Source organism: Elgaria multicarinata, chromosome 19 (genome assembly GCF_023053635.1).
Source record: "Elgaria multicarinata webbii isolate HBS135686 ecotype San Diego chromosome 19, rElgMul1.1.pri, whole genome shotgun sequence".
Taxonomy (NCBI): Eukaryota; Metazoa; Chordata; class Lepidosauria; order Squamata; family Anguidae; genus Elgaria; species Elgaria multicarinata.
In genome coordinates this window covers 12,236,151-12,695,460 of record NC_086189.1, presented here as the reverse complement: position 1 = coordinate 12,695,460, position 459,310 = coordinate 12,236,151, and the positions used below count along the sequence as shown (strand labels likewise).

At 46.4% G+C, this 459,310-nt stretch overlaps 2 protein-coding genes and 5 long non-coding RNA genes across 7 annotated transcripts; all 7 read left to right on the top strand.

Moving 5' to 3' along the window:
* The first annotated feature begins 25,120 nt into the window (after positions 1 to 25,120).
* On the top strand, positions 25,121 to 317,785 carry CACNA1B (calcium voltage-gated channel subunit alpha1 B). Its single transcript, XM_063144790.1, has 48 exons — positions 25,121 to 25,449; positions 29,346 to 29,451; positions 41,092 to 41,231; positions 101,860 to 101,951; positions 107,021 to 107,173; positions 111,362 to 111,546; positions 135,461 to 135,564; positions 151,858 to 151,973; positions 159,165 to 159,221; positions 160,162 to 160,236; positions 163,542 to 163,631; positions 170,672 to 170,881; positions 182,152 to 182,264; positions 185,464 to 185,576; positions 187,695 to 187,826; positions 188,053 to 188,125; positions 192,210 to 192,327; positions 198,445 to 198,512; positions 203,637 to 203,743; positions 209,876 to 209,938; positions 219,788 to 220,615; positions 224,295 to 224,512; positions 227,098 to 227,227; positions 228,105 to 228,234; positions 230,461 to 230,520; positions 233,311 to 233,417; positions 244,829 to 244,925; positions 246,964 to 247,124; positions 248,589 to 248,726; positions 252,963 to 253,164; positions 255,275 to 255,439; positions 255,661 to 255,771; positions 257,366 to 257,449; positions 268,862 to 268,978; positions 270,907 to 270,972; positions 273,374 to 273,465; positions 277,838 to 277,988; positions 280,260 to 280,387; positions 288,442 to 288,538; positions 297,728 to 297,836; positions 301,010 to 301,114; positions 302,285 to 302,397; positions 303,677 to 303,801; positions 306,143 to 306,284; positions 307,720 to 307,830; positions 312,962 to 313,160; positions 314,578 to 314,777; positions 317,134 to 317,785. The coding sequence occupies exons 1-48, from the start codon at positions 25,121 to 25,123 to the stop codon at positions 317,671 to 317,673; spliced, it is 7,170 nt and encodes a 2,389-aa protein (XP_063000860.1). The 3' UTR covers positions 317,674 to 317,785.
* Positions 317,786 to 404,329: 86,544 nt separating this feature from the next.
* LOC134411286 (uncharacterized) lies at positions 404,330 to 408,493 on the top strand. The gene is made up of 3 exons (XR_010026322.1): positions 404,330 to 404,401; positions 405,192 to 405,245; positions 408,439 to 408,493. It is a non-coding gene; the product is annotated as an uncharacterized LOC134411286 (long non-coding RNA).
* Positions 408,494 to 420,691: 12,198 nt separating this feature from the next.
* Positions 420,692 to 425,993, top strand: LOC134411168 (uncharacterized). The gene is made up of 4 exons (XR_010026320.1): positions 420,692 to 420,731; positions 421,438 to 421,491; positions 422,652 to 422,759; positions 425,941 to 425,993. It is a non-coding gene; the product is annotated as an uncharacterized LOC134411168 (long non-coding RNA).
* A 4,877-nt stretch (positions 425,994 to 430,870) lies between these two features.
* Positions 430,871 to 432,299, top strand: LOC134411169 (uncharacterized). The gene is made up of 3 exons (XR_010026321.1): positions 430,871 to 430,900; positions 431,374 to 431,427; positions 432,256 to 432,299. It is a non-coding gene; the product is annotated as an uncharacterized LOC134411169 (long non-coding RNA).
* A 2,542-nt stretch (positions 432,300 to 434,841) lies between these two features.
* Positions 434,842 to 437,822, top strand: LOC134411062 (uncharacterized). The gene is made up of 4 exons (XR_010026310.1): positions 434,842 to 434,896; positions 435,510 to 435,554; positions 437,058 to 437,102; positions 437,794 to 437,822. It is a non-coding gene; the product is annotated as an uncharacterized LOC134411062 (long non-coding RNA).
* Positions 437,823 to 439,784: 1,962 nt separating this feature from the next.
* LOC134411111 (uncharacterized) lies at positions 439,785 to 441,680 on the top strand. The gene is made up of 3 exons (XR_010026316.1): positions 439,785 to 439,800; positions 440,273 to 440,326; positions 441,603 to 441,680. It is a non-coding gene; the product is annotated as an uncharacterized LOC134411111 (long non-coding RNA).
* A 210-nt stretch (positions 441,681 to 441,890) lies between these two features.
* Positions 441,891 to 458,846, top strand: LOC134411254 (collagen alpha-2(IX) chain-like). The gene is made up of 14 exons (XM_063144974.1): positions 441,891 to 441,956; positions 443,521 to 443,628; positions 444,294 to 444,347; positions 444,555 to 444,608; positions 445,778 to 445,831; positions 447,614 to 447,667; positions 450,416 to 450,469; positions 452,700 to 452,758; positions 454,497 to 454,550; positions 456,564 to 456,617; positions 457,491 to 457,544; positions 458,307 to 458,360; positions 458,580 to 458,633; positions 458,783 to 458,846. The coding sequence occupies exons 1-14, from the start codon at positions 441,891 to 441,893 to the stop codon at positions 458,844 to 458,846; spliced, it is 837 nt and encodes a 278-aa protein (XP_063001044.1).
* Positions 458,847 to 459,310: the final 464 nt, after the last annotated feature.

Sequence of the window (459,310 nt, the reverse complement as noted above, 5' to 3'; positions counted from 1 at the left end):
TGTCCTGATTGCAGAGTTCAAGGTCCCGCAGCATGTGTATAAATATGTGTGTGTTGTGTTCATGCTTGTTCCCTCTGGCATTTACACGTGCTGACACCAGACACATCAGTGAGACTGCTTTTATTGAGGAAATCGCACATGGTAGGCAGGCTTAATGGTTACACAGCCTCCAAAACACACTTAAAGCTGAACGATGGTTAGAAGGCTTTAAGCTCCTTTTCTGATACGTTCCTTCAGACAAACGCTCAAAGGGGAGGGTTTTTTTTAGGGTCCGCCACCATCCGATTTGAGCTTCTCCAGACGCTGTATATGCTGGCACCTCACGGGACATGGCCAATCGCCTAAAACAAAATCCCAGGAAAGGGTTGCTCTGAGCCACCAGAGCCAGGCAGAGAAGATCGGTCACGCACTTGTCAATCTCAGCCTGTCACAACTGAGCTGACCTTGGTTACCATGGCCTTCCTCTCGTGCAAGCACTGAGTCATTACTGACTCTTGGAGGGATGCCAGCTTTCGCTGACATTTTCTTGGCAGGCCTTATAGCGGGGTGGTTTGCCGTTGCCTTCCCCGGCCGTGATTACCTTTCCCCCAGCTAACTGGGTACTCATTTTACCGACCTCGGGAGGATGGAAGGCTGAGTCGACCCGAGCCGGCTGCCTGAGAACCAGCTTCCGCTGGGATCGAACTCAGGCCATGGGGAGAGTTTCAGCTGCAGGAACCTCAAGCACAGGAGTCCCATCCTTCTGCTAAGGACCAGCAACTCCTTGCCATCTGAGTCTGGCCCACACACACACAATCCACAGCAAATGCAAGTCCCAAGTCCAAATGAAAAGCCTCACATTACTTTTCCTGGCACAGTTCTTAGATATCCAAAGTCCAAATAGCAAAGTGCCCATGCGCAGAGTGCTTTCAAAGTCTCAATCGGAGATAGGATCTAAAGCAAGAAAGAAGTCGGGCGTTGCGTCGAGAGATGAAACCAGCCTTTAAGGCCTATTCAAAGCCACTTGACAGACAGGTCCTCTGACCTGTAACTCATGCCCCTGGGCTAACAAGGCAAAACAGTACAACCTGCTTCGATGATGCTACAAGCTTCCAAGAGCAGCCCCCTCCTTATCCAAAACACTCCTTATCCAAGTGTGAACTAGCAGCTTCAAGGCCGCAACAGAAAGCAAGCAAGCTAGATCCTGTAGGAACTTCTTACATAGGGTGACCCTATGAAAAGAAGGACAGGGCTCCTGTATCTTTAACAGTTGCGTAGAAAAGGGAATTTCAACAGGTGTCATTTGTATATATGGAGAACCTGGTAAAATTCCATCACATCCGTTAAAGCTGCAGGAGCTATACTAGAGTGGCCAGATTTAAAAGAGGGCAGCTTTAACGGCTGTGATGAAGAGGGAATTTCGCCAGGTTCTCCATATATACAAATGACACCTGCTGAAATTCCCTTTTCAATACAACTGTTAAAGATACAGGAGCCCTCTCCTCCTTTTCATATAGTCACCCTATCTTACAGAAATAAGCTTGCAGAGAGATTTGACATTCTCAAACTATTTCCTAATAAATCTACTTCCTAGGTACAAGGCCAGCCTTATACCTATACCTGACCGTATGAGAGGGGGGAGGAACACCACTTTTGGTGTGTTTGTGCATTTGAGATGGGGGCTGGAACATGCCAGATTTATTTATTTATTTATTTATTTATTTATTTATTTATTTAATGTCTATACCGCCCCATAGCCGAAGCTCTCCAGGCGGTTTACAACAATTCTTTCTAAAAAAATTGAAAACTCAGCACTTCCTAATCCGCGATTGCTGCCACAAATGTCATGCCAGGTGATCCTTGCAAGTTTTGAATAATTTCACCGATGTCTACATGCACTTTCTGCCACGCTGGATTTTACACATCAAGTAGCTCGTCTTTGCTCACGGGCTTCTTCCATCCCTTCCCTTTGCAACGAGCTGTGACTTCTTCATGCCGTGGCGCTTGAGCCACGCAGCGGGCAGTCAGACGGCCGCTTTGGGGTTCAATGTTTGTTACCCTCCCAGCAACCCCGCATCTTGGCATCATTTCCTTGGCAACCTGAATCGGCAACCCGGTTTGCACACCGGTGGTTTCTGCCTGCTGCTTGCTTCTCCGTTCTTCAGGGTGAATTTGGGGGCTGGAGGGAGAGCAGATTGCTGTTTTTCAAATGTCTTTTTCATATGGTCACCAAATGGCATCGCGCTGGGACAATAGCGGAGGTGGAATCCCTGTCAGCTTGTGTGCTCCCCCAGGAGTTGCACAGCCTCTTCCCGTTGGCAAAAGCAGCCCCGGGCTGTTCACAGCTGGCTGAAGGCATGCTGTCCCCCGTTCTTGGCATGCTTGCTTAGGCCCAAAGCCCCCTGGATGAGCATGAGTGGCGTTTTTAGGCGGCACGTCCATGCCTGCTCTCCAAACAGGGTGCGGAACAAAATCGGTTAAATGCCGTGCGCACCGTTGCCACGCTCTGCCGAAGGAATGAGGAAGAGGATGGGCCTTTGGAGACAGGTGTCCCCAAGGAAGAGGTCGCCTCAGAGAACCCCAGCACTGCTCAAGACGGTCCTGGCCTTCCAATTTGCCTCCTCAAGAGGCAGAGAGCTCAGCTTCTGAGGCAGAGGAAGGGGATGCTGAACCACCTCTAGGCCCCCAAGAATGCCGGCCCTTTGAGATTCAGGCTCGGTCAGTGGCCAGGTGAAGGAGTGCCCGTTTGCTGACACGGACTCCTCACAAGGAGGGCTTCAAACAGAAGCCTCAGCTGCAGCGGAGTCCTGGATGGGGCTCTGAAACCTTCAGCAAACCCTTCAGTTTACATCTATTGCTGGAACAACACCTTTCCATCACATCCACTGCCTTGAATCTGCGCTTCCTTGGCCTTGCTTTGTGATTGATCCCATGTGCTGCTGGCCTTTGTGATTGATCCCATGTGCTGCTGTCCTTTGTGATTGATCCCATGTGCTGCTGGCCTTTGGACTCTTCCTAGATGCTGCTCTGTGAGCTGCATTTGTGCTGGATTGCTTACCTGTGTTTTGACCTTGACGACTAAACCTCAGATCCTGCTGTTGTATATCCTCTTGACTGGCATCGCAGTGCACTTATGTCTCTTTCCTGACTTCTGCTTTAAGCTGCCCTCTTCCTAGATGGATAGAACTGTGCCTGACCCTTTTGCCTGCTTGCTGAATTGCTGTTTGGCCCATACCTGGTCCTAGAGGTGAGCCTGACTCTCCACAGCGGGACATTAAACCGGTTAGAATCCAGATCTCATGAAATGCCTACGCCAGGAGACTGCAGAAATGACCTCCCGAAACCTGGTAGAATAACAGCCCGACCTGTCGCAGGTATATTAGGGAGCTCTCTCCCCCAGCCACGAGAAGACAGGTCCCTTTTTTATGGGAAGATGTCAATGAGGGAGACAAGTACCACCAAAAAGAGTTGCTCAATAAGAACTTTGGGGACAGCTTTTATAGGAGGAGGCGCTCTCATGAGATAAGCAAGCCACAGGCCATTTGGGGCAGGGGTCGAGAACCTGTGACACCCCCCCCCCCCAGACTCTCATTATCCTGAAGGAGGATAACAATGACAGAGTGCCAGTTGTGAGCTGCCTAATTAGAATAATTACCCTCTGCCAGGCAAGGGTTGTCATGACATCCGAACCCAGCCAGGGTGGGCTGCTGGAGTGGTTTATATTTATTTATTTATTTATTTATTTATTACATTTTTATACCACCCAATAGCCAAAGCTCTCTGGGCGGTTCACAAAAATTAAAACCATCATAAAACAACCAACAAGTTAAAAATACAAATACAAAATACAATATAAAAAGCACAACCAGGATAAAACCACGCAGCAAAATTGATATAAGGTTAAAATACAGAGTTAAAACAGTATAATTTAAATTTAAGTTAAAATTAAGTATTAAAATACTGAGTGAATAAAAAGGTCTTCAGCTGGCGACGAAAGGAGTACAGTGTAGGCGCCAGGCGGACCTCTCTGGGGAGCTCATTCCACAACCGGGGTGCCACAGCGGAGAAAGCCCTCCTCCTAGTAGCCACCTGCCTCACTTCCTTTGGCAGGGGCTCACGGAGAAGGGCCCCTGTAGATGATCTTAAGGTCCGGGTAGGTACATATGGGAGGAGGCGTTCCTTCAAATAACCTGGCCCCAAACCGTTTAGGGCTTTAAATGTCAATACCAGCACTTTGAATCGGGCCCGGACCTGGACTGGCAGCCAATGAAGTTGTAAAAGGACTGGCGTAATGTGATCTTGCCAGCCAGTCCCTGTTAGTAAATGGGCTGCCCTGTTTTGTACCAGCTGAAGCTTCCGGACCGTTTTCAAAGGCAGCCCCATGTATAACGCATTGCAGTAATCCAAACGAGAGGTTATCAGAGCATGGATAACTGTAGCTAGGCTATCACTGTCCAGATAAGGGCGCAGTTGGTATATCAGCCTAAGCTGATAAAAGGTGCTCTTTGCCACTGAGTTCACCTGTGCCTCAAGTGACAGTTCTGGATCGATTATAAATTATCCTGAAAGCCATGGCTTGTTCTAAGGATGGTGGGTGGGTTTTTTTTGCAGGGTGTTGCTGTTGCTGTGTACCATCCCCAGCCAGGAACCTCACTGGGTTTGGGTCTCATGACAATTTAGGCAGCTTGCTACACGCGTAGTAAGAAAAGTAAAGCCACCATGGCTTATTTTCCCTCCGTAGTCGTGCACGCAGCTGCTCTCAGCCTTGAGCAAAGCTGCTTATTTCCCCCGTCTTGTGTCTGGATGTCAAAGACCTTCTGAGGTTCAAAGATCTTCTGAGCCTCGAGGCTCACTTGATCGCTTTGAGCAAGCCTAAGTTTACCTGAAGAGAATGATTGTGAGGATAAAACGAGAACGGCAATACGGTTATAATGTAGTTCTTGTATGGAACGTAACAGGGAGAAAAAGACAGAATTGTTCGTAGCTGCTGGCGGAGGAGAAGGGTTCTGCCTCTAGGTATGACTTACCGTTCAGAATGCAAAGTACTTTTAAACAATTTCTTTCTCATCTGTATGAAGACTGCAAGGGATGACGAAGAAGAAGGCTGCCAAAACAAATTACTCTCACACAGGAAGAAGGGAGGAAGTCATGAAAGCAGGGAGGAAGGAAAGAAGAAGGAAGGAAGGAAAGAAGGAAGGAAAGAAAGGCTGATTTGAGGATTACTTCTTATGATCTGACATGGTGACCCCTCATTAGGACTTTGCATTAGTCCAGGCCTTGGGATAGAAGCGATGGAGGCTGAATAAGACACATGGGCGTCTATTCTCTATGCAGAAGACTACAAAAACCTCAGCCAGCATCAACGACCAGGGATTTCAACAAGTCTACTCTACGTCGGACTTTATTTAGATTTTACTCAGACGCTTTTCAATGTAAAAGTGAACTGCAAGATTCAAGGGGTAGGTTTTTATTCATGAAGGGAAGGTATAGCAATAGTACTCTTAGAATTGGATTGGTTTATGGTTTATGCCCCAAATTCGGACTAACAAATACGCCAGGAAGACACCTTTAAATGCCTCAAAGCTTTTAAAGAAGGTGACATGATAGTGAGCGGAGACCGTACGTGCATAAGAGGAGAGATTAGACAGGTGTGGAAAGAAGTTAATAAAGGGAAACTTAAAGGAAAACCAAGGCAGTATTTTAAAGGAGCACAACTTAATTGAATCCTGAAGAGTGCGTAATCCAAGACAGCGGGATTATATGGACTTCTATCCACATCATCGCATACATATATGCATTTATTACATTTTAATATCTAGTGGAGCCATGACGGATTCAGTGAGTTTCAGATCACAGCCTTGAATTAATGATGTTCAGTATCTTGGTGCATCAGCCTAGTACATGAGCTTGGAGACTTAACCCACTTATCTTCGTGAGGCAAGACCTGGCAGACAGGGTATGGGAAGACCTATAGAGCTAATGCCAAATAGTTATAGAATCATAGAATAGTAGAGTTGGAAGGGGCCTATAAGGCCATTGAGTACAACCCCCCCCCACCGTTGAATGCAGGAATCCACCCTAAAGCATCCCTGACAGATGGTTGTCCAGCTGCCTCTTGAATGCCTCTAGTGTGGGAGAGCCCACAACCTCCCTAGGTAACTGGTTCCATTGTCATATCGCTCTAACAGTCAGGAAGTTTTTCCTGATGTCCGGCCGGACAATTACATTGAACTCTGTTTGCCATGTTGCATCCTGGTGAGGATGTTTGTGGAACTTGGCCAAAAAATTACGAAAAATACTATACATCAGTGAATCCACGGGGTGGGGTGGGGTAGTTGACAAATACTTGGATAAGGTGGGCCTCAAGCTATTAGTGAAGGAACACCAAAGTAGGCTAAATGAAACTATAACTGAGGAGACAATACAATCAGTGATTGCAAGGATTAAAAACAATCACCGGGCCTAGATTTCCTGGGAATTTTTATTTTAAAAAGTTAAGTAGTTGCTGACACCTCATTTGGCCATGGAGTTTAGTGGCATTCTAGCTGGGGATTCAATCCCCAAAACATGGAGAGTGTCCTGAATCGCGGTGGTACTGAAACCACGCAAAGGCCCTGTGTTCACCCAACAGAGACTAAGGCCACTAGACCTAAGGTTTATCCCGGGATCATCCAGGGTTCGCTCCTGCCTGAGCACTGGATCCCCTGTGTGTCACCTAGATGAACAGGTTTGACCCCTGGACGATCCAGGGATAAACCTTAGGTCTAGCTATGGCCCTAGTTTGCTTTCTCTGTGGAGTCTCTAGCACTGACATGGAGGGCCAATACCTCTATAAAACAGTTAGAGGTGGGAGATTCACACCACCTCCTCAACGGGTCTGCAGGCAATGTGGTCCTTCCACTTACAGCTCCTCTTATATCGGTTCCAGTGATTCAGAACAAGTTGGAGGAGTATAGTAAAGTGGCAGGGTTTAAAATTAACTATTCCATCAGAATTGCTCTGCATAACTTTGCCCCCAGACTCACAGCGACAAATTTGGATGTTAGCTGGTTTCTCTTTGAGTCACAGTCTTATAAAATATCCATGAGTAACGATCCACAAGAATCCAACTTGAAACAGCTTAACTTTGAACCCAGCATTATCACATGTCAAGCATGAGTCAAGAGGTGGGAAAAATTTAGCCTGTCCTAGTTGGAGCAAATTGCTATGGTAAAGGTGACTGCTCCTGAAAACTCTCTTGTTCCACATCTTGCTGAAGGAATTGCTTTGCTGGCAAAAATCACTCGATTCCTTGATACATAACGTACAAGGCTCAGCTAAGTTATACTATATAAGAAAGTCAAATGAGGCGGACTCTTGATCCCTATTATCTGCAAATATTATGAGGCCTTTCAGTTAAAGCAAATTATTTTGTTTCTCCAAGTGAATCAGGATTGCCATGAGGTCCATAGGGAGTTTAGAACAACCAGTGCTATTTCATGCTGGAGTCTCCTTTTCCTCCCAAATGTATTAAATAAGGCAGTAGAGCTGATATTTTATCCATTCTTGGTGCTCCCTACTTATGTGGGAACAGCGGTGTACAAAACTGGTGCCTCTAATGCCTCTTGGATCATCCTTTTTATAGACAAGGTAAGGAGGCACAATTTGACGGCTGTTCAGAGAAAGGCCTATATCAGGTGGCGAACTTTTATGTGAAGCAGCCACCACTAACCACTGTATAAGTGGTTAGTGGGTACCGCAGGGCTCAGTCCTGGGCCCAGTGCTCTTCAACATTTTTATTAATGCTTTGGACGAGGAGGTGCAGGGAATGCTTATCAAATTTGCAGATGACTCAAAATTGGGTGGGATAGCGAATACCCTGGAAGACAGAAACAAACTTCAAAGTGATCTTGAAAGGCTGGAGTGCTGGGCTGAAAACAACAGAATGAAATTTAATAGGGATAAATGCCAAGTTCTACATCTAGGAAATGGAAACCAAATGCACAGTTACAAATTCCTGCATTGAGCAGGAATTGATTCCTGCGTTGAGCAGGGGGTTGGACTAGATGGCCTTGTAGGACCCTTCCAACTCTGCTATTCTATGATTCTATGAAAACAGGGGATACTTGGCTCAGCAATACTACAAATGAGAAGCATCTTGGGATTGTTGTAGATCACAAGCTGAATATGAGCCAACAGTGCGATAATAGAAGTATAGCTTCCAAATTGCGTGAAGTACTGGTTCCTCTCTATTCAGCCCTGGTTAGGCCTCATCTAGAGTATTGCATCCAGGTCTGGGCTCCACAATTCAAGACAGACGCAGACAAGCTGGAACGTGTTCAGAGGAGGGCAACCAGGATGATCAGGGGTCTGGAAACAAAGCCCTACGAAGAGAGACTGAAAGAACTGGGCATGTTTAGCCTGGAGAAGAGAAGATTGAGGGGAGACATGATAGCACTCTTCAAATACTTAAAAGGTTGTCACACAGAGGAGGGCCAGGATCTATTCTTGATCATCCCAGAGTGCAGGACACGGAATAACGGGCTCAAGTTAAAGGAAGCCAGATTCCAGCTGGACATTAGGAAAACCTTCCTGACTGTTAGAGCAGTACGACGATGGAATCAGTTACCTAGGGAGGTTGTGGGCTCCCCCACACTAGAGGCCTTCAAGAGGCAGCTGGACAACCATCCGTCAGGGATACTTTAGGATGGATTCCTGCATTGAGCAGAGGGTTGGACTCGATGGCCTTGTAGGCCCCTATCAACTCTACTATTCTATGATTCTATGATAAGGGGAAAACTGCAGATTTCAGCTGACTGGTTGCAGTTACACTAAGTGGCGTATTCCTTAGCTAACAAAAGTATAAAAGAAGATGCAGCCAGAATGCTCACCCTTTTTGAAGAAACAAAGTTCTAAAAATACCGAGGTCCAACGTATATAGAATTCTGACTAATCTAGAAGGGCTAAATATGACCGGGAAAAGGACACTGGGGAGCAAACTTAAAAAAATACGGGCAACAAATTAAACTTTCATACATACTGGACAGAGGAGGAGGAACACAGGGCAACACAGCACAAATAACTTATCTTATTTTTACTGGTGGCTGCTCTTTGGAAGGCATTGGAAGCATCATACAGAATTTTCAGAGGAAACTTGGTATCAGTACCAGAGACAGTTTGCCTATGTACACCAGTTGCTGGGGAACATGGGCGGGAGGGTGCTGTTACAATCATGTCCTGCTAGTTGTTCCCTGGTCGACAGCTGTTTGGCTACTGTGTGAACAGAGTGCTGGACTAGATGGACCCTTGGTCTGATCCAGCATCAGGGCTTTTCTTATACTCCTACAGCTAAGGTCTATAAAGTTACATCTTTACTATTTATTTATTTTTAAAAAGCAGATCATTGTCGGAACAAAAAAGCTATCCTCTTTGGGCATAACCATCTTTCCCCCCGTACCATAAACAGCACCAAATATGCACTCCCGAAATAGAGACATTGCGAACTTTGAAAACCATGTCGTTTCCTTGGCTTTGGACAAATGCAGTTTCCTTGCTTTTCTTCCACTTAGGATTCCGACATCCTGACTGCTTTCCGTGAAATGAACCACAACCGATCATGCTATGCCATAGGTGCAGCCAATGTGTCTGCTCCCATTCTAAGAGTGCTTTTGCTCAGCTTTCCTTCTGTGCCGGCCTCGCTTTTTCCTGAAAAAGACAGCCCTTGGTCTGATCCAGCATGGCACTTTTTATGTTCTTGGACATTCAAAACAGCCATTTAATGGTTATTTATCCATTTAGTGTGCGTTGGCCTTGAAAATGAAGGCCGCATTCTGAGTTGTGCTGATTTCCAACACAAATGTGGAAATGTTGCTGGGCGATCCTTATCGCTGGGACAGTGACAATAGGAAGGCTGCATGTGCGAATTGCAGGTGAGGACTGCTCATTCTGCTTATATAGGTGAGAGCCATTTCCTCACTCCAGAGGCTTCTGCTGGGCTCTGCGAAAAAAATATTAGTTCATTTCCCCGATAGTGTCTCATATTCCCACCCTCACCCACAAAAGAGAGACTGGCTTTCATCTTTTTAATTTCCTTTCGGCAACACTATGTGCGTACAGACTGCATTGTGCGAATAAAAAACCCCAGGGATTGTTATCTTCTTTCGAAGAAGCTCTGATGCCAGCCACCCTTTGCTGGAGGGGGTGGGCAGGGGGAGATGTGCCCCATTTTCAGATCAGTTTTTCCTCTGCAGAATATCCCTCAAGTTATCCTTGTATCGAGCAGTTCCATGTTTTGCAATGCAAATAATCTAATCTGCACTACTGCTTTATAACAGTTTATAATGGTTTTGACAACTGTTTGGGCCCAGGACACATTATATATACCCTTTTCAAAGAGTAATATCCTGCTTGGTGTAGGTTTGGCCTACACCAAACTGGTAGTTATGTTCCTACATAAAAGAACATGTGCTAACTGCTTTGGTTGTTGTGTCCAAAAGCAAGCAATGAGTGAGTTCAGTGGAACTTAAAATTGGAGTCATTGATTTAGGCTCACCTCCTAAACAAAGGCTTCAATTCCATGCAGACTACTACCTGTGAGGAAGAACTATTGAACATAGGAGAACGATTCTAAGTGGATAAAGGGTAGAAGGATTGTATAGATGTGTTTTAAACCCAATCCCATCAGCTCCAGCCACTATAGCCAATGGCCAGGAATACTGGGTGTTGTAGTCCAAAATATTTTCACTGTTTGCCGTGCTTCTCTGAAAACTCTTGCTTTCAATGGGAGGCAAATGATGAGGCCTGCTAAGTAATCTACAAAGCTTTTATTAAGCAATAAACATCTCTTCTACCTGAAGAGAGTCTAGCCTCTTAGAAATGTCCCCTTAGGCAAAACTATGCAAACTAAGCAAGACAATTGTCTGTTAAAGAAGAATAGGAAGCCACTTCAGAGAGCCTGGTGCAGGGGCAGGTTCTGGCATAATTGAACTGACTTTCTCACACCTTCCTTCCGCCCGGTGCGTTTGAGCTTCCGGCGGACCCTAGCATCAGCCAGCCTGTCGGGGCGCTCTCCTCCGGAAGAAACCCCACTTCCCACTGAGGTTGGTGGTTAAATGTTTCAATAAAACATTTAAGTTTTATTGAAACAAAGGCCATAGCTAGACGGGGCGATGTCCTGGGGATCGCTCCGGGATCACCCCTGTGCGTTCACATGACACACACGGGATCCTGGAAGCAGGGATCTCTAATAATAATAATAATAATAATAATAATAATAATAATAATAATATATTTCTTACCTGCCTCTCCGATTGGATCGAGGCGGGGAACAACAGCAATCATAAAATATATAAAATACGGATTAAAAACATAGTATACACTGTTAAAAACATCCTAAAAGCATCCTAAAATTCTACTGGATAGGCCTACCAGAAGAGATCAGTCTTTATAGCTTTCTTGAATACCCTACACTTCTAGCCTGCTTTTTCCACAGTCTTGGGCTGATCCTGAGACCGTGGAACGTGTGGGCGGGCGTCGCGGTTTGTCCCAGCTCCTCGTGAGTAACCGCAAGGAGCTGGGAACCGCGCACGGGGCACAGAGCTCCTCAGGAGCTCTGTGCTCATGGGTGTGTGTGGGGGGGAAGCAGAGAAAGTAATTTAAAAAAACCTCACCATTTTTGTCTGCTTTAACAAAAAAACCAAAAAGGCGGGCACGATGTCGCACGCCGCGAGTAGACCAGGGTGACGATCTCGTGATCATAAAATCGCGTGAACGTCGCCGTAAAAACCCCTGGTCTAGCTGGGACCAAAGATAGCTCAACCTGTGTCTTCTCTCCTACAGCCAGACGTTTTGCTCTTAACTGATTCCTCCCAGGAAGCACAACCCATCTAGTTGCACTTTCATGTTGTTACATAAACGCAGTGCAGCGGTGATATGAAAGTGACCAGTGATGCCATTAGGTCATTAGTCTAATAGGGGGCTCTTTAGGTGGCAATGTGTATTATTTCAGCTACTTTGGAATGTGGTAAGCTGGCATTGCTTATTCTGCGGAGCGGGCCCTTAGAATTCTGCTCCAAAGTCCTACCCTGGGCAAGCAAATCAACCTTCCAACCTACAGGGTTTCTTTTGGCTTTCTATGGTGCCATGGGATGCAGTCACAGGAGAATGAGGCCATAACTAGACCTAAGGTTTTCCCCTGGATCGTCCAGGGGTCAAACCTGTTCATCTAGGTGACACACAGGGGATCCAGTGCTCAGGCAGGGGCGAACCCTGGATGATCCCAGGATAAACCTTAGGTCTAGCTGTGGCCTAGGTGACACACAGGGGATCCAGTGCTCAGGCAGGGGCGAACCCTGGATGATCCCAGGATAAACCTTGGGTCTAGCTGTGGCCTGAGTGTCACTCTATGGAGTCCTAGGCCATGGCTAGACCAGGCCTATATCCCAGGATCATCCCGGGATCATCCCTGTACATCCAAATGACACACAGGGGATACAGGGAGCAGGCAGGGATGACCCCTCCATTTGCCTGGGATAACCCTTGGGTCTAGCTAAGGCCCTACTGAGGCTTTGTTAAACCTGAAACAGCTTCGGGCTATCTAAGGGACTTCCAGTCCTGAACCTGCGCAGTTATTACAACCTTCAGGACAGACTTTTGAGGATACCACCACTTGCAGAGGCATACATGAGACGCCTTTCTCCACTTCCGAATACACTCCATTTGGAACTATGATTAGTTCCTACTCTTTCAGCTTTTCAAAAAAGGTGTCGATACATATCTTTTTAACTTGGGCCATAGCTAGACCTAAGGTTTATCCCAGGATCGTCCTGGGTTCGTCCCTGCCTGAGCGCTGGATGCCCTGTGTGGCACTTAAATGAACAGGTTTGACCCCAGGACAATCCTGGGATAAACCTTAGGTCTAGCTACGGCCTGTGTCTTTTAAATTGGAGTATTGCTATTTTTAATTCTGTTTGATAGTTTTCATTGTTTATGATGCCGTCTTTGATTAATTAGTGGTTTTTAGGGACTGGCGATATATATATATATATATAAAGGCTGAAGCTGTAATAGCCTGTCGGAACGTGTCAAGCACTATTGGCACAGGGTTAAGAAGGCTCTCCGCTCATTGATGGCTTGTCCCTCCACACTGACAAATTCAGACGGAGGAGCAGAAGCAAAGACCAACCTGTTGTTTAATTAAACAGCCTCCCTTTCCTGGCTGGGCATGTGAATAAACAGTCGGTGAGATTGATTTGATCCCCAGGGGAAGTTTTTGTTTCCTTCAGCTATCCTCCCTCATGAATTGTAGCTTTTTGCTGTCTGTGTGATTTGATTTTCTGTCGCTGGGCCATGAATTCAGCCCTGGGAAACCAAATTGTCTTATCATGCAGACAGACGGTTTAGCTGGCAGCAACGTTCCCGGAAGAAGAATGGCCTAGGGAGGTCGTGGGCTTTCCCACACTAGAGGCCTTCAAGAGGCAGCTGGACAACCATCTGTCAGGGATTGCTTAAGGTGGATTCCGGCATTGAGCAGGGGGTTGGACTCGATGGCTTTATGGGCCCCTTCCAACTCCATAATGATTTAGACCAGAGAGATCTGAGTTTCCTGACTGTTAAAGCAGTCCGACAATGGAACCAATGATCTAGGGAGGTCGTGGGCTCTCCCACACTAGAGGCCTTCAAGAGGCAGCTGGACAACCATCTGTCAGGGATGCTTTAGGGTGGATTCCTGCATTGAGCAGGGGGTTGGACTCGATGGCCTTATAGGTCCTTTCCAACTCTGCTATTCTATGATTCTATGAATAGAGGGGCACCAGTACCTCACGCGATTTGGAAAGTATACTTCTATTAACGCAGTCCAAAGTAGCATTTGCTTTCTTTGCAGCCACCTCACACTGTTGGCTCATATTCAGCTTGAGAAAGGAGGTGCCTCCATGTGGCTCCTGTGGAAATAGAGCTGTTTTCAGGAGGTGGTAGAAGCTACACAGTAAGAAAATGCATCTTTGGCCGCTTCATCCACTGTATGTAGAACTGAATTGTCCTTGCTGCTCCATAACTGGTGAGAGCCAGTGTGGTGTAGTGGCTAAGGTGTTGGACTGGGAGTCGGGAGATCTGGGTTCTAGTCCCCCACTCGGCCGTGGAAACCCACTGGGTGACTTTGGGTGATGGACCGTTTCTTCGCCGCTTGGAAGCTAAGGAGTTTTCAGCCGGGGCAGAAGAAAGAATTTCCCTATCTGGTAGCTGGAAGCAACTTAGGGAGTACTATCTCTTATCAACACCCCCACGGCTCTTGACGGCACACGGTGACTTGAAAGAATATACGTTCGAGGAAGTCGGAAATGAACTGATGAAACGGGAAAAGATATATAACTGGAATCCTGTCACAATGAATAATAAGTACATTAGTCTGTCGTTATATCCTATTGCCAAGGTTTTACAAGAAGCAATTATTGTCTTATCTTGCCTTGTTTTGCCTTGTGTTGTCATCTTCATAATTTTGCATATTTGTAAGGACTATATAAAATATAAGCCATTATTCTGACTCTGTATATAATCACTGTTCATTATATTGTTACAGTTGTTATGCAGTTGTGTGCCTGGTGGCACTCTTGTTATTTGATTGGAGGTTTGTGTATGCCACCTTTGGCTCCTTTATTTATTTATTTACTTATTTAATTTATTTATTACACTTATATACCATTCCCATAGCCAGGGCTCTCTGGGCGGTTTACAGAAATTCTAAAATTAAGATAAAAACGAGTATACAAAATTTAAAATTCTAAAACACAGAACACACACACATAAAGCATTAAAAACTGTTTTTTTAAAAAAGCACTAAATGTGGGTGATTAAGATGTGCTGCCATATGCCTGGGCAAAGAGGAAAGTCTTAACCTGGCACCGGAAAGATACCAGCATTGGTGCCAGGTGAGCCTCGTCAGGGAGATCATTCCATAATCTGGGGGCCACCACCGAAAAGGCCCTGTCCCTCATTGCCACACTCTGAGCCTCTCTCGGAGTAGGCACCTGGAGGAGGACCTTAGATGTTGAACGTAGTGACCGCGTATATTCATGTCGGGAGAGGCGTTCCGTCAGGTATTGTGGTCCCAAGCCGTGGAAGGCTTTATAGGTCAAAACCAGCACCTTGAATTGGGCTGAGAAACCTACAGGCAGCCCGTGCAAGCGGACCAGAGCAGGTGTTATATGGTCGAACCTTCTGGTTCCCGAAATCAATCTGGCCGCTGCATTGTGCATGAGCTGCAGCTTCCGAACCATCTTCAAAGGCAGCCCTACATAGAGTGCATTGCAGTAATCTAACTTGGAGGTTACCAGAGCATGGACAAAAGGACCACCGTTTGAGGAAAAAAGGTGGGATACAAATGAAATAAATATATAATAAATAACAGCTCTAACCTGACTGCTCTAAGACCTGACCATAAACTTCTCCGGGATTTTCTTTTACCTGCATTTCAACAACCCTTGGCGAAAGCATTCTTCAAAAACGGCACCTGGTAACCAAAATACTGGAAGAACCTTTTCTCCCATAAACTTGCCCGGGATTTCTAAAGATCCGTGATCAACAGCACTTTCATGTATAACTTCCATGGTAAGAGGAGAGAGGCCTATTAGTGCTGCTTTTATTTCCACAGCCAGCTTGGAACAGTGTCTCTAGCATGATTAGGTCTCTTCTTAATAAGCCATCAAAAGCCATCATCTTCATGACGACAGCTAATCAGTGGGAGAAAATAGAAGAGAAGCAGGAACAATCAGCAGCCTGCTTTGTGAGCAAAACTGGAGTCTGAATGGGTAAAAAGCATGTCAATACTCTCTGTGCTGAAATAGAGGGCACCAGAGTACAATGAAATTGCACCAGCAGCTACCAGCCGAGAGCTACTCAGAGAGCGTTGGCCGTCTCCTAGGATGGATTGGGGAGTTATCCACACACCCTAGTCAAACCATATGCAGGAAAACGGGGTGTCATTTTTCTGCCACTTCATTCAGAATTTAACTCAGCCCTTTATTCTAATGGCTAGAAGCTTTGTGTTTAAAAAAAGGACATTAGGAAATGTCCGATTTTTTTTTTAGGAAAAGGACATATCTGCATGCAGAGGTCACAGGTTCTGGATTCTTTACGTTGCCAGGTAGGGCTGGGAAAGACCCAACTTAGAATCGTATAGAATAGTAAAGTTGGAAGGGGCCTATAAGGCCATAGAGTCCAACCCCCTGCTGAATGCAGGAATCCACCTTAAAGCATCCCTGACAGATGGCTGTCCAACTGCCTCTTGAAAGTCTCTAGCTTGGGAGAGCTCCCAACCTCCCTAGGTAACTGCTCCAACAGTCAGGAAGTTTTTCCTGATCTCCAGCTGGAATCTGGCTTCCTTCAACTTGAGCCCGTTATTCCGTGTCCTGCACTCTGGGAGGATCGAGAAGAGATCCTGGCCCTCCTCTGTGTGACAACCTTTCAAGTATTTGAAGAGTGCTATCATGTCTCCCCTCAATCTTCTCTTCTCCAGGCTAAACATGCCAAGTTCTTTTAGTCTCTTAAAAACCCTTGAGAGTCGTCGCCAGTCATTGTAGACCTGTCTTCCTCCACCTGGCACCCACAACAACTCCCATCAGCCCCAGCCAGCATGGACAATAGTCAGTAGCGATGTGCATTGTAATTCAAGTCCCCTGGAGGGTACCAGGTTGAGGAAGACTGGTGTAAACAATGCTGTTCTAGATGGATCAATGGTCTGACTTTCTATAAGGGCAGCATCCTATGAACTGTGCGGATGAAAGTACAGCCAGATTACTGGAGATAGCCAGCTGTTCATTATTTTTTTTATATATTATGATGATTCCTTTATTTGCACTCTTCAGTCTGGAAGCATCCATTGTCTCACTGCTTTGGAAGGAATAGCCCTAAAATGCAGCTTTTTTTTTAAAAATGAAACAAATACAAAAAACCTAAACAAACTCGTGCATAGGGTTGCACTGCAAAAGCTTGTTAATTAGCTTTTAAAATTTTCTTCAAAGCACACCTCAAAAGCCTACCATGAAAGAACAGATCTCTGCAGGCAGACCATTCCTGAGCAGGTAGGCATGAGCAAACAGTCAAATCCTATAAATTTAAAAGCCACGTGCAGAAGTGACCATTGAACATTGTTGGGCCGGTTTAAAATTGAGTCGTCGGCCTTTCAGAGTTTTGTATCCACATCAGCATACTTTTATACTCATCAAAGTTGCTCCGATGAAGTCATACTTTTCCCTCCCCCCCCCCCGGTGACTGATCACAAGTCCCATACATGTTCCGTAAGCAGAAATCCATTCTTACATAAGGAAAGGAAAGGAACCTCTCGTGCAAGCACTGAGTCATTACTGACTCTTGGAGGGACACCAGCTTTTGCTGGCGTTTTCTTGGCAGGCCTTATAGCGGGGTGGTTTGCCATTGCCTTCCCTGGCCGTGATTACCTTTCCCCCAGATAACTGGGTACTCATTTTACCGATCTCGGGAGGATGGAAGGCTGAGTCGACCCGAGCCGGCTTCCTGAAACCAGCTTCCGCTGGGATCGAACTCAGGCCGTGGGGAGAGTTTCAGCTGCAGAAACTGCTGCTTTACCGCTCTGCGCCACACGAGGCTCTTCATTTTACATAAACAATGCCATAATTTGGCAGCCTATGACCGGTACAAAATGTTGCGTTCTGTTCTTTGACAAGCACCTCGAGGAGAAATAGGAAGTCCAGAGTATGCTTTGACCCTTCCGAAATGCCTAGTCAGGCGGCTTAGGTGATAAACAAATGAAACGCTGAGCCTCCAAGTCTGTGTTACACAGCCTGGTTCCTAAACACAAAGCAGACGTGTTTCAGGAAAAAGCAACACATGATCAGCACATGATCATAAGGAGCCAAGAGATCAGGAAAACCTTGAACAGTTGGCAAAGGGGCTTTCTGTGTCTCTTTGTTTTACAGGCACGAAGGTGGAGCCTAGAGGGGAAGTGTCAGGAGTGTGTCTGAAACATGCTGGTGCACTTTATTCACATCAAATTGAATTTATTTATTTATTTATTTATTTATTACATTTCTATACCGCCCAATAGCCGGAGCTCTCTGGGTGGTTCACAAAAATTAAAACCATTCGAAGTATAAAACAACAGTATAAAACCATAATATAAAATACAACATAAAAGCTCAACCAGATAAAAACAGCAGCAATGCAAAATTACAAATTTAAAACACCAAGTTAAAATTTATTTATAGACTGTTAAAATGCGGGGAGAATAAAAAGGTCTTCACCTGGTGTCTAAAGGCATATAATGTAGGTGCCAAGCGAACCTCCTTAGGGAGCTCATTCCCCTGCCGGGGTGCCACAGCAGAGAAGGCCCTCCTCCTGGTAGCCACCTGTCTCACTTCCTTTGGCAGGGGCTCGCGGAGAAGGACCCCTGAGGATGACCTTAGGGTCTGGGCAGGTACATACAGGAGGAGGCGTTCCTTCAGATAACCTGGCCCCAAGCCGTTTAGGGCTTTAAATGTTAATACCAGCACTTTGAACCGGGCCCGGACCTGGACTGGCAGCCAATGAAGCTGGAAAAGGACTGGCGTGCTGTGGTCTCGTCGGCCAGTCCCTGTTAGTAACCATGCTGCCCTGTTTTGTACCAGTTGAAGTTTCCAGACCGTTTTCAAAGGCAGCCCCACGTATAACGCATTGCAATAATCTAAACGAGAGGTTATCAGCATGGATCACTGTAGCTAGGCTATCTCTGTCCAGATAAGGGCACAGTTGGTGTATCAGCCTAAGCTGATTATTATTATTATTATTATTATTATTATTATTATTATTATTATTATTATTATTATTATTATTTTATATAGCACCATCAATGTACATGGTGCTGTACAGAGTAAAACAGTAAATAGCAAGACCCTGCCGCATAGGCTTACATTCTAATAAAATCATAATAAAACAATAAGGAGGGGAAGAGAATGCAAGGTGATAAAAGGTGCTCTTTGCCATTGAGTTCACCTGTGCCTCAAGTGACAGTTCTGGATCCAAGAGCACCCCCAAACTACGGACCCGATCCTTTAGGGGGAGTGCAACTCTGTCCAGGACAGGGCAAACATCACCTTGCCGGTGATGTTGAAGGGTTTCAATGGGGTGCTTTCAGATTTCCTTGTCAAAGCTTAATATCATTTCTCTGCCTGCAGGCTGCTCTGCTCTCAGCTCAGCAGCTTTATAACTTTGTTTTGTTCTTGTTAGTTACAGAATTTTCAGGCTGTTGAAGAGAATGATCTGGAGACGCAGGCTCATTTTCTAGAGCTGTTTATTCTTGTGGTTATTAGTGGAGCAGGGCAGCTCTTAGACACTCTTACCCATAAATGATTCGCCTTTTACATATTGAGCTCCAGCTACGAAAAATAAATACCTGCGTTTAAGTGGCAAAATACTGTATGAAGCACCATCAACTGTGAATGACGCAGACACATTTAAATGGCACATCTGCTGATGGGTTGGCTTCCAGCTCCAGCTTTTTCCTGCTAGTATTTCCCTGTTAAAGCTACTGTCGTGGGCACAGTTTGAAGAGAAGGATGTAACTAACTTCCAGTGCACCTTAGTTATCCGGCTCTTTATTAAATCACGTTGTTTTTCAGCGTCAGGCTTGCAGGATGTGTTTTTCCCCCTCTAGAACCCCAAGGTTCACTAAATGGACCCAGGTGCAAAAGACAGACACTTAGACTTAACGAATTCTGATCCCAGGAATTTGTATATTTTTAAAAAGTACTAAAACTGAACAGGGCTTGCAGTCTTTCCACACAGTCTTTCCTGGTTACCCCATTCCCGAGATTTCTGCATTTCAGCAGTATAACTTGGGGCAGGGGAAATCAGACACGCCTGATGATCTATTGCAAACGATCCAGAGATCTACTAGTATATCTCAATTTACCTTTTGTCCAACCCCCTGCTCAATGCAGGAATCCACCTTAAAGCATCCCTGACAGATGGCTGTTCAGCTGCCTCATGAAAGCCTCTAGGGTGGGAAAGACCACAACCTCCCTAGGTCATTGGTTCCATTGTTGTACTGCTCTAACAGTCAGGACGTTTTTCCTGATATCCAGCTGGAATCTGGCTGCCTGTCACTTGAGCCCATTATTCCATGTCCGGCACTCTGGGAGGATTGAGACGAGATCCTGACCCTCCTTTGTGAGACAACCTTTCAAGTATTTGAAGAGTGCTATCATGTCTCTCTTCAATCTTCTCTTCTCCAGGCTAAACACGCCCAGTTCTTTCAGCCTCTCCTCACAGGGCTTTGTTTCCAGACCCCTGATCATCCTCGTCGCCCTCCTCCGAACACTCTCCAGCTTGTCTGCATCCGTCTTGAAGTGTGGCGCCCTGAATTTATATCCCTAACCCTCCTCCAGGGAGCTCAGGGAGGTGTACATAGGCCTCCATCCCCTTGCCCTTATTATCCACATAACAACTCTATGAGATCAGTTGGGCTTTGAGAAAGCGAGCTTCATGACTAGGCGGTGATTGGAACCTGCAACTTCTTTGTCTTAGTTTCCAGACCCCTGATCATCCTCGTTGCCCTCCTCTGAACACGCTCCAGCTTGTCTGTGTCCTTCTTGAAGTGTGGAGCCCAGTTGGTGAAAAGAAGCACCATGGCTGAGTTTGTGGGCTCCGTGGCTCCCCATTTTAAAAGATTTTGGGTTTTTTAACTTACATTTTGTGTAGCAGTGCTCCATCTGAACCACCAGATACTGCCTTGGTTGGGCCGGGGGAGGCAGATATACCCAGTGAGGGCACAGAGCAGTCTTTCCGGCTTTACTCAAGGAAATCAAGATTGAGGACAAAATGTACATGCAGTTTATTCCCCACACCGCCCCATTTCTCCACAGTACCAGCCCAAAGAAAGCTATCTGTGGCCACGTCCACTTCTCCAAGATTTAAAGCAAAGGATCTGGGGGGCAGAAGAAACTAATTTCATACATAGGCACAATGTGGCAGCAGGTATCTCAGAGTCAATGATGGCAAGAGAGTATCTGGGTGAGAGCACCACAGCACCCTCACACAGTGAGGACACATCTCTCCCACCAAGAGGGCAAGGCTTTAACGTCTACAGCATGCCTGTACCCGTTAAAACAGGAGGAACTAAGCAACCAATGTCCTGGAGCAATGATGATCACAAATCTAAAAAGAAAGGCAGCCAAACCACAAAATGGGGGGGGGGGAGACAGGCATTAACCCTCCCCCACACTTTCTTTAAACACTTGCATGAAGAGTACCAAGAAAGGAATGTTTTGAGGGGTTTAACCACAGGTGGCATCGGTGGCACGGAGTGCCTTCTACCAGCTTTGGCTGGTGGCTCAGCTACGCCCCTATCTGGACAAGGATAACCTAGCTTCAGTTGTCCATGCTCTGGTAACCTCCAAATGAGATTACTGCAATGCGCTCTACGTGGGGCTGCCTTTGAAGACGGTTCGGAAGCTGCAGCTTGTGCAAAATGCAGCAGCCAGATTGATAACTGGAACCAGAAGGTTCGAGCATATAAGACCGACTTTGGCCCGCTTGCATTGGCTGCCTGTATGTTTCCGAGCCCAATTCAAGGTGCTGGTTTTAACCTATAAAGCCTTACAAGGCTTGGGACCACCATACCTGACAGAACGCCTCTCCTGACATGAACCTACCTGTACACTATGCTCAACATCTAAGGTCCTCCTCCGGGTGTCTACCCCGAGGGAAGCTTGGAGAGTGGCAACCAGGGAGAGGGCCTTTTCAGTGGTGGCCCCTCAATTACGAATGACTGACGAGGCTCGCCTGGCGCCAACGTTGTTATCTTTTCGGCGCCAGATCAAGACTTTTCTCTTCTCCCAGGCATTTAACAGCATATGCTGAGTTTTTTAACTGACCCCAGAATAGTTGTTTTTAAATGGATATTGCCTGTTTTTGTTTGTATTTTATGCTTTTTATGGTTTTAAATTTTGAATATTTCTTTTTAATGTTCACTGTTTTTAACTTTTGTAAACCGCCCAGAGAGCTTCGGCTATGGGGTGGTATATAAATGTAATAAGTAATAAATAATAACAATAATAATAATAATACCAAGGGGAGGGAAAAAACAGCAAGCAAGTTGCTTCTTCTTCTTCTTCTTCTTCTTCTTCATCATCATCATCATCATCATCATCATCATCATCATCACATGGAGTATCTTTGGCCCAAGCAAGCTAAGAAACTAGCACAGAGCATTTGGCATGTGCAAGCTGATAATTATTGCCAATGTCACCACAACAGCAATAGCAGGCAAAAACTTCTTTCTTCCGGCAGGCCTTTGGAGAATAATCTGGTCCTCCATCTATGTTAAGGACTTGTAAAATTGTCGTGTATTTTAAACGTTTATGTTTTAATATTGTAAAAATTTTTTTGTACATTTCTTTTCCTAGGTTTTAAAATATATATGTTTTAAATTTTGTAAGGCCGCCTTGGGCAAAAGGCAGGATACTAAATAATAATAATAATAATAATAATAATAATAATAATAATAATAATAGCATCTTAAATTACTACAGCAATGTAAACCGAGGGGGTTGGACTCGATGGCCTTATAGGCCCCTTCCAACTCTACTATTCTATGATTCTATGAGAAGGATTTATGTTAAAGATAAAATCCACACGGACAGGATTGTACTGTAGATTTATCAATCCAGTTCCAAAGTGATACGTTTTTATTTCTTTATTTTTTTAAAAAAACATTTTACCCAGTCTTTTAAAAATAAAATTTCCAAGGTGGCGTGCAACTGATGCCGGTTATGTTTTTTCTATTTGTAATATCTTCACTAAAACTATAATGTGTGTGTGTGTGTGTGTGTGTGTGTGTGTGTGATGTTTGGGCTGTATTTTTAGAATGCAATGAAGGGAACTGAGAACCAGAGTGGTTAAAGTGTCAGACTGGGAGTCGGGAGATCCGGGTTCTAGTCCCCACTCGGCCATGGAAACACCCTGGGTGACTCTCAGCCCAGCCTACCTCACAGGGTTGTTGTTGTGAGGATAAAATGGAGAGGAGGAGGATTCTGTACGCCACATTGGGTTCCTTGCAGGAAAAAGGCAGGATATAAAGGCAATAATAAATAAATAAAATAAACTGGAGCCAGTAGGAAGTGAGATGGTGAACAAAAGGTGTACACCACATTCAAGAGTGCTAAAGCACAGGCAGGCAGCAGGTAAATCAGAATCTACAGATAGATCTTTAAGCGATTTGCTGTGGCTCAGTGAGGATTACTGGCCTCCAATGTTTTTTAACATCAGTGAAAGCAAAAGGCCTCCCCCACTCCCTCCTAAATTAGGCTGCTCACATCAAGACAGCTGCAGTGTGTCAGAAAGGAGCCAGTTTTGTACATGAAAGCGTTCATTGGTTGAGCTCCAGATCTGGTACTGAAAACAAGTTATCGGGCTGAGCGTAATAAATGTATTATTCTTTTAGGATGCTTTGAGGACGTTTTAACAGTGTATGCTATGTTTTTAATCAGTATTTTATGTATTTTATACTTACTGTGGTTTCCTGCCTTGATCCTGATGGAGAGGCGGGTAAGAAATATTATCATTTGCTCCAGGGCATCTTTTCCCCTTCACTCTGTGAAGAGTGAGCTACTCTTCTGCACTGGGCTGCAGTGGATGGACCTTGGGTTCCAGTGGAAAGCAAGCCTAAGTCCCTGCCTGTGGCAAAGGCTCTTTCGCTGTCCACGAGGCGAGGCCAAATGCTTTCCAACCTTCTCAGCAACTCTCCCTCCCTCAGGGTCGGGGCCGCTTCCTCGGCCGGGAGTCTAGATCCCGCTCTCCTCTCGAGGCCTGGCGAAGCGACCGGTGAAGTGCGGAAGCTTGCACAGGCGTGGAGACCCGGGGAACCGCCGCTCGTCGGAATCGTCAGTCCTGGATCAGGTGCGTTAAAAAAAAAAAAAAAAAGGGAGACATCTGAACCAGGGCGAAGACATGTCCCCCATTCCTAACCTTGGGCAGGGCCGGCGCTACCATTAGGCCACAAGGGCGCAGACCTCAGAGGGGCACAGTCCTGACCTTTATGGGTCCCCGTTTGATACAAAAAAGCTGTTTTAAGAAAAAAACCCCACATCATAAGTTCAAGTTTTGTGCTTTATATTATTTCGACAAAACATCTGTTCTTAAAAACCGAAGTTGGCCATTTTTTGGGTGGTGGTGGAAGTAAGCTCGCTTTGCCTAGGGCACCGGCCCTGCCCTTGGGGAGCGGGGCGGTTTGCCGCGCGTGGAATCCCTGGTGTTGCTTTCAGCACCTGGACAGCGCCCGGTCCCCGCGGAAAGGCTCCCTCCCCGCGACGCGTCGGCGGCGCCCCTTCCTCACTAGGCGACGCCGTCCCGGGCATCGGGTCCTCCGCGAAGGGGCGGCTCCCCCTTCCCCTCCCCTCCCTCTCTCCCCCCCTCGTTATTGATGTGGGGCTCGGCTGGGAAACCTCGCCGGGCTGGGTGGAGCAGGCGCCGCTGATTGGCCGCGGCGCTGTCAGCTGCCTCCCTCCCCCCTCCCTCCCTCCCCCCCTCTCTCTTTTTTTTTTTTTGGAGGGGCGAGGTTCACAAACCGGTTGCTCCCGACGCTGCCATTCCGCCTTCTGCTGCCAGGGGCTCTGGGAAGGCAGGCGCCCGGGAGAAGGAGCGGGGCCGCCCCGCCACCCTGCCGCCCACCCCCCACCCCTCGCTCTCGCGCCGTCTAGGAAACGAGAGGCGACGCGGCGGCGGCGGCGGCGCTCCCTCCCCTCCGCCCCCCTCCTCCCTCCGCCCTCCCCCCCTCTTCCCACCTGTGCAGATTTCCGGGACGCACCGCAGCCCTCCCCTCCCCCCCCCGCATGCGAAGAAGGCTCGGCGGGGCAGGCGGTTGAGGCGGCGCCTCCCCGGCCGGGGGCTGCGTCTCTCTCTCTCGCTCTCGCTCTCTCTTCCCTCCCTCTCCCCTCCCTCCCTCTCCCCGCGAGCCTCGCCCCTGCGTGGCGGCCGCGCGGGCTGCCTGCCGCTGCTTCGCCCGCGGCTCCGGAGTGAGCCCAGCCCAGCCCAGCCCAGCCCAGCGCAGTCCCCGCCGCCGCCGCCGCCGCCGCCCAGCCTCGCTCGCGGGCGCGGGGATGCGCGGCGCTCCCCTCGGCTCGGCGGCCAGCGCGAAGGGAGGACCGGCAGCCGCACCATGGCGCGCTTCGGAGACGACCTGCCCAGCCGCTATGGAGGCGGCGGCGGCGGCGGCGGGGGCCCCGCGGGGCCCGGCGGGGGCCGCGGCGGCAGCAGCAGCGGCGGCGGCGGCGGCGGCGGGGGCAGCAGCGGCCGCCCGGGCCCCCCCGGCCCGCCCGGCCCGCGGCCCCAGATGTACAAGCAGTCCAAGGCCCAGCGGGCCCGGACCATGGCCCTCTACAACCCGATCCCCGTCAAGCAGAACTGCTTCACCGTCAACCGCTCCCTCTTCGTCTTCAGCGAGGACAACGTGATACGCAAATACGCCAAGCGGATCACCGAGTGGCCATATCCTTGCCGGCGTGGGGCGACGGGGTGTGTGTGTGGGGGGGGGGAAGGAAGGGGGGATGGCGCAGAACCTGGCGGGTGGGGGTGGGGGTGGGTCCTGGGTCTCGCCCGGCGTGGGGGCGCCGGAGGCTTCACCAGACCCCCTCTCTCTTTGGAGCAAACTCCGCTTGACAGGACATTTCCAAAGGGTGGGGTGGGGGGGCTGCCACTGAGGCGCCCCCATGCTCCGGGTGAGGCCTTCAGAGCGCTCTCTGCACGCTCCCCTGGAGAGCGGTGTCATAGAATCGTAGAAAGGGCCCTCTAAGGTCATCCAGTCCAACCCCCTGCTCAGTGCAGGAACCCCCCTTCAAGCATCCCTGACCGATGGCTGTCCAGCTGCCTCTTGAAGGCCTCTAGGGCGGGAGAGCCCACCACCTCCCTGGGTCACTGGTGTCGCCTCCACTCGTGGGGCTCTCTAAGCATTGCCCCCCTTGCCTGTGTTCACTCCTTCCTCACCTCAGGAAAAGCGCCGTGCGCGCCTGTGTCTGAAATCGCAGGATGTCTATGTGCAGGCGTTGTTATTGCTCCCTCTTAGCTCTGGACTGCTCCTTTTATTATTATTATTATTATTTATTTATTTATATAGCACCATCAATGTACATGGTGCTGTACATAGTAAAACAGTAAATAGCGAGACCCTGCCGCATAGGCTTACATTCTAATAGAACCTTCTCTCCAGGAGAAGCATTAAGTTGCTGACAAGCAGGAAAAGTCAGTTTCTTGAATATCAGCAATTTAATGTCAAGTTCTTGACTGCCATGAATAAAGTGCAGGTCGGACCAGTACTTCGGGATGGCGTTTGAAAGGACTGAACTAACCGCTGCTTTGTTTTTCTGCTGGCTGTATATTTTTGGGGGGTGAGGCTCTGCTTTAGTTTTGCACATTGGACTATGGTGTTGTAGAGGCAGGTACCATGCTACCGATTCCTGGGCACACTTGCTAGTTTCATTCTAATCCCCCCATTGCCATTCATTAGTTCTCTGTGCTGTGATACGTTGATAACCCATCCGGCATCGGTTAGGCATTGTCAGGTCTTCGCTGCGATAATCCAGTCAGGTTGTGGAAGTCTCTTTTGGGTGGATGATGCCTGTCACCAGGGGCAACGTTTGTTAAAATATTAAATGTGTTGGCTTGATCCATCTTCTTTTTAGATGATGATGATGATGATGATGATAATAATAATAATAGGCATTTGTATATTGTATCCAATGCTCTATTGTATTTTCCTGATGAAGTCTTGAAGGCACTGCATTTTGGGCAAAATCAAGTCCAAAGTCCAAATGCTAAACTACACCCCTAGTTGAGGAAACTTGCATTGGTGTGCTTTCCTTCCTGTGTGAGTATGTATATGTGTGTGTGTAAGAGTTATGGGGATAGCTTAGCTTAGGGCTAGGTTGCTAAGGCGTCTCTCCTTCTTTCGCTGTGTGTGTGTATGTACTGGCTGATCTGCTCCACAGCCAGAAGCCCGCTGCACGCAACATCCCCTGGGACTCCTGTTGTTTTCTTTTTATCTGAAATCACTAAGCTAATAACCCTCGCAGCAGAATAGCAACCAGACCTGCTCTTAGCAACACGGCAAGCCATTCTCTATCCCAGCTCAAACAGTGTGGAGGGGGGGATGTATCAATAGCACATTTTCCCCCCTCTTTCAAAATACTAGAACCCGGGGTCATCCCATGAAGTTGAGTGGTGGGAGATCCAGGACAAATAAAAGGAAGACACAGAGTTCAATTATGGAACTCACTACCACAAGATGTAGTGATGGCCACCAATCTGGATGGCTGTAAAAGGGGGCTGGATAAATTCCTGGAGGCGAAGGCTATCCATGGCTACTAGCCCAGATGGTTGTATGCTATCTCCTGTATTCGAGGCAGTAAGCCTGTGTGCACCAGTTGCTGGGGAACATGGGCAGGAGGGTGCTGTTGCACCATGTCCTGCTTGTTCATCCCTGGCCAATGGCTGGCTGGCCACTGTGTGAACAGAGTGCTGGACTAGATGGACCCTCGGTCTGATCCAGCAGGGCACTTCTGATGTTCTTAAATAGGATCCACTGATAGCATTATGGATAGGGTGGCAGAGAACGAGGAGAAGCCATCTATATAGCTGGGCGTTTAAAGACTGCTGCAGCCACGTTCGTTCGGGAGAAACAGGCAGACAAGACCTTGTGGCAATTCGAGGGTTGCATTTTGCAAGACCAGAACCTCTCCTTGCCGCCACGGGAGGTGGAGGGCGAGGGGAATTATAGGGAGCTGGGAAGTTTCGAAGCGATCCAGTCACACTCTGCTTTATTTGGGGTTTGGGGTGGGGAGGTGGGTGAAGAAAGTAAGGACGTTGTTTCGTTGTAGGGATCTCTGGGAGGCCTGCGCGTGCGACAGTGTGCCAATGGGGTGATTGGTGCAAGGTTTAAATCAAAGCATGTCTGGTGCCCAGGGGAGCTCTCCGCGGTGCTGAAACATTTCCTTACCATCTGGGCCCCGCCGTGCGGTTGGGCAAGGAACCAGCCGCGTAGATTCTGCAGAGCAGGGGAAGTGAATCCAATATAGAGGCAGGGTTACGCTTGACATGAAATAAGAGCCTTTTGCTCTGGGAATGAAAATGGGAGTGCCTTTCCCTAAAGGCACCCACCATCATGCTCCATATGGCAGGTTAGCCTAGCACAGCGGCTCGGAACGCAAGCTGGAATCCCTCAGTTCAAAGCTTTGCACAACCCAGAACTTGCTGTCTGGCCATCTTCTTACTCTTTTAAGGATGCTAATAATCATATTGGCCTATTTGAATCGAGCTCGTAATCATTCAAATCTACAAGCGTGCTGAATAACTTTATAAAGGTTTCCCCAATTATTATTATTATTATTATTATTATTATTATTATTACATCCTGTTGCCTTCTAGAATTGATATTTTGGATCTCTATATTATTAACTGTTAATATTACTTCTGGATACTGTTAAATAATATCTTCTTAGTTCTAACAATCACCCTGCGAGGTACGTTCTTTAAAAAATGTCACAGGTGACTGCAGGGTGGGGCATACTAAGACAGAGTATAAGATTTTCAAAATTATTCAATAGGGCAATGATTGATTTAGGAATTGGTGTTTTTTTTAAAAACAAAAACAAAAAACCCACAGCTACAAGGTTTAATTGACAAGGAGTTTATTTATTTATTTATTTATTATATTTATTTGTATCCCTCCTTTTGCCCAATACTGGGCCTCGAGGCGGTATTACAAAGTTTAAAACATACATTTTAAAACATAGGAAAAGAAATGTTAAAAAAAGAAGTTTAAAATACACAACAAAATGATAAGTCAGTAGTGGGGTGGAAACAAACAAATTAGGGGACAGGGATTCGCCTTGGTGTCGCCCCCTTCGGAGGTGACCCAGCTGGTGGCGGACCCACCCCCAAAGAAGCCTGCCTATTAAGCCCCCAGTCCCAAAAAGATATTGCAGCTGGGGGTGAGATGGTTCTGTGCTGGCAGCCCGAGTCTGCTAGGAGTTACCAAACAGAAGTTTCTTAAAAGCATAATATTGCTCTCTGCAGTTTTCTGACGCATTCCAAATATTCGTGGTCCAATTTTGAATGAACGTTAAAAAATCATCCTTCTGCCTAATTAATCGAGGGCGCCTTTTGAGTCAGCCTAAAGGTTTTTCACCTAACTGATGATCAACTCAGGACTGAAGCCCTAATTTCTTTCAAATTGTAAATGTGCTTATGGTTTAAGAGGGAGTGTGGCGTTATTATCCTGAGAGATTACTGGTATATGGAAGGATCAGCAGCTTATAAAAGTTTTATCAGTCCATGCAATCGCGGCTCCTTCTGTTGATGAATTCTATTTCTTTAACCATTGCCTCCACTCCATTTGAATATATGATCTTGGCTACAATTATAGCTAATTGCATTGTTCTGGCTTTGGAGCAGCATTTACCTGATGGCGACAAGACCCCCATGTCTGAGAGGCTGGTGAGTAGTATCTATTTGATCAATTCTTGGGAAGGAGGAGGCAGTATTTTCTTTTCTTAAATTGTTATTAATATTTATGAAAGAACAATTAAATAGCTAAATAAACAGTTAAACAAAATAGTGTGGTGCAAAGAAGAGCAAAGAAAAGAGAAAATAAAATAAATAAATTCAGATACATCAAAATTATGTGTCGAAACAAAGTACAAATCGCAATTTCAGTCCTTGTAAGAATTAGTAAGATAAGGTGACCCTATGAAAAGGAGGACAGGGCTCCTGTAGCGTTAACAGTTGTATTGAAAAGGGAATTTCAGCAGGTGTCATTTGTATGCATGCAGAACCTGGTGAAATTCCCTTTTCATCACAACAGTTAAAGCTGCCCCCTTTTAAATCTGGTCACTCTAGTATAGCTCCTGCAGCTTTAACTGTTGTGATGAAGAGGGAATTTCACCAGGTTCTCCATATATAGGGAGACCCTATGAAAAGGAGGACAGGGCTCCTGTATCTCTAACAGTTGTATTGAAAAGGGAATTTCAGCAGGTGTCATTTGTATATATGGGGAACCTGGTGAAATTTCCTCTTCATCACAACAGTTAAAGCTGCCCTCTTTTAAATCTGGTCACTCTAGTATAGCTCCTGCACCTTTAACTGTTTGTTTCATAATAGACTTTATATCATAAATAACATGATTTTTTTAAAGATGCAAATAGCGCCCTACCTTTCTTCTCACATCTTTATGAGCGGAGATTGGTTCACTTAGCAGGATAAGAAACACGCTCTCCCTCTGCTGTGTCTCTCAATAGGTCAGTTTACGTACCATGTCTATCATTTGCTGCCAGTGTGGTGTAGTGGCTAAAATGTTGGACTGAGAGTCGGGAGACCCGGGTTCTAGTTCCCACTCAGTCATGGAAACCCTCTGGGTGACTGTGGGCCAGTCACAGTCTCTCAGCCCAGCCTACCTCACAGGGTTGCTGTTGTGAGGATAACATGGAGAGGAGGAGGATTTTGTACACTGCCATTATTATTATTATTATTATTATTATTATCGCTTCCGGTCGGAATTCAAGGAATTCAATGACGTTTAAAGCCCTAAACGGCTTGGGACCCCGATACTTGAGAGAGCGCCTCTCCTTATATATGTCTGCCCGAGACCTTAGATCTGTTGGAGGAGCTGTTCTCCGCATCCCACCAATGCAACATATACATTATGATGGGACAAGGGACAGGGCCTTCTCTGTGGTGGCCCCCCGACTGTGGAATGCCCTCCCCTTGGAGGCCTGATTAGCGCCAACATTGATTGCATTTCGACGCCAAGTAAAAACATGGCTTTTTAAGAAAGCCTTTGATGGTTAAACTCACTGGCACATTGTTTTAACTGCATCTGTTGCTTTTAAATTAGATATTGTTTTAACTTGGATTATGGTTTAATTTGTTTTTAACTGTGTATATTTATTGTTTTATACTGTATGTTTTTATCTGTACGCCACCCTGAGATCTCAGTGATATAGGGCGGGATATAAATATTTTAAATAAATAAATAAATTATTATTATTATTATTATTATTATTATTATTATTATTATTATTATTATTATTATCATCATCATCCAGCCTTTTCCCCTCCAAGGAACCCAAGGCAGCATACATAATCCTCCTCCTTTCCATTTTATCCTCATGACAACAACCCTGTGAGGTAGGTTGGGCTGAGAGTTTGTGACTGGCCCAAAGTCGTCCAGTGGGTTTCCATGGCCAAGTGGGGGCTAGAACTGCCTTACTTATTCATTTGTTTATTTATTTAAAACATTTATATCCCGCTCTATACCATTAAGATCTCAGGGCGGCGTACAGATAAAAGCATACAGTATAAAACAATAAATATGCACAGTTAAAAACAAATTAAACCATGAAACGAGTTAAAACAATATATAATTTAAAAGCAGTTAAAACAGTTAAAACAATGTGAGAAAATGCCTTGGGTTCCTTGGAGGGAAAGAGGCAGGATGTAAATGCAATAAAATAAAAATAAACCAACAAATACATTTATGGAGCTTAACACACAACCAGGTCGCCTCAGGACTATTTTCGGGGAGACAGGCCCTGTTGCCAGTTGGAGCAGACACTGGGAGGGTTCGGATGGCACTTTGGGCAACGGAGGGGGAAATGGCAAATCACCGTGCGTTATTTCGCCGGCCCTCCACACATGACTTGTTGCCCCGCCCCCTGTTGCGTGGCTGAAACCCGCCTCATCCTCCTGGCCAGGCCGTTGCTTCTCCCTCTCACCTCCCAGGGCTATCCCATCAGCCATTGCAAGTTCTGCTGGCTGTAGAGGAGTAGCTGGGATGCTTTCATCCACTCCTGCCGGAGAATTCTACGTCCTTCTGAACTGACACACGCAACTCGGGAAAATCAGCAACGGAGCCTGCCACATGACATAAAAACCAATGGGTCTCCGGATAAGCAACGGGGCAGCCCATTGATTTTCTCCGTTGCTTAATTCCAGAAATTAGCGCAACGTGAGTTGTTTGTCCTACTTAACCCAGACGACACAACAAGCAACGCAATGGACGGTTGACTCTTTATCGTATTGTCTGAACCCAGCCACTGGAGATGTGTCATCCACGCAGTTGTGTAGTGGTGGGGAACCCAGGAGAGCATCACTCCAGGACTCCCACCACCACCACCACAAACTACGAATTGTAATGTCATGTGCTGGAGTGGCAGGATAGCTGAATGGAGCTTCCTGGTTCTGGCAAGTGATAACAAGGCCTTCATGCTTTGCTATTGTTTGTGACACTCTAGTGTAGAGTAGGGGAAGTCTGAGAATGAGGAAAATAATTAAGCAGAGGCGGAATACTTCTTTCTTTTTCTTTGATAGAGTGCCTACTTCACGATAGCAATTTAAATGGTAACATTTCTTTGCAGGATTGTTTGCACTTCTAATGAAAAGCTAAAGGTTGCATTTCAGCTGGCTGAGGTTCTTTTGTTAAAATAGGGTGACCATATGGAAAGGAGGACAGGGCTCCTGTATCTTTAACAGTTGTATCTGGTCAAGAGGGCAGGGCTCTTGCAGCTTTAACTGTTGTGCTGAAGAGGGAATTTCAGCAGGTGCTGCAGGCGTAGAAATGACACCTGCTGAAATTCCCTATTCTATACAAATGTTAAAGATACAGGAGCCCTGTCCTCCTTTCAATAGGGTCACCCTATCAGTTACAGCTCTATAGGTTTTACAAGTTGAACCTGTGTGATCATTTGCATACAATCAATGGTAAACACCACTGAATTCAAGGGCGCTTCAGTTCCAGGTAATTCAGTGTGGGATTGCCATCATGGTGATCCTAATATATTCTTTTGTACTGCTGCTCTTTGGTGCGTGTGTATGTATGGACACACACACTGTCACGATGAACATTTACCACTTCACCGCTGCATCCAGGACTGATGTTTTGACGTGGTGTCAGGCAGCAGTAGGACTTTTCTGCTCTGAGTTGTACTCAGGAACAAACACCACTTTACTTTATCAAAGGACTGCTATTCAGTTAGGGTGACCATAGGAAAAGGAGGACCGGGCTCCTCTATCTTCAACGGTTGTATAGAAAAGGGAATTTCAGCAGTTGTCATTTGTATGTATGCAGCACCTGGTGAAACCCCCTTTTGTCACAATAGTTAAAGCTGCAGGAGCCCTGCTCTCTTTTGTATCTGGTCAAGAGGGCTGGGCTTCTGCAGCTTTCACTGTTGTGATGAAGAGGGAATTTCACCAGGCATACAAATGACCCCTGCTGAAATTCCCTTGATGGTACATTGATGGTGCTATATAAATAAATAATAATAATAATAATTATACATCTGTTAAAGATACAGGAGCCTTGTCCTCCTTTCCATAGGGTCACCCTAATTCAGCACACCGCTAGTACTGAGAGGTCCTTTCTGGAGAGACCAGGTAAGGAAGAGAGGGAAAAAGCAGGTTTCTGAAGAGTTAACTTTATGGATCTACCATATTCCCTTGGAGGAAAACAACAACTCACAAAGAAAACAATTTACTAGCAAGCTTTATGGTGATGAGGCAATTATAATATTTCAAATGCAAAACAGAATAATTTTAGAAAGATCTCTTCATGCTTTATCAGACTAAGTGGGAGTGGGTGGTGGCCATGGTGGTGGTGGAGGAAACAGGCGACACAGATGCATTTTTTATTTTATTTATTTATTTATTTATTACATTTTTATACCGCCTAATAGCCGAAGCTTTTTCCTGCTTTTAAAGCAGTTTTGGAACATCTTCCAAGCTAAATCGGAATGGATACCAGCCCCGTTCAGACAACACTGAGCCACTGTTGCTCTTCACATCAGGGAGATGAAACCTGAGTTCCCTTTTCTATTTTCTGCATTTTAAATCCAGTAGAATAAAGTTGGGGCTACAGCCCAAACGTGAGAAAACTTAGCCCATTGAAAACCCATTGAAATAGAGCCAATATAAAGACCGCTGCACACATGCACCCAGATCCAAGGTCTGCATGCACAACCCGTCTATGGCCCCGTTCAGAAGACACCTTAAACCACGGCGAATAAGGCTTTGGGCCTTATTCACTGTGGTTTAAGGTGTCTTCTGAACAGGGCCTATAAAAGCTAACATCTAGGGCTGTCATCCAGTTAACAAAACCTTAATGGACCAAATGAGTTTTTAATCAATTTGCATGTGACTAGTTTTGAAGCAGAAAAACACACTTCATTTTCCCGAGGGTGGACGGGCATAGGCTGCAGCGGCTGCTGTCTTAGAAGAAGCATCCCGTGTGAGAGTGAAGTGGAAGTGGCTCATGTAAGATGCACATGGTGTCTGCAGGCTTTAGAAGTTATTTATATATATTTTAAAAAACGACTTTCTAAATAGTGTTGCCAAAGGGAGGGGGGATCCTTCTGCCTTTCCATTTCCTCCACACATGCATAATTCTATACACCTCTATCTTGTTCTGTCCTTTATTTGCCTTTCTTCCAAACTAATGACCTCCTCTCCTTGTGAGATACTATGGCTAGGTACTAATTTTTAATTCTTATTATTCTTGTCTTAGTGGTGGACAGCTGCTCTGAGACTCTTTGTGACTGAAGAGCTGGGTAGTACATTCGTGTAAAAATAATAAAAATATTGCAGAAGCCTAATTGATGGAACCATGGCCATGGGTTTATACTAAATTGGTTGAACTCTGCTTCCATTGAAATCAATGGGACAAGTTAGTCGTGATTTGATTTCCATTGATTTCAGGTCATGTCATTCATTTCAACTAACCTACTGGAGGAACTCAAGGGGGCAATGCAGGCTGGAGAGTCTACCTCCCTATCCTAACGGCTCAGGGAATAAGGTGGGTCAGATTGCCAGTTTGAACCCAATGTTGCCTAGGGTGACCATATGAAAAGGAGGACAGGGCTCCTGTGTCTTTAAGAGTTGCAGAGAAAAGGGAATTTCAGCAGGTGTCATTTGTAACTACGGCCTCTCCTGGACAGGGATAGATTGACCACGGTGGTACAGGCATTGGTAACCTCAAGATTGGATTACTGCAACGCGCTCTATGTGGGGCTGCCCTTGAAGCTGCTCCGGAAGCTGGAGCTAGTGCAGAACGCTGCAGCTCGGCTGTTGTCTGGAGCTGCCCCTTTCCAGCATGTAACTTCTCTGCTGAGGGAACTGCACTGCCTGTCTATTTGCTACCGGGCCAGGTTGAAGGTTCTTGTACTTGTGTACAAAGCCCTAAACAACTTGGGACCAGGATACCTGAGAGAGCGCCTTCTCCCCTACCAACCTGCCCGGTCACTGAGGTCATCCGAGGGCCTGCTCCTGGTGGTTCCACATAGATCCATCTTCCGATTGGAGTCCACCAGGGGAAGAGCCTTCAGCGTGGTGGCACCCCTCCTGTGGAACTCCCTGCCTCTGGAGGTCAGGAGGCTCCGAACTTGTACTCCTTTAGGCGCCTCCTGAAAACATCTTTATTCCAAGAAGCCTTTCTTTAACATGCAGCCTTGGATTTCTGTTTTTGCTTCTTTTTAAAATTTTGTTTTAACTGTTTTATTCTGTTTTTTATTTTCATTTTACCTTGTACACCGCTCCGAAATTTTTCAATGGGGAGCGGTATATCAATATTCTAAATAAATAAATAAATAAATAAATTCCCTCTTTATCACAACAGTGAAAGCTGCAGGAGTTATACTAGAGTGTCCAGATACGAAAGAGGGCAGGGCTCCTGCAGCTTTAACTGTTGTGGTGAAGAGGAAATTTCACCAGGTTCCCCATATATACAAATGACACCTACTGAAATTACCTTTTCTATGCAACTGTTAAAGATACAGGAGCCCTGTCCTCCTTTTCATAGGGTCACCCTTCTGTTGCCTTACAGCAGCCCTGTAGGAAGGCTCTTTGGGAAATGGCAAGTGTGGTCTCTTGGACCTTCTAGCAAGGAATAACAGAACTATGGAAGAATAGACCTATGGGTGTCTTCTAGGCCTCAAAGTTGTGATACCAGGATCCTTTATTATCAACAGCATCAATGGTCACTACAAGATCTAACCTAGGACCAACAGAGGCCCTTTCTACACCTAAGGATTATCCCAGGCAAATGGAGAGATCATATCTGCCTGCTTCCGGGATCCCCTGTGTGCAGGAACGGTGCACAGGATGCACAGGAACGATCCCAGGATGATCCCGGGATATAGGGCTGGTGTAGATATGCCCAGAGTCTTGTTCATCCTGTCAATCTTTATGCACAGTTGGGGTGGCTACTTCAAAATTGCCCCAAAAATGTACAAAAGAGTACACAGGTTTGCATAAAATCTGCACCTGCTAATTTATATGCAGAGGTGCAAATTTAGAATTAGCGCAATTTAAGTAGAAAGACAATACATCTCACTCTCAGTGGGGGTGGGGGGGGAAGGAGATGGTGACCATGTGAGCTGTGAGTCTCAGTAGGCTTAGTGTGCTAATGTGTTCGCTGTGGGTGGCAACTCCAAGCGCCGAAGTTTCTCTCCCTTCTTTGTGGTCCTTTATCTTAAAAACAGGCTTGGACTGGCCAGGATTGCCTTGCAACAACCCTTTAAATAAAGGACTGTCCTCTGTGGAGTAGGACACATAGAATCATAGAATCATAGAATAGCAGAGTTGGAAGGAGCCTACAAGGCCATCGAGTCCAACCCCCTGCTCAATGCAGGAATCCACCCTAAAACATCCCTGACAGATGGTTGTCCAGCTGCCTCTTGAAGGCCTCTAGTGTGGGAGAGGCCACCACCTCCCTAGGTAACTGATTCCATTGTCATACTGCTCTAACAGTCTGGAAGTTTTTCCTGATGTCCAGCTGGAATCTGGCTTCCTTTATCATGACCTTCCTCTGTCTAGCTTTCTTTCTTTTTAAAGGTAGCATCATTTTTGTATGTTTCAGCAGCTCCATTTAACGTTGTTGTTAATTGCTTTTACAGGGTGTACTTAGAATTTTGGTACATTTTCTCCACATTAAAAAAAAAATCCTTTTCATGTAGAAAATCAGAATATGTGATTCAAATTCTAAGTCATACCAGCTATTTCTTTTTGCTACTAGAAAAGTGAGCAGTATAACTGCAGTCAGTTAAACTAAGGATTCTCAATATTGTCTATAACTGGGCAATACCATTAAAATTGCGAGCACATCTAAAACGAAGGTGGGAAAAGACAATTGATGGGGCCAAACTTTTATTTGACTAGTTAGAGGAGCTACAAGTTACTAAATCTCTCACTTCTGTGCCCTGTTTACTTTTTATATGTACGTATTTATTTTTATTTAATTCATTTATAAATAATACCATTCACCTAAAAGGCACCTAGGACAATGTACAATAAAACAAAAATTCACATCGTAAAACGATAGACACAGGAGCTGTGATTATTATTATTAATAATAATAATAATAATAATAATAATAATAATAATAATAATAATGTCCTGCCTTTCCCCAATAGTGGAATTCAAGGCAGTTTACAAAATTAAACACATACAATTAAAACATATAAATAACTCCCCTGTTCCTCTTTTCAACGGTGGATTTTTTCTCTCCTTTCGAACCTTAACTAAGGGCGCAGAGCTGTGCATCCTTAAATAAATTTACAAAAGTTAAAATAGAACTAAACCCACTTTAATATTAAAAACATTTTTTAAAAAAGCAAATGACAATAATTTCAAAAAAATTAGTACATTAACACAGGTCCAGAGTATTCCCAAAGGCCTGACAGAAGGGAAAAAAAATACACTTAAGAGTGCAAGATAAAATGACATGAAGCAGCACTAAAAGCAGTTTTACAAATACGTATTACACCTATTATTTGTGTGAGGCATATGGAAGGTAAAATTCTATAAATAAATACTAAAGGGTTAAAACTCCCGTAGTAAAGGAACAATGGAACATCTTGGCCTGCCATTCCCAACTTGGTGTGTTGGATTACAACTCTCATAATTGCTGACTGTTATCCATGCCGTCTGGGGATGATGAGAGTTGTAGTCAAATTCATCCGGAGCGCACCCGTTTGGGCTATTATAGCCCTTCACCCTGACAGGCTAGCTTTCCAGAGGCAGGGCGTGTTGCATGTTCCATCATGTGATTTCTCCCTCCTTCTCCTGTTGACAGTTTGAAGGATTGCCATCCCAGGAGTTCTGTTTCCTGATTCTCCCAAGTGCATAGATTAGTAACAAATTCCAAAGTGGTCAATAGGCAGACGGCCAAGATCGAGAGCACTGATCGTACTCAGATGAGACTGAAATTGTGTACTTGCTATTTGCTACCCATGAGAAACCTGTCTCCAGAAAGGAAAGGCTAGAGGCAGCTATTGAGAGGAAACGGTGTCTTATCCACTACTGGTTTAGACTCAGTGCTTTTAAAAATTAATGCAAATAAATCTAGTTTGCCAGGCCAGCAGAGCCAAATTTGCAACTTGAACCGATAATGCAAAATAAAATGTGCTTATTTTGTGGAATTTGCAGAAGACCAGGGCCACAGCTAGACCTCAGGTTTATCCTGGGATGATCCAGGGTTCGCCCCTGCCTGAGCACTGGATCCCCTGTGTGTCACCTAGATGAACAGGTCTGACCCCTGGATGATCCAGGGATAAACCTTAGGTCTAGCTACGGCCCAGGACACTGTAGATTTCACCAGACCCACATCTCTCTCTGGGCTCATCTACACCAAGTAGGATACTCCACCATGAAAATGGTATGAAAGCGGTGTATAAAAGGCAGGAGCCACACGACTGCTTTATAGTGGTATTGAAGTGCACTGACAACTGTTGGGACCCATTGACACAGACCATACATCGCTTTCATACTGCTTTCATAGTGTCAGGGTGACCATATGAAAAGGAGGGTAGGGCTCCTGTATCTTTAACAGTTATTATTATTATTATTATTATTATTATTATTATTTATTTATATAGCACCATCAATGTACATGGTGCTGTACAGATAACACAGTAAATAGCAAGACCCTGCCGCATAGGCTTACAATATAATAAGTTGTAGTAAACAATAAAGAGGGAAGGAGAATGCAAACAGGCACAGGGAAGTGTAAACAGGCACAGGGTAGGGCAAAACCAACAGTGTAAAGTCAGAACAAACTCAATATTTGAAGGCTATAGGGAAAAGAAAAGTTTTGAGCTGAGTCTTAAAAGCAGTGATTGAGTTTGTAGTTCTCAAGTGTTCTGGAAGAGCGTTCCAGGCGTAAGGGGCAGCAGAAGAAAAAGGACGAAGCCGAGTAAGGGAAGTGGAGGTCCTTGGGCAGGCGAGAAGCATGGCATCAGAGGAGCGGAGAGCCCGAGCGGGGCGATAGTGTGAGATGAGAGAGGAGAGATAGGCAGGAATGTCAGCAGGTGTCGTTTGTAGGCATGCAGCCCCTGGTGAATTTCCCCCTTTATCACAACAGTAAAAGCTGCAGGAGCCTGCCTTATTGACCAGATACAAAAGCAGGCAGGGCTCCTGCAGCTTTAACTGTTGTGATAAAGGGGGAAATTCACCAGGGGCTGCATGCCTACAAACGACACCTGCTGAAATTCCCTTTTCCATACAACTGTTAAAGCTACAGGAGCCCGGTCCTCTTTTCCATATGGCCACCCTAGTCCCTGGGCTAGCTCTGATGCTGCCTGATTAAACCCCAGAATTGTCTTCCATTGCAACGTAGTGATTGCTCCCCTGCCGCGCAGCCCACCTGCCTCTGTCTTCGCCAGAGGAGGAGATGGGGCGCATGGTCCTTGGTGTAGCTAATTTCCACAGAAGGCTCCCTGTTTGCGGAGATGTGGTGCATGTCGTGCCGAGGCTCGGCTTGCCTGGCTTCCGCAGATGATTCTGACATGGCGGCAGGGCATAGCCGCGTCTCTCCCTTATTCAACATGACAGCTTTTTCACTCGGCTAATAGATCTTGTTCTGTATCCTAACCACAGGCGCTCAAAACAGCCGTGCGTGAGCCGCTCCTGTTAACCTTTGTTAAAAAGGAAGGCTTTCGTTCCGCAGCGCACCTAAACCGGTCGGGATGGTCTCTTAGGGACCGAGGAAGCGTCATCCGGGAACAAGCTGTAATGAATGCGAATGAGTTTTCAGAACCCAACGCCGCTTTCTAGGACTCTTAGGCCTTAGCTAGACCTAAGGTTTATCCCGGGATTGTCCCAGGGTCGTCCCTGCCTGCTCCCAGGATCTCCTGTGTGTCATTTACATGAACAGGGATGACCACGGGACGATCCCGGGATAAACCTTCGGTCTAGCTAAGGCCTTAAGCTTCCTGATGCATTGGTGGGGCAGACACCCGCAGGATTTGGGATTTGTGTTTTAAAACTTTTACTTCAACGTAAAATAAAACTACATGGAAATAAATAATGTGGTGGTGGTATTTTTTACTCATTTTTAATGAGCTGATGTCTGAAGGCCCGCTGGGATGTATAGACCTTTTGATAGAAATAAATAAAATATTGCCTATCGGTATTTAGAAAAATATAGTTCTCTAAATTGGTGAGCACTAGAAATAGGGCCTTTTCAATGGTGGCCACTGTGATATTGAGCTCCCACCCCCAGAGAGTTATAAAACTTGCTTTGTTTTCTGTTTGTTTTAACTAGGGTGACCATATGGAAAGGAGGACCAGGCTCCTGTATCTTTAACAGTTGCATAGAAAAGGGAATTTCAGCAGGTGTCATTTGTATATATGGAGAACCTGGTGAAATTCTCTCTTCATCACAACAGTTAAAGCTGCAGGAGCTATACTAGAGTGACCAGATTTAAAAGAGGGCAGCTTTAACTGTTGTGATGAAAAGGAAATTTCACCAGGTTCTCCATCTATACAAATGACACCTGCAGAAATTCCCTTTTCAATACAACTGTTAAAGATACAGGAGCCCTGTCCTCCTTTTCATAGGGTCACCCTATTTTAACAGAAACGTTTTTATTTAATTTGCTGCTTTTAAAGTTTCCTTTCCTTTTTCCCTTTTGGATTTGGTTCGCTTTTAACGGGCTCACTCTTGAATTTGTTTAAGGCTGCTTTATGAACTTGCTGTATTGACTCTGAATTGTATGTTTTATAATGCATGTCGCCTTGGGAAGACTTGAAAGGTAGCGAAGAAGAGCATTAAATAAATAAGTGATCCCAACCTCTCTTTCTTCTATACAGGACGACACGGAGCCATACTTTATTGGAATATTTTGCTTTGAAGCTGGCATAAAAATAATCGCACTGGGGTTCGTCTTTCACAAAGACTCTTATCTCCGAAATGGCTGGAATGTGATGGATTTTGTTGTCGTCCTTACAGGGTACGTGATCTTTTTTTCCCCTCCTCTGTTCTCTCTCCTCTTTAGGTCTTCTAATAAATTTGATGAGAGTTTGGTCCCTTTTATGCTTATTATCAGAGAGGTGAGGAACAGGGTATGGTGCTATTAAGGTTTTACAGCAAAGCTGCATTTAAAGACATTTACTTTTAAAACAAGAGTGGTTGTCGTGATAAATTCTTGACATGCTTCGTTTGGTACTGTTTTTATGAGCAAGCTTATTAAATATATATATATTCCTGTTGATGGATCTTACTCAGAAGGCAACGTCGTTGTTTTTACACAAAGCTGGCATTTGAAAACGACAGAGTGCTTTTAAAACCGGAAATATCTTTTAGAAAACAATCGGATTGAACGATATGTAGAAAAGATCGCCTTCGTTTTGGCAACAATGCCATAGGAAAGAGCAGGGGAACGAGAGACACGTAGGGAAGGAACGCCACTTATTAGAAAACGGATCGAGATATTTCATATTCGGGGGAACGGAAAAGCTGTTTGGTTTGATGAAGAGGGGGAAATTGTGTTTGCTTTTCGGTTGTTCCAAAATATCCATTTAGGGCTGCTAGAAGTGTGTGTGTGTGTGTGTAGGTAGGTGTGTGTGTAGGGGGGGGGGATAAGGGGAACATGTCATTCACCCCACCCCCAATCCAGGCCTTCACAGTTCTTGAGAGGTGTAAAATGGGAGCTAACTCAGGGCTGGCGTTGAGCTGAATTATCCAAATGTTATCACTTGCTTATTGCATCGGTAACGTTCATTTCCATAGGACTTATGCCAAAGAATGTCATGGTGGATTGTACCCTCTGGGTCACCTAAATGGCACCCAAAATCTGTTGCTTCGCCTTATTTCAAAGTACAGTTGATCAAGAATGTAAGAAGAGCTTTGCTGGCTCAGGCCTGTCTAGACTAGTGTTCTGTTTCCAGAGCGGACAACCAGATGCCTCCTGGGAGCCCACAGGCAGGACACGAGTGCCATAGTGTCCTCTTCCTGCTGTTCCCAAGCAACTGCCACTTAGACAGGGTGACCTTATTGTCATGTTTCTCAGAAAACTCCTGCTTTCGATGGGAGGCAAATGACGAGGCCTGCTGCGTAGTCCACAAAGCTTTTATTAAGCAACAAACGTCTCTTCTACCTGAGACGTCCCCCTAGGCAAAACTATGCAAACTAAGCAAGACATTTGTCCGCTCAAGAAGAATAGGAAGCCACTTCCCAAATGCCCGTAACTTCAGAGAGCCTGGTGCGGAGGCAGGTTCTGGCGTAATTGAACTGACTTTCTCACACCTTCCTTCCGCCCTGTGCTTTTGAGCTTCCGGTGGACCCTAGCATTAGCTAGCTTGTTGGGACGCTCACCTCCAGAAGAAGGCTCACTTCCCACCAAGTGTGTAGGATTTGGCCTTGAGGAGATAAGCTCTGGAGAGGGCTGACTCCCAGCTGGGGAATCGCCCAAGAGAGCTTCCTCCCCCACTGGTCCAGGCTGGCTGGTGTCTGGTGCTGTGTCTTCTCGTTCTGAATCTGATTGATGATCTGAAACATCTTCTCCCAAAACAGGGGCAGTAGGGTTAGAAATGACACTTATGTAAAGGACAGTTGTATAGAGCAGGGAATTTAAGTTGTATAGAGCAGGGAATTTCAGCAGGTGTCATTTGTATGTACGCATCACCTGATGAAATTCCTTTTGCATCTGGTCAAGATGGCAGGGCTCTTGCAGCTTTAACTGTTGTGATGAAGAGGTACTTTCACCAGGCATACAAATGACACCTGCTGAAATCCTCTTCTCTATACAGCTGTTAAAGATACAGGAGCCCTATCCTTCTTTCCATAGGGTCACCCTAACTTAGAAGCATATTGCATTTGATTCTTACGGTAGCATGTAGTCATCATGACTAGAAGCCATTGAACCTCCATGAATTGTCTAAGCTCAATTAATCAATCAAAAGTGTCTTTTCAGTTGGCTGACTGTTGAATATTAGGGTTGTATGTCTTTGCACCTTGTTTTGGGTAGGGCACTTCCGAAGAAAGAGGTGAACTAGTGGTTTACGGATTTATTTTGTCCTCCCTACCAAACATGTTGATTCTTCCTGTGTGGTATATAAGCGATTGGACATTTAGCTAGGGTGACCATACGGAAAGGAGGTCAGGGCTCCTGTATCTTTAACAGTTGTCTAGAAAAGGGAATTCCAGCAGGTGTCCTTTGTAGGCATGCAGCACCTGGTGAAATTCCCTCTGCAACACAACAGTTAAAGCTGCAGGAGCCCTGCCCGCTTTTGTATCTGGCCAAAAGGGCAGGGTTCCTGCAGCTTCGACTGTGGTGATGGAGGGAATTTCACCAGGCGCTGCATGCCTACAAAGGACACCTGCTGAAATTCCCTTTTCTAGACAACTGTTAAAGATACCGCCCAGAGAGCTTCGGCTATTGGGCGGTATAAAAATGTAATAAAGAAAGAAAGAAAGAAAGTAGGAGGAGCCCTGTCACCCTAATTTAGCCAAAGTTCGTGGGGCCTTTTCTTCTGAGTGCCGTCACAATTGTGGGCTCATAAATGAAGACGCAACCTTACCCACGTGATGTGGGAACTTTTTTATTTCTGCCGCCGCCTTGCCCGGTGCTTGAAAGCACTTTGATCTTTGACTATAATTGCACAATAGCAGTTTGATTAGACAGCTGTAATAAGACGCCGTGTTGCTGCCATCAAACATGAGCATTCTTTTGAAGTACGAGGCTGTTAATGTCAGGGCTTCTGGCTTCTACTGGTGATTCTAGCTGGGTTGTATTGAAATTGTCTTGTACATGGACTTCTTACTAGGCAGGCAGCAGGGGGAACACTTTGTGTATATATTTGGTGACATTTCTCTGCAGAGGCCTCCGCGGGGAAGAGGTTGCATGTTAACGTTTGCTGCTGCCATTTCAGTTTATACCACCAAGAGTGAACGAAAGCAACTTGTTTTCTTGCACCTACCCCGTGCCGGAAGTTTTACGACCGGTTGACTTGATAACCATTAGATGAATGAGGAGTAATCTTACTATCTCTTTGTAGACACGAACATTCTGCTTATGGTGAAGAACCTGCACTGCCTTGCTCACGTATGTGGATAGGAATGTAGAAAGCTGCCTGGCCATGGTGACCCACGCCTTAGTTACATCCCAGTTGGATTACTGTAACACGCTCTACGTGGGGCTGCCTTTAAAAAGTGTTCGGAAACTTCAGCTGGTTCAAAGAGCTGCAGTCAGATTGCTGACTGGGGCTGGTTAAAGGGAGCATACAACTCCCCTGTTAAAACAGTTCCACTGCCTTCCAGTTTGTTTCTGGACACAATTCAACGTGCTGGTTATGACCTATAAAGCACTATACGGTTCAGGTCTAGGTTATCTGAAAGATCGTGTGATCCCTTACAAGCCTGCCCGTGTTTTAAGCTCTTCAGGGGCTATAAAGCAGTACTGTGACTCCTGCCTTTTATATACCGCTTTCATAGTGGAATATCCTGCTTGGTGTAAATGAGCCCAAAGTCTCTGCCTTGCATTAGAGGCAGGTTTTATGAATTAACAAGTTTTTCAATCCCAAAGCAAGGGATGACAGAACTCAGTAGCATCTCCGGTTTCCAGTCTTGGAATTCCCAAAGCCATTCTAGAACCGACCTTTTTCTAGCATCCCCTCCTTCCCCCCCCCAATTTAAATCCTGCAACATTTGTGTTGGCTGCTGCAACAGGATGATCAGCATTTTTGCCTGTCAAACTCAAGACATTAGAACTTGTTAATTAGAAAATAAATCAAGAGTTCTGGCATCGTCTTGCCAGGATCAATATTGTATTGAGTTAAACTGGAGCCTAATCGTTGGTAGCCTAAAATGGTTTGTTTTCCTATCCGGAAAGCGCTTGCTCAGGTTTCCAGAGCAAAATGCTCAGTGCTACTTTCTTGTTTACTCTCGGGGAAACCAGCTTGATGATTAATAGCAGCAAGAGAGGCAAATAGACTTCTTTCCCCAAGCAGATCATGTTACTTCTGAAGGTGTACCTTAAAATTCCTTTAGCGGCATCTGAGTACCAAGATGCTGTAATGTGTGGTAGTTCAACATCAACTTCCACTTTGAAGAAGAACGTAAGAACATAAGAAGTTACAGGCAGGATCAGACAGAGGGTCCTTCTAGTCCAGCACTCTGTTCTCACAGTGGACCAACCAGCTGTCGACCAGGGACCAACAAAGCAGGACATTTTTATTTTATTTATTTAAGGATTTTTATGCCGCCATTCAGCCAAAAAAGGCTCTCACGGCGGCTTACAAAAGTATTTCTTGAAAAGTCCCTGCCCACAGGCTTACAATCTTAACACTTACATGGTGCCAAGCACCCTCCCACCCATGTTCCCCAGCAACTGGTGCACACAGGTTTACTGCCTTGAATCACTGGAGGTAGCACACAACCATCAGGGCTAGTAGCCATGGATGGCCTTCTTCTCCAACAGGAATTTATCCAACCCCCTTTTAAAGCCATCCAAATGGGTGGCCATCACGACATCTTGTGGCAGTGAGTTCCATAAGTTAACTATGGCATTTGTTTGTACTATTTGGCTCCTGTTCAGGTTAATGTTCATTTCTAGGATGGATGAATTTCTCAGTTTTGCTTTCTCCCAGCGTTTGAATTTTTAAAAACCTCAAGTTCTTTCCGTCGCAATTGTGAATAAATTTGCAAACGTTGAGATGACTGCTCTGGGTTTGAGAGGGAGGCAGGTTCAACCTAGCGCTGTGAAGACGGCACACCCACCCACCCCGCTTTCATCCGAGTCTGCAAACTCCGATTTGTGCTCGTCCTGCAAAGCAAATAAATATCCCTCAACAATTGTCCAACGAGCTTACGGAAGGCAAGTTCTACTGGACCACCCCAGTGGGATGGAGCAGGTGTGTGTGTGTGTGTCTTGTTTTCTTTCTCCCTTCCTACTTCCTCCGCTTCGATCTCGCAACAAGAAGGACGCCTTGAGCTCCGATAGCCCAAAAGAGTCTGCAAATAGTCAGAAGGTTGTTATTGTGGTTGGTTCTGTTAACAGAGGCTGAAAGAGGCTGCAGCTTTCTCAGCTGAGAGGGGATAAATAAATGGTCATTATGCTACAAAAGCCAAGGAGGACAAGTCAGTTCTGCAGTGAGAGGGGGGGGGGGAAATCAGTTTCCCATTCCCTCCCCTCCCCTGCTGTTTCCTGTGCCTATTAACAGCTTCTGTGTTGTCTGCCTATGCTTTAATTTTGAGCAGAAATAAGTTATTGGCGTTTCACCTATGATGTTACAGCAGAGCATTGCCTGCAAACTCTGCCGTTAGGCTACCTGGGGGCGGGGGGCAGAGGATGACACACAGGAAGGCTGGCTTCCCCTTGCCAGTCGCGTCCTTAAAAGTGCTGGTAACACTGGACAGGGTCATTAATCAAGCCATTGGTTTTGCATGTTTCAGTGCAATTAAAAGAGGAGGCTGGAAAAACAGTATCAGCCGGGCCAAGCGACTTAGCTGGCAGAAATGGCAGCATTGGGTCCGGGGCTTGTGTGTGTGTGTGTGTGTGTGTGTGAGAGAGAGAGAGAGTGTGAGGCCTTGGAATGTGGAAATCTGCCCTACACCAAGTCAGCCCATTAGTCAGCAACAACACTCTGTGTTTTAGGGGTAATTCTTTCCCACAGTACAAGGAGATGCTGTCAGGGCTGGCCCTCCGATGAAGTGGGGTGAATCCCTCGCCACAGGCGGTGCAATGATAGATTGTGCTCTCTGCCCCCCCCCCCCCCGAGGAAGGCTCCCTGCTGCGGCATCGCGGAAGTGAGGTAGGGGCTCCTGAGAGGTCCACTGGTTCTGCTCACCTGCTGTGGCAAATGGCACAGCAGGAGTAGGGTGGCCATATGGGAAGGAGGACAGGGCTCCTGTATCTTTCATAGTTGCATAAAAAAGGGCATTTCAGCAGGTGTCCTTTGTAGGCATGCAGCCCCTGGTGAAATTCCCTCTTCATCACAACAGTGAAAGCTGCAGGAGCCCTGCCCTTGTGACCAGATGCAAAAGAGGGCAGGGCTCCTGCAGCTTTCACTGTTGTGATGAAGAGGGAATTTCACCAGATGCAGCACGCATACAAATGACACCTGCTGAAATTCCCTTTACTATGCAACTGTTAAAGATACAGGAGCCCTGTCCTCCTTTCCATAGGGTCACCCTAAGCAGGAGAGCATCTAGCAGGGCTCCTCAGAGCGGCTCGCCCACTCTCTGTTTCACTCTGAGAGGGTTCTCAGAGACAGGGGGACAGACAGGCCCCCTGGCGAATCACATTGGCTGCAGAAGCAGTCGGTGCAGGTCTTCTCAAATGCCTGGCTCTGAGGCAAGTCCTGGCTGGAAAGGTGTTGCAGGAGAATATCTGTATGTCTTGGAACACCTCCCCTCCAGAGAAGCCATCCGTCTTCTGTTTAGCCAGACCTAACTGTCCCATTTCCAGAGTCTTGTGGAACCCTGAAGTTCTCTGAAGGATCTGGGCTCTTTTAAACAAATAATAACCAATGAGCTTCCTCTGACAAGTGCTTTATAGCACACTTGTGACTGGCTACTCACATTTGTTTGTAGGGTCACTTTGAAGACGCCGCAATCCTCCTGTGCATTTGATGCTCCTTCCGCCATTTTTTTCATTATAAATGATCCTCAGAAAACACAACTCTTCTGAGCTATAGCGATATTTGTTGCTCTTTCCTGCCATGTGCAGGAGACGTTTTGCTATGAAATGCCCACTAGGGGGCATTGTCCCACCAATCTGAATGGGCCACGTGGTCTATGTGATTGTGATTGTCCCTATTGCGGAAGAGAGGCAGGAAGCAGAGTGACGGTAACGAAACGTGATTTCCCCCCCATCTCAAGGTGCCCAATAACTGCACCAAACAACACTTGGATTCAAACCAGTTTATAATTGTAGTGTAAATGTTCCCAACCATGCTATTTAAGTCCCCTTCCTTCCTTCTTTAACGTGGTGTCTTCCGCGTGCAGCTTCCAGGAATGCTTACGATGGCGATGAAAGGTGAAACATTCTATCACCAAATATAACATTCTCATTAGGTGTGCTTTTGACAATTCAGTTTGTCTTAATATGATTACATTGGCATGAAAAACCCACAGAGGTTGCCAGAGTCTGAAAAGAACAGGAAAAATCCCCTTCCAATGGGTAGCACCAGGACACAGTTGCTGCTAAAATGGTTTTGTGCCAGTTGGCTTTCAAGTCTGGGATCCGTTCCGCTCTGTCCTTCAGAGGTAGGGCCTATTTCTCTTCTCTCTCTGCTGACGCTGGCTGCAGTCGCCATGTGATAACAGAAAGAGAAGAGCCCGCCTAGCACCATCTTTGGCAGAAGAGTGAGATAGAAGTTTAATAAATAAATAAATAAATAAAATCCAACTAGCAGCTTCAGAGAGATTATTTTGTTTGGTTGTGAAAGGGGGTGAAAAATTAAGTTCCTTCCTCCATAGGTGTGCACAGCAGATTCCATTAGGGTGTGTACCCAGGGATATATATTTTTTAGAACTAGCATTTATTGAATATTAAGTCATAAAGGAAATTATTTTTACTCATTTATTTAATCAACGCTGTAGGCACTGATGCCCTGCTCTGTGTTCGGTTTGCCTGGCTATGGGCTCATCTACACCAATCAGGATATTCCACTACGATTTATAATTTTAAATCATAAATTTTAATGAACGCCTGTCTGTTTTTAATGATGATGTGATTTTTTGATTTTTGAAATGGTCGGAAGACTTATTCAATAAAGCTTCATTCATTCATTCACTACGAAAGCGGTATGAAAGTGATATATTGAAGGCAGGAGCCACACTACTGCTTTATAGTGGTACTGAAGTGCACTGACAACTGTTGGGGCCCAGGACACATCTACACCAAGCAGGATATAACACACGAAAGTGATGTGAAAGTGGTATATAAAAGGTAGGAGCCACACCAAGCAGGATATAGCACTATGAAAGTGGTTTTTTGATTTTTGAAATGGTCGGAAGACTTATTCAATAAAGCTTCATTCATTCATTCACTACGAAAGCGGTATGAAAGTGGTATATTGAAGGCAGGAGCCACACTACTGCTTTATAGAGGTATTGAAGTGCACTGACAACTGTTGGGGCCAAGGACACATCTACACCAAGCACATCGATGAAAGCGGTGTATGGTATGTGTCAATGAGTCCCAACAGTTGTCACTCAGTGCACTTCAATACTGCTCTAAAGCAGTCGTGTGGCTCCTGCCTTTTATATACCGCTTTCATAGTGCAATATCCTGCTTGGTTTACATGAGCCCTATGAGAGTGTTAGATCAATGTTCTTTTCACCCAAGGACGAGATCCAAACAGCCCTTAAGCACGACTCCACCATTCCAGCGACAGAGGGTTCAAAAGCGCTTTATTGATTAGTAATCAAGGCCTGGTCTCTTCAAAGGGAGCAATCAGACAAAAGACATAGGGAATATGGTACAGTATTTGAGCTTTCAAGGGGCAGGGCCCAGTAGCAGCATTAACCAATCAGAACATAACACTGAGACATAGCTAATTATGCTAAACAGTCCTGTGAACGATACCTTTGGCCTGACAGTAAGTAACAAAAGTTAACCTTGACACAACAGCACTTGGAATAAAACTGGAGCCAGGATTCTTGTTTATATTAGATAAGAAGGATACAAGGATGCACACAAGGAGACATTCTCATGCAGGGCATCATGACATTTTGCTTGGTGTGCAATGGAGACTTTACAGTTTCCTGTTTTAAAAATGGAGGTGGTTATGCTAACAAGAGGGCAGTTGCAGGTGGGGGTGGGGGAATAAGGAGATGACCAGATACAAAAGAGGGCAGGGCTCCTGCAGCTTTAACTGTTGTGATGAAGAGGGACTTTAGAATCATAGAAACAGAGAAACAATTAGAATCAGAGAAATCAGAGAAACAATTCGATGGCCTTCTTGGCCCCTTCCAACTCTACTATTCTATGGGCTCATCTACACCAAGCAGGATATTCCACTATGAAAGCGGTATATAAAAGGCAGGAGCCACACGACTGCTTTAGAGCAGTATTGAAGTGCACTGAGTGACAACTGTTGGGGCCCACTGACACATACCATATACTGCTTTTATACTGCTTCCATACTGTTAAGTCCTGCTTGGTGTAGATGTGCCATGGGCCCCAACAGTTGTCAGTGCACTTCAGTACCACTATAAAGCAGTAGTGTAGATCCTGCAGTGCACTTCAGTGCCGCTATAAAGCAGTACTGTGGCTCCTGCCTTTTCTATACCGCTTTCATAGTGGAATATTCTGCTGGTGTAGATGAGTCCATAGAATAGTAGAGTTAAAAGGGGCCTAGAAGGCCATCGAGTCCAACCCCCTGCTCAATGCAGGAATCAGGTGCTGCATGCACACATAGGACACCTGCTGAAATTCCCTTTTCTATGCATCTGTTAAAGATACAGGAGCCCGGTCCTCCTTTCCACATGGTCACCCTAGACTAGTCATTACTCTCTTTGCATCTTTTTAACTTGGCTCTTTCAACGCTTCTTAAGATTTGTAAGGGTTGCTTTTAGTGTTTTACAATGGTTTTTTTTTTGGAGGGGGATTGTTTTGTCTCCTGAGTTTTTCGCTAACTGCTTTGGTTGGCTTCCAAAAGGCGGTATAAAAATATCTCGAGCATCACTCGTAGGTAACTAGCTTGGCCTGTGCAGAGATCAAAGCAGAGAGTTTCTAGTCAGCCCCCATCAGTTCCGTTCTCTTTCAGCTTGATAGGAGGCTCTTTTCTTTTCAAGTGGGAGGAAAGAAATTAAAAGGCAAGCTCCAAATTAAATAAAGCCCACTGAGGCTGGATGAATCAACCTTTTATGCCGCGCTTACAGAAAGGACACCTGAGACTCGGATCTCTTTAGTGTAGCCATTGCATTTCAGCATAAACACCTATCCGTCGTTGGCCATTTTCTGAAGAAAACGAGGGAGCACATTCTAAGCCGCACAGGAGTTGTCAGCACCTCCTTTCCCTCTGTGTTTCCACAGCCATGTATGGCAATGCCTTTTGTCTGAGCGTGCAGCGACTGTGAAGAAGAAATAAATTACTTTGCCTTCTGACCCAAAGTTTCCGTCCTTTTACTTCAGATGTCTCGTTTGGATAACAAGAAGCCATCCACCAGCATGCTCCAGCTCCTTAATCATTTTAGTTACCCTTTTCTGCACTTTTCCCAACTCTATAATATCCTTGGACCACACAGCATCTGGAGAGCCACAAGTTCCAACCCCCTGATTTCAGGAATCACAAGATGCTGGCGAATGCTAACAGCTTCCCTCTCCCCACGCACAAATGAACAAGTTACTCTACCCCAAAGGCAAAAGCAGTGAACAACTGGGGAGCAGAAACAGAAATTAGGGGCTGTCCCTGATGGAGAAACATTAGGGTGACCATATGAAAAGGAGGACAGGGCTCCTGTATCTTTAACAGCTGTAGAGAAAAGGGACTTTCAGCAGGTGTCATTTGAATGCCTGAAGCACCTGGCGAAATTCCCTCTTCATCGCAATAGTTAAAGCTACAGGTGCCCTCTTCTCTTCTGTATCTGGTCAAGAGGGCAGTATTCCTGCAGCTTTAACTGTTATGATGAAGACAAAATTTCACCAGGTGCTACATGCATTCAAATGACTCCTGCTGAAATCCCCTTTTCTATGCAAGGGTTAAAGATATAGGAGCCCTGTCCTCCTTTTCATATGGTCACCCGAAGGAACGTAGAACATACACTTGAAATGCAGAGCAGTATACAGCGCAGCGATTGCATCCTCAAGAGAAGCGGCATCATAGAGAAAGCTGAGCGGTGGCTATGGAAAGAAACAGCCTGCAGACTGAAACACAGGGAATGATTTCGTAGGGAGTGGAAGTAAAAAATCTAGGGTGACCATATGAAAAGGAGGACAGAGCTTCTGTATCTTTAACAGTTGCATAGAAAAGGGAATTTCAGCAGGTGTCATTTGTGTATATGGAGAACCTGGTGAAATTCCCTCTTCCGCACAACAGTTAAAGCTGCAGGAGCTATACTAGAGTGACCAGATTTAAAAGAGGGCAGCTTTAACTGTTGTGATGAAGAGGGAATTTCACCAGGTGCTGCATGCACACAAATGAGACCTGCTGAAATTTCCTTTTCAATACAACTGCTACAGATACAGGAGCCCTGTCCTCCTTTTCATAGGGTCACGCTGAAAAATCAGCCTTCCCAACTTCTCACATCTCTTTGGAGGCTTCCCGGCACGGCTGCTTGGATTCCCCTAGCCTTGGACAATTTTCTCGTTGCTGTTGCTGGAAGAACAGCATCAGCCTTGCTTGGTTTCTATGGTGATATTCCACATAGCTGGGGTGTGTGCGGCATGGATGCTTGAAAGGGGGGGGGTCTTCCGTGTCTCCATTTGGTTTCCTATGCTAATGCTTGTATGCGGCTCTACAGCCAAATAGCGGCGTGCTTGTGCCCTGAAAAAGAAGCGCGTGCCACCGAGAGTGCGTTTCATGCCAGCTTTGGCAGTTGTGTTTATCTTACAGGATAATATTTTGACTGTACATCGTGGCTGTGTGCAGTGATGGTTTGCCGGTGCTGCCAATGGCTGGGGAATGCATACAACTCCCCTGTTAGAACAGTTCCACTGGCTTCCAGTCTGTTTCCGGGCTCAATTCAAAGTGCTGGTTATGACCTATAAAGCCCTATATGGCTTGGGTCCAGGTTATTTGAGCCTCGTGTGGCGCAGAGCGGTAAAGCAGCAGTTTCTGGAGCTGAAACTCTCCCCACGGCCTGAGTTCGATCCCAGCGGAAGCTGGTTTCAGGCAGCCGGCTCGGGTCGACTCAGCCTTCCATCCTCCCGAGGTCGGTAAAATGAGTACCCAGTGAGCTGGGGGAAAGGTAATCACGGCCAGGGAAGGCAACGGCAAACCACCCCGCTCTAAGGCTTGCCAAGAAAACGCCAGCGAAAGCTGGCGTCCCTCCAAGAGTCAGTAATGACTCAGTGCTTGCACGAGAGGTTCCGTTCCAATCCTTTTCCACGTTATCTGAAAGACCGTATTCTCCCTTATGAGCCTGCCCGTGCTTTGAGATCTTCTGGAGAAGCCCTTCTTTCAGTCCCACCATCTTCACAGGCGCGCTTGGTGGGCACATGGGAGAGGGCCTTCTCGGTGGCTGCTCCAGTGCTCTGGAACTCTCTTCCCGGGGAAGCTAGACTGGTTCCCTCCTTGATGGGCTTTCAGAAGCAGGCTAAAACTTTTTTGTTCCAGCAGGCCTTTGGAGAGTAATTTGGTCTTCCATCTATGTTAAGGACTTGTAAAATTGCCGTGTATTTTAAACGTTTAATGTTTTCATATTGTCATTACCCGCCTCTCCATTTTGATCGAGGTGGAGAACAACAGTAAATATAAAATACATAAAACTGAATTAAGAACATAACAGACATTGTTAAAACATCCTAAAACATCTTAAAAGCATCCTAAAATTCCCCCGGATAGGCCTGCTGGAAGAGATGAGTCTTGATAGCTTTCTTGAATGTTAATAGACTGTCAAGTTGATGAATCTCCTCCGTCAGGCCATTCCACAGTCTGGGAGAAGCAGAAGAGAAGGTCTTCTGGGTAATACTTGTCAACCTAGTTTTGTCTGGCTGAAGGAAATTCTTCCCAGAGGACCTGAGTGTGCGGGGCGGATTGTATGGGAGAAGGCGATCCCGCAGGTAGCCTGGACCCAAACCATGTAGGGCTCAGTGAGCTTGAGGACCCAGCTAGAGATGTAAAATTTCCGGAAATTTTGAAGCCGTGGAAAAAAACCCGTTTTTTCGGGGGGGGGGGGAATGGAAATTTTCAGGAAAAATTGAAATAATGCAATATTAGCACTTTTTACAGATTGAAAGTCACTTTGTTACTTTAGTAACATAAAATGTAATTATGTCCAAGTTGGTTTGGCATAAAATTATTACATTTGGTATATTAAAACTAGCATATTCAAACAATTATTACAAATTTAATTTACTTCTTTTGGTAACAAATGGAGCTACAAGCTCCCAAACTGTTAGGAACACCTGAACTGTAAGGAACCTCTTTGGTTCTGCCAGTTTATAAGGAGCAGGCAAAAAACAATTTTAAAAAACAACTGAAGAAACCACCAACATTAATAAAAAAGAAAATTATTTATGTCTCCGCTAGTCCTCCAGTGTCAAGACATAAAGCCCCCATTCCCATAAAAAGAACTGAGAAAAAAGGGGGAACCAAGATTCAATGAATATGCCTGAAATTTAATCACTCATTTTCTGACCTATAGCTATCACTATCAGTTTCAGTCTCTGCTTCAATGGCAGTGCTGCCCCCTAGGGGCAGAAATGCATCTTGCTCTTGCATTTGAGAGTTGTAGTCTCAGTTTGCAACCTAGGACTTGCTTGTCCTCGGTGCACAGACATTGTAATAATCTGATACTGTACAGTTTTTAGAAATCATTTGGGGTAGTAAATATCTGAACACCTTGTCTTAAACATTTTATTCATCCTGCTAAAATAAAACATCCCATAATCCATTTTTTCTTCATTTTTTTTAATTGTTTGGGAAAAAACCAAAAGAGGCTTTGGAAAAAAATGGGAAAAAATGGTTTCCCCCCAATTTTTTCCAGTTTACTGCCAGATAAGCACACCATGACTCACTGATGGAAGGGTGAGCCCACCAGAGGACACCTTGCCCAGGACCTCCCTCAAACCAGCAGGCAGCCCTGTTATCTAGGGTTTTGGGGAGAGGTCTTCCCCATTGCCAGATATTTAGCTTCTAGAGACCCTGAGAAGAGGATTGTACTCTTTGCTGTCTGCCAGGACTTGAATCTAGGGCTTTCTGCATGCAGTGCATGGGCTCAGTTGCTGAGTGATGTTGCCTTCCCATCATGTAAAGTCTAGGACCGTGGATCGACCCAAGGTGTGATGATAGGGTTATGTCTGACCCTTTGGCAATTAATAGTGCTGTTGTTTGAGAAATACGACTGTACACCTGTTCTGCAGGGAAGTAAACCTCTAAGTATAGCAGACCCGAGGAAATGCTCTTTACTCAATTTGCTCTTTCCCAATTCTGCTATTCCCTTTAAATACACTCAAATCCTCACTAACCCCACCCTGTCCTCAAATAGTAGCGGAATAGGTTTTAGGTAGATTTTCAAATCCCTCGTTTTTAATTAGATTTTTTGGGGGCTTGGCATAAGACAGCTGATGAGCAATAATAATAATAAAAAATCTCATGCTTCAGGGTACGAGATAATTGCCTGCAGGGTCCAGGAAGGATTTTCCCCCTGTTTACTTAATGGTGCTCTGATCACTTGCTTTTCGAAGGAGGAAGAAATGGTGTATGATGAGTTTGCTTCTTGTAACTATCGCCTCAGCATGGTTATATCTGTTCAGCTTTCCCAGTTTTCTGGCCCCTGTCATATCCTCAGTTTCGACTTTTTTTTGGAAGTGTTGTTTTTGTTTCGCTAGTGTGACTTTCTGGCGTTGTCACTTTTAAGGATTCAACCCTCTTCTCGGGGTCTTTAGAAGCTACATATCTGTGCAAGGATTGGATGCACCTTGCCCGACTGCACAACAACAACACGTTGTTGTTGTGTTATGTAGTGCATGAGCCATTACATCATGTGACAGGGAGGCTTGTTTCGAAATGCTAGAGGGATAACTCTAGGTCAATTAATCACCACTCCAGGATCGGTTTAGTTGTGAAAGATTATATAAATGTTGTAAATTAATTAAATTACACTAAATATGTTTTTCTACCACAATGCAAAGTTCAAGCAATTTCCTTGGTGTTTAAAACAGTACAGGAGATGCTATAGTATACCACAAATGTGATAGAAAGTGTTTGGATGTTCATAGAATCATAGAACAGTAGAGATGGAAGGGGCCTCTAAGGCCATCGAGTCCAACCCCCTGCTCAATGCAGGAATCCACCTTTGAGCATCCCTGACAGATGGCTGTCCATCTGCCTCTTGAAGGGCTCTAGTGTGGGATAGCCCACTACCTCCCTAGGTCATTGGTTCCATTGTCATACTACTCTAACAGTCAGGAAGTTTTTCCTGATGTCCAGCCAGAATCTGGCTTCCTGTCACTTGATCCCATTATTCCGTGTCCTGCCCTCTGGGATGTTGCTTGTACCTTCAGACACTTGGTCCTCCTAGCTCAGTATTGTCCATACTGAACTGGCAGCAGGAGTCTTTTCCAGTCCAGTCTGTAGATGCCAGAGTTAGAACCTGCGACCTTCTGTATACTAGCTGTGGGCTCCTATCTTGGCTTAATAACCCTTCCTTATCTTCCTTCCTTCCTGGCTGAAACACAGGTGTCGATCATCCTTTCGTGTTGCTGCAATCCTTTTGAATGCTTGTACCTATTCTTAGATCATGCAGATCTTGTGCATCTGGTCCCATCGTTGGAAGTGTTTGTCCAGGCTGATGGTCAGGGATGATTGTATTCCAGCAAGATCTAGGGACCCACAGTGGGGGAATGTCTGACTCAGTTCATGTCAAATAGAAGTGTACTCTCACCTTCTCATAAGAACACACAACATCCACTCAGCAGCCTGGGCACAACTGTAGCCCCACTTGGAAAATGTGTTTTGGAAGACTGTTAAGATCTGTGGAAGAAGGTTTCCTTCATGTTCTGCCAGCATCTAAAGTGCACTTGGTGGGGAGATAGGAGAAGACCTCTTAGTGGCTGATATCCTCACCATTGGCCTGCTGAATTTTGCTGCTCTGGCAGGCATTTGGCCTGCTGGTTGCTATCCTTCCGCCTTCCTTCTTTGTTTTCATATTCCTTTCCGTTTTTAATTGGTTGTTGCATTTATCTTCCGATTTATAGTTTGAGATGATGTGACGTATTGCTAGTTTCTTGCCTTAGATGTCAGAGATGGAAAGAATGTTTCCTTGCCTGGAAAGCAGGATGCTATTTCCTAAATAAATAAATAGGAGCAAGAATTTCCACATTTTCCTACCCTACAGCACTTCATAAGAAATAGATCTTCTTATAGTTTCCAGCTGCCTTATTCTGTACAAGCTGTAAATGTGTATTAATGAGAGAAGATTGCCTCAAGCGTCTCCTGTGGGAGCCTGTGTCAGCAAAAGAGTTGCTGCAGGTGTCAGCAAAAACTGGTTGAAGGAGGCCTAATATGGAAGGTTCCCCCTCTGTTGCTACAGAGAGCGAGAGCAAGCTTTGCAAGGCATTGAGAACTGGGAGGTGCATGACTCCAGCTTTCACCGAACGACAGCCTTCTAGATGTTTTGGATTATAATTCCCACCAAACCCAGCCAACTTGACCAATGGATAACTTGTCCAAAACCTTCTGGTGGGCACCAGTTGGTGGAAGGCCGTTGCTCCACTGGAAGAGGCAGAGCAGAAGGTCCAAGGTTCAAACTCAGGTCTCTCCAGTTTTTTAAAATAAGGATCAGATAGCAGGTGCTGGGAAAGACCTCACTCTGGAGAGCTGCTACCAGTCCGGGCAGGCAGTACTGGGTGTCATGTTTCTCAGGAAACTCCTGCTTTCGATGGGAGGCAAATGACGAGGCTTGCTAAGTAATCCACAAAGCTTTATCTAAACAACAAACGTCTCTTCTACCTGAAGAGAGTCTAACTTCTTGGAAATGTCCCCCTAGGCAAAACTATGCAAACTAAGCAAGACAATTGTCCATTCAAGAAGAATAAGAAGCTACTTCCCAAACGCCCGTAACTTCAGAGCACCTGGTGCGGAGGCAGGTTCTGGCGTAATTGAACTGACTTTCTCACACCTTCCTTCCGCGTCATGCGTTTGAGTTTCTGGCGGACCCTAGTTTGTCGGGATGCTCACCTCCGGAAGAAGGCTCACTTCCCACCAAGTGTGTAGGATTTGGCCTTGAGGAGATAAGCTTTGGAGAGGGCTGACTCCCAGCTGGGGAATCGCCCGTGAGAGCTTCCTCCCCCACTGGTACAGGCTGGCTGGTGTCTGGCGCTGCATCTTCTAGTTCTGGATCTGATTCTGATTGATTACCTGAAACACCTTCTCCCAAAACAGGGGCAGTAGGGTTAGACATGACACCAGGCTTGATGGACAAATGGCCTGTCCTGTCCATTAGGTGGCACCCTCTGTGATAGCATGAAGTCAGCTTCCTATCCAAAGACCTGACCGCAAGGATTTTCTTCTCAAAACGCCTACAAATCTGTGCGGCAGTGTCAATCACAATACTTAAGGAGGTAAGGCAAGTGGAGAGGTTCTCAGTTGTTTCCCCAACCAGTGGGACCCCTCAGTGGGAAGCCAATTTAGCGGAACTGCGTGTCAAGAACTGGCGTTGAAAAGAGCCAGCCAGCCTGGCCAGTTGGCAAACAGTGACGACAACAAAAAATCATCCAAGTAATAGAAACTGAAGCAAAACTTGTCTTATCACGCAGGGTCCTCTTGAGAAACGTTCTAAAGGCCTCAAACGCTGAGCAGGAAACAGAATACCCCATAGGGAGCCCCAAGAAACTGGTTTTGTAATCTCAGGATGCTAACTTGGGAAGGAGTGTAGTAGATTTACCTTTTATTCTGACAAATGTAAGTTCTGGTGTCAGCTTTGTCTGATGCTCTCTCTCTCTCTCTCTCTCTCTCTCTCTCTCTCTCTCTCTCTCTCTCTGTGTGTGTGTGTGTGTGTGTGTGTGTGTGTAAAGCCTCAAAGAGAACTAGCAATGGGGATTATAATACAGAAATGACTGGATTTCGGTGCAATTAAAACCTAGCCTTTGATTTATTAAAGCTCCCCACTCTCATTCCCCCAGACATGGTATTTAAGGTTGCTTAAGTACTGAATGAAGTCTTAAGAATGTGCAGATAACAAGTGTTGCCTTGTAAAATGCATGATATGGAGCAGAAGCTGCCTAATTAAATAAGGGGAGTGTTACATGTATGTTAGAGAAACGGGGGCACCTACTTACACAACATCAAAAAAAGGAAAGAAGGAAGGAAGGAAGGAAGGAAGGAAGGATGAAAGAAAGAAAGAAAGAAAGAAAGAAAGAAAGAAAGAAAGAAAGACCCTGCCCTGGAGACGCCTTGCTGCCAGTCAGTGTCGACGGTACTGGGTCAGATGGACCAATGGTCTGACTCAGTATAAGACAGCATCTTATATTCCAAGTGCCCACAGTGCCCTCCTGCTCAGCCTGGTGTCCAGATGCTAACCGTGGATGGGCAATTTACAGACCTCTGCTACTTTACCTTCTCATTTACCTATAAACTGGACTTCGATGAGACAGACCTTCAAAGCGAGGATGTGTTCAAGGAGAGGACTGTCTGCTGTTAAGAAGGGCACTTGGCCACCCTGTAGGAAAAAGAGGAAGTGCTCCTAGCAACACTGCCCAGCGATGACTGAGATCATCATCTTGAATGAGCAATTAAGGGCCATTAGCTTTAAAAATAAATAAATGAAAACTTCTAGAACTGGTTGGTTGATGTCGACCAACACAGCTGCCTGAATTTTTGGACTCTTGTTCGGGGCATGGTTTTGAAGACAGTTGTGATGACCACTTGCATGTCAAAATTTACGACTACATCACTGCTAAACTGGTTTCACTTAGGACTGGTTGACATGGTGCACCCTGTGTTGATTTGCATGTGTGAAGGAGCCATCAGAGATCCTAACGGGGGCTTTCTTCTTCTTCTTCTTCTTCTTCTTCTTCTTCTTCTTCTTCTTCTTCTTCTTCTTCTTCTTCTTCTTCTTCTCCTCCTCCTCCTCCTCCTCCTCCTCCTCCTCCTCCTCCTCCTCCTCTTCTCCTCCTCCTCCTCCTCCTCCTCCTCCTCCTCCTCCTCCTCCTCCTCCTCCTCCTCCTCCTCCTCCTCCTCCTCCTCCTCCTCTTCTTCTTCTTCTTCTTCTTCTTCTTCTTCTTCTTCTTCTTCTTCTTCTCTTTTAAATGTCATCCAAGACTATTTGAAACACAACACTTTCCAGCAGAAATCAGTTCACACTTTTTGGCTGCCATGTGCAGAAGAATCATGTGTTATAACACAGTACAGGCATTGTATTTTACAGCACTTGGTTATTCTGCTCTTGGAAACTTGCAGCATAACAGTGGGGACTGACTCCCACTGAAAATCATCGTATTCTAAGCATTTGACCATACCGCTCTCTAAGCAGGAATCGTCTCTGCCTCCTTCCCCACTCCAGCTCCCAGTAATTGCTGTACAAAGTCACTCTTGGGTGTGTCTGCCATAGCCAATTCCTACCCAGTGTGCTGCCGCTGTAAAGAAGGCAAACTCCCATGTTTGGCGTTATGAGAAAAGGAATTGAGACTAAGGCTGTTCCTAGACCTACCTGGTGATCCGTGTGGGAGGAGGGGCGAGCCTGCGCTACAACTAGCGCGGGCCGTCACCCCAGTCTACACATCAGTTACGACAGGCTACAGGAAAGCCCTGTCACGTCCGCCATTTTTTTTACTTAAAGGGCCGGGTGCGCAGGAGCGCACCAGCGACAAAGTTAAGTGTTTTTTTTTTTTAAAAAAAGGGTTCCCTGCTCAACCCCGCCCCGATTTCCCCACCTTGGCTGTGATTCCCCCCGATCTCCACTTCCCCCCGATCTCCACTTCCCCCCTGCAATCTCCGCTTCCCCCCGCAATCTCCGCTTCCCCCCTGCGATCTCTGCTTCCCCCCTGCGATCTCCGCTTCCCCCCGCGATCTCCGCTTCCCCCGCGATCTCCACTTCCCCCCGCGATCTCCGCTTCCCCCACGATCTCCGCTTCCCCCACGATCTCCGCTTCCCCCACGATCTCCGCTTCCCCACTGCGATCTCCACTTCTCCCTGCGATCTCCGCTTCCCCCACGATCTCCGCTTCCCCCCGTGATCTCCGCTTCCCCCCACGATCTCCGCTTCCCCCCGCAATCTCCGCTTCCCCCCTGCGATCTCCGCTTCCCCCTGCAATCTCCGCTTCCCCCCGCGATCTCCACTTCCCCCCGCGATCTCCGCTTCCCCCACGATCTCCGCTTCCCCCACGATCTCCGCTTCCCCACTGCGATCTCCACTTCCCCCTGCGATCTCCGCTTCCCCCACGATCTCCGCTTCCCCCCGTGATCTCCGCTTCCCCCCACGATCTCCACTTCCCCCCTGCGATCTCCGCTTCCCCCCTGCAATCTCAATTTCCCCGTGATCTCCCCAACCCCGATCTCTCCCCCTGCCCCAATGGACCCAGCACTCCTGTGGAGCACTGCGACTCCTCCACTGCTTTTCCTGGCTACTCGTGAGTAATTGCGGTAACTGGGAAAAGCGGTGGACCAGTCTACACGCCCGTGGTCTTGGGCTCAGCCCAAGACTGCGGGAAATACTGGGCCACAAGCGGTTCCGGGTACCCCGGGCCAAGGGAGGGTTGATCCCTGCCCAAGCCTGGGATCCCCTGTGCGTCATCTGGACGCATAGAGGCTCGCCCAGGGCTCGCACTGGACTAAACCCTGGTCTAGCAACGGCCTAAAACTGCCAGTATCATGCTGCCTTTATTCAAATCTATGGTGCAGTCACACTCAGGCCTTAGCTAGACCTAAGGTTTATCCTGGGATCGTCCTGGGGTCATCCCTGTTCATGTAAATGACACACAGGGGATCTCGGGAGCAGGCAGGGACAACCCCGGGATGATCCCGGGATAAACCTTAGGTCTAGCTAAGGCCTTAGAATACTGTGTACAGTTCTGGTCACCACGCCTGAAAAAGGATATTGTAGAGGTGGAAAAAGTGCAAAAAAGGGCAACTGAAATGATTAAGGGTCTGGAGCATCTCCCCTATGAGGGAAGGTGACATCAGCTGGGATTGTTTTGCTTGGAAAAAAGGAGGCTGAGGGGAGACATGATAGAGGTGGACAAAATGATGCATGGTGTGGAGAATGTGGATAGAGAGACATCTCTCTCTCTCTCTCTCTCTCTCTCTCAAAATACTAGAACCCAATGGGGTCATCCCATGAAGCTGATTGGTGGAAGATTCAGGGCAAATAAAAGGAAGGACTTCTTCACACAGCGCAGAGTTAAATTATGGAGCTCACTGCCACAAGATGTAGTGATGGCCACCAATTAGAATGGCTTCAAAAGGGGGTTGGATAAATTCCTGGAGGCGAAGGCTACCCATGGCTACTAGCCCTGATGGTTGTGTGCTATCTCCAGTATTTGAGGCAGTAAGCCTGTGTGCACCAGTTGCTGGGGAACATGGGTGGGAGGGTGCTGTTGCACCATGTCCTGCTTGTTAATCTCTGGTTGGCCACTGTATGAACAGAGTGCAGGACTAGATGGACCCTTGGTCTGATCCAGCAGGGCTCTTCTGGTGTTCTTACGTTGGCTCTCACACTTGAGGGCTGGTAAAGCAAGAGTGGTTATGAGGGTGAGCTGGTAGTTCTGAAGAATCTCAAAAAAAAATTGGCTCTGATATGAAGAAATGGCCTAAACTGAAATAATGGATTTTTATCCAACTAAAGGTGTCAATCATCTTTCCAGTCCCTGGAGATGCTTCAATAGAATGACCACGGTCTTTATTCCTTGCATTTCCTTGGCTTCTGAAATCACTGATTATATATGTATGTGAGATGTATCTCCTGTCCCCACTTCTCTCTCTCTCTCTCTCTCTCTCACACACACACACACACACACACACACACCCCTACACACCCCTGCCAATTGAGGGTCACATTGAATACATTTGATGAAAGGGACTCTAGTCCTTAATTCTGCCATGATAAATGTTTTACTCCTTAAGGTGGGGTGGAAAAATCTGTCAGTTTCACTTCCTCCCACATTTGTTTATCTCTCTGTTTATAAATTTCAAGTCCTTTTTATCCTGTTTATGAAGACGTTTGCAAATGTGGGTAAGCTTGTATCAAAATCCGAATCAAACAAAATTCTCCCCCATCTTCACTGGAAAAACACACACCATAGGTTCTGTTCCTCCCAGCATAGAGAAGGCCATGTTGTATGCGCTGCTAACGATGCAGAGCTTGTCAGAAAAGAAGAAGAAGAAGCTGCAACCTGAATTCAGCACCACAAATGTGACTGAATACACAGGGATTCAAACGCAAGACTTTTAAGAGCTAAGCAATCAAAGCTTCCTGCATTGAGCAGGGGGTTGGACTTGATGGCCTTATAGGCCCCTTCCAACTCTACTATTCTATGATTCTATGAAAGCCCTGGCTGGATAAACCTGTCTGTTTCTCATTCTCCCACATTTACTTTTTAAAATCTCAAGGTTCTTTCTGTCTTGTTTATTTTTTTTTAAAAATGTGCAGTTTGTTAAGTTCTTAATATATATAAAAAAAACTGAGAAAAATTCTTACTGAACCCTACTTCTGAGTAGACATTCCTAGGTTTGCACTAAGCCTGTGTAATGGGAGGCAATTATTAAATTCCTGGTCTGAATATTTGCAAGATATTTAAGTAACTAACATCCCCCTCCCCTCTCTCTCTTTTAATTGCTGGGTTTTAAAAAGAAGAAGTAATGCTTTATATTGAGGAACAATTTATCTGAAAGGACATAGAATAATGCCTTCCCAGTATATTTAAACCTTCCTATTTATAACATGGCATACTGACTGGGATAATGAGATTAGCAATTTGATCATTTATGCTAATTTTCTTGGAGCTGAAATATCTTTAATTAGAACTGTCATTCAAAGGGAATGTTAAATTGTGCATTCAGTTTATAACCCGTGCTTTGACTATGGACACAGCTCCTTTCAAAAAATAGTCTACGGCTCATTCATTCCCTCTGCCAAAAGCACTTTTAAAAAAAGATGTCAAAATAATAAAAACAACGATCTTTAAAAAAAAATGTCCCCAAAGTTTATTTTTCTGGACACGTCTGGATTTGACATTACAGCTTTCCATAACAGCCATGAAAGAGAAACTGAACATTTACCAGATGTCCGGATAACATCAAGCTAGGAAATTGTACCATAGACATTTGGTGCTCCAGTTTAGTTTTGTATTGACTTATTCAGCTTGTACATTTTTACCCCACTTTTTCTGTGTGTGCACTCAAAGTTGCGTATTTCTTCTTTTTTTTTAAAGCGGCAATCTTGTGCATACCAACTGGAAAGCAGGGATGATAAATCTGTCAGTTTCCTTTTCTTTCCATCCTTTCTTATGAATATGTTTATGAATTGTTGTAATTTTGTATAAAACCCCCAAACCAAACAAAATTCTCACCCATCTCCTCTGGCCAAATGCAATAGGCACAGCTATTCCCTGCATGGAGAACAGGGTGGATAAAAATCAATGATTTTTTTAAAAATGGATTTTTTAAATTTAAATCGGATTTTTTTTAAATAAAATGCCTTTTGAGGAAAAATCTTATCTAAAGATAGTTTTCTGTTTAAGATACCTTATAGTATTCGTCAGGAAATAAGGATTAGTTTTTAATTATGTAGCATGAGGCTGTATATTCATGCAATGTTTAAATTTTTGGGTAAATGAATTCCATTAATCCATTCACAATGTCATGCTCTTCCAGAGGTTTCTGTAAGATTATTGTGCATTTTTTCCTATCTAGAAGATATGATCACAGCTGCTTGGTTTTACAGTTCTCAAAACTGCGAATTTGTGTCTGAATTGATCACAGTCCCATTGTGCCTTTGCAAATCTATGTACACAGAATCAACCCTTTACCTCTTAAGTGCTAAGTTTCCAAAAAAATCAATGAATAGAGTGCACTTTTTGGGGGGGGGGGAGTCACATGATTAAATCGAGTCTTTCTGAGTTGTGATTTAAATTGTGATTTAAATCATGATTTAAATCATGATTAAATCATGATTTAAATCAACTCCACCCTGATGGAGAAGGACCACGTTGTACTTGTCTGCTGTATATCTGTAAAAGATGTGAAGCCTCCCAGAAAAAAAAGGCGGTTTATCTAATTCCACCCTGCAAACTGCAGTATGAAAGCAGTAAGAGCCACACCAAGCAGGATCTAGCACTATGAAAGTGGTATATGGTATGTGTCAATGGGCCCCAACAGTTGTCAGTGCACTTTAATACTGCTATAAAGCAGTCGTGTGGCTCCTGCCTTTTATATACCACTTTTGTCTGCTTTCATAGTGCAATATCCTGCTTGGTGTAGATGCGGCCTCTCTCTTTTTAAAGGCTGGACAATCATTACCAAAGCCTCTTTGATGTCTGGAGGCTGAAGCAGGTTGGAAGCCATCTAAACGGAGGAGCAAGCATCTGTATTGATGGGTGCGGGCATTCATATTTTATGTCGTTGCAGAGACACCTTTCCATATTCGACCCAGCCGTTTGGTTGTATTGGGACGAGGGATCTTACATTTTCCCTTCCCTGAGCTCTGGGACAATATTTTAAGGCCTCGGCTGGGCCACAATTTGGCAAGGAGAGTTATTGCTCTGGCTGGCGCTGCGTGATTTATTTTATTTTATTTTATTTTATTCAAAACATTTGTATCCTGCCTTATATCATTAAGATCTCAGGGCGGCGTATAGATAAAGGCATACAGTATAAAACAATAAATGTGCACAGTTACAAACAAATAAAACCATGAACCAAGTTAAAACAATATATAATTTAAAAGCAGTTAAAACAATGTGCCATCTTAGTGAATTTAACTATTAAAGGCTTTGTTTAAAAGCCATGTTTTTACTTGGCGCCGGAATAAAATCAGCGTTGGTGCCGGTCGGGCCTCCAAGGGGAGGGCATTCCACATCCGGGGTGCCACAACAGAGAAGGCCCTCTCCCTTGTCCCACCATAGTGTATGTCTTGCGTTGGTGGGACGCCGACAAGGACTCCTCCAACAGATCTCACGTCTCGGGCAAGCATATATGAGGAGAGACACTCCCTCAGGTATCAAGGCCCCAAGCCGTTTAGGGCTTTAAACGTCATTACCAACACCTTGAATTCCGATTGGAAGCATATAGGGAGCCTGTGCAATTCCTTTAAGACCGGTGTTATGTGGTGTGATGGCATCTTGGTTGTTGAACTGCAATGAAATTGGAAGCTAGATAGAAGGTCCCCCCCCCCCCCATTTCCCAGCCCGGTTCCTTTAGTCTCTCAGCTTCTCTCTCAGCTTCATCCCACGTACCCGTTTCCCTTGAATTATCCCCTACAGCGCTAGCTAAGATCCTTTGCATACCGGGAAAAGGGTTTAAGGGGGGAAATGTAAATGCCTGCTTACCCTTCCCTGTACCTGTTTGCATTCTCTTCCCCTCCTTATTGTTTTACTATGATTTTATTAGATTGTAAGCCTATGCGGCAGGGTCTTGCTATTTACTGTTTTACTCTGTACAGCACCATGTACATTGATGGTGCTATATAAATAAATAAATAATAATAATAATAATAATAATAATAATAATAATAATAAAAAATCATGAAAAAACAACGGATGACCCAATCTAATTCAAATTTGGTATGCTTAAAGCTCTCCTTAATATCTATGACTGTGCCAATTTTGATGTCTTTACCTTTAATACTTACCCAAATGTAAGCATTTGTTTAATTTGAAGCTTAAGTGTATCAAATCCTGCTCCTGTGCCCCCAGTGGCCGCTCGGAAAAGGCCCTTCATGTCATAACATGTCTCCACCCCTGCTATAGACCAACAGTCTGTTATTGTCGTGTTTCTCAGGAAGCCCCTGCTTTCGATGGGAGACAAATGACGAGGCCTTCCAGGTAATCCACAAAACTTTTATTAAGCAGCAAACATCTCTTCTACCTGAAGAGAGTCTAACCACTTGGAAACGTCCCCCTAGGCAAAACTATGCAAACTAAGCGAGATAATTGTCCCACCAAGGAGAACAGGAAGCTTTTTCCCAAACACCCATAACTTCAGAGACCTTGGTGTGGAGGCAGGTTCTGGTGCATTCTTAGTCGGACTGACTTTCTCACACCTTCCTTCCGCTCTGTGTGTTTTAGCTTCCAGCGGACCCTAGCATCAGCTAGTTTGTCGGGATGCTCTCCTCCGGAAGAAAGCTCACTTCCCACTGAGTGTGTATGATTTGGCCTTGAGGAGATAAGCTCTGGAGAGGGCTGACTCTCAACTGGTGAATCACCCGTGAAAGCTTCCTCCCCCACTGGTCCAGGCTGGCTGGTGTCTGGCGCCACCTCCTCTAGGTCTGAATCAGATTCTGATTGATTACATGAAACACCTTCTCCCAAAACGGGCAGTAGGGTTAAACATGACACTGTCTCCATTGCTCAGGGATGGCAACGCCTCCCTCCAAAACCCCATGGCTTCCTTCTCTTGGGGTGGCGTCGGGTAATCCCGAGGCTGAGGAGGGGGTGTGGGGTTTCTGGGCAGACATCTGAATACTGGAGCCGCCCTCCGCCCTCTCCCTGGTGGAAGGCAACCAATCACGAGTTGCCTTCCACCAGGCATCACTGCAGGATTGGCCCGGAGCGACGTCAGATGGAGGAAGAGTCGAACCGATGTCACTCCAATTGAAAAAGTCAGGGTAAATTGCTGACTTTTTCAATCTGCAGCTTCGCGGGAAGGTCCCGCAGTGGCTGCGAAGTTGCATCTGCATTGTATAAATGACGCAGCGCAGATCCACAACCATCATGGGGCTTTCATCGTGTATAGGCCACCCCCTGGACAGAAAGGAGTATAAACAAACTTCCTGTTTATTGTTCTTCCGTCCTGACTTCTGCTTTGCCTGCTGGTTCTAGCTTACTCTTCGGCCTTGACTCTCGGCTGATCCTATGGCTTCTGGTTCCCAGCTCCTGGCTAAGGCCAGACTGCTGGCCACGAGTGTCCCCATTTTCAGCTCTGAAATGTTGGTAGGTATGGAGGAGCCTAGTACTAATGCGTCAAGGAGAAGAGGGTGTGCCTTAACATGAAATGTGCTGCTCTTGCGGTTGTATTTATAAATGTATCTAGATGAATAAACCGCACGAGATACGTCATAGCATTATTTATTGATTGACTTTACAAATCTATACTCCATCCTCACCTCCTCAAGTACGATTGTTATTGGATAATCCACCAAGAGCACAGATTTGCTATGAATATAACTGTGCAACTGCCAAATGGAAAATGAATCCAAGGATGGATTATAGCATAAAATCCTGACGTTGAAAAGAACAAAATTGCTTAAGTCTGGCTGTAATATAAGTGTGAGCTGCCTCGATCGGGCACATGCAGGATGGGCCGCAGGTGTAGACAACAGGCTGCTGCTCTGATGGGAGCAGCAGCCTGCGGCCGCCACCTTGAAACTGAACACAGCCAGGGCTGGTGCCAGACTATTTTGCGCCCTAGGCAAGTGAGCTGCTTTCACCCACCTACCTCACCCCCGCCCCAGTGTACCTGGGCATGGGACGCCATTTCGCCCACCCAGCTGAAGCGAAGCCAGGACACTGGGGCGCCCAGCCGGAAGCTGCTCTGGGAGAGCCACTTCCGGGCGCGCCGTTCCAAAGCCACCCGCCCGCCCCCAAGCCATTTAGGGCTTTAAATGTTAATACCAGCACTTTGAATTGGGTCTGGAACTGGACACAGTGGGTAGCATCCAAGAGGGCCCAGGTCCACGAGCAGCTGCAGTGTAGCATTTTGGGGGGAAGCCCCAATTTGAGCAGAGTGATGCCCAAGAGCCACGAAACCCTCTCCCAATGGTTCTCCGTGCAGTTACAGAAGAGCGGCTAATCCCGCACTCTGCAGCAGTGCAAGAAGAAGCTACCATGCTCAAGAGAGGTGGTTAGTCAATGGTGGGATAATAGTCAACTCCACGATTGACTATCGAGGGGGTACTCTCCACATGACATGCTTATAATGGATTAAGACCAGTGTTGAGTTGACTATTAGTCAACGGTGTGTTTGATTGACACATTCCCCCCTCCCTCCCCCCTTCAGTCCTCCTGCTGGTATCCCATCAGCCATTGCAAGATCTGCCAGCTGGACTAGAGCGGCAGCTGCTGCTTTAGTCACTCTTGCCAGGGGACTCTGTAGTTGCTGAAAATGACCAACTGTGCGTGACAATATAGTCAACGGTGCCCGACATACAACACGATAACTAGCGGTTGTTCAAATAATCAACTCTGCACAGTGTTGGTTATTTGCGCTGGTTATTTCAGCCAAGTAACCAACTGTGGTGTGAAAAGGTCCTGACCCACCGTTGGTTATTGTGTCATCTGAACCCAGTCTGTGACCGGGTCACCTGTGTGCCTGCAGCTCAGTCTCTTGTTCAGGTGCTGTCAAATTCAGGGGCCCTGTATCACGGATTCATGTGGAAGACAGACAGATTGGTCTTAGTGATGAACACTGTTCCACCCGTTGTGAAAGGGGAAAGGGGAGGGTCTCTGTTTTCAAAAAGGCGTTGGGCAAAGGGATGGTCCCGTGGGCAGCAGATGCTTGGGGGAAGGAGGGTGGCCATGGGTGGCAGAGAATGCTGTGGGTGCTACACAGCCTGTTCAGCACATATTAAGCAATCTTGCTGTCCTGGAGCCTGGCAAAGACACTGTCCCATTGGCAAAACGTGGCACGAGAAGCAACATGTCTTAAGCCAGCTCCGGTTTTTTAATTCTCTCTTATTTCACTTTGGCTTGGAAATGGTATCATTGCCTCCGCTTGTGGTTTGGTTTCTTGTGCCAAAAGTTTGAGAAATACCAGGAATCGGCTTGTCTGACTAGCAATGAAATAAGTCTGGTACCAAGCAAAATCTATATCTTGGTTTTTCACCTTTTCCGCCGTTTTATTATTCTTTCTCATCATTTTAAACTAAATTAGTCATGTGGGATTCAATTCAGAACAACAATTTGTTGTAAAACCAACTTGCTATAATTTAAGAAATAAACATTGAAGAAAGGAATTAGAATGATCAGGAATGCTAAAACACATAGGATGTTTTTGTTTGTTTGGGTACGTTTCTAAAAGAATTCATTAATAAACATTGGCTTGGATTCAGATTGATATTGCTGTTCATGTTAGGTCATAGTTAGACAGGGCTTTATCCCGAGATGAACCCTGGGATCATCCCTGTGCATCCACATGATGCATAGGGGATCCCGGGATCAGGGAGGGTTCATCCCTCCCTTGCCTGGGATACAGGCCTACTCTTTGGACCCGGTTTTTCCGTGGTCCTGGGCTGAGCCCAAGACCGCGGAATGTGTAGCCGGTTGCCGCAGATTTACCCAGCTCTGCGTGATTCCTCGTGCGGAGGCAGGAGCACGGAAATTAATTTAAATTTAAAAAAGGACTTACCTTTTGCGCACGACCGTTGTCCTTTAAGAAAAATAAAAAAAAATGGCGGGCGTGACGCCTCTCCTCCTGAGGTCATCGTGTGTAAATGGAGGAGGGATCTCACGTTAAACACAACGCGAGATCTTCCCTCCTCCGTCGCGGGATAGCAGGTAGGTCTAGCTAAGTCCTTAATGTTAAACAATGGGTCAGGACTTGATTTTAATGGAAACTAAATGCAAGTGAAGGTGCAGACCTGTGGTCTTTGAAGGGGGGGGCACCCGAGTGACCACTGGATAGTTTGGGTCTCCCCCCTCTGAGAAGAGGGAGACTTCACCTGGCAAATCTCTTCCATGAGCTGGCAGCCTGTGCTTGCCTGACTTTGGAACTCTAATGTTGGAGAGCACAAAAGGCAATGTTTTGTGGCCTAGAGAGAATGTGGATTTGCAGAATCCAATGCCCTCCTGTGCCCCTAAGATGCCGTCAGAATGGGGGGGGATGTACAACACCTGCCCTGGAGCAGGAATAGTTCATTTCCCTCCCATTGGGATGAATGGGAGAGAAAGTTAAGAGAGTCAGAGAGTGAAAGGAAATGGCGAAATGAAAAAGGGTTTCATTTAACATTAACATTTAACATTACAATGTTACATCCCCTACCTGTCGTGTTTCTCAGAAAACTCCTGCTTTCGATGGGAGACAAATGATGAGGCTTGCTAAGTAATCCACAAAGCTTTTATTAAGCAACAAACATCTCTTCTACCTGAAGAGAGTCTAACCTCTTGGAAATGTCCCCCTTAGGCAAAACTATGCAAACTAAGCAAGACAATTGTCCTATCAAGAAGAACAGAAAGTCTTTTCCCAAAGCCCGTTACTTCAGAGAGGCTGGTTCAGAGGCGGGTTCTGGCGCAATATGAGCTGGACTGACTTTCTCACACCTTCCTTCTGCTCCGTGCATTTTAGCCTGCAGCGCACCCTAGCATCAGCCAGCCTGTCGGGGCGCTCTCCTCCGGAAGAAAGCTCACTTCCCACTGAGTGTGTAGGATTTGTCCTTGAGGAGATAAGCTCTGGAGAGGGTTCACTCCCAGCAGGTGCAGAGCCTGTCTGGTTCCGACTCCTCTGCTTCAGAGTCTGATTGATTACCTGAAACACCTTCTCCCAGAACAGGGCTAGACATGACACTACCTTCCACTGGAAAAGATGGTTGTCTGCTTCGGTTCCTTCCTCTTCCTCCCCTACAAGAAGATAGCTCTGCAAATTGTCGTGGCTCCAACACAGTGCGTCCTGTAACGGCAGCCTTAAGTCGCAGTCTCTCTGTCTCTGTCTCTGTTGAAAGCCACTTTGTAAATAATATTGGGGAAAATGGCCTGTAATTTTTTCAAACAAACAAACAAACACAACTCCACGAAGACGCCGCTTGCTTCTGTTGCTCTTTGCAGGGGCCATGTCCCTTGGCTGGCCTCTCCCCAGCCTCCTCCTCATAATATATTTCCAAAGGAACAGTTTGACTTCATGAAAGCTGAGCACTAATGTGGAGAGGATGTTTGATCTACAAAGCACCTTCTTTGCCAACCATCAAAAACACGGCCCCATTTCTCTAGGTTGAGTGCTTTCTGTTCTGTGCTGAAGGGCTGCTTCCACCCGCCTCCTGCTTTTGATGTTCCACCTCTCCCGCCGTTTCCGAGGGCTCCGGTTTGACAACTCAGATTTCTGCTCTTCTTTCAGGGATCTTCAGGAAACTTTTCTGGACCCTTCATTATTTCACCGAATGAAATAAGAGCTATGTCTGTGCAAAGAGCAAATCATGTTGGATGGTGCCCCTTGAGACTGGAGCCAGCAACAGTTTTACCTGGGGCTGCAATGTTTAATAATTCCATTCGTTATATTAATGAGTTTAAACCCCCCCCACAGTGGGATGTAAACTCCTTTGAAAATAGTGCATAAGAACATTACAAAGGACCTCCTGGATCAGACCAAAGGCCTAAAGTATCATAGAATCGTAGAGTTGGAAGGGGCCTACAAGGCCATCAAGTCCAACAACCTGCTCAATGCAGGAATCCACCTTCAAGCATTCCTGACAGATGGTTGTCCAGCTGCCTCTTGAATTCCTCTAGTGTGGGAGAGCCCACAACCTCCCTAGATCATTGGTTCCATTGTCATACTGCTCTAACAGCCAGGAAGTTTTTCCTGATGTCCAGCCGGAATCTGGCTTTCTTTAACTTGAGTCGATGCTGTTGATAATAAAGGATCCTGGTATCACATCTTTGAGGCCTAGAAGTCACCCATACGGCTATTCTTCTATGGTTCTGCTTACTCCTTGCTAGATGCTAGAAGGTCCCAGAGACCATGCTTGCCCTTCTTACAGGGTCGCTGTAATGCAACAGTGTTGAGAATGGCTTCCCATGTCCCTATAATGAGAAATATGACAAGCCTGCACTCTGGGATGATTGAGAAGAGATCCTGTCCCTCCTTTGCGTGACAGGCTTTCAAGTATTTGAAGAGTGCTATCATGTCTCCCCTCAACCTTCTCTTCTCCAGGCTCAACATGCCCAGTTCTTTCAGTCTCTCATCACAGGGCTTTGTTTCCAGACCCCTGGTGCCTGAAGCCTTCATAGAATCATAGAATAGTAGAGTTGGAAGGGGCCTATAAGGCCACCAAGTCCAACCCCCTGCTCAATGCAGAGGTAGGCAACCTGGTTCTCTCCAGATATTTTGTACTATAACTTCCCTAAACCCTAGCGGGTATGGCCGATAGTCAGGGATTATGGGAGTTGCAGTCCAAAACACCTGGGAAGCAGTAGGTTGCCTGCCTCTATCCAAGAGAGAATATAGCATTTGTTCCATGTGTTATAATATCAATAATGGGTTGGACCCAGACTTAGTAATGCTTTGAGTAGACATATTGAACTCAGTGGGATTTAAGTTAGCGATGACTGAACTGTAGACACGTTTATTTCTGTGGATGTACTTAAGCATGACAATGTCTGGATCCACGCCAACATATACACACACCAGGGCAGGATAAATCAATTTCCCGTGTGCGTCACTTCTGCACGAGTCCATTCCATCCTGTTTCTGTATTACGCTGTGAATGCTTTTCTTAAAATTGCACCAAAATTGCCTTTGAATATGTATTTTTTAAATATATCATGTTGGGTTTTGTTTTTTGTTTGGTTTTTTTGAGCTGAGAACTCCATCAGAACGTTCTGGAAGTGTGAAAGCTGACGGATCACTAAGTTCCATTTCGTGTGTTAGGATCAAGTCAGTTTGTAGGAGAATTTGCAAATACTGAATTCCTCAAACATCTCCCCACCTCCGCCCCACAGGATCGGGAAAGTTCAGCCAGTTTGAATTAGAAGTATCTGTGTTGCACCAGTTTTAGCATTTGCAGGCTGCTCAGAGGCCAGTATACTTCTGGCTTGGTGCCAGGATTCTTTCCTTTTAATAGGCTTGTCACATTCCTCATTATAGGGACATGGGAAACCATTCTCAACACTGTTGCATTACAGCGACCTTGTAAGAAGGGTCTTTGGGAAATGGCAAGCATGGTCTCTGGGATGTCCTAGCATCTAGCAAGGAGTAAGCAGAACCATAGAAGAGTAGCCATATGGGTGCCTTCTAGGCCTCAAAGTTGTGATACCAGGATCCTTTATTATCAACAACATCAAAGGCCACTATAACATCTAACCTAGGACCCACAGAGTTCCATTCATCCTGTCAATCTTCATGCACAGTTACGGTGGCAACTTCGATATCTCTCCCCAAAAGCTTACACAGGTTTGCATAAAATGTGCACCTGCTAATTTATATGCAGAGGTGCAATTTTAGAACTACTGTGATTTAAGTAGAAACACAATACAGCTCACTCTTGGAGGAGGGGAGATGGTGACGGTGACCAGGCTCTCAAGGGTTTCAGACCAGATCCTTTCTCAGACCTACCGGAAGATGATGGAGTTTAAACCTGGGAATTTCTGCTTGGCAAGGAGGCGTTCTGCTACAGAGCTATGGTCCCCTCCTTTGTATGATCCATATACAATGAGCTCTCTGCTTCCATGAAAAACCACCAGCTTTTCTAAGAGATTTGGTGGGTGCTGAGGTACTTTGATCTTCACTAGGACCAGGAGCTCTCTGCTGTACTGTCCCTGTTTCCTTCACTTTCTTTTTAAAATTTATGGCATGGATATTTTTAGACCAGGGATGACAAATATAGTTAATGCATTTGGGCGCTGACGTCAAAACTGGAGCCAGTGAGTAAGTAGGTGGAATAGCAAATGTTTGATCTAATCATCTTGGTAAGGATGCTTCCCTCCTCCCCTGCCTCTTTTCCCTTCCTTCCTTTCTCTTTTGAGCTTGGAAGAAAAGTTTGAGAGCTTCTATGATTGTCTCAACTCTTCGAGGCATAGATAGGATCCAGTCAAAAAATTGAGCTCTTCCTCCGTTTTCGCCTTCACAAATGGTAGCCATGGATAGGCCTTATTCTTCTAATCTTTTAAATTAGATATCGTTTTAACTTGGTTTATGGTTTAATTTGTTTTTAGCTGTGTATATTTCCTGCTTTTATACTGTATGCTTTTATCTGTACGCCGCCCTGAGACCTTATTGATATAGGGCGGGAAATAAATGTTTTAAATAAATAAATAAATAATCTGGCACCATTCCTAACTCCGCATTTTAGCTTTACAAGGATAAATGCATACACATAAGAACATCAGAAGTGCCCTGCTGGATCAGACCAAAGGCTCCATCCCGGGTTCTAGTATTTTGAGAGAGGCAGAAAAATCCTCCTGTTATTTTAGTTTAGAATAATGAAGGATGAACTATCGGCATCCATCCACCTTGTCTTGGAATGTGGTCGGTTTTTCCAACCATTCTAGGAGAAATCTTGGAAGAGTCACAAGTCTCCACGAGCTCTTGCTGAGAGACTTTGGGAAAGCAAACCATGGTGGATGTTATCCTAGGCCTCCATGCTAGTCACTTCTGATTCCGAGCAAACTACCCTTGTGACTGACAGTGGGGAGGACTCACTGTAAACAAGACCCTTTGAAGACCTAGATGCGCCTGTGTGCAAATGGGATTGCAGTTTCCTATGCCTGATGGCCCAGTTTGTTGAAATGGGAGACATATGAAATAGCACCCCAGGCATCCCAGCAGGGAATAGCATCCCTGGCCAGCTAAAGACTGGGTTCAGGTAACACAATAACCGATAGTGGATTAAGTAGTCAGCGGTCAGTTAAACAGTCAATGGTGGCCTATTTTGTTGTGTGTCAAGACTTTTTCACTGCTCTACTCCATCTGGCAAAACTCGCAATGGCTGATGGGATACCAGTGGGAGGATTGGGGTGGGGGAGAGAGGGGGGATGTGTCAATCAAACACACCGTTGACTAACAATCAACTCAACGGTGGCCTTAATCTACACCACGGTTGATTATAATCATGTCATGTGGGGAGTGCCCTCTCGATAATCAACTGAGGAGTTGACTATTAACCCACCATTGACTATTGTGTTGTCCAAATGCAACCACAGAGAGCTCTCATGACTGACTCCCCCATTAAGAACATAAGAAGAGCCCTGATGCTGGATCAGACCAAGGGTCCATCTAGTCCAGCACTCTGTTCACACAGTGGCCAACCAGCCATTGGCCAGGGATGAACAAGCAGGACTTCTCCTTCTCCTTCTCCTTCTCCTTCAGAACATAAGAAGTGCCCTGCTGGATCAGACCAAGGATCCATCTAGTCCAGCACTCTGTTCACACAGTGGCCAACCAGCCATCGGCCAGCGATGAACAAGCAGGACATGGTGCAACAGCACCCTCCCACCCATGTTCCCCAGCAACTGGTGCACACAGGCTTATTGCCTCGGATACTTGGAGATAGCACACAACCATCAGGGCTAGTAGCCACGGATAGCCTTCGCCTCCAGGAATTTATCCAACCCCCTTTGAAAGCCATCCAGATTGGTGGCCATCACTACCTCTTGTGGTAGTGAGTTCCATAATTTAACTTCTCAAGGGTAAATTTGCTTGGGAACCAGGGCCACAAGCCAGGATCCAATTCAGAGCAGTTTGGACTCAACTCATAATGAGATACTTTCTGAACTGAGGAAATTTGCTTTCTGAACCTCCCTCTTTCAGTGTTTGTTGCTACCATCATTAGTTTATTTTGGGGTAAGCTAGGGTGACCATATGAAAAGGAGGACAGGGCTCCTGTATCTTTAACAGTTGTATTGAAAAGGGAATTTCAGCAGGTGTCATTTGTATATATGGGGAACCTGGTGAAATTCCCTCTTCATCACACCAGTTAAAGCTGCCCTCTTTTAAATCTGGTCACTCTAGTGTAGCTCCTGCAGCTTTAACTGTTGTGATGAAGAGGGAATTTCACCAGGTTCTCCATATATACAAATGACACCTGCTGAAATTCCCTTTTCTATGCAACTGTTAAAGATACAGGAGCCCAGTCCTCCTTTCCATAGGGTCACCCTACATAAAACTGACTGAGGCTGCAGAAGGAGCTGGTGCTTGGTGGCATTCCCGCTTTGTACATCAAAGAGCTCTGGTTCCATTTCCAATTAAAAAGAATCAAGTAACTGGTGATGGGAAAGACCTGAAAGCCTGGACAAGGGCTGCAAGTCAGAGAAGACTGGGCTGGATGGAGAAGAGTCTGACTTGGATAGGGTGACCCTATGGAAAGGAGGACCGGGCTCCTGTATCTTTAACAGCTGTATCGAAAAGGGGATTTCAGCAGGTGTCGTTTGTATGCATGTTGCACCTGGTGAAATTGCCTCTTCATCACAACAGCTGTCAGGTTGATGGCCTACACCTGCCTCGGCTTCTCAATCACCCAGTGCTCCGGCAGGAGGCTGTACTGAAGCACCAGGGCCAGCCCAGGCCTTAGGTAAGAGAGAGAGGGGGAAAAAAGCAATGAATTGAGTTGGTTTAAAAGTTACCTCACAGGCCCAACACCGGCCTACCTTGCAGGGTTGTCGTGAGGGTGAGAGAGAGAGAAAAAAGAAATGAATTGAATTTGTTTAAAAGTTACCTCACAGGCCTAGCACTAGCCTATTATTATTATTATTATTATTATTATTATTATTATTATTTATTTATTTATATAGCACCATCGTGAGAGTGAGAGAGGGAAAAAAAAGAAATGAATTGAATTTGTTTAAAAGTTACCTCACAGGCCTAGCACCGGCCTATTATTATTATTATTATTATTATTATTATTATTATTATTATTATTATTTATTTATATAGCACCATCGTGAGAGTGAGAGAGGGAAAAAAAAGAAATGAATTGAATTGGTTTAAAAGTTACCTCACAGGCCTAGCACTAGCCTATTATTATTATTATTATTATTATTATTATTATTATTTATATAGCACCATCGTGAGGGTGAGAGAGGGAAAAAAAAGAAATGAATTGAATTTGTTTAAAAGTTACCTCACAGGCCCAGCACCGGCCTACCTTGTGGGGTTGTCGTGAGGGTGAGAGAGGGAAAAAAAAGAAATGAATTGAATTGGTTTAAAAGTTCCCTCACAGGCCTAGCACTAGCCTATTATTATTATTATTATTATTATTATTATTATTATTTATTTATATAGCACCATCGTGAGGGTGAGAGAGGGGAAAAAAAAGAAATGAATTGAATTGGTTTAAAAGTTCCCTCACAGGCCTAGCACTAGCCTATTATTATTATTATTATTATTATTATTATTATTATTTATTTATATAGCACCATCGTGAGGGTGAGAGAGGGGAAAAAAAAGAAATGAATTGAATTTGTTTAAAAGTTCCCTCACAGGCCCAGCACCGGCCTACCTTGTGGGGTTGTCGTGAGGGTGAGAGAGGAAAAAAAAGAAGAAATGAATTGAATTTGTTTAAAAGTTACCTCACAGGCCTAGCACTAGCCTATTATTATTATTATTATTATTATTATTATTATTATATTTATTTATTTATTTATTTATTTATTTATATAGCACCATCGTGAGGGTGAGAGAGGGGAAAAAAAAGAAATGAATTGAATTTGTTTAAAAGTTCCCTCACAGGCCTAGCACCGGCCTACCTTGTGGAGTTTATTTATTTATTTATTACATTTATATACCACCCCATAGCCGAAGCTCTTTACAAAAGAAGTGGTTTACAAAAGTTAAAAACAGTAAACATTAAAAAGTATACAAAAATTTAAACCATCAAAAACGTAAGAACAACAGTATAAAAACAATATCTTCCCACACACCGCACAGGCCTAGCACCGGCCTAGCTTGCAGGGTTGTCGTGAGGGTGAGAGAGGGGAAAAAAAGCACATGGTGAAATCCCCTCTTCCTCACAATGGTTAAAGCAGCAGGAGCCCTACCCTCTTTTGTATCTGGTCACACTAGGCAAGGCTCCTACTGCTTGACCTGTTGTGAGGAAGAGGGAATTTCACCAGGTTCTCCATATATACAAATGACACCTGCTGAAATCCCCTTTTCAATGCAACTGTTAAAGATACAGGAGCCCTGTCCATATGGTCAACCTGCATAATATTGGCAGCAGCATGTGATCTGAACAGGTCTAGGGTGACCATATGAAAAGGAGGACAGGGCTCCTGTATCTTTAACAGTTTGTGTTGAAAAGGGAATTTCAGCAGGGGTCATTTGTATGTATGGAGAACCTGGTGAAATTCCCTCTTCATCACAACAGTTAAAGCTGCCCTCTTTTAAATCTGGTCACTGTAGTATAGCTCCTGCACCTTTAACTGTTGTGATGAAGAGGGAATTTCACCAGGTTCTCCATATATACAAACGACACCTGCTGAAATCCCCTTTTCGATACAACTGTTAAAGATACAGGAGCCCTGTCCATATGGTCAACCTGCATAATATTGACAGCAGCATGTGATCTGAACAGGTCTAGGGTGACCATATGAAAAGGAGGACAGGGCTCCTGTATCTTTAACAGTTGTGTTGAAAAGGGAATTTCAGCAGGTGTCATTTGTATGTATGGAGAACCTGGTGAAATTCCCTCTTCATCACAACAGTTAAAGCTGCCCTCTTTTAAATCTGGTCACTCTAGTATAGCTCCTGCAGCTTTAACTGTTGTGATGAAGAGGGAATTTCACCAGGTTCTCCATATATACAAATGACACCTGCTGAAATCCCCTTTTCTATGCAACTGTTAAAGATACAGGAGCCCTGTCCTCCTTTTCATATGGTCACCCTAAACAGGTGAGCCTCCTGTCTTTAAACACACACAGACACACACACACAAACTCCAGTAGCCCTTAGTTCCCTGGCTGATGGATGGGGCTAGAGAATTCTTTGCTTTGGTTCAGCAGTCCTGGGTGGCTGCCCCATTGATGGGCTCAAGTTGGTCTTCTCCTTGCTATGATGTTCTTCCTTGTTGGAACAGTTTCCCAGATGTCCTTGGTCCACCTTGGTTTGGGCCAGAGTAGGCTTTGTTTCCTCTGCTGGAAGCAGGCACTGGGATCATTCAATTTCAAATTAGGCCAGGCTCTGTATTTTTTCTGTGGTCTGTTTGCTTTTCATGTGCAGGCAGCGTCTTAGATGAGGAGGGACATTGAAATCTGTGACACCCCTATGCCTGAACTGGTACAGTCTAGGGAAGCATTACCATTTGAGGCTATTTGGCTAGAAAGAGTGTACAGCAGTGCTCCGTTGTATCTTCCTGAGAAAACCATTAATAATACGTATTCACCATCATTGTGGAATTTTGTTTTTGTTGAAAATATGGCTTAAAAGCAGCTGATACTTCCAGTGCCTCTGCAGACACCCCCTGCAATGGTATTTATATAACATGCAATAGTGGGTAGTGTAATTCTTTCTTTCTAGTTTTTTTTTTTTTGTGTGTGGTAAGAATTTCATTCATGAGGGAAAATGCGACACAGCCCACTCGTGAGTAATGGCACCAGGTCTGGGAGCAGAGCAGTTGCAATGCATGCTACGAAAGGGCCCACATGGGTAATCTGACTGTGGAACTGAAACAGTGCATGAAATGGGGGTGGGTGAGAAGTAGGAATTGGGATCATTTAACTTCAAATTAGTCCAGGTTCATGTTTTTTCCTTGATCTGTTCACCCATCTTAATCTTTTATATAACTTAAACAGTTTGCATAAAAATAATCACGAGATGACCATATTAAAATAAGCAAAGTTGCAAACATAAACATGTCTAAAAGTCAACATGTTTGATTAATTCATAAGGGTTAATCATAGCATAGTTTGTGGGGTGGGGAGGGGAAACTATATGGTTGAACATGGTCATGGAAATTCGATTTCTTAAAATTAACAAAGGCTGTTTCCATTTGAGCTTATATATCTGTTATAACCTCTTGCAAAATAAGGTAGTTCCATTGCTGAAGTTATTTACCAAATTATTCAGATACCTGTGGAGTCTGTGTGGATTTCATATAAAAAGCAGTGACACATTTTTGCTGTAGCAAGCAAATTTATACATTGCAAATCTACTCAGTACATTTCATCGTTGAAGTAGCTTAATGAAGTTATTCCAGGACCAAATGCAAGTCTTTTGATTCCATTCACCGTCTCCATAAGTGCATAAACAATTTGCTAACAGGCTTGGATGGTGTTCCACCTCATCTTTGGAATGCCTTGCTCTTTGGCCCTCACTCATGGCTTATTCTCTGATTCCGTCCTGTCTATAAATCCAAATGTTTTCCCTTGTTTCAAGGATTGCCAGGTTAGATGGTTGTTATACCTTCCTTGTCATTATAGTTGACTTGTGGTTTCTGAATCTTGTATGAAGGCCAGTGGTAGCTCCACCATTGTACCGCATGTGACAACCAGGGTGCTGGGATTCAGTGACATATATTACATTATTAGACTTCATAGAATCAGAGAATAGTAGAGTTGGAACGGGCTTCTAAGGCCATCGAGTCCACCCCCCTGCTCAATGCAGGAATCCACCTTAAAGCATCCCTGACAGATGGCTGTCCAGCTGCCTCTTGAAGACCTCTAATGTGGGAGAGCCCACAACCTCCCTAGGTCATTGGTTCCATTGTCTTACTGCTCTACAGTCAGGAAGTTTTTCCTGATGTCCAGCCGGAATCTGGCTTTCTGTCACTTGAGCCCATTATTCTGTGTTCTGCATTCTGGGATGATCGAGAAAAGATCCTGGTCCTCCTCTGTGTGACAACCTTTTAAGTATTTGAAGAGTGCTATCATGTCTCCCCTCAATCTTCTCCTATCCAGGCTAAACTTGCAAGTGATGTTCTGTTTAATACAACAGATATTCCCACTTGTTGTACTTTTGAATATTGTTTCATGCAGATAAGAGCAGGCAATGCAGCACCTGTATCTATAATGATGTGATCACTGATGAGTGTTTTGATTCTTGCACTCACAAGTAGCTTGCACAAATTTGGTGGCTGGCAGAAGGCAAAACTGGTGGGTTGTTCATAGCTTTTCCGTGATGTGAAGAGTTAGCAATTTAGGTGTAGTTTCCCTCAATCGCCAAGTAGTAATTTGGGTTGGAAATCTTCCACAGAAAGTACACGTCTGTCTTTATTTTTCGCCGTATCTTTTTTTTTTATGGAGAAGGATTTCTCTCGAAAAAGATAACTGGTGGATGTTGTAACCTATTAAATGCAAAGTATATCCTTGTTGCAGAAGGTGCGTTTAAGTTCATGTGTTCTTTGTTGGTTGGTAGTGTTACTGTTCCATATGCATTTAATCCTATATGTCAGACTGTAGTTGATGTTATATTTTATATGTTTCGGATGGCTCTTAGCTGTTCATTATTATCTGGTGTTTCTTTTCCAGGAATATGTTTTCTTGTACCTCCATCGTATGTACGTCTGTGTGTTAGTCGAGCAAATGTGCAAATTGCTTGTCGATAGATCAAGTAGCTTTATTCACTGTGGCTGCCCAAAAAAGATTAGAGCAAAGGTCTTAAAAGCTGTTGCTGTAAGTTGTGGACATGATGAATTGATTTGGTTGGCTTGCTCTGTCTTTTTTATCTCTTAAGGCTGAATTGTAAGAACCTATAGTTATATGCAATAAAATTGACTGACTGACGAGGTATTTCTCCGCACCCTCTCGCCTCTTCGATGCTGCCTCCCCTTCGCCACCCACCTGCTGGTGTAGAATGTATATTGTTTGGAGCATAGCATTGTAAACTGTTGACTGCTGTCCCTTTGCACGGCTTGCTGCTTCCCTGATGGGCAGACGTGCTGTTTACTCTGAGCAAATGTGGCGAATCTTTCAAGTGTTACAAAACCAAGTTGCATTTCCCAACTCCATTTCTCCATACAACGAATTCGGTTTTTGTTTTTGTTTTAAACCTTTACCATGCCTGTAGCTTTGGCAAGCACCGCTGATTAAGAGTCCTTGATGTAGGTGATCCCTGGATCTCTGTGGATTTCTTTCATCACCAGCTGGAGTCAGCAAGTCAGTTTTAGCGTAAGGTTAGCTAAGTAGTTGTGTGTAGATTTGTAATTGGCATTCCCTGGGGGATGGAAAGAGTGGAGTTCCCCTTTTGAATCATAGGCAGTAGATGCTGCATTCGTCATGCTGTTGCACAGTGTGTGTGTGTTTGCCTTAGAGAACATTTATTAAGCTGGTTCAGTAATGATTATGGAGGGGGGAGAAATTTATTTAGTTTGCCTTTTAATGCAAACTTACCTAATGCACACTTCCTGAACCAATATGGAAACTGAAACGGTTCACACTTTCCTGAATTTTGTTATGCAGTTTGCCAGCCAGAATGTGTCTCTGCTAGGGGAAACTGTGTATATTAGAGGAAGTAACATACAAAAATGCATATTTGGGGAAATTACATGAATGAGACCCCAAAGAGCCACACCAAAACGTGTCTCATCCATGACATGAAATGAAAGTTGGACCCTCGCCTTATTTTCCCTGATCATCCTAATGGCTGGTGTTCCTAGCATATGCCAGGATAGTAATTGGAAGGTGGGACAGCACACAGGTAGAGGAACGCCACAGGTATAGATTTATTTATTTATTGCATTTCTATACCGCCCAATAGCCGAAGTTCTCTGGGCAGTTTACAAAATTATGACAATTCAAAACAAAACAACAGTATAAAACCATAATATAAAATACAATATAAAAGCACAACGAAGATAAAAATAACAGCAATGCAAAAATACAAATTAAAAATACATATTTAAAACTGCAAAGTTAAAATTAATTTATAGATTGTTATAATACTGAGAGAATAAAAAGGTCTTCACCTGGCGTCTATTTTTTTTATTTTTTAAAAAATTAATTTTTATTGCTTTTCCACATTACTTAAACATACATCATTACAATAAAACAACAACAACATACTACATACATGTTGAATAAATGTTGATTACAAAGTATCATATCATAACATAATCAATCTTAACATGTAAGTGCACCCCCCACCTCGGGATCTCATTCCTGATTCCAAAATCTCATACTTTCTTCTGTTGGCGGTTCCCCACTTCCCTTAGAAAACACAAATATTAGGAACTGTTTCCAAATTCCTTCAAAATCATTTGTTTTAGCTATACCTCTTCTCCACTTAATATTACAAGTCAATTTATCATTAATAGCTATATCCCATACTTCTTTATACCATTCTTCAATAGAATATTCCCCTTGAATCTTCCAGTTCCTAGCTACCATCAATCGTGCTGCAGTCAGCAAACTCGATATCAATTCTTTAATTTCTTTTCCACATTTTAAATCTTCAAATAGTGACAGTAATGCAACTTTTGGTGTTTGTTCTATCTTCATTCCCACTATTTCTTCAATCTCCAAAAACACCATCTTCCACAATCTTTGTACATATTTGCATTCCCACCACATATGTAAATACGTTCCTTTTTCCCCACAACCTCTCCAACAGTTTGCTGAATGCTGATTATTTATCTTATTCAATCTAATCGGGGTTAGGTACCACCTCCATATAATTTTGAAATAATTCTCTTTTATTCTCACTGACATACTTCTCAACACTCTTTGTTTCCAAAGTCCCTCCCAGCTCTGTTGTCCTATTTGTACATTCAAATCTGTCTCCCATACTATTTTTCCTGAACTATCCATCGACCCTTTCTCCAACAATATTTTATATATTTGACTCATTAACTCTTTTAACGCTGAACTTTCTCCCTTACATTTTTCTCTTTTAACTATTAGTTCCTCAAACTTCGTCATTTCTCTACACTCTCTATTTTCTCTTACCCACTTTTTAGTCCACTGTTCCAATTGCCTATACTCTAACCAGGTTAATTTTTTATTTTTTAGAACCTCTTCCATGTCTTCTCTTGTATTCATTTCTCTCAACCAATCCTTTAATTTCATTTTATTTTTTTCTATTAATGATTTACTTAATCTGCCCTTCAGTTTCTCCGGGAAATTAGAATATATTCTAAAAGAATATAATGTAGGTGCCAAGAGAACCTCCTTAGGGAGCTCATTCCACAGCCAAGGTGCCACAGCAGAGAAGGCCCTGCTCCTGGTGACCACTCAAAGAACTTCAGTTACAGGTAAACAACTTGACTATGCCTGTTTCACTAGGATCCTTTGATTTATAGGGAAGAATAAAGGAGGGCCAGAGGGAACACCTTCACGACTTCCTCCTGAGTAGGGTTGCCATATTCCGAATCCACAAAACCACGACAATTTTTTTTTTGGGGGGGAGGGGGCTAAGATTTAAAAAACAGAGCAATAGGTAAAGGTCTAGGGAAAGAAAGAAAGCTATCTAAGGTTTAGTTATCTAACACTGCAATCCTATGTGTGTCTACTCAGAAACAAATCCTATTAAGTTAAATAGGACTTATTCCCAGGTAAGAACGCATAGGATTGCAGCCCTAAAGTACTTCAGCACCTGCAAATAAAGAATAGGCAAAGAACAGTTCAAGCAAACTTGCAGAAAAAAATGACACTAAATTACGTTTCTCCACTAGTTCTCAAAAGCTAGAGGAGACTTCAGTATGGTGACTGAGCAGGCTCAAGGCACCATTTCGGAGGTTGGAAATTCTCCGGCCAGCTGGAACAGGAATCCAGGATTCTTGACTGACTGGCCGGGACATTTCGGGAATGCTTGGAAACGGTGACATTCCCGGTTTTCCGGGACGTATGGCAACGCTATTCCTGAGGGAGGCGTCGTTCACTCCTTTCTGCTGGCAGGCAAAAAACACTTTATTCAAGTAGGCCTTTTGCCTGTAAGTGGGTCTGTCGCATTGCGTGCTGGTTGGTTTATTTTATTATTGGGCAATTGTTATGTTTGATTATATTTTGGTGTATTGTTTTAACCCATTTTAGTTGTGTCTGTAAGCTGCCTTGAGTGTTATTTTTTAGTAGAAAGACGGGTTACATAAATCAATAATAAAAAAATGTCATTTGAGAAATTTCACCTCAGCTCTGCTGTGAAGCTGGGCACTCCAAAATCTTCGCATTCTAGTTCCAAACCTTCTGTCTCTGTGCTCATCCATGGGACAAAAGTCACAGTAGGAGCGTGTGAGAATTTCTCTCCCTCTTCCACAAACACACACACACGCACACATCCCAGAGTTAAATATGCAACTGGTCCGCAGCTATTGTGGATTTTTAAATTAATTGTCACACTTACCTGGAAAAGGGAAATAAAAAATTAGGAATAATGCTGGCAGGGGCGGGGAAGTTTCTTGTTTCAAGAAATGTAGCAGATGGTGAGAAAAGAACATTAGTTTTAGACTCATAGGCACAGGCAATAATGATAGCCAGAAGGGCTGGAAATTTACTACTAAGAGCAGATTTGGTACCACCAAGTGCAAAGTCCCAAGGACCTTGGCTTTCTTTACAGAACCTTTAAAACACTGTCTGGTTCCAGACAGATGTCTAAAGGTGTGTGAACTCGTTTACAATATATGCTAGCCTTCCGTAACCTGATGCCTTCCAGATATGTTGGTCTACAATTCCCATTAGCCCCTAACAACATGACAGGATGATGGAAGTTGTAGTCTAACACATCTGGAAGGCCAACTCCTGAAGGGGAGAGAGAGAGAGAGAGAGAGAGAGAGAGAGAGAGAGAGAGAACTACCTAAGTTAACAACACCTGGGTAGGTCTTGAATCAAGCAGTCTGGGGGCGCATCTACACAAGCAGGATATTCCACTATGAAAGCGGTATATAAAAGGCAGGAGCCACACTACTGCTTTATAGCAGTATTGAAGAGCACTGACAACTGTTGGGGCCCACTGACACATACCATATACCGCTTCCATACCACTTTCGTAGTGTTATATCCTGCTTGGTGTAGATGAGCCCAGGGTTTAACCGCAGTCAGGGTTTCACCCCTCTTCCTATCACTACCTCATTTCAATGGAACTATCAGATTTCTCTTATAGCTAATGCTGAGGCTAAACCCCGTGGAGTTGGCATCCCTGAGTTCTGGTCTTTTATTACAATAATTACTGTTGAATCGCTCCCAGGCCTTGCCTCTAGTTTGACCTGAATCAATTAATTTCTGTTTCCCTTGGTGCAAGGGAACTGTGTGCTTTTTCAGCTTGGATACATTTTTTTTTAGCAGTATATCTTCTTCTCTGATGACATTAATAGGAGGAAGGCGAAGACTTCATAGATGGCTTTAATTTAAAGCCGGCCACCTTCCAGGTTGCATGTTCAGACATGCATGGAGGGGGGGGGGGTGTCACTACAGCTAGCTGGCAAATATTTTCTTGTTTTGATACAGCCCCATCAGCATAGATAGCACCTTATTGAGTTACGCGTCAGGGGTGAAATATTGGGCGACAGATTCTGGAGCTCCAACTGGGCCTGGACGTTTCTGCATCTGCTATGGTGGTTCTTTCACCTACTCGAAAATGTACTGATTACGCTCACTCCGTGGAGATGGGAAAGAAGCTCGGGAAAAAGTCAACAAGGCGCCCACTAATTCCTGGCACCAATGGGATCCCGTTTAGCAGTGGAGGCTGGTTGCTCGTAGATCAGTGAGGCAGCGAATCCACTCTGGGAACTCTAAAGGAGCTCTCCAAGATGCCGAAGCCGGTCTGGGGATAAGGTTGAGCACTTTGGATAGCTCCTTTAGCGTTCTGATGGAAACGCAGGGTGGATTCGCTGCCCCACTGGGTCTACGAGCCCCCAGCCTCCACTGGTGTTTAGGTCCATTTTATTTTTATAGTATTGCTTCATTACATGCTCCATTAACTGGATCATATTTAGCTGCCGTGATTTGGCATTGCTGCAGAGCAGCCTTCTCCAGCCTGACGCCCTCCAGATGTTTTGGGCTTCAGCCCCCGTAATCCCCAGTCATTGGCTGGGGCTGATGGGAGATGTAGTCCAAAACACCTGAGGGTGGGGGGATAACTGCTGTAGTGTATTTTGGAGTCCGCGCATTTTGTTCAGCCTGGGCAAAAGCAATGCCTTGATGTTGCAGGAGTTGGCCGTGATGGATTAACGGAAGCAGCAGCTGCAATCTGTTTCCCTCCAGCCTTTTTGGTGCCTTTGCTTAATCTCCAGGGCTTGAAGGATGGGCCTGGTGGATCCTCTCCCTCTCCTCCCCCCTCTCCCCCGCTCTGGAAAGAGGGAATGCATGGGGGGGGAGTGTAGAGAGAGTGGAGCGAGTGTTTTGTTTTCTGATAGTGACAGCCCCTGAAAAAGTGCCAGGGCTGCTCACCGTGTGTCTGCACGGTGCTGAAATATGGCTGGGAAGCTCATTAAACCCCATTAATAACGCACACCATGATGACAGCACAAGGATCCCACAGCCGTGTTGCAAGATTAAGGAGAAAAGGGGAGGGCTGGGAGGCAAAGGCGACACAGACAACGCCGGGGCATGAAAGCATCCCCTCAGTTGTCCTGAGACATCACCACCAGCAGAGGGCAAGAAGGGCAGAACGCTTTCAGCTAGAATCATAGAATCATAGAGTTGGAAGGGGCCTATAAGGCCATCGAGTCCAACCCCCTGCTCAATGCAGGAATCCACCCTAAAGCATCCCTGACAGATGGCTGTCAAGCTGCATCTTGAATGCAGATTCTCTAGTGGTTATTCAACTCACTTCCTCTGGCAGGACCTCTGAAGAATCCTAGAATAGTAGAGTTGGAAGGGGCCTATAAGGCCATCAAATCTAACCCCCTGCTGAATGCAGGAATCCACCCTAAAGCATCCCTGACAGATGGTTGTTCAGCTGCCTCTTGAAGGCCTCTAGCATGGGAGAGCCTATGATCTCCCTAGGTCATTGGTTCCATTGTCGTACTGCTCTAACAGTCAAGAAGTTTTTCCTGACGTCCAGCCAGAATCTGGCTTCCTGTCACTTGAGCCCATTATTCCGTGTCCTGCACTCTGGGATGATTGAGAAGAGATCCTGGCCCTCCACTGTGGGACAACCTTTCACGTCTTTGAAGAGTGCTCTCATGTCTCCCGTCACTTTTCCTGACCAGCCTCAATAAGTGCTTCCAATAATGGCAGAGACCCTAATGCTGCTGGCCGTGCATAGTTTTAAAATCATAACTAGATACAACAGCTTGACTTTGAGAGGCTGAAATCTGAACATGCTCAAAGCTACCTCATTGCGATATCACTGTTTTCTCAGAATCTGGGGGAAGTGCTTGAAATCTTATAAACCTTTGTCACGTCATGGTATAAGCAAGGAGATATAGCTGTCACGAGGGTATCTTCAGCTATCCTAATGGATGACATGAAGGACCATTTTCCCGGGGTCTACAGCTCTTCATTTTGGGGGTGTTTGGTCCAGCTCACCGTAATAATTATCTATAGAGCTGCAGGTGTCAAATTGTCATACATGGACATTTTTAGGAAGAACAGAATGTTAAAGAAGAGGCTGGTTGAAAATGTACGCTTCCGGAGATCACACAACCCGTTGGAGGTAGAAGATGGCAATTAAGCCACCCGTTCTGAAAATGAACATAATTAGTACAATTAACTGTCTCCAATAGTAATTAATTGCTTTGAACAATAGTCATAGGAGATGTGGCAAGATTTGTTAAACAGTCAGCACAACATCTGTAAGTCAGTGTTTCCTTATCCGGATTGGTACAGCCCGTCCTATCTCAAAAATATGCTCCACCGATCCTAGATAAACGTTTCATTGTTATGCCGCTGACTATCCCTGCTTTAGAAGAAATGGATCACTGCTTCAAAGTGCCACTGAGAGTGGCTTCTGACATTGGCCTCCTCTGACTTTGTTCCTAGATTTTGGAGTTGTATTTCTTTATTAATTATCTACTGCCTTTCTGGGCAGAGAGCCCCCTCAAGGCAGTTTACCAAATTAAATACAAAGCAACTACAAAGATAAAGTACCAGGAAAATATATAAAAACAAAACATTCAGTTTCAACAGTAAAACGTTAAACATCTTCTAATACCCCCCTGTGTCATCTGGTTAACTAAGAGCAGGAGGGGATCTACACGGCGTACTGAAGGCGCACGCAAGCGCGTGTGTAGATCCTGCCCTGGAAGAGGCGGAGGAAGAGGCGGAGGAGGAGGCGTCCTAGCCACCGCCCACCTCCCCGCTGGCCTCCTGATCAGCCCGGAGGACGTGCTGGGGCTGGGGCTGGCCTGGGCAGGGAAGGAGGAGCCTGGTCCGCGGTGGGAGGGGGTCTCGCCCCCCACCCCCGTGGCTGGGATGAGGCCGGCGGGGAGGTGGGTGGTGGTGGTGGCAAGGATGTGGCCGGATTCCCCAGCCTCCTCCTCCTCCTCCTCCTCCTCCGCCTCTTCTAGCAGGATCTACACACGCGCTTTCGGGTTGCACTGAAGGCGATTGCGTGCGCCTTCAGTACGCTGTGTAGAATCCCTCCAATTTCATTTAAAAGTAGATTCAGATGATCCCATTTTACAGCACAAGACAATAAGGTAGACAAAAAGGAGGTTTTATTCGACAAAAACGCGTAGTTCCAACGCATTTTGGACCACATATCGGTCCTCCTTCAGGGAAATCTGAAAAAGGATATACAAAATGTATAGCCTTTAAACTTGTCCCTGTAGTCAAAAAAATATACAACGTTAGTAATACAATTGCTTATCACAGCTTAAACATCTAAAACAACTTCAAAAACTAAAGAAAGAGAGGTTCAAATTACAAATTGTGTAGAAACTATAGTATATATGGACCTCTGAGCCCTGCCATGGGCACCAGTTCACCCTCACACAAATACACCTGCTGAACTAGAGCAATTGCGCCCAGCTCTGTTGCCTTTTTGACAGCCCACCGAACAGTAGGCCTTCATTCTGCTGAGGAAGAGGGGACTCAAGAATGAATCCCCACATGCCTTCTTTCCCAGCTCAATTGCATTTCTGACAGACCACCAAACAGCTGTTTGCTGGGTTGTCAGGAGCCTGACGAGAGTGTGGGTGTGGGTGTGGGTGTGGGTGTGGGGTGGGTGTTTCCCTCTTCTCCAGCAAGATCAGTCCTGATGCAGCCAGGCTGGCTGTTTCTCCAGCATTTAATAGCCCATGAAAGTTGTCCAGCCCTGGAGCAGAGATATCGATGGAGGAGGAATAAGGACTCAAAATCTCGCTGCTCATTGAGGACTCTGGCTGCCTTCACAGTTCAACCTGTTCTGCCCACGGCTTTGCAAGCCAGAGTCCATTGCCACGGAACAGGTCCCTGCAGACCAATGCCCCAATGGGACCACGGCAGCATGACCTCATAGGCAGGCCACGTTTTTCGTGCCATGTCCTCCAAGCTGAATATGAGCCAACAGTGCGATATGGCTGCAAGAAAAGCAAATGCTATTTTGGGCTGCATTAATAGAAGTATAGCTTCCAAATCACGTGAGGTACTGGTTCCTCTCTATTCGGCCCTGGTTAGGCCTCATCTAGAGTATTGCGTCCAGTTCTGGGCTCCACAATTCAAGAAGGACGCAGACAAGCTGGAGCGTGTTCAGAGGAGGGCAACCAGGATGATCAGGGGTCTGGAAACAAAGCCCTATGAAGAGAGACTGAAAGAACTGGGCATGTTTAGCCTGGAGAAGAGAAGATGGAGGGGAGACATGATAGCACTCTTCAAATACTTAAAAGGTTGTCACACAGAGGAGGGCCAGGATCTCTTCTCAATCCTCCCAGAGTGCAGGACACAGAATAACGGGATCAGGTTAAAGGAAGCCAGATTCCAGCTGGACATCAGGAAAAACGTCCTGACTGTTAGAGCAGTACGACAATGAAATCAGTTACCTAGGGAGGCGGTGGGCTCTCCCACACTAGAGGCCTTCAAGAGGCAGCTGGACAGCCATCTGTCAGGGATGCTTTAGGGTGGATTCCTGCATTGAGCAGGGGGTTGGACTCGATGGCCTTGTAGGCCCCTTCCAACTCTGCTATTCTAGGATTCTATATACGTACCTGTGTGTGTGTGTGTGTGAGAGAGAGAGAGGGGGGGGGGAGAGACATGGCTTCCTCCTTTTCAGTTGTTTCCAAGGGTTACCAGATTGGGAAAAGAATCTCTCTGATAATGACAAATGAGAGTTAAGTAAATGACGAAGCAGTACTGTGGAAACAAGCTCTCTCTCTGCACATCTCTCTCTCTCTCACACAGACACACACACAGACACGACTTCTGCTATCTGGAATTGACTGTTTCCCAGAGTCATGCTCCATTCTGCAGAGATTTCCAATTAGGCTTGGCTCATGCTCTGAAGTTCCTGCTCATTGGGGCAGCTGGGAATAGAAGCTTCCTGAAGATCTTTCTGATCTCTTCCTTTGATATTCCCTGTTTGATTAAAAAAAAACCCCACTCACGATGGAACTCAGGAAAGAGCAAAGTTAGGGTGCGGCGTATATGCTAGTTTCTAAGGCCAGGTCTACACAGTCTTCCCTATCTTGGTACCCTCCAAACATTTTGGACTACAACTCCTAGCATTCCTGACCATTGACTGGAGCTGATTGGAGTTGGTCCAAAATCTGAAGGGAAAGACTGGTACAGAATTCTGAAGTGGTAGAGTGGGCAGCAGGTGAGGAATATCATGTTTGAATATTTGCCCAGGTTGTTTTTCTTTTAAAGTCTACTTTGAGTTAAAAAGTAAATAACATTTAGTACTCTAGGGAGAAGGGTTCTGGTATTTTCCTCTCCCTGTTGTGCTACTTTTCTGCACGCAGGGAGTTTTTTTGCATAAGAGAGCATCCGAAAGCAGCACCATCCAATCACAGTCTGAAATGGTGGAGTCCTTTTCTATCACCCCTTCCTTCTCCTGCATGTGTAGATTTGGCCACGAATATTCCAATAAGCATTGATAGTGACATCAGCACTACAGACCTTTGGAGAGGGACACCATATATATGGTGAGCCAGTGTGGCGTAGTGGCTAAAGCGTTGGTCTGGGAGTTAGGAGATCCGGGTTCTAGTCCCCCACTCAGCCATGAAAACCCACTGGGTGACTTTGGGCCAGTCACAGCCTCTCAGCTCAACCTACCTCACAGGGTTGTTGTTGTGAGGATAAAATGAAGAGGAGGAGGATTATGTATGCCGCCTTAGGTTCCTTGGAGGGAAAAAGGCGGGATATAAATGCAATAATAAATTATACTGAAATTAGAGCGTATTCAGCTTTGAACACCTGAGATTATGGTGATGTTGAAGATGATGATGATATTGACTTCACTGTCAAAATCATGTGGGTTAACACAGCCAATAGGCTTAGACAGGCTTGTGGACAATGAAGCTGTGTAAAGGGAGGGCAAAGAAGAGGAAGCGAAATGGCACATGGTGAAGAATACCACTGAAACAATGTGAAGAAGTTTGCTATACCTAGAAAATCGGAGGCACTTTTCAAGATGAACATGAAATTAGGTAAAGCCGTTTCAGCTCAGCTTTACCTGGAGCCTGTTCAAGATGGGCACAATAGAGCTGCCGAAACAGCTTTTGTTCAAATCGGTGTGTCTCTTGTTATGTCAATTTGCGAGTGACAGCACAAACCAAAGAGGATGGGAAATGAGAACACAAGTTCTTTCTAAAAGCCTCCGTTCTCCAGGAAGAGGTGATTTTGCTTGACTTGAAGCAATTCTGAAAACAAGAGGGTGCTTCACACTTTCAAAGAAGACTGAATTTGGGAGTGTAAAGAGCTTTTACTGTCCCTCAGTCAATCAGAGACAATTTGCCTTTTTAAGTTATGAAAAGATGTAACTAACCTGCCCCCACCCCCCAAGAGGACTTTTTGAGTGTCTGAAACTTAGGGATGTTATGAGTAAAGGACTGATTTAAATTATATGTATGATGATCTGGTGCTTTATTATTTTTTAGTGTTCAAGATCGGGCCAGCTCCAGGTTTGAGCTCTGCCCCCAGCAAGGTGGCTGTCAGGGCCCCTCTCTGTTGTGGATTTATGTCACAATAGGGGTCAGGTTTCGGAAGCTGTTTGCTGGACGCTTGGAGTTCATATAGCAGAGTGGCCAACAGCATGAGTTATGAGCCAACGGACTCCGTTCTTCAAATGCTGCCTCCACTAGGCTGACCCTATGAAAAGGAGGACAGGGCTCCTGTATCTTTAACAGTTGTGATGAAGAGGGAATTTCAGCAGGTGTCATTTGTATGCATGCAGCACCTGGTGAAATTCCATCTTCATTACAATACTTAAAGCTGCAGGAGCCCTGCCCTCTTTTGTATCTAGTCAGTCTAGCATAGCTCCTGCAGCTTTTAGTGATGTGATGAAGAGGTGCTGCAGGCATACAAATGACACTGGCTGAAATTCCCTCTTCATTGCAACTGTTAAAGATACAGGAGCCCTGTCCTCCTTTTCATATGGTCACCCTAGCCTCCACTGTCAAAGTTGGGGTAGGAACCAGTGGCCCTCTGAATGTGCTTGGACTTGAAATTCCTGCATTCCACACCTACAGACGTGGCAGGTGGACCATGCTGACAATATTAGTGGTGTAGTAGAACCAGGGCTCACAGAAACGCAGGACAGGGACTTTTTTTGGTTAGCAAGGATGCTGGTGTCATCTGCCTCCCCCCTTCTCTGAGCTCAGCTGCAATCATCACAGTAGCTGGGGAAAATCACCCACCCCCAACGCACTACCATGAGATGTAGTGATGGCCACCAATTTGGATGACTTTAAAAGGGAGGTGGGGTGGATAAATTCCTGGAGGAGAAGTCTATCAAGGGCTACTAGTCATGATGGTTATGTGTTATCTCCAGTATTTGAGGCAGTAAGCCTGTGTGCACCAGCTGCTGGGGAACATGGGTGGGAGGGTGCTGTTGCACCATGTCCTGCTTTGTTGGTCCCTGGTCGACAGCTGGTGGGCCACTGTGTGAACAGAGTGCTGGACTAGATGGACCCTTGGTCTGATCCAGTATCAGGGCTCTTCTGATGTTCTTAATATATTGTTTCCTGTTGTAACGCAAAGTATTTTGGAGTTGTTTGGTCTTGTTACTTTTAAATTAAGACACATTAAACTTTAAAGAGACCTGCTCCTGGTAAAGGTGAAAACTACTTTGTTTTTGTTAACGTTTAAAAACATTAAATAATATCATTTAACACAAATAAGCAAAGGCAATTGCAAAAGTGGGGAAATCCATTTCTCAAGTCAATACTTCTCTTGCTTTTTCCAGTCAAACATTTTATATTCAAATATAGCAGTTAAACTACTTCTAAGACCTCTTTCCCTACATCCCAATAATTACTTTTTTGACTCCAGGACTGAATAAATTTGTTCCATTGATCTAAAGATTTCTTTTATTGTAAGGCTCGTCCCATATTTTTCAGTAGGATGAGATCGTATTTATTAATACTGTAGGCCAAATATTAATTTGCCATACCTTTAGAGATGGCACTTCTGGTCTCCCGACCCACCCAATTTTTGTAATTAGAATCCAAGCTGAAATCAATACGTTTGCAATCATCCATCTATCTTACCTAATAATACAGCGATTGGATCCAAAGGGATTTTATACCCTGTACATCTATCTATCTATCTATCTATCTATCTATCTATCTATCTATCTATCTCATCTATCCATCCATCCATCCATCCATCCATCCAATCTTTTAAATTTGCAGGCCTACCATGTAGGTCTGAGATCTGCAAAATCCTGGCTACATCTCCAACGTAATTTTTTGTCTGTCTCTTCTGCCAAGACTCTTGTTCATGCTTTGCTTATTTCTCGGCTGGACTACTGCAACCTTCTTCTCACTGGCCTTCCTTCTTCTCACATCAGTCCATTGGTTTCTGTTCACCACTCTGCTGCTAAGATCATCTTCTTGGCTCGCCGCTCTGACCATGTTACTCCACTTCTGAAATCTCTTCATTGGCTTCCAATTCACTTCAGAATCCAATATAAACTTCTCCTGTTGACCTACAAAGCTTTTCACTGTCTAGCTCCTTCCTATCTTTCCTCTCTCATCTCACACTATTGCCCCGCTCGTGCTCTTTGCTCCTCTGATGCCATGTTTCTCACCTACCCAAGGGTCTCTACTTCCCTTGCTCAGCTTCGTCCATTTTCTTCTGCTGCCCCTTACGCCTGGAATGCTCTTCCAGAACATTTGAGAACTACAACTTCAATCGCAGCTTTTAAAGCTCAGCTAAAAACTTTTCTTTTTCCTAAAGCTTTTAAAACTTGACTTTGTTCTGACTTTTATATTGTTAGTCTGCCCACCCCCACCTCCAAGGTCACAGCAGTGTCTATGGCCTCAGGAAGGGGAATTCCAAATATCCTATGGTCTCTGTGATGATCGCCAGGGACCATAGGATTGCACCCTTATACATTTGAGGTGTTAAATACCACAAATGTGTTGCCTTACAGAAATTTTCCCTTGGCACTACATGCACAAAGTGCTTTGAACCTCGCACACATACATCTTTCCATTGCTTATCCGATATATTGATATTAAACATATTTTTCCCATCTTGCTTTTTATCCTTGTCTCCTGCGCTTGTACTTCTGAAAGCGCATGATGTCATTTTGACACCAATCCATTTTGGGAATCGCAAGTAATTACTAGTTTTCCCCATGTACTTAAGGGTCTACGTTAGACCTGATTTGTTGAGATGGATCCGCCTGGATTTTCAAGTTGCCTGCACTTGTGTGTCTCCTGGCGAGTGAAGCCGAGTTGTCATTTGTTACACGCCCTTCTCAATTTCCCCTGAGGTCCATCTCTGCTCTGCCGGTGTGGACAAGTTGACCGCATGAAGCAGCCGTATGCTGATTGGGTCATTAGTCCATGTAGCTAGAGCGGTGTGCACTGTGCAGATGGTATCTTGAAATTCTCCACCCTAACTGTGAGCAGAGAAATGGCAGCGGCGAGGCGTTCCATCAAATTTTCTAGTGGGAGGAGAAATTCTCCAAGATTTCTCAGGGGTGGGCCTCACTATTAGCAATGCTAGTAGTACAGCTTTCTTTCTATTTTTCCAAAAGTTTGTGTGTGTGTGTATATATGTGTGTTTGCTTGTGTGGTGGAACCCGAAAGGGCGGGTCTCCGTGGTTCGCTGAGTGGTGGTCACAGAGGCAGGATCTACACTATTCATTACACCGTTGTTTAAGTGCATTGTTGCGTCCTCCCTTGCTACGTTACAAAATGCAACTTGAGCCCAGTCAATCGAAATACCTTTTCTTCTATCGTTTTACCCGGGCACACTCTTCTTTAGAACGTTCTTCATTAGCTCTGAAGTAAACCTCCTTCTTCCGGTGACTCTGAGCTAGACCTGCCGGGATAAGCCAGCAGGGAGGCGGGGCGACGCGTAGGGACAAGGGAAGCCCTGCAGCGTCTTAAAGGGGCCACGTGCGCCCCGAAAGATAAGTGGTTTTTTAAAAAAATTAAACCTCTGTCCCCTCTTTCACCGCCCTCCCTCCCTCTCCCCCTCCCCCTTGTCGCGTTGTGCCAGCTCTCCCTCCCCTAGAAAAGCCCTCACGTCCTAATCAGGAAGCAAAGACCATGGTCACGAGACATGACTTTGAAAGATGGCATTGAATACAACGAAAGGTTGGGGCACATTGTTAGTTTTAAAACGATTTTAACAGAAAGTGGAACGGTTTTAAAAGTCAGAAGAAACGTAACAACAACAGCATCACGTGACTGCTGACGTCATCTCTGCCAACTTGTTACGTTTCATCTAGACAAGTGTAGACGGGGTCCAGCAATATCTGGAGGGTCCGCAGGTCTCCTGCTCTACAGGTATGTTAATGGAAGAGCAGAATAAGACAGGACCTGTCACTTTAGGAGATGCTGGGAACCTTTTTCTTTTCTTTTCTGAGAGAGCTCATAAACGCCAAGACAATTCCAAACTGAGTTTCCCCATCCCTACATAGGACAGGATGTAGCCTCCAAACTGCAAGGGATCGATTCTGCACGGGTCAGGCTGCAACTGGAGTACTGTGTCCACTTCTGGGTACCACAATTTGAAGAGCAATATTGACAGGCTGGAGCATGTCCAGAAAACGATGACTGGAATGTTGTGTTGGTCTGTAATCAAAGCCCTCAAGGAAAGGCGAAAAGAGCTGGGTATGTTTAGCCTGAAGAAGAGAAAATTAAGAGGAGACCTAATAGCGGTTTTCAAATGCCTGAAGATGGAATGGAATTAATTGTTCTCTGCTGCTCCAGAGGGCAGCGTTAGAACAAACGGGTGGAAATTGCAAGGAAGCAGATTTCAGCTAGATATTAGGAGAAAGGTCTGAATGATAAGAGCTGTTTGGCAGAGGAAGAGACTGCCACAGGAGGCAGGTTCTCCTTGCTGGCGGTGTTTAAGCAGAGGGTGGATGTATAACATCTGTCAAGGATGCGGTAGTTGATTCCTGCATTGCTGATCTTGCATTGAGCAGGGTCTTGTAGGAGATGACCTCCTAGGTCCCTTCCAACTGTACAATTCTATGGTTCCACGATCCAGCTGCAAAACAGTTTCCACCTCTGCATCCAGCTGTCACGCCTCTGCAGTCTATCTTTCAGGCTAAATTTTGGGAGTTTGGGAAGCCTCTTTCGCCCAGACCGGGCAGGGTCCCTGGCAGAAAAAAAAAAAACACCCCAGAACAAATTCGCCGCGAGAGCCACCAGAGAGACCAATTGCGCCGTTGATGGGAAGGTCTGATGATTAACTTTGGGATGAAGTGTTTCCTTCTGCCAGGCATCCGATGTTTTATAAATGAGCAATTAAATGCGGGGAAGAAAGTGAGCAAGGGCTGGCAGGAGGACAGGAGCTCAAAATGAGATTTCTCCGAGTGTGATAGTTATTGCTTCAAATTACTTTCAGCAGCTTGCGCAGCAGCTTCGATAGCTCATGCTTTCGTGTCCTTCCTTTCTGTTTTTTTTAAATATATATATATATATATATATATATATATATATATGCTCCCAGTTTTTGTTATGAATTCGAAACCACTGGAAAACAGAGCACTGAATGGATTGACACTGAATGGGGGTCACACTGAGATGGGCCTGTCTGCTCATCTCCAGCTTTTACTCAAAAGCATCAGGGCCAGAGCCAGGGTTTGGTATCATTGGGCATCGGCCAAGGCCCCTGGCCAGCAGGGATGTCACTGCCAGTCCTCAGAGGCCCTTGCCCAGCTGCTCCTTCAGGGCCGTCGCAAGACATTGTACTGCCTACGGAAAGGACCAGATGGTGCCACCTTTCCCATCCAGGTTCTGGGAGGGCGTTTGGGTTAGCTTAGCTCATGATGGCAGGCAGCCACAGCTACGTCCTAAGCAGATCTGGGTGGCTGGGTTGAGCTGCCCTTTTAATTTCCCACAGTGCTTCAGACATCATGTCACTTCAGGGCATGGTAAGAAATCAAAATGGCCCCACTGGGAGGCAGCATTCCAGTTTCCCACAATACCTTTGGGTGATGCTATGTCATGGGTATTGTGGGAATTTAAAGAGAGCAGTTAGGCCCAGCCGCCCAATGCTGTCCAGAACAAGGGACTAGGGTTTTTATTTGAAATGTGTGAGAGTCAGGCCAGGCCAGGGAGATGGGACCTTGGGTAGCTGTCTGAGCATGCTACGTGTTGGTGCAGGCCCTGATGTCATGGCTACATCCGCCCAATTGTTGACCAGGGACAGTCCTCATTTCCTGGCCCCTGTCTCCTGGGCATAGTTTGGGAGGTGCCAGCCTCATGCTAGCAACATTGAAGAACCTCGGCGGCGGGCCTTCTCTGTGGTGGCACCCACCCGCCGGAGGACCCTCCCTTTCCCTATAGCTTTTAAATATTGAGTTTGTTCTGACTCTATACTGTTAGCTTCACCATACCCGATGCCTGTTTACACTTCCCTGTGCCTGTTTGCATTCTCTTTCCCTCCTTATTGTTTACTACAACTTTATTAGATTGTAAGCCTATGCGGCAGGGTCTTGCTATTTACTGTGTAATCTGTACAGCACCATGTACATTGATGGCGCTATATAAATAATAATAATAATAATAATAATAATAATAATAATAATAACGTTTAAATGCCTCCTGCAGACATACCTTTTACACAGGCTTTCCCTGGTTTTTAATGTAGCTGGTTTTATATTGCCCTTTTAACTTTTTAATGTTGTACTTGTAATATTTTATGGTTTTTGGTTCTGCACTGCCCAGAGAGCTTTGGCTGATGGGCGGTATAAAAATGTAATTGACAGTCTTTTAGCTTCCAAGAAGGCTGTCAAGACGGATCTCTTCCAGCAGGCCTATCCAGTGGAATTTTAGGATATTTTAGGATGTTTTTAGGATGTTTTTAAACAGTGTATACTTGGTTTTTAACTAGTATTTTATGTATTTTATGCTTGCTGTTGTTCCTTGCCTCGATCTAATCGGAGAGGCGGGTAAGAAATAAATTATTATTATTATTATTATTATTATTATTAAATATTTCGTCTGGATTTTTAATTTTTTTTTTAGGGTTCATCAGTCTTCACTGGGTCACTATATATTACATGTAGGGGTCTCTAGTGTACATACAGGAACACGAAGGTGCCAGGCAGCACCTAGTCTGACATTTTGCGCACCGGTGAGGAGGCTCCATTTGAACGGCTGCTAGTCGATTATAGGATTCTGTTTTCCTGTCTTCTGCATAAAAAGGATCTTGGCTTTTAAAGCAGAGCAGGACAGGGTAAATGAACGCAGCCGGTATTGTAAAACCTGGTGTCCCCAGATGTGTTGAGATACAACTCCCATCATCCCCAGACTGTAATGATTGTGTGCTGATTGGGTTAATTGACTTGAGTGAGTGTTCTAGTGATTTGTATAAATGCATTCACCTGACATGGGAGAGGCAGTTTTTGTATGTATCGTGACTCACTTGAAATAAAGGTTATTCTTCGTATGCTGGCTGTAGGAAGTTCTTCTGATATATGAAACCATAAATACTACATGGTCCACACATCTGAAAGGCACCAGGTTGGGGAAGGCAGATGGAGCCTTTAACATTGTGGAGGATTGCGCGGTTTCTTGCATCTGTTTGCATGGCGCACGGATACGTGGCTGAAGTTGAGAGTACATAAGGTGGGAAGAAAAAGAAAATACGTGCACAAAAAGAATTTTAGTAAGCAAAAACACGGAGCTCACTCAAACCCAACCGGCTCCGGCTCTCCAGAGGAAGGACACCAGCTCTGGCTGAAGTTGACACCGAGTTTAATGAGCCGTTTCAGACTGCAACACTTTGTTTTTAATCCTACCCCAGAAGCTCATATTATAATATTTCTTTATTTATTTCATTTACAGTATATACAGTAGGGTGACCATATTTGGGAAACCAAAAAAGAGGACACCTAGTGTGTGTGTGGGGGGGCGGCAGCTTTCTGAGTCCTGCAGAAAGTACGTTATTCTCCCGCCACCTTAAAGAACCCGATTGGAGTGGAGGAGGGGAAAGGATTTCATTCTGCACCACCACCATCCACTCCAATTGGGGCCTTTTCGATAATGTCCACGAATGACCCACTTTCCCCTTTAAGACCTCAATTGGAGCTCGGGGTGGGGGAATGATGTGCCTCAAGAAAGCATGTCATTCCCTCCTGCCATGCTAATGGCAGCCTTAAAGAGGAAGGTGTGTCATTCCAGGACATTATTGAAAATTATAGAAAATCCCCCCTGACACCATGGAAAGAACAAAAACCAGGACAAATCCGGGGAATTCCTGACAGTTGTTCACCCTAATATACAGCCCTATAGCCGAAGCTTCTCTGGGCAGTTTACAAAGGTTGCACAAAAACACAAAGCTTCAAATCAGCACTGTCAGAATGGGCCCCATTTTGCTTGTTTGCAGGCAAAAATAAATAAATAAAATAAATGAAAAACTTCCACTCTGTGATCCAAGTCTTTTCCAGCTCTGGATTAAAACAGAGCACACTTTTACCTCTAGCCAGGAAATAAATTTCTATAGCCTCTTTAACCCTCAAAAGTTTTCTTTCCCTTCCTTTCTCTGACCTCCGCCACAGGTTATTTTCTAGGTTTTAGCAGAAAAGCACATCCTTTCCCTTAAACTGCCCTTGAATTTTAAAGAGGCCCTTCTCTTGATTCAAGAAGCTAATCAGTAGCTTTAAAAATGATAATGAAGAGGTTATCCAAAATATCCAACGTCCTCCCACTTGAACCCATAATATAGTCTCTCTTTTCCTCTCTCCCCTTGTTCTCATTAGGATTCTGGCCACAGCTGGGACCCAATTTGACCTGCGGACTCTGAGAGCCGTCCGAGTACTAAGGCCATTGAAGCTTGTCTCAGGAATCCCAAGTGAGTATGGCGACTTCTACGGCAGCCCTCCCAACCTGGTACTCTCCAGATGTGTTGAGCTCCAGTTTCCATCATCCCCAGCCAGGCCATGCTCTACCCCCTGTACATTTCTTCTGTACCTTCTCCAGCTCAACAATGTTCAAATACCCTTCAAATACTTTTCAAATACTTAAAAGGTTGTCACACAGAGGAGGGCCAGGATCTCTTCTCGATCCTCCCAGAGTGCAGGACACGGAATAACGGGCTCAAGTTACAGGAAGCCAGATTCCAGCTGGACATCAGGAAAAACTTCCTGACTGTTAGAGCAGTACGACAATGGAATCAGTTACCTAGGGAGGTTGTGGGCTCTCCCACACTAGAGGCCTTCAAGAGGCAGCTGGACAACCATCTGTCAGGGATGCTTTAGGGTGGATTCCTGCATTGAGCAGGGGGTTGGACTCCATGGCCTTGTAGGCCCCTTCCAACTCTGCTATTCTATGATTCTATTTCCTGAGAAAGGCTCTTACACAAGTCCAGACCAGCTTCACCTTGGATGTGGTTAAGATTCAGAGATGAGCCTCTCCATCAGATCTTAGGGAGTAGACAGGATGGTATGGAAGGAGATGGTCCTTTAGGTAACCCACAGCTGAGATGCAGAGATGAGCCTCTCCATCAGATCTTAGGGAGTCGACAGGGTGGTATGGAAGGAGATGGTCCTTTAGGTAACCCACAGCTGAGATGCAGAGATGAGCCTCTCCATCAGATCTTAGGGAGTAGACAAGGTGGTATGGAGGGAGATGGTCCTTTAGGTAACCCATAGCTGAGATGCAGAGATGAGCCCCTCCATCAGATCTTAGGGAGTAGACAAGGTGGTATGGAAGGAGATGGTCCTTTAGGTAACCCACAGCTGAGATGCAGAGATGAGCCCCTCCATCAGATCTTAGGGAGTAGACAAGGTGGTATGGAGGGAGATGGTCCTTTAGGTAACCCACAGCTGAGATGCAGAGATGAGCCCCTCCATCAGATCTTAGGGAGTAGACAAGGTGGTATGGAAGGAGATGGTCCTTTAGGTAACCGACAGCTGAGATGCAGAGATGAGCCTCTCCATCAGATCTTAGGGAGTAGACAAGGTGGTATGGAGGGAGATGGTCCTTTAGGTAACCCACAGCTGAGATGCAGAGATGAGCCCCTCCATCAGATCTTAGGGAGTAGACAAGGTGGTATGGAGGGAGATGGTCCTTTAGGTAACCCATAGCTGAGATGCAGAGATGAGCCCCTCCATCAGATCTTAGGGAGTAGACAGGATGGTAGGGAAGGAGATGGTCCTTTACATAACTCACAGCTGAGCCATTTCGCCTTCACGCCAGCATTCCTTTAATTTGTGGAGGAGGCAACACTGGCATGGAGAGGACTAGCAGTGTGGCTTCTTCCCATAAAGTTTGAAGCTTATCATTTCCTACTGGTGGTGTGTGAAGGAGTCACACTGCAATAACAAGGAGAGCCCTCTACATATTTTTACACCGTGGGGTAGTAGGCCCCCCTCCTTCCATGGCACTGGAGGTATGGAGACCACTACAGTCCACTGAGCAGCAAACTGTCTCAGAAAGAACCATCTCTCTTCCTTTTACAGGTGATCCATCACCACCGTATCTTTCAGTGATGGTTTTTGGATACAAATGTGCCCAGCTCATAACGTTGGATATATCAGAAGTTAAATGTTATTTCCTCTGCCGCTTGAAGTGGAAAACTAGGTTCTGCATGTGTGAAAGGCAGCGTTCCCCTACAAAGTACCCCTCCAGATGTTTTGAACTCCCAGGATTCCTAAGCGTTGGTCATGCTGGCTGCCGCTGATGGGAATTGGTCCAAACCATCTGGAGAGCACCAGGTTGGGGAAGACTGGTGTAGGGCATATTTTTCCTTTAGCTCTATCTGTGCCGCAATGGTTTTGAACAAAAATAGACACAAGAATAAGCCAATATGATAGAGTGCAGCCAGCCTTATTATGAGTCAACTTAGAACTCTTGGGAGCAAGACCCAACATTTTTCAAGTGTTCTCCAAAAATCCTTGCAGCTGGTGACCCATTTCTGAATCATGCTGAGAGGAGTTGGCTCAGACGTTTGCAATCGGGAGGGGGAACAATTAATTTAATTTGCATTTTAATGCGAATTTACCTAATTTGCACTTCCCATACCAACACACGCACCGAAACGCAATTATACTTCAATATTCACACTGTTGCAAATTTTGCGGTGCAGTTCACCAATTTTTTTTTAAAGTGCACGTTTTAGGGAAAGCCCTGCACAAAAATGCTTCTATTTGTGAAAATAAAATTTTCACGAATAGAAAATGCAAGCAGTTACCGAAAACTGCTTGCAAAAGCTGCAGTGAAGGGGAAAGTGTCAAGATTGTGTGTAGATGATGAGAAATGCAAATGAGAATGTGCGTGGTTTTGCGCTGCCTTTAAAACGTACAGTGCAAGATGAAACTAACGTTAAGGTTGGCAAAAAGAGAAACTGAGCAAAGCCGGAATTCGGGTTTCTCTGTCCCTAGTTTGCAGACATTTCAATAAAGAAATAAAAGAGATTAAAAAGCGCGTGGCCTCATCAACATTTCCTGGCACATGGCTGCGGTCCTTGCAGCCAAGGAGGCTCCCAGCAGCTGGCTGTAACCGCAGTTCTGTTTCATTCTGCACTGTCTGCATAAAATTATCTGACTCCGATGTCTCCTTGACTTCAGCTCTTATCTCCCTGGCTTTAATTGAAAGTGTATCTTCCGTTGGTGAAGGGCACGGGGGGTGGGGGCGGGGGGTTGACTGACAGCTCTATAGGCTCATGTCTCCTTTTGTGCACCGAGGACAGGATTCAGCGCAAGGAAGTGGCAAGCAAAGTGGAAATGAGAAGGGGATGGTTGGTTGGTTGTGGCCTGGCTCTCTGGTTTTCAGAACACCGGGGTATGACTTAGTTCAGTTGTGGTCAGGGTGGATTTGATTTAAACCAATTTGATCATAGAATCATAGAATAGCAGAGTTGGAAGGGGCCTACAAGGCCATCGAGTCCAACCCCTGCTCAATGCAGGAATCCACCCTAAAGCATCCCTGACAGATGGTTGTCCAGCTGCCTCTTGAAGGCCTCTAGTGTGGGAGAGCCCACCACCTCCCTAGGTCACTGGTTCCATTGTCGTACTGCTCTAACAGTCATAGAATCATAGAATAGCAGAGTTGGAAGGGGCCTACAAGGCCATCGAGTCCAACCCCCTGCTCAATGCAGGAATCCACCCTAAAGCATCCCTGACAGATGGTTGTCCAGCTGCCTCTTGAAGGCCTCTAGTGTGGGAGCAAGGGGTTGGACTTGATGGCCTTATAAGCCCCTTCCAACTCTACTGTTCAATGATTCTATGATTTAAATCATGATTTAAATCACTACTCAGAAAGACTCAATTTAATCATGTGACTTCCCCCCCCCAAAAAAGTGCACTTTTCCTCGCTATATTTTACACAATTCGGAGTTACGAAAGACTCATTCTTGCTGGTATAATCTTAATATTTACGACCAGAGGAAAGTTTCATTTTTAGAATAGCAACTTTTCAGATTAGTTTTACAGTTATATATAAAAAATACTGATTTGGTTAAACTATTAGAAACACATCATAGATAGGTAATTATGAAATTATTGCGAGGTGAAATATCTCCAGTTTAATAGGTTAATCGTTCATATTTGAACAATTTTTCTGCTGTACTTTATTGGAAGGAGAAAAATAATCTCACAGAAACCTCTGGAAGAGCATGACATTGTGAATGGATGAATGGAATTCATTTACCAAAAAATTTAAACAGTCTCATGCTACATAATTAAAAACTAATCCTTATTTCATGATGAATAACCTTTGGACTGTGATGTATCTTAAATAGAAAACGATCTTTAGATAGATTTTTCCTCAAAAAGCATTTTATTAAAAAAAATCCAATTTAAATAAAAAAAACCAATTTAAATTTAAAAAATCTGATTTAAATTTTAAAAAAACCTTTTTAAAGAAAAAATATCATTGATTTTTATCCACTTTGCCGTGACCAAAATGCTATGATCAAAAGCAGCAGTTATCATGCCTAGGTCCAACTCCCGCCGAGAGCCACCTTCCCTCCTTCTACCAACTGTGGCTTCCGAGGGTACCAGAGGGAGAGGAAGCAGCCCGCCTGCCCCCTGTGTCCACATCCCGCTGAACTTTGCAACTAAAGATCTAGTGCCTGAATTTGCTTTTTTCCTCCTCCCTCCCCACCCCCTTTCCTTCTGTGTCAAGTTTTTTAGATCGTAAACCTATAGGCAGGGGCTGCCTTAAGAACTGTCTTTGTAAGCCGCCTTGGCTTTCAAAGCCTTTTTGGGTCAAAGGCAGTATAGAAATGCTATCAATAAATCAAAAATAACCACCCATCATTAGGCAAATGGGAGTTGAGGTTTGCTGAAGTGACTGCCTCTGCTGAGGGTGGGTTAGGAGCTGCCATTTCTTGCTAGCCTACGGAGGCTTTGTAGTGCTCAGTGGCCGCATTTGCCGCGGGCAGCGTGACCCTGGCCCTTTTGAAATCTTGCTCGGCGAGCCATGGTCCAGGGGTGGCAGCTGCGCTTTGCAGCTGCACAAGGACCCTGGTTCCAGCTGCAGCATCTCCGGGCAGGGCTGGGAAAGACCCCTGCCTGAAACTCTGGGGAGCTGCTGCTGCCAGCCAGTGGAGGCAGCACTGGGCTACTGGACGAAAGAGCCACCTGGGTCCCTTTTTAATTCAGCCCATTATCCATATTGGAGTCTGACTTTATCTCTAGGGGAGGGCTGTAGTTCAGGGTCAGGGTGCCTGCTTTGCCCTCGTTCAATCCCTGGCCTCTCCAAATTGGGCTGGGAGAGGCTCCTGCCTGGCACGGGTCCGGTGCTGCCCCTCAGCCCACCTTTGAATTAAAACCTGGGCCACTTTGGCAGGTTGCGTTTGTCGCTGGACGCCGCTGAAGCCTGAACTCTGTGCCCAGGCGATGCCTCCCCGTCGTGAGCTGCCTTGCAACGGAAGCCCCTCCGCCTGGGCTGACCCCCCCTTTGCTTCTCCTTCTCCAGGCTTGCAGGTTGTCCTCAAGTCCATCATGAAGGCGATGGTGCCGCTCCTTCAAATTGGCCTCCTCTTGTTCTTCGCCATTGTCATGTTTGCCATCATCGGGCTGGAGTTCTACATGGGCAAGTTCCACAAAGCCTGCTTCTCCAACGAAACAGGTGAGAGGAAGTGGCTTTTACTGGCAACGGCGGGTGGCGGTGGAGAACAGCAGCGGCCCAGAAGGCAGAGGCTTTCGAGGAATGAGCAGCAGTATGAAGAGGACGTCAAAGAAGTCCACGGCCCGATATTTTGTGGCGAGAGGGCCTAGTTCTGTGCCCCTCCCAATGTCCTTGGGAACAGAATAAATTGTGCATAATAAGGGGGCAAAATGGTGCAAGCTTGCATCATTTATGCAGGCGGCAGGGTTCAGCTTTTATCCGCATAAGGTTTGGCTTCAGTTCGGTGCAGATGTTTTAATTCGTTTTATTTATTTATTTATTTTATTACATTTATATACCGCCCCACAGCCGAAGCTCTCTGGGCGGTTTACAACATTTAAAAATGGTAAACATTAAAAGTATACAAAATTTAATAACCTTCAAAAACATAAAAAAACAGTATAAAAACAATAATATCCATTTAAAAACAACAGTCCTGGGGTGCATTAAAAACAAACTTAACGTTGTTAAATGCTGTTAAAATGCCTGGGAGAAGAGAAAAGTCTTGACCTGGCGCCGAAAAGATAACAATGTTGGCACCAGGTGAGCCTCATCGGGAAGATCATTCCACAGTCGGGGGGCCACCACCGAAAAGGCCCTCCCCCTTGTTGCCATCCTCCGAGCTTCCCTCGGAGTAGGCACTCGGAGGAGGACCTTAGATGTTGAGCGCAGTGTACGGGTGGGTTCATGTCGGGAGAGGCATTCCATCAGGTATTGTGGTCCCAAGCAATGTAGGGCTTCATAGGTTAAAACCAGCACCTTGAATTGGGCTCGGAAACATATAGGCAGCCAATGCAAGCGGGCCAGAATCGGTGTTATATGCTCAAACCTCCCTGTTCCAGCTATCAATCTGGCCGCCGCATTTTGCACAAGCTGCAGCTTCCGGACCTTCTTCAAAGGCTGTCCCAAGTAGAGGGCATTGCAGTAAACTAATTTGGAAGTTACCAAAGTATGGACAACTGAAGCTAGGTTATCCCTGTCCAGATAGGGGCATAGCTGGGCCACCAACCGGAGTTGTTAGAAAGCACTCCGTGCCACAGATGGTTCTAGGAGAACCCCCAAGCTACAAACCTGCTCCTTCAGTGGGAGGGCAACCTCATCCAGAACCGGTTGAACGCCCCCCATCCGATCAGAGGAACCACCCACCAGCAGCATCTCAGTCTTGTCTGGATTGAGTTTCAGTTTATTAGCCCTCATCCAGTCCATTGTCGCAGCCAAGCACCAGTTCAGCACATCCACAGCCTCACCTGATGAAGATGAGAAGGAGAAGTAGAGCTGCGTGTCATCAGCGTACTGATGACTGCGCACTACAAAACTCCGGATGACCGCACCCAACGGTTTCATGTACATGATAAACAGCATGGGGGACAAGACCGACCCCTGCGGAACCCCATACTGGAGAGACCATGGGGCCGAGCAATGTCCCCCAAGCACCACCTTCTGGAGCCAACCCACCAGTAGGAACGGAACCACTGCAATAACTGTGCAGTGTTATGCTCAGGCGGTGTTGAGCATAACGCCGTTAGGTCATTTTAAGCTCTGGATGGAATGGTCTTCTGGAGTCCCTCTCACGCTTTAGACACCTGTGTGCCGAGTTTCACTTGCTTCCCAGCATGGTAAGCCAGTCCTACTGGGCTTGGGGGGCCTCTTGCTCATTCAGTTGCCTTAATTGTATTTAATGTTTTATTTGCTTGGAGACGCTGAGTTTTATATGTTAAAGACTTTGTTTTTTTTCTTGAACTCTGGACATTTATTGTCTGTTTTATGCCTTAGGTTCAGTTAATTGTTCTAAATTGCAATGACCGATGGCTTGGTGCAAATAATAATAATAATAATAATAATAATAATAATAATAATAATAATAATAATTTGCCTCAAAGTCCTGTCCTGATGGCTCCACTGAACAGCTGATGCTGGGGGTGGGGGTGTCACTGGAAAGGAAAGGAAAGGAAAGGCCATCACCCAGATCAGTGGTACAGCCAGGTAATTGTAACCCTAGACGTGATGGTCTTTTTCTGCCTGCCCTCCTCTTTCGATGGCATTGTGTATTCCTTCACTTCAAAACGTGGTGAGCCAGCCCTCCTGCTTGCCTGTGGAGTGAGACCGCAGACCTGTGCTCCCAAGTCCTGCCCTGAGGGCACCCCTGACAAAGCAACCAGGGTGGGGGACACATTGCTGCATCTGGGCAAGGAAGAATCATAGACTCGCAGAATAGTAGAGTTGGAAGGGGCCTATAAGGCCATCGGGTCCAACCCCCTTCTCAAAGAGAGGGCTAGCGTCCTTCCCTCCTTCCTTCATCACTTGGGGATACACGGACCCCTGTGTATTGCCTCCTCTGTCACCGGTTTTGTGAAAGGTGTGCCTGCCTCCTTTCTGCCCCTGCCCGTCAGGAGGAGAACGGCAGTGCCCAAATGAAGGTGGCTCATTTGCCCTGGAGCGTGCCATCCGAGTGCGTCGGGGTTTCCGACTCATTTAAGCAGCTTCTGGTTCACCCCGAGGAGCCCTATTAGCTCGACCCGTTCTGATGTGCTCAAAGCCACGCGGGCTTCCTTGGGAGGAGCAGCGGTATTCCAAGCAGTGAAAGTAGGTCAGGGAGGGGAGCCATCAAATGAAGCAGCCTCCCGGAATATTGATGGGAAGCGAAGAATCGGACGGTGGGGATTGATTTCTGAGGCAGGAGCTGTGATGCAGCAACAGAGCTCACCGGCACTTGGACATAGAGACCGGGGGGGTGGGGGGAAGGCCTGGCCTCGCAGCCTGGGCGATCCCTAGGGAAAGGAGAAGTGAACTGGGTTGCGGGAGGAGGGGGAAGCATCTGGACTTGCGATATAGCTGATCGCCTTGAGTGTGGACACAAGCCCCGGAAGTAGCCAGGCTTCCAGCCTGCTAGAACGTTGGGTGTCAGCATCCTGACACTTCCATGGGAGACGTTTGTTTGTTTTAGCTTCATTCAGTTCATCACATCTCGCCCCAGTGGTTTCAGAAGCGCCTCTGGGCATGTCTACACCAGCCCTATATCCCAGGAACGTTCCGGTGCATCCAAATGACACACAGGGGATCCCGGGAGCAAGCAGGGATGATCCCTCCATTTTCCTGGGATAACCCTTAGGTGTAGAAAGGGCCTCTGTGAGGCTCAGGTTACCGGCATCTTCTTCAACCTGGCTTGTTTTATTTTGGAGCGTTGGAGCCCTCAAGAGCAAAGGTCGGAATGACGGCTTCCCTTCCCGCCTGGAAGGGATATGGCTGACATAGCTGGACAAGATCCAAAATCCCTCCAGCAAAATGAGGACGTGAGCAGTCAAACATATCCAAGCCCCAGAGAGGTGGGGCATGGCGTTCCAATTAGGCCAGAAGTTTCAACCATTCTATTTTCGGCATTTTGTGTGTGTGTGGGGGGGGGGGGGGGTAAACGAAAAATTGGGCAAAAGAGGCCGGGAGAGATGAGAATTTCAGAGAATTTTACTCCTTGGAGAGGGGGACAGGATTTCCCCATACCTTTTTAAATGTAGCTGGTTGTTGAGGGGTCTTCTTTCTTTCTTTTTATTTTTTTCCAAAACACACCCGGCATTTTCAGGAGCCCAGGAGTTCTTCCTGAGTGCTCCTTGGAGAGCGTGAGGTCACATGGTCTCCAGTAGGCATTCACTAAGAACTGCTGGAGTCTTCTCAATGCTGAGCGAAAGGGCTGTTCCTTTGAAAAATTACAAAATAGGAAGAAGCTCCCTCAGCAACCGGCTATATTTTAAAAAGGTATGTGGAAACCCTGGCCCTCTTCCCAAGGAGAAAATTCTCCAAATTTCCCCCCCTCCCTGCGAAAGAGGTAGGGGAGGTCACCTGACATCTACCCTGACTTGCCAAAGGTCCTTTTATTGCAAACGTTTATTTCATTTGTTTTTGCTTATTTTAATGTATTAGTTAATTCATGTTTTTTTAAATTTTTTTAATTGTAAGCTGCCATGATAATATATTTGAAGGATGCTTTGGATTGCAGCTCCCATAATCTCTAGCCAGCAGGGCCGATGAGCACGGAGGATGGGAGTTGTAGTCCAAAACATCTGGAGGGCACCAAGTGGGGGAAAGATGCTGGAGATGACCCATTGACCCATTCCTCCTCCTCCGCCTCCTCACTCGTTCTCACTTGCTTCTTCACAGGGGAGAGGCTGGGAGATTTCCCATGCGGAGAAGAGAGACCGGCCAGGCAATGTGAAGAGGGAATGTGCAAAAAGTACTGGGAGGGCCCAAACTTTGGGATTACCAATTTCGACAATATCCTGTTTGCGGTACTCACCGTCTTCCAGTGCATCACCATGGAGGGATGGACTGACATCCTCTACAATGTAAGTACAACCAGCATGGATTCTGTAGCTCAGCTACATCACCGTTCTTTGCACTCCTGGTTGGGTGTGTTTTGATTTGGTCTTGGATCTCAAAGGTCGTGGGAAGGGAACTCGGAGGGTCATCAGATCCAGCGGTGAGCAGACCTCGACTTGTGAGGTCAACTTTGTTTTTCCGAGAACCTCAAGTTCTGCCAACCAGAACCTGGTACGAAAGATACACATTTTGAACTAAAGAATTCTGAGCCCAGGAATTCATTCTGAGTACCAGAACAGAATGCAGCTGACTCCTTCCATACTAAAGAAAAGAAGTCAACATTTCAGCAGTATAATTTAGGACAGCAAGGGTCTTGGTGGTCATAATTTTGTTGCTATTTTTGTTCATTAATTGGGAAGGATTTTTTTTTATTATTCCTAATCTACTGCAAATCATCCAAAGATCTTCCAGTAGATCCAGACCTAAGGCCTGCCAACCCGTGATCGTGTTCAACCCCCTGCTCATTGCAGGATCTACAATGCAGGGTGCTACTACAGAATCGTTGACAGATGGCCATCCAGACTCTTCTTAAACACTTCCTGTGATGGACTGTCTGCTTCCACCACCCTCCTTCCTAAGGCAGGCTGTTCCAGGGTTGAATGACCTTGACTATGAGGAAGTTTCTCCTAAGGCTGAGTTGAAAACTGCTTTAGTACGATTTTCGTCCATTGGTTGTAATCTTGTTCTCTGGAGCGACAGATGAAGTGGACTATGAAAAATAAGGGTTGAGGATAAAGGAATGGGTTAAGGAAAAGACAATGTGGAAGCGAAGAGAAATGGCCATAGGAGGGGAGGGGTAAGCAGAGATAGCCAATGCTTCCCTCGGATTATCCCCGTAGCACTAAGCTTTCGCCGTTGTTGTTGGTTTTGCTACCGGGCGACAGTGATCCTTTGCATACCAGGAAGTGAGTTTAAGGGGGGTGGGAAATGTAAAAAAAAATCATTAAAAAATCAACAGATGACCCAATTCAATTCAAATTTGGTATGCTTAAAGCTCTCCCTAATATCTATCACTGTGCCAATTTTAATGGCACTGAACTGAAATGCCTTCCCTTGTGCACCCTTCTGCACATTCACTGCATGACCTTTTTTTTTTTTTGCATAAGCAGGTATCTTTTTGTGTAGGGCTGTAGAAACAAGTGCACAGACAGCATGGAGCTCACATCCATTTCAATTCATCCATCCCAAACTGTTCCAGCAGGCTCTCAGCAAAGGAGAAATCACCCCCCCCTCCCAAGTTTCCTTTGCAACTAAAGCAGGCTGACATTTTCACCCCAGCCGTTCCCATGCGTGTGTGTGTGGATTGCTTCCAGGTGAATATCGTACCTTGCAGACATCCTTCATTTAATAACCCAGAGCTGTGGGCATTTATCAGCGAGGACACACACACACACACACACACGGCCCAGGCTCCTGCTGTGAGCTGTAGCAATTGCAGCACAAAGAGCCACTTTACACAACGCTCTTCAGGCAAGGAGATTTTTCTCTGTCAGGGGGCAAAAATGAACCCGTGAAGTGGCCGTGAGGATGTTCGGGAAATGCCTTCCCTTGTGCCTTCCTCTGCACATTCACGACGTGACATTCCTCTTCATTTCTGCCTCGCCCACCCCTCCGCTCGCTGCCAATAATTCAAGGGCTGGCTTGTCAATAACACGCCCTCAGCAGCCACGACTACATTGACGGGAACATCTGTGCAAAGGCCTGCATATGCATCATAAATTTTGCTTGGAAAAAAATGTGTGTTCCATGTTGGAATGTGGGAACTATTATTTTTTTTGCAATTTGGGGGCAGGCAACGAGGATGCACAATTCAATGGGGTGGGGGGGGAGGTAACAAGCGGGGTACCACAGGGCTCGGTCCTGGGCCCAGTGCTCCTCAACATTTTTATTAATGACTTGAATTAGGAGGTGCAGGGAATGCTTATCAAATTAAGGTGGGATAGCAAATACCCTGGAAGACAGAAACAAACTTGAATAGTTGTATAGAAAAGGGAATTTCAGCAGGTGTCCTTGGTATGCGTGCAGCACCCTCTTCAGCGCAACAGTTAACGCTGCAGGAGCCCTGCCCTCTGGACTAGATACAAAAGAGGGCAAGGCTCCTGCAGCTTTAACTGTTGTGATGAAGAGGAAACTTCACCAGGTGCTGGATGCATGCAAATGACACCTGCTGAAAGTCCCTTTCCTATGCAACTGTTAAAAGATACAGGAGCCCTGTCCTCCTTTCCATATGGTCCCCCTATGTTGGAGGCAGGGCAGCTGCGCTCAGAGGTGGTTCTCTCCCTCCACACACACAGAGGATGGATGGAGGGTCAGGCCCGTGGGTTTTCTCTGGGATGCACCCAGGGCAACATGCAATGTGTTTGCTGCGTGCAAATGTGGAGCTGGTCTTAGTGCATGTGTAACCCTGGGAGGAATGGATTAGGCTGACATACAACACTGGACTCTCCAGTTCAGTTGGAGTGTTTCAGCAATCGTGTTTCCCATCAGCCTGGTTTGTTCTAGTTTTCTACCAGCCAAAGGGAGTAGGCTAACCTGGTGTTTCATGTGTAGTGAGGGGAATTGAAGGTATGTGAATGCACCCTAAGATAAGCTTAGAAGCCACTGTTCTTCTGGTCTCTCTCTCTCTCTCTCCCCCCCCCTCCTTCTGCCTGATAATAAATTAACGTGTCATAAAAAGGCAAGGGACTGGACTGGAGCTTCTCACTGAACACACAGATCTTTGTTTCTTTTTTGCTTCATTTGTTCATGGCTTAGGCTTTTACGGGAGTGTTTCCTTTTAATTGAAGCCAGCGAAAGCTTTCGAGCACGGCTTTATCTGGAAAGTGATTTATGCTGGAGGCAGAGTGATTAAAGCATCAATGAGGCAAAGGGCTTTGAGGAGAAGCAGGGCGGGAGCTTCATTCTTGAAACGGCGGCACGAGAGCACCGTAAACATGGCTTCCTGCAAGGGCTTCTGGGGGTTGCATCTAGGGACGTGCGGATTTTGCCTAATCCATCCCATGTGTTTTGCAGACTGCCCAGCAACTTTCATTCCATCATCCACTCATTGATAGAATCAGATTTCCCCCCCCTCCTTTCAGAAAAGTATGACTGCCACAATTTTCGTAACTTTTGCTGGTGCCCAATACTTTGTGTATTTTTGTTAGTGCTACGCGGCAGAGGTTGAAGAGAGATCAGACGTGTATGAAACGTGTCGGGGGAAGGGTTAAAAAAAGGTGTATGTATTAGTATATTTTCCAGTAACTTCCATACAGTGAAATTTGCAGACAATTCCGGAAATTGCTGCAGAATCTGCATGTCTAATTTATAGAAATCTAAAGTCATTTAAATTCATTTCAGATTTATTCGGCATACCTAGTTGCATGCAGAGACTGACACATGTGAAAAAACACATAATGGCTGACATCTGTTACTCAGAGGACCTTTTCTTCTGTCGCCCCCAGATTGTGGAACGGCCTGCCGGAGGAGATTCGTAAAATTAACTCTCTCTCTGAATTTAAGACAGCTTTAAAGACTAGCCTTTTCCGGCAGGCCTACCCAGATGAATGTGAAATCAAGAATTTTTAAGATGTGTTGATTCGTTGTACTAATGTTGTTCCCCGCCTCGATCCAAAGGGAGAGGCGGGTAAGAAATAAATTTATGATGATGATTTTTTAAATTTATTTATTTAAGGATTTTTATGCCGCCATTCAGCCAAAAAAGGCTCTCACGGCGGCTTACAAAAGTATTTCTTGACAGTCCCTGCCCACAGGCTTACAATCTAAAAGACTTGACACAAAAGGAAAGGAGATTGGGAGGGAGGAGGAGGAGGAGGGGGAAAAGGAAAGCAAATTCAGGCACTACAATCTTAGTTGGAAAGTTCAGCAGTTACAGGTGACAGCAGGAGGGAGGGGGCTCTCAGCTGGAGCTGGACCCAGGCAGGATGGAGAGGTGCCTGGCTGCTGCTTCCTCCTCACTGGTGGCCTCTGCAGAGACAGTTGATGATGATGATGATGGAATGATAAGAAAGTACCAGAAGACCATAGAGTCCAATCCCCTTGCTTCGAGGTAGGAAACGCCCTCCACCCTCATGACACACTGATCACTTACACCACGGGAAAACAACCCGGTGCCCTTCAGGTGTCTTGGACTCCAACTCCCATCAACCCCACTGGTCAGGGATTATGGGAATTGCAGTCCAAAGCATCTGGAAGATCCTAAATTGCCGACCTCTGACCTCTACACAATAAAGAGCACAGCCAGCCAGAAACAGACCACAGTTACAGGCCAGAAAAGTTGCGACAGTGCATTCTCTTCCCCTCCTTATTGTTTTATTACGATTTTATTAGAATGTAAGCCTATGCGGCAGGGCCTTGCTATTTACTGTTTTACTCTGTACAGCACCATGTACATTGATGGTGCTATATAAATAATAATAATAATAATAATAATATAATAATAATAGTTCCAAGAGCCTTCGGCAACATGAAAAGGGTTGACCGTGTGCATATCAGGGTTGTCGTTGCCCTAGGAATTGGAGAATTAACAAATGTGTTCTTACTATTGCCTGTGAAATGGTGGGCAGTTTTGATCTCTGTTTGACTGTAGACGGGTGGATTTTTCGTTGCTTCAATTCAGTTTTTTGGGGTGGGTGGGTATTGGTGTTAAGACATGTATGCAGGGTATAAATGACTCCTCCCCCCGTGCTTTAGGATCTCCTCTTGAGGGTTACAATACACCATCTTTATGGATGTCAGAGTTGCAGTCTTTAGGATCAAGGCCCCACCACCACTTCGTAAAAGAACGTTTTAAGCTAGACTCTTTTTTTTCTCTTGGAGTGGAGAACCTTCTTCCTGTTGAGGGCTGCAGTAGTATGTTTTCGATCCAGATTTACCCAGTTCACACCTTCTGGATCGAACACTTGACAACTTGACGTCAAAGTCCCTACGTCCCAAGCTTGCAGTGTGGTTCATGGACCCAAAAATATGCGTTCAGCAGCATGCGTCCGTTTGAAAACCGTGCGTGAAAAAGATGCATACTTTTGAAAAAATGCATTTGTGGAGAAGAATGTGAACATTTCAACCGTGGCCATAATTGATCTGTACGTCTGGAAAATACTCTTGAAAAATATGCACGGATTTTCGTGTGAAAAGGAAAAACCAAAGCTCGCAATCTGATACGGATTTGAGCCTGAACCAGCTTCAAGATGGAATTTGTGAAACCTCAGCGAGCTCAAGTTTTGCTGATTCTCACGTCCCAACATGGCGCCTAAAGTAACTCTTTGTCTCGAAATTGCCTGGCTTAATTTGGTTCAATTATTGTGCCTGTGTGCAGAATTTAGAGATGGGTGCGCAGAGTATGTGCTGCACTGTGACTAAAAGCTCTGGAGTGCAGAGAGCTGGGCCATTGAGGAGAGAATGCCACCACTCAGGCCAGAGAATGAGTCTTGAAGAGCTGTTGGTTATTGCGTATGGAAAAGGCTCCTCTTCTTGAAATCCTGTAACCCAGCCTGCTATCACATACCCATTTAGAAGCTATTTTCACTGCCAGGGGTCACTAACGTACAAATCTCTAACTATTAAGATCTTGACGTCGGAGTGAACAGTCATATTTATGTGCACCCGAAGCTTTCTGCTTGCTGATTGGTTGGGGGATGAGCAGAAATTTATGCCTGATCCTTTCACACTGCACAGGGGTCTCTTTCTTCTGAATTTACATCATGAAAAGAGGGAAAGGGTGGTGGAGGAGTGCTTAGCCAGTAAAAAAAACACCAAAACACAGATTGCCAAAACAAGGACAATAATAATAATAATAGTAATAATAATAATAATAATAATAATAATAATAATAATAATAATAATAATAATTTATTTCTTACCCGCCTCTCCATTTTGATCGAGGCGTGGAACAACAGTAAACAGTAAAATACATAAAACTGAATTAAAATAACATACATTGTTAAAACATCCTAAAAACATTCTAAAAACATCTTAAAATTCCACTGGATAGGCCTGCCGGAAGAGATCAGTCTTGATAGCTTTCTTGAATGCTAGTAGACAGTTAAGTTGACGAGTCTCCTCCGGCAGGCCGTTCCACAGTCTGGGAGCAGCAGAAGAGAAGGTCCTCTGGGTAACAGTTGTTAATCTAGGTTTTGCTAGCTGAAGTAGATTTTTTCCCAGAGGACCTGAGCGTGGGGCAGATTGTATGGGAGAAGGCGATCCCGCAGGTAGCCTGGACCCAAACCAATTGTTCTTCAAGAGTGAGGTGCTTTATTAAACCAAGAACAGAGAGAAGTGAAGGGTTTTTGTTTTTTGCCGGTGCTGGTTCTCGACACTTTTCTCAACCGCGGCCTGTTTTGAAAATGTTGTTTTGAGCTGGAAGGCAGACATGTGGAGAGATGCTAATATTCTAACTGTGTTCAGAGGAGGGCAACCAGGATGATCAAGGGTCTGGAAACAAAGCCCTATGAAGAGAGACTGAAACAACTGGGCATGTTTAGCCCGGAGAAGAGAAGATTGAGGGGAGACATGATAGCACTCTTCAAATACTTCAAAGGTTGTCCCACAGAGGAGGGCCAGGATCTCTTCTTGATCCTCCCAGAGTGCAGGACATGGAATAATGGGCTGAAGTTACAGGAAACCAGATTCCGGCTGGACATCAGGAAAAACTTCCTGACAGTTAGAGCAGTACGACAGTGGAACCGGTTACCTAGGGAAGTTGTGGGCTCTCCCACATTAGAGGCCTTCAAGAGTCAGCTGGACAACCATCTGTCAAGTGTGCTGTAGGGTGGATTCTTGCATTGAGCAGGGGATTGGACTTAATGGCCTTGTAGGCCCCTTCCAACTCTATGATTCTTTTTCTTCTGGGGAAGCTCTTGTGTTTATTCCTGGGAATGATGAGTCCACGACTGTTTTGTATAAGAAGCTGCCAGGATGCTGGGGGTTGTAGTCCAGCACATCCGGAAGGCATTAGGTTGGGGAACGGTAGACTTCATACTGGCAATTAGAAACACTTCCTGCATTCAAAACATGGAGAAAATCCACTCAGTTACTTCTCTTTAGCTACACGGATACCATTTTTGGACTGGGTTTTAATCATTTTAAAGCTTCAGTATAAAACAAAATTGCCATCGTTCCCCTTCTTTCTCACACAATTGATCGTGCTCTGTTAATATTTAATAATTGAGAACAAGTATCTCCCCACTAATAGATATCATCATGTAAATAGATGGCTGAATACAACTAGATTGCTTATTGTCCAAATATTCTATTAATAGGCCACCCAGGCTGTAAGAAAATGTGTTTGTTCGTTGCCCAAATTTTACTTTTGAAAAAGCTGGAGAGTGCCCAGAGGTTGTTTTTTTTAAGTAATTGAGTTTTGTTATATGACTTGTGATCTTTCCAGAGCTATACTGGTATTAAAAGGGGAGTTTAAAAATATTACAAAGATGACTAATCGGTGTGACATGAGAGTCAAGATCACGTTTTTTTTTTTTCTGAACAAAATCTAGGTTTGTCAAATAATAATGTGTCAGGGTCATGAGTTTCATCTATCTATTGAATGTGTTTGTAGTGATCAGAAATTACTTCATGAAATTATTTTGATATTTGTTTTTAGCTTGCTGTGTCCCAAAGGCTCGGATTGTATTGTAATTGGAGAATATTATTTTCAATACCTCAGATTTTTTTTACAAAGTTTAGAGAAGTGGGTGGGGGTGGGAATTGGGGGGGTCTCTATAATCTTTTCACAAGTTAAAGGTCTATTTGCAAGAGCTGTCCTTCTTATGAACAGGAGGGTGAGGCCTTGAAATAGGAAGTGCTGTAGCAGGCATAAGATGGACCTTCCCTGAACTACTCATCTAGAGTATCATCTAGAGTATTGCGTCCAGTTCTGGGTTCCACAATTCAAGAGGACGCAGACAAGCTGGAGCGTGTTCAGAGGAGGGCAGTCAGGATGATCTGGGAACAAAGCCCTATGAAGAGAGGCTGAAAGAACTGGGCATGTTTAGCCTGGAGAAGAGAAGATTGAGGGGAGACATGATAGCACTCTTCAAATACTTAAAAAGTTGTCAAACAGAGGAGGGCCAGGATCTCTTCTCGATCCTCACAGAGTGCAGGACACGGAATAACGGGCTCAAGTGACAGGAAGCCAGATTCCAGCTGGACATTAGGAAAAACTTCCTGACTGTTAGAGCAGTACGACAATGGAATCAGTTACCTAGGGAGGTTGTGGGCTCTCCCACAGTAGAGGCATTCAAGAGGCAGCTGGACAACCATCTGTCAGGGATGCTTTAGGGTGGATTCCTGCATTAAGCAGGGGGTTGGACTCGATGGCCTTGTAGGCCCCTTCCAACTCTGCGATTCTATGATTCTATGATTCTACTCTCAGAGCAAGATTAGCGACACGGAGAAGGCAAAGTGCAGTTCCGATCCTGTTCTGAGGTCATGGGCAACTAATTGAGAAAGGTGTGAGGAGCACTCACCCCATGTAAGCGACGTGCCAAACTTCACTCAGAAAAGACCCCAAATTATCCTTTCCCCCAGTTACATCCGTCTCTACACCCTGTTGACTCCACCCTAGGGATGGGAGGTAATTTTTAAGCCAAATTCCCACTTCCCACATGAATATGCAAACTGAAACACAGCTACCCTTTCGCTTGCCCTCTTCTCCAAATGTTGTGATGCAGCTCTCAGCTCTGAAATTGCATTACAAATGTGTGTATCAGGGAACGTTACCTACGAAAGTGATTGTGGATTTTTGGGTGTTAAAACATTATATCAGACTGATGCGGGAAAAAGCATGGAATGGAGTTATTTATTTATTTAAAATATTTATATCCTGCCCTATATCACTAAGATCTCAGGGCGGTGTACAGATAAAAACATATAGTATAAAACAATAAATATACACAGTTAAAAACAAATTAAACCATGATCCAAGTTAAAACAATATATAATTTAAAAGGTGTTGAATAGATTTGAAACTGACATGGGCCGGCTAATTGAAACTGACATGGGCCGGCCATTTGAAACTGACATGGACCGGACATTTGAAATTGACATGGACCGGACATTTGAAACTGACACGGAGCAGACATTTGAAACTGACACAGAGTAGACATTCGAAACTGACATGAACCGGATATAGACTCAGTCATCCATCCCTACTGGACACTCAAGAAGAGCTTTTGCTCAGCCCCAATCCACCTTAGGTCTCATAGTATCCTCCCCACTACACTATCATCAAGCGACAATTGAACATGACCAAATGTATCTGCAGAAAGTTGCTTATACCAAGTCATTGCTCCACCTAGCTCTGTAGTTTCTGAACGTTGACTGGCAGTCGCTCTCCAAAATTTTAGGCAGGAGCCTTTCCCAGCCCTTCCTGGAAATGCAAGGGGATTGAGTGTGAGATCTTCTTCATCCAAAGTACATGCTCTGTCAGTAGGGATGTAGGAATTTTGTTAAATTTGTTCCATCTATCTTTTGTGGACTGTGAGGCGTAAGGATGTTGTGGCTGCCCAACCAGGTCAGGAGCCCAATGGACACCCCACCCCCCCGGTGGCCATCTCTCCAGACCCAGGTGTTCGTACCTTTACTCTTGTGTAAACGGGGCCTTTATGGCTTGCTCAATTTCTGGGGCCTCCGTTTCCAGAGCCTTCATTCGCACCTTTGCTCTAGTGTTAATGGGGCCTTTACAGCCGCCATTTTATGCAGCAAGGGAAATTATATAATTTCCAGAGCCTCCAGTCTCATGCACAACGGAGGCTCCAGACGGGGTTGGATGGCTGCAAGGTGCTCATTGGATGCTCTCTGAGCTGCCAAAGAAGCATCCTACGAGTTGGACCGGGATGAATTCGCTCATATCTAGTCAGGCGTCTTTTGTTCGGTTGCCTACTCATTGAGGGCATCAGTTTTTTTGTATGAGAACTTTGTTCATTTTCCGATGTTCCCTAATTGGTCCGCAAGTCTGCGCGACTCGGAACAACCCAGCCTGCTGTGGAATCTGCAGGTCAGATGCATAGAAATCCAAGCACATTTGAATCCATTGTGTATTTCTCTGACATCCTTATCTGTCACTGAGCTCTACAGCCGTTCACTCTCTTTCCTTCTGCCTTCCCCTCCAGCAGCAAGTGGTGTTTGCTTTGATGCAGCCATTTATTCCTAATTAACATGTCCTGCTGTTTTATAAAAGGCAGTGGGAGGCAAGAGAGATAAAGGAAGCATTTCTTGGCCAGCCTGTAATTTTTGATGGCGAATTAAAGCATTCACAGTGGCACGGAGGAAATCTCATGAATAAGGCAGTAGGCTGGGCCCACCACACTAGCGCCGGGGTGGATGCATTTTTTATTATTCAGCCCTGTTAGTGCATGGTTGTATTGATTTGTCGGTGCCCTAAAGCCTGCGGTTTTCTCTCTCTAGCTTTCTAGGTTTTTCTTTCTTGGGGGAAGATGATGCACAGTCCTGGCTGCCCATCTCAAGAACGATATCATGGGGGCTTTAGCTAGACCTACCTGTTAGTCCACAACAGAGAGGTGAAGATCTCACGATGGTTTTATTGTGAGGTCCCTCCTCTGTTTACACGCGGTGTGCGACGACCTCATTATTATTATTATTATTATTTATTTATATAGCACCATCAATGTACATGGTGCTGTACAGAGTAAAACAGTAAATAGCAAGACTCTGCCGCATAGGCTTACAATCTAATAAAATCATAGTAAAACAATAAGGAGGGGAAGAGAATGCAAACAGGCACAGGGTAGGGTAAGCAGGCACAGGGTAGGGTAAAACTAACAGTATAAAGTCTGCACAACATCAAGTTTTAAAAGCTTTAGGAAAAAGAAAAGTTTTTAGCTGAGCTTTAAAAGCTGCGGTTGAACTTGTAGTTCTCAAATGTTCTGGAAGAGCGTTCCAGGCGTAAGGGGCAGCGGAAGAAAATGGACGGAGCCGAGCAAGGGAAGTAGAGGCCCTTGGGCAGGCGAGAAACATGGCATCAGAGGAGCGAAGAGCACGAGCGGGGCAATAGTGTGAGATGAGAGAGGAGAGAAGAGGAGAGGAGAGAGAGGAGAGAGGAGACCTCAGAGGGAGAGGCGTCATGCCCACCATTTAAAAAATTTTATTAAAGGGGAAGATGCGCACGAGCGCTTGTGTGCTAAAGATAAGAGCTTTTTGTAGAAAAATAATTATTTTTCCCGCTCCCCCACTCCACCCCTGACGGGCGCAGTGCTCCTGAGGAGCTCTGCGCCCCATATGCGGGTCCCGGCTCCTCACGAGGAACCGCGAGGAGCCAGGACAAACCATGGCACCTGGCCACACGTTCTGCTGTCTCGGGCTCAGCCTGAGACCGTGGAAAAACTGGACCTAAATAATAATAATAATAATAATAGTAATAGTAATAGTAATAGTAATAATAATAATTCTTACCTGCCTCTCCACTTGGATCGAGGTGGGGATAAAAATGAATACAAAATACATTAAAAACTGATTAAAAACATACCATACGTGATTAAAACATCATTAAAACATCCTAAAAACAATCTAAAATTTCACTGGATAGGCCTGCCGGGTAGGGCTGTATCCCGGGGCCAGGGAGGGATCATCCCTGCCTGATCCCGGGATCCCCTGTGCGTCATGTGATCGCACAGGGACGAACCCAGGGATCACCCCGGGATTTCGCCCCGTCTGGCTATGGCCAGAGAGATGGAAAAGGTGCAAAATTAAAATAAAAGTAGCCAAAATGTCAAAGGGGTTAGTGCAGCTCCCCCACACAGAAAGGCAGCAGTTCCGAGGCTTGTTAGGTGAGAAAGATTATGACTTACAGGGAGACATGAGAGAGGTTGACAAAGTTTATGCATGTGGAGAAAATTGGGATTTCGGAGGAATCTGTCTGGGGGGTGAAGCTGACCAAACTTTCAGCAGTTTGCCCAAGATTCCAGCTTGCTAACTCTATCTGGATGAGTCAGGCCACCTTGGGGACTTCTGTCCCCCCTCAACCATAAAATCACAATTTACCCACATTGCTGTTGCCGCTTATTTGATTTTGCACAAATCGCAGCTGTGATTTGCTTAATTTTGCACAATTGTACCTGCAAATGCTGATTTTAGAAAGAAAGAAAAAAACCCTGAGAAATTCTCTGAATTCCTGGGAAAAGCCTGTGGCTCAGCCCGCCAAAGCAAGCTGAGCCAGGGGCTCTGGGGAGATCTATTGAGGGTCAGTTTTCCTTGCAACACCTGTCCCTAGGAGAAAATGGAGAATGAAACCTTTTCTTCCCCTCTTATAGCAATAGAAATCTGTTCATGTTAATCATGGGAATGGTACTCTACAGACTTCTGAAAAGTGGGCCCAGGCCACTGGCCCTGGCCTGGCCTAGCCTACTGTTGGTCCCACCCCTCAGAGTCCCAAATTCATGGAAGTTTCAGCAGAAACAATGGCACCAACAGAGGTGATTCTATGGCACTGGCTGGGTCTCCCTTGGAATTACCCAGTGAAGCTGATGGGCAGTTCACTTGGGAATAAGCTTCGCTAAACTTCCTTCCAGCTGGACATCAGGAAAAACTTCCTGACTGTTAGAGCAGTGTGACAATGGAACCAATGACCTAGGGAGGTTGGGGGCTCTCCCACACTAGAGGCCTTCAAGAGGCAGCTGGACAAGCATCTGTCAGGGATGCTTTAGGGTGGATTCCTGCATTGAGCAGGGGGTTGGACTCAATGGCCTTATGGGCCCTATCCTACTCTATGATTCTAGGGCAACTTGGCACAAGGAAGTGAAAAAAATCATCAAACCTACCCCCACTCCACCCATGTTTCGCTCCTTGGCTTCCAAATCTCCAGATATTTTATATCACTAGCCACGCAACATGGAATGCCGGTTGCTGGGTGTGTGTGCTCAGAGAAGGGAGGCCTCTCAGCTTTGGACCATATAGGCTGCCTGTAATTTCCTGTCATCTCCAGAGGCCCTGTTGTGTGTCCCATCAGGCTAGGTTGGTGGGTATTTGAGACGGGGCCTTTTTGGTAGTAGCCCCCTTAGCGTGGAACTCCATTCTTGAGGGACGTGAGTTTGTCTCCTCCTTTGTCTTGCTTTAGACCTGGCTTTGAATCCTGTGTAATGTTTTGTTCCAATCTTCAGTTTTAACGACACCGCTTTAAAGAAAAGGCAGCTGAGAGTAATTTTCTCTCTCTATCTTTCTCTGCCACTTCAAGTGGTTACTACTTGGTTGCCTTCAACAGCCTGGCTGCATTCCTGGGACAGAACAGTTCATGAGAACGACGCTATATCATAACATAGCGTGGTTCCCAGGGGCATTCTTGTAGGGAAAAAAGAATGGATGGTTCTCTTCTTTTTTTGGGGGGGGGGAAAGAAAAACCCTCAGCCCTCTTCACTTGCCCACTTTCATGGGGGACAAATGGTCCTGCAAAAGCGTGTGTGTGTGTGTGAAGTCTATCCAGCCTGGCTTTGACAACATTGGAGTTTTAGAGGAGATGAAAAGTGGCTTGAACTCATGGGAAGACACCCGGGTGAAAGGACATCAGATGGAAGCATTTCCTTCCTAGCATTTTCTTTTATAAAATGGGAGGAGGGAGGAACCCACGCCAGCCGAGGGTGGTGTGAAGAGGCATTCCTTAAAACGGGGGCATTTTCGTCAGGCAGCCTTTGGCTTTTCCATCTCCTTCCTCTCTCTTCTCCATCTTTTTTCCAGCTGGCAGGTTAGCAAAACTCACATTAACGGGGTGGATTCAGGACAGAGAGTGCCAACCTCATGCCCCAGTTTGGTATATATAGTGTTTAGCGGGGGTGGTGGTAGTGGTGGTGTTCATTCCTGGTTTAATACTAATTTTTGTCTAGAAATTTATAGAGCTTGTCTTTGCCTATTAGCTGTGTTTATGAGATGATCGATTCTGACAGCACTATTAGCAAATTTGTCTTCTGCTGCATGCATGGTTAGCAGCTGGGTTTTCCATTGCCTTAGTCCTGGAGCCTTTACGCTGTGAATGAGGGCCGTATTTTCCCTTCTCATCACTTATTTTCCTACATTCCTGATAGGTCAAAACGTGGGCATCGATACAGTTAGGACTTTAGGACAGACTTTCTGGGCCAGCCCAAGAGATTTTGCCGCCTGAGGCAAAGGACAACATGGCACCTCTTTCCCATTCCATTTCCCATTCCTGGTCTGGCAGTTGAATTTTCCTCCAATCATGGCTATGGGATAGTATCCGTCATTACACCTGAGGCAGCAAGCTAGTTCAGGGGCGTCAGGACAGGTGGTATGGCATACACAGCTTTGTCCTCCAACAGAAGGAACAGCCAGGAAGTTCACAAAGACCAGCCGGGAGGCTGCCATTGTTCTCTCCCTCCACAGCACCTGTCACCTGAAGCAGTCGCCTCACTATGCCTAATGGTAGGGCCAGCGTTACTCATCAAAATGGACAGGAGAGCCCTCAAACGTAGCAGGGATGGTGAGCAACATTTTGATGTAAGTGCCATCTAAAGATCCCATTCATAAGACCATTAATTCCAGAGTCTAAAATTACCTAACCGCACCACTGGCTCTAAGGGATCCCATTCTAGCTGAGATTTTCTCCAGGAACCGTGATGCTCCTCATGTCATTATTAGCCCTGTGATGTACCATCTTCGAATTGAGGCAGCGGCAGCTATTGAGTAACCACCAGGATGGGAGAAGCAAGAACTGTGTAGGGTTAGGAAAGATTAGCATTGCCTAAGCCAGCAATGGGCAGCCTGTAGGCCAAAACATCACCCACCCAGCATAGGCAGCCATGAGGTACAGTGAGCATCGTAGCGCAAAACATCTGGAGAGCCACCAGCAAAGCTTCATTCAAAACAGGAAGCCATGATTAGCCTTTCCTGTTGAAGAGAACCAATGGCCTGCCTTAGAAGGCAGAGCCGTTCTAGCACTTAGAAACACTGTGAGCAGAATTGTGGTTCCACCGTTAGAATCCTAGAATCCTAGAAAAGTAGAGTTGGAAGGGGCTTATAAGGCCATCAAGTCCAACCCCCTGCTCAATGCAGGAATCCACCCTAAAGCATCCATGACTGATGGCTGTCAAGCTGCCTCTGGAATGCAGACTCTCTAGTGCTTATTCAACTCATTTCCTCTGGCAGGACCTCTGAAGAATCCTAGAAAGTAGAGTTGGAAGGGGCCTATAAGGCCATCGAATCTAACCCCCTGCTAAATGCAGGAATCCACCCTAAAGCATCCCTGACAGATGGTTGCCCAGCTGCCTCTTGAATGCCTCTAGTGTGGGAGAGCCCATGATCTCCCTAGGTCATTGGTTCCATTGTCGTACTGCTCTAACAGTCAGGAAGTTTTTTCCTGATGTCCATTGGGAATCTGGCTTCCTGTCACTTGAGCCTGTTATTCCATGTCCTGCACTCTGGGATGACCGAGAAGAGATCCTGGCCCTCCTCTGTGTGACAACCTTTCAAGTATTTGAAGAGTGCTATCATGCCTCCCCTCAATCTTCTCTTCTCCAGGCTAAACATGCCCAGTTCTTTCAGTCTCTCTTCATAGGGCTTTGTTTCCAGCCCCCTGATCATCCTGGTTGCCCTCCTCTGAACCCCCTCCAGCTTGTCTGCGTCTTTCTTGAACTGTGGAGCCCAAAACTGGACGCAATACTCTAGATGAGGCCTAACCAGGGCCAAATCTGCCCTGACTGTGAGCTCCCTCCAGCAAGAAAGTGGTCCAGGGGCTGTCACCTGTAGTTTTAGGACTGCCACTCCCCCCCCCCAAACAGAGTGTAGCACAGCCTTCATAGTTTGGCAGTTCAAATTTTCATTTGGTTTAAATAAATAAAAACACGGAGGGGACATATAATTAGTTCAGGCACTTCGAAGCCAAGTTGCAATTGCTTGGGTGCGCTGGGGACTGGTTCGACTCCAGCATCCATCCTGAATGCAAGCAGTCATGGCGTTCTTTGGCTAAAGCCCGCTGCACCTGTGTGCCATTATCTTGTGTCCGCCACCTGGTGCTCTGGCTTTTACCGCACGGCATTGAAGAGAAAGGAGTTGCTACCGTAAGCACCATTATTGCTTACACTGAGCCAACTTCAGCGTTCCTCCAGCCCGGAGCGCTTTATCCTTGTGAAGCTAAGCATTCATGCCGGGGTGTGTGGCTATCACAGGACACTTAGCTGGGGTGGGGTGGGGGCTCGCTCTCTGGTTTTATCTCTTTATAGGGCCATAGCTAGACCTAAGGTTTATCCCAGGATCATCCTTGGTTCGTCCCTGCCTGAGTACTGGATGCCCTGTGTGGCGCTTAGATCATAGAACCATAGAATCATAGAAAAGCAGAGTTGGAAGGGGCCTATAAGGCCATAGAGTCCAACCCCCCCTGCTCAATGCAGGAATCCACCCTAAAGCATCCCTGACAGATGGTTGTCCAGCTGCCTCTTGGATGCCTCTAGTGTGGGAGAGCCCACAACCTCACCAGGCGACTGATTCCATTGTCGTACTGCTCTAACAGTCAGGAAGTTTTTCCTGATGTCCAGCTAGAATCTGGCTTCCTTTAACTTGAGCCCGTTATTCCGTGTCCTGCACTCTGGGAGGATCGAGAAGAGATCCTGGCCCTCCTCTGTGTGACAACCTTTCAAGTATTTGAAGAGTGCTCTCATGTCTCCCCTCAATCCTCTCTTCTCCAGGCTCAACATGCCCAGTTCTTTCAGTCTCTCTTCATAGGGCTTTGTTTCAAGACCCCTGATCATCCTGGTTGCCCTCCTCTGAACACACTCCAGCTTGTCTGCGTCCTTCTTGAATTGTCGAGCCCAGAACTGGGCACCATACTCTAGATGAGGCCTAACCAGGACAATCCTGGGATAAACCTTAGGTCTAGCTACGGCCTAGGTTTTCATAGTGCTTAAACCCCCCCCCCCTTTTTTTTTAACTAGACCTGCCAAATGACGCACAGCTGATCCCAGGAAAATCAAGGGAAATCAGACATATCCTCCCAGAGTGCAGGACACGGAATAACGGGCTCAAGTTAAAGGAAGCCAGATTCCAGCTGGACATCAGGAAAAACTTCCTGACTGTTAGAGCAGTACGACAATGGAATCAGTTACCTAGGGAGGTGGTGGGCTCTCCCACACTAGAGGCCTTCAAGAGGCAGCTGGTCAACCATCTGTCAGGGATGCATTGAGCAGGGAGTTGGACTCGATGTCCTTGTAGGCCCCTTCCAACTCTGCTATTCTATGATTCTATGATATCTGAAGTTATTTCCATTGCTTATTTTCTCTCTCTAAAGGAGCTGGCTTTGGTGCAGAGATCCTAGGGGGTGTTTTTATGTGGGGAAAGCCCCAGGCTGTCTCTGCAGTGGTGCTGTGTTGTTTATACGACGCAGAAACCACTGTGGAGCCCTTGCGCAGCGTTCTTGTTGAGAAGGTCACGCACCCAAGAACGCCTTCTCCCTTGACTTCAAATGAGTTGACTTCAGATACAGCTGCATTGGAAACCAAAGCAGAGGAAGCACAGCGGAGTGTATGGCATAGAAGAGATTTGGCTCCTTCCTTCAGTAGTGAAGTTGCCAAAGTATTAATAGTAAATGCCAGAAATTATTCTCTAATAAAACTGTCGCATTGGACTTAGCTAGCCGAAGGGCCTATTAAAAACAAGAAAAACAGATGATTGCTCAGGCCAATTTAGGGAACAAAGATAATGAGTGAATGCTGTAATGAAACGCTTTGGACACAAGCTTGCCTTTCAGTCAAATGGGAAGCGATTCTCAAGAAGAACACTTACAAAAGGAATGACCCATAAGCCTAGAATAGCCCTTGGGCCAGGAACTACATGCACTGACCAAGCATCTGCAAACATCCTGTGCCAGATACCACGTTTCCTTGCCAGGGCTTCATTCTTTGGAGTTGGGCTGGGAGTTGTAGAATGATCTTTGAATGAGTGTCCTGGCCATCAGACTTTGGGGCAGGTAGCGCTGAAACTGTTCCTGTTGCATGCGGAAGTGTAGCACGCTTAATCTGGTCAGGGGTGAATCGCCAGTACGAAGAGTGTTTAAATGTAGCACAAGGATGGAGCCCACGGGTTGTGTGCAGAAGGTCGCAGGTTCTAACTCTGGCATCTACAGACTGGACTGGGAAAGTGTCCTGCTGCCGGTTCAATATGGACAATACTGAGCTAGGAGGACCAAGTGTCTGAAGGCACAAGCAACATCCCAGAGGGCAGGACACGGAATAATGGGCTCAAGTGACAGGAAGCCAGATTCTGGCTGGACATCAGGAAAAACGTCCTAACTGTTAGAGCAGTATGACAATGGAACCAATGACCTAGGGAGGTGGTGGGCTCTCCCAGACTAGAGCCCTTCAAGAGGCAGCTAGACAGTCATCTGTCAGGGATGCTTTAAGGTGGATTCTTGCATTGAACAGGGGGTTGGACTCGATGGCCTTAGAGGCCCCTTCCAACTCTACTATTCTATGATTATATGATTCTACTGATGTTCCTAAGATAGGTGAACCTATGATAGCCTCAGAGGGCCTACCTAGCAGAAGGTTAGCTCATTTGGGTTCAGTCTTGGATGGTGTCTCTGGAGCTCTTGTGGGAAGCCATGCATTGCTGGGGAAATCCTGTCCAACACTACGGCTGTTGGCCTGTGGTCTCTCTCAGGGTTCTATGTTATTCACTCATGTTATTTTACATATACAAGAAATCTCCGGGAGAGATTGTCCAGGTTTGGGGGTTTGATGCCAGCACTATGCTGATGACGTCAATCTCCCTTTCTCCTTTCCATCTAAATCCAAGGTAGCTGCTCTGGTTCTAAATCAGTGTCTAATGTCCATAATGGACTGGACGAGGGGGAATGAATCGAACCTTAATTCAGACAAGACAGAGGTGTTTTGGGGGAGTCGAAAGACAGATCAGAGAATAGTGGTTCTGGTTCAACCTGTTCTGGTTGGTGTTACACTTCCCCTGAAGACTCAGGCTCACAGTTTGGGTGTACTCTTGGATTCAGCCCTGAACCGGGATGCCCAGGTTTCGGCGGTAGCCAAGAATGCATTTACCCAGCTGAAGCAACTGCACCTATTCCTAGAGATCTCTGATCTGCCCATGGTCATGCATGCCTTCATTACATCCCATTTGGAGTACTCTAAAGCGCTCTATATGGGGTTACCTTTGAAAACTGTTTGGAAACTTCAGCTGGCCCAGAATGCTGCGGCCAGACCATTGACAAGCGCTGGTTACAGGGAGTGCCCGCTTCCCTTGTTACAACAGCTTCCCTGGCTACCTGCCTGTTTCTGCACGTAATTTGAGAGTGCCGTTTCTGCAGCTGAAACTCCCCCCACGGCCTGAGTTCGATCCCGGCGGAAACTGGTTTCAGGCAGCCGGCTCGGGTCGACTCAGCTTTCCATCCTCCCTAGGTCGGTAAAAGGAGGAGGAGGAGGAGGAGGAGGAGGAGGAGGCCCCGCATTGCCCCTCAAGGGGACGGGGTGAAGAGTTGCCGGGCCCGGCGGTTTCGCCGGGGAATCGGCTGTGTCCTTGGTGCCGCCCACCTGCCCGCCGGCCTCCTGTTGCCAGCGAAAGAGCCACCCGGGCCCACCCGGGTTGGAGAGCTCGGCGGAAGAAGCCTCCTCCTCCTCATCTTCTTGGAACGCTTAAGGTACTGTCTACATCATCGATTTCGGGGCGCACTGCAGGCGCACTCCAGGCGCCCCGAAGACTCTGTGTAGATTTGCCCCAGCTGGGCGATACAGTTGGGTTTGGTCCAATCCAGCAGGGCTTGTCTTCTGCTTCTCTCTTATTAACTACTTGGAGGAAGGACGGCTACTGAATCTCTCGCAACAGCTGAGTAATGGCTGCTCATCCGTTTACACTAAAACCCGCACACCTTGTAAGGCCCCCAGGGTTGGTAACGGTACTGCAGGGAGCACATCCGATGTTGTTCCGCACCTGGGATTTTGGGATTTGTTTCAACTCATGGCCCTTTGCTTATGTCAGGTTTGTTTGTGCACCCAATGTTATGTGCGGGGATAAACTGAAATAAATAAAGTGTAAAAAGTTTGGCTAATTAGCAGATGTGGGAAGCAAACCCGTGACGCTCCAAAGGAGATAAACCAAGCTGAGTTTTAAGGTGGGGAAATGGGGAGGGGGAGAGTTTTCCCGGGTGGGAAAGTGCCCCTTTTGGGTAAAATTGCACTTCTAATTACCCCCAATCAGCTCAATGTGACCAGCAGTTAAATCAATTACCTATCTGTTGGGAAGCCAAATAGCCTATATTTATTCCAGCCACAGGTAAGCCATCTCTAGCTTGATATATTCTCTCTCCTGAGATGCAAGTCTGAAAACACTGAAATTACTGTTGGGGGCAAATTGATTATTTGGCTTAACAGTCATGGTTACACTGTGGCATTTGGTCCGCTGGAATTCTGCAGTATAATTTCAAATAGGGATATTCAAATCTCTTAAGCTCAATTGTCTTCTGGTTCTCATTTTTTCAATGCTAAATTTGTTCTATCCCAATTCCACATCGGATTGCAAATTTTGTTTTAGTATGCATGGAAATTTGTAAACTATTTATGAGCATGTTTTAAAGAAATATGCATTTTTACATTATTCCCAGTGTGCACACGTTTTGCGCATGCATTTCCCCCATTGAATAAAGCACTTTTCATGTGATCTTTTTTTGAAATGAATGCACCCTAGAAGCAAAAGAGAATTGTTTTGGATTATATATTTTTAAAACACATGTGGTCAAATGGGTTTAATGAGGACTTATCTCTGGGCTAATATAGAGAATGTAATGTGTATTCAACAGCAATTGGTAATACATATCGCAAATGCTGACCAAAAGTAATAGCAGGACCAGCGCCTGAGCCGTATTGGGAAGTGGTCTAGGGTGACCATATGGAAAGGAGGACAGGGCTCCTATATCTTTAACAGTTTTATTGAAAAGGAAATTTCAGCAGGTGCCATTTGTATATATGGGGAACCTGGTGAAATTTCCTCTTCATCACACCAGTTAAAGCTGCCCTCTTTTAAATCTGGTCACTCTGGTATAGCTCCTGCAGCTTTAACTGTTGTGATGAAGAGGGAATTTCGCCAGGTTCTCCATATTTACAAAGGACACCTGCTGAAATTCCCTTTTCTATGCAACTGTTAAATATACAGGAGCCCTGTCCTCCTTTTCATATGGTCACCCTGCATAGCTGTCTTGGGAGTGAATTAAAGGATAGGGTAGGGTGACCATATGAAAAGGAGGACAGGGCTCCTATATCTTTAACAGTTTTATTGAAAAGGAAATTTCAGCAGGTGGCATTTATTATTATTATTATTATTATTATTATTATTATTATTATTATTTATTTATTTATATAGCACCATCAATGTACATGGTGCTGTACAGAATAAAACAGTAAATAGCAAGACTCTGTATATATGGGGAACCTGGTGAAATTCCCTCTTCATCACACCAGTTAAAGCTGCCCTCTTTTAAATCTGGTCACTCTAGTATAGCTCCTGCAGCTTTAACTGTGGTGATAAAGAGGGAATTTCACCTTGTTCTCCATATATACAAATGACACCCGCTGAAATTCCCTTTTCAATACAACTGTTAAAGATACAGGAGCCCTGTCCTCCTTTTCATAGGGTCACTCTAGTTAAGAACCACCTGGGATATATAAGACACATTTCAGGTTTGCATCCAGTGTGAGAGTGAAATACTCTAAAAAAACCCCAGCTTGTACAAACACCTAAAAGAAGGATTTTTGCTGGTTTTGGAATTAAGAAATTGAATAGCTACATATAGGTTGGTTCATGTTTGTGTGCACTGGGAGAACAATGATTTGTATAAGAAGTAAAGGTTATGCAAATGAAAAATGACATTTTTCCCCATTACTGTCTTAACCAGTTAAAAAGGGAAAAAAGGGAATATTGTATGTTATGGAAAAGTGGGAATTTGCTTTTAAAGTTTTTAAAAGCACTATGGAATTCTAATCTAGAAAAAAGCCCCTGGAACTTTTTAAATAGGATGAGGGCATTTATTTATTTAATTACATTTATATACCGCCCCACATCCGAAGCTCTCTGGGCGGTTTACAACAATTACAAATAGTAAACATTAAAAGTATACAAAAATTTAAAAAACATAAAAACAGTATAAAAACAACAGTATCCAACTCTGGTTTAACAAATCTTCCTCTGACCACAGTAAATTGAAGGAAACAAGCTCGGTTCGGCATCTACAGAAATCGTGTTTGTGTATTTATTAGAAACGCTGTCTGACTTGTATGTTTTTATATATATATTTTAACTTTTTAAAAACTGCTTCGTTAAATAGAGTTTAATAAATAAATATTAAAAAAAACAGTATTTAGGGAACAAAGATATTATAAGATATTAGTCTATAAGATATTAGTCTATAAGATATTATTCTTACTTTCATTTTATTTGTTTGATTTATAGCTCCTGAAGAAGGAGACAGCTCTGAAACGCGTTGAGCACAGTACATTTTTCTTTTCTGTTTTGAGCACCGAGGTTTTGCCTCCTTTTTTCTTTTCTTTTGCCAGCTTACGGTTGCCTTTGCTTCTTGATCCCTGCATGATATGTAATGCTATCAAAGCATTAGAAGTATTTCCATTTTCTATTTTTATCGTATCAGATTAGTTCTGTGTTTTGATGGGCTGGTAATAAATAGCATAAAGACTCATCCAAGCAGTAAACCATTAAAGTATATTAACTGAAGCTGTAAAAATTCATTTCACTTCTTGGCTTTGAGCCTTTAATGAGCGAGGCAAGAATCGGTGTGAGATGTCCTGTCCATCACCCTTCAACAATCATTTCAAGTGGGGTGAGATGGAAAGAGAGTTCACACCTGCATGTTTCTTCAAGAATAGCTGGTTGATTTCTGCACTTTTCTGTGTTCTGGCTTTCCCCTTTTTGTACTTGACAAATCTCATTGTTTCGTTGCCTGTGTGCTCCAGCAAAGGCTGTCTGCTTGCCATACAGATGTGCTGCACAGCTGTGTGGATTACAGGCCGCAAAATGTAAGGTGCCAGGGCATCTGAATCATAAACATGGTAGTGGGCCTCAGCTGCTCTATTCTCTATCCCAGGGAGCTGGCCTGTTCTGTAAAGCGCTGTAGTGCCACCACTCCAAGTGGCCAGAAAAGGTATTGCAGCTACCGTTACTTCAGCAGGGACAGGTGAATAAAGGACCACTAGGCACCCACCTGGTCTGAATGACCATTGACTGACTGGACTGCTCAGTTTGAATACTGAGTTACTTGGGTGTGTTTGCTCTCAAGTGGTCCTGCCTGATTCGTTCCTGGTTTGAAAACTGCCCGGTCAAATCCGATTGTCTCCAGACGGCCGTTCTTGATATCCATACATATTAATAGTGAACTGATTCTCTGCATGAGAATAGCTATTCGTCTACAAGAAGGAGATATCAGCGGGCTTGGGAGAACTCCAAGGTTTACAGAAGTCGGGTGGGGGCCTCAATGGCCATGGAAGGTGGACATTTCCCAAACATTTATAGGAAAATGGAAAACTGGGAGTTGGGCAGAGTGGAGGGATGGAATGGAGTTTCCTGGCAAAAGGTATGGCTGGCTGAAATGCTGAACAGGAACACCCCATACACTGCAATATCTTGTTGCAGGTCCCATTTGTATTAGTGCACATTTGTGTAACAAATAATAATAATAATAATAATAATAATAATAATAATAATAATAATAATTTTCTTACCCGCCTCTCCCTTTGGATCGAGGTGGGGAACAACATTAGAACAGGAATCAACACATCTTAAAATGAAGTGTCCTAAAGTGTAATAACAACCTCCCACCTCACCCAGGAATGATGAATAGTTTCTTGTGTGGCAAACATGCAAGTTTGGAGTCTGATCAGTTTCTATCTCTCTTTTCTCCTTCTTTCTCTGTATTTCCAGACAAATGACGCTGCGGGGAATATGTGGAACTGGCTTTACTTCATTCCACTCATCATCATAGGTTCGTTCTTCATGCTCAACCTGGTACTTGGTGTCTTGTCAGGGTAAGGACCCTATTTCTTTTCTGTTATGAATAAGCTGGAGGAGAATGTCTGTAAGATTCCACTATTATTGCTTTATTTGTTATAAGATTAATGTCTGGGCAATTTGGAGTTTCACCCAGTGCTCCAGTAAGTAAATTCTCTACTGCTCCCCATGCTACTGGAGGATGCATGTTCAACTTAGTTTAATTCCAAATCACGTGAGGTACTGGTTCCTCTCTATTCGGCCCTGGTTAGGCCTCATCTAGAGTATTGCGTCCAGTTCTGGGCTCGACAATTCAAGAAGGATGCAGACAAGCTGGAGCGTGTTCAGAGGAGGGCAACCAGGATGATCAGGGGTCTGGAAACAAAGCCCTATGGAGAGAGACTGAAAGAACTGGGCGTGTTTAGCCTGGAGAAGAGAAGATTGAGGGGAGACATGATAGCACTCTTCAAATACTTAAAAGGTTGTCACACAGAGGAGGGCCAGGATCACTTCTCGATTCTCCCAGAGTGCAGGACATGAAATAACAGGCTCAAGGTAAAGGAAGCCAGATTCCAGCTGGACGTCAAGAAAAACTTCCTGACTGTTAGAGCAGTACGACAATGGAATCAGTTACCTAGGGAGGTTGTGGGCTCTCCCACACTAGAGGCCTTCAAGAGGCACCCGGACAACCATCTGTCAGGGATGCTTTAGGGTGGATTCCTGCCTTGAGCAGGGGGTTGGACTCGATGGCCTTGTAGGCCCCTTCCAACTCTGCTATTCTATGATTCTATGATTCTAATTGCTCTCATGCAACATTCTAGTACAGTCTACGCCAAACAGCTTCTGTACAGATATGTTGGACTCCCAAGCCAGCATGGCCATTGGTTGTGCTGCCTGGGGTTTATGGGAGTTGTAGTCCAACACACCAGGAGGATCCAATGTTAGGGGAGGTTGCTCTAGCGCAAGATGTAAAATATCCCCCTTTCCCCCCATCTTTTCATGAGCAGAAATCTCCAAAGAATAGAATGGCATGGTAAATTGCCAACCTGGTGTGAAGATTGCAGATATCACATGCCGTCTAGATAGCCTGTAGATAGTGCTGGGTCAGAGTCAATGGTCATGGCCCATGCTGATACCAATAATGTGGGGGAAATCTAATTGTGAAGTCTTGGAAGCCACATTTACATTCATAGAATCGTAGAATCGTAGAGTTGGAAGGGGCCTACTAGGTAGGAGGATGAAATTCAGGATCCCCAAGGTGTTCAATGCAGAGGGGCCAGCTAGACAGGTGAAGCTGAGGAGTCTCAATGTATGGATGAGATGGCAGTGTAGGAAGGAGGAGTTCAGATTTGTTAGGCGCTGGGGAATGTTTTAGGACAAGCCAGGCCTGTACAAGAGTGATGGGTTCCACTTGAACCAGACAACTGGCACTTAACATAAAAAGCTGGCAGAGATGCTTTTAAACTGAACCCCGAGGAAAGCTAATAGGAGCTGGGAAGCATTGAGTTTGGGCTGAATCCAAACTGTGGGATGAAGATGAAAATGTTTCCAGTTGCCTAAATGGAGACAGGGAGAGAATAGACCATGAACATTTGGTGAAACATGATATCCAGTCAAAGAGGCCTAAGGTTCATAGCAGAACAAGTATATGCCGGAGTCTTCTGGGGACTGACACCTTATATAGGCTAATGATAGAAGTCATTGTTTACTTGGACTTCTGAAAAGACCCCACTAAAGTCTCCTGAGTAAACATAGCAGACATGAATAAGATGAGAGGCCCTCTTTTGGATTCGTAACTGGTTAAAGAACTGAAAGCAGAGAGTAGGAATCAATGGTGAATTCTCTCAATGTAGGGGTGTAAACAGTGGGGTCCCACAGGGATCTGTATTGGGACCAATGCTTTCCAACTTGTTCATACATGATCTGGAATTAGGAGTGAGCAATGAGGTGGCCAGGTTTGCCAATGACACCAAATTATTTAGCAGGTTAAAACAAAAAGCGATCTCTCCGAACTGAATGAATGGACTTCAGAATCGCAAATGCGGTTCAATGTAAGCGGGTGTAAAGCGATGCATGGGGGTGGGGGTGGTTAACCCAACTTCACGTATACGCTGATAGGATCTGAGATGTCACTCGCCGCGGCTCACCTTACTGCACCTGCAGCTGCGTAGAAGAGGAACAACAGCAAGGAAAGGCACAGCACGTGCTCTCCTCAGGCCGCCTGAGGCCCATGCAATGCAATAGAGTTTGGTGAGCTTGGCTGGTTGTGGTCAGACCTTTAGGGCAAGCGCCGGGCAGAGCTGCTGGTTTATTTGTGGGGGAAGAAAGAGAGTTTTGTGGGGGTGAAGGAGAGGAAAGGAGAGAGGGGAGAGAGGTTATTTGAAGGAACACCTCCTCCCATATGTACCTGCCCGGACCTTAAGATCATCTATAGGGGCCCTTTTCTGTGAGGCAGGTGGCTACTAGGAGGAGGGCCTTCTCCGCTGTGGCACCCCGGTTGTGGAATGAGCTCCCCAGAGAGGTTCGCCTGGCGCCTACACTGTACTCCTTTCGTCGCCAGCTGAAGACCTTTTTATTCTCTCAGTATTTTAACACTTCATTTTAACTTAAATTTTACTGTTCTAACTCTGTATTTTAATTTTATATCAATTTTGCTGCGTGGTTTTATCCTGGTTGTGCTTTTTATACTGTATTTTGTAACTCTGCTTTTAACCTGTTGGTTGTTTTATTATGGTTTTAATTTTTGTGAACCACCCAGAGAGCTTTGGCTATTGGGCGGTATAAAAATGTAATAAATAAATAAAGGGAGAAATAATAGAAAAGCCCCCCCAAAAAATTGTCCTGGTTTTGTGGATTCAGAATATGGCATCTCTAAGCCTAAGTGAACCTTTGGTTTGATCCAGCATGGCTTTCTTTATGTTCTTAACAACATCAGTAGCAACAACACAACAAATATCAACAACAGCAGGCTAAACATGGCAGCTCTGATTTTTCTGTTGATGACTGGCGATTGGCAGAGATGCGCCCTTCCGTTCCTTTTTCTCATCCCTTTGATTCTGCTTAGAAATCATAGAAAGAAGTCTGTTTATGGATGCTGGGCCTTTTCTCAATATGTTTCTTCCCAACACCTGACGGCCTGAGAAGCCGAAGGTGTAGGAGCAAAAGCCGGCCTCTTGCTTTCCACCGGGGTCTTGAGAGAAATGATCCATCAAAGGTTTAGAAGCCGTGCATGTCAAGTGGGTGGGTGGGGATCGCTTGCTCCCTCGGTGATGAAGTGTGTAATGTCAGCCCCAACCTCTTTGCGTTGTGCTTAAGCGGGAGAAGAAATCGCATGGCCCGGTCCATCAGGGTCAGAGTCAGGGATGGATGGAGCTGTCAGTTTGGCTTTCTCCCATAGTCAACGTTTTCTGTTGTTTTTTTAAACCGAAGTTCTTTCTCACCCATTTCTGAAGAAATCTGTGTGCGCCAGTACGTTCTTAAAAGAAAGAAATGAACTGAATGAAATTCTCACCCACCTGCAACAGCCAAATTCAATAGAGAAAGCTATTCTCAGCACGGAGAGGACCATGTTGTCATACCTACCTGCCTTTTAGCATTTAAAGATGAGGAGCCTCTCTGAAAAAATGGGCAGCGTAATTTAGCACCACAAACACAGGCATTCAAAGCTAGCCCTCCAAGCACTCGGCCTGGATGAATCTGATAGTTTTGCTTTCTCCTGTGTTCCAAATTTTAACATTTCAAGTGCTTTCCGTCCTGTTTAGGAAGATATTTGTGAGTTTCCGTATGGTTTTCATGGAAAACTAAACTGAACGAAATCCGTACTCCTGTCTAGTCCAGAGTACTTTGGTAGTGACAACGTGCTTTCTTTTTTAGCCGCATAAAGCCAGCGTTGCAGCTGTTTCCCAGTGCAGGAACCGAGGTGGTTGCAGCAGAAACAGCTGCAGGGCAGAAGCAGTGTCTGTGACTGTGATTGATTGAGACAGAGTCCGGTCCTTCCTCGGATAAATGCTCGCTATTAGCAAGGTCTGGCGTCTCTCTGCCAGCTGGGCCTCTCCAGCCTTACAGGCCTTCTCCTCTGCACATGCTGACAGGAGGCAGCTCCATCCTCTTCTGAGCTCCTCTGCCCAGCAGTTTGCTTGGACAAGCTGTTTGCGGAAGGTCAGGCCAAGCTGTATTGCTCTGTCTCTGCTGGAGGGTTTTCCAGAGGAACTGGCTAGCAGGTCCAGGAGGCTTCTGAAATTTACACTCTCCATGGCCGGATCTACACTAGTCTAATAACGTGGTTATTGTCCATTTCTAACGTTGCTGTCCGTGTCGGTTTTGATAATCACGGGGCACACGTAAGTAGCGGTACTTACGTTTTCCCTTTACGTTATAAATCCATTAATCCAGGGCACACTGTTTGTTCTTCCGTTGTAGCTGTTCTCTGTCTCCTCTGTGTTTAGGCGAGCTTCTCAGTTTGCTTTGCCCACTTCCATTTTTCTTCCCTTCCTGCTCCCCCCTTTGCTAACTCATCTGCTCATGCTCGTAATTTCAACATGTGGAAACCAGGGTAGCAATTGGCTGATCACTCAATTCAACATTTTCGGAGAAGAGCTAACGTCCGTTAGAACAGGGCACATGTTTTATAAATAAGCGCTAGTACTCAGCAGCGACGAACTGGGACAACGAAATCAAGGAGGTAAGTACAGCTCATTTTCAACTGAAGATCCAGAGGGTCATGTGATGCTTTGCGTCCCAATTGCTGATTCATAAACGTTATAATAACAAAAGTGTAGATTCCCACCATGTTTTTGCCCCATGGCTGCTTTGATGACAAATGGGGTGGAGGTCTGGGCGGAACTTACTTCCGCCTTGACCTGTGCCTTGGGGAAATTGCGTTAGCCCTCCCGCACCCGTAGATGGGGGTCTTAAAGGTACAGTTAAGTGGTGTGGGAGAGGAGGAGGAGAAGGAGGAGAATTAAGCAGATGTTGGGCTGAAATGAATTCTCCGGTGGGGACACTAAAGTAGGCCAAGAGAGATGGGTGGGTTTTGCAAGAAGCTAAATTTGGAACCTATTGTTGCTGGATGTGAAACGGCACCTGAGAAGGGAGACGTGGCCACCATTAGAATAGAAGGTAAAAGCCCTTCTTCTCATCTCCCCCCCACCCTCGGCCCCGTGCCCATCAGGGCCTGAAAGGGCCTCTTGCACCAAGTCCTACAATGCCTAGAAGATGTGGAATTGAAGACTTATGAAGTTGGAAATGTACAGTTGAGGTGGGGAAGGGAAGCTATTTTGTTGCTGCTGTTAAACAATTAGAAGAGGCAAAAATCCTTGCTGATCTACCGCAAATCACCCAGAGATCTACCAGCAGATCTAGACCTGCCTTCTGTCAGCCCCTGATCTATAGGGTGTTTTTAGTGTCCACGTGTATGTGCTGATATGCATGTGTTCTAGAGATAACAGACAATCTCCCCCACCAAGAATTAACATGATAACTTGAAACCAAGGGTACGGTGCTGAAAATTGAAGAGTGGTGAATTGCACCTCTCCTATTCACGTTTTTATTTGTTTATTTCTGGCAAAAGCTGGGATTTACTAGGGACCAGCACCAGAGAATAGGGACCCTCCTTGGTAAATAGCTCATCACAATGCGCTTTATCACACCAGCATTATACTGTGCAATCACTGCGAATTGTTTGCAAAGGACTCTGAAGTTTTCCGGTTTATAATCTGCTTTTATTGTGAAGTACCCTGAAGTTTTCCGGCTTATAATCTGCTTTTATTGTGAAGTACTCCCATGCATCCTGCTTTAATCGTGCTTCGAGGGCAAAAGGCCTGCCCTATTTTGCTACTAGTTTTGGAGCGAAGCATTTGTTATTTTCCAAGCGGCCACTGGGGGTGCAGGAGCAGGATTTGATATGTTTAAAGAAAAATTAAACAAATGCTTACATCTGCGTAAGCTTTAAAGATAAAGACATCAAAATTGGCACAGTAATAGATATTAAGGAGAGCTTTAAGCATACCAAATTTGAATCGGATCGGGTCATCCGTTGATTTTTTAAATTTTTTTTTTTTTTTTAAAAAACATTTCGCCCCTTAAACCCATTTCCTGATATGCAAAAGATCTTAGGAGCGCTGCCACCCCGTAGGGGATAATTTTTATACTTTGAATGTTTTTAATTTTTGTGAACCGCCCAGAGAGTTCTGGCTATTGGGCGGTATAGAAATGTAATAAATAAATAAATAAATAAATAAATAAATCGAGGGAAACAGGTACGTGGGATGAAGCTCAACATCGCTGCCACCTTTGGCTCTTTCTAGGCTTCCAAACTGCACAATTCTTCGCCGTCCTCTTTTTGCCAGACGAATTTCTCCTCCTTTATCCAGTCTCTCGGCAGCTGCCTTTGTGCCGGGGAAGAAAGACATCCCTCCCTGATTCCCCGGCTCCCCTGGGCTGATATGAATAATGTAACTGTTGCAGAGTGCCTTTGTTCTTGCGGGAGAAGGGACTTTTGTGCGAGCGGCCAGGGTCAAGCTATTTAAGACAGCAGGATCCACAGAAGCCCACTGATCCCCCATGAGGACTAGACTGGAGGCCCCCCCCCCCCCCGCTTCCTCATGGCAATCTCCCTGGCCTGCTGGGTCAGCCTCCCTTCCCTGGGTCAAGAACATACATGGCTCTTTAATCTTCCAGCCTCAGAGAGAACTCAGAGGATCATGGCCTCATTTTTTTTTTAAAGTGCTCCTCTCCTTACACAACATGCAACCCGCCGCAAGCGAAACAAGCTTAAAATCAAAGGTTCCAACTTTTTTCTCCGGAGCGAAGCGAGAATGCCGTATCCGCCATTTGCCTCGCTCTGGAGTCGCGGGAGAGGCGTGGCCAGGCAGGCGGTGACCCCTGATTGGTTCCCATCCACCCGGGCAGGGGGCGGGCAGTACAGGTGTTGTTTATTTATTTATTATTTATTTATATATGCCTGCCCGAGACTTGAGATCTGTTGGAGGAGCCCTTCTCCGCATCCCACCAATGCAACATATACGCTATGATGGGACAAAGGAGAGGGCTTTCTCTGTGGTGGCCCCCCAACTGTGGAATGCCCTCCCCTTGGAGGCCCAATTGGTGCCAACAATTAAAACTTGATGTTGTGCAGACTTTATACTGTTAGTTTTACCCTACCCTGTGCCTGCTTACCCTACCCTGTGCCTGTTGGCATTCTCTTCCCCTCCTTATTGTTTTACTATGATTTTATTAGAATGTAAGCCTATGCGGCAGGGTCTTGCTATTTACTGTTTTACTCTGTACAGCACCATGTACATTGATGGTATATAAATAAATAATAATAATAATAACACTGATTTTATTTCGACGCCAAGTAAAAACATGGCTTTTTAACAAAGCCTTTGATGGTTAAACTCACTGGCACATTGTTTTAACTGTTTTAACTGCTTTTATTGCTTTTAAATTATATACTGTTTTAACTTCGATCACAGTTTACTTTGTTTTTAACTGTGTATATTTATCGTTTTATACTGTATGTTTTTATCTGTACGCCACTCTGAGATCTTAATGATATAGGGCGGGATATAAATGTTTTAAATAAATAAATACATTTCATTTTTATACCGCCCAATAGCCGAAGCTCCCTGGGTGGTTCACAAAAAATTAAAACCATCCAAAGTATAAAACAAACAGTATATAAAATACAATATAAATAAAATCAGCAGCAGTGCAGAAATACAAATTACCTCTTCTCCCAGGCATTTAACAGCATATGCCGAGTTTTTGACTGACCCCAGAATAGTTGTTTTTAAATGGATATTGCCTGTTTTTGTTTGTATTTTATGCTTTTTATGGTTTTAAATTATATATATATATATATATATATATATATATATATATATTAACGTTCACTGTTTTTAACTTCTGTAAACCGCCCAGGGAGCTTAGACTATGGGGCGGTATATAAATGTAATAAATAATAAATACAAATTTAAAACAGCAAAGTTAAAATTAAATTTATAAACCGTTAAAATGCTGAGAGAATAAAAAGGTGTCTGAAAGAATATAGTGTAGATGCCAGGTGAACCTCCTTAGGGAGCTCATTCCACAGCCGGGGTGCCATAGCAGAGAAGGCCCTGCTCCTGGTAGCCACCTGCCTCACTTCCTTTGGCAGGGGCTCACGGAGAAGGACCCCTGAGGATGACCTTAGGTTCAGGGCAGGTACATATGGGAGGAGACGTTCCTTCAGATAGCCTTGGCCCAAGCCGTTTAGGGCTTTAAATGTTAATACCAGCACTTTGAATCGGGCTCAGACCTGGACTGGCAGCCAGAGAAGTTGGAAAAGGACAGGCATGATGTGGTCTCGTTGTTAGGCTGCAACTCCCATTGGTACGGCTGATGGGAATTGCAGTCCAATCAACATATGGCAGGCCAGGTTTGCCCCCCACCCTGCTCCCTGTCCTATTTCTTGCCCTGTCTTTTGCCGATCTGCTTAGCAAAGAGAACAGGGATGCATTCGGTAAAAGCCGTTTCTTAGATTACCTTTTAGTTTCAGCAAAACAGCTGGAAATGTCAGAGCAGCTGCTGCTCATTGCAGGAGCCCCAGGAGGGCCTGCATCTTACGGAGGATTTACCGTGCTCAGGGAAGGCGAGAGACAGAGCTCTGGAACCTGAGAATAAATACTCCCATCCCCTGAGCATGGACCTGCTTTTTTCGCAAACACTAGGTTGTTAATTCTTAGGCTGAAGCGAAGCACGGAGAACGTTAACTCAGGCCATTTCCTCTGGGAACGGTGAGCCGCAAGGGGCTATGAAAATATGTGCGCTGATCAGCATTTGCCCGGGGAGGGTGCCAGCCTAGTGCCAGAATGACTTTGCAATCCAGCTTGTGCCACAGAAAGCCGAGTTCATCTTCAGACACCTGCGGCAAAGGCCAGGACGTGCCACATGCAGGGAAGGACGTGGGGAACCAGAACCGAAGCTAAGCAGTAGAGCACCTGGGTTGCACGCCAGGCATCTCGGGTTCAGTCCCAGGTATTTTCCCATTAAAAAGATCAGGTAGCAGGGGATGGGCAAGCCCTCTGCTTGAGATCCTGGACAGCTGCTGCCTGCCAGAGCAGACATTACTGCCTCAGACGGCCAAGTAGTCTGACATGGCACAAGGCCCCACAATGAATGGCTGGGATTGCTTACATCAGGATAGTCTCCCCTCTGCCAGGGAATTTCAAATTGTTGGCTGTGCTCTCCCATCTCAAGCACTGTTCTGTAGCCCTGCTTTGAGTTATATAGTCTTTTTTTTTACTAGGTGGTTTGCAAATTCCTCCATGTGCGCCATGGAACTGCTCGACGTTGCTGTAGATTCTGGTATATGACCAAAGATCCAGCCCTAACCAGTTGGCAACCCTTCCCATTAATTCAGCATTTGTTGCCCATTTCAAGACTTGGAGCCATGACTTGCAGGCGTGTTATAAGACGCTAAATTTGCCGCCATGAAACGGATAACAAGTCACTCACCTGCACGCCATTTGCTGAATGAGAAGGGATGGTATAAATTTTCCCATGGGAAAAGCCCAAACATTGCAACAACACTTGTCTCGCAGGCTAGTGCTGCAAATATTATAAATGAAGATGAACTATTTGACCACATTGGAAGATCAGATCATTATGTAATAAGCCCCTGTATGAAGGAGACAGTTGCCTGTGCATACAGTTCTTTCACTATTCCTGTAATGCAAACCAACCAACCAGGAAGTGTTCTGTTAACTGTAGTTTTCCATTTTGTTTGAATTGGAAAACTATGATTAACAGCTTTGGAACAAGCCAGGATATTAAACCATGGTTCAAAGCTGGCTTAATATCCTGGCTTGTTCCAAAGCTGTTAGCCATAGCTTCTCAATCTGAGCGAAGGGAGAAGTGAAAGAGTGGCACCCCAGATTCCCTACTTCTAAATAACAACAATGTTTTCCTACCAGCAGCTGGGATTGCTGTAAAATTGGTTTCTTTCGGTGCCAAAATGGAATCCAAACTGCATGAAAGGTTGTTACTTAGGATTGTGAGAATGGATTTCACTTCCTTCTGTTCCTTTCCTTCCTTCACTTCCTTTCAGTTCCAAGGCTCTGCTTTAGAGCTCAGGTTCTCCAGCTGCAACCCCCACTGAGACAGCCGGCTCTACAACCCTAACTGTGTCTCAAAGCAGTTTTTGCAGTTTCATCTAGACCCCCTGCTTTATTTCAACCCCTTTTTGCCCCCTCAGCCAGCCTTCTTTCAGCACCATCAGAAGATGCTGGGTCTTTGACGTCTTGCTTTGCGCAGTAAAATTGTGTCTCCTTTCTCAGGCGCCATTTCACATCCAGCAACAATAGGTTCCAAATTTAGCTTCTCGCAAAACCCATCCATCTCTCTTGGCCTACTTTAGTGTCCCCACCTGGAGAATTCATTTTAGCCCAATATCTGCTTAATTTGCCAGGTCTGAAGGAGAGAAAAGGGCTTGTCGACTTATGTGCTATTGGCAGGGGCTGTGTGTAGTTCTTTGCTAGGAACCAGTTTGCAGATCTAGGAACGTTTTGCTGGGGAAGGAGGCCTCTCTCTTTCTCTCTCTCTTTCTCTCTCTCTTTCTCTCTCTCTCTCTCTCTCTCTCACACACACACACACGTGAGAACTGCAACAAAACGTTGTTGTCTATCTTCATTACTTCAGCAGCGCCAGCCAGCCACTCCCTTCTCTAGGATACTCTATTACATGCACACAAACACACACCGTTTCCATTTTTCTTTTCCAACTGACACAGAACACTCTATGGCTAATGAGCATGTTTCTTTGAGGTTTTTGTCTCCTCCCCCCATAGCGTTCTTTGCGTGTTTGTGTCTGTGTCATGAGTTGCTCCATATTTGAAAATTATTGAGTTTTTTTTTTACTTCTCCAAACTTCAGGGTGTCCTCAAGTATACTGATGCCTCCCTCTTATTTCTCTGTGGCTCTATTTTGGCTGTAATCCTGTTGGCACTCACCACTAGAGTTCACTATTAGGGGGAGTGATATGGCTGCCAATTCTTGCCTTGTATCTGGTCAAGAGGGCAGGGCTCCTGCAGCTTTCACTGTCGTGATGAAGAGAGTTATTTCGCCAGTGCTGCATGCATACAAATGACACCTACTGAAATTCCCTTTTCTATACAACTGTTAAGATACAGGAGCCCGGTCCTCCTTTCCATCTGGTCACCCTATACTATTCTAGCTATACTACAGTGGCCAGATACAAAAGAGGGCAGGGCACCTGCAGCTTAACTACTGCGATGAAGAGGGAATTTCACCAGATGCTGCATGCGTACAAACGACACCTGCTGAAATTCCCTTTTCTATACAACTGTTAAGATACAGGAGCCCGGTCCTCCTTTTCATAGGGTCACCCATACTATTCTAGCTGTACTACACTGGCCAGATACAAAAGAGGGCAGGACTCCTTCAGCTTTCACTGTTGTGCTAAAGAGGTGCTGCATGCATACAAATGACACCTACTGAAATTCTCTTTTCTCTACAACTGTTAAAGATACAGGAGCCCGGTCCTCCTTTCTGTATGGTCACCCTAGGTATCCTTTTCATGTTGAAGGCTCCTTCAGGTGCTCACTGACAACTGCAGTATTGGGCGAAAGGTGGGATACAAATAAATATAACAACAACTCCATCACTCACTGGCAAGTGGCAACACAACAAATTGTGCCAAAAGTAGAAGAGGAAGCATCCAAACTCCTTCTCCAAGTCACGCTGGAAGAAAGAGTGCATGAGTCCCTCCTCTTTCCCCCCTCCTCCTCCCTCCCAATCCCCTTTCCTTTTGTGTCGTGTCTTTTAGATTGTAAGCCTGTGGGCAGGGACTGTCAAGAAATACTTTTGTAAGCCGCCGTGAGAGCCTTTTTTGGCTGAAGGGCGGCATAAAAATCCTTAAATAATAATAATAATAATAATCCATGTCTTTTGAAACCCTCGATGTCCAAATATGTGTTCATTTATTGGGTTACTAATTCATTTTGTGAAACGGTGTTTTTCTAAAAGTGGGGAAATGAGTAGATGAATGTTTCCCACCCCACGTCACCAGCTCAGCCGAAGGCATCTTCCGCTTGCCCCAGTGCTCTAGTTGCAGGGAAGCGACCCCCGCGTCGTAGCCAGAAGGCCATGCGCTTGGCATGGCGCATTCGGTATGCAAGCCAGTGTTCCCTTGTAGCTGTCAGGTCCCTTTCCTCTTCTCAGCAAGAAATCAAAGCTGAGCAGTTGGACCACTGACTGAAGCATTGAACCAGAAGAGAGGACATTTTGGGGCGTGGGGGGGAGAAGAGGAAAAGATAATGCTGTAGCTGATGAGTTCAGCTTTTGCCTCGCAAAAGGGATGCTTGCTGAATATCAAGCTGGGTGTTTAATGCGCAACAAGTGATGTTGTGTTGCTCTTGCACCCCGAGCTCAGGGGTGGGGGTGGGAGGGAAGGGGAGGGGAGGGTTGGTAAGGATGAGGCCAGCAGTGTAAAGAAGAAGAGATGAGTTGGCAGGTTTCAGCTGATAGCCATTAAAGGAGCCCTGCGAGGTCGCTTGGACGCCCTCTGGAGCTGCTCAGGCCCAACCTCTCTGGGCTAAATGCGAGCAACAGTTTTGACAGGTGCAATGAAGACCGTGAAGAGGAGGCACTTGTATTCTCCGCTCTTCCTGACAGTAGAACCAATGCATGCGTGTTTCGATCATGTGTCTGGAGTGCAGAATCAGGACAAGAGCGACAACGGTCATGATGGAAGGCTGTTTCTCCCAATACAGATCCTTGTGTGCCTCGTTGTTTACATCCCTCCATTGGAAGAATTCACCGTTTATTGCTACTTTCTGCTTTCAGTTCTTTAACCAGTTACTGATATAAATGAGGGCCTCTCCTCTTATTCCATGACTGCTAAGTTTGCTCAGGTGTCTTTGGGTAGGGACTGGTCAAAAGCCTTTTAGAAGGCCAAGTAAACAATGTCCACTGGATCACCCTTATCCATGTGTTTATTGACACTCTCAAACAACTCTAAAATGTTAGTGAGGCAGACCTTTGCAAAAGCCATGTTGATTTTTCCCCAGCAGGGCTTGTCCTTCTGTATGCTTTCTAATTTTATCTTCTAATAATCTTTTCAGCTAATTTGCCTGGAATAGACGTTAAGCTAATTGGCCTATAATTTTCTGGATCCCCTTGGATCCCTTTTTAAAAATTGGTGTTACATTGGCCATCCTCTAGTCCTCTGGTACAGCGGCTGATTGCAGGGGCATACCACATATTTCTGTTAGAAGATGCTTTAAAACTAGATTCCTGCATTGAGGGGGTTGGACTAGATGGCCTAAATGGCTCCTTCCAGCTCTGTGATTCAAAGAGCGCAATGCTATGGGTTGCACCCTGCCTCCCACACTGTGTTTTGGCTAGATGGTCAATTTTGCCTGTCTAGCAGAGGCTTTGGAGAGGGAGAGGCAAGGAGCTAGCTGCTCTGGGCTCTTCCCCTCTCTGCCCACAGGAATTCCCCCTTTTCCCCATCTCTGCACTCCGTTTTCTGAGCACAGAGAGGTGGCCAGCATGGTGTTCTGCATGCCAGTTACAAGAGGGAGGGGAGCATGGTTTCCTGGCTCAGAGCCCTGTCTTGAAACCAAGAAACTGAAAAATCCTATAGGATCGCTCCCTAAGTCATGTTTTATGGTCCCAACCCAGTATCCCCAGTGCTTCTGGGCTGTGCAAAGTTGGGAGAGGGAGGCCAATGTATGGGCAGTGTTTTCTGCTTATCAGCTGGGGCATCTTAGATGGCTTCTTCCTTTAAAACCCACCTACCCCAATTCCTGGTGGATTTTCGTTGCAGCAAAGGAGGTTAATTATAGTTCCCTTTTTTAGGGTTGAAACCCAGGGCCAGTTGATTTTTTAAGCTGATCAAAACTGCCCCCAGATCCACACCCCACGGAGAATTCATAGCCATGTCACCAGGATAGATGCTTAGCACCAGGTTCTATGAAAGAATGCCTCTTCCCATATTTATTTATTGCATTTATATCCTGCTTTTTTTTTTCCTTCAAGGAACCCAGGACGGTGTAGAAAACCCTCCATTTTATCCTCACAACAGCAACCCTGTGAGGTAGGCTGGGCTGAGAGCCTGTGACTGGCCCAGAGTCACCCAGTGGGTTTCCATGGCCGAGTGGGGACTAGAACCCAGATTTCCCGACTCCCAGTCCAGCACTCTAGCCGCTACACCACACTGGCTCCCATATGACACTGCCTATAATTTGTGGGTGTTACCGGAGACCCTGTTATATGTCCCGCAACCTAAAAAGGCTCTGGGCAGGCTCTTTTCTGTAATAGTACCCCAACAATGGAACTCGCTCCCTAAAGAGGTCAGACAAGTCACCTCTTGATTTTTCTTTAGAGACGCAGTGAAAGAACATATTGTTCCACCGAGCTTTTAAATATTTTTTATGTCATTTTCTGATTTTATTGTGATGAATATACAGCTACTGTTTTATTTTGTTATGGTGTATTAGTTTTATTCTCTTTTTCATCTGAATGTTGTAGCTTGCCTCTAGCACCCTGTGGGCAGAGGGGCAATTCATAAATATGTTAAATAAGATAAAATTACATATATCTCTTGCGTTTCTATTATTTATACTCAAAGGAGCGAACACTCTGGTTGAAAATGTCATTATACAACACAGACACAAGGCACTGATAAAATCATGGCATTAAGTTTATTTGGTATGACTGCAAATCTGTCCACAGCTACGTTAGAGAAAAACTCTACTGAATCCAGCGGTGTTTATTTCTGACTGCATAGGTTCAACTGATAAAACACTTTAATAAAAGCCAGCTGAAATGCAACCTTTAACTTTTTATTAGAAATGTAAACCATCTTCGAGATTCTGTTCTCATTTAAATTGCTAGCATGAAGTAGGGACCCCATCAAAGAAAAAAGAGAAGTCTCCAGTTTATATTAGCCCTGACTTCGTCTGGGCTAATCTACCATAAACAATAGTAAAACTTGAAAGCCTCATCATCTCCTCATTCATTTGCGAGATCAGTTTCTCTGATGCTGCATCAGATAACGTCACTGCTTCTTCTCTGAAAAAAAGAAATCTTCCTGAGATTAGGGATGGGTTTAAAATCTGCCCTGTGAGCTCTCTGGATGTCTCATGCTCAGACCTCTTAGGCCCCAGTGATTTCCGCCCCATGATTGACAACGGTGTGTGTGTGTGTGTCCTGTCGGGCACAGGGGAAAATGCACAATTTCTCTAGCCTTGGGGAAATTGCATTAGTCTTCCCTGCCCCGCGGATTGAGGTCTTAAAGGCCAGAAGGCTATCCCACCCAACCATTAGCGCCTGAAAGGGCCTCTTAATGCAAGCGGTTGGGGGAATTTGCGCAGTTTCCGGAGGCCCAGAAATTGCACTTTCCTGTGCCTCTCCTTCCCTCGCCCATTGGGGCCGAAAGGGCCTTTTAAGGGAGACATGAGAGCACTCTTCAAAGACTTAAAAGGTTGTCACACAGAGGACAGCCAGGATCTCTTCTTGATCCTCCCAGAGTGCAGGACACAGAATAACGGGCTCAAGTTGAAGGAAGCCAGATTCCAGCTGGACATCAGGAAAAACTTCCTGACTGTTAGAGCAGTACGACAATGGAATCAGTTACCTAGGGAGGTTGTGGTCTCTCCCACACTAGAGGCCTTCAAGAGGCAGCTGGACAGCCATCTGTCAGGCTTTAGGGTGGATTCCTGCATTGAGCAGGGGGTTGGACTCGATGGCCTTATAGGACCCTTCCAACTCTACTATTTTATGATTCTGTGATTCTAACTCAAGCATTAAGAGGCCCTTTCAGGCCCAGATGGGCACGGGGAGGAGGGAGAGAAAGCACATGTCCGAGCCCTCTGGAAAGTGTGCAATTCCCCTCAGCACGCTAACAGCGCATCATGGGAATTGTGCACTTTCTGGATGCACACAACGCCAAGCGCTCACCGGGCTGATTCACCCAGAAGAGGGCTGGCCAGGCAGAGTTTGGCAAACACGCAAGGTGAGTTCCCAGGGAGGTCAACATTCCCTACCTGAGACTGTATTGCTCCAAAAGCAGGTGGCGGATAATGTATTTTCATTTTCCCCTCAAACATCTGTGCCTCAAAGAAGCTACAACGTCAAGGTCAAGAGTTCCCACCTAGTTTTCTTCCTGGCACGTTCATTTTGCAAACCCTTCCAGTTCTGCATTCTGAAGAGGTACTCTCCTAGGAAGGATTGGTAGAAAGAATTGGCCCTTTTGCATGCCCAGAAAGGCTGTTTGAAGTCTGAGGATAGAGCAAAAGTCACATAGTTTTGTTTCCTTCTCCGCAGTGAGTTTGCCAAAGAACGAGAGAGAGTTGAAAACCGGCGCGCCTTCCTAAAACTCCGGAGACAGCAGCAGATAGAAAGGGAGCTCAATGGCTACTTGGAATGGATCTTTAAGGCAGGTAAGAAGGAGAGAGTTTCTGATCTTGGGATGGGAGGGGGGAATTGATGAAACCCAAATCCCCATTCAAGCTGTCAGTCCTTTCCTTACAAGGTCCCTGAACTGCACTTAAAAAAAGGAAAAAAAGAGGCTCGTAAATTTGTGTGCTTGTTTAGAACTCAATTGGGACCAAGGTTCTCTCTCCTGCTACAGGTGTTAAATTAGCAAGTTATTTTCATCTCCTGCTGCTATGAATGATCTCTTGGTGCTTTTCTTGCATACATTTGAGCTTACGTCTGTGGGTGTAAGTTCACTAATTGATTGATGGATAGTTTATTTATATTAGGGTGACCCTATGGAAAGGAGGGCAGGGCTCCTGTATCTTTAACAGTTGTCTAGAGAGGGGAATTTCAGCAGGTGTTACACACTGAGGCTAAAAGATGATGATGATGATGATGATGATGATGATATTAACAACAACAACAACAACACATAGCTTGTCTTGGAAAGTCAGACCAAAGTTCAGTGTTGACAAGAGTGCACTCTTCGATTTCTCCTAGTATCTCTGGATGCTGCTGTATTAAATTTGTTTACATTGGTTGAAAATCGTTTCCACTGTTTTTAAGGTTACGAGTCTGGGTGGTTATTCATAGAGTCTCTGTTGTCAGATTGTACCGTTTTTATGGCGTTTTATGAAATGTTGATATGTTTTTATTACTTCAGTGATTCACATTCAAGGATTTGACTCCTTTGATTCAGCTTGTGAGGGCACGGCTGTAAAAGGTGGCCTAGAAATCTCTTAAATAAATAAATAAATAAATAAACAAACAAACAAACAATGCATTCTATCTGAGAAAAAAAAAAGCCCTAAAGATTATATGTAGCACAAATATAGACGGGCTATTTTGAGATGTTTTAATAAATGTGCCAGAGCTTTCATGGGTTACAGCCCACTTCATCAGAAAGTATAAGTGGAACTCGAGGCCTCGACTTAGAAAAGGCAGTTGAATGGGTAGACCTGCAGCAACCGTTCCATTCCCTTAAACGACAGTGCGACAACACCGACCTCACGCAGAAGGCCGTGCCTAACACACCCTTCTCAAGGCAAGCGCCACCTCTTGAAAAGTCTGAGGAAAGGGTAAAAACAACCCAACCTCTCCCCTATATGTGAGGGAACAAGGTAAAGGGTTTAGGAAAAATAGGTTCTATTGTTGAGGTAGTGAACTGTGGGTGTATTGTTAGATGTTTTTACACTGTGTAATATCATAGAATCATAGAATGGTAGAGTTGGAAGGGGCCTACAAGGCCATCAAGTCCAACCCCCTGCTCAATGCAGGAATCCACCCTAAAGCATCCCTGACAGATGCTTGTCCAGCTGCCTCTTGAATGCTTCTAGTGTGGGAGAGCCCACAACCTTCCTAGGTAACTGATAGCCGGTAATAAATCCGAGCTGACGTGTGGTTTGTGGTAACAGAACACAAAGTATATTGAAATTGAACAGATCTTTGGTATTTCTATTTAGATCAAACCTGCTTATTTTTAAATTTAAAACAACCATCCCAAGTCCATTAAAGTCCTATCTCTTCTCACTCCTCACACACCAAGCACTCTCATGAGGCACAAGCCAGACTAAAACTCCCAGACTAAAACCAAACCTCCAACTAACACAATCTCCTCAGCCAACCTATTTATACTCCTCCTTCCCCCTCTCTCACAGCATCACCAGCCACACCCACTCAGTCAAACATACCGCACTCGCTAGACATACAAATCCAGACATACCTAAGGGACCAAAAGGTGGGTATTGCCACAGACAGCAACTAACCACAAAATATGCCATGTCGTTACATTATGTGTAGAAACCATAGTTGCTATTGAGCCCCTGATCAGCACAATCAAATTACCTTGTCTCTTGTTCTGTTCACATTCTAAGTGAACCCCTCATTTCCATTTCTTTAGAATTGTCGTCCTGAAGGCCATGATGGTACATTGAGGGGAGGCTGAAGTGTTCATTGACAGGCTTACGGATGCCCTTATGCTTAATGTCTGATTTGTGCCCGTGTAATCTTTGGTTTGGCCAATGTAAGGGGCTTTGGGCCACTTGATGCAGGAGATGAAATGTGCAACAATGGGCAGGTTTGCTTGCCCTGCATGCAGCGGATAATAGCCCTGTGGGGACCATGTACATTGTCACTGGTGTTTCTTAACGGCATGGTTGGCATTTGGGTTTATTGAAAGGACTGGTACCTTGCTGTGAGTCCAGTGAAGAGTAGGGTTTGGAGAGCTCTACACCGGCCTGATGTTCGAGCAAGCCCTGCTCACGCCGCTCCAGGAGCCAGGCCATGCGCGCGAGCCTCACAAGCCCTGCTCACGCCACTCCAAGAGCCAGGCCACACGCAAGAGCCTCACAAGCCCTGCTCACGCCGCTCCAGGAGCCGGGCCATGCGCGCGAGCCTCACAAGCCCTGCTCACGCCACTCCAGGAGCCAGGCCATGCGTGCAAGCCTCACAAGCCCTGCTCACGCCGCTCCAGGAGCCAGGCCACACGCGCAAGCCACGCAAGCCTCACAAGCCTTGCTCACGCCGCTCCAAGAGCCAGGCCATGCGCGTGAGCCTCACAAGCCCTGCTCACGCTGCTCCAGGAGCCAGGCCACGTGCGCGAGCCTCACAAGCCCTGCTCATGCCGCTCAAGGAGCCAGGCCACATGCGCGAGCCTCACAAGCCCTCACCAAAGTATGCTTTCAAGGGTCTCCAGAAAGCGTGCAATTCCCCTGGCCACAGAGGAATTGCGCACTTTCTGGAGGCCCCAGAAAGTGCACTTAGCTGTCCCCCCGCCCATACCAATCCAGGGCCTAAGAGATCCTCTTAATGCAACCCTTACGTTAAGAGGCCCTTTAAGGCCCCAACTGGCACAGCGGGTTTCTGTGTCTTTAGGGATTGCATGGCAAGCAAAAACCCAACAAGCTAAGCTTTCTCTTGCATCGAGGTACAGTGATGGTGAAGCTCCAATATTCGAAGCAGTAAAGCCTATGTGCACCAGTTGCTGGGGAACATGGGTGGGAGGGTGCTGTTGCACCATGTCCTGCCTTCTTGGTCCCTGGCCGATGGCTGGTTGGCCACTGTGTGAACAGAGTGCTGGGCTAGATTGACCCTTGGTCTGATCCAGCAGGGCACTTCCTATGTTCTTATGTTCTTTGCCTGTTGAATTTTTAGAATGCTACAAGGTAGGCCATGGCTTAATCTACACCAAGCAGGATATAGCGCTATGAAAGCGGTATATAAAAGGCAGGAGCCACACCAAGCAGGATATAGCAGTATGAAAGCGGTATATGGCATGTGTCAAGGGGCCCCAACAGTTGTCAGTGCACTTCAATACCGCTATAAAGCTGTCGTGTGGCTCCTGCCTTTTATATACCGCTTTCATACCGCTCTCGTAGTGCAATATCCTGCTTGGTGTAGATTTGGCCCATGTTTCAACTGACACGGGCAAGGTTTATGGTGTCAGGCGCTGGGGTTGTGAATTTCATTACGGACCCTGCTATCTTCCCTTCCATCATTCAAGCTTCTCATTTTGCTCCATGAATCACTTCGAGATATTTTAAATTATTACTAATATTGGTAGCCGGCCTATTGCTATAAATGAAAAGGGTACAGGGCAGAGGCTAGGCATAATAACTGTTGAGATTTAATTAGCCATCGGTTTCTACTATGTGTCAAATCATTTACACACCTTGAGGACTGTCTCTGCTGCTGCCGACGCCTCATTAAATTCTTCTTTTTCCGGGATCCGGCTGATCGAAAACCAGCATGTCATGTTTTTGATTGTTCCTTGTACAAATTGATTGTGGAACTCTAAGAATGCTAGAGAGGCCCTTAACCTATTTAGTTTTAGGCAGCCTATTACAGCTGCCCTCCCCCTATTTTGCATGGCTTGGGAATGATGTTAAACACATTAGCTCTGCTCTTGGTTTTCCGAAAACTGTTTTACAATGTGTGATGTTTTAATGTTGTTGTTGTTGTTGTTGTTGTTTTTAAAGTACATTGTAAGTCACCTTTGGTCTTGCTGTCTGGTCTGTTAGCACAATGCCTCTCTAGAAGAGCCCGGTGGTCTGCCCCCCCTTCTCATCCAGTCAAGCCCCCCCCCACCAAAAAAAATCCAACTGAACCCACATACTTCTGTTTAATTTAGTTTTGATTTGCTGCTTTTCTGTTGAGTCAATCAAAGCAACTTGCATTAATAAGTTAAGGTACTGCGATTTCGGTAGTGTTTTATACTGTCATTCCTTTTTGAGTATGTTTTTGGTATTGTGATTTACAAAAAAGAAAGGGGATACGTGTGATCTGCCTCCAGCATTGTGAAGAAAACAAGGCATAGTATACAATAGATAAAAATGATTGAGCATCCTTTTGAGGAAAGAGCAGCCTTTCCAAAGTGAAGAGTATGTAAAGAATAAAGCAATGAATCTAGAACAAGACATTCTTTTCTATTATTATTATCATTATTATTTGCATTTTTATACCGCCCGATAGCCGTAGCTCTCTGGGTGGTTCACAAAAGCTAAAACCATTCAAAGTACAAAATGAACAGTATAAAAACATGATATAAAATACACATTAAAAACTGATTAAAATGTACCATTCATGATTAAAACATGTTTAAAACATCTTTTTTAAAAAATACAAAATCCAGATTAGGGGTAACACCTTTATTAGGCATCAGGCAAAATGTTACAAAAAGCAGGATGAGTGGAGGGAACAAGATAAAATGGTGAGGAGGAGGATTATGTATGCCGCCTTGGGTTCCTTTGGAGGAAAAAAGGCGGGATAGAAATACAACAACAACAATAATACCAATAATAATAACAGCAGGAAAAAAAGGCTGAAGAGGATGAAGTCATGAAGTTTGCATGGGCAAAGGATTAAGAGAGAACAGCCCAATTAAGCCGTAGCTTTAACCACAATGGTTAAACCAGAAAGTCTTCAAATTCCCCCCAAATCATGCATTTTCATGCTTTTATCAATGGAAGAGGGGAAAAAAAACATTTTTCTCCCTCTCTCAAAATACTAGAACCCAATGGGGTCATCCCATGAAGCTGATTGGTGGGAGATTCAGGACAAATAAAAGGAAGTCCTCCTTCACACAGCGCAGAGTTAAATTATGGAACTCACTACCACAAGATGTAGTGATGGCCACCCATTTGGGTGGCTTTAAAAGGGGGTTGGATAAATTCCTGGAGGAGGAGAAGGCTATCAAGGGCTAGTAGCCTTCATGGTTGTGTGCTATCTCCATTACCCGAGGCAGTAAGCTTGTGTGCACCAGTTGCTGGGGAACATGGGTGGGAGGGTGCTGTTACACTGTGTCCTACTTGTAGGTTTATGGTTGACAGCTGGTTGGCCACATGCTGGACTAGATCGACCCTTGGACTGATCCAGCAGGGCTCTTCTTGTGTTCTTATGTGCATTTAGGTACTTTCCTGTCTGGAAAATGAGACAACATGCATGCAAACAAGAATGATGCAAAACAAGCATCAGGGTGGTGAAAAGCTGAATATGAGCCAACAGTGCGATGTGGCTGCCAGAAAGGCCAATGCTATTTTGGGCTGCATTAATAGAAGTATAGCTTCCAAATCACGTGAGGTCCTGGTTCCTCTCTATTCGGCCCTGTATGGCCTCATCTAGAGTATTGCGTCCAGTTCTGGGCTCCACAATTCAAGAAGGACGCAGACAAGCTGGAGCGTGTTCAGAGGAGGGCAACCAGGATGATCAGGGGTCTGGAAACAAAGCCCTATGAAGAGACATGGAAAGAACTGGGCACGTTTAGCCTGGAGAAGAGAAGATTGAGGGGAGACATGATAGCACTCTTCAAATCCTTAAAAGGTTGTCACACAGAGGAGGGCCAGGATCTCTTCTCGATCCTCCCAGAGTGCAGGACACGGAATAACGGGCTCAAGTTAAAGGAAGCCAGATTCCGGCTGGACATCAGGAAAAGCTTCCTGACTGTTAGAGCAGTACGACAATGGAATCTGTTACCTAGGGAGGTGGTGGGCTCTCCCACACTAGAGGCATTCAAGAGGCAGCTGGACACCCATCTGTCAGGGATGCTTTAGGGTTGATTCCTGCATTAAGCAGGGGGTTGGACTCGATGGCCTTGTAGGCCCCTTCCAACTCTGCTATTCTGTGATTCTATGAAGAGAGACTCAGTGAGCTCCAACATCACTTGTTTGCCCATCCCTATGTATAGGTGCAGGTGGCTCTTCAGATAATGTGGTCCCAAGCCATTTATTTATTCATTTATTGAATTTCTATATTGCCCAATAGAGGAAGCTCTCTGGGCAGTTCACGAAAATTATCAGCTTTAAAGTCCATAACACACAACTTGAATAGGGCCTGGAAACCAACAGACAGCCAATGTAAGCTATTCAGAACAGGAACAATGTCCTGCTATGGCTGGGTAAGTCTCTATGCTAGGCAAATATAGGGACAAATCCGATCGGTGAGTCTTTTATGGAGGCAAATGGTCAAGCACAAAGATTTCAGTCCATTATGGGATCAGGTTAAGGCTGAAGTGGATGAGATACAAACAAAGGTGAAAGCACACTTATTACCAGGCAAGGAAGTGATTTCCAGTAAGAGAGGACTGAGGGACACAGCCAAGGTTAAAACATAGATAAGCAGTCAGATGCAAGACACAGTCCAAGAAGAAGAGTCAAGCAGGAGAACCGAAATCTGAAGCCATCGGCCCTGAAGGACCGGGACCACCTTGGGCAGTGCCAGGGTCTTCTGAGGAACCCTCTTCACTGGGAACGTCTAGCTCTGGAGGTTCAAGCTCTTCCTCTGAAGAAATGCCCCAGGGGAGTCACGATCAATAATATCCGAATGCTTTGCTCCCACAGGCTTTCCATTCTGTACCTGTTGCTCAAACTGCCAACTGTGCCCATGGTGCCCCCAAAAGGTTGCCTACCTCTGATCTACCCCGATGTTGCTTACTCTCTTCCAGCCGCTCTCCAGGCTTTTGAATAAAGGCTCTGTCCCATCAACTTTGGAGAAGTTGGAGATTGAACCTTCCGCACACGAAACATGTGCTCAGACTAGTGAGCTACTGTGGTTCCTCTCTAGCCAAATGTTTTATGGTGCTTTGGCTTTCCGATGCCCTGTTTTATGGCTGAGAATGTGCTTGTATCAGAGACTGAGTTCTGTTCTTTCCATGTTTTCAGAGGAGGTGATGTTAGCCGAGGAAGACAAGAATGCTGAAGAGAAATCCCCCCTGGATGGTAGGTTCTTTTTATTCTGCATTTCTGTTCTTCTTCTTTTATCCAGCTGTGTTTCATACGCTGTGTGTGTCTTGGTGACTTTTAATGTAACAGCGAGGGTGGACATTCTTTCTTGAATGAGTTGGGAACCCCCTCCTATCTCGAGATGAATTTTCCAAGAGTCATCTTGCATGCACTGGTGTTCCCCGCTGCACATCCCTGAACCATGACCAATTAGATGCATGTGCCAGGGAGATGCACTCACATGGGCTGTCCTGTCCCATGCATTCAGGCATCAAGGAATAAGTATTGGCCCATCACACTTAATGCATTGGCTATAGGGACCTCTGGTACAGCTGCAAGAAAGATGATTGTTACCTATCATGTGAAGTGGCACTGAGATTTGTAGAAGTCAGGTTGGTGATTTTGTACAGAGTTGTTGTTGTGTGGTACAAGGATCTACTCTACGTTCTTGTGTGTGCAGGGCACTTCACCGGCATTTGCTTAGCCTGGCAAGGTCTGAAGGAATTTGTGTTTTTTTTTTTCTGCGTTAAGACTACCAAGCAGAGCAGGTGTCTGAATAAGTGTTCCTAAATGGCTTCTATCAATGACCCCTCCACTTTTAAGCAGTAAGACGTAACAGGGTGTGGTGATCCTACACAACGCCAGACAGGCATATTTTACTCTCACCATTTCCTAGGACAGAGGAGCGCAAAGCTTTCCGATGTAGCAAGATGCATGAGTTCCTTTGGTCTACCGAGATGCAGAGGGTCCTGTTCCACTGATACTCTTGATGTCAAGCTCATAAGGCGTCCCAATTACTGGAAGTGCAGTAAAAAAAAAAAGGACACTTCCCTCTTCCTTTTCTGACCATCTTTCATCCTTTCGTGTCCTCCTCCTCTCCCTGACCCCTTCCCCTTCCTCTGTTGTTGTTTCTCTCTCTCCTCCCGTTCACTGTCAGGGAGGGCCGCTTCTGAAGGCCCAATCCTGCGAGGCACAGCAACGGTGGAGCTTAGCAGCGGCGGCAGCTATAACAGTGAGTGGACGGCAACTTGTCAGGGTTTTAGAGGGCACCCTTGGCAGCTTTCACCCCCTTCCTGCAGCACCACAGGGCCATTCTTTCCTAGTAACAACATGGTGGCTGGTTGAGCGTCCAAAGGTGGGCCAAGGTTACACCGTGAGTTGGCATACCTGCCTCCAAGGAAGGCCAGAGGCCAGCAGGGCCTAAAGAGTAGGGTGTTTCCAGTCCTGGTGAGGATGAGTACACAGAGATCTGGAGGGAGCAGGTCAGGCAAGGGTCTGGATCAGACAGCCGAAGCAGGGGTGTTGCAGGCAGGGACAGCAGCCACTCTCCTGACTAGGAACGGGCTTAAGAAGCAAGAGCAATTGGAGCGAGGTCTTTCAGGACCCTGGACAGGTCTCAGGGAAGAGACAGGAGTGTATGCTAAGTTAGCCCTTATATCAAGGATGGGGGATGTGTGGCTCTCCAGCTGTTGATCCGTCACCCACTGCGTCACTCACCATTGGCGATGTTGGCTAAGGATGATGCAAGTTGTAGGCCTCCAACATCTGGAGGGCCACATGCTCGCCACGCCTACCTTATGTAGCTCCTCACTCTGAGTACTTCCCCCAGGTCCTGCCCTCTTGCTGAAGTGGAGTCCCTTAAAAGGGTGGAGCCGTTCACTCCATTATTTCTTGCTGGGCAGGACACCTGCAGTGAGGAACAGGTTGGCACATGAGGCCCTGGGTGTGGGTGGGTGGCGTGTGGGTGAAGACGCTGGTTCCTCAATGGGGGTCTAGCTCAGGGGCTGCAGTTCTTGGGGGGGTCCTAGTTCAAGGGTGTCATAGGTCTCAGATGGCCTCTGGTTACCAGATTTGGATCCATTTGGGGGCTGCTGGTGCTTGTGTGGAATCCAGGGAAACTCAATTCAATGAATGGCTATTTCAGGTGAACGGAAGCTAGATATGGTGATGGATCCTCCGGTGGGACACACCCATTGGGACTGGGCTGTTAGAGAACGGCATTGGAATCAAAGTCTTTGCATGCAATCCCAGCTTGCAAAGAGCGTGGAAGGAGGCACGAAACCCCCACCCCCAAACAGAAGTACCGTGTTGGATAACCCACCCACCCCCAAACACCCAGTGTAGAACAGACCTGGCCGGGGTTTGCTGTTGAAACGGAACAGGCAGTTATCGTGAGGTTTTGGTCTTAGCAGGACGTTTTACAGTGCATGGCCCAGGAACCATGGTGAGGCTTTTCTTAGATCAAACGCTTTGACTGAAGCTGTTGCTCAAAGTAAACCGTGTATAATCACCACACCATGTCGTGTCTTAGTGCTGGAATCATTATTATTTTGCCTTTCCTTTGCTTGGCTGGTTTTTGGTGGTGGGGACATTAAATTCAAAGCAACGACAAACTTCCTTTTTCTTTTTCTTTTAAACGGCCCAGCCATTTTCTTAACGTTGCAAAGAATTCAGCCTCCAAGGCAGGAGGTGCCTGGGATTTGAAAATGGGCCATTGGCCGTCTTCTCTCCGGCTTTGTCACCAGCTGGTTCTGAGAGCCGCGTCCGCTACTCTTGACTTCCCCGCAAGGTGTAATTATTGTAAATTATTGTAAAATGCGACAAATGAAGTCTTCTTCTTGCCTCTGGTGGTGGGAATGGAGCAAGACAACTTAGTCAGAACCTTCCCAATATTTTCCACAGTCATGTAAAGTGTCAGTTGCTAGATCGTGGGTGCGAGACGGACCAGCGTATATTATGATCTGAAGGATCCCAGTGCAGAGAGAGAGAGAGAGAGAGAGAGAATTGGACTGGAGGAAAGAAGATTGAGACAGAAGGTGGGGTGGAGAGAGAGAGAAAGAGTGAGTGAAAGAGAAAGAGAAAGGAAGAAAGACAAGGGAGAGAAAGAGAAAGAAAGAGAGTGGATGAGAAGGGGGAGAGAGAATGTACCTCCCCCCGCACACCCCCGAGGATTCTGCAGGGAATATTTACAGGCTTCCTTACAGACATGTCATCCCTTTGGCTCAGAAAGGTCCCCCAACTTCTCATGCTGAACCAGACCTTTGGACCATCAAACCCGCAGGGTTGCAGAACGGAGCCTTTCCCAGGAGATGCCTGGCTGGGATGAAACCAGGGACCTCATGCATGCAAAGTATGCATTCTGCTGCAGCAGTAGGGTGAGGTTAGAGGACAGCTCTGTTATATATTTTCTTTACAAAAAAAATCTCACTCGTCTATGCCACCACCCTTGCCTATAAAACAAGTCCTTTCCTTCTATTATCCCCTAACGGACATTAATGATCCTGTTTCATGGCACAGTTAAAAAAAAAAATGACGAAGTGCACATGCCTACTTTTATTTTGTGTTAATACTGAGCTCGTAGGAGGTTGAAGAGTATCCAAATCTGACATTTTCTTTTTTCTAATATTCCCTAACGGAGAGCCATTAGATCCCCAATAAGTTGAGCTACAATAAATATAGTTTCTTTCCTCATCTATTCCACTGTTTTTCATGTTTCCTTAATTATTCTGCTTCCCCCTCAAAAAGAATTGTAATAGGATAGTAAAACAGTGTTATCTGCCCCTCCCATTTTTTAAAAAATTAATCAGAATTCAAGCTTTTTGAGTTCATTAGAACTAGGGGTGGACGTGTTTGTGTGTGTGTGTGTATCTCCAGCCATTCAGTGTTCTGAGCACTTGTTGTCTTGATCCAGCTGCCACATTTATTTCCCACAATGCCACGTCAGTAGCATTGCCCTGGGGCATTGTGGGAGATTAGCACTGTGGCTACCTGGCACTACTTCGTGTGAGGGCTTGCTGTGGCCAGGCCACCCCAAGAGGACTCACCGTAGGCCACTTTGCTTAGGAACGTTCACATCCGGGTCATGGGTAGAACTTAGCCAGACCGTCCAAATTGGCCATCAAATGTGTGCGTGTGTTGTGCTCTGCACCCGGAATTTGGTGGCACCACAGCGGGAGCAAACTTCTCCTGCTTCTCCTTGTATCTGCATAGGAAAAAGCAGCATGAGACGCATCCACAAGGCTACTCATTCTTTCCAACCTCATTCTGCTTTCAACCAAAGATGTCCACAGAGGGACAAAAGGGCTGAAACTAGCTGAAAGGCTAAATTAATAACGACCCTTCTCATAAGAGCTTGGGAGAGAAGCTGTCAACTGCTTGATTTGTACTAGTTTAGGGTTTTGTGGCTGTTCTGGAACTGGCCTTCAGGTGGAGAGGCCACGGGAGTCTCCAAGCGTATGCAAGTTGAGAGGGTTTATCTGCTTCCGAATGCTAACAGTCCCATTTGGTCTTTCTTCCCCCGTCCCCCTTTGTACCCAGTGCTGAAACGAGCCACAATAAGGAAGAGCAAGAATGACCTAATCCATGCTGAAGAGGGTGAGGACCACTTCACAGACGTTTGCTCAGTTGGTAAGTCAGAGGGCTGATGGCCCAAACTGTTTCCCCATAGATGGTCTCCTGAAGCAACATAGCTGGGCAGCCCAATGCAAGGCCTTCTAAATCTCCATCTCATCACTGCTGGATGGACCGCCAGTTAACGTTGCAAGATGGCACTGTGGCGTTACACCCCACAAGTTAGTTCCCTAATGTATGTCTGGAATTGGTAAGTCCGTGGTGCTTAGAATGTTGTCCTGAGTGGGTTGAGTTAGAATGTCTGAGGAGGGGGGAGGAGGATATATAAGGGAAGGACTGAGGGGATTGAGGGGGACTTTGAGGTACTCTTAGAGTCTTTAGCCTTTAGTGCTTTAGCTCTCTGTGTGTAGAGTACTTGGGTTCTGGAGAGTTTGAGGTTCAGTGTAGAGAGTGGTGTCTTTTGAGAGTGGGGTGTAGAGATAGACAGTTTGTGTATAATAAACAATACTGATAATAAAGTTCAAGAGTGATTATGTGAGAGAAAGGAAAGCACGTATGTGAATGAATGAAAGGATTGGATGAAAGGTTTCAAAAAGTGTTTAAATGTTTTATTTTGAAACAAAGCTTGTGAACTTTTAAAATAAATTTTAATCATTTTGTTCTGGAGAGTTTGAGGATCAGTGTATAGAGGGGTGTCTTTTGAGTGTGGTGTGCACATAGTCAGCTGATGTATATTAAACAGTACTGATAATAAAGAAAGCTGAAGAGCGATTGTGTGAGAGAAAGGAAAGCGTGTATGTGAAGAGAGAAAGGATTGGATGAGAGGTTTTTAAAAGGTTTTGAAAAGTTTAATTTTGAAACACAAGTTTATGAACCTTAATACATTTTTATTCAGTTTGTTTTAACTACCACAAAAATCCTATGTGTTTCTTTGGCATTTATCATCTGCAGTTACATACATTTAACACCCGTTCTGACATTCATTCACCATCAGCACCTATAATTTACAACCGGCCTGTCCGCGGACACTCCCTGCTCAAGCTAAGCACCACCACTTTATGAGCTTGAGGCGAGGGACAACCACCTTTCTACAAACTATGTGGAGAAAGGGGTTAAACAGGAATAATTTCAGGAATAAAATAATGCACTGTGAATTACAGGTGCTGATGGTGAATGAATGTCAGAACGGGTGTTATATGGATATAACTGCAGATGATAAATGCCAAGGAGACACGTGGGATTTTGGTGGTAGTAAAACAAACTGAATAAAAATTTATTTCAATGTTCACAAACTTTGTTTCATAATAAAAGTTTTCAGACCCTTGTTAAAACCTCTCATCCAATCCTTTCTCTCTTCTCATACACGCTTTCCTTTCTCTCACACCTTCACTCTTGAATTTTCTTTATTATCAGGATTGTTTTTTAATATACACTAACTGACTATCTGCACACTACAGTGAATGTTCACTGTTTTTAACTTTTGTAAACCGCCCAGAGAGGTTTGGCTATGGGGCGGTATATAAATTTAATAAATAAATAAATTTAATAAAATAAATAAAGTTCTTCCAAGTTAAGCATATGCTTAAACGTTTCCCATTGCCATGAAAAGTGTTTCACTGTGGTTGGGTCATGCCCTCCCTAGTAGACTTTTCTCCAGACCCTGAGGTCAAGATCCGATTAGAAATTCCCACACCGGCATGGCATGAAACATCGGCAGCCCTGCTTGACGTTTACCTGATAGAGTTTTAATACCGGCTGTTTTTCAGATGTGATTATGAGGCTCATAGAAAACGTACTGCATAATTACAAGTTGGTATGCAAACGTGCTGACCGGCAGAGTAAAGGCCTCTTGCTGGCTGTTAACCAAGCAAGTTGCTTTATAATTCTCTTAACGTTGTTTGCAAGAACTCATAATCACATTTTAAAGTGATGAATGGCGACTGAATGAATTTGCTTTATTAAAAAAAAAAAAGAGAGAGAAAGGCATTCCAGTAGCAAAGCTGTGTTACTTCGTCGCAGTGAAGGAGACAAAATGCCCCATAGCATTGTAGAGATCAATCCTATAATCTCTGGGCGTGCGCCCCATGGACCATACGGTGGCTTGGATTCTCCCCTCCCAAGTGGGAGATGGTGATTCGTCTTCATTTCCCGGGATCATCCCATAAAGCCCCGGGGTCCTCCCATGAAGCTGATTGGTGGGAGATCCAGAACAAATAAAAGGAAGTCCTTCACATAGCGCATAGCTAAATTATGGAACTCATTACCCCAAGATGTAGTGATGGCCACCCATTTGGATGGTTTTAAAAGGGGGTTGGATAAATTCCTGGAGGCGAAGGCTATTGATGGCTACTAGTCCTGATGGCTGTGTGCTACCTCCAGTATTCGAGGCAGTAAGCCAGTGTGCACCAGTTGCTGGGGAACATGGGTGGGAGGCTGCTGTTGTACCATGTCCTGCTTGTTCATCCCTGGCCGATGGCTGGTTGGCCGCTGTGTGAACAGAGTGCTGGACTAGATGGACCCTTGGTCTGATCCAGCATCAGGGCTCTTCTTATGTTCTCAGAAGGAGGAAGCAGGAGATCTATCCCTCCAACCCTGACCCCTCTCAGCTGGCGCTGAGCAAACCATGCTGGCTGCCTCTCTGAGGTCAGAAAACCGACCTTCAAGAATGGAGAAAGATTGTTCCAGTGGGCCAGGAGGGGAGGGGTCCAGAGAGGCCAAGATAGGATGTATCCTGAGTCTCTTCCAGCCTCCTCCCTGCCCCTTCAAAGTGTCCTCGCTGGACAGGCTGAAAAGCCTATCTAATGTTAAAAAGTAAAGATCACAGGATGGAGAGGCAACGTTTGCCTCTGCTGCCCCTACTACACCAAGCAGGATATAACACTTTGAAAGCGGGTTGAAAACTGTACATGGAATGGTTGTGGGCCCCAACAGTTGTCAGTGCACTTCAATACCGTTATAAAACAGTAATGTAGATTCCGCCCTGGAAGTCTTCCGTTAACCGTACTTTCCTGTTTCATCTGAACTGGGCAACTATGGTTATTGGCTAAGTTTAGAACAAGATGGCATGAAGCCATGATTTAAAGTTGCCTTAATATCCTGGCTTGTTCAAATGGTGCAGTTTGAATCATGAAATGAGAAACTAATAGTTTGTTGGAGTTTGTTTGCTCTCTTTGCTGTGGCAGCTAACTAAATCAGTGATAGGGTTGCGTGCGCACACCCAGAAAGCTCATTAGTACGTAATATGCTAAGGTTAATGTGATCATCTGGATTGATCAGCCCCATGTGAATCTAATCAGCTCCAACATTTGGCAAACTGAGTCACAATGCTATTTCCGTCGCTGCAACAAATCCCGAGGGTAAGTGAAGGTTAAAATTTGGTCATCTGTGAAGATCGTTACTGGGCATGTTTAGCCTGGAGAAGAGAAGATTGAGGGGAGTCATGAGAGCACTCTTGAAATACTTAAAAGGTTGTCACACAGAGGAGGGCCAGGATCTCTTCTCCATCATCCCAGAGTGCAGGATATGGAATAACAGGCTCAAGTTAAAGGAAGCCAGATTCCAGCTGGACATCAGGAAAAACTTCCTGACTGTTAGAGCAGTACGACAATGGAATCAGTTACCTAGGGAGGTAGTGGGCTCTCCCACACTAGAGGCCTTCAAGAGGCAGCTGGACAACCGTCTGTCAGGGATGCTTTAGGGTGGATTCCTGCATTGGGCAGGGGGTTGGACTCAATGGCCTTGTAGGCCCCTTCCAACTCTGCTATTCTATGATTCTGTGATTAGTAGATGTGAACACAACCAGAACTGCTTTGGTGGTTCAGATCAAGGTTCCCCATAGATGGGATAGCGGAGACCAATGCACTGCTGGAAACTCCACACACCGTCAACTGTGGCTGTACCCACCATTAGCTGCAATCCCCAATTGACTTCCTTTGTGGGTCAAAGGCCCTTCATGTCATAACATGTCTCCACCCCTGCTATAGACCAACAGTCTGCTATTGTCGTGTTTCTCAGGAAGCCCCTGCTTTCGATGGGAGACAAATGACGAGGCCTTCCAGGTAATCCACAAAGCTTTTATTAAGCAGCAAACATCTCTTCTACCTGAAGAGAGTCTAACCACTTGGAAACGTCCCCCTAGGCAAAACTATGCAAACTAAGCGAGACAATTGTCCGACCAAGGAGAAAAGGAAGCTTTTTCCCAAACACCCATAACTTCAGAGATCTTGGTGTGGAGGCAGGTTCTGGTGCAATCTTAGTCGGACTGACTTTCTCACACCTTCCTTCCGCTCTGTGCATTTTAGCTTCCTGCGGACCCTAGCATCAGCTAGTTTGTCGGGGTGCTCTCCTCCGGAAGAAAGCTCACTTCCCACTGAGTGTGTAGGATTTGGCCTTGAGGAGACAAGCTCTGGAGAGGGCTGACTCCCAGCTGGGGAATCGCCCGTGAGAGCTTCCTCCCCCACTGGTACAGGCTGGCTGGTGTCTGGCGCCTCCTCCTCTAGGTCCAAATAGGATTCTGATTGATTACTTGAAACACCTTCTCCAAAAGAGTGGCAATAGGGTTAGACATGACAGCTATAAAGCAGTCCGCCGTTTGCCTCTGGAATCACAGAAGTGAGGTGCACACCCTGGTTTGTCTCCAACATCTAAGAACATAAGAACATAAGCAGAGCCATGCTGGATCAGACCAAGGGTTCATCTTGTCCAGCATTCTCTTTCTGCAACAGCCAGTGAGCTGCCCATGGGAAACCCACAATCAGGACATGAGTTCAACAGCACCCTCCCGTCCATGTTTCCCATCAATTGGTGTACAGAGGCATGCTGCCTCTCCTCCATTAATTTGTCCAATCCACTTTTCAAGCCATCCACACTGGTGGCCATCGGTACGTCTGGTGGAAGTGAGTTCCAAAGTTTAATTGTCCATTATGTGAAAAGGTACTTTTTAAATCTGTCCTGAATCTCCCACCAATGAGCTTCATAGGATGACCCTGAGTTCTAATATTATGACATATATTATCAACTTTCTCCACACCATGCATAATTCTGTACATCTCTATCATGTACATCTCTATCATAGGGGAGATGCTCCAGGCCCTTGATCATTTTAGTTGCCCTTTTCTGCACTTTTTCCAACTCTATAATATCTATAAGGGGAGCATGACATTATTATTATTATTATTATTATTTATTTATATAGCACCATCAATGTACATGGTGCTGTACAGATAACACAGTAAATAGCAAGACCCTGCCACATAGGCTTACAATCTAATAAGTTGTAGTAAACAATAAAGAGGGAAGGAGAATGCAAACAGGCACAGGGAAGTGTAAACAGGCACAGGGTAGGGCAAAACCAACAGTGTAAAGTCAGAACAAACTCAATATTTGAAGGCTATAGGGAAAAGAAAAGTTTTGAGCTGAGTCTTAAAAGCAGTGATTGAGTTTGTAGTTCTCAAGTGTTCTGGAAGAGCGTTCCAGGCGTAAGGGGCAGCAGAAGAAAAAGGACGAAGCCGAGTAAGGGAAGTGGAGGTCCTTGGGCAGGCGAGAAGCATGGCATCGGAGGAGCGGAGAGCCCGAGCGGGGCGATAGTGTGAGATGAGAGAGGAGAGATAGGCAGGAGCTAGGCCGTGAAGAGCTTTGAAGGTCAGTAGGAGAAGTTTATATTGGATTCTGAAGTGAATTGGAAGCCAATGAAGAGATTTCAGAAGTGGAGTGACATGGTCAGAGCGGGGGGCCAAGAAGATGATCTTAGCGGCAGAGTGATGGACAGAGACCAGCGGACTGATGTGAGACGAAGGAAGGCCAGAGAGAAGAAGGTTGCAGTAGTCCAACCGAGAGATAACCAGTGCGTTTTTGATTCCTTTTCTCATTATGTCTAACATGGAATTTGCCTTTTTCGCAGCAGCTGCACACTGAGTTAACATTTTCAATCTGGTAATTGGCAGGATATTTATTTATTTATTGCATTTCTATACTGCCCAAGAGCCGAAGATCTCTGGGTGGTTCACAAAAATCGAAACCATGAAATACAATTCAAAGTCTAACACAAACAACAGTATAAAAAGCACAATATAAATGTACAATATAGAAGCACAACCAGGATGAAACCGAGCAGCAATGCAGAGTTTTATACAGATTTAAAATACGGATTTAAAACCCCAAAGTTAAAAGACTAAGATGATGAACTGTTAAAATACTGGTGTTAAAAAGAGTATAATGTAGGTGCTGGGCGAACCTCTCTAGGGAGCTCATTCCACAGCTGGGGTGCCACAGCAGAGAAGGCCCTGCTCCTGGTAGCCACCTGCCTCACTTCCTTTGGCAGGGACTCACGGAAAAGGACCCCTGAGGATGACCTTAGGGTCCAGGCAGGTACATATTGAAGGAACGCCTCCTCCCATATGTACCTGCCCGGACCTTAAGATCATCCACAGGGGCCCTTCTCCGTGAGCCCCTGCCAAAGGAAGTGAGGCAGGTGGCTACTAGGAGGATGGCTTTCTCCGCTGTGGCACCCCGGCTGTGGAATGAGCTCCCCAGAGAGGTCCGCCTGGCGCCTACACTGTACTCCTTTCGTCGCCAGCTGAAGACCTTTTTATTCACTCAGTATTTTAACACTTAATTTTAACTTAAATTTAAATCTTACTGTTTTAACTTTGTATTTTAATCTTATATCAATTTTGCTGCGTGGTTTTTATCCTGGTTGTGCTTTTTATACTGTATTTTGTAACTGTGCTTTTAACCTGTTGGTTGTTTTATTATGGTTTTAAGTTTTGTGAACCGCCCAGAGAGCTTCGGCTATTGGGCGGTATAAAAATGTAACAAATAAATAAATAAATAATAAAAAAAAATATGGGAGAAGGCATTCCTTCAGATTACCTGGGATATACCTGGACCTTGCCCGTGGGTAATGAAAGATATATGCTCCATGAATTTGTCTAATCATTTTAGAGGGTTAAGCCATGCCGGAGGTATGATGTTGTTGGAGCATTTTCAGTTTGATGCTCCACACTCTGTGCCTGAGGGCATTTCGCACCCCTTCACCTCCTTGTCTTTAACTTCCTTATAAGCAATGACTCCACCTTCTTCCCCTCCACTGCCCACAGGGTCTCCGTTTGCCCGTGCCAGCCTTAAGAGCAGCAAGAACGAAAGCTCCTCCTACTTCCGCAGAAAGGAGAAGATGTTCCGATTCTTCATCCGGCGAATGGTGAAAGCTCAGAGCTTCTATTGGATGGTCCTCTGTGTAGTGGCCCTGAACACGATGTGTGTCGCCATTGTGCATTATGACCAGCCAGAGGGACTCACCACCGCATTGTGTAAGTAAGGCCCTGGGCTGCTGCCTTTTACCATCCATCCTTACCATCGTATCAGGTTGGGGGACCCAGGGGACCATTTCATAGCTAATTTGTTTTCTTCAGTAGGAGTCTTCAATGATATTATGAAGCCATTTTCCCTCCATTGGCTCAGATTGGCATAATGTTTCATTCGTTCATTTAAAAAGTATCTCCCCTTCTTTCTATGTGATTTGCATCCTTATACACAAAGACTTGATCCATCATCACCCCTTCCACAACCCTTTGGATGTTTTGGACAACAATACCCATCAGCTGCAGACAGCATGGCAAGTGGTTAGGGATGATGGGAGTTGTAGTCCGAGTAGCTAGAGGGCGCCAGGTTGGGGGAAGGATGCTCTAATGCTAACCACAAATTCATTCTACAAATGTGGCTACGTAAGTAAAATGGGACCAAAGAGGTTTACAGAAATAGCCCCCCAAAAACTCATAATAGGCCATGAGCATGGTGAAAAAGTAGGCTTAAGGACCATGGCAGGAGATGCACATGACAGAGACACCTGGGGAGTGATGCTGTGTATAGTCGCAGGCATGGTCCCCTCCATTTTATCTTCACCACATCCCTCTGAGGTACGTTAGGCGGACAGATTGCGACTGCTCCAAGTAGCATAACTGAGTGTGGATTTAAGAACTGGGCCTGTTTAGCCTGGAGAAGAGAAGATGGAGGGGAGACATGAGAGCACTCTTCAAATACTTCAAGGGTTGTCACACAGAGGAGGGCCAGGATCTCTTCTCCATCCTCCCAGAGTGCAGGACACGGAATAACGGGCTCAAGTTAAAGGAAGCCAGATTCCAGCTGGACATCAGGAAAAACGTCCTGACTGTTAGAGCAGTACGACAATGGAATCAGTTACCTAGGGAGGTGGTGGGCTCTCCCACACTAGAGGCCTTCAAGAGGCAGCTGGACAACCATCTGTCAGGGATGCTTTAGGGTGGATTCCTGCATTGATCAGGGGTTGGACTCGATGGCCTTATAGGCCCCTTCCAACTCTGCTATTCTATGATTCATAGAATAGATTCTATGATTCATAGATTCTATGATTCTAACAGAGCTATCAAATACAAAACAGAGGAGGGCCAGGATCTCTTCTTGATCCTCCCAGAGTGCAGGTCACGGAATAACGGGCTCAAGTTAAAGGAAGCCAGATTCCAGCTGGACATCAGGAAAAACTTCTTGACTGTTAGAGCAGTACGACAATGGAATCAGTTACCTAAGGAGGTTGTGGGCTCTCCCACGCTAGAGGCCTTCAAGAGGCAGCTGGACAACCATCTGTCAGGGATGCTTTAGGGTGGATTCCTGCATTGAGCAGGGGGTTGGACTCGATGGCCTTGTAGGCCCCTTCCAACACTGCTATTTTATGATTCTATGATCCCCAAAGGGCCCTGGGCCTCTCTATCGATGCTAAGATGTGGTGCCTGCCCTGCTGAATTTGACTAGAGATGGGTGAGAAATTTGTTTCAGTTGTGCTAAACTTCACTAAGTGAATTCAGGACAAAAGGAGCTTGAGGGGTTCACCCAGACCCAGGGCTTTGAGCATTTTGCTCTTAAAGTCAAGACTTCCATCATCCCCAGCCCAACATACACAAAAGAAGGCGCCATTAGTATAAGCGTTTGCTTGCACAGAAATGCTTGTGGCGGAGTGTTTAAAAAAGAGAACTTTATGAGCAGATATTCATCTCCCAGCTGGTGTCAGAAAAGAACGTCCTTGTTAATTACAAATGGAGTGAAAAATTATATGGGCTCTGTACAGAAAAAGAGGCCAATTTTTCTTCACAAAGTGGATAATAATTCAGCAGCACTGAGGCTGCGGAGAAGACGGAAGACAGGGAGCACTGGAAGCGTGCAGGTGCTTCGACTCATGTGCCGAGGCTACTGGCAAAGCCGGAATGGCAGTTGGGTGCTGAAACGTATTTGTGGCAAGGCAGCCAAAGGACGGCGTCTTCCAAGCAAAACAAAGCAACCGCAAGGCCCCACGTAACTTCTGTGAGGGCTCAGGTATCCCGGCCCAGGACTGAGAATCCTCAGAAAAGATAACAATGTTGGTGCCAGGCGGGCCTCATCGGGGAGATTGTTCCATAATTGAGGGGCCACCACAGAAATGGCCCTCTCCCTGTTCCACTTCCCATTCACTCCTGTTGCCTTTCACATGAGCCATAGGCATAGAAAGCTGCTTTATGCCGTGTCAGACGACTGATCCTTTTGGCTCAGTATTATGTAGTCCAACTGGCAGCTGGTCTCCATCAAAGAAGCCTCCTGCCCATCACCTGCTACCTGAACCTTTGAACTAGAAATACCAGGGACAATCGCTGCAGAGTACTGAGCTATGGACCCTCCTCAGCTAAAGAAATGAGAACCCTTCACATGAGCTCATCCTGGGCTCAAAGCCACACTGACTGAGTTCTCCACGCCCTACCTTCGTTGCCCCTCCACTGTGCCATGAAGCCCTTTCCCCATGCATGCATGCCCCTAGGCCTACCCTTGTCTCTATGCCAGGGGTGGGCAGAAGGTACATCTCTAGAACTTTTGGACTTCAACTTCCAGAAGCCCCTTGAAGCATGGCCAATAGTCAGGAACATTAGGAGCTGAGGTCCAAACGATCCAGAGATCTCCTTTCTGTCCACCCTGCACAATGGCAGCGCTTTGAAGGGATGGCCCTGGTTGTGCTGGCTGAGGTTGATGGGAGCTGTAGTCCAACATACTTGGAAGGGCACCAGGCTGAGAAAAGCTGCCACATGACTGGTTGCAACGCTTACATAGAAATAGAAACTGGGAAGAAATTCATTCATCTTGCATTTTAATATGAACTGATCTAATTTGCACTTCCCAAACCGATCTGCAAGCCGCAGTGCAGCGATCCTTCTGGATTTGCAGTTCTGCAAATTTTGAAAAGCAGTTCTCCAATAAAATAAATGCATACAACATGGCATATTTTAGGAGAAAGTGTGCACAAAAATACACACATTTCTGTATATAACACAGCAAAGTGCATTTTATTAGGAGAAATGCTTGCAAAAATGCATCTTACGACAGCATACTTCACTGTCTCAGATTTTAATTGGGTGGGAGAGAGGGTGGGGAAGGAAGAGAGGTCTTGGAGACTTATAATAGTCCAAGTATGGAAGGCATCAAACCCCATCACTTCAATAATAATAATAATAATAATAATAATAATAATAATAATAATAATAATAATAATAATTTATTACCCACCTCTCCCTGTAGATCGAGTCAGGGAACAACATTAGTACAACAACACAATATAAATCAAATACATAAAATTAATTAAAAAGAGCCTATAAAACCAATACAGTATCAACAATCAAGACATCTTAAAATTCTTGGCTTAAAATTCATCTGGGTAGGCCTGCCGGAAGACGCTAGTTTTATAGCTGTTTTAAACTTGGAGAGAGAGTTAGGTTTATTTATATTTTATTTATTTATTACATTTCTATACCGCCCAATAGCTGGAGCTCTCTGGGCGGTTCACAAAAATTAAAAGCATTCAAAGTATAAAACAACAGTATAAAACCATAATATAAAATACAATATAAAAGCTCAACCGGATAAAAACAGCAGCAATGCAAAATTACAAATTTAAAACACCAAGTTAAAATTTATTTATAGACTGTTAAAATGCTGGGAGAATAAAAAGGTCTTCACCTGGCGTCTAAAAGCATATAGTGTAGGTGCCAAGCAAACCTCCTTAGGGGGCTCATTCCACAGCCGGGGTGCCACAGCAGAGAAGGCCCTCCTCCTGGTAGCCACCTGCCTCCCTTCCTTTGGCAGGGGCTCGCGGAGAAGGACCCCTGAGGATGACCTTAGGGTCCGGGCAGGTACATTACATATGAGAGGAGGCGTTCCTTCAGATAGCCTGGCCCCAAGCCATTTAGGGCGTTAAATGTTAATACCAGCACTTTGAATCGCGCCCGGACCTGGACTGGCAGCCAATGAAGCTGGAAAAGGACTGGCGTGATGTGGTCTCGTCGGCCAGTCCCTGTTAGTAAACGTGCTTGGTCTGTTTTGTACCAGTTGAAGCTTCCGGACCGTTTTCAAAGGCAGCCCCACGTATAACGCATTGCAGTAATCCAAACGAGAGGTTATCAGAGCGTGGATAACTGTAGCTAGGCTATCTCTGTCCAGATAAGGGCGCAGTTGATATATCAGCCTAAATTGATAAAAGGTGCTCTTTGCCACTGAGTTCACCTGTGCCTCAAGTGACAGTTCTGGATCCAAGAGCACCCCTAAACTACGGACCCGATCCTTTAGGGGGAGTGCAACCCCGCCCAGGACAGGGCAAACATCAAGTTGACCAATAGGCCATTCCACAGTCTGGGGGCGGCAGAAGAAAAGGTCCTGACTTGATACAGATTTGATTAGGACGAGCTTGGATATTTCCGTTTTGACAGTGGAGCACCTCAGCTTATTCTGAGCCAGTTTGAATCGAGATTTGGGGGGGGGGGAATCCTATCCGCTGCTACTGGTGGACTTCCCAAAAGCACCTGGCGTCGCGCCAATCCAGCAGGGCTCTTCTCTGACCTTCGTCGGTGTTACATTTGGAAGGGATTACTTTCCACGGGCGGCTTTCGCGTCCCTACACAATAAACCTTCTTGGGGGAAGAACAAGAGAGGCAGTGCAGCCGCCTCTAATTAGCTGGCTTTGTAGAAGGTCCCTGTAATTGGACTTTGAGCAAGATGTGTGAACTTCAATGGGGGAGGCAGCAGGTTCTGCTCCCGGAGGATTGGCAACAGCCAAAGCCTGATTTGGGCGCCTCTAATTCAATCGCGTCTCTTCCTCTGGGGAGAATTTAATTACGTTACGAATTAACTTCGGTGCTGCTGAGAGCCTGTGGGGTCTGCGTTGGCTCGTCCCTGCTCTCCCACTTCATCATCATCATCTTCTTCTTCTTTCTTGCTTTCGATTTGTTGAAATGCTCTGATTAGCTTCCTCTGCTTGACGCATCCGACTGTTTCAAGCACGTTGAAAGAGGAACCGCAGGTGCGCGGCAAAAAAGAAAAAAAAAAAAGGAAGGAAGAATACGAAATGTTTTCGTTTCATGTGCCTGTAAAAGCCACCAGCCCATTGCCTTCGCCAAAGAGGATCTGTTTTGTGAATTTCAGACACAGGTACAACTCTCTCCAGAAACCTGTAGGCTCATTGATGTCATTTCAGACGACGATGATCAGAAGGCATTTCTGGTTTAGAGCAGAAGCCCTCAACCTAGCATTCTCCGGATGCTTTGAACTACAACTCCCATCAGCCTTAGTCAACATGGATTGGTTGATTGGCTGGATACAAAAGGATTATCCCAGGCAAATGGAGGGATCGTCCCTGCCTGCTCTCAGGATCCCCTGTGTGTCATTTGGATGTACAGGGATTTCATGCCCCTACTTGAGGGGTCCTCCTCAGAGGCCCCAGAAGCCCAGGGTGCCCCAGACCAAAGACCACCATCAGACCCACAGGAGCCTGAGCCCTCAGGGGAGGTAGTTGCAGGACCATCCCAGCCAGGAGAAAGGGACTCTGAGGCAGAGGCTGAGCAGCCCCTTGGCCCCTGGGAGTGACAGGCGAGAAAGGCTCCGACATGACGGAGTGCTCGCCTGCAGAAAAGGTCTCCTCAGGGAGAAAGGATCTCCTCAGGAGTAGGGCTCTGAAAGGAGAGCTTTGATTACTGCAGCTGAGCCCATCAGAAGAGATCCTGGCTCTCCTCTGTGTGACAACCTTTCAAGAATTTGAAGACTGCTGTCATGTCTCCCCCCTCAATCTTCTCTTCTCCAGTCTGTGTCCAATCTCGGCTTAAATACTTCCACTTGAAGGAGAACCTCCCAAGGCAGTTGGTTCCACCGTCAAAGAGCTCTTGCCATTAGAGAGATTTCCCAAAGGTTTCTCTGAAAGCTGCTTCCCTGCAGTTCCTATCCACTGGTTTCCGTCCTGCCCTCCGGAGCATCAGGGAACAAGTCTGCTTTGTCTATGGCGTGGCAGCTCATCCGCCGTTTGAAGGCCACAGTCACGTCTTCCCTTAATCTTCACCCAGTGAAATTGATTAGCAGTAAATTCAGGACAAACAAGAGACAGTCATTCTTCATACCATGCGCAATCAATTTATGGAATTTGCGGCCTTAAGATGTAGGATGTCACCACTGATGTAAGTGGTTTTCAAAGGGGATTTGACAAATTCACGGTGGGGTGGGGGGAAAGGTAGTTTCTGTCAATTACTATTAGCATTCAGGGCTCTACAGAACCCCCTTATTCACCCCACTGAACTCATGGAGAGCAATAGCAGGAGAAGGGGGTGTTACTAACCTGCCCCATGGCTTCCAGGATGATCGACAAGATCCAGCACTGCTTTCTTCTGATCCTAGCTTAGCCCTTTTCTAGTTTCACCTAGGATCGATTCACATAGTTTTACCTACTTTCCAGCCTTCTGCAATTTAATTCTCAACTCTTGGTTGAGCGGCACTGAGACATATGATGGTGCTTCCATCATAGAATCATAAAATGGTTGAAGGAAGGGGCCTACAAGGCCATCGAGTCCAACCCCCTGCTTAATGCAGGAATCCACTTTCAAGCATCCCTGACAGATGGTTGTCCAGCTGCCTCTTGAAGGCCTTTGGTATGGGAGAGCCCACCACCTCCCTAGGTCATTGGTTCCATTGTTGTACTGCTCTAACAGTCAGGATGTTTTTCCTGACGTCCAGCCAGAATCTGGCTTCTTGTATTTATTTATTTATTAGATTTATATACTGCCCCATAACTGAAGCTCTCTGAGCGGTTTACAGAAGTTAAAAACTTGAGCCCGTTATTCCGTGTCCTGCACTCTGGGATGATCGAGAAGAGATCCTGGCCCTCCTCTGTGTGACAACCTTTCAAGTCCTTGAAGAGTGCTCTCATGTCTCCCCTCCATCTTGTCTTCTCCAGGCTAAACATGCCGAGTTCTTTCCATCTCTCGTCACAGGGCTTTGTTTCCAGGCCCCTGATCATCCTGGTTGCCCTCCTCTGAACCCCCTCCGGCTTGTCTGCGTCCTTCTTGAAGTGTGGTGCCCAGAACTGGACCACATGGAGCACAGCGGGGGTTGCGTGCCATGCACCTGTGGATATGTGGGTGTAAATGCTTTGAATGATGCCCCGAAAAGAACTGCACTGAAGTGAATGTAAATTCTGGCCCATCAGTTAATTGTTCCCCTGGGTGAACAGATGAGCCTTAGAAAGCATCAAACATCCCTCTTCAATGGTGGATTGTAGGGTAAGATCAGTAGTGGCAAACAAGCTGTCTGTTGTACTTTTGAGCCCCCAATCAAGTTGTGATGAACCCCAAACTGGTTTCTTCAGTTTGAAATTTGCTGCCTTAGCACCTCTGATGTTTATGAGGCTGAATGGGCAAAGTGCATCCCTGTTCAGTCATGCACTCTATGTAGCCGTTGACGTTATATAATTAGTGTTTTTTTCATTGTTACGTTGCGCGTGCCTTTGAAGCCATAGCATGGATATCCCTGAGGATATCAATATGCAGAGAGAGGGAAAGCTTCAAAACAAATGTGTGTCTTTGTGCCTGCTGAATATTTTAGGCGCAATTTCTTGGAAGTTGGGCGTCTCTTTCCTTTATGAGCCTTTCCTGACCGGTGGCTTCCAGATGGGCTGGGCTCCGACACATCTGGAGGGCCCCAGGTTGGGGAAGGCTGCTTTATCGCATTTGCTGTGCCCGCTCCTAATGACCTCGGACGTTGTGATAACGTGAAAATGGAATTAATCTGTCAGTGATTGACACAAAAACAGCTGCTAACGACCTAATTCGAATGTATTGGGTAGAAAGGGGGTGAGCGTGGCCTTTGCCAGGAGTACAAATTTTAAAAATTAAATTAAACTATCTGTAGCAGGCCTTGCCCTCCCTTCCCCTCATCCTGTTGTATCATGAAATGCTTCTGTTAAAGGTAGATTAAATTAGCTCCGAGGAAGGCCAAACAACACAGAATTGCATTTTTCAATTAGATGGGTAGGGCAGTATCGGAAGGGATCCTGATCCTGATCCATCAGCTGAAGGGAATGGTGGAAAACAGGAGCTGTTGTCATGGGAGATGAGCAGATGGTTGTTTCGGGGACCCATCCTCATGTCCCACTCTGGTCCTAATAGAACAAGGATTCCGGTCCAAATGAGGAGTTCACAGCAATCAGATCCAGGCGACACAAAGCAGAGTCAAGCCATGCAAGGCCATTGGTCCAGCAAGGCATGAAATTCAGGAGGGACAGCTCTGTGTCAAGTTAGAGCAAGTTAGGAATGTTGCTTCAGCAACAGCTGCCTCTAGACTGGGAGACTTAGATGGTGCCAGTTTGGAATGTTGCTTCAGCAACAGCTGCCTCTAGACTGGGAGACTTAGATGGTGCCAGTTAGGAATGTTGCTTCAGCAACAGCTGCCTCTAGACTGGGAGACTTAGATGGTGCCAGTTTGGAATGTTGCTTCAGCAACAGCTGCCTCTAGACTGGGAGACTTAGATGGTGCCAGTTAGGAATGTTGCTTCAGCAACAGCTCCCTCTAGACTGGGAGACTTAGATGGTGCCAGTTTGGAATGTTGCTTCAGCAACAGCTGCCTCTAGACTGGGAGACTTAGATGGTGCCCGTTAGGAATGTTGCTTCAGCAACAGCTCCCTCTAGACTGGGAGACTTAGATGGTGCCAGTTTGGAATGTTGCTTCAGCAACAGCTCCCTCTAGACTGGGAGACTTGGTGCCAGTTAGGAATGTTGCTTCAGCAACAGCTGCCTCTAGACTGGGAGACTTAGATGGTGCCAGTTAGGAATGTTGCTTCAGCAACAGCTGCCTCTAGACTGGGAGACTTAGATGGTGCCAGTTAGGAATGTTGCTTCAGCAACAGCTGCCTCTAGACTGGGAGACTTAGATGGTGCCACAGCTCAGTCTGGGTAGTTAGTTCTGCCCCCAGTGGGAGGAGTCTTTTTACTTAAAAGGCCCTTGCCTGTTTAATAACCTTTGACTCCTAGGCCATGGGAGAGACAGTTGTTCCACTGTAGCTTCTGGGATGGAGTTCTCTGAGCTGAAGGGTGGTGATGTGACCTCCTCAGGCCAGGGAGGTGTTGGCAGAATAGGCACCTCTGGTGTCAGAGCTTCTAGGGCAATGGAGACCTCCAAGACCAGCTTGAGGGTATTTCCCTTCCATGGTCTGACTCTTCCTCAAACTCCACAACTTTGTCCCCTGAGGAGGGGGTGATGAGCCCTGAGGTCATGGTCTCTTGTTTCCATGGCTCCCCAGGGCCCCCCTTGAAGGTCTAGGGATCAGAACAGCTGGTGACCACAGGGACACGGAAGAGGCCCACCTGTACATTGAGGCCATCTGTGGCTGGCTCCAGATGCCAGCTCTGAATGGGCCTGTTGGACAAGAGAAATGAGCAGGCGTCTGTGCCAAATCATTGAGCAATTATAATTTGTATGGCCCGTTGTGAATGGTTCAGCCCCTGTGGATTGTTTCGAACAGGAGTGTGAAACACAGAGACTCTGTCTTGGAGCCCAGCATTGTCTTTAGCAGATTATTTGAAATGTCTTGTCTCCGTGTTTATGTTTGGTGTCCCCCACAGCTGTCCACTGTGTGTTTTTGTTCACTGGCACCACGTCGTCTGCATCTTTTTAAAATTAATTTCCTGGGAACTGATCGCGTTACACCATCCTCCAAGTTTATATCGTTGCGCTTGCTTGCAAGGGAACATTCTGCATTATGAATGAGCTGAGCCACCCAGGGATACAAAATATGCAGGATTTTGCAGGTTCCAGTCGCAGATCAGAAATCACCAGATGCTGTCATAGTGGAGAGAGGAGGCCGGCAGACATTCCCAGGCAGCCCCAGTTCTGAATCCAGTTCAATTCTAGTACCGGTTGGATTGACTGGGTTCTACCTCTGTGCCTTCCCTACACTGTAGGTCCACATTTGGAGCCACTATGAATGCTCTCATGTCTCCCCCTCAATCTTCTCTACTCCAGGCTAAACATGCCCAGTTCTTTCAGTCTCTCCTCATGGGGTCTTGTTTCCAGACCCCTGATCATCCTGGTTGCCAATAAGCCTATTACTGAGCAAGTGGCCAAATTTTTGAATCTGGCTATTCTCGTAAACCTACTGATGAGCATTTTTACAGATTTTGTTTCTTTTCTTTTTTTACCATCATATATTTTTTATTAACATCTGTGTACCTATACACCATAATAATGGTCTGTTGACTGAAAATAAAGATTGACTGATTGGCTACACTACTGAGTGCGGAATTGGAAGAAAAACTTGTGTCCCAATCCACACGTTAGATTGGGAGGTACAAATCAGGTCTGTTCACTTCCAAATGCGGACTTTTCGAAATCTTCAAGCATCCATAGTGCTAATTCATAGGAGGCAACTTGGTGCCTTCCAGATGTTTTGGACAGCAACTCCCATTCGCTCCACTCAGCATGTCCCAATGGCGAGGGATTATGGGTGTTGTAGTCCAAAACCACTGGACGGCACCAGGTTGCCTATCCCAGTTTAGATCAAATGTCTTCCCATGCAGCGTGACTTCTTCCACCACTGGCAGGTTCTGCTGCACGTGGTGGAGATGTGTTGCCATAATAATAATAATAATAATAATAATAATAATAATAATAATAATAATAATAATAATAATTCTCACCCACCTCTCCACCCTGATCGAGGCGGGGAATAACAATAAATGATAAAATACAAAAAACTAAATTAAAACATAATATACATTGTTAAAAACATTTTAAAAACATCTTAAAATTCCATTGGATAGACCTGCCGGAAGAGAGCAGTCTTTATAGCTTTCTTGAATGCTAGTAGACTGTTAAGTTTATTTATTTATTTATATACTGCCCCATAGCCGAAGCTCTCTGGGCGGTTTACGAGTTCTCTGGCGAGTCTCCTCCGGCAGGCCGTTCCACAGTCTGGGAGCTGCAGAAGAGAAGGTCCTCTGGGTAACAGTTGTTAATCTAGTTTTTGTTGGCTGGAGTAAACTCTTCCCAAAGGACTTGAGTGTGTGGGGCGGATTGTACGGGAGAAGGCGATCTTGCAGGTAGCCTAGACCCAAACCATATAGGTGATAACCAACACTTTATACTTTGCTCTGAAACTAATTGGCAGCCAGTGAAGAGATTTTAAAACTGGTGTAATGTGGTCCCCCCTAGGTGTACCGGTGACCTGAAATCATCACCCACAGTCTCATCAATTATTCACTCTCTGCTGCTTTCTTCTAGACTTCGCAGAGTTTGTCTTCCTGGGCCTGTTCCTCACCGAGATGTCCCTGAAGATGTATGGCCTGGGGCCAAGGAACTACTTCCACTCCTCATTCAACTGCTTTGACTTTGGGGTAAGACAAGAACATTGGAAGCCCTGCCTGTGCAATCAAGATATTCCACATGCTGCCCCTGGGTTTAGGGGTTGTCTCCTGATCTTCTACGTGAAGTGCAAGCACGTGTCCATCGAAAACGTCCACAAATCGTTGAACACGTGCTCTCTTTCACCTCCTTCCCGACTCCCCGTTCAATTTGGGCAAATTTCCTCTGTAGGTGGCATCAGCCCTGCTGTAGCCAAAGGGGGAAAGCGGTACAAATTAGAAAATTTGCACAAATTAGCGGAAACTCACTCAAATCTCATGTTCAGTTGCTGCTCGATTTGCTGGAGTTTCCCATTCGCGCAGAGCAAGCAGCGATGAGACGATGTTCAGAGAATCCTGGTGGTCTTGAAGATGGCTCTTTCACCCATCTGCAGATAGAAGGTGGTTCCTTGATAGGCTACCGAGGCCCGTTGCGCGCCCTTGTGAAGAATGGCTCCATGGGCAATTGCCTAGAACAGAGTCAGACCATTGGTTCATCAATCCCAGTGTTGCCTACACTGACAGGCAGCCACTCTCCAGAGAGGGGCCTTCCCCAGCCATTCCTGGAGATGCTGAGCATTAAACCTGCCCCCTATTGCTTTCTGGAAGGAACTGCACTCTTCCTAGCTTTGCTGCGCTACTTGCTTCTTCTGTGTGCAGTGTCACGCTTACCTTCGTGCAAGACGGTTGGCGAACATTTGCTTGCTTTGCATGGTTTCTTCCTCTTTCCCCAGTGTAGTTCAGTGAGTCGGGAGGGCGCTCCCTGGGAACTGAAGATCTCCACCAGACTCACAAGGTGGTTTCCAATGCACTCCTGAGGCCGTTTTCACAATAACAGTGAGAGCGAGGAGATTGGTATATATATATATTACATTGGCCCCGTCCAGACAAACACGCTAAGCCATGCTGCTTAACCACAAAATGGTTAACGGAATGCATGCATTCCGTTAACCATTTTGTGGTTAAGCAGCATGGCTGAGCGTGTTGTCTGAACGCGGCCAGTGAAGCTCAATTCCGCAGCCATTCCGTGGCTTTTCTGCACTGGTGCAGAATTGTGGAACACAAGCAGCCCGGGGTTTTGGCAGGCAGCCTGCCCGGTGGAAAGTCCTTGCCAACGTGCTAGCAAAAGTTGCTGCTGCCTCTTTGACAGCTGTTGCTCTGATGGGCCCCAGAGGGGTTCCGGCACCCTCCTGGCCTTCGCCAGCTCTCATTTTCAGGGACAGCAACGCGGCCATTGGCAGGTGTCCAGTTCCACCAGCACGACTGACACTCATTCGCTGCTTCACTGGCAGGCTTCAAAGCCAAATGCTGCACATCAGGCGATTCTCATTGACGGTACGGAGGAGAAGCTGCTGTTCTAGCTGGCAAGGGTCAGGCGCACTGCTCTTCCTAGTCCGGTATTTCCCAGCCTGAGCCTAACCATCCAAGGCCGTGCCACAATTCCAGGCACACTTACTTGGGCATAGAATCATGGAACAGTAGAGTTGGAAGGGGCCTATAAGACTATTGAGTCCAACCCCCAGCTCAATGCAGGAATCCACCTTAAAGGTTTTGTGAACCGCCCAGAGAGCTCCGGCTATTGGGCGGTATAGAAATGTAATAAATAAATAAATAAATAAATAAATAAAAAAGCATCCCTGACAGATGACTGTCTGGCTGCCTCTAGGGTGGGAGAGCCCACCACCTCCCTAGGTCATTCGTTCCATTGTCGTACTGCTCTAACACTCAGAATGTTTTCCCTGATATCCAGCCGGAATCTGGCTCCCTATAACTTGAGCCCGTTATTCCGTGTCCTGCACTCTGGGAGGATCGAGAAGAGATCCTGGCCCTCCTCTGTGTGACAACCTTTCAAGACTTTGAAGAGTGCTCTCATGTCTCCCCTCAATAAATATTTATTTATTTATTGTATTTTTACACCGCCCAATAGCTGAAGCGTTCTGGGCAGCACAGGCTCTATTGAAATTCAGTGGGATTTACTTCTGAGTAAGCAGGCATAGTATCGTGCTGCCCTAGTAGCTGGAGTAGGGTAGTGACTAAGAAACTGGGAGAGAGTGAAAGAACTGGGCATGTTTAGCCTGGAGAAGAGAAGATTGAGGGGAGGCATGCGAGCACGTGGAAGTGACCAGTGCTTGACGCACGAATGAAACAGAGGTGGAAATTGCAGGTGCATACCAGGGGGAAAATGTAGGTGTTATGGAGCTCCTAGAGGGTTCCTCGTGGTCTGACAGTTTTGCTTGTAGTTCCCTCTAATGGCAGAGCCCATCCTGACAACTCTCTGATCCCAGGCTCAGGGCGCTTTTGCAGGCTTGAACCTTGAGACAGGCTGAAACGCTTAGCAGCAGGATGCGTCGCTTTGACCCAGTGAACAGCCAGTTCTGTCATTTGGCACATGAAGGGATCTAGCAAACCCACCCCTCGGGCTCATATCCATGTAGGCTGGTTGGCAGTCAAGGCATATGCCTGCCCCATCTGTTTGCTATAAAATAAATCTATTCCACGGTAGAAATCAGACTGTCTTCACCATGCAAATTAATGGCAATTCTGCGTCTCCAGCGGTCCTTTCATCAGCACCGTTATGGCTGTGGCGACCGTTCGTTGCCTTGCAAATGCTGTATAAGGTTGTTGCGTTTTCAGGTTGGGATTGAACCATTTTCTCTCTGCGTAGGAAGGATGTGTTTGAATTTGCTCTCCCATCTCTCTGAATCACGGGTGAGGAGCTTGTGGCTCCACAAACGTTGTTGAACTCCAACTCCCATCCACCCCAGCCTATGGCCAGGGATGCTCGGAGTTGAGGTTCAGCAACATCTGGAGGGACACAAGGTCGAAATCCGAGGTGTCCAATCGTTCTGGCCCAAAGGGGAATTGCTCGGCCTGTGTATAAATGGTCCTTTCACGTGGAGGCATTTTGGATCACCGCAAAAGTGTTCTCTCCCGCTTGGTGTAGATCTGGCCCTGGATACTTACATTTCAAAAATGAGATTTTTTTTCCAGGATACTGATCCCTAGAGCAATGAATACCAAATCCTGTCCGGATTTGTCTGTTTTGGGGGGCAATCGCACAGATTGATGGGATTCCCGGGCCTGGCCTCTGCACATGCTGAAGAGGTTTGCAGAATTCGACGTTCCTTTCTGGTCTGTGTCACGCCACCGTCTTCCTCCCATCTCAGGGCATTCCCTCCTTTTTCTCTCGCAGGTGATTGTGGGGAGCATCTTTGAAGTCATCTGGGCTGCTGTGAAACCTGGGACTTCCTTTGGCATCAGCGTATTGAGGGCTCTTCGGCTGCTGAGGATTTTCAAGGTCACCAAGTAGGTTGCAGTTGAATTTGGGGCCTTAATTTGGGGATAGTTCTGCCTGTCCTTCTGCCTCCCTCTCTGAGCTGCTTCAGACGAGTGTTTTATTGCACACTCGCAGTTCTTCGTGGGACATTCTGACGATGCCGCAATCCTTCTGCTCTTTTTTCCGTCACAAAATAAGACCTGGAAAATCCAACTTTGGGGGCTGTAATGATACTTGCTGCCTTTTCCTGCTGTGCAATAAAAACGCCCCCCTGAATGGGTCACGTGGTTGCTGCTGCTTCCTCTTTCTTCCCTGTGTGAAGAAAGGGGAAGCTGCTCCTCTATTGTGGGACAGCAGCAGGAGACCAAAGCAACGGTAGGGAAACGTGATTTCCCCCCGTCTGATGATGCTCTGTGTCTCTCTCACCCTCTCGCCCTTCCCAATACCTGTTCCAAAAGCCTTCTTCTTTCTCCCTGCAGTGGCAAGTGCATTGGGGTAGAATGGATCCCTGCACCCGACCGCCTGCAAAAAATTCCACGTGTTTGACCCTGTTCAGATGACACACGAAGCCATGATGGTTAAGCATGTTGAGCTAAACACTATGGCATAGCATATTGTGTGAACCATTACCGTGGTGGCTACATAACCATGGTTTAAACACACTCACTATTTGCTGCAAAAGGCTTAGCCTGTTGTCTGAACAGGCCCACCGTGTACAACCTTGGTAGAGCACCCCAGCCCTCCCACAGAGATGTTTTTCAGTTCCTCTCTCTGCCCCATAACCTTCTGAATGGAAGACCTGCATGGGGAAATGTTGGTGCACCAAGCTAAAGAACTGCAAAGATGAATGATTCTTTACTAATGAATGCCCTGTCTAGAGAGAACAGGAAATCAAAATGCTAGGGGGAAAACGCCATTTTAATACTATGTCAAACCATTTTTGAAATGAGGGATTTCCAGGCATGCACTCTCACTGTCTTTGTAGGCTTACATGTTCAGGCACCTTTGCAGGGTGACCACTTACCCAACACCCTCAAAAAAGGGGCCACTGTTTTGCATACAATATGCATATGTTGAATTGTACGTATAGATGCAGGTAAAGGCGGTTGTTCACGTGCTGATAACTTCGAAGCTCGACTTCTGCAATGTGCTCTACATAGAGCTACCTTTGTGCCTAGTCCGGAAACTTCAACTAGTTCAAAATATGGCAGCCAGGTTGGTCACCTAGTGGGGACCACATCACACCATTCTTAAAATCTCTTCACTGGCTGCTGATTAGTTTCCGGGTGAAGTATAAACTGCTGGTTATCACCTTTAAAGGCCGACATGGATTGGGTCCAGGCTACCTGTGGGATCGCCTTCTCCCGTACAATCCGCCCCGCACACTCAGGTCCTCCGGGGAGAATTTACTCCAGCCAACGAAAACAAGGCTGACAACTATTACCCAGAGGACTGTGTCCGAGGTGAAATACATTTTGCCCCCCATCTGCTGTCTTGCGTCCCTCTGGCCACTTTACTAAATGAGGCGCCACTGCTGACTCAACAGGTCCTGCTCTTTCCTTTTTCTGAAGAAGCCTCCGTGTTGTCGTGTCTCTCTCAAGCCCTCATACTTTCAATGGGAGGCAAATGATGAGGCTTGCTAAGTAATCCACAAAGTCTTTGTTAAGCAACAAACGTCTCTTTAACTTGAATAGAGTCTAACCTCTTTGAAACGAAGCCCTAAGCAATTACTATACAAACTAAGCAAGACAATTGTCCCGTTCAAGAAGAGAGAGAGAAGTTACTTCTCAAATGCTTGTAGCTTCAAGGCGCCTGGGGTGGTGGTAGTTTCCGGCGCAATCTCTCCGACTTTCTCATGGCTGTGCATTTGAGCTTCCGGCAGATTCTAGCATCAGTTAGTGTTTCCCTCTGAGGGTGTACGATTTGGCCTTGAGGAGATCAGCTCTGGAGTGGGCTGATTTCCAGCTGAGGAATCTCCTGTGAGAGCTTCCTCCCCCACTGGTATGGCCTGGCTGGTGTCTGGTGCTGCGTCTTCCAGTTCTGAATCCGATTCTGATTGATTACCTGAAACCCCTTCTCCCGAAACAGGGGCAGTAGGGTTAGACACGACACGTGTGATGTGTCCATCTTTTGGTTTGGCATCCTAGGTACTGGAACTCCTTGAGGAACCTGGTAGTTTCCTTGCTGAATTCAATGAAGTCCATCATCAGTTTGCTCTTCCTCCTCTTCCTCTTCATCGTCGTCTTTGCTTTGCTGGGGATGCAACTCTTTGGAGGACAGTGAGTTCAGCCCCAATACCAGTTGCTGGGGAAGGGGCGCACGGGGTGCACAGAGCATGGGCTATCCATTGCCTTCAAGCCCTGCTTGGGAGATTCCTGAAGGTATTTATGGGAAGTGGGAAACTGGACTGAATGGATATTCGGTGTCACGGCGCCACATTTCTTCTTGTAAGGCTCTTACGTATGTGTGCACTGCCTTAATATGAATTCTCTGCGTCTTTCCTAGGTTTCATTTTAAAGAGGAAACGCCAACCACCAACTTTGATACGTTCCCCACTGCCATTCTGACTGTGTTTCAGGTAAGAGTGTACGCTTGTTGCAAAAAAGGCTTCTGAGAACTCACACGGGGAGAGAGATGGGCACGTCGACACCAGAGGAGGGGAGGGGGAGGATCTCACGATATGTTAATCACGAGATCCTCCCCCTTCAGTCCACATGGGCCACGCGTAGGGTTGCCATATTCTGAATCCACAAAACCGGGACAATTTTTTTGGGGGTGTGTGTGTGTAGGATTTTTTTTTTAAAAAAACTGAGCAATATATAAAGGTCTAGGGAAAGTCCAATTTTTGCAAAGCCCATTTTTTCAATTAAAACATCAACAACTGTAAAACCAGACATCCTTAATTCACTGCAACTTACTTCCATGTAACAGATTTGAGGCTTGCAACCCAAATCCAACGAGGTGGATTTTTGAAGGCCGATTTTTGGGGGAATGACTTTCCTTTCCTTTCTCCCTTCTCTCCTTTACCCCCTCGTCCCCCACTCGCTCCCTCCCTCTTGTCCCCCACAAAACTCTCTTCTCCCACAAATAACCCAGCAGCTCCACCCCACGCTTACCCTAAAGGTCTGACCGCAACCAGCCAAGCTCACCAAACTGCTTTGCATTGCATAGGACTCAGGTAGCCCGAGGAGCGCACGTGCGCCTTTCCTCGCTGTTGTTCCTCTTCTACGCATCCGCAGGTGCAATAAGGTGAGTCACGGTGAGTGACTCATATGAGCCTGTGGAGGAGCGGTGATGCTCTGGAAAAGGCGCCAGATTGATGCATCTTTTTCTCTGCTGCCGCCGCTCCACTAAGCAGGCTCAAGGCACCATTTTGGAGGTCAGAATTTCTCCGGCCAGCTGGACCAGGAATCCGGGATTCTTGCCCAGCCGGTCGGAACATTTCAGAATCTCCTGGAAATCAGGACATTCCCAGGTTTCCGGGACGTATGGCAACCCTAGCCATGTGACATCCTGGGCATCGTGCCTGTCGCAGCGGCAATTTCTTTAAAAAAAACCAAGAAGAGTTGGAGCACACTCGCACTCCAGCGAAAATTACAACGTAAAACAAACAAAAAACCCATTCCCCTCCTGACCCCCAATGCGCACGGAGCGCCTGAAGAGCTCCGTGCCCCGTGCCCGGTTCCTGACTCCTCGCATTTACTCGCTCAGAGCTAGGATGAAACCAGGATTTTTATTGCCCGGCATTGCCCTCACGACAGATGAGGGATTTGGACCAGGGATTTGCACTCTTGGCAACCACGGCTCCGTAGCAGGCCTCAGCAGGCTATAAAGTATTCAGATTGGGAATAAAACGAGCATGTAATGACTGCGTGAATGCCGTTACCCCAACGTGTTTGGGTAGAGAAATCTGCACGAACTATGGGACGCTAAGAAAGAGCTGGAAAGGAGGCCTCTGACATTTTGCAAGCATCATACCAGACAAGGCTATCCAAGCAGTATCCTCTGAAAGTAGACAAGCCCGTGGCTTTCTTTCAACACGGCATCACAGCCCGTGGCCTTCCTATCCTCCCCTCCTGCCCTAGAATCCGTCTCCATGGCCCTGTCTTGTTGCGGAGCTGTGTTAGTAGCTGAGGATGACCTGGTTTCCATCTTTGCCTGCAGCTCCCTAAATTAATGAGGACAATAGCCCAAAACGGGCCTGAGGTCATGGGGAAAGCACTTCAGTTTCCGCAGAGTACGATAATTGGGAGCTGGGATGTTAATCAAGGAGGAAGTGAGAGGGAAAAAAACAGTCATGGCTTTCAACTAAACAGAGAGTTAAGGGGTGGGGAGCCACAGTTGTGAAGCACCAGATCCTACTGCTTTTCTAATTTCTTGCAATAATAATAATAATAATTAATAATAATATATTTATTTATTTATTACCTGCCTCTCCCTCTGGATCGAGGCGGGGAACAACACTAATCACAATATTATACATAAAATTAGTTAAAAGAGCATATAAAACCAATGCAATATTAAAATAACAGTCGCAGCATCTTAAAAATCTTAGGTTTAAAATCCATCTGGGTAGGCCTGCTGGAAGAGACTAGTCTTCACGGCTGCCTTAAACTCAGAGAGAGGATTAAGCTGATGAATCTCCTCCGGCAGGCCGTTCCACGGTCTGGGGGCGGCAGAAGAAAAGGTCCTCCGGGTAACAGTTGTGGCTGAATCAGGTCCGGAGCTTCCATAGAAGCCTCTCAGACGGCCGCCTAGAGCGCCAAGGTAAGGGGGGCGCCGAACACCGCACCTGGAAGCTGCTCTCCCGCAGCGGCTCTGAGAGGGCGGCTTCTGGGTGTTCTGTTCCAAAGCCGCCGCCCCGCCCCAGCGTCCCGGCTTCGCTTCAGCTGGGTGGGCGCCGAAGCGAAGCCAGAACGCTGGGATAGGGGGGCGGGCGGGCGGCTTCAGAGCAGCGCGCTCGGAAGTCACTCTCCCAGAGCGGCTTCCGGCCGGGTGCGCCGGTCCGAAGCCGCCTGCCCGCCAGTCCCACCCCCACCCCAGCATCCTGGCTTTGCTTTGGCTGGGCGGGCGAGATGGTGCCCCATGCCCAGGTATGCTGGGGTGGGGGTGGGGGTGGGTCTGTGAAAGCAGCTCACCTGCCTAGGGCACAAAATAGTCTGGCACCGTCCCTGGGCTGAATGGAGCAAACCTTTCCCAGAGGACCTGATTGTACGGGAGAAGGCGATCCCGCAGGTAGCCTGCACCCAAACCATGTAGGGCTTAAAAGGTAATAACCAACACTTTATACTTCACCCGGAAACTAATTGGCAGCCAACTGAAGACCATCCGTTACCTACGGGCCAATGGCCAACCCATCCGTTAGGGGTGCTCCCAGGGCTGTGAGAGAGGAAGGGGCAGGGCCTCAGTTTTACACAACTGACCTTCAAGGCTCTTCACGGTCTAGCTCCTCCCTATCTCTCCTCTCTCATCTCACACTATCGCCCCGCTCGGGCTCTCCGCTCCTCTGATGCCATGCTTCTCGCCTGCCCAAGGACCTCCACTTCCCTTACTCGGCTTCGTCCTTTTTCTTCTGCTGCCCCTTACGCCTGGAACGCTCTTCCAGAACACTTGAGAACTACAAACTCAATCACTGCTTTTAAAACTCAGCTAAAAACTTTTCTTTTCCCTATAGCCTTCAAATATTGAGTTTGTTCTGACTCTATACTATTAGCTTTACCCTACCCGGTGCCTGTTTACACTTCCCTGTGCCTGTTTGCATTCTCCTTCCCTCTTTATTGTTAACTACAACTTATTAGATTGTAAGCCTATGCGGCAGGGTCTTGCTATGTACTGTGTTATCTGTACAGCACCATGTACATTGATGGTGCTATATAAATAAATAATAATAATAATAATAATAATCCAGTCTTGTTTCTTTTGCAAATCTTTCTGGCTTTCCCTGCACTTACTTTCTAGGATTGAAGCGAAGGGGCATCGCCTGCCAGTGCGCCATTTGCTGACTGTGATTGTTTACAGAACAGCAGCAGTGCAGAAATACAAAATACAAATTTAAAACAGCAAAGTTAAAATTAAATTTATAGACTGTTAAAATGCTGAGAGAATAGAAAGGCGTCTGAAAGAATCTAGTGTAGATGCCAGGCGAACCTCCTTAGGGAGCTCATTCCACAGCCGGGGTGCCATAGCAGAGAAGGCCCTGCTCCTGGTAGCCACCTGCCTCACTTCCTTTAGCAGGGGCTCACAGAGAAGGACCCCTGAGGATGACCTTAAGATCTGGGCAGGTATATATGGGAGGAGGCGTACCTTCAGATAGCCTGGCCCCAAGCCGTTTAGAGCTTTAAATGTTAATAACAGCACTAAAATTTGACACCAAAGGGACAGCAAAGAGAGGGGAATCTGTTGTTTGACTCAGTTCCCATCAGCCCATCCAGCATGGCCACTGTCTGGGGATGATGGGAGTTGTACTCCAACAGCAGCCAATGGGTCACAGGTTTACCACCTCTGCTCTTCAGGGTGAAAACAGCTTTGCCAACCTCCTGCGAACAGATTTGGAGAGCACACCGTCACGAGGGCCTTGATGCCAGAGCGAAACCTCCGTCCCTTAAAGCTTCCAGCCCTCACACATCTGTTCTTTTTCTCTTTTTTGCTCGTTAACGTTGCAGATTCTAACCGGGGAAGATTGGAACGCGGTGATGTACCAGGGGATAGAATCCCAAGGGGGCGTCCATTCAGGGATGTTCTCTTCCGTCTACTTCATTGTCTTGACACTGTTTGGTAACTGTATCCTTTGCGCTGCCGAAATGTGATTTGCTAATGGTCCTGAGAGCTCTGCCGTCACTAGGAAATGCACGTTCAGAATCCACGGCGACCTGCTAATGGACAGCTGGTGCAAGTTCCTGGAAAGCCATTAGCTGAAATATTGATTTATTTGTGAAATGAGGTTGTTTATGTAAAAAAAGAAAAGGGGAGGGGGAAAAAAAGCATCCAAGCTTTCAGAAGCCTTTAGCTGCCTCCAACCTAAACACTTCCAGTTCCCTTCATGCAGCAATACGCACAGGTCTGCTTCCCCACCTGCATGAAACAGCATATTTTCTTCCTTGCTGTTGTTGTTTTGAACATTGAGAAGCTATCGTTGCCTTAAAAACGAGGGGAATGGAATGCCGTAGGTGCTTAGCTGCCATTCTGCCTCCACAAATGAAGGCAAATTACTTTATTCATGTCTGTAGAAACTAAGGGTAGCTAGACGTGGTGCTAATTGAACGAGTGCGATTAACAGGCACAATTTTGGGGTATGTAAATAGCAGTTGAGGGAAACCCTAGCAGCCTTGAGGAGGGGGAAATGTAACTCTTGGTCTCCCTGCCGCGGTCCGGACAAAGATGGCCTCCCCAAAGCGGCAGTTTGCATTCTGATGGAAGCTCACCTTGGTATCAAGGTGAGCGTCCTTTGAATTGCAAATAGCAGCTTACTGCAAGGTTACGTTGCTCGCCCTTCAAGGAATTCAAAGCAGCATACGTGATTTCCACCAAAATGTTATCCTTGCAGCAACCCGGTGAGGCAGGTCACATGGGCAGGATCTACACTACTGCTTATAACGGTTTATAATGGTTATGACAACTGTTCCGGCCCAGGACACATTACATATACCGTTTTCATACCGTTTTAAAAGTGTTATATCCTGCTTGGTGTAGATCGGCCCATGGTGTCTGGCTGAAGGATACTTACTAAACCTCGTGGCTGAGTAGGGATTTGAACTCAGGTCTCTCTGGTCTAAATCATAGAATCATGGAGTTGGAAGGGGCCTGTAAGGCCATCGAGTCCAACCACCCCCTGCTCAATGCAGGGATCCACCTTAAAGCATCCCTGACAGATGGCTGTCCAGCTGCCTCTTGAAGGCCTCTAGTGTGGGAGAGCCCACAACCTCCCTAGGTCATTAGTTCCCTTGTCATACTGCTCTAACAGTCAGGAGGTTTTTCCTGATGTCCAGCCGGAATCTGGCTTCCTGTCACTTGAGGTATGATTACAGGGGAAAAAGAGCACCTCTGGACAGATGATGAACATGAGGCAAGCTCTGGTGCTGGTGAAAACAGTTAAAATCTTTAATGGTTCTTTTTTATAGGAAAGGCTCAACGTTTCGGATTTAATAAAATCCTTCCTCAGGAGCTGACGCTCGATACAGGCTGCTGAAAAACCAACCTGTTCTTGTATGTTAAAAATCTTGAGCGTTTCTTTCTTCTAGACGTTCTGTTGGCGAACTGTGTTTTGCCAAAAGGTTCTTACTCGTGATGACGGGAACAGTCTTGCAAAGAAGTGTTGCCATTTAAACTGTTAGTGTGAAATAGGGATCCCATCAAAGGAAAGGAAAGAAATTAGATGCCTCCCCTTATATACTCTGACTTTCTCTATGCCATCTTCCCCAACCCAGGGCCCTCCAGATGTTTTGAACTATAACTTCCGTCATCCCTAACCATTGTTTGTGCAGTCTGGGGCTGATGGGAGCTGTAGTCCAAACATCTGGAGAGGCACCACATTTGGGAAGGTTTCCCTAATCTAATCTGTAATGAGCAACAGCGAAACCTGCTAATGCCTCATTCACTTGCCAGAAGAGTCTCATTAATTACCCCGACGCCCTGGCAGAGGAGGTCACCGCTCTGAAAGAAGCCCCAGAGCGTTGCTGCTGTCCGTCCCTCCTCCTCCTCTACGCCACTGTGTGTTAAGACCACAAACCTGCTGTTGTGTAACTCCCATTCACTTCAACGGCGCTCCCACCTGGAGAAGTTCCCGGTTGAATGGACCCTCAATCCAAATAATGAAAAGACGTTTCCTGCTTGCAAATAAATTGCAGATCAGCTGAGAAAGGTTTAGGATGTAATGATAGCCATTATTCTCTTAAGTGTGTGGAGTTGATCGTCTCTTCGCCAGGCCACCGTGACCGAGGAACCTTCCCAAGGTGTGAAATTTGAGGACACCACGCTGTGCCCACACAGAAAGATTCCCTTCCCTTTTGATGGCTAATTCTAGCTGAAAGTCACTCCCGGAGAAGGAGGCTTTTAAAGAATTATTTCTGCCATTCTGTTCCATTCGTCTGCATTTGTGTGTCTGGTATTGATCATGCTTGTTACATCCCAAAGGGAGGGGAAACAGAAGCCTGAATGCAAAAGCCTTATCTGCAATTCCACCCACCCTTGCCCCAGTCTTCGCTTTCCATTACGGCATTACGGCAAAAATTTGAACAGCTCATATCGCACTCAAGCATCACAATCGCCGGAGGGGTTGGCCACAGCCATGCAGAACATTTGTAGGATCTCAACACCTCAAGCACCTAATGCTCTTGGATTCCGGCAGATCAAAATGGACTTGGCTGCAATGGAGTAGCTGTGCGGAGATGAAACGCAGAAGTGGGGAAAGCCAACCAGTTTCCCCTTTTTCAAAAAAGAGTCATTGATGGCATGAGGGACCATTCTGACAAAGCTGGCTCCGTTCTGATCAGTCACGGTGCAGCCGTGTGCGTTTGAAAAAGCAGGATGCATTGCCTTGGGGTTATTCCAGATCAGCATTGGTGGTGAAAGACACCCAAAAATCAAGTCAGGTGGTTTCCGTAAAAAATCGTCTTTCCAAAATGTTTCAGACCTTCCACTGACAAGGAGGAAAACCAAATTAACTTCTGTAAACTGCCCAGAGAGCTTCGGCTATGGGGCAGTATATTATTATTATTATTATTATTATTATTATTATTATTAATAATAATAATAATAATAATAATAATAATAATAATAATAATAGAGGAGGGCAACCAGGATGATCAGGGGTCTGGAAACAAAGCCCTATGAAGAGAGACTGAAAGAACTGGGCATGTTTAGCCTGGAGAAGAGAAGATTGAGGAGAGACATGAGAGCACTCTTCAAATACTTGATAGGTTGTCCCACAAAGGAGGGCCAGGATCTCTTCTCGATCATCCCAGAGTGCAGGACACGGAATAACAGGCTTAAGTGACAGGAAGCCAGATTCAGTTTAAAGCTGCAGGAGCTATACTAAAGTGATCAGATTTAAAAGAGGGCAGGGCACCTGCAGCTTTCACTGTTGTAATGAAGAGGAAATTTCACCAGGTTCTCCATATATACAAATGACACCTGCTGAAATTTCCTTTTCAATACAACTGTTAAAGATACAGGAGCCCTGTCCTCCTTTTCATATGGTCACCCTGTGTTATTAGAAATAATATTTTCCAGCAACTTGGGGTGTGTGTTCTCATTCTCTCTCTCTCTGGATGTATGGGAACTGTAACAAAACGTTGCAGCGTGAACTTGCTTTTGTTCAGGATTCCAAACGCTCAGTTTGCTTGTGGAATTGGACTGGCCTTGCTTATCAACCCGAGCTTCATCCTGAACTACTTTGCTCCTCTCCATACAGCTGGAGACCCGGTGTGATGACTGTTGGTTATGCCACGAATGCCACGCTGTCTTGAGTTGAAGAGGAACCAACCTTTTAGGGGGCTGTTTGGCAAACCTCTGGCTTGCAAAGTGCTGGATTTGTGCATGTTTGCTGCTGTTGTTTTTAAACTGAAATTTCATGAGATCGTGTTCTCCACACTTCTTGCAATTATCTTCACATTGCTCTCATTTTGGTGAACTTCCTTTTGGCTGAACCCTGCCCTAAGTTCCAGATGGAATCTGCCTCCGCTTGAATACAGCTGTGAATGCTCATTACACATGGGGACCCTCCTTTTCCCGGGAGAGAGATCCCTGCTAACTGTTTCTCATAGAATCATAGAATAACAGAGTTGGAAGGGGCCTACAAGGCCATCGAGTCCAACCCCCTGCTCAATGCAGGAATCCACCTAAAGCATCCCTGATAGATGGTTGTCCAGCTGCCTCTTGAAGGCCTCCAGTGTGGGAGAGCCCACAACCTCCCTAGGTAACTGGTTCCATTGTCGTACTGCTCTAACAGTCAGGATGTTTTTCCTGTTGTCCAGCCGAGATCTGGCTTCCTTTAACTTGAGTCCGTTATTCCGTGTCCTGCACATCCTTATGAACTGCCAAACAAAAAGTTAAGAGAGGAGTAGGAAATGAAATTTAAAGTTAGCTGGCTAGAGAGAAAGAAGTCAGCCCTGTTATATATATATATATTGAGTACAAATGGGCATGACATGAAATAATGAGATGCCATTAAGGAAAGTAGAACGTCAGTGAGGTACAGTCAGAGCTGCTAGCCGGAGGCAAAAATATCCGGAAGAGAAATGGTGGCAATTTCCTGACTTAGGATATTTCACGCCGGGCTCAGATACTGTCTGCAATGCACAGAGAGGAAAATACGCAGTGCCAGGTTAGGGTGTGACGTAAGGTGTCTTTCAGTGTAGGATTTATTCTTTCTCTCTTTCTCTGCAGACAAATGTTTACCATAGACTTAGCCATGCTTAGAGTAGACCCATTCAAACCAATGGGATGTAAGCTCGGCAACGTTACCTTAAGTTCCATGAATTTCAGTGGGTTTACTCTTACGTACTTAAGGAGGTGTCTTTACGATGCCGCTTTGCGGCTTGATCCCACAGAACTCCGCAGCAACGCAGCTGCAGGGTGAGAATGATAAATCCTGATGGCAGGAGGGAGAGTGGGCTTCCTGGCAGGAAATGTCGCAGCACCAGTTGCCTTTTGTCTCACCAAGCACACCCCTTGCTCTCTGCCCTGCCTTCTCGTGCTTACCTTGACCTACCCATGGCTTGGATCTCCCCCCAGGAATGCCCACTGGCTCAACCTGAAGCAAGACCACCATTGTCACACAGAGGGATTATGCAGTGACTTCCCATCAATTTAAAAAATCATGGTAAATCTACACCATGAAAAATTTTGGGGGACGGACCCTGATGTGGGCTAAACAGGGCATATAGACAAGGCTTTGTCTCCATCAAACCCTATTAGGGCTGCAACCTTTAATAAATGTATTGCTTCGATAAATGAGTTACAAACTTTTAAAATCAGCGACAAAGGCATGGCTGATTGATGAGTCCACACATGCGTGTGTTTTTCATATTTTTAATTAGGGGGACCATATGGAAAGGAGGGCAGGGCTCCTGTATCTTTAACAGTTGCATAGAAAAGAGAATTTCAGCAGGTGTCATTGGTATGCGTGCAGCACCTGGTGAAATCCCCGCTTCATCACAACAGTTAAAGCTGCATTCTACTAAGGCCAGATGTACACGTCGTTGCGAAGGCGCTTCCATGCGCCTTTTTTTAAAGACGTACGTAAAAGAAGCGCCTCTTTCTTTACTGTGTGTACTGTGAGCTAGGCAGCGCTGCCTGCGGAAGAATCTCTACCCCATTCAAAGACGCTGCACGGGCCGCTTCCCCCTCGCGTGTTCTTCCATTCGAATAATCCCCCCTCCCACCCGGCGGCTCTTCTGGCGCGTCCCGGCGGCAGCGGCTCCTCCTGCAAAACACTTTTCTCCCTCAGTGTGTTTGTATTTGCGTTTGCGTGCGCGTGTGCGAGCACACACCGAAGAGAGTCCCGGGGAGATGACACCGCGGGGGAGAGCGAGAGGCAGGAGCTGAACCCGTCCGCCGCGCGCACGCAAACGCAAATACGTCTTTTAAAAAGGCGCCTTCGCAACGACGTGTAGATCTGGCCCAGGTCTCAAAGAGACTTTGCTTCTTTAGAAGTCAATCATTTTGCTGCCTTTTTCCTTACTATTCTTAGCTTGATCATATAGGTCATATCTCAAATTCACATACACCGTTCATTAATAGGTGGGGGTGGCAGTAGCAATGCTGATCATCCATTCTGTAACTTGTCAATGTGTCTGGCTCTCAGCCAGTGTACTACCATTTTGAAAACCTCCTGAGAAAACCATATCTTTAACGTAGCCCACGTGAACATCCTTTTAAGATCCTTAGCAGCTTAACCAGACACACTCCTGAACGTCTTCTTGGCCATCGCTGTGGACAACCTTGCCAACGCTCAAGAGTTGACCAAGGTAAGCTTTGAGCAAGGGGTTGGCCGAGGAGGGGCTGCGTAGCACCATTTATCTTTCTGCAAGAGAAGCTGGTGAATTTTCTGAAAGCTCTTCCAATTTTCTGAAAGCTTTTCCTGGCAATATTTCCCCCCCCCCTTGGGAATTCATTATTGTTTCCATGAGGAATCCCAGAAGATTTGTGGGAATGCTTCAGCCTGCAGCCAGGAGAGGCTCCGAGTCTAGAAGAGAGAGAGAGAGAGAGTTCAGCTGGGTTCTTTTTAAATTCTTTAAATTCCTCCTCCTGAATATTTCAGAAGCCCACTGCAATGGCTGGCTAGAAAGCAGGCTTCGTTAGTGTTTACGGCGGAGGGCAATGAAATATTGATAGGATCAAAAGCCCTGATAAATCGCCCAGCTTCCTTTGAAACGCTCTCGGCTTAATTCAGACCATGGATCCAGAAATCACTAGGGCTTTTTGGAAGAGAAAATGTGGGGGGAGATCAAAGTAGTTCAGTTACATGGCGTACCTAGTGAACACAAGGTTTATTGCAGAGTAAGTATGATCACACGCACACTCACATTCCAAAGCGACCTGGAGCTGTAATCGAGTTGCTCTCCTTTGACAATTACGTTTTAAGGCTAATCAAAATCAGAGCTGTGCACAGGGCCCAAATACCGTAATTAATCAGAGAACGGCTCCAGGTGAGTACAGTACCTGCGGCAATGGAACCTCACCTCCGTCGACCACTTTATCCCACCATTTCCCCCTCGTTCCCAAGGGGGTTCACCAGATCACTTTGCGTGCATTCGTGTTATGAAAGGTTGGTCAGGCAACCGTAAAGGTCCAGGGCTGATAGGAGTCATGGTTACATAAGCCTTCAGTTTCAGCCTAGCCCCTGCGGTGAAAACAATGTCTTAATATCAGCTCTAGTGCCTTCTATCCTGGTTTCTCTGATCTCACTCCGTGATGGGACCTTGATGCTACTGACTTTTGGCCTCCTCCTTGACTCTGGCCTTAGCTAGACCTACCTTTTGTTCCGGGGGAGAGGTAGGGGAGACCTCGCGTTACGATTAACGCAAGATCTCGCTCCCATTTACACATAAGGCATGACGAACTCAGGAAGAGAGGCGTCACGCCCGCCATTTTTTATTTTTAAAGGGAGAGGAGCGCACAAACGCTCGTGCGGTGAAGGTAGGTGCTTTTAAAAATTTCATTTCATTTCCCGCACTCCCCCCACCCTAACCCCGATGGGCGCGGAGTGATTGCGCGGAGCGGGGTCAAGCCATGGAAACGGGCCAGACGTTCCGCTGTCTCGGGCTCAGCCCGGGACCGCGGAAAAAGCAGGCCCAAAGGGGAGCCACCACTGAAAAGGCCCTGTCCCTCGTTGCCACACTCCGAGCCTGTCTCGGAGTAGGCAACCGGAGGAGGACCTTAGGTGTTGAACGTAGTGACCAGTATATTCACGTCGGGAACCCTTCCTCCTGTCTGTTAATACTGTGCCTTTGACCATTGCCTGACTATTCCTGCCTAGAACTTCTCTTCTGCTTGACTGATGCCTCTGTGCTTGACCTTTGCCCATTTATTGGATTTGCCCCGTTATTTGCCTTATCTGACCCAGCCAAAGCAGGCCAACTTAGGACCCCCATTGACTCTACAGGTAAACTGGTCCGGCTGGACTGAAGAGCTGCAGTACCCTCCCTAGCCAATACCATGGGTAGCGCTGCCATGCAATAGAGATGGGGGCAATCTCACTGTACCTGATTGGTTCCCAGGTGGCTCAGGGGGCAATACGTCTAGGGACGACTGCCAGCGTTCAAGGACCCCTGCTGCCTTACAATCATCTGTTTACAGCTAATTCCTGCAATAGCTGCCAGTCCGGGCTTGCTCATTAATCCAAGCTGGCCTGACACGTTCATATCTCATCCTCCAGGTGAATGAATCTCTGGGTGTGTCATAAGGCACAATATTGCATCTCTGAACCATGTATGTTGATAAATGTGCCGGAGGTTGGCAGCTGTGAAATATTGGCTTTGTGTAATTGTTTTAATGGGCCATCTTTCATCTGGTCTAGCATGGATTCCTTCTTTATGAACCACGGCAAGGATCCACACATTGCAGATGTGCTGGCCCGTTGGTTCAAAGGAGCAGCCACGTTTGAAAGCCGAATGGCCAAGCGATGCCTCAGCTGTTGAAGTCTGAGTGGTTTCATTTTCTTCCTTTCTGGAAAAAAAAGGAAGAACTGAAATGAGTTTTGATACGAACGCCACCAGTTTTTAGAACCTTTAGGCATTTCCCCCCCCCCCAGCTCAGTTGATTTGGACATTTTTTCAGCCAATTCCTTATCTTCCATTAGGGTTTTTTTATTTGTTTGTTTGTTTAATTATATCCGTTTACAGAACCAGAAGCAGTGGAGGTTGGTGGCTCCGATTTGGGTGGGGCTGTGAATCCGTTCCAGTTTATTATTTATTTATTTATTTATTGCATTTCTATACCGCCAATAGCCAGAGCTCTCTGGGCAGTTTACGAATTTAAGACAATTCAAATATAAAACAACAGTATAAAACCGTAATATAAAATACAATATAAAAGCTCAACCAGATAAAAAAAAACAGCAGCAATGCAAAATTACAAATTTAAAACACCGAGTTAAAAGTTTATTTATAGACTGTTAAAATGCTGGGAGAATAAAAAGGTCTTCACCTGGCGTCTAAAAGCGTATAATGTAGGTGCCAAGTGAACCTCCTTAGGGAGCTCATTCCACAGCCAGGGTGCCACAGCAGAGAAGGCCCCGCTCCTGGTAGTCACCTGCCTCACTTCCTTTGGCAGGGGCTCGCAGAGAAGGACCCCTGAGGATGACCTTAGGGTCCGGGCAGGTACATATGGGAGGAGGCGTTCCTTCAGATAGCCTGGCCCCAAGCCGTTTAGGGCTTTAAATGTTAATACCAGCACTTTGAATCGGGCCCAGACTTGGACTGGCAGCCAATGAAGCTGGAAAAGGACTGGCGTGAACCAGCCAGAACCAGCCAGAACTTTAATAATATTGTGAAATGCTGAGAGATTTTATTATATTCAGTGGTATAGAAATGTCACAAATTAATAATAAAATACTAAAGGAGCTGTCCAAGATGCTGAACCCTAACCCTCAAAATAGGTTCAGCACCTTGGAAAGCTCATTTAAGCCTTAGCTAGACGAGGGGTTATCATGGGCTCATACCCAGGATCGCCCCTGTGCATCCAGATGTGGATCCCAGGCTCAGGCAGGGATCAACCCTCCCTTGCCCCAGGATAATGGGCACCACTTTGGGCCCGGTTTTTCACCTGGTCTTGGGCTGAGCCCGAGATTGCGAGCATGTGGCCCACTTGAAGCGGCTTATGCCTGGCTTTGCGCGATTACTCGTGCATAGCTGGGAGCCGCACATGGGGCGCAGCGCTCCGCAGGAGTGCTGCACCCATCCGGGCTAGGGTGGGGGGAGCGAGGAAATATTTCTGTTTTTTAAAAAACACCCTGCCTGCCGTCGCTGGAGCGCTCCTGTGCTGCTGGCCCTTTAAAACTTTTTTTAAAAAATGGCGGGCATGACGGCTCTCCTCCAGAGCTCGTCGCGCCTCGCGTGTGAACGAGGGCGAGATCCCGCGATAGTTGCATTGTGGGATCTCCCCTCCCTTAGCCCGGATTTACAGGTAGGTCTAGCTACGGCCTTAGACTTTGGTTGGTTCTGGAATCCGGAATGGATTCACTGCTTTTAAAACAGAAATGAGCAAAATTGTTCCAGCAGGTCTCTAGCAATGAGCCTTACCCTACTGAATTCTTGTGTGTGTGTGTGTGTGTGTGTGTTTGTGTGTATTTGGGTTCCTTGTTTCTCTCTCATAGACTTCTGGGTTATCCATATCCTAGATCCTAATTTTTATAGGATATGATTTTCTCTCTCTTTTTGAGCAGTGTCTCCACGTGTCACCTAGGTTCCTCTGCTGCTGAACTTCCTCTTTGGGCTCATCTACACCAAGCAGGATATTCCACTATGAAAGCGGTATATAAAAAGCAGGAGCCACACGACTGCTTTATAGCGATATTGAAGTGCACTGCAGGATCTACACTACTGCTTTATAGTGGTAATGAAGTGCACTGACAGCTGTTGAGACCCATTGACACATCTACACCAAGCAGGATAGAATGCTATGAAAGCGGTACATAAAAGGCAGGAGCCACACCAAGCAGGATATAGTGGTATGAAAGCGGTGTATGGTCTGTATCAATGGGCCCCAACAGTTGTTAGTGCGCTTCAATACCGCTATAAAGCAGTCGTGTGGCTCCTGCCTTTTATATACCACTTTCATACCACTTTCATAGTGGAATATCCTGCTTGGTGTAGATTAGCCCTTCTATAGCTTTTTGTGTCTATTTCGGATTCTCAGGTCTTTGTTAGACCAGGCTATATCCTGGGCTGATACCCGGGATCGCCACTGTGTGCCCAGATGACACACAGGGGATCCCGGGCTCAGGGAGGGATCAACCTTCCCTGGCCCCGGGATATAGCCTATCCCTTCTAGCCCAATTTTCCCCACAGTCTTGGGCTGAGCCCATGACCGTGGGCGTGTAGCCCGTTCTGTGGCTTTTCCAGGCTCCATGCAATTACTCGCACGTAGCCGGGAGAAGCCGTGCACAAGGCACAGCACTCTCCAGAAGTGCCGCGCCAATTGGGAGCAGGGTGGAGGGAGTGGGGAAATGAATTTAATAATAAAAAAAACCCTTACCTGGGCGCATGAGCATTCATGCGCATTGCCCCTTTAACTATGAAAAAAAATGGCGGACGCGACTGGTCTTTCCTTCGGCTCGTCGCGTCTGACGTGTAGACTAGGGCGACAGTCAGTCTACACCTCCTCCGTCACGGATTTCAAGGTAGGTCTAGCAGAGGCCGCTGTCTGTTTCTCCAATTCATCTTTTGCTTTATTTTGGTAGGTGTTCTGGTTGCCTTCCTCCTGCCTTGTAGTTTTCTTTCCCTTGGTGGTGGGGGTGGAGGGGGGCAGAGGCCATCTCTGTTGTTCTTCGTTAGTCATTTCAATCAGTCCCAAAAGAAAAACTCTTTAAAGGAAAGGAAAGGGTCATTTGAATAACACATTCTCTCCTGTGTCACTGTCTTCCAAAACAGGATGAAGAAGAGATGGAAGAGGCCACGAACCAAAAGCTTGCCCTGCAGAAGGCCAAGGAGGTAGCAGATGTTAGTCCTCTGTCAGCAGCTAACATTTCCATAGCAGCGTAAGGGTTTATTTTATTATTTTGGAAACATTCTCCCATTTTCTATCTTTGTTTGTGTCCCCATAAGATTCTTATGGTCCAGTAAGAATCTTACACACACACACACACACACACACACGGGTGTAAACATCTCCTAAAGGTAGCATAGGTCCTTAAGTGGACTGCAGAGATTCAAACAGGATTCCAGCTGCTGAAAAGAATGTGGTGACTCTCTTTTCTGGGGTGGGGGTGGGGTTTTCTCATGGGGAATCCACGATTCCTTTTTGTTTCCATTTGAAAAGATCCCTTGTCCACGATTTTTCACAGAAGCACCGCTGCACAGGTATGTGGTGCAAATCACGTGGCCCCTGTGCACGCGACAGGAATGTCCACGTCAGGTGGGGCTGGGAAGCCCAAAATGGGAAGGCACGCAGACCTACAGGCGGTGCCAATAGAGAAAGCAGGAGAGCACCCACAGTGAAAGGTAGTGTGACGTAGTAGGTAAAGCATTGGACTCAAAAGTGGAGTTCAGATCCTCGGTCATTGAATGACTTTCAGCCAGTCATTATCTCTCAGCCTAACCTGTTTTATGAGGTTGTTGTGAGAATATTAGCCACGATATATTGCCTCCAGGATCAGAGGCAGTGCGCCTCTTAATACCAGTTGCCGGTGAACATGAACATTCTGTTGCATTCATATCCTTCTTGTGGCCTACCCATTTGGACATCTGGTTGGCCAATCTGGGAGCAGATTGTTGGACTAGGCAGGACTTTGGTCTGATCCAGCGCAGTTCTTTACATGTTCTTTCAATCCTGCTCTTCTCCCAAGGAGCTCAGGACTGGGGAGAGAAAAATCTTTGAGGTAGGCTAGACGGAATGATAGTGACTGGTCCCAGATCTGCTCATGAATGGTCCAAGGTCTCCCAGTAAGTGGAGCAGGGCTTTGAATTTGACTCTTTCAATCCTGCTCTTCTTCCAAGGAACTCAGGACTGGGGAGAGAAAAATCTTTGAGGTAGGCTAGACGGAATGATAGTGACTGGTCCCAGATCTGCCCGTGGCTGGTCCAAGGTCTCCCGATAAGTGGAGCTGGGCTTTGAATTTGACTCTTTCAATCCTGCTCTTCTTCCAAGGAACTCAGGACTGGGGAGAGAAAAATCTTTGAGGTAGGCTAGACGGAATGATAGTGACTGGTCCCAGATCTGCCCGTGGCTGGTCCAAGGTCTCCCGATAAGTGGAGCTGGGCTTTGAATTTGACTCTTTCAATCCTGCTCTTCTTCCAAGGAGCTCAGGACTGGGGAGAGAAAAATCTTTGAGGTAGGCTAGATGGAATGATAGTGACTGGTCCCAGATCTGCTCATGAATGGTCCAAGGTCTCCCAGTAAGTGGAGCAGGGCTTTGAATTTGACTCTTTCAATCCTGCTCTTCTTCCAAGGAGCTCAGGACTGGGGAGAGAAAAATCTTTGAGGTAGGCTAGACGGAATGATAGTGACTGGTCCAAGATCTGCCCATGAATGGTCCAAGGTCTCCCAGTAAGTGGAGCTGGGCTTTGAATTTGACTCTTTCAATCCTGCTCTTCTTCCAAGGAGCTCAGGACTGGGGAGAGAAAAATCTTTGAGGTAGGCTAGACGGAATGATAGTGACTGGTCCAAGATCTGCCCGTGACTGGTCCAAGGTCTCCCGGTAAGTGGAGCTGGGCTTTGAATTTGACTCTTTCAATCCTGCTCTTCTTCCAAGGAGCTCAGGACTGGGGAGAGAAAAATCTTTGAGGTAGGCTAGACGGAATGATAGTGTCTGGTCCCAGATCTGCTCATGAATGGTCCAAGGTCTCCCAGTAAGTGGAGCAGGGCTTTGAATTTGACTCTTTCAATCCTGCTCTTCTTCCAAGGAGCTCAGGACTGGGGAGAGAAAAATCTTTGAGGTAGGCTAGACGGAATGATAGTGACTGGTCCAAGATCTGCCCATGAATGGTCCAAGGTCTCCCAGTAAGTGGAGCTGGGCTTTGAATTTGACTCTTTCAATCCTGCTCTTCTTCCAAGAAACTCCGGACTGGGGAGAGAAAAGTCTTTGAGGTAGGCTAGATGGAATGATAGTGACTGGTCCCAGATCTGCCCGCGAATGGTCCAAGGTCTCCCAGTAAGTGGAGCAGGGCTTTGAATTTGACTCTCCTTCATTCCTAGGCTGTCTAACCATGTGGTCTATCTGTCACATCGCAGCTAGTCTATTGAACTATCGTGCATTACTGATGACTCTGGAATTCACACAAGCTGGGCAAAAGAGTGTGTCGTTGGTCTTCAGCAACTGGTGTTCAGAGGAATGCTTCCTGCAATTCTGGAGACAGCATAGATCCAGTATAACTACAGCCATGGATAACCTTATTTATGTTATTTAAAATATTTGTAGGCCACCTTTTATAGTAAAATCGAATAGAATAGAATAGAACAGAATAGAATATTTATTTCTTACCTGCCTCTCCCTCTGGATCGAGGCAGGGAACGATACAAAATCACAAGAAAATGCGTGCAACTGGTTAAAAATATATAAAACATACTATTAAAATAACAATCAGACATGTTAAAAAACATCTGGGTAGGCCTGCCAGAAGAGATCAGTCTATATGGCTTTCTTAAAATCTCCCTTCCAACTTATAATTTTACAATATAAAACCCCCCAATACATCTTAAAACCATAAAACACCATAATAATAAGGATCATAAGAGCCAGCAATAGCAATTAGTCAGGTAAGGATATATATGTAATATATATATATCCCAGTAAAAAGTAATTACAAAAGTAATTACAGCTCGAGCCACATCATATATGAAGCAGTCCGATGAAATCTTTATTTAAGAGAAGGCGGTAGCAAACACGAAATTGTCGAATCCCCTTTTTAAAGCCGTTGAAATTGGTGGCTGTCATCACATTTTAGTTTCATTCAGTGTGTCATTTTTCCAGCCTTAATTCGTTTCATCCTGTTCCTGCATTAATGTGCAAATCTGAAAAAAAAGGACACCTCTGCAGAAAAATTGGAACATGATTTCATATGCATTTCGTCTGATATATGCATCTATCTATGTCATTTCTCATAATAGAATGCATCTCTAATATTATGTATTTTGGTGTACCATTTCCATTAATATCTGGATTTTTTTACGCGTTTTTGATGAGAGAACTGCCTCACAAAATTTGGGAAGATGCAAATATTGAGGTATAATTTCAGTTTAAAGCCCTGTGGCCCTTAAACTAGCCTGTTCTCATAAGGCATGATGGACGCTGCTGTTCCATCACCAATGTTGAAGCAAGATTCAAGAACTACCGTATTTCTTTGATTCTAAGACGCCATCGATTGTAAGACGCACACTCATTTCAGTACCGCCAACAGAAAAAAAAGCTTTGATTCTAAGAAATAGTAAACACACCCGCGATTCTAAGATGCACCCCGTTTTTAGAGATGTTTATATGGGTGGGGAGGAAGTGCATCTTAGAATCGAAGAAATACGGTAGTCTTTTCAGCTTCTGTACGTGAGGGGTGTACGTCTGAGCATCCCTAATGATAAGGACACTATTATTATCATCATTGTCGACAGGTGTTTGGAGGGAGTGAACTGAAACACGTGGCGCTTTCAGTGTATCAGACAGGCTGGAGCATTGCTTTGGTGGATGCTAGAGGCATTTTAAAGCAAGCCACGCCAGAGGAAGGAAACAGGCTGAAGAAGAAATAAAGCCAGGGAGCAATCTCAGGCAGAAAAATTGTCTTGGGCCAGGCCTCTTTTGGAACCTTGCAGAGGGAAAGGATGTCAGCTAAGGATAGTGTGTCTCCTCTGAATGAGTGTTTGGAGGCAGTAATGGGCTGGATGAGGAAAAACAAACTGAAGCTGTATCCAGACAAAACAGAGGTGCTTGCTGTCAAGGGCTCTGACCTAGGTTTGGAGGTGTGTCAGCCAGTTCTGGATGGGGCTACAGTCCCCCTGAAAGACTGTGTTCGCAGTTTGAGGGTGCTCCTGGATCCGTCGCTCCAAATGACAGCCCAGATGGATGCAACGGCCAGGAGTGCCTACTATCAGCTTCGGCTGATACGCCAGCTGCACCCCTTCTTAGAGTCAGAAGACCTAAAGACAGTAGTGCACACACTGGTAACCTCAAGGCTCGACTTCTGCAATGCGCTCTACATAGGGCTACCATTGTACCTAGTTCGGAAACTTCAACTAGTTCAAAATATGACAGCCAGGTTGGTCACCGGTACATCTAGGGGTGAGCATATTACCCCAACATTAAAATCACTCCACTGGCTGCCAATTAGTTTCTGGGCAAAGTACAAAGTGTTGGTCATTACCTTTAAAGCCCTACATGGTTTGGGTCCAGGTTACCTGCGGGATCGCCTTCTCCCATACAGTCCGCCCCGCACACTCAGGTCCTCTGGGGTGAACTTACTTCAGTCAGCTAAAACTAGGCTGACATCAGTTTCCCAGAGGACCTTTTCTTCTGTCGCCCCCAGATTGTGGAACGGCCTGCCGGAGGAGATTCGTAAAATTAACTCTCTGTGTGATTTTAAGGCAGCTTTAAAGACTAGCCTTTTCCAGCAGGCCTATCCAGATCAGTGTAAAATCATGATTTTTTAAGATGTATTGATTCCTGTTCTAATGTTGTTCCCCGCCTCGATCCAAAGGGAGAGGCGGGTAAGAAATAAATAGATGATGATGATGATGATGATGATGTTGAGAGCCTCACAATGTACTTGAGGGTCAACACGTCCAAAGTTCCTGTTACTCAGCATTTCAGTGTACTTGCAGAAGGGATAGGGACTGCATTAAGGCACGGACTCGGGACATGCCAAGTTGGGCGAGCTTGCTGTTTTTCACTTTTTTAAAAAAATATCTATGATGCTGTTTGTTTTAGGGAAAGGGCCTAAACAGGGCTGGCCCTATCATGAGGCAGAGTGAGGCAGCCACCTCAGACAGCAGATTTTTGGTTCACAGCAAGGCAGGAAATTGTTTGCTATTAATTTATTTTTATTGGATTGGATCCAGACTTAGAGCCTGTTCAGAAGACACCTTAAACCATGGCTTTAACCACAGTGAATAGGGCTTTTTGCTTTATTCACCGTGGTTTAAGCCATGGTTTAAGGTGTCTTCTGAACCCAGCCCGGCTTTCTGGCTTAACCAGCATGGTTAAAGCCATGGTTTAAGGTGTCTTCTGAACCCATCCTGGCTTTCTGGCTTAACTAGCATGGTTAAAGCTGTGATTTAAGGTGTCTTCTGAACACAGCCTGGCTTTCTGGCTTAACCACCATGGTTGAAGCCATGGTTTAAGGTGTCTTCTGAACACAGCCTGGCTTTCTGGCTTAACCAGCATGGTTAAAGCCGTGATTTGAGGTGTCTTCTGAACACAGCCTGGCTTTCTGGCTTAACCACCATGGTTAAAGCCGTGGTTTGAGGTGTCTTCTGAAAACAGCCTGGCTTTCTGGCTTAACCACCATGGTTAAAGCCGTGGTTTAAGGTGTCTTCTGAACCCAGCCTGGCTTTCTGGCTTAACCACCATGGTTAAAGCCATGGCTTAAGGTGTCTTCTGAATGGGGCCAATGTCATACTTAGAGTAGACCAACTGAAATCAAGGCGACTCAGCTAATTTAAGTCCCCTTGATTTTTAATGGGGCTATTCTAAGTTATGTCTAAGTGTGGATCCAACCCATTTTAATTTTTTTACTGCCAGGTATGGAGGAGAGGTGCTTGTGTGATTTTCTGCCTCAGGTTCTACACACCTTGACCGGGGGTGGGTGGGATGGGGGAGCATTTGCGGGGCCACCTCAGGCAACAAAATGCCTTGGGGCAGCCCTGGGCCTAAACACCCACAAATGTCTATTGAAGCATTGCATTTTAAGATGGCTGGCTTTTAGGCCCACCTTTGTACAGTTCCCAATTCGTTTGCTTGTTTATTGGTTTATTTAGTTTCTTCCTTCCCCCCCCCATTCGATTAGCAGCCTGTGACTCCCACTTTTCCCCAGGGCTCCTTTTGCAACGCACACCCCCAGCCTGCACCGAATGGGACCTGAAACCTTGTCTGAGTCTCTTCTCTTGAAAACTCTTGAGTATTTCCCCCCCCCCCCCGCCTCTTTTCCTTCTCACATTTTTTTTTTTCTTCTGTTTCTTGCATGTGCAGTTTTGTAAAGCAAACTCGAGGTACTGTATCACGCAGCTCGTCAGTCTCCAGCGTAAATTCACCGTGAGTTGCCCCTCTGTGTACAATAAATGGATTTATGATATATATATACCTATACAAGTAGATCTTTCTCCTTTTCCCCTGCACTCCCATCTCCATCCCTCCCCCCGCCCTCTTTGCTTAAATCATTCACTTCATTGTGGCAAACAGAAAGTGGCCAGCATACCCTTCTAAAGTGCTTGTGAGTTGCTTCTGTGAGCAATTCCATTACGGTCCTTCCATTTCCTTTCTCTCCTCCTTCACCTCCATGTGTTGGCATGCACTCTGTGCTCTGGTCTTCCTCTTACCCTGTGAACGTCCTGCTTCCGTTCTATGGTCTGTGTTGATTCTTGTGTTTGGTTTCTCGTCCCACTCTCGTCTGATGGCTGTCTTGCCTTGTATCATTGTGTTCAGAGGAGGGCAACGAGGACGTTCAGGGGTCTGGAAACAAAGCCCTATGGAGAGAGGCTGAAAGAACTGGGCATGTTTAGCCTGGAGAAGAGAAGATGGAGGGGAGACATGATAGCACTCTTCAAGGACTTGAAAGGTTGTCACATAGAGGAGGGCCAGGAACTCTTCTCAATCTTCCCAGAGTGCAGGACACGGAATAACGGGCTCAAGTGACAAGAAGCCAGATTCCGTCTGGACATCAGGAAAAACTTCCTGACTGTTAGAGCAGTACGGCAATGGAACCAATGACCTAGGGAGGTTGTGGGCTCTCCCACACTAGAGGCCTTCAAGAGGCAGCTGGACAACCATCTGTCAGGGTTGCCTTAGCGTGGATTGCTGCATTGAGCTGGGGGTTGCACTCGATGGCCTTATAGGCCCCTTCCAAATCTACTACTATATAATTTGCCCACCCAGAGATGCTGTCAGGGGGCGAGACTATGGGCTCATCTACACCAAGCAGACCTTCTACTATGAAAGTGGTACGAAAGCTGTATATAAAAGGCAGGAGCCACACAACAGCTTTATAGTGGTATTAAAGGAAGCCAGATTCCAGCTGGACATCAGGAAAAACTTCCTGACTGTTAGAGCAGTACGACAATGGAATCAGTTACCTAGGGAGGTTGTGGGCTCTCCCATACTAGAGGCCTTCAAGAGGCAGCTGGACAAGCATCTGTCAGGGATGCTTTAGGGTGGATTATTTATTTATTTATTTATTTAAGGATTTTTATGCCGCCGTTCAGCCAAAAAAGGCTCTCACGGCGGCTTACAAAAGTATTTCTTGACAGTCCCTGCCCACAGGCTTACAATCTAAAAGACATGACACAAAAGGAAAGGGGATTGGGAGGGAGGAGGAGGAGGGGGAAAAGGAAAGCAAATTCAGGCACCACAATCTTAGTTGGAAAGTTCAGCAGTTACAGGTGACAGCAGGAGGGAGGGGGCTCTCAGCTGGAGCTGGACCCAGGCACGGTGGAGAGGTGCCTGGCTGCTGCTTCCTCCCTCACTGGTGGCCTCCTTCATTGATCAGGGAGTTGGACTCCATGGCCTTATAGACCTCTTCCAACTCTACTATTCTGATTCTATGAAGCGCACTGACAACTGTTGGGGCCTATAAGACACATGGGACCCTACAGTTGTCAGTCCACTTCAGTACCACTATAGAGCAGTAGTGTAGATCCTGCTTGGTGTAGATGAACCCGAAGACAACCACCATGTGGGAGACAGGCAGGGTTGGTTCCAGCCAGGATTGGGCGAAAACGGTGTCAGGGCTCCAATTACCCTTGTGCCCGCCCCGTCCTCGCCCTCTGGGTTCGTTGTGCACCATATCGCCGGCGTGCTCCTTGTCCTTGCTCATCTCGCTGCTCATTTACCTGGCAGGTGAACAAGCAGCAACAGCAGGGGGCTGTCTAAAGGCTTGGAAAGCCCCGGGGTGAGGGCACGGCCTTGATTATAAGACGCTGCTGCAATCCTACGCCCACCCTGGGGTTTTCCGTCAAAGCCGTGGAGAAAAAAAATCGGGGGCTCACACCCTGACTTTTTTTCTCCCCAGTGAAGGGAATACGTGCAACACAGCTCCATCGCCTCACTCCGGAGCCGCAGCCAGGTGGAGCCTGGCGGAAGGTGACCTGTGATTGGTCGCCTTCCACCAGAAAGAGGTTGGGGGAGGCTCCGGTCCCCAGATGGCCGCCCAGAAATTCCCCACTCCCTCCTCAGCATCAGGGTTACCTGACGCCACCCTGGGGGAGTGAAAGCGGGGTTTTTTGAGGGTCGCGGCGCCAACCCGGCGCCGTAAAGACATCCCCCAGCAAGGAGGAGCAGCAGACTTCAAGGATTGGTCATGGGCCCCTCTATGGTGTATTGGCCTCAGGAGATGCCCAGTGTTGTTGTTCCCGGACACCAGCCCTGCAACTAGGAATGTGGGTAGAGGAGCAGAGCCAGGAAGTCAAGACATCAGGGGGAAAAAACCCTGATCCAGGAGACTATAGTTTTCCAGGCAAAACTGTCCTGGAAGCCTTGTGTTGAGAAGAGTCATAGAATCATATAATTAAAGAACAGTAGAGTTGGAAGGGTCCTAATAAGGTAAGGCCATCAAGTCCAACCCCCTGCTCAATGCAGGAATCCACCTTAAAGTATCCCTGACAGATGGCTGTCCAGCTGCCTCTTGAAGGCCTCTAGGATGGGAGAGCCCACAACCTCCCTAGGTCACTGGTTCCATTGTCATACCGCTCTAACAGTCAGGAGGTTTTTCCTATCTCCATCCAGAATCTGGCTTCCTGTAACTTGAGCCCGTTATTCCGCGTCCTGCACTCTGGGGTGATCGAGAAGAGATCCTGGCCCTCCTCTGTGTGGCAACCTTTCAAGTATTTGAAGAGCGCTCTCATGTCTCCCCTCAATAGACACCTGTATGGATGGAGTCTCTCCAGGTCCTTGATAGTCCAAGTAGACATCTACTCCATAGCTGTAGTGGTTCACTATACAGGGCATCCAGGTTCCTTGTTCTAGCCCTGGGAGTACCTGACCGATAGCTCTATCATGCATGGCACATAGGCTTCAGGGAATATACTATAGGCACTGGGAGGTGGGGGTTCTCCTCTGCCATCTCAGGACCAGGAGCTGCATAACAGCATAGTAACGCTCTTGATCAGCGCTGTCCTTTTCATTGGGGCTTGGGCGGCCGAATCTCATGGTGCTTCAGGTAAGTTGGTGGGAATGAGCGGCCTCTTGAACGTTCTTTGGCATCTGCAAAACATTGGCCAGTCCAGTTTCCACCAGTGCTCGCAGTTTGGTAGCAGCAGAAGCATATACCCACCCCCACCCAGGTTTGGAACTTCAGAAACAACGAACGGGGGTGGGTGGGGTGGAATTCAACAGCCAGAAAGGCTCAGCCACGTTTTCGGTCTTCCGGGACTGAGGGGGTCCAGATCTGTCTGGCTCAGCTGTGGGGAGCAGTCTGTGGAGAGAGCGGTAGGACAAGTCAGGGCCAAATAATAACCAAGGATGCAGGAACACGCCGGAGTCCAGGAAGTTCTTATAGCTCAAGCAAGGTTCGACTGGAGCAGGAAGCCCTCTTGGATTCCTTCCTGCCCAAGAAGGTCCAATGGCCAGTCTGGATGGGAGGAGTCAGTCCAGAGCCTGAAGGTCCTCCACTGCGAAGCCTGATATCCGCAGTTCAGTACTTCACCACGTGGGGCAGCTGACTACAGATCCCAGCAGCTCCTGACACGGTGCTTTGCATACATCCTGCCCTTCCTCGTGACGATCAGGAGTAGATTAACTGATGTCCCTGGGCATGATGTATTTAGTTATTAAATTGTTGCACCATTTCTCGTAGATACAAAATGCGTAGGATTCTGATCACTCTCAGATAGGGTCTCTCTGCTTGCTTTCTTTCTGCCTACCTACCTACCTACCTACATCACGATGCCTATAGTACAAAGAAGGACCTGAAATGACTTCTCCTTCTCCCAACAATGAAGGACCGCAGTGATGGTTGTGCTAAATTGTATCCCTGTAAATCACACTTAGGAAGCTCCCCTGTACGATCTACTATTATTCTTCACAGCACAATATCAGGCTCTTTTCCTGTAGAATATCTGACGGATTCATTGCTTTCCTCTCGTGAGGCCAACTGACCAGGACCCAGGATCCCCTAGGGACGATTTCAAAAGTTCTCAATCATGTTTGGCCGAGAATTTTTGGAGTTTCAAATGAACTCATCTTGTTTCTGAAGTGGAAGTAGTGCATTCAAAATTCTCTATTATTATTATTATTATTATTATTATTATTATTATTATTATTATACTTGCACGGGCACTTTAGCATACATTTTCACTTCCTCTCTTCTGCCTCCCATCCCTCCGCAATTCAGATTTAACAAGGATAATTTCTAAAATTAATTTCAGAATTGGAGCATGTATGGTTCCTTTTGTTCATTTCTCTTTCTACTAACCTTCTCCCCGCCACACCACCACTCTATATTACTGATGTGAATGTATGCATTGATTTTAAAAACAACAGCCAAAAGCAATCTAGGGGATCATCTACACCAAGCAGGATATGAAAGCGGTATGAAAGTGGCATATAAAAGGCAGGAGCCACACAACTGCTTTATAGCGGTATTGAAGTACACTGACAACTGTTGGGGCCTGTGAAACATATCATACACTGCTTTCATACCACTTTCATAGTGTTATCCTGTTTGGTGTAGATGTGTCCTGGGCCCCAACAGTTATCCGTGCACTTCAGTACCACTATAAAGCAATAGTGTGGGTCCTGCCTTTTATATACCGCTTTCATACCACTTTCATAGTGTTATATCCTCCTTGGTATAGATGTGTCCTGGGCCCCAACAGTTGTCAGTGCACTTCAATACCAGCATAAAGCCGTAGTGTAGATCTTGCAGTGCACTTCAATACCGCCATAAAGCCGTAATGTAGATCTTGCAGTGCACTTCAATACCGCCATAAAGCCATAGTGTAGATCTTGCAGTGCACTTCAATACCGCCATAAAGCCGTAATGTAGATCTTGCAGTGCACTTCAATACCGCCATAAAGCCATAGTGTAGATCTTGCAGTGCACTTCAATACCGCCATAAAGCCGTAGTGTAGATCTTGCAGTGCACTTCAATACCGCCATAAAGCCGTAATGTAGATCTTGCAGTGCACTTCAATACCGCCATAAAGCCATAGTGTAGATCTTGCAGTGCACTTCAATACCGCCATAAAGCCGTAATGTAGATCTTGCAGTGCACTTCAATACCGCCATAAAGCCATAGTGTAGATCTTGCAGTGCACTTCAATACCGCCATAAAGCCGTAGTGTAGATCTTGCAGTGCACTTCAATACCGCCATAAAGCCGTAATGTAGATCTTGCAGTGCACTTCAATACCGCCATAAAGCCATAGTGTAGATCTTGCAGTGCACTTCAATACCGCCATAAAGCCGTAGTGTAGATCTTGCAGTGCACTTCAATACCGCCATAAAGCCGTAGTGTAGATCTTGCAGTGCACTTCAGTGCACTTCAGTAGTGTAGCTCCTGCCTTTTATATACCGCTTTCATCGTGGAATATCCTGCTTGGTGTAGATGAGCCCACAGTGTGATCATGGACACTGAGCAAAAAGTGGCTTGCTAAAATTCTTCACTTGTATTTGCAGGTAGGAATGGGCAGGTTCCATTAATGCCAGTTTCACCTGTGCTCTTTCATAAATCTGTTCTGTCCTGTTTCCTCATGCATGTCCCTATATATTTCAATAATACGAATTTTGTTAATTTAAAACACATGTTTTGGTCATTTTTGTGAGCTGAGGACTGCATTGCAAATTTGGAGAATGGGAAAGCCTGAAGGATAGCTGCCTTCCAGTTCATGCAGGAGTTCAAGAGGTGCAGGTCAAGTCCGTTTGCTTTGAAATGCAGACCAAATGAAATCCTCTTCCACCCCTGTTTGCAGGCAGAAAAACTGGGGGTAACATTTGGCTAAATATTCTCTGGGAGATGGAGAAATTCTCCAACAGTTTCTTGGGAGCAAGGCTGTCTGTCAGTAATAGCAACAGAATGCCTTTCTTCCATTTCCTGTATTTATTTTTGCTGCAGTTTCCATTGCCTGGCCTCCATTTTGCAATCCTCCTAATGCCGCAGATGTAGCATTATTCAGGGGCACTATGGGGCAGTGGAGATGATATCCAGTAGCATTTTTTTTATAGCAAGTGACCCTCTTTTTTTGACATGGGATGGAAAAAGCGTTCAAGAATAAAATCTTTTCTGAGAAATTCCAACCCAGCTCTATATTACGGAGTGTGGGAGAAGATGTAAATAAACTGTAGACCCTAAGGTTAGACATACTATGGCTTGGCCAATGGACAGGAATCGTAATCTGAAGGTGCTGGATTGCCGAACATAATTCATGAACCAGAAAAAGGGGAGGAGCGTCTCTGGATGCTGTAGACAACTTTATTGTGAACAATCCCGACAATATTTCAGCCTCTGGCTTTCTGTTAGGCCTTCTTCAGGGGCCTAACAATGTCTGAAGAAATGTCTTCACCAATGTCTGAAGAAATTATTTACAACAAGAATGTCTCATGTCATTACAATGGTGACTAGTAAATAATTTCTGCCGACGTTGTTGCAACCCCTGAAGAAGGCCTAACCAAAAGCCAGAGGCTGAAACGTGTCGGGATTGTTCCTCCCCTTTTTCTGGTTCATGAATTATGTTAAGCAATCCAGCACCTTCGGATTACGATCCCCATTATACCTGTCCATGGGCCAAGCTGTAGTCCAAAACACCTGGAGGGCACCGGATCGCTTTTGTGTAATATCGAATGTTGATACTTAATAGTAGAGATTGAGAAATTCATTTGTCTCACGTTTTCACGCTCACAGTTTTGCACTTTCAAAACAATAGGTGAACTCATTTATCCTTCAAAATTCACACTTTTCCAGTTTTTTTCAATGGCATTTTCTAATCCAAAGATTCATACAAAAATGCATATATTGGGGAAAGTGCACACAAAAATGCAACATATTTTTTAAAAACGCTTGCAAAAATGTCTATATTAGGCAAAATGGCATACAAAAATGCATGTAATGAGTGAAACGTGCTCAAAAATGTGCCTATGAATTTTCATGCAGAAGTTTTTTTTTAAAAAAAAAATCTCAAAAGTTCAGAATGAACTGAAATTAAGATTGGAAAAATTCTCACAAGATCAGGTAAAAGCGAATTTAAGATGGGGAAAAATGAGAAAAGGAGAGAAACTGAAATTGACAAATCCATCCTTCCCTTCTAGGTAGATGTTTAGATGATGATGAGGATGATAATAATAATTCATCGTACTTAGATATCACCTTCCATACTTGATTGACATTCTCCCCCAGCAAAATCTCCAAAAGCAGAATGCCAGTCCAGCAATGCTTATAACAGGCACTCCGGTAATATCACCACTGCAATTGGGATATTTACAGGTCATGCAAAACTGTGGTCTTCTAGCTCTTACAGCGAATGCAAAGAGTGTTCAAGAGCCTTGTTAGTGTCTGAGTTATTGTGCTGCACTAAATTCCCAAGTGTACTTTTAGGAGCTACCGGGTTTATAGTCCTCCCAAATCCAAACGCAATGGAAACCCCCCTCGATGCTTGGCTTTAATTACCTTTTAAAGAGCTACTCTGTTCTTTAATATACATGGAAAAACTGACTCCGTGAGCACCTGAGATGTGTTTGGTGAGTCAAGCCTTTCTATGCAGCAAATTCCCAAAGGAGTATGCTTTGCTGGGGAACATGGGTGTGAGGGTGCTCTTGCACCATGTCCTGCTTGTTCATCCCTGGCCGATGGCTGCTTGGCCACTGTGTGAACAGAGTGCTGGACTAGATGGACTCTTGCTCTGATCCAGCAGGGCACTTCCGATGTTCTTATGCTGTATTAGTTTATTGCTGCAAAAATGCCTTCTACAAACCTCGTGACACCTCGAAAGTTCACAGATTTACCATGTTAGAAGCTTTTATCAACTGTAGGGTCTAGTTCATGAACGCCTATGCCCTAATTTGAAGGACTGACTTTCCCATACAAACCTGCCTGAGAATTTAGACCTGGCTCTTTGGCCCTCCTCTGAGGACACCTGCCTTTTGGAAGTGAAGTGAGCGGAGAGAAGGCTTTTATCCATGGTGATGCCCTGTTTGGGGAATGCCCTCCCTAGAGAGACCTACCTGGCATCATCTTTTTTGGGGCACCCAAGGTGCATTAATTAAAATGAAATAGTTTGTCTTCCTACTTTCCAGCAGGACTCCAAGGCCATAGCTAGACCTAAGGTATATCCCTGGATCGTCCTGTTAGATCAATGTTCTTTTCACCCAAGGACGAGATCCAAACAGCCCTTAAGCACGACTCCACCATTCCAGCGACAGAGGGTTCAAAAGCGCTTTATTGATTAGTAATCAAGGCCTGGTCTCTTCAAAGGGAGCAATCAGACAAAAGACATAGGGAATATGGTACAGTATTAAAGCTTTCAAGGGGCAGGGCCCAGTAGCAGCATTAACCAATCAGAATATAACACTGGGGCATAGCTAATTATGCTAAACAGTCCTGTAAACAATACCTTTGGCCTGACAGTAAGTTACAGAGAGTTAACTTCGACACAGACAGCTGGAGCCAGGACTCTTGTTTATATTAGTAATCAAGGATGCAAGGACGCACACAAGGAGACATTCTCATACAGGGCATTATGACATTTTGCTTGGTGTGCAATGGAGACTTTACAGTTTCCTGTTAAAAATGGAGGTGGTTATGCTAACTGCTCCATGGGCAGTCACAAATCTTCTTTCTTCCAAATCAGGGGTCAAACCTGTTCATCTAGGTGACACACAGGGGATCCAGTGCTCAGGCAGGGGCGAACCCTGGATGATCCCAGGATAAACCTGAGGTCTAGCTGTGGCCCAAGGTGCCTACAATAAAAGATAATTGAAAAACAACCAATACATTGGGTTGTATTCCATAGTGCCTACTCAGAAGCTGGTAGAACAGACCCCCGTCTGCTCTCACCCCAGGGCACCCTCCAAGGCCGGATCTACACTTCTGCTTTAAAGCGCTTTATAACAGTTTTGACAACTGTCTAGGAAGTGTGTCCTGGGCCCCAACAGTTGTCAAAACTGTTATAAAGCGCTTTAAAGCAGTAGATTATTATCTGTGCCCCAAGGTTTAAGTGCCTTTTAATTCCGCATCCAACATCACGGATGCGGAATTAAAAGGCACTTAAACCTTGGGGCACAGATAATAATAATAATAATAATAATAATAATAATAATAATATATTTATTTATTTGTTACCCGCCTCTCCCTCTGGATCGAGGCGGGGTACAACACAAATGCAAACGCCATAAAATACATCTAACTAATTGAAACATTTAAAACTAATATGATATTAAAAGCAGCACATTATTAAAAAGGTCGTCCTTTTTAATGTGTGTTTATTTCCTAATGCGTTCTTGCCCTGGGTCTGGTTGCTTAGACTGAAAGGTTCTAATCTACTGTTTCATTTGATGTCAGTTTTTATGCTGTCCCCTGTGCCTTTCAGTGTTTTCCTCTCTTGTTCTGCTGGTTTTATGGACCCTTTCGTTATTCTTGTTGTTTTAGATTTATTTATTTATTTACTGTAACCCACCTTGGGAATTTGATCTAAAACGAACAGTGGGTTGTCATCGGCTTAGCCTGAAATATCTCCAATTTCCCATCCGACAGAAGTTTAGAGGGTTCATTTCCTTGCTTTTGTTGGGGCCGCCCCGTCTTCATGCCTGCAGCCATTTTGCTGAAGCTGTCATCATGTCATCGTTCTAGCCAAATTAGATAGTGATAACCTCTCTCTGCTGCTGCTCCCCTTCTTCCCTCCTCCATCTTCTCCTTCCCCTGTTCCTCTCTCTCTCTCTCACCCCGTCTCTCTTCTGCAGCAAACAGCAGAACGCCTCCAAGTCGAAATCGGTGTGGGAGCAAAGGACCAGCCAGATCCGGATGCACAACTTCCGGACCAGCTGCGAAGCGCTGTACAACGAACTGGATCCAGAGGACAGGGTGCGCTATGCTACCAACCTCCACATCCGTCCGGATATGAAGACTCACTTGGACCGGCCCTTGGTTGTCGAACCAAGGAGTGACGGTCGTAGCAACAACATCAATAAGTTAAGTCCCATCGATGGGCAGGAAACAGCCGAGCCGGGGAAGGCCCTTCCAGCTGAGAGCAGCGAGGGCCTTCGGAAGCAGCACCGGCATCGGGAGAAAGACAAGGCAGCCGAGCAGGAAAAGAGCCAGGCGCCCAAGGAAGAGAATGGGGAATCCGGCACGAACCATAAAGACGAACGCCATCGGCCGCATAGGAGCCGCAGCAAGGAGGGCGAGGGAGGTGGGAAGGAAGGTAAAAGTGAGCGCAACCGAAACCAGGACGGAGGTAGACGCCATCACCGCCGTGGGTCAGTGGAGGAAGGAGCCGAGAGGGAGCACAGGCGACACCACGTCCACCGGCACTCAGCCGAGCGGCAAGCCAAAGAAGGCAACGGGAACATCAACGGAACCAAGACGGAGCGCCGTTCACGGCACCGGGGAGGGTCCAGGCCCGGTAACCGGGAAGGAGATCCGGGCTCCAAAGGAGAGGGCGGAGAAGAACCCCACAGACGGCACAAGCTGCGGCACAAGGCCCTCTCGACTTACGAGTCGGTGGACAAAGAGAACGGGGAGAAGGAGGGCGAACCGGGGGAGAAGGAGCTGAGGAATCACCAGCCAAGGTGAGTCAGCCGAGTGGCAGACTCTGCCCGGGTGATGCCGTGGGTGTGAGGATGCCGGTTCAACTGCTAGGTCTGTACTTCGGATCAAGCAATGTGCTATATTCTGGAGTTCGAAGTACATTGCTTTAGAAAGGCGTGGTGGACAACCCTCCCTCGTGTGTTTCGGGAGGCGGAAAATGTAATGCCTTTTAAACGCCTCCTAAAAACATATCATTTTAGACAAGCCTTCCCTGGACTGTAACTTAGGTCATGTCTACACCATGCCTTATCCCGGGGATCGCCCCGGAACCATCCCTGTGCATCCACATGATGCACAGGGGATCCCAGGGGTAGGGAGGGAAGATCCCTCCATTTCCCCGGGATAACTGGGATGGCTTTTAGCCCAATTTTCCCCGCAGTCTCGGGATCGGAGGTGTGGACGGCCGTCCTGGTTTTGTCCCTGCTCCGTGAGAAGCCAGGACCCAGGCATGGGGCACGGAGCTCTTCAGGCGCTCTGTGCCCATTGGGGGTGATTTTTTTTTAAAACTTACTTTCCCGTTGGAGTGCTCACACACTCACCTTCAGTAAAAATAATAATAAAAAATGGTGGCCGTGACATCCCTCGTTCCTCCCGAGATGTTGTGCGCGCCGTTTGTCCAAAGGGGAGGATCTCACGAGCAAAATACTGTGAGATCCTCCCCCCTCCCTCCCTCCCGGAACGGCGGGAAGTGTAGACATGCACTTATTCTGGTTTTATGTGATTTTTAAAGTTTTAAGTTTTAGTCTGGATTGTAAGATTTTGGTTTTAGTTGTAAACTGCCCAGAGAGCCTAGGCTGTTCAGCAGAATATTATTATTATTATTATTATTATTATTATTATTATTATTATTATTATTATTGAAAATGGAGTGGACCAGGCAGGGGAACATAATGTGGAATGCTGGAAAAAGTAACATACCGTATTTCTTCGATACTTTTTTTTTTTTTGTAATTTTTTTTATTTAATACATTAAACAATACATCAATACAATATAAAACAATACTACATAGTAAACAATAATGTGAAATAAACATTTGATAAACATATATTCTAACTTAATTCTCTTAACATAATCATACTTAGCATAAAAGTGCTCCCCCCAACCACGGGATCTTATTCATGTTTCCAAAACCTCATTGCTTCCTCTGGAGGTGTTTCCCCTCTCCCCTTTAATAATACAAATTCTAGAAACTGTTTCCATATTCCCTCAAAAATCATTCATTTTTATCATTCCTCTTCTAACTTTTATATTACATGTTAATTTATCATTAATAGCGATATCCCATATTTCTTTATACCAATCTTCTATATGATAATCCCCTTGAACCTTCCAGTTCCTAGATATCATTAATCTTGCTGCTGTTAACAAATTCGTTATCAATTCTTTTGTCTCTTTATTACAATTCAATTCTCCGTATAATGATCACAATGCCACTATCAGTGTCTCTTCAATCTCCATTCCTAAAATTTCTTTTATCTCTTTAAGCACCATTTTCCATAATTTTTGTACAAATTCGCATTCCCACCACATATGTAAATACGTTCCTTTCTCTTGACAACCTTGCCAACATATTGCTGAATTTATCTTATTTATTTTATTTAATTTCACAGGGGTTAAGTACCACCTCCAGACAAGCTTGTAATAATTTTCTTTTATCCTCAAAGAAATATTTCTCAACACTCGTTGTTTCCATATCCCTTCCCAACTCTGTTGCTCTATTTGTTCCTTCAAGTCGGTTTTCCATACCATCTTACCTACACTTTCCATCTCTCCCTTTTCCACTAATATTCTATATATTTCACTCGTTAAACCTTTTATTGATTTGTTTTCTCTTTTCTCATTTTCTTTTTTTAAGATCAGCTCCTCAAATTTCATAATAGCTCTACACTCTCCATTATCCTATAACCATTTCTTCGTCCATTGTTCTAATTGAAGATAATGTAACCACGTTAAATGTCCCTCTTTTAGTCTCTCCTTAGAATCTTTGATTCTAAGACGCCATCAATTGTAAGATGCACACTAATTTCAGTACCACTAACAGAAAAAAAAGCTTTGATTCTAAGTTGGGGTAAAAAGTGCGTCTTAGAATCGAAGAAATACGGTATTGTCTCTCCTTGTTGATGGTAACATTTGCTTACCTATTCTAAGTGCCTCTCTGCTCCAAGGGAATATAAGCCCAGATGAAATATTAGAGAGGTGTGTTCATGACATTTCCCGCCTCCTTTTATTTGTTTTATTTACTTATTTAATATATTTCTTCTCTGCCTTTCAAGACCATCATCTTTCCAAGGCAGCTTACAATATTCCACGATAAAATTATATATCAGCAAAAGTATAAAAGCACCTTCAATGTAAACAATGTTAAAATAATCCAATTATAATACAATACAACGTAATAACGTTTAAATATGAAGCAGCAGTAAGTACAATAATAGATTTTCAATTAAAAGCCAGAGGAAATATTTATGATTTTAAAGTCCTCCTAAAAGCAACTGTAGAGCAAGCCAGTATATATTTTGGGAGGGAATCCCATAGGGTAGGGCCCACCATAGACTAGACCTTTGTCTAGTGCCTGTCAACCTTGTAATCTTAGCGGTGAGCCAGTGAGTAGGGTGTTTGAAGACGATCTTACAACATGGACAGGTTCATATGGGTGTATATAGTCCTTCCCAACTATGGCCTTAGCTAGACCTACTGCTATCCCACAACAGAGGAGGGAAGATCTCGCATTGTGTTTAATGCGAGATCCCTCCTCTGTCTACATGTGACGCGCGACGACCTCAGCAGGAGAGATGTCACGTCTGCCATTTTTAATTTTTTTTAAAAGGACCAGCAGCGCATGAACGCTTGTGCGCTAAAGATAAGTCCTTTTTAAAATTTACATTAGTTCCCCCACTCCCCCCACCTTACCCCAGGCTCCTCGCAAGGAATCGCGCGGAGCCGGGTCGACTCGCGGCACCTGGCCACACGTTCCGTGGTCTCGGGCTCAGCCCAGGACCGCGGAAAAACTGGAGCCAAAGGGGAGGGCTTTATCCCAGGGCAAGGGAGGTGTGATCCCTCCCTGATCCCGGGATCCCCTGTGTGTCATGTGGACGCACAGGGACAATCCTGGGATTCGCCCCGGGATAAAGCCCCTTCTAGCTAAGCCCTATGTCTAAGGAGTGGCTTATTGCCAGCCGAACACATATGCCCGAGTGAGCTTCACTAACTGCCTGTGTGCTGCCGGACCAGGTTTACAAAGCCGTAACAACTCAGGACCTGGAGACTTAAAAGAACCCTGGATCTTCTACCAACCTGCTCCATTGATGTGCTCATCAGGAGATACCCTCCTGGTGGTACCCAAGATTTCAGAGGCTGGGTCCATCGTGGCTTCCAATAGGACCTTGAGTTCATAGCGTCAGCTCCATGGAATTCCATACTGCCACAAATTACACAGGCACCAACCCTTCTGGCTTTTTGGCACTTACCGCAAACGTACCTTTTTCGGTAGGCATTCCCAAGAAGGTCATCGTGTTCTCTGTATGAAGGCTAGTTTTTGTACAGATCATCCGAGCATCTGACCAGTTCCGGGTCTACTTTTGGCCTAGCCTAAAGAAACTTTGCAAGGGCAGCAGCCCAGAAGGTTGAGTTTATTATATTCTCTGTTTTTATGTCCTCAGGGAAGGTCAAGGCGACACCGAGGCTGGTGGGAGTGTGACTGTTGCCCCCCTGCACACCCTGCCCAGCACCTGCCTGCAGAGGGTGCCTGAACAGCCGGAGGATGCTGACAACCAGAAGAATGTCACCCGCATGGGTCAGCCATCTCTGGACAAAACTGCCACTGTGAACATTCCTGTCACTGTCACAGCCCCACTTGGGGAAGCTGCTATCATACCAAGTGAGTGCTTTCAACATAGGAAGCTACCTGGTGGAAAGTCACCTTATTTGTCCATCTACGCCAGGTTTGTCTACTCTGTCTGGCAGCAGATGTCTAGGGTAGAAGTGTGAATTATGGGAGATGTAGTCCAACAACCAAGAAAGGCAAATGCTATTTTGGGCTGCATTAATAGAAGTATAGCTTCCAAATCACGTGAGGTACTGGTTCCTCTCTATTCAGCCCTGGTTAGGCCTCATCTAGAGTATTGCGTCCAGTTCTGGGCTCCACAATTCAAGAAGGACGCAGACAAGCTGGAGCGTGTTCAGAGGAGGGCAACCAGGATGATCAGGGGTCTGGAAACAAAGCCCGATGAAGAGAGACTGAAAGAATTGGGCATGTTTAGCCTGGAGAAGAGAAGATTGAGGGGAGACATGATAGCCCTCTTTAAAGACTTAAAAGGTTGTCACACAGAGGAGGGCCAGGATCTCTTCTCAATCCTCCCAGAGTGCAGGACACAGAATAAAGGGCTCAAGTTAAAGGAAGCCAGATTCCGGCTGGAGATCAGGAAAAACTTCCTGACTGTTAGAGCAGTACGACAATGGAATCAGTTACCTAGGGAGGTTGTGGGCTCTCCCACACTAGAGGCCTTCAAGAGGCAGCTGGACAACCATCTGTCAGGTATGCTTTAGGGTGGATTCCTGCATTGAGCAGGGGGTTGGACTCGATGGCCTTGTAGGCCCCTTCCAACTCTGCTATTCTATGATTCTATGATATCTGGGGGGGCCACAGGTTCCTTAACCCCAATCTAGGCTCTTAGGCAAAGGTCCTTCCTATCACCTGCGACCTTACCTTAAAAAACAACAACTGGAGATGCCAGGGATTGAACCTCAGACCAACAATTCTTGCTGGGTTTTCTGAGTAATGGGTGTGGTTGGGAAAGAAGGCGTTGCTTTCAATTGAATAGGCAATAATGCATTGTGATATGTATGGATCATGTTAAGTTATTGGGTAGCAAATCAAAATGGACCAAATTTTTCCACTTTGGCCCATCTTTTATTTATTTATAAAAGCATTTTAATGGCACTTTACAGCCCTAACAAGCCCTGAACATCAAAGGAGGAAAATTAAAACTTTCAATCATATATTAAATGCTGTTAAAATCCCAGGGGAACAAGAACATTTTCTCTACCCATCTAAACAGCATCAGGGATGAGGTTAATCTCAACTCCTCCAAGAGGGAATTCCATAACCAGAGTTTGGGCACAGAAAAGCCCCTGTCCCATGTAACCACCAATCAAACCTCTTGTAATTGTGGGGCATATACTAGGGATCCTTAGTTTTATTTCAGAGTTCAGTTCCAGCAGTCCTCCCTGCCTTGAACTCAGGCATATGAGCTAGAGCTTCCAGAGCCCCACCCAGGACTCAGCTGCAGCTAATCAGAAATCATTATTATTATTATCTGAGAAAAAAATCTTCCTCATGAGCGCCCTTCTCACAAGGAGTATTTTCTCATGAGGAATGTTCCTTTGCAAACAGACTCTTGTTCATGCATTGGTTATTTCTCGGTTGGACTACTGCAACCTTCTTCTCACTGGCCTTCCTTCTCCTCACATCAGTTTGTTGGTTTCTGTTCACCACTCTGCTGCTAAGATCATCTTCTTGGCTTGCCGCTCTGACCATGTTACTCCACTTCTGAAATCTCTTCATTGGCTTCCAATTCACCTCAGAATCCAATATAAACTTCTCCTGTTGACCTACAAAGCTTTTCACAGTCTAGCTCCTTCCTATCTCTCCTCTCTCATCTCACACTATTGCCCCGCTTGTGCTCTTCGCTCCTCTGATGCCATGTTTCTTACCCACCCAAGGGTCTCTACTTCCCTTGCTCGGCTTCGTCCATTTTCTTCCGCTGCCCCTTACGCCTGGGATGCGCTTCCAGAACATTTGCGAACTACAAGTTCAATTGCAGTTTTTAAAGCTCAGCTAAAAACTTTTCTTTTTTCTAAAGCTTTTAAAACTTGATTTTGATCTGACTTTTATACTGTTAGTTTTACTCTACTCTGTGCCTGTTTGGTTCTCTTCCCCTTCTTATTGTTTATTATGATTCTATTAGAATGTAAGCCTACGCGGCAGGGTTTTGGTATTTTATTGTTTTACTCTGTACAGCACCATGTACACTGATGGTGCTATATGAATAAATAAATAACAATAATAATAATAATAATTGTTCTGGCTTATCTTTTGAGATGTCACTGCTATTGGGGGCTAGGAGGTAGCACAGGCCTTAGCTAGACTTAAGGTTTATCCCGGGATCATCCCTGTTCATGTAAATGACACACAGGGGATCCCGGGAGCAGGCAGGGGCGAGCTCTCTTCCTCCTGCAGGAATGAACTGCAACTATCTACCCCGAGAGCCCAGTCTCCTCTATTAATCTCTTGCTACTTTGCATGGTGCCTAGTACAACATTAGACATAAGTAATAAATTATGAACCTGGGTGAATTCATCCATCCATCCATCGGTGGGCATCAGTCAGATAACTGGTTGTGAAAAGCTTTAATCCGTGTGAAGCCTGATTTCAGTCCCCCTTTGCTTTTATCAACACTGCAGTGAACAACGTTGAATTTGAAAGTAAAACAGAAGAGAAGAAAGACATGGATGCTGATAATGACTTGACGAACAGCGGACCCAAACCAATCCTGCCTTACAGCTCCATGTTCGTTTTAAGTCCTACCAACCCGTAAGTTATCTCAGCTGCCTTCCTACCTAGTGAACGTAGACTTGGCTTTGTTTCTTAAAATTATCTAGGCCGCAAGAACGTAAGAGTCATGCTGGAACGGTCCAAAAGACTAGTCCAGCATTATCTTCACCCAGTTGCCTACAGGAAGCTAACAAAGATGACGTGAATGCAAGGGCACCCTCTCACTCATGTTCCCTGGCTACTGGTGTATATAAGCATACTGCCTCTGATATACATCAAGACTAGTAGCCATTGATAACCTTATGCCCCATGCATTTGTGCAATCCCCTCTTAAAACCATCCAAGATGGCAGACGTTACTGTATTTCATGGTAGCAAACTCTATCGTTTAATGACATGCTGCATGTAGCTGGGCTTCCTTTTATCTCTCCTGAGCCTACCCTGAGCGTATTGCGTGAGCCGTGAATTAGCGTGATGTGTGAACCATTCCTAACAATGGTGGCTACATAACCACAGTTTAAATGAGAATTCTCACCGTTTTCTGCAAAAGGATTAGCGGCCTAGCCCTGGCTTAGTGTGTTGTCTGAACAGGCCCCATGTCGGGGCCATTGTGGGGAATTAAAATGGCGGCTAGCTGCTCAGTACTCAAGAGTTCTGTGTAGCGAGGGGGGGAATCTAAACAGGGGCAGTTGTCAGTGGTGAGCCTGGATGGGGTACTGGCCACTTGCCACGGATGCCAAGTGCTGGCATCAGCCCTCCATTTCCCTTTCTAACACGAGTATCAAACAAGTTCCCTACCAATGTTATGGTTTCTGTGATGGTGCCCTTGTGCGGCAGCATGAGGCAGGCCCAACTCTTCTTTCTGTTTCGGCTTGTGTGTGTGTGTTGTTGTTGTCGTTTTTGCTTGACTCTTACAGAATCCGGCGCCTGTGCCATTACATCGTGAACATGCGCTACTTTGAGATGGTCATCCTCATTGTCATTGCGCTCAGCAGCATTGCATTGGCTGCCGAAGATCCTGTCCAAGCTGAGTCACCAAGGAACGAGGTGAGGAACCACATTCCGCCCAGTTTTCATAGGATCATAGAATAGCAGAGTTGGAAGGGGCCTACAAGGCCATCAACTCCAACCCCCTGATGAGCTTCAGACATTGCTGCTAAAGTTGCTATTCCAGGATATGAGGGAGGTATTTGTAAGGAAGGCTGCAACGGCACAGACCTCACCCAGAAGGCCTTGCCTAGCACGCCCTTCTCAAGCCAAGCGCTACCTCTTGAAAACCCCGAGGAAAGGGTAAAACCAACACAACCTCTCCCTTACATGTGAGGGAACAAGGTATTTTGGCAAATAGGTTCTATTACTGAGGTACTGAACTGCAGGTGTATTGCTAGATGTTGTAACACTGTATAATCTAGCAGGTAATAAATCCGAGCTGACACATGGTTTGTGGTGACAAAACACAAAGTAAAGTTTATTGAAATTTAACAAATCTGCATATTTTTATATTCAAAACAACAATCCCAAGTCCCTTAAAATTCTATCTCTTCTCACTCCAAACACTCTCACGAAACACAAGCCAGACTAAAACCCCAGACTTCAAACCAAACAAACTCAAACTAAAAACTACCCACAATCCCGTCGGCCAACCCATTTATACTCCTCCCTCCCCCCCTTTCACAGCATCACTAGCCACACCCACTCAGTCAAAAATTCCGCATACAAACGCATACAAACCTAAGGGACAGAAAGGTGGGTATCGCCACAAAGGCCTACCTTACAATCTCCCACACATTTTGGAGGGCTTGACCATGGACATTATTCCTGCAATCTGCGGTTGCTTGGGTATGGGATGAAGAGAGGACTCATCCCTGTTGCAGAGGCAACCTGGCCAACCACCAGGTCTTTTGAGACCTAGAAAACATAGTCCCATCTTGAGCCCTGGCTGCCTGGTCAAGGTTTGATAGGGTTCTAGTAGACTAACTGGGCCATTGCACACTTGCAAAGAGGACTGTTGCCTTTTGTCTAACTATGGAAATGTGTATTGGGATATGATGGTCTAATATTTACAACCTTATTTTAGTTATTGCCAGACTGGGCTTCTGGCCAATAACCTTATAACAGAGTTTTGCAGCGGTTTCCAGCAAAGTCAGCACAGACACAGATTAAGACTGAGACTTTCAGTAGGTTTAAAGAAACCTTTACTGGCATATAAAAATAAAATTTAGTTATGGCAATCACAAATACAAATACTTACATACGGTCAGTCAATACAGCTCTGATAGAGCGATCATTTCTGATACATGTACATGGGAATACATTCCTTTTTATAGGCTAACTGTACAGTGATGCAACTGCTTGCAATCCCTTAATTGAAACAATCAAGTTACCAATTATTCAATCATGACATCAATGTCCAGGTGCAACGTTGACCTTTAGGTTTTCTGCTGAGTCTTCTGATTCCTCCAGCTCCTCAGCAATTAGTAAATCCCTGGAAACATAACCAGGATCCATTCCAGGATCCAACAATGTGCGTGTGTGTGGCTTACCTGTAACTGTGGTTCTTCGTGTGTTCATCTGTGAACTCACAAAAACCACTCCCTTCCCTGCTTTGACGTCTAGCCCTCAAAATGTCCTCTGCTGTGGCAGATTCGAACTGAGTGGCAGGCCAGAGCCATGCCTGGAAAAGCACAGATTGGTAAACACCACCTAAGCACTGTCCTGAATGACTGTTCTGTGCAGTCATGTTCTGAATGACTGTTCTGTGCAGGCACATAACCCATATGTGTGAGTTCACAGAAGGTCTCTCAAAGAACCACAGTTACAGGTAAGCAATCTGTCCGCACAGTATGCTGGAACCTTAGGCCCCACGCCTTTGGCCTCACCCACCCCACCACTGCAGTGACCTTCTCCGAAATTAAATTCTGCCCTCAGGCTGTTTTATAGTCCTTCCTGTTGAGGGAAGCCAAAGCAGAGGCTTCCAGAAGCCTTTGCAGCATAAAGAGATGCTCCAGACAACAGCTCTGGTAGTCCATTACATAGAGCGACTGTGCATGGACTCCTGATTCTAGCCCTGACAGCCCCTGGCATTCTCTGAGCAAAGCCTGCCTCTGATTTTAATTGAGACACCACATGGATTCCTAAGAGAAACCCCTTTGGATCCTTAAGCTGTCGTAATAAACCAATTCTGTCTCTGTAGAAGCTTTGCATTTTCTCTGCTGCTTTTGTCCAGATGAAATTCACACTGCCTCCTTTCAAACTTCTCATTCTGATTTTTAGGCCCTCAAGTACCTGGATTATATATTTACAGGTGTCTTTACGTTTGAGATGGTGATAAAGGTAAGAATCTCTTTCCATTAGGAATGTAGGAAGATGCCTTAGACTGAGTCAGACCACCTAGCCCAGTATTTCCAACACTGACCGGTAGTAATTCTCCAGGATTTCAGGCATGAATTTTTCCAGCCCTACCTGGAGATGTCAGGGATTGAACTTGGGGTTTTCTGCTTGCAAAATATGTGCTCTATCACACTGAGCCACGGCCCCTCCCAGAGTGCATAAGGTTCTTTGCACTAACGTTATCTCCTGTTATTGGTTTATTTTTGGTTGATCACGTCATTACTAACCATAGTTAAAATAGTTCTTTACCATCATTAAAGAATCAGTATGAAAGAGACTGTTAATGGAGAAATTGATACATCAGTTGAGACATTCAGGATTCTAGACGTTCTTACCTGGGAGTAAGTACCATTAAAATCAGTGGGGCTGATTTCTGAGTAGAAACGTTTAAGCTTGCCCTTTCAAAAGGTCAAAATAAGTCTGAGGAATTTAGGACTCCATGGTTTCCCTTTAATTTGGGAGGGTTGCCATTTGTCAAGCATCACTTAGAATCATAGAATAGCAGAGTTGGAAGGGGCCTACAAGGCCATCGAGTCCAACCGCCTCCTCAATGCAGGAATCCACCCTAAAGCATCCCTGACAGATGGTTGTCCAGCTGCCTCTTGAAGGCCTCTAGGGTGGGAGAGCTCATGACCTCCCTAGGTCACTGGTTCCATTGTCGTACTGCTCTAATAGTCAAGAAGTTTTTCCTGATGTCCAGCCGGAATCTGGCTTCCTGTAACTTGAGCCCATTATTCCGTGTCCTGCACTCTGGGATGATCAAGAAGAGATCTTGGCCCTCCTCTGTGTGACAACCTTTCAAGTCTTTGAAGAGTGCTCTCATGTCTCCCCTCAATCTTCTCTTCTCCAGGCTACACATGCCCAATTCTTCCAGTCTCTCTTCATAGGGCTTTGTTTCTAGACCCCTGATCATCCTGGTTGCCCTCCTCTGAACACGCTCCAGCTTGTCTGCGTCCTTAAACAGTTCTGGGGCGTTTAAATGATCAAAAAGGTTTCTGTGAGCAGTGGCCCTCATCATTAGTGTTTTTATATATTTGGAAATACGCAGTCTAAGAAATCGGCCACATATTTAAGGAATAACTTTCAAACATGGCTGGGGAAAAGTAAAAATTGAACTGGTGGCAGGACTAATCCTTTGCTCTGTCTATTTGTGTTTTATGGTTTTAAGACTTGTTTTGTGAACTGCCCTAAAAATTCAGCTATTGGGCAGTATAGAAATATAAATAACAGCAGCAGCAACAACTCAATACTGAGTGGGGATGAAGAAGAAATTAATCCAACACTGAGTTGTGATGGAGGGAAAAATTGTTCAGTTCATGCTCTAATAGAAACTGAACAAATTCATGTATTGATTCTCCCGAACCAATACACGAACCAATTATACCTCAATAGTCATACTTTTCCGAATTTGCGATGAGGTTCTTCAATGAAAAATGCACATACAAAAATGCATACATTACTGAAATTAAACACAAAAGTGTATTATATTAGGGAAATTGCTTGCCAAAAATTTGTATATTCGGCCAAAAATTGTGCGTAAAAATCTGTACGTTAGGAGAAATGCACACACAAACGCATTACGGTGGTGGCCAAAATTGTGGACACTTTTTGAAATGTTCATGTTTTGCAACTTTGCATGCTTATAGAAAATGTTCTGTTTCACAAAATTCAAATGTTTATATATCAATTGAAAGAGAATGTAATGCTGAATTCAATACAAAAAAACAGAATGCAGATATCTGCAGTACAAAAAAGTTATGCTTACTTTAGTGTAAAACAAACACAGGTGTGATTGAGTGAAGAAGCGGATTGGAACTGCAAACCCTACTGGCCAATCACAGTCCTTGTTCTGGGGACCAATCCCATGGCAGTAGCTGCGATACATCATGTTTCAAGTTGGGGAAAGTCAATATGCTTTTTTCTGTAACTGAAGTGCAATTGCAGATTGTGTGAATATTTGAAGTATTTCTCCAATTAAAAGTGTATGTACATACATCATAAATAGAGCAACAGCACACACAAAAAAGAAGAGTGGATTGGACACCCAGGAAAAGAATCAGGATTGTTGTATTACCCTATTTCTTCGATTCTAAGACACACTTTCCCCCCCATATAAACATCTCTAAAAATGGGGTGCGTCTTAGAATCGCGGGTGTGTCTTAGAGGTTTTTTTCCCCTGTTGGTGGTACTGAAATTAGTGTGCGTCTTACAATCGATGGCATCTTACAATCGAAGAAATACGGTATGTGAATCAGGTCTTTCAATGGATTTGAATTTCGTGAAACAGAACATGTTCTATAAGCACGCAAAGTTGCAAAACGTGACAATTTCAAAAAGCGTGCACAATTTTGGCCACCGCTGTAGTGCTGGGCTTTTTTTTTAAAAAAAATTGCCAACTGATGCAGAAATGGGTCAAATTGAACTTAAGGTTGGAAAAAGAGAAAGCAATGCTGGGGAAAAACAGTCCATCCCTATCACTGAGTTAGAAAAAGGCAGAGTGATGCAATGCCCAGCCACGATTCTCTATGAGTGCAGGACGGAGTTGTTCTAGGCCTTGTTGTCTTTATAGTGAAACCCCTCTTGGAAGACAGAGTAGAAGATCTGTTCAGTTTTAAAACAGCAGTACCAATCAGGAATGCCATGGCGTGTTGTCCCCCTAGGCTTTTTTCTATCTCTGTCTGTTTTCTTCCTGTAGGTCTCATATCTTTTGCTCTGCTTTTGCTTTCTCCAAAGATGATTGATCTCGGCCTGCTGCTTCATCCTGGCGCCTATTTCCGCGACCTCTGGAACATCCTGGATTTTATTGTGGTCAGTGGGGCTCTTGTAGCCTTCGCCTTTTCGTAAGTAGCTTTTCTTTACGGGCTCTGATTTCCTGAGCTGGAAAGCGGCGGCACTGAATTGGAAATGCCGCTGATTCGCCAGTTGCTTTTCCCGGAAAGGCGTTTCATAGTCAACAATCCCCGTGTAGATTTGGTGACTCAAAAGCGTGCACATCCCGAAGGGAAGTTTCCCCTTTTGCCTGGTTTTAGGTGTGTGTCTGTCACGAGATGCGGAGAATTTCTTGTCCCTTTTCGTAACTTGGAAGTTGTTGGACTCCTCTAAGGGTTTGCGGGCATCACACTGTTGGCCCTGAAAGAGGCTGGACCTTTATGAGCACTCAGATAGAGCGCTAAGAGTAAACAACAGTTTTCTGGCTGGGCGTTCAAGGACAGGGAGTCCCTTTCCCATCCAAGAGCTAGGGAACATTCTTCTCCTGCTCTTACCTTGTCTTGCTACATGTCAGCTAGTTAGCCCCAAAAGTGCGTACCTGGGTCAAACGTTTTCATTTGTTGCTTAATGAATTCCAGCCTTGGTGCTTCTTGATGTTGCCTTCTCACATGTTTTTCAGGGGTATTGGGAGCCCCCTTCCCGAAAATTAGGCCTTCACAGCACATACGTGTGACCTCCAGTGCCTTCTCATCTTAATTGCACACTCAGCTCAGGGATCTAACGCTTAAGGGATGGTTTGGATGCATTCTGGAGGCGAAGGCTATCCATGGCTACTAGCCCTTGAGGGTTGTGTGCTAACTCCAGTATTCAAGGCAGTAAGCCTGTGGGCAGCAGTTGCTGGGGAACATGGGTGGGAGGGTGCTGTTGAACCATGTCCTGCTTTGTGGGACCCTGGTCGTCAACTGATTGGCCACTGTGTGAACAGAGTTCTGGACTAGATGGACCCTTGGTCTGATCCAGCAGGGCTATTCTGATGTTCTTATGGTCTTTTCCCCACCCCGCCCCATGCTTTTTCATTTCCCTGTGGGAGATCATAGAATCATAGAATAGTAGAGTTGGAAGGGGCCTCTAAGGCCATCGAGTCCAACCCCCTGCTCAATGCAGGAATCCACCCTAAAGCATCCCTGACAGATGGTTGCCCAGCTGCCTCTTGAAGGCCTCTAGTGTGGGAGATCAACCCACTTGGATTGCTAGGTCCTCATAACATCTCGTAACATGTGGACTTGTGACTGGCCTTCCCCAGCTCCCAAGATGGGCACATCCTCTTCCCTGATCCCATTCCCTAATCCCCAACCACCATCGATAGGTACTTCCCCCAGCTTTTGTACAGTTTCCCCCCATTATAAAAGGTTGAAATACCCTTCCTAAGGCTGAAAGAGGTTCAGCACTCCTGTAATAGAACAATAGGAGGCTGTTGTCTCAGCAGGGAGCTAAAGGCAACTGTAGGCTGAAAGTGTTGTCAGCTTTGCCCCTCCTGAAGCAGCTGACTGGGCTGTTAAAGGTCCCTTGTCCTAATTTTGTAGTTTGAGACGTCTCTGCGGACTCATCCTCTGAGCCAGTGAGTGATAGCAGGGCTGCCTGGGAGGTCCCTATATAAAGCAGTGACTGTCCTACCCCTGAGAAAGTAGCCTATGTTTTACCAATATCAGAATCCTCTGCTGCGGGCTGGGTGTCATGACAATGAGTAACTGAAATTCCATTGATTTCAGTGGTTTGCTCTAAGCATGGACTCGATGGCCTTGTAGGCCTCTTCTGACTCAACTATTCTATGATTCTTGACCAAGTCTGGATCCAACCCCAATCTCTAAGAAAGGAAGGGAAATTCTCTGGGAGACAGTATAAGTTGTCAGGTCTTCTAACTTGTTGCTGCTGCTATCTTTGCAACAAGAGGCAGACCACAATAAATTCCCATGGAACCCGCCTATCCCTTACGTGGGTTTGGAGAGTATAGCACAAACATAACAGACATTTCCTTCCCAATAAAGGATGTGTGAGTCACAACCTGAAATTACAGAACATAATCATGAGTGTGTGTCTATAGACAGATAGATAGATAGAGGATGGCTTGGAGTTGCTCATAAGGATTGTAAACTTTGTCAAATAATCCACGGTAGGTCGCTTAATGGCAGTGTGCATGTTTTTGTTGTTTAATTTGGTTTTAATCATCAAAGCGGCAACAAACACATCCAAGCAATTTAACTTACTATGCGTGTCTCATTCTGGGACACTGTGTTGAAAAACACCATCAGTCCTGCATTTGTGCACTCAGAATCAAATGGGCTCTGCATCCTTTGACCTTGTGTCTTCGGAGGGCTTTTTCCCATACTTTGTTACTGTGCAGATTTCTGGAATATTTTCCATCGAGGGGTTTTACAAACGGCTCCCTGAGTTCAGCTTGGTGGCAGCTTTTACTTTCTTAGCAACTCATGCCATGTTGTCAGGGTCTGGGGCGTGGGAGGCAAGGCCTCACCACAGGAACGCTGGGGCCGGGATGGACGGCTGTGGAACCGGCAAACAGAGCCCAGGCAGGGCCGGAGGCAAAAGGCAATGTCCAGATGCAAGCAAGGTTCAGAGTCCAGAGTTAAACAGAGTCCAGGAAGGGCCAGAGGCAAGAGGTGTGGTCAGCCTGTTCCTGTCTCCTCCATAAATTTGTCCAATCCTCTTTTGAGTCCATCTAAGTCCGCTGCCATCACAATATTTCCTGGTACTGAATCCCACAGTTCAACTACACGCTGTGTGAAGTCTCTTCTTTTGTCTGTCACCCGACTCCCACCGTGCGGCTTCATTGCGTTCTGGTACGATGAGACAGGGAGAAGAGCATATTATTTGCATCCACGGTAGTCACTTCGGTTTCTTCTTTTCGGCACAAACCGCAGCACCGTGTGGCATATCGAGTCACGTACATCTCAACGTTGCGAGATGCTCTGCGGAGAGACAGCGAGTCACTCGAGGGCACCCCGTCAGCTTTTACGGCTGAGCAGGGATTGCAAGAGCGCACTCCCACCAACGCCACCCACCACCCAAACTCTCAGCCACTCCGTCGTGCGAGCAGAAATTGCTTAAGACGTTTCATGCTATTTGGGGGCCGATGGAAATCTACAAAGCATGCCAAACCTAGCAAGACAGGTGGTTTGTCAAAGATTTCCAGCCTGATGTTGGAGCAGAGGCGGGGATACCTTTCTGAGATTTTGTCTGTATTGTTAAATAATCTCCCATGGGAGACGTGCTTTAGAACAGCCCAGTTGCTAAGCATTGTTCTTGCTAAGCGTTATGGACTGGATCTGGATTTAGAGCAGATATCTAAGAAAAGGGACTTAAGTAAGTCATTGATTTCCATGGGTCTACTTTAAGCATGAGTAAATCTGGATCCAATCCTATGTGTTTCCTGATTCCTACTTAATACCAAGAGGGATGGATTGCCTCCCCACAGAAAGATTGTATATTAACTTGGTCTCATAAAATTTGCCAAGTTTATTCCCTCAACTTTATTTATTGTGAACAGTGGTTTTCGGCGATGCACCTTTTCCCAGACAGCTATGGCACCTGGAAACCAGACCACTAAATTAAAAAAAAAAACATTGATTCTTAGAGCGTTGCCAGAAACCTAGCTTGTCATTGCATAACAGAAGGATACACATCTCTGTCCTTCCCTGTCGTGCACCTCTCCGTGTTTGCTTCTTTGTATCATAGAATCATAGAATAGTAGAGTTGGAAGGGGCCTACAAGGCCATCGAGTCCAACCCCCTGCTCAATGCAGGAATCCACCCTGAAGCATCCCTGACAGATGGTTGTCCAGCTGCCTCTTGAAGGCCTCTAGTGTGGGAGAGCCCACAACCTCCCTAGGTAGCTGATTCCACCGTCGCACTGCTCTAACAGTCAGGAAGTTTTTCCTGATGTCCAGCCGGAATCTGGCTTCCTTTAACTTGAGCCCGTTATTCCGTGTCCTGCACTCTGGGAGGATCGAGAAGAGATCCTGGCCCTCCTCTGTGTGACAACCTTTCAAGTATTTGAAGAGTGCTATCATGTCTCCCCTCCATCTTCTCTTCTCCAGGCTAAACATGCCCAGTTCTTTCAGTCTCTCTTCATAGGGCTTTGTTTCTAGACCTCTGATCATCCTGGTTGCCCTCCTCTGAACACGCTCCAGCTTGTCTGCATCCTTCTTGAATTGTGGAGCCCAGAACTGGACGCAATACTCTAGATGAGGCCTAACCAGGGCCGAACAGAGAGGAACCAGTACCTCACGTGATTTGGAAGCTATACTTCTATTAATGCAGCCCAAAATAGCAAATTCAAAAACATATATGTCCAGTGCCTAGGATTATTATTACAGATTTTTATTTTTTTTAGGGATGCTCGATCCACATTTCAAAACAAACCAGCCTGTTTCTCACTGCCGTGACCAATGTCGGAACCTAGTTATCCTTCAGATTTCGCACTTCTCTGAATGCTGCAATCCAACTTTTGGCTCAAAGATTGGACCAAAATGCATACGAACGTGTGTATTTGGGGATAAACTATGTATCGACATGCATACTTACAGAGAGAGAAAATATTTAGAAATATGTATCGTTTGAGGGGGAAAAAAACATTCCAAAATGTTTTTAAGTATACATAGGGTAACCATATGAAAAGGAGGACAGGACTCCTGTATCTTTAGCGGTTGTATTGAAAAGGGAATTTCTGCAGGTGTCATTTGTATATATGGGGAACCTGGTGAAATTCCCTCTTCATCACACCAGTTAAAGCTGCAGGAGCTATAGTAGAGTGACCAGATTTAAAAGAGGGCAGCTTTAACTGTTGTGATGAAGAGGGACTTTCACCAGGTTCTCCATCTATACAAATGACACCTGCAGAAATTCCCTTTTCAATACAACTGTTAAAGATACAGGAGCCCTGTCCTCCTTTTCATATGGTCACCCTAGTATACATTTCCATTGAGATCTTCTTCTTTTTTTTAAGAGATGGGCAGATAGGAAAACAGGATGGAACAGACTTCTGAATAAACACATGTGAAACTGACATGGACCGGAAATAGTACCGGTCCATCCCTCCCTATTTCTACCCCTTTCTCCAAGGACCTCTGGGTGGCATGCATAGTTGGTCCAATCTCCCTGTATCTTCACAAAACATAGCTTGGTGCCTAACCATTGGGCAGGGAGGAAATATCACCCAGTGTGCATTTCACAACCCATGCAGGGATTCAAAGACAGGCCTTCCCAGTCCCAGGTCCAGCACGCTAACCCCTACACCAGAAACATTTGGACCGTGTTCTAAAGACTGCACAATATTCCTGCCTTCCCTCTGCCACCATCAACTGAAAGTGGGCTTTGGCCCTGCCCTTTGAAAGGTGGCTACGCACGGACGCCGACGTTTTACTTCCGTTCGCTTTGTGGAAATGGAGGGCTGGAGGGTTGGGTTTCTTCGGCGTACGCTCTGTGTGATTTTGCTTTGGGGTTGCTGTGTAGATGTGCACTTCTTTCTTGCCACTGACACTGTGCTCTTTCTCTGTCTTTCTCTCACTGGGATCTTCTCTGTAGGAGTTTCATGGGGTAATACATTATTGTTGTCCCTTGTGGCCTTGTTATTGCCTGCCACGTTCACCCGGCCACCGTCCCGACGATCCGTGTTTCACTCATTCCATTGTACTGTCCTCGCCTGTGCCATTACTCATCACCTGGAGACATTGCCTTTCCTTGACTATCAGATCTCATTTTACCTCCCGTTTGCTTTAGATAGACCAACAAAGCCAAATCTTCAGAGCTGCCATATGCAATCTGTTTGCGTCATCACAGCAAGGGCTGTTTGAGACAACACCGCCTTGATCTGTGCTGTATACTGTTCTGGCTAGAGGGAAGCTTTCAAATTATGTCCTGGGGAACCCTGGAGTCCAACAGAAAGCTAACCAAGGCTCTTCATTGAGACACACGGACCCTGTTCAGACGACACGCTAAGCCACGGAGGTTAAGCATTTTGAGCTAAACTTTATGGCCTAGGGTGTCGTGCAAACCATTCCTAATCATGGCGGCTACATAACTACAGTTTAAATGCACTCACTAAGCATTTGCTGCGAAAGGGTTAATGGCCTAACCATGGCTGAGTTACACATTCTTACTGACATTCCCTTGCGATGCACAACTGCAGGAGATTCTTGGTTGGGTTCTAAGGCATACTGTTGACCTTCCCTTACAACACACAAGATTGTTGGCCGTGTTCTATGGTATATGGCTGACATTCACCTGCAATGGACGGCTGTAGTGGATTACTGGCTCTGTTTTAGGAAGCGGGGGGATATTGAGGTGCAGCCAGACAAGTGCTCCAAAATATGCCCTGTGGGCTGGCTTCACGGCACTGGGTTGGGACTGTCCCTCCCTCTGCCGCGGCTTCAGGTTGCCTTCCGCCTGGGAACGCCCCGGAGTGGCCTCAAGTGAGGACAGACCGGCAGATTGTAAGCTAGAGGGTTATGATTCATTTCTAAGCCAGTCCTGGAGTCTTTCTGGCTGAAGAGCACAGTATGAACACTGTCGATAAATACATTCCTGCCAGGGAGATTCTCCTATCCCCTTCCTGACCCTTTCACCACTACAGTGGAAATGGGAGCACGCTTTCCACACAAACACGACTTCAGTGTAGGGTGAGAGCAAAGCCCATTCGTTATACCACAGTGCGCGTGTGTGTGTGTTTGTGTTGATACCTCAAGCAAAAGCAGTTGGAGAAAAGCGTTCAGTGACGTGAAAAGAAGGGAGAAATTAATACTCAGGATGCTGAACGTTTTAATGTAGATGGTAAAGCCCAACGCATTCCGGCCTGTACCTTTTCAAGGCCTTCTTCAGGGGGCTGCAAACATTTAAAATACATACTACGAAACATGGTAGGAACAACATGTAAGAAAAGGGTAGCTTTATTATAAAAGGAGATTGACATATTGCCCCAGGGGGATATGTACATATGTACATTTTTAAATCATTCTTCAAGTTCATGATAAGGCAAAGTGCTCTTATCTTATACAAGCGCAATAATCTAGACAGGAAGTGAGCCGTGCATGAACCGCTCGATTCTCAAACCCCCATGAGATGGAGGAGATCTTCAAAGTTTCCAAAAGGGCTGGCAAAGAAGGGATGGATTTCTGCATTTCTGTGCTGTCTGCCGAGCAACGGGGCTTCCCTTTCTTCATGGCCAGCATAAAACTGCAGTGTGCGCTCTTAATTTTCTGCAGCTCTCCACGGAGGAGAAGTCCATACAGATAATAATAATAATAATAATAATAATAATAATAATAATAATAATAATAATTTATTTCTTACCCGCCTTTCCAATTGGATTGAGGCGTAGAGCAACAACAAACATAAAATACTGATTAAAAACATGGTATACACTGTTTAAAAAGCATCCTAAAAACATACTAAAATATCCTAAAATTCCACTGGATAGGCCTGCCGGAAGAGATCAGTCTTGACAGCTTTCTTGAATGCTAAAAGACTGTCAAGCTGATGAGTCTCCTCCAGCAGGCTATTCCAGAGTCTGGGAGCAGCAGAAGAGAAGGTCCTCTGGGTTATGGTTGTCAGCCTAGTCTTTGCTGACTGCAGTAGATTCTTCCCAGAGGACCTGATTGTATGGGAGAAGGCGATCCCGCAGGTAGCCTGGACCCAAACCATGTAGAGCTTTAAAGGTGATAACCAACACTTTATACTTCACCCGGAAACTAATTGGCAGCCAAACTAATTGGCAGCAGATCAAGAGGCATTGCCCAGGAAAAGACAATGCCGATCTGTTTGCCTGTTCTGCATACTTATCCTCCATTCTGAGTGTCAGAAAGTGAAGGTGTGTCTGGGCACATGCATCCAGCATAATTGGGGTGGAAGACCCATTAACAATGAACCATATTTCCCACCCCAACATTGTTCAGGGAAATCAGGCAAGGCGGTTTGGCTGTTCCAGCAGCTTTAAATTGGGCATTCTACTCCTCCCTCTGCCAGAATGTCTAATGATATCATGACTCAATGTGGCTTCACAAAGAGACCGTCTGATTCACTGAGCAGCCATTTCAATAGCTATCCAGGCTATCGTCTCTATTTTACTCATCTTTTTTTAAAAAATGCTGTCCTATTTATTTAGATATTTATAAGCCATCATCCTGGACGACGTCTGCCCAAAGCAGCAGATACATTACACAACATTTTTAATTTAATAGTATATAAATGTCAAATGCAAAAAAGCCCACAGTACCTTAAAATATAATTTAGCCAGTCTTAAAAACAAACCAACAAAAAATATTCCAGAGCCTCAGTAATAAAACACCCCTAAAACAGCATTATGAAACACATAAATCCAAAACAGGTGTGTCCTCAAAGCCTTTTTAAATCCCACTGCTGAGAGGGGACAATACTGCATATCTGTTGGGAGGAAATTTCATAAGCTAAGGGCCACTATTAAGAAGGCCCTGTCCCTAATCTAAGGCCATAGCTAGACCTAAGGTTTATCCTTGGATCGTCCAGGGGTCAAACCTGTTCATCTAGGTGACACACAGGGGATCCAGTGCTCAGGCAGGGGCGAACCCTGGATGATCCCAGGATAAACCTTAGGTCTAGCTGTGGCCTAACTGATCCTAAAGGTGAGCCAGCAAGACTACCAAAGCATGGGAAGAGTGTTTTCACAGCTGTATTTCACAGCTTGTGGATTTGAGGCAGCTATACTTATTAGCAGCACGCGTTGATGCGTTCTGTGACATCAGGAAACCTGTTACGGTCTGGTGACATCAAGGCCTGCTAAAACTGAACCCGTCGACTTAAAATTTGTTCGTTAGGTTTACAATAGGAAGGAAAGGAAAGGAACCTCTCGTGCAAGCACTGAGTCATTACTGACTCTTGGAGGGACGCCAGCTTTCGTTGACGTTTTCTTGGCAGGCCTTATAGCGGGGTGGTTTGCCGTTGCCTTCCCCGGCCGTGATTACCTTTCCCCCAGCTAGCTGGGTACTCATTTTACCGACCTAGGGAGGATGGAAGGCTGAGTCGACCCGAGCCGGCTGCCTGAAACCAGCTTCCGCTGGGATCGAACTCAGGCCGTGGGGAGAGTTTCGGCTGCAGAAACTGCTGCTTTACTGCTCTGCGCCACATTCACACACACAAAACCCCTTCCTTTTGATGGGCGTATTTATGTTCTCCTGGGCCATTCTGAGCCGACTTGGCATATATTCCTTTAGAAGAGGAGATGGGGAAGGAAGGCAAACTTTTTTCCTTCCATTCCCGAGGTCAATATTGAAGCAAAGAGCATCCTTTGCTTTGGAAGTGAACTGTCCTTGCACATGACAATCAAGGAATGCCACGCCCTCTGCCATCCATACCTCCGCCACAATCACACCACCCCTCCAAATCTCCACATCTGCATGCACAGCCCAGAACCTCAACACCGCTTATCACTACAGGCATGTAATACCGCGTGCATATTACATGGTTCAGCATGGTTTGCGTGGCATGCAGTCTCAAGAGGAAACCGGGGAGTGTCCGGGAGATGAAAGAAAAGCTGTCGGTCAGATCAAGGGAGGCGTTGCTACCCGCTGGCCACACATCATACTCTGCTCTGGCTTTCTCCAAAGCTGGTGCTCTCCAGATGTGTTGGACCACAACTCCCATCAACCCCATGGGGATGATGGGATTTGTGGCCCAACCCAGGAGTTACCAGTTGGGAAAGGCTGTTCTGCTCTCGCTTCCTTTCTCCAGGGGGAGCTTTTTCCCTTGCGACAGATCCTTCGGAGCGGACGTAGCTCACCAAAGTATCCGGGGAGGGAAGTTTAAAATATTTAAAGGGAGGGTGTGTTCTGAATCTTGATGTCCCCCCACTTATATCTCCTTCCACTGAGAACTGCCGCTGGTGGTGTAGTTAGATGATTTCAGACCCCGGACTTAATGGTCCCATGGGCATTACCTTCTTTAGATGATAATGTGTATTACTTCACTTACGTCAAAATGCGGTAAGGAATTCTTGCTGGGTGTCATGTCTAACCCTACTGCCCCTGTTTCGGGAAACCAGCCTGTCCCAGTGTGGGAGGAAGCTCTCACGGGCGATTCCCCAGCTGGGAGTCAGCCCTCTCCAGAGCTTATCTCCTCAAGGCCAAATCCTACACACTCGGTGGGAAGTGTGCCTTCTTCCAGAGGTGAGTGTCCCGACAAGCTAGCTGATGCTAGGGTCCGCCGGAAGCTCAAACGCACGGTGCGGAAGGCAGGCGTGGGAATGTCGGTTCAATTACACCAGAGCCTGCCTCCGTTTGGGAAGTGGCTTCCTATTCTTCTTGAGCGGACAATTGTCTTGCTTAGTTTGCATAGTTTTGCCTAGGGGGACGTTTCCAAGAGGTTCGACTCTATTCAGGTAGAAGAGACGTTTGTTGCTTAATAAAAGCTTTGTAGATTACTTAGCAAGCCTCGTCATTTGCCTCCCATCGAAAGCAGGAGTGTTCTGAGAAACACGACACTGGGTTCGGGGTCCCTCCTGCTTCGTTCCGTTGAGTAGGCCCTTGACTGACTGCAACTGTGCTTCCTGTCGGAAATCCATTCCGCCTCTTGCTTATGTTTCATCAACCATCTAGGCATGGATGGCAAGCAGAGGCTATCATGGGCCTGGCGTGTGCGCCCGTGGGGAGAGCCTTCTTGCTTAGCAGCAGCACAAATCTAAAGACAAGCGATGTGCTGCCTAAATTAAAGCGATTAGACTTACTCCAACATTGTCATAAAATAAAAACTGAATGTCAAACGTTCTTTTAAAGGCGTGCCCATTGAATAGGTGCTTGTCAGTCATCCTGGTGCCTTTACATTCATTGGCTGGAACACTAGAAGGCGGGGGCAGAGTTCTATTTGCATGGGTTTCCGTGTAGGAAAGGAACTTACTCTTTTTCTGTGTGTGCTTGTTTTGACAGCAAAAGCTGAACAACCAAAGGGGGCTGAAGGATCTCAGTGGGGGTGGGGGTGGGGGTGCTCCCATGACGACGACCCCATATTGTGCTCTCTGCTTCTTTTCCACACCATCGTGGTAGAAAAGAAGATTTGCCTGCATTTTGCTGTGTTAGGCCGTTTCTACACCTGCCTTTTCCCCTGGGATCATCCCGGGATCATCCCTGTGCATGCAAATGACAGGGGATCCCAGGAGCAGGCCGGGATGATCTCTCCGTTTTCCTGGGATAATCCTCAGGTGTAAAAAGAGCCTTAGTCTGCTGCATCTCTAAGGCAGCCTCCCCCAACCTGGAGATCGCCTTCAGATGTTGTTGAATCCCAACTCCCGTCGTGTCTGGCCCCTGGTTAGGGATGATGGGAGCTGCAGTCCAATGCATCTGGAGGGGTCCAGTTTGGGGAAGGCTGATGGAAGGGTACCAGGGCAAATGCCGTTGGGGAGGGCAGCCTAGACCTTCGGTGGAGATCTTCCAAGCAAGGGGGGCTTTTGACAGAGTCCTTCAAGAACCAAAGGCCTTCCTTTGTCGCTCTCGTGCTCTCTCTTGCAGAGGTAACAAAGGTAAAGATATCAACACCATCAAGTCCCTGCGAGTGTTGAGGGTCCTTCGGCCTCTGAAGACCATTAAACGCCTGCCAAAGCTGAAGGTAAGACGTAGTCCTGCTCCCCCGGCTAAGGATTACTGCCTCTTGCCTCTCCTGAAACTCCTTCCAATGAATGGTGTGGCCTCACCCTAGATCATTAAAAAGATTGCTTATGTAGAACATGGTGTATACTGACGACACTCTATCAATAACCGGAAATCACCTCCTCCTTTTGCCAGAAAGGCCTCGTGAATTTCGTATTACAGCTTTCCAGCTAAACACTGCCTGGATAACATTCTTTTTTGGCAGCTTATATGATGTCAGTTTTGCCAAGGCATAATATTACACTCCTATAAATATGCACCCGTCGCCTTTGCTCTGTTGTGCAGAGGTCGTGAACATTTCAAGCCAACAACGTAAAATACTATGATGACAAAGCAGGAGAATCCCGGTAGTCCTATATATTAATAGTGAACTCATTCTCCAAGTCTGGATCTTTATTTTTTATTTATTTATTTAAGGATTTTTATGCCGCCATTCAGCCAAAAAAGGCTCTCACGGCGGCTTACAAAAGTATTTCTTGACAGTCCCTGCCTACAGGCTTACAATCTAAAAGACATGACACAAAAGGAAAGGGGATTGGGAGGGAGGAGGAGGAGGGGGGAAAGGAAAGCAAATTCAGGCACTATAATCTTAGTTGGAAAGTTCAGCAGTTACAGTTGACAGCAGGAGGGAGGGGGCTCTCAGCTGGAGCTGGACCCAGGCACGATGGAGAAGTGCCTGGCTGCTGCTTCCTCCCTCACTGGTGGCCTCTGCAGAGACAGTTGGTAGCAGGAGGGAGGGGGCTCTCAGCTGGAGCTGGACCCAGGCACGGTGGAGAGGTGCCTGGCTGCTGCTTCCTCCCTCACTGGTGGCCTCTGCAGAGACAGTTGACAACAGGAGGGAGGGGGCTCTCAGCTGGAGCTGGACCCAGGCACGATGGAGAAGTGCCTGGCTGCTGCTTCCTCCCTCACTGGTGGCCTCTGCAGAGACAGTTGGTAGCAGGAGGGAGGGGGCTCTCAGCTGGAGCTGGACCCAGGCACGGTGGAGAGGTGATTTATGTAGCCAAAATGGCACCGTCAGCACCCAGCAAGGAGGTATCTTCCACCAGATTGGGGGGAACAGAACACCAAACCCAGCCCAATTAAGACTGAGCATGTTCAGCGGACACAGAATCTTGCTGACCGTTGGCAGGGCAGAAAAACAAGTTTCTGATCAAATAAAAAAAAACTATTTTTTTTTCAAAAAAATTGCCATGAAATTACATATGCTTCCCTACTATTAACGTATATGCTTAAAAACCAAGAATTATTGATGTAATAACAAGGGTAGGTACACTTATTGTTACTTTGTAGCTCTCTGATTTATCTTTAAAATGAGACCATGAGCTTCATCCCACGTACCTGTTTCCTTCGAATTATCCCCTACAGCGCTAAGCTGTCGGCGTTGTTGTTGCTAAATCACACCCTGGGCGGCAGCGCTCCTAAGATCCTTTGCAAAGGGTTTAAGGGGGGAAATGTAAAAAAATCATAAAAAATCAACGGATGACCCAATCTGATTCAAATTTGGTATGCTTAAAGCTCTCCTTGATATCTATTACTGTGCCAATTTTGATGTCTTTATCTTTAAAGCTTACGCAGACGTAAGCATTTGTTTAATTTTTCTTTAAACATATCAAATCCTGCTCCTGCGCCCCAGCGGCCACTCGGAAAACAACAAATGATTCGCTCCAAAACTAGTAGCAAAATAGGGTGGGTCTTTTCCCTTTATAGCACAATTAAAGCAGGATGCATAGGAGCGTTTCACAGTCAAAGCAGATTATAAGCTGGAAAACTTTGGACACACAATTTGCACACAATTCGCAGTGATTGCACAGTATAACGCTGGTGTGATAAAGCTGGACCTTCAGATACAGTAAAATCAGAAAGTTAAGGCAGAATGACATGTTGAATTTCCCTTAGGTTATGAATACTCTCTCTCTCTCACTCTCTCTCACTCTCTCTCTCTCTCTCTCTCTGTGTGTGTGTGCGTGTGTGTATGCGTATGCGTGTGTCTCATACAGGCGGTCTTTGACTGTGTGGTGAACTCTCTGAAGAATGTTCTCAACATCCTCATTGTTTACATGCTCTTCATGTTCATCTTCGCTGTCATCGCTGTACAGCTTTTCAAAGGGCGATTCTTCTACTGCACGGATGAGTCAAAGGATTTGGAGAAAGACTGCAGGTACCTAATTGAACATGGTTGTGGTGCAAGAGAAAAAGCTTGGCTGTTTTCTCAAAACTGAGGCTGAAGGAAACACAGGCCTTAGCTCAGCGGTTCTCAACCTGTGGGTCGGGACCCCTTTGGGGGTCGAATGACCCTTTCACAGGAGTCGCCTAAGACCATTGGAAAACACATATTTCCGATGGTCTTAGGAAACTGTATTGACTGAACTATGTCATGTATCATCTTTTGTATTATTAAAGCTATTGTTATGTATTGTTTTCATTAGCAAACCATCCCATGACAATGGATCGTGTAGAGAAGAACGAAAATAATTTTATGGTTGGGGGTCACCACAACATGAGGAACTGTATTAAAGGGTCGCGGCATTAGGAAGGTTGAGAACCACTGCCTTAGCTAGACCTAAGGTTTATCCCGGGATCGTCCCGGGGTCATCCCTGTTCATGTAAATGACACACAGGATATCCCAGGAGCAGGCAGGGATGACCCCGGGACGATCGCGGGATAAACCTTAGGTCTAGCTGAGGCCACATACTCACTAATCCTTTCTGTACCTGTACAGCAAACAGTATTCCTTGAACAAACTCTCAAAGCTGCAGATATGGGTTGCTGCTAGGAATAGGGGAGAATTTTTTTTTGGTGGGGGGGCTTGCATTTTAATGAGAAGCTGCTTAATCTCACACTTTAAACCTATATGACTCTAACTGAACCGAACTTCAGTTATCCTTTGAAATTTGCACTTCTTTGAATTTTGTGATGGAATATTTTACTCAAAAATGCTTATAATCATGAAAATAACATTAAAATGCATTATATTGGGCGTGGGGAGTTGCTTGCAAAATTGCGTAGATTAGGCAAAATGCTTTACAAAATAAAATGTGTGTATCAGGAGGAATTCCCACAAAAATGTGTGTGAATTTTTTGTGTAATTTTTTCTTAGAAAAAATAAATCTCAAGCTGATGTGAAAACAGGACAAACTGACTTTAGGTTTGGAAAAATGAGAAATTGAGCAAAAGTGAAATTGACAGATTTGGCCGAAAGTGAAATTGACAGATCCTAGTTGCAGATTTTCTGAGAGGGCTGTTTCAGAGCTGAGCTTGAGGCAGATGTCAAGAGGAATAAGGATTTAAAAAACATGCACCAAGATCTTTCCATTTCATTTATGAAAACATTACTGAACTTTGTTAAGTTCTTAACAGAAGAACGAACTGAATTAAAATCCTCAGGCGTTGTGATTCAGGAACCAAAACTTACTGCCTGAAATTTCCTTGTCAGCAAGGGATGCATCATCTCACTACCGGCAGAAGCTTTCTGCGTTCCTCTTGGTGTCTGTTGTGCAAGGACTTCAGGAGCCTGGTCACCGCAACCTGGTTGAGGGACCTTAGAGCTAATGAAAATCAAGCCCCATTTCCAGATCTCGTTGGTATTTGGCCTGTTTGAATTCTATGTCCTGCTTCTTCTAGAGGTCAATATCTGGCTTATGTGAAAGACGAGGTGGAGGCTCAGCCCAGGCAATGGAAGAAATATGAATTCCACTATGACAACGTCCTCTGGGCTTTGTTGACACTGTTCACCGTCTCCACAGGAGAGGGGTGGCCGACGTAAGTTTGTTTGACTCCAGACACTATTGGGGCTATTGGCGGTCTTTTACTAGAGTCCTGTAAAGGCAGAAAATGGGGTGGATCACAAAAACGAAATGAGCCATGTGTGGGGATTGTGTTTGGAGCGCAGAGTGAAAGGAGAGAGGAATTGAAGGGAGCATAGAATGACAGTTGTGGGTGGGAATCTGGTTTGTTGAGGGAAGAAGTTGGAGGACAGAGGGAATTAACTCAGTGGAATGGGTTTCGGACAGCAATGGGCAGATGATTCCATTATTATTACATCATTATTCCAGGAAGCCTTTCCTTAATGACCAGTGTACATTTTGCTTCTTTCAAAATTTATTTTAAAGTGTTTTATTCTGTTTTTATTTTATCTTGCACACTGCTCCAAAATTTTCAATGGGGAGCAGTATATACATATGGTAAATAAATTCCAGGCTTGTCAAATCTTTTTATTAGAATTCCAAAATCTACCAACCAGAACCAGATGTAAAAGTCATAAGACTGCACATTACAGAAGAGAGTACCTCTGAACATAGTCAGTGCCTTGGGGTGTTCCCCCCCCCCCCAGTAGTAGAGCTGAATTGAACTCACCTTTGTTTCACACAAAAGGCACACATGTACACCACCCTAAAATCACCTTTGGCGTGAAAGTGCAGTTTATACAATGTATGAAAAAAACAACAACCTCAAAATAAAATCCCACTCCTGTTAATCCAACTTTTTTTTTCTTCACTGCAGCAGCCGAATTTACGTGGATATAGTCATTGTTAAACTATTGGGAGTCAGAAACCCTTGCCAATCTATTGGATGTCACCCAGAGATCTACAATAGACCCCAATCTACCTTTTGTCCACCTCTGGGTTTATTTTTATTTTTTAGAAGATAAAATAGCATTCATTCCAGTTTACTGTGAATATCTTTTCATTGTTCCTCAAATAAACTATTGTCTGATGTTTCATCGTCAGTGAAAGCCACCCTTAAATAGTTTAAGCACTATCGTATACCGGAGGCAAGGAACCGTTGGCCCTCTAGAAGTTGCTGGACTACAGCTTCCATCATCCCTGACCTTTAGTCATCCTGTCCAAGAACATGTGCAGGACCTCAAGTTCCCCATCCCTGAAGTACACAGTGCTGTTAGCAAGGAAGACTGTGACCAAGATACTCGCCTCTAGGCTAATATTTTTCCATTTACTCCTCACGGTTCCTGAACAAATCTGAAGCACTAAGGAGCCGAGAGTTGTTTTTCTGACTCAGATTCTACAGCAAGATTCCCTGGACACTTGTTGATAACATAATTGTCCACTCTCCTCTGACCTATACACTGTGCTCCTTCAGAACATTTAGATCTTATGTAACCTACTTTTGTTTTTATTTTTTTAAAAAAAAGATAGTCACCTTGAGACAAGAATAGGAAAGTAGCAGAACTTCAAAGTGCTATTCACTGCTGGTTTTGCAACCTAAAAATGAAAGAACATTTTTAAAAGCCATGCTGTGCATGTGGATGGCAGAGTTATACAGGTAGCAGTGGGCTGAAATCTCAATAGTTGTTTGCTATCGTCGTTGCTTGTCATAGGACTAGTTACGTCCCGACTTGTGTACTGAAGGGAAACCAGGCCAAATAGAGCGCCCAACTCCTGTTTATCCTTCCCTTCCTAGTATCTTCCCACTGGCATCAGGTGGAATTCTCTATTTCTCCCCTCAGCAGCCCCCATCAAACAACCTTAAAATAGGGTGACCATATGGAAAAGAGGACAGGGCTCCTGTATCTTTAACAGTTGTATTGAAAGGGGGCTTTTCAGCAGGTGCCATTTGTATGCATGCAGCACCTGGTGAAATACCCTCTTCATCATAACCGTTAAAGCTGCAGGAGCCCTGCTCTCTTGACCACATACAAAAGAGGGCAGGGCTCCTGCAGCTTTGTGATGAAGAGGGTATTTCTGTCGTGGTATTTGAATAATTTGCAGAGTGCGTAGCAACCGCGAAAAGCTGGAAACACACAGTTACTGGCTAGAGAGTCTTACTTGAGGAAGAAATCAATACTCACTTCGCTTTGTCAGTAAGAAACTTTACTGAAACAAACTTTCCTTTACATATGGTCATAGATATTTACAGCATACTATACCAACAACGACAATGACAACCACTTGACAACGTTGACAACAAGATGCCTTTAAACATCTTAAATACATTTTCCTTTTGGCTCAATTAACCAATTGTCTCTATTCCAGGTCTTGCACGTAGGCCAAAACTGAACACTTGCTGCAGTCCAGAGACAAATCTGCCAGGCACTTTTAACTCTATAAAGTCCTTTCTTTCCTCTGTGGAGAAAATTCACCTCAACAATTTCACCAGGTGCTGCACGCATACAAATAGCACCTGCTGAAAATCCCTTTTCTATACAACTGTTAAAGATACAGGAGCCCTGTCCTCCTTTCCATCTGTTCACCCTACTTAGAACTCTCTCGGTCTCTTAACATTACCTTTAGGTAGTGTGTGATTTGAGTTTTAAGCATACGGTGGGTATAGAATCATAGAATCATAGAAAAGCAGAGTTGGAAGGGGCCTACAAGGCCATCGAGTCCAACCCCCTGCTCAATGCAGGAATCCACCCTAAAGCATCCCTGACAGATGCTTGTCCAGCTGCCTCTTGAAGGCCTCTAGTGTGGGAGAGCCCACAACCTCCCTAGGTAACTGGTTTCATTGTTGCACTGCTCTAACAGTCAGGAAGTTTTTCCTGATGTCCAGCTGGTTTGTTGCTCAAACCACACAGTTTGAGCAACAAAGTGTGAAAATTTACTTTAAAAAAAGGTAATAATAATAATAATAATAATAATAATAATAATAATAATAATAGGTTTTTTTAAATTACATCTGAATAGTTACAACACACATACACACAAACAAAACCGTAAGAGCAAAGGTGAAAGAAATAACTAGGATAAACACATCTAGCCAATTTCTAACTTCCCAGCAATATCTTACAGTCAGAATTCTTAGCTTTTCCAAGCTGTTGATTTTCTCTCTCGTTCAGATTCTTCTTTCAACCTTCCTCTACCGGAGGCTGCTGCCGCATTCATTTCCTCCTTGTGGACTTCCCACCGGTAGCTGGTTCGCCATTGTGTCAACAGAATGCTGGGCTAGGCCTTTGGTCTGATCCAGTAGGGCTCTTCTTACGTTCTGAATCCTGGAACTGCCTCAAACCAAGAAATGCAACACTTGATTTCCTTGTATAGTTGATGTCCACTTGACAAGGGCCAACTGCATGTGTGAAGTGATACCATCAACTGATGAGCCAACTCTCGGGTTGGCTTCTAGCGTAAGAACATAAGAATATAAGAAGTGCCCTGCTGGATCAGACAAAGAGTCCATCTAGTCCAGCACTCTGTTCACGCAGTGACCAAGCAGGACGTGGTGCAACAGCACTCTCCCGCCCATGTTCCCCATCAACTGGTGCACACAGGCTTATTGCCTCAAATACTGGAGATAGCACACAACCATCAGGGCTAGTAGCCCTTGATAGCCTTCTCCTCCAGGAATTTATCCAACCCCCTTTTAAAGCCATCCAGATTGGTGGCCATCACCACATCTTGCAGGAGCGAATTCCATAGTTTAACTATGCACTGTGTGAAGAAGTCCTTCTTTTTATCTGTCCTGGATCTCCCATCAATCAGCTTCATGGGAGGACCCCACTGGGTTCTAGTATTTTGAGAGAGGGAAAAAAATGTCTCCCTATCCACATTCTCCGTACCATGCATAATTTTGAACACCTCTATCCTGTCTCCCCTTAGCCTCCTTTTGTCCAAGATAAACAATCTTAGGCCCCAGCTAGACCTAAGGTTTATCCTGGGATCATCCAGGGTTCGCCCCTGCCTGAGCACTGGATCCCCTGTGTGTCACCTAGATGAACAGGTTTGACCCCTGGACGATCCAAGGATCAACCTTAGGTCTAGCTATGGCCCCAGTTGATGTCACCTTCCCTCATAGGGGAGATGCTCCAGCCCTTTCATCATTTTCGTTGCCCTTCTCTGCACTTTTTCCAGCTCTATAATATCCTTTTTTTAGGTGTGGTGACCAGAACTGTACACACAGTATTCTAAGTGTGGTCGCACCATCGATTTGTATAACGGCAGTACGATACTGGCCGTTTTATTCTCAGTTCCTTTTCATATCATGCCTAACGTGGAGTTTGCCTTAATCTCTGCCCGTTTCTTCTCCGCCTCCTTCCTCACTCAGCGTTTTGAAGCATTCTGTCGATGCAACGTATGAGAACCAAGGCCCAAGCCCTGGGTACCGGATGGAGATGTCGATCTTCTACGTGGTGTATTTTGTTGTCTTCCCCTTCTTCTTTGTGAACATCTTTGTGGCTTTGATCATCATCACCTTCCAAGAGCAGGGTGACAAAGTAATGTCTGAATGCAGCCTGGAGAAAAACGAGGTACATGATCAGGACATCAGATTGCACAATACTCTTGTCTGTACTTCCAGGGTTCACCTAGAACCTAATTATGAATGAACGAGTTTGTCCTTGTGGGGACTGAGTGGTAGAAATCTTCACAGATAGGGTTGTGTGTTTTTTTTGCGTATAATTTTTACACAGATGAGTGATATAGAAGACTTTCCTGTTTTATTAAAATATCCAGGAATGACTTTTGAATGGTATATGGCTTTTTTATTGGCTGATACCCCCCAAAAAGTAATGGAAATGGTACCAATGTTCGTAAAACAATTTCATTAGTACAGTTTGACCTTTTCTCATTAATTTTTATTTTTTTCTCCTTTTCATCTTATATATACATTTATATTTTAACTTCATTTTAAGTCAGATAATGTATGTGTTTGATGCTATGTTTTGTCTTTTGAATGAGTTTGCGACTGTATAATATACTTGATTGATTGATCGATTGATTGATTTTTCCCTGCACAATATAGGCACCATTTTGGAAATCAAAGCATTTGAAATGAACATCAGAGGGGGGGGGGAAATACTTTTAGTACACAATTCTGCGCATTTTGTGGCAGAAAAAAGTCCTACAACTCCCAGCATCCCCTAATCGATATAGATGCCTGGGGTATGCTGGGACTTGTAGTACTTTTTTCATGCCTATACATGTATAGGATTGCACCCTTAAATCCTACAACACCCCCCAATTACACAACTGATAAGCTGCAGCAAAATAGTGAAATGGCATTAAAACCTAAAATAGTAAAATCATGAGACAAATTCAAACAATTACAAACCATACGAAAACAAGTACAGTATACCTGTGGTTGATTAATTTGATTTTGTGTCTTTATTACTGTTTTACTGGAAATGTTGAGAGCAGCCTTAAATATCTGTTATGATGGAAAGCTGCAACATACTTTTAATAAATAAATTGGGCATGGAGCATGCTTTGCCACAAAAAGCGGTTCATCTTGATGGTTGTATACTTAGGTCTATTCTAAGAACAGCTTCTAGAAGTATTCAGTGGCAAAACTCATACATGTGGAGATTATCATGTGCGACTCTCACAAACCTGTTATATTCACTACATCATGTGTCTGCACATGGAAACCACGATTTCCCACCTCTTCTTAGTCTGTGTACAAATTTTTAAAGAAGCATGGAATTGCCACCTGTAGGGAAATCATGACATCTAAAGGCCAAATTAGACATTAGACAGAATTAGGGGGAAATGCATAGGCAGCAAATACATCCGTTTTTGTTGTTTAATTACTGATGTTTTTCATTTGGGCCGCAGTACAGAAGGAGAAGTTTAAGTAGGCATGTATAGTTCTGGGCAGCACACTTCAAGAAGGATGCAGACAAGCTGGAGCATGTTCAGAGGAGGGCAACCAGGATGATCAGGGGTCTGGAAACAAAGCCCTATGAGGAGAGACTGAGGGCATAGCTAGACCTAAGGTTTATCCCTGGATTGTCCAGGGGTCAAATTTGTTCACCTACGTGACACACAGGGGATCCAGTGCTCAGGTAGGGGCGAACTCTGGATGATCCCAGGATGAACCTTAGGTCTAGCCGTGGCATAAAACAACTGGGCATGTTTAGCCAGGAGAAGAGGAGATTGAGGGGAGACATGAGAGCACTCTTCAAATACTTCAAAGGTTGTCACACAGAGGAGGGCCAGGATCTCTTCTCGATCCTCCCAGAGTGCAGGACACGGAATAACGGGCTCAAGTTACAGGAAGCCAGATTCGGCTGGACATCAGGAAAAACTTCCTGACTGTTAGGGCAGTACGACAATGGAATCAGTTACCTAGGGAGGTGGTGGGCTCTCCCACACTGGAGGCCTTCAAGAGGCAGCTGGACAACCATCTGTCAGGGATGCTGTAGGGTGGATTCCTGCATTGAGCAGGGGGTTGGACTCCATGGCCTTATAGGCTCCTTCCAACTCTACTATTCTATGAGTCTATGATTCTATGATTGTACTATAAAGCTGGGTTTTTTTCTTTAGCCACTCTGCCTGACCTAAGGGGAAAGGGTTTAGCTGCTGTGAGCCAATCCTTTCCTCCAGTTAATTCCACACTCTCTCTTTGCTATCTTGCAGAGAGCCTGTATAGACTTTGCCATCAGTGCCAAGCCTCTGACCCGCTACATGCCGCAAAACAAGCAGTCCTTCCAATACAAGATGTGGAAGTTTGTGGTCTCGCCTCCGTTCGAGTACTTTATCATGGTCATGATTGCGCTCAACACCATTGTGCTGATGATGAAGGTCAGTGACTTCTGGGGTGGCCGCCGAACTCATTCGCCCAACAGAGGAAAGGGCATCATTCCAAACAAAGATGACACAAATTTGCATAGAATGTGCAGGGACCCATGGGAACCCTTGCACTTTGCAGTTTAAATAAAGAGAGAGAAACAGAGCGAGAATACGTGAATTGTGATTGCACGCCACTCTGCCTAGTAATACGTTTTCTTTCCCTTCCAATTTAGTTCTACGGTGCCCCAAATCCATATGAAGAAATGCTGAAATGCCTCAATATTGTGTTTACATCCATGTTCTCATTGGAATGTTTGCTGAAGATCATTGCCTTTGGCGTGCTGGTATGGACTGTTTCCCTTCGTCGTCCTCGTCATTTTCCTCTCCCGTCAGCCATCAGGGATGCTTCCAAACTTCTTCCCATCTAAATTTCACCCTGAGTTTTGGAGTTTTTGAAGGCTGTTCTTAAAGCAGAAACAGGGACAGTGCAGTTCAGAATTCTCCACTGTCCCATTCTGTTTTCTTAAAGAGCAAACTGGGCCCGCACAATTTCCTTTTGATTATTTCTCTTCAGTTCCTTCTGATGCCGACATGCTCTGAGCAATTTGATCCTTGTGAATTTTGGCCCAAACTGACCTAATGCAGTTCTCAGCTTTAAAAAAAAAAAGAAGAAGAAAAAGAGAAAAAAGGAGAAGAATGCATTTTTAAAAGCCACATTTTAGAATAAAAGACACTTTATTTATTTATTACGTATTTATAATGCCCAACAGCCAAGGCTCTCTGGGCAGTTTTCAATTTAAACCATTGTGTGCAAACATCAAAATTAAAACTTTGAAACTTTAAAAATGTCACATAAAACCAGGATAAGTTACTATCCAGGGCCAGAACTGCACCAAACAGGTCCGGAATAGTTATAAACTGTTATAAAGCAGTGGTGAAGATCCTGCCCAGGGAAAACTTGTCTAAAAAGATGTGTTTTCAGGAGGCGCTTGAAGGATATTACATTTTCCGCTTCCCGAACCGCACAAGGGAGGGTATTCCAGAGGGTGGGGGCCGCTACAGAGAAGGCCCCGCCATTGAGGTTCTTTGTGACAACATTCTGCTCGTCTTGGAATGACGAGCAGGGCCTCCTCTGATGATCGTAAATGTCGTCTGGATGTCTATAAGGGAAGGCAGTCTGCTAGGTTTCCTGATCCCAAGTTGTTTAGGGCTTTATAGGATAATAGCATAACCTTGTTTGTGGCTCGGTAGCTAACAGCCAGCCAGTGCAGTAACTTTAACACCGGGCGAAGCTAGGCGTCCCAGAGAGCCTGCTGCGTTCTGCACAAGCTGCAGCTTCCGAACCACACACAAGGGTAGCCCCATGTAGAGCACATTACAGTAGTCTAGTCATGAGGTTACCAGTGCATGAATGACCATGGCCAGGCTATCCCCATCCAGGAACAGGTGTAGCTGGCGTACCAACCGAAGTTGATAACAAGCACTCCGGGCCATCAAGGCCACCTGGGTCTCTAGTGACAAAGGTGGGTCTTGGAGCATTCCCCCAAACTATGGACCTGCTCCTTCAGAGGGAGTGCAGCCCCATCCACAACACGCAGACACCCCAATTCCCAGACCCGGGAACCACCAACCCACAAGGCCTCTGTCTTATCAGGATTCAGCTTCAGTTTGTTGGCCCTCACGCAAGTGATAACTGTATCCAGGCACCAGTTCAGAACGTGAAATTTCAAAGTTTGGGACAAGCTGCGCGTTGGAAAGATGAGAAACTGAGAGTAGCTGAAATGGGCAGATTCGTCCAATCCTAGGGAATCCGTTCAGCCCATCAAACTGCCTGGGGGAAAGTGGAGGCGTCCCGAGGTCTGTCGTGTCCAGAGAAATAACTTACATGGTCAGGTCGCTTTGAATGATCCTCGTCATTGTCATTGTTTTATCTTACAGAATTATTTCCGTGACGCCTGGAACATCTTTGATTTTGTCACTGTCTTGGGAAGTATTACTGATATTTTAGTAACGGAGATTGCGGTGAGTACAGAAGGTGCAAACCTGCTTTCTTAACTGGCAAAATAATGTCCAAAAAATTAAATCAATCAGTCAGATTGAACTATATTCCCAGCAATCCATTCAGGAATCATCGCATGGTGTGGATTCCCAGAAGACTGGGGGGAAATCTTAGAGAGAGATCAAGCTATGAAGCTGGCACTCCACCACACTCCATCTGTAAATTAAGGATAAATATTGGGAATAGTTCTAATTGTTATTTCTTTCAGAGATTTTTAACCTGCCTTTTAGGTCCAGTGCCATCAGAAGGCAGCTTATAGTCCTACAAAACCTTGAATATACAGCTACAATTAAACACATACACCGGTAGCAGCAAAAGCAGCAAATGATTTTTAAGCACTTAATGCAGCCTCGAACAAATCTTCTTCAGGGTTTTTGTTTTAAAGCCAGTGGGGATGAAGCCATATGTATCTCTCTGCAGAGGGCATTCTAACGGTACAGGGCCACTACTGATAAGGCCCTATCAGTAGTACCACTGTTATATTTATTTATTACTTGTTTACTACATTTCTATGCTACCAAATCGTCAAAGCTGTCTGGGTGGTCCATTAAAGTTGAAACCATAGCATGCTAAAATATAAAACAGAATAAAACCTTATCTGGACAGAGATAGCCTTGCTACAGTGATCCATGCTCTGATAACCTCTCGTTTGGATTACTGCAATGCGTTATACGTGGGGCTGCCTTTGAAAACGGTCCGGAAACTTCAACTGGTACAAAACAGGGCAGCACGGTTACTAACAGGGACTGGCCGATAAGACCACATCACACCAGTCCTTTTCCAGCTTCATTGGCTGCCAGTCCAGGTCTGGGCCCGATCCACTTCAGAATCCAATATAAACTTCTCCTGTTGACCTTCAAAGCTTTTCACGGTCTAACTCCTTCCTATCTCTCCTCTCTCATCTCACACTATTGCCCCGCTCGTGCTCTCCGCTCCTCTGATGCCATGTTTCTCGCCTGCCCAAGGACCTCTACTTCCCTTACTCGGCTTCATCCTTTTTCTTCTGCTGCCCCTTACGCCTGGAACACTCTTCCAGAACATTTGAGATCTACAAGCTCAATCACAACTTTTAAAGCTCAGCTAAAAACTTTTCTTTTTCCTAAAGCTTTTAAAACTTGATGCTGCTCGGACTTTATACTGTTAGTTTTACCCTACCCTGTGCCTGTTTTCCCTACCCAGTGCCTGTTTGCATTCCCTTCCCCTCCTTATTGCTTTACTATGATTTTAGTAGAATGTAAGCCTATGTGGCAGGGTCTTGCTATTTACTGTTTTACGCTGTACAGCACCATGTACATTGATGGTGCTATAATAATAATAATAATAATAATAATAATAATAATAATAATAATAATGGTATTAACATTTAATGCCCTAAATGGCTTGGGGCCAGGCTATTTGAAGGAACGCCTCCTCTCATATGTACCTGCCCGGACCCTAAGGTCATCCTCAGAGGTCCTTCTCCGCAAGCCCCTGCCAAAGAAAGTGAGGCAGGTGGCTACCAGGAGGAGGGCCTTCTCTGCTGTGGCACCCCGGCTGTGGAATGAGCTCCCTAAGGAGGTTCGCTTGGCACCTACATTATATGCTTTTAGACGCCAGGTGAAGACCTTTTTATTCTCCCAGCATTTTAACAGTCTATAAATTAATTTGAACTTTGCCGTTTTAAATTTGTATTTTAAATTTGTATTTTTGCATTGCTGCTGTTTTTATCTTGGTTGTGCTTTTATATTGTATTTTATATTATGGTTTTATACTGTTGTTTTAAACTTGAATTGTCTTAATTTTGTAAACCGCCCAGAGAGCTTCGGCTATTGGGCGGTATAGAAATGCAATAAATAAATAAAATAAATAAGTAAATAAGATAAAAAAACTAGTGTAAAAGCCAACAGCAATGGAAAAACCTTAAAACAGTAACAACCTACTTAAAAACAAAACTGACGGACTAAAAAGCCTGGGAAAATAAAAAGGGTATTCATCTGGTGCTGAAAAGACCACAGTGTGTAGGTGCCAGGTGATCCTATCTGGGTGTTCCACAACTGGGGTGAAAGGGCCTTCACCTTGGTAGCCCCCAGCCTCACTGGGCAGGTATACATGGGAGTTGACCATTGTTCAGATAACATGGCCGCAAGCCATTTAGAGCTTTGAAAGTCAATACCAGCACTTTTGAGTTTGGCCCCAAAATGGACCAGAAGCCAGATCACAGAGCACTTCTCTAACACGCTGGTATTGACCAGTCCCTGTCAATCTTGCTGCCTTGCTTTGGACCAGCTGAAGTCTCCGGACCGTTTTCAAAGGCAGCCCCATGTATAACGCATTGCAGTAATCCAGACGAGAGGATACCAGAGTATGGATAGCTGTAGCTAGGCTATGTCTGTCCAGATAGGGTTGTAGCTCATATATCATCCTAAGCTGATAAAAGGTGCTCCATATCAACAAAGCCACCTAGGCTGAATCCAAGAGCACGCCTAAACTACAAACCTGATCCTTTAGGGAGAGTACCATCCCCTCCAGAACACGTTGAACACCATTTAGACAGGCAGATGTCCCACCCACTAACAGTACTTCTGCCTTGTCTGGATTGAGTCTCAGTTTATTGGCCCTCGTCCAGTCCATTACTGGGCCTAGGCATTGATTTGAAACACCCACTGCCTCACTGGGATGAAAAGGAGAGATACGGTTGTGTGTCGCCTTGCATATTGGTGACATCTCAGTCCACATCTCTGGATAACCTTTCCAGCAGTTTACGTAAATGTTGAACAGCATTGGGGGGGGGGCGAAATAGACCCTTGTGGGACCCTATGGCCAAGGCACAGAGCAATGATACCCCCAGTGCCACATTTTGGAATCTTCAATTGGACAGCCTATCCGGAACGATGCCATGTTCAGCGGTATCAAAACCACTGGGAGGACCAAGAGAATCGACAGGGTCACACTCCTGCTGTGCCGCTCTTGGCAAAGTCCATCCCACAGTTTCCATGCCAAAACCTGGCCTGCAGCTCAGTTGAAATGCATTCGGATAATCAGTTTCACTCAAGAGTTGGCTTTCAACCATCTGCTCACGCACCTTGCCCAGGAAGGGGATGTTGGCAGGCAGCCTACAGTTATTAATATCTTCCGGGTTCAGATTACCATTTATTATACCGCACTCTTCAGCCAGGAAGGATTTCAGCGTGGCTTATAAATCCATAAAAACAAAACCATTCCCGTGCACAGGCTTATAATCTAAAACGACACAACATAAAAAAGAAAAAGAAGGGGAAAGGAAAAGAAGAAAACTCAGGCATTCATTCTTAATGTTATATAAGCCCTTATAATGAGCAGGTGATAGTCATGGGGTCGTAGGCCCTATTTCTCCCCATCCCACCCCATCCCCACCAGCCTCTTCCTTCTTTAGCATGGTTGCAAAACTGGGTTTAGAGCATCCTTGGGTTGGTGCTAACCATGGTTAATGCCAGTCTCTTCCTCTCTCGTGTGCAAATTTCCCCACCCTCCTTGGCCATGGTTAGCTATTATATCCCCAACTGGGTTTAGAGTGCCCCTGGTTTTCTGTTTAATAACTCAACCATGTGATCTCCCCATGGCCTGGATGGAGTCTTAATACAATCTCTGGAGCTCAGGGGACTGAGCGCCTCACAGAGTTCTTCTCCGTGACTGATGGGAGCCAAGCCCATGACGCCAGATCAAGAAATATCTGCAAATCCATTGAATTTGTATAATTTATGCAGGAAGGCACCATGGCTGCAGTAAATAATTCCCCACCTTGCCTTGGCAATTAACTCCTTTTGCAGACGCTTCCCTAACAGTTTGTGCAGTGGTATTCTTCATTATATTTGCTTACTCTGTAACCATGTCCCTTTTCCCTTTGTTACTAACAAGGTGTGTGTGTGTGTGTGCCTGGGGAGGGTTTTTTTTCCTTCCGTTTTCTTGCTCGTTCCTAATCTCATGCTCCTGTCTATGGTAATGCAGTTCCAGCAGTTCCAGCAGCCCCTGCAATTTCCTTCACGAGACTGACCCTATGAGGCAGGCTGAGAGAACCAGGCGTTGGTGGAGGGAGGCAGCGTTGCTACATTACAGCCAGTAATAGGCTGTACAATTTGGAGGGCTCAAGTGGGCACTTGGAAGAGGAGGGGTGGGGTGGACGGACAAACTCTTCTCATACCAGCTCAGCCTTCATGGTGGAATAGCAGCCATGCTGGTTTGATGGGGCTTAGACCAGTCTGAGAACCCAGCCAACGCCCTTGCGGCCTTCTGGTGCCGCCCATCTGGCCAAATCCCAATGCTTGACTGACGCAAGGCATGACTGTGCCTTGCGTCAGTCAAGCATTTCCCCCGTGCAGAAATGTTGATATTTTGAACTGGTTGATTCACCAGTGGAGTAGTGCATTGCCGACTTGTCAGTGATGACAAAATGTTTTCTTTTATGATCAATGCACCTTTGGCCCTTGATGGAACAAATCTCTGAACGGCCAAGAGATGAATGTCGATCTGAACTGCCATTTCTTCCCAACTTCAGGGTGGGCCCTGTGTTCACCTAGCTGTGTAAGCTCAGTGATTTGAAGTACGTGACACACAGACACACCCTTGGCATGGTGTCACCATCCTTGGCTTCTACCACATGGCTCCCTGTTGTTCAGAGAGAGCAGCTTTTGAGGAGATCAGCAAGCCTTCAGGAAGGTGTTGACTCATCTTTCACAGTATATATCCTGGTGTTAGTGTCTCCCCCCGCCCCCCTCCCAAAAAATCCTCCAGGAGACCAGCTCAGATGGCTATGAACTGCCTTATTTCCAACCAGCAGAACAACCAAGGAGTAAAGATAAAAGAAAAAAAATGTGTTGATAATGTTGCTTTCATTTGAATTTGTAGTTGTGTCGTACGTAATTTCCTTTGGTGAATGCTTTGAATACTTTCTTTTTATTTCTCTAGGCAAATATGTATGTCAGTTTTCCCTGTCACTTCAAGCTGACTTGGAAGACACACTTTTTATTATTATTCTTCTTCTTCTAAATGGTTGCAAGTGGTTTAATTGGCAGATCAGTCAATGAAATCTCTGGTTGGTTAATTGGCATCAGAAACTTTGAAGGGATGGAGGCAAATCTGAATTGTCAGAAACCTTGTAGCCTTTTGTCTAGTGTATTACTCTCAGGGGAAATGAAAGAAAATGTTCAAGACCATTTATTCTAACAATTAGCAGTGGCTTTGGTTTAGTATTCTGAAAGTTCTCTCAGGCCCTCCAACAGGCATATGGATCAATTAAAAAGTAGGTGATGAATCAACTAAAGAAAACTTTTAGTTGTTGATGACACTATTGTGTCCCCCTGCCCACCAACTCCAAATTCAAAAGGGTATTTCATAAATCACAGAATCTCTCAGCACAGCTAGTAGTGCGCTCTTGGTATTCTAGAATCATAGAATAGTAGAGTTGGAAGGGGCCTATCAGGCCATCAAGTCCAACCCCCTGCTCATTGCAAGAATCCACCTTAAAGCATCCCTGACCGATTGTTGTCCAGCTGCCTCTTGAAGGCCTCTAGTGTGGGAGAGCCCACAACCTCCCTAGGTCACTGGTTCCATTGTCGTACTGCTCTAACAGTCAAGATTTTTTTCCTGATGTCCAGCTGGAAACTGGCTTCCTGTCACTTGAGCCCATTATTCCATGTCCTGCACTGTGGGATGATTGAGAAGAGATCCTGGCCCTTCTCTGTGTGACAACCTTTCAAGTCCTTGAAGAGTGCTGTCATGTCTCTCCTCAGTCTTCTCTTCTCCAGGCTAAACATACCCAGTTTTTTCAGTCTCTCTTCATAGGGCTTTGTTTCCAGACCCCTGATCATCCTGGTTGCCCTCCTCTGAACACGCTCCAGCGTGTCTGTGTCCTTCTTGAAGTGTGGTGCCCAGAACTGGACGCGATACTCAAGATGAGGCCTAACCAGGGCTGAATAGAGAGGAACCAGTACCTCACACGATTTGGAAGCTATAGTATTAATGCAGCCCCGAATAGCATTTGCTTTTTTTTGCAGCCACATCACACTGTTGGCTCATATTCAGCTTGTGATCTACAACCTTCTACCTATGATGCTATACTGTCGTGTGGCATAATGGCATGTCAATTGACACTGAGCTGGGAGTTTGTCTCACTGGTCTGAACGGGACTTATTCCTGTAGAGGGATGTATTACATTGTACTGTTAAAATCCCATTGACTCCCACAAACCACATATGGGCGTGTAAATGGATGCAAAGTGAGTCATAAGAAATGGCCTTTACCCAGATAAGGAGACCAAGGGGAGGAAAAAGCTCTTAAGACTATTACTATCTGAATGCAGATTTTGAAACTGGCATCTCTACCTTTGCCTAGGAATAAAAAGAAATTGCATATATATATACATACATATATATTGACCGATGATGGTATTTGTGAAGTGTCTCTTAATTTGCATTACAATATGAAATGCAAATAGTTGATTGTGTTTCCTTCCAGATTTATTGTTAGAAAAGCAACTTTTTAGAAGCACCTAATTTTTTCAGTACAATTTTAGTGCTTCTGTTCCTTGCTTGTCCTAATGACTCATTTTCTCTTTTTGTTTTCTGTTTCTTTTATTTCCCCCCCTTCCTGCTGAATTCACGCCATCCAATCAACATACAATGCGAAAAAAAACCATGTCTCCGTCTGTATGTTGCCTGCCTGCTGCTCAAAAATAACTAACTAATAATTATCTAAACTCCAAAAACTTGTAAATAACCGTGCAAATATCCATCCATGAAAACATCACATATAGGACACGGTTGGTTCCATTGATTTTTTTTTTTTTTTAACCAAAACAATATTTCAATTTCTTGCTTTTCATTTTTCTCTCAACTTTTCGTTTCGCCTCACTTCTCTTTTAACCTTGTTTGAGATTTCTGACTGCATCGTGGAGTGGGCGGGGGGATGGGCAGGGGGCTTCCTTGTCTGTCTTTCTGCACTGGGCCTCGTGTCTGGACTTGCTTGTCCCATTGGCTTTCTGGTGGCTACTTGGTAACTGAATGCGAACCTTCTGTTACCAGTAGTCTCTTCTTTCACTCATCTTTCTGTAACTGGTAAGAGGGGAAACTCACATCTGCATTGTGTAATTGTGGAGTGGGGGTGGGTAGGTGGGGAGATGTCTTGCAGATATTGTAAGCTTTGATCTTTTAGCTCCTCCCTCCTGCTTTCACCACACTCATTTAGTGCCACGCCCTGCCACACATAGGGGTGCGCAAGGGGTGTGCCGGGTGTGCCCGGGCACACCCTAATGTCTCAAGCAATAAGCTTCTCCTCAATTCTCCCCTCACCTGCAATGGCCCTCCCACAGTCTGACAAACCAAATGCATAGTAGGGCATCACTGGGCTCTTCTACACCAAGCAGGATATTCCACTATGAAAGTAGTATATAAAAGGCAGGAGCCACACTACAGCTTTATAGCTATATTGAAGTGCACTGACAACTGTTGGAGCCTGTGACACATCTACACCAAGCAGGATATAACACCATGAAAGCAGTATGAAAGCGATATATAAAAGGCAGGAGCCACACGGCTGCTTTATAGTGGTACTGAAGTGCACTGACAACTGTTGGGGCCCATTGACACATCTACACCAAGCAGGATGTAACACTATGAAAGTAGTATGAAAGCATTATATGGTCTGTGTCAATGAGCCCCAACAGTTGTCAGTGCACTTCAATAACACTATAAAGCAGTGATGTGGCTCCTGCCTTTTATATACCGCTTTCATACCACTTGTATAGTGGAATATCTGCTTGGTGTAGATGAGCCCAGTGTCTACAGTGCTGAATAAATAAATGAATGCAACAATGTCCTTTATGATTGAGTATTCAATAAATGTTCACCTTAAAAAAAGAAAAACCCTAACGAAATGTTCTGTGCACGCCTATGCGGCCACCTTTGCCTTCTTTCATAGAATCATAGAATAGCAGAGTTGGAAGGGGCTTACAAGGCCATCGAGTCCAACCCCCTGCTCAATGCAGGAATCCACCCTAAAGCATCCCTGACAGATGGTTGTCCAGCTGCCTCTTGAATGCCTCTAGGGTGGGAGAGCCCACCACCTCCCTAGGTAACAGTCAGGATGTTTTTCCTGATGCCCAGCCGGAATCTGGCTTCCTGTAACTTGAGCCCGTTATTCCGTGTCCTGCACTCTGGGAGGATCGAGAAGAGATCCTGGCCCTCCTCTGTGTGACAACTTTTAAGTATTTGAAGAGTGCTATCATGTCTCCCCTCAGTCTCCTCTTCTCCAGGCTAAACCTGCCCAGTTCTTTCAGTCTCTCTTCATAGGGCTTTGTTTCCAGGCCCCTGATCATTCTGGTTACCCTCCTCTGAACACGTACTTCAATTTACACGATTGCTTGGTTCCTTTGTGTGTATCTGAGCAAGGAGGGGAAGAAAGGAAGAGGAGACGGGATGCCAGTCAGAAAGAACATCATTCATATTTAGTGAAAGAAAAGAAACCAAATCCCATGATCTACTGAAACTGATATGGCTGTGAATATTGTGGGACACAAGAAATGCAGATGTGTTGAGTTACCCTTCTCGGTGCATGCCCTCTCGCTAGGTGGGGTTGGGTATCCCATCTTCTGGGTTTACTGACCCTTTCTGTTGTTTATGTAGTTCATACTTCCTGCAAACTGGTGCTGTGATCAGCCCCGCAAGAGCTTTTAAAATGTTAACCAACTCGGATTTTCCAGGGCTGCTACTTTCCCCTATTTTGACGTAGTCTATAACGGCAGGTCACCGTTCGTAAAAAGATGCTGAACGTGAAAGGCAAATGATGGATTGAGGTTGGAGATGCCCACATCGTGGAGAACTCCCCCCCCTTTCACCCTTAACACCTACCTGTCAGACAATTTCACCTCCTCATCCCTGGTTGTGTCGTGTTTCTCAGAAAACTCCTACTTTCGATGGGAGACAAATGACCAGGCCTGCTAAGTAATCCACAAAGCTTTTATTAAGCAACAAAAGTCTCTTCTATCTGAAGAGAGTCTAACCTCTTGGAAACGTCCCCCTAGGCAAAATTATGCAAACTGAGCAAGACAATTGTCGCCTCAAGAAGAATAGGAAGCCACTTGACCATATGGAAAGGAGGACAGGGCTCCTGTATTTTTAACAGTTGCACTGAAAAGGGAATTTCAGCAGGTGTCATTTGTATATATGCAGCACCTTGTGAAATTCCTTCTTCATCACAAGTTAAAGTTGCAGGCGCCCTGCCCTCTTTTGTATCTGGCCACTCTACAAAAGAGGGCAGGGCTCCTGCAGCTTTAACTGTTGCGATGGAGGGAATTTCACCAGGTGCTGCATGCATACCAATGACACCTGCCTAAATCCCCTTTTCAATACAACCGTTAAAGATACAAGAGCCCTGTCCTCCTTTTCATAGGGTCACCCTAAGTAATACACATGGCTGCCTAAAGGGAAGGTGCCTTTAAGGCCATTAAGTCCTGGATCTAAAATTATTTAGCTGCACCACTGTTTCGCCCTTTCAGATTGGCTCAAAGCATTTCCTTCACAAGGGGCATCCGTGCGCCAGCCGCCTCTGTGGTGACAATTCAAGGTCACTTGTAAATCCATTTATAGAAAATAGATTCCTAACTGCAAGTGGCATCCAGCCCTGAGTACATATTCTTCTCCTCTCCTGTTGCCTTGGAATGCTGATTGGAAATCCTCTATTTTTAATTATGTACAGCTATTTAAAAGAGGGGGGAAAAGGGGAGGAAGACAAGTTGAATTTATAATTTGGCGAAAATTTTAATTGTACCGTTGCTTGAGAAACCAAACTCTAAAGCTAGGGCAGGCAATCTGATGCCTCCAGCTGCTCTGGACTACAACACCCATCATTCCTTACGATCAGCCATGCTGCTTGGAGCTGATGGGAGTCGTAGCCCAAAACATCTAGACGGCACCCCGTTTGCACACCCTCGTTCTAAATTCTAGCTCCCCCCAATTCTCCATCCTGAGCCGCCTGGGAAAATCCTCGCTTGCTTCTTTGCCGTGAGCTTGCTTGGTGGTGGTTCCCTGGTTTCCGGTAGCCATCATTTTGCGTTTCTCTTTTCTCTTTATTTGACAAGCGAATCTGGTAATGTACAGTGTAGACACAACCAACTCTGAGCTGCTTGTGTCTTTGGTTGGGGTGGGGGGAGAGAAAAAGCCGCCCAAGCTAAATGCATGCCCGACAGCTGGTTTTCTTGAATTTTGACAGTGCTGGTGGAATGTAGCGCTACAGCCCCAACCATCGGCCGGCTGGCATTTGAATGAGTGGCTGGATAAAGCCGTGAGCCTCATGCATAAAATTAGCAAGGCACGTGGGGCAGGGGAGCGTTCATCTCAACAGCCATCAAGTAGAACGAGATGAGTGCGGGGTGGCGGTGGGATGGAGCAAGACTTAGATCTGCTTAGCTTTACCAAAAAGGCCTCTCTCTAACTGCGATACCCACCCACCCTTCTGCTGATAGAGGAAAAACGAAACTTATGCAGGCATTTCATCATGGAAATAAACTGCAATTCAGTTGCTGACATTTCCTGTTGGGTTCAAAATAAATTGAGAGACTATTGGATAAATAGAGGGGGGGGGCGCCGTCTGACCGTTTTTTGTCAGGTCAGTGCCTTGGATGTCCTATTTTTGATCGAGAGAAAATAAAAGGCGGAATCGAATAAAAAACACCCAGAGGAGGGAAATCAAAGCTCAGTTTTAACATGGCTTTGAACTACCTTTAAAAAAAAAAAGGCAAATTGATTGAGCTGTTGTAAAGTCATCTCCTTTCAAAGGGTGCTCTTACCCGGAGGACATTTAACATCTATAAACATTTGGGGGGCAATAGGCCTTGGGCCTCCCTCCTATTTCGTAAGTGTGGTCGATACCCTTGTCGGAAGACTCCCGTTAACTTCAGAGCCGTGCCTGTTCTCTCCATCTAGGCTTTGACTTTTTCTTCTCTGTAAACGAAGGTGTTTAAATCAATTTGCCTGATCTCTTCCTTGAGGAGGTGCTTGACGTCTTCGGCTTACATGACATTATTTTTTTAGACGTTCTCAAGACACGGATTGTAAGCCTTCAACCGCATCGCCTTCCTTTAACGTGCCGAAAGACGAGAGTCCCCTTGGAGGGCCCATTCTGTCCTCCCCGACCTTTTTGCTACCTTCCTTCTTTAGCCGAGGGAGGGACTCTTGCAGAGAGGGGTTTTCTCGATACATGCTGCATGTGGAGTGACCTGCACTGACAAATGTTTCTTTTGGAAGGTTTTCTGGTGGCCGATTTGCTGCTTAGAACGCGAAGCTGGTAATTTTCTTTTCTTTTTTGCGGGCTGCGGCTTCCGATCGCATCCGTGTCTGAAGGACACAAAACCCTTTTCCTCTCCGCAGGACAATTTCATCAACCTCAGCTTCCTCCGACTCTTCCGGGCTGCAAGACTCATCAAGCTTCTGAGACAGGGCTACACCATCCGGATCCTACTATGGACTTTCGTCCAGTCTTTCAAGGTGAGACATACGCTACGGGGAGTGCCAACAAGGAGGGTGTTCCCCATTTGAACCACTCCCACTTTTCAACGTGTGTGTGTGTGTGTGTGTGTGTGTGTGTGTGTGTGAGAGAGAGAGAACACATGCCCCCATACCGGGGGTGTGCCAGCCCTCGGTTTCATTCCCCCTCTTGTGGATCAGTCAACCTGGCACTCTTCTGAATGCTGTTGTTTAGTTTTTGTTTAAATAATAATAATAATAATAATAATAATAATAATAATAATAATAATAATAATATTAATAATATATTAAGGTTCTTGTGGATCAGTCAACCTGGCACTCTTCTGAATGCTATTGTTTAGTTTTTGTTTAAATAATAATAATAATAATAATAATAATAATAATAATAATAATAATAATAATAATAATAATGTTCTTGTACTTGTGTACAAAGCCCTAAACAACTTGGGACCAGGATACCTGAGAGAGCGCCTTCTCCCTTACCAACCTGCCCGGTCACTGAGGTCATCCGAGGGCCTGCTCCTGGTGGTTTCACATAGATCCATCTTCCGATTGGAGTCCACCAGGGGAAGAGCCTTCAGCATGGTGGCCCCCCTCCTCTGGAACTCCCTGCCTCTGGAGGTCAGGCAGGCTCCGACCTTGTACTCCTTTCGACGCCTCCTGAAAACATCTTTATTCCAAGAAGCCTTTCCTTAATATGCAGCCTTGGATCTCTGTTTTTGCTTCTTCTAAATTTTGTTTTAACTGTTTTATTCTGTTTTTATTTTCATTTTATCTTGTACACCGCTCAGAAATTTTTCATTGGGGAGCGGTATATAAATATTCTAAATAAATAATAATAAATAAATGTAAACTCCATAAAATACATATAATTAAAACATTCAAAACTAATACATCATTAAAAGCAGCACATTATTAAAAGGCATCTTAAAATTCAACTGGCTGCCGGAAGAGATCAGTCTTTATGGCTTTCTTAAAACCCCGGAGACAGTTAAGTTGACGAACCTCTCCCGGCAGGTCATTCCATAATCTGGGAGCAGCGGAGGAAAAGGTCCTCTGGGTACTAGATGTCAGCCTTGTTTTTGTTGACTGGAGTAAATTCTTCCCAGAGGACCTGAGTGTGCGGGGCGGATTGTATAGGAGAAGGCGATCCCGCAGGTAGCCTGGACCCAAACCATGTCGGGCTTTAAAGGTGATAACCAACACTTTGTACTTCACCTGGTATAAAGTACATACATTATTAAAGCGGTTACATGATCAAACTAGGGATTGTGGGTTGGTGATGTCACAAGTGCTTACCAGTAGGCACTCTTTAACTAAACCATGTTGCCACCTGCAGAACAGGTCCATCACCCTGCTGCAAGCACACCTCTGGACAGAAAAAATGCCTGTTTATAGGGAGAGCAGCCACAGTGCTTTAAAATCACCTCCCCTGCTCTTAAAAGGTGACATCTTCCTTTACTGCAAGAAAACACCTTGTGGCCAGTGGTCGGATGGGTCTGGCCAGTCACCCCAGATTGCAAAGTGCATTCATCCCTCACCCTAAACTCCTGTGTTTTGGTTCCCCCACATGTTGTATGAATGTTGATGTGGGGAATAGATAGATAGGTGTGTGTGTGTGTGTGTGTGTGTGACGCACACACACACGAACAATGCATATGGCGTATAAGAGAACTGGGCGTATAAGACGACCCCCAACTTTTGAGAAGATCTTCCTGGGTTAAAAAGTCATCTTATACTGGGCGTATAAGACGACCCCCAACTTTTGAGAAGATCTTCCTGGGTTAAAAAGTAGTCTTATACGCCAGAAAATACAGAAAATGAATATGTGGCTCTTTATTCAGGTGTGGCTGTGTACAATATATAATTAGCCTTGTGTATGTTACTGTGTCAACACTTCTGCTTTCCCTTTTTCCCCCCTCCTCCAGGCCTTGCCATATGTGTGTCTCCTCATTGCCATGCTGTTCTTCATCTATGCCATTATTGGCATGCAGGTAAATGCGGAGCTGTAACTGAAAGAAGCCAATGCCCAATGGGGGATCGGCTTACTTACTTACGAATGGTAAAATCCATGGATAGACTTCCATCGTCCCTGTTCAGACGACACGCTAAGCCACGACGCTTCGGCATTTTGAGCTAAACGTTATGGCTTAGCGTGTCGTGCGAACCATTCCTAACCACGTTGGCTACCTAACCACCGTTTAAACACGCTCACTGACCATTTACTGCAAAGGGGTTAGTGGCCTAACCATGGCTTCTTCGCATGTCGTCTGAACAGGCCCGTTAATTCGTCTAATCCACTTTTAAAGTCATTTAACGTAATGGCCATCATCATACCTTCTAGTAGTGCACGTGTCTAAGGCAGTGTCCCAAAACGACTGTACATAGAACTGTAGAGTGAGAGAGGGTCTTTGAAGGCCATCTAGTCCAACCCCCTGCTTGATGCAGGAAATCCAGAGTTAGGGGATCCCCAATTTGTGGCCACCCAACCTCTGCTTAAAGAGCTCCAGTGAGGGAGACCCCGCCATCACTACCCAAGCGCAGTGGTTCCATTACTGAACTGCTCTTACCATCAAGAAGGTTCTCCTAAAGTTTACATGGAATCTACCCTCCTGTGACTGAAACCTGTTAGAACTAGTCCTTCCCTCTTCTACAATATGTGACTGCCCTTCAGGGACTTGAAGAGTGCTATCATGTCCACCCTCCATCTTCTCTTCTCCAGGCTAAACATATCCAGGTCCTTCACCTTTTCTTCATAGGACTGGTTTTCCATAACCTTGACCAGAACGTGTTGCAATCTGACACATGTTTCCCAATGTTTACCCTAAGGCAGATTTGGGGGACGTCTTGCCCATGGAACACATTTCTCCATGGGTAATGTGTCAGGGAATGACACATTACCCGTGGTGGGTAATGGTGGATGGGGCCAGAGCCAAAAGTGGGTGGCTACCTCTCACACACACACATGCCACTCTCTCACACACACACATCCCCCCACACCGTTTGTCCGTCCATCCATGCATACACGCGTGGGTTTTCCCCAGTGTAGATTGCAGGCATGCGGCCCCCCCAATCTGGATCAAGACTTTAGGCAAAGGGCCCAAACCTGCAATTTTCTGCATTTCCATATTAGCTAGAGAGGAAGATCCCCTCCCTCCACAGCCAACAGATTAGAAGAACAGGAGAGGAGTGGCTGAGGAGGAGAGGCCCCAGAGAACTGGATGGGCATCCTCCAAAGGGTGCATGCACACTGCAGGTTCGCCATCTCTGCCTTAAGAGTACGTTGGCAACAATCGTCTCAGTTGTAGTTCAATACTTTCAGGCAAAAATTGTACAAAGCTCAACTGGTGCGGATATACCTTACTTGAAGGGCATATCGACAATACAAGCCCTTAAGCAGTTGTTATTGTTTTTAATTACAACCGTTCGCAGGAGTCTTTGGGGGAGACATCGTGATATTTAAACTGGTAGAAAACTAATTTGATTTTGTACTGTAGTTACACTGGCTTGGATGTAGACTTCCTTTTCTGCAAACAGAAGGGCTCCTTCGGTTTATGGGAAAGGCTTTAACCTAGTGGAGTATCCCACTGGTCAAGGGGCGAAGAAGGTGATTATTGATTTCCCTTCCCTTTGCAAGCCGCAGGCCGCCCCCCCACACTAGGGATCAATGAATTTGTATTTTTTTGCTTTCTATAATATATGTTTTTTCAAGCACAAGTCCTTTCCATCTCATTTCCCAATGACTTAAAACATATTCTTAAAATCGGCATGAAAATCCGAAGTCATTTTTGTGAGCATTTGTGGATGCATAAAATAGGTATACTTTTTTTATTTTTTTAATAATTTCCCATAATATATGCATTTTTTGCAATCAATTCCTCCTACGTTTTCTGATCGGAGAACTGTCCCACAATTATTCTGAGAAATGCGAAAACCGGAGGATAATTGCACTGTGGTTCGAATATTAGTTTGGGAAGTGCAAATTAGGTCAGTTTGTATTCAAATGTAAACTAATTTAGTTTCTCCCCCTCCCATACCTTTCTGGGGGAAGGGGGCCCAAGACACTTCTGCTATCAGGAATTGTGCATGGGCAGACTTCTCTTCCAGTGGACATCCAAGCCACTGAATTCACACTCGGTAGAATGTATGTCAGCTTTGCCCAGCCTGGTGCCCTCAAGACATGTCAGACTACAATCCCCATCATCCCCTGCTGGATGAGGATGATGGGGCTTGTGGTCCAACACATCCAGAAGGGGACCAGGTTGGTGAAGGCTGCTTTGTGTGATACACCAGCCAATCAGAACCTGTACTGTCTTTTTCCACCCTCTGTCAACACTTGTCGTGACTACGAGGAGCTTCCCTTTAATCTTCTTTTGGCTGTTTTCTCCCCCCCAGGTATTTGGAAACATTGCACTGAATGATGACACCTCCATCAATCGACACAACAACTTCCAAACCTTTCTGCAAGCTCTGATGCTGCTTTTCCGGTAAATGAGAAACCAAGTGCCTGTATTAAAAACCACTGCCCCTCTTCTAATAGTAGAGTTGGAAGGGGCCTCTAAGGCCATTGAGTCCAACCCGCTGCTCAGTGCAGGAATCCACCTGAAAGCATCAGCTCTATGGAATTCCATACCACCACAAATTCCATAGGCACCAACCCTGCTGGCTTTTTGGTGCCTACTGCAAACATGCCCTATTTCTTCGATTCTAAGACGCACTTTTTTCTCCATATAAACATCTCTAAAAACGGGGTGCGTCTTAGAATCGGGGGTGTGTCTTAGGGTTTTTTTTCCCCTGTTGGTGGTACTGAAATTAGTGTGCGTCTTACAATTGATGGCGTCTTACAATCGAAGAAATACGGTGCCTTTTTCGGTAGGCATTTCCAAGAAAGTAATCGTGTTCTCTGTATGAAGGCTAGTTTTTGTACATTGCTTAGAAATTTTGTTAATATAAACAATTCATAAATATCAATAAATAGTTAGAATTCATAGAATCATAGAATAGTAGAGTTGGTAGGGGCCTCTAAGGCCATCGAGGCCAACCCCCTGCTCAATGCAGGAATCCACCCTAAAGCATCCCTTACAGATGGTTGTCCAGCTGCCTCTTGAAGGCCTCTAGTGTGGGAGAGCCCACAACCTCCCAAGGTCATTGGTTCCATTGTCATACCGCTCTAACACTCAGGACGTTTTTCCTGACATCCAGCCAGAATCTGATTTCCTGTCACTTGAGCCCGTTATTCCGTGTCCTGCACTCTGAGAGGATCGAGAAGAGATCCTGGCCCTCCTCTGTGTGACAACCTTTCAAGTACTTGAAGAGTGCAATCATGTCTCCCCTCAGCCTTCTCTTCTCCAGGCTAAACAGGCCCAGTTCTTTCAGTCTTTCCTCGTAGGGCTTTGTTTCCGGACCCCCGATCATCCTCTTCGCCCTCCTCTGAACCCCCTCCAGCTTGTCTGCATCCTTCTTGAAGCGTGTTGCCCAGAACTGGACGCAATACAGTTGAGCTTGCTTTGAAGATACTTTAAAGACTGTTAGGCCGAACGAAAGGTGGACGCAAAGCAGCCTGAGCCCATGGCTTGAGGAGAATGCCTCAAAAGAGTAGTTCAGTTGGGAACAACTCCCCTGCTTCCTCTACCTTCTCTGAGGGGACAGAGGCTTTGGAAATGTGTTGTGTTTTAGGTGAGAGGCTTCACTGGAGGTCTTAGCAACCTCCAGAGAGGTTTGGCAAACTGTACTCAGCCACTGGCCAGAGATTACCTTATCATACTCTAATACAGACTGCTGTCTTGTTATTTGTTTACTTATTTATTTATTTAAATTTATACCCTGCCTTTCCTCCAAAAATGGTGCTCAAGGCAGCTTGCAATAATAAAACAGAGATTAAAACAGAAGCATAATTAAAATGTAACAACGCAATTGAAAACACAACAGTAAAATAAACCGCACCTGAATGGCGAGATCACATTCAGCAGCAGACTAGTTTATGTGCCAAAGGCCTGCCTGAATAAAAACTAGGGCTGTGCTCTGCTCCGTTTTGGATCCCCAAATCTGAAGCAGAGCGGGCTGATCTGGATCTCTGAAGCCCGGTTCCAAAGCGGATCGGGGGAGGTCCGGATCGGCGCGAAGCGGTTCGGAATGGTCCGAAGCGGTTCGGAACAGTCCGAAGCTCCAGACGCAGGTAAGTGGGGGGGGAAGGGGGGCTTACCTGTGTCTGTCATGGTCCAGGTGACAGCTTCAACTGAGGACCAGGCCTCATGGCGGAAACAGTCCTCAGCCTGCTTCCAGCTTGAGGCCTGGACCTCAGTTGAAGCCGCCGCCCGGACCACGACGGACGCAGGTAAGTCGGGGGAGGGAGGCTTACCTGGCTCTGCTGCCACCGCCGCAGTCCATCCGGTGGTGGAGGCAGAGCCAGGTAAGGGGGCAGGGGGAGGGTGGCTTACCTGCGTCCGTCGTGGTCTGGGCAACGGCTTCAACTGAGGCCCAGACCTCAAGCTGGAAGCAGGTCACGGTGCACAGCCCTAATAAAAACGACGTTGCTTGCTGGCAGGACAACAGAGAAAGATCCAACGTAGCCTCTTGTGGCAGGGAGTTCCACAGCATAGGAGCAGCCACCAAAAAGGCCGTCTCTCATGTCCCTAGCAGTCATGCCACTGAGGGTGATGGAACCGAGAGAAGGGCCTCCTCGAAGCTCTGGACAGGCTCGAATAGGAGAAAGCAGTCTTTCAGATCTTACGACATTGTAAGCTTTTAATTCATTTCGCTGGAGCTCGTGCAAGAGATCAGCGTGCCCCGGGACTTGTGTTTTATACCCATCACCACCCAAAACAACCTTTCAGCTCCGTCCTCAAAGCACATAGGAATGGAAGCTTTTGAAGAGCAGGCTGCGATAAACTCACCCTTTTCGTAATTCTCTCTGAGAAATCCTTTGCTCTTCGAAATTTCCCTGCCTCCATAAAACGGGGCAAGCGTTCACAGAGAGAAAATGCCCTTCTTTGGGGAGAGAAGCGATTGAACACAGGAGACTCTTCTAAAAACGTCTCACGGACAGAAACCCACTACAACCTTGAGATGCTCCTACATCCATTGGAAATGATACATTGCCAAAGGCATGGGTATATTCCCCTCCTCCCTGCTTCTCAGTTGGTATTTTCGCCTCCATCAAAACAATATTTTGGATGCTTTGATGTTGTTTATATTTTTAGGAGGAGTTGTTTGTTGTTTACTTTTTTGTTTTTTAATCCCAGGCCTCTGTTGTGCATGGCTAGGCTGTTTTTGCAGTGGGAAGTGAAGAGAAAATGTAATTAATTAAGATAATAATAATAATAATAATAATAATAATAATAATAATAATAATAATGCCTACACTGAGCCTGAACTGAAGCTAAACGTACACTTTTTGTTTATAAGCTTCCACTAGCTAGGCCTGCACAGTGACCCTTATCCAGGGTGACCATATGGAAATGAGGACCAGGCTCCTGTATTTTTAACAGTTGCATAGAAAAGGGAATTTCAAAAGGTGCCATTTGTATGTGTGCAGCACCTGGTGAAATCCCCTCTTCATCGCAACAGTTAAAGCTGCCCTCTTTTAAATCTGGTCAAGAGGGCAGGGCTCCTGCAGCTTTAACTTCTGCAATGAAGAGGGGATTTCACCAGGTGCTGCATGCCTACAAAGGACACTTGCTGAAATTCCCTTTTCTAGCAACTGTTAAAGATACAGGAGCCCGGTCCTCCTGTCTATATGGTCACCCTACCCTTGTCAGTATACAGCTATATATTACTTCTGTTCTTCCTTTCCAAACCTGGGTTTAGTTTAAATATGCAGTTAAAGTTAATTGCAGCCACTCAGGAATTTTTGTTAGAGCATGGCCCCAAGAATCTATTCCCCCTTCGGATTTAGTATCTAGAGGATTTTATTCCCGGGATTTTGCTCCCATCCGTAAGTGTGTAAAGAGATTTATGAAAGGTGGTCCATAAATGTCTTCAAAAAATAAAGATGGAAAAGGGGGCTCCAGGTTCGATTCTAAAGTTCTGTATCTCAGCCAAAAGTCCAAGCCACATTTTCAGCATCTTTAAGCTGTGTTTCTCTGCAATGTCGTTATGCTTTCAACAGTTTGGTTTGATGGTAGGGAGGTTTCTGAAATCCCCCCCTCCAAATTTCTCCCAGATTTATGGGTTCCAAATTCTTTCTTTATTTAAGAACATAAGAATTGCCCTGCTGGATCAGACCAAGGGTCCATCTAGTCCAGCACTCTGTTCACACAGGGGCCCACCAGCCATCGGCCAGGGATGAACAAGCAGGACATGGTGCAACAGCACCCTCCCACCCATGTTCCCCAGCAACTGGTGCACACAGGCTTATTGCCTCGAATACTGGAGATAGCACACAACCATCAGGGCTAGTAGCCCTTGATAGCTTTCTTCTCCAGGAATTTGTCCAACCCCCTTTTAAAGCCCTCCTTATGGGTGGCCATCACTACATCTTGTGGTAGTAAGTTCCATACTTTAACTCTGCACTGTGTGAAGAAGTCCTTCCTTTTATTTGTCCTGAATCTCCCCCTTATTTATTTATTTAGAAAATGTAGACCAAGGCAGGATCTACACTACTGCTTTAAAGCGCTTTATAACAGTTATAAAGCGCTTTAACTGCTTTAAAGCGCTATAAAACTGTTATAAAGCGCTTTAAAGCAGTAGTGTGGATCCGGCCCAGGGGTGGCCAGAAGGTAGATTGGGATCTACTGGTGTATTTTGCCGTAGATTGGAATGGGTTTCTGTCTCTGCTGCCAGTCAGTGCAGGCAATACCGAGCTAAGAGAGACGGGTGATCCAACTCAACATAATGCAGTTTCCCATGTTCCATTTGCAGGAGTGCCACCGGGGAAGCCTGGCACGAAATCATGCTTGCGTGCCTCAGCAACCAAGCCTGCGATGAAGACTCCAATCTCAGCAAAAACGAGTGTGGCAGTGACTTTGCTTATTTTTACTTTGTCTCCTTCATCTTCCTCTGCTCCTTTTTGGTGAGTCGGTGGCCGTCCTGTGCCTTGCTGCCCCTGTGCCCCGAACAGGTTTTTCCAAGCTCCTCAGCTCCTCCTGAGTAGCTGATAGGGATCTGCTTGACCCAAAGGCCATCGAGTCCAACCCCCTGCTCAATGCAGGATTCCACCTTAAAGCATCCCTGACAGAGGGCTGTCCAGCTGCCTCTTGAAGGCCTCTAGTGTGGGAGAGCCCACAACCTCACCAGGCAACTGATTCCATTGTCGTACTGCTCTAACAGTCAGGAAGTTTTTCCTGATGTCTAGCCAGAATCTGGCTTCCTTTAACTTGAGCCCATTATTCCGTGTCCTGCACTCTGGGAGGATCGAGAAGAGATCCTGGCCCTCCTCTGTGTGACAACCTTTCCAGTATTTGAAGAGTGATATTTCCAAATGTTATGCGTGCTGTGCTGGCCCCAGCTTTCACTTCCTTTGGTTCGTTTGTTTCGCTGCCTCTCTGAAACCCGTACGCACACAGCCATCGGTAAAACACAGCAGCAAGACGCCTTCCTCTGAACACATATGGGATTTAAAGGAACCTTTTATTTCAGTAGATAGAGAGCAAACAATGTAAAATACTATGACGACGAAGGAAGAGAATCCCGGTAGTCTTATATATTAACAGTGAACTCGTTCTCCAAGTCTGGATCTTTACGTAGCCAAAATGGCACCATCGGCACCAGAGCCAGTGCGGTGTAGTGGTTAGAGTGTCGGATTGGGAGTCGGGAGATCCGGGTTCTAGTCCCCACTCAGCCAAGGAAACCCACTGGGTGACTTTGGACAAGTCACAGACCCTCAGCCCAGCCTGCCTCACAGGGTTGTTGTTGTGAGGATAAAATAGAAAGGAGGAGGATTATGTACACCGCCTTGGGTTCCTTGGAGGAAAAAAGGTGGGATATAAATGTAATAAATAAAAAATAAAATAATAATAACAACTGCAGGGCCCCCATGTTCCCCACTACTGGCTTACCCTATTTCTTCGAATCTAAGACGCACTTTCCCCCCCATATAAACATATCTAAAAACGGGGTGCGTCTTAGAATCGCAAGTGTGTCTTAGGGTTTTTTTCTTCTTCTGTTGGTGGTACTGAAATTAGTGTGCGTCTTACAATCGATGGCGTCTTACAATCGAAGAAATACCATACCATACTTCTTTATTGCGATCCATAGATCCATGAAAAAACAAGCATCAAACATGAAACATCATACAGTCAGAGCGATTATCAACTTTCATCTAATACACAGAGAGCCCTAATCCTGGCCGCCGCTGTAAGAAATTTAGCAATAGCCAAAGTTACTTTTGAGGACTTATCTTCCAACAGAAACTTAACATAAAATTTGTCTGAACTTCTGGACAGTTTGCTCAACAGTGGGGTGATCATAAGATGGCGGGCCTGATTATAAAAGCTACGGGACAGAAGGATATGCTCCATCGTCTCCACTTCCATGTTCCTACAGGGGCACCGTCGTTCCTGAGAAGGGACACCAGCATATCTGCCCCGAAGTAATTCAATAGAATAAACATTGCATCTGGCCTTGGAGAAAGCAATACGATATTTAGCCACCGACAGGTTCTTTAAATAGTCAGCCAGCTGAAGAGGCCCAGCGTAATGAACGTGCAATGCACTGGGAGAGCAAGAAACATGAGAGCGAGTGTGAAAGCCGCAGAAGGCTACGTCCCACAGTCTTTGTTTAACAGACTTAAAAGCAAAATTCAAGCCCAGATTAAGGAGGAGGGAAGAGGAGAGACCGATTGAAGCTGCCTCCCTGGCAAGAAGCTTGGACCAGCTGTTCACATAGTTGTCCTGAGCCAGACATGGAAGCAGACCTGAGCCCCTCCCCAAAAGACTCACTTCCATCCAAAATTTTAAGGTAGACCACCAAGCCCTAAGCGAAAGAGAGCTTTCCCCGGTTTCCAACAAAAATACAGAATTAGGGACACACTTTGGGAGTTGAAGAAGGGTCCTCAAAAACCTTGTCTGCAGCCTATCTATCTCAGATGTTAATCCCCCTCTCCAGATGTTGGAGGCATATAAAAGCTGGGCTGCAAACTTGGCATTAAACACTTTAATGGCAGGCGGTATGAACATTTCCCCCTTTGAAATTTTTGAAATTTTTGAAATACTGTAATAGTAGGGCTGGCCCTGGAAACAATGAATTCAATTTTTATTTTTGCATTCACTCATTAGTAAGAGAGGTTAATGTCTTTCCTCCCCCCACCCCCTGGTCTTATTTCCTTTGCCTCCCCCCCTTACAGATGTTGAACCTGTTTGTGGCTGTAATCATGGACAACTTTGAGTACTTGACTAGAGACTCTTCCATCCTAGGACCCCACCATCTCGACGAGTTCATTCGCGTTTGGGCAGAATATGACCCAGCTGCCTGGTATGTATGTTCTGTCATGCCCATGTCACGCCCTTGTGCAATAGCCTTTGGACAGCTGCTCTCTCATCAGACATCCTGGGGGATTCTACACGTCGTACTGAGGGTGCTTCCATGCTCTCCACCCCGCCTTCTTCCGCCGAGCTCTCCGACCCGGCCAGCGAGTTGGTAGGTGGGCGGCGGCGGTGGCAAGGACACCTCTTCCTCGTCTCTTCGAACAGGCAAGCTACACGATCGCTTTGGCGGCGCACTGGGGGCGCATGGAAGCACCCTCAGTACGACGTGTAGAATCCCTCCTCGTCAACCTGTTTCATCGCCTCAATCCTTTCTTCCCGTGATTGACCTTTTAAAAGACTGATGCTACGTGTGTCTACTCAAAAGCAAGCCCCAATAAGCTCAACAGGCCTTCTTTCAAGTGAGTGCGTAAACTATTTTAGCTAGGGTGACCATAGGGAAAGAAGGACCGGTCTCCTGTATCTTTAACAGCTGTGTTGTAAAGGGAATTTCAGCAGGTGTCATTTGTAGGCATGCAAATGAAAGCCCCTCTTCATTGCAACAGTTCAGGCTGCAGGAGCCCTGCCCTCTTTTGTATCTGGTCAAGAAGTCAGGGCTCCTGCAGCTTTAGATGTTGTGAATTTCACCAGGGGCTGCGTGCCTACAAATGCCACCTCCTGAAATTCCCTTTTCTATACAACTGTTAAAGATACAGGGGCGCTGTCCTCCTTTTCATAGGGTCGCCGTAAACATTTTAGCCCAAGGCTGAAATCTTAAACACACTTACCTGGGAGCAAGTCCCATTTAGCTCAGTGGTAGCACTCCCACACGTCGTACTGAGGACGCTTCCATGCGGCCCCAGAGCGACCCCAAAGCGATCGTGTAACTTGCCTGTAAAAGAGACGAGGAAGAAGCGTCCTTGCCGTTGCCGGCACTGCCACCCACCTCCCTCCTCGATGGCTGGGACGGAGAGCTCAGCGGAAGAAGGTGGGGTGGAGAGCGGAAGAAGCTCTCCACCCCGCCTTCTTCTGCCGAGCTCTCTGAGCCGGCTGGCGAGGAGGGAGTTGGGTGGCGCCGCCGGCGGCAAGGACGTTTCTTCCTCGTCTCTTTTACAGGCAAGTTACACGATCGTTTTCAGGGTGCACTGGGGGCGGATAGAAGCGCCCTGAGTACGACGTGTGAAAGTGCCCTGGGACGTATGTCTGAGTAGAGATGTATAGGATCATTGTGTTAAAAGTGATTGACGATCAGATTACACCCTGTGTTGCGGGGAGGCAAATTAGACACACCTCCTTACCACTTCTGATGATGTCTTTAGCTAAGCTAAGCATAACTGAGCTAAAATGGAAGGGATTGGGGTAGGTGTGTTCTACCTCCCACCCACCCCCACCATAATCTGAGTACTGATGAAAAAGCTATTTCGTTGTGAATCTTGTTGCAGTGGGTGCTTAGAACAGCACTCTCCAACCAGGTGCTCCCCAGATGTGTTGAACTGTGACTCTCATCACCATTGCTGGGATGTTGGGAAGTGTAGTCCAGCACGGCACCAGGTTGTAGAAAGTGGGCCTAGACGAACTGCCTTTGAACAAATGACGGTGCGCTAATTTATTTATTTATTTGTTTATTTATGCATTTTTATGCCGCCATTTAGCCAAAAAAGGCAACGATCACACGAATAAGTGTGGTTGTGTGAATCCACTCACAGCTGGAGATGGGGTGAACACTGAAAGCTAAGTTTGTGATATGTAAGCGATAACAAAACTGTTGTCATGACTTGGAAATTTCCCTTTTGCTGATATGGAAACCCCTCCCCGCAAAAAAAGTGGGGGATAGAAAGAAAACAACCTTGCTAGTGATGTCTAGAAATTGTTATATGATTTCTGGAAATGCGGTTAACAGCACAATCTTATTCATGTCTACTCAGAAGTAAGTCCTACTGAATTCAATAGGGGTTGCTCCCAGGTAAGTAGGTATAGGATTCCAGCCGAAATACCTTTTTGCCTTTAGTTTGCTCTCTGTCCCACGGGAAATAAATTTAACTATCCTGTTGCATCCTTCCCTTCAATTAATCAAATGTTATCTTTGAAATCATGGTTTTAGACCACTTTGAAATGCACACACACACACACACACACACACACACACACACACACACTAATATGAAAGAGAGGGCATTTTATTAACGGGGAATATCTTTTTGTCCATTTGGGATATTTTTAATGCATTTGAAATTTGTCTATTTAAACTGACCAAGAACATCAAGCTATGGATTTTTGTAATGCGTTTATATTTATTGAGGGTGTTAAAGGTGTTAAAACGAAAGATGTACCTCTCCTATTTATGACCACATTAGACAGCTTATTTATGATGAACTGCAAGTGAGATTCGTAAGAGGAAGGAATTCATTAATAGAGGCAACTACAGATGAAACCAAGAATCCCCCGCCCCCAAATATACAAAGAAGTGAATCCTTAACAGTGAGCTATAAGGTTTCCAATACAGAGAAGTAACCATTCTCATCTGTTTTTATTGTGCAACGATACGAAACTTTGAGAACAAAAGGTGTATGTAGTTTGTAATAACTGGTCTATTGAAATAATTGCTTTGTGGTGAATAAAATATCTCTTTTAAGCCTTAAAGTTAAAGGTCTTAACAGTAATGTTAAAAGGAGGAAAATAGACCGTTTTTTAAGACAGGAGAAGTGGTTTTCCTTCAAGGAAGCCATGTTAAGAAAATATCTGGGTCAATTAGGTGTTGGAAAATATTTACACTGTCTGCGCATCCACCAAACTAAAGGAGCGGCAATTTGTATCAAATCTGACATTCTTTTTGAAGTAACTGACCAAAAGGAAGATGTCGAGGGGAGATCTATTATGCTGAAGGAGAATCTGATGAATAAGGAGATCACACTGATTTACTTATATGCACCTAATCAGAAGCAAGGTTTATTTGATCGCAAGCTTTTTGAAGTCATCTTAGAGTTCGTTGAAGGTGAAGTGATTTTTGGAAGGCGATCTCAATGGAGTAGTAAAAGCTGCTCAAGACAGGAAAAATAAGTCAAAGGAATCTACCAATACACTTCCATCTAGCTTTTTAAAAAGGATTACATTTGACCAGCTACAAAAGAGGTCAGGGCTCCTGCAGCTTTAACAGCTGTGATGAACAGGGGATTTCACCAAGTGCTGCATGCAAATAATACAAAGGACACCTACTGAGATTATTATCATTTATTTATTACATTTATATCCCGCCCTTTTTTCCCTCCAAGGAACCCAAGGCGGTGTACATAATCCTCCTCCTCTCCATGTAATCCTCACAACAACAACCCTGTGAGGTGGGTTGGGCTGAGAGCCTGTGATTGGCCCAAAATCACCCAGTGGGTTTCCGTGGCCAAGTAGGGACTAGAACCCAGATCTCCCGACTCCCACTCCAACACTTTAGCCGCTACACCACATTCCCTTCTCTATACAGTTGTTAAAGATACAGGAGCTCTGTCCTCTTTTCCATATGGTCACCCTAAACATATTGCCTTTAAAGAAATGTTTGTCTATAAATAAATGCTTATTGATTCGATTTAAATAAATGCAAACATTTTAAATTAAACCCATATACATAATAATAATAATAATAATAATAATAATAATAATAATAATAATAATTTTATTTGTTACCGCCTCTCCGTTTGGATCCAAGCAGGGAACAGCAACCAGTATAAAATACATAAAACTGAATTAAAAACATAGTATACATTATTAAAACATCCTAAAAACACCCTAAAATTCTACTGGATTGGCCTGCCGGAAGAGATCATAGCTTTCTTAAATGCTTAAAGACTGTTAAGTTGATGAGTCCTCTGGCAGGCCATTCCACAGTCTGGGAGCAATAGAAGAGAAGGTCCTTTGGGTAATGGTTGTCAGCCTAGTCTTTGCTGACTGAAGTAAATTCTTCCCAGAGGACCTGAGTGTGTGGGGCAGATTTTACGGGAGAAGGCGATCCCGCAGGTAGCCTGGACCCAAACCATGTAGGGCTTTAAAGGTGATAACCAACACTTTATACTTTGTCTGGAAACGAATTGGCAGCCAGTGAAGAGATTTTAAAACCGGTGTAATGTGGTCCCCCCTAGGTGTACCAGTGACCAGCCTGGCTGCCATATTTTGAATTAGTTGAAGTTTCCGGACTAGGCACAAAGGTAGCCCTATGTAAAGTGCATTGCAGAAGTCGACCCTTGAAGTTACCAGCGCGTGTACCACCATCTTTAGGTCTTCCGACTCTAGGAAGGGGTGCAGCTGGTGTATCAGGCGAAGCTGATAGTAGGGACTCATGGCCGTTGCATCTATCTGGGCTGTCATTTGGAGCGACGGACAGTAACAGTAACCAACAGTAATTCCATATTGATGCTACAGTCCTATACACACCTACCTGAGAAGGAGTAAGCCCCATGGAGCATCTGAGTAGACATGCACAGGGATTGCACTGGGAGGCAGCGTTCTTTCACTGCAACTCAAGCAATGGTCCTTCCTAGTTCAGAATAAAGGTTCGTTCTCCACTGGAGATACAGGGGCTTTGAACTCTAAACGTGGCCTTCACATTTCTTCTTTCTTTGCCATGTTTTTAGGAGGAGAGTGTCATGAGGTCTTGGGAAGGATTCGCCTGTCCCAGAAAATTTTCTTTGTCATAACTTACGGTTATTATTTTTTTTCCTTTCCAGTTGCCGGATACATTATAAAGATATGTACAATTTATTGAGAGCGATTGCTCCACCCCTGGGATTAGGGAAGAGTTGCCCTCATAGGGTAGCATACAAGGTTTGGAATTTCGGAAAACCCCATGCAGTCTATTAGCTTTTCATTTTTTCCCTCTTTTTCTTTTTTTTGCCTTGATTTAGAACTTTTAATTCTTTTCTTCTTAAAAGAAAGAAAGAAAGAGATTAAGTCTGAATCGCGAAGGCAAAGAAAAAGAAGAATGACCTGGAATGTAACTAACCCGTTGCCTGAACAGGAATGACCAATGACCCCTCCCCCACTTCATGCTCCTGTTCCCATAATGCATCTCTTTCCTCATGCACACCTCTAATCCCACTTGCCCGGGCCTGGGCCGACTTATGAGACAGTCAGCTTTGCAAATATGAACTCCTGGAGACCAGGAGTGGGAGTGATTGTGGGGAGCCCTGCTACACCCTAAAATCTGGGAGCCAGGTGGGATCTACACTTATGAAAAACACCATTAATGATGGGGTCCGATAACTGATGGCAACATGTGACGCTCGTCTCATAACGTTGCGTCATCGTGGTTTTCTCCTTCTTTCCAGCGTATTAACTTTTTGATGTTTTAATGGCCTTGCAGGAGGTCGTATGTGCCCCCTATCTTCATTAGCGCTGCGTGTCTCTGAAATTTAAAAGTGCGTTGTTTAGGCAAGCATGTTCATTCGATTTCGGCACCGAAAACAACAGCTTCCCGCGTTTGTCATGCGCAGCGATCGTAGAACATTTGGGGTGGAGAGGGAGAAGGCAGGAGAACAGGAAGTGGGCGCATCACTGTAACGACCGACTTCTAAAAACTCCTAGCTAAAGTGACACAAGATACAGTGTGTCCTGGTTTAATGAATTACTTACGGGAAAGAGAAAGGTAAGTTACGCTCTAATCCCTGAGTGTGCCCCGTGACGTTTAAACTCGCCAGAAAAGATGCCGTTTACAGTGGTAATAAACAACGCTTGTGTAGATTCGCCCCAGGTCATAAGCAAGAAAAGTGAACATCCAAATAGATAGCAGTCTTATCCATTCCAACTCGGTTGGAGCGTTCTCCACCTTTTCATCCCACCTGTGACATGTCAAAATATTATCTGCAGTGGGGTAAAGGGTGTGTGTGTGTGATATATTCCCTTTGGGGGAAACTGTCAGAGGGCAAATGCCATTGATGTGCAGGAGCCAGAACCTCCCTGTTTTTCTCTTTCCCCATTCTCTCTCTCTGAGCAGACGAGCGTTTTATAGCATGATCACGGCTGGCCGCTCACAGATCTTCGCGGGTCGTTTTGACGACACAGCAACCCTCCTGTGTGTCTCCCGCGCCTTCTGTTGTTTTTCCCGCTACAAAATAAGACCTGGAAAATCCAGTTCTTCTCAGCCGTAACGATAATGGCCCTGTTTCCTGCCATGTGCAGGGAGAGGTTGTGCTATAAAAAAACGGCCACTGAATGGGCCATGTAGTCGCTGCTTGCTTCCTCTTTCTACCCCGTGTGATTCTGCCCATCCCTATTGTGGAAGAGAAGCAGGAAGCACAGCAACGGTAAGGGACATGACACAAAAGGAAAGGGGATGGCGATGGAGGAGGAAAGAAAGCAAATCATTGGGAGCTTGCCTAAATGGTCTTGCTCATCCCTCCATAGATTCAGGCAATAACCACCTGAATGTTCCTGAGTTCTGGAGTCACTCTGTCCACCAAAGCTGGGCATTGGTTGCCCCTAACCTGGAAATTCTCTAAAGACTTCTAGGTTAGTCTGGACCTTTGCCTGGGCAGGAATTGTGTGTCTGACGCTCAAGGCGTGATTTTTAGCTTCTGTCTCTTCACCCTGGCTTTTGGCCTCCGACTCCTGGCTCTCATTCTTCATCTGACCACGGCCCAGGATAAATTTTATTTTTACCATCTGCCTTCACACCCGAAGGGAAGATCTTGGCAGCACACAACCATCAAGGCAGGGAGGCAGGGGGGATCATGGAACTCAGGAGAGTTGGGAGGCAACGGTCAACATAAAGCAACCAAAGGTTCTGTAAGCAGCAAGAGTAGGTTCACAGTAGCAAGAGCCTGCCAAAATAAGATAACGAAACTCTCGTCTTTCATCCACACGATTGCAAAATTGGGCTCTGGCAGGCCTGTCCTAAGGGCACAGTGTCTCTGGTCATGCACAGAGCGACATTGCCTCACTGCTCAAGTTATGTCTGTAATGTTAGAGGGAAAAGAGGAGGCTAAGGGGAGACATGATAGAGGTGTACAAAATTATGCCTGGTGTGGAGAATGTGGAAAGGGAGACATTTTTCTCCCTCTCTCAAAATACTACAATCCGGGGTCCTCCCATGAAACTGATGGGTGGGAGATCCAGGACAAATAAACGGAAGGACTCCTTCACACAGCGCATAGTTAAATTATGGAACTCACTACCACAAGATGTTGTGATGGCCACCAATCTGGATGGCTTTCAAAGGGGGTTGGATAAATTCCTGGAGGCGAAGGCTATCCATGGCTACTAGCCCTGATGGTTGTGTGCCACCTCCAGTATTCGAGGCAGTAAGCCTGTGTGCACCAGTTGCTGGGGAACATGGGTGGGAGGGTGCTGTTGCACCATGTCCTGCTTGTTCATCCCTGGCCGAGGGCTGGCTGGCCATTGTGCGAACAGAATGCTGGACTAGATGGGCCCTTGGTCTGATCCAGCATCAGGGCTCTTCTTATGTTCTTATGTAAAGGGGAGTTGCGTTCTTCCATCTCTATTTTACCCACTATACATGTCACTTCCAAATTAAGCAAAAGTCCACAAAAAGAAAAAGGAAACGATTTCATTTCAGCCACAGCTGACTGTCCCATAAGTCTCCCTACCAGCTCTCCTTGGCATGACGACTATAGTTACTTTACACACATGCACAAAACCCTGTTTGAAAATATAGAGGTCCCAGACCCTGATGTTCCCCTTTTATGGTTTTAACCCCATTCCTTCCCACCCCTTTGTCCAACATCAACCATCCCGGACTGCTAATGCAGTTATTCAAATCTCTTCTATATATTTATTAGTGAGCAGATGGAAGGAGACTCAAAGAGATGAAATTGGAGAAAACCTCTTGATTAACTCTCTCTGTTTTGCTTCTTTTCCCCTTGAAAACCAACAGCCAATCTAATCTAATTAACTGGACCTCTCTCTCTCTCTCTCCTTGTCTGCTTTCCCCCTTTTCTGTTTTCCTCTTTGTTTGTGCTTTTTAAAAAATTTCCTCCCCTGCCCTCCCCCCCCCCCCCCGCTGCTTTGATCTTCCCTCCTTCTGGCTGTTGCTTCTCTCTTTCTTCCCCTCCTTCCGGTTCCAAGTGGCCGCATCAGTTACACAGACATGTATGAAATGCTGAGACACATGTCACCTCCACTTGGACTGGGAAAGAAATGCCCAGCCCGCGTTGCCTATAAGGTTAGAATGCCTTCCTGGATGACTGGTGGCATCCATGTGTCATGGTCACTAAGCTGAATGCCTTCTTCTTCTTCTTCTTCTTCTTCTTCTTCTTCTTCTTCTTCTTCTTCTTCTTCTTCTTCTTCTGTGGCTTCTTCTGTGGCTTCTTCTAAGCTCTTTCAGATGCTTTGGTGTTCTAGCTCAGGGGTGTCCAACGTACGGCCAGAAGGACTCCCCAGCCGGGCCCACTCCAGGGTCTCCTGAGGCATGATGTGAACCCCCCATCCCACCATGTGGGCTCACCTGTGAGGCTCAAGAGGGATCAGACCCACCCGTGGCCGTAGCTCTTTCAAAAGGGTAACTGTCCCCCATGGCCCTGAGATGAGGAAGATGTATGCCAAAAAAAGTGGGGGATAAGCTCCAAATTTCATCTTTCTCCAAGCCCCAGTCAGATGTTGAGCCTAGAAAATCTGAGAGGGGTGTGCGGATCCCAACTCTCTAAAACTCAAGGTGTAAGTGTTCAAAACAAGGACAACACCCACCGGAGAGTTATTTATCTGCCGCCTTCCCTTTAAGAGGTCTAGAAGTGTGCTGGATCGCGGCCCCTGCGTTAGTCATGCCTCTCATCCAAGCGGCCAGAAAAGAAGTGTGGGATTTGTGTGGGAAATGTCGCTTTCTGATCCATTTGAGTTGGACACCCCTGTTCTAACTTTAAACATTCCACTTGCCAATCATTACAGCTACGGTGGCCATTATCCCTTCCTAGCTAGCTGAGCCTGTCCATTAAAAAAAAAACACCTCTTGATCCATTTTTCTGATTCCCCTCCATCTTTTTCTGTCTGCTTCAGGTGAGAGAGCAATGGAGCATTTAGCAAATCCTCGGCGTCCGCTGGTTCTTGCTCTGTTCTTGGTGGGAGACAGTGGGCATGTCTACACCAGCCCCGTATTCCGGGATCGTCCCAGGATCGTGTTCATCCAAATGCCACCCAAGGGATCCCGGGAACAGGCAGGGACGATCCCTCCATTTTCCTGGGATAACCCTTAGGTGTAGAAAGGGCCAGTGTGTACCTTAAAAGAAAGCACGCAGTACAGTCCTCATAGGTAAAACAGGGAAATCTTTAGGACCCAATTGAAATCCTGTAATGATGGGGCCCGGTGGATTTCAGTTGGAACAGAATTCCACAAGCTGGGTGTGTGTGTGTGCAGTGGGGAGGCATTCTTGAAATGGTCCTGGGAAAAGAATGTGTGTAAGGAGAATAAATCCACCTATGCAAATAAATCCACCTATTCCGTATTCTGTACATGTTTCAAGGCCCCAAAAATTGTCAAAGGAAGTGGGTCTTTACAGTTAAAACACAGCAGTTTTATTTGTGACCCTCTCAGAATTTAGATGGTCAGGAAACTCCCCCTGTTAGTATGTTTAAGTCAAGGCAACGCTTGCTTAAATCTGCTTCAAAAAGACATTTTGGTCTCCTCCTCTCTAAAGAACGCAGGGGTCTGGTTCAGACAACACGCTAAACCGTCCTGTTTAACCACAAAATGGTTAAGGGAATGCATTAACCTTTATTTATTTATTTATTTATTTATTTATTACATTTCTATACCGCCCAATAGCCGGAGCTCTCTGGGCAGTTCACAAAAATTAAAACCATTCAAAGTATAAAACAACGGTATAAAACCATAATATAAAATACAATATAAAAGCTCAGCCGGATAAAAACAGCAGCAATGCAAAATTACAAATTTAAAACATCAAAATTTATTTATAGACTGTTAAAATGCTGGGAGAATAAAAAGGTCTTCACCTGGCGTCTAAAAGCATATAATGTAGGTGCCAAGCGAACCTCCTTAGGGAGCTCATTCCACAGCCGGGGTGCCACAGCAGACAAGGCCCTGCTCCTGGTAGCCACCTGCCTCACTTCCTTTGGCAGGGGCTCGCGGAGAAGGACCCCTGAGGATGACCTTAGGGTCCAGGCAGGTACATATGGGAGGAGGCGTTCCTTCAGATAGCCTGGCCCCAAGCCGTTTAGGGCTTTAAATGTGGTTAAGCAGCATGGTTTCGCGTGTTGTCTGAACCAGGCCAGGGAAGGGGACATAGGCCTCCTTTTAGAGGAGTAATTTATTCCTGTGCTTTAAGAATCTAGATGTAAAGCTAGCCCCCGGTCCCCCTATATAACATCTACATGAATAGCTGTTCTCCTTTTGTTCCTGCAAAAGCAACTCGAGAAAATTCCCCAGCTGATAAAACACCCACCTGATATCTTTGTATCAATTCCTTGTGATTGTCTGTTCTTCTGACCAACCAACTCCTTTTTTTAAAAAAGATTTCTGGGTAAGGATTGGAACAGGGATGTCTTTTAATGAACTATGAGATAATTATAGTTGGCAGCACTGGAGGAGGGAGAGTCTCTTATTAAATGTGGGTAATGCCATAAAAAAGCTCCCTAAATACACTCTTAAGAAATAAACGTGGTGGGATCATCACACCACTCCACTCCAAAGAACAATGGACTCATTGAGACATGTTAATTTGCTCCAGATAAAGATTTAATTAAATCAGAAAGTGCATTGTGCTTCACTATATGTTCATTTCTTGCTTCTCAGCATTGCAGCGAGGAATGCAGCGTGAAGGCAAACAAGGCATTGACGAATTCGCAATGATTAACTGAGCATAAGCTAGAGTCCGTCGCCCAAGATGCCAGTGGTATTCATTTGGAACTAATGCAATCCGGGCAGTAGGGCAACTTAAATAGTGTCCTTAAAGATTGGAGCTCTAGCTGTCAAATCCACTGGAACTGCCCTGTTTCCACCGTTGCGCCCTGGAGAAACTGGTGTCACTGAGCATTATGACTTGTTTGGTGAAGGCTAGTTAAGTTCAACGGGAGTCAGAGAGATACAACAAATAGAAATCATGCAGAGCTTCATGTGATGCTGCGGCTGGAAGACAGACAGGTTTGCTTGTATATTGCTCTATGAAGAAGCTGATCGAGAACAAGCCTTAAGTATGGTTTCGGCTGGTTTTAGGCTGCTTAGCTCTGCCTCCTTATTGACTGAGGCCTTCTCCCTTAAAGGGGCCTGGTCTGTTTCAGCATCCCCGGAGGGGGTATCCTCATTGCTAGAGCCCTCCAATGCCAAGGTTAGCAATATGGCCCTCTGGATATGGGAGACGTGGTCTCTGACACCTTCCTTGCTAAGGAGGTGGGGACGTCATGAAGCCCTCCTGTAAACAACCCCTCTCTCTGATCTGTTGACTCAGGAGCCTCATCTTCTGAGGATGAGGGGTTGAGGTCCTGGACGATGACAGGAGCTTAAGGACTGGATGATGGACACGTATCCTCATTCTTCTGGCTCAAAATTCTACCCCATCAATCAAGCCAGGGATCAATGGGTTCCAGATAGGAGCTCTCAACAGCAGGAGAAAACGTTGCTTCAGCAGCTGCTAGGCTGCAACTAGGCAGCTTTCGAGTTGGCGCTGCTGCCCACCTCTAGGCCTCAATTCCCACAATCAGTGTGGCCATGGCCATGGCCATGGACAACGTTGGCTCCTGTTTCCATTTCTCAAGGCGCATGTGTGATTGAGAGCAGGTTGTGGTTACTTCCACGAAGAAAGCTATCGTTGAAAGAGAACGTTGTGTCTCTGCAACTCTCCCATTCCTTTACTGCCCTTACATGATATCCCCACCCACCCATCCCAAAAAGTTGAGACTATTTATTGCTATTGCTCCTTTTCTGGTGAAAGAGAAGTGGCGTTCCTTCCCTGCCGTTTCCAAAGAACTGGGCTGCCCGTCAGGATTTCTCCCTCTTCCTTTCTCTAGCAATCGTCTTCCTATGTCTACATCATACTTCTCTTTCATGCCCCTGTGTGTGTTTTGTATGTTACACCCCCCCTTTCCCGACGAAGTCCAATTCCTGCAGAGTTGTTGTGCATGATACTTTTTCTCGCTTGCCCTGACGTGCACGTGCTTGTATCTTTACGGCCTTATTCTGTGGCGTTGCAGGAGAGCTGTATCTCAACGGTGTGCCGGTGGTTTCACAGAGATGTGACTCTTTCCCATTATAGACCTGTTCTCTTCTAAACTGGCCCCATCTCATCTCCATGCTTACAACAGAAGGTGTGAATGAGGATCTGCATACATACAACTATATATTCAATTGGAAATCCTGCACCGTCTGGAGGAGGGGGGTCCCCCGATTACATGCAGAACCCTGTTTACAACTTCCGCTGTACAGGCACGTTGCGGGGAGGGCCGGAGTTGCAAGATCATCTCAATGGTATGAAGAGGGCTCCAGGGGGTGTTGCCAGTCAGGAATCCATCCTCCCTTTGTTAGCAGATTCCCCTGAAATTCAGCCACAATTTCTCCTTTGTAAACGGTTGTCCCTGCTCTAGAAATGCTGCATTTTGGCAGAAAAGCGTGGCCTTCCTTAGCCTTTGCTCGCAGTATTAACTCGAATAACAAAGGGACGTCTCTGTCACTTGTGCTCCAGCGTGCCCTCGGCTGTTCCCTGGCCGGTTTCTTTTCTGTTTTGCAAAGGCTTAATTAAGAAAGTCAAGAGAGAAAACATTGCAGCTGCAGACAGCCCCCCCCACCCCCACCCCCCGCGCCCACGCTCAGCTTTCCCTCCGAGGAGGAACGAATGTGTGTGTAATGTCACAGAGATGTTAACAAGCGCTTCCTACACAGATGTACGTTTGCTTCCTCCGGTTAGCCTCTGGCTGGCTCATGTTTTGATGTCAGCAAAAGAGCCTAATTAGGAAGAAGGGGCCTGGGCTCTGGCGACTGCCGTTTGAAGCATCTCAGAGAAATGTTCTGCTCATGTAGGGCCATGATTGCGGGGGCTTCGAATAGCCTGTTTGGCCTATTTGTTAGCAGTTCATCTTAGCTAGGGTGACCATATGACTGGATTTGCCCGGATTTGTCTGGGTTTTTGATGGCAAATCTGGGAGAGGGAGGGGAAATCCGGATTTCCCCCCCCCCCCCAAAGAACAGCTCTAATGGGAATTAACAAAAATGCTTATAACTCCATCATTTTTTATGATAACGACATGAAACTTGGCACAATGGTAGCTCTTATGAAGGGCTTTAGTCATACCAAATTTGAAACAGATCCGTTCATCCATTGATTTTTTAGGAATTTTTTTTAAAATTGAGGTTTTAAAATTATTATTTTTAAATCGTCATTTTTGAAGATAAAGAGATGAAACTTTGCACCATGAAAGGATTTAGGTAGAGCTTTAGCCACACCAAATTTGAAACAGATCCGTTCATCCATTGATTTTTAGGATTTTTTTAAAAAATGAGGTTTTAAAATTATTATTTTTTAAACTGTCACTTTTAAAGATAAAGAGCTGAAAGCTGGCACCATGATAGCTTTTAGGTAGAGCTTTAGCCATACCAAGTTTGAAACAGATCTGGGGCCAGTAGCAAACCCTGTTAACAACAACAGCAGCTTGCAATGAATGAAGGTACAGTCAGAAAAGATATTTGAGGGAAGGGGAGAATGTAACACACAGAGTATAGCAAAAGCTTCAAAGTACAGCAAAACCTACAAAAGTAGGAGTGAGTGAAGTTAATTTCAGATACTTTGAATCTCTCACTTGTTCTTTATTTCAGTGATTTTAACATTAAGATGTTATGTAGAACAGATTTGTCTTAAATGTGTGCTGTAAAATCAGACATGTGACCAAGGCTATGTTCGGGTGGACACGCCCCCTTGGTACTGGACACGCCCCCTTGGGGGCGACCATGTTGTCCTCCTTTTTGGTTTCCAAAATATGGTCACCCTATCTTAGCTCTAGGTATGCCACGGGCAGGTATACCTTGCTTAGCGTTCCCCAACCTGGCGCCCTCCAGAGGTTTTGGAGTACAATTCCCAGCATTTCTGACCATTGGTCATGCCGGCTGGAGCTGATGGGAATTGTCGTCCAAAAGATGAGGGCGCCAGGTTGGGGAAGGCTGGGGTAGGCAAAGGTTGAAGGACACCTTCCACAGGCGCTTTCTAGGTTAGGTGAAAATCAAGCACCAGAGCCCGTGGCATAAGGAATGACTTAAGCAGGGCAAATGATGGGATAATGGGCTCAAGTTACATTATTCAATTGCACCTCTTTCCATGGCCTCTGCAGTCTTTCTGGCGAGCTGTGCTTCATGAAATGCCCAGGGTTGGACGTCATGGCCACTGAATAATGTAACTTGAGCTCATTATCCCACGGAATAATGGGCTCAAGTGACAGGAAGCCTGATTCCGGCTGGACATCAGGAAAAACTTCCTGACTGTTAGAACAGTACGACAATGGAACCAGTGACCTAGGGAGGTGGTGGGCTCTCCCACACTAGAGGCCTTCAAGAGGCAGCTGGACAGCCATCTGTCAGGGATGCTTTAAGGTGGATTCCTGCATTGAGCAGGGGGTTGGACTCGATGGCCTTATAGGCCCCTTCCAACTCTATTATTCTATGATTCCAAGGCACAGGATGCCAGATTCCAGCTGGACGTCAGGAAAAACTTCCTAACTGTTAGAGCAGTCCGACAATGGAACCAAGGACCTAGGGAGGTGGTGGGCTCTTCCACACTAGAGGCCTTCAAGAGGCAGCTGGACAACCCTCTGTCAGGGATGCTTTAGGGTGGATTCCTGCATTGAGCAGAGGGGTTGGACTCAATGGCCTTAGAAGACCCTTCCAACTCTACTATTCTAGGATTCTAGGATTCTATGATCAAGTCTTCCCCAAATTCAATGCTGGCTGTGAAAACAGAGGTGAAACTGCCTCCCCTCTTTCACATTTAGAGCAAACGCCTGTCTCTTGAAACTCCATCATGTTTGCAGCCACCATTATATTTCCCAGAATGCCCAGGAAGGTACAGGGAAATCTGCCCATTTCATTTTCTCCCAGGTCCTCATTTTTCTTGCACAGCTCATTTTGAAATTTGAGCATCTATCCAGTTTTAAGTTCAGTTCATCCTGCACTCTGAGACCTTCCTTTTTTTTTAACAGTTTGTCTGAAAATTCTTAAGTATTTCTGTGCACAATTCTCCTAAGACGTGTGATATGTAACACCCTGGCTTGAGGGTGGTCCCATGAAACTGATTGGTGGGAGATCCAGGACAAATAAGAGGAAGTCCTTCTTCACACAGCACATAGTTAAATTATGGAACTCACTACCACAAGATGTCGTGATGGCCTCCAATCTGGATGGCTTCAAAAGGGGGTTGGATAAATTCCTGGAGGCAAAGGCTATCCATGGCTACTAGCCCTGATGGTTGTGTACTATCTCCAGTATTCGAGGCAATAAGCCTGTGTGCAGCAGTTGCTGGGGAACATGGGCGGGAGGGCGCTGTTGCACCATGTCCTGCTTGTTCATCCCTGGCCGATGGCCGGTTGGCCACTGTGTGAACTAGACTAGATGGACCCTTGGTCTGATCCAGCAGGGCTCTTCTGATGTTCTTAGGATGTTACCTCTGAATCAGGGTAACACCCTCAAATCAACTGCATAAGAGCCCTTCCAAGTGAATGGGTATGGCAAATAACATATGTCTCCCTCTGGCTGATGAAGGCTGATTTTCAAGGCCCGCACATGGCTGATGATAGAGCTCTCCTGGGAAAGAAAACTTTTATTTCCATCTGCTTGTGCTTCACTTCCACGCATCTTTCTTTTTTCTTGTCTTGTTTTTAATTCTCTCTCTCTCACTGAAACGGATTCAGTGGGACTACCTGAGTAAGTTTGGATTGCGTTACGTAACGTACATTTGTGCTGCTAACCTTTCCTGTGCTGACAGTAGAGACACCAGCTGAGCAGGCAGTCAAGCAGATCCATTTGGCGGAGCGGAGTAAGGATTGAAAGTCTGTTTTGAATGGCTTTGGCGCTCAGCATCTCCTGTCAGGTTCTGCTCCTAGTCGCTTTTGGAAGTACAATCTTTTTGTGCCTTTATCCACCTACCCACCCACCTCCGCCCTCTGCAACATTCCGCTGCCACTCTTTGCTACTAGTACCTAGAGGGAATCTACACGTCGTACTGAAGGCGCACGCAAGCTCTTTCAGTGCGACCCGAAACTGCGTGTGTAGATCCTGCCTGGAAGAGGCGGAGGAGGCGGCGGCTGGGGAATCCGGCCACGTCCTTGCTGCCACCACCGCCGCCCCCCCCGCCGGCCTCCTGCTGCCGGCGAAAGAGCCTCTGCTGACCCTGGCGACTCACGGTGAGGAGGGAAGAAGCCGGGATGGGTGCCGGCAGCAGGAGGTCGGCGGGGAGGTGGTGGGCAGCGGTGGCAAGGACGCGGCCAGATACCCCAGCCGCCTCCTTCTCCGCCTCTTCCTCCGCCTCTTCCAGGGCAGGATCTACACACGCGCTTTCGGGTCGCTTGCGTGCGCCTTCAGTACGACGTGTAGATTCCCTCCTGGTATGGTTTGGGATGACAGGCTGTGTACAGATAAGAGGTTATCAGTTTATCCCTGGGAGGCAGCGTCACTGAAAGTGGTATATAAAAGGCAGGAGCCACACGACGGCTTTATAGCGGTATTGAAGTGCACTGACAACTGTGCCCACTGACACAGACCATATACCACATTCATAGCATTCTATCCTGCTTGGTGTACATATGTCTTGCGCCCCAACAGTTGTCAGCGCACTTCAGTACCACTATAAAGTAGCAGTGTAGATCCTGCAGTGCACTTCAGTGGCGCTCTAAAGCAGTTGTGCGGCTCCTGCCTTTTATATTCCGCTTTCATAGTGGAATATCCTGCTTGGTGTAGTTGAGTCTAATGACTACTAGTCACGTCGGCTGTGTATTCCCTATAGGATCAATAATGCCTGATGATGCCAGTTGCTGGAGAATACAAGCAGTCGTCATTGCCCTCCAGTGCCATTTTAAAGCCATCTTGCCCACTGAGGGAAATGCAGGAGGCGACAGTTTTAATCTCCAGGAAGATAGATTTAGGTTAAACGTGAAAACTTCCAAGTGGTAAATGCAGCCCAAGCAAGCAGCCTAAGGTCGATGGGCGTCCTCTCCATGCTCCGAATCTGGCGCATGTCATCTAAGTCAGCACATGAAAGTTTAGCATCGTAGCTCTTTAGTTCTTGTTAATCTCTTTGTTTTACTCTGGAGGGGAATGGGAAAACGCACAACCAGTATGATAAATCTGGGGTTAGGTGGGCGGGCCTGAGGTTGGGGGGCGGGGGAAGCCATTGCCTGGCATTGATGTGGGGCCGTCTCTCTTTCTCAGCGCTTGGTAAGGATGAACATGCCCATCTCAAACGATGACTTGAGCGTCCACTTCACATCGACGCTGATGGCCTTGATCCGAACTGCCCTGGAAATCAAACTTGCGTCAGGTGAGATGGTGGTGGAGCAGGAGCCAGTGGCTTCAAACGCTGTGGGGCGACTTGCCGCTCTAGACCTTGGCCCAGTTTCAAAAACCTCTTTGAGCCATGGCAAGAGCGATCTGTCCTTTCCCTTGCAGGTGAGGCAGAAGACGAGAGGCAGACAGAAAAAAAAGGGGGGCAGAGAAAGAGAAGGGGTTGACTCCACCCACGTTTGGTGCTCTGACCCTTCTCAAAACTGACAATCGGTCCCTGATAGATTTCCCCACAAAGGAATCTGAACTTGACGAAAAAAGATTCCCTGGCTCATCTGTGTTGGGATGAAGCAGGGGTAGGAAGCATTGCCCCAATGTCTGTAAAATCGATAGACGTCGATCCACACATTTAGATTGTAAATTAAGTTTTGAGTGAATTTCCTGTTGACTAGAGTCTTGTCAAAGCAGTGTGAGGGTACACATATCCACCCGCAGGTGCGCCCTCCCTCTCTCTCTCTCTCTGACTCACTCTCTGACTCTCTCTCTCTGACTCCCTCTCTCTCTGACTCTCTCTCTCTGACTCTCTCTCTCTGACTCTCTCTCACTGACTCTCACTCTCTGACTCTCACTCTCTGACTCTCACTCTCTGACTCTCTCACTCTGACTCTCACTCTCTGACTCTCACTCTCTGACTCTCTCTCTCTCTCTGACTCTTTCTGATTGGTGATTTATCGTGTTGTGGCCATCCTGGGAGCTGGGGGAGTAGTTGAATGCCACCATTCCAGACAGACCCATCATTATCTTGAGCAGAAAAGGACTTCTTTATATTATATTTTGTATATTTTAGTAGAGCTCAAACTGCAGGTTTTCCTCTCCATGCTTCCATTCAGAAAAGAAAGACATGGTTATCCCATAATCCCTTACATTTATTCAGGAAATATAGAGGCAGCGGCTTTTTGGAAAGGCAACTCTGGCCAATTCATTCCACCCAGGAAGACGTGCCAATGGACTTCCTTGGAAAGCAATGTTGATTTCAAAGGCTCATCCCTGACACATTAGAAGTTGTACCTTTGTTTCTAATTGCAGGCCACATTCCGGAAGTGATGCTTAATGTGGAAATGTGGGAGAGCAAAGTGGTATAGCCTCTGCCCAAAAGGGGTGGGTGGGGAAAATGGCAAATGAACCACCCAGAGAGCTTCGGCTATTGGGCGGTATAAAAATGTAATAAATTAATTAAATAAATAAATAAATGTTCACTTGAGGATTTTGCCACAAGGCGACACACAATCCCTTCAGGCGAGCCATTCTTGAGTTTATATAGCTCAGGCTTCCCCAAGCTGCTACCCTCCATATGTCTTGGACTACAACAACCTTCACCACAGCCAGCCTGGGTGGGGATGATGGGGGTTGTAGTCCAATGGCTCTGGCAGTCTCCAGGTTGAGGGAGGTTGGTATAGCCCCTGCCTCTAGCTCCTTGGAACAATATATATGGGTAGAAAGAAACTGGAAGAAGCTTTTGGTTTCACTGGCTGACCAGCCATTATTGTGGGTTAAGTACAGTAGGTGCCTCGGCGTGTGCAGCACATTTCATTAGGGCGGGCACCCAGGGACTATTATTTTTTTAAAGGTGAAAATTGATTGAATACGCAATTCTAAAGGACATTTTTGGTTCCTTTATTTATAAAACACTGTAGACGCTGCTGTCTTACTACCTGTTCAGCTTGTCTGACTGTGGGAGGGCCATTGCAGGGGAGGGAAGGATTGAGGAGATGCATATTGCTTGGGACATTAGGGTGTGCCTGGGCACACTCGGCACATGCCTTGCGCATACCTATGCGTGGGTGGGCCTGAGGTTGAGGGGTCTCCCCCTTCCCTGTCACTGAGCACACCAGAGGGCTTGGCCTTCTCCCCTGTCAAGTCTTCCCCCTCCCCACTGAGAGAAGACAGAAGGGGTTTGCCCTCATTTGCAGTCTTCTTCCCCTCCACAGAAGAGGTGACAGTCACCCGGGCCATTGAGCCGACTCTTCCCTGCTTGAGGCAGTGGCTAGGCTAGAGCGCACCCAGCTGCTTTGGCAACTGACCTGCGGCATCACCCTCCTTGCCTGAACGTACCTCGCGCTAGCACATCTCTCTTACAGCAGCGCCCTTCATTGCTGCTCCGCTGCCCTCTGTCCAAGCGCCTTCTTCACAGCCTACGATCAGGCGATCTCGTCCACATCTCCTGCAACATTGTGTGGGGCGTCCCCTGACCACTCCATGCCAGCTTCTGTAAAATGCTGCCACTTTCCGCAAAAGCCCCAGCAAAGTCAGGCAGGCTTTCATCTCCCCAACAATTCACAGGGCATAGAATCCTAGAATAGTAGAGTTGGAAGGGGCCTACAAGGCCATCGAGTCCAACCCCCTGCTCAATGCAGGAATCTGCCTTAAAGCATCCCTGACAGATGGTTGTCCAGCTGCCTCTTGAAGGCCTCTAGTGTGGGAGAGCCCACAACCTCCCTTGGTAACTGGTTCCATTGTTGTACTGCTCTAACAGTCAGGAAGTTTTTCCTGATGTCCAGCCGGAATCTGGCTTCCTGTCACTTGAGCCCATTATTCAGTGTCCTGCACTCTGGGAGGATTGAGAAGAGATCCTGGCCCTCCTCTGTGTGACCACCTTTCAAGTCCTTGAAGAGTGCTATCATGTCTCCCCTGAATCTTCTCTTCTCCAGGCTAAACCTGCCCAGTTCTTTCAGTCTCCCTTCATAGGGCTTTGTTTCCAGACCCCAGATCATCCTGGTTGCCCTTCCTCTGAACACGCTGAACACGCAGGTGGCATTTATGACCGACAAGCTGCCAAAGGGATTTGTGGGATTCCCTGCTATGAGACATGGAGAGGGCTGCTAGCTCAGAAGGATTTATAGGGGATTAGAGGAATTCACCGAGAAGAAAGAAATCTGTCGATAGCTTTTAGCCATGATGGCTGTCTGGAACAACCAGGTTCAGAGGCATTATGCCAGCAAATGGCCATTGCTGAGGAGTAGCAGAAGGACGGGGCTACTGCCTTCACCCCCTGCTTATGGCCTTCCCCAAAGGATCTGCTTGGCCACCGTGTGAAGCAGGATACTGGACGAGCTGGACCACTAGTCTGATCCAGCAGGTGGTCTTCTTCTAGAACCTGGTGTGAAGGCAACTAATGTTCTTCCTTTGTGTCTCTTGGCCTGTGCTGGACAGGGATCCTCCAGCACCAGTGCGATGCTGAGCTGAGGAAGGAGATCTCGTTGGTTTGGCCCAATCTCTCCCCGAAGACGCTGGATCTCTTGGTCCCGCCTCATAAATGTAAGTGCCCTGTTTCCCCGGGAAGTCGTGGTCAGAGGAGTAAGCGTCAACGTTTTCGGAGAAGGTTCCAGAGCTCAGTAGCGGAAGGTCCCCGGTTCAATCTCAGGCATTGACAGCACTGCAGTTAGGTAATCTTAGACTCTGGGGTCAATGGCCTTACTGGGAGGAGGTCTTCAGACAGTCCTGCTGCATTTAGGAGCCTTCCTGTTTCATTCTGCTGGCACACGTGGAGCAGAGGCCGTTGCTGAGCCGTTATAAATAAATAAATCTCCCGGTTCAGTTTAGAAACGAATGTACTTCTAAATATCTGGGGAGAAAGCCGAATCTGATACTTTCAGTGGGCCTGTTTCGCTTCCAAATGGATAGATAACACCATCTGACTTTGGAATCAGGATGAATGATTCCCTACACCCACCCGCCCGCCCAAGGAATCCGCCGAAGTTCCCCATGGCTTGTAAACATTGGATTGATTCCATTGGATTGGACTTCCTCAATTCCTACCTCTACTAATCACCTCCACTAAAAATGGTTGAACCATAAAGTTAGAAAGGGCCGTTTAGGCTATGGAGTCCAACCCCTGCTTAATGCAATGATCCAATTTGAAGCATCCGTGCAGAGACCGGCTGTTCAGTCTCTGCTTGCATGGCTCCATGAATGGAGAGCCCACTACCTTCCTAGGCTGTTGATGAAGTTGTTTGACCGCTCGGACGGTTGGGAAGATTTTCCTGATGTTCAGCCAAAATCTGCCTTCCTGTAACCTAGGGGGGGATCCGCACGGCGCTCCCAGAGCGCTTCTATGCGACCCCAGAGCACCCCGAAAACGATAGTCTGACTTCCCTGTAAAAGAAACGAGGAAGAGCCGTCCATGCCGACGACGACGACGACGAGGAGAGCTCTCCGCCGGAGAGGAGAGCTCGGCAAAAGAAGGCGGGGTGAAGAGCGGAAGTGTGACGTGCGGATCCCCCCCCCCGACCCATATTTTCATGCCCTACACTTGAGGCACTTGAAGAGTGCTATCATATCCCCTCCCCCCTCACTCTTCTCAAGGCCAAACATAACCAGTTCCTTCTAACTTTCCTCGTAGGACTTAGCTTCTAGTCCCTTGATTCTTCCATCTCTTCCCCTGTTAATCCCTTTTCCATTTTCGGGTGGTTTTTTTTCCCCCTCCAGCTGAAGCAATGACAGTGGGGAAAGTCTATGCGGCCCTCATGATATTCGACTTCTACAAACAGAATAAGAACACCCGTGATCCCGCTCATCCAGCCCCTGGAGGTATTTGCCAGGTAAAGTATCCTTAAAGGCCACCACCAGGACAAAACTTCCTCCAAGAAAAGAACAAGAGGAGAAAGACTCCAGCTCAGCCTACTCCCTGTTGTGCTAGCTTTCTACTTGCAGGGACTCCCCCCCCCCCATGGAGGGCATTTATAAATGCGATCTGCCACCGGCATTCCGGTGTGGTACCATCCTTTCTGTGATTTAGGACTGCTACATTCTGTTGCATGTACAGAGCAGGAGAAGCATCCACAAGAGAGCTCCGGCTATTGGGCGGTATAGAAATTAAATAAATAAATAAATAAATAAATAAATAAATAAATAAATAAGAGAGCCAGAGAGGGTACATAGGAGGCTGCCTCCTACCAAGCCTAATCTAAACCAGGCAGGATATTGCACTATGGAAGCGGTATATAAAAGGCAGGGGCCACACTACTGCTTTATAGCGGTATTGAAGTGCACTGACAACTGTTGGGGCCCATTGACACAGACCATATACCGCTTTCATACCGCTATATCCTGCTTGGTGCGGCTCCTGCCTTTTATATCCCGCTTTCATAGTGCAATGTAGGTGTAGATTAGGCCTAGCCCAGTATTGTCTACTCTGGCTGGCAGCAGCTCTCCAGGGTCTCTGGTCTTTCCCACCACCTGCTACCTGATCCTTTGCAACTGGAGATGGCGGGTGCATTCCTCCTCCAAGGGGTAGAGGCGGCTTGTTGAGGGGAAAACACACACACATCCCCATATCCTTGAAGACTACCTTGGCAGGAACGACTACCCACGGCATCTCTTTCCACTGCTCTCTGGGAAGTGTTACAAGGGCAGATGCTGAAGCGAATATAATTGGGATCCGGTGTGGTGGAGCGGTGAGAGCATTGGACCGGGAGTCAGGAGGTCCGGGTTCTAGTCCCCATTCTGCCATGAAACCGACGGGGTGACTTTGGGCCAGTCACAACTCCCAGCCTAACCTACCTCGCGGGGTTGCTGTGAGGCTAAATGGGAGAAAAGGAGGGTCATGTACACCGCCTCGGGCTCCTGGGGGTGGGGGTGGGGTAGGGGTGGGAAAGACAGCATAGAAAAGTATTAGTAATAATAATAATAGCAACAACGCTAAGCACCGTGAGAGCATAAGAACTGCCCTGCTGGATCAGACCCAGGACTGGGTTCGCACAGTGGCCCACCAGCTGTCAATCAGGGACCCACAAAGCAGGACATGGTGCAACAGCACCCTCCCACCCATGTTCCCCAGCAAATCATGCCTCTTCAACGCCTGTTCTTGTGTCCTTGCAGACTGGGAAGGTGTCCCTCTTCCAGCCTCTGAAGGCAGCCCTGGAGCAAAGCCAGCCTTCTTCCATATTCCCCAACGCTTTCCTGCGTCAAAAGAGCTCTGCTTCGCTCAACAACGGGGGAGCCTTGTGAGTACCCAGAAATCCTTCGCTCTTTTAAGCATGCTCTCCTTTAAAGCTGGGGGGGGGGGGGGAGAGAGAGAGAACGTCGTTCAGTTCGCCTTTGAACGCAAACTTGCCTGCTTTCCGAATTTCAGGTACCAGAATTTCTTCTGATGGTTTTGGAAGAGATGGGCTCAAACCCATGGAAGCATAAAATGCAGTTGGTTGCCATGAATTTGGGATTCTCCATCTCTTTTCTCTTAACCCAAGGTCATGACAGAGCTAAAGTGTTAGTGCTCCAAAGGCTTAGATGCAATCTCAGGCGGCTGAGATCAAGACTTGCCAATCTAAATACCTGGTAGTTCTACCAAATATTAAAAAGAGGGTTGCCTTCACTCGGGCAAGATTAAATGCTCTTCCATTGGCAGACTTGGAGGGTCAGCAAAAGGGGGTTCCTAAGAAGGATAGAGAATGCAGTTGCAATTCAGTATCAATTGAAGATACTACTCATGTACTGCTAGAATGCTCTGTGTATAATGATCTCAGAACCAAATACATTCATCCGTTGTTAAGATCATTCAAGGGAAGGCCATCCCTTAGAATCATAGAATCATAGAATAGCGGAGTTGGAAGGGGCCTACAAGGCCATCGAGTCCAACCCCCTGCTCAATGCAGGAATCCACCCTAAAGCATCCCTGACAAATGGTTGTCCAGCTTCCTCTTGAATGCCTCTAGTGTGGGAGAGCCCACAACCTCCCTAGGTAACTGATTCCATTGTCGTACTGCTCTAATAGTCAGGAAGTTTTTCCTGATGTCCAGCTGGAATCTGGCTTCCTTTAACTTGAGCCCGTTATTCTGTGTCCTGCACTCTGGGAGGATCGAGAAGAGACCCTGGCCCTCCTCTGTGTGACAACCTTTCAAGTATTTGAAGAGTGCTATCATGACTCCCCTCAATCTTCTCTTCTCCAGGCTAAACATGCCCAGTTCTTTCAGTCTCTCTTCATAAGGCTTTATTTCCAGACTCCAGATCATCCTAGTTGCCCTCCTCTGAACACGCTCCAGCTTGTCTGCATCCTTCTTGAATTGTGGAGCCCAGAACTGGACGCAATACTCTAGATGAGGCCTAACCAGGACCGAATAGAGAGGAACCAGTACCTCATGTGATTTGGAAGCTATACTTCTATTAATGCAGCCCAAAATAGCATTGGCCTTTCTTGCAGCCATATCACACTGTTGGCTCATATTCAGCTTGCGATCTACAACAATTCCAAGATCCTTCTCGTTTGTAGTATTGCTGAACCAAGTATCCCCCATCTTGTAACTGTGCATTTGGTTCTTCTGAGAGGGGAGAGATGTGAGGCCGGGGTGGGATGACTTCAGGCTGCAAGCGGGGGATTCATCCATTCCTCCCAAAAAATCCCCTGCACATAAAAACTTAGCATCCCAAAGCTTGGCATCTCCTTCACATGCTAGTTTTCTATGTGTAGGATTTCTTTTGTCTGGTTTGGTTTTACAGGGATCCCTTCAGTTACAACCTTAAGTGGTGCAGTGTAAACACAGTTTACTACCCCATGAGAACTAGATTATTCTTGCCTGCAGCTATTAAGCAATGAATAAGGTGACCCTATGGAAAGGAGGACAGGGGCTCCTGTATCTTTAACAGTCGTATTGAGACGAACGAATTTGATGTGATATGGAAGCAGTTCCTAATTTTTGTGTTTTCTAAGGGAAGTGGAAATCCTCCACCAGAAGAGATGCTAAGATTCTGGAAACAGGAGTGATCCCAAAGGGAAGGGGGTGCACTGGTCAGATGACGTTGATTGTTTATGGATAACAAGCAGTTAATACTTATATACTCAAGTAATTTGTTATGTAATTGGTTGTATTCGTTGTTTAGTTTGTATGTTATGTTAAGTGGTATTATTTGAAATAAAAAAAATTAATTAAAAAAAAACAAGTCGTATTGAAAAGGGAATTTCAGCAGGCGTCATTTGTAGGCATGCAGCATCTGGTGAAATGCCTTCTTCATCCCAACAGTTAAAGCTGCAGGAGCCCTGCCCTCTTTTGTATCTGGTCAATAGGGCAGGGCTCCTGCAGCTTTAACTGTTGGGATGAAAAGGGAATTTCACCCAGTGCTGCATGCCTACAAATGACACCGGCTGAAATTCCCTTTTCAATATGACTGTTAAAGATACAGAAGCCCTGTCCTCCTTTTCATAGGGTCGCCCTAGCATTGAATCTATGGGTGTTGTCTTTTGTTTTTCATCGTTTGGGAGTTTCCCCGGCACACCCACCCACACACCAACATTGTCTATCTCCAATTTTTGTGTGTTCTTTGCCACTTCTTTCCCTCTCCTTTTTGTGATAGACCAATGCCTGAGGGAGGCGGAATCAAGGAGTCTGTTTCCTGGGGAACTCAGCGGACTCCGGACATCTTTTACGAAACCAGGACACCGGCTTTTGAGCGTGGCCGTTCAGAAGAAATTCCCATTGAGCAGACAAGCAAACAGGTAAAGATTAACTGTACTGTGGTACAGGATGAAGCGTCCTTTCACAGAGAAAGCTTCTTCTTCTAGATAAACCAACCAACACACACACACACACACACACAGGAATTTACTTTTCAATTTGCCTTTATTTATTAGAGTACAATGCCAGCTCTTGGACTTCCTCTACTAGATTAATTCCCCCCCCCTTTTATTATTTAACAGAACAGAATAGAAAATAAATTGTGAAATTTAAAGATAGAGAACAAAAGAAGACAAATTACATCCACGGGAATGTCAGTTTTCCTGCCAAATGCACCACTCTTAAAGAAACAAAAAAAAGGGAGAGAGTTATACATAGGTTTCAAGAAAAGCGGATCTACACTATTGCTTTAAAGCGCTTTATAACAGTTATAAAGCGCTTTAACGGCTTTAAAGCGCTATAAAACTGTTATTGCTTTAAAGCAATAGTGTAGATCCGGCCCAGATCAAATATCCATATTTTTATCCACTCCCAAGTGGTGCCTATATACCATCTGTTCAAACGTTGATAGCGTTGTCAAGTCCTCAGACCATTGCATTAAGGGAGGTAAGCATTTATCCTTCCAACGTAATAATATCAGTCTTTTAGCTGTCATGAGAGGTTGGAAAATCCATTTCCACTGACCATGCGTTAACTTCCAAGATGTCGTGTTTCTCAGAACACTCCTGCTTTCGATGGGAGGCAAATGACGAGGCTTGCTATAAGTAATCCACAAAGCTTTTATTAAGCAACAAACGTCTCTTCTACCTGAAGAGAGTCTAACTTTTTGGAAACGTCCCCCTAGGCAAAACTATGCAAACTAAGCAAGACAATTGTCCGATCAAGAAGAATAAGAAGCTACTTCCCAAACGCCCGTAACTTCAGAGCGACTGGTGCGGAGGCAGGTTCTGGCGTAATCGAACCGACTTTCTCACACCTTCCTTCCGCTCCATGCGTTTCAGCTTCTGGCGGACCCTAGCATCAGCTAGCTTGTTGGGACGCTCACCTCCGGAAGAAGGCTCACTTCCCACTGAGTGTGTAGGATTTGGCCTTGAGGAGATAAGCTCTGGAGAGGGCTGACTCCCAGCTGGGCAATCGCCCGTGAGAGCGTCCTCCCCCACTGGTACAGGCTGGCTGGTGTCTGGCGCTGCGTCTTCTAGTTCTGAATCTGATTCTGATTGATTACCTGAAACACCTTCTCCCAAAACAGGGGCAGTAGGGTTAGACATGACACAAGAAACCGGTAGGTAGTTTAGGAGGGCATGCACATCCTTCCATATTAAAGACTGATCCAGTACAAAGTTTATCCGTATCATGACGTCCTCCCAAAAGGAAGCAACTGCTGGACATTGCCAAAACATATGAATAAAAGAAGCATTAGGTGTGTTACATCTCCAACAGTTATGCAAATTAGACCCCCCCCCCTCTTTCTCTCAGGTAGTAGAAATGCGAGAGATCAGCCCGACGCTGGCCAATGGCGAGCATCAGCCTGGCCTGGAGAGCCAGGGGCGAGCTGCTTCCATGCCACGTCTGGCGGCGGAAACTCAGGTGAGAATGGGAGGCTTAATTGGTCATCGAAGGCTTACAGTAAGTCGCCGATTCAACCCTTTCTTTCGTCTTTCTGTTTGTCTCGTCTGGAAGGTGCTTGTTTAGAAGTCTTAAAGAGATGTGCGCTATATTGGGCTATTCGGTGGTGTGCCCCCCACCCCTCTGTGAACAGACACCTTTTTTGAGATCCATACCCAATCAACACAATAGTGAAAGGCTCCAAATTGGGCTTGTTGTGCAAATTCGTTTGTTGATTCTTGTGAGTGTAAGTGCTCATATAAGCACAGGAATCTTGGACACATACCTGGACTAACCTACCAAAGTCCCAACAGGATACAATAACTCGTTTAACTGGCAGAATGAGCGTTGCTTACCCGGGGCTTTTGCTTCCTGCTTCTTTGGCACGATTGTTATGGACTGCATTACACGGGAGGGGAGGGTTGACCACGCGCTTTGAATTGAATACTTCCTCTCCCTTCACTTCTATTGAAACAGCGCCATCTAGTGGTGGTATATCCTGCTTTTTCCCAGATAGTACCACATGGAAAGGAGGCCATATAGAACCCTGTCTTCCTTTCCATATGGCCTGGACCTTCAAGTGATGACTTGCATGTATAAAAACCAGCCAGTCTGCTTGAGAGGGTAGACCACAACTCAACAGTAGAGCACCAGTTTTGCAGGCAGAAGGTCCTGTGTTTTGATCACTGGCATCTCCAGTTACAAGTTAGAAAGTGACAGAAAGACCCTCTCAAACCTTCTCAGGAACTTCCCATGTTCCTACCACAGAGTGACACGTGCAAACACAATACATTTCAAAAGCAGAAATTCACAGATTTAGTTGAGAGTCGTCAAAGTCCTAAGAGCTGGCCTTAAGTCCGATGTGTTTGTTACGAGCTTGGATGCCTTTGCTCTAGCCGACAAGACATTTGGGTTAAGAGGGATGGTTCTGCAACCGATTCTATCGGCGGTGGTCGTGGATTTCATTCCCAGGGTGTCGTTCTGCTGCTTTGGGATGGATTTTTCTCCAACTCCTTTCTCCAGCTTCTCATTGAATTGCTCCCTAAGAAGAATCAGCGGCCTGTTTGGCTTGACGAGAGACGTCCTGAACATCTCATCCGCAAGGCGCGCTCTAGAGGTTCATTTTCCCCACGCTGGCTTGCCGCAGCCTCAGTCAGCACCAATGTGATCAAACACAGCCCAATACGTCTCTCCATTTTCCATGCCATCCCATCACTCAATTCCCAGCACTGGGGAAAAGACAGGATATCAAGAAATGTAATAATATCCCACAAATGCTGTTCCATCACTCTCTTTCCCAAACTAGGCAAAGCGAGGATAGGGGGCAAGAATTACGCCCCATATTTTGAAGTGAGGATTATGAGATCCATCATTCTCTTCTAGCCAGACTGAGCAGACCATCGTCCCCCAGACCTCCCACTCCCTGTCCCCAACACAGCCCTCCTTGCTTGTAGAATTGCTCTCCAGGGCTGGGGGCTTCAAGGGGTGTGTGAACAAAAGGAGGAGGGCTTGGAGGGAAATCTAAGGGCATGTCTACACCAGCCCTATATCCTGGGATCATCCCTGTGCATCCAAACGGCACACAGGAGATCCCGGGAGCAGGCAGGGACGATCCCTCCATTTTCCTGGGATAACCCTTAGGTGTAGAAAGGGCCTGGAACTCTTCCCACTTCCCCTTCCAGTGCTGCTACACAGAATGCTATGAGCAAGGAGACCTGGGAAATCCAGTTTTCCTGTGGCTACTGACATCCACAGGAGCTCTTGGAGGAAATTACGTTTCCCGGGTCTACTCGTGCAACAGATGCGAGGCAGGGGGAGACCTTTCTCTCTTCCTGACCACCTGGGCAGGAAGGGCGGGGAAGGTGATTAGATGTCCACAGATGGCATGATGGGAATCACAGGTTAAGAACATCAGATGAGCCCTGATGCTGGATCAGACCAAGGGTCCATCTAGTCCAGCACTCTGTTCACACAGTGGCCAACCAGCCATCAGCCTGGGATGAACAAGGCAGGACATGGTGCAACAGCACCCTCCCACCCATGTTCCCCAGCAACTGCTGCACACAGGCTTACTGCCTCGGATACTGGAGGTAGCACACAACCAAGCCCTTGATAGCCTTCTCCTCCAGGTTGGGAGCTGCATTGTCACATGCCACTTAACCTGCGAAGGAAACCGTAGGAGGTGGCCTGGAAGCCTCCATCACTCAGGTTCCCATCCTACAGCCCTCACGGAGATTGCTAGAGAGATGCAGGAAACGATTCTCCCAAATGCTGCTGTCATGCAACCGCCACTCACTTCCACGGGATTCACAAGGAAGAATCAGGGTTGGACTCCAAGGGTGGTACTTAATGGATTGCTCTCCCATCCCCCAGAATTTGGGGGAAGGAGGTCATGTTGGGGAAACACTCTTTCGTGTTTCTCATTATCCAGCTAACTGGGTTTCGGGGGGGGGGGGGTTGTGAGGACCATCGGAGGTTGTGAAGCCTGCATTGGGGGCTCTCAAAAGTTGAGCAGGGCTACTTTCCTTCCAGACCTAGATTGGGGTGCAAAACTTGCAACCCCAAAGCCTTAACTGTGGAAGACCAGGAGCGGTCACCCTTCACTCTCACCCTATCTGGCCCAGTGGTGACAGGTGACAGATTCAAGGAGCCGCGTCCAACCCCTGGGATGCCGTCACCCCATTGGATCTAACACAGGGGTGGAGGACTCGTGGCCCTTCAGGTGTTGCTGGATTACAACGCCGTAATCCTTCGCCATGGGCCATGCTGTCTGGTGTTGATGCAGGTTAGGATTCAAGCACATCTGGAGGTCCACAGGTTCTCCGTCCCTGATCTAGTGGGAGGGAGGGAGAGGAGGGGAGGCAGCTGTACCTCCTCACCAGCACCGGATCACCTCAAAGAGGAGGCAGGGAGGGAATGGCTGATAACAAAGAGGGCAGAAGGAGAAGCTCTCCCAGTCCAGGAATGATGGGCCCTCAATGGGTTGTAGGCCTCAGCAAGCATCTGGTGATGCTATTTCCCTGGTCCTCACGCCCCAGTCTTTGCCTTATTTCCTTCCATTCCTATTGCACTCAAGTCCGATGCGAGCAGCCCTTCCTCTAAGTATCCAAATGAATCCAACCCCATTGGAGGATGTGACATGTCCCAGTTTATAGCTTCATTCAGATAACTAGCCTCCCTCCTTGTCCCATGAACATCTGTTGACTAACATCCATTTCCTTCTCTTGTCTCCATTCACTCTCCCTTCCTCCGCCTCTTGGTCGCCCTCCCTGGTTGCTCTCGTTTCTTCGCCTCCCGCCCTACCCTGTGTCTCTCCCCCTTCCACCCCATCTCTCCTCGGTCATCTCGTCTGTCGTGCACCTGCTGCGATGTCTGACAAATGGCTGTGTTGATTGGGGCTGCTTCCGATATTTTTCTGCCCGAATTGCTTGCAGAAGAGAAAGGCGCGGTCACCGGGGCAATGCCTAGCAGTATGTAGCTTGCTTGATCTAAATCGTGTACCCTCTAAAGTTGCTTAAGGGATGGTGACCCTGGTCATGGTTAATTCTTCCTTTGAGCTGCCTCGTCTCGGACATCTGTGAAGTTCTGCCCTATGCGGCAGGGTCTTGCTATTTACTGCTTTACTCTGTACAGCACCATGTACACTGATGGTGCTATATAAATAAATAAATAAATAATAATAATAATAATAATAATAATAATAATAATAATAATACGGCGTTGCTGTGATTCGCAGGGCGCAATCCTAATTGACACTCCATGGCAATGGTGCCATCAGGCCAGGACTTTGGGGCAGAGGCCTGGGACCCCACTCAACAGGGGGTGGGAACTGGCACTTTAACAAAGAGAGGAAAGTATGGTTGCCAAAGGGGGCCCAGTGATGCTCTCTTGCCCAAAGGCTGAAAGACACACGTGGAGCTGCTGGCCCTGCCCATGACCATCTAAAGATGGGTGGTGGCCTCTAAGACCATCAGGACCAGAGTCTAAAATGACCTAACTGCACTACTGCGTTCCCCAAATGTTGGACTACAACCAGCATGATCCCCAGGCATTGTTTGGAGATTATGGGACTTGTAGTCCAACATCATCTGGAGGGCCCAAGGTTGGGGAAGAGTGGCCTAGTGGTTCCTGCTCCTCTCCTTCGATTATTGCCTTCCCCAAGTGATGGGCATTTCAGGGCAGCCTCCCTTGGAAGAAGAGAAGCCTGGAGACTTATTTTGCCTCTGTAACGATCCATGTATTTTCCAGTGTAGAGGTTCAACTCCAGGATGCCTTTAGCAAAGGGCCCCTAGCAGCCCCCAAACTTACATCCAAGGGTTCTCCCTCTTAGCTGGTGGCAGCCGCAGACCACACTGGGCCTCAAAATGCCCCAGAGCGATGCTGCAGCAGGGTCATTATGGGAAATCGAAATAGTGGCTCCCAGGCCCAGGTGGTTTTTCACAAGGGGGGGGGCCTGCCAGAACCCCTGAGACCGCCGAAGGATGCCGCGGGCTGTCATGGCTTAGTTGCGCGGATATTGCAAGGGTGCAGCACCTGGCGCACAGGTGGTGCTGCTCCCAAATAATGTCCATTCATGGAGGCGCAGAGCGGTAAAGCAGCAGTTTCTGAACCCAGCTCGTCTGACACGGAGCTCCCGGAGGTCTGCCCCCTTCCCTGTCCAGCCGATGGCGACCAATCAGGGGTCACCATTGGCTGTGACATGCCTCCTCAGCCCCCCCCCCAAAAGTCAGGGTAAGTGCCCGACTTCTTTTAAGCGGCGTTTTGGGGGCTTGCCCCGGGACGGCTTCGAGATGGCGGCTGTGTCATCAACCCGTCATCAAGATGCCCCCCTGGTGTAAGAGGCATGCTGTCCGTAGTACTGGAGGAGGCAGGATAGACCCATCAAGATGTGTAGCCATTGACTGCCTCATTCCCCACGGAATGGTCTAATTCCCTCTGAAAGCCATCGAGTTCGGTGGCCGCCCTCGCGCCTCGTGGCAGCAAATTCCGTAGACTTACTGATGTGCCACGTCCCCCTCCTGTTGCCTTTCCGGGACGGGGAGAGGACTCAACCACCTCTCTCCCTCTGCCCCCTTTTCCACCCCCCCTTTCCTCACCCTGCCTTTATCCGCAGCCCATCCCGGACTCCAGCCCCATGAAACGCTCCATCTCCACACTGAACCCGCAGCGTCCCCATGCCACGCACCTCTACGAACATCCCCGGCCGGCTGAGCACACCCACCACCACCACCATCGCTGCCACCGGCGGAAAGAAAAGAAGCAGAAGTCCATCGACAAGCCATCCAACCACCTGGCCGACGGAGATCCTGATGGTGAGGACGGAACTGGAGGTGTTTCCCCCACCCCCAGGGGCGGGTCTTCTCCTTGGGGCTGGTAGAACGTGATGCCCAGAGAGTCCCAATGCTATGCTCCACCCCACCCCAATTGTAATTAGACCGATTATGCAAACAAGAAGTATAATACATATGCAAGTAATCATAGGCGTGCACTCAGGGAAATTTATGAGCCTCGTGTGGCGCAGAGCGGTAAAGCAGCAGTTTCTGCAGCGGAAACTCTCCCCACGGCCTGAGTTCGATCCCAGCGGAAGCTGGCTTCAGGCAGCCGGCTCGGGTCGACTCAGCCTTCCATCCTCCCGAGGTCGGTAAAATGAGTACCCAGTTAGCTGGGGGAAAGGGAATAACAGCCGGGGAAGGCAACGGCAAACTGTAAAATGCCCTTGGGCATCACTTTGGGCAGATTAGGAAATCCGCAAGAGAACTCATACCGGCTTCCCTTACAACAGGGGTGAGCAACACGCCTCAAGCATGGCTCCTGCCACCATGCCACCAAATTGCGGTAGCAGCAATCAGCAGCTTGCCATAGAAGTTCAGTGGCAAACTGTAACGGAGGCTTAGAAGGGACAAATGCAGCTTGAAAACAAGTTAAATGTGTCCCTTTTCAGCTTCCGTTGTGGTTTGCCAGAAAATTTCAATAGCAACCCTGCCCCTCATTTTGTCCACTATGCCATGATGCTAGCAGGAGTGGCGGGTGGCGGTTGGCCTCCCCATGGGGCGAGAAAATTCAGATTCTGCACAAAGAATAAATGATGTGCATCATCAACAAGCTGGAGCGTGTTCAGAGGAGGGCAACCAGGATGATCAGGGGTCTGGAAACAAAGCCCTATGAAGAGAGATTGAAAGAATTGGGCATGTTTAGCCTGGAGAGGAGAAGATTGAGGGGAGACAGGATAGCACTCTTCAAGTCCTTGAAAGGTTGTCACACAGAGGAGGGCCAGGATCTCTTCTCGATCCTCCCAGAGTGCAGGACACGGAATAACGGGCTCAAGTTATAGGAAGCCAGATTCCGGCTGGACACCAGGAAAAACTTCCTGACTGTTAGAGCAGTACGACAATGGAACCAGTTACCTAGGGAGGTGGTGGGTTCTCCCACGCTAGAGGCCTTCAAGAGGCAGCTGTACAGTCATCTGTCAGGGTAGATTCCTGCATTGAACGGGGGGGTGGACTCCATGGCCTTCTAGGCCCCTTCCAACTCTACTATTCTATGATTCTATGATCATGACAGGGTAGCCTTAAGTGATGGATCGGGCCCTAAAACTCCCTGCCTCTTGTCATATATTTCTGAGAGCTGGTGGGTGAAGGAGCTTTGACCTCAGCTGCTGTCAGATGGGCTTCTGCCACGTCCACTGACAGCGGCTTCCCTCGTGGGTTTTCTTTTCGGTCCGGCATGCAGGCGAGGCCAGCTCCAAGGTCCGAAAGCAGGAGCGAGGCCGGTCCCAGGAACGGAAGCTCCACTCTTCTTCCTCGTCTGAAAAGCAGCGCTTTTACTCCTGCGACCGCTACGGAAGCCGAGACCCCTCTCAGCCCAAGTCGTCCGAGCGTAGTAGGCCCACCTCCCCCAGCGGAGGGCTGGAGTACGGGATGCAGAAACAGGTGAGAACCCTCGAGCGGAGGGGACCTTTCCGGAAAGGGAAGACGGGCTTGGGACCAGCCTTCCCCCACCTGGGGCCCTCCAGATGCCATTGGACTTGACCTCCATCTGTCCCAGTCAGCATGCCGGTGGTCAGGGATTATGGGAATCGTAGTCCAAAATGTCTGGAGGTCACCAGGAGCGGATCTACACAGAGTCGTGAAGGCGCTTGCGTGCGCCTGCAGGGCGCCCCGAAACTCTCCGACCCGGGTGGCTCTTCCGCCGGCAGCAGGAAGCCGGCGGGGAGGTGGGCGGCAGCGGCGGCAAGGACGCGCTGAGGCCGGAAACTTTTTGCCCTGTCCCCGCGAGGGGCGATGCGGGGCCGCCGCCGCTGCCTCCTCCTCCGTCTCTTCTGTGGGCAGAAGCTACACAAGGAGTTTCGGGGCGCCCTGCAGGCGCACACAAGCGCCTTCACGACACCTTCACGACGCTGTGTAGATCCGCTCCAGGTTGGGGCGAGTTTGATGCCAGCCTAGAGGGACGAACACTATTACGGGTGAAGGACTACGACAATCCAAGTGAACGAAACGTCAGGATGGTGATGGAGGTGAGAGATGGCAAGGCAAAGAGAATCTGTCTGTGGCAGGGAACGGCAGCAGACAGGAGCTTTTAGCTGCTCCATCCAAAGAAGCAGGTTTTGCCCAGACCGGACTCGTGTCAGGTGCTATTGCGGAATAAGGACAGCCAGGCAAGACCTGTGCATATTCCGGTCCATGTCAATTTGCCCTTTGATTAGTCGTAAGTCCGGTCAGTTCTGTTCCAGCATTTGCTTTGGGTTGTTTTCGGTTTTAATCCTCACCCCAAAAATCTATCTAAATATACATTTAAATATGTATTTTTGAATGTATTTCCTCCCCACACACACACACAAAATATGCATACACATATTTTACCCTTAGAAAAAACACCCCACATTTGGTATTTCTTCTTAAAGCTGTGAACTGTGTTGCCAAATTCAGAGAAGTCCGCCAACGGTCATCTGATCTGTGGGGTGTGTTCGTGGTGCCACGTTGGTGCCACGTTCCCTCCAAACCCTGCTTTCGCTCCTGCGGTGTTGCACCAGTTAATCCCCACGCCAAGGAGCAAGTGCAGGATTTATGGCTGTCATCCGCCCCTGTCCCTTCCTGAGACAAGAAAAGACACTAAAAAAGACGTAGAGCGAGGAGGAGGAGGAGGCAGCTCAGGGGAATAAAATATTTTATTTTCCTAAATTCTTCTCCCCACGGCAAGGCAGCATAGGGCGTTCCGGCAGCTATTCCGCTCACCGGCCAACCCCCTGCCTAGGTGGAGACCGACCAGCCGGGTCGCCATCCACTGGAACACCCCTGAGCAGCAACGGAGCCAAGACAGACCGGCGAAAGAGTCGGGCTGCCCTCGGTCTGACTGGAGAATTTGGGGGCAAGTCCCTGTCTTTTCAGCTGTGCATCTTTGGCTCTTTGCCACAGGGTGGCTCTGAATCGGCGGCTCCGTCATCTAACCGACGCCGCGCAGCTTCGGAGCCACCCTGGGGCAAAGACGACGTCAAGACAGACCCCTGCACATCAGTCTGGAAGGTGCAGACTGCACCAAACGACAAGCATCCTCTTGCTCAGAGGAGCAAAGATCTCCTTGTCTCTCCCAAGTACCGGCCGTGCCGTTGATAAGAAACCGAGAATTGTGGGAAGGAAAACAACCTTGGCCTCCTAGCCTGGTCTCTCATACCATCACCATCGCCCCCTGTCATTTCACTAGGGCGAGTGAGGCTAGCCCTGGCATTTGGACTCGTGCGTGTCGAGCCAGACCTCAGCCGGGCCTTGAATTTGGTCCTGAAGTAGGAATTGAACCGGTCAGAGAAGCCGGAAAAGCTGGTGCAAAGAAGGCCCTGGCATCTGCAATTGTCACGAGCGCTTCTCCTGGTCTAACCAAGTGTCTTGGGGTTGGGGGCATGGAGCGGGTTGTCTGAATGTCCTAGCCGCCGTCTCCGCTAGAACTGTCTGCTGTCCTGCACTGCGGCACGAACGCGCTGGATGTTTTCACGTGGAAACCCCCCCCCCCTTGTGCCTTTGGGTCTGTACCTCGTTCCAGACGGTTCCTTAGCGACCTCTCCTTCCTTGGCTGTGCGCGTCTAAACTCTCTCTTTCCTTTCTCTTTCATCTCGCGACATGCCCCCCCCCGCCCCCGCCCCCTTCATGTCCCTTTGTCGGTCTGTTCTTTGCTTTGCCCACACGCCTGCCTGCCCTGCCCATGTGTGCCTCTGTGTTTGTCTGGTGTTCCCACGCCCCTCTTTTTGGCTTGTTCTGTTTTGTTTTGTTCATTCGCTTTGTTCCACTTTTCATGTAGGGCAGTGGTTCAGTTAACGGGAGCTCCTCGCTGTTGACTTCTAGCGCTAGCACTCCGTGCCGCGGCCGGAGGCAGCTGCCGCAGACGCCGCTGACCCCGCGCCCCAGCATCACGTACAAGACCGCCAACTCCTCGCCCGTGCACTTCTCCGGCTACCCGACCGGCCTGCCCACCTTCTCCCCGGGACGCCTGAGCCGGGGTCTCTCTGAGCACAACGCTTTGCTGCATGGCGACTCCCAGGGCCCCTCGCAGACCCTGGTGGCACGGATTGGATCGGACCCTTACCTGGGCCATCGGGAAGACAGCGACAGTCCGTACCACGCTGTACCTGAGGACACGCTCACGTTTGAGGAGGCCGTGGCCACCAATTCAGGAAGGTCCTCCCGGACGTCTTACGTCTCCTCTCTGACTTCCCAGTCACACCAAATCCGCAGGGTCCCCAACGGCTACCACTACAGTTTGGGCCTGAGTTCTGGGCCTGGGACCAGCACCAGAGCACGTAGCTATTACCATGAACGCAATGAAGACAGTTGGTGCTAGCAGGAAAGAGCCCGGGTTCTTGCACACTGGAAATTGATGAGTTTTATCATCCAGGAAGCGCCACGCTTGTGCGTCTACGTGCACGCTCAGCCCCATGGCATCAGGGCTGGAGTGGGGGGGGGGGGGGAAAGAGGCGGCGAGAAGTGCCTCCCTGCGGAACGCCCCAAACCAAGAAGACCTGCCCTGTGTGCACGCACAATGCCATCGGAGACACCTCCCTCTCTTTTTTTGTTGCAACCTCTCTCTCCTTTTGCACTAGAGAGCTCTTGATCAATACAGAACGGCCGTTCTTTGGAAGGGCAGGATGGGGTGGGTGGGGAGATTACTCCTGTTCTGCTGCTTACTGCCTTGTTGAGGCCGGCATCACACACACACACACACACACACACACACACACACACACACACACACAGACTCCCAGGCGACAAAACTGCGACATAAGCAAAGGATCTGGGGCGAAACCCCAAACTTGGGCCCGTTGATCTTTCTAACGTTGGAAGCCCTGCACACTTTGGGATGATCAGGTGGCTCCTGTGTACAAAAACGAGACTGGATTTTTTTTCCTGTCCACACTTCTTAAGAGGGATTTTTGCCCCGGGGAGATCTTGCACTCGCTATTTGGTGAAAAACAACGGAGCCAGTAACAAAAGCTTCCAGCCAACAAAAGCACCATGTTGCCATCCGTGACTCCTTTGATCCACGTGTTTTGTTTCTACATTTGGGGGCCCTTCACATGGGCATTTTTGGGACGTCCCCAGAGGAAAGCTGTTTTTTGGGGGGGGGAAAGGGACAGCTTCCAGGCTGCCGGTCGCGCCGCTAACTGCGTGCTGAAGTTTTCTCCGTTCGGATTCAAGATGGCCCCATCACCATTTCATCTTGTTTACAAATCTGAGCTCGTGAGAAGGAAAAGGGGGAAAAATGGAGGGGGGAAGGGGGTGAGGGGCAGGCGAAGAAAATGCGTCTTTGGTTTTATATCGAGCTGTTAGATAAACTTGAACTTTTCATTGTGTGCATTTTTTTTTTTTGTAAATTGTACAGTAAAAGAAGAAAAAAAACAAAAATTCCACGAGTCCTCCACTGTAGAGAACTAATCCAGTTGTCATTCCAGCCCCGCCATTTTTCTTACTGAAGGCGTCAGTACTTCACTCTTCTAAGTGCCTAACTTTGGGAATCTCTCGTGGTGATGATGCAATCGCTTGTTCCCGACATACCAGGAGGAGGCGAGGCGTGGGGGGTGGGGAGGCTCACCCCCCACCCCCCAGGGGAGTTCAGAAGGGCTCTAAGCTTCATCCAGAGTTGATCCTTCCATTTTGTCAGATCAAAGTATTCCTGTTGTTGTTGTTGTTGTTTTAAAAAACAAACATCTTGTCGGGGTGGGGAGGGCAGGAGGGCATGGTAATGTTGGAGAGGTCCTGGTCAAGCATGCACCCAGTGATGAGGTGGACGGTTGTGCAGAAGACAAGATCCTTCTGCTCTTCATCTCTAAGACTTAACTTGGTTATGGAAGCTTGGACGCCTGTCACGGTATGTTGTTCACGTCAAGGGCAGTTGGGGGGCCTTAGCTAGACCTAAATTCTGTCAGGGATGCTTTAGGGTGGATTCCCGCATTGAGCAGGGGGTTGGACTCGATGGCCTTGTAGGCCCCTTCCAACTCTGCTGTTCTATGATTCTATGACTGTTAGAGCAGTACGACAATGGAACCAGTTACCTAGAGAGGTTGTGGGTTCTCCCACACTAGAGGCCTTCAAGAGGCAGCTGGACAACCATCTGTCAGGGATGCTTTAGGGTGGATTCCTGCATTGAGCAGGGGGTTGGACTCGATGGCCTTGTAGGCCCCTTCCAACTCTGCTGTTCTATGATTCTATGACTGTTAGAGCAGTACGACAATGGAACCAGTTACCTAGAGAGGTTGTGGGTTCTCCCACACTAGAGGCCTTCAAGAGGCAGCTGGACAACCATCTGTCAGGGATGCTTTAGGGTGGATTCCTGCATTGAGCAGGGGGTTGGACTCGATGGCCTTGTAGGCCCCTTCCAACTCTGCTATTCTACGATTCTATGATTATCCCAGGCAAATGGAGGGGTCGTCCCTGCCTGCCCCTGGGATCTCCTGTGTGTCATTTGGATGCACAGGGATGATCCCCGGGACAATCCTGGGATATAGGCCTGGTCTAGCCATGGCCGGAGAGAGAGGTGTGTTTATTGCCTGGTTTGGGGGAGTTGACAGAGAAAAGAGGGAACCTAATTATGACTCTCAGGGATGAGATTTCATGGGTGTGTGTGTGTGTTCTATTTGTGTGTGTGTGTGTGCTTGCGTGCTGCCTATTTGTTTTGTGGGTGCGTGTGCACATTTGTGACAAGCCTGGGGGAGACATTGCTAAGGCACAAAACTGCTGCTTCAACTCACGCTTAACTCATGCAAGGCAGGTGCAACACTGCTGGCTGCAGGCGCACGCCGGAGTGGGTGACATATATCGCGTCTTGAGAGTCAATAGAGGGGGGAGAGGCCGGGACAGAAAAATAATTCGTAGGAAAGGGAAGCAGGGTGGAGAAGTGACTGGTTGGGAGCCAGATTGTGGTAGGTGTAGACCTAAGGAAACAAACAATGTGATGTGTGAAGAACATTGCAAGGTTGCAGTGTGGTGTCTGAAATGGCTCTGAGGGAAGGGGCAGAGCCTGGCTCATGGCCTGGAGTAGTACGACAATGGAATCAGTGACCTAGGGAGGTTGTGGGCTCTCCCACGCTAGAGGCCTTCAAGAGGCAGCTGGACAACCATCTGTCAGGGATGCTTTAGGGTGGATTCCTGCATTGAGCAGGGGGTTGGACTCGATGGCTTTGTAGGCCCCTTCCAACTCTACTATTCTATGATTCTATGATTCTATGAGTTTCCCCAATGCCTGGGGAAGAGGGAGAAAATACTCTCAGGTCCAAACTAGGACCTAATCTATACCAAGCAGAATATTATTATTATTATTATTATTATTATTATTATTATTATTATTATTATTAATAATAATAATAATAATCTGATTGGATCGAGGCAGGGAACAACAACAATTATTATTATTATTATTATTATTATTATTATTATTATTTATTTATTTATTTATATAGCACTATCAATGTACATGGTGCTGTACAGATTACACAGTAAATAGCAAGACCCTGCCGCAATGCACAAAATGCTGATTAAAAACATGGCATACACTGTTTAAAAACATCCTAAAAGCATACTAAAAATACCCTAAAATTCCACTGGATAGGCCTGCCGGAAGAGATCAGTCTTGATAGCTTTCTTGAATGCTAATAGACTGTTAAGTTGCCGAGTCTCCTCCAGCAGGCCGTTCCACAGTCTGGGAGCAGCAGAAGAGAAGGTCCTCTGGGTAAGGACTATGAAAGCAGTATGAAAGTTAGGGTGACCCTATGGAAAGGAGGACAGGGCTCCTGTATCTTTAACAGTTGCGTAGAAAAGGGAATTTCAGCAGGTGTCATTTGTGTGCATGCAGCACCTGGTGAAATTCCCTCTTCATCACTTCATCTGGTCACTCCACAAAAGAGAGCAGGGTTCCTGCAGCTTTAACTGTTGTGATGAAGAGGGAATTGCACCAGGTTCTCCATATATACAAATGACACCTGCTGAAATTCCCTTTTCTACACAGCTGTTAAAGATACAGGAGCCCTGTCCTCCTTTCCATAGGGTCACCCTAATGAAAGTTGTATATAAAAGGCAGGAGCCACACCAAGCAGGATATTGCACTATGAAAGTGGAATATGGTATGTGTCAGTGGCAGGGTGACCATATGGAAAAGAGGACAGGACTCCTATATCTTTAACAGTTGAATAGAGAAGAGAATTTCAGCAGGTGTCCTTCGCAACCATGCAGCACTAGGTGAAATTCCATCTTCCTCACAACAGCTAAAGCTGCAGGAGCCCTGCCCTCTTTTGTGCCTGGTCACGCTACAAAAGAGGACAGGGCTCCTGCAGCTTTAGCTGTTGTGATGAAGAGGGAATTTCACCAGGTGCTGCATGCATACAAACGACACATACTGAAATCCCCTTTTCTATGAAACTGTTGAAGATACTGGAACCCTGTCCTCCTTTCCATATAGCCACCCTAGTCAATGGGCCCCAACAGTTGTCAGTGCACTTCAATGCCGCTATAAAGCAGTCGTGTGGCTCCTGCCTTTTATGTACCGCTTTCATAGTGCAATATCCTGCTTGGTGTAGATTAAGTGTAGATGTTAATGTTGAAGATGCCTTGCATTTAGCATGCAGGCTTGGCTTTCTTTTGATGCAATTTAAATGTTTAAGCTGGAGGGGGAAGGGACATTATCAGGATCGTAGCAGGTAGGGGAGGAATCGAACCCGTCTCCGACAGTGCAAATCCCAGCTTCAGAGGAGCGATTTTCCGCAGGACCACACCCAAAGGGGTTGGAGACTTGCCTACTGCAACCCTAATGATCATTAGCCCGCTCCTCCTACTTGCAGTTTTTAATATAAAAACAACCATTGACATTAAACGCAAAGTCGCCTTCAATGTCACATCGATTTTGGCCATCCATCTGGCAGCTAAAAACTGCATGTTCCGTGCTAAGACATGGAACAGTGTCCCCAATGCTGGCATATAAAGTCCAAAGGAATTCTGGGCTGGGAGGCAGAGAATGTAGAGGACGGAAGCAGCAGCAGGAGGAGCGAAATCGGGGATTTAAATCTTTCTTTGCCAACACATATCTAAAACTCATCAAGGCAGCGGCCTGTGGCAATTTTGAGCAGGAAAAAAAATGGCTTGCAGGGTTCTTGCTGCATCTCGGCTTAAAATCTGCTCCCTCCGCCCCAGATGATTTAATCAGGGGATCCTTACACAAGTTAGGTTATAATGCTAGATAGCCCATTAAGATGGATTTAAACGGGCAGCTATGTGAATAGCAGCTTTTTCCTCCCTCTTCCCTGTGTCAACAGAGTGCCGGACTAGATGGACCCTTGGTCTGATCCAGTAGGGCACTTCTGATGTTCTCGCACGGTCCCTCATGTAACTGTCAGGGACAAAAGTGTGATCTGTGACTTCTAAGAACAGATTTCCTGGTGCAATTTTGGCAATCGAAGTGACCTTGTAATCACGAAAAGTGCACAGGGATACGTTGACTTCTGTTTCATTCACTGTCAGGAACTAAAATATGACCACTGAGCCCAGATTCTGACGTCCAGCATTTTCCTCTATAATTCCTTTATCTGGAGAGAGGAAGGATTGTTTGGAGGGGAGAGGAAAAAGTGACCATTTCCCATGTGTGAATGGGTCACAACACCCACACCCACACACCCACGGCTTTGCTTCCCTCTCTGTAATCCAAGCAGGTCTTTGAATTGCATGCATTCAAATCTACATGGTTGGTAAGGGGAAATGCCCTTTTCCACACTTTGCTCCTTTCTCCAGGGAATGTCTGCATCAGAGGACTTTGTGTGGTTGATTGGTTCTTCTTCTATCCTCTGGTTCGCATTAAAAGTGCAAACCGCAGAGGTGGGAAGATTCCAAGGGTCCTTTCTGTGGATGGGAAGCAGAAACAGAAGCGCTTCTGTTTGTGGAAGGCGGCATTTCCCCAACCTGGTCTCCAGATCTGTTGGATTACAACTCTCATCATCCCCATGCCAGCATGGTCAGGTGAGAGTTGCAGTCTGATAGGTTTGGGGCAGGGTGTGTGTGTTCAGTTTGGGAATTTCTGGATTCCACTTGTGTGAGAGAGGTTTTCCCCCCTCCCCATTAGAACAAGCTAGTGAAGAATGGGCCATTTTTTGAGGGACATCTCTGTTTCTTTTTCTATGACTTAATGCTTTATATTGTCACTAGGTGCTGCTACAGTGCTATAAGCTATGCAAAAAGTCATTCGGAAGAAGGAAGACGATGGCCATCAGTGGTGTAAATAAGAGGAAAACATCCAACATGGCTGCAGAAAGCTGGCATTGGTTTTTGGAATGGCCCAACGCGATTCAAGCATCCAGCGTTTACTACATAATACCAAAAACACATGTCGCATAAACCCCCATTCATGATTAGATTTTATAAGATCGCTCCCTCTAATATTGAACTCCAGTGGCTGTGTGACAACGGCATTCCAGCCCAAATCAGGCCACTGAGAAACTAGAGGGAAAGTATGAGAATACTTGGGAGACCACCAGGTTTTGCAGACATTAAAAAAGAAGTTTTTTTTCAAAGCTTAAAGTGGGCAGCCTCCCTCCCACAAAAAAACAGCCCAGTGACGATGAAGCATGTTCAGTACCCGTGGGATGTACAAAAGAAAATTTGAATAGGAAGGAATGGAATGTCTGGCTGGAATCCTGAAAAAAGACCACTCCTTTATTACAGCAAAATTGTAACATTTTGCTTTAAATACTACCTGTAATTATATATATATAATATATACATACATATATAAAATACAGTAACATGTACCGACTATTAGGGATGGACAAATAAGTCCATGTCAGTTTCACATGTATTCATAAGTTTGTTCCATCCAATTTCCGCATCGGTCTGCCACTTAAAAAAAATATATCAAAAATTTGCATTTCTTTTCATATGCAACTTTCCCTAATTTGTGTACACGGCTTTTCTGAATATATACCTTTTTTTTTTGCAGAACTTCCCCAGTATTCATATTTTTGTATGCAGTTTTTGAGCCAAGAAATCCATTGCAAAGCTTGGAGATGTGCGTAATCCAAAGGATAACTGCGTCTTAATACACATATTAATCCAGAAACTTCAAATTATTTATTATTTATTGCATTTATATCCCGCCTTTTTTTCCTCCAAGGAACCCAAGGCGGCGTACATAATCCTCATCCTCCTCTTCATTTTATCCTCACAACAACCACCCTGTGAGGTAGGTTGGACTGAGAATCTGTGACTCGCCCAAAGTCACCCAATGGGTTTCCATGGCCGAGTGGAGACTAGAACCCAGATCTCCAGACTCCCAGTCGAACACTTTAGCCACTACACCACACTGGCTCTCACTAAGTTGATTCACTTAAAAATGTGAACAAAACAAAATTCTCTCCCATTCCTACCTACAATACAAAGCCAAACTATGCATACTAGCTAGCTGAATTTATAAAACATATGTCTTTTATTGATTTTATTTATTTATTTATTTATTTATTTATTTATTTATTTATTACATTTTTAGACCGCCCAATAGCTGACGCTCTCTGGGTGGTTCAAAAAATTAAAACCATGAAAAGCACAACAAAACAACCAACAGTCTAAAAACACAAAAAAGCAAAATAATTCAATAATTTTAAAATTATTCCTTTTAAAATGAAAGATTCTCTTTTAGTTATACTTCTTTAACTTTTGTCAATATCTGCTTCAGACAAGTAAACAACATACAAAGGTTATTTAAACATGTTTAGGGTGACCCTATGAAAAGGAGGACAGCGCCCCTGTATCAGCAGGTGTCATTTGTATGCATGTCACACCTTGTGAAATTCCCTCCTCATCACAACAGTAAAAGGAGCCCTGCCCTCTTGGCCAGATTCAAAAGAAGGCAGGGCTCCTGCCACTTTAACTGTTGTGATGAAGAGGGAGTTTCACCAGGGGCTGCATGCATACAGATGACACCTGCTGAAATTCCCTTTTCTGTACAACTTTTAAAGATATAGGAGCCTTGTCCTCCTTTTCATAGGGTCACCCTAGTTAATTATTCCAAACCATCAACATCCCTGCTAACTACAACTTAATTTTTTTCTTAAGCAAAACAAATGCTGATCCAGTAACTGACAAGAGAAAATGGGAATCACCCCATTTATCTTTTAGAAATTCCTCTTAAAGAAAGCAGGTTCACTCAAATACATTGGGCAGCTTTCTACGAATAAAAATATCCTTCAACGCTGGATGCCAGGCTTTGTCTTTTTTTACTAGAACCGTGAGATCTACCAGCTAGAGCTGGGTGCAAAAGAGTGGCTGAGGTGAGTGAACAGGGTGCCTCTGAGCATACCGACCCGTGCCAAAACCAAGTTCACAAGACCTTTTGCACCGAAATCCACTCCTGGTCAATTCCCCAAACGTTCTTTTTCAGCAACCTAATTTAGGAGGGTTTTTAGGTTTTGCGAACATGAGACCGTTTGAAGCAGAAACCCTTGTTAACCTGGAAATCTACAGCTCGACTGGGTGTTTTCCTCCTATTTCAGTAGCTGTGCAAAGTAGCACTTTGTGACAGATCATGTGTATGGAAAGCTTTAAAACACAGCCCAAAGTCGTGGGGACGGAAGCGGAGGAGGCTGAGAAAGGCGCCAGCATTTGAATCCAGTACCCCAGCCGCAGGAAGGCATCAGCGATAGGGCAACCGTGCAAGTTCGCCCTTGCGTGTACATCATGCGGAGTGACCAAACCGTCTTAGCAAGCCCCGATTTGGGTTGGTTCCCGTATTTGACAAGTGCAGGGTGTTGTTGTTTTTAAAATGCGGATTATTTACACAGTTGGGGTTATTAAACAAAATGTGACTTTCTATCTACAACCAAAAAAAGTCTAAAGGAGAAACTGAGGAGGAGCAAAATGGTGGAAGGTATCCCCCGCCCCAAATCTGCTTCAAGACTTGACTTCGAAGTATTCCACTCATTGTTTCTTTTGTGACCTCCAATTAATCTCATCCCTGGAGTGTGTTTTAAAACATGCTTCTCTCTCTCTCTCCCTCCCTCCCTCCTTCCTTAACTCATATTAATCCTCATATCCATTTGAGTATGAAAACAGGGTGACCATGTGTTCTACTTTAGAGAGGACACACAGGCCACTTGGTCACAGTCACTGTGCTGAGACGTATTGCGTTTCTATTTAAACGATCGTAATTCTTTCTAAATTTCCACTTAAACATATAGCTTAGTGGATGCAACGCTGTGTCCTCTTTCGTTTTTCAGGGAAGGCCCTCCTTTCCTTGCGTTTCGCGATGCGTAAATGGCTACCCTGGATGGAAAAGCTCATTAACCAAGAGGGATTTGTTGTTTATGGGTCGTGGATATGATTTAACTCAAAAATAATTGTAGGGCTATGCAACAAGATGACACTTTTCACAAACTGAATCAAATCAAATAAATAAAGAGATTGGCCAGGAAGCAAAAGGCCATTATCCATTTTGCAGCTTTACCTGTTGGATTAATTCCCGCCCCCCCTCTCTTTTCAGGCTACAGCATGTCCGTGACCAAATGTTTTCTACATTTTACTTATATGAAGGCACAATAGTTTCTTGGAAATTTTAAAAGGGGGGGGGGAATAAAAGCAAAAATTACTCCGAGAAATGAAGGGGAGAAAAAGGACTCTCTGATCATGCATGCAACCGTTGGGAGTTGGAAAGAAACGGCTTTGTTTTGTCTTGAATAATTTGTATCTAATCCTGTTGCCACCGTCCCCCACTCTCATCCCTTTGGAATCAATCTGTCGTGACGCCCCCATAGAAAGAAAACCATAGGGTTTCACAGCCACAACCTACGGATGAATCTGGACCATTTAAATTCTGGTATTAGAACAAGACCAAGGTATAAAATTGTCAGGGAGAAGCCAATGGTTAGGTGCTGGCTGGATGGCCCATGAATAACATTGGTCACTCACTGCCAGCCCTTCTCATGGTGGTCAATGTGACCGGCTTCCCGTTTGTCAACGGCGTAATGCTGTCTCTCTTTCAGTACCCATGTGGTCTCCAATCCAGTTAAAATTAGTCATGGTTCAAGTCCCAGCTAAAGCACGGTGGTGCCATCACGGCAGGACTTTGGGGCAGAAGTCCAGGGACCCTCTGAGGAGGATGGTCCACAAACTCAGCAGAGTTGGCTTACCACACATTTTGAAGGAAGTTCGGTAATACACATTTCCGTCTAAAGAGCACACACCTACCGGAAAGTCCATGACGTCCAGACTCTAGAATGACCTAACTGCAGCATTCCTTAAGCCAATCCAGCCGTGAGTGAGTGGCGATGAATTCGTTCCAGCAGTTTCAACGGGACTGAGCCAGGACTAACTTTAGCTAGGTCGGGGCCTAGATATTTCCCAGAATTCGTCTACTGAGTTGCCAGAACTTGAAATGCAACAAGCCCCTTTTCTGCATCCAGAGTCCGTCTAGTGGTGGCTGTAATTTGAATAAGTAATGTTTGCATGTAAAATATATACATATGATATAAATATATACATATGTGCATGGGGAAAATGTTTATCTTCGTACTTTTTGATACAACGTATTCATCAGTTGTTAATTTTTAATTATATTTGATATAAATTGGGGTTTGTTGCAAAACTTTATATTTAAAAAAAAAACAGTGTTAAAAAAAGAGAGAGAGAACAGTTCCAAACATGCAACCCAACTGGAACTTTATGGTGGGGTGAGGGTTAGGGTGGGGTGAATTCTGTGATTGAATAGTTTGCTGCCTGAGTAATATTTATCAGCCAAACTTTGAATTCTGCAGTTGTTTCTACAATTACATTTTGTATGAAGCAAAGTCCTTGAATTAAAATAAAACCTTAGGAAAAAAAATCTAACTGATGTGGTGTGTGCCAAATGACAAGATCACACAATATTACATTGTTTTTCTTTGCAGGATTCATCAACCAATATATTATTAATCGGGTGGGTAGGGGAGATTAATTATGGAGTGAAAAAGTAAAAATGATCACTGGGGAGGAGTGAAAAAATATATAACACATGAAATATTTTTCATACTACTGCCTGTGTTGCCATAAAAATGGATAAAAATATGTTTGACCGTTTTCCTTGCAACTGGAACAACTTTACACTTTTAAAATACATATACTGCAAATAATCCAGCAAAGGTGAAACAAAAAAAGATGTTCTTTTTAAAAAGACCATTTACCATTTCTTGCAGTTTGCAGCTGAAAACACATGATGTAAATTTCAACTGCACCTCCCTCCTTCCCTAACAATGTGGTCAAAGTTATGGTGGTATCTTGAGAACCAGGAGCATGGGAATTGAGTCCTTAGTATGTTTCCCAGGGATGTTCAGCAACATCCGAGATGCATCCGGAATATTGGATTTCAAATTTGGAACTGAGCTTGGGAAAAGGGGGCACAAACGTATGGTTATTTTTACTTGATGGTGGATGGCAGCCAAAGGCACTACTTTCGTTTGCCATGCCCAATATCAAATACCAAATGAAGGTGGCAGATTCTGTTGTGACAGGGAACTGAACATGGAAGGTCATGTTTTGGAATGCACCCCCACCTTTTTTTAAAGCCCTGTAAATCATAAAAACCTAGTGCTTCAAGAATGTAATTCAATCCAGGCTCCAGAGAACAGCAAGACCTGTAGACAAACTCAAGGACTCCACCGAGTCACAGAAGCAGCCGTTCTAATGACCTACATGTCTAGTTTGCAAATAAAGTGTATAGAGGATGCCAGCTATTTTGATCACAAGGACAGAAGTGATGCATGTTGGGGCAAAAAAAATCCAACTTCAAGTATAAGAGAAGATTGAGGTAAGAGAAGATTGAGGGGAGACATGATAGCACTCTTCAAATACTTAAAAGGTTGTCACACAGAGGAGGGCCAGGATCTCTTCTTGATCATCCCAGGGTGCAGGACACGGAATAATGGGCTCAAGTTACAGGAAGCCAGATTCCGGCTGAACATCAGGAAAAACATCCTAACTGTTAGAGCAGTACAATAATGGAACCAGTTACCTAGGGAGGTGTTGGGCTCTCCCACACTAGAGGCATTCAAGAGGCAGCTGGACAGTCATCTGTCAGGTATGCTTTAAGGTGGATTCCTTCATTGAACAGGGGGGTTGGACTCAATGGCCTTATAGGCCCCTTCCTTTCTTTTTATTGCCCCTTGCTTAAACGACAATAAATGGTCGTTTAAGCAAGGGGCAATAACTCCATTTGTGCTTCAATTTGCCTTTAATGTAAAAATAGAAAGCCGCTCTAGAACGCCTGCATTTAGTTTCCTCTTTTGCCTTCTCTATGCGCCATTAACAATCACATATGGCCCATTAAGTTCAAATATGTCACACGTGAGAATGGTCCGACATGCCACAATTTGAACTCTCATATCAAGGATCACCTAGCCATCATATAATCAGCGGCTACGCCTTGAGCTGCAGTGGCCAACATTTTCTCTGTCACCACTAGGGTGCAGGAGAGAAACACTGTTCCCATTAACCCTTTTCAAGGACCAGTTAACCCCTTCTAGGCAAGGTGGGTTGGTTGATTGATTAATTGATATATATGTGCTTTTATTTATCCATTCATGCATTTGTATCCTGAAATAAGTGCCCCTCAAACATGTTTCCCAACTCTTGATTAGCTGGGCTTGCACAATTCTAAGCGTTTCTGCCTTCAGCGGATTTGTGCGTAATTCTGTGAATGTTTGTAACTACGTTTTCTGTCCAGAGACTTTCTGTGGGCCTGTTCAGAAGACACCTTAAACTCTGCTGGTTTAGGGTTAGGGTTAAGCAGCAGGGCTTAAGGTGTCTCGTGCGATGCGTTTTACTAAACCCTACTAACTCACTAACTGTAGTCGGACCATCTGCATCAGGGTTAGTGGCTCTAACCATGGCTTAAAGTGTTGTGTGCGACACCACGGCTTGTGGTTAGGGTTAACCCAAGAGAACCACGGTTTCGCTAACCCCAGCGCCCCAACAATGGGGTTGAGGCCATGCCTCGTCAGAGCCATCAGCAGCTAACAAAAGGATGATTTTATATGGGCTGAGCAAACAGTTCCCTTTTCAAATGCTAAGAAATCCCAGGCCTTACACCCATGCCATTGATTTGGTAGGTTTAGGGAAATAATTTCAAGGCTGGCATAATTACATTGGCACCAAAATACACTGGCAATTGTTTACCCTAGGGATGCACCTTTGCCCTGCTGTGTTTAAACAAGATTTTCTTAAAGTAACCACCCCCAGGACCCATGGTGGTTACCTACAGTGCCCTAACATAGGGTGACCCTATGGAAAGGAGGACAGGGCTCCTGTATCTTTAACAGTTGTGTCGAAAAGGGAATTTCAGCAGGTGTTGTTTGTAGGCACTCAGCACCTGGTGAAATCCCCTCTTCATCACAAGTTAAAGCTGCAGGCGCCCTGTATCTGGCCACTCTACAGATACAGTATCTGGCCACTCTACAGAAAAGGGCAGGGCTCCTGCAGCTTTCTCTGGAGGGAATTCCGCCAGGTGCTGCACACCTACCAGGGACGCCTGCTGAACTTCCCTTTTCTATGCAACTGTGAAAGATGCAGGAGCCCTGTCCTCCTTTCCATAGGGTCAGCCTGGTCACAGGATGGCACCCAGGGAGCTGTAAGCCAAAATATCCCCAAGGCCACAAGTTGCCCACCCCTTCAGACATACCTATTTCATATCTCAGGATTCTACTTGTCTTGGATTTTTTTTTTAAAAAAGAGTGAATGCAAACTTCTCCCCCGCCCCACATTCTGCCATTAACCCCTGCAGCGCCCCAGGTGTGTGTGAGAGAGAGATTGAGAAAGTGTGTGTGTGTGAGAGGAAGATTGAGTGTGTGTGTGTGTGTGAGAGAGAGAGAGAGAGAGAGAGAGAGTGTTCCCCTTTAACCCTTTGAGCACCAGGCTCTCTGTGTGTGTGTGTGAGAGAGAGACTGAGAAAGAGTGTGTGTGTGTGAGAGAGCCAGAGTTCCCCTTTAACCCTTTGAGCGCCAGGCTGTGTGTGTGTGTGTGTGTGTGTGTGTGTGTGTGTGTGTGTGTGTGTGAGAGAGAGAGAGAGAGAGAGAGAGAGCGTTCCCCTTTAACCCTTTGAGCACCAGGCTCTGTGTGTGTGAGAGAGAGCGAGAGCTCCCCTTTAACCCTTTGAGCGCCAGTCTCTCTGTGTGTGAGATTGAGAAAGAGTGTGTGTGTGAGAGAGCGTTCCCCTTTAACCCTTTGCGCGCCAGGCTGGGCTCGGTCCAGGGCTGGGCGCGGGGCTGCGCCGGAGCGGCTGCCCGAGGAGGCCGGCCCGCCCGCCCGCCCGGCAGCTGCTGGGAGACGCCCCCCGGCGCCCCCTTTGTCCGAGGGAAGCCGGCGATGCTGCTGCTGCCGCTGCTGTTCGTGCTGTGGCCCCGGCGCTCGGGGGGCGTCGTGGCCGGGCAGCGGCAGCCCTCTCGGGACGGCGGAGGCTGGGAAGGCGGCTCCGGGAGCCCCGCAGGTGAGCTCGCGGGGGGCGGGACCCGGCGGCGGCGGCTCGGGCGTCTTGGCCGGGAAGCCCGGGACGCGGGAGGCTCCGCGGCGGCGCTTCGTCCTTGGGACCCAGGCGGGTCTCTCTGGGCCCTGAGTTCAAGGGGGGGGGCATTCGCCGTGCTCAGAATCGTGGCCTTCGCGGCGCTGGCCCCGCCAGTCCTCGGAATGGAAGGGGAGGAGGCGACCCTACACACGCGCATGGGGCGGCGGCGGCGGCGGCGGCGGCGAAGCATCTCCTTTTTAAAGGGAAGCCGAAAAGGTGCCTTTGAATTAAAAGGATGTACTTCGTGGAGAGTCTTCTTTTTCTCCTTCAAATGGAAAACCAGCCCGTTGTAAAGTTTGTCTGAGAGAAACAAGATGCAGAGTGGAAAATCCTCAGTGCTTTTCTCCCTCCCCACCCCCCTCCCCTCCCCTCCCCAAAATCCCCAGTTGGTTCTTCTTTGGAGCAATGGGTCGAAATGCCTCTCAGCAGCTCTCTCCGGTCTATAGCAGCGTGAGGTGCCGGCATAGGAGGTACAGTGACCACGTGGAAAGGAGGACTGGGCTCCTGTCTCTTTAAAAGTTGTATCGCAAGGGGAATTTCAGCAGGTGTCCTATGTATGCACGGAGCACCTGGTGAAATTCCCCCTTCATCACAACAGTTAAAGCTGCAGGAGTATAGCTAGAGTGGCCAGATGCAAAAGAGGGCAGGGCTCTTGCAGCTTTAACTGTTGTGATGAAAAGGGAATTTCACCAGGTGCTGCATATATACAAAGGACACCTGCTGAAATTCCCTTTTCAATACAACTGTTAAAGATACGGAAGCTCTGTCCTCCTTTTCCTATGGTCACCCTAGTTAAGGCTTCCTCCATTTGGCGCTTCTTCTTGGGCTCTGACTGTGGAGTCCTGTTGCAATGGGACCTGAATGCCCTGTCATGCAGCCTCTTCCTTCTGTGGGCTGGGTTGTTTGGCTGAGACCCCGTGCAACCTGGGCATGGAAAAGGGAAGACATGCTTTTGTGAAGGTGGAGAGACTTTTGCTCAAGCTAGCTTGGAGAGAAGGAGGCTAAGGGGAGACCTGATAGATGTGTACAAAATGATGCATGGTCTGGAGAACGTGGATAGGGAGACATATATTGCAATATACGTTCTGGCAATCAAATGTAGATAGGGTGACCCTATGAAAAGGAGGACAGGGCTCCTGAATCATTAACAGTTGTATTGAAAAGGGAATTTCAGCAGGTGTCCTTTGTATACATGGAGAACCTGGTGAAATTCCCTCTTCATCACAACAGTTAAAGCTGCCCTCTTTTAAACCTGGTCACTCTAGTATAGCTCCTGCACCTTTAACTGTTGTGATGAAGAGGGAATTTCACCAGGTTCTCCATATATACAAAGGACACCTGCTGAAATTCCCTTTTCTTTGCAACTGTTAAAGATACAGGAGCCCTGCCCTCCTTTTCATATGGTCACCCTAATGTAGTGTTTCTGAATACAGCATTAAATGTGCATGGGGGGAGAGATGGTTCTAAAGAATATTGTCATTGGAACATATGTTAGTCATTGGGTGCTGGATTTGGCAAACTAAATAAGATTTAACGTGGAGTTTTATGTCTGTGACTATATAAATAGGAGGTCTCCCCAGCTGGAAAAAGAGGACAAGGCTTACTTCCTGGATGGGGGGCGGGGCGGGGCGCCCCTCTTACGTCATTTTGAAACTCTAGATCCCCAAAGGATTACTCACTGTGAGATCATGTTCTCTGACTTTTGTGGAGGGGCTCTTTCTGTAGCCAACTGAGCTTGTGTTGGGTGCCAGATGTGTTAGCTGGATCTAGTTTAATCGGATAGCTTCAATTTATTACGAAGGTCGGTTGTGTATGGTTTTTTAGCCATTTGTTTTTCGGAGTCAGCTACTTTAAGTTCTCAAAGCCTTTAGACAAGTGGGGGATGATCTCCTCTGAGGCTGGATTGGGGCCACTTGAGACATTTCTGCATGATCTACTCGCTATGCAAGAAAGGCACATCTCCTTGTTTCACGGATCTGGTGTGATCTGCTACCCATTGCACATAGGTGTCCTGAAATGGCCACAGTTCTGAGAAAATAATTAGGTTGCATCCAGGCTGAAAACGCTGTTTGAAATAACCCCCATTGATATCAATAGGACAAGTCAGTCAGGGCTAACTTAATTGTTCGTCCTGGTCTCCATCCCAAAGTGAAGGCATCTGTCTAAGCGGTACAATGTTGATGTGAATGGGTGTTGTGCATTCCGCAAATAGTAGACTGGGCTGGTTTTGTTTTCATAGTACTGTTACTGCTGAGTTGAGTCATGATGTATTTCTCTTGGGGTCAAATTGTTGGTTTTATTTATTTTCATGATGTTTTATTTGATCTTACTGCACAAGGCACATCCGGTCTCCACTTTGGAGACTATCCAGACTTAGTTGTGCTTAGAATAGATCCACTGAACTTTAATGGGACTTAAGTCTATTGTGGATTTTTAAAAAAATTGCACAAAACGCAACAGAAATGGATCTGCACTGTGCAAATAATATAGGCAGAAGAAAGGGTCCTCTGGATAACCGTTGTCAGCCTGGTTTTGGCGGACTGGAGTAGATTCTTCTCAGAGGACCTGAGTGTGCAGGGCGGATTGTACGGGAGAAGGTGATGGTGCAGGTAACCTGGACCCAAACCATGTCGGAAGGCAGAATATCAACAGAAAAAGGGGTTGCTTTTCCATGACCGTACCCGCTTCTGGGTTAATGCTAAACCAGCTTGGGTGGCCAACATCTAGGTGGAAAAGCCATTTGAAAGAAAGACTGAGGAGAGCATTTCCAGAGAGATGTATGTTGAGGTTTCTTTCTTAAGCCACCGAGAAGCGATGCGAAGGATAACATCTATTTCTTCTTGCGTTCTTTCCGTGGGGGGTTATAATGAAATATACGAATCGACCCAAGTTTCAGCCAGGGCTACCTGATACCTGCAATGTATGCAAATCATGACCCACATCACTGAGAGAACTTGTCTGCTGAGCCTGCCACGCTCCATACAGGATCCACATGCTGAATGACCCCTGTGATCCCCTGGTTTATTGCTATTTAGAGAATGTACGGGTTTTAACCCAGGGATCTTAATGGAAGAAAGATGGATTTCCCACGGTCAAGCGATGATGTCTACTTCAATATAGCAAGGACTAAGCAGAGGCCAAGCATAACACCATGAGACAGCCAGACAGTTTGGGTGGGTTGGAAGGCAGGACCTGGGCTGTGGTGGGTCGCGATGACGTTGCTGGATTTCTGATACGCTGGTGCAGCTGTGTCTCTGGCTATAAGCCCAGGCTGAGGGATGTCATGTTGCTAGACACTGGTTTCCATTTATAGGTGTGCCCTGTAGTCCCTCTCTACATAAGCAAACCCTTCTGTTGGGGCAAAGCCCATAAGAATGACATTATCCCCCATGTTGCATGTGTGATGGAACATGGGCGGGAGGGTGCTGTTGCACCATGTCCTGCTTGTTCATCCCTGGCCGATGGCTGGTGGGCCACTGTGTGAACAGAGTGCTGGACTAGATGGACCCTCGGTCTGATCCAGCAGGGCGCTTCTGATGTTCTTATGGAATGATCTCCCCAATGAGGCCCGCCTGGCACCCACATTGCTCTCTTTTCGGTGCCAGGTCAAGATTTTTCTCTTTTCCCAGGCAGTTCGCAATATGGGATGAGCTTCACCGATCCCAGATCTTTTTTTAAGGTTCGACCGACAGCTTAAAGTTGTTTATAGTTGGTTTTAGATGTGTGTTTTTTGTGCATCCTGCACGTTTTTATGGTTTTAAATTTTGTATATCGGTTTTAATGGTTTTAATCTTATATAAACCACCCTGAGAGCTTCGGCTATGGGGCGGTATAGAAATGTAGATGATGATGATGATGTGGGGGTTGTCAGAGGAAGGAGGAACCATCCCCCTGTCCCATCATTGGGATGAGCGAATCGCATTCCAGCCAATGTCTGCTTTAGAAGACAAGGATCCCAAACATGCAAGAATAGAATAGAATATTTATTTCTTACCTGCCTCTCCCTCTGGATCAAAAATCATTAAATACAAAAATTCCGTAAAACTGATTAAAAACATAAAAAACTGATACAATATTAAAATAACCATCAGACATCTTAAAATTCATCTGGGTAGGGCTGCCGGAAGAGCTTGGTCTTTATGGCTTTCTTAAACTCAGAAAGACTATTAGGGTGATGAATCTCCACCGGCAGGCCATTCCACAGTCTGGGGCCAGCAGAAGAAAAGGTCCTCTGGGTTAACAGTTGTCAGCCTGGTTTTGGCGGACTGGAGTAGATTCTTCTCAGAGGATCTGAGTGTGCAGGGCGGATTGTACGGGAGAAGGTGATGGTGCAGGTAACCTGGACCCAAACCATGTCGGAAGCCAGAATATCAACAGAAAAAGGGGTTGCTTTTCCATGACTGTACCCGCTTCTGGGTTAATGCTAAACCAACTTGGGTGGCCAACATCTAGGTGGAAAGGCCATTTGAAAGAAAGACTGAGGAGAGCATTTCCAGAGAGATGTATGTTAAGGTTTCTTTCTTAAGCCACCGAGAAGCGGTGCGAAGGATAACATCTATTTCTTCTTGCGTTCTTTCCGTGGGGGGTTATAATGAAATATACGAATCGACCCAAGTTTCAGCCAGGGCTACCTGATACCTGCAATGTATGCAAATCATGACCCACACCACTGAGAGAACTTGTCTGCTGAGCCTGCCACGCTCCATACAGGATCCACATGCTGAATGACCCCTGTGATCCCCTGGTTTATTGCTATTTAGAGAATGTATGGGTTTTAACCCAGGGATCTTAATGGAAGAAAGATGGATTTCCCACGGTCAAGCGATGATGTCTACTTCAATATAGCAAGGACTAAGCAGAGGCCAAGCATAACACCATGAGACAGCCAGACAGTTTGGGTGGGTTGGAAGGCAGGACCTAGGCTGTGGTGGGTCGCGATGACGTTGCTGGATTTCTGATACGCTGGTGCAGCTGTGTCTCTGGCTATAAGCCCAGGCTGAGGGATGTCATGTTGCTAGACGCTGGTTTCCATTTATAGGTGTGCCCTGTAGTCCCTCTCTACATAAAGCAAACCCTTCTGTTGGGGCAAAGCCCATAAGAATGACATTATCCCCCGTGTTGCATGTGTGATGGAGGCTGAGCCCAGTTCTTGATGCTTAAAAAGACAGGGCAGATTTGGACACTATATTAGGGTGACCATATGGAAAGGAGGACCAGGCTCCTGTTTCTTTAGGTAGAAAAGGGGATTTCAGCAGGTGTCATTTGTATGCATGCAGCATCTGGTGAAATCCCCTCTTCATCGCAACAGTAAAAGCTGCAGGAGCCCTGCCCTCTTTTGTAGAGTGACCAGATACAAAAGAGGGCAGCTTTGACTGTTGTAATGAAGAGGAAATTTCAACAGGTGCTACATGCATACAAAAGGAGGACAGGGCTCCTGTATCTTTAACACTTGTATAGAAAAGGGAATTTCAGCAGGTGACATTTGTACGTATGCAGCACCTGGCGAAATCCCCTCTTCATCACAACGGTTAAAGCTGCAGGAGCCCTGTCTAGCGGGACCAAGTACAAAAGAGGGCAGGGCTTAGCATCTTGTCTGAACAGGGCCGTTGTGGAAAGTCACTGGGAAGATGTAGTGGCCATCAAGGAGCGCATTATTATTATTATTATTATTATTATTATTATTATTTGTTACCCACCTCTCCCTCTGGATTGAGGTGGGGTACAACACAAATAAAACCATCATAAAATACATACAACTAACTCAAATGTTTAAAACCAGTGCATCATTAAAACCAGCACACCATTCAAAAAGGCATCTTAAAATTCAGCTGGGTAGGCCTGCCGGAAGAGATCAGTCTTTATGGCTTTCTTAAATTCTGGAAGACTGTTAAGTTGACGAATCTCTCCCGGCAAGCCATTCCGCAAACTGGAGGCCCTACATGATATGGATGCCTTCCATTTAGTTTTATGACGTGATCATTTGGGGTGATACAATGCCTGTCCGATGCAATTACGGGACTAACTTGGTTGGTCTGGCCAGGTTTTTACGAACATTACTTTGCGAGAAAAACGTGTTTACAGACGTTCAGGAAACCAAATCCCCCATTGAACCTGAGCTGTTGGTGGCCATCGACTGGGAATCGGAGTGTGAGCGTGCGTGCACATGCACAGCGAAGAATCGAAACTAGAGAACAAGTTGAACTCCACATTGCTTTGGCAAATTCCAGGCTGGGCCAAGCAGCCTTAAATCCCTTCCTGCGTCCGAGCACCATTGGCCTGGCTCAGTGGGCGGAGTCACTTATAACCTGGGATCCCTTCACTGCCCAGGGAAACGCTTTCGTGCTGGTGGCCTGACATGGGTGGCGTCTTGCGCACAACCAGGGGGCTGCCGGTTCCAGTCCCGGTCGGCTCCTCGTGCACCTTCTACTAGCGTTGGAAAAACTCTCTGCAATTGGGAGCAGCAATATTTATTTCCGCCCTTTGCCCCGGCGTGATGGCAAGATTTATCTTTCCTTTTGATGGAGAGAGAGACAGAGTGGGTCATGAAAAAGGGGCTGCCTGCCACTTGGATTTATCATCTGTGAGTTATTTTGGCACTGAGGGAGTCGTTTCTGGAAGATGCTGGAATCCGCGTCAGAAGGGGGATGTGAATGACTCGGAAAGATTTGTGGCAGGAGGGCAAACCCAGGCTGGCCCCTCTGGAGAGCCGCTGGCAGGTCTCTCCCCGCTCAATGTCCATCTGTCCCACGTTTGGGGAGACAGCGGTGCTGTTCACTCTTGGCTGCTGCCATCCTTCAGATTCTTGCCTTACGAATGACATAGTGGCATCATTCATGGCGCTTGCTGAATTGGAAGGATGGTTTTTTCCCCACCCGCTGGGAGCATATACTGCTGGAACGGATAGAGGTTGGGTGACCAGGGTCCAGTCAATCTCTCTCAGCCTAATTTACCTTACAGGGTTTTGCGAGGATACTGTGCAATAAGCCACATCTATGTACAGCACTTTGAGATCAGTGGAGGATGGGTGGGGTACAAATGTGGATGAGGTTGAATATGTGGGGCGTGTTCAGAGGAGGACAACGAGTTTGATCAGGGGTCTGGAAACAAAGCCCTATGAGGAGAGGCCGAAAGAACTGGGCATGTTTAGCCTTGAGAAGAGAAGGCTGAGGGGAGACATGAGAGCACTCTTCAAATACTTAAAAGGTTGTCACACAGAGGAGGGCCAGGATCTCTTCTCGATCCTCCCAGAGTGCAGGACACGGAATAACGGGCTCAAGTGACAGGAAGCCAGATTCTGGCTGGACATCAGGAAAAACTTCCTGACTGTTTTATTTATTTATTACATTTTTATCCCACCCAATAGCCGAAGCTCTCTGGGTCGTTCACAAAAATTAAAACCATAATAAAACAACCAACAGTTTAAAAACATAAATACAAAATACAATGTAAAAAGCACAACCAGGCTAAAACCACGCAGCAAAAATTGATATAAGATTAAAATACAGAGTTAGAACAGTAAAATTTAAATTTAAGTTAAAATTAAGTGTTAAAATACTGGGAGAATAAAAAGGTCTTCAGCTGGCGACGAAAGGAGTACAGTGTAGGCGCCAGGCAGACCTCTCTAGAGCAGTATGACAATGAAACCAATGACCTAGGGAGGTGGTGGGCTCTCCTACCCTAGAGGCCTTCAAGAGACAGCTGGACAACTGTCTGTCAGGGATGCTTTAGGGTGGATTCCTGCACTGAGCAGGGGGTTCGACTCGATGACCTTATAGGCCTCTTCCAACTCTACTATTTTATGATCCTCTGATTCTATGTGCTTTATTTATTTATTTACAGTATTTTTACCATGCTTGTCAGCTAAAAAAGGCATTTTACAAAGTTTTTTTTTTAACAAAGATTCATAATAAGGCAGTCCCTGCAGTCAAGCGTACAATCTAAAAGACATGGCACAAAAGGAAAAGGGATTGGAAAGGAGGAGAGACCTGCAACAACATGTTGCAGTGCAGAACTGTCCCGCACAATGCATTCCATTTCCTTTACCCCCGTTTTCCATTCACACACACACACACACAGCACTCAGTCACCATTCTATGGTTCTGAGTACTGTGGGGAAGACTGAGGATGTGTGCGTGTTTTTCCTCCTAAAGATAGTGTGTGTGTGTGTGTGTGTGTGTGTGTGTGATAAGTTGTCACATGCATTTTTGAATTTTAATTTTTGGTCCGCAAATCACGCTGCCGGCACGGAAATGTATGCACTTCAAACACAGATTGCATCCCAGTCCATGTTCGGCCTGGAAAGCAGAAACTTGGTAAATCAGATCAAAAACGAACTGAAGCAGAGGTTTTGAGGTACAACTCCCAGGATTACTGACTGTTTTGGCCAGGATTGATGGGAGTTGAAGTCCAAAGCATCTATAGGGCACCAGGTTTTCTCTGACTGGCGGTGTTTCTCCCGGTAGAGGTCTGTCCCCATCAGCTGCATGTGGAGATCCCTTTACCTGGAGATGTCAGGAATTCTACGGGCAAAGCACACATTCTTCCCTGAATATCTCAGGGAAATGACGTGCCGCATTTGCCCCTCATCACGATGATGAATTTGTGTCGAGGCCTCAAACTTGACTGTGTCTCACAACGGGGAGAATGCGTAGGGCAACCCTCATTAGTCACCGTGAACTTTGGCTGGCTCGTGAAATGCCTGCCCGAAGCCGAATTTCTGAAAAGCTAGAGGTTGCGAAATGCTTAGAACTGGGCAGCAGAGGTCAAGGGAGTAAGCTCACCACGGGAGGGAGATTTAGCTGGCCATTTAAAGCAGGATGGCCAAATGCATAGGTGGTCAATTAAATTGGGGGCAAAGTGCAAAAGTTGGGACAAAATCCTCTCTCTTCCCCCCTGCCCCTTTTTCCTTTGCAGGTGCGCTTTTGCTTCTTGGCCTTTGCTGCCGACCTCCCTGGTACCCGGGGTCTGCAGACCCTCTAGCGTTTTGCAGATGAAACTGGGGAAATGTGCTTGTAAAATGCCTGCAGCGCTACCAAAGCTCGCTTTGTGCTTTCTCTGCAATAAACACCGAGCTGTTTTCGGTAGCCCGTTCAGCATTTTACAAGCACCTTCCGTAGAGCCAGGGCACCCCAGGGATCAGCAGCGAAGGCTAAAGGGCAAATGAGCATCTGCAAAGGCTAATTTCAAAGCCAAGGAGGTGATGGTTATACCAGAAAAAAAGCCCTTGGCCAACTCAGTTGCTGGCTCGTTGCAATTATACTAATCGTCATTCATATCCCCAGAAGAGAGCACATTTTAATAAATGAATTAAAACGTAAATACACAATTCTAGAAGTGGCAGAAAACAGCAAGATTAAAACTTTATCAGAGAAGGTTTTGTTTTGTTTTAAGACTTTGCCTGTAAGCAAGCTAATGTTGACCTTTTGTGTGCTCCGTAGCAGATCCGTAACAACCCTGAGAAACGGCTGTCCAGCTGCCTCTTGAAGGCCTCTAGTGTGGGAGAGGCCACCACCTCCCTAGGTAACTGGTTTCATTGTCGTGCTGATCTAACAGTCAGGAAGTTTTTCCTGATTTCCAGCTGGAATCTGGCTTCCTTTAACTTGAGCACGTTATGCCGTGTCCTGCACTCTGGGAGGATCGAGAAGAGATCCTGGCCCTCCTCTGTGTGACAACCTTTTAAGTATTTGAAGAGTGCTCTCATGTCTCCCCTCAATCTTATCTTCTCCAGGTTAAACATGCCCAGTTGTTACAGTTTCTCTTCATAGGGCTTTGTTTCCAGACCCCTGATGATCCCACTGCAAACCAAAGACCTTAGAATTATAGAATCATAGAATCGTAGAGTCGGAAGGGGCCTACAAAGCCATCGAGTCCAACCCCTTGCTCAATGCAGGAATCCACCCTAAAGCATCCCTGACAGGTGGTTGTCCAGCTGCCTCTTGAAGGCCTCTAGTGTGGGAGAGCCCACCACCTCCCTAGGTAGCTGGTTCCATTGTCGTACTGCTCTAACAGTCAGGATGTTTTTCCTGATGTCCAGCTGGAAACCGGCTTCCTGTAAATTGAGCCCGTTATTCCACGTCCTGCACTCTGGGAGGATCGAGAAGAGATCCAGGCCCTCCTCTGTGTGACAACCTTTCAAGTATTTGAGGAGTGCTCTCATGTCTCCCCTCAGTCTTCTCTTCTCCAGGCTGAACATGCCCAGTTGTTTCAGTAGAGCATTCATGTTGCCCTTCCCTGCTTTACATCATGACTAGCACTGTATTTTTCCAATGCGTTCATTTTCTTTTAAAAAAAACGCACACCAAAAAAACTTCCCTGGGTCTCTTGGAGGTGCTTGCATTGGGAGGATGGAACTTGAGCAGCCGGCCAGTGGAAAACCTGAGTGATCAGGCCGGCATCGCCTCAATGCCACAGCGCAAATGTTTAGAAGATGTCAAACCAGCTTTCAAGGCCGCTCCGTGGGGCCCTGAGTGGAGTCAGCTGGAGATTAAAGCCGGGAGCTGCTTGGCTGAACTCCGGCGTGTTACAAATCGGCTTTTGAGTGAGAAAGTCACAACGAGGGGACCCTGAAGGGTGTGTATGTGGACCGGATTGGAGGGCTGGGGTCTGCAGCAAGCTTAAACCTATTTCCAGTACTTGATGGCCTCCAGTGCAGGAGGGCCCGCACCCTCTTGTCAAACTGTTCTGACCATTTATTTATTTATTTATTGCATTTATATCCCACCTTTCTTCCTCCAAGGAACCCAAGGTGGCGTACATAACCCTCCTTGTCTCCATGTTATCCTCACAACAACAACCCTGTGAGGTGGGTTGGGCTGAGAGTCTGTGACTGGCCCAAAGTTACCCAGTTTCCATGGCCGAGTGGGGGGGGGGGGGGGCTAGAATCCAGATCTCCCGGCTCCCAGTCCAACACTTTAGCCACTACACCAAAGCACCACCAAGAAGTTTCTCCTCCTGTTCAACCAAAATCTCGCCCATTAGATCTCGTTCTTCCCTCTGGAGAAGTCAAGAACAAGCCTATTACATTGCAGCCCTTCAGGTTTTGGAAGAGTCCTTTCATGTCTCCCCTCCGTCTTCTCTTGTGGGTTGAATCATTGAACGTGCTTGGTTCCATCAACCTTTTCCACACTCATGACCATTCCTGGAGGTTAAGGCTATCCATGGCTACTACCGGTTGTGTGCTATCTCCAGTATTTGAGGCAGTAAGCCTGTGTACACCAGTTGCTGGGGAACATGGGTGGGAGGGTGCTGTTGCATCATGTCCTGCTTGTTCATCCCTGGCTGATGGCTGGTTGACCATGGTGTGAACAGAGTGCTGGACTAGATGGACCCTTGGTCTGATCCAGCAGGGCTCTTCTGATGTTCATTACTCTTCTATATCCTTCATAAGGTGCAAGACTCAGAACAGCCCAAACAGTGCAGATATGAGCCAGTTCACCTCCGCAGCCTCCAAATGTATTTCTAGGAGGCGGGCTACCCTCTCAGCCCTGTGAGATGACTCCTCCGTCTGTTGGCAACGAGCCTCGCGAAACCTTTCGGTCAGCCTAAATTATGATGAGATGATCCGAGGAAAGCTGATCCCCTGATCTGGCATGCTCTGTCAAATCGAATAGGGCTTCAGGCTTAAGCCGGGGCAACGGCAGCCAACGGAGCTAAGAGAAGGGCCCCTCAGAAGTTTCCACAGGCCCAAAGTGAAAGTCAACTGGAGGCCTCTTGGCCAAGGGGAGGAGGGGAAATTAAGACACAGCTAATGGGCTTGTTGCGATTGTTTTACACACATACTTTGCAGATGGGGATAGGAGAGGCCATCCTGAGGCTCTTGGTCCCAAACGGAGAGCCCTGCATGAGAGTAGGCAGGGACGTTGAAATAGGGTGACCCTATGGAAAGGAGGACCGGGCTCCTGTACCTTCAACAGTTTTAGAGGAAAGGGGATTTCAGCAGGTGTCATTTGTATATAAGGAGAACCTGGTGAAATTCTCTAGTCATAGAATCATAGAATAGCAGAGTTGGAAGGGGCCTACAAGGCCATCGAGTCCAACCCCCTGCTCAATGCAGGAATCCACCCTAAAACATCCCTGACAGAGGGTTGTCCAGCTGCCTCTTGAAGGCCTCTAGTGTGGGAGAGCCCACCACCTCCCTAGGTAACTGATTCCATTGTCGTACTGCTCTAACAGTCAGGAAGTTTTTCCTGATGTCCAGCTGTAATCCGGCTTCCTTTAACTTGAGTCCATTATTCCGTGTCCTGCACTCTGGGAGGATCGAGAAGAGATCCTGGCCCTCCTCTGTGTGACAACCTTCATGTGTCCATAGAAATATATTTAATCAAAAAAGAAATATATACACTTAAAATTTGAACAGAATGGTCCACAAGCATACAACCAACAATAATCCCAAACGCGTTTCAACCCACAAGGTCTTCATCAGTGGGGGGAAAACATATAGATAGATAGATAGATAGATTTTTAAAAACACTTTTTTAATGCCCCAAATACATGAATTTCCAATAGGACCTGAAAAGCAGAAACAAAAACAGAAATATGGATTGCTTTAGAATTGGATTTCCAGAGACAGGGACCCGGCTGGTGTGTTCCGCGCTGGATCGCCACGGGGCGGCAGTGTCGGATCTTTGACCTCTGGGGCTTGGTTCCGCCCCTCCCTGCTCCGACCTCGCTTGACCCCGCGTAATTGAATCCAGGGTGCAGGGAAACCTCATGCGTGCTTGGAGCTATCCCTTTTCCTGGGGTGGTGTCAGAAGGAGGGGGTGGACAAGGGAACAAGGCCTCCGAAAGCAACCAGGGCGGGGGGCTCCCTCCGATTTAATTTCTTCCGGATGGAAATAGCAAGGAAGTCGGTGAGATGAATCCTTATCTTATGAATCATTCCCAGAGCATCCAGTCCTGGAACTGATTCAGTGAAAGAAAACAACCCCCAGAAATGCCGGCTCCCCGGCCCTGAGCTCCCGCTCACCATTTAGACTAGCCTTATCCAACCTAATTATTATTATTATTATTTATTTATATAGCACCATCAGAGTACATGGTGCTGTACAGAGTAAAGCAGTAAACAGCAAGACCCTGCCGCATAGGCTTACAATCTAATAAAATCATAGTAAAACAATAAGGGGGGGAAGAGAATGCAAACAGGCACAGGGTAGGGTAAGCAGGCACAGGGTAGGGTAAAACTAACAGTAGAAAGTAACAGTAGAACTCTGCACAACATCAAGTTTTAAAAGCTTTAGGAAAAAGAAAAGTTTTTAGTTGAGCTTTAAAAGCTGCGGTTGAACTTGTAGTTCTCAAATGTTCTGGAAGAGCGTTCCAGGCGTAAGGGCAGCAGAAGAGAATGGACGAAGCCGAGCAAGGGAAGTAGAGGCCCTTGGGCAGGCGAGAAACATGGCATCAGAGGAGCGAAGAGCATGAGCGGGGCAATAGTGTGAGATGAGAGAGGAGAGATAGGAAGGAGCTAGACAGTGAAAAGCTTTGTAGGTCAACAGGAGAAGTTTATATTGGATTCTGAAGTGAATTGGAAGCCAATGAAGAGATTTCAGAAGCGGAGTAACATGGTCGGAGCGGCGAGCCAAGAAGATGATCTTAGCGGCAGAGTGGTGAACAGAAACCAACGGACTGATGTGAGAAGAAGGAAGGCCAGAGAGAAGAAGGTTGCAGTAGTCCAACCGTGAAATAACCAGTGCATGAACAAGCGTCTTGGCAGAAGAGACAGACAAAAATGATCGAATCCTGGCAATATTATACAGGAAAAATCGACAAGATTTAGCTACTGCCTCAATATGAGGAATAAAGGAGAGCGAGGAGTCGAATATAAAGCCAAGGCTACGAGCTTCCTTGACCGGAGTAAGCGTAACATCATTGACAGTAAGAGAGAATGAGAGATGAGAAGATGCCTCCAAATGTTTGGGCATTCCTGGCCGTTGGTCCATGCCGGCTGAGCTGATGGGAATTATTATTATTATTATTATTATTATTATTATTATTATTACTATTACTATTATTATTATTATATATAGCACCATCAGTGTACATGGTGCTGTACAGAGTAAAACAATCAGTTACCTAGGGAGGTTGTGGGCTGTCCCACACTAGAGGCCTTCAAGAGGTAGCTGGACAAGCATCTGTCAGGGATGCTTTAGGGCGGATTCCTGCATTGAGCAGGGGGTTGGACTCGATGGCCTTGTAGGCCCCTTCCAACTCTGCTATTCTATGATTCTACTAAAATAGCAAGACCCTGCCACATAGGCTTACATTCTAATAGCATCATAATAAAACAATAAGAAGGGGAAGAGAATGCACCAAACAGGCACAGGGGAGAGTAAAACTAACAGTGTAAAAGTCAGATCAAAATCAAGTTTTAAAAGCTTTAGAAAAAAGAAAAGTTTTGAGCTGAGCTTTAAAAGCTGCGATTGAACGTGTAGTTCGCAAATGTTCTGGAAGAGCGTTCCAGGCGTAAGGGGCAGCGGAAGAAAATGGACGAAGCCGAGCAAGGGACGGAGAGACGCTTGGGCAGGTGAGAAGCGAAAAGCACGAGTGGGGCAATAGTGTGAGATAAGAGAGGAAGGAGCTAGACTGTGAAAAGCTTTGTAAGTTAACAGGAGAAGTTTATGTTGGATTCTGAGGATTAAAGTCCCAAACTTCTGGAAGGCACCAGGCTGGGGAAGGATGACATACCTTGCAGAGAAGCAAATTAGCTTACATAGGAAGCTGCCTTATACCGGGTCACATTTGTCCATCTAGTATTGTTGATACTGACCGGCAACTGCAGCTCTCCAGGGTTTCAGGCAAGGGTCTTTCTCAGTCTTAGCTGGAGAGGCCAGGGATTTTGAACCAGGGACCTTCTGCATGCAAAATAGCTTCTTTGCTACTGAGGTCTTGTCCCTCACCTCAAAGTAGAGCAAGGTTCCACTCCTCATGGTTCTGAATAAAGAACAGAATTTAAAAAAGAACTTCGGGTACTGCCTTGTACCATCATAGATGATCTAGTCTAGTACTGTTGACACTGGCAGGTAGCAGCTCACCAGGTTTTTAGGAAGGAGTTTTCCCCAGGTCTACTTGAAGATGCCGAAGTGTTCTATCACTCTCTAGCATAGGAAGCTGCCTTATATAGAGTCAGACCCTTCATCCATCTAGCCCAGTAGTGTTGACACTGACTGGCAGCAGCTCTCCAGGGTTTCAGGGGGGCTCTTTCCCATCCCTACCTGGAGTTATTAGGAATGGAGTCTGGGACCTTCTAAAACTCACGGCCGGGGCTCTGCTCTGTGACTCTGGTACAGCTCCTCCACCTCTGATCAGCCCTCATCATCGTTCTGATAAATACTGTGCTTCACATAGCAATCCTGAGCAATTTTGTTAAACACTTAACTCTCTCCTCCACTTTTTACTGGCTAAATATTCTGGTTTTTTTATTTTCTGGGTTGACGCTTTCCTCTCACCCGGTCTAAGTGCCATCTTCTCGTGTGGTTTCTGTCATTGATATAGCAGAAGATTTAAAAGAGAGAGAGAGAGAGAGAGAGAGAGTGAGTGAGTGAGTGAGTGAGTGAGTGAGTGCATGTATCCCATCCCAATGGTGCATCATGTGTAGGCATAAAACACGGTCATAGAATCATCGAATAGCAGAGTTGGAAGAGTCCTATAAGGCCATCAAGTCCAACCCACTGCTCAATGCAGAACCAAATACATTCATCCATTGTTAAGATCATTCAAGGGAAGGCCATCCCTTAGAATCATAGAATCATAGAATAGCGGAGTTGGAAGGGGCCTACAAGGCCATCGAGTCCAACCCCCTGCTCAATGCAGGAATCCACCCTAAAGCATCCCTGACAAATGGTTGTCCACCTGCCTCTTGAAGGCCTCTAGTGTGGGAGAGCCCACGACCTCCCTAGGTCATTGGTTCCATTGTCGTACTGCTCTAACAGTCAAGTTTTTCCTGATGTCCAGCCGGATTCTGGCTTCCTGTAACTGGAGCCCATTATTATTCCATGTCCTGCACTCTGGGATGATCAAGAAGAGATCATAGAATCATAAAATAGAAGAGTTCGAAGGGGCTTATAAAGCCATCAAGTCCAACCCACTGCTCAATGCAGGAATCTACCTTAAAGCATCCCTCTTGAAGGCCTCTAGTGTGGGAGAGCCCACCACCTCCCTAGGTAACTGATTCCATTGTTGTACTGCTCTAACAGTCAGGAAGTTTTTCTTGATGTCCAGCTGGAATCTGGCTTCCTTTAACTTGAGCCTATTATTCCGTGTCCTGCACTCTGGGAGGATCGAGAAGAGATCCTGGCCCTCCTCTGTGTGACGACCTTTCAAATATTTGAAGAGTGCTATCATGTCGCCCCTCAATCTTCCTGTGTGGCTCATGCCACGCTTCCGCCACACTGTCATGGCACTGCTCCAGGTGAATGTGTGACCTCATGACTTGGCAGGGATTCAAGGCCAGGGCTGGGAAATATTTCTCAGCCCAAGGACCAAATTGGCTCTGGAGAAATGCGCAGGGGGCGCACATAGCAGCAGTGCAGAGAGCCACCCCACCCCCCTACTGCCATCTGCCAAACCTCTTACCATGCACCATGTTGCTGTTGTATCAATTTTATTACAACTATCTATCTATCTATCTGTTGCTCTCTTTCCAAGTGATTGAAAATAGGAAATGATGTTCTTCTACTTGCATTATATCCTCACAACAAGCCTCTGTGGTAGGCTAGGCAGAGAGGGAGAGGAAAGAAACCGTCGGAGACCATCCAGCAAACTAGTGAGGATTTGAACCCAGATCTCCCCGTCTGGGTGGGCAAGCTGGTCCCTGCTGCAGTCTCCCTGCTCTTCTCAGATGTATTTGAAGTGAAAGAGATCCTGTTCCGATTCGCAGGATTTGTCAAAACAAGAGGCCAGCCTGGAGTTTTCAGTGTTTGCCCCTTTTTGCTGCCTAAGCTGTTAAGCTTTTAAAGTCCTACTAAACTGGGCGACCCTGGTGGTTCGTATTTTTTAATCAGAGGGTCACAGCTCGCCCGCACAGCCTCGTTAGTGTGTTTGATAGTTTGCTGGCATTAATTTTGTAAATGAGTGGACACCGGGACAGTCTCATGATGCAGTGTAGCAAGGGCCGTGTTTTGTTCCAGAGCTCCGGGCGACACTTGACAAATTGGCTTTACTTGGCATCTTTCACGTTAAATCATTACGCCTGGATTTGTATCCTACCCCCATCTCACGTACAAGTGGGTGGCAAAGTGTGTATTTCCAAGCTTGAGGGGTTCCTGTACATGTAGTCGAACCAAGGAAAAGAGTCTCCACATTATATTTCTCCCGTTCCCCATGGTTGTTACAATTGTTGTGTTTCTCAGGAAGCTCCTGCTTTCAATGCGAGACAAATGACGAGGCCTTCCAGGTAATCCACAAAGCTTTTATTAAGCAGCAAACCTCTCTTCTACCTGAAGAGAGTCTAATTTCTTGGAAACGTCCACCTAGGCAAAACTATGCAAACCAAGCGAGACAATTGTCCGACCAAGGAGAACAGGAAGCCACTTCCCAAACGCCCGTAACTTCAGAGAGCCTGGTGTGGAGGCAGGTTCTGGCGCAATCCTAGTCGGACTGACTTTCTCACACCTTCCTTCTGCTGTGTGCGTTTTAGCTTACAGCAGACCCTAGCATCAGCTAGTTTGTCAGGGCGCTCTCCTCCGGAAGAAAGTTCACTTCCCACTGAGTGTGTAGGATTTGGCCTTGAGGAGATAAGCTTTGGAGAGGGCTGACTCCCAGCTGGGGAATCGCCCATGGGAGCTTCCTCCCCCACTGGTACAGGCTGGCTGGTGTCTGGCACTGCCTCCTCTAAGTACGAATCGGATTCTGATTGATCACCTGAAACACCTTCTCCCAAAATGGGGGCAGTAGGGTTAGACCCTAAATAATACCACATTGATGCTCATATCGTTAAATGCTCCTCAATTAACAGAAAATCCCTGTAATTAGCCTTTGCCCTGACATGCTGGTTTTCTATATTAGCGCTCTTCTCCCCAACATGCTAACTTTCTATGTGTAGGGATTTGTTTATTTGATTTTTTTTTATGGAGGAGCAGTCAATCATGTGGGCTGTTTCCTGCTATCTTAGGGTGACCATATGGAAAGGAGGACAGGGCTCGTGCATCTTTAATGGTTGTCTAGAAAAGGGAGCTTCAGCAGGTGTCATTGGTATGCCTGCAGCACCTGGTGAAATTCCCTCTTCATCACAACAATTAAAGTTGCAGGAGCCCTGCCCTCTTTTGTATCTGGTCAAGAAATCAGGGCTCCTGCAGCTTTAGATGTTGTGATGAAGAGGGAATTTCACCAGGTGCTGCATGCATACAAATGACACCTGCTGAAATTCCCTTCTCTATACAACTGTTAAAGATACCAGAGCCCTGTCCTCATTTCCATATGGTCACCCTGTATCTCAGTTGGTAAAATCCAGACGCAGGTTTACCACTTAAGTGAGAAGCAGATCGTTACACCACATTGCATCTCTTCAAGAATACTCTAAAGAAGGACAAGAAAAACATTCTTAGCAAAGGCCTTGAACAGATGTGCTCAAATGAGGGACAATAAGTCATGCAAGGCATGGACGCCCTCTCTTCACCTCTTTTCTTCCCTTGCCCCTTCCCAAATCTAGCTGTGAGGCGGAGGTTTGATGCTTTCAAGATGGGCCGTGTGGTCGGAGAAGAGGCTGACAGAATCGAAGGATCTGTAACTGATCAGTTCAGGCACTGGAGTTTGCCCACGGTTAGAATAAGTCACAGAAGATGAAAGGGGACGTTGAGTGTGAATGACAGCACTTGAAATGTACACAGAGGGAGGGGGGAAATGGTGAGCAAAAGCCGAACTTTGTCCCCTGAAGTCTTTTTCATTTCCCCCATAAAGTCAGCGGACCCTTTAATTTATTGCAGAATCCATTAATTTATTGCCAATAGAAATTGTGTTTGTTCTCACACGCCTGTTTCTTCATCTTTTGTTTGCATTCGTATTTTCTAAAATTGACTTAAGGTGGTCTGCCACACCATTACATAAAAAATGTATTTGCTGCGAAATAGTAATCGTGAACATGGAACAGAGGAAATACTCCTCAAAACTCATTAACGTGCCATCTTAAAGCACGTGGATGCCTATGTCACAAATGTTGCATTCTTGGACACAGTGCTGTCCGGGGCCATTTTGAATGAGGATCTTGCTGGACCCAGCAGGGGTGGAGGCGAACGGGTCCAAACGGGCCAGGACAGATTCCGAGTATCAGGGCTGGGTCATGGGTGTAAGTTTGAAGTGAGCCCGGAAAAAGGAGTTGGGGAAGAAGCCCGTCATCAAACCAGGAGACAGTGTCAAGGAGGACGCCAGACGTCAAGACTTAAGGATAGCCAAAGATACAGGAAAACACCAGAGTTGAGGAAGACGTTGTTGCTCAATCAAAGCTTAACTGGAACACATAGCCCTTTTTATATTCCTTCCTGTTGAGGAAGATTCAAGGCACAGCCTGGGTGGGCAGAATCAGTCCAAGGCCGAAAAGTTTCAGTCAGAATCAATCACAACTTTAAAGAAGCTATCCAAGCTGCAAAGCAGAGGAGACGGGTGGTGAAGGACCTTGGAGAGTTTCTTCAGAGTTCTGACTGAAACCCGGAGCAGATTCTTTCCCCCCCCCCTTTTTTTAATTTTTTTTTTCAAATTTTATTATTCACAAACGAAACAGAAAATACATTGTGAAAAACGGGAAAACACACTCACGCCATAGATTGTATATATAGAATTATCATAGAATAGCAGAGTTGGAAGGGGCCTACAAGGCCATCGAGTCCAACCCCCTGCTCAATGCAGGAATCCACCCTAAAGCATCCTTGACAGATGGTTGTCCAGCTGCCTCTTGAAGGCCTCTAGGGTGGGAGAGCCCACAACCTCCCTAGGTAACTGGTTCCATTGTCGTACTGCTCTAACAGTCAGGAAGTTTTTCCTGATGTCCAGCTGGAATCTGGCTTCCTTTAACTTGAGCCCGTTATTCCGTGTCCTGCACTCTGGGAGGATCGAGAAGAGATCCTGGCCCTCCTCTGTGTGACAACCTTTGACGTATTTGAAGAGTGCTATCATGTCTCCCCTCAATCTTCTCTTGTACTTGAAGTTGGATTTTTTTGCCCCAACATGCATCATAAATAAATAAATAAATAAATAAATAAATAAATAAATAAATAATACAAATGTTGACTCATACTGGCCCCAAGACAGTACCCCACTGGTTACTGCTCTCCATCTTAATGTAGAGCCATTAATGATGACTTTCTTAGTGTGGTTAGCCAGCCAGTTTTGTTAGCCACCCACCTTACTGTAGTGCCATCCAAGCCAACAGCTTGTCAATGAGAATGTCATGTGGAATCTTGTCAAAAGCTTTGCTGAAATCGAGGTAGGTTATGCCCGCAGCATTCCCCTTGTCCACTAGAGTAGTTGCCCTGTCAAAGAAGGAGACAAAATTGGCATCGCATGACCTGTTTTTGACAAAGCCATGCTGGCTCTTAGCAATCACAGCATTGTCTTCAAAGTGCTTACAAATGGCCTATTTTGTTACCTGCTCTAACATCTTTCCAGGGATTGATGTTAGGCTAACTGGTTGATAATTCCTGAGATCTTCTCCCCAACCCTTTCTTGAAGAGGGGGACTACATTTGCTCTTCTCCAGTCCTCTGGCACTTCTCCAGGACTCCTCAAAGATAATTGACAGAGGTCTGACATCTCTTCAGCCAGATCCTTCAATACCCTAGGGTATATTTCATCAGGTCTAGGGACTTGAAGGCATTCAAATTTTCTAAAAGTTCCTGTATGACATCCTTACTGATCTTCACTCTCCCCTGGTGTGTCTGTTCCCAGTCTTTCCTACTCAACTCATCATTTCCTACATCATCATTTCCTCATCTCATCACCAACCTACATTCTCTTGGCGGTAGAACCGGATTTGTTGGGTTCCATTCTCGGTAAAGTGGTACGGTCCCACTCTAGTCATTGTAGGGCCTATGAAGGCTCAGATAACCGCCGCCCCCCCTTTAAACTCAATTTTAGCACCTTCAGTTCACCTTTTCATTCTCTGATTTTCATTCAAATTAGAGTGTTGAGCATGGTTCTGGGCTTATTTTCGCACAACATGTTCCAATTCCACAATTTCACGCTGTATTTCCCAAGGTGGCTGCTCTTCAGTTTCCATAAGGGTTGCATTCAGGGACTGAAGGGGTGTTGGTGACCTCATCCCCATAAGCTGTTGCCAAGGATCTTCGCGAGTTTAATGAGCTGCAGGCTTCCGATTGCAACTCCAGATGCTAAAACCGCTGTTTTCAAGTCATGGTAGGACTGGGCAAATAGTATCAAAGAGTGCGGTAAAAAAAATCCAGGAAACATTTCTTCTCCATTCCATATCATTACAATGTTTTTCACTCATGTCTGCTGCCCTTCCTTGCTTCCGTCTGGACATCAGGAAAAACTTCCTGTCTGTTAGAGCAGTATGACAGTGTGGGCTCTCCCACACTAGAGGCCTTCAAGAGGCAGCTGGACAACCATCTGTCAAGGATGCTTTAAGGTGGATTCCTGCAGTGAGCAGGGGGTTGGTCTTGATGGCCTTATAAGCTCCTTCCAACTCTACTATTCTATGCTGCTGCTGCTGCTGCTGCTGCTGCTGCTGCTGCTGCTGCTTCTTCTTCTTCTTCTTCTTCTTCTTCTTCTTCTTCTTCTTCTTCTTCTTCTTCTTCTTCTTCTTCTTCTTTTCTTCTTCTTCTTCTTCTTCTTCTTCTTCTTCTTCTTCTTCTTCTTCTTCTTCTTCTTCTTCTTCTTCTTCTTCTTCTTCTTCCTTAACCACACAAGCCAGCTTTATAAGAAATTCATAACACGGAATAATGGACTCAAGTGACAGGAAGCCCGATTCTGGCTGGACATCAGGAAAAACGTCCTGACTGTTAGAGCGGTATGGCAATGGAACCAAAGACCCGGGGGGTGTCATGGGCTCTCCCACCCTAGATGCCTTCAAGAGGCAGCTGGACAGCCATCTGTCAGGGATGCTTTAAGGTGGATTCCTGCATTGAGCAGGGGGTTGGCCTCGATGGCCTTAGAGGCCCCTTCCAACTCTACTATTCTGTGATTCTATGATTCTAATTCCAGATTTCCCTAATTCCACACCCACTTTAATGTAGACCTGTTCAGTATTGCTGTGGGGTGGATAAAAATACACCCCAACTATTTACTCCACGGTAATAGAGCACAAGAGGAAAAGACATGAATGTATAGTCTATTGTGTCAGTTTAACTGCACACTTTCATGCCTTAATTGACAATTGCCAACAATTGGTTGGTGTGATATGATTTCATGGGTCTGGATCCAGGATCTGCATTCTACACGAGGGTGGGATCTTCGGCAAGAGGAAGGGATCTGCTTGCTGGTCCCTCCGCCTGATTTTTGGGTATCTCCCTTCCAACCAATTTGGTAGCCATCACTACCACAAGATGTAGTGATGGCCACCCATTTGGATGGCTTTAAAAGGGGGTTGGAGAAATTCCTGGAGGAGAAGGCTATCCATGGCTACTACTAGCCCTGATGGTTGTGTGCTACCTCCAGTATTCAAGGCAGTAAGCCTGTGTGCACCAGTTGCTGGGGAACATGGGTGGGAGGGTGCTGTTGCACCATGTCCTGCTTTGTTGGTCCCTGGCTGACAGCTGGTTGTCCACTGTGTGAACAGAGTGCTGGGCTAGATGGACCTTTGGTCTGATCCAGCATCAGGGCACTTCTTATTTATTTATTTATTTATTTATTTATTTATTTATTACATTTCTATACCGCCCAATAGCCGAAGCTCTCTGGGCGGTTCACTTCTTATGTTCTTTAACCATACCACACCTCACTCCATTCAGCAGGCCATATGAAGGCAGCCTTAGGGACTGCCCTGGAAAAGAGGAGGCAGGGAAGTCCACGTCCACCAGCTATGTTGATCCAGCATAAATCGGGATCCAGATTCATTGTGTTTTATTGGTTTCAGGCTTCAGCAGAAATGTTTGCTTCAGTAATTGAATTGGTTCTAACCTTGCATGAGAAAATGACAGCACAATTTAGAAGTCTATTTTTTTTAAAGAATTATAATAATCTGTAAATGCTACTGAGCTGCACATTCACGATTCTGTGAAGTCTCTTGTACCAAGCTGTTTTCCAAAGGGTAATCCAGAAGGATTACAGATGGAAAGGATCTATTAAGTCATTGATCTTGTCATCTTGCTAGGTCCCGAATGGATCATTTCCTACACTGGAATGAAGACTCCCAACTGGTCCTGGTGGGAGACCACTCTACCTTTTGCTTTTCAGGGTTATTTCCCCCCTGAATTTGTGTGTGTGTGTGTTTGTGATTTTCTGTACTTCATACCCACTCTTCTTCGTAAAGCTCCCTTGGAGACCACATAAATCAGCCTAAACTGATTGCGTTGACCAACGTTTGCGTCTTTGTGAGTTCTGAATGCAAAATGAAAACATCAGGGCTGGAGCTGAGAGTTGAGATGGTGCCAGAAGGAACAATAAACAATGTGAAATGAACATCCCCCTTGGAAGAACTGCTCTACTAGTCAGGGATGATGGGAATTGGCATCCAACATCTGGAGGGCCACCGGTTCGCCGTCCCTGCAGTAGAACTTCTTTCGTGTAGCTCTTTAACTCTTCCTCCCAGGCCAAACAACTCAACTTGCCTACGAAGCCAAAGGCAGAACTGTTACTCTACACATTGCACAAACTGGATGAAATCAACTTTCTGCTCAATTGACTTATTACCCGGCAGAGCAGCAAAGCCATGCCTGGTATGAGCTGATGTGTACTGACAACTCACAGTGCACTCCGGGGGGTGTTCATCTGTCCTGAAACCAATCTCTGACTTGTCTCTGGTGGGAATTAGAAGCGGAGTGCGAGGTCTGGACCCCTCCCAAGTGATGGCAGATGGTGCTGGCAGGCTTCGTGCTTGGCAAGCCAGGGTGTCAGATTCTCACTCCTTGTCCCCCCCACTCCAGCCAACAGTGCAATCCAGCCTCTTCAAGTGATCTTGGATGTGCCAGAGTAGTACATCTGGTGACCGTCACCACCCTCTGGCTGGTAGCAGGTCATTTCCGTTTCACGGGGATCATGTGGTTCAAGCAAAGAGGGACGTGGATCTAAAGAGAAGATGACATCAACATGATGCTTCCTTACATAAGGTCCATGTAGACCAGTATTGTCTTCTCCGACTGGCAGTGGGCTTTCCCATCATCTGTTACCTGATCCATTAACTAGGGACAGTTTAATGGCCCCTGAATGGACCACGTGGTCTTTGTTTACCTCCTCTTTCCCCTCCGGGCAGAAGAGGAAGTAATGAGGGACAAACACGGGCGGAGAAGCGATGGTAAGGAAACGTGATTCTCCCCCATGTGGCGATGCGTTTATTTTCATACCCAACTTTCCCTAGCTTGTATTTTGAATGCATTCTTTCTACGTAATTTTCCATAAGATGCATTTTTGTACAGAATATTTGACCTGATCGTTGCACTGAAATATCCAGAGAAAGGCAGAGCACAACTGTTAGCTGCGTTCCGATCCACATATTAGCCTGAGAAGCGCAAATTTTGTCAGTTGGCTTAAAAAAATGTGGGCCAAACAAAATTCTCTTGGAGCCCTAACAGAGACGGTTCACCTGGGGGCCTGTTTGATCACGTAGCTTTGCTCCTGTTGACGTATCCTACCTTTATCCCAACAATCAACATATTCATATTGTTCTTTTTCTCTCTCTCTCCCCCCACCTTCATCTCTCTTCCAATGCAGTTGAAGTGAACTTGCTGGACAAAGTGCCCTTCTACAGCCAGGAGTCTGGCAATTTTTCTCTTGGCTATGATGAAGCTAACTGCAGCATTCTGGAGGTGGGCCAGTATGCTACCCTTAGCATCCCTTCCGCAGAAGCCTTTGGCGACAAGTGAGTGTCATGTCCAGATTATTATTATCCTTATTATAATTGCTATTGCAAGATAGTAGGGGATGAAGGTTAGAATCTTGAATTCCCACCTGGTTCATAGCCACAATCGAATCCAGTCCGGTAGCGTTGTCAATTTGGATTTTGGGTGCTTCCAGACGAGGCTTTTATTGTGCAAGTGCCCTGTCTCATTCATACAATTTTACAGGGGGTTGTCTTATCTGTTTCCCCACTGCTATTTTTGATATCTCTCTCTCTCTCTCTCTCTCTCTCTCTCTCTCTCTCTCTCTCTCTCTCTCTTTATTTTGGCACTAAAAAGCTGCACAGTGCCTTTTGACTGGTAGCACTCCTGGGAATTCCACCTCTTTGGACAATTTATTTATTTATTGCATTTGTATACCGCCCCATAGCCGAAGCTCTCCGGGCGGTTCACATAAGATAAAAACACTTAAAAACAATATACAAAGATTAAAAAAACACACCCCAAGCTACGTACCTGCTCCTTCAGGGGGAGTGTAACCCCATCCAGAACTGGTTGAACACCCTCCATCCGGTCAGCAGAACCACCCACTCACAGCATCTCAGTCTTGTCTGGATTGAGTTTCGGTTTATTAGCCCTCATCCAGTCCATTGTCACAGCCAAGCACCAGTTCAGCACATCCACAGCCTCACCTGATGAAGATGAGAAGGAGAAGGAGAGTTGCGTGTCATCAGCATACTGATGACAACGCACTCCAAAACTCCGGATGACCGCACCCAATGGTTTCATGTACATGTTAAACAGCATGGGGGACAAGACTGACCCCTGTGGAAGAGAGTCCATACTGGAGAGTCCATGGGGCTGAGCAATGTCCCCCAAGCACCACCACCTGGAGCCGACTCACCAAGTAGGAGTGGAACTACTGCAACGCAGTGCCTCCTACTCCCAACTCAGCCAGACGTTCCAGAAGGATACCATGGTTGATGGTATCGAAAGCAGCTGAGAGATCAAGGAGAATAGCTGCACCCTTAAAAATAGCTGCTTCCTTGCCCACAGAAGCGTTCAAATGCAAACTCTCCGCCACCTTGGAGAGGCACGCTCCCAGCCTGGCTGTATCACGGGATAATTCCGATTAAGTATTAGTGATGGCATTGCTTGTGCCCGTATTCCTGGCAAGCACTGAGGTTGATTTCTCATGTTTGTTTTCCAGTCTTCCTCCAATGAAGTCAGAGTGGCATATGCCGGGGTCACTCTGGGTCACCCCACTTTATCATTACAGCAAACGTGTGGGGATGATTAGGGTCAGGGAGAGAGACTGGCCCAAGGTCACCTAGTCAGTTTCAAGGCTCAATGGGGATTGAATCTCCCCAGTCAGAGCTGCCTATATGTTTCCGAGCCCAATTCAAGGTGCTGGTTTTGACCTATAAAGCCTTGCACGGCTTGGGACCACAATACCTGATGGAACGCCTCTCCCGACGTGAATATACCCGGTCACTGTGCTCAACATCTAAGGTCCTCCTCCGAGTGCCTACTCCGAGGGAAGCTCGGAGGATGGCAACAAGGGAGAGGGCCTTTTCAGTGGTGGCCCCTCAATTATGGAATGATCTCTCCAACGAGGCTCGCCTGGCGCCAACATTGTTATCTTTTCGGCGCCAGGTTAAGACCTTTCTCTTCTCCCAGGCATTTAACAGCATTTAACAACATATGCTGAGTTTGCTTGCTTTTAACGGACCCCAGAATAGCTGTTTTTATAAGAATACTGTGTTTTTATGCTTTTTATGGTTTTAAATTTTGTAGATTTGTTTTTTATGTTCACTGTTTTTAACTTTTGTAAAGCGCCCAGAGAGCTTCGGCTATGGGGCGGTATAGAAATGCAATAAATAAATAAATAATAAATAAATAAATAAAACTCTAACCACTGCACCACATTATGCTGGCTTTTTTAAAAAAAATCCCCTGCTTTGCTTCACTCTTAGCTTTGCAGATGAGCTGAGCCTGTTGGTGATGCTCAGGTACTCCCTGAAGGAGGACACCAGCGTCTTGACGATCGTCGACCTTCACAATAACATCCTCTTACAGATCAGGATTAGCCCTTATGCTTTGGTCTTTGTGGCCAGCAGGAGACGCCATTACGAGTGAGTTCTGTGCCAGTTTCTTTTCCTTCCTTCCGTCCATCCATTCTCTTCCCTCTCTCCCTCCCTTCCCTGTTATCCTGCATCGACGATAGGAAGCAAAAACATCTGTGTCAAATTCAGATCGCAAGAGCTGAATTGAGGGCGGGTAGGATCGTTCTCAACTTGAACCATGAGTTGCCTTTGCTGTTGTAACTTCCAATTGATTCTCGCTGGCAACGATGTCTGGAGATCTTAAGGGAAGTAAGAGAGGTGGGGGCATGCAGAGACAAGGCGAAAGAAGAAAAGGGTCATAGGTTAGAGAGGGGACTACAGGACCTTTACAAGGACGGTGGCTGCGAGTTGGCGGCTGCATCATATAAACAACGCAGCACCATAGTGCAGCCATTTTCAGGGTAAATAGGCTATATAGATACACACACCCCCCACCCTGCCTTTTGGGTTGGGCGCTGTTTATTTCCTTCATTGTTATGTTTTTAATCGTGCTTTTAATTTATTGGGTTTTATGTTCTGTTTTAATTTGTGTCAATCTTGATTTTATTATTGTTGAGTGCCTTTTTTGGGAGGGGGGAGTGGAAAAGCGGGACATAAAACCAGTAAATGAATTAGAATAAATAAATAAATACTCCAGAAACATCTGGGGGACCCCAAGGTTGGTAAAAGCCACTTCAACCACTGCACCATGCTGGCATCATTGTACGGTTATGCCCTAAACTCTTTAAGTCCTTAGAGGACCAGGTTGGGTCCCCAGGCTGCTCTGTAAAATGTCACTGTGTGTTTTCTCATTGGTGCTTTGTCCCCTCTGGTGCTGCAATTTGTAGGTTCCCTGTTTCCTCCCTGGCTGATGGAACCTGGCACCACGTGGCCTTTGGCATCACCACGGAGAGACTGGTTCTGTATGTGGACTGTCAACTGGTGGAGAATGTTGGCTGGTCCAGTTATTTGGGGATGGAGGTGACCATAGAAGGCCTCGTGATTATCGGAGGGCTCGTTGAACCCTTTGAGATCCCCTTTGAGGTGAGAATCAGAATCGGGTTTCTTTCTTCTTCTTTTTCACAACTCTGAATTTTACAACTAATCAACATTCATGCAAATAAGGTGGATTCCTGCATTGAGCAGGGGGTTGGACTCGATGGCCTTATAGGCCCCTTCCAGTTCTATTTATTTTATTTATTTATTTTATTTATTACACTTACATACCGCTCCCATAGCCAGGGCTCTCTGGGCGGTTTACAGAGATTCTAAAATTGAGATAAAAACAAGTATACAAAATTTAAAACTCTAAAACACAGAACATACACACATAAAGCATTAAAAACCGATTAAAAACTAAACATGTGGGTAATTAGGATGTGCTGCCATATGCCTGGGCAAAGAGGAAAGTCTTAACCTGGTGCCGGAAAGATAGCAGCGTTGGTGCCAGGCGAGCCTCACCAGGGAGATCATTCCACAGTCTGGGGGCCACCTCCGAAAAGGCCCTATCCCTTGTTGCCACACTCCGAGCCTCTCTCGGAGTAGGCACCCGGAGGAGGACCTTAGATGTTGAACGTAGTGACCCGGTATATTCATGTCGGGAGAGGCGTTCCGTCAGGTATTGTGGTCCGAAGCCGTGTAAGGTTTTATAGGTCAAAAACCAGCACCTTGAATTGGGCTTGGAAACATACAGGCAGCCAGTGCGAGCGGACCAGAGCAGGTGTTATATGGTCAAACCTTCTGGTTCCCGAAATCAATCTGGCCGCTGCATTTTGCACGAGCTGCAGCTTCTGAACCGTCTTCAAAGGCAGCCCTACGTAGAGCGCATTAGATTACTGCAATGCGCTCTACGTAGGGCTACTTACGTAGGGCTACTTACGTAGGGCGCTCTACTATTCTATGATTCTATGATCTAAATCATATAGCTCAGAGACCGGCAACACGCAACCCGTGGGCTACCATGGGGCCGCTGCCACCATCACCCAGTGCAGCTGTCACCATGCCTCCAAATCTAGGGTGACCCTATGGAAAGGAGGACCGGGCTCCTGTATCTTTAACAGGTGCCTTGAAAAAGGAATTTCAGCAGGTGTCATTTGTCTGCATGCAGCACCTGGTGAAATTCCCTCTTCATCACAACAGTGAAAGCTGCAGGAGCTCTGCCCTCTTTTGTATCTGGACAAGAGGGCAGCGCTCCTGCACCAAAAGTAAGTTTTAAAAACAAAACAAAAAACCTGGAAACTCAGCGTTGGAAACTGCCAAGCCATCCCAGGGATGGTGAAAATGCTCGCCCCCTCACCCCTGATGGGCACGGACTCCCCCTTCACAGCTCCGTACCCATTTAGTGAGCCTTGCTACTCGTGGGGAGGGAGGACGACCCTGGGAGCAAGCGCCACACCACCCGCAGACCTCGGGGTTTTCCCAGAAGTGTGGGAAAAACCATGAAAAAACCAGTCCCAGTTATTCCAGGACAACTGAGAGCTCATGTCTGGTTGATCCGGGATCACCTGTGTATCATTTCGGGATGACCCCGGGATAACTGGCTGGTGTAGACACAGCCTTCGAGTGTTTTTCTCTTTTTTTAACCTCATGTGGTATATAAACCCATTTGTTTGTTACATTTACATCTCATCTTTTATCCAAAGAACTCAAGTTAGTATACATCATTCTTTCCCCTCTACTTTATCCTCAGTACAACCCTGTGAGGTAGGCCAAGCTGAGAGATGGGGCCTCCTCGTTCGCACCCTGCCACACAGGCTGTCATTGTTGCCATCTTAAGAATACGATGCTGCCCCGAACTTTTTCTGCAGGCTGTTAAGTAAACTAATGGCTCCTCTCCCCCCACCTTGCTTTCCTTCCAGGGATCGCTACGACAACTGACTTTGTGGATGGGAGATGCCAGAGCCGCAAGGGAACACTGTCAGACCTATTACATTGCCTGTGGCCGGATACCGGTCAAAGAAAGTCAGCGCAGCCCATCTCGCTCCTGGGAGCTGTTTCCCCAAGCTGGGACTCAGGTGGAATTTGGTGACGGGTTGGAAACTAAAGCTTGAGATGGGAGAGAGAGAGGAGGAGGAGGAGGCGCTGAGCAAATGAAGAATCATTGACTGGATAGGAGCCTCAGTGTGGGTGCAGTCTAGGCCTGTTGACATGTTTCCTTCAGTGGGCCTGTTCAGGCAACACGCTAAAAGGATCAGGCCGCCTGGTTTAGAAGCCTCCCGTCTTACCTGCACAGTGGAGACTAAGGGCATAGCAGCTTCTTGCCCGGTATTGCTTACTGTAAGGGTGTTGAACCTCTTTCTGTGTGCACCAGTTGCTGGGGAACATGGGTGGGAGGGTGCTGTTGCACCATGTCCTGCTTTGTGGGTCCCTGGCCGACGGCTGCTTGGCCACTGTGTGAACAGAGTGCTGGACTAGATGGACCCTTGGTCTGATCCAGCAGGGCAATCCCTGGGATATCACCCAATGTAGACATAGCACTATGAAAGCAGTATGAAAGCGGTGTATGCCACAGGACTCCCCGAGCAGTCCGCCCAGGTGCAGGGGGGGGTCCCGTGGCAGCTCCTGTGCCTCTCCCTTCCTTCCTTCTTTCCTTCCTTCCTTCCTTCCTTCCTTCTTTCTCTTCTCTTTCTTCGCGTTTTCTGCTCCTTTTTTTCCTTCTCTCCCAGCAGCAGCTTCCGGGACTGGAGCGACGCCCCGCCCACCGCCTGATCCGATTGGTTGCCCGGGCAAGCCCCGGAGCCCCTGGCGGCCCATGGGAGGGCGCGGATGCTGCGACGACGGGCCCGCCTCCTCCACGTGCAAGTCTGTGATGACAGCAGCGTGGGAGGGAGAGTGGCCGGGAGCGGGCGGAGGAGAGGCCTTCTGATTGGGTGGAGGGGCACCGGGAGGCAGGGCGAAGGCGGCGGCGACGGAGGAAGGCCAAGCTCCCCCCCCTTTGTCGCGCCTTGACCTTTCACCTCTTGCCCTGAGAGACGCGGAGGCGCCTAAGCCCAGTCTCCTGCTCCCGGCGGCGGACAGCCAACGCAGGCAGGCACGCAAGGAGGGAGGATGCGACTCCACGTGGACCTTGGCCTCTAAACCCGCCTTCCCCAACCTGGCGCCCCCCAGATGTGTCGGACCCCCCCACACACACACACCCGACGGTCAAAGCTGCCCCGGTCCCACGTTCAGTCATGGCCGTAAGACAGAGCCCAGGAGAGCCCATCTATGTGTTAATCCGTTCTCCCCTCATTGCCCACAACGTTTCAAAGCGGTGAACGTACAATTTCACGCCACGAAAACAGCAGCAAGATGATGAAACAACACCAAACTAAAACTGCACCCTCTCCTGGGCCCAGCAGACGGCCGACCGCTGGCCGGGTCACCCTTCAGGGAAAGCCGTGTGTGAAGGGATGGGATTCGAGGAGAGAGAGCCCTGAACCTCAGCACCCGGCAGCGGGGGGCGGGGGGGCGGGGAGGGGGCGGTCTGCGGACCATTGGCCGTGGTGCATTCCAGAGGGTGGGGGGCAGCAAGGCGGAACCCCCCTGTGGCAAGAGTGCTGGAGGCAAAGTGCAGACACTAATAACAGTATCATCGCGAGTAACAGTTTGGCCAGTTGGCCACTATGAGAAGGAGACGCAGGGTCTGAGAGAGCACAGCTCTTCTGATGTGCTTATGGCTCTGTCCTGGCTTTGTCTCTGCCTCCCGTAGCCTAGAAAGTTGCTGAGGACAGAACGATCTCGACAAATGCATCGTGCTCCCAAACGTCTTCTTCCCGTGTGGGACGCACGGCCTCTGCTTGTCTGCCTGGGCCAGGGCCGTTCGCAGCTGCAGCATCTCTAAGCTACAGACAGCGGAACCTTACAACCCCGTGATGGTCTTCCAAGAGGGTCATTCTGCAGCCCCTTGAAAGACCGTCCAAAGGAGCCGCCTTCTGCTCGCTGAACACCAGTACCTCCACCAGGTTCTGCAGTTGGCTTCTCCTCCTTAGTGTGGAGGGTGGCAAATTTTGTAAACCGCCCAGAGAGCTTCGCTATGGGGCGGTATACAAATGTAATCAATAAATAAATATTAATAAATAAATTGGATAGTGAGGCCCTTAGTGGAGAGAGAGCTGTTTCTTTTCTCTTTGCTTTAAAGTCAGGAGATAAAATGGGCAGGGATGTGAGAGGCAATGTGTAACTAACCTGGAACTATGGGAACAAGGCACGCTATATGGTATGCGGTGTGGGTAAACTGAGGCAGGCCTCGGGGGAGCAGTGTGCCCTGAGTTTCCAGGCTGCACGTGACCTGCTGCTTTGCCTTTGTGACACGCCCTGGAACAATGCCCTGGGCCCATCAGGCGCTGTGGAGGGGAGTCAGCAGGGTGTTTGGCTGCCCTGCGCTCACAGAGCTGAGTTATTTTGTGAACCCAGAGAGCTCCAGCTCACGGACAGTCATCAAGAAATTGATCTAGAACATGGAGGGATGTTGTGACAGCAGCGTCAGCGGGCCCTTTGCCTGCTGCTGGGACCCCATTTTCCTCCTCCTCAGTAGCAGCGTTGTGTTTTCTCTGCTGATTTTCTTCTTCCGGAAGACCCTGCAGGGCCACTTCTTTCAGAGAAGCCAGCTTCAGCCGTCTGCAGAGCCTTGGCCCAAAACGCAGCGGGTGAGTAGCTTCTCCGAGGTCGTGGCTTGGTCCAGCCCAGAGTCACGACATCCCCAGCTCCGTCTTTGCAACCATTGATGCCGTTTAGACTCTGGCCGTGCGCGGAAAAGCCTGGAGGGGAATCGGGCCCTTCGCAGCCCTTTAGCACTTGCTGCAAAGTGCCACGGCTGATTCAAGCATGTGAGGAAGGGGAAGTGACCCTGAGCATGCCACAGGCCTACCCAAGGAGGGCGAGATTTGGGTCAGATCAGCCTCTTGGGCCCTTTCTACACCTGCCTTTCCCCCCGGGATCGTCCCTGTGCATCCAAATGACACGCAGGAGATCCTGGGAGCACGCACGGAGGATCCTTCTATTGGTTACAGTGATGTAACCAACACAACCAAAAACCGTAACCGTTTGCCTGAACACCCAGCCCAACAGAGGAGGGCGACCAGGATGATCAGGGGTCTGGAAACAAAGCCCCATGAAGAGAGACTGAAAGAACTGGGCCTGTTTAGCCTGGAGAAGAGAAGATGGAGGGGAGACATGAGAGCACTCTTCAAAGACTTGAAAGGTTGCCACACAGAGGAGGGCCAGGACCTGTTCTCGATCCTCCCAGAGTGCAGGACACAGAATAACGGGCTCAAGTTAAAGGAAGCCAGGAAAAACGTCCTGACTGTTAGAACAGTACGACAATGGAACCAGTGACCTAGGGAGGTTGTGGGCTCTCCCACCCTAGAGGCCTTCAAGAGGCAGCTGGACAACCATCTGTCAGGATGCTTTAGGGTGGATTCCTGCATTGAGCAGGGAGTTGGACTTGATGGCCTTGTGGGCCCCTTCCAACTCTGCTATCCTATGATTCTATGATTCTATGAACAGTCCATCATGGTGCTGCTTCATGGCGTGAGAGGAGCCAAGCCAGGCACCTTGGTGGGTCTGAGCACCAAGCTAATGTGAGGCTTTGCATGGCTGTTCTTGGTGCATAGCTCTGATGAGAGCGAGGCGTCAGCGCTCCGGTCACAAAGCTGGAACGCCGGGGCCTAATCTACACCTACCGCTTATCCTGGGGTGGACTCGAGGTCGTCCCGGGGGGTTCAAATGACGCACAGCTAATCCCGGGGTGAACCAGGGACGACTACTCAGTTCTGCCAGGATATCTGGGCCTGCTTTTGTCCTGGTTTTTCCCTGGTCTCGGGGAAATCCTGAGGTTCCTCGGATGGTGTGGCTCTCCCTCCTGGGGTGCTCCCTCTTCCCCGCGAGTATCAGGGCTCAGAAAACGGGCAAGGAGCCGTGCGGGGAGAGTCCCTGGGCATCGGAGGTGAAGGAGGGGGGAGCATTTCTGCTATGTTTGCAGCGGCTCTCAGCGCCTTCCAGTGCCGAGTTTGTTGTGTGTGTGTTTTTAAAGCGATCGTACCTTTGCGGAGGATCGTGTCCTGGCTGTTGTACAAATGTTTCCGCTTGTACAGAAAAAATGGCACCCCAGAACGGCCCTCCTTTACTTCCGGGAAAACTCGCTGGCGTGTGGCCCCTGAGGGACGATCCCAGAAGTGCAAAACCCCGTGATGATCACCCTCTCTCTCTCTCTCTCTCTCTCTCTCTCTCTCTCCCCTTACTCTCCCAAGCAGGCAGCGTGGAAGAAGAGCAGAGCAGAGTGGACAGACGAGGAGGGCCACAGCAGCAGTTCCTACTGCAGTTCCTGCTGCTCCTCCGGCTCCTCCTCGGGTGACGGGACAGGGCCGAGCGAGAGTCTCCTCTCCTCCATCTCCATCTCCCTCACGGTCTCCTTCAGCCAGGCCTCCTCTTCCAGTGAGCTCCAGTCTTCCCTGTGCAGCTGGCAGGAGGCTGTCAGCCAGCTTGCAAATGTCCGGCTGGAGACCCGGGAGCAGGTGGAGCACCACATCAGCTGCCCGGCTGTGGAGAGGCGGTGGGGCCTTCCCGGGGAACCCACCCGCGGACGCTGCCCAGGGGCTTCCGCCCGCGTGAGTGCCAGCAGCCGAGCCAGGGAGACGGGGGCTCGACTGCCCCCCCTGCTGGAGCCCCAGGCCTCGGAAAAGGTCCGGTGCCACTTGGCGAAGCAGTCTCTGGAGGCGCACCTGGGGGCCCTCCCGCCCCTCGTGGCACGCTCGCGGCGGCTGGCGGCGCTCTCCGCCTGGCGGCCTCTGCCCAGGCTGATCCCTCCGGGCCAGGGGGCCCCACGACCCCGCAGCCGCTCCCTGCCCTTTGCGCGCCCGGAAGACGTGGGCCAGGTCGAGGTGGCCGTCTGCCGCAGGCACCTGGCCTCCCTCTGGGGGCTGGGCGTGCGCTACGTGGAGGCCCTCCCCGCGGTGGCGCCCCAGCCCTCTGCCCCCGCTCTCAGGACCGGGCGGAGGGGCGCTGAGTTCTCAGGGGTGTCGACGCCATTCCTGCCTCAGCAGGTCAGAGGCGTTTTGGAACTGTGCGTCAGGAGGAAGAGGCTTCAGCACCAGTGGGGGGTCCCGGCACGCATCCAGCGGTCGCTGAGGTCCTTCATGCCGGGGGCCCCTTTGCTTCCTGCCCTCCCCAGGGCCAAGGCTCAGGTGGGCGTCTTGCAGCGGAAGCCGGCGTTCCTTCCCTCGGCCGCATGCAGCCACCTGGAGATCCACCTGCAGAAGATGAAGTTGCAGCGGCAGTGGGGGCTGCCCAGGAGGGTCCTGGAGTCCCTCCAGCGGATGTGCTCAGGGCCCAGAAGCCCCGTCCGTGGGCAGGAGACGACGGCACGGCCTTCCTTCGCCCCGGGGGGCTCCTGCTGTGGCTGTCCTGCGGAGCCCTGGCCTGGGGGTCTCGGGAGCACAGGGCGGAGCACCGGCGGCGGCAGGACAAAGGTTCATCCGCCGGGGTCCTTGGCGGTGGAGCGCAGTCACCTGAAGAAGGTCAAGATCCACCTGGCCAAGAGATGTGTGGAGCAGCAGCTGGGCACTTTCCCCGCCCTGGTCCAGTTGTCCTGGCGATGCGCCCCCCTTGCTTGGAGGCAGCCCCTGCCCAGGCTGATGCCCCCCGGCCACAGGCCGCCACGACCCCGCAGCCACCCCCTGCCCTTTGAGCGGACCAAGGCTGTGGCTCGGATTGAGCTGTGCGTGCAGCGCAACCGCTTGACGTTCCTCTGGGGGCTGAGCACCCCCCACGCGAGGACTCTGGACCAGATGGTGCCCAGGCTGCCTTTGCGGCCCCTCAGGCGGAGGACAGCGGCGGCCTTTGCCTTTTCAGAAGGGAAGGTTGCGTTTTCAGAAGGGACGGCCCAGGAGAAGGACATCCTGGAACAGCATGTGCGGAAGAAAAGGATCCAGCACACGTGGGGCTCCCCAGCCCTGGTCCAGAGGTCGCTGAGGGCCTTTGCGCTCAGGCCTCCCTCAGCACCCACCTGCCCGAAGACCACTGTGGTTGTCCGCATTCGGCGGCTGGAGCTCTCGTTCTTGGCTCTAGGCACTTGCCGGTGCTTGGAGCTCCATGTCCAGAGGATGAAGCTCCAGCACCGGTGGGGATTGCCTGGCAGAGTCCTCAAGACCTGGAACGTCTTCGTTCCGTCAAGTCCTTTGGGAAAGACGGGACAGGAGCAAAGACCACAGAGATCCCCGCAACCTCCTGCTCAAGAAACGTGTTCAGCCACAGGAGCCCCGACCTTCGCTGCAGGAACGCTGGACCGGGTTCAGGCAGGCGCTGACGGGCAGCCAGGAGCCCCGGCGGAGGGTCTTCCGCAGGAGACGCCCCTCGACGGGGGCGGGGAGGCTCCCACGGGAAGACGTTCAAGTGGCCAAGACGGCTCTTCTGAAGGCAGCGTCCGTCTAGCCAGCAGCGCCGGCAAGCAAGAGCAGCGTCCGGCTGAGGGGGTCGCGACCCTTGGGACCTCCTGTGCCCCCCTGGTGGCCAAGAGAAGTGGGGCCGCCCCTCAGAAAGGGAGGCCCGCTCTCCTCTGTGGGGAGGGGCCTTCTCTCAGGAGGAGACCGCCCCAGAGGGAAGGGAGGGGGGAGCGAGGCCGCCCCCCTCAGCGCCTCAGCGGGGGAGAAGGCGCCCGCTCCGCCCAGGACGCGGACCCGACAGTGGCTCTCCTTGGCTCCATCCTAGAGAAGAAACTGAGCCTGCAGGAGGGGCTGCAGGCCTGGCTGAGCAATCAGCAGCACAGGCTGCAGGAGGGGGACGCGGGACAAGGCCGCCGGGGAGCTGGCCCTGGCGAGGGAACCCGAGCCCAGCCTCCCTGGGACGCCCAGCAGGCCCCCCGCGAAGGTGTCGTGGTGAGGCGGGAAGAGACCCCGTGTGGGTGTAGCGTTGCTATCCAGGCTGGTAAGAAACGTCAAGCTCAGGATACAGGTCAACATGGAAGAACACCGCTCTTCCCGGCCTCAGGCAGGAGGGCGGCCCAGGTCAGATCAGGAGGACCCTCAGTAGGGTCCGTTCCGTTGACACCCTGCACAGTGAGCCTGAAGGGCGCAGACAGCTTGGTGGTCCTGGGCAGAGCCAGCCGCAGAGGCAGGAATGGGGCCAGAGATGTGGGGCCTGTGGCAAAGGTGGCCGTGCAAAGCCGAGGAATGCTGGTTGGAAGCAGGGAGCAGAGGGCCAGCAGCAAGGAGCGGAGGTGGTCAAGCAGCAAGGAGTTGAGCAGCAAGGAGCGGACGCCGTGCAGGAAGGAACAGAGGTCAAGCGGCAAGGAAGTGGGGTCAAAAATCTGGGAATGGCTATTTGGCAACAGAAAAAAGAAACTGGAAAGCAAGCCCCAAAGGTCCTGGAGCAAGCAAGGAAGGCCAGGGAGCGGAGTGCAAAGCGGAAGACCACCGGGAGCCAGCCGCTTGGTCCCGGTCAAGCCATAGCAGCAACACTGGAGCTCCAGACTCAAGGAACCACGGAGATCCAGTAGCGAGGAAGGAGAGACCCGGCCAAAGCTCTCCCTTCTTCTCCTGACTGGTGGCCATCCCTGGCTTAGCGCATTTTTATTACGGAATTATCTTCATCAGCTGAAACTTGTCAAATTTATGTAACTTATTTTTGTTGTAAGAAGTGACCAATCATTCATCATGTTTGTGATCCTGCAATTGATATGCTATAGAATATCAGTAAACTTGGTTAAAATTTTATCTGGTTGAGCTTTTATGTTGTATTTTATATTATGGTTTTATACTGTTGCTTTATACTTTGAATGTTTTTAATTTTTGTGAACCGCCCAGAGAGCTCCGGCTATTGGGCGGTATAGAAATGTAATTAATAAATAAATAATAAGTAAATAAATAAAATACTGACCGGATCCTGATCGTTGGGTTGTTTGACCCATAACACCCAGTAAATGTTAAAATCTTCACATTTGTCCCCTTATTTGAGTCCATTCTGCAACTAGTTTGCAACAATTTGCAAATTCTGAAGCAAGCGTGACAAAATGACAGTCCGGTGCAGCTGCTGCCACTGGACCGGGATGGTTTTTGACACTTGGGGAGTTTGCAGAGCACACTGCTAGAGGAAGGGTTAGGCTGGGGTCAGACTACAAGCACAATCAGTTTGATTTGATTTGATTTATTATATTTATATACCGCCCCGTAGCTGAAGCTCTCTGGGCGGTTTACAAAAGTTAAAAACAGTTGTCCCATTCTGCAGCTACGTCAATTTGCACGTTAGAAACCTCAAACTCAGGATTTAGGGAGTTCTCAGCTGAAGATATTTGACAGAAAAAGAGAGGGCCCTTTCCTTCAATTTCTGTGTCTCCTTTCTGGCTGCTGATATGGGGATCATATGTAGTTTAACTAGGGAGACCCTATGGAAAGGAGGACCGGGCTCCTGTATCTTGCACAATTATTATTATTATTATTATTATTATTATTATTATTATTATTATATTTATTTGTATCACACCTTTTGCCCAATACTGGGCTTCAAGGCGGCCTTACAAAATTTAAAACATATACATTTTAAAACCTAGGAAAAGAAATGTACAAAAATTAAAATACAATACAATATTAAAACATTAAAGTTTTAAAATACATGACAATTTTACAAGTCCTTAACATAGACGGAGGACCAGATTATTCTCCAAAGGCCTGCTGGAACAAAGAAGTTTTTGCCTGCTTCCGAAAGCCCATCAAGGAGGGAGCCAGTCTAGCTTCCCTGGGGAGAGAGTTCCAGAGCACTGGAGCAGCCACCGAGAAGGCCCTCTCCCATGTTCCCACCAAGCTCGCCTGTGAAGATGGTGGGACTGAAAGAAGGGCCTCTCCAGAAGATCTCAAAGCACGGGCAGGCTCATAACGGAGAATACGGTCTTTCAGATAACCTGGACCCGAGCCATATATAGTTGTATTGAAAGGGGAATTTCATACGGATAACCAGGAAGGATGACAGACCAAGAGAAGTACACCACTGGTGGTCACCTACGCCCCCCAATTGAAACCACTGCAACCATCAGTGAACTCCAACCCATCATCAGCACGGACACTTTTCTCTCACAAGCCTTGGGAGGCAGACCGGTCCTGGCCTACAGACCACCTCCCAACCTGAAGCAGATGCTAACCAGCAATAGTACATAGGACAGAGACACAGACATAGGGACCAGACCATGCCATAGACCCAAGTGCCAACTCTGCCCCCACATCAACATCAGTCACACCATCAAGGGCTCTTTCACCTGAATCCTTATATAATTTGTATTATGTCCCATCCCTGACTTTGTCTATTGTTAAGATCTTAATGAACACATACACAGCTCTTATTTTTTTTCCATCACTTTTTTCAGCTGCACATTATCAGATTTCCAACTGCCCATTTCTCCCCACAACTGCACATTTTGTGTCCAACTGCACACTAAAAAAAACCCAAAACCCTGCCTGATGCTAATTTCTGGATCTGAACGTCAATGGCATCTCTACAACAATAAAAAAATAATAATGTGTGAAGCAGTACATATAATCCTGAGTACTGTTGTTGGAATCACTGCAGCAGCTCAGTATTTCTGACAGACCTTGAGACTTCTCATGCCACATGACTCAACTCAAGATATAAATTACATTTTTAAAGAACTGGGTTTTTTTTTTTAGATGCTCTTTGGAGGTTTCTACAGACTGTGAACTGTAGCTGCATCTCTCCAACTCCCACCTCATAATATTATATTTCTATTTGACATGGCCTTGTTGTTTCTTTTTAACTCTGCGCTCATTCTTGCTCTCTATCCTTTTTTTTTTAAAAAAAAAATCATTTGTGGTGTTTTAAAATTATATTGCATTTTTATTTTAGCAGCGGCAGTAAGAGCTCTTTCCAAGTCAAAGGAGAGGATTTGGGGTTGGCTTGTTAAACAAACATTAAAGAATTTTTTGGATTCTCTACGAGCTCCTGGCCCGTTTTCCTTTTTCTGTTCTAGCCCTGCCTGGTAAGAAAAAGGGTTCCAATTCTATTCTTGCACATCGATGTAAAAATAGCTTTTTGTACATGTTTATCTTTCTAATACAGTTGGGTTTCCTTTTTTCCCTCCATGCGGTAGGGAAAGGTGTGTTGTTTTTTAGTTGTGTTAGCAGATTATTTAACCTGAAGTTCTCTTGAAGTGTCTGTGTGTCCTCTTCACACCTTAGGGCTGGGGTGGGCAATTTTTTTTTCCTGTGAGGGCCACATTCCCTCTGAGGTAATCTCACTGGCGTTGCCTTCCCCTGCCTTAGCGACAACCAACTCATGTGGTTTTCTTGGTCTTTTCCTAGCATGGCTGTCCATCTCCTTGTTCCTGGAGGTTGGACTACTGCAACCTTCTTCTCTCTGGCCTTCCTTCTTCTCACATCAGTCCGTTGGTTTCTGTTCATCACTCTGCCACAAAGATCATCTTCTTGGCTCGCCGCTCCGACCATGTTACTCCGCTTCTGAAATCTCTTCATTGGCTTCCAATTCACTTCAGAATCCAATATAAACTTCTCCTGTTAACCTTCAACGCTTTTCACGGTCTAGCTCCTTCCTATCTCTCCTCTCTCATCTCACACTATTGCCCCGCTCGTGCTCTTCGCTCCTCTGATGCCATGTTTCTCGCCTGCCCAAGGGCCTCTACTTCCCTTGCTCGGCTTCGTCCATTTTCGTCTGCTTCCCCTTACGCCTGGAACGCTCTTCCAGAACATTTGAGAACTACAAGTTCAACCGCAGCTTTTAAAGCTCAACTAAAAACTTTTCTTTTTCCTAAAGCTTTTAACACTTGATGTTGTGCAGACTTCTACTGTTACTTTCTACTGTTAGTTTTTCCCTACCCTGTGCCTGCTTACCCTACCCTGTACCTGTTTGCATTCTCTTCCCCTCATTATTGTTTTACTATGATTTTATTAGATTGTAAGCCTATGCGGCAGGGCCTTGCTATTTACTGTTTTACTCTGTACAGCACCATGTACATTGATGGTGCTATATAAATAAATAATAATAATAATAATAATAATAATAAATGGAGGTGGGAGGCGATTGGTCAGGAGTATGGACGCTGTTGTCGTTCTCTGGCCCTGGGATCAGAAATTAACTTTGGGGGTCTCTCAAAGAAGGGACAACTTTGGGTTATTGCCATCATGTCCAGCTTGAGGCCTTCCCATAGGTAGGGTGACCATATGAAAAGGAGGACCGGGCTCCTGTATCTTTAACAGTTGCATAGAAAAGGGAATTTCAGCGGGTGTCATTTGTACGCATGGAGCACCTGGTGAAATTCCCTCTTCATCACAACAGTGAAAGGTGCAGGCGCTATACTAGAGTGACCAGATTTAAAAGAGGGCAGCTTTAACTGTTGTGATGAAGAGGAAATTTCACCAGGTGCTCCATGCATACAAAGGACACCTGCTGAAATTCCCTTTTCAATACAACTGTTAAAGATACAGGAGCCCTGTCCTCCTTTTCATATGGTCACTGTACCCATAGGCATCTGACTGGTCATTGTGGAAAACAGGGTGAGGTACTGGGTCTGATCTTGCAGGATTTCTTCTTATGGTCTTAAAAGCAACGAAGTTCTTCTCTGGCTCGGATTGTAGTTCTCCCGAGGGTTGCTGTAGTTGCCCTCAAATCACAATTTGAGGCAATTGCCCTTGGACTAACTCAGAGAAATGTTTGGAGATGTTTAGAATTGTGTGTGTGTGTGTGTGTGAGAGAGAGAGAGAGAGAGAGAGAGAGAGAGAGAGAGAGATCTTTGTGAATTTGCAAGTTAATCTGAGGCAAACTTGTGAGAGCTTGTCCATCTCAGTTCTGGGGCTTGAACCAGAACTGAGAATTGAACGAGAACCAGAATTGAGGTTGTAGCCCAGCCTATGGAACTATCTGGAAGGTAGGGTGACCATATGGAAAGGAGGACAGGGCTCCTGTATCTTTAACAGTTGTATTGAAAGGGGAATTTCAGTAGGTGCCATTGGTATGCATGCTTCACCTGGTGAAATTCCCTCTTCATTGCAACAGTTAAAGCTGCAGGAGCCCTGCCCTCCTTTGTGACTGGTCACTCTAGTATAGCTCCTGCAGCTTTAACTGTTGTGATGATGAGAGAATTTCACCAGGTGCTGCAGGCAAATGCTGAAATTCCCTTTCCATATGGACCACCCTAGGACAGGGTCCTGCCCCAAGCAGCTTACAGTGAGGCAAGGGAAAGAAGGGAGAAAGCGGCAGAGTAAAATGGAGGCAGGGGTAAACAGGGGGACAAATATGGACTGGGAAGGCTAGGGTATAGATCCCTACTTAGCCATGGATTCCATTGGGTCACTGGCCCTGTTCAGAGGACACCTTAAACCACAGCTTTAACCATGGTGGGATAAGACTTATTCACCATGGCAGGATCTACGCTACTGCTTTAAAATGGTTTATAACAGTAGTGACAACTGTTGAGGCCCAGGACACACTCTCTATACAGTCTTCAAAACGTTTTCAAAGTTTATATATTGCTTAGTGTAGATCTGGCCCGTGGTTAAAGCCGTGGTTGAAGGTGCCTTCTGAATAGGGCCTCTATCTCTCAGCCTAGCCGCTACCTCACAGAGATGTTGTGAAGATATAATGGGTGGTGGGGAGAGTAGGAAGAGAAATAGGGTGGTTATAAATGGGGAGGTTGACTTTGACTTTGACTAAATGGGGAGGGGGGGAGGGAAGAGGAAATAAGAATATTAAGTAGCCAGATGCGCTCCAGGCCTGGATTTGTGTCTGGCCAGCCGTGATTCCAAACTGACCTGAGCTGTCATTGCACCGCGTCAAAGCCCACCTCTGCCTCCCTTTTGGTTTGCTCAACCGTCTTCCCCACATTTGCACGCAGCCAAGCCAGTGCACATTTCACGCCGTTAATCCGAAGCACAGCGGGGTCTCCCTTGGCTGTGCTCTGTTCCAGAAAATCCCCTTGTGTGAGGCTAACCTGATTATGACGAGGTGACTCCTCACACCCCAAGGTCAAGAGCCTCTCTGCGGGCCGGAGCAGGGGGGCGCCAGATGGCTAATGATGTTTGTCTTGGCAGACAGCAGAAAAGATAAGAGCACCAGAGAGCTTCTTGGGAATCCATTCCTCACAGACTTAGGCCTTAGACCGACCTGTTATCCTGCGATGGAGAAGGGAAGACCTCGCATTGTGTTTCACGCGAGATTCCTCCTCTGTTTACACGCGACGTGCGATGACCTCAGAAGGAGAGATATTGCGTCCGCCATTTTTAAAATTATTAAACGGCCAACAGCGCATTGAGCCTCGTGTGGCGCAGAGCGGTAAAGCAGCAGTTTCTGCAGCTGAAACTCTCCCCACGGCCTGAGTTCGATCCCAGCGGAAGCTGGTTTCAGGCAGCCGGCTCGGGTCGACTCAGCCTTCCATCCTTCCGAGGTCGGTAAAATGAGTACCCAGTTAGCTGGGGGAAAGGTAATCACGGCCGGGGAAGGCAACGGCAAACCACCCCGCTATAAGGCCTGCCAAGAAAACGTCAGCGAAAGCTGGCGTCCCTCCAAGAGTCAGTAATGACTCAGTGCTTGCACGAGAGGTTCCTTTCCTTTCCTTTCCAACAGCGCATGGACATAAGTTAAGTGCACATAAGTTAAGTTATTTTTAAAATTTAATTACTTTCCCTGCTCCCCCCTCCCTACCCCCAATGGGCGCAGCTCCTCGCGAGGAATCGCACGGAGCCAGGTCAACCTACGGCATCCAGCCACACGTTCCGTGGTCTCGGGCTGCAAATTGGCAGCTGCATTGTATAACTGGCGCAGTCACGGAAGGGCAAATAAGCCATACAGTCAGCCCCTTGGTTTGAGGGTAAATGTTAAGGGTGGCTGATCCAAAGCTCACTGGTGGTTGTCTAGCTTCTTACTGAAGTCTGTGGTTCATCATGTGTGGGTAGCCAGAGGTCTTTGAGACTTAGGTGCTTTGGGGCTGAATGAAAATGTCACCCTCCCCAGCTTTCACGGGCCCATTTCCAGGTTTTGAAAGTGTATTGTGTAGGGGGGAAATGAGGATCAACTTATACTCCCTATGCCTCCATTTTGTTTCCCCAGAATTTACCAGGACGAAGCTATGTCATGACACAGCATTATTCCAAAGGGTTTTGGAGGGGCAGATGGTGTCCAGCAGTAGCAAGGAGCCAGGGGGCATGGTGTGCTGACAAGTCCCCCCCTCAAAACATGCCCCCCCCAGTTCCTAAAATGCAAAAGAAGGGAACAATATGTATTCCCTTTTTTTTACACGGTAACCCCTCTCCAAATCTGGGCTAGACTTTTGCACTGATGAGGGTTTAGCCTAGCAGCCTGACTTTCCTCCCTTGCCTATTCTTGAATATCTTTTAAGCTCTCGGTGTTTTAGTTCTCTGCTAGTGTATTCTTGGACTTCCTGGCGGTTGAGATTTTGAGTTCTCCTGTGACCTGACGGAATGGCTGAGAATAGCTCATAGAAATATTTGTCAATGGAAGGAGGGGGCAGGAGAAATGCCTTAAAAAGACCCCAATAAATGTATTTTCTCTCTGTGAACTATGTTTAAAGAAACGGACAGGCTAGCAGGATGCAGAGAGGGTGCCGGGTGAAGTATTGCAAGCCTCCGTTCTTGCTGTGGTTTGGCTGAGCTCTTTGCTCCTGATGTGTGGTTATGAAAAGTGTGTGGGGAGGAATGAGTCAGAGGTTGTTAATTATGGCACTTGAATTTGACTCTGGGATGTGACGTAGTTCTCTACCAGTACCACCACCACCCAACAATATCCCTGCTCCTGGGATCTGTAAATGGGGCCACAAGCTGTGGGTGAGGTTGCCATCTTTCAAGTTGTAATGTGGGCGGCTGGTCCAGCATCACCACCCGGCATTAAGGAGCAAATGCCAGGGCCCCTGATAGCTGATGCCAGATGCTGAGGTCCTAATACTAAAATACACTACTGGCTATGGAAGTTAAAGAACTCCGGCAACAGGAAAAGGTCACAATTATTCTTTTAGTCACATCAGTCACCAGCATCATATCAAAAAACTACTACACGGAAAACCTTCAGAAACTGGGCCTACCAAAGTCCATCCACAACATCATCTAGAATGCAGTCATACATAAAACATGTTCAATACCCTAATAACACACTACTGGCTATGGAATTCTATGAACTATTTATTTATTTATTTATTTATTACATTTTTATACTGCCCAATAGCCGAAGCTCTCTGGGCAGTTCACAAAAATTAAAATCACAATAAAACAATCCAACAGGTTGAAAGCGCAATTACAAAATACAGTATAAAAAGCACAACCAGGATAAAACCACGCAGCAAAATTGATATAAGATTAAAATACAGAGTTAAAACAGTAAGATTTAAATTTAAGTTAAAATTAAGTGTTAAAATATTGAGAGAATAAAAAGGTCTTCAGATGGCGACGAAAGGAGTACAGTGTAGGCGCCAGGCGGACCTCTCTGGGGAGCTCATTCCACAACCGGGGTGCCACAGCGGAGAAAGCCCTCCGCCTAGTAGCCACCTGCCTCACTTCCTTTGGAAGGGTCTCACGGAGAAGGGCTCCTGTAGATGATCTTAAGGTTCGGGCAGGTACATATGGGAGGAGGCGTTCCTTCAAATAACCTGGCCCCAAACCGTTTAGGACTTTAAATGTCAATACCAGCACTTTGAATCGGGCCCGGACCCGGACTGGCAGCCAATGAAGCTGGAAAAGGACTGGCGTAATGTGATCTCGCAACAGGAAAAGGTCACAATTATTCTGTTAGTCACATCAGACACCAGCATCATATCAAAAAACTACACGGAAAACCTTCAGAAACTGGGCCTACCAAAATCCATTCACACCAACATCCAGAAAGCAGTCATCCTTAAAATGTGTTCCAATAGTCAGGAAGTTCCTGAATCAGTCAAAGACAGCATGACTAGGCAAAGCCCGTCATGTCCGTCTAGAAAAACCGAGCATAAATAGAGAAGGCAGTAGTTGATACAAACAAGATACAACCGAATTAGTTCACAAGGCACACAACTACTATAGTATGACGATTAGAGTCAAAGATGGGGTGAACAATTATAACAAACAGAAGCTACCACCAGCTGCTTTTAAGAATATTCTGCTTGAGGCGTTTGGCTGGGTTTTCAAGTGATTATACATGGAATGGAGGTTTGAACTCTCCCTTTTTCTCCACGGCATTAAGCCCTATAGATTAGGGCTGTGCTCTGCTTTGCTTCAGAGTATAGAAGCGATAGCGAGGCGGCCTGATTCGCTTCTGGAAAAGGCGGAGGAGAAGCGAGTCGGGGAGGCTGCGGATCGAGGTGAAGAGGATCGCCTCGATCCAGAGCTCTGAACGCAGGTAAGTGGGGGGGGGCAGGGGGACTCATCTGGTGCTGCCACCGCTGTCGCACTCCCTGCGGCAATGGTGATGGAGCCAGGTAAGGGGGCAGGGAGGAGGGAGGCTTACCTGTGTCCATCGCGGGCTTCCATTGAGGCCCCGGTTGAAGCTGGAAGTGAAGGCCGAGGCCTCTTCCGGCTTCAAGCTGGGGCCTCAATGGAAGCCTGCGATGACGGACACAGGTAAGGGGTTGGGGGGGGGGGTTGGCTTACCTGGCTCTGCTCTTGCTCTATGGAGCGGAGCAGGGGATGGGCGGATCGGCCCGCGAAGCGGATCGGGGAGTCCGTGCACAGCCCTACTGTAGTTTCTGATGAAGCATCTGCAAAAAAAGAGGATTTTTTAAACCAGTAGCCTGATTAAGGTTTCAAAAACACTGAAGAGACTATTTTGCGTCTTAACATTAAAGGTTTTAAAACACCAAAGAGACTATTTTGTGTCTTTACACTGTAGATTCCTATTGTAACTATATTACATTGTATTGGTTTTTTGGTTATTCGTGTCTCTACACTGTAGATTATTACAATTGTACAACATGCATTTGTTTATAACTTTCATGTGATCTGTTAAGATTGCTTTTGTTACAATATTGTGGAATTTTTGTTGCTGTTCTAAAACCTTCTGTTTGTTATAACTGTTCACCCTATCTTTGACTCTAATTTTCATATTATAGTAGTTGTGTGCTTTGTGCACTAATTCGGTTGTATCTCGTCGAGAAAAAACACCACAAGCAAGGAAAGAGAGTTGGGAATCCATTTTCTGATTCCTATCCCAAGGAAACAATTGTCCCTATATTTTGCCTTTCGGGGAGTGCCTTGCTAAAATGGTTGTTCGGGTGTGAATTTGTGGAGTTGTCATTCTTCAGGATTTAGTTCCCCTCCTAGGGAAGTTAAATCTCTCTCTCTCTCTCTCTCTCTCTCTCTCTCTCTCTCTCTCTAAACAGGTGGGTGAATACATCTTGCCTCTAATAGGTAATAAGAGGTGGTGGGCTCTCCCACACTAGAGGCCTTCAAGAGGCAGCTGGACAGCCATCTGTCAGGGATGCTTTAAGGTGGACTCCTGCATTGAGCAGGGGGTTGGACTTGATGGCCTTAGAGGCCCCTTCCAACTCTACTATTCTATGATTCAATAATAATAATAATAATAATAATAATAATAATGATGATGATTTCTTACCCGCCTCTCCATTTTGATCGAGCAGTAAGTATAAAACACATAAAATACAGATTAAAAACATAGTATACATTGTTAAAACATCCTAAAAGCATCCTCTAGTGCGCATGTACCCAAATGCCTCTGCCAATGGTTCCATCAGGGCAGAACAGTTCCCTGGGGCAGATGTCCATCCCCTGCGGAATTAACAGAAATGCCTCCCGATGCAGTGGAGACCCAGGCCCACCACGTTTTGAATTAAGTGAAAGAATGTACATTCGTGTCTAAAAAAGGTGTGCAGGACCGTGAAGTCCAGCAGATTCTAAAATTACCTAACTACCCTACTGCTGGAACATGACCATTAAAGCAACTCTCCTACAAACCTTTTATAGGTTACCAGCAGGGTGGATTTGATTTAAATCAATTTGATTTAAATCATGATTTAAATCACGATTTAAATCACTACTTAGAAAGACTCGATTTAATCATGTGACACCCCCCCCCAAAAAAGTTCACTCTATTCATTGATTTTTTTGGAAACTTAGCACTTAAGAGGTAAACGGGTTGATTCTGTGTACGTAGATTTGCAAAGGCACAATGGGGTTGTGATCCCTGCAGACACAAATTCACAGTTTTGAGAACTGTAAAACCAAGCAGCTGTGATCGTATTTTCTAGATAGAAAAATTGCCCAATAATCTTACAGAAACCTCTGGAAGAGCATGACACTGTGAATGGATGAATGGAATTCATTTACCTAAAAATTTAAGCATTGCATGAATATACAGCCTCATGCTACATAATTAAAAACTAATCTTTATTTCATGTTGAATAACCTTTGGACTATAATGTGTCTTAAATAGAAAACTATCTTTAGATAGATTTTTCCTGAAAAAGCATTAAAAATCATTGATTTTAAATAAAAAAACCTGATTTAAATTTAAAAAATCGATTTAAATAAAAAACTAATCCTTATTTCGTGATGAATAACCTTTGGACGAAAATGTGTCTTAAATAGAAAACTATGTAAAGATAGATTTTTCCTCAAAAAGCATTAAAAAATCATTGATTTTAAATAAAAAAAACTGATTTAAATTTAAAAAATCGATTTAAATAAAAAACTAATCCTTATTTCGTGATGAATAACCTTTGGACTAAAATGTGTCTTAAATAGAAAACTATGTAAAGATAGATTTTTCCTCAAAAAGCATTAAAAAATCATTGATTTTAAATAAAAAACCTGATTTAAATAAAAAAAATCGATTTAAATAAAAAACTAATCCTTATTTCGTGATGAATAACCTTTGGACTAAAATGTGTCTTAAATAGAAAACTATGTAAAGATAGATTTTTCCTCAAAAAGCATTAAAAAATCATTGATTTTAAATAAAAAACCTGATTTAAATAAAAAAAATCGATTTAAATAAAAAACTAATCCTTATTTCGTGATGAATAACCTTTGGACTAAAATGTGTCTTAAATAGAAAACTATGTAAAGATAGATTTTTCCTCAAAAAGCATTAAAAAATCATTGATTTTAAATAAAAAACTTGATTTAAATAAAAAAATCGATTTAAATAAAAAACTAATCCTTATTTCGTGATGAATAACCTTTGGACTAAAATGTGTCTTAAATAGAAAACTATGTAAAGATAGATTTTTCCTCAAAAAGCATTAAAAAATCATTGATTTTAAATAAAAAACCTGGTTTAAATAAAAAAATCGATTTAAATAAAAAACTAATCCTTATTTCGTGATGAATAACCTTTGGACTAAAATGTGTCTTAAATAGAAAACTATGTAAAGATAGATTTTTCCTCAAAAAGCATTAAAAAATCATTGATTTTAAATAAAAAACCTGATTTAAATTTAAAAAATCGATTTAAATAAAAAAACCCTAATCCTTATTTTGTGATGAATAACCTTTGGACTATAATGTGTCTTAAATAGAAAACTATCTTTAGATAGATTTTTCCTCAAAAAGCATTTTATTAAAAAAAATCCAATTTAATTTTTTTAAAAAATCCAATTTTTAATTATTATTTTTTAAAAAAGTATTGATTTTTATCCAGCCTGGGTACCAGTTGCCTTGTCTCCTCTTCTGCTATACCCCTGACCACCTCACTCATCATATTTTTTGGGCTGAAGTGCTCTTGCTTGCTTTTGCTTAGCATCTTTTTAATATGGAACCTTCCGGAAAACCAGCCAGCCTCAGTACTTCCCTTGCGGCTATTTATATGCCTCTGGGTGTTGCCTTGGCAAGCGATTCTTGCCTGTGGCTTAGCAGAGAAGGCTGCTCTCTAATTACCTCACAGGGAGCTCGTGGGAGAAAGAAGAAAACGTTTCCATCAGAAGGGAAGCAGCCGGCGTGTGCCGGGTCGAGAGCTTTGGTGAGGGAACAGGGCACCCTTTGAGGTAGGCCTATGCTGCAAAGCAGCATGGGGTGAGGGAGCCCTGGACAAAATCATACCCAAGGAGTTGGCCTTACGGAAAGTCCTCTTTCTCACTTTTATCTATTCATTTACTTACAGGGCTATTTTGCGCCCTAGGCAAGTGAGCTGCTTTCACCCACTCCCACCCCCACCCCATCTCGCCCGCCCAGCCAAAGCGAAGCCAGGATGCTGGGGCGGGGGGGGGGGGGCGGGGGGGCAGCTTCGGAATGGCGCGCCCTGCCGGAAGCCACTCTGGGAAAGCGACTTCCAGGCACGCTGTTCTGAAGCCGCCACCCCACTCCCCTACTTCAGCATTCTGGCTTCGCTTCGGCACCCACCCAGCCGAAGCAAAGCCAGGACGCTGGGGCAGGCAGGCGGCTTCAGAACGGCGCGCCCGGAAGCCGCCCTCTCAGAGCCATTGTGGGAGAGCGGCTTCCGGGTGCAGCGTTCGGCGAGCCCCTTACCTTGGCGCTCTAGGCGGCCGCCTGAGTGGCCTCTATGGTAGCACCAGCCCTGCTTACTTATTAGGTTTTTATACTGCCCATCTGCCGAAGCTCTCTGGGCAGTGCACAATTAAAAACCCTAACGTTTAACTAGTATAGGTAAATTTTTCAAAATTGAAAAGGCACTTCTTCACACAGCACATAGTTAAATTATGGAAGTCGCTACCACAAGATGTCGTAATGGCCACCCATTTGGATGGCTTTAAAGGCGGGTTGGATAAATTCCTGGAGGAGAAGGCTATCAATGGCCCTGATGGTTGTGTGCTATCTCCAGTATTTGAGGCATTAAGCCTGTGTGCACCAGTTGCTGGGGAACATGGGTGGGAGGGTGCTGTTGCACCATGTCCTGCTTGTGGTTCTCTGGTTGACAGCTGGTGGGCCACGGTGTGAACAGAGTGCTGGACTAGACGGACCCTTGGTCTCATCCAGCAGGGCACTACTTATATTCTTAATATAAAACCTGCTAAGCTAAAAATGCAGGGAAAGGAGGTGTTTAAAAGATGTTACCTTTTTAGGAAGCCTTTAAAAGATGTTACATTTTCCTCCTCCAGAAATGAATGAGGGTGGGCTTTCCAGAGGGTGGGTCAGCATATAGAATCATAGAATCATAGAATAGCAGAGTTGGAAGGGGCCTACAAGGCCATCGAGTCCAACCCCCTGCTCAATGCAGGAATCCACCTTAAAGCATCCCTGACGGATGGTTGTCCAGATGCCTCTTGGAGGCCTACTGGTGTGGGAGAGCCCACCACCTCCCAAGGTAACTGATTCCATTGTCATACTGCTCTAACAGTCAGGAAGTTTTTCCTAATGTCCAGCCAGAATCTGGCTTCCTTTAACTTGAGCCCGTTATTCCGTGTCCTGCACTCTGGGAGGACCGAGAAGAGATCCTGGCCCTCCTCTGTGTGACACATCTATGTACACACATACATGTATGTGTACATACATGTATGAACACATATATGCACACACATACCTCTCTCTCTCTCTCTGTCTCTGATATATAGATAATAAAATTGACTAACCTTACAGGATCGATGTGAGGGACATTGAGACCAACTATGTGAAACATGTACTACTGAATAACTATGTTGTTGCTGTTCTGCCACTACTATTACTTTCTACAGGTAGTACTATAATACAGTAGTAGTAGAATTAATATATGTGTCTAGTGGTGCCTGAACATACCGGTGTTTGCCCCCAAATGGGCTTAATCCTCCGTGCACACTCCAAGGTGTATTCCAACCATGGGTTTAACAGGCCTGTGGTTGTATCAAGCTACAAGCCAGACCCCGTGCAATGCACACCTTATCGCAAGTAATTTAACAGGAAGGGCTTGCTGTTATGAACCCTTTGAGCACCCTCACTTGCTTACTCACAACGTACCTATATGTGTGTGCAAAACCGCATGCTATGGGCTGATTCACACATTTCAGAAAATGGTAGGATAGAGCCCTTCTGGGACGTTGCCACTCCCAATTGCATTGGGGAGAAATCCCCATGCGTGCGTGGGGAGAGAGAATTTCACATGGAGAAGTAGCAGTTTATGGAAAAGAAAGGCCGGGATGGATCCCTTCATCCTGACACAGAGAAACATTGGCTGCGTTTGGACAACGCAATAATCTATGGTGGGTTAACAGACAACTCCACAGTTAATTAGCAAGGGGGTACTCCCCACATGACAGTATTAGAATGGATTAAGGCCATTGTTGAATTGGCTATTAGTCAACGGTGTGTTTGATTGACACATCCCCCCTCTCTCCTCCCCTCAGTCCTCCCGCTGGTATCCCATCAGCCATTGCGAGTGGCTGGACTACAGCCACCGCTGCCACTTTGATCACTCTTACCAGGGGACTCTGTAGTCACCAAAAATAACCAACTGTGTGCAACGAAACAGTCAACGGTGCCCGACAGACGGCACGCTAACCAACGGTTGTTCAAATAATCAACTCTGCACAGCACTGGTTATTTGCATTGGTTATTTCGGCCGAATAACCAACCGTGGTGTGAAAAAGTCCCGACAGATGAACACAATAACCCACCGTTGACTATTTAGTTCACCGTTGGTTATTGTGTTGTCCCAGTAGTCTCTTTCACTTTCCTTTTTCAATGCGAACTTGGGCTCTCATAACTGTGTGTAAAAAAAAAAAAAAGACAGGAAAAATAAAGGAGAAAGAAATTTGAAAAAGGAAGGCAAAAATGGTGTGGAAGCAGCCTTTGGCAGCTGAGATGAGAGCTGGTCAATTTGGGCTCCGAATCAGGCAGTGAGTACTTCTCCCCTTCTTTATTGTCACTTCATTCGAACAGAATGATTCCTTGTTCTGTTCCAGAAGGAACCTGCCTGGCAAGGACCGTTGAGCGCCATTATTCAGTTAAAATGAAGTATTCCCACCTCCCACTCCCCACATCCTGCCTTCTGGAACCTCCTAACATAGTCACAAAATTGCCAGGCAGGGCGAAGAGGAGCCAGGCGATTCCGGTGCCAATAAAGTGGGGAGAACCTGCCCCTTTCTCTTGGAACGTTGCTACAAATCAGCAGCGGTGGCATCTTGGGATCTAGGCCATACTTGTGGTTTCTTCTCTCCTCCTGATGGGGACGGCAGGAACTCTTGAGGAGAACTGTCTCAGCAGTAGCCAAGTGGGCAGGACTGTACGTCTCCCCACAAACCTTTGACTCTGAATGCCCAGTCAAAGCCTGAATCTTGCCCAGAACACTGTGCCCTTGAACACAGCATGATGGAGATCCTCTCCTTGGGCTTCCTCTTGATGGGTTTGTGGGGCATTGGATCAGCTACCAGCATCAACAAGGTAGGGTGAACATCTTAGCATCTCCCTGAATTATATTTTATTGTTATTCTTTACTACTGGAATGGCCAACCTGTGTCCCACCAGACATGGTACTAGATCTGTAATGGACTTTGTCTCTAAACCAGGGACAACACAAATCTACAATGTACGCTCATGATTATAAGAACATCATGACAAATTAATGCTACTGATAAGATAAATCCTTCTGAGCATTCTTAACATGCATTTTTCAGTTGTACATAAGAGTTCAAATGATCTGCCCATTGTAAGCCTAACACGCTGTGAACTTGATACAATTGTTTGAGATAATTACGTTGGCTTCAGCCATACGTATTCCAAAAGCTTCGTAAACCAGTTTCTAAAGTTAGAAACAGATTTTGGGAGACTGAGTTCAGCCTGATCCAAACCCAAGTTGCAATTAAGAGATTTGCAGACTACACCTGTGTATGTTTCTTCAAAAGTAAACCCTGCCTGATTTTAGTAGAGCTTAGGTGTGCTCAGATGGGCACGTGTCCAGCTTTACAAAGGAAACCCCGCCAGAAGATGGCCTTCTATTTGACCACAAGATGTCGTGATGGCCGCCAATTTGGATGGCTTTACAAGGAGGTTGGGTAAATTCCTGGAGGAGAAGGCTATCAATGGCTACTAGCCCTGATGGTTGTGCGCTACCTCCAGTATTCGAGGCAGTAAGCCTGTGTGCTCCAGTTGCTGGGGAACATGGGTGGGAGGGTGCTGTTGCACCATGTCCTGCTTGTTCATCCCCAGCTGATGGCTGGTTGGCCACTGTGTGAACAGAGTGCTGGACTAGATGGACCCTTGGTGTCATGTTTCTCAGAACACTCCTGCTTTTGATGGGAGTAGTCATGGGAGTAGCTCCTTTCGCCGCCTCCTGAAAACGTCATTGTTCCAGGAAGGCTTTCCTTAATGACCAACCGTGGTTCATGGTTCACTTTTCCTTTTGCTTCTTTTAAAAAACTGTTTTAAGGTGTTTTATTTTTATTTGATCTTGTACACCGCTGCGGAATTTTGAATGGGGTGCGGTATATACATATTGTAAACAAATAAATAAATAAATATTTTGCATGGAGAACAGGGGATCCTCCCCTGCGCTACTAAGATTTAGTGACACCAAAAGCAAATTTTAGCTTTTGAATCATTGGTGTTCAATCTTTCTTTCTTTCTTTCTTTCTTTCTTAGGGCTCAGAGTTTTCTGTTTTGAAGTCTCCCATGGAGTGGGAAGATGACGAGAAGAATCTCAGTATTCTCTCCAGCAGAAGTCTTACAGTTTCAAACGTGGCTCCCAAAAGACTGAAGGAGGAGGGTGAAGAAGAGGAGGCCATGTTCACACTCAAGGGGGAACACCTGAATTCCACCTACAAGGAAATGACCAGACCTGGACATATCAGCTCAGAGAGGATAGAGCACACTAATGAGTCCCTTACTAATGTCAATCCAGGGCACTCTGCGGAGCTCAAAGATGTTCGTGTGGCTGAGAACAAGGGTCTCCATTCAGGGACCCCTTCCAAAGCAAACCAGCTGGTGGACAAGAAAGCAGACACCCCAAGAGCCCTGGATGAGAACGTCACTAAGGAAAAGTTCAAGGGGGATGTTGGGTCTTGGAGGCAGACCCACGAACCCCTCGAAGACCTCCACAGCCCTTCTACTTTCTTCAAAATCCCGGTGGAAGGGAGTGCATTGCCCAAGAAGATTCCCAGAATTTCTCTCCCAAAGTCTCATGCAGAGGGTGCCATTTCTGCTGGTAGAGGGCTTGTAAGAAACCATTCTGCAGGGTCAGCTGTCCCCGACAGGGCCATGAAATCGCCACAAACAGTACTGAAGACTTACTCCATGCGTTCCGATGGAGAGCCCCCAAAACAACGGACTCCAACTCAACCAAAAGGGATCGCCATTCAGAACTATGAACCAACCAGCTTCTTGCCACTGACGGATGTGCAAAGGATCCATCTTAAACCAGGACCCCGTGGGCCACCCGGTCTGCCAGGTTTGCCTGTAAGTAGAAATGGGATAATCTACGCACGGACTGGTACCTGCAGTTTTGTTCAATGCATCATGACGCTAGTAGTTGCTCTTCTTTTGAAGATGAGTTAAGCTGAGCTCTGGAACCAGTTCAGTGCGAAGAAAGCTCTGCCTTGAGTGACATAAAGTAGTTATTAGAAAAGAGTACTTCTGAGAATGTAATAATAATAATAATAATAATAATAATAATAATAATAATAATAATAATAATATATTTCTTACCCGCCTCTCCATTTTGATTGAGGCGGGGAACAGCAGTAAGTATAAAATACTGATTAAAAACATAGTATACATTGTTAAAACATCCTAAAAGCATCCTGAAATTCCACTGGATCAGCCTGCCAAAAGAGATCAGTCTTGCTAGCTTTCTTAAATGCTAAAAGACTGTTAAGTTGACGAGTCTCCTCTGGCAGGCCGTTTCACAGTGTGGGAGCGGCAGAAGAGAAGGTCCTCTGGGTAATACCCGTCAGCCTAGTTTTGCCTGGCAGAAGGAAATTCTTCCCAGAGGACCTGAGTGTGGGGGGCAGATTTTACGGGAGAAGGCGATCCCACAGGTAGCCTGGATCCAAACCATGTAGGGCTTTAAAGGTGATAACCAACACTTTATACTTCGCCCGGAAACTAATTGGCAGCCAGTGAAGAGATTTTAAAAGTGGTGTAATGTGGTCACCCCTAGGTGTACCGGTGACCAACCCGGCTGCCATATAAACATCTGGCAGTCAGAAGTGGCCAAGTGTTCACTGTAGCATATAAGTTGGTCCTAAAAAGCATCCATACAAGACCCTTGACTTGGGTCAACCAGAGTGTCAGGAACTATTGGGTCTGGAACCTTTGCTCCTGTGTGCAACTGAGCTAATCAGAACTGCTGTCATCTTGGAAAATTGTCATGGCAGTAAAGTATTCTCAGGCGCTGGACTGCCCCACCCACACAAGCCGGTGCTTCTAGACAGGAAAGGCTGTAGAAGACTTCCTGTCTGAACTGGGACCTTGCCTTAGCAGCAATGGACTTCCTGACTCTGTTCTGGTGTGGTTTGGGGTGTCCCTTGGCTCTGACTCACTGGCTCACTCCTGGTTCCCAACTCACTTCTTGACATCTGTTTTGCCACAGTCAAAATAAGGTGCCCTCTGGTGCAGCCTCACTCAAAGTCATTCATGCGAACGGAGCTCTCCTTGGTGTGCTCATAGTGAAGTAATCTAGAAGAGAGCTAAGGCAATGCGTTGCCAGCACAGATGTTCAGATCCTTCATTTCAGACTGTGCGTCCTTGTCAGGTTAAATAATTGGTGTGTTCTCTTTGTAGGGATGTCCGGGGCGACGTGGACCGATGGGTCCAAAAGGTGACAAGGTGAGTTATCCATGGAACACTGGTAATATATGAATGGCGACAATGTATTGTTTAAAACAACTCCCTTTTATCCTCATTCACAGGAACGCTTGTTGTTTCCGTTTGAGTAGAATAAAGGAGGTTGAGAGTAGAGAGAGACAGTATTTTTTAAAAAAGTGAATTGAAAACGGCATGACTTTCCATGCCATAATCATATGTTTCTATTATCCCCACCATTGCCTTGGATTAAAGAGGTCTTGCAGGTTTTTAAAACAACAGAGAATGCTTCCAGACCTGTTTAGCAGAGGTAAAAGGGAGATGTGTGCCTCCAGCCAAGCAGCGGTCTCTGTTTTGAAATTGTCTTCCACTCTCTGAAAAACAACAGCATCACTTTCCATGCCATACACATATGTTTCTATTATCCCACCATTGCCTCGGATTAAAGAGCTCTGGCAGGTTTTACCTGTTTAGCGGAGGTAAAAGGGAGACGTGTGCTTCCACCCCAAGCAGCAGTCCCTGTTTTGAAACTGTGTTGTTGGACAATAACAATCATTTACCAGCACGCCAGTTTGAAATAGCATTGGAGGGCCAAGACCTCTGCCCTTGCTTCTTTCCTACCCATACAGAGGGCTCGCTCCAAGTTTCTGCCTGTTGCCCCACTAAAAGCCTGTCGCTTGTTCACCCCCATGCCCTTAACCGGCTTTCACTGTTGGCCTCAACCGTGAGGGGAACATCGTGTCGTAACAGACGTGACACCAGCAGTGTATTGTCTGGGAAAGCGGCCTGCTCTTTGCGGTCTTCTGCCTCCCAGTTGCCAACACTCTTGTCCTGCTGAGGTCTCTCCTTTCCTTTCTTAAGCCAGTGCTGCACAATTTAAATGGACACAAGAGCCATTTTCTTCTGCTGAACATGGAGGAGAAAAGACCCCAGCAGGGGCGCTGAACACACGGGTCGGCTGCCCTTTTTCTATGGCCCATGTTGGGCCAGCAGCAACCTCGGGCAACTGCTAACCTTGCCCTCCCGGCATAGGCGTGTGCAGCACATTTCGTTAGGGTGTGCACCCAGAGAATTATTATTTTTAAAGGTGAACATTTATTGAATACTCCGACATAAGTATCATAAGCACCAGCAGAGGCCTAGCGGCTCAGGGGGTGCAGCGCCCAGCAGAGAGATTCCTTTTCGCTCCTGCTGCACAGAGTAACGATGCTCTCTCAGGGGCAGCAATTTTTCAGTGCAGTAGCAGAGCCGCCAAAGAGCAGCCAGAGAACCGTTCTCACTGTGTCTGGACCCTCCTCTGGATCCCTACTCAGTGATCCCCTCAATTTAGCACTTGTTGTTTGCTCAAGATATTAGGGTGTGCCTGAGCACACAAGGCACAGCCCTTGTCATTTTTCTCAGGAAGCTCCTGCTTTCGATGGGAGACAAATGACGAGGCCTGCTAGGTAATCCACAAAGCTTTTATTAAGCAACAAACATCTCTTCTACCTGAAGAGAGTCTAACCTCTTGGAAACGTCCCCCTAGGCAAAACTATGCAAACTAAGCGAGACTAAGGACAGCAGGAACCCCTTTCCCAAAGACCCGTAACTTCAGAGAGCCTGGTGTGGAGGCAGGTTCTGGCACAATCCTCGTCAGACCGACTTTCTCACACCTTCCTTCCGCTCCGTGCGTTTGAGCTTCCGGCAGACCCTAGCATCAACTAGTTTGTCGGGGTGCTCTCCTTCAGAAGAAAGCTCACTTCCCACTAAGTGTGTAGGATTTGGCCTTGAGGAGATAAGCTTTGGAGAGGGCTGACTCCCAGCTGGGGAATCGCCCGTGAGAGCTTCCTCCCCCACTGGTACAGGCTGGCTGGTGTCTGGCGCTGCGTCTTCTAGTTCCGAATCTGATTCTGATTGATTACTTGAAACACCTTTTCCCAAAATGGGCAGTAGGGTTAGACATGACACCCCTTGCGTATGCCTATGCCCCCCTGCCAATTCTCCTGGCTGCCCACCGTAGACATAGAATCATAGAATAGTAGAGTTGGAAGAGGCCTATAAGGCCATCGAGTCCAACCCCCTGATCAATGCAGGAATCCACCTTAAAGCATGGATCAGGGAAGGTGATTCAAGGGTTATGGAATGTTTCAAGGATTATGGAATGGTGTGTGTGTGTGTGTGTGTGTGTGTGTGTGTGTGTGTTGTGGAGGTGGGTTAGCATGGGAGTGGGTAACCTCAAAGTGGGGGCCAATTGACTAGGAAAACCAGCAGTACAGTGCCAAACTGCCCCTAAGTAATCAGTGGTTTGCAAGCTAAATTTGCCACTTATGAACCTCCGTCGTGGTTTTCTGCTGAAATTCGGCAGGAAGCCACCTATTTGCAAGTTAAATCTGAGCTTTTTGTTGCTCCAAAGTGCTACGGATGCCAGTTTTCCTTTTTTTTTAAAAAAAAGAACCTAAATTCATTTTGGGGATACTTGACAGATTGAAAACCGCTGAAGTGGGGGGAGAATTGCCCCCCGGATTTCTTGAAGTCGCCCCGATTGCCCAAATCAGTACCCCTGAATTGCAGACGGATCACAATACATCTCTCAGTGGGTTCACGTGGAATCCACGCGCTGCCCGTTGCAAACTCCTCGCCTTCGTGCGCTCATAGTTTGAATTGACAAACAGGGCGGAGGACCCAGCCCAGAGACATTCATCAGCGCATGGCAAGCCATGACCACACGGTGTTTCGTAACGTACTGGGTTTCCGTTGTCCCACAAGCTCTTTTTTTAAAAGAAGGATACGATGATTGTAGCCAAGCAAGCCTGTGGAGGGGCTGTGCCTCCTTTAGATGCGGCTTTGGGATGTGGATTCTTCTTTGTTTCTGTCTAATTACATATCTCCAAATAGGCCTTTTAATTGGCAAAAGAGCAGGGTCCTAAATGCAGTGAGAGAAAGAAAGGGAAAAGTTAGGATTTGTGAACTGGATCCTAACTGAGATTAATTGCCAGTAGCTTTTTGTGTGTTAATTTTATCTCACGGTTCCTTCACGGAACTCAGGGCTGTGCCCATTTTTCTCCCCACAGCCGTCTTAGGCAGGATCTATATTACTGCTTTAAAGCGCACTTTATAACAGTTTTGACAACTGTTGGGGCCCAGGACACACTCCATATACAGTTGTCAAAACTGTTATAAAGCGCTTTAAAGCAGTAGTGTAGATCTGGCTTTAGTCTCACAACAGTTCTTAGAGGTGGGTTAACCTGAGTGATGCCGTTGACCACCTCAGGGTTATCTAGTGATCTATTATTATTGTTGTTGTTGTTGTTGTTGTTGTTGTTGTTGTTGTTGTTATTATTATTATTATTGTCCTGGTTGTGCTTTTTATACTGTATTTTGTAATTGTGCTTTTAACCTGTTGGTTGTTTTATTGTGGTTTTAATTTTTGTGAACCGCCCAGAGAGCTTCGGCTATTGGGCGGTATAAAAATGTAATAAATAAATAAATAAAAATAAATAAAATAATAATAATAATAATAATAATAATAATAATAATAATAATTTGTATCCTGCCTTTTGCCCAATACTGGGCCTCAAGGCAGCCTCGACTGAGTGGAGTTTTGAATGTGAAGTCTGGGTCTGGGCTGTATAGAGTGACCCTATGGAAAGGAGGACCGAGCTCCTGTATCTTTAACAGTTGTGTAGAAAAGGGAATTTCAGCAGGTCTCATTTCTAGGCACGGAGCACCTGGTGAAATTCCCTCTTCCTCACAACAGTTCAAGCTGCAGGAGCCCTGCCCTCTTCTGTAGAGTGACCCGATACAACTGTTAAAGATTCAGGAGCCCTGTCCTCCTTTTCATGTGGTCACTCTACGGGCTATATATCATTTTAGACGAAAGGGGATTGAAAGCTCTCACACACAGAGAAGAATCCCCTCACATGGAAAACTAGCCTGACAGGTGGCCTGTTTTTTGCCTCACTGTCTCCTTGACACGCTAGCGTTCTATCTGAAGAGAATTTATTTTTTGCACTCTCTCCCCTCCGCTGCTCCAATTGATCTACTTTATGCTTCAGTCTGGCAGTTTTACTTCTTTCATACGTAGCTCTTGACGAACGACAATGTCCGAAACACGTTGAGTGCATTGAAGAACTGATTTAAGAATAAAAATTAAGATTTATCGCACCAGAATTTCGCTCTCCCCCTTTTTTCCTCTGCTCCAAATGGGGCCTTAAAGGCCTTGATTGAAGCAGTGAGGGGCAGCAGGAAAGTGTGCTTTCCTGAACACCCCCACCCTGGGTGTCCTCTTTTTTGGTTTCTCAAATATGGTCACCTTGTACCAGAGGGCATCTTTTCTAGAGACACCTCAATCTATATGTAGTCCTGTGGGGAGTAGACCAGATCGAACATAAACTAGGGTGAACCTATGGAAAGGAGAACAGGACTCCTGTATCATTAACAGTTGTATTGAAAAGGGAATTTCAGCAGGTGTCATTTGTATATATGGAGAACCTGGTGAAATTCCCTCTTCATCACAGCAGTTAAAGCTGCCCTCTTTAAAATCTGGTCACTCTAGCATAGCTCCTGCAGCTTTAACTGCTGTGATGAAGAGGGAATTTCACCAGGTTCCCCATATATACAAATGACACCTGCTGAAATTCCCTTTTCTATGCAACTGTTAAAGTTACAGGAGCCTTGTCCTCCTTTTCATAGGGTCACCCTACATTAAGCCACTTTTGGTCTCATTTGCCTCGCAGGGCTGTTGTGTGGATAATAAAGGGGGGGGCTATGGGCTGCCCTGATTACTTTCGAGAAAGACAGACAGACAGAAAGGTAAAGAGCACCCTATGCTAGGGTGACCATATGAAAAAGAGGACAGGGCTGCTGTCTCTTTAATAGTTGTATTGAAAAGGGAATTTCTGCAGGTGACATTTGTATATATGGAGAACCCGGTGAAATTTCCTCTTCATCACCCCAGTTAAAGCTGCAGGATCCCTGCCCACTTTTAAATCTGGTCACAGTATAGCTGCAGTATAGCTCCTGCAGCTTTAACTGTTGTGATGAAGAGGAAATTTCACCAGGTGTGACATGCGTACAAATGACACCTGCTGACATTCCCTTTTCTGTGCAACTGTTAAAGATACAGGAGCCCGGTCCTCCTTTTCATAGGGTCACACTACATAAACCTCAGCTCAGGTGAGTAGCGTCCAGCTGCTGAAATGAAGACCTCATCCTGCTTCTCTTTCTTTCCTTTTCAGGGGTACCCAGGTGCAATTGGACGAACAGGCCCTACAGGCAACCCAGGCCAGCCAGGCGTTCCTGGGGTCCCAGCTGTGGTTCTCTGGAGGAACTCGCAGGAAGACTGGCTGGCATTTACTGTAAGTGTTTGTTAATTACTTAACACATTCTTTATATCCTGGTGCCCCCTTCCCCCAGGTGATTTACAATCTCAAATTAAAACAATCCTATGCCTGTTTATTTCCTCCCCCCTTAACAATTTTATTGTTTCTACAAAAGAATAGAAAAAAAGACAAGCAAAGAAAGAAAACAGAACATCGCATCAAACACTTAACTAACAATACAATACATCTAATATTTTTTTTTTATTTATTTATTTATTTATTACATTTCTATACCGCCCAATAGCCAGAGCTCTCTGGGCGGTTCACAAAAATTAAAAACATTCAAAGTATTAAACAACAGTATAATATAAAAGCTCAACCAGATAAAAACAGCAGCAATGCAAAATTACAAATTTAAAACACCAAGTTAAAATTTATTTATCGACTGTTAAAATACTGGGAGAATAAAAAGGTCTTCACCTGGCGTCTGAAAGCATATAATGTAGGTGCGAAGCGAACCTCCTTAGGGAGCTCATTCCACAGCCGGGGTGCCACAGCAGAGAAGGCCCTGCTCCTGGTAGCCACCTGCCTCACTTCCTTTGGCAGGGGCTCGCGGAGAAGAGCCCCTGAGGATGACCTTAGGGTCCGGGCAGGCACATACAGGAGGAGGCGTTCCTTATGCAAAACATATACACGTAAGGCCGTGTTCCATTTGAGGCAATTTTCATGTCAGACATGTAGGCCATCAGTTACTTCACTTTAGCCAGCCCAGTGTTATAACCACAGATTATATGTAAAAACCACAAACAAATACACCATTCTTTTGCAACTCTTGTATATACTCTGTCAGAGGTTTCCAGTCCAATACAAACGAGGTTGTTGATTTTTCTCTTACACCGTAAGTTTGGCCGTCTCTGCCATCTCCAAAACCTTAAGCAGCCATTCCTCCGTTGATGGTACTTGTGTATTTTTCCAGTATTGCGTGTAGAGTAGCCTGGCAGCTGTTGTCATGTACAAAAACAACGTTCCTCCTTTTTCTCTAAGTTGATCACCCATAAGTCCCAAATCCTATGCATGTTTAGACAGAAAAAAAAGTCCTGCGACTCACAGCATGCTCCCCCACCCCCCGGCCAACATGGCTAGCCAGGGCATGGTGGGAGTTGTAGGAGGTATTTCCCCCTGTCTAAACACGCATAGGATTGCACACTTTATTATTTTTCTCTTCCCTCCCCATCCCTTTTTCCTTGTGTGTCGTTCAGCAAGGCTGGTGGAACGGTCTTATTTCTCCCCTCCCTCTTGCAGCCTGCTGGAATGGATGCTGGTGATGACAAGCGAGGGAGGACGTGGTCTTTCAGCAGGCTGGTGGATTAGATCTGTTTCCCTCTCATTTCCCCAGCACCATGGACTCAAATGGTCTGGCCTTCTGTCTTTCCTCCCTAGCCTGCATTCTCAAACTCAGCCAGCAGCAAAGTGTCTATCTTCGTGATTAGAAGCACCTGGAGAGGGGGGATACTCAGGCTGACCTGTCCTTTTCGCAAAATGCAGTCGGCCTGTTTTCATTTGAGTTCACTCGTGCCTTCGCAATTGGTGCCACGTGTGGCTTTGACGTGAAATTAGGCAAGATATTTTAGAGCCTTTAATGCTTGGAGGCTTTAAAAAGCCGTGGCATGTTCTCTTCCATGTGCAACCATTCAGAATTCAGCTTGTCTCCATTAAAACTATAACTTGGTTGGATGGAAATGTAGCCAGTCTGGAGGTAACGAGAAAATGCCAGCGTCTTCAGAATCTGGCACCTTTGACGTGGACCCTTTAAAAGGGATTATGGGACCAGAGAAAAACAGGGATGCTATAGAAACCTGGAAGAAGCCTTCTTGAAGACACCATATGTGAAATAACTGCCTAAAGAAATACTGGCATAGTGACAAGGCCGGCGCTACCATTAAGGCCGACAAGGCAGCCGTCTAGGGCACATACTGTCCCTCTCCCCACTCCTGGGGTCAGAGACTTTGGGGGCTTGGCTTGTGTGCGCCCCACGTGTCCAGCTATTTCCTGCAGCTGCAATCAGAGGCTCCGGAGAAGCGCTGCTTATTTCTGTTCTCTGGGGTGGGTGGGTGGGTGGGGTTGCTTGTTGCAAAACCCTCGGAGACAATGTGGAGGAGACAGAAGAGGAGTGGGCTGCGGAGGCGTGTGAGGAGGACGCAGAGACAGGCAGCCCCCGCGGAGCAGCAGTAGCCCCGGTGCTCTGCCTTCCCCGTTGGGAGACCGAGCGGAGACTGCGGGGCAGAGACCATCCCAGACAGACAGACAGACAGGGCTTGTTCGCAGCCCCTCCTCACAGGACACGCACAGGCGCAGGAGGATGGAGCGGCATTCCCGGCCTTGCTGCTGTGCCCCAAAGGATGCTCGGACAGGCTGCCCTTGCAGAGCTGGGGGGGGGGTGTCCCTCAGGGAGGTGGGGAAGAAGTAGCGCCCACAGGCTAGCCCTCAGGGGCGGAGCTGTACCCCCAATAACCTTTGGGACAACACAAGGGACACCCCCTCACACACACCACCGTGAGGTAGCCGGCCTCCCCGCCCGTGCCCAGAGTTCGCGGCGTGAGCGATCGGGGCGGAAGCCTTGATGGTTTCTGCTACATGTGCAGCTAGATTTGTCTTTAGCTGTGTATATTTATTATTTTATACTGTGTGCTTTGATTTGTACGCCGCCCTGAGATCTTAATGATATAGGGCGGGATACAAATGTTTTAAATAAATAAATAAATAAACAAATAAATAAATAAATAAATAAATAGGCTGACTTCAGTACACTGGGAAATTGGATCTAGGAAGGGAAAGTTTATGTTGCTTTGTCCTGGGGATCTCCTTTAGAGAATGAAGCAGCCCCCAGCAAGTGTTTGGCTGGAGATGAGAGGGAATTCCAATTCTTCATCTCTCTGCAAATGGCTTTTTCACGTGTGAGCTGCCCCAGACGAGCACTTGTGCTCCCTGCAGAACAAGCCTTCCTCCCCTGCCTCTCGGAGCCCCATCTTGGGACAAGCCTCACGCTCTGCCTTGCGTTTAACGGCAAGGGTCCTTCGCCTGCACGCAGCACCTGGTGAAATTCCCTCTCCGTCACAACAGTTAAAGCTGCAGGAGCCCTGCCCTCTTTTGCATCTGGTCAGTAGAGTCACCAGGTGCTGCAGGCATGCAAAGGACACCGGGGCCGGATCTACACTATTGCTTTTAAGCGCTTTATAACAGCTATAAAGCTCTTTAACTGCTTTAAAGCGCTTTATAACTGTTAAAAAGCGCTTTAAAGCAATAGTGTAGATCCAGCCCTGCTGAAATCCCCTTTTCTAGGCAACTGTTAAAGATACAGGAGCCCGGTCCTCCTTTCCATAGGGTCTCCCTACATTGGGCCATCCCAGCTTAGGAGCCCCCCCTCACTTTTGCAGCCTGAGGATGGCGCTGCAGCGACGAAGAGGCATTTTGAGGCTAGCATTTAATGAAACGGGATCCCAAAGCATATAATGATCCGAGTTCGCACTCCGTCCTGTCCTCCTCCTCCTCTGCCCTCTTTGCAGCTATTCAGTTCCTCCTGCAAACTCTCCTTTTGATTTGTGTTTTAGAGAGGAAAGCTTCTAACTGGCTGGCTGGGGGTGGGTGGGGGTGCTCACCAACCCTTCCTGGCAGATTGTCAGGGTTATTCCCCCACCCCCACCCCAGTTTCTGCTCACATTAATCAATTTGGGATAAACTTTAAAGGAGCCATGAGGCCCGCTGCTGCTTTCTCTTGTGTTAAATTTCCCCATCTGTCATCCGTGTGAGAGCAGCTTTGTGGGGTTTTTTTTTTTATTAGAAATATTTCCATATGTTGAAAGATCTTTGGGTTTTTTCCTAGAAGAGATTTCTTAGCTCAGTTTCTCTCTCTCCTTCCTCCCGTATTAGAAGCATACTATTCTCAGACGGCCAATATCTCTGACCCTAGAAGCTACATCAAATAGCAGACATAGTTGCTCTTTTTTTTTTAGGAAGAAGCAAGTGGAACCTGCAACAAAATGTTGCAGTATGGAGTACAGTCATGTACTGTCATGTCAATACTGTCATTGTAAACCGCACAGAGAGCTTCGGCTATGGGGCGGTATATGAGTGTAACAAATAAATAAATAAATAAATAACCCTACTGCCCCTGTTTTGGGAGAAGGTGTTTCAGGTAATCAATCAGAATCTGATTCAGACTTAGAGGAGGCAGTGCCAGACACCAGCCAGCCTGTACCAGTGGGGGAGGAAGCTCTCACGGGCGATTCCCCAGCTGGGAGTCAGCCCTCTCCAAAGCTTATCTCCTCAAGGCCAAATCTTACACACTCAGTGGGAAGTGAGGTTTCTTCCAGAGGTGAGCGTCCCGACAAGCTAGCTGATGCTAGGGTCCGCAGGAAGCTAAAATGCACAGAGCGGAAGGAAGGTGTGAGAAAGTCAGTTAGATTACGCCAGAACCTGCCTCTGCACCAGACGCTCTGAAGTTACAGGCATTTGAGAAGTGGCTTCCTATTCTTCTTGAACGGACAATTGTCTTACTTAGTTTGCATAGTTTTGCCTAGGGGGAAGTTTCCGAGAGATTAGACTCTCTTCAGGTAGAAGAGATGTTTGCTGCTTAATCAAAGCTTTGTGGATTACCTAGCAGGCCTCTTGTCTCCCATCAAAAGCAGGAGCTTCCTGAGAAACACAAACATGACAAGTACTGTGCTTTAAGGTTCCAGCAACTCCATCCTATTCCCCCTCCATGCCCCTGCCCATTTTGCGTGTCCCCTCTGTCAGTCAGTTATAAGTGGGTTATTTGGGGGGGGGGGTGTTCCCCTGCTCCCCAAGAACTTTGGCAAACCTGAGCCTGTGAAACCTTCCTCTTTTTGTGTGAATGTTTTGGCTACATATACAGCAGTGCCCACATCGAAAATAGAAGGAATGATCTATGACTTCCACTACCTTCGAACCTGGAATATATTGATTACTTACTACGTTTTATCCCACTTTCCAGACAATTATTCTATCTCCAAACTGCTCAGATCAATTAAAAAGAGGAAGAAGAGTGACAGGCCTTGGCCTTCGGCTTACAAATTAAAATGGCAAGACACGCAAGGGAAGGGGAGTGGAGCCGAAAGGAGGAGGAAGGAGAACATTTCCCCCTGGCCAGAACAAGCTATAAGTGGGCATTTAAATGCACTTTGGGCCAGGCGGACCTTCCCTGGGTGGTGTTTCTGCTTGAATCCACCTCTTGGTCCTTAGGCCAATGGGATGGAGCCAGAGTTCTTTCCCCTGTTCCTCTGCAGTGTCAAGGTAATGGTCAGTTGCAGCCAAGTGGTCCTTCTCTGGCCAGTGGATGACCCTGGTTGTTTCCTGTGAAGCTGGGTGGGTGAGGTCCAGTCTCCTGGTGCCCCCACCCCGCTGATGTCAGAAGCAGGAGTTTCCTTCCCTTCTACTCTCCAGTCCCAGAGCAACGTTTAATTGGAGCCAAGGGAGCCCTGGCAGATGGCTGAATTTAGGAAAAGCTACAGGCGTTATTGCTCCTCGCTCTTTAGGAAGAGCTCTGTGTTTTTGCCTTTTCTGCTCGAAGTTCCAAACTGTGCCGGTTCTGCAATTTTCCAGTTAGGTCATCTTTGCAGGGCTTCCCCCCCCTCCAATTAAACAGTGAAGCAGCTGCCTCAGGCCACAAATGTTGGTGGATGGCAGAAACTGCTCTGTGCTGTCTAATCTCCCCTGCTTTGCTCAGTACAGTGGGGGATGTTGCCTCGTTACCAAGGGGCTGTTTTCACGGCGCTGAGTTGGTGCCACCTTCCGCCCAAACTCCGCGGTTTTACGTACCAGGGTGGCATCGGGTCATCCTGACGCCAAGGAGGGAGCGTGGGGCTTCCAATGGTCATCCAGGTGCCAGAGCCCCCTTCCTCTTCCTGGTGGAAGGTGACCAATCACTGGGCTCTCCCACACTAGAGGCCTTCAAGAGGCAGCTGGACAACCATCTGTCAGGGATGCTTTAGGGTGGATTCCTGCATTGAGCAGGGGGTTGGACTCGATGGCCTTGTAGGCCCCTTCCAACTCTGCTATTCTATGATTCTATGGTTCCCTTCCACCAGGACTGCCCCCTGGATCGGCCTTGGAGCGAGGTCAGACGGCAGAAGAGTCATACTGACCTCGCTCCCACTGAAAAAGTTGGGGTAAGTCCCGGACCTTTTCAAAGTGCTGGAAGGCTGTGAATCTGCGTCTGCGTCATATAACTGACGCAGTGCAGATTTGCAGCCCCCGTGGGACTTTCCCTACGTAGAGACAGCCCCCAAGTTTGAAATAAGAGCCTAGCCCAGACAGTTTCTATACATGGAATATAGAAGGGGGGCATCTTGTCCTTAACTTCAGGCAGCAAAATTTCATCATCATCATCATCATCATCATCATCATCATCATATTTCTTACCCGCCTCTCCACTCTGATCGAGGCGGGGAACAACAACTAATGATAAAATACACAATAATCAAAACACAATATACATTGTTATAAACATCCTTAAAAACATTTTAAAACATCTTAAAAAACACCTAAAATTCCACTGGATAGGCCTGCCGGAAGAGATCAGTCTTTATAGCTTTCTTGAATGCTAATAAAGACTGATCTCTTCCAGCAGGCCTCGTGTGGCGCAGAGCGGTAAAGCAGCAGTTCCTGCAGCTGAAACTCTCCCCACGGCCTGAGTTCGATCCCAGCGGAAGCTGGCTTCAGGCAGCTGGCTCGGGTCAACTCAGCCTTCCATCCTCCCGAGGTCGGTAAAATGAGTACCCAGCTAGCTGGGGGAAAGGTAATAACGGCCGGGGAAGGCAACGGCAAACCACCCCGCTATAAGGCCTGCCAAGAAAACGTCAGCGAAAGCTGGCGTCCCTCCAAGAGTCAGCAATGACTCAGTGCTTGCACGAGAGGTTCCTTTCCCTTCCTAAGATGTTTTAAGACCAGCATTTAAGGTGGATTCCTGCATTGAGCAGGGGGTTGAACTCGATGGCCTTAGAGGCCCCTTCCAACTCTACTATTCTATGATTCTATGATTCATCTTTGGGAAACTAAATTAGTTACACATTTTCATCCTTGTCTTTCCCCCTTTTTAGCAATCCTCATTCTATCAGCTTCTTCGTGCAGGCTGGCCGGTAAGTAACAGTATCCACTGAATTTGCCGATAGTACAGAAGGTTACACTCTGGACATATTTACACCGCAGCCTTAAACTCATTCATTCTTCTTTCTCCCTGGGGATCTGCAGTTCAGAGGTGGGAGGAGACTAAGGACCCCTGCACCTTCACCAAAGGGCAATTCCGGAATAGTTACATGTTAATAAAAGCAATAAAAATACCTTCTAAAAAAGTAAGTCAGAAATTCGGGATAGACTTTTGGACACGGGCTAAGAGACGTGGTTTTGAATCCAAGCCATGAAGATCATTAGGTGGCTTTAGGCTACTCTAGCCTACCTCATAGGGTTGTTGTGAAGTTACATGGGTTTCAAAGCCCCATCTACTCTGCCCTGAGTGATATAGAAGGGCAATGGGCTGTATGTGTAGCATCAAAACTGGGGGCTGTCTGTATGCACAGAAAGCCATGTGGTGGCTGTGGACCTTATAGCAGCCATAGAACCAGATTGCCGAGTCAAGAGGATTCTGCCATCTTCACCCTGGAGATGGAACTGCCTGCATTTTCCTTTTCCAGCCAGATGGTAGCACTTAGAATTGGTGTCTGACCCACCAGTATCTGTATTGGAGTTTGGAATTACTTGACATCTAACCACAAGGGTTTCTGCCTTGTTATTCTGAGCCTTCCTCTCTGTCATGATAATTTATTTATTTATTTTATTACATTTATATACTGCTCCACAGCCAAAGCTCTCTGGGCGGTTCACAAAAGCTTAAAACAGTAAACATTAAAAGTATGCAAAATTTAAAAACCATCAGAGACATGGGGTGAAATGGAGAAAAGACCGAAAATAAATGTCTGATTGTAATGTATCACTAGGCTCCGAGACTCCTCCAGGTACGTTCAGAATATTTTTTGGTGAATTTTGTTTTATTTCTTAAACAAAATCCAGAGTCAGACGGGACCTCCAGGACCGGTTGGTCATCCGGGAAAGCCGGGATTGCCTGTAAGTAAGAGAAGAAGAAGAAACTTGGGAGAAATTTGGGGTGATGAACTTGAGGGTGCATGTAAAATATTGAAGACTTTATCCAGTTTTGTTGTTTATTCGCTCAGTCGCTTCCGACTCTTCGTGACTTCATGGACCAGCCCACGCCAGAGCTTTCTGTCGGCCGTCGCCACCCCTAGCTCCCCCAAGGTCAAGTCTGTCACCTCCAGAATATCATCCCTCCATCTTGCCCTTGGTCGGCCCCTCTTCCTTTTGCCTTCCACTTTCCCTAGCATCAGCCTCTTCTCCAGGGTGTCCTGTCTTCTCATTATGTGGCCAAAGTACTTCAGTTTTGCCTTTAATACCATTCCCTCAAGTGAGCAGTCTGGCTTGATTTCCTGGAGTATGGACTGGTTGGATCTTCTTGCAGTCCAAGGCACTCTCAGAATTTTCCTCCAACACCACAGTTCAAAAGCATCTCTCTTCCTTCGCTCAGCTTTCCTTATGGTCCAGCTCTCGCAGCCATAGGTTACTACGGGGAATACCATGGCTTTAACTATGCGGACCTTTGTTGTCAGTGTGGTGTCTCTGCTCTTAACTATTTTATCAAGGTTTCTCATTGCTCTCCTCCCAAGAAGTAAACGTCTTCTGATTATCCTGCTAGCCATGGGTAAAAGCAAGGAAGGATGGAGGTCACCCTAACTACTGAAACCCCTGCTCAGAAACCAACACCAAAGCTATCTGACAGTCTTAAGGACTAGCAACTTTTTAAAAACAAAAACGAAAGCTGGGTTCTGTACCTATGTATTTGTAGCCTGCCTTTCTTCCATGATGGAACTCAAGGGAGCATATGCAGGCACTGGATCTGGGCATTACTATATGCTTTCCCTAGGACTATCCTAGCTGTCTCACAGAGCCATAGGCAAACAGTGCCCTGCCCACCATGTTGCTTTTCTCTCTGAATGTGTCTGCACTTCCAAAAGCAATCCCCTCCATTGAGTAGGGTGACCCTATGGAAAGGAGGACAGGGCTCTTGCATCTTTAACAGTTGTAAAGGGAATTTCAGTAGGTGTCGTTCATAGGCATGCAGCACCTGGTGAAATCCCCTCTTCATCACAACAATTAAAGCTGCAGGAGCCCTGCCCTCTTTTGTAGCTGGTGAAGAAGTCAGGGCTCCTCCAGCTTTCGATGTTGTGATGAAGAGGGAATTTCACCAGGCGCTGCATGCATACAAAGGACACCTGCTGAAATTCCCTTTTCTGTACAACTGTTAAAGATACAGGAGCCCTGCCCTCCTTCCATATGGTCAGCCTATAGGAAAAGGAGGAAAGGGCTCCTGAATCTTTAACAGTTGAATAGAAACGGGAATTTCAGCAGGTGTCCTTTGTATGCATGCAGCACCCGGTGACCAGATACAAAAAATGGCAGCTTTAACTGTTGTGATGGAATTTCACCAGGTGCTGCATGCATACAAATGACATCTGCTGATCTATTCCGGCAGGCCTATCCAGTGGAATTTTAGGATGTTTTTAGGATGTTTTAATAATGTATACTATGTTTTTAATTTTTGATGTTTTTAGGATGTTTTAATAATGTATACTATGTTTTTAATTCATTTTTATGTATTTTATACTGATTGTTGTTCCCCGCCTCGATCCAAACAGAGAGGCGGGTAAGAAATAAATTTATTATTGTTGTTGTTGTTGATGATGATATTTTCTATACAGCTGTTAAAGATACAGGAGCCCTGTCCTCCTTTCCATATGGTCACCCTTCTGTTGAGTGTCAATCATGAGGCTAGGAAAGGCTTTCTGCATTTCCTAGGATAAAGTGCCAACCTCAGGAAAGGGGAAATGGTCTTTCTGCTTTTGGTAAAGTAGCTTCTGGAGCGGGGTGATCCAAGGCTCAAATGTTCAGGGAATCTTTGAATACAGCTCACCCCTGGCTGCCCCCATTTAACTAAGGTTTCCAAGGTGGCCTTTGCACAAGGTTCATTGTCCCCCCCCCTCCCTCCCCACCGGCATCTCTCATCGGAACGGGACTCTAGCTTTCTTACGGTACAAGGGGAGGTGAATCTACGCTTGTATGACTGTACTTGGGTTGAACTTGTATCTACAGGGCCCTCGCGGACATCCAGGGGAGCCAGGCGAAAAAGGATGGAATGGGTACCAGGTAAGAACACACTACACCTGGTGCTCTCAAGATGTTTTAGATGTCAACTCTTACCAGCCAGCATGGTCAGGGATCATGAGAAAGATCGACCAAAACATTTCAAGGGCCCCAGGTTGCCTAATCCTGTGATGTAGATCATAAAGTGTATCGTCCTCCAGTATCCTTTAATTAAGACATTGCCTCCTTCTCAAGGGTGAACCTGGGTTACCGGGCCTTCCAGGACATGCTGGCTTTCCTGGTTCAGATGGACTTCCAGGCACAGATCAAAGACCCGGACTACCTGGTATGGAAGGCGAACAGGTATGAACCTGGGTTTTGGAGGTTAGTATTGACTTTAGGACTGTCTACACAGCACCGCTTTCCCAGAAACCCAGAAACCCACAGCATCTCAGTTGCAAAGTGCCAACCACCATGATGCCAACTTTCCACACTGGGGAGATCCCATGATATCTCAGTGATAGCCTTAAATATTACATTATCTCCAATCTTTTTAAAAGTGAGTTTGCTGGGGAATAGTACAGGGGGACATCCTGGACATTGACGATGTCGTGTAATCGACCTGCAAACTTCTGTGAGTGGCCAAACAGGAGGTTGCAATAAATCGCATGTTTAGAGAAGCCTTGGAAGTTAAATTTAGCAATGACTTGTCCTCAGGGGAACTCCTTTTATTTATACTTCTTTTCTCTCCCATTTTCTTTTGATTTGAGCCCCCGTCTACCCCTTGCAAAGATCAACACAGAGGAGTGATAACTAGCAGGAGGCACAGGAAGGAGCAAATGTGTTGCTCGGAATGATTCATTCACCAGCGGGCACTCCAGTTTGAGTCTTGAAATACCAGTGTGGGGAGCCTGTCAGCAAATAATTGTAGTAGCAAATTTGCTGTTTTCAAGCAGCAAGCTTGAAAGGGATGTTGTTCACAATCCAGACATTGAAAGGGAGGTTTGGGGCAGGAGGTTAGTACCTCTTTAACGCGGCACTAACTTCCTGACATAAAATCCACACATGGGTCGCTTTTCAGCAATGCCTCTAGGGACCAGACTTTGGATATACCTTGCCGTGTAATTTATGTATCTCGGCATTTCTTTTTCAGGGTCCACAAGGGTTTAAGGGAGATAAAGGACCTACTGGAGAAAAAGGAGATGTGGTGAGTTGAGACAATAGATGGGTGGAATGATGACACCCTATTCAGCCAAGAATATCTTCCCCCTATTCTCAGATTCTCTTGCTCTGTGACATTCTGGAAATTCTCAATGCACCATCTTGGGCTCCAGTTTGTCTTCCTTTCTTCTCAATGCATCTACAGTATTCGAGGCAGTAAGCCTATGTACACCAGTTGCTGGGGAACATGGGCGGGAGGGTGCTGTTGCACCATGTCCTGCTTTGTTGGTTCCTGGTCAACAGCTGGTGGGCCACTGTGTGAACAGAGTGCTGGACCAGATCAGTGGTTCCCAAAGTGGGCGGTACTGCCCCCTTGGGGGCGGTGAGATTGCATAGGGGGGCGTTAAGAGGCAAGGGGGCAGCAGGGGGGGCGCTAAGAGGCAAAGGGGTGGCAGGGGGGCGCTCAAGGTGGTCTTTTCTGAGAAGCGCCTCTCCAGAAGGTCTTAAAACCCAGGGACATTTTTATGGGAGAAGGTAGTTTGGTCCCAAGACATATAGGGGAAGAATCCACACATGTATTAATTCCGTTTAGGAAGAGTCCTTTTAACGGTGAATTGAAATGTTTCAAAAGCACCAAAACACTAGTGAAGAGGCATACCCTGTTTGGTGTGCCCTGCTATCCTGCACTATGGAGCGTGGTTCAGAAGCTCCTGGTTGCATTTCCAACATCATATTTGGTGGAAAGTGGTTTTAGTGTGGTCTGCCTACTTCTCTCCAAGCAAAGAAATCGACTCCAGATTACTAAACGTGGTGATTTAAGACTCAGGTTAAGTGACTTTAAACCAGGCATTGGGAAACTGGTATCCCTTCATCAAGCCCATCCATCACATTAAGAATGAATAGTGAGGTACTCTACCCTAGTTACTAAATGTGATATCTAATATTCTTGCTAAATGACTATCAGACTTTGACAAGATGATATCACTGGATCAAGTTCATCAATTATATTTAATTGAATAAACTAAAAAAATGCAATTGGATTTTGAATAAATAGTCAATTAATTGTTACTGTTTTGAATTTTATTGTTATTATCTTCCTTAGTGGGTTGTTGAAAACCGCTATTCTGAATAATGTTTTTTATAGTGTAGAGTGGGGGGCGCTGGGCATGAATTTGTAGATCCAAGGGGGCGGTGACCTGAAAAAGTTTGGGAACCTCTGGACTAGATGGACCCTGGGTCTGATCCAGCAGGGCACTTCTTCTCTTTTATGTTCTTCTCTGGCAGACCTTCCCAGATGAACGTTAAACCATGAATTTTTAAGATCTGTTGATTGTTATTTTTATGTTGTATTGGTTTTATATGGTCTTTTAATTAATTGTATGTATCTGATTTATACTGTATCGTCGTACTAATGTTGTTCCCTACCTCGATCCAAAGGGAGAGGTGGGTAAGAAATAAATAAATAAATAAATATATTATTATTATTATTATTATTATTATTATTATTATTATTATTATCTGATTTTCTGTGTGCATGCTTCCCCCACTCCCATGCTTTCTGGTTGGGTGGTTTGCCGCGTTCACAGCTATGTGATGATCTGAAAAGTTTCATCGCAAGCAAAAATCCTTGGATTTATTTATTTATTTATTTATTTGCATAGCACTGCAAACCTCTGGTATTCGGCTTATAAGCATTAGCATGCGGTCACGGGCAGTACGTGCAACATCCCGTCATCGCTCAGAGTGGTCACACCTATTGGTCGGTTAATTGCTAATTTATGGAGCGGAACTATAGGAAATGTACCCACCCCCTCCGCACTTACACTTTGAAGTGATACAGCCCCTTTTGTAAACTGCCCAGAGAGCTTCGGCTATTGGGCGGTATAGAAATGCAATAAATAAATAAATACCTCCTACCCTCACCTTAGCCTCGTGTGGCGCAGAGCGGTAAAGCAGCAGTTTCTGCAGCTGAAACTCTCCCCACGGCCTGAGTTCGATCCCAGCGGAAGCTGGTTTCAGGCAGCCGGCTCGGGTCGACTCAGCCTTCCATCCTCCCGAGGTCGGTAAAATGAGTACCCAGCTAGCTGGGGGAAAGGTAATAACGGCCGGGGAAGGCAACGGCAAACCACCCCGCTATAAGGCCTGCCAAGAAAACGTCAGCGAAAGCTGGCGTCCCTCCAAGAGTCAGTCATGACTCAGTGCTTGCACGAGAGGTTCCTTTCCTTGCCTTCCCTACCCTCACCTTATTTCTGCTGCAGTTAGAGTTCAGGCCTAAGTGAAGAGAAAATGGGCCTGTTCAGCCATGGTTATGCTAGCCCTTTTGCAGCAAATGGCTACTGAGCATGTTTAAACCTTGATTATATAGCCACCACAATTAGGAATGGTTCACATGACACACTGGGCCTGTTAGAGCCGCTAACCCTGCTGCAGATGGTTTGACGGGTTAGAAATTGACTGGGGTTTTGCAAAACACATTGCACACAACACCTTAAACCCTGCTGCTTAATCAAAAGCCTTAACTAGCAGGGTTTAAGGTGTCATCTTCTGAATAGTGCCAATGTTTAACTCAAAATGCTTAGCCACCATGGTTTGATGTGTTTTCTGAACATGCTTATTGAGTGATATATAAATATTCATGTGAACCCACCATGCTGTCCAGGGTTAAGCCAAGGTTAACCTCGGTGTCCTGCATTAAATTAGGGTTAAGCCAGGGTTAGACCAACAACGAGAATATTAATAGAATGTAAGCCTATGCGGCAGGGTCTTGCTATTTACTGTTTTACTCTGTACAGCACCATGTACATTGATGGTGCTATATAAATAAATAATAATAATAATAATAATAATAATAATAATAATACTTGTTACATTATATATGTGTGTGTGTCCCTATGGAGCATTGGAGATTAAGCGTATCAAATATCTCTTCTCGATCCTCCCAGAGTGCAGGACATGGAATAACGGGCTCAAGTTAAAGGAAGCCAGATTCCGGCTGGACATCAGGAAAAACTTCCTGACTGTTAGAGCAGTATGACAATGGAATCAGTTCCCTAGGGAGGTTGTGGGCTCTCCCACCCTAGAGGCCTTAAAGAGGCAGCTGGACAGCCATCTGTCAGGGGTGCTTTAAGGTGGATTCCTGCATTGAGCAACGGGGTGGACTTGATGGCCTTAGAGGCCCCTTCCAACTCTGCTATTCTATGATTCTATGAAATAAATTCAATCAAATGTTTCTCTTTTAGGGCTTTCTTGGAGATCCTGGCACTCCTGGTGAAAAAGGGGAGAAAGGAGCAAAGGTGAGTGTAGCAATTTGATTCTGGAGGACTATATCTTGGATGTGGCTTTGTTGTTATTTCTTTAGGATATACGGGCCACCTTTTGGGCCCAGCCTTCACAAGGTGGCTTACATAGATAAAAAAAAAAAACATAATAAAATAACATTCTGAACAAATAACTAATTTACAACCGGTTCAGATGCGGTATAAAATCATTTAAACAGCAGCTAAAAATGAAATAAAAAATCAGATCCGATTATAAAAGCCAATAAACAACTCAGGCGAGATGAATATCAAAATAGCAACATCAAAAGGTGAGGTGACTGAAACAAGTGAGTCTTTAAAGTTTGCTTGGAGGCCTTCATTGCAGTGGCCCTGTGTACATCACTAGGAGGCCTTTTCACGAATGAAGCTTCAACCCTGGAAAGACCCTCTCTGGTGCCCGCAAGAGATGGGTAACTTCCCCCACTGGAACCCTCTGTGGGCCATACTCCTGCCAATGCCAAGCTGCTGAAGGGAACCCCCCCTACACATACACACACACACACACACACACGAAAGAATAGGTGGTTTGCCAATTTTTGTCACTCAGAAATGACAAATTTAGCTTGTTTTGAAGCTACGTTTGTCACACAGTTTTTGCTGCAGTTTTGCTGCCGCTACCATACTACCAAACAAGAACATCAGAAGTGCCCTGCTGGATCAGACCAAGGGTCCATCTAGTCCAGCACTCTGTTCACACAGGGGCCAACCAGCCATCGGCCAGGGATGAACAAGCAGGACTTCTTCTTCTCCTACTTCTTCTCCTCCTCCTTCTCCTCCTTCTTCAGAACATCAGAAGTGCCCTGCTGGATCAGACCAAGGGTCCATTTAGTTCAGCACTCTGTTCACACAGTGGCCAACCAGCCATCGGCCAGGGATGAACAAGCAGGACATGGTGCAACAGCACCCTCCCACCCATGTTCCCCAGGAACTGGTGTATATCAGGCTTCCTTCTCAATCATCCCAGAGTGCAGGACACGGAATAATGGGCTCAAGTTAAAGGAAGCTAGATTCCGGCTGGACATCAGGAAAAACGTCCTGACTGTTAGAGCAGTACAACAATGGAACCAGTGACCTAGGGAGGTTGTGGGCTCTCCCACCCTTAAGGCCTTCAAGAGGCAGCTGGACAACCATCTGTCAAGTATGCTGTAGGGTAGATTCCTGCATTGAGCAAGGGGTTGGACTCGATGGCCTTATAGGCCCCTTCCAACTCTACTGTTCTATGATTCTACTACCTCACATACTGGAGGTTGCACTTAGCCATCAGGCCTGATAGCCTTCTCCTCCAACCCCCTTCTAAAGCCATTCCAAATGGGTGGCCATCACAACATCTTGTGGGAGTGAGTTCCATAATTGAACTCTGCACCGTGTGAAGAAGTCCTTCCTTTTATCTGTCCTGAATGTCCCACCAATCAGCTTCAGGATTGGTGGGATCTTCTTGGGTGCTGCCCCAGAGGCTAGGGGGCTGCATGAGGGCTGTGTCATGCCCACCCCTGCTTTAGAGCATGGGCACAGTTGGACAGGTGAAAGCAGTCCTTCGTATAACCCGTCCCCAAACCTTTAAAAGTGAACACTAGCACTTAGAATCATAGAACCATAGAATCATAGAATAGTAGAGTTGGAAGGGGCCTACAAGGCCATCGAGTCCAACTCCCTGCTCAAGGCAGGAATCCACCCTAAAGCATCCCTGACAGATGGTTGTCCAGTTGCCTCTTGAATGAAAGGTGTTTGCATTCACCCAGTATCTCCATTTGTGTCATTCTTCAGGGGGTCAAAGGAGAACGTGGATCTTCTGGGGCTGTTGGGATCCAGGTAAGCCATTTACCAACTTCTTAAGCCCGTATGCAATGTTAATACATTTAATTGCAATCTTGTACTTTCTCGCGTATTTCTTTTTGCCGTTTCCTTCCTCTTCTCTTCTTAATGCTACATCATCTTTATTTTTCTCAGGTTTCTCTAATCCCTTTGCTCTATTTGTGATCTTAGGGGTATTTACATTCTTTAGCTTCTCTGTTTCAGTCTTCTCATTATTTAAGATATTGTTTAATTAATTTTGGTATTTATATCTTGGCTTTCTGTGCCAGAAGCATAGTCAAGGTGCCATATTGTGTGTGTTTTAAAAAACAATAGTAACGAAAGAAGCTAAAATACAGTTCAAAAACCAGCAAGAAATCCACAGCAATAACACAGCGTAATAAAATACATCAGGAATGACAAATAAAAAAGACATCATTTAGGACATGGATAGGAAACTTTGTGCCTTTCAAATGTGTTCGACTACAAATCCCATCATCCTTGACCATTGACCATGCTAGCTGGGGCTTGTGAGAGTTGTAGTCAAAAATGTCTGGAGGGCACTAGGTTGCCTACCCCTCATCTAGGGAATCTCATAGAATCATAGAATAGCAGAGTTGGAAGGGGCCTACAAGGCCATTGAGTCCAACCCCCTGCTCAATGCAGGAAAACATCTAGGGGATCTAATTCTTCTAGGGGATCTAAATAGAAAAAAATGCCTGCTGAGATAAAGCCTTTAAAAACCTACCATCCAGGTAAACAAAGGGCTAGGCTGCCAGGAATAGACTGTGGGCTTAATTCTGGAGCAAGCTAGGAGTTGTGAACCAGGATTCCATATGGAAGAATAATCAGGATTGGAGGGTGAACCAGCAGGCAGAACCCGAGAACAAGCCAGGAGGGACGACAAAACAAGGACACAGGCCAGAGCATAGGTGGATCTCGTTGCTTAAGCAGAATGTCACTGTGACAGGAGCAGGTTCCGGGCCACGAGACAAGACGTTCTTAGCAAAGGCTCCTGGCCTTTGCCTCAGCTTATAAAGGGAGGTTTGACCTCCTCCAGACCCCTTGACCGACAAGGGCGTTTGGTCTTTCAGCAAGACTCCTGTCCAAACAGGGCAGGACTGCTCAGCCCACCAAGATGAAAGATTGTCACACAGAAGAGGGCCAGGACCTCTTCTCGATCTCTGTGCAGGACACAGAATGATGGGCTCAAGTTACAAGAAGCCTGATTCCAGATGGAAATCAGGAAAAACTTCCTGACTGTTAGAGCAGTACGACAATGGAACCAGTTGCCTAGTGAGGTTGTGGGCTCTCCCACACTAGAGGCCTTCAAGAGGCAGCTGGACAACCATCTGTCAGGGATGCTTTAGGGTGGATTCCTGCATTGAGCAGGGGGTTGGACTCGATGGCCTTCTAGGCCCCTTCCAACTCTACTATTCTATGATTCTATGCTTTTAACCATCTCTCTCTCCCGTATCCACCTCTCAAAACTGGCTCCACGCCATTACCCTTACTCTCTCCTTAGCACTAAGAAGTGTCGCCTTCTAAAGGCAGCGGAGAAGACACCTGGCCATCAGGAAGTAGGAAATTGGTGGCCATCACTACATCTTGTGGTAGTGAATTCCATAATTTAACTATACGCTGTGTGAAGAAGTGCTTTATTTTAGTTGTCCTGAATCTCCTACCGGTTATGTCTTATAGGGTGTGATGGGCACCAAAGGGGTGTCTGGCTTCCAGGGCCCCCCTGGGCCGATGGTGAGTTGTTTCCATTCATCTCCTTCATTTCCCTGCTCTGGGAAGATGTTTTTTGCAGCTTCTATTAATTTCAGGTGAACTGTCAATCAGTTGGATGCTGCGCAGGCCTTACTCTGAGCAGTTTTTAAGCAGTTAAAGCAGTGCTTAACTCAGCCTTCCTCAACCTGGGGCGCTCCAGATGTGTTGGACTGCATCTCCCAGAATGCCCCAGCCGGCTGGGGCATTCTGGGAGTTGTAGTCCAACACATCTGGAGCGCCCCAGGTTGAGGAAGGCTGGCTTAACTGCTTTAACTGTAAAGCAGTGCTTAACTGCACAATTAAGCAATGCTTAATTGTGAAAAGTTTACGGTCTTAATTGAATTTGCCACCTGAGTAGCCTCCTGAGCGTGTTCGTTTTTAACTAATTTTTAAAATTCGTTACTTGCCTTTCTTCCAAGACAGTTGATGGGATCCGGGGCTGTATTGACGCTGTGGTTAGAGAGAGAAATCATCAGAATTATGTACCAGCCAAAATCTGATTTCTGTTGCCTAAATAAATACATTCAAGTTGAGCAGATGCGAAAAGTTGCTGCCATTTTGTATAATGTCTTCTGATTTGGCTTGTGAAAGAACCCCCACTGGATCAAAGCTGTGATTCTCTGTCTACAGACTGAAATGATCCAGTCCCTTCAACCACTTCAGAATTCTCCCATCTCGTGCTGCTGTGTGTGTGGACAAAGCCTCAGTCAGTGGCCGTGACCACAATTTGTGGCAGGGAGTTCCATCAATTAATTTGTGCATTGTGCATTCAAACCTACCACATTGGGTTTTCACTTCAGCAGCCATTTTGCCAGGACCAAAGAAGCAAATGTTCAAAAGGATGTCACAGTTTAAAAAGATGGTGTGCCATTTAACTACTTCCTTGTCTTACAGGGAGAGGCTGGTTCCACAGGCCACCCAGGAGCACTTGGACCTCTGGTAATAATTTCATAATTTCTTCAGTGGGTGATTAAATCCCATTTGTGCTCTCCCACCACAATGATTTCCATTAACCTGTGAACTTTGACTGAGTTTTGACTGAGTTTTTAGACTCAGACATACAGAAAAACATCCTGTGTGGCCATTTTGAGAAGCAAGATGGCAGTCAGCCATAGAGTGATGGGATTGTGGAGTCCTGAGGGGGTCGTATAAACCATCTAATCCTGTTATCCAGACTCTTAAATACTGGTTGAATCATCTTTTGCTCTCCCCAGTGAACCCTGGGAATTTTAATTTTGGGAGTGGAAGGTAAAGGGCCTCTATCAGTTCCCAGGAATCTTTAGGGGAAGCCATGACAGTTTTAAAAGCAATGATTAATTCATAAAATAGATTGTCCCTTAGGACTCTTCTTGACCATCCATTTATGCAAGGCAAAAATGTGTAGGGGAGCATGGACGGCTATATTTTGCAATGATATCTCCAGTTCAGATGTTGAACACATATGTTACAGCAAATACCTTCTCAGATATCTTCTTTCCATTTTGGTTTCTCCCCATTGCTCATTTTTTTCAATCTTAATTATGATTTGTTCCAAAGGTTGAGAATGTTTTAAAAGTATGTATGAAAATTAATTAATATATTAATTTAATATAATTACTATATTTTTGTGTATTTCTTCTAATACACGCATTTTATGTCATTTTGCCTAATGTACATATTTTTGCAAGCAATTTTCCTAATATGCATCTCAAGATTATTTTGAATATTATTTTCACTAATATGTGCATTTTGATGTGATGTTTCCCCTAATGTATGGATTTTGGTATGGCTAGAATCGGGAGACCTAAAGACGGTCGTGCACACGCTGGTAACTTTGAGGCTCGACTTCTGCAATGCGCTCTACATAGGGCTACCTTTGTGCCTAATCTGGAAACTTCAACTAGTTCAAAATATTGCAGCCAGGTTGGTCACTGGTACACTTAGGGGTGACCACATCACACCAGTCTTAAAATCTCTTCACTGGCTGCCAATTACTTTCTGGGCGAAATACAAAGTGTTGGTTCTCACCTTTAAAGCCCTACATGGTTTGGGTCCAGGTTACCTGCGGGATCGCCTTCTCTCGTACAATCTGCCCCGCACACTCAGGTCCTCTGGGAAGAATTTACTTCAGTCAGCAAAAACAAGGCTGACAACTATTACCCAGAGAACCTTTTCTTCTTCCGCTCCCAGTTTGTGGAATGGCTTGCCGAGAGAGATTCGTCGACTTAACAGTCTTCCGGAATTTAAGAAAGCCATAAAGACTGATCTCTTCCGGCAGGCCTACCCAGCCATATTTTAAGATGCCTTTTTGAATGGTGTGCTGCTTTTAATGATGCACTGGTTTAAAACATTTGAATTAGTTGTATGTATTTTATGGTGTTTTGATTTGTGTTGTACCCCGCCTCGGTCCAGAGGGAGAGGCGGGTAACAAATTATTATTATTATTATTATTATTATTATTATTATTATTATTATTATTATTTTCATTGGAGAACTCTGTTGGAAAATTCAGTGAAGTGTGAAAGATAACTAAATTTCAGTTCACATATTGGTTTGGAATTGCAGAATTAGGTATGTTCACCTTAAAATGCTAACCTAATTAATTTCGCTCCCATTCCTTGTGAGTGTGTGAGGGAAGAATGCATGACTCTTCTAAGATGATTCTTTGCAACAAAACAAAACCAGGAAATTTGCAGTTTAATCTGGGGAATTATACTTGATTATTTTGGGTTATTATTATTTAAAAGTATTTATATCCTGCCAATACAAGGCAATCAAGGTGAATTGCAATATGATCAGAATTCTGCATTGGAGATCTCTTACCCAATTCCAGACTACATTTCCCACTGTTCCTTAGGAAGAAGGAAAACTGTTAAACGAGTCCTGAGAAAGATAGGGGGAGGCGGGGAGGAAGATATACATTTAGAAATTAAAAACCAGGTCTTCTGTTGCAGCTTAGTATTAGGGTTAATATAAGAAGAAGAACATAAGCTTAGGCTGATATACCAACTGTGCCCTTATCTGGACAGAGATAGCCTAGCTACAGTGATCCATGCTCTGATAACCTCTCGTTTGGATTACTGCAATGCATTATACGTGGGGCTGCCTTTGAAAACGGTCCGGAAACTTCAACTGGTACAAAACAGGGCAGCCCGTTTCCTAACAGGGACTGGCCGATGAGACCACATCACGCCAGTCCTTTTCCAGCTTCATTGGCTGCCAGTCCAGGTCCGGACCCGATTCAAAGTGCTGGTATTAACATTTAAAGCCCTAAACGGCTTGTGCCCAGGCTATCTGAAGGAACACCTCCTCCCATATGTACCTGCTCAGACCCTAAGGTCATTCTCAGTTGTCCTTCTCTGCGAGCCCCTGCCAAAGGAAGTGAGGCAGGTGGCTACCAGGAGCAGGGCCTTCTCTGCTATGGCACCCCAGCTGTGGAACGAGCTCCCTAAGGAGGTTCGCTTGGCACCTACATTATATGCTTTTAGACGCCAGGTGAAGCCCTTTTTATTCTCCCAGCATTTTAACAGTCTATAAATAATTTTTAACTTGGTCTTTTAAATTCGTAATTTTGCATTGCCGCTGTTTTTATCTGGTTGAGCTTTTAGATTGTATTTTAGATTATGGTTTTATACTGTTTTATACTTTGAATGTTTTTAATTTTTGTGAACCGCCCAGAGAGCTCCGGCTATTGGGCGGTATAGAAATGTAATAAATAAATAAATAAATAAATAGGAAGAAAAAAACCCTTCTGGATCAGTCCAAATCATCCTGTTTTCCACAATGGCCACCCATCCAAAATGTTTCATCTCCGCAGAATCTTCAAAGTTTGCCTCAGATTTCACCTCGTGTGACATTTATGGCCAAACACTTACGTGTGTGCCTGGTTGTGTTGCACCCTAACAACAAATGTAGTTACTGTATGTTGGTATTTTACTCTCCAGGGAGGTCCAGGGCAACCAGGCCTTGTAGGACTGCAAGGATTCAATGGCTCCCAGGTGAGTGTCATGGGGTCTTGAGGAGACTGAGTGCACAGATCTTTGAAACACAATCACTCTTCCAAGAAATTCCTCAAAACTCTTTCGGCGTGTCTCGAAATTCCTCAAACGTTTATTCCAAATTGTATTTCAAGCGAAATTTCGTAACGATTCAAATAGATGCACAGAAATACACTCTCACACACATCTCTATTTCTGTCTTGGGAAGATCTCTGGCGTAGCTGACATTATTTTGGCTTCCCTCTAAAAATTCCTCAGATGTTTTACCGGAGCGTAAATGTTTTGCATTTGCTTCTGGTTTCAATTTTGTCCAAACTCTGGTGACAATTCTGGGTGGGCCTTGTAAATAAAGCCCTCAAAAGAACCAGTGTGGTGTAGTGGCTAAGGTGTTGGACTGGGAGTCGGGAGATCCGGGTTCTAGTCCCCACTCGGCCATGGAAACCCACTGGGTGACTTTGGGCCAGTCACAGACTCTCAGCCCAACCCACCTCACAGGGTTGTTGTTGTGAGGATAAAATGGAGAGGAGGAGGAGGAATATGTGTGCCTCCTTCTGTTCCTTGGAGGAAAAAAGGTGGGATATAAATGTAATAAATAAATAAATAAATAAATAAAATAAAAGTTAGTAGCCTTGTTTTTTACAACATTTCTGTTTATGGCCAGAACAAAATTGCAAACAGTTTACTCAGATGTAAGTCTCATGTTATTCTCTGGTTATTGTATTTGTTCTCACGCGCTGATCCTTTTCGGATGACGCAAGACCAGAACTTGCTAATAAAAGCTAACCGCACCTTAGCAGAGGTGCATTCTCTCCATTGCAACGTAAATTCCTTTCTATTAAAAAAAAAAGTGTGTTGAAATCTGGAAAGCGTCTTCGTCCTTCCCTCCCTTCTAGTATAAGCTGGCAGATATATAGATATAAAAATTAGTGTGTGAGAGATGTTGTTGTTGTCTTTAGGGAGAAATGGGGCCTTCAGGCTTGCCGGGCCCTAGAGGGCCTCAGGTATGTACACCTTTTCTGCTTTATTTCTGGAGTTGCTATGGGAACGCTGCAGAGTTGACTCAATGCATTTTTGGTTACCTGAGGCCGAAAACCCAAATGGTGCCCTGTGTCCTGGTAATAAAAACATATAAAGAAACTAAGTAATTGTTGGTTTGCTGTCCATTAATGCTACTTCGCAAAGGGCACTAGAACCTTCCGGTGCTCCTAGGGTGACCATATAAAAGGAGGACTGAGGTCCTATATTTTGAACAGTTGTCTAGAAAAGGGAATTCCAGCAGGTGTCCTTTGTCTGCATGCAGCACCTGGTGAAGTCCCCTCTTCATCACACCAGTTAAAGCTGCAGGAGCCCTGCCCCCTTGACCAGATACAAAACTGAACAGGCCCAATCAGAGTTAAAATACAGAAGTTATAAGCAGGAGAGAAGCATCTGAGTCTCCCACTGAAAGCAATGTGATACTTTCTAATTTATAGGATGTGTGATGCTTAAAACATGCCCTCTTTCCAGTCTTTCTGAAAACGGGCATGTGATCCCTTGATGGAGAAGTAAAATGCCGGAAAGAGTTACACTATTTGCATGGAAAACACCAAAGTGACAGGCAGAAGACTGGTTGGGTTTTCTACTGAAATTGATGGGAAACGGAGAGAAGTCGGGCTAATACAAGCCAATGAACTGCTTCCTCGTCAGTTTTGAAAATGAACAAAAATCAAATGGAAATGAACGAAACAAGCTTTCATGCAGTACCTTGAATTTCTCTTCCATCTCTTTAGGGTCCACAAGGCTTGGACGGGAGGCGTGGACCCACGGGTCTTAGGGGATTGCAAGTGAGTAGTTCGTGCCTTCTGTGAGGATGGATGTGGGGCTCAAATTCACCAGGGTGTTCTGGTGCGTCACACTGCTTTGAGGCAAACTTGTTTCCTTTCTAGGGTCCAGTTGGCAGGGAAGGATCCCCTGGAGTCAAAGGAGACACAGTAAGAGTATTATCCCTTTATCCCTTGCCTGTAAATAGACTCTTCAATTATCTGGCCCTGCCTAGATCATATAGCTGGAAAAAGTGCAGAAAAGGGCAACTCAAATGATGAAGGGGCTGGAGCATCTCCCCTAGGAGGGGAGGTTGCATCAACTGGGATTGTTTAGCTTGGAAAAAAGGAGACTAAGGGGAGACATGATAGGGGTGTACAAAATCATGCATGGTATAGAGAATGTGGATAGGGAGACATTTTTCTCCCTCTCTCAAAATACTAGAACCCGGAGTCATCCCATGAAGCTGATGGGTGGGAGATCCAGGACAAATAAAAGGAAGGACTTCTTCACACAGCACAGAGTTAAATTATGGAACTCGCTACCACAAGATGTAGTGATGGCCACGCATTTGGACGGCTTTAAAAGGGGGTTGGATCAATGCCTGGAGGAGAAGGCTATCAATGGCTACTACCCAGAGAGCCCTGGCTATGGGAGCAGTATATAAGTGTAATAAATAAAATAATAAATAAATAAATAAATAAATAAATAAATAAATCTGGCAGATGGAAGTGGTCTCAGACCACCCTATCTGCCCCTCCTTTGCTCAACTCCCCAAGGCCTGTGGTCCTCACATTACGCCTCATTTGTCTTGTTACAGGGCATAGGTGGGCCTCCCGGTCTAAGAGGAATTCCTGGAGAAGAAGGCCTAACGGTATGTGTTGAAATCTGCATAGAGAGTAGGGATGAATGAGAAATTTGTTTCCGTTCATTTTTTATCAGGATTTATCCAGATCGCAGCTTCTGGACCAAACATGGAATCCGATGCGAAGTCTGTACATTTCTGAACTTGGGCTGTGATTTGCAGATCAAAACGAATGCATTCAACGGCATGCAAGCAGTTGGAAAGTGCACACAAATACCCTTTAATCAGTGTACGAAGTATGCATACACTTCTAAGGTCGATGTGGGAAAATACACATTAAAATACACACAGGTTCACACGTTGCTCTGCACATCCTATGAAGGACCCGATCGTGGGTTGTACCCTAAAGAAGAAACGGCCATTGCACTGCCGTTGCAGTGCACTGTGACCCCCCCCTCCAATGACCCACTGGTTTATAAACCAGTGGGTTGTTGTTACATGAGAACAGCCCCATTGAGTCTGTGTATTAAATGTCGAGCTTTTCCTCTTCAGGTTATTCCTCTTCAGGTTATTTATTTATTTAGAATATTTATATACCGCTCCCCACTGAAAAATTTCGGAGCGGTGTACAAGATAAAATGAAAATAAAAACAGAATAAAACAGTTAAAACAAAACTTAAAAAGAAGCAAAAACAGAAATCCAAGGCTGCATGTTAAAGAAAGGCTTCTTGGAATAAAGATGTTTTCAGGAGGCGCCGAAAGGAGTACAAGGTCGAAGCCTGCCTGACCTCCGGAGGCAGGGAATTCCACAGGAAGGGGGGCCACCACGCTGAAGGCTCTTCCCCTGGTGGATTCCAATCGGAGGATGGATCTAGGTGGAACCACCAGGAGCAGGCCTCAGTGACCGGGCCGGTTGGTATGGGAGAAGGCGCTCTCTCTCAGGTATCCTGGTCCCAAGTTGTTTAGCGAATAGGCAGCCAGTGCAGCTCCCTCAGCAGAGGAGTTACATGCTGGAAAGGGGCAGCTCCAGACAACAGCCGAGCTGCTGCGTTCTGCACTAGCTCCAGCTTCCGGAGCAGCTTCAAGGGCAGCCCCACATTTATTTTATTTTCCTTTTATTTTCCTCTTTGGGTTATTCTATTTTCCGCTTCGGGTTATTTCCCCCCCCCCCCCCGCTTCGGGTTATTTTTGTGAACCGCCCAGGGAGCTTCGGCTATTGGGTGTTATAAAAATGCAATACATAAATAAATTCCCTCCTCCCCTCTCGGGTCTGTGAGTGTTTTAGCTCAGCTCAAGTTCCTGGAGAACGTTCAGGGAGGCCTCCGTTCCTCCGGCATTTCCGCCTGTTCTTCTGCTTCTTCTCTTGCCTGTTGGCTGATCAAAGCCTGGATATGTCAGGTGCTCGACACCGAGGAATGAGGCCACTTGCATAGATGGCAGCTCACATATGCTAACTATTTTCTCGGCCTCCCGGACATCCCACGTCCTCCGTTTCCTCCCCCTCACTTCCCCGAAAAAGAGGGGATGGGGTGGTTAGCCTGTTTCTGTTCATGCTGAATTTCAGTGCTGGGTCAAAATGCACCCCCAATTTCACTGCTCCACGCAGCAAAGTTGGAAGAGATGAGATGAACTTTTCAGGGGGGGGGGGGAGACCGTCTTCTGGGCACCTGGAACACCTGATCCCTTCCCTCCCCACACCACCATCATCACCACCACCAGGTAACCCTTGGTACATCACTGTTATGCAGCATCATTCCTTGGACTCTGGGAATGATGGCCACCAGCCACAGAGAAGAGCATCACCTTTGCAAAACAGGCAGCCATGAGAATAGGGGAGAGTGCCAGACCTCCGTAACCTTCCGGCCAATTTTGAGCCGAAAGTTCTTGGAGAACTTGTCTTGTGACCTTCTAGCATTTAATTGTGCCACTTGAGAAAGGGTAGGTCTCTAGCGGGGACAGGAAACTGGGGAGAGAATCTATTTATTTTGGGGAACTTTTATTAATGCCTTTTGTCTCTATTCAAGGGGATGTCCGGGATCCCAGGCCCTCAAGGACTTCCTGGGGAGCAAGTAAGTCCAGCAGTGCTCCGTGAGAAGATCGTAGCGGAAGGGGTAAAACGTTGCCTTCAGAGGGTTGTTAGCACCTCGGCATGCCCCCCACCCCTGCAGACACTATGGGGAGACACTATTTTGCCTTTGGGAATTGCATCTTTTGTCATTATTTGGATGCATGAACTTGGCTTTCACTGTGTTATTAAACTTAAGGTTATGGCCGCCAAATACAATTTGTTTGGAATGGGGGTGTGCAACCTTTTCGCCCGAGTGCCGCATCCGTTGTCAGCTACAAGCCACGGGCCGCACGTGCGCATACATACATATACACGCACAAACAAACGCATTCCAAGTAAACTTTAGAAGGGAAAAACTAAACCCCGAAAAAGAGCAAACAGGAAAGGAAAGAAGTCTTTGCCCTTATGAGAAACTCAGGATCACCCTCTGTTCAGATTATCTCTGCTACGTCAAGGGGAGGGTTGGGGACAGAAGCTAGAATAAGCTGAGAAGGAGGTCTCTTATTGAAAACTTTCAAGATGTTCTAGCTTAACCCTTGCAAAATGCTAGTTTAATTTTTTTTTTCTATAAAAGCTCCGGTAAGGAAAGTTTGAAAATGGTTTGTTTTTAAGAGAGTGGAATTCAGAAGCTGATTCCTGATTCCAGCTAAGGTGAGTCCAGATAATTCCACCTTCTCAAGTCGTTCTTTGTACCTGCTGTTTTCCAGGGGGGGAAAGGCCCAGAAGGAGCAAAAGGGGATGCAGGACCCAAAGGTGACCAGGTACAGTAACATGCTGTGGCAATGGAAGCCTAGTGGTTAGTCCAGTGCTTGGTTTAATATTTGATATCCAAACTGAGTGGCACAAAGTCCCAGAGGCAGAGCAATTGGGTTTAGTTTCTGTCTACTCAAGGCTAAATTAAGTCCCATTGAGTGGGTCTACCTCTCAGCATGACTTAAATCTGGATCTAACCCAAGGCCTACCCAAATGAATTTTGAACCAAGAATTTTAAGATGTCTTGATTGTTATTTTGATATTGTATTGGTTTTATATGCTTTGAGCCTCGTGTGGCGCAGAGCGGTAAAGCAGCAGTTTCTGCAGCCGAAACTCTACCCACGGCCTGAGTTCGATCCCAGCGGAAGCTGGTTTCAGGCAGCCGGCTCGGGTCGACTCAGCCTTCCATCCTTCCGAGGTCGGTAAAATGAGTACCCAGTTAGCTGGGGGAAAGGTAATAACAGCCGGGGAAGGCAACGGCAAACCACCCCGCTATAAGGCCTGCCAAGAAAACGTCAGCGAAAGCTGGCGTCCCTCCAAGAGTCAGCAATGACTCAGTGCTTGCACGAGAGGTTCCTTTCCTTTTTCCTTAATTACTTTTATGTATTTGGTTTATATTGTATTGTTGTACTATTGTTGTTCCCCGTCTCGATCCAAAGGGAGGGGCGGGTAAGAAATTAGGATGTTGATGATGACGATGATTGATTGATTGATGATCTATGGTGTTGGAAAGGGATGTGGCGGGGGGGGGGGGGGCTGGTAGTTATTTTTAGTTACTGCAAAATGTGGCAATTTCGCCCTGCCACATTTAGGGGATCTCCTGCTCATTCTTCTGAACTGGGCCTTGGACTATTCGCCCCAAAACTTGACCTGTTGGCATCACTGCGCTAAGACTTGCTGTAGCTCATTCCTGGGATTTGTTGTACTTTGGAGTTTCAGCCCTGGAACATGTTGGATCTTAGAAAGGGAACGCCTTGAGCCTGTGCAATGTTCCAATTTTTTACTGCTGAGTAAACCCACCCCACGCTTTCACTCCTAGGCTTAGAGGTGGGCTTTCTTGTTTAGAGGGCAGGGTCTTCCTTAGGACCCCATGCAGCCATGGTTTTTTTTAAAAATGTATCCTCAGTGTTGTTCTACTACTTCTTCTGTAGCATGTCGTCTTTTTCAGGGCCTCCTCGGCCTCCAAGGGACCAGAGGACAGCCAGGAGTTCGAGGCGCTCCAGGACTTCAAGGGTTTCCTGGGCCCAAAGGGCTAGCTGAACTTCAGGGACCTGAAGTAAGGAGGATATCATTTTCTCTCTCTTAGCCAAAGCTGCTTTAAGAAAGTCTGGCGGCAGGGGTGGGTGGGTTATATTTGTCTGTTCACAGCAAACCAGCAAGGTATTGTGGCACTTTGAAGGCTAAGGTAGGGTGTCCGTATGGAAAGGAGGACTGTCATTTGGCAGCAGGTGTCATTTATATGCATGCAGCCCCTGGTGACATTCCCTCTTCATCACAACAGTTAAAGCTGCAGGAGCTATACTAGTGTGAGCAGATTTAAAAGAGGGCAGCTTTAACTGTTGTGATGAAGAGAGAATTTCACCAGGTGCTGCATGCATACAAAGGACACCTGCTGAAATCCCCTTTTCTATACAAGTGTTAAAAAATACAGGAGCCCTGCCCTCTTTTTGTATGCATGCAGCCCCTGGAGAAATCCCCTCTTCATCCCAACAGTTCAAGCTGCAGGAGCCCTGCCCTCTTTTGTATCTGGTCAAGAGGGCAGGGCTCCTGCAGCTTGAACCGTTGTGACGAAGAGGGGATTTCGCCAGGTGCTGCGTGCCTACAAATGACACCTGCTGAAATTCCCTTTTCAATACAACTGTTAAAGATACAGGAGCCCGGTCCTCCTTTCCATAGGGCCACCCTAGCTGAGTGATGTATTGCGACAGAAAATTGTGTGGACTGGAGACCACCTTGACAGAGTAGCTGGGACACAGTATGGGAGCGTGGACTTAATCGCTAGTTAGACTAAAAAACAAATATATATTATGCGTTAGGTCTTAGTGTTTCCTCTCCAACCATCGCTCCTGTTTCACCGAGAGTAAGTACGGCATAAGGGCTCCCCCTACTGGTGGATTCCTGGGGATTCCAGAAACGCGGACTTCCAGACGGACGCCTCCTAGCACTAACACTGAAAAGACTTTGTGCAGCTGTTCTATCTTTTCCTTCTTTAACCTATTTTTACGGTAAGGAAAAAGACAGAAGTAGTGGTGGAAAAATACAGGAGGGCTACCAATTGGAGATGATTGCAGGATCTGCACTACTGCTTAATAATGGTTTATAACAGGAGTGACAACTGTTTGTGCCCAGGACACATTCCATATACAGTTTTCAAACTGTTATATCCTGCTTGGTGTGGATCTTCCCAATGCCATCTGGACCCCCATAAAATTCCACGAATGGGATAGGGTGACAATAAAAACTTGTCTGGAAGCACCCTCAGATAGAATTCTTATTCTTATTGTTATTTACATTTATATACCACCCCATAGCCGAAGCTCTCTGGGCGGTATACAAAAGATTAAAACAGGGAACATTAAAAACAAATATACAAAATTTAAAACCATAAAAAGCATGAAAACAGATTACATACAATATCCACCTATTCTGGGTCAGTTAAAAACTCAGCATATGCTGCTAAAAGCCTGGGAGAAGAGAAAAGTCTTGACCCAGCGCTGAAGAGATCAACAATGTTGACGCCAGGCAGGCTTCACCAGGGGGATCGTTCCAGAATCGGGGGGGCCACTACTGAAAAGGCCCTGTCCCTTGTTGCCGTCCTCCAAGCTTCCCTCGGAGTAGGCACACGGAGGAGGACCTCCTTCCGTACTTCTGAGCTAAGACTCTTGTTTCACAGATAGCAAAAGAATTTTCACACATTTATAATTAGAAGAACAAGAAAATGCACCCCCTAATAAGAGTTCACAATGCCAGCTACCCTTGGCTTTCTTTAGCAGGCAATTCCTTTCTTCCCTCTCCATTTTCCATTTTTCTTTTCCTACATTAAGTCAACATTCCATGGCTACTGAGCATGCTAAGTCCTCATTGGCCCCGTTCAGAAGACACCTTAAAGCATGGCTTTAACCACTGTAGTTAAGCCAGAAAGCCAGGCTGTGTTCAGAAGACACCTTAAACCACGGCTTTAACCATGGTGGTTAAGCCAGAAAGCCAGGCTGTGTTCAGAAGACACCTTAAACCACGGCTTTAACCATGGTGGTTAAGCCAGAAAGCCAGGCTGTGTTCAGAAGACACCTTAAACCACGGCTTTAACCACTGTTTGTTAAGCCAGAAAGCCAGGCTGTGTTCAGAAGACACCTTAAACCACGGCTTTAACCACGGTGGTTAAGCCAGAAAGCCGGGCTGTGTTCAGAAGACACCTTAAACCATGGCTTTAACCACAGTGGTTAAGCCAGAAAGCCGGGCTGTGTTCAGAAGACACCTTAAACCATGGCTTTAACCACTGTGGTTAAGCCAGAAAGCCAGGCTGTATTCAGAAGACACCTTAAACCATGGCTTTAACCATTGTGGTTAAGCCAGAAAGCCAGGCTGTGTTCAGAAGACACCTTAAACCATGGCTTTAACCATTGTGGTTAAGCCAGAAAGCCAGGCTGTATTCAGAAGACACCTTAAACCATGGCTTTAACCACTGTGGTTAAGCCAGAAAGCTGGGCTGTGTTCAGAAGACACCTTAAACTACAGCTTTAACCACGGTGGTTAAGCCAGAAAGCCAGGCTGTGTTCAGAAGACACCTTAAACCATGGCTTTAACCACAGTGGTTAAGCCAGAAAGCCGGGCTGTGTTCAGAAGACACCTTAAACCATGGCTTTAACCACTGTGGTTAAGCCAGAAAGCCAGGTTGTGTTCAGAAGACACCTTTAAACCACGGCTTTAACCATGGTGGTTAAGCCAGAAAGCCAGGTTGTGTTCAGAAGACACCTTAAACCACGGCTTTAACCACTGTGGTTAAGCCAGAAAGCCAGGCTGTGTTCAGAAGACACCTTAAACCACAGCTTTAACCATTGTGGTTAAGCCAGAAAGCCGGGCTGTGTTCAGAAGACACCTTAAACCACGGCTTTAACCACGGTGGTTAAGCCAGAAAGCCAGGCTGTGTTCAGAAGACACCTTAAACCATGCTTTAACCACTGTGGTTAAGCCAGAAAGCCGGGCTGTGTTCAGAAGACACCTTAAACCACCTTAAACCATTTTGTATTGTTTGCCAACTTCAAGGTTCAATTGTCCCGTTTTAGATGCAATCTTGTTGGCACTCACCTCCTGAGTTTGCTGTTGGAGGGAACGATGACATTCATGCTGTATTTCTGTTCTCACACCATGGGAGCTGGGCTACTTTCCACCCAGTCCAAGGATGCTCTTTCAAAACGATTCGTGTTGAAGACATTGACTGAATCTTTTTGCCATTCCAGGGCGAGGAGGGGCAAATTGGGCCCCCTGGTCAAAATGGCACAGAGGGGCCAAAAGTAAGTTGAAGCCTTATTTCCAGATGTAAGAAACCTGATAACACTGCCTTGGACCAGTGTTTTTATTTTTTGCAAAGTACACACGAGGTTGAGGCATTCGAGAGGCAGCTGGACAACCATCTGTCAGGGATGCTTTACGGTGGATTCCTGCATTGAGCAGGGGGTTGGACTCGATGGCCTTATAGGCCCCTTCCAACTCTACTATTCTATGATTCTATGATTCTATGACTACTGCAACCTTCTTCTCTCTGGCCTTCCTTCTTCTCACATCAGTCCGTTGGTTTCTGTTCACCACTCTGCCGCAAAGATCATCTTCTTGGCTCGCCGCTCTGACCATGTTACTCCGCTTCTGAAATCTCTTCATTGGCTTCCAATTCACTTTAGAATCCAATATAAACTTCTCCTGTTAACCTTCAAAGCTTTTCACGGTCTAGCTCCTTCCTATCTCTCCTCTCTCATCTCACACTATTGCCCCGCTCGTGCTCTTCGCTCCTCTGATACCATGTTTCTCGCCTGCCCAAGGGCCTCTACTTCCCTTGCTCGGCTCCGTCCATTTTCTTCTGCTGCCCCTTACGCCTGGAACGCTCTTCCAGAACATTTGAGAACTACAAGTTCAATCGCAGCTTTTAAAGCTCAACTAAAAACTTTTCTTTTTCCTAAAGCTTTTAAAACTTGATGTTGTGCAGACTTTATACTGTTAGTTTTACCCTACCCTGTGCCTGTTTGCATTCTCTTCCCCTCCTTATTGTTTCATTATGATTTTATTAGAATGTAAGCCTATGCGGCAGAGTCTTGCTATTTACTGTTTTACTCTGTACAGCACCATGTACATTGATGGTGCTATATAAATAAATAATAATAATAATAATAAATAATCAGTTATATCTGGCAGTCCATTTTACAAAAAACCCTTATATCAGTTACATGTGGCAGTCTACGGACCCCCGTTTTGACTATAAAACGGGCCCCCTGTAGCCAGGGCCGATGCCAGACTATTTTGCGCCCTAGGCAAGGTGAGCTACTTGCACCACGACCCCCAAATTGCGCGGAAGTCCGAACGTGTGCGCCGAGTGGAGAGCTGGGACTGGCTCACTTCGATTTGGGATTGAGCCGTCTGGAATTCACTGGGACTTACTTCCGTGCGAACGCAACCCGCTATGCAGCCTGGCGTCCCGATCCCCTCCACACATTTACTCAGGGGAATAAGGCTGCCGAGTAAGGAGGAATAGGCGGATCGGGCCGCACTGGTGCCTCCCGGTGCAACGCTTTCTCGGATGCAAGTCCCGTTGATCCACGCACGCAGGATCGGGAAGCAGAGTTTGCCTTGTGAGGAGTCCACAAGTCCTTAGCTTTCCTGGGGGAAGGGAGAGGGAATCCCGCTTGCCCGCCTGCCTGGACATTGTGGCCTGTTTGCGGAGAGAGGCGAGGCGACCCAGTGCCCTTTCCTCGGGAGTAAGGCAGAGGCTGGCTTGAGCCAGGGTCGAGCTCACCACATGCTTTTTCTTCTTCCTCTGGCGGCAGCCTCCCGGCTCTGGGAGGGCGGCTTCTGGGTGGCTAGAGCGGCTCTGGGAGGGCGGCTTCCAGGCGGAAGTCTGAACATGGAGCCATCCCCCCACCCCAGCGTCCGTGGCTTCGCTTCGACTGGGTGGGCACGGGGCGCCATCTCGCCCGCCCAGGCCCAGCTGAATCCTCGGGCTGGGCTGGCCTGGCTCACAGCCAACAACGCGCGTGAGTGCTGCGCGGCGCCCCTCTTAGCTTGGCGCTCTAGGCGGCCGCCTGAGTGGCCTCTATGGTAGCACCAGCCCTGCCTGTAGCTGTAAGGAATTCAACATTGCATGAAAAGATTGGGTTTTTCTCTATGAACTGCAGGGCAGCCGGGGCCCGGATGGCATTAAAGGAAGACGAGGGCCACGAGGAAGCAGGGTAAGTAATAACTGCTCAGGTTTCAGGCCTGAAGCACATTTTTGCACTTGAAGGCTTAGTGCGGGAGGGCGTATAAAGGAATTTCAGTTGCTCCTTCCTGAGTATGCGTGAGAGTCACGCACAAAATGCAACCAAGGCCATTTCTTTTATAAGTCAGTCTTGCAAATGTGTTGGGCTTACGGTACATCGTGGGTATAAACCTTTATCAGCCTGTCGGTTGAGGAGCAGGCTTCTCTATTGCTCCAGAGGATAAGGACTAGAAAACAGGGCTGTGCTCCGCTCCATTTCGGATCCCCGAATCCGAAGCGGAGCAGGTCGTTCCGGACCTCTGAAGCCCGGTTCCGAAGCGGATCGGGGGAGGTCCGGATCGGCGCGGAGCGGTTCGGAATGGTCCGAAGCGATTCGGACGGTTCCGAAGCTCTGGATGCAGGTAAGGGGGGGGCTTACCTGGAACCGCCACAGTCTGTGCGGCGATGGGTGGCGGAGCCAGGTAAGGGGGCAGGGGGGAGGGAGGTTTACCTGCGTCCGTCATGGTCCGGGTGGCGGCTTCAACTGAGGCCTGGGCTTACCTGGGTCCAATACCTTCTCACGGGGGCTTACCTGGGGGGCTAACCTGGGTCTGCCGCCCATGGACCACGGCAGACGGCAAAGCCAGGTAAGGGGGGAGGGGGACCTATTCGGCCCCTATTTTGTTCCCCCTTCCCTACTTACCTGCCTCCGCCGTCCGCTACGGAGGCAAGTAAGTGGGGAAGGGGGGGCAAAATGGTGTCCGAATCTTGATCCGGCCCTCCGGATCTCGCTCCAGTTCCAGAGGGGATTGGGGGAGGGTTGGAGCGACGCAAACCAATTTGGGGTGGTGGTGCACAGCCCTACTAGAAAAGCAAAAGATGGAAGCTGATTTTGGCAAAGCATTAAGAGAAAATTCCCAACGGCAAGAGTCGTACTGCCTCAGGAGGTGGCGGGCTCTCCTTCACCGGATAGGGAGGCTGGACTTCTGGACTTCTCCATTGCCCAATGAAATAAAGTGACGAAATCTCAGGATGCTGAAAAAATAAGTAGCTTTATTCCAAGGAGTAGTACTATGAATTTTGGCCCTGGGTAGTATATGTGTGTGAATATAAGGGCCTGTTTAAACAGCTAGATCAAATAAAGAAGAAAAGGACACGAACACACGAAGATACATTTTAGAATAAAACATTAATTTTTTTAAAAAAAAACCATGGCAGTAATAATGATCAGCACACTGCATTAATGCCTGTGACGACTTACCCCGAGAGATTTTGCTGCCTGTGTGAAAGGACAAGGAAGTGCACCTCGCCATCTTACACACAGAAGTCAACCGGACTGGCAGTGAAAACTAACGTCAGCACTTGTGATGGGAAAGGGTCCTCCACCCCATCTGAGGCAGGAGGCTAGTTTAGAGGGCCTAGGACAGGCTGTGTAGGAACAAGGATACTTGAAAGGTTGCCACACAGAGGAGGGCCAGGATCTCTTCTCGATCCTCCCAGAGGGCAGGACACGGAATAACGGGCTCAAGTGACAGGAAGCCAGTTTCCGGCTGGACATCAGGAAAAACTTCCCGACTGTTAGAGCAGTACGGCAAAGGAACCAGTTACCTAGGGAGGTGGTGGGCTTATCCCACACTAGAGGCCTTCAAGAGGCAGCTGGACAACCCTCTGTCAGGGATGCTTTAGGGTGGATTCCTGCATTGAGCAGGGGGTTGGACTAGATGGCCTTATAGACCCCTTCCAACTCTACTATTCTATGATTCTAAAGAGGAGGAGGCTGCTGCTGCTGCACCCCAGGATTTGCTGCCTCTCTCTCTGCCTCATGGTAGAGCCATCCCTGGCAAGAGCTGTGTTAGTAGTACTTAGCCCTCCTTCGTCCGACTCTTGAGAACCGGGGTGGGGAACCAGTGGCCCGTGAGAAGGTATTGGACCCAGCTTCAGTCAGCACCAACCGGCATGGCTAATGGCCGGGGATAATGGGAGCTGTAGTCCCACAACAACTGGGTTCCCCGTCTTGCCTTAGAATCTTCAAGCCTTCCGCTGGCGTACGCACAACCCAGCCGTCGTACAGATGGGCATTTGTATGAAAGAAAGAACTTAGATAATAACTCAAACTTTCACAGCGCCATCCAGGTCGATGCCCTCTGGCAGCGCATTTGCGCCGCGGTGACACACGTTCTTGGCTCAGGAGCGTGGAGGGTTGGAAGCTTCCTGCGTGTGGGCATTGATGAATGAGAGAAAAGACTTTGAGTAACTGTTTGCTTTCCCTCCAGGGCCGGATGGGCCAGCGTGGGCTTGTTGGAATGCCAGGACTCCCAGTAAGTGAGAGAATCCCTGCTCTGGTCAGCCTCAACGAAGTCAATTTTGCTTTAGAGAAGGGGGAGGCAGCCTGGTGCTCTCCAGATGGCGTGTACTACAGCTCCCACCATCCCTGACTATTGTCCATGATGACTGAGGCTTCTGGGAGTTGTAGTCCAAAATTTTGCTATAAGGCGGGATATAAATGTTTTAATAAAATAAATAAATATAATTAACAGCATTTTTCTCTCTTCTTTCCCTCCCTCCCCCCAAAATCTCCAAATTTCCAACCCTTGCAGGGCTTACGAGGTACTCCTGGAATCGAGGCCCCAGAAGGAAAGCCTGGTACACAGGTTCCCATTCTATACTACCTACTTCACTCTCCTTTTGGCTTTGATTCCTGGGATTTATGGTCCTGCATGTTACAGAATCGGCTTCTAGGACCTGGTTTCTGAGCAGCTGAGGGAGTTGCCAAGACAGTCTTTCTTCTGGGAGAACGGGTGGCATCCTGTTGTCCACTCCAGAGTGGAAGACTTTATAAGGGTCATAATCACCTGATCTGCTCTGGACAATGGGGAAGGAGGTTCCCTTGCTTCTCTTGACCCTTAATGGCGTCTTGCATTACCCTGCAGGGCGCTGCTGGTGCCGTGGGGAACCCTGGAAGAACTGGCCTGCCCGTGAGTAGAACCGCTTGCGTGTGTGCTAGCGTGTCCGTGTCCAAATGTCAACATCTTAATTTCCCCGGCGTGGCGGTAGCAATAGTGCAGCAGCAGCAGCAGCGGGAGACTGGCCATTTCTCGCTTATCCATCATGGAACTTCATTGGAAAAGGGAAGGGTTATTTTCCAGGGGAAAAAAGGGTGTCTTTTTCTGCTGGACTGCATTTTCCCAGGAAATGGTATGTGTCACCTCTTCAGCCAGCGATGCAGCAGGAAACGCCACGGCAAAAAACCTACAAACACACACACACACACACATCTCTGTTCCTTTCCTAATTCCTTCCTAAACTGGCGTTGCAGACTATAAATCTGCAGCCAACTACCACCACCCCCGGCCACATTTTGGCCAAGCTGTCCCCATAAAGCATATCTCTCTTCTGCCCAGAATTGGCTGCAGTGTCATGAATACTTTTTTGTCCTCCTCCTCTCCAGGGTTTCACGGGTTTTCAAGGTGACCGAGGGCGTGATGGACCTCCCGGATCAACAGTAAGTGGCACAGGCTGGTCATCGCCATGGGGGGAAGCCCCCCTCCTCCGCCTCCCACACATTTAACCCTTGGGGGATTCTTCCCCACTCCTCCCCATCCCACCCCATGCAAGTTAATCAAGTGAAACCTTTCCAATGTGTAGGCCACCCTCCTGGACAATGATGATTATTAACAATTTATTTCATGTATTAATAAAACAATAAGGATTTCTATTTATAATTTTAAAAAGGTATTATGGTTATTTTTTAAAATGTTGGTTTGGCGGTAACATTTGGGCAAAACTGATTCTGGCACCGGGAAGGCGAGAAATGCAGAGAGCTCCTTTTTCTGGTGTAAGAGCTTCAGTTCCCCCGGGGCTCCCTGCTAGAGCTTCAGTTCCCCCAGGGCTCTCCGCTGGAGCTTCAGTTCCCCCGGGGCTCTCCGCTGGAGCTTCAGTTCCCCCGGGGCTCCCCGCTGGAGCTTCAGTTCCCCCGGGGCTCCCCGCTGGAGCTTCAGTTCCCCCGGGGCTCCCCGCTGGAGCTTCAGTTCCCCCGGGGCTCTCCGCTGGAGCTTCAGTTCCCCCGGGGCTCTCCGCTGGAGCTTCAGTTCCCCCGGGGCTCCCCGCTGGAGCTTCAGTTCCCCCGGGGCTCTCCGCTGGAGCTTCAGTTCCCCCGGGGCTCCCTGCTATGGGGCGGGTGGTATATAAATGTAATAAATAGATAAATAAAACTTAATAAATAAATAAATAAATAAATATCTGTTGCGAGGGGCGAGCTGCCATCCATGAATTCTTCAACCCAGTTTAGCACTTAGGAGGCCTTACTTTGATGACCTCTCCTTCCAAATAGGGTCCTCTGGGAAAGCCAGGAATCAATGGAGACCCAGGTTCCCCAGGGCTTATGGTAAGAAACAATTTAAGCAATTAAAATTTAAATGAGACCATCAGTTCTGCGGAGAGCAGTTCAAGTCTCTTCACTGTTGTTTTTTGGGGCAGGGACTTCCTGGCAAACCTGGCCTGGAGGGGCCGCAAGGACCTGTCGGCATCAATGTAAGTGGAGCATCCTCAAGGGGAATTGGGACGCAGAAAACCTAGCTGGTTTCCCTTCCCCTGCCGACCCACAATTCTCACCAACATCATTGGTGGCGAAATGTAGATGCAGAAGCAGAGGATTAGGCGGCCTTTTTAACTTGATGCTGATAAACTCCTCCATTCTAGGGCTATCCAGGGTCAGTTGGCGACCGAGGAGAACCAGGGCTCATGGGCAAAAAGGTAAGGGCCATCCCAGTTTTGTTTGGTTTAGTGTGCAGTTGGACACAAAATGTGCAGTTGGGGGGGAAAATGTGCAGTTGGAAATCTGATAGCGTGCAGTTGAAAAAAGTGGTGGAAAAAATAAGACGCGTGTGATGTGTATGTGTTTATTAAGAACTGAACAACAGACAAAGTCAGGGATGGCATGTAACACAAATGATATAAGGATGATTATTATTATTATTATTATTATTATTATTATTATTATTATTATTATTAATTATTTATTTATATAGCACCATAAATGTACATGGTGCTGTACAGAGTAAAACAGTAAATAGCGAGACCCTGCCGCATAGGCTTACAATCTAATAAAACCATGATAAAACAATAAGGAGGGGAAGAGAAAGCAAACAGGCACAGGGTAGGGTAAACAGGCACTGGGTAGGGTAAAACTAACAATATAATCCTATAACATCCTATAACAGTATAGGATGCAGGTGAAAGAACCCTTGATGGGGTGACTGATGTTGTTGGGTTTTGTGACAGTGTTGCCTGAATAGATGTGGGGGCAGAGTTGGCACTTGGGTCTATGGCATGGTCCGGTCCCTCTGCCTGTGTCTCTGTCCTGTGTACTATTGATGGTTAGCATCCGCTTCAGGTTGGGAGGTGGTCTGTAGGCCAGGACAGCTCTGCCCCCCAAGGCTTGTGAGAGAGAAGCGTCTGTGCTGATGATGGGTTGGAGTTCGCTGATGATCCGTCGCAGTGGATTATTATTATTATTATTATTATTATTATTATTATTATTATTATTATTATTTTATTTATTTATTTATATAGCACCATCAATGTACATGGTGCTGTACAGAGTAAAACAGTAAATAGCAAGACCCTGCCGCATAGGCTTACATTCTAATAAAATCGTAATAAAACAATAAGGAGGGGAAGAGAATGCACCAAATAGGCACAGGGGAGAGTAAAACTAACAGTATAAAAGTCAGATCAAAATCAAGTTCTAAAAGCTTAGGAAAAAGAAAAGTTTCAATTGGTTTCAATTGGTGGCTGTAGGTGACCACCAGTGGTGTACTTCTCTTGGTCTGTCATCCTTCCTGGTTATCCGTATGAAATTCCCCTTTCAATACAACTATATATGGCTCGGGTCCAGATTATCTGAAAGACCGTATTCTCCCTTATGAGAGCAAAGCCCTACTGCCTGCTCTGACCCTGGCAGAAGGAGGTTGACGAATTGACCTCTGGCGTCACTCTCTCCAGCAAAAGGGGACGGTGTAACTCTGAGTAGGGAGAATGAAGCATTTCCCCCTTTTGACTGAGACCTGCCTGGAGACCCCGGCCTGACAACTTCGTAGGGCCCCCAATTATGCCATCACATGCGTTATTTTGAAGAAACAAAGCACTGATTCTAGCCCTCAGCAAGGAAGCTGAGTCAGCAGAGTGTCGCTTTGGGCTCCACCACACCTATTCCCCCCCCCCTCTGGTTTGCCTCCGCGTTTTTTACCTCCGTTTCATAAGCGCGTCAAGGGCTCCATCAAACATGGCCCCTTTCACGTGGGTATTCGCTTCTTTGCTCTTCCACTCCACCCCGCCCCTTCTCCTGCCTCCTCCAGTTCATTGGTTGTGGCACTGTGATGGGCGTGTGCTCTTTCCCCCCGCCCTTCGCCCTGGCTTTGTTATCTAGCGATTTCTGATTTAAGGTTTCACCTGGGCTCCATTTCTGCGGGCAACGAGGGTGCGTGTGGTCGGAGCACTAAAAAGTCCAATCATCCGACTGACAAGTCCCTACAAAGACGTGCTGGAGGAGGAGAACCACTCCGCCCTCCCCTTTCGTCAGCAAGGCTCCACTAGCACACGCCCCCAACAAAGGAAAAAAACGAGAGGGGGAAATAATCCAGACTTTCCCCGCCCCAAAATAAAACGCAACGAAGGGGGAAAGGGGCAAGATGAGTGCAGGACAGGGACGACGTCCTGCGAGTCCCGAGCTGCAAAACCGCATACCAGGCACGGCGAGGGTACGATAAATCGCTGGTGTGATGGAGCTCTACATTTTTCGGTTTGCTTCCCAATTCTGCTTGCTGGCTACCCTGCTGCTGCTAGTGTGTCCAAAGGGTGTCGTGATGTCGTAGTGACCCCTCTCTTCCCTCTCTCCTCACCTTTCACCTTCTTTGCAGGGGGAGCCTGGACTCCGAGGGCCCGTGGGGTTTCCAGGAAAGCCCGGTTCCAAAGTGAGTGTCCTTCTGTGCTGTGTAGCCAGAACAAAGCACTACTGCTCAGTGCGCTGGAGATAGCTGGGTGTAGGAATGGGCAGACCGTTCCTAGGACAGTTTTGCATATTATTATTTATTTATTTATTTATTTCTTACCCGCCTCTCCATTTTGATCGAGGCGGGGAACAACAGTAAATATAAAATTCACAAAACTGAATTAAAACATAATATACGTTGTTAAAACATCCTAAAAGCATCCTAAAATTCCCCTGGATAGGCCTGCCGGAAGAGATCAGTCTTGATAGCTTTCTTGAATGCTAGTAGACGGTCAAGTTGTCGAGTCTCCACCGGCAGGCCGTTCCACAGTCTGGGAGCAGCAGAAGAGAAGGTCCGCTGGGTAATAGTTGTCAGCCTAATTTTGGCAGGCTGAAGTAGATTCTTCCCAGAGGGCCTTTTACAGTTCCGCAAAGGGTGTTTTAAAGGGCAGCCACGCTCATCCCTGGCAAACTGCCACATTGACACAAAACGTACAGTGCCTGAGAGCCTCAACCTGAGTGTAGAGAGGCCTGCTTGAGCACTCGGCAGCGAAGAAATTACATTTTTATTCTCTCCCACCTTCCTTTCTGCCTAGGGTCCGCCTGGGTTGCCCGGCATGAAAGGCCTCCCCGGCCCACAGGTACGTTCTTCTCATGAAACCTTTTCTCTCTGCTTTTCGTAACTTCTCATTATTGTTGTTCCTAATCATAGAATAGTAGACTTGGAAGGGGCCTACAAGGCCATCCAGTCCAACCCCCTGCTCAATGTAGGAATCCACCCTTAAGCATCCCTGGCAGATGGCTGTCCAGCTGCCTCTTGAAGGTCTCTTGCGTGGGAGAGCCCACAACCTCCCTAGGTAACTGGTTCCTTTGTCGTACTGCTCTAACAGTCAGGAAGTTTTTCCTGATGTCCAGCTGGAATCTGGCTTCCTTTAACTTGAGCCCGTTATTCCATGTCCTGCACTCTGGGAGGATCGAGAAGAGATCCTGGCCCTCCTCTGTGTGGCAACCTTTCAAGTATTAGAATGTAAGCCTATGCGGCAGGGTCTTGCTATTAAATTATTATTATTATTATTATTATTATTATTATTATTATTATTATTATTATTATTGCTTATTAAATCTGTAACATAGAATCATAGAATAGCAGAGTTGGAAGGGGCCTACAAGGCCATCCAGTCCAACCCCCTGCTCAATGCAGGAATCCACCCTAAAGCATCCCTGACAGATGGTTGTCCAGCTGATGCCCTTCCCTTCTGCTGTTTCACCCTCCTTTATCCGTTCAGGAGTGCCTGAGGGTTGTGTTGCTTTTTCACAACATCACTACATTGCTTCCCTTTCTCGCCAGGTTCTCACCTGTGGTCCCTGTCACTTTCAGCGCCTCTCGTCTTTGCATTTAGAGCTTTCCCTAGGAAACACTCTTCAGGAAAATGGCTCATTTTAGTTTGATCTCCTTGTTCCATACGTGGTGTCATGACTAGGCCTGTTCCCTTTAGGCTGGGGGGAAGGAGTTTCAGATGATCAATTGGAATCAGATGCTGAAGCAGAAGAGACGGTGCCAGAAATGTACCGGCCTACACAGGGACTGGGGAAGGTGACTCTCAAGGGCTCGTCACCAGCTGGGGATGAACCTTCGCCAGACCTTATCTCTGAAAACGTTAACAACACACAGTCTGTGGGAAATCAGTGTTCTTCCGAGGGGGAGGGCACTTCAGGGCTAGTTGATCCTAGACTCCGCCTCAGACTTAAATGGGCGGAGCTAAAGGAAGGTGATAACTGATTGATAACTGGCAACCAGCTTGATTGATAACTGGCAGATAGAGGGAGAAAACGTGGAGGCAGCGACAGACTTTGTATTTCTGGGCGCAAAGATTACTGCAGACGCTGACTGCAGCCAGGAAATCAGAAGACGTTGACTTCTTGGGAGGAGAGCAAGGACAAATCTTGATAAAATAGTTAAGAGCAGAGACCCCACACTGACAACAAAGGTCCGCATAGTTAAAGCCATGGTATTCTCCGTAGTAACCTATGGCTGCAAGAGCTGGACCCACCGCCGCCACCACCTTAGTTACATGTTCATTTCCACTGATATATCACAATAATAGAGCGTGTCATTTGTCTGCAGAAATAATTCTCTCTTTCAGGGCAGGATGGGTGGCTTAGGTCCTGGAGGATTCCCTGGACCCCCGGTAAGCATTTATTTATTTATGGCGTTAGCTGAAGCATGCAGTCATCTGAGCATGGTGCTAAGCTGGTGAGGAGCTCCACTTGGCTCTCGGTCTGCCATGGTTTTCTTTCCCCTCCTTGTAGCCTCGGCTCCTTGTCTTCCTCTCTTCCGTCACGGCTTTTCCTTCCGCTCAGGGTTCAAGCTGCAAAGGGATCGTCTTCGGCCATTGGCTCTTCCACTCTTTTGCAGGCAGTCCACGTGGGCTGCAGATGCTGCCCTGGAGCGGATCTACACTGCGTACTGAAGGCGCTTGCGAGCGCCTGCAGTGCGCCCCCAAAGCGATTGTGTAGATCCTGGAAGAGGCGGAGGAAGGCCCGCCCCCTTCAGAAGACACCTTAAACCACGGCTTTAAGCATGGTGGTTAAGCCAGAAAGCCAGGCCCCATTCAGAAGACACCTTAAACCACGGCTTTAGCCATGTTGAATAAAGCAAAAAGCCTTATTCATCATGGCTAAAGCTTTGGTTTAAGGTGTCTTCTGAATGCCGCCCCCCTCTCTCTCCCTCCTTGGCCAGTGAAGGGACAGATTGCTCTTGCCAGAAGTCCAAACTGATCACTTCCACAGTCTCACATGTGGTCAAGATGGGCCCTGCTTTTCATGATACTTGTTGACGTGCACCGTGATGTTTATAGAAACGCTTTTACTACTCCCTAGGGGCTTCCTGGTTTACACGGACAAAACGGTATCCCAGGAAAACCAGGACCATCAGGAGAGGTGGGACCTCTTGGCCTATTGGGAGCTCCAGGTCCAGCTGGATACCAAGTAAGTACATGTAGATACCTCTTTTGGGGTTCTGCTTAGTTCGGAGCCTGTTTTTTTCCCCATTGTGTGTGTGTGTGTGTGTGTGAACTTGGTAGAAGGACTTCCTTGAACAGGCAGATGGCTTGCGTAAGCAGAAAACAATCACAACAATTTAATGCATCTGAACTAATTTAATGCATCTGCATGCACACCAGTCACCTGTAACTGTGTGTGTTGCCAGGGCAGGAGGGATGAAAAATGTGGGGAACTCCTCGTGCATAAAATCCAAAATGAATTCCAGAAATTTCCCTGAGTTAAACTGGAAAGCAGGTGGAGCAGATCATGGGGTGGAGCAGAAAACAATCACAACACGATGTGAGAACACCAGAAGAGCCCTGATGCTGGATCAGACCAAGGGTCCATCTAGTCCAGCACTCTGTTCACACAGTGGCCAACCAGCCATCGGCCAGGGATGAACAAGCAGGACTTCTTCTTCTTCTCCTACTTCTTCTTCTCCTCCTCCTTCTCCTCCTTCTTCAGAACATCAGAAGTGCCCTGCTGGATCAGACCAAGGGTCCATCTAGTCCAGCACTCTGTTCACACAGTGGCCAATCAGCCATCGGCCAGGGGTGAACAAGCAGGACTTCTCCTCCTCATTCTTCTCCTCCTCCTCCTTCTCCTCCTTCTTCAGAACATCAGAAGTGCCCTGCTGGATCAGACCAAGGGTCCATCTAGTCCAGCACTCTGTTCACACAGTGGTCAACCAGCCATCGGCCAGGGATGAACAAGCAGGACATGGTGCAACGGCACCCTCCTGCCCATGTTCCCCAGCAACTGGTGCACCCAGGCTTACTGCCACAAATACTGGAGATAGCACACAACCATCAGGGCTAGTAGCCATGGATAGCCTTCTCCACCAGGAATTTATCCATCCCCCTTTTAAACATCCGTTCTTTCCTAATCAGCATCTGCATCATATCCTTTCAGGGAACCGAAGGTCTGCCTGGTCCTGAGGGACCTTTTGGGGAGAAAGGAGAAAAGGTAAGGGTGACAGCGAGAGGAACCAACACAGCACACACGTCGGGGGGATCTTACGTGTCAAAGGGCTAAAATCATTTGTGTGCTTTAGACATTGCTGAAATAAATTTTGGGGATATACCATGAACACACCATAACTGCTTCAAAGTTAAAAAAAAATAGATCTCCCATGTCACATAGGTTTTGGGTGTTGAAAGGCTTCTTTTCGGCTAGAAAGAAATACCTAATAAATAAAGTATAAAGTGTTGGTTATCACCTTTAAAGCCCGACATGGTTTGGGTCCAGGCTACCTGCGGGATCGCCTTCTCCCGTACAATCCGCCCTGCGCACTCAGGTCCTCTGGGAAGAATCTACTCCAGCCAACAAAAACAAGGCTGACAACTATTTCCCAGAGGACCTTTTCTTCTGCCTCTCCCAGTTTGTGGAATGGCTTGCCGGGAGACATTCATCAACTTAACAATCTTCTGGAATTTAAGAAAGCCATAAAGACTGATCTCTTCCGGCAGGCCTACCCAGTTGAATTTTAAGATGCCTTTTTAATAATGTGCTGCTTTGAATAATGCATTCGTTTTAAATGTTTTCATTAGTTATATGTTTTTTGTGGTGTTTGCATTTGTGTCGTACCCCGCCTCGATCCGGAGGGAGAGGCGGGTAACACACAAACAAACAAACAAATAAATAAATAATTCTGATCTTCTCACAGAGGGGCTTGGGTATAGAGCGCCATAGGCATTACAAAATGTAGTTTTAGTAGGATTGTTCGATGCCAGCTACATCTTTGGCTACCCAGGACTTCGGCTCCCTTGTTGAATGCTTTTGTCTCTTTAGGGTGAGGCTGGAAACTCTGGAGAAACTGGCATCAGTGGGCTGGATGGAGAGCAGGTACAGAAGATGAAGGGATGCTTCTTCCCCAACTTTCCATTATTCCAACTTTCCCTTTTATTTATTTATTTATTACATTTATATCCCACCTTTTTTCCTCCAAGGAGCCTAAGGCGGTGTACATAATCCTCCTCCTCCTCCTCCTCCTCTGCTCCAATTTTATCCCCACCACAACAACCCTGTGAGGTGGGCTGGGCTGAGAGTCTGCGACTGGCCCAAAGTCACCCAGTGGGTTTCCATGGCCGAGTGGGGACTAGAACCCGGATCTCCTGACTCCCAGCCCAACACCTTAGCCACTACACCACACTGGTCCTAATTAGGTCCTTGTTTTCTGCCCTGGGAACACAGAGGAGGGCCAGGATCTCTTCTTCATCATCCTCAGCCTGAAGAGCGTCACTAGCTTCTCTATCTGGCTCTCTGTGACTTTGCTGCATATGTGTCTAATAAGATTATTAATGCTTTTCTCCTGCAGGGTGCCCCAGGCCTACCTGGAGGGGAAGGTCAACCTGGGTCAAAAGGGGAACAGGTGAGTGTCCAAGAAGAGTTTGGAAGACCCGGGTCACAAAGTCCTTTTTTGTGTAACAAGCGCTAACAGGCCTTCTCTCGCACTTAGGTTTGAGAACTTGCAATTCAGTGTGTGTGTGTGTGTGTATTAGTTTGTGATGTATGTATTCTTCTAGAGGCAATGCTTAACAACTGCTCTTCTACCCATGGGAATCCTTTTTTGTCAAATTAATTCTTCTCCCTGATGTTTTTCATGGCTGTGGTAGCCAAAATACAAATGAGGGTCTCTTACTTAAGGTTAACTACTCAGGCGAAGGGTAGTGAGAACCCTGACCCCTGATCAACAAAGGTGGACAGTGGGCAAATATATCTATGCCGTGGTGTTGCTTAACCCACCCATCATCCCCAAACATCACGGTTATGGTTTGTCGGAAAGAGGAACTTCGGGAACCCATGCAGCTACTCTTGGAGTCAAACTCGAAGTGATAGTAGCAGATCCAACGTGAGGGAGCGGTCTGCAATGAGGAAGTAGTGGATCGGACACAATCTTGCACACACATTCGATGAGATCGGGACGTTCCTTTCATAGGCATTTTTTCTGGCAGCTGTTTTAAAAATGAACAGAAATCATCAGAGCTGATTGTGGCTCCACATCTGAGATTGTTCGTGGTGTCGAGAAGATCACCTCTGCCAATTTCTATGCTTGTATCGCAAGCAGAACACTTCTGACACCTAAAATTCTATAACTCTAATATTAAAGTCTTTGAGTACAGTCCTATGCATGTTTAGACAGAAAAAAAGTCCTACAATTCCCAACTTTCCCCAGTCAGCATGGCTAGATGGGGAATGCTGGAAGTTGTAGGCCTTTTAAGTGTGACTGCTTTCTGAATATTGGTGTGGATGTATTTTGGTAGGTCCACTTTCTGAAGGGTTTTTGTAAAAAAAAAATGTTTTGGTGTAATGGCATAATTGTAACCTTTTCCTGTTGCCATAGTTCTTTAGCTTCCATGGCCATTGGTGTATATTTTTCTCTCTTTTCTACAACATTTTTGTCATTAGGTATTGCTATGTCAATGAGGTACATGTGTTTGTTCTTTTTATTATTATTATTTTTTATTATTATTATTTATTACATTTATATACCGCCCCATAGCCAAAGCTCTCTGGGCAGTTTACAAAAGTTAAAAACAGTGAACATTAAAAAGAAATATACATCACTGTGTATATCACTGTTCTGTCTTGACATTGTTGTTGTTGTGGTTATTATTATTGTGTATTATTCTTATTATTCTTTCCAGGGTGCTAGAGGAGCCCCAGGAGATCCAGGTGTCCAGGGAGGCCTCGGGGAGACTGGAGAGAAGGGCCCAAAAGGGCAATCTGGAACACCTGGGGAGCTGGGGAAAGAGGTACCTGTGCAGAATTATTTTGGGATGGGTTTCGCAGGCCAGCTTAGCACTGGGAGGAAAGGGGAGGTTCTGTTGATGTACCCGTAGGAATGGAGAGTGAGGCTTAAGTGTCCAGTGAGCTGACTATGTAAGGTGGGGTGGGTGTTGCCAGATGGATATTTTTCAATCAGACTTGGCCCCATGCCTAAGAATGTGCTTCTTCTCTACAGGGTGACGGTGGAGGCTCTGGAGATGCTGGCGATCTGGGTCCAAAGGGAGAAAAGGTGTCGAAGAGCAGTTCTGATTCGGTTTTCCTTATCTACTAGGTTTTCGGCTGTTGGTGTATAGGGGAGCAACATTAGTTGGGGGGGGGCAGATGAGGCCAACGTTAGGTTTGTGATGGGTAGGGGGTGAGAGGCAGAGATATGTCCTGGAGAGAAGGTGCGTCAGAGACATCTATGGGCTTTCGGTACTGCTAGTCCATCTCCCATCCTCAATAAGTCTACTGCCTTCTTATCCATGTTGTTTATTCGTTCAGTCGCTTCCGACTCTTCGTGACTTCATGGACCAGCCCACGCCAGAGCTTTCTGTCGGCCGTCGCCACCCCCAGCTCCCCCAAGGTCAAGTCTGTCACCTCCAGAATATCATCCATCCATCTTGCCCTTGGTCGGCCCCTCTTCCTTTTGCCTTCCACTTTCCCTAGCATCAGCCTCTTCTCCAGGGTGTCCTGTCTTCTCCTTATGTGGCCAAAGTACTTCAGTTTTGCCTTTAATACCATTCCCTCAAGTGAGCAGTCTGGCTTTATTTCCTGGAGTATGGACTGGCTTGATGTTCTCGCAGTCCAAGGCACTCTCAGAATTTTCTTCCAACACCACAGTTCAAAAGCATCTCTCTTCCTTCGCTCAGCTTTCCTTATGGTCCTGCTCTCGCAGCCATAGGTTACTACGGGGAATACCATGGCTTTAACTATGCGGACCTTTGTTGTCAGTGTGGTGTCTCTGCTCCATGCTCCTCTTCAATATCAAGGTGCTTCTGGTGAATGCCGAGTCAGCCCATGGAAAGGCAATGAGCCCTGTGACCTATTCTGGAAAGAACATGCTGATTTGACACATATAACTGAAAGCTGGTTTGATGACAGGGGGACGTGCAGCTCCAAGCTCAGCTTGAGGTTTGGAGTAGCCTTAAGAACATCAGAAGTGCCCTGTGGGATCAGACCAAGGATCCATCTAGTCCAGCACTCTGTTCACACAGTGGCCAACCAGCCATTGGCCAGGGATGAACAAGCAGGATGACATTGTCTTCTTCTTCTTCTTCTTCTTCTTCTGAACATAAGAAGAGCCCTGATGCTGGATCAGACCAAGGGTCCATCTAGTCCAGCACTCTGTTCACACAGTGGCCAACCAGCCATTGGCCAGGGATGAACAAGCAGGATGACATTGTCTTCTTCTTCTTCTTCTTCTTCTTCTTCTTCTTCTTCTTCTTCTTCTTCTTCTTCTTCTTCTTCTTCTTCTTCTTCTGAACATAAGAAGAGCCCTGATGCTGGATCAGACCAAGGGTCCATCTAGTCCAGCACTCTGTTCACACAGTGGCCAACCAGCTGTTGACCAGGGACCAACAAAGCAGGACATGGTGCAACAGCACCCTCCCGCCCATGTTCCCCAGCAACTGGTGCACACAGGCTGACTGCCTCGAATACTGGAGATAGTTGATTAGACTGAATAATGTCATGTTATCAGATCATCATTTTTTTGTTCTTTTGAGTTTTGATTCCTTTGGTTCTTCAACTGTTTGGAATAATCTCTCTCTGCCTCTTTCTCTCTCCCCGGAACAGGGAAACGCTGGCGCTAGAGGCTCTTTGGGACTGCCCGGGCCAGCTGGAACGACAGGGAAAGTTGGGGAAAAGGGTCACAAAGGCGAAAAGGGGCAAGAAGGCTTCTTGGTGAGTGTAAAACTTACTTTGTCTTGGGGTTTTCCTGAGTAGCCATCGTAGACCTGCAGAAGTGCAGTGAATCAGTGCAGCATAGCAGCTTCTGTGTCAGTCTTGGAATGGGGAGACCCAGGCCTAATCTCCACCAACCGTTTATTCCAGAATAATATCTAGGTCATCGCTACTGTGTGGCGCAGAGCGGTAAAGCAGCAGTTTCTGCAGCTGAAACTCTCCCCACGGCCTGAGTTCGATCCCAGCGGAAGCTGGTTCTCAGGCAGCCGGCTCGGGTCGACTCAGCCTTCCATCCTCCTGAGGTCGGTAAAATGAGTACCCAGCTAGCTGGGGGAAAAGTAATAACGGCCGGGGAAGGCAACGGCAAACCACCCCGCTATAAGGCCTGCCAAGAAAATGTCAGTGAAAGCTGGCGTCCCTCCAAGAGTCAGTAATGACTCAGTGCTTGCACAAGAGGTTCCTTTCCTTTCCATCCCTACCGCGCCACGTGATGCTCACCTACTCCCGCGGTGATCTAGGGACGACCCCTCAGTTATTCCGAAATATCGCTGACTGCTTTTGCCACAGTTTTTCTGGCTCTCTCGCTACGATACTGAAGTCCGCCGTCTTCATGGGTTCATCAGAGGAAACCTAACAAATTTCTTTTCCTCCCTTTTTCTATAAAGGGCCAAGCTGGCGGGATTGGAATTACAGGGCCTGAAGGAGCCAGAGGATCTCAGGTAAATTTACTATTTACTGTTTTACGCTGTACAGCACCATGTACATAGATGGTGCTATATAAATAAATAAATAAATAAATAATAATAAATCATGTGTCATAGCTGTGGGCTCAAAGATACCTGCTGTTGCCACTATCTGGCCGGGTTAGACAGGTGCTGGAGTCCTTGGCTGGTTGATTCTATGATCTATCCTTTTTGATGTTGCAGGGTGAAATGGGAGTCCAGGGGCTTCCTGGAGTGGATGGTGCTGAAGGTCTGAAGGTACAGAGACTTAAGAATTTCAGAGAGGAGCAATCCCTGCTCACCACCTTCTGCCCATTGCAGTGAGAGCAAAGCATAAGACATGGGAGGATGTTTATAGCTTTTGGGAAAGGGCATTGGTGTGTGTGTGTGTGTGTGCGTGCGTACATGCTGCATGCACACAATCAATACAACCTCCTTAGCTCAGGGAGTTTCCAGGTAACAAAAGAGATTGTTCCTTCTTAGGCAACCCATTAGACCAGGGATGTTGCCCACCAGATGTCATCGGACTGCAACTCCCATCCAGGGCTGGCGCCAGACTATATTGCGCCCTAAGCAGGCGCGTTCTGAAGCCTCCACCCCACCCCACCCCGCTCGCTCACTCACCGCCCCCTCACTCGCCTGCCCAACCGCTTGCTCGCTCACTCACTGCTCCCCCTCGCCCGCCCGCCCGCTCCCTCCCACTCCCAGCTTTGAAGCCAGGACACTGGGGTTGGGGGGCAGGGCAGAGGCTTTGAAGCGGCGCGCCCGGAAGTGGCTTCCGGGCGCGCCGTACTGAAGCCTCCGCCTCCAACCCCAGCATCCTGCCTTCGAAGGAGCCAGGACGCTGGGGTTGGGCGGAGGCTGGAGCGGCGGCTTTGGAACAGCACACCCGGAAGCCGCTCTAGGAGAGCAGCTTCCGGGTACGCTGTTCGGTGCCCTCGTTTGCTTAGCGCTCTAGGTGGCCGCCTGAGTTGCCTCTATGGCAGCACCGGGCCTGCTCCCATCACCCTCTACCATTGGCTATGCTGGCTAAGGCTGATGGGAGTTGCAGTCCAACAACATCTGAAGGACTGCACATTCCGAACTCGTGCTAGGACCACAGCCTTCAAAAGGCGGCTTTTGTCAAACATCAGATGCAATATAATAGTAATAAATTACACGATCCCATTACTATAAAACAAAAATTTAAAGCCACAGTATAAGCCATTAACAGGCCAGCGGCATACCGATACAACTCATTGCAAATACTTTAAAACAATTTAAAAGCTAGCAGAACCAAAACATTTTGAGGTAAGAGAACCTGAAATTAAATAACTATTTAGAGTCCATTTAAAGGCCTGCGGTGATGGGGGGCATGTACAAATTTGGGGCCACCGCTGGGAACGTGGGTCTTTCCATATCATTGTTTCTGTTTTGCTTCCTCTTAGGGAAATCCAGGACCTCGTGGTGTGATTGGACCAACTGGTACAGCAGGAATGGCGGTAAGGGCAGGGAATACGAATCCTGCAACTCTGGGGGACGCCTGACGCTGGAATGCCCAAAAAGAACTTCCGGGTCTAACAGACTGCTATATTTGTGGTCAGGTAGAAGTTCCACCTTATCCCCCCACTCCCAAGTGAGATCACACAGAGCCCTCCTCTGTGTGACAACCTTTCAAGTCTTTGAAGAGTGCTCTCATGTCTCCCCTCAATCTTCTCTTCTCCAGGATAAACATGCCCAGTTCTTTCAAGCCCTATGAAGAGAGGCTGAAAGAACTGGGCATGTTTAGCCTGGAGAAGAGAAGACTGAGGGGAGACATGAGAGCACTCTTCAAGGACTTGAAAGGTTGTCACACAGAGGAGGGCCAGGATCTCTTCTCGATCCTCCCAGAGTGCAGGACATGGAATAACGGGATCAAGTTAAAGGAAGCCAGATTCCAGCTGGACATCAGGAAAAACTTCCTGACTGTTAGAGCAGTACGACAATGGAACTTGGCTATTGGGCGGTATAAAAATGTAATAAATGAATAAGTAAACAAACAAACCAGTTACCTATGGAGGCCTTGGGCTCTCCCACCCTAGAGGTCTTCAAGAGGCAGCTGGACAACCATCTGTCAGGGATGCTTTAGGGTGGATTCCTGCATTGAGCAGGGGGTTGGACTTGATGGCCTTATAGGCCCCTTCCAACTCTACAATTATGATTCTATGAATTTATGAGCCTGGAAGTGGGAATAGTGCTTTCCCATGCAGCATGCAGCTTGGCTGACTGGCAAGATCACTTCAAGTTACCTGCTCTGAATTTATTGTTTTGCATCCTTTGTGTGCAGTTTCTTGACCCTAGAGGTCCATAAATTCCTAAAATCAGTCATATAGGCTGATCATGTTGCCCTCACAATGATAGATCTGTAAACTCAGATGCTGTCAAAGGGACCACACCGTGGCGTCATGTGATCCTGGCTCTGCTCCTCTGAAAGGGGGATTTGGGGGCCGTGGGGGGGGGGCGGTACTCTTCAGAGCCCTTTTCCTTCTTGCAGAGTTGTCGTTTGTAAGGATCACACAACAAGAGAATGGGCTTAAATCCAGCCCTAGTCAGACTCATTGAAATCAATAAGACTTCAGTTTGCCGTCACTAACTTGGACAATTAATGTTAGTGGGTCTAATGCAAGCATGACCAAAGCATTAGCTTGGAAAAAAGGAGACTAAGGGGAGACATGATAGAGGTGTACAAAATTATGCATGGTGCAGTGAATGGACAGGGAGACATTTTTCTCCTCCTCTCAAAATACTAGAAACTGGGGGTCGTCCCATGAAGCTGATTGGCGGGAGATCCCGGACAAATAAAAGGAAGGACTTCTTCACACAGCACAGAGTTAAACTATGGAACTCACTCCCACATCTGGATGGCTTTAAAAGGGGGTTGGATAAATTCCTGGAGGCGAAGGCTATCCATGGCTACTAGCCCTGATGGTTGTGTGCTATCTCCAGTATTCGAGGCAGTAAGCCTGTGTGCCCCAGTTGCTGGGGAACATGGGCGGGAGGGTGCTGTTGCACCATGTCCCGCTTGTTAATCTCTGGTTGGCCACTGTATGAACAGAGTGCAGGACTTGATGCACCCTTGGTCTGATCCAGCAGGGCTCTTCTGATGTTCTTATGACTGGATCCGACTCAAAGTATCTAAAGTGCTTTCCGCACTCAGGCATTGTATAAATGAAATAAGAACATATATTAGATTTTAATTAATATTTTTATGTTATTTTATTTTGCTTTACTTTGTTTTATTTCAGGGCTTCCCAGGAGAGGATGGGAGGAAGGGAGACCAGGGCAAACAAGGCCCTTCTGTAAGTGATGCTCTTTGATAATAACGGCTTCATCCTTTATGGCTGCAGTCCTTCTCCTACTCAGTCTATAATGTATGCTGCATTTTCTACAATACGTTGTGCTCCAAGTGGCTGAAGCAGCAGCAAGGGAGACTGGAGCAGGCAGAGACCATCGGAGCCTGCTTCGGTTGCCCCCTACCCTCGGGCTAACTGTCATCTTCACCCTGTGGGGAAGAAGAAGGAGCTGTGGGTCTGCCCCTCCATTGGGAGATGAGAGGACGGAGCAGGGCCTTCCCACCAGCCTGAACAGTCCCCTTAATTTCTTTTTCTTTTCTCCCTCTTCCCTCCCCATCCGCCTTTCCTTGTGTGTCGTGTCTTTTTTAGAATGTAAGCCTGAGGGCAGGGACGGTCTTCTTTACTGATCAATTGTAAGCCGCTCCGAGAGCCTTTTCGGCTGAGGTGCGGGATAAAAATACTCTAAATAAATAAATAAATAAGTGGCTCACAATAGCCACAATTATAATTTTTTATTTATTTATTTATTTATTCATTTATTGCATTTCTATACCGCCCAACAGCCAAAGCTCTCTGGGCAGTTCACAAAAATCAAAACCATGAAGTACAATTCAAATTATAAAACAAGCAACAGTATAAAAACACAATAGAAAAGTACAAATAAAAACAACAACAACATATAACCAGGATAAAACTAATCAGCAATGCAGAGATTTATACAGATTTAAGATACAGGTTTAAAACAGCAAAGTTAAAAGACTTATAGGATAAGCTGTTAAAATACTGAGAAAATACAAAGGTCTTCACCTGGCGTCTAAAAGAATGTAGTGTAGTTGCCAGGCGAACCTAGGGAGCTCATTCCACAGCCGGGGTGCCACAGCAGAGAAGGCCCTGTTCCTGGTAGCCTCCTGACTCACTTCTTTTGGCAGGGGCTCACGGAAAAGGACCCCTGAGGATGATATTAGGTGCATGGGAGAAGGTGTTCCCTCAGATAACCTGGCCCCGAGCCTTTTAGGGCTTTGAATTTTAATACCAGCACTTTGGATTGGGCTCACACCTGGACTGGCAAATAGTGAAGCTGGAAAAGGACTGGCGTGATGTGGTCTCGTTAGCCAGACCTATTTTTTTTCTTTAATTATTATGGTGAATATCGATAAACAGAACAGAAAATACATCATGAAAATGGGGGGGGGGGTGCGAACTCCATACATTATGTATATAAGATTATCGTTAGACCGAGTTAACAAACGTGCTGCCCTATTTTATACCAGCTGAAGTTTCTGGGCCGTTTTCAAAGGCAGCCCCACGTATAACCCATTGCAGTAATCCAGACGAGAGGTTATCAGCACGCGGATAACTGTAGCTAGGCTAACGCTGTCCAGATAAGGACGCAGTCGGTATATCCACAAAAGCAACCCTCCCAAGTAAATGAAAATAATTGAGAATGTAATTGAGAATGAAAAGAAAAACTGATTGTTGTCAAATTTTATTTATTTATTTATTTATTTATTTATTTATTACATTTTTATACCGCCCAATAGCCGAAGCTCTCTGGGCGGTTCACAAAAACTAAAACCACAATAAAACAACCAACAGGTTAAAAGCACAATTACGAAATACAGTATAAAAAGCGCAACCAGGATAAAAACCTCGCAGCAAGATTGATATCAGATTAAAATACAGAGTTAAAACAGTAAAATTTAAATTTAAGTTAAAATTAAGTGTTAAAATACAGAGAGAATAAAAAGGTCTTCAGCTGGCGACGAAAGGAGTACAGTGTAGGCGCCAGGCGGACCTCTCTGGGGAGCTCGTTCCACAACCGGGGTGCCACAGCGGAGAAGGCCCTCCTCCTAGTAGCCAAAAGGGTAGCTTATTTTCAAAGGGTGAAAATAAGAAAGAAGAATGGTAGAAACACTCCAGTTCCCATCATGCTTTTTGGGTGGGTGGGTGGGAACAGCTGCTGTTTTCATGTACAACGCAACCCCGCTGTTTTGCAATGCTGATTTCGGAAAGAAATGTCAGAATTTGTGCTTCCTAGGGTGCAGCAGGCCTGATTGGTGCCAAGGGCGTTCGAGGTCTCCACGGCCTTGATGGTCCGGAAGGACCGAAAGGAAATCCCGGTGAGCAAGGGGAGGATGGCCAGCAGGTAACTTCCAGGTCTTGGATGATAATGTTGTGTTTTTATTTTATTTATTACATTTTTATTTTGCCCAATAGCTGAAGCTCTCTGGGCGGTTCACAAAAATTAAAACCACGAAGAGCATAATAAAACAACCCACAGTCTAAAAACCCAAATACAAAATACAATATAAAAAGCACAACCAGGATGACACCACACAGCAGAAGTTGATATAGATTAAAATACGGAATTAAAACGGCAAGTTTAAATTTAAGTTAAATTAGGTGTTAAAATACTGAGAAAATAAAAAGGTCTTCAGCTGTTGATGGAAGGAATGCAGTGTAGGCATCAAGCGAACCTCTCTGGGGAGCTCGTTCCACAACCGGGGTGCCACAGCAGAGAAGGCCCTGCTCCTAGTAGCCCACCTGCCTCACTTCCTTCGGCAGGGGCTCACGGAGGAGGACCCCTGTGGATGATCTTAAGGTCCGGGCAGGTACCGCCCACTTTGGGAACCACTGGAATAGACTGTACCTCATTTGACTGCAAGCACAGGGTGGGATCTTAGGTTGCATTTATATGTGTCTTTTTTAAGACCTCAAATTCAACATTCTTGTTGTCTTTCCCTTTCATTTCAGGGTGATTGTGGGTTACCTGGTAAAGCCGGAGAGCGTGGGCCACCTGGCTTTGATGTGAGTCGGTTTTGACTGTTGATTTTTTTGTTTTCGTAGAAAAGAGGTGGTGGCAGGGCTAAGATGGAACGGACCTTGCCCAGGTTCTGAGTGATACATGTATAAGGGGTGGGGTTCGTGCTTTGACCAATTTCCTAGGCTGATGTTCAGCCTTCTGCTCCAATCCATTTCCTCATTGTTCCCCTGTCCTGTAACAGGAGTTCCCTACACCTTAGAAAAATTAGAAGTTACAAAAAAATAGTTGTGTAGGGAAGGGATTGTCGTGTTTCTCAGAAAACTTCTGCTTTCGATGGAAGGCAAATGACGAGGCTTGCTAAGTAATCTATAAAGCTTTTATTAAGCAATAAATGCCTCTTCTACCTGAAGAGAGTTTAACCTCTTGGAAACGTCCCCCTAGGCAAAACCATGCAAACTAAGCAAGACGATTGTCCACTCAAGAATAGGAAGCCATTTCCCAAACGTCCATAACTTCAGAGAGCCTAGTGCGGAGGCAGGTTCTGGTGTAATCAAACTGACTTTCTCACACCTTCCTTCCGCCCCGTGCGTTTGAGCTTCCGGCGGACCCTAGCATCACCTCCGGAAGAAAGCTCATTTACCACCGAGTGTGTAGGATTTGGCCTTGAGGAGATAAGCGCTGGAGAGGGCTGACTTCCTGCTGGGGAATCGCCCGTGAGAGCTTCCTCCCACACTGGTACAGGCTGGCTGGTGTCTGGCGCTGCTTCTTCTAGTTCGGAATCTGATTCTGATTGATTACCTGAAACATCTTCTCCCAAAACAGGGGCAGTAGGGTTAGACATGACAGGGATCACAGTGAGTCAATTTCACGAACTGGCAAATGCCAGGAAATTCTGCACAGCTGACTTCCCCAGACTGGTTGCAGCCCATCCCCATAAAGGACTCAGTTGGGTCATATTCTCACATTTCAGTAAGCCAAGGTTTCTGGACAAATCCTGACTTACTGTGAAAGAGCTTTGTGTGCTGGTAAACAAACTAAGAAGTGCTAGCAAGCCAACCCTGGCTTGCAATCCTGGCTTGTTGGGGAGCAACAAACCAGGATTCAGGGTTCGCATGCAATCCAAAAACTCCACTTGTTAGTTTGCTTACCCACCTGCATGAGCAAGAGAAGCTGTGTGCACTAGCATGGAGCCATTCACAGTAAGCAAGGAATCAGGAATACATTTTGATCTATCTTTTTTTTTTAACCTGATTGACTAACTGAATGCTAAAATGTTGCAATCCTAGTTCTAGCCATTCATAAGGAAAATACATCTCTTCTGGAGGGCATTCCAGACTTTTGTGATAGCCCTTCCCTGTGGTTGACAGGCATTGATTCTATCTCCAGGGTGAGGTGGCCCCTGTCCACCCTAGACAGGCCTCGGTGTCTACCATAGGAAGGTAAAGGAAAGGAACCTCTCATGCAAGCACTTGAGTCATTGCTGACTCCTAGAGGGACGCCTGCTTTCGCTGACGTTTTCTTGGCAGACTTTGTAGAGGGCTGGTTTGCCATTGCCTTCCCCAGTCGCCGTTACCTTTCCCCCAGCCAGCTAGGTACTCATTTTACCGACCTCGGAAGGATGGAAGGCTGAGTCAACCTGAGCTGGCTGCCTGAGAACCAGCTTCTGCTGGAATCGAACTCAGGCCGTGGGGAGCGTTTCGGCTGCAGTAACTGCCGCCTACCACTCTGCGCCACATGAGGCTCGTCTACTATAGACCTGGGGTCAAATCAGTAGGGTCCTAGCCGGGCTTGTGGAGCTCAATCCAACCCCCAACCCCCACCTTCACACATTGTAGTTTAGGCTTAGCCTTTTCCATTTTGGTTTCTTCCCATTTCCAACCCAACATGTCTCAATTTCTGTATTGGACTGAGATCCTCTCTCCTGGGGATTTGCCTTCATCTTACACGTGGGGGAGACAGACACCCTGGGTCAGTTCTTCCCCATCCAATGATGGTTATGTTGTAATTGTTCCCCGCCCCCCAGGTCTAGACTGTTTCAGGTTCTATAATTCTCATTTTTGTGGTGTTGAGGGCTTCCCTGAACTCTTACAAGCTGATCTGGGTAGACAAGGTGGAGAAGTCCAGTGCCATTGGACCCTCTCTGTCAACCAACCCAAAAGGGCTAACACAGAGGTCTAAAATGCCCTCCAGAAGGCATTCATGGTAAGGAACCCATGGAAACAATCTTCCCTTTATTTGGCACAACGTACACTCTCTCTTTTTCTTTTCTTTTAGGGTCCCCCGGGCAAGAAAGGAGATCCAGGATCAACCGGGCCTCCAGGCCTAACGGTAAAGTACCAAGTGATATTTTACATCCTCAACTTTTAACCTTTGCAGAGGCCCACTCTGCCCTCTAAAAACAGCCAACAATGAAAGTGGTTCACGTGCTTGATCAGAATTCCCATATTTTTACGGATACTATACACGTCTTGATGAATGGGATAGAATTCTTTGCTGTCACTCCATAATGCATTCCTCCTCTCCTGATACACCATGCTTAATGGTTCATGTTGCTGGCAACCCCAAATCCTGTCCTCTTAACACTGTGATCTTAAGATCTACTAAGTTCAACTGGACTTACTCCTGAGTAAGTGTATATAGAGTTGCAGCCTAAACAAGCAATTCCATTCTCAGAGTTCTCAACACCATTTGGCTTTAGAGGTGCCACGGTAAAAGGGATGCTGCTATTATTATTATTATTATTATCATTATTATTTACATGTATATACCGCCCCATAGCCGAAGCTCTCTGGGCAGTTTACAAAAGTTAAAAAACAGTGAACATTAAAAGAAATATACAAAATTTAAAACCATAAAAAGCATAAAATACAAACAAAAACAGCCAATATCCACTTAAAAACAACCAAGTGGTTTGTAATGGCTAAACTGGGCGTTGAGCAGCTTGAGATATGGCCTGTGGGCTAGTATTGCTGGGAAGGGGATGCAATTAAAGCCTCCCATCCCCAGCGATTCGCAATAGGATGGTGATGGGGTTATGTATGTCTGGTTGTGTGTAGGGTGACCGTGTGGAAAGGAGGACAGGGCTCCTGTATCTTTAACAGTTGTATTAAAAAGAGAATTTCAGCAGGTGTCCTTTGCATGCATGCAGCACCGGGTGAAATTCCCTCTTCATCACAACAATGAAAGCTGCAGGAGCCCTGCCCTCTTTTGTATCTGGTCAGGAAGTCAAGGCTCCTTCAGCTTTTGATGTTGTGATGGAGAGGGACTTTCACCAGGGGATGCATGCATACATACGAAGGACACCTGCTGAAATCCCCTTTTCTATACAACTGTTAAAGATTCAGGAGCCCTGTCTTCCTTTCCATTGGGTCACCCTACTTGGGAAGGCAAGGAGGTCATGGGCTCTCCCACACTAGAGGGCTTCAAGAGGCAGCTGGACAGCCACCTGTCAGGGATGCTTTAAGGTGGATTCCTGCATTGAGGAGGGGGTTGGACTTGATGGCCTTGTAGGCCCCTTCCAACTCTACGATTCTATGATTCTATATTCAAGAGGCAGCTGGACAGCCAACTGTCAGGGATGCTTTAAGGTGGATTCCTGCATTGAGCAGGGGGTTGGACTTGACGGCCTTGTAGGCCCCTTCCAAGTCTACGATTCTATGATTCTGTATTCAAGAGGCAGCTGGACAACCACCTGTCAGGGATGCTTTAAGGTGAATCCCTGCATTGAGCAGGGGGTTGGACTTGACGGCCTTGTAGGCCCCTTCCAACTCTACAATTCTATGATTCTGTATTCAAGAGGCAGCTGGACAACCACCTGTCAGGGATGCTTTAAGGTGGATTCCTGCATTGAGCAGGGGGTTGGACTTGACGGCCTTATAGACCCCTACCAACTCTACTAGTCTATGATTCTACGTTTCTATGCGTGTCCATGTGTGTGTATGTCGTCCCTGGCCAGCCGGCCGGCCCCGCAACACCCCATGCAGCCCTGTAACCCGACTGACGCTTCCCACGCCTGTTCTAGGCCACATGACTATGCAAGCCCAGTTACTGTATCCCTTTTGTATGTTTCAGGGGCCGCGAGGGCTGCCAGGCCTGGATGGGCAGAAAGGGTGCAAAGGAGAAAAGGTATATTCCCACAGACATTTTTAGAAGCGTTTTAGAATTGCTTGGGGGGCTGGCAGGGCCAGCTGCAGGTTCTGGAGGGCCCTTCTGCAAAGCGTCTTCACTGAGCCCCCTCCCTTAGTGGCTCTGCCTCTTCACTGCCATAACGGTTGCTGATGCTCCCTTTCCTCATCATTGCTACCATCTGCTTGTCTGCCAGGCAAAGAGTCATTGAGAAAGCAGGCAGTGGCAGCTCATAAGAACATCAGAAGAACCCTGCTGGATCAGACCAAGGGTCCATCTCATCCAGCACTCTGTTCACACAGTGGCCAACCAGCCATCGGCCAGGGATGAACAAGCAGGACATGGTGCAACAGCACCCTCCCACCCATGTTCCCCAGCAACTGGTGCACGTGGGCTTACTGCCTCGAATACTGGAGATAGCACGCAACCATCAGGGCTAGTAGCCCTTGATAGCCTTCGCCTCCAGGCATTGATCCAACCCCCTTTTAAAGCCATCCAAATGGGTGGCCATCACGACATCTTGTGGCAGTGAGTTCCATAATTTAACTCTGCGCTGTGTGAAGAAGTCCTTCCTTTGATCTGTCCTGGATCTCCCACCAATCAGCTTCATGGGTTTTAGTATTATGAGAGAGGGAGGAAAATGTCTCCCTATCCACCTTCTCCATACCATGCATGATGTTGTCCTCCTCTACCATGGGTGATGTCCAAATGGGTGGCCATCACTACATCTTGTGTCAGTGAGTTCCATAATTTAATAATGCGCTGTGTGAAGAAGAACTTCCTTTTATTTGTCCTGAATCTCCAACCAATATGCTTCAAGGGATGACCCGTTTGGGTTCTAGTATTTTGAGAGGGGGAGAAAAATATCTCTCTGTCCACATTCTCCACACCATGCATGATTTTGTACACCTCCATCATGTCTCCCCTCAGCCTCCTTTTTTCCAAGCTAAACAATCCCAGTTGATGTAACCTTCCCTCCTAGGGGAGATGCTCCAGCCCCTGAATCATTTTAGTTGCCCTTTTCTGCACTTTTTCCAGCTCTATAATATCTTTTTGGGGTGTGTGGTGACCTCCTCCTCCCCCTCCCCCTCCCTTTGGGCCAGAGCAAGAGGCGGCCGAACTATCAGGTTTCAATGGTGAATAAATAAATGAAGGTATTCTTGTTAGTGGGGCACCAACTGAGGTGTAGCCCCTTGACAGGTGCCGGACCATGCAAACCCTTGACCTCAGCCTGCTCATGAGGGATGGATGTCATAGTCACTAGTGAATCTGTGTTGCCCACCCCCAGCTTCCCCAATTCGGATTAATCACTGTTTTTAACATCTGCATGTGCCTCTCCTCAAAGCGTATCCTTAAAAAAAAAGAGCAGGCCTGTTCAGACAACACGCTGAGCCATGGTTAGCCCACTAACCCTTTTGCAGCAACTGGTTAGTGTTTAAACCGTGGTTGTGTCGCCACCGTGGTTAGGACTCCCGTACACTCAGGTCCTCTGGGAAGAATCTACTTCAGCTAGCCCAAACTAGATTAACAACTGTTACCCAGAGGACCTTCTCTTCTGCTGCTCCCAGACTGTGGAACGGCCTGCCGGAGGAGACTCGTCAACTTAACAGTCTACTAGCACTCAAGAAAGCTATAAAGACTGATCTCTTCCGGCAGGCCTACCCAGTGGAATTTTTAAGATGTTTTTAGAATGTTTTAGGGTGTTTTTTAGGATGTTTTTAACAATGTATATTATGTTTTAATTCAGTTTTATGTATTTTTGTTCCCCGCCTCGATCAAAATGGAGAGGCGGGTAAGAAATATTATTATTATTATTATTATTATTTTATTATTATTATTATTATTATTATTATTATCAAGACATGCTAAGCCTTAACGTTTAGCTCGGGACACTAACGTTTAGCTCAGGACAAAGTATGATTGAATTAAATGCAGCGGAGTTGATTCCAGACTAGTCCACTGCTCTAGAAAGGTGATGTGTCCGTCTCTTCCCTTTGCCTTTCTCTTTCTTAGGGGCGCTGTGGGCATGATGGGAGTGAAGGGTTCCCTGGCAGTCCTGGCAGAAGGGTAAGGAAGCATGCGCCTGCCTCCTACGTATACGTACGCAACCGCTCGGCCCATAAGATGTGGGAGGCTCAGAGCCAGCATTGATCCAGTAATCAGAGGCCTACAGGTGGGATAGAAAACGTGTCCTCTGGCTGGACCACTTCAGGGTGCAGGTTGGAGGCTCACGCAAAGAAAGACTCCTCCATTTCATTGATTATCAGCTAAACTTCAGTGTAGGCACACTTCAATATGGGCGGACTTGTTTAGTTTTTGATGCTATTTTTGGGTCTCTCCACCACCGACGGTTTCGTAGTAGTGTAGCGCTCCGGCGGGTGGTAACTCTGCTCCTCTGGATGGAATCCCCTTGGAACAATACAATGCGGAATGGCCTAGCATCATTCCCACAGCGGGCAAACCACCCCACTATAAGGCCTGCCAAGAAAACGTCAGCGAAAGCTGGCGTCCCTCCAAGAGTCAGTAATGACTCAGTGCTTGCACGAGAGGTTCCTTTCCTTTTTCCAAAGGAACTCCATGCTATCATTTTATTTATCCCAATACAGTTTTTTACACATTTATTTATCCCAATACAGTTTTTTTTACATATTTAAATCACATTTTGTGTACTTTAATTTACAAAACATTAACGTGGGATACTTTTTTTTAGATTTCTTTTTACCAAATAAATCTAAAATAAACATGCTAAATTGTGCAAATCATCATATGCAAATGGGATAATTGGCAAAAATTAGCCCAGTTCAAAAGTTTCCAGAAAACCCGCACGACCCTTCTCCGAGATCTTTTCTTGGATACCTGGAGGAAAAGACGAAGCCTCCATAATTTGGGTGTCAAAAGCTGCATTCCGGCAATCTGGTTTGTGTGTTTTTCTCCCCACAGGGCAAGCGAGGCAAAGCTGGTCCAAGGCCCCGCAGAGGTTCCAAAGGTCCCAAGGTAGGCATATTGTGATATTGTTCTACTTGCTCAGAGCCAGTGTGGTGTAGCGGCTAAAGTGTCGGACTGGGAGTCGGGAGATCCGGGTTCTAGTCCCCACTCAGCCATGGAAGCTCACTGGGTGACTTTGAGCCAGTCACAGCCTCTCAGCCCACCCCACCTCGCAGGGTTGTTGTTGTGAGGATAAAACGGAGAGGAGGAGGAAGGTTATGTACACCGCCTTGAGTTCCTTGGAGGAAAAAAGGTGGCATATAAATGTAATAATAAATAAAATAAAAAATAAAAAAAAATTTCTCAGGTGACAAGGAGTGGATATAGCTAGCCATTTTGCAGTTGATTAGGGAGAATGGTATTAAAGGCAAAACTGAAGTACTTTAGCCACATAATGAGAAGACAGGACACCCTGGAGAAGAGGCTGATGCTAGGGAAAGTGGAAGGCAAAAGGAAGAGGGGCCGACCAAGGGCAAGATGGATGGATGAGATTCTGGAGGGGACAGACTTGACCTTGGGGGAGCTAGGGGTGGCGACGGCCAACAGAAAGCTCTGGCGTGGGCTAGTCCATGAAGTCACGAAGAGTCGGAAGCGACTGAACGAATAAACAACAAAAAGGGTGACCATACGGAAAAGAGGACAGGGCTCCTGTGTCTTTAACAGTTGTATAGAAAAGGGAATTTCAGCAGGTGTCCTTTGTATACATGCAGCACCTGTCATGCTTGAATGTAGAATCACAGAAGTTTTATTTTCCTTTTTCCCCCCTTCCAGGGCTATCAGGGTGAACCAGGTCTCAAGGGGGCTGATGGACCCCATGGTCCTTCCGTGAGTATGGGTCCCCCATTCACCTTGTCAGGGCATGTTGTGGTTGCCAGTGTGTGTGTGTGTGTGTGTGTGTGTGTGTGTGTGTGTTTAAACCCCCCTGCAATTTATACAGTTGCCTTAGAAGAAATTCCTTTTGCCAGTCGTGGCTTTGTCTGGAGTGTGATGGGCTACGAAGCATTGTAGTGAAGGGTGTTCCTCATTTTCCCCCCTTGTTCATAGGGGCTTCCTGGACTCAGAGGGGCGAAGGGAGTCAGAGGGCCCAGAGGGAAAAAGGTGGGTGCTGAGCACTGCTATGTGCTCCTGCGGCTGAACTTGTACCAGAAACTAGCACAATCTAGCCATTTCATGGCTGTCATAACATTAAATAAATGTACATTGTTGGGCACCATTAATCGTTTTCAATTTCTTCTGCCCCCTTCTAGGGTGACAAAGGCAGCAAAGGAGGCCTTGGCCCACCGGGAGATAATGGTTTTAAGGTGCATATGAGAATTTGTTGTTGCATAAATCTATTCCGGAAAGATTTTCGAGAACTTTTCGTTAAAAAGCAGGGCATATGTCAATCAAGGACCTAGTCCTCAGCAAGTACCTTTTGCCTCTTTCAGGGCAAAGCAGGTCCTGTGGGTGTACCTGGGAGGTCAGGACCAAAGGGCGAAGAGGTAAACTACTTTGATTCTCTCTCTCTCTTTCTCTCTCTCTCTCTGTATGTGTGTGTGTGTGGTCTCTGGCCTTAGCTAGACCTACCGGTTAGCCCATGACGGAGGAGGGAAGATCTCGCGTTGTGTCTATCGGGAGATTCCCTCCTCTGTTTACGTGCTCTGTGCAACGACCTCAGAAGGAGAGGCGTTGCGGCCGCCATTTCTTTTTAAACTTAAAGGGCCAGCAGTGCACGAACACTTGTGCGCAAACGGTAAGGAATTTTTAAAATTTAAATTACTTTCCCCACTCTCTCC

What these genes read in the sequence shown, in the direction of transcription:
- CACNA1B (XM_063144790.1), top strand. Translation starts at nt 25,121, where the DNA reads ATGGCGCGCTTCGGAGACGACCTGCCCAGCCGCTATGGAGGCGGCGGC. An exon ending in GTTTTAAGTCCTACCAACCC is followed by an intron (nt 227,228 to 228,104) that starts GTAAGTTATCTC and finishes TGACTCTTACAG; the next exon opens with AATCCGGCGCCTGTGCCATT. An exon ending in CGTTTGAGATGGTGATAAAG is followed by an intron (nt 230,521 to 233,310) that starts GTAAGAATCTCT and finishes CTTTCTCCAAAG; the next exon opens with ATGATTGATCTCGGCCTGCT.
- LOC134411254 (XM_063144974.1), top strand. Translation starts at nt 441,891, where the DNA reads ATGCCTAAGAATGTGCTTCTTCTCTACAGGGTGACGGTGGAGGCTCTG. An exon ending in AGGGGCAAGAAGGCTTCTTG is followed by an intron (nt 443,629 to 444,293) that starts GTGAGTGTAAAA and finishes TTTTCTATAAAG; the next exon opens with GGCCAAGCTGGCGGGATTGG. An exon ending in GTGGGCCACCTGGCTTTGAT is followed by an intron (nt 450,470 to 452,699) that starts GTGAGTCGGTTT and finishes CTTTTCTTTTAG; the next exon opens with GGTCCCCCGGGCAAGAAAGG.